General features: G+C 37.5%; 8 protein-coding genes and 1 pseudogene across 22 annotated transcripts; 5 read left to right on the forward strand and 4 right to left on the reverse strand.

The window, feature by feature from the left end:
* Positions 1 to 3234: 3234 nt before the first annotated feature.
* Positions 3235 to 44856, reverse strand: CENPK (centromere protein K). The gene is made up of 11 exons (XM_060091721.1): positions 44771 to 44856; positions 41182 to 41236; positions 34290 to 34440; positions 25518 to 25574; positions 21833 to 21905; positions 16822 to 16868; positions 11196 to 11278; positions 11002 to 11100; positions 10544 to 10670; positions 6632 to 6685; positions 3235 to 4003 (listed from the first exon to the last, which is right to left on the reverse strand). Exons 3-11 carry the CDS (start codon positions 34404 to 34406, stop codon positions 3845 to 3847), a joined length of 816 nt encoding a protein of 271 aa, XP_059947704.1. The 5' UTR covers positions 34407 to 34440; positions 41182 to 41236; positions 44771 to 44856; the 3' UTR covers positions 3235 to 3844.
* A 118-nt stretch (positions 44857 to 44974) lies between these two features.
* Positions 44975 to 71723, forward strand: PPWD1 (peptidylprolyl isomerase domain and WD repeat containing 1). The gene is made up of 11 exons (XM_060092949.1): positions 44975 to 45167; positions 48331 to 48433; positions 50526 to 50626; positions 50764 to 50884; positions 59129 to 59576; positions 63271 to 63461; positions 64304 to 64493; positions 67160 to 67341; positions 68570 to 68651; positions 69952 to 70134; positions 71451 to 71723. Exons 1-11 carry the CDS (start codon positions 44978 to 44980, stop codon positions 71592 to 71594), a joined length of 1935 nt encoding a protein of 644 aa, XP_059948932.1. The 5' UTR covers positions 44975 to 44977; the 3' UTR covers positions 71595 to 71723.
* Positions 71724 to 73898: 2175 nt separating this feature from the next.
* On the reverse strand, positions 73899 to 112163 carry TRIM23 (tripartite motif containing 23). Its single transcript, XM_060092950.1, has 11 exons — positions 112024 to 112163; positions 107290 to 107452; positions 101573 to 101694; positions 92850 to 93128; positions 92092 to 92274; positions 89196 to 89411; positions 85406 to 85540; positions 80627 to 80756; positions 80024 to 80134; positions 78622 to 78746; positions 73899 to 76017 (listed from the first exon to the last, which is right to left on the reverse strand). Exons 1-11 carry the CDS (start codon positions 112102 to 112104, stop codon positions 75838 to 75840), a joined length of 1725 nt encoding a protein of 574 aa, XP_059948933.1. The 5' UTR covers positions 112105 to 112163; the 3' UTR covers positions 73899 to 75837.
* LOC132485779 (F-box only protein 27-like) lies at positions 104064 to 105106 on the reverse strand (annotated as a pseudogene).
* A 308-nt stretch (positions 112164 to 112471) lies between the features above and the next one.
* TRAPPC13 (trafficking protein particle complex subunit 13) lies at positions 112472 to 147684 on the forward strand. 4 transcript variants are annotated; one of them, XM_060092955.1, is made up of 14 exons: positions 112472 to 112544; positions 112819 to 112899; positions 123139 to 123207; positions 123774 to 123873; positions 125032 to 125116; positions 131619 to 131746; positions 134709 to 134781; positions 135795 to 135839; positions 138721 to 138738; positions 140637 to 140770; positions 142288 to 142486; positions 143553 to 143653; positions 145840 to 145990; positions 146116 to 147684. In XM_060092955.1, the coding sequence occupies exons 1-14, from the start codon at positions 112472 to 112474 to the stop codon at positions 146221 to 146223; spliced, it is 1365 nt and encodes a 454-aa protein (XP_059948938.1). In that variant the 3' UTR covers positions 146224 to 147684. The 4 variants fall into 4 exon arrangements, with proteins under 4 accessions (XP_059948938.1, XP_059948934.1, XP_059948935.1 ...); XM_060092951.1 differs by lacking the exon at positions 112472 to 112544 and having other exon boundaries at positions 112814 to 112899; positions 146116 to 147679; XM_060092952.1 differs by lacking the exon at positions 112472 to 112544 and having other exon boundaries at positions 112814 to 112899; positions 145843 to 145990; positions 146116 to 147679.
* Positions 115053 to 117007, forward strand: SHLD3 (shieldin complex subunit 3). Its single transcript, XM_060092961.1, has 2 exons — positions 115053 to 115139; positions 115848 to 117007. The coding sequence occupies exon 2, from the start codon at positions 115968 to 115970 to the stop codon at positions 116721 to 116723; it is 756 nt and encodes a 251-aa protein (XP_059948944.1). The 5' UTR covers positions 115053 to 115139; positions 115848 to 115967; the 3' UTR covers positions 116724 to 117007.
* SGTB (small glutamine rich tetratricopeptide repeat co-chaperone beta) lies at positions 147416 to 196830 on the reverse strand. Of its 4 annotated transcripts, none has more exons than XM_060092958.1 (12): positions 196619 to 196830; positions 195374 to 195495; positions 186237 to 186340; positions 182520 to 182589; positions 178601 to 178700; positions 158555 to 158659; positions 154158 to 154284; positions 153981 to 154043; positions 153253 to 153290; positions 152215 to 152298; positions 151943 to 152045; positions 147416 to 150905 (listed from the first exon to the last, which is right to left on the reverse strand). In XM_060092958.1, the coding sequence occupies exons 2-12, from the start codon at positions 195471 to 195473 to the stop codon at positions 150864 to 150866; spliced, it is 936 nt and encodes a 311-aa protein (XP_059948941.1). In that variant the 5' UTR covers positions 195474 to 195495; positions 196619 to 196830; the 3' UTR covers positions 147416 to 150863. The 4 variants fall into 4 exon arrangements, with proteins under 4 accessions (XP_059948941.1, XP_059948940.1, XP_059948939.1 ...); XM_060092957.1 differs by having other exon boundaries at positions 151939 to 152045; XM_060092956.1 differs by having other exon boundaries at positions 151927 to 152045.
* Positions 196831 to 196967: 137 nt separating this feature from the next.
* Positions 196968 to 291599, forward strand: NLN (neurolysin). Of its 3 annotated transcripts, XM_060092963.1 has the most exons (14): positions 196968 to 197154; positions 233847 to 234106; positions 237860 to 238008; positions 246606 to 246713; positions 249244 to 249346; positions 249960 to 250120; positions 255183 to 255318; positions 257335 to 257701; positions 265703 to 265904; positions 277075 to 277261; positions 277786 to 277914; positions 279129 to 279265; positions 281110 to 281170; positions 289663 to 289716. In XM_060092963.1, exons 1-13 carry the CDS (start codon positions 197114 to 197116, stop codon positions 281143 to 281145), a joined length of 2016 nt encoding a protein of 671 aa, XP_059948946.1. In that variant the 5' UTR covers positions 196968 to 197113; the 3' UTR covers positions 281146 to 281170; positions 289663 to 289716. The 3 variants fall into 3 exon arrangements, with proteins under 3 accessions (XP_059948946.1, XP_059948945.1, XP_059948947.1); XM_060092962.1 differs by lacking the exon at positions 281110 to 281170 and having other exon boundaries at positions 289663 to 291599; XM_060092964.1 differs by lacking the exons at positions 196968 to 197154; positions 281110 to 281170 and having other exon boundaries at positions 233935 to 234015; positions 289663 to 291599.
* An 82237-nt stretch (positions 291600 to 373836) lies between these two features.
* ERBIN (erbb2 interacting protein) lies at positions 373837 to 487848 on the forward strand. 7 transcript variants are annotated; one of them, XM_060092972.1, is made up of 27 exons: positions 373837 to 374866; positions 410152 to 410199; positions 416105 to 416302; positions 418732 to 418849; positions 433868 to 433946; positions 435423 to 435512; positions 437627 to 437683; positions 441830 to 441893; positions 444544 to 444618; positions 446654 to 446798; positions 448085 to 448157; positions 448460 to 448589; positions 448916 to 449031; positions 450502 to 450571; positions 457522 to 457621; positions 460975 to 461096; positions 462103 to 462276; positions 463112 to 463297; positions 467505 to 467619; positions 469637 to 469820; positions 471600 to 473148; positions 477663 to 477806; positions 480367 to 480486; positions 483095 to 483304; positions 484404 to 484496; positions 484993 to 485067; positions 485874 to 487848. In XM_060092972.1, the coding sequence occupies exons 3-27, from the start codon at positions 416114 to 416116 to the stop codon at positions 485979 to 485981; spliced, it is 4386 nt and encodes a 1461-aa protein (XP_059948955.1). In that variant the 5' UTR covers positions 373837 to 374866; positions 410152 to 410199; positions 416105 to 416113; the 3' UTR covers positions 485982 to 487848. The 7 variants fall into 7 exon arrangements, with proteins under 7 accessions (XP_059948955.1, XP_059948952.1, XP_059948949.1 ...); XM_060092969.1 differs by lacking the exon at positions 477663 to 477806 and having other exon boundaries at positions 373838 to 374866; positions 483176 to 483304; positions 485874 to 487844; XM_060092966.1 differs by lacking the exon at positions 477663 to 477806 and having other exon boundaries at positions 373838 to 374866; positions 485874 to 487843.
* Positions 487849 to 520866: the final 33018 nt, after the last annotated feature.

Below are 520866 nucleotides of genomic sequence, written 5' to 3' on the forward strand. Positions count from 1 at the left end.
TATTTTTTCATTCTACCAGTGTCTTTTAACAGAGCATGTTTTTTTTTTTTTTTTTTTTTTTTGCGGTATGCGGGCCTCTCACTGTTGTGGCCTCCCCCGTTGCGGAGCACAGGCTCCGGACGCGCACGCTCCGGACGCGCAGGCTCAGCGGCCATGGCTCACGGGCCCAGCCGCTCCGCAGCACATGGGATCCTCCCAGACCGGGGCACGAACCCGTATCCCCTGCATCGGCAGGCGGACTCTCAACCACTTGCGCCACCAGGGAGGCCCTACAGAGCATGTTTTAATTTAATAAAATCCAACTTATCAATTTTTTCTTTCATGGATTGTGCTTTTGGTATTTTATCTAAAAAGTCTTCACCAAACTCAAGGTCAGACTAGATTTTCTCTTATGTTATTTTCTAGTTTTATAGTTGTGCATTTTACATTTAGGTCTATGATCCATTTTTAGTTAATTTTTGTTAAAGGTATAATAGTATTATCAGTGACCAGCTTTTCTTTCTTTTTTTGCAAGTGCATGTACAGTTGTTCTACCACCATTTGTTGAAAAAGACTAAGCTTTCTCCATTGGGTTGCTTGCCTTTCCTCTTTGTCAAAGATCAGCTGACCATATTTGTATGGGTCTACTTCTGAGCTATTGTTCCAGTGATCTATTGTCTGATTTTTCACCAATTTCACAGTATTGGTTACTATAGCTTTATAGTGAGTCCTAAGGTTGCTGTCAGTCCTTCCACTTTGTTCTTCTTCAATATTACGGCAGCTATTCTGGGTCTTTTGTCCTTCCATATAAATTTAGAATCAATTTATTGATTTCCACAAAGTAACTTGCTGGGATTTTGATTGGGATTACATTAGACCTATAAATCAATTTGGAAAAGAATTGAGACTTTTAACAATATGGAGCTTCACTACCCATAAACATGGAATATGTTTCCATTTATTTAGATCTTCTTTGATTTCTTTTATAACTTTGGTAGGTTTCCTCATATAAGTCTTGTACATATTTTTGATGTTAATGTAACAATGTTTCAAATTTCAGGTATATAGGTAACAAATGACTTTACTATGCTAACTTTGTATCCTGCAACCTTGCTATAATTGGTCTTTAGTTCCAAGAGATTTTTTGTTGGTTCTTGGGATGTTTTTTTGTCTTGCTGCATTAGGTGGAACTTCCAGTACAATGCTGACCAGCACTGGTGAGAGGAGACATTCTTGCCTTGTTCCTGATCTTAGAGGGAAAGCATCTAGTTTCCCAAAATTAAGTATTTTAGCTGTAAGTTTTCTGAATTTTTTTAAAAGAATAAGTAATAATGCATCAGATTGTAGATGTTCTTTATCAAGCTAAGGAAGTTCCTTTCTATTCCTAGCTTGCTGAGAGTTTTCATCATGAATGTGTTATCTGATTTTATCATATAGCTTTTTTGTAATCTATTGGTATGGTCATGATTTTTCTATTTTAGTCTGATATGATGGATTCCATTAATTAATCTTTTTTTTTTTTTTTTTTTCGGTATGCGGGCCTCTCACTGTTGTGGCCTCCCCCGTTGCGGAGCACAGGCTCCGGACGCGCAGGCTCCGGACGCGCAGGCTCAGCGGCCATGGCTCACGGGCCCAGCCGCTCCGCGGCATATGGGATCCTCCCAGACCGGGGCACGAACCCGCATCCCCTGCATCGGCAGGCGGACTCTCAACCACTTGCGCCACCAGGGAGGCCCCATTAATTAATCTTTGAATGCTGAACCAGTTTTGGATATTTGGAATAAATACCACTTGGCTGTTATGCATAATTTTTTGTACTACATTGTTGAATTTGATTATTTTGTTGAGGATGTTTGTACCTATGTTCATGAAAGGTATCTGTTTGTAGTTTTCCTTTCTTGCAATGTCTTTGTCTGGTTTTGGTATTAGGGTAATGTAATGTTTTTGTCTAGTTTTGGTATTAGGATAATGCTGGCCTCATAGAATGAATTAGTTTCTATTTTTTGGAACACAGAATTGTCATCATTTTCTTCTCAAATTCACCAGTGAAACCATTGGGCCTGATGTCTTCTGTTTTGAAAGCTTATTAATTATTGATTCAATTTCTTTAATATATAGGCTTATGCAAAGTGGCTATTTTTCCTTGTGTGAGTTTTAGTAGATTGTCTTTCACAGAATTGGTCCATTTCATCTAAGGTATAACATTTGTGGGCACAGAGTTATTCAAAATATTCTTTTATTACCCTCAATGTTCCTGGGATCTGTAGTGATGGTCCCCACCTATAGGTTCTCAGAACTTGAAACATCTTCTCCAGCATACTCAAAGCCACAAAAAAACCTTCAAGGGCTATAAGCTTAGATGGAGTACAAATCAAGGCTAAATCTGCTATAATTTACTTTGTTTATGATTGAGATGAAAAGTGGGCAAAAAATCATGCTATGTTAGAAGGCTGGGTTAACAAATTAAAAAGTAGGATGCAATCATCACAGTTTTCTTTAAAACTTTACACAAGATGCTACAGTAAAAAGATCCAAACCAACAGATGTATGTGAAATCAAGACTTGCCAAATAAATCATCAAGTTGTTTATTGCCTTTATCTATTTCTTTCTGTAATTTGTAACACAGAAAAGTTCACAGACAACAGTATTATCTGCTCTTGTCAGATAGAATTATTGTCAGACTTATACTGCTAGCACCATTTTTCCTTTCTCCAGTAACTTTGAGGAATAATAAGTTGCTCAATCCTTTGACTCCCAACTAGAGTATTCTAGGAAGGTACTTTTGTATGTCATCTTCCCATAAAAGAACTTACACATTTTCTAAAATATAACAGTATTTGTATTTTCTATAAAAGGAGCATGGTATACTTGGAATAGTTTTTGCCTAGTTTAAAAAAAAAGATGAAGTATTTAAGGTAAACAAGAAACTTGGATACTATAATGCAGTAGAAAGCATTTTCAAAAATAAAAGTATACACTAAGTCATCTTAGAAAACTAATGATACAAAAAGTGTTTGGAATTCTCTAGTTTAGCTTATATGTAGTTCTCTAATATCATCATTTATCTACCTATGAAAAAGTCTATTTAGTTTATTAAAATATCATGCCACATCCCCAAAAAAGCTAGAGGTTTTTAAATGAGAACTTTATTTACAGAAAAGTCACAGAGGATTAATGAAATTTTATGAACACAGTATTGTTAGTAATAATTAACAGAATCAAGAATGATTTAATATATATTATCACTTGTAATATAATACAAATTAAAATATAGCTTTCATGCTACCTTTATCCATTAGTTTTTTTAACCTTCCAATTTTTAACAAATCTAGAAATATGGCAGTATACACGGAACAGGTTTACTAAATACTTTAAAATTATGCTTCCTTCTACATTAAGATACTAAGTCAATTTTTAAACCTCCTGCAAATTAAATGGACTTTCCATTACAATTTGTAAATTTAAAGGATGTAAGCACCAAATGGAAACCAAATGCATAAAAGAAACTGTCATAAATTTTAAAAGAAAAATATTACATTATCAATATCATAAATTAACAACGAATTTTCCAAAGAATATTGCAGAAGTAAGGTATATTTAAAGTTTTGTAATAATTAAGTCTAGAATATTTTTCACTTGCATTCTTGTCCACCCAGTTGAAAATATCAAAGCAATGACTGACTGCGAAAGGACCATTTTTAAATGAATAGTGGATGGCAGCATGAGTCATTTTAAGTACAAAAGGAAGATGGACTATGTGCTTTGATTTGCAAATAATGTTCCTTATCCAAGTAATTCTCAGTGTTTCCATTATCCTTAAATGACAAGATTCTTTAAGTACTGTGTGAAAAAAAGACCATCTTTTTACTGATGGAAGGCTTCTAATCTTATTCGGGTTGGATCTTCTGGATGTCTCAAGGCAATTCCATTACGCAGGAGCAGCTCAATATAAGGTGGCCAAAAAGAATCACTAATTTTGACATATGGGTCATGTGGAACATCAAATAATCTATTTAAAAGAATCTAGAAAAAAAATTATTCAAAATATACCTTACTTGGATAAAAATTGATACAGCTATAATAAAACATTAATGAAGTTTCTTACCAAAGAATGTTAATGTCTTTTCTCTTTGAGTAATTGTTTATATCATAATTTCTATGTATTAACTTAAATAGTTGATTTTCTTTTTTAAAAAGACAAATATTAGTGAATGGAAATAGCTTTAAAATGAATCTTTGCACCTTAACCTTTTAAATTCCTAAAAACTAGTTAAAAGGCACTTACAATTCTCTCACTTCTCTTAGGATTAATAATTTGTTTATGTTACAAGATTGGTTATAACCATTTCTTAAAAATAAAAATAAAAAAATTAAATACTCACAAAGTTCAAAAACAGCATACATGTCTTAATATTTGGGGGAAAGAGAAATCACCAATGCTACTCTTCCCCCCAAAAAACACCTATTCATCTGATAAATCTTTGAAACAACAATTCTATCATCATCATTTCCTTCAAATTATCTTAAATATCTCTGATTTCTTCACTAAGGATATTGAGGGGTTACAACCACAAATTGGGACGTTTTGAGTATCTGCAGTAAATTATATAAGACTAACATTTCCCGAACTAGATTCCATGGAATTGGTCTCCCTAAGGACACTCTTAGTGTGGAGAAACAGGGTCTTATGCTTATATAAGCTGGAGAAAGACTGCCAATGTGCACTCAGAATCACCTGTATATCCCAGATCCACTGGCATTAAAAAAGTTTTTTTAAGAAACACATTTAAAATTCTTCAAACACTAATGCTTTATGAAACATACTGAAAAATGCTAAATATGTATCAATCATTACTCTACCTCCTCAGCTCCCACACAGTGCCTTCACAAATTACAAAACCAGAATCCAGAAGGGTTAAAAGATTCCTCAAGGGGCACATAATTAGTAATAGATCATGGATTAGACTCCACATCTCTGAATTGCCAAGCCAAAGCTTTAAATATATTATATTAAGAAACACAGAAAAGGAAAAATACAATTTATACAAATATAAAGTACCATAGAAATAAAATTAAAACTATAAAGCTCTCATCTCAATCACACTTCATAATAATATCAACATTTCAATTCTTTTTTTTTTTACATCTCAATTCTTGAAATAATTTCATCTGTCATTAACTTTAGCTATTTCTTTCTTTTTTCTTTTTTTAGCTGCAACATGTGGCTTGTGGGATCTCAGTTCCTCAACCAGGGATTGAATGTGGGCCGTGGCTGTGAAAGCTCAGAATCATAACCATTAGGCCACCAGGGAACTCCCTAACTTTAGCTACTTCAGAACCACATCATGGAGAAAAAAGCTCTTGGTCTCATTTCTTTTAGGTATGATAATAAAATAATTAAATATTATTCCTATTTTAGAGCAACTGCTTATTTTAATATAATTTAAAATTTTAGTTTTCATTTCTAACTTCAATTATATTAATCAAACTTCTAGTAGATGCCAGAAATAATTAAATGCTAAAAATTCTACTTTAACATGAACATGTATATTGGTTTATTCTTCACTGAACTACAGTTTAAATTCTGTTTACATTTATTATTGATAATACAAGTCTTGGAGACAAAAATAGTTTCTAAATCTATGTTTTACATGGTATCTCATAGTGCACTATTCAAAAATTACACATGTATTTCCCAGTTAACAACTGTCAATATTTGCCACATATATAACAACTTTTATTAAAAAAAAGTCAAGTCATCCACGAGAAACAGTAGTTTCGGTATAAACTGGAGTAAATAGGAGTATGTTAAAAGATTCAAATCACAATCTAAAAAATAATTGTATTTTGCTTTTCAAAGTAATAATATTCTATATTAAGATATCCTGAGGCACCAAAGCTATTTAGCTAGATAAATAGATTTTAGCATCCAATGCATAAAATTACAATGTGAAACAAGTTTTCTGAAATCACTTTACTCTAAACTTACCAATGACTTAAAAAAGCCACATTAATTGTTAAATAGCTCTTCATAGACTACCTTCCTCTCCACCCAATCTGCAATAGGTCATCATATCAAGATTTAAGTATTTAATATAGTCAGTAATTTGGCTGAAGTTCAAAAGCTTCTTTCTTAAAAAGGTCAAAGATATTTGTAAATAAAATAAAAAGCAAATGTCAGGCAGAAAAAGGTGTAATGAGTCCTTACATTATGAAAAAAGAAGCTGATGTTATTTAAGGAAAATCTGTGAATGAAGTTCTACAACTTTGTGGAAAGAATCCTTAAACTCAATTGTGTGTTTTAGATAGAATACAGACTGGCCAACTACAGATTACATCAATGTAACAGAATAGGCTTTTACTGTGTAGATACTAAACAACATCATAAAAATTTTCTTAAAGTAATAATCAGGAACACGATTAAGAGTAAGACTTTAGTTTCATCTTCTTCTAAAAAATAATATTCATTCTTACTACATAGAAAATAGAAACTAATTTTATACTAAGATAAATTAATATATATAATAAAGTTTGGTGTATACCTTAAGAACTAAAGCAGCATTTTTTTCCTTTTCAAGCCTATGTATAATTGTTCACAAATCACTAATGAAGAGATATCTTCAAGACAAAACAACTACACAAAACACTTACCTCTAACATTTCATGCAGTGTTATCAGCTGTGCAGTTGATTCTTGAATGGTTTTCTTTGAGAGAAGTGTGAATAACAAAGAATTAACATTTCAATTCTAATGGCAGAATATTACACTGTATTTATTACAAAATTTCAAAAATTAATATTCCTCAATTGCAGCGGTACAAGATATACTAAAACCAAACATTTATAATGAGATGATTTAAAAAGCATTCTGAAAGAAAACAACCTGCTGTACTAAACAGTAAGGTTCATAAAAATAACTGAAACAACCTCTAAGACAGGGAAATCTTTTGCAATTACTAGAAGATACAATTCAGAGTATCCATCTATCTATCTATCTATCTCTAAATATATAATGGATAAATTATATTACACATATTATATATATTCATATAAATGAAAATCTAATGTTTGAACCTTCCCAATCGAAATATCCCAAATGACATTCCAGACTGTACTGATACAGCTTCGGGACAGGAAACTTGCTTCCCAGGGAGGTTTGTTCATCTTTCTATAGTTCTTGACAGTTCCTAATATTAACTCAACTCACTGGTTCTTTTTTTCTTGGAATGACAAGAGAATAAATCTCATTCCAATTCCACCCTAGAGTTCTCAAATATCTAAAGACAGCTATTATGAGCTCCCTGCCTTCTCCATATTAATCATCATGAGTTTCTTCAATTATTTCTCATAGACTTGCAGCCTCTCAATAGCATGGTTGTTCTCTAAATGTGCTCTAATTTATCTTTTTTAAAAAATCCAGTCTCCACAACGATATAGCTGTGATTAGAAAACCGAAGATGAAATGGAAGACTCACTTCCATATGTGTAGAAGCTGGAATTCTATTCAATAAGTTTAAGATTGCATTAGCTTTTGGACACCTATTCTACCCTGCTGACCTCTATCTGAGAACACTATCATCTAAAGTGCCGAAGTTTCCTTCATTGTATATAGCTAAGATATGTCTCCTTCGTTCTTCAATGTTTTAAACTCAAGAAAGATATTCTATGTACCTCCACTAAATATCATCCTATTTTATTTAGATCGCCCTATTTTATCTTGGCCAGTTAAAAAATACAGTTCTAATTCTGTCATCCAATAAATTTACTATCTAGTCCTCTCTCAATTTCACATCATTTGTAAACTGTGATGACAATGTCCTCTACCTCTTTAACCAAATTACTGTTAAAAATGTTCCATAGGATAAGGTTCTAAGGGAAATCTTCTAGGATAATACTAAATCTAATCAGCAGCTTTTGAGTTCAGACATTCAATTAACTACAAGGTCTCCTACTATTGTGACATCTAGTACTTTCCTGACAATAGTCAAAGATGAGCATGGAGTCCTCCTAAGGCTTTATAGAAATACAAATATATTAAAGAAACAAGCAGCAAGGCACAGATTAAAATATAAAGGTTTGAGACAAAGAAAATGCAGAAGAAAAATATAATGAAAGAAAACAAAAAAAAAATGTTTCAACATAAGGATATGATAAACAATGTAAAATATAATAAATCTGCCCCTGGAAACAATGCATCATCTTCAAAGCAAAACTGATATTGAATGATCAACATTGTGACATATCCCTGTTAAGTTACTGAAGTTCAGAGATAAAGAATCCTTCAGACAAATAGTCAGAAGCAGCAAGACATCTACAGGCTGGCCTCAGATTTCTCCACAGCACATTCAATCTGAGAAGAATGGAGAAACCCCTTACCAAGTCTTGTGACTTTTACAATCTCTGCCTAAGTTAAGCCTTTAAGTATACAGCAAAGTATATTCAGCATTTAAGAATTCAAAAAATAAAACACCCAAGAATTCTTCTTGAACAAATTACTTATCAAACAAACCCATCATATCAAACAATGGATTAAACTTAAAAACTCAAAAATGAATGGTAAAAGATGATAAGGATTGAATCCAACATAATGTACAATAAAGACTAAATGTATACATGAATGATGGTATCAGAACAGAATATAAATGCAAAGAAACTACCAAAGTTAAAATAAATAACACAATTTATTTATTTTAAATAAAACTCTGATGGCACCTCGATCTTGGACTTTTGGCCTCCAAAACTATGACAAAATAAATTTATTTTGTTTAAGCCACCTATTCTTTGGTATTTTGCTATGGCAGCTTGAGCCCACTGATACATCCATTATTATTGCTTGACAGAGAGAGAGAGAGAGAGGGAAAGAGAGAGTAACCTATCAGTTTGTAATATGTATCAACAGTTCATATACTTCATTTAAGAAAAGTGAGCTTATCCAATATGACTTAATAAACTCATGGTGGCTTCTGGTAATCAATGCTTTCGTTGAGGAGTGTCTCAAACCTCTGGTTCTATTAGTGGAGAACCTTAATAGATTAAAAAAAAAAGTTGAAAAAAAGAGAGACTGGAATCAGAAAATAAATCATTAAGTTGTTTTAAGATTATGATCATTAAGAGGTAAGGGATCATGAATTTACTGAAATAGTTAACAGAAGGCCGTCAACAATTTCGGAAATCACTAAGGGGCGTAAATAACAATGGATAGAATGGAAGAAATTGTCCATAACAAATGTAAAGCCTACTGTTAATTACAAAGAAGACAGGGAAGAATAAATAAACACAGATTATAAGAAAACAAACAAAACTTTTTTCTCCTTTTCCTAGTATGCTCACAGTCATTCAAAAAATATGAACTCAGAAGGTACTACAATAGGTATACAAGACAGTACAGACATAAAGATGAATTAAACAAACCAAGGAGCTCACAGAGTGTGGTGGGTCAACAGAGAAAGAGACATAAATGATTACTACAAAATCATGTAATAAATGCTAATAAAATGACACCAAAACTTCATTCAATGCATCACACAAAAGATGATGTTTGAGTTGCTTTAAGAAAGAATTTACTATTTTCACCAGATAGGAATTGTTTTGTAACCAGAGGGAATAGAATGTATAAGGCACAAAAAAGTGACAGGTCATTGCATATCTGCTGGAACTGTAGTACTATGGTTAATGGACTCATGCAAGAGATGGATAAAGAATGACTGAAAAGGAGGCTAAAGAGATAGACAAAGTCCAGAATATAAATTCATTCCTCTAAGGAGTTTATAGATTTCATCCCAGAGGGAGGCATCAAAAGTTTTATGTTGAAAAATGATTAAAATATGTATATTTTAAAATACATGATTAAATAAATTGTTAAATATGTATATTTTTAGAAAGATTGTTCTGGTCCCACTTTCAATGCCTATTCCACTTCCACAAGTTCTATTTATTTATACCTATACTATTTTTAAAAAAGGAATTAAAGTGCTTGTTCCCAACCTTCTGTCACTCAATGAAATATTTGCTTTTGTGAAAAAGGTTTATTCCATCATAACTGTTATTAAAATAGTCAATAACTTACCTTAACTACAGGTATCTTCTGATATTAAAAGTTACATATGTTTATCATAGAAAATTTGAAAACAATGAAAATGAAAACAAAAACAAATCTTACCTACAATCTTAGCCCCAGGCATAAGTACTATTATATTCTTTGGTACAAATTAGACTCACACAATTTAGTCATCTGTGTTTTATCTTCTAACAATCAATAATTTGTTAGATTTCATAAACCCCTTTGATAGTGTTCAATACATTATTTTTAAAAGCTGCATTTTCCATCAGTATGAATACAATGTAAAAAAATGTATTTAATCTTATTTTATTACATAACTAGGTTGCTTCTAATTTTTCATTAAGTATTATAATGTGACGATGGAATATTTCTGTGCATGTACCTATTTGTGTATGTCTTTGAAGTGTATATTAAACATAAAAATTTGTCAGAAAATTTACCTTTGAACCTATCTAAACAATTTCATATGTGAATATCTACATGAATGTCTTCTCTAAAACTTACCTTTTTCTTTTTAACATTTCTATCAGGCAGAGGAAAATGGTCTTCTAGAAACTCACCCAAGGTAACCAAGAGTTTCTCCTTATATTCCTTTATATCACGCATTTTCGTTTTCAGCTCATTAAAGATTCTGAAAGATTTTTTTTTTAATTTAAGAGAATTAATTTGCTGATAAAATACTTAAGTATATATAACTGGTTACTCATAAAATTAATCAAAAACTTTGTTCAAACTTCATTGCTCAAAATAACTAGCTTTATGAGATAAATAGTCTCTAACATGTAGGAAAACTAAAAGTCAAATTATTCATAAAAGATTAGGTAACTTAACAATTGGCAAAAGTCAGGGTAAGACTCACAATTGCTGGTAAAATTTACCTTCTTTTCATCTATGTATTTCATGTAACATAAAAAAGGAAATAGTTTCTCCTATTATGAAAACCTAGAACACAAAATCAATACCTTGATTCAGAAAATGTCACAACCTGCTGTTTTAAATCATTGTGTAGTACATTAAGAGATTCCAATATCTGTTGCTGTTCATCCAACCATTTTTGCTCCCTTTAAACATGGAAAAACAAAACAGTATTCAAATAAAACATTAATACCAATTCAATATATATCAATAATTAATAGTAATTATAATATAAATATACCTTTCTAAGTCTTCCTTTAACTTTTCATTCTTTGACTGAATAGTAGATAGTGTCAATTCAAGATCATGTCTCAATTTTTGGAACTAGAACAAAATAATTAAAATTAATTGCTTAGTCTTTACTCCTGTAAATAGTGATATTTCTGAATGAGAGTGAAATTTACACACTAGGATATATATTCAGAAATCAACAGCAAAAAAAAAGCCTAGCAAAATATTTAGCTACTAAGTTCTTTGTAATATTTCATTGTTAAATTAAAAAATATAAGGGGTTTTGAGCAAAAATTTTTAATTTCATACTGAAAGGCAATTTAATGGTGAATTTTCAGTAACCAGGCAGATTAGGTCTCTTTTCTAAGGAGACTATACAAAACTGACACAAATGAACATCACTCATTCAACAAATATTTATTGATCAGTTGTTGACCACCAGGCATTGATGAAGGAGTCAGGGATGCAAAGATGAACAGAACAAAGAGGCAAATCCAAACAAAGAAACAAACTTGTAACTCCAGAGAGGGATAAATACCATAAAGTAAAAATAGGTCAAAACGAGAGTATAGAAATGAGGAGCAGGGATGGATCTTTTAGGTAGGTAGTATGATATGTAAAGACCTTTCTGATCAGGTTAACTAACAGTTTAGCAACAGAGAAAGACAGCAAAAGATAAGTCATGTCACCATCTAGCAAAAGAATGTTCTAGGCAAAGGGAATTTTAAGTACAAAGGCCCTGAGGCGGAAGTATGAGGTATATGAGGAACATATAAGACTGTGTGGCTATAGGGGATTACAATAAACTAAACTTTTTCTAGTATCCTTTTGTTTCTAGAACACATTAGCTAGTGTTCCATTCTCCTGATATTAAGGGTTTCCATTAGCTTCTTATAAATCTAAATCTAAATCTGTAATAATATAAAATTGTATATTATAAACCCTAGAGCAACCATGAAAAAAAAAATGAAGAGATATACCTAATAAGCTAATAATGTAAATAAAATGCATTTATTTTGAAAAATACACAATTAATCCAAGAAAGTGGGAAGAGAGGAGAATAGGAACAAAGAAAATGTAGGACAAATACGAAAGAAAAATCAAGTATGTACATTTTAATACAACCATATATTACATTAAATATGATCCAATAATGGAATTAAATTAAATTAATAATCAAGTTATTTGTAGTGAGGTAGATGCACCTAGAGTCTGTCACACAAAGTGAAGTAAGTCAGAAAGAGAAAAACCGTATGCTAACGCATATATATAGAATCTAGAAAAATGATGAACCTAGTGGTAGGGCAGGAATAAAGATGCAGACATTGAGAACGGACTTGAGGACACAGAGGGGAAGGGGAGGCTAGGATGTAGTGAGAGAGTAGCATTGACACACATACACTACCACATGTAAAATGGATGGCTGGTGGGAAGCTGCTGCATAGCATGGGGAGATCAGCTTCGTGCTCTTTGACCACCTAGAGGGGTGGGATAGAGAGGGTGGAAGGGAGGCTCAAGAGGGAGGGAATATGGGGGTATGTGTGTGCATACAGCTGATTCACTTTGCTGTAAGGCAGAAACTAACAAACACAACATTGTGAAGCAATTATACTCCAATAAAGATGTATGAAAAAAAAAGAGCTAGGTAACTTGCCTGAGGTTTCACAAATAAAAAGTGTCAGAGCCCATACTTTAAAAAAAAGAAAAGAAAATGAAATAGTTCAGTATATAAATTGTAATTCACTATAATAACTGTACCAATAAAACTTTTAAAAGGTTCAAAAAAAATAATTAATCATAGAAAGGTACCTGGAAAAATGTGCAAATATTTGGATACTAAAAACACACTTCTAAATAATCCATGGGCCAAAGATGCAATCAGCAGGAAAATAAGAAATTACTATGAACTGTCTGAAAATGAAAAGGTTAAATTTTCTGGAATAAAGCAAAAGAAGTACTCAGATGAAAATTTACACCACTAAAAGCCTGTATTAGAAAAAAGAAAGCTCTCAAATTAATAACCTCAGCTTCCACCACAAGAAACTAGAAAAAGAGCAAATAAAACCAAAAGTAAGCTGAGGAAAAAATAATGGTAAAAGTTTTAAATCAATGAAATAGAAAAACAAAAAGAAAAATAGGAAAAAAATCGATGAAACCCAAAGCTAATTATTTGAGAAGATCAATAAAATTACGCAGACTAATTAAAGGAGAAAAAAAGAACACAAAATCCCAACAACAGGAATAAGAGAGGGGGTGGTGCTACAAACATTAAAATAGTAATGGGGGAATGCTATGAACAATTTTCTGTCAATAAATTTGACAAGCTAGATGAGACAAACTCTTTCAAAGTCACAAACTACCAAGGTTCATTCAGAGAAAGATAACCTGACTAGCCATAAAGAAACTAAATATTTAGTTTAACATTTTCCCACCAAAAAATTTCTAACCTCAGACGACTTCACCTATAAATTCTAAGAAATATTTAAGGAATAAATAATACTGATTCTATACAAGCTCTTTTGAAGAGAGAATACTTCTGAAATCATTCTATGAGCTTGGTATTACCCTGATACCAAAGCCTGAAAAAGATGTCACCAAAAAAGAAAACCACAGACCAATATCTCTCAAAAACATAGACACAAAAATCTTAATAAAATTTTAGCAAATTAAATCCATTAATAAATAAAAAAGACTAATACATTAAAGCACTGTGGGGTTTATCTTAGGAATCAAGTTAATTAAATAGTTGAAATCAATGAATTTAGAAATAAGTGACAAAATTCAATTATTACTTCATGATTTGAAAAATTCTTCAGAAATTCTAAAAAAAGGTAATTTTCTCAACTAAATTAATGGCATCTATGAAAAACCTACTACTAACATCACACTTAATGGTCAAAGAGTGAATGCTATCCACTAAGATCAGGAACAAGGCAAAAATGTCCATTCTCCCCATTTTTATTCAATACATTACTAAATATTCTAGGACAGTATAATAAGCCAAGAAAAAGAAATAAAAAGCATCCAGATGGAAAGAAATAAGTAAAACTGCCTTTGATCTCAGAAGACATGACTAGCTATGTAGAAAATCTTACAGAGGATTCCCTGGTGTTCCAGTGGTGAAGACTCTGTGCTCCCAATGCAGGAGTCCCGGGTTCGATCCCTGGTCTAGAGCCCACATGCATGCCGCAACTAAGAGTCTGCCTGCCACAACTAAAGACCCCATGAAGCCAAATAAATTAAAAAATTAATAAATACATTAATTAATTAAATATAAAAGAAAAGAAAATTCTACATAATCTACAAAAAAGCTACTAGAATAAAGGAGTTTATCATGCTCACTAGATACAATTTGACATATAAATATTAATTGTATTTGAATGTACCAGCAATAAATAATCAGAAATTGAAATTTTAAAAAAGAATACCATTTTAATAGCACCAAAAATATGAAATACTAAAGGGATGAATCTGACAAACATATACAAGACCTGCACACATCTTTTATCTTTTTTTTTTTTTTTTTGCATGCACCTTGTGGCATGCAGGATCTTAGTTCCCCGACCAGGGATCGAACCTGTGCCCCCTGCAGTGGAAGCGCAGAGTCTTAACCACTGGACTGACAGGGAAGTCCCTCAAGACCTGCACACTTCTATCACAATTTATAAAGTCTTTTTTTTTCTGCGGTATGCAGGCCTCTTGCTGTTGTGGCCTCTTCCGTTGCAGAGCACAGGCTCCAGATGTGCAGGCTCAGCGGCCATGGCTCACGGGCCCAGCTGCTCCTCGGCATGTGGGATCTTCCCGGACCAGGGCACGAACCTGCGTCCCCTGCATCAGCAGGCAGACTCTCAACCACTGCGCCACCAGGGAAGCCCATAAAGTCTTTTTTTGAATCATGAATTAATATGGAATTTTGTCACTTATTCATTCTGAATTTATTGAAATGATAAAATGCTTTTTTTCTTTTTTAGTCTGTTGATATAGTGAATTACAAACATTGGTGAGATAAATTTTTTAAATAACAAATAAATGGAGGCCTAAATAAATGCAGAGACCATATAGTACTCATGGATCTGGACTGAGCCTCAATATGTCTCTTCTCCTCAATTTGAACTATAGATTCAGGGCAATCTCAGTCAGAATTCCAGTAAGCTTCTTTATGGTATAGAATGACAAGCCAACTCTAATTTATATGAAAACATGAAACAATTTTGGTAAAAAACAAAGTTAGAGAACTCATACTACTTAATTTCAAGACATTACAAAGCTTCAGTAAACAAACCTACACGGTATTGGCCTAAAGACAGAAATACAGAACAAAGGAAAAGATATATCCACCACATAGGATGGAGAACAAATGGAGAGTCTAGAAATAGATCCACACATATATGATCAATTAATTTTCAACACATATGCAAAGGAAATTCAAAAGAAAAAGATAGTTTTTTCAACAATTTGTGCTAGAATAATTAGTATCCACGTGAAAAAAAAGAACCTTTATCAATAACTCATTCCACATGCAAACATTATTCTAAAATGGATCATAGATCTAAATGTAAAACCTAGGGCTTCCCTGGTGGCGCAGTGGTTGAGAGTCTGCCTGCCGATGCAGGGGACACGGGTTCGTGCCCTGGTCTGGGAGGATCCCACGTGCCGCGGAGCGGCTGGGCCCATGGGCCATGACCGCTGAGCCTGAGCGTCCGGAGCCTGTGCTCCGCAACAGGAGAGGCCACAACAGTGAGAGGCTGGTGTACCGCACAAAAAGAAAAAAAAAAAAAAAAGTAAAACCTAAAATATTAAAATTTCTAAAAAAAAAAATGCAAGAAAGTCTTTGTGACCTTAAGTTGGGCAAGTATTTCTTATATTTGAGTACAAACCTTAAAACAGGGGTCCCCAATCCCTGGGCCGCAGACAGGAACTGCACAGCAGGAGGTGAGCAGTGGGTGAGCAAGCAAAGCTTCCTTCACTGCCACTCTCCATTGCTCCCCAATGCTCACATTACCATCCTACCCCCACCCCCAGTCTGTGGAAAAATTGTCTTCCACGAAACTGGTCCCTGGTGCCAAAAAGGTTGGGGACTGCTGCCTTAAAATAAAACTTGATAAAGTAGAGTTAATCAAATTAGCTCCATACTTGAACCCTGAATTTTGAAGTACGAGGTTCCTTCAAATTCAAAGCCTTTCTCTTCAGTTCTGTAGGGCAGATAATCTCTCTTGTCATCATTACTTCTGTCTCTTGGAACACAGATACTTATCTATTTCCATGCTCTACAACCTTGTTTAAAATTCTTCTTTGCCTCTATCTTCTCTCCTATACTTTGATCTAATAAACTGACACTTTAAAAAAATCTTTATTGACATTTATGTTAAGTTTTGGGGACAGATATACATGTATGATCATTTAGCTATGTTTAACCTTTTCGCTTTTATTATGAAGAATTTAATCAACTAAAAATTAAGTATAAGAGTAAGGTTTACATATTTAATTCAAAATTCAAATCATCTAAAATATCCTGTTCAACAAAACATAATTAATACAATTTTAAAGTGGTTTCATCTTACTCGTTATGGCATGAGCTTATCCAAAACACTTCTAGTTATAAGTTATTTTGGATTACTATAAATTCAGTAACTTACCTCTTCTTTTCCTAATGTTACCAGAAATTCTTCATTCAGTGAAATCACTACAGGAACAAAACAAACCAAAATTATACATATGCTTAGTTAACTCTCAAAAATCAAGAATTTGATTTTGTGGTTTCTGAGATACCCCTTTCCCTTTCCATTTATATATTACAGAACTTTTTATGAGATGTGTACAGTTTTTATGAAATTTTTTAATTTAACATCTTATATAGCCAACTTATATATCATTTTAGACAAATGTGATATTTATGCCTTTTGTTTTCAGTGCCTTTTTCTCTTCTCATTTTATTTTCTCAATCCATCAAAAACAAAATTAATAATCTACAGTGTGTTCCTTAAATATTTCTGTGGTTACATGATTCTATGCATACATATATATATATTCGTACATATTTGTACATATACATGCAAGTGTTATTAATTTTGTTATTGCTAGTTTTACAAGAATGAGATAATATCATACACATTATTCTTATTTTCACCCAAAAAAACTCCCATGAAAATCCTGTATATTCATCTGGTGTATGTCTAATTCATAATTTTAAATCACTGCATAATATTCTGCAGGGTAAATACACCAAATGTGTTCAGGGATTTCACTACTGATTGAGCACTGACTTTGTGTCTAGTTTTTAGCCTCAAAAAACAATGACACAGGAAGCATTCTTTTATTTATGTCTTTATATATTGGTGCTCTCATTCCTGTGGGATAGATTCTCAGAAAGTGAATTTCATAGAAGGAAGTGTGTATTTTGAATTTTAAAACAGGATGCTAGACTCTTAATTTTTCTAGAAACAATGAACAAGAAACAGCAAAAGATACTATAAACTCTTCTAAAATTTATGCCAGTCTAATGAGTATAAACTAATATTCCTTAATTTAGTTACATAGCAAAATCAAATCCCTGATACTTAGAAAAGTTCAGCTCATACTAAGAAAAGTTTATCTTTCTTAATAAAGTGCTATTTAAATTTCTCAAATGATATGCTACTGAAAACTTTCTAAGCTATTTGCCATTCTAGAGGGTTTTCTAATAGAAAAGAGCTATGTACTTCATAGGCCCTGTATCAGAACTAATTATAGGTAGCCCTAGGATGGCTATACAATGAAAAGGATTCTAAAAACATAAAGTTCAAAAATCTCCCTCTTGGTGAGTGTGGCCAAAAGTAGCACTTCAATGTTAAAACAATCATTTCAACCGATACAATATGACAGGCTCTAAGAATATAAAGATTTTAATAATCTTTCCAGTGTGGCCGTGTATGGGATTCGCAACCTTAAGCAAGGTGGGTATTTGACCAACAGGTCAGTGTGTTCAGTGCTGTCAGTAAAAGGTCTGTATGTAAAAGATTATGAAAATAAGAAAAATAAAAATTTTAAATTCCCTGACATATAGCATCAAAAAGAATAAAATACTCAAGAAGAAATTTAATTTAGGAAGCAAAGAACTTACATGCTGAAAACTACAAAATGTTGCTGAAAGAAATTAAAGACACACCAATGAAAAGAAAAAAACATCCTGTGTTCAAGGACTGTTAAGACTTAATGTTATTAAGATGTCAATAACACCCAAAGCAATCTACAGATTCAATGTAATCTCTATCGAAATCCCAATGATGTTTTTGTAGAAATAGAAAAATCCATCCTAAAATTCACATGGAATCCCAAGGGACTCCAAATAGCCAAAACAATCTTGAAAAAGAACAAATTTGGAGGTCTCACACTTCCTAATTTCAAAACTTACTACAAAGCTACAATAATCAAAACAGTGTGCTACTGGCATAGAGACAGAGATATAGACCAATAGAATAGAGAGCCCAGAAATAAAAATCCTCACTGTAGGGACTTCCCTGGTGGTCCAGTGGTAAAGAATCCGCCTTACAGTGCAGGGGATGCAGGTTCAAGCCCTGGTCCAGGAAGATCCCACATGCCGCGGGGCAACTAAGCCAGCACACCACAACTACTGAGCTAGAGCGCCTCAACGAGAGGGCCCATGTGCCTCAAACTACAGAGCCCACATGCTCTGGAGCCCGTGCGCCACAACTACAGAGCCCATGTGCCCTGGAGCCTGCATGCCACAACTAGAGAGAGAAAACCCGTAGGTCACTACTAGAGAGAAGCCTATGAACTGCAACAAACACCCGACACAGACAAAAAAATAAATAAAATAAATATTTTGAAAAATCCTCACTGTATGATCAACTGATTTTTTTTGAATTTCTGAATTTTATTTATTTTTTTATACAGCAGGTTCTTATTAGTTATCCATTTTATACACATTAGTGTATATATGTCAATCCCAATCTCCCAACTCTTCACATTCCCACCCCGCCTCCCCCCCCACCATCAACTGATTTTTCACAATGGTGTCAGGACAGCTCAATGGGGGAGAGAACAGTTTTCTCAACAAATGGTGCTGGGAAAACTAGATAATACACATGCAAAAGAATGAAGCTGGACTTTCAACTTTTCATTAAGTTTGAAATTTCTAAAATTAATAAAAAAAATTATTGATCAAGAGGTAAAAAGTCTATTTTAATAAACTAGTGGATTGGTGATAAAGGCCTAAAGTAAATCTGTGGCAGTAGCGCTCAATATTTAATGACCAGCTATATGTGAAATGGGAAAATCTAGAAGAATCTAAAAGGACTCTTAAATTTGTAGCTGATCAAATAGATTCCATTCAGTGTGTCAGGGAATGGCAATCGGTTCATGAATCTGAGGCATCTGTAGAGTGATTTGGAAAAGAAGTCTAGAAGGTAGAAAGATATATAAGTGTGATGTTACAGAGAAGTCTGGTTTGGATATACAGACTTGAAAGTTGTTGTAGAAATTGTGTGTCCTCTCCCTATCCCCCACCCTCTCCCACCCCACCCAAAATCAGATTTTGATGCCCTAATCTCCAGTACCTCAAAATGTGACTATATTGGGGCTGGATCTTTAAAGAGGTAATTAAGTTAAAACAAGGTCATCGGGTTGGACCTTACTCCATTATGAATGGCATTCTTATACAAAGAGATTAGAACACAGACAGGTAACCATGTGAAGACACAGAAAGATGATAATCTATTAGCCAAGGAGAGAGGCCTCAGAAGAAACCAACTCTGCCAACACCTTGATCTTGGACTTCTAGCCTCCAAAACTGTGAAGGAAAAAAAAAATCTTCTGTTGTTTAAGCAACTCAGTCATGCTACTTTGTTATGGCAGCACTAGCAAACTAATATAGAAGTCATTAATACAGATATAACCCATAAAAACAGGAGCAGAAAATATAATGTTGAAATAGCATATAGAGTTAAGAAGCAAAAATCGCTGAACACAGTCAACTGGAGAACACCAACATTTTAATAGCAGAGTATGAGCAGTCTCTGAGATGCCCAATATAATGCTAGAGGAGGCAATAAGATAAACAGTTGAATGCAAATTAAAATCAAAATTGTATATACATACCTATCTGATGTGCTGAAATTAAAAAAACTACAAGGTGAGGACTTCACTAGTGGTGCAGTGGTTAAGAATCCGTCTGCCAATGCAGGGGACACGGGTTCAAGCTCTGGTCGGGAAGATCCCACATGCCGCGGAGCAACTAAGCCCATGCACCACAACTACTGAGCCTGCGTGCTGCAACTACTGAAGCCTGTGCACCTAGAGCCCGAGCTTGGCAAAAAGAGAAGCTACCGCAATGAAAAGCTAGCACACTGCAACAAAGAGTAGCCCCCGCTCGCCGCAACTAGAGAAAGCCCACGCGCAGCAATGAAGACACAATGCAGCCAAAAAAAAAAAAAAAAAGACTACTAGGTGGTAGTGAAGACACAAAACAATGGTGGACATTGGCATGAATATAGTAGTTTAAAACAAGAATGCAGATAAAATTGGGAAGAGAATGAGGAGAAAAGAATCCCAATAACTGGGATAGAGAATGGAGAGTAAACTAAGAAGGGATGGGGGGGCCTAAAAGAAAGAGAACAGAGGGGCAGGAGAAAGCAGAAGGGAGACGTAAATGAAAAAAGAGGGTACAATCCATATATAAGACCAAATACAGACATACATACCACATAAAGGAATGTAGGCTTTTTTTTTTTTTTTTTTTTTTTTTTTGCGGTATGTGGGCCTCTCACTGTTGTGGCCTCTCCCATTGCGGAGCACAGGCTCCGGACACGCAGGCTCAATGGCCATGGCTCATGGGCCAAGCCGCTCCGCGGCACGTGGGATCCTCCCAGACCGGGGCACGAACCCGTGTCCCCTGCATCGGCAGGCGGACCCTCAACCACTGCGCCACCAGGGAAGCCCGGAATGTAGGCTTTAATAATAGAAAAATATCTCCTAGTTGGGTATTATAACTACAGATTTTTAAGGCTTTTTAAAAAAAATTTATTTGGCTGCATCGGGTATTAGTTGTGGCACGTGGGATCTTCCTAGCAGGATGCAGGATCTTTAGATGAGGCATTCAGGATTTTTAGTTGCATCATGCGGCTGCATGACTGAACCTGGGACCCCTGCATTGGGAGTGTGGTGTCTTAACCACTGGACCAGCAGGGAAGTCCCCTTTAAGCCATTTTCTATTGCTCAACCAAAGGCAAAAATATAGTTGGCCTCAGTTGGACAAGTCAAAAGGCAACATAAAATCTATGTGGCCCTTATGTAAGGAAGTATCTAAAATAATTTCTCTCTTCCACTAGGTAAGTTTCATTCATTAAGAAACAATTTACAGTTTCTACTGAGCATATAAAACAGTGTCTATGAGGATACAGTGATGGCTGTAATAAAATCTCCATCATCAAGATTACTATATTCTACTGTGAGACAGATACGTTCATCTATAATAATAATGAAGTATGAAATAATGTGCATAAAATAAGAAAAATAACGTGACTTCCTAATAGCAATGGAAATTAGGCAATTTCAAGAGGGTAAATGGACCTTAAATTCTTCTTGGGAACATTAAATTAATTCACCATTAATTTGTTTACAAAAATATAAGACTAAAAATAAGAATCTTACTTTCAGGAGTTTCTTTCTGCCATTGACTGAGTTCAGCAGTCAAACATTTCACTTGCATAATTAATAATGACAGCTATTTTAAAAAAAAAGAACAAGAGAATAAAACAAAGTCATTTCTTGCATAATATTCATATTTATTCATAGACAAAAGTGTAGACAGTCTTAATACTTTAACACAAGTTCCTAACATAAATGGTTAACATAATAGCAATCTAAACTATAAAAAATTATCACTCCTAACAGAATTTTCCTTTAAATGGCTTATAAATTGCCATTACACCAGCAATACAGTATTAAAAATGATCAATTCTAACTTCACCATTCAACCTAAAAATACCTAAGTACATTAAGTTTATTCCCTAAATTAATATTCTTTAAAAAAAAGAATGTTACTTCTTACCAACATTTTTTAAACAAATTTGCTTTAAATATGCGTTTTTTTCCTTTCTATGCACTTTCAGAAAAATTGCAAGTATGTTTAGCTGAGCAGTTAAAAATAAGTTTAAATATCAATACATACATAAAGACAATTATAAAATGAGACTGGTTCCACAAATCACATATAAAAACCAGTTTTACTACACAATAGTTTGTAAACTGTGTACCCCTTTAGCCAAAAATAAATTAGGATAAATGTTTCTAATATTAGGTGATTCCAATCATTGTAAATTTGATAATTATAAATCTGTGTGATAAATCTGTTGCCTGATTAGACCATAAAATTATGTATGCTTAAATTTCAAAACATTTTTTACCTCCTCTATATAATTTTATACATAGACAAACAGATCAAAAATTCACATTTCAAAAATGCAATAGGTATTCCTGTAATATTTATACTAAAAGGACACCAAGTACTCTTTTATAACAAATTTTTATGATGCAGAGCGGGGAGCTCAAAGACCCTGCTCTGGATCATAACACTGGCTGTTGAACAGTCAGAGAAAAAAACCTAGTCTCTTTGAAAGATTTATATAATTATATAAAAATGCATTTACAGGTATTAAAAATTTTACCAAAAAAGAGTTTAACATTATTTTCCTAGAGATAATTAAATAAGAATGTAAAAAAGTTTTTTTGTGAACTATACAGTGATTTATAAATGTTAATTATTATTATTATTACTAGAAAAGGATAACAAATACTTAAAAAGTACTATTTAAACTAGGCAAAACTATCATAATGATAAGGTATCTATGTCACTTTTCCTGAACATATTAGATTGAAATATATAAAATTACTGATACTTATTTTTGAACCTATTAAAAAACTATAATTTAATCTCATACTATACTGATGAAACTCAGCTCTTACCTTCTAAAGCCCAGCTAAAGCAAACACCCAAATTATTTCTGATACTGATATAAAACTAAACCCTTTCTGAAAAAGAAAATAACAGTAGTATTTCTAAAGTGATTTAAACACACATATTTGAGAAATCCTGCCATTTTCTCATTTAAATATCTAACTCCTTGCTTTGGAAAATGGATTGAGTTTTAATATTGAAGTTTTGAAGTTAACAGATATGTCAAAAAGAGTTAACAAAGCAAGCCTGAAATTATGCTTAAAGGCCTGCTTGGAAGGTTGGCCCTTTGCTGGCATCTGGCTTCAGAAGGTTCCCGTCAACCTAACTCACAAGAGTGGCTCTCTGTGCCTAAAGCGTGAGAAAATACAATTCATGCTAAACACCTGCTTTCCTCCTGAGAGTCTGGTATTTTGATAACTGCTAGGCAAGGGGTGCCTATGTGACTACCCCCCACAAAAAACTTTGGGCTCTGAGTCTCTAATGAGGTTCCCTGGTAGACAACATTTCACACTCATTGTCACAACTCATTGGGGTAATTAAGTATGTCTTGTGTGACTCCACTGGGAAAGGCTCCTGAAAGCTTGTGCCTGGTTTCCTCTGAACTTCAACCCATGCTTCTTTTCCCTTTGCTGATGTTACTCTGTATCATTTCAGTGCAATAAATCCCGGCCATGAGTATAACTAGGAGTACTGTGAGTGTTCCTAGAGAATCATCAAACCTGGGAGGAATATTAGGGATCTCTAACAAAATAGGAAAAGACATTTTTTGGATTCTTTAGATAATGTTATTATTGACTATCTCAGGATACTGATCATTTACAACTACATAAGCACTTCCCTCAAAACCAAGTGTTTGGCTTACTGCCTGAAAATCATTCAGGAAAATTACAGGCTTCATCCCTAGTGACTCTGATTCAGTAGGTCTCAATTTCTACAACATAAGAACCATATTTCCCAAGGAAACCAGATAATTATTTATTTATTGTACAATATTTTTCCAAATAAAATATTCAGTTTTACCCTGTACAAAAGAACACTATTTATTTATTGATGGATAAAAAGCTTTTTTACAAAAGATGGCTTAATTTTTTTATCACCAATTTTTAAAGATCTGGTGTAATAGGCACTTCCAAAAGTGACAAATTAGTTTTTTCCTCTTTCTCTCTCATTCTCTTTTTTTTTTTTTTTTTTTTTGCTGTACGCGGGCCTCTCACTGTTGTGGCCTCTCCCGTTGCAGAGCACAGGCTCCGGATGCGCAGGCTCAGCGGCCATGGCTCACGGGCCCAGCCGCTCCGCGGCATATGGGATCCTCCCAGACCGGGGCACGAACCCATGTCCCCTGCATCGGCAGGCGGACTCTCAACCACTGCGCCACCAGGGAGGCCCTCTCATTCTCTTTTATTACTGAGTATTATTATGCTCATAGATTTTTATGTTTTCACATCATTATTTTCAATTGAAGCCAGTATTTCTTTTAATGCTCACATGATACTAAATTTGGACAGCCAAGTGCCTTCAATTGGTTCCAATGTCTTTTGACATGCTCCCACTAGTTCTGGAGAACTTTCATTGGAATTATTTGTATATTTAAATCTGTTCTTAGAATTTTTATCACTAAAACATTTTTAACTTTTTATATGGTCAAATGCATCTAAGTTTTCTTTTACCGTGTCTAAATTTCTATTATCAGCCAAGACATTTTCCCTGGTCTCTAACTAGATTGCACAAATAGTCTCCAGCTTTTCTTGTAAGATTTTCATAGCAATTCATCCAGAATTTATGTTTATATAATGAAAGATAGAAGTCCAATTTTATTTTCTCCCAGATGGATATACAGTTGTACCACTATCATTTATTAACTAATTCATCCCTTTCCCAAAGATTGGAACTATCATCTTTGTCATATTTTAAATTCTTAATCTGTTGCACTGAACCACTGGTGTATCTCTAAACCAATTCCATAGGTCTTTGCATTTTGAAATGAATATTTTAATCCTTTTATTAAACTTAGGGTAAAATCAGTTAAGATTCCACACAGACAGTAAAATAACTGTGGCTACTGCACCTAACACAAAGTACGACATTCTTTGTTCTAATTTTTAACACGGTATCATAATAGCAGCCAATGAGTAATTCACTCAAAGTTGAATGTATGTGTAGTTGTTAAAAGATAAATAATAAAGAATTTATTTATAAGATTATTCAAAAAGTTTTTAGAATACTCCTCTTAAATCAGAAAGAGTAGAAAATTTTCCAAATCATTAAGCATACAGGTATTAACAAAGCTATTATACTTGGCATAAATATAGATGACACACTTCTAATCTAAAAAAATAAATTCCACTTACCTACTTTTCGGAAGAACAAAAAGAATCATACCTGAGCATTTGAATCAGTGAGTGTCTCAGTTCCAACAAGCGATAATTTGTTCTGACACTTGATTTAAAAAGTAAAGAAAAACAAGTCACACACTATACACCACAAACAATTCCTTTTCCTTGTCCTTTTATACCAATGTAATATTCCTCTAAAACAATATACAATAAAACAATATTTATCTGCTATACGAGAAGAGTTTGTTTAAATTCTTTACTTCCTAAGCAAGAGGATCAGGAAGGCAGCCAAATAGGACCCAACGTGAACGCATCAAAAGTAAAAGTGGGGTTTCCCTGGTGGCGCAGTGGATGGGAGTCCGCCTGCCGATGCAGGGGACGTGGGTTCGTGCCCGGGTCTGGGAGGATCCCACATGACACGGAGCGCCTGGGCCCGTGAGCCATGGCTGCTGAGCCTGCGCGTCCGGAGTCTGTGCTCCGCAATGGGAGAGGCCACAACAGTGAGAGGCCCGCGTACTGCAAAACAAAAAAGTAAAAGTGGATGCTTAACTCAACACAGAATGAAAAGATGAGCATAGGAAAAACAAAAACAAAAATTAGTAGCTAGGGTGAATTAGAAACTAGATAATGCAAAAATGGGAAATAAAAGAACAAGGGGGAAAACATTACAGAAAGATAACAAAAGAGGTAAGAAGATAGTTAAGATCATAAGAAAATAAAGCCATCAGGAGACATTGCTACTATGCCATTAAAAAAAATCCATAATTGTTAATAGTGATTATATCTGAGTAAAAAAATGGGCAATTTAAATTTTATTTGTGCTTATTTCTAGGTGCAGTATTTTTCCATCAAAAGAAAATTTCAGTTTTTTATTCAAATTTCTATATTGAAAAAATTTCAAAAGCAATACAAATTATCTTGAAAATACAGTAATGATACAGAGTACCAAGGATATATGTTAAAAAAAAATTTTTTTAAAGAAAAAAAACCCACTAACCTGCCTTAATCTGAAACCTTACTGGGAAGAATAGGATGTAAAAAAATGTCTGTGGCCTATATTATACATTACACTATTTTAAGTAAAACAAATTTTTACCAGCATACTATAGTGCACCAGAAGTGATTCTACCCCAGTAACTCAGAAAATGTACATACAGTTCAAACACAACATTTTCTAAATTAATTCATATTTTCACTTAAACTCCATAAGTATGTGTTCTCCCCCTTTATATTCTCTATCTTGGGAAATAACCTCACCAACCACTCAATGGCCCAAACCAGGAACCTGAAACTATCTGTAATTCCCCCTCCCCATTTCACAACAATTAACCTCCAGGTCCTTTTAGTCCAAACTTCTTAGCATCTCTTGAATCCATTTTTCTATTTGCAATGACAAGACTTAGGCTTCAGTACTTCTTACAGGACTACTACTAGAGACTCCTAAATATTCTTTCTTTGTATAGTCTCACTCTTCTGCATTCCATCTTCTTCAAAACCACCAGTTATTTTCTCAATCAAGATATCTCATCAGGTCACTTCATGTTTATAATCCTTTAATCATTCCCCATAATATACATTCAACAAAATCCTTCATGTGTTGCCCCTAATTACCTCTCCAGTCTCACTCTACATATCCTTCTTCTCCTACTTTACATGTCATACTATTCTACTTAGAGTTCTCTAAAATCTCCCAACATTTATATATTTTGTTCTTTCTGCTTTGTATACCTCTTCCACTTTCACAGGCTAACTCCTATTTATTCTTTAGAAATGAACTCAGGGAGACTTCTGGGGAAGATGGCGGAAGAGTAAGACGTGGAGATCACCTTCCTCCCCACAGATACACCAGAAATACAGCTACACGTGGAAAAACTCCTACAGAACACCTACTGTACGCTGGCAGAAGACCTCAGACCTCCTAAAAGGCAAGAAACTCCCCACGTACCTGGGTAGGGCAAAGCAGAGAGATTCCCGCACAGAGGATCGGTGCCAACCGGCACTCACCAGCCCGAGAGGCTTGTCTGCTCACCCGCAGGGGCGGGCAGCACTGGGAGCTGAGGCTCGGGCTTCAGTCGGAGCGCAGGGAGAGGACTGGGGTTGGCGGCGTGAACACAGCCTGAAGGGGCTAATGCACCACAGCTAGCCGGGAGGGAGTCCGGGAAGAAGTTTGGACCTGCCGAAGAGGCAAGAGACTTTTTCTTCCCTCTTTGTTTCCTGGTGTGTGAGGAGAGGGGATTAAGAGCGCTGCTTGGAGGAGCTCCAGAGACGGGCGCGAGCCGTGGCTGAAAGCGCGGACCCCACAGACGGGCGTGGGGCGCAGGGGCTGCTACCGCCGCCGCGAGGCCTGTGTGCGAGCGCGGGTCACTGTCCACGCCCCCCTTCCGGGAAGCCTGTGCAGCCCGTCACTGCCGGGGTCCCAGGATCCAGGGACGGCTTCCCTGGGAGAACGCATGGCGCGCCTCGGGCTGGTGCAACGTCAGGCCGGCCTCTGCTGCTGCAGGCTCCACCCGCACTCCGTGCCCCTCCCTCGCCCCCGGCCTGAGTGAGCCAGAGTCCCCGAAGCGGCTGCTCCTTTAACCCTGTCCTGTCTGAGCGAAGAACAGACGCCCTCCGGCGAACTACAAGGAGAAGTGGGGCCAAATCCAAAGCTGAGACCCGGGAGCTGTGAGAACAAAGAAGAGAAAGGGAAATCTCTCCCAGCAGCCTCAGAAGCAGCGGATTAAAGCTCCACAATCAACTTGATGTACCCTGCATCTGTGGAATACATGAATAGACAATAAATCATCCCAAATTGAGGAGCCAGGAGTCAGTGCTGAGCCTCTGAGGTGGGAGAGCCAACTTCAGGACACTGGTCCACAAGAGACCTCCCAGCTCCACATAATATCAAACGGCGAAAATCTTCCAGAGATCTTCATCTCAATACCAGAAGCCAGCTTCACTCAACGACCAGCAAGCTACAGTGCTGGACACCCTATGCCAAACAACTAGCAAGACAGGAACACAACTCCACCCATTAGCAGAGAGGCTGCGTAAAATCATAAAAATTCCACAGACACCCCAAAATACACCACCAGACATGGACCTGTCCACCAGAAAGACAAGATCCAGCCTCATCCACCAGAACACAGGCACTAGTCCCCTCCACCAGGAAGCCTACACAACCCACTGAACCAACCTTAGCCACTGGGGACAGACACCAAAAACAACAGGAACTACGAACCTGCAGCCTGCAAAAAGGAGACCACAAACACAGTAAGATAAGCAAAATGAGAAGACAGAAAAACACACAGCAGGAGAAGGAGCAAGATAAAAACATACCAGACCTAACAAATGAAGAGGAAATAGGCAGTCTACCTGAAAAAGAATTCAGAATAATGATAGTAAAGATGATCCAAGATGCTATTTCCAAGATGCAAAATCTTGGAAATAGAATAGACAAAATGCAAGAAACAGTTAACAAGGACCTAGAAGAACTAAAGATGAATCAAGCATCGATTAAAAACACAATAAATGAAATGAAAAGTACTCTAGATGGGATCAATAGCAGAATAACTGAGGCAGAAGAACGGATAAGTGAGGTGGAAGATAAAATAGTGGAAATAACTGGTGCAGAGCAAAATAAAGAAAAAAGAATGAAAAGAACAGAGGACAGTCTCAGAGACCTCTGGGACAACATTAAACCCACCAACATTCGAATTATAGGGGTTCCAGAAGAAGAAGAGAAAAAGAAAGGGACTGAGAAAATATTTGAAGAGATTATAGTTGAAAACTTCCCTAATATAGGAAAGGAAATAGTTAATCAAGTCCAGGAGACACAGAGAGTCCCATACAGAATAAATCCAAGGAGAAATACGCCAAGACACATATTAATCAAACTGTCAAAAATTAAACACAAAGAAATCATATTAAAAGCAGCAAGGCAAAAACAACAAATAACACACAAGGGAATCCCCATCAGGTTAACAGCTGATCTCTCAGCAGAAACTCTACAAGCCAGAAGGGAGTGGCAGGACATAATTAAAGTGATGAAGGAGAAAAACCTGCAACCAAGACTACTCTACCCAGCAAGGATCTCATTCAAATTTGATGGAGAAATTAAAACCTTTACAGACAAGCAAAAGCTGAGAGAGTTCAGCACCACCAAACCAGCTTTACAACAAATGCTAAAGGAACTTCTCTAGGCAAGAAACACAACAGAAGGAAATGACCTACAATAATGAACCCAAAACAATTAAGGAAATGGGAATAGGAACATACATATCAATAATTACCTTAAATGTATATGGACTAAATCCCACCAAAAGACACAGATTGGCTGAATGGATACAAAAACAAGACCCATATATATGCTGTCTACAAGAGACCCACTTCAGACCTAGAGACACATACAGATTGAAAGTAAGGGGATGGAAAAAGATATTCCATGCAAATAGAAATCAAAAGAAAGCTGGAGTAGCAATTCTTATATCAAGACAAAATAGACTTTAAAATAAAGACTATTAGAAGAGACAAAGAAAGACACTACATAATGATCAAGGGATCGATCCAAGAAGAAGATATAACAATTGTAAATATTTATGCACCCAACATAGGAGCACCTCAATACATAAGGCAAATACTAACAGCCATAAAAGGGGAAATCGACAGTAACACACTCATAGTAGGGGACTTTAACACCCCACTTTCACCAATGGACAGATCATCCAAAATGAAAATAAATAAGGAAACACAAGCTTTAAATGATACATTAAACAAGATGGACTTAATTGATATTTATAGGACATTCCATCCAAAAACAACAGAATACACATTTTTCTCAAGTGCTCATGAAACATTCTCCAGGATAGATCATATCTTGGGTCACAAATCAAGCCTTGGTAAATTTAAGAAAATTGAAATTGTATCAAGTATCTTTTCCAACCACAATGCTATGAGACTAGACATCAATTACAGGAAAAGATCTGTAAGAAATACAAACACATGGAGGCTAAACAATACAGTACTCAATAACGAAGTGATCACTGAAGAAATCAAAGAGGAAATTAAAAAATACCTAGAAACAAATGACAATGGAGAAACGACGACCCAAAACCTATGGGACGCAGCAAAAGCAGTTCTAAGGGGGAAGTTTATAGCAATACAATTCCACCTGAAGAAACAGGAAACACCTCAAGTAAACAACCTGACCCTGCACCTAAAGCAATTAGAGAAAGAAGAACAAAAACCCCCAAAGTTAGCAGAAGGAAAGAAATCATAAAGATAAGATCAGAAATAAATGAAAAAGAAATGAAAGAAATGATAGCAAAGATCAATAAAACTAAAAGCTGGTTCTTTGAGAAGATAAACAAAATTGATAAACCATTAGCCAGGCTCATCAAGAAAAAAAGGGAGAAGACTCAAATCAATAGAATTAGAAAAGAAAAAGGAGGAGTAACAACTGACATTGCAGAAATACAAAAGATCATGAGAGATTACTACAAGCAACTCTATGCCAATAAAATGGACAACCTGGAAGAAATGGACAAATTCTTAGAAATGCACAACCTGCCAAGACTGAACCAGGAAGAAATAGAAAATATGAACAGACCAATCACAAGCACTGAAATTGAAACTGTGATTTAAAATCTTCCAACAAACAAAAGCCCAGGACCAGATGGCTTCACAGGCGAATTCTATCAAGCATTTAGAGAAGAGCTAACACCTATCCTTCTCAAACTCTTCCAAAATATAGCAGAGGGAGGAACACTCCCAAACTCATTCTACGAGGCCACCATCACCCTGATACCAAAACCAGGCAAGGATGTCACAAAGAAAGAAAACTACAGGCCAATATCACTGATGAACATAGATGCAAAAATCCTCAACAAAATACTAGCAAACAGAATCCAGCAGCACATTAAAAGGATCATACACCATGATCAAGTGGCGTTTATTACAGGACTGCAAGGATTCTTCAATATACACAAATCAATCAATGTGATACACCATATTAACAAATTGAAGAAGAAAAACCATATGATCATCTCAATAGATGCAGAGAAAGCTTTCGACAAAATTCAGCACCCATTTATGATAAAAACCCTGCAGAAAGTAGGCATAGAGGGAACTTTCCTCAACATAATAAAGGCCATATATGACAAACCCACAGCCAACATCGTCCTCAATGGTGAAAAACTGAAACCATTTCCACTAAGATCAGGAACAAGACAAGGTTGCCCACTCTCACCACTCTTATTCAACTTAGTTTTGGAAGTTTTAGCCACAGCAATCAGAGAAGAAAAGGAAATAAAAGGAATCCAAATTGGAAAAGAAGAAGTAAAGCTGTCACTGTTTGCAGATGACATGATACTATACATAGAGAATCCTAAAGATGCTACCAGAAAACTACTAGAGCTAATCAATGAATTTGGTAAAGTTTCAGGATACAAAATTAATGCACAGAAATCTCTGGCATTTCTGTACACTAATGATGAAAAATCTGAAAGTGAAATCAAGAAAACACTCCCATTTACCATTGCAACAAAAAGAATAAAATATGTAGGAATAAACCTACCTAAGGAGACAACAGACCTGTATGCAGAAAATTATAAGACACTGATGAAAGAAATTAAAGATGATACAAATAGATGGAGAGATATACCATGCTCCTGGATTGGAAGAATCAATATTGTGAAAATGACTCTACTATCCAAAGCAATCTACAGATTCAATGCAATCCCTATCAAACTACCACTGGCATTTTTCACAGAACTAGAACAAAAATTTCAAAATTTGTTTGGAAAAACAAAAGACCCCGAATAGCCAAAGCAATCTTGAGAACGAAAAATGGAGCTGGAGGAATCAGGCTCCCTGACTTCAGACTATACTACAAAGCTACAGTAATCAAGACAGTGTGGTACTGGCACAAAAACAGAAAGATAGATCAATGGAACAGGATAGAAAGCCCAGAGATAAACCCACACACATATGGTCAACTTATCTTTGATAAAGGAGGCAGGAATGTACAGTGGAGAAAGGACAGCCTCTTCAATAAGCAGTGCTGGGAAAACTGGATAGGGACATGTAAAAGTATGAGATTAGATCATTCCCTAACACCATACACAAAAATAAGCTCAAAATGGATTAAAGACCTAAATGTAAGGCCAGACACTATCAAACTCTTAGAGGAAAACATAGGAAGAACACTCTATGACATAAATCACAGCAAGATCCTTTTGGACCCACCTCCTAGAGGAATGGAAATAAAAACAAAGATAAACAAATGGGACCTAATGAAACTTCAAAGCTTTTGCACAGCAAAGGAAACCATAAACAAGACCAAAAGACACCCCTCAGAATGGGAGAAAATATTTGCAAATGAAGCAACTGACAAAGGATTAATCTCCAAAATTTATAAACAGCTCATGCAGCTCAATAGCAAGAAAACAAACAATCCAATCAAAAAATGGGCAGAAGACTTAAATAGGCATTTCTCCAAAGAAGATATACAGACTGCCAACAAACACATGAAAGAATGCTCAACATCATTAATCATTAGAGAAATGCAAATCAAAACTACAATGAGATATCATCTCACACCAGTCAGAATGGCCATCATCAAGAAATCTAGAAACAATAAATGCTGGAGAGGGTGTGGAGAAAAGGGAACACTCTTGCACTGCTGGTGGGAATGTGAATTGGTACAGCCACTATGGAGAACAGTATGGAGGTTCCTTAAAAAACTAAAAATAGAACTACCATATGACCCAACAATCCCACTACTAGGCATATAGCCTGAGAAAACCATAATTCAAAAAGAGACATGTACCAAAATGTTCATTGCAGCTCTATTCACATTGCCCGGAGATGGAAACAACCTAAGTGTCCATCATCGGATGAATGGATAAAGAAGATGTGGCACATATATACAATGGAATATTACTCAGCCATAAAAAGAAACGAAACTGAGCTATTTGTAATGAGGTGGATGGACCTAGAGTATGTCATACAGAGTGAAGTAAGTCAGAAAGAGAAAGAGAAATACTGTATGCTAACACATATATATGGAATTTAAGAAAAAAAAAATGTCATGAAGAACCTAGGGATAAAACAGGAATAAAGACACAGACCTACTTGAGAATGGGCTGGAGGATATGGGGAGGGGGAAGGGTAAGCTGTGACAAAGCGAAAGAGAGGCATGGACATATATACTGTACCAAACGTAAGGTAGATAGCCAGTGGGAAGCAGCCGCATAGCACAGGGAGATCAGCTTGGTGCTTTGTGACCGCCTGGAGGGGTGGGATAGGGAGGGTGGGAGGGAGGGAGACGCAAGAGGGAAGGGATGGGGGAACAGATGTATATGTATGACGGATTCACTTTGTTATAAAGCAGAAACTAATAAAATAAATAAATAAATAAATAAATAAATAATTTTTGCACAGCAAGAAATAAAGTAGGGCCTGACACATGGTAAGCATTCAATAAATGTGAATTCTTTCTAGTGGTAATAACAGATGCTCAATAAACATTCTGTGAAAAATGGCAAAAAAAAAAAAAAAAGTGAACTCAGTTATTTCCTCTTTAAGAAAGCTATCTTTGGCCCCTTCAGTCTAGGCTTAGTACTCCTCCTACGTATCCTCTTTGAACTTTACCACCACACTTCTAATAAAATTTGTTATTGCCTCCATTAGATGATAATCTCCTTCAGGGTAGGGACTGCCATAATTTTTTCTCTTTCTACAGCTCACCTAGTATAAAGTTTCTTAAAGTAGTAAGTAATTGGGATATAGTAAGTAATAGTAAGTAATAGGGATATCACTTTTATGTCTTGATACTTACTTCTTCCATATCTTTCCACATTTCTTCACATTTTTTAATAAGTTCTTCTTCAGCATGTGTAACATCTTCCACATCTGTAGTACTATCTGGATCTAGATGTTGCTGATTCACTGACATGTGCCTTGTGATTTTCTTAGCCTTGTAAGAAAAACTGAAGGAAAAAATAGTCATTTAATAATATTTGTTGAATACCCATTACCTGTCAGATACTCACCTAGGCGCTAACGATGTAACAGTGAAGAAAATACGCAAAAATTCCTCCAACCATGGAGCTTACATTCTAGGTGAGGAAAACAGAATAAACTAAAAAGATTAAAACAAATATAAAGAAGCTATAAATAAAATAAAAAGATTTAAAAAATATAGTGTTGCATATCAAGTAATTTGTAAGTACAATGAAGAAAAGCAAGACAAGGAAGAAACACAGGGAGTGCTCAGACAGGGGCAATGTAATTTTACATAAGGTGGTCATATAAGGTCAATGAGAGGTTGACAACTTAGCAAAAACATGAAGGAGAGAAGGAAGTAAGACATGAGGATATTTAGGGAAAGAGGCTCCAGGCAGAGGGAAATGTAAGTACAAAGGCCTTGGGAAAGGAACATGACTGCTGTGTCCTAAAGCAGTAAAGTAGCCACGGTGATTAGAGCAGAGTAAAGCAGAGAATACAAGATGAAGTCAGAGAGATAATAAGGATGAGATCATGTGGGCTTTGCAAGTCATTTTAACGACATAGGCTGGGATGTTAAGTGATTAGAGGGTTTTGAACAGAGGGATGACATGATTTGAATTGTATTTTAACATTATAACTCTGGATAACTACAGCCAGTAAGGAGAGAAGTAGGAAAACCAGTTAGAAAGTTACTGCAATGATCCAAGTAAGATGGGGACCAGGATAATATTGAGAGTACAAAATGTCCAATTCTAAATATATTTCCAAGATAGAGCCAAAAGGATTTCCTAACCGTCTGTTTATAGAGTGTCAAAGAAAGAGATGAATCAATTATTATTTTAAAAGTTTGGGCCTAAGCAATTGGAAAGATGGAGCTGCCAGTTACTGAGATGGGGAAGATGACAGAAGAAACAGATTCAGTAAGGCATGAGGTGATGCTGATTAAGAATCCAGTTCAGGACGTGCTAAATTTAAGGTGTCTATTAGTGGAGCTGCTATTTAGGCAACTGGATATACATGTTTGCAGTTCATGGGAAAGTTTCGAGCTAGAATTTGAGAGTCACCCCCATACAGATATTTAAAGCCATGAGGCTAGGTGAGATCAGAAAAGGAAGAGTGTACAGATAGAAATGAGAAGAGTTCCAGACCTGGAGAGACTGAAGAGATGAGGAAATAGTCTGAGAAGGAGTGACCTAAATAGTCTGAGAAGGAGTGACGCATAAGGTAAAAGGAAAAAAAGAGTATGATATCCTGAAATCCAAGATCAGTGTTCAAGGAAGGAGTGATGAACTATCAACTACTAGTGATAGGTCAAATAAGACAAAAACAGAGAATTGACAATTTACTTGGCAATATGGATAAGGGACTGTATTTTCCAAAAATAGTCAGCAATATTTCAGGTTGTCACTCCCCAACTAGAGGCAGAGCCTCTTTACCCCCCACCCTTGAACCTGAGTATGCCTTTCTGACTACTTATATGAATAAAATACAATGAAAGTGATGTCCCATGACTTCCAAGACTAAGTCATAAAAGGCTTACATCTGGCTCTCTCTCTCACTCAGAATACTCACTTGCAACCCAGTCATGCTATAAGGAAGCCCAAACTAGCACAAATAAAGGGACCACTTGGAGAAGCCTACACTGAAAGGAACTGTGGTTCCCAGCCAAAAGCTAGCATCAACCATCAGACACGCATGTGAACAAATTTTCTGATGATTCAGCCCCCAGGCTCTGAGTCTTCTAGATAATAACCCAGACATTGTGGAGCAGAGACAAGCTGTCCCTGCTATGTCCTGTCTGAACTCCTGATGCAAGAATCACTGAGCACAATAAATGGTTGTTTTACATCTCTGTTAATGAATGCAAGTCTGTGTGCCCGACACACAGTGAGGCCAAACAATACCAAAACGTCAGAGTTTGGAGCAGAGAAAGGTTTATTACAGGGCCATGCAAGGAGACTGGTGGCTCATCCTTAAAAACACGGAACTCCCTGAAAAGTTTCAGCAAAGCCCTTTTATAGGAAAGGTGAGGGATGGGCATGGTTAGACTTCTTCAAGTCAGGTCCTTTGTTCTTGAGGTCAGGTCACGGTCAGGTCACGATGTTCCCGTAAACCTCCAACAAAACAAACGTTATTCTCTGTTCTGACAAGAGAGGGCAAGGTCCCAAGGCTCAACTTTCACCCTCTGAGGTCCAGGCCCTGGCTAAGAGAAGGAGGTTATCCTGCCCCGCTGTGTGGGGGCTGTGTATCCTGCCCAGGAGCAGGCCAGTTATCCTGCCCAGGAGTGTCCGTCCTGCACCCAGTCTGGGCCCTCCCGCCAGTGCCCAGGCCTGGCTGAAAAGACAGATCTCAGCTGGCAGCGCCCTCAGGGCCAGGTCCCCAGACCCTGCCCAGCCATCATCACTGAGGGAGCAAGGCGCCCAGGACCCAACCTGCCCTCAGGCTCCTCAGGCCATCCAAACCAGGTTCCTCGGACTGCGACGGATGGAGACTGCCACCACCATTAGGTCGAGGAGGTAGGGATAGGGCAGAGGTTCACTGCTGCTTCAAGGCCTGGGCCCAGCCAGTGGGTGGCCAGGGCGAGGGCTCTGGAGCTCAATGGGACACAGCCCTTAGCCTGTCCCTGGGCCCCCCTGCTCACCCACCAGCCTGAGGCCCGAGGGTCTGGGGAGAAGCCCACAGTCCGCCTCATACTGCACTCTCTGCTGCGAGGACCACTGCAAGACTGACCATTGCTGGAGCAGGACCTCTAACCGCCATGCTAATAGTTGTGCCCCAATGGCTGCATGCCTGCCCCACTCCTATTACATAAGTTTTGGAGTAACTTGTCACACAATTTCATTTAAGTAAATACAAAAATGGAGGTCATTGTTAACCTTCATAAAAGTAGTTTCAGGATAATGGTGGAAGTGAAAGCCTGACTGAAGTAGACTCAAGAGAGAATAGAAGGCAAAGAATTGGACATATCCAGTATATAAAACATTTTCAAGAATTTTTTTCTCTAAAGGGAAGGAGAAGTGAGGTACCAGATGTAGTGAGATATGGGGTGGAGTTTTTTGCTTTTTTTTTTTAAGTTAGGAGGAAATACAGCATCTTTATATGATACAGTAAGAGAAGCAAACATTGTTGATGCTGAAGAGAAAGGAGAGGAAAGAGAAGAATTAGATCTAATACACAAGTAGAAGGGTTGTTCTAAGATAGATATACATACAGTTCATCCATTTTAATGGGAAGGTAGGCAGAATATTAGGGGCACAGATACAGACAGGTAGGTGAATAAATGTGTTGGTAGGAGCTTGTGCAAGTTCTACTTTGATTGCTTCTCTTTTATTAATGAAATGGTAACTAAAGTCATCAGCTATAAATGAAGATGGGGAAAAAGCATTAGAGATTTAAGAACAAAAAATGTATAAAATAGATATATAAGAGAGTGGAAGAGGATAAAATAGTAGGATTACTAGATAACATTAAATGCCCACTTGAGATTAGTAGTCATTAATTTAAAGTGAAAGTAGAACATGGTTGTGTGTTTTCCTCTACAGTGTAACAGCATAGGTGAAGACAGAGACAAAGTGAAAGAATGACAGTCTCTCAGGTATGACCAGAGGAGTGAGTAGCTAAGATAAGATGGAGAATATAACCACTGGAGAAAAGGAGGTCAAGAGAAAGAGAGGCCAGGTTATTTGAGAGATCATCTATATGGATATTAAAATCACCAAGAATTACAACAGTATTGCAGGAGAGGAGCTAAAAATCTTCAAGGAATGAAGGAGCCTGACATAATCCTGCTAGATAACTGCTGCAAGGAGAAATGATCGGTGGTACAGTCTGATGGCATAAGATTCAATGTTGGGTAACTTTAAGGAGGTGGACAGAGCAATAAAAAAAAAATGAGAATGTCTATCCCACAACACCAAATGCAAACCAGAATAACCCACCCCCCAAAAATACTTCTTTCATATGAAACTTAAATTTTATACTGCTTAATCTATGATTTATCAACAGAGAGCTTTTAAAAACGTAGGTATGTCATAGATTGGAGGACTCCATATTGTAAAGATGTAAATTCCTCCCAAGTTGATCTATTCAATCTTATTTCAAAATTCTAAGAGTTTTTGTTTGTTTTTGTGGCACTTGACAAACTAATTCTAATTTATATGGACGTGCAAATGACCAAAAACAGCCAAGACCCTCATGAAGATTAAGATGGGAAGACTTGCCTTACCACGTTAAACTTATTTAAAAACAATACTAATTATGATAGTGTTCAATCAGCACATAGACAGGCAATTGAACAATGGAACACAATACAAAGCCTTTCTAGAGTCACACATTTACAGACCTATGATATACACTGCTTTTTTTTTTCAGGTATATTTTGGCCCATACACACCTCCCTCATTCTTTTTAACAAATGCATAGTATTTGTGGGGAAAAATAAGCCTAGATATATGTCTCAATCTTTATACTACTCCTCCATCCCTCAAAAAATCCAAACCATAAAAAAGAACAGGGAGAAAACATTTTCTAGATCTTGGATTAGGAAAGGCCTTTCTAGACAAAACTAAGTAAAATCACTGTATAAAATTTTTAAAATTCCAAATGGACAAAGATATCATTACAAAGTTAAAATTTAAAACCTAAAAACTTAAGAAAGAAATTTGTAATATACTTGGCACCCAAGACCTAATTTCCTTAATGAATAATGAGTGCCCACAAATTAATAAGAAAAAACCAACCAATCATAAAAGAAAAAAAAAACTAAAAAAGTGATCACTATAAAAGTCAGGCTATTAATTATTGGGTTGGCCAAAAAGTTCCTTTGGTTTTTAAGTAAAAATAAAAGACACATTTTTCACTTTTACCCAGAACTTTATTGAACAACATATTCACCCTTTTGTTCCACTACTTTCTGCTATTTTTCAGGCAACTTCATAATTCCATCTTCCCAAAACTTTTTACCTTTTTGAGCAAAGAACTGTTCCAGGTGCCTTTACAGTCTTCCAGGGAATTGAAATTTTTTCCATTAAGAGAATTTTGTAAAGACCGAAATAAATGGAAATCTGAAGGTGCAATGTCTGGTGAATATGGCAGATGAATCTGAACTTCCCAGCCAAGCTGTAACAGTTTTTGCCTGGTCATCAAAGAAACATACGGTCTTGTGTTATCCTGATGGAAGGTTATGCATTTTCTGTTGACTAATTCCGGACACTTCTTGTCGAGTGCTGCTTTCAGTTGGTCTAATTGGGAGCAGTACTTGCTGGAATTAATTGTTTGGTTTTCTGGAAGGAGCTCATAATAGAGGACTCCCTTCCAATCCCACCAAATACACAACATCACCTTCTCTGGATGAAGACCAGCCTTTGGTGTGGTTGGTGGTGGTTCATTTAGCTTGCCCCACCATCTCTTCCATTCCACATTTTGTACAGTATCCACTTTTCATCACCTGTCACAATGTGTTTTAAAAATAGAACGTTTTCATTATGTTTAAGTAGGGAATCGCATGGGGAAATACGGTCAAGAAGGTTTTTTTCGTTTAACTTATGTGGAACCCAAACATCAAAGCAATTAACATAACCAAGCTGGTGCAAATTATTTTCAACGTTTGATTTGGATATTTTGAGTATGTCATCTATCTCCTGCGTGGTATGACGTTGATTGTTCTCAATGTCTCAATTTGATTGCTATCAACTTCAACTGGTCTACCTGACTGTGAAACATCGTCCAGCGAGAAATCTCCAGCATGAAACTTTACAAACCACTTTTGACATGTTCAATCAGTCACAGCACCTTCTCCATACACTGCACAAATCTTTTTCTGTGTTTCAGTTGCATTTTTACCTTTCTTGAAATAATAAAGCATGATATGCAAAAATGTTGTTTTTCTTCCATCTTCAATATTAAAATGGCTACACAAAAATTCACCAATTTTGTTAAGTTTTTTTTTAAATGCACGTAGATATGACAGCTGTCACAATACAATCTAACAAAATTGTTTCAAATGAAGTTAAAGACAACTAAGCGCTATAGGGACATCGTAGGGAAAAAACCGAACAAATCTTTTGGCCAACCCAATACTTTTGGTGGGAGGGAGATAGGAGGTAAAAGGAGATGGGGAGCTCTGATTCAGATGGGTCAAATGGAGAGACTTCCGAAGTGATTATCAAAATTTTATTTCTTAATCTGCATGGTGATAAAGGTGTTCACCTTATAACAATTTATAAACTTTATATTTATTTTGTGTGGAGCTTTTCACATCTGTATGGTATTTGCAATAAAAAGGCAAACAATAAAAACAATCTAATAGAAATGAGTAAAGAACACAAATGCGGAATTTTAAAAAAATTACCTTTTGAATATAGAAAAATGCACTTATCCTTACTCATAAGTCATAAAAATGAAAATTAAACAAGTTATTTTTCATTCAGATTAGCAATAATGAAAAAATTAATAAAAAACAATATTGGCAAGAGTGTAGAACAAAAGGCATGCATTGTTTGTAGACCAATCCCTTTGTAGGATAATTAGCAATATCCATCAAAATTTTAAATGCATTTATCTTTTGACCCAGAAATTCTACTCCTAGGAATAATCCTACAGATAGATACATTTGCATAAGTCTACACAGGTACGCTTACTGCAACATTATCTATAAAAAAACTTTATGGGAGTGAACTCTTCAATCAGACTGTCTTGGTTTAAATTCTGGCTTCAATACTTACAAGCTGTATGACCTTGGACAAGTCACTTAAACTGTCTGTGCCTTGGTTTCCTTATCTGTAAAATGAAGATAATATTACTTACTCTATAGGATTGTTATGACAATTAAATGAGTTAATATACGTAAAGCTCTTAGAACTGTGCCTAGCATATAAAGAACTATATCAGTATTGGCAATTAACATTAATATTAATGTTAATAGCCAACACTGAACGTCAACTAGTAGAAAGCTGGTTAAATAACTTACGCCATATCCAAAAATGTTTACACTAAACATCTTCCTTGCTACATACAAAAGATATAGTTAAGTTCACAAAGCCATAAAGTCATTAACAATTTTTGACTTTTTTGCTTAAAATTATTCTAACATTATATAAATATTTGTTTTAAATATACCTTAATTTAGAAATTAAGTGCAAATTGAACTTTCCCTGCTTTGTAGAATACTAACCAATAAAATACATTATCAGTATGCAAAATGTGAAAGTCTGTGTGTGTATGTGTATATAGATATTCAACAAGTTAGCTGAATGTGCAGCTCAAGGTAGCATTAGAATACAAATAAATAAAATCGCTTAAGGGTTTAAATTTATCCTTTCCCCACAATTTGTATCCTTAAATCTACCTTTCTGTAAAGAGAACAAGTCAATCTTTTGAGATCCTCAGTTGGTACTACAATTTTGAATCATTTACTAAAGAACAATAGTGCTATATTTAGGGATACTATGGCATACAAACTTAAAAGATCTAATACCAAGACCTAATACTAATTAAAGAACCTCATACTATCATTGGAAAAAAGAGTAATATACATGAAATCAAGTAACAGAAAGTACCCATGTAATTCTAAGTTGTATTCATTTATCCAACACATTATCTTAATGTGTGCCATTCGTCAGACACTATGGCTCTAGCTGTGTAGGTGAAAAAGTCTCTGTCCTCATGGAGCATACATTTTCACTGAAAAGAGACAATATAAACAAATGGACAACTAAATACCTGATATGATTTCAGGTAGTTAGAAGTGCTATGATGTGATAAATTATACAACAAAGCCTGCAAGTGCTTTCAGAATTCACAACAGAGATCAAAGAAATTTACCTGTAAGAATGAATGGCTTTGCTCAGTACACAGTACTAACTCCCTGGAATGATAATGATTATGAGAAGCTGTAAAGGTGAAGGCTAGATTTGCTGTGGAGATGCTCTCAAGGCATTAGAAACAAGATTGGAGGCAAGTATGAGCATGTAAAATTTGTGAGACACAAAAGAAACTGGTCTGATTAGAGCAGAAGACAAAGAAGAAATGAGACTTCCAAGGTAGGACGTGTCAAATAATGGGAACCTTTAAAATTTAGGGGAAAAAAAAAAAACCTTTAAGAAGTATTTCCTATGGGCAGTTACTTCCCTGTATCTGGGATCCACCTCAAAGCAAAAGTAAAGAAGAGACTTATCTGGTTTGAAATAGGCAACCAGAAGGCTTTCAGTAGGCTTTTGGAAGCAGTGTTTTATGGAGGGCATTTGACAAGTTATATTTATTGGATAAAAAAGAAGAGATTAAGATTGTAAATTTTACACATAGATCAACGAAACAGAATAAAGAGCCCTGAAATAAACCCCCACATATATGGTCAAATAATTTATGACAAATGAGCCAAGAATATATGATGGGAAAAGGACAGTCTCCTCAATAAATGGTGTTGGGAAAACTGGACAGAATGAAACCAGATCACTATCTTACACCATACACAACAATTAACTCCAAATGGTTAAAAGACTTGAATGTAAGACTTAAAACCGCAAGACTCCTAGAAGAAAACATAAGTGGTAAGCTCCTTGACATGGGTATTGGTAATGATTTTGGGGGTTTGGCAAGAAAAGCAAAACTAAACAAGTAGGACTATATCAAACTATAAAGCCTCTGTACCGCAAAGGAAACTATTAAGAAAATGAAAAGGCAACCTACTGAATGTGAGAAAATATTTGCAAATCATATATCTGATAGGAGGTTACTACCCAAAATGCATAAAAACTCATACAACTCAATGCCAAAAAGCAATCTTATTTAAAAATGAAAAGACCTAAACAGACATTGTTGCAAAGACATACAGATGGCCAACAGTTATGTGAAAAGGTACTCAACACCATCAAGTAAATGCAAATCAAATCCACAATGAGATATCACCTCACACCTGTTAGAACAGCAATTATCAAAAAGATAAGAAAAAACAAGTGTTGGCCAGGATGTGGGAAAAAAAGGTATCCTCTGTTCACTGCTGGTGAAAATGAAAATTGGTGTGGCCACTATGGGAAATTAATGAAGGTTCTTCAAAAAGGTAAAAATAGAACTTCCATATGATCCAGCAATTCCACTTCTGGGTGTTTATCCAAAGAAAACAAAAACACTAATTCAAAAAGAAACACGCAGTCCCATGTTCATTGCAGCATTATTTACAATAGCTAAGATATGGAAACAACCTAAGCATCCATCAACTGATGAATAAAGAAAGTGTAATATAAACAGATAACAAATGGATAGGTAAATTTTATCCAGCCATAAAAAGGAATGAAATCTTGTCACTTGCAACAATATGGATGGACCTTGGGGGTGTTATGCGAGGTGAAATAAGTCACACAGAGAAAGACGTACCACATGATCTCACTTATATGGGGAACCTAAAAAAAAAAATAAAAACAAAAAAGCCAAGCTCACAGATACAGAGAACAGATTGGTGGTTGCCAAAGATTGCAGGGGTCGGGGAGAATGGGTGAAGAGGGTTGAAAGGTACAAATGTAAAATAAGTAAGTCATGGGAATATAATGTACAGCATGGTGAGTACAGTTAATAATACTGTATTGCATATTTGCAAATTGCTAAGAGAGGAGACATAAAAATTTCTCACCACGGGGAGAAAAAAACAATTCTGTAACTATGTATAGTAATGGATGTTAACCAGACTAACTGTGGTGATCGTTTTGCAATATATACAAATATTGAATCATTATGCTGTACACCTAAAACTAATATAACATATGCCAATTATACCTCAATTTTTTAATGGTAAATTTTGTGTTTTTACCACAATAAAAAAAAAATTTTTTTTTTTTTAAAGAAGAGAGTTTAAGTCCAGAAGGCCATTAAGAGATGGAAACCTAGACCAGAATGAAGGCAGAAGGGTGAATGGTCCTACCTGGGCCACTTAGGTTACCAGCCATGACTGGTTTTCTGCCCAATCCCTCCCCACCCCCTACGCCCCACGCCCCACGCCCCACAGTAATAAGCGCTCACTACCTTCTTCAGAGGCTGTGTGAAAGAAACAAGAAGCTCAGGAAAAAAGACATGTTTGGAGCACCTGAAGGGAAGCCCGCAAGTTAACCAATTCTTTCAATTCCCCACCCCTGTGTCTTTCTGTCCTAACAGGTGGGATTCTAGAGCCGGAAAAGAACGGGACTCAGGCCTAGCTGGACGTTAGGTATTCAGTTCCTCGGAGGTAAGGGTCCCACCACTGGGGCTGCAACTCCTTATCCTGGGAGTTGCCAACCTCGGGGCAAGTTTCAACCGTTATGGCACTCTCCCCGGCACATCGCTTACCACCACGCAGAGCCCCGGACTTCAGGTCGTCTCAGTCTACCGGAGACGCGGCTCCGCGGCCCAGGACCCGCGCGCGCTGATTGCTGATTGGTTCTGCTCCCAGCCAATCCCGGAACTTGCTCGGCCGCTGACAAACAGGCCGCGCCGCTGCTTCGGGATTGGTAGCAGAGCTGTGGGTGTCGCGCCTTTTCTGACGATTCGGACAACATGGCGGCCGAAGGTGGTAGCGAGTCACAACTGAGAAGGAGAAGGCACCGGGACCCGGAGGAACCTGAAAAAAGGAAACTCGGCGAGGGAGAGCTGGTAGTGGCTGTGGCCCAAGAGAACGAAGAAGAAAATGAAGAGCGCTGGGTTGGGCCCTTACCTATAGAGGCAACGCTGGTCAAGAAGAGGAAAGGTAGTTACAGAGATAGGCACAGGGCAGGTTGGAATGCTGTGTCCCCCGAGTAGGAGATTTCAAGCCAGACCCCAAAACGGAGGATTTGTGCCCTCGGAACAGAGGGTCGTCTTCTCACTTCTGGCCGTTCTTTACTCCCGAAATAGTTATTTGGTTTGAGTAAAGCGCCTTTTTGATAATATCTAACACAATTAATCTCTGATTTGTTACAATGGATGCTAAAGCTAATTTATGCCGGTACTTACGTGTTTGGCGCCTCTCATTTAATCCGTACAGCAGCCGTATGAGGTTGGAATTTTTAACCCCGTTTAGCAGACGTGGATAAGAATACTGGTTCTATTTAAGGTTTTCAGTTCAAGAGTGGTGTAGTGTGTTGGGCCGCCGGGGCAGGCGGTGCCTATTTAGAGTGGTAAAGAATAGGTAAAGATAATTTCAATCCTGACTCTTCCACTAATGAGTTTTCTGACATAGTTACATAAGTTTCCTGGATCACAAATCTTTCATCTAAAAACCAAGGTCTGTGGTTTTCAAACCATACTCGTGACATACCATGGCCTGAAGCATTTTTCCACTAACGTGGATTAGTGACAAAATTTTATCAACTAAAAAGGGTGGTCCAAACAAGGGCGGGCGGGGGGCAGTGGTGAAAGGGACAGATTAAATTTTCTTATTTTTCAAGTTCTTTGAAATTTTTTCCTTAAACGTATAAGACCATTAAAATGTGATCTTTCTGAACGTTCAAATCCTTATTACTCTCCCTACTTAAAAATTTTAAGTGATATCTCATTATTTTCAAAACAAAGTCCAAATTCCCTAACATAGCATACAAGGTCCTTCTTGATATGATTTCTTCTTACCTCCCTCAGCGCATTTCCATTACTTCCCTCTACCAAAAACCTTCTAGTTCCTTCTTACTCTGTGCTCCAGCCATACTTAAAACACTTGAGAATTGGGCATGCCCTTTTTCTCCTGTGAATGCCTGCATGGCTGTCATGGTGTCTCTGCCTGGAATAATTTCCCTCACCCATTTCACTTAACCTACTATTGTTCAACCTTTAACAGTCAGCTCAGCTATCACCTCCTCTGGGAAACCTGTGACTTCTTCCAGTCTGGGCTAGGTTTCTAAAGCACATTCATCCTAAATCTGAGGTGTGTTTATCACACTGAATTTATAGGTAGCCTTCCAATTTTATGTATCCGAATTTTGAAGAAGCTACTTTTTTGAACATTGTACATTAACACCCTTAAAGTGCATTACCTTTTTTTTTACTACTAAGTCTTTCTGTTAAATGTTTCCATAGCAATTGTTTCCTCATTACACTTGCTACATTTTTAATTGTATATTTATTCATGTGATTGTCTGATTAATGTTTCTCCTCACTGTTAAGACTGTAAACATATAAGAGCAAAGAACATGCCTGTTTTGCTCCAGTGCTTGGTACAGTGCTTTGCATATAGCAGATACTCAATAAGTATTGAATGATTGAATATTATAATGTTTATGCTCGTAATTATTTTCTTGCACTAGATTTCATGTCCTTTTTTTGTGGAAATGAGTGGAGGGAATGGAAAAATCCAAAAATATCAAAATGCTGATATTAGCATTAGGAGACAAAAAGCTTATAAACTTGATACAATTGAGACAATTAGATGTTCATTCTATTTAAGCCAGTCAGTAGTGTATTCAGTTTGAAGAAAAAGTTGAAATTTAAAAACAGGTATGAAATGTTAGAAAAATATCATTGAAGATTTTATCTAAAAGGACAGGGGTTTAAAACTTTCTAGAAATGGAACCATCCACTTTAACATGTTCTTTGGACATTGGACTTTTGTACACATTTTCAGAAAGACACTATAAATGATGATATGGCATTACCTTTAATTAAACTGATGGTTTCTCAAGGACAGGAACTACGTGTTAATTCTTCTTTATGTCCATGTCTCTTGGAACCTAGTTTGTTTTCAATAAATATCTGTTCAACAAGTGAACTAACAAACAGCAAAAGGAATATGCATCAGATAGGATTAAATTTAGCTGCATATTACAGAAAAATTCAATATGACAGTAACATTAAAAAGATAAAAGTCCTGAAGTAGACAATCTAGGATTGGTGTGGAGGCTCCAAAGAGACCTAGGTTCTTTCCAACTTCCTGCCCAAACATCACTAGGGTATGGACCTCATCTTTGTCCTTAGTGTTTGTTAGAGTTAACAGTGCTTATCTCCCAGTTCCCAGCTGTAGGACTGAATAAGGGAAGAAGGGCACAACTCTTCAAGGAGACTTCTTGACTGTTGCACAACACTTTCACTTTTATCTCATTAGCATTTGATCACACCTAATTGCAGAGATGGTGAGAAAGATCTTGTGGCTGGATGTCAGTATTCCCATATAAAAACAGGGGTTCTGTTACTGAAAATGAAGGGAAAAGTAATTTGTTTGACACAAGTTTGAGTCTGCTATATGGTAGTTACAAAAAACCATGAAACAGTCATGCTTAATTTAGGAACTTTTTATAGGCGTGTTTGGCCATCATGGATTGTTTTGTTGGTTACAAGTATAATGGCATTTTTTACTAGTGAAATTTTTCATATTTTCATATAATGAAATATTTCCTCAGATTACCACTCTTAAAAATGTTTTGCCCTTGGGAAAGTTTTGAGAAGCACTCAACTGGATATTCTCTAGGATTTTCTCAGCTCCAAAAATCTAAGGATTTATCGTGTTTACCTGTTTCAAACCTAGTACCAGTGACTTCAAAGAGGATCATTGCCTTCAAGATAAACTGAGACATTCTAGATTGTCACTGGCCTCTTATTACTTATTTAAATGAGCACTAATAATTGGATCTACATGGTTAGAAATATGGTTGTGATATTTTCATGAAACTTTAAGATTTTTGGTTTTTAATGGAACCTTTATATTAACCAGAACCACTCAACTCTTAAGTTCTGGGAACAGTTAAGTGTCTATATAGTACTTGAGAACCTGTTATGACCAACTAAATAATGGTGCTATTCAGTACTGTGAAATAAGTTACAACTGACATAACTGACACTGGATTTTTTTTCATTATACGTGAATTGAGAGAAATTAAAATCTAGAAGAAAATACAAAATAGCATTCCAGTTGTTAAAAAATATTTTTCTTTACTTTTTTTCCTTAGTTCTAGAGTTTGAAAGAGTCTATCTTGATAATCTCCCCAGTGCATCCATGTATGAGCGCAGTTACATGCATAGAGATGTTATCACCCATGTGGTGTGCACCAAGTAAGTCTATCACATCTTAATTTTTTTCTGAGAAGTTTATCCTTTTTTAAAATGCTTCAGTTTTGAGATGGATTTGTAGAAGTAGTTTTAGGATATTAAGGATTTCTATTTCATTCCATAGGTTTTGTAATAGTTTATGTTAAATAAAGACCTACGTGGTCTTTCCTATATCATACAAGGAATGCATTCTCTAAGACAAAATTCCCTAGTTTATGTACATGTCTTTTGGAGATAAATGCCAAAAGGGGATGAACCAGGTAGTGTCTGAGCTTCCATGAAGAAGAGTCTATTAGTTAAGATGATAGTAATTGGTAGCTGGCCTCTTCAGTACTAATGGGGAAAATGGTGAGATCGAAGACATTCTGGAAATGTCACAGGACCTTCAAAATAGCTGAATAGGGATTTGTAGAAGGATGATAATAATAATAGTAATATTCTGCTCTTTGTTGAGTGCATATTATGTCCAGGTATAGTGCCAAGGCTTTTTCATAAGTTGTTTCATTTATCTTAACAATCTTATAAGGTAGTATCATCTACATTTTACAGAAAAAGAAGCAGGTTTAGAGGGGTTAAATGGCAGATGAGGCTGGCGGAAAAAGGCAAGGACTAAACCCCAGAGCATTTTCTATTTCTTATATGGAATTTGAACCTGATTGGGAGAGTAACACCATATATATATGTGTATATATATATCTATATATATATATATATTTTTTTTTTAAGATCACTCTGGCTGTGGTGAGATGAATGGATTCAAATAGAGCAAGAATGGATACAGAGAGAGCAGTTAGGAAGCTAATACAGAAACCTAGATGAGATATGATGGTGGCTGGGATGATATTGGCAGTGAGCATGGAAAGAAGAAGATGAGTTGTTGCTCTTTGGATCAGTCTATTCTTGATCTCTTGGAGACAGTTAAAGATTTAAATTAAATATCTTGGGCTTCCCTGGTGGCGCAGTGGTTGAGAGTGCGCCTGCCGATGCAGGGGACACAGGTTCGTGCCCCGGTCCGGGAAGGTCCCACATGCCACGGAGCAGCTGGGCCCGTGAGCCATGGTCACTGAGCCTATGCGTCCGGAGCCTGTGCTCCGTAACGGGAGAGGCCACAACAGTGAGAGGCCCGCGTACCATAAATAAATAAGTAAATAAATAAGTAAATAAATAAATAAAATCTTTATATTTCATTTATGGGATAATTTTAACCAAATATTAACTCTGTTTTCCTAGTCCAAAGTTGTCAGTGTATAAAGCTGCATATAGGACTAGCATTCTATCACTCCAAGTTTCTTTGTTTAACCTAAGTCAGCAGGCTGTAATAGAAAGATTTTTGAAGATTTTATAGAAACCTAGATTTTGAAGTTAGGCAGACCCAATATTGAATGCTGCTCTCCAGTTATGGACCTGTGGCAAATACATTTAACACTGTAAAACTATTTCCTTATTTTTAAAAGGTGGTAAAAAATATTCACCCTAATAGAGTTGCTGTACAGGTAGTTGTAACTAAGATAATGTATGTAGAGTACTTGACATATACTAGGTTTCAACAAATGGTTTCTATTTTTATATACCTGACAGAGGAGGCTATACTGTACAAGATTTTGATACATAAACAAGCAAAATACCTTGGATAGTATCTGAAACAAACTTATATTGAATTTTGCTGTATATGTAAGTAGTATGTTGGAATTTAATTATTTATCAAATTCTGAAAGATAGTACATTTTCCCTATGAAAAGACTCCCTATAGGGTAGTTTTAGCATTAAAGGACCCTAAGATCTAGTGATTCCTGGTGAGATTTTTTTCTTTTTCTTTTTTTTTTTTTTAATGTCAAGCTCTAGCTCAATTCTGATCCTAGCTCTTGGATTTAAAATTAGTGCAGCAGAAGCTGTTATGATATCCAAAAAAGAGCATCAAATTTTGCAATGTTCTGTCTACCCTAATATAGTGATATAGTGGTCTGCATGAAGGAAGGTTTTTTTTTTTAACCTGTTATTTAAGAGTCCAAGATTCTCAGTGAATGATTGCTTTGGGAGTACTAAGTGATTCATAGATCTGTTTTAGAAATAAACTAATACTATTTTATATATGCAGGACAGACTTTATTATTACTGCCAGTCATGATGGACATGTTAAATTCTGGAAAAAAATAGAAGAGGGGATTGAATTTGTTAAACATTTTCGCAGTCACCTAGGTAAGAATTTCACTTTTTTTTTTTTGACTCTGTTTTAAACTGTACTGATTAAAGTTTCTTTAAAGAATTTTTTTCTTTCAATTATGTCCATTTCATTGGTGTTTACTAGAATGTTTTAATTTGATTTATTTAAATAGGAGTTATTGAGAGTATTGCAATTAGCTCTGAGGGAGCATTGTTCTGTTCCGTGGGTGATGATAAAGCAATGAAGGTGTTTGATGTAGTGAACTTTGACATGATCAATATGCTGAAGCTTGGGTGAGTCTTTTTTAAAGTATATATTTTTTTAACTTAATGGAAGAATTCTTGAACTAAACTTCCCTGTTCCATAGGTATTTCTAAACAGAATATATTATCATTCCATTAAAAAATGTGACTTTCTATTTTACTTGGGAAAATTAAATATTATGAATCCTTGTTATGATGCTGTTTGGGGGCTCCTGCTGTGGTTTTTGTCATTAATTACAGCAGAAATGTCCCAACAGCGCCACAACAAGGATTCATTATATCCATTTGACACTACTTAATAAATTAATGAGTATCCATCATGTCTAATGTACTGGTATGTAGAATTAACTTCCTTGTTATGCTTATTTCAGTAATACGGCATTGTGTTTGTATAAGGCTTATGCACATTTTTGGAGTTGTTGGTTATTTTAACTTTGAAGTATATTGACATCCAAACTATGTGTTTAGACTGTACAGTAATGAGATTAAACAAAAGACCATACCCTGGGTAGCTTAAGCAACAGAAATTTATTTCGGAGCCTGGAAAGGCCAAAATCAAGGTTCCAGCAGGGTGTGGTTTCTGGTGAGGACTCTCTTCTAGGTTTCACACTTTGTCCTCATTAGGGACAGGGGAAAGAGTGGGGAATATTTTACTCTTCCACTTCTTATAAGGCCACAGGCCTGTGGGATTAGGGCCCCACCTTTATGACCTCATTTAACCTTAATTACCTCTTTAAAACCCTTTCTCCAGATACAGTCACTTTGGAGATGTGGGCTTCACCATATGAATTGGAGGAGTAGGGGGTTGGAACTACACAATTCAGTATGTAGCAGGAATTCTTTGGAATTTCCTTTAAAATCAGATTATGAGACACTGAAGGAAATCAGTCTCATTATTTGTGGTCAGAACTTATTTTTTGACTACAAATAGAAATACCTATTGATCATCTGTCTTATTCCCCAGCTTTGTTTCCCTCAAGACTTTAGCTATTTTAAAAAATCAAATCTGTTCATAAATGTTGAACATTTGCCCCCTTTGAGGATATTGAAAGAGAACCAGGCATATCTTGTTTTATTGTGCTTCACAGATACTGTGGGGTTTTGGGCAAATAGAAGTTTGTGGCAACCCTGCATGAACAAGTCTATACTCACCATTTTCCCAACAGCATTTGCTCAGTTTGTGTCATTATTTCACATTTTGGAAATTCTCATATAATATTTCAGATTTTTCATTATTTTTGTATTTGTTACGGTGGTCAGTGATCTCTGATGTTACTATTACAAAAAGGTTATGACTTGCTGAAGGCTCAGATGACAATTAGCATTTTTTAGCAATAAAATATATTTTTTTGAATTTTTGAATTTTATTTTATTTTTTTATACAGCAGGTTCTTATTAGTTATCCATTTTATACATATTAGTGTATATATGTCAATCCCAATCTCCCAATTCATCACACCACCCCCCTCTCCCCTCCCCCCCACCACTTTCCCTCCTTGGTGTCCATACGATTATTCTCTACATCTGTGTCTCAATTTCTGCCCTGCAAACCGGTTCATCTGTACCATTTTTCTAGGTTCCACATATATGTGTTAATATATGATATTTGTTTTTCTCTTTCTGCCTTACTTCAGTCTGTATGACAGTCTCTAGATCCATCTACATCTCTACAAATGACCCAATTTCGTTCCTTTTTATGGCTGAGTAATATTCCATTGTATATATGTACGACATCTTCTTTATCCATTCATCTGTTGATGGACACTTAGGTTGCTTCCATGACCTAGCTATTGTAAATAGCGCTACAATGAACATTGGGGTGCATGTGTCTTTTTTTTTTTTTTTTTTTTTTTTGCGGTACGCGGACCTCTCACTGTTGTGGCCTCTCCCGTTGTGGAGCACAGGCTCCGGACGTGCAGGCTCAGCGGCCATGGCTCGTGGGCCCAGCCACTCCACGGCATGTGGGATCTTCCCGGACTGGGGAACGAACCTGTGTCCCCTGCATCGGCAGGCAGACTCTCAACCACTGCGCCACCAGGGAAGCCCCTTGCATGTGTCTTTTTGAATTATGGTTTTCTCTGGGTATATGCCCAGTAGTGGGATTGCTGGGTAATATGGTAACTCTATTTCTAGTTTTTTAAGACACCTCCATACTGTTCTCCATAGTGGCTGTATCAATTTACATTCCCACCAACAGTGCAGGAAGGTTCCCTTTTCTCCACACCCTCTGCAGCATTTGTTGTTTGTAGATTTTCTGATGATGCCCATTCTAACTGGTGTGAGGTGATACCTCATTGTAGTTTTGATTTGCATTTCTCTAATAATTAGTGATGTTGAACAGCTTTTCATGTGCTTCTTGGCCATCTGTATGTCTTCTTTGGATTTTTGGATTGGGTTGTTTGCTTTTTTAATATTGAGCTGCATGAGCTGTTTATATATTTGGGAGATTAATCCTTTGTCCGTTGATTCATTTGCAAATATTTTCTCCCATTCTGAGGGTTGCCTTTTCGTCTTGTTTGTAGTTTCCTTTGCTGTGCAAAAGCTTTGAAATTTTATTAGGTCCCATTTGTTTATTTTTGTTTTTATTTCCATTTCTCTAGGAGGTGGAACAAAAAAGGTCTTGCTGTGATTTATGTCAAAGAGTGTTCTTCCTATGTTTTCCTCTAAGAGTCTTATAATGTCCAGTCTTACATTTAGGTCTTTAATCCATTTTGAGTTTATTTTTGTGTATGGTGCTAGGGAGTGTTCTAATTTCATTCCTTTAGATGTAGCTGTCCAGTTTTCCCAGCACCACTTATTGAAGACACTGTCTTTTCTCCATTGTATATCCTTGCCTACTTTGCCATAGATTAGTTGACCATAGGTGCGTGGGTTTATCTCTGGGCTTTCTATCCTGTTCCATTGATCTATATTTCTGTTTTTGTGCCAGTACGATACTATCTTGATTACTGTAGCTTTGTAGTATAGTCTGAAGTCTGGGAGTCCGATTTCTCCATCTCCATTTTGTTGCCTCAAGACTGCTCTGGCTATTTGGGGTCTTTTGTGTCTCCATACAAATTTTAAGAATTTTTGTTCTAGTTTCGCATAAAATGTCATTGGTAATTTGATAGGGATTGCATTGAATCTGTAGATTGCTTTGGGTAGTATATTCATTTTCACAATATTGATTCTTCCAATCCAAGGACATGGTATATCTCTCCATCTGTTTGTATCATCTTTAATTTCTTTCATCAGTGTCTTATAGTTTTCTGCATACAGGTCTTTTGTCTCCCTAGCTAGGTTTATTCCTAGGTATTTTATTCTTTTTTTTTGCACTGGTAAATGGGAGTGTTTCCTTAACTTCTCTTTCAGATTTTTCATCATTGGTGTATAGGAATGCAAGAGATTTCTGTGCATTAATTTTGTATCTTGCAACTTTACCAAATTCATTGATTATGTCTAGTAGTTTTCTGGTGGCATCTTTAGGATTCTCTATGTATAGTATGTCATCTGCAAACAGTGACAGTTTTACTTCTTTTTTCCAATTTGTATTCCTTTTATTTCTTTTTCGTCTCTGATTGCCGTGGCTAGGACTTCCAAAACTATGTTGAATAATAGTGGCGAGAGTGGACATCCTTGTCTCATTCCTGATCTTAGAGGAAATGCTTTGAGTTTTTCACCATTGACAATGATGTTTGCTGTAGGTTTGTCATAGATGGGCTTTATTATGCTGAGGTAGGTTCCCTCTGTGCCCACTTTCTGGAGAGTTTTTATCATAAATGGGTGTTGAATTTTGTCAAAAGCTTTTTCTGCATCTATTGAGATGATCATATGATTTTTATTCTTCAGTTTGTTAATACGGTGTATCACATTGATTGATTTGCATATATTAAAGAATCCTTGCATCCCTGGGATAAATCTCACTTGATCATGGTGTATGATCCTTTTAATGTGTTGTTGGATTGTGTTTGCTAGTATTTTGTTGAGGATTTTTGCATCTGTATTCATCAGTGATATTGGTCTGTAATTTTCTCTTTTTGTAGTATCTTTATCTGGTTTTGGTACTAGGGTGATGGTGGCCTCATAGAGTGAGTTTGGGAGCGTTCCTTCCTCAGCAATTTTTTGGAACAGTTTGAGAAGGATGGGTTTTAGCTCTTCTCTCAGTGTTTGATAGAATTCACCTGTGAATCCATCTGGTCCTGGACTTTTGTTTGTTGGAAGATTTTTAATCACAGTTTCAATTTCATTATTGTGATTGGTCTTTGATATTTTCTATTTCTTCCTGGTTCAGTCTTGAAAGGTTATACCTTCCTAAGAATTTGTCCATTCCTTCCAGGTTGTCCATATTATTGGCATAGAGTTGCTTGTAGTAGTCTCTTATGATGCTTTGTATTTCTGCGGTGTCTGTTGTAACTTCTCCTTTTTCTTTTCTAATTTTATTGATTTGAGTTATCTCCCTCTTGATGAGTCTGGCTAATGGTTTATCAATTTTGTTTATCTTCTCAAAGAACCAGATTTTAGGTTTATTTATCTTTGCTATTGTTTTGTTTCTATTTCATTTATTTCTGCTCTGATCTTCTACTAACTTTGGATTTTGTTTGTTCTTTCTATAGTTCCTTTAGGTGTAAGGTTAGATTGTTTATTTGAGATTTTTCTTGTTCCTTGAGGTAGCCTTGTATTGCTATAAACTTCCCTCTCAGAACTGCTTTTGCTGCATCCCATAGGTTTTGGATTGTCATGTTTTTGTTGTCATTTGTCTCTACGTATTTTTTTGATTTCCTCTTTGATTTCTTCAGTGATCTCCCAGATATTTCATAGCATATTGTTTAGCCTCCACATGTTTGTGTTTTTTACGTTTTTTCCCTGTAATTGATTTCTAATCTCATAGTGTTGTGGTCAGAAAAGATGCTTGATATGATTTCAGTTTTCTTAAATTTACTGAGGCTTGATTTGTGACCCAAGATATGATCTATCCTGGAGAATGTTCCGTGCACAGTTGAGAAGAAAGTATAATCTGCTGTTTTTGGATGGAATGTCCTATAAATTAAATCTATCTGTTCTGTTGTGTCATTTAAAGCTTGTGTTTCCTTATTAATTTTCTGTTTGGATGATCTGTCCACTGGTGTAAGTGAGGTGTTAAAGTCCCCCACTATTATTGTGTTACTGTTGATTTCCTCTTTTATAGCTGTTAGCAGTTGCCTTATGTATTGAGGTGCTCCTATGTTGGGTGCATATATATTTATAATTGTGATATCTTCTTGGATTGATCCCTTGATCATTATGTAGTGTCCTTCCTTGTCTCTTGTAACATTCATTACTTTTAAACTCTATTTTATCTGATATGAGTATTGCTACTCCAGCTTTCTTCTGATTTCCATTTGCATGGAATATCTTTTTCCATCTGCTCACTTTCTGTCTGTATGTGTCCCTAGGTCTGAAGTGGATCTCTTGTAGACAGCATATATATGGGTCTTGTTTTTGTATCCATTCAGCGAGCCTGTGTCTTTTGGTTGGAGCATTTAATCCATTCACGTTTAAGGTAATTATCGATATGTATGTTCCTATTCCTGCTTTCTTAATTGTTATGGGTTTGTTTTTGTAGGTCCTTTTCTTCTCTTGTGTTTCCCACTTAGAGAAGTTCCTTGAGCATTTGTTGTAGAGCTGGTTTGGTGGTGCTGAATTCTCTTAGCTTTTGATTTCTCCATCGAATCTGAATGAGATCCTTGCTGGGTAGAGTAATCTTGGTTGTAGGTTCTTCCTTTTCATCACTTTAAGTATGTCGTGCCACTCCCTTCTGGCTTGTCGAGTTTCTGCTGGGAAATCAGCTGTTAACGTTATGGGAACTCCCTTGTATGTTATTTGTCATTTTTCCCTTGTTGCGTTCAATAATTTTCCTTTGTCTTTAATTTTTGCCAATTTGATTACTATGTGTCTCGGCATGTTTCTCCTTGGGTTTATCCTGCTTGGCACTCTCTGCGCTTCCTGGACTTGGGTGACTATTTCCTTTCCCATGTTAGGGAAGTTTTCGACTATAATCTCTTCAGATATTTTCTCGGGTCCTTTCTCTTTCTCGTCTCCTTCTGGGACCCCTATAATGCAAATGTTGTTACGTTTAATGTTGTCCCAGAGGTCTCTCAGGCTGTCTTCATTTCTTTTCATTCTTTTTTCTTTATTCTGTTCCGCAGCAGTGAATTCCACCACTCTGTTCCAGGTCACTTATCCGTTCTTCTGCCTCAGTTATTCTGCTATTGATTCCTTCTAGTGTATTTTTCATTTCAGTTATTGTATTGTTCATCTCTGTTTGTTTGTTCTTTAATTCTTCTAGGTCTTCGTTAAACATTTCTTTCGCCTTCTTGATCTTTGCTTCCATTCTTTTTCCGAGGTCCTGGATCACCTTCACTATCATTAGTCTGAATTCTTTTTCTGGAAGGTTGCCTATCTCCACTTTGTTCAGTTGTTTTCTTGCGGTTTTATGTTGTTCCTTCATCTGGTACATAGCCCTCTGCCTTTTCATCTTGTCTACCTTTCTGTGAATGTGGTTTTTGTTCCACAGGCTGGAGGACTGTAGTTCTTCTTGCTTCTGCTGTCTGCTCTCTGGTGGATGAGGCTATCTAAGAGGCTTGTGCAAGTTTCCTGATGGGAGGGACTGTGGTGGTGGGTAGAGCTGGCTGTTGCTGTGGTGGGCAGAGCTCAGTAAAACTTTAATCCGCTTGTCTGCTGATCTGTGGGGCTGAGCTCCCTCCCTGTTGGTTGTTTGGCCTGAGGCGACCCAACACTGGAGCCTACCGGGGCTCTTTGGTGGGGCTAATGGCAGACTCTGGGAGGGCTCACGCCAAGGAGTACTTCTCAGAACTTCTGCTGCCTGTGTCCTTGTCCTCACGGTGAGACACAGCCATCCCCCGCCTCTGCAGGAGACCCTCCAACACTAGTAGGTATGTCTGGTTCAGTCTCCTATGGGGTCACTGCTCCTTCCCCTGGGTCCCAATGCACAGACACTACTTTGTGTGTGCCCTCCAAGAGTGCAGTCTGTTTACCCCAGTCCTGTCGAAGTCCTGCAGTCAAATCCTGCTAGCCTTCAAAGTCTAATTCTCCAGGAATTCCTCCTCCTGTTGCCGGATCCCCAGGTTGGGAAGCCTGACGTGGGGCTCAGAACCTTCACTCCAGTGGGTGGGCTTCTGTGGTATAAGTGTACTCCAGTTTGTGAGTCACCCATCCAGCAGTTATGGGATTTGATTTTATTGTGATTGCACCCCCTCCTACCATCTCATTGTGGCTTCTCCTTTGTCTTTGGATGTGGGGTATCTTTTTTGGTGAGTTCCAGTGTCTTCCTGTCATTGATTTTTCAGCAGGTAGTTGTGATTTTGGTGCTCTCGCAAGAGGGAGTCAATAAAATATTTTTTAATTAAGGTACGTATATCCATATATATATATATATTTTTAGACATAGTTCGATTGCACACTTAATAGACTACAGATAGTGTAAACATAAACTTTTATATGCCCTGGGAAACCAAAATATCCATGTGACTTGCTTTATTGCAGTTTTCACTTTATTGCAGTGGTCTGGAACCAAACCTGCAATATCTCCGAGGTATGCCTATATTTTTTAAGCGTTGATAGAAATTCTAAGAGTCCCTAAAAGGTTTTGAGCATTACCTCAATCATTGGAATAACTGTGTAACTTCTCAGACTGACTATTTTGAAGGAGACAACACACAACTGAATATATAAGGTTTGTATATTGATGAAATCTGTCCAGTTCTTTTACACTTTATCAGGTAGCATGTTCAGAGCTCATAGTTGTAAGATCAAGCTACTGATAATGAGGGTGTGATATCAGAATGTTTTTCTGTTGAGCAGAGTCATGACTAAAATATTTTTATCTTAAATATTTCAAGAATGGATTTATGAAGTATACTGTTACATGCTAACCTTTAAAAGTAAGTTATACATAGATGAAGACATAGACAAAGATCCAAAAAACAATGCCCTGGAGTATTTTAAGGCCCACATCTGTTCAGGTTTCCTTGTAAATGATCTGCTGTATGCAGTTCTCTTCTTGTGGTTTGATAAATCCTCAGAAGTTATTATCATTGCATTGATGAAGTCAGAAAGAGAAAAATCAGTAGCTATTCTTATTCTTCCCCATTCTGTATCTCTGTCTGCTACTTCTGAGCAAAGAATCCAAAAGAAGTAAATTGCTGGCCAGGACACTTTTTGGTGATGAGAATGAGGAAGGATGCTTACTTCTTGTATTGACCTCTTTTTTTCCCCCTCAATTCTTTACTATTTTAGCTATTTTCCTGGACAGTGTGAGTGGATCTATTGCCCAGGGGATGCCATATCTTCAGTTGCGGCTTCTGAGAAGAGTACAGGAAAAATTTTCATTTACGATGGTCGAGGAGATAACCAGCCGCTACATATTTTTGACAAACTCCATACATCACCTCTTACTCAGATACGGCTAAACCCAGTTTACAAAGCAATAGTGTCTTCTGACAAATCTGGAATGATTGAATACTGGACCGGTCCTCTTCATGAATATAAATTCCCCAAAAATGTGAACTGGGAATATAAAACTGACACAGATTTATATGAATTTGCCAAATGCAAGGCTTATCCAACCAGCATATGTTTTTCACCTGATGGGAAGAAAATTGCTACTATTGGTTCTGATAGAAAGGTTAGAATTTTCAGATTTTTAACTGGAAAACTCATGAGAGTCTTCGATGAATCACTAAGTGTAAGTGCCATATAAATTTAATCAGATTTTACTTTTGTGAAAATGTCTTTATTTTGTGCTATTTCTTAAAAGATATTTTTTTCTGGATATGGACATTTAGATTGATGATCATTTTCTCTTAGAACATTAAAGGTATTATTCAACTGTCTGCTGTCTTGCATTGTTGCTCTTCAAAACTCCCTTCCCTATGTTTATGATATGATTAAGTCTGAGCCAGTTTTTCTTATACTTATGTGTCTTTTTTTTCAGTTTTGTTTTGTTTGCAAGCTCCTTCTTTTGAGATCCTCAAAACCCATGCTAGGCCCCCTTCTCTTCTCACTCTACACTCCTGTCTGTCTGTATGACTACTTCCAAATTTATTTTTCCAGCTTTCTATTATAAAGACCTGGTCCTATCCTTTTATTGTATTTATTTATTTTTGCTGTCTTCATGAATGGCACAAATATCCATCTGCTTGTACAAGCCAGAACCTGAGTCATCTTTACCTGTTTTTCCTTACCGCTCTATTTAATTCATCATGAGTCCTGTTAATTTTACTTTCTACATATACTTTATATATCCTTCTTTTAGCACAGCTGTCATTACCCTAGCTCATGATCTTTTGCCTGGCCTATTGCCTGGACTACTCCCTGCATCTATTCTGGCTTCCTCCTAATCTGTTATCCATGCTCCACCCAAAGGAATCTTTTCAAAGCACATATCTGATTTTGTCATACTTTGAATCTCTTAGTGACTACTTGTTGCTCTTAGGATCAAGACCAAATCGTGGCCTGCCATATTGTGCCTTCAACCTACCTCTACTACCTCTTACTCTAGCCAGTCAGGCCTTCTTTCAGTTCTTGACTATGTCTTCCACCACAGGGCCTTTGCATATGCTGTCCCTCATGTATGGAGTGACCCCTCTCCCCATTCCTCCCATTACCTATTGAACTCATCCTTCAAATCCTGAAGAGTCATTTTCCCTGATAATCTTCCACTGTTCTTAGAGTCTCAGACAACTTTTTTTTTATGTGGTTCTTGTATCACTGTTTCTTTTAGAATATTTGGTCTTATTATATGATTAATATGTATCAACCCCCAGTAAACTAAACTGTGTGTGATTTATGGTCCTGTATCTGTTTTGCTTATGATTGTATTTCCAGCATTAAGAACAATACTTGACACATAATTACTGCTAACAAGAATTTATTGGGACTTCCCTGGCAGTCCAGTGGTTAAGACACCACGCTTCCACTGCAGGCGGCGCGGATTCGATCCCTGGTTGGGGAACTAAGATCCTGCATGCTGCGCAGTGTGGCCAATAAAACAGAAAAAAAAAAATTTATTAGAGCATGTAGTTGTAGAATAAGAGTTTTTATCCATGCTAAGGTAATTGCTTTTTGTGGATATTTGAGTTTCATCACGTGTTTCCATCATGTGGTTCTCTAACTGCTAATGGTATATTGAATCCTCTTGAGAGGCTGTGGGTTGAACCTTTGTAGTGATAATGTTTACTGTATGACGGTGTCAATTCTACAGTCTTGGTAGTCACCAGTTTACATTAGATTCCCTGAATTAAGCGCTTCAAAAATGTTACCACCCTTATTAGTGATACTCTTGTTTGGTGGCAAGTAGTAATAAGTTGGGTTGATCATCTGCCTGAAGGAATATGAATCCAGACAAAAGGGAAGATTTGTTTGCTAATCAAATCATCCTCATAACTCATTTTCTTATTGGAAGAATAAAGCTTTCCATTATGCTTTTAGGAGAAGGAGAAACCTTTCTTTGTGATATTTTCTTCTTTAATGGTGGCTGGTAACTACATATTGGTTTCAACTTAAATATACTTTTAAAACTCTTTACAACTTGTGGCTCTTCCCAGATTCCTTAAGAAAAGAAATACTTAAAATCTATTCTCCGGATATAAATCAAGTCTTAACACATATACTCTGACATGTTCAATCCACTATTTCTTCACTGTTGTCTTTAACATATGTTGAAATTATAGGACTGAGGTAATACGAGAAGGTCAGTAGCAAAGTGTATGACAGAAGTTAAAATTCAGAATGAGAGAGTTGGCAAAAAAAAAAAAAGGCAAATGCCAATTAAATTATTTACAATGCTAATGACTGGTTAATGACTAGATTCTCATTTAATTAGATGGTATGAAGATGTATCTTTTGGTATTTTATTAATCAGGAGCACTGCATATGGCCATGCAGTTGTGTATTACAGAGAGGTCCAACTATTAAAGCTAGAATACTGTTAAAAAAAAAAGATACTGATGTGCTTAAAAGGTTGGATTAAATTTATTAAATACATATACGTGGGCAGATGGCCATGTACAGACTTTAAGTCTTGAAAATGAATCTTCTCTCTAGCAAAAATAATCAAGGGTCCCACACTACAAAAATGTAGTCTGGCATCTAGGCTATTTCTGGCAAATGAGTAAAGCAATATATCAGTCTCAGAGACTGGAGACAAGAAACCCTAATGACCAAGCTTTTTAGCTATTCTTTAAGAACTTGGCCTCATGTTGTTCCCTAACACATACCACCTCCTTTACAGTTTTGGAGTTATGTATGTTGTTCTTTCCATATCTAGAAAAACTGGATATTTCGTTAATGCAAGCATGAAAAAAAGAAGTAGATGGGACATAAGCCTGACTTCTTTTCATCTGCAATAGAGAGCTACTTTTGATTTCTGATGTTTGATGCCCTAAATATCTAGAAAACTGTAAAGATCACATCTTTGGGGAGGCTGGTAGTGTGATAGTACATAGTAATTGAGATGTGACCTCCATCTTGAAAGCTGTGTATTAAATATCTAAAGAAAAGTAAACCAAATGTCCAAAATAAAGGGCACTCATAAAAATATTCGTCTATCCTAAACCACATATACCTAATGATAATTAACTGTAATGGTGCTCCAAAATAACTTGAAACATTTTCTGAACTATGAAATTGTTATAAATTAGTGAAATCATAAGAGTTCATTCATTCAACCAAAACTGAGTGCTTGTTATATGGCAGGCCCATGATCCTTATACAGGGACCTCACAGTCCATAGCTGCACTGTCCAGTTTAATAGCCACTAACCACATATGGCTGTTGAACACTTGGTATGTGGCTGGTCCAAATTGAGCTGGACTGAGTATAAAATACACACTGGACTTCAAAGACTTAATATAAGAAAAAAAGAATATATCTCAATTTTTAAATATTGCCTCATGTTTTAATATCTTTATTTTGCTTTTTTATATTTTTTATGTTACTTAAATTTAAATCGTTTGATAATATTTTAGATATATTGGGTTGAATAAAACATTAAGATTAATTTTATCTGTTTATTTTTACTTGTTTAATGTAGCTACTAAAAAATTTTAAATTATGTATGTGGTTTGCATTATATTTCTATTGGAAAGTGTTAGTCTGTGGCTTATAAAATGCAGCAGATATATTGTTTCTGCAGAGAAAGCAGTAGTTATATTTACTCTTTTTTTTCATTAGAAGAACCAGTTAGTATAAATACTATTTTTTATGATTGAACTTACTAACATCTTTTGATTTCCTGCTTCAAGTGTTTAGAATACTCCTTAAGAAGATATGTAAGGACATAAACTGTTAGTGGCTCTTAATGTATACTCTGCTTTTATTTAAATTCTCTTTCCCTTTATCATGTAACATTTTTTGTTAATAAATGGTTTGTTTCCTAGATGTTTACTGAACTGCAGCAGATGAGGCAACAGCTACCAGACATGGAATTTGGCCGACGCATGGCTGTAGAACGTGAATTGGAGAAGGTGGATGCAGTAAGATTAATTAATATAGTTTTTGATGAAACTGGACACTTTGTACTCTATGGAACAATGCTGGGCATTAAAGTTATAAATGTAGAAACAAACCGGTAAGCTTTAATATAATTTATGCTTTTTAAAAATGTACTTTTAAGGGACCATTTCCTCCTTTTGGGAAACAATGGGAGTTTTGTTTGTTCTAAGACAAGTGGAATGGTCCCAAATGTCTAAGCTTAACCAAATGTTTTGACTGGATTTTTCTGTGGTCTTTTGGTTGTTTATAATCTTATGTAAAAAGTTTCCACTCGTGTTTGTAAAAGAAATGGAAGGAAGATATGCATAGTTTCAATTTTTTTTTAACAAGTTTCAGTCTGTCTTTTGCTTATTGATTTAAATTAGCCTGGTTCATGTTAAATGTTGCCAAATATTTTAACCACAGAATTCAGCATTACATCCTGCTAGACATAAAATCAGAAGTTAAAATGTATGAAACCACAAAAAGCCTTTTGTGCAAACAGCCCATTTGGTCTTAGAACAAAATTGCTATAATCAGATACTATCACAGAATGTAAATGAAAAGAACTTAAAGTATATTTAAAGGAAAAAAATCTTGTGCTATACATTCTCACATACAAACAAATTTATATTGTAGTTCTTGGCAATACAAAATCTTTGAAGACTTGCAGAAAGATTAAAATGATAGGGATAGGTTAAAACTGTATGACTGAATGATTGTTATTGTTTTAATCTGAAAATTATAGATAGCTACCAATTTAAAATAACTTTTTGGGGGGAGAAGGAGAGGTAGAAAAACACTTTTTAAAAACCTTTCACTAGTTATTTTGTACAAAGATAAAGGATATAGTTGATTCCTAGCTTTTATCTGTAAAGTTGTTATAACTGGAGTTAATCCTGATAATTTTGTGGAATAAAATAGTGTTGTATTTTCCAGGTGTGTGCGGATCTTAGGCAAGCAAGAAAATATCAGAGTGATGCAATTGGCGTTGTTCCAGGGAATAGCCAAAAAACATCGTGCTGCAACTACTATAGAAATGAAAGCTTCTGAAAACCCTGTTCTTCAGAATATTCAAGCTGACCCAACAATAGTCTGTACATCTTTCAAAAAGAATAGATTTTACATGGTATGTGGAAGTACTAGGAGATAGACTTTAATGTTTCTTCCAGTTTAGTTGGAGTTTTTTTTTTTTAGTTTGTGCTTTCAACTGAAGAAAATGTTGGCAATAATAGCAGACTTTCTAAACAATCAGAATACCATCTTATAACATTAATGTTGTAGAATTTTTAGGGCTTGATTTTAAGTATTTCTGTACTGTTTTACATCCTGTTTTGAACATTTTTCCACCTGGCTTCTATAACTATTTGTGCTAAGATGATAGTAAGCGGCTATGATAGTTTTTGCTGTGGAGTTGTTAAAATTCTTGTTTTCTTATTTTTCACCTTTTACTCTTGAACATAACTTGCACACCTCCTTCTCTACATACATATTTTTACCTTTTGATTCCACTGTAATGATGCTACCTTGGAATTGTACATTCCTGAGGGATTTTTTTTTTTCTGGAGAACTAAAAGTACTTTGCAGTGTTAACTAAGATTGGGCTCAAAATCAAACTACTAAGCTATCTAGGAGTAGCACCATTCTGATTGTTGAGTCAAACAGAAAAATCTGAAGTGTAGAGACTTCTGTGCTTGCATTCTATCCTTCACAATCGGTCAGAGACTTTCTAAGACCCAAATGTGATTATTTCTCTGCCTGAAGTCCTTTAATAACTCCCCAGCTATCTATATTAGCTGCCCTCCTAGTTTAGCTTTCTTCATTTTTAGTTCATTTACTATACTGACCATACTGAACTTGATCCCAGTTACAAGACTTGAGTGTTCTTTTTACTTGTAGGATTAGGTGTGCCTGCTTGTGTTATGTGTCACACTTTTTGGAATAATTTGCTGATTTTTGGTGGTGGTGGGGTGTCTCTGACACTATCCTCTCTTCCTCAAGATAATATAAAATCCATAATTACAGGGCACTGTGTTTTCTTCACATACCAAACTCCACAGAGTTTGGTAAAGTATCTGGCCCATTATAGTATACTCATTCGTTCATCTGACACATTAGAAGCAGCTGTGATGCTATGAAGGTTATCAGCGTTTGGTAAATGTAGGAATAGCAGTTTATCTCCTCCAACCAAGCTGTTAGCCTAAAATGGGTATATTCTTTTAAGATGAGAATTTTGCTTATAACTTTCAAAGTCATTGTTAAAAATTTCTTAATATATGTTAAAGGAAAATAATTTTTCTTATTTTTACCTGTAATTTTACTGTTTTGAAGGTAAAAATAAATCATAAAAGATAATTCTTGATATACACATATACTAATTTTCCATCCACTTTATTTAAAAACTTTAACAAATTTTCTTTCTTTATCTTTCCTCAGAGTTTATGCTTATGTTGATTAAACCATACATGTTCCTTGGAAACTTTGAAGAAATAGAAAAACAAAATGTTAAGTCACTCACTGTGTATTTATACTGCTAACATTTTCATGACTTTTTTTATTAGAGGTACATATTCTTAAGCAAAACTAAAATGGTAAACATATACACAAATTTCGTATCCCTTTTTTCAAATCCACTATCATGAAATAAAAGTAAAATTTTACAGAATTTGAACTTTAATAGTTCCACATGTGAACTAAATCAAGATAACTTTCAAAATTCACATAATTAAATAGTACAACAGACATGCCATTCCTTTGATAACTGGAGAATAATATGTTAAGGCAGTAACATCCTAGCTTAGTTGTTCCTTTATTTGGAATTGATCCAAGTAGATCAAGGAATGACATTATGCAAGACAGGGCCTGGGCACTAGCTTTACCTTCCTGGAACTTAGTTGAAATCCAGTAGAACTTTCTTGGGAGAAAAGATTTCTGCTTACTGAGAGTCAAATAAAAGAAACAGGCCTTGAGCAGTCCAGAATTTCAACAACTGAAAGATTTTTCTCAATTCTCTGTAGACCCCGAGGATCTTGAGATTTCTACAACTTCACTCAAAATGTAATCCTTTCTTCCAAGTTTCAGGGTTTAGATAGATCAGATGGGCTCTGACAAAAAAAAAAAAAAAAAAAAAAAAAAATCACGATCCATTACTGATTCATCTTTGAATCCTCATCCTACCAGCACAAGGTCCTACTCATAGAAATAACAATTATTAGTATGTATATAGTGCCTTCTATATGTTAGGCACTGTTTTCTAAGCACTTTACATCCCTTCATTTAATCTTCATATCAGGTGCCATTTTGAGGTAGTTTTTATTATTATCCCCATTTATGAATGAGGAAATAAAAGTAATCAATTTACTTCCCCAAAGTCACATAACTAGTTAAGTGGCAGAGCTGGAATTCAAACTCAGGCAATCTAAATAGAGAAAAGTAAGCAATAAATTGCAGGTTAGGTAGGACATACTAGAAGGCAGAAGCAGAGAGCTACCTCAAATAAAACTTCATCTTGTTAAATGGGTACCCATAAAAATTTCCACCAAAAAAATTAAATTCCATTTGAAATCATACATCATCATATGAATTTTCATATTAGACAAGTGTAGAAATGATTTAGCTGCCTTACACATCCTATGATAGGAAGTGATAGGAAGTGATTCCTGAAATAAGCATTTATTCTGATGTGAGTTCTTAGTTTCCTCAAATACTTCATTAGAAATGAAATTTTCTTGTTTGTAAATTTTAACCAGATGAAAAATTTAATTCATTTACTCACTTTTTATTTTCCTCCTTGAGTTTACTAAACGAGAACCAGAAGATACAAAAAGTGCAGATTCTGACCGAGATGTTTTTAATGAGAAACCTTCTAAAGAAGAAGTCATGGCAGCTACTCAAGCTGAGGGACCTAAACGAGTGTCAGATAGTGCCATTATCCACACGAGCATGGGAGACATTCACATCAAACTTTTTCCTGTTGAGTATGTACTGTTTTTGTTGTCGTAAATAAACACCAGTGTAAATGTGTATATTTGAAGAAACTATGCAACTTAAAATGCTTGCTATTTTGACTTAAGGAATTTAGAAGAATTGAAATGTTAGATAGAGCATCTTTCCTGAGCTTTCTGGTAACTGTTAAGCTAGGAAATGGGAAAATTTTACAAATATGTACACATCCTTCAATATACATACTTCACGGGTTTATTATTATAAGGACAGAATATCGTAGCTATGACAGTGCTGAATGTAACTGTAAAGTGATAAATATATATTACCACTACCATCAACTACACATTCCAACTATAGGTTTTGTGGGTCACTTGTTATAACTGGCTTTCCTCTCAAAGCACATCTTTAAGGGGAGGATAATTATTTTTCCTTCCTGATGTTTGAAAAGTTTGCAGAATGAACATACAATACTAAATACAATACAGTATGGCTGGCTATTCCTGATCCAAAAGATGACATCTTTTACAATGCCTTGACTTAAAAGTACTTAGTTATTTTGGATATGAATGTTTTATGTCCAGTGTTTTACCATATCATGGCATTGAACAAAAAACTAGGCAGTTCTAGACTCCTGGACCATCTCATTTTAAGCATTCAGAACCCATGCATCCATTAAGCCTATTCCCTGATGTGCCTGGTACAGATTCTCCTGATTCCCTCTGCCATTCCCAGCTTTAGGAGCTATTACATGATAAAGTACTGTATTAAATCATCTCATGAGATTAGTTAATATTATTTAGAAAGTGTGTCTGAATGTGTGATTGTCATTTAAAGTTTATTAAATTTAGTAGCTGTCATATCGGTGAATTAGTCATTGGTCAGGAAATATCACCATACTATATCATTTTTTTAATAAGAAAATTACCTTTCCCAGGAACTTAACCCACTATGTGCAATGGGTTAAGGTGCTATGGTTGTTTTTTTTTAAAACTGCTCAATGACTTTGGAATCTAAATACTGTCAAACTCAAATATAATAAGCAGTCATGATCTAAAGATAGTATATTAAACTATAAGAATAGGCTACTGCTTATATGCCCTGTCAACTCTTGCTTGTCCTGAGATCAGGAGAAATTACGAATAAAAGACTGTCCTTCTGATACAGAAGATTCTGAAAACACCATTAGGAAGCTGAACTACAAAGACAACTGTTGTAAAGTGCTCCAATTAATTTTCATGTTTTTAATATATGTCTTACTAGGTGCCCTAAGACAGTGGAAAACTTCTGTGTTCACAGCAGAAATGGTTATTATAATGGACATACATTTCATCGCATAATTAAGGTCAGTTATGCAAATTTTATGTGATTTAAGGAATAGTATGTTACTTCATAACAAGAGGTTTAAAACCTAAGGAATCTTGTTCTCTCACACTTAGCAGTTTATTAGGAATAGGAAAAATGGACTATGGAAGTCAAAAGAAGAATGGATGGTCATGAATCAGATCTAGAATCAAGGATAAGAATAATAGCATGGTTACCTTTTTAGAAACACTGCAGCAGTTAAAGCACTTAAAGCAAAGGGTCAGATAATGAATAAAGGATCTTGCTGAGATAAGACCAACAGCCAAGGTAACCAGTTCCTAGTGGCTAGATAAGGTCTGGATCTAGAAGATAAGATTAAATAATAGAAAAGCCATGCTGCCACTTTATCTGTGAAAACAACCATTAATACCTGATGAGCAGAATGAACTCAGCCCAGGATTTTGTTGAGCAGCATTCCATAAAATGGATGGAGCAGTGATGTAGTTCTTGATTACTGGCAGGTCAGAAATGGCAGGAGAGGTCTTCCCTGGTGGCACAGTGGTTAAGAATCTGCCTGCCAATGCAGCAGACACGGGTTCAAGGCCTGCTCCAGGAAGATCTCACATGCCACGGAGCAACTAAGCCTGTGCACCACAACAACTGAGCCTGCACTCTGGAGCCCACGAGCCACAACTTCTGAGCCCGAGTGCCACAACTACTGAAGCCCACATGCCTAGAGCCTGTGCTCCACAACAGAGAAGCCACCCAGTGAGAAGCCCGCAAACTGCAACGAAGAGTAACCCCCGCTCGCTGCAACTAGAGAAAAAGCCCAGGTGCAGCAACAAAGACCCAAGGCAGCCAAAAATATAAATAAATAAATAAATTTAAAAAGAAAGAAATGGCAGGAGAAATGCCAGAAGGAAAAATCAGATTTCAGGGTTCTGAAGGAATTAGTGAAGTGACTCACCAGAAAATCCAGTGTTTAGGGAAAGGGAAGAGAGAAGAACGGGGCAATTATGTTAAGACCTAACACATTATGTAAGATCCTAAAACATCTAAATTATTAATTGGCTTTAGATTATTGAGCAAGATAGTACCTATCTATAAATGGAAAGACCTTTACATTTTTGTTTCAATCATTGAAATAAGGTAGCAGTTAAGCAATGGAAATATATCATCCAAATTAAAGTATAACTAAGAGTTTAATAAAATCACTTTATAGAATGACTGTTAATAAAGTTAAGATTTTATTGACTACAAAGCACTCTTGACAAACATAAGACTCCAAAGCATACATATATGTAACATGTGTAATGTGATTTTATCTACTTTCTGTTAAGGGCTTCATGATTCAGACAGGAGATCCAACAGGTACTGGTATGGGAGGAGAAAGCATATGGGGAGGAGAATTTGAAGATGAATTTCATTCAACATTACGACATGACAGACCATATACACTCAGCATGGCCAATGCTGGCTCGAATACTAATGGATCCCAGTTTTTCATAACAGTAGTACCAACGGTAAGTAGAACAGCATTGTCTATAAGCCAAAGATTCATAGGTTTTGATCTAAGAGAGTGAATTTAGTGGAAAAGAGAGCTTTATTATTCTCTGCCATTATTTATATATGCCAGGATATAAAAATGAAAACAATTTAGAGAAGGAAATTAAAATTTTACCTAACAAATCAGATTTTACTTTGTAAAACAGTACTTTTGTAATTCAGGACACTGCAGTTTAAGTCAACTTTGCCACTATTAATTGGACAATCCAAAACAAATTATTTTACCTCTGGACTTGTTTCCTCGTCTTTAGAATGAGAGGATTAGAGTGTAAGAATTCCCAATTTTAAGACATTTTTTTTCCACATTTTTATGTCTCTGAAATCAGAATGCAGCCCTTAATCAATGACATTGTAGATCTGATGAAATACAATGTAAGAATATCTAGGGCCTCCCTGGTGGCGCAGTGGTTGAGAGTCCGCCTGCCGATGCAGGGGACGCGGGTTCGTGCCCCGGTCTGGGAGGATCCCATATGCCGCGGAGCAGCTGGGCCCGTGAGCCATGGCCGCTGGGCCTGCGCATCCGGAGCCTGTGCTCCGCAACGGGAGAGGCCACAACAGTGAGAGGCCCGCATACCGAAGGAAAAAAAAAAAAAAAAAAAAAAAAGAATTGGAATGAATAAAGCAAATTGCCTTTAAAAAAAAAAAAAAAAAAGAATATCTAGCTCTATTGCTACGCAGTTCCACAAAATTATAAAAATTACACATTTTATTTTTTAGAAGTAGGCACCGAGCGGTAAAGGAAAAATACTTATAACTATTGTCTGCCAGGCACATGATCTCATGTAATATTCACAATACTTCTACTATCACTATACCCAGTTTTAAAAAACAGATGAGGAAACAGACCTGATTAACTTGACAAACGTCAAGTAAGCAGCAGAGCCAAAGTTTGAGCTCCTGTCTCTCTGATGCCAAAGCACGTGCTGCCTAAACTATTCCAAACTGCCTCTTGTGCAGGGTAAGATTCCTGCAGAAAACTTTTAAAGCCTTAGCCATAATTCTTTAAGCCATGCAAAGAACTTACCTTCAGCAAACATCTTCAAATGCTGTTTGGTCTGAAAGATGCAGATATTTTATTAAACATTAGATTATGCTTTTATATTTTTTAATATAACATGGAAATTACTCTTAAAAGCTGCTAAGTGAAAGTATATCTTTTAAATTGTATTTTTAAATGAAGCTGAAGTTTAAATTCTCTTTAATTTGCTCACCCAGAGGGTGTGATTTAAGAATTTGGAGTTCACCAAGATTTTCTATTTGTCCTCCAACATAGCCTTGGCTTGATAATAAGCACACAGTGTTTGGACGAGTGACTAAAGGAATGGAAGTTGTACAGAGGATCTCCAACGTCAAAGTCAATCCCAAAACAGATAAGCCCTATGAGGATGTCAGCATCATAAATATTACTGTCAAGTAAAATAAGACTTGTCTCATTGTCTTTGTAAATAAAAACACACATATATTAAACACAGGATTATTTTACATAAGGAAGCTCTTAAGATTTATTTTTATATTTTTCATTAAAGGCCATTTTTTTAAAACTCTGCCTTTGAGTTTTCTTGCAGTATTTCTCATCCTGAGGTGATAAACTGAAATGGACCAAAACTCAGGCAAATAGCACTCCTTATGCATAATTTCTCATGAGCCTTAAACCATATTAAACAATGAGAACGGTATGCATTTGTTCCTTAGCTTTTTAAAAATATGCCAGATAGTCTGCCCTCAGATGTTTCTTTAGATCCAATAAGAAAGGGTCAGGATGTGACAGTGATATACCATTTCCATTTACAAGGTTTGTGTACATGCCAAATAGTTTTGTCCTTTGACCACTGTTAAATAGTAAGTAGTGGTAAGTAAAACTTCAGTAAATAAATAGGAAGTGCCTTTGGTCAAAAGTGTTTTAATTCCTTAATAATTAGGAAATATTCTTCAAATATAAAAATCAGAATAAATGAACACCTGAGTCCTTGGTTTTATATACTGATTCATTTACTATTTTCACACCATTTTTCTAATGTAGCTAAACAGTTTTTGTCTTCAGTTTATATAGTATATCTTTTCTTACCTTACTAAATATACCATCAAGAAAGTATATATAGAGTAAAAATGTTAATATCTAACAATGGAGAGATTAGTAAAAATTGGAGCAATAAAACAATATAAGTCCAAGTCTTATGAGTCCAATTCATTTCTTCATTTACCCTCATAAATTACTTCAGAATCACTGCTTCTACTTTCCAGACAGACTCTTAAGAACTTATAACAGGAACATGTTCAACAGACGTGTTTAGGGAATTCACATTCTTATGCTTTATATCTAAGCTTACATTTTTCCTTCTACTGATCAGCAGGATTATTTCCTTTACCTATTTTTATACTATAAACTGTGATGGAAGAACATGCCAGACTGTGCTAACTTTAAATTAATATTGTGTCCTCCTTTTAAAAAGAACTAAATTTTGGACAGAAAATGACTCTTCACTATGACATTTACCTTTTCTCCCTAATTTTAGGTGTTCAGACTCATCTACCTATCAATTCATTCGTAAAAGCTTAATCCTAAATTTTTGGTAATACTGCCACCAAGTGGTGGTAGTGATGCCTCATTCTTCCCAAAATAAAATTATTTTGCTTTGAGTGAAAATCATATTTGATTAATTTTTCCATTCCATGTCACAAATTTAACATAATCAGTAGACCTAAAAACCTACACTGCCAGATGTCTTTTTTAAAGCATGTTTTAAATTATTAGCAAGATACCATCTGATACTTATTCATTAGTCCTTTTCATTCATTCTTTTAGGGAAAAGTACAGCTATCTTCTTCCTTATAACCACTTTGCAAATTGAGAAGTATCTCAGTGTCACATAAAAAGTGTTTTAGCAACATTAGCTCATAGGATATAGCTAAGTTTTCCAAGCCCTTTTCTAAAAACAGTTATTTAAAAGGCTATGTTCTTGTGTGAAACAAGGTTAAATTTAAAAAGCAATAATTTCACTTTGTTCAATGGAAAATTTTAGCTCTCCTTTAAAAACACTACAGTTATAATAGTTACTTAAATTTGACAAATTGCAAATACGGAATGACAGAATGGTATTTCTAAATTTTTAATAAAGTATATCTCAAATTTGTCATACAAGTCAATCCCTATCCCATTTTGTTTTCTCTTAACCACAGCACAAATATAACTTTAATTGGTTATTAGCAATACTACTATATAGATGGTTCAAGAAACAGAATTTTTAGAATAATAGGACTTCTTTAAAATGATTTTAACATTTTATTGCTGTCTATACTGATCATATGTGTAATGCAAATAATGGCTTATAGTAATTATAAAGCATTCCAGAATTACAGACCAAGACTATATACTTGAAAAACCTGCTTTACATAAACCATACAATAATATTTAGGCTTGATACAGAAATTCAGTGCCAGAAGGCAAATCCAAATAGACTGTATTTAAAACCTCTCTCTGTGAAGTTTGACATTTCCCAGAGGGAACTAGCAAGCGCAATCTTAACTAATAATTAGTGAAAGAATACAACCACAAATAGTAATAAGAGCCTGAGAAAAGTATTTCTTAAAAAAATAGTAACAAACAGTACTATCACGTATGTTATAATCAAGTCTAAACGCAATTTTTAAATTGTGTTTTAGAAATATGCTAGGAATGTGAATTTAAAAGTTAAGCAAAATTGGTAAAATAAACAATTTACAAGGAAAATGCAAGTTTACATGTTAGTGTTAGACTTTTTTTTTCCAATTACCTAGTAGAGAAATAGTTCAAGGGCTCACAGGCAAATGTAACACCTTTTTTATTTTTCACATTTATTGCAATCAGTCAAATGTTAATTTAATTCAGAAGTATTAACTTATATGCACAAACTACACTTGTAACAGCATGACCTTTTACTTGAAAAATAAAGGATGTAATATTACTTATTTACACACTGCCCATAATACTGATGGGTTTTTTTTAATGCTTTGTTTTCTAAAAGTTTTGTTGTTTTTAAACAAAAGTACATTTGAAGAGACTGAACCAAAACAGTGCCACCCAGGAGACACATCTTATCATCAGACATCAATGTCCTCTAGCGTTTCAAATAATAAGATTTAGGATTTAACCTCATCCTAAAGTATAAAGAGCATTTAAAAAGAAAAATAAAAACCATAAAATTCAATCTAGGTATGTTTAAATATAAATCGTACTGCCATAATAAGGGAGTTTCCTTAAAAAATGAAAAACAGTAAAGAACACAAACTTTTTAAACTTCTACTCAACACTGCATGATAAATGTGATGTAAACTTTTTGAACATTTCTTTTCCTTAGACATGTTTCTCAAACAACTTTTCAAGGCTTTGTCATGAAAAGCCTTGACCACATTTTATTGTTAACATAAATACACTTATTTTGGGAAAACTTTTTTTTTTTTTTTTTTTTTTTTTTTTTTTGCAGTACACGGGCCTCTCACTGCCGTGGCCTCTCCCATTGCGGAGCACAGGCTCTGGACACCCAGGCTCAGCGGCCATGGCTCACGGGCCCAGCCGCTCCGCGGCACGTGGGATCCTCCCGGACCAGGGCACGAACCCGCGCCCCCCTGCATCAGCAGGCGGACTCCCAACCACTGCGCCACCAGGGAAGCCCAGGAAAACATTTTAAAGTAATTGTAATAAGCATTTTCCACTGCATAAATAACTTCTCTGTGGTAGAGGTAGTTTTCTACTTATATCTCTACCTTTTATGTAAAACCAACCCTCGTTTCTGTGTGTAACTTACTACATTTTACCTATAGTCATTCTCACTGAAGATGCACTGTTATTTTTAAAAGACACAATGCTAAGTACTTTAAATATACTGAAAAACAGAAGGACAAATTTAGAGCTCTGACCTGGGAAATAATACATTCAGGTTCAGCCCTGCAAATGGGTCTTTCATAAGTGAAGATCAACTAGAATATAACTGACTTTCACAGTTTTATTATTAATTGTTCTTCAGTGTAGTACTAATCGAACATCAGGCCTAGTTAGATTACATTTCATTCTGACTCACTGGGTTTTATACAAAAGGCTTTAGGAGAGCTTTAATAAAACACTATAAAATATTAATTTCTATAGCTCATAGTTCTTAGCATTAAAGCTGTTCTGTTATACTGAACGTTAAAGTAATCCTATTACGCAAAGATGCAGTTTGAATTGTATTTCATTAAGTCACTGCCAGTTTTGCTACTAAATACTGCCAAAATCCAGTGAAAAGCCAAGTTGAAGAAGCCATGCTTCACTTGCTTCATACAGAGGTTCCATTAGGCACTCAGTTGGCTATCCTTTTTCCTTTGAAAGAATAAACTTTCACCTACTCTTTGTGACTACTTCTTTCCCAATATATGGGTCACATGTAATCTGAAAAAATTAAATAACAAATGTACGTTAAAAAAAATGTATACCCAGTAAGTCCCTATTTAATCCAATTTAATCTGCTCCATCAGATATTTAAATTTTACTACAGAGTTTTTTAAAAGCAATATTGTACTGAATTCCCAAACTAAAATTCCTTTTATATATACATCGTAAATTAACTACCTTTGAGATGTATAATTTCTTACATCATATTATGTGCAAAATAACTCTTAACCAAAACTTTAAACAACTGCATTTAAAATCAGGCAACATCCAATACTCCAGCAGCCACAAGTTGCCGTGAGAGCCAGTCCAACCCTTCGTATAGTCCCATACCACTTCGAGCATCACAGCCCTGAATATACCAGCTTCGGCCACAGCACAATTTATGGAGACTAAGAAGTTCAGTGATTTCTTCTACTGACAGAGCTCCAACAACATCCTGAAAGATACATACACATCAGAATTTTAATCAGTCCATCAAAATTATCATATTTGTAATTATTGTTATTTATTTACAGTTCTATTGGTACCATTCCAACAGAAGCCTATACTAAAGTTAAAACCTAAATTCAACTTTCAGTAATTATTTTGAGATTAATGAGAAAAAATTTGAGTTTTGGTTATAATATAGACAGTCTGTAAGAAGTCTTGCAATGAAATCAATAAAGCCTGTGCCCCCTGAATGAAAAAACTGCTGAGGTCATTATAAGGCATCAATTTAAAAAAAAATAATACATGCACATTGTAAGAAATGGCTTTTACATACAGTTTATATAGTAAAGAGTTTATTAAACTCTCCACGGAATTCCCTGGTGGTTAGGACTCAGCACTCTCGCTCCCGGGGGCCCGGGTTCAATCTCTGGTCAGGACACTAAGATCCTGTAAGCCACGTGGCACAGCCAAAAACAAAAAAACAAAAAAACCTCTCCAAATACCTCTGAATACCCCTTCTTCCCAGAAGCAACTATCAGTAAAAAATAAATAAATAAATAAAAATTTTTTAAAAAAGCTCTCCTTCTTCCCAGAAGCAATCATCAGTAACAATTTCTTTCATATTTTTCAGAAAACTTCCACGCACACTCACGCAAATAAACAGGAACATACTCTTTTTTTGTTTTTTACTTAACACATATCTTGAAAATAAAGATATCTTTCCATTATCAGGACAAGCAGATTTTCCATATTATTATTATTATTTTTTTTTTTTTTCTTTTTGCGGTATGTGGGCCTCTCACTGTTGTGGCCTCTCCCGTTGCGGAGCACAGGCTCCGGACGCGCAGGCCCAGCGGCCATGGCTTACGGGCCCAGCCGCTCCGCGGCATATGGGATCCTCCCAGACCGGGGCACGAACCCGTATCCCCTGCATCGGTAGGCGGACTCTTAACCACTTGCGCCACCAGGGAGGCCCTTCCATATTATTTTTAACATCTGTATTGCATTCCACTGTAGGTGCAACATAATTTTCTTAACCAGTCCTATACTGAATATTTAGATTGAAGATGTGTGCTTACGTGCTATTACATATGCATACACATTCATATAAACATGTATTTTTACATACATACATTTACAAAATTATCTCTAAGATAACCTTAGGATATCTGTCTGCAGAATACATTACTAGAGATAGAATTACAGGGTAAAAGGGTATATGCACCTAAAACTTTGACAAAGTACTGCCATATTGCCCTCCAAGAAAATGTCTCCATTGAATAACCACACCAGCAGAGTATGCAGGTCTGAGGATTATCAAACATTTTCATCTTTAACAATATGATAGGTGGAAAATGGTATTTCACTCTGTCTTATTTGCATATCTTTAATCATAAATAAAGTGAAGTATATCAGCTCTTAATGGTTTGCTTTTTTTTTTTATTAAGGGGAAATTCCCTGTCCATCCTACTCTTCCTTCTTATGACATCTAAGCCCCCCTATTGCACTAAAGAAAAGCATTCTCATCCTCCCAGAAGCTTAGTTCCAAAATCTAAGAATCTTCAGCTACTCACCGTCCTTCATCCTCTCCGTTCGGTCACCAAATTCTAACTATTCTATGTCCATAACGTTTCTTCAGTCTGCTTCTACCCTTCCATTCCTTTAATTCAGGACCTTGTTAACTGTCACTTGAATTACTGCAGCAATTTACTGCATCTGCCTATCTCTACTCCCTTGCCCCTGATTAATTCTACATCCTACCCCCAAAATTACAATCCTAAAACACTAATATGATCTTATCACCAACTTTTAATGGTTCTCCTTTACTCAGAATATAACCTAAATTTCTCAGCCTGGCCCTGTCAGGCCTTTATCACACAACCTCCTGTTACTCTAGGATTTCTTCATCCTCTACCCACCCCTCACATACAGATCTCCTTGATGCTCCCTAAAAATACTTTTTCCTGGGCCTCCCTGGTGGCGCAAGTGGTTGAGAGTCCGCCTGCCGATGCAGGGGATACGGGTTCGTGCCCCGGTCTGGGAGGATCCCATATGCCGCGGAGCGGCTGGGCCCGTGAGCCATGGCCGCTGAGCCTGCGCGTCCAGAGCCTGCGCGTCCGGAGCCTGTGCTCCGCAGCGGGGGAGGCCACAACAGTGAGAGGCCCGCATACCGCAAAAAAAAAAAAAAAAATACTTTTTCCTGCCTGCAGCGTTCTTTCCTTCAAAAATTAACTCAAAGTCTTATCCATAATTTCAACTCTTATAGTTTCAATTCAAATCCTACTTTTTACAAATCTTACAAAATACCACCTTTAGAACTACTCTCCAATTTTCCTTAACATTGTTAATATTACTGAAGTCACCAATTTTCTTTGTATTAAAAATATACACTTAACATGCTTACCTAAATACACAGGAGTTTCTAGTGAGCATCAACTACTTTATTTTCTTCTGTATACTCCAAGGTACCAAGTACAGCACCTTCCATATAGATTGTACTCAAAATACAGAGCAGAAATTTTATATCTACTGAATTATTTCCCTTGAAATCTTAACAGCTACTTACAATGTGGAATGCTAAAATAAATATTCTGAAATAAAAATGTGTTACCTGTTTGTTAGCAAAAATCAGTAACAAAGCATCTCGGAGTTCTTTTTCTGTTAACAACTTTGCAAGTTCACTGTGTGCTTCACTAACTCTGTCTCTGTGACTGCTATCAACAACAAATACAACAGCTACCAAAAAAAGAGAAAAATATTCATTTAGTCACTTGTTAAATTTCAGTAAACGGACTAAATATTTTAATGTTCTCATTAATATATTATGGTTAGTCTACCATCATTATTTTCACAGAAAGGCTGCTTATTACAGGAACACCTAGCAATAATTAATGATATAATCTCAAACAGTTCGCCTAACTTTTCAGCTGTTGTTTCCCCATCTGTAACAGGATTTACAATGCTTGCCTACCAAACACAGATTGTTGTGCATATCATTTAATATTTTTCTCTTAATGAATGAAAATGTAGCTCTTATGATCTACCTACTGATTTTATTTCTTTGATTACTACTTGATTTACCAAAAGATAGTGTTTTAAAAATAAATAAATCACCATCTTTATCTCTCCCAAGTATTCTCTCTAGGTGCCCGGCACAGCACTTTCCACAGACTGTACTCAAAATACACAGCAGAAACTTCATAAATATCTACTGAATTAATTCTCTTTTGAAATCTTTCCAGCTACCTTATGGTAGCTAAACATCCCAGACTTTCAACCATTCCTCATGTTCAAAATTCCAATTTGTCCCCTAAATCACTGTCTCATACTAAACTTAATATCAAGAATCCCAAAGTAAAAATTATCTAGTCTTTCTTCTAGGTGGAAAATAGGATGACATATGGAACAGGTAGCATGAACATAATAAGCTTTATGTTGGGGTACAAGAGGCAAAGTGTAGAACGGGGCCCAAGTGTGAATAAATGCTAAGTGGAATATATGTGATATAACACAGTTTGGTCAAAAGCAAACCACTGTAACTTCTTCTGCAGATAACAACTAATTGTGAATAGAAATGAAGGAGTGGAGCTATTGAGAGATTATAATGGGATAACTGTTGAGTTGAATTTAATTGAATAGAGCAAGAGAACTATATACCACAAATTCTACCCTATAACACAATATTGCCAGTGATCATGCTCATATGAACACTAATAATATACTTTAACTGTTAAGAGCAGCAAGAGGAAAGTACCGTTAATTACCTACATATATAACATAAATTTGGTCTTTATGCTAAATTATGGTTTTTCATGAAATAAACCAGAGTACATAACCCAGTCTATCCACCCTAATTTTCTTAATAATGTGGAGCTTGCTACCAATATTTAAAGGTATAGTCACATTTTTAATCAATGCTAAAATATCAGTTTTATTAGCTAAATCAATGAATTGAAAACTGAACTGGCATCCTAAAAATCTGAAAAATTAAGATGTAATTTTTACGCTCTTACCTTGGGTATTGAGGTAATAATGTTTCCACAATGGTCTTAATTTATGTTTTCCACCTACATCCCAAATGGTGAACTTTAGATTTTTATATTCTACAGTTTCCACATTAAAACCTGTTTTTAAAAAAACTTACTTTAATATTGAACTTACATTTACACACCAAACACAGGCAACCCTGTTTATAACTGTGACTTACAAATTATCTGCATACAGCACTATCTACTGCTCCCCAACCAACTCCACTCGTGATAAACATGTGTGGGGAAATGTATACCTTTAACCAGGGTTAGCCCTCTAATCCACCAGAGTCCTTAAGACCTTGACACCCAAGTACCAGATCTGCATCACTACCCAAATCCTTAGCAGGGTCATCAATCCTTTATTCCTTCCAACTGTCCCAACAATATTCTGTTCCTTCTTGCTATCCTCCCCATCCACATTTCAATCCCACAGCCACTGAATCTTGCATTTTTTCTCTGAAATGCTGGTGTCTTAGAGCCAATCTCCAAACCAGATTGACATAAAATAAGTCCCAAAGAACTCAGCTGTAAGCTAGGGTTTGTCTGTAAAATGTCCATTAAGGTAAAAGCAATACTCATACTTACCAATTGTTGGAATAGGCTGCATGAACTCATCCTGTTTTAATTTAAACAAAATAGTAGTTTTTCCAGCACCATCTAATCCTAACGTAACAACTCGAATTTCCATTTTGGGTCCAATGTGAACTCTATTGTCCTATAATTTTTAAAAAAATTAATCTTTTTATTTTGATATGGAGTTAAAAGTATTAGTACTTACACTTTTATTTATAAAATACCTTTGTTAATTATTGTGTCTCCTACTCATTCCTTAATCCATTAAAATCAAAGTTATAGTCCCCTATTAAAATACCCTTATTCTAATCTTTAGAAAGAGGAAATCAATCCTCATTGCTTTGCTAAATCTTAGCTTAGTAAAACTTACTACTTACTTTGTTTTTATATAAGTTAAAAAAAATACACATACCCACTTATTTTTCCCAGATTTTCTAACTCAACTGAATCTTCTTTAAATAAGATTTTTCATTCTGTGTTAAAGATATTAATTAAAAATGAAAAGTGATACTCACTTCCCATAAATATCCACTGTTAACAATTTCACATATATCCCTCAAGATATCTTCCTGTGCAAACATTGGTTGACATACACAAAGCAGATATAATTAAAAAAAAAATACACACTGCAACTACTTTTTACACTCAGTAGTACATTATGGAATCCTTTCATTTCAAAACATATAGACCTACCTTTTTCTTTTAATTGCTTTATTATATTCCATGTACCACAATTTAACCAATCACCAACTGAGAGATATTAGGTCATCTCTGACTTTTTGGTATTACAAATAATGCTGCAATGAACATACTTGTATATATTGCTAGCTGCATGACCTCTCTGCCTGACTTCTCCCATCTGTAAAATGGGGATTAAAAATTGTACCAAACTTACATAGGATTTTTGCAAGGATTAGTTTTTTAAAAGACATGTAATTTGAACTAATGGAGTTAGAGGAGGAAAAAGAAAAAAGAATGAAGAAAAGTGAAAAGACCCTAAGAGACATATGGGAATGGGAGTCCCAGAAGGAGGATACAGAAATAAAGGGGCAAAGAGATCTTACTTGAAGATACAATGGCTGAAAACTTCCCAATCTGAGGAAAGAAATGGACATAAAAATTCTAGAAGCTCAATTCCAACTCAGATAAGTCCAAAGAGACCCACACTGAGACACATTATAATCCAACTGTCAAAAGTCAAAAACAGGATAATCTTGAAAGCAGCAAGAGAAAAGTGACTCATCACATAAATTTGATTATTAACAAATTTCTCAGCAGAAACACTGCAGGCCAGAAAGAGTGGGATGATACATTCAAAGTGCTGAAAGAAAAAAACTGTCAAACAAGAATGCTATATATGGCAAAACTGTCCTTCAGAAATGAAGGAAAAATCATGACTTTCCCAGAAAAACAAAATCTGAGGGAGTCATTACCACTAGACCTGCTCTATAAGAAATGCTAAAGGAGTCCTTCAAGTTGAAAAGAAAGGACACTAGACAGCAACATGAAGCCATATGAAAATCTAAAATGGTAACAATAACTACATGGACAAATAGTTACCTGTATTATAATTTGGGTGCCTAAATTTAATTCTTCATAGAATTGAAATAACAAACACATGAAAAAAACTATAAGCCTGTGCTAATAGGTGTACAATAAAGATGTAATTTGTGACATCAATAACATAAAGTACAGGGGGATGGAGCTGTGAAAGAATAAGAGTTTTTGTATGCAATTGAAGTTAAACTGCTATCAGTTTAAAATAGAATGTTATAACTAAGATGTTTTATGTAATTGCAATGGTAACCACACACAAAAAAAAATCCACAGAATATACACCAAAGGAAAAGAGAAGGGAATCAAATATGACACTATAAAAAAATCAATAAAACACAAAGGAAGGCAATGAAAGAGGAAACGTGAAACAAAAAAAACTATCAAGTTATGCAGAAAACAATGAACAAAATGACAACAGTATTTACCTATCAATAATTACTTTAAACAGACTTAACTCTCCACTCAAAAGACACAGTTTGACTAAATGCGTGAAAAACCAAGATCCAAAAATATGCTATCTACAAGAGACTCACTTTATAGCTAAGGAAATACATAGTCTGAAAGCGAAAGGATGGAAAGAGATGCAAATCATACCCAAAAGAGAGCAGGGGTGGCTATCCTAATATGAGACAAAATAGATTTTTAAGTCAGAAACTGTTATAAGAGACAAAGAAGTTCATTATATAATGATAAAAGGGCAAATATAAAGAATATATAACAATTATAAATACTTGGATTATAAGTAAATGAATTAAAGCCCTAAACATAAGAACGAAGGCTATAAAACTCCTAGAAGAAAACACAGAAGAAAGGCTCCATAACATTGGATTTGGCAATGATTTCCTGGATATGACATCAAAAGCACAGTCAATAAGAGCAAAAATAAACAAATGGGACTAGATCAACCTTTAAAACTTTTGTGAATAAAAGGACACAATCAGTAGAGTGAAGAAGCAAACTACAGAATGGGAGAAGATACTTGCAAATCATGTATCTGATAATAGATTCATATCCAGAATATAAAAAGAACTCCAACAACTCAACAACAAAAAAATCAAATAACTCAATAGAAAAACAGGCAAACGACTTGCACAAAATTCTCCAAAGAACTGGCCAAGAAGCATATAAAAAAGATACTCAACATCACTATCATCAGAGAAATGCAAATCAAAACCACAATGAGGTATCACCTTACACCAATTAGGATGGCTACGAGTGTAAGTCATCCTGTTTTACTATCAAAAAAAAACCCCCAGAACAAACAGAAAATAACAAGTGTTGGTGAAAATGTGGAGAAATTGGAATCCTCATGCACTTTTGGTGGGATTTATATAATATGATGCAACCACTATGGAAAACAGTATAGCATTTCCTCAGAAAATTAAAAATAGAACTACCATATGATCCAGTAGTCCCACTTCCGGGAATTTATCCAAAAGAATTGAAAGCGAAGCCTCAAAGAGATATCTGTACACCCATGTTCATAGCAGCACTATTCACAATAGCCAAGAGGTGAAGTAACCCAAATATCCATCGACAGATGAATGGATACACAAAATGTGGTATATACAAACAATGGAATATTATTTAGACAAAATAGAAGGAAATTCTGTCACATGCTACAACATGGGTGAACTTTAAGGACATAATGCTAAGTGAAATAAGCCGGTCACAAAAAGACAAATACTATATGATTCCACTTGCATGATAAATTTAAAGTAGTCAAATACAAAGAAATAGAAAGTAGAATGGTGGTTACCAGGAGCTAGTGAGAAGGGGGGAATAGGGGAGTCATTGTTTATAAGGTATAGTTTCAGTTTTTCAAGATGAAAAATTTCTGGAAATGTTTCACACAATGTGAACATACTTAACAATACTGAACTAAACACTTAAAAAATGGTTAAGATGGTAAATTTTATATTATGTGTTTTTCACCATAATAAACAAATGTTCATCCTCACAATAAAGTACCTTGCAGCTGTAAAAGGGAACAGAAAATGTCACTATATACTGCTATGGACTGACCTCCAGGATGTATACTTCAGTGAAAAGTACAAGGTGGAGAAGTGCATACAGTATTCTACCTTTAAATATGGGGAGTGTGCATGCAAATATATTTCTCTATTTTTTTAAAAATGATGAATAAAACTAAGAAAAATTCTTAATGGTTTTCTATGGAGAAGGGAAGAAAAGGGTGGCAGGGTCAGGAATGTAAGTTAGATTTCTCTGAATGAACCTTGCTTTGTAGATTTGATTCTGGACCATGTGAATGTTTCACATAATTATAAAACAAGACTAAAAAGGTTTTAAAAGCCACTCCCTAGGACTTCCCTGGTGGCGCAGTGGTTAGGAATCCTCCTGCCAATGCAGGGGACACGGGTTCGAGCCCTGGTCCGGGAAGATCCCACATGCCGCGGAGCAACTAAGTCCGGGCACCACAACTACTGAACCTGCGCTCTAGAGCCCGCGAGCCACAACTACTGAAGCCCACGCGCCTAGAGCCCGTGCTCCGGAACAAGAGAAGACACTGCAGTGAAAAGCCCGCGCACCACAACAAAGAGGAGCCCCCGCTCGCCGCAACTAGAAAAAGCCTGCGCACAGTAACCAAGACCCAATGCAGCCAAAAAAAAAAAAAAGCCACTCCCTAAAAATAGAGAGCAAAATGGAATACACGTACCTTTTTAAATTAGGGGGAATCCGCTTGAAAAGAGACCAAAACATATCAACCAAATGCCAAATACACACCTTGCTGGATTTTGTCTCAAACCTAAAAAAAATTTTTTTAACAATCTGGGAAATCTGAATACTAACTGGATAATGGATAATATTAGAGATTTATTATTCAATTTTTTAGGTGTGGTAACGGTATTTTGGTTGTGTTTTGAAAAAGAGAACAGAACCCGTGTTTTAGAAACACGTGAAAATATTACATAGATGAAATGATATATTAGGATGAAATATGTTGGGATTTGTTTCAAAATAACCTGGGAGACTGTAGGTAGAAAGAGACTAGGGGAAAGGGTAGATGAAATAAAAAGTTTTTAATTGCTCAAGTAGGTGATAATACAGGGAGACTCATTATACCACCTTCTATTTTCCACTGATACAGTCATTTTTTCCCCCTAATTCTGTGGTTCATTCATTTCTTAGTTGTCTCTTAGTTGATTATCATAGAATGTAATACAATTATGATTTGTTCAAAAACACCTAAAAACGAAGTATAGAATATATTACCTTTGTAAAAGTGACAGGGATGCTGGCATCTAACTGAATGTGATCTGCAACCTCTGTAAACTGCTGCTGCTGCTTTTGCAATGTTTCCAGTAACCTTGTAATTTCTTGTTTTGCTAAGACAACTCTACAATCATCCTAGAAAAGGGAAGACAGTATTTCTTATAAACTTTTTAACGAAACAACGAAAAAAGAGATATCACTAAAACTCAAGAAAAGCTCATTTAACATTACAGTACTGAAAGTTAACTTATGTATAAATTTGACTAAGTTAACAATAATCAGGCATTAATAAATAATTTAAGAGCCCATCAATAGAAGAATAGATAAGTAAAGTATGGCATATTCACAAATGCAACACAACCAAAATGAATGGTTGAATGAACTACAGGTTCATTCAGGTAAGAATGAACTACAATTACATGTGATGATATGAATTTCACAAACATACAGTAAGGGAAGAAATGACATGAAGAGTTTATAATGCATGATTCCCACTTTTATTAATTACCAAAACAGGTCAAAACAAGGTATATATTAGAAATCAGGATAGTGGTTTATCCTTAGGAGGAAAGGTGCGTAGTTACTAGAAGAGTCTGAGGGGCTTCTGGGGTTGGTAATGTTCTGTTACTTGATCTGGATGCTTGTTACACAGTAATGTCCAGTCTGAAAATTCAGCAAGCTGAACACTTATGCACATATTTCTGTATATATATATTGTACTCCTATAAAAAGTTTTTAAAATAATTTAAGATATATATGTATTGGTTTAAAAACAAAAAAAGACTGAAGGTCAAACTGTGATGTCTCCCTCTCACTTTAGATTCCCAGGCCCTCTCCTCAAAGTTAAACACTTTTCAGCTTCTCAAGTATTATTCCAGAGATATTCTATACATATACCAATGTATTCTTCATAAGACAGAGATCTCCCAACAATATTTAAGCTCCATGAGAGAAGCGGTGTTGTCAGTTTTTGCTCACAGTTGCATATTCAAATTAGGTGATAGCAATTTGGTTGTTCCAATTGCCAGAACAAAAACTTTGAGTCATTCTTGCCTTCTCCTCCCTTATTCCCACATACAATTTGTCAACAAATCCTACTGGATATCCAAAATTTGGGTACTTATAGCCCCCACTATCCAAGCTACTATCCTCTCTCACTTGGAATTCTACAACAGCCTTCTAACCATGGAGCTCCTTCCTTCCATCTTTGCCCTCCTTCAATCTGTTTTTTACACATCAGCCAGATCCTTTTAAGTAAGATCAAATCATTCTTGTGCTCAAAACCCCACAATGGTTTCCCCAATTCAATCAGTAAAAACTGAAGTCCTTCCAATGGCCCACAAGGCCCTCCTTACATATAATTCCCTATTACCTCTAATTTCAGCTCCTATTACTCTCTCCATCGCTTACTCTATTCCAGCCACAGTGCCCTCTTTTGCTGTTTCTCAAATACACCAGGCATGTCACCCTAGGGTTTTTGCTCTAACCATTTCCTCAGCTGAAATCTTCTTCATTAAGGTGTGAGCTAGTTCCCTTCACCTTCTTCCCCTTTGAGTCTTTGCTCAAATCTCACCTTCTCTCAGTGACGCTTACCCTATTTAAAAATACAATCTGCTGTACCCTCATACTTTTTCTTTTTCCCTTAGCTCTTATCACTTTTTAACATACTATATAATTTACTTATTAGATATGGTTATGGCTTATTGTCTGCCTTCTCCTTGCTAGGATGCTAATTCCACAAGATTATGGCTTTTTGCTTGCTTTGTTTACTGACATATTCCATGTACCTAGAATATACATGGCACATAGTAGGCACACAACAAATATTTGCCTAATAAACAAATCCTAACCATTCAGTATTATGCCTTGAACTTAGATGATGCATCAATTTTTTCTGGAGGAGAGGGATGATTTTGTTCTCAAAATTGGTAATATATATGTGATGTTCCATCCATTCCTCTGTTCAGTTATCTCTGTGGCAGGAACTTTTAAGAATATTAAAAGATTGAGATTAGGGTTCTGTGTCCATAAATCAGAACAAAACTAATAGGTCCATATGAAGAATGAATCTAAGACCCCAATTTCATCTGCGTTAACATAGTGAGATAATACCATGTCATTAACAATTATCAGTTACTTTGACAAAATGCTTCAGAAACTCTAAAATACTTCCAAATACTTCTAAATATTTCAGTAACTATGAGCTTTCTTTTTAATAAAATAAATATAAAAATACTTTGAAGTATTCACTTAAGTATGATTTAGGACATGATCCATTTCTAATTTTGCTGTGTAGCTTGAGCTAAACAAGTATTTATTAGGCTCTTTGTATCTCTAAATTCTTTGTATCTGGATAGATACATCCAGAAGGACAAATGTGCATATTGTTATCATTAGGTTCAAATCAGGAGATAAAAACCACAATAGTCATATGAATAGAAAAAAATTAATACAAAGAACTGTTAACTAGATGGCAACCTGGTAACTAAGTAGGCAACTGAAAGGGTAAAAAGAACTCTGAGGTATCATGGAGGAAACAACTGTAGGAAACAGCTACCACCCTCAGGGCTGGGAGAATAAAGGAGAGATGCTAGAATTATTAAAACTTAAAAACTTATAGGAGGGATCTCATGGAGCTGAAATTCATATCTCTAAGGAAAGTGGTCTCGTAGTATGAGCAGTGTCATTCACAGGAACCCCAAGCAAATAGGAACGCACAGGAAACCGCCTCCACCTTTCAGCTTCCTTCTACTGTCCCCTATTGGCAGAGCCTAAAATCACATGGAGGCAGCTGGCAGAGCTGGTATGTGGTTTGCAGTTACAGTATCAGCATCACAAAGCAGAGGATAGAATAGGACTGGAGCTCAAAGACAACTTAATAAATGGCATAAACATCAATTATTACAATTCAATGTGATAAGGACTAAAGGACTCAAGACTGATGTGGTTACAGCCTGGCCACATTCATTTAAGTCTAATCAGATATTTAAGAGAAAAAGCTCTGCAACAGTAAGAAGTTTAGCTCTATGATGATATGATATCAACACAATCATTAGCAATCTATCAAAAGATGAGAGTGACTGAAGCTTATCAGGAATTCCTAGGGCAATAATTAGCCTTAAATTGCACATTCCTGAAGGCAGATCCAAAATAGTAATGAGTAAGACTGGCATTTTTGTTAGAATAACCTTAAATCTATTTTAAAAGCACATTATCTGCAAACTGGGTAACAAATTGCTTATGATACCTCAACCATGAAAAAACATGGGTTTTCTGTGACATCAAAGTTAAGAACCAATAAATTAGAGCAGAGATAGGGAGTACATGCTAGAGAGGCACCCCACCTCCGCCACCAAAAACAAAAACAAAAAAGAGCAAGGAAGGGTAAGTAGCTTCAAAGAACAGCAAACATTTGAAGAAGGATTTGCAATATCAGAAAAGGGAGACATAAGCCCATCAAGCAGAAAGAATAGTATATGCTTGGCAAAGAAGTGTTAAAGGGCTTGGGATGACTGAAGAATGACAGGAAGTTAGAGAGGTTCTAGAACGTATGGTTTTATGGTGGGGAAGACACATGAAAGAGAGGACATTGATGTGGTTGAGTGGAGCAATTTGAGGTTAGAGACCATGTCCTAAGCACAATGTTAATGCCCACAGTAACACAGAGTAATAATACAAAAATATTTATTAAATTAATAAAATAGACTAGTGTGTACCTCTGGTAATGATATACTTAAGCTTACAAATCCTCCTTCTTAAACTATGTCCTAATCATGTTTAAACCACATACCTGTTGCAAAGTCTTTTCACAATGGAGACAGGCTGTTGAAACCTGGGATAACAAAATAGTCATATCTTCTTGCTGCTGTCTGAGCCAAATCAGTTTTTCTCGAACATGAGCATCAACAACACTTAGAGCCATTTCTTCTTGACGACACAGAGTTTCATGTAGATCAGAAAAATAAGCTCGGACACATGATCGGGCATTCTCCGCAGTACCTGGTACCTAAGGCAATAAAAATAAGTTTTAAACAACTGAAACCTTAATGAAGATTTTATATGTGAAATAATGAAATTTTAAATACAATCTATATACTTAAAATCCCAAAATGTTTATCTCCACACTAAATTTTTCCCCTTAACCACAGCCTTTGGATATCCAACTGTTTAAATGACATTTCAAGCAATAAGGAATACCTAATCTCTCCCAACCCTGAACCTAGTTTCCTCCATCTCAATAAATGGCAACTCCATCTTCCAGGTTATTCAAGTTAAAAAAATTGGAGTCACCCTTAACACTTCTCTTTCATATCTCACAACTAGTTTCTCAACAAATTCTGCTGACTTCAAAATATATCTAGAATCTGATCATGCCTCACCACCTTCACCTCTGCCAACCTGACTGAAGCCATTATCATCTCTCACCTGATTATTATAATAGCCTCCTAATTGGGCTCACTAGATTTACCTCTTCCGCCTATAATGTATTCTCTACCCAGAAGACAGACTGATCCTTTTTAAATGTTAAGTCAGAATGATAATTATTCTTTTGCTCAAAACTCTCCAGTGGTTTCCCACTCAGAGTAAATGCCAAAGGCCTTTATAGGGGATGTTCAACGATGGACTCCCTGGGAAAGAGACATCTGAGCTAAGACCTGAAGGAGGTAAGAGAGGGAACCATGTGAATATCTTCAAGGGCATTCCTGGAAGAAAGTAAAGCAAGTGCCTTTAAGGACCTTTCTGACCTCAGCTCCTGCTATGCTCCCCATCAATCATTCTAATTTATCTAACTCAACCTCCTCAAAGTTTCTTAAGCACACAAGGCACACCCCAACTTCAGGGCCTCTGTACTTGCTCTTCTCTCTGCCTAGAATGCTCTTCCCCCAAATATTAGCATGGGTCCCTTTCTCAGCTTCTTTAGGTCTCTGCTTAATGCCCCTTCTCAGGGAGCCTATCCTCAAACACCCCACATAAAAGTGCACTCCCCCTTTCCCTTATTTTTCTCCAAAGTATTTAATAACATACATCTGTATTTTACTTATGTACTGTCTCTCTCCCCACATTAGAATGTAAACTTTGCAAAAGCAGGTATTTTTGACTTCAACAGTGTCTAGCACTTTGGATGTGTTCAATACATATTTGCTGAGGGAATAAATAAAATATTTCCACCGTAGCACAAAAATGTCCAATAGAATTTTATGTGATAGACATGAATTTTATGTGATAGACTCTGATAGACATATTCTATATCTGTGCTGACTAATATGGTAGCCACCAGCTACATGCACGTAAAATGTACTTGAAATGTAGCTAGTGAGACTGAGGAAGTAAATTATGTATTTTCTTGAACGGTTAAATAATTTAAACTTAAATAGCCACATGAGGCTAATGGCTACCATATTTGACAGAGAGCAGTTCTAGCATTATTCCCCAATGACTTAGCTTAACTTTGTTTCTTTACAAAAGAAAAACACTACATTGTGTCTGTCCCTGTACTTTATATTCCCATCTGAAAATATCCCTTTCTCCTCTGTAATTCAATTTTAAAATGCAATTACCACTACCACCTAAGTTCCTTCCTTCTCTTTACAGCCAAACTTCTTAAAAGTTAGACACACTTCCTAACACCCACTGACTCTTCATTTCACTGAAGGGTATCTCCTTTTATCTCACAGAAATAACAAATTCAACATCCAAATTAAACTTATCACCTTGGTCCCATTATCCCCTCCCAAATTCTTCTTCCTCCCCCATTAGAGCACAATATCACCATCCACCAGGTTGGGCAAGGTAGAAATCTAGGCATTATGCCTGACCCTGCAAAGTACCTATCCAATCAATATTATCCAATCAATCAATATTATCCAATCAATATTATCCAATCAATATTATCAATAAATCGCTAATATTATCAGTAAATCACTATTCTACTTCTTTAAAATCTCAAATCCATGTACTCCTCTCCATTCTCACTACTCCGGTATTATGGGCCATAAACATTTCTCAAGTAGATAATTTCAGCAACCTCACAATAGGTCTCCTTGCTTCCAATCTTGTTGCTCCTCCAATTCATTTTTTATATTAAAGAGCAACCTTTCTTAATGCAAACCTGATTATGTTATTCCTATGCCAATTCTTCAACAGCTCATCACTGCCTGTAAGATAAAGTCCAAACTCTTTAACATGTCTAACAAGATGCTGCAGGATTTGGCCCTTAACTCTCCAACATCTATTCTTGCCACGCCCCACCCCAATACTCAAAGCTTCAACCATAGTGAACTTAGTTAAGTTTCTACAATATGTCCAATTCTCACTTCCATGTATTTTAACATATGCTTCCCTCTCTGGAACAACTCACTCCCCACCCCACTCTTCTCCCTGACTAAATTCCTTCAAATCTCAGTTTAGACGTCACATCTTCTAGAAAGCCTTCTACGACTTACCCAAGTTATTGCTGTTTTTATGCATACTGCCAGGGCATCCTGTACTTCCCCCACAAAGTAACAGTTACCACACTTGAAACTGGCTCTCTTCCATGATGGATTATAAATTTCCATAAAGACAAAGACTTTTTAAAAAACTTATTTCCAGTGACCAGTGCAGTACTGGCACAATGTAATTGCTCAATAAATCCTACAAGGTGAAAAAGTGACAAGGAAAAGGGTGAGGAAGAAAAAAACCCATACATGTTCTGTGTGGGCCATTCCAATTCCATCTTCCACTATTTGTTCTCCTCCTTCAATGTGCTGAACGATTCCAACTAATTTTCTGGAATAATCTGAGATTTCCTCAGTGAAGGTCCGTATGCAATGAGCCATATCTAAAATTGATGCTCGGATCTGGTTAGCTTCTGGTTCCAATACTGAATGCTATAAGATGTAACATAATTATAGAAAAGAACTCACAGTATTGACTAATGATATAAAATGCTACTTAAATGGCTCCTATTAATAAAAAAGCATCAGCTGCAAGAGGCTTTTATAACACATTTACAAAAAACACAGCATAAGAAATACTAATTTGCCTTTGCCCCAAAACTATATACCTTTCAAAGAAATAATTTAAAATTAGGAAGTCCATTTCTTGCTAAACAAGAAACCAAGAAACCCTCTCTAAAATTTTACCACAAGCATTAGTTTGTCAACAGACATAATTATTATCAAAATAATCCAGTGCATTACAAAAACAGGCACACAAAGAAAAAGAACTTTTGTTTCATGCTGGAAAGCCATTTTTCAATAAAGAAAGAATCATGAGGACTCTGAAATTTTTGTTATAATATTCAGAAAATAAATCTCTCATTTCTTTTCATGCTACCAAGCTCAACTCATTCATCATTTAGCTCTTCTTTGATCTCTACTCTCAGCATAAAAAACCAAGTCAGTGAAAATAAATGGTGGGCTGGTAAACTAGGTAGAGTCATCCAGTTTAACTATATTCATACCTTGTGACCTTGGTGTTTTCCATATTCTTTGCAGACACAGCACATGAGTGGGCTAGTTTGACAGCCATCTTCCAAGCAAACAAACTCAATGGCATGCACCTGATGCTGAGAGCACATGGTTTTTTCATGAGGTTTATCAGCTAGAGGCACTCTCCTGTGCTTTGCTAATGTCTTTGTAGAATGGGTAACTTGGGAACACTCTGAGCACAAGTGAGTTGCACATACAGTGCAATATACAGATGCAACGTGAGCTTCATCTTCATCACAACGAATGATGCTCTGATGAACAAAAAAGTAACGTATTAAAACTGAACCCCTTTACCAAACAGAAACTGACTCACAGACATAGAAAACAAACTTATAGTTACCAAAGGGGATAGATAGCAAGGGAGGGGGAGGAGAAATAAATTAGGAGTTTGGGATTAACAAATACACACTACTATATATAAAACAGGTAAACAACAAGGACCTACTGTACAGCACAGGGAACTATACTAAATATCTTGTAATACCTATAAAGGAAAAGAATCTGAAAAAGAATATATGTATCATGTATATGAATATATGTATCATGGTTCAGGTGTACAGCAATGGAATCATTTTGCTGTACACTTGAAACTAACATAGCACTGCAAATTAACTATACTTCAATTAAAAATATTTTTTTAAACTGAACCCCAATCATCATAACATGCTAAATTTTGAGAGATTGGTTCAAGATGGTGGAGTAGAAGGACATGCGCTCACTCCCTCCTGTGAGAGCACTGGAATCACAACTAACTGCTGAACAATCATCAACAGGAAGACACTGGAACTCACCAGAGAACATACCCCACATACAAAGACCAAGGAGAAACTGGAATGAGACGGTAGGAGGGGCGCAATCACAATAAAATCAAATCCCATAACCACTAGGTGAGCAAATCACAAACTGGAGAACAATTATACCACAGAAGTCCACCCACTGGAGTGACGGTTCTCAGCCCCACCTCAGGCTTCCCAACCTGGGGGGCTGGCAATAGGAAGAGTAATCCCCAGAGAACTGGACTTTGAAGGACAGCAGGATTTGACTGCAAGACTTAGACAGGACTGGGGGAAACAGAGGCTTCATTCTTGGAGGGCACACACAAAGTAGTCTGTGCACCAGGACCCAACGGGAAGGAGCAGTGACCCCAGGGGAGACTGAACCAGACCTACCTGCTAGTGTTGGAGGGTCTCCTGCAGAGGCGGGGGGCAGCTGTGGCTCACCTTGAGGACAAGGACACTGGCAGCAGAAGTTCTGGGAAGTACTCATTGGCACAAGCCCTCCCAGAATCCACCATTAACCCCAACAAAGACCCTGCAGGCTCCAGTGCTGGGTCGCCTCAGGCCAAACAACCAACAGGGAGGGGACACAGCCCCACCCAGCAGCAGACAAGCAGACTAAAGTTTTACTGAGCTCTGCCCACCAGAGCAACACGGAGCTCTACCCACCACCAGTCCCTCCCATCAGGAAGCTTGCACGAGCCTCTCAGATAGCTTCATCCACCAGAGGACAGACAGCAGAAGCAAGAAGAACTGCAATCCTGCAGCCTGTGGAACAAAAACCACAGTCACAGAACGATAGACAAGATGAAAAGGCAGAGGGCTATGTAGCAGATGAAGGAACAAGATAAAACCCCAGAAAAACAACTAAATGAAGGGGAAATAGGCAACCTTCCAGAAAAAGAATTCAGAATAATGATAGTGAAGAAGATCCAGGACCTCGGAAAAAAAAAAAATGGAGGCAAGGATCAAGAAGATGTAAGAAATGTTTAACAAAGACCTAGAAGAATTAAAGAACAAACAAACAGAGATGAACAATACAATAACTGAAATGAAAAATACACTAGAAGGAATCAATAGCAGAATAACTGAGGCAGAAGAACGGATAAGTGACCTGGAAGACAGAATGGTGGAATTCACAGCTGTGGAACAGAATAAAGAAAAAAGAATGAAAAGAAATGAAGATAGCCTAAGAGATCGCTGGGACAACATTAAATGCACCAACATTCACATTATAGGGGTTCCAGAAGGAGAACAGAGAGAGAAAGGACCTGAGAAACTATTTGAAGAGATTATAGTTGAAAACTTCCCTAACATGGGAAAGGAAATAGCCACCCAAGTCCAGGAAGCGCAAAGAGTCCCAGGCAGGATAAACCCAAGGAAAAACACACCCAGACACACAGTAATCAAATTGACAAAAATTAAAAACAAAGAAAAATTATTAAAAGCAACAAGGGAAAAACAAAAAATAACATATAAGGGAACTCCCCGTAAGGTTAACCACTGATTTATCAGCAGAAATGCAGCAAATCAGAAGGGAGTGGTACAATATACTTAAAGTGATGAAAAGGAGGAAGAGGCAACCAAGAATACTCTACCCAGTAAGGATCTCATTCAGATTTGATGGAGAAATCAAAAGCTTTAGAGACAAGCAAAAGCTAAGAGAATTCAGCACCACCAAACCAGCTCTACAACAAATGCCAAAGGAACTTCTCTAAGCGGGAAACACAAGAGAAGAAAAGGACCTACAAAAACAAACCCAAAACAATTAAGAAAATGGTCATAGGAACATACATATTGATAATTACCTTAAATGTGAATGGATTAAATGCTCTAACCGAAAGACACAGGCTTGCTGAATGGATACAAAAACAAGACCCATATAGATGCTGTCTACAAGAGATCCACTTCAGACCTAGGGACACATACAGACAGAACGTGAGGGGATGGAAAAAATAGTCCATGCAAATGGAAATCAAAAGAAAGCTGGAGTAGCAATACTCATATCAGATAAAATAGACTTTAAAATAAAGGATGTTACAAGAGACAAGGAAGGACACTACATAATGATCAAGGGATTAATCTAAAAGGAAGATATAACAATTATAAACATACACACACCCAACATAGCAGCACCTCAATACGTAAGGCAAATGCTAACAGCTATAAAAGGGGAAATCAACAGTAACACAATAATAGTAGGGGACTTTAACACCTCACTTACACCAATGAACAGACAATCCAGACAGAAAATTAATAAGGAAACACAAGCTTTAAATGACACAATAAACCAGATAGATTTAATTGATATTGATAGAACATTCCATCTGAAAGCAGCAGATTACACTTTCCTGTCAAGTGCACATGGAACATTCTCCAGAATAGATCACATCTTGGGTCATAAATCAAGCCCTGGTAAATATAAGAAACTTGAAATCGTATCAAGCATCTTTTCCGACCACAATGCTATGAGATTAGAAATCAATTACAGGAAAAAAAATGTGAACAACACAAACACGTGGAGGGTAAACAATACGCTAAGAAATAACCAAGAGATCACTGAAGAAATCAAACAGGAAATCAAAAAATACCTAGAGACAAATGACAACAAAAACATGATGACCCAAAACCTATGGGATGCAGCAAAAGCAGTTCTAAAAGGGAAGTTTATAGCAAAACAATCCTATCTCAAGAAACAAGAAAAATCTCAAATAAACAATCTAACCTTACACCTAAAGGAACTAGAAAAAGAAGAACAAAAAAAACCCAAAGTCAGCAGAAGAATCATAAACATCTGAGCAGAAATAAATGAAATAGAAACAAAGAAAACAATAGCAAAGATCAATAAAACTAAAAGCTGGTTCTTTGAGAAATAAACATAATTGATAAATCTTTACCCAGACTCATCAAGAAAAAGAGGGAGAGGACTCAAATCAATAAAATTAGAAATGAAAAAGCAGAAGTTACAACAGACACTGCAGAAACACAAAGCATCATAAGAGACTACTACAAGCAACTCTATGCCAATAAAATGGACAACCTGGAAGAAATGGACAAATTCTTAGAAAGGTGTAACCTTCCAAGACTGAACCAGGAAGAAGTAGAAAGTATCAACAGACCAATCACAAGTAATGAAATTGAAACTGTGATTAAAAATCTTCCAACAAACAAAAGTCCAAGACCAGATGGATTCACAGGTGAATTCTATCAAACATTTAGAGAAGAGCTAACACCCATCCTTCTCAAACTCTTCCAAAAATTGCTCACTCTATGAGGCCACCATCACCCTGATACCAAAACCAGACAAAGATACTATAAAAAAAGAAAATTACAGACCAATATCACTGATGAATACAGATGCAAAAATCCTCAACAAAATACTAGCAAACTGACTCCAACAATACATTAAAATGATCATACACCATGACCAAGTTAGATTTATCCCAGGGATGCAAAGATTCTTCAATATTCACAAATCAATCATGTGATACACCATGCTTATTTTTGTTTTTATTTCCATTACTCTAGGACGTAGGTCAAAAAAGATCAGCAGACTTAAACTTAAAAGCTTTTGCACAGCAAAAGAAACTATAAACAAGACAAAAAGACAACCCTCACAATGGGAGGAAATATTTGCAAACGAATCAATGGACAAAGGATCAATTTCCAAAATATATAAACAGCTCATGCAGCTCTATATCAAAAAAACAAACAACCCAATCAAAAAATGAGCAGAAGACCTAAATAGTCATTTCTCCAAAGCAGACATACAGATGGCCAAGAGGCACATGAAAAGCTGCTCAACATCACTAATCATTAGAGAAATGAAAATCAAAACTACAGTGAGGTATCACCTCACACTGGTTAGAATGGGCATCATCAGAAAATCTAGAAACAACAAATGCTGCAGAGGGTGTGGAGAAAAGGGAACCCTCTTGCACTGATGGTGGGAATGTAAATCGATACAGCCACTATGGAGAACAGTATGGAGTTTCCTTAAAAACACTAAAAACAGAATTACCATATGACCCAGCAATCCCTAGCCTGGGCATATACCCAGAGAAAACCATAATTCAAAAACACAAACGCAGGCTTCCCTGGTGGCATGGTGGTTGAGAATATGCCTGCCGGAGCAGGGGACACAGGTTCAATCCCTGGTCTGGGAGGATCCTACATGCCGCGGAACAACTAAGCCCATGCGCTACAGCTGCTGAGCCTGTGCTCTAGAGCCTGCGAACCACAAGTACTGAAGCCCACGCACCTAGAGCCCATGCTCCACAATGAGAGGCCACCGCAATGAGAAGCCCACTCGCCGCAACTAGAGAAGGCCTGCTCGCAGCAGTGAAGACCCAACACAGCCAAATAAATAAATAAATAAATTTTTTAAAAAAATAGCAATTCCTATTTAATAATAATTTAAAAAACACACATGCACCCCAATGTTCATTGCAACACTATTTACAATAGCTAGGTCATGGAAGCAACCTAAATGCCCATCGTCAGAAGAATGGTTAAAGAAGACGTGGTACATATATACAATGCAAGATTATTCAGCCATAAAAAGGAATGAAATTGGGTCATTTGTAGAGATGTGGATGGACCTAGAGACTGTCATACAGAGTGAAGTCAGAAAGAGAAAAACATATATCGTATACTAACGCATATATGTGGAATCTAGAAAAATGGTAAAGATGAATGGGTTTGCAGGGCAGAAATTGAGATAAAGAGTAGAAAACAAACGTATGGACACCAAGGGGGGAAAGCAGGGAGTGGCGGGGTGTGATGAACTGGGAGATTGGGATTGACACATATACACTAATATGTATAAAATAGTTAACTAATAAGAACCTGCTGTATAGCACAGGGAACTCCACTTCGCTGTACAGTAGAAACACAACATTGTAAAACAACTATACCCCAATTAAAAGAAAAAAAAAGAAAATACAAGGAAAAACAAAAAAAAATTATTTAGAGAGGTAACTGAGACCTAGGATGAAGGTAGTTTACTCTAGAAAGGGATTCATATTTATTTTTTCATGATTTTATGGTATTATCAATAGTGGACCACCTTAATATGAGTGCAAAAATGGGTATTACTTGGACAATCCAAAGATTCAAACTCTGAATCTAATTCTATGCAATAGCATGTCTGTTTCAGCTGGTGTCCTGGCTTATTGTGAATGTCTTCTGCTGGATGTCTCATCTAGGTGTGGGTTTGGTATTTCACTTACGCCTCCTCACCATTGAAGGCCATTAAAAAACCCAGACATTTTCCTGAATAGGCTAATGCCCTCAGGGCAAAAGCACATTCTTTGCTCCTGTATCTCAGTGAATTTCCATTTTCCCTTCAGATTTGGCCTGATTTTTTGTTCCTAACTTATCAGGTCTTTAATGCTTTTAAAATAATTTTTAGTGAATTCATTCCACTTTATTTATTTTCAGCAGACGAGATAGTGTCTATAACCAAGCCTACCATTACTGAGATAATCTCTTGGAACTTTTCACGATAATGAAATCATCTACTTGTTTGTGTCATCAACTAGGTATAAGCTGCATGAAGGCAAGAACATTGTCTTACTGTTTTCTGCATTTACAGCACTGAGCACAGGACCTGCCTCCTAATAGGTAATTTTAGTATTAATAAAAGTAGCTCCTTGTGTACTTTTAGGATCCTATTTCAATCCTTTACTCTCATCTCAGTTTCAGACTTCTAAAAAATCTGAGTAAACATTACAGGATGTCTCTCTTCTTCTACTGTCTCCTTTACCTCCTTCCCATTCATCTTTATTTCCTTCCTAGAATAGACTTTCCTAGGTCTACGGACTGAACTGTGTTCTTCCAAAATTCATATATTGAAGCCCTAGCCCCCAGTGTTACTGCATTTGGAGATAGGGTCTTTAGGAGGTAATTAGGGTTAAATAAGGCCATAAGGATGTGGTCCTAATCCAGTAGGTGGCATCATAAGAAGAGGAAGAGACAGATCTCCCTCCCTCTCTCCCTGTAAACATGTCCTAAGGAAAGGCCAGGTGAGCCCACAGTGAGGTAGCCATGGCCTACAAGCCAAAAGAAGAGGTCTCAGAATGCCAACACCTTGATCTTGGACTTACCAGCCTCCAGAACAGTGACAAGATAAATAAATTTCTGTTGTTCAACCAAAACAATAAATAAATAACAAGCCAAATTTTGAAACATAAAAGCCCATAATCTTTTTTTTAACTGACCAGCCTTTATACATAAAAATATACTGGTAATTAAGTACAAAGGTCATTTGCTACTCATTTCTATAGGTAAGTGAGAAGGTATTTCCAAAATTGATTATCAATATATGCTATGAATTTGAGGTCAAAAATAAAACCATTGTTATAGATTCACAGTCAGTGCAAAGATATCTTCTGCAAAATCCCCTCATTTTACACGCAAGAAACTGACAATAGAGGATAGAAGTCTTTTTTTTTTAAGACTGAAAAAACTGACAGTAAATACATCCTCACGGCTTTAAATATTACTTGTAGCATGATGTACAGAAGAAGAGAAGCACAAATGTTATTTAGATAACCAAGTGAAGCTTTTAAAAACACAGATGCCTAGACTCCAACCTGAGAAACACTTATTTCTCAATAGGTAGAGATGAAGTGGAAGTTGTGTATTTTTTCTAATGCTCCACAGGTGAGTCCACTGCACTATCCTGGTTGAAAATCACTGATTTAAGAAACAACAACAACAACAAAAACCCTATGTTATATGTAACCTTTTAAATATTTATAATTTTTATGAATTAGTAAAAAGCATTATGAGTTGTAAATTTTACATGTCAGATATTCAAGAATCTTTGAAAACTTTTCTGCATATTAAAAGGCCATAATTAGAAAGGGCAAGATTTGGTATAAATTTTTGCAGAAATAAAAATTAGAAAATATATCAATGATGTCATTCAATATCACACTAAATAAAAAAATGAACCCAAAGTTAAACAGTTTTGTTTGCAATTATGAGAAATATATACGTGTAAAATTAAAAGTCGTGTCTTCTGTTTTCCAGACGTGATAAATAATTTACAAGACCAACATCGGATAATACTCAATGGCTTTTAAAATAAGATAAAAGATAAATCATGGGAAAAAAACCTGCAAATTTTAGAAAACAGTGCTTCAGTTTGAAATCCATTTCACTGATTCGCTTTATATAAGGAAATCATGATCTAATAAAAGAGAAGTAAAAAGCAATCTGACATGTTTTCCTTCATCCTAAACATGTGGTTTTAAAGTTGCTCATCAAAACTATTAACTGCTATTTACTACAACTATTCCTATAATCAGAACACTCTATGAGCTATGCAGACAACTTTATGTGTTAAAAATGTATTTTGTGTTAATGGTCTTCTAATATTTACTGCATACTTACCTGTCTGGATAAAGAGAGTACATCTATGCACAATTTAACTTTTCATGATGATATTTAATAGTAATTCCCTCAGGAGCTACTGCTATCTTTAAGGCATTCTGCCTCTACACTAAAAGGCCCCTTTCATGGAGTTCCTCTTTCTTTCTCTGTGCTTTACTGTTGAATGATTCACTTTTGCATCCTCTGCTTTAATGTAGCTTACACATCCTTCTTATTCATCCATAATCTTCTTACTTTTTCACTTTAGCCTTAGATAGAATTAATGATGATAAGGAAACAAGTTTATACACTAAACATACTTTGGGTACAGCATTTTCAGGCAATTCAAATTTCAGTTTTACTTTTGTTTGGTTGGGGATTTTGTTGCCTTCAGAACTATAATGTAATGAAAAGTTGTGTTCCTGGAATCCTACCTGCTGGGGTAAGTAAGGTAATATTGTGCATCTAATAGCAAATATTTTAAACTAAAAGAAAAAATTCATGCTCATAACAAAAATTTCAACAAGTTCAATCAATACCTCTCCAGATATCCCAATGGCTTCTTCTGCAGCTCCATACTGACCAATATGTCCATTCTGTAGTCGTTCCAAAAGCTCCAATAAAGCAAAATTTTTTTTCAATCCCCAGACACCTGAATCTCCTAGAATATAAAAATAAAAACTAAATCTAACAAAATGGAATATTATTTATTTTACCTCAAATCTCAATAGTAATTTCTATGTCTCATAGTTCAATCATTAATAATGTCTAAATTTTAAAAATTCAAAATTTCTCCATTTTCTGTTAATGCTATAACAGTTGTCTTAATATTCTCTTTAAAATACAGAACTCCTTAGCATTCTAAGTAGAAACATATTTTAAAGTTCTATTATTTTTCTATAATTTAACTTTATAAATCCTATTTTGTCACTGACTTTTACTACATATACTAAAACAAGTGCTTTAAATATTTTTAACAGCAACCTACAGTAAGAAATACATTTCACATTGCAACCCAGGATAACACACACACACACACACACACACACACACAACTGAAACAAAAGATTTACACACCAATATTCACCCTCACAGTTTGCGACACACTCTGATGGTTTCTGTTCTATTTCTTTTTAAAAAATCCTATTCACAACTAATTAAATTGATTTTATGACCACAAATAAGCTATGACTCATGTTTGAAAACCACTGTATGAAAGATACACTTAACCAAAAATAAGTCCGTCTCTAAGTAAACTGAAACTAGAACAGCTAAAGATAATATTTTCACCACCCCTCATCTAACCTAGAACCTAACAGCAGTCAGTGAACATATACTCTTTCTCACACAAATACACAGAGCTTCACACTAAGGCATGTCAATAGTCCCTTTTAGGTAGATAAGAATCTAGGCACATTTGAATAAGGACCAATGCTTCTTTTCCCCAGAACTGACCATAAAAGGCCAGGTGAGCATTCATATGTGCACACATGTGTGCCTACACAATATGGGCATGTGCATACGCTCATGCACAAACACACACACAAACTCTTCCTAGGCTTATAAATAAGAGCCAGATCTTTCAGCAATTAGAAGGAATATCTGTCTGTTATGATGAGCTTCTATACAACAAATACCATCTGACACAAAGCTGCCACCTAACACATATTCACTGAAAAAGCAAATAAATAAAAGGATGATGGGGTCATTGGTTACATGGCTCCCCTTCCTCTTGGCCCCTCTTTTCTAAGGGAAGAAGGGAGGGAAGAAAAAAAGGAAGGAAGAAAGGAAGATGGAGGGAAGGGAAGGGAAGGGCCTCAGCCTTGCCACCCCACAGGGCTTTCTCAACTGTTTTAATTTTTCACACATATTCTACCTCAAGCTGAGTTTTATCCACTTTATTTATAAAAGACTAAGAAGTATACCGAGTCCTTTATTTTAAAGTATTACCTTGACGATATCCAAATACTGTCATTATATAGTAAACACATACACGTAAACTCCTAGCAGTATCTAGGCAGTATCTATCTATTGCCTATCACTTAATACTCCTGTAACTGTCAAAATAACTCTAAAATCTCAATGGCCTAAAGCAACAAAGATTTGCTTTTTGCTCACGCAGCATCTCAAGGGTTGGTGAAGACAAGAGAGGCTCTGTTCCCTACTGTCCATGATGAGGGGGCACAGGCCACTGAGGTTCCAAGCCCCTGGACCACCTCACTACAGCAGGGAGAGGGATTTACTGCAAACCATCATAAATCCATTCTTAACAGCTTCTACCTGGAAGTTAACACTTCAATTCTACTCATAATTTCACTGGTTAAAGGGAAATCACACAGCTCTTCCTACCTAATCATAAGAGGGCAGGGAAGTGTAATTTTACCATGAGAACGGAAGAGAAGAACCATAAGTAATGCTGACCAGTATTAATAACCATGACAAACAACTACTGATACTATTCTTTTTTTTTTTGGCAAAATAATACCTTTATTACCTATGATTGGCAGATATTTTATAAATAAAATATATTTATTCTCTCCATGTTTGAAAAGAATTTCAAAACAGCAAAATGATTTTATACACCATACAATTCAGGGTAGGGTTGGGCTCAGGGGACCACTTCATTGTTCACAGGGTGGACAGAAACCTCTGTCTCCAAACATTTTTTGAGCTAGTTTGACTTTCAGCTCTGAGTCCTGGTCCCAGTCTTGAAACCACAAAAGGTGGTTTCAAGGGCCTGGTGTGAGGGGAGGGTGAGGGCCTCTCCCAATCCAGCATTTCCCTGTGCTCACTGTGGGTTTCCACTCAATAGACGAGAGGCTGCCTTACAGCAGCAGCAGCTGTAAATCGGATGGAAGAACATTCTTCTAGTAGCTTCCAGATTCTAAAGACAGGGCCCAGTAGGACCCTCGATGGGCCCCAGCAGATCCCAGGATGCCAGGAGCCATAAGCGCCTGATTAATGAGATGGCCCAGCTAATGGTCCCAGCTCCTGGAAAGTACAGTCAGGTTGTTTTACAAGGACAGTCCTTCACTTGAACAGATGTACCCGTGGAATCACACTGGCATTGGGCAGATAGATTCCATTTTGTTCAGGCCAGAACCCCAAGTCCCAAACCCAGTGTTCAACAGACACAAAGTGGACACCAATCTTGAAGCTGAAGAACACATGGTTGACCTCAAAGCAGACACTGTTTCTACCTTGCCGGATGGAAACAGGCATAGGAGAGAAATTATGCAGCACAGTCTGGTTGGCATCTAGAAGTTGGACAGTTAGCTCACATACACAGGCCGTGCCTTGTTGATCTGTCCACCCGGCGGAGACACAATTCTCAATCTTTCCACTATACAGGAGTTCCAGCCACAGACCCTCCTCCTCCAGGTCCAACATTTCCTTCTTGTGACACCACCTTGTAGGCAGACAGGAAGGAGGCCTGGGAAGTGGCCCCAGGCCTGACCTCCAAGTTTTCCTCCTCTCCCCAGCCGTCTCCACTGCTCTGCATCATCCAGTCCCGGAAGCCTTCTAGGCCCCTGGGGTTCCGGAGGAGGTTGCATCCTATCGGTCTTCGCTCACAGAAGCAGCCCAGGATTCAGGGCCTGAGGTCGTCGGTGGAGGGCAGGTAGGTGTGGAGGGCAGGTAGGTGTGGAGGACAGGTGACAGGGCAGCGTGGTCTCGGGCCAGGATGCTCAGCCTCAGGTCCTGGCAGTCCACCAGGTCACGCCAGCACTGGCACAGCCGGCGGCAGTGCCCAAGCAGCACGTGTGGGGGCACGTGGCTTAGCACCATCTCGAGCAGCTCCATGGGCAGTTGCCTCAGACCCGGCGCCTCCTCGGGTTCGGGGTCCAGAGCGGGGACACTGGCGGGCAGGCCCCTGGAGGCTGAGGCGCACGTGCGAGGTCTCCTCGCCAGGCCCGGTTGCCACTGTGGGCATCTCAGCCATTGCTCCTCCCTGCTGGGCCATCACCTTGCCTCACGTGCTCCCTTCTCCACCTCCGCCCTTTTTATTCCCCCGCCCCTCCCTTCCTAATACCCAGCCCCAGACCCCTGCCCACCCCCCCCCACCCCAGCCCCATCCTCTCTCTGACTCTGATACTATTCTTGAACTAGAGAAGGATTCTAATTCTGATTCTCTGATATTAACAATAGTTTTGGGGGTTGGGGCGTGGGGGGCGAGAGATTGGGAGTTTGGGATTAGCAGATGCAAACTATTATATATAGAATGGATAAACAAGGTGCTACTATACAGCACAGAGAACTATATTCAATATCCTGTAATAAACCATAATGGAAAAAAAAACAGTAATTTGCTTCTTTAGAAGCAAAAAAATTATTTTTTTCTTCTTTATACTTTTTAATAGATTTTTCAAATTTTCTGCAATGTATATATACATTATTTCTATAATACATTTAAAAATAGATTAAAAAACAATGACAGCAAACTATATCAAGGGTCATTAACACATATTCCATAGGCTGGAATCACGGCAAAAATCTAACCTACAAGCTATAGTAATTACCTATAATAATTACAACCTATATCCGAGGCAGAGTTGTTGGTTTGCTTGTTTTTTCTAATGCTGATATGACAGCAATCATGTTTGATTTCCACCTAGGATACGACTAACCATTACCTGTCATAAATTCCTAGTTTATCACAGTGAGGATGATAACACAGTGAGGATGACGTGGTATTTACGTGGAGAAGACAGTGCCCTTCAAAATGGTGGAAGGGTCTGTCCTCTGTTTGCAAAATATTACTACTTCTATATAGTTTTATATAAAGAAGATGGTATGATATATATAAATTACAGAATAAAAGGCCAAATAAAAGAATGTCAAAATAGACATCTCCCCCCTCCACTTTATTATTTCTTGGCTAACAGTAAGTTAATGCTAACACTTTCCTATATTAGTTTTCTGGCAAATGGGCATACTACTTACTTAAACCAAGGACTACCAAAACCTTAAGAAACCCATTCTTTCCTTACAAGAAAATATTTTACAACCGTGCTTCATAGCATATTAAAGCTTTTCAATCTAAAAATCTGGGTACTCTTGCTTCCTTTTTTTGGTGGTTAAATTATTTTAAATGTGTTCCACTTGACATGTAGTATGAATACATTAAAACAGTCTTAAAACAATTAGTGCTACTGACGTGAATTGACAACCTTAAACTATTACTTTTGGAGAAATTCGATCATTAAAAAGAATAAACATAGAATTTATGGTTGTAAAATAACTGTTCAAATGTTAATAAATGTTATTTCCAAATCTGGCATCCCACAGTAATTAATTCATTTTGAAAAATATAAAGTGAAGTTTTAAAAGTATGTAGGGGGACTTCCCTGGTGGTGCAGTGGTTAAGAATCTGCCTGCCAATGCAGGGAACATGGGTTCGTTCCCTGGTCCAGGAAGATCCCACATGCCATGGAGCAACTAAGCCCATGCGCCACAACTACTGAGCCTGTGCTTCACAGCCCACGAGACAGAACTACTGAGCCCACGTGCCCCGACTACTGAAGCCCGCACACTTAGAGCCTGTGCACCACAACGAGAAGCCCACGCACAAGGAAGAGTAGTCCCCTGCTCACCTCAACTAGAGAAAGTCCACGCACAGCAACAAAGACCCAACGTAGCCAAAAATAATTATTAAAGAAAGAAAGAAAGAAAATAAATAAAAGTACTCAGGAAACTGAAAAAATCCACCAGACCTTTAAATTCATTTTAACAGAAAACAAGGAGTAGTTAGTAGTTATCACTAGCTGCAAACACTTCCGCCTCAGATATCAGTAAATAACAACATGCTGAAACTCAAATTACTTACCTGTATTTTCATTATTGGCCTATTCATGTCTAAGGTAAACGCTGTCTTGCAGGCAAATGAAAAAGGTTAGTATGTTTTTCTCAGGTGTCTTAAAACTACTGATCTATAAGTACTGAACAGAAAAATTTCAGAAGATGAAATAAAATTAGTACCTAAGAGTGTGCAAGTTTATAGCTTCAAGACTACTGGCTTTAATAGAAACTGAAACCTCCTTGGAATTGTATAATTTTTCTTTCTTTTTTTTTTGGCTGCACCACAGCATGCTCCCCAACTAGGGATCAAACCTGTGGCCCCTGCAGTAGAAACCCAAAGTCCTAACCACTGGACCGCCAGGGAATTCCCAGAATTTTATGATTTTTAAAATCAAGTAGAAAAAAATTGTTTTCTATGATATTTGTATTATGTGAACAAGTTTATATATTTTTTTCCTACCTAGGTCTGTTACTTGTCGATCAAAAGGGCAACGGATTGCTCTTCCATGAAGAGGCAGCCGAGTGAGACAGTCATGACAGACTGTGTGGCCACAAAGCAGAAGGCGAGGAACTTTGTCTCCTTGCAAAGAAAAGACATCTTCACAAACTCCACACTCCAGCACCTAATATTGGGAAAAGACACGTGTGCTCTTTAAATGACTTTAAAAGCATAAATATTTTAGGCTAAAAAGAAAAACCTGATCTAATTTAATGAATCAATCTTGTTAAATTACTTTATTCCTCCATGAAAAAAAACTGTCTAGGTATAAAATCTTAAATCACCTTTTATCATTTCATCTGACAGATCTTACCACAATTATATCATAGTGAAACCTCCTTGAAAGGGTAAGTGTTAGGGATCAAGATAACGTTGTAAACTAACATCTTTAGCTTTTGAAAATTATGACATGATTCATTACATCTGAATCTGTAACCATATATAACTCTACCAAAGTTGGGTTCTTAAACAATTTCTCTGCAATTACCTAACCCTCAAAAAACCATCATTAATTTGGACAAAAATAATTTGAAATATGTGCTAGGATGACAACTTACCTTGCAAATGATAAAGAACTTGTTAAGAAAAGACTGTAAGTAATTTTCAAGTGTCTTATACTATTCATTTACATCATACAATGTAAAGATAAGAATGCAATTAGACTTAAATTTCAATTCCTTGTTCTCAATTAATAAATATGCCCCTAGGTTAGAAAATAGAAAATATTTTGTTTATCTAGTTCCAATTACAAGTACATGACTTGCTCAAGGCCACGTAGTCAGTCAAAAGAAAGGTGACAAATCAACTATACTTCAATTAAAAAAAAATCAACTATACTTCAACTAAAAAAAAAGAAAGAAAGGTGACAAGAATCAGCATATTCTGATTCTCCGGCCCATCAGTTTGTTTTATAATTAGTCAACAAACTATATTTATATCAATGAAGGTACTTTTATCTCTTAATATACCTGAAGTGGTTCACAATTTAATTAATTTTTTAAAAATACCCACACTGAACCATTTGATTGTACCCCAAACTTGGTGCCCACCATCCACGACCTACTACAATCTGGCCCCTGTCCTATTGCTTCTCTTCCCTTCCAAACTCTATTCTCAAGCTATATCAAACAATTTGCAGTTCATAGTACACAACAAACTGCTTTTGCCTCTTTCTTTATGCTAACGCTGAAGAAACAGCTAAATAGACATTTTCCTAGTGGATTCTTTTTTTACATTAATAAACCAACAAATTTGTAAATGAACACACTATCCTTTGGGCCCCCATGTACCATGGATAAGTGTCGATCTTAACACCCAAAACACTTTAATACTTTTATTGGCGTTCCAGCCTGTCTTTCCCTGTTAGACGAAAATGCCCTCAGGAACAGGGTATTCCAAATACCAAGCACCTATGTGCTTATATTAATGAAGTCCAACAAAATAAAATTTTTAAAACAGCCAACCACCATCCCCCAAATAATACATAATACAAGGTAAAAAACAGAAAACCCAGAGTGGAAGTCAGACTTAATCCATTAAAATTTTAATCTTAACTCTGCAATTAAACTGGAGTCAGTGCTTGAAATGTAAACATCTTTCACTGTAAATAAACTGATAATTCATAACTGGCTCGCATCTCAGTACGGTTCAAAAGAAGCTGAAGTGTAACACATAGTTCACAGAACAGGAAAAGAAAACAGCTCGTTAATTATATGAAAAGGTGTCTAATCTCACCCAAAACATTTTGAAGTCAGTTGAAGCTATCCCAATATACTTTTTTTCAGATTAGATTTTTAAAAGTTGATAACACTCTGTGCTAGTGGAAGTGTGGGAGAATAAATAAATTGCTGGTTGCTGTGAAATGTTTATTGACTGATGGGAGGCAATTTGGCAATACCTATCAAAAGTTTGAATAGCTTAGTAATTCTACCTCCAGGAGTTTATCCTACAAATATCACATGTGTGAAAAGATCTATATGCTATTCCTTAGAGCACCTTTTGCATTAGCAAAAGATTAGAAACAAAGTAAATATATACGGAAAATAAATTATGGCACATTCATATACTGCAAAACTGTGCAATCTGGTGAGGAAAATTAGGAAATTTTTTATGTACAAACACAGAATGATTTCATATCAGCAAAGCAAAGTGAAAAATGACATAGAATATTTAACTTTTGTATAAAGGAGAGGAAATAAAGAGAGCATATATTTTCATATATATTGTTTTACAAGCATACTATCTTTCTGGCAAGATACACAGGAAACATTACATTGGAATTGTAGTTCTCTTTGAGGAAGGGAAACAGCTGGGGAATAGCTACACATAAATCATATATATATATATATATATATATATATATATATACACACACACACATACACACACACACACAATACACACACTTCAAATTATCCTGTATTTTTTTAAAAGGCAGGAAAAAAGTTTCACTTAAATATCCTCACTTTAAAAGAAAAGAAAAAAATCCTCACTTAAATAACAAATCCAACTAAATACAGAAAAGATATTCACAACAGAATTAGATATTATAAATGCAACATTTTAAATAAATGTTCTCACTATAGTGACACCATATTAAGCTTATATATGACAATAAACTCCAAAGAACCAAATTAAAATTTTACCTTTTTCATTCATCTCTAACCCCGTCATTACACAAGAGAACTTACTCATGTTGAGACCACAGGTTTTTTCCAAAAAGCACTAGTAAAATCCCACTGATTAGTAAACCAAACATAATTCCAAAAATAGTTATTAGACTATTTTGCATCAACTCAGCAAATAAGAGTAAGAAATTTTTTCTTCGGTATTTATGAATAGGAACTGTGGCTAACAGCATAAGAAATTAAGTCCTAGATAGGAAAAAAGCTCTTTATTTTACAAACTTCACAATATGCCAAAGAGGGCTTCAAACTTATTACGTGTACATCAAATTTTAATACACCAGGCCATATTTTCAAAGGGCTAAGAAAGCTCACTAGTCTTTTGTGAATGTATAGACCAATTTTGGCCTTTTTTTCCTAACGATAAAAACCCTGTCATCATCTACTTGTTCATTAAGCAAGAAGCCATTTTACATATATATATATTACCATTATATACTTCAACTTTTACCTTCCAACGAACACTTCTTGCTTTCATCTGTGAGATTTTTTTTTAATTTATGCCACTGTATTTCTTATAAATGACAGCATGAGGATCTTGCCAAAAAGGACTATCCTACTGCACATCTCAGTCACAATTTACACATAAAAATGAAGATTAACAAAATGAGCCTCTAATTTATCAAACTCTGTGCTATAATAAACTGGAGTTACATCAGGCTTTGGTATATTTTTCAGATTTTAAGGCAAACTGGGTAACAAAAGTAGATACAGCAATAATATCCATTCCAATTACTTCTTAATTGAAGTTAATTCACAAAATAACCTTCAGGTATTCTCTACGTAGAAAAAGCACAATTCAATAAATAAAATCTCAACCATACAACAAGCTGAATAATAAGAGGGCTCCTCTGCATCTCAGATATGCTATGTACCTTCAGAATAACTTCATTAATACATAAAGGTCAGATAAATCAACCACCACCAATACTGACTGATAATACAGTTGTAAGCAGAAATGTATCATTTGTTGTCACATAAAACCAACATTAGGTGAAAAACCATAGGTGTCTATTACTCAAGATCTTAAAAGAACTTAAGGTATCTGGTCCAGTGGTTCTGAATCCTAGATGCACATTAAAATCACTCTGGGACTGCAAAAAATATACTGATGTCAACTTACTCAGAAATGGGGGATTAAGTAGTTTTGGGTTTTTTTTTTTTAAGTCCTCAGTGATTCTAATATGTAGCCAGGAATAAGAATTGCCAATATCTCAGATTACAGATGATCCTGAAGGTTATTCTACAAACCTTTAAGATCAGTTCTCCCTTTCAGATCTATCTACCTATGGAAAAGTGAATTCTACATACTTCATCTGAATTTTTAGTAAACCCACTTTAGAGCATTTACACATGTTAGAATTTCAAACTTCAAGCACAGGGTAATTCATATCCCCCAGCGTTAATGGGGCTGTTGGAGACTTCTCAAAAGTGTTGACAGACCGTACTCCCAAAAGAGGAGGAGGCGGGTCAACCAATAATAGAGATCTGATTACAGTAGTAGTGCGATAGTGAAAAGCATACTTTACGGCCAGTCAACTCTGGTTCTGCTACACAGTGTTAACTGAAACCTGAGTCTCCTCACCTGTAAAACTGTAATCAACACTTACCTCCTAAACAGATATTAACGAGCTAAAATACCTAACTTAGTACCTGGCGATAATAACGGCTCAATTTCCTAAAAATAAGCTAATTAATGCCTGTTGGGCTTAACTAAAAACAGAGGGCCTGGGGAAAGACCAGCCCAGGTCACTCTCCGAGGCCCATTAGCTCCTTTTCACAAACGTCCCCGTTGGCGGCTCCAAGCAGAGGACTAGCGTGACCAGACCAGGTAACCTCAGGCCTGCTGGGATAAAGGTCCGGAGGTGAGGGATAGGCTTGTAAAGCCGAGAGGGGCCAGAGGCCGCGCATCCCGCCCAAAAAATGCCAGGGCCGCGGTGCTGCCGCCAGATCTCCGGGATAAACAGAAGGGAGGCCGATGGTGGAGAACAGAGCACGCAAGGTCCCTCACCTTCACCACGGCCGTCCCCCGGCTGCCCTGACGACCACTGTCTAGTCCCGCTCCAGGCTTGTTTACAACCAGGGTAGCCATCCTAGGAGGAGCAGCGCCGCAAAAGCAGCCCTCAAGGACTTCACCTGATGGGCGGGGTAGAGCCACCTACCCAGAAGCCTCGGCGCTCGCCGCTGGCGCACAGGCGCAGTACCACGCGGGGCGCTGCTGGGACGGTCTCTTCGCGCATCCTCCCGCCAGCCGCTAGGTGTTTGGGTTCGCAGGCCTGTGCGTGGGCACTTTGTTATTTTTTTATTGTTATTATTGAGGAGTCTGAAATAGATGGAAGGAGTAAAATTAAGAGAAAAAAGGAGGGATAAAATAAAAGTAAAGTTTTGGGGTGAAATTCCCGCTCCAGGAACGACCTCTTCTCCCCAACTGCAAAACGGACGGGGCGAGAGGGGACTACATGTCCCTGCATGCCCTGCGGCTTTTGAACTACAAGTCCCAGCATGCCACAACTATGTCATTTACTCTGCAATGTAGGTACTTGGGAGGCCGTGAATTGTCACCGAGGAGTGGTTTCTTGAAGTCGCGGTGTGTGATTGTGACTGGAAAATAGAGAAGTATTTTATGTATAGGTCTCTAAGAGGCAAGAGATGGCTTTGGTAAAAAAGCCGTTGGGTCCGTAAAGGACTTGGTAAGAAGAGAATTTAAGGCACCACCGGCAGAGAGAAACTTGGGAGTGTGTTTGACGCCCTGTCTTCCTGAACGTGCGCTTTTCTGTCTTCTTCCGAGCTGATTGACCCTCTTCAGCCCCCGTAGGCAGTGGGTCCAAAGTGCCGGTCAAAATGGAAGTGAATCCCCCCAAACAGGAGCACCTGCTGGCCCTGAAAGGTAAACTTTTGCGAACCCGACTCCCTTTAATCTGTTTTCTCCCTTTCTCTCACTAGTTCTCGAAGCCTTTGACACATAGACCTGGCCTCTGGGGTATAGGCCTCGTCCTTCTTAAACACTGTCAATGCTCGCCCTCCTGCTTGGTTCCTTGGCGCCGAGCGAAAGGAAACTATTTCTCCTCTTTGCTTTTTAGGTTTGAGAGCCCCCGTTAGATGGAATAGATACCTGCTAAATTACTTACTCTGTTACATGCTGCTCAGATTTTAGCCGCAGATGCTGACGTCCCCACCCTACCCGGGGAGAGCCTTGTGAACAGAGATGATTAACAGCGGGTATCTAAAGTGGTTTTTCCTTCTGTCTCTTGTCTCTTCATGCGGCAATGACAAAGTTACCAGGCTTCAGCTTCATCTGTGAAATTAGTCTAGCATTGTACCAAGGATTTAGAAGTACACAGTACTATAACATATAATTTAGGTTTGTTAAAACTCACTGTTTACATCAAAGTATTGTGTATAGGGGGAAATTCATGTCGGTTTGCATACACAGCAGACAGTTTTGAGTAAGTAAGATGATTTAATTGGATCATTATTTAGGGAAAATGAGCAGGGCATTCTTTTTCTGGAATTCCTGTTGTTTTGTGAAACCTTTTATTTGAAACGCTTTCAGCTTTATTTCATCGGTTTTCTACTACCGCAAATGCACTTATTTCTTGGATGCCCTACTCTGTGGTTATCAATATCTTCTTGGACTGAGCTGAAAAGATGCTCGATAGACATGTGAACTCAAGTGAATAGCACTTAACCTTCCTTGTGGGATCCATTTTGAGGGACGCTTATCCCCTTAGTTATGTTGTAAGCATCAAACCTTCCAGAAGCTCACCAGTTTCATTTGAAGCATAAAATCATATACTGATAGTTGGGGTTATCAGAACTGTCTCTGACTGTAGAACTAAGAAACTAAAATATTAACTAATGTAATAGCAATAGGACCTGTGAGCTTAGCCTGGACTGAAATGGCTTATTCCTGAAGAAAGAAGAGAAATTGTCATGTTCTTTATCTCAGACTCATATGTAGTATGTAAAATATATATTACTTAATTCTCAGAAGTTAAACTTTTTCAAGATCGCAGAGCTAGTAAGTGATTGAGGTAATATTTCAACACAAGGCCTTCATCTTTCCAAGACTCCATGTTTCCTCCTAATGAAGGAAAGAGCATTTTCAGATATCATTCCATTAGTAGTTTGATGGAAATTTAAAGCAGTTCTGTTAGCTGCTAGGTATCATTTTATACAAATTGGAAGCTATTAAATACAGTTAAATTCCAGTGATGTGGAGGCTAATTGCTGTAGTCCTTCTAGGCTGCTACAGTAGTCTTTCCCAGGTATCTTCTATTTCCCAAAACAGAAGGTTCCTGGAGAAGAGTATTTTAGCAACCTAAAAGGACAAGTGCTTTGAAATTCAGTGTTAGTTTCAACTTTCTTAAAGCTCTTTGGCCCCATTCTTCCCCACTGTTCTAGTTATCCAAGAGTTTTCACAAGTTTTAATTTTACCTATGTTGGATGCCAAATATATCAATTTGTATTGTCATATAAGTTTACTTTCATATGTATGTAAAGTATTAAGGAGCTCTCACAACATCAGTGTCCCTGGAATACAACACTGAGTAAGTTCAGACAACAATGAAAGAATTCTCAGTGGCATGTCTTAAAATGTGAAAATGTAAGGAAAAGGGAAGAAAAAAATAAAAACATTATTAATTCTTGAAAGAATATGCTATCTATATTTAGATCCATTTTAAAATTATGGATGTTAAGGATCACAGTCATTTATGAATTTGAGTTGCCATATCTGTCAGTCAGTGGACATTAACAGTAAGGAAAAGAATTATTATGAGATTGGTTACTTCTTTTGACTTTTCAGAGTCAGTGGTTAAATGAGTATTGTGACATCATGCCAAGGAGACCCCACTCACAGTCATCCCGGCAATGGGAGAACCTCCGTCAAGTAGTTCTCTAATGATTTTTGGAAGAAGGGATTTGACCTCTTGTTTTTTTTCTCCGGTAGCTAGGATTTGAAAGAGACTGCATTATGGCTCAGGCAACTTTGGGCCCGATTAGGAAACCTAACTTGAAGATCCTGGTAGGCTCCATTCTTGAGCCTGTGTACTGTATGCTGGAACTTATTATCGATGACTTAATTTCGGGCAACTTGAAGACGTCTGTGTTCTAAGAGGAAAAAAAGTAAGGCTCTAGTCTTCTTTTCTTCCTCCAAATTGGAATTCAGAAGCCATGCTACTAAGGTTTTGACACTGCTTAAGTGCCTCATTTATACAAATGAGACTTTGTCAGGAAACCATTTTCTAGCATGGTTAAAATGCAAAGTTAAACCATTTTCATGTTTTCAGTATTTACTACTGAGAATGAAATAAAATCATTAAGTATTCTGTCTATATATTTGTTTGGTAGAATTCATGTAATTTTAAAGTATAAAATGATCCATTTTCTTCAAAATAGATTAAAAATTACAATGATTTTCATTGTCCTCAATTCGCATGTCTCAAATTTTTTAGTATTATTACATTTTTGTTCATTATCTTCATATGAAGTATTTTAAAAATCACTAATTTACTTTTTGTTTCTGCTATAGTCTTAAGATTATTATTACCTAACATATTAATATCAGTACTTCCAAATCCATTATATCTCTTCAGTTAAACATGTTGACTACTAGCAGTTTTAGGCTGAAAGGATATGATAGGGCATCTAATCCAGATCCCTTATTTTGGTAAGAGAAAGGATTTCCAGTTTTGCGGATTACATTCACATTTACCAATAGCACTTTGGTAAAATATCATATTGGAATTGGTTTGTTTTTTTCTTTTTTTCCCTGCCTATCTGTATATAGGCTATCCCTACCATATCTTATTCTTTGCAATACTTCCACTTTAGGTCCTGTTTCCCTCTGATTTGGAAAGAGAGAGAGTCTTGTAATTATAAATTGCATTCTAGCTCTGAGGAGCTCAGCTAAGCAAATATTCTCTTCATTAAGAGTAACTGGATTACTGCAGAATGACTACAGAAGTAATATTACATTATCGACCATATGAGAGTGAAACCACACAACTGCCAAAAATTGCAGAGAAAGCAATTCAAGACTTTCCCACACGTCCACTATCAAGATTTATTCCTTGGTTTCCACGTGATGGGTCCAGACTTCCACTCAAACCTAAACGATTACCACCTGTGATTTCTGAAGAGGCAACTGAAGATGTAAGACAGTACTTAACCATTTCAGAACATGATATTAAATTGCAGAGTTATGATTGCACAGTAGATCTACTGGAGTTTCAACCTAATTTGAAAAAAAAGAAGCACTTAATCCGATCACACACACTGAATGAACAGACTAATTCTGGAAGTCTGGATAAACAATCAGAAAAAGGAAAACGACACAAGAAGAGGTCTTGGAGTGTTTCACTTCCCAGCAGTAATTGTACTGAAAATATTTTTCCTTTGTCCGAAAAATTGCAGGATAGTTTAAAAGCACTAAATTTGCACTCATTTTATAGAGCAAGATGGACAATAGAGCACACTATTTGTAACAACCAAACTCTGGAAGACATTTGGGAAAAACTCAATCGAATTATCAGGTGCAATGAACTTCCGTCTTGTAATGCTACAATTCAGAGACATTTAGGCCAGATATGGGTGTTCTGTGATGTTATGTACTGTGAATATGTGGGAAGTCTTCTTAAAGGAAGATTAGCTCTTACTGGGAAGATTAACTTATTTGTGCATAAATATGGTCTTATTTTTAGTATGTAATGAATTCCACTAATTGTCAAAAAGAAAAATATTCTGAATGAACTGAGTAGGAACTGAAACAGATGAATAAATTTTTAATTGTGTGGTAATATATGTACAGTTTGTATCTCAGAAATAAATATCAGGTGAATTCCTAGGCTTGTCACTTAAGTCAGGAACTTTCTGTGTTCTACTTTGAGCAGCCTTCTTTTAAATGAATTGTGATAACTTATTATTTTTACTGAATTTAAAGGTAAAATGTTCTATTCCTTTTGTTCTGTTACTTTTCCAGTGGTTGAATTAGATATTCCTATGAATTACAGTGACTAGTTTGGATTTTGGTAAATCCCCAAAATCTAATTTTACAGTATTTTTTCTTTACTCACCTAAAGTGTAATGATTTTTTTAAAAATAAAACTAAAACCAGTTCTGTTGGGAATGGTATTCAAGTGCCATGAATGTGGTATTCAAATTGAGAGACCAGCCCAGATTCTGCCAATATTTCCAAAGATATGTAATAGACAATAGTTGATGTGTTGTTCTGAAACAAAAGTATAAAATGTATAATTTGTCTAAGACCATAGTATATCATTAAGGCAATAAGCTCTTTTGAAGTAAAGTATCAAATATGGGTAAGAGATCAAGTTATTCTTTATTTAATACAGATAATTCAATCTTAATGACTGTTATTGCTGATTACTAATGCTCTGGTTCTTGGAGTCATGGGTTTCCCATAGCAAAATATTGTAAATTGGGTTTACACATCATTTTATACAAATATTCAAAGTGATTATATAATAAAAGTTTTATTTAAAAGTATATTTATTTAACAAATTTGAATGCGTACCATGAGCTAGGTACTAGAATAAAGTAGGAAAGGAGACAAACATGGATCCTGCCCTCACAGAGCTAACATAGAGTCACAATTCTTAAGTAGTTAAACTACATCCCTGAAAAAAAACCCTGTAAGACTGTACTCATTAGGAAGGCAGAAACACATTTGCCTTGTGGCACAGTGCCTGGCATGGTAGGGGCTCAATACTACATGGTAAATGTGCCCTCTGGGGGGTTTCTCATAGCCTGAGCTGGCTGAGGTTCCTTAAAACATAAGGAGTCTATTTTTTAACTAAAGAGGTTATCTTTTCTAATTAGGTTTCACACTATCCAAACACTGTTTTCTTTTTAACTTTTAATACCTTTCTTTTGTCTCAAATGCGACTGCTCTGTAGAAAATAATCATCATGTGCATGAATGCTTCCAAAAGTCTTTAAATGAAAAATCACCAGGTGTAGAGGGAGTTTCCAAGGTAACTTCATCAGTAATTACTTCCTCTTTCATTCATTATTCATCTTACTTTTCAATCAAGAGTGCTGGAGAAAAGTCAAGAAGTTATTCATTATTACCAGCGAGCTTTGCAAATAAGAGTTGGCTAATGTTATTAGGCAGTCATAAATGGTGGATTTGGTTTTTTTTGTTGTTCAGGTCTTATTTAGCATTAGGTTGCTAATCAAAGGTTAATAGTTAGGTAATCATAAGACAGGGTCACTTACATAGACCACAGCATTTCTTTTATGATACGTTTTTATTATTTTGAAATGATTATACACAGAACTGAAAATATTCTTATATTTTCTTATGGGCTTCTTATGAGCAGTATTTTAATTCAAGAATCACACATTAAAAAGAGCTTCTTTGTCTTCATATGTGGCAGATTTAAATTTCTCTAATTTACTCTGTATAAATTGCTTTCTACCCCTCTGAGAAACAATGAAAAGGTGAATCAGAACTGGGAAAATGAAGACTGAGTTTTACTGCAACTAGTGCCGTGATCTTAAAGGAAGAAGCGATTCATTTCTCATCTACCTGGACAATGCTTAGGCAGTAATTAAGGGCTAAGAATTTAGAATCCACTGCCATGCCTTTGAAGCCTTCTTAGAGTATTGAGAACCTTAGGACTGATGATTCTAGCACTAGCTAATAGTAGAGCTCACCAGTATTTCTGGGTTCCACAGTTAAGTCACAGACATGAATAAATTGGGGAAACAAAGACATATGCAGGAAGGTGAATCTGAGGGCATTTGGTAAAATGCCGAAGCGTTTACTCTAGGAAAGTGGCAACAGTGCCATAATTTTATTTTTCCCTGACAAGCTATCCACTTTCAAATAAATGTTAACTCAAATTCTAAGAAAGAAGATGTGAAGGGCATCACATGAATTTAACTAAATTATTTGCCAACTTAGCAAATAATTTAAAAACCGTTTTTTGAAAATTTCTAAGATGAGCTCCTGCATAATGATTCACTTTGATTTAATCTGCTCAAAATGCCCCAGATTATTCCAAGGTTCACAAACTTGAATGCCTTCAGGAACTAGAAAAGTAAGACTATAGAATGTGGTAAGGACTCTGAAAGTGAAGAAGATTTGACATAATTTTTTTTAATGTTGTGGCCAAGCAAAATGTATATGTAAGTTGAACTGGCCTAATTCATTGGTTTATAACCTCAAGCCTATCTTTTTTTTAATTTACTGAAGACTTTAAAAAGTTTTTTTATAAGATTTTAGATGAAACCTGAATTTCATAAGTAAATCAAATGTCTGTATTTTGTGAGTTCCACTGAGAGTGTTTCTACACATGGCACTAACTATGCATTGTGTGTAGTGAATATCTGTCACTCAACTAAAAATCACATATTCTTTTTTGCCTCTTTAATTTTTGAGCAAGAACCTGCTTTAACATTGAAGACTGGATACATAATTACCATTTAATAACCAGTGCTTTGTTGTTTTTCTGCCAGTTTTTTTTTAAAACCCTGTGTTTTGTTGATATTTGTTCTTTTCTAACATTGTGTTTAATTTTTGAGTTTCATTAATTCATTATAAGACAGGAAATACTAAGGTTAAATCTATACTTGATATGGACATACTTTGGATCATCCTTCAAGGAAGGAGATAGTTTTTTGTTTGTTTGTTTTTAACATCTTTATTGGAGTATAATTGCTTTACAATGGTGTGTTAGTTTCTGCTTTGTAACAAAATGAATCACCTATACATATACATATATCCTTGTATCTCCTCCCTCTTGCGTCTCCATATTTTTTTTTTTAGATTTCATATATATGTGTTAGCATACGGTATTTGTTTTTCTCTTTCTCACTTACTTCACTCTGTATGACAGACTCTAGGTCCATCCACCTCACTACAAATAACTCAATTTCGTTTCTTTTTATGGCTGAGTAATATTCCATTGTATATATGTGCCACATCTTCTTTAAAGGAATGAGATAGTTTTATGTTACAAATTTGGCTTTCTCAGTTTGTGTTTCAAAATCTGCAGTATGACAAATTGTGCTTTTTAGTAATTTTCTTTGCTTCCACAGGATGATAGTATTTCTTACCAACTGCTATCCCCTCTTGCTGATTTTTTTACCCTCTTTTGAAAATAGGAAGAAAACTGGTACTTTAAATACCAGCTTGGGATGTTTTTATTTTATTTTTTTATTTTTTATTTTTTTTAAAGGTGTGTGTATTTTATTTTATTTATTTATTTATGGCTGTGTTGGGTCTTCGTTTCTGTGCGGGGGCTTTCTCTAATTGCGGCGAGCGGGGGCCACTCTTCATCGCGGTGCGCGGGCCTCTCACTATCGCGGCCTCTCTTGTTGCGGAGCACAGGCTCCAGACGCGCAGGCTCAGTAATTGTGGCTCACGGGGCTAGCTGCTCCGCGGCATGTGGGATCTTCCCAGACCAGGGCTCGAACCCATGTCCCCTGCATTGGCAGGCAGATTCTCAACCACTGCACCACCAGGGAAGCCCGGGATGTTTTTATTTTTAATGGAGGGTTGTTCTTTACCCACCCTCTACTGTCTCATCCCCTAGAAAACCATAGCATCAGTAAAAACTAAGCTTTAAAGGACTTTTGTACATAATGGAAGTTTGAGCATATAATAAGCAAATAAGCTGGCTACACGTCTAGGTGAATTAAGAACACTTTTTTTTGATCACTGCAAATTTATGTTTATTTTAATTTGTTTACTTTTTACTATTAACTGAGTATAACTTTCTTTTTTAAAACATTTTTATTAGGGTATAAAATTTTTATTGGGGTATATAGTTGATTTACAGTGTTGTGAAGAACACTTTTTAAAAAGTGTTTCAGGGGCTTCCCTGGTGGTGCACTGGTTGAGAGTCCACCTGCCGATGCAGGGGATGTGGGTTCGTGCCCCGGTCCGGAAAGATCCCACATGCTGAGGAGCGGCTGGGCCCGTGAGCCATGGCCGCTGAGCCTGCGCGTCCGGAGCCTGTGCTCCGCAACGGGAGAGGCCACAACAGTGAGAGGCCCACGTACCGCAAAAAAAAAAAAAAAAAAAAAGTGATTCAGGATTCCCTTGAGAGTGTATTTCCTCTTTATTAAGATTTGGTCTCACCTGAAATGAAAAAAAAAAGAGAGAGAGAGCACCAATTGGTGTTAAAATTGAGCTTAGAGTCTTGAAAGATTGTGAAAAAAACTGTTTCCTATGTGTCATTTTCAGAACACCTTTTTATCCCCTGCAGATTGTACTTAATTTTAATGTTTTCCTGGTTAAAAGTAAAAGTGAAAGAGGTTTGAAACACTTCCCCATTCACTCCCCCACCCACATCATTGATATGTAGCTGGTTAATGTTCTGTTTGAAATAGAGTTGGACTTGGAATACCCATGAGATGTTTCTAATAAAGCATGACATTCCAGGTTTATGACCCTGGGCTTATAATTAAGAATAGGGAAAATTATTTTTGAGCAAAGTGAAGCCTGTGGCCATCTATTTAATATAACATTGTTTAATGGCCTCAGTTCTTGAAACTTTACATCTTCAAAAATACCACTTACTTTAAGAGTTTGGTGAGGCGTTAATACTATGTGCCAGAACCTGTGTCAAGCACCGAGCCCACAAAACTTAACATGATACATAAGAGCCTAAACTTCAAGGAGTTTGGATAGGAGTGCTATAAACTTATAAGTGAATAAACGTAATTCATGATAAATACAAGGTGCTATGAGAGAAACAGGGTGACCTGTTACTTCTTTTCTGAGAAAGATGACATTTAAGCTAAGACCAAAATGAGAAAGGCACTAAATTTGATATGAATGATATAGCTATTTAATTAGTAGTTAGGTGGTACATTTTTACATACATTAACGAATACCACATGTTGTGCACTAACCATTTAGATCATAGTCTTTAAAGATTTGAGTTTTGAGTTGAATGAACATCTTAATAGACAATAAAGAAACAGTCTTCTGGGATTCATTTTCTGAAATGTTTTATGACTTTGTATGATTTTTACTTCTATATTTTTGTCTTTATTTTGATGTGGTCAAATGTCAATCTTAACAAAAAATTGAGAAAGATTTTTTAATTAGAATGTCCTATCCCCACTAGACTAGGTTTAATTTTCACTTTTTCTAGTTTTCTCTTGTTTAATTTTTATCCAACTATTTAATACATATGCAGCTTGATATTTGAAATGAATTTGTAAACTAAATTTCATTTTTCCCAGATAGTGAACCAGTTGTCCTAGCACCTTATAATGTTGATTTGTTTTTGCTGCATCCTAATAATTTTTTTAAAATTATCTAGCATGTCAGTATGGTCTTGTATTAATAAGCCAATTAGTTGATTATGGACTTAAATGTTTTACTACATGTTATGTCCAGTTTTTTATGTCCAGTTTTTTATCATTGTTTCCTATTAATTTCTATAGCTTATTTTTATTTATTTGTTTTTCTAGATAAACTTTAGATACATTCTGTCATGTTCCGAGTTTTGGTTGGAATTTTATAAACCTACACATTAACTGACACTTTCATAATTTTTACAAAGAATTGATATTACTTAAAGGGCCACTTACTGAACTTCAGTGGCCTGTGATTATAACCAAGGAATAAAGTTAACAAAAATCCTTTTGGCATAAAATTATTGTTTCATATTCAGAATGGTGCATCTAAATTCTTGTCCCTATCAGACTAACATTGGTTAATATTTTGTTGATATTGTTTACAATGAAGTCATTCAAGATTTTTTAAAGCCTTATTCTTGTAATGTACCATAAGCTTTGAAATTATTTTATTTTCTACTTTTTGTATAATGAGCCGTATTTCATTTGCATTTAATTTTTATAATTCATTAGGTTGTAAATAAAAGCAAAATTGTTCTTTCTTTTTGTCATATATAAAATTCTTTTTGTTATATTCTAACAATTTTATTAGTAAATCATTGCTGTGTAATAATCTTAGGAAATACTTATATTGTTCAGGAAGTATTTAAATTATATTTTATACTAGTATAAAATTGATGAATACCATACATTCAACTTGCGAATACTGGCATAAAATGATATTAATATTTTCTTTCTTTCTTTCTTTCTTTCTTTCTTTTTTTTTCTACTTTCCCAATTCACAGTGATGCGGTTGACTAAGCCTACTTTATTCACCAATATTCCAGTAACATGTGAAGAGAAAGACTTGCCTGGTATGACACATGCTTTATCCTACTTGCACCTAGGGAAAAGATGAAACCTGGATTGCCTTACCTTGGAATAAGCCTAACCTTGCCAATCTTATGCTAACTCTTTGCTGCATTATTTGTTGCCTGTTTTTGTACGTGTGAATGGTGGCCATCTGAGTAATAGGTCTCGGTCATAACCTATACATCAAAATACTATTGATATCCCACGGCAACTAGAGACTTTTATTTTAGTTTTAGTAAAAATACATTCCTCGTAATGACATTATTAATATTTCAATTATCCTCAAATGTCCCATCAATGTATGTTAGCATTCCCTTTATTTAAAAATCATTGGAGCTTTCTATATATCTCATGACCTGCATTTTCCTTTGTTCCTAAAGTGTTCATTTTCTGTAGAAACAGAATTTTTTTGGCATGCATTTGTTGTAGTGAAGATTAGATTAATATATTAAATATAATTTTTGTTATGAGATTATTTTTTTAAATATCTCTCTCAGCTGTTTCTTCACATAAATAAAAGTTATTTACAAGGTAGGTGTTAGAATTTGATGTTTTTCTGTTTCTACAGGAGACCTCTTTAACCAGCTCATGAGAGATGATCCTTCAACTGTAAATGGTGCAGAGATTTTAATGTTGGGAGAAATGTTGACTTTACCACAGAATTTTGGGTAAGAATGATATGTTCACATTAGAAACACAACAACAGTCTGAAGCCATTACAAATCATGTTTTCAAAAAGTAACTGTGGGATGGGAAAATGCTCATGATACATGTATGTGGCTGAAAACAAAAAAAAGTTTTACCAAAAGTATACTATGTGATTCTGGGGGGTTTTTTTAATTAAAAAAATAAGATGCATACCAAAATATTAACAGTGGTTCCTAGGGTGGGAGAATTTTAACTTTCTTCTTTAGATCTTATTATATTTTTTAATGCCTACATATTCCTTTTATTTTAACTGATTTAATCTCAGTGTCTTTCAGAAGCAGCTCTTTTATTCAACATTACAGCCGTTTACCAACTTAAGTTATTGGACTTGTCAGCTCATTAGGAGTTCTAAATATTTTATTCCTTCTCTTGCTCTTAGCTATTCTCTTACTCTAGATTATTACTGAGCTAGAAGTCCCTGGTTCCATTCTGTTTGCAACTGAGACAATTTGAGACCAAAAGGAATTTTTCAGGTTTTTTCAAAAGGTTTACAGAATGTGGTCATTGACTAGTGTCTTGAAAGCTTAGAAATATATTCATGTAAAAAACGTATTCATATTAAAATATTTTTATAAATATATCTACATATATTTATATGTTTATATGCATTATATATATAACATATACTTAGAAAGTAATGCCACTAGTCATTATTTTTATTAGAATGACTTAGAAAAATAAAATAAATTGGTAAAAAATACTCTGAGAGAAATGAGGTCATAAGAATAGAGAAAATAAAATACTCTGAGATCAATAACTTGGCCTCTTCTAGATTCGGGGCATAAGTTATTTCAAAAACTGCTAGCCTCCTCAGTATCAAATCTTCAGACTCTTAACATGGATCTGATTTCAATGACTTATTTTTAGGAGGGCTGGCAGTTTTGGCAGTAGTTGAGGGTCAAGATATATAGCATGTTTTATAGATTAAATCTGTATTTTTAATTGCACTAGGTAATGAGTGAGCAGCCTAGTGTAAACAAAGAAATATTGAAATAATATTTCATCTGATCTCTATCCTTTAGTAATTTCTCCATTTGACGTTCTCAGTGGTGCACAAATAGAAGATTTATGATAAAAGTTGAATGGATTTCTGCCTAAAAATTTATTTTATTTCACAGGAATATATTTTTGGGAGAGACCTTTTCCAGTTATATCAGCGTTCATAATGATAGCAATCAAGTTGTAAAAGATATATTGGTTAAAGTAAGTGGCATTCTTATTTGGGAGAATTTTTTTTAACTTTTTAATTTCTCTTATGTTTTGAAACTTCATTAAAATGCCTGCTTGATACTGGACTTTTTAATTGTCATTAATAACAAGTATTAATTGAACACCTAAAGTCCTAAGATATGCTGTGTACAGAATCATTTTTCCTTATCCTCAAAATTTGTGATGGCTTGGATGAGAAAATGTACCAAAGGTAAATAACACTTTAAATTTTTGTTAATAATTTGTGATTAACATAATAAAATTTGAAAGAGGAGGAAAGATCACTGGGGATTGCATCATTCAGGAAGGCTTATTGAAGGAGAGGGAGCACAAGAGGATCTTGAAAGAATGGCAGGATTTAGAAGAAAAGACAAAGAGGGACATGGTAATCGGAAGCAGAGACATAGGAATACGTAATGTGTTCTTGTAGCAGTGAACAGAATTCACTTAGTAAGAGTAGGTAAGGTTGTAGAGATATGTAGTAGCCATACAGTGGAGCATCTTAAAAGCAAGACTAAGGCTACGGTTATTTTAAGACAGTGTGCAGTCAGTGGAGACTTTTGAGCAGAGGTATTCAGGCTATGTTGGAAGACTGTCATGAAAGCATTGTATGGGATGGTTTGTAGGAAATAGGCCAGTTAGAATATTCTTGCAGTTTTGAGAAATCAAGAGAGAGAATATGCTAGCTCAGTTAAACAACTGGAAATTTATTCCCAAAAAGAAAGGGCATAAAAAAAGGAAAAATTCATTGTATGTTGTTGAAAAGTGGTCAAAGCTGTCTTCCAGTGGTGAGTTTAGGTCACTAGAGCATTGCCTATGGAAGGGAAAGGGAAGTCCAGTTAGAATGAGATTGAAAAATGATCAGCAAGTACTAGAATTGAAAAGGATCTCGGAGAGAAAATATTCCAAGTTCCGTATATGACCCAACTTCCAGAAACTGGATGCAAATTTTTGCATACATGTACATATGTTTGTCACTCTATGGTTAGGGTTTCTGCCTTTCATTAGATCAGGAGTTGGCAAACTACAGCGTGCAGGCCAAATTTGATCCATTGCCGGTTTTTGCAAGACAGTATGAAGCTATGCTAAGAATGAGCTAAGAAAGGTTTTACATTTTTAAATGATTGAAAAGAAACAAAAGCTTATTTTGTGATGTGAAAATTATATAAAATTCAAATTTCAGTCTGTAAGTAAAATTTTATTGACACATAGCCACACTCATCCGTTTATGTATTATTTGTGGCAGATTTCAAGCTACAACATCAGAATTGTGTAGTTGCAACAAACTGTATGACCTGCAAAGTCTAAAATATTTGCTATCTGACCTTTTAAAGAAAAAGTTTGCTGACCTCTGCATTTGATTATGAAAAGGACTGACTTTCAGAACTTCGAGAATGTATATTTTTTTCCTGTCATACAGTTGGCATTCAGTAAATGTTGAATTTATTTTTGTAAGATGAATAAATCAGCAAATGTGTGTAATTTAAGTCAATGTTAAAAAGAACAAATATTACCATAGTGTATTTCTTATAAAATATGTGATTATATTTCTGTGGGCTCTGCTCAGTTTTAATTTCTATAAAGGCAGTGGTGTTTGGCATAATAACAGAGATAGCTAATGTTTATTGAGCAGTACAGTGCCCACCAAGAGTCTTCTTACTCTTAACTAAGAACTAGCATTTTGTTTATCATTTTACAGACTCCAATTACATATAACTTGGCTCTTCTTTGCCTGCTTTTCTTTAGTTCCCCTTGGTAAATTTTCATTACAATCTATATTTCCTTGGGTGCTTTATAATTATCTCCAAATGTTTTTTCGAGGGTATTTAATTCACTTTGAATATGTGTTGCAGTTTTCTTCTTTTTCACTATTGGTTTTGGGTGGCAGTTTGGATCAGTGAATTGTTTAAATTATCATTGTGTGGTCTTTTTTAATAGTATTTTTGTATGGATTAAGACTGTTGCTAGCTTTGCATTCTGGGAAATGCAGTTTGGGGTGCTTTGATATTCTTAGTTCAAGAATACTCTCTTAGAGCCTTGCAAGCAAAGTGTCGTTCCTTTATCCGGTGGCTTTTGGGAGGGTGGTGGAAGAAGAAATGGTTGAGTGTTCCTCAGTTTTTCTCTTTCTTTTAAGTGACAGCATCCTCAACTTTCTCCTCCTGCTTCATTTTCTCTTCACTGACAGTGTCCAAAAGATTCTTCTCCTTTTTAACTCTCTTCTTCCCCTGAATTGTTATCTTTCCAGAATTGCCTCTTCACCATTAAACATACTGTTGTATCTCCTGTAGGCTGTGCTCTCATCTTCCAGTAATGCACTTTCTCAGTATTTTGACACTTAGGATAGACTTTGTCTTTCTGGCAGTACTTTTCATCATTCTCAGGCCTGTCTCTACCTTCTTTTTCTCTCTTAAGCTCAATTTTTCATGAACTTCTCTTGTTCTTTGCAAAGGCTCATGACAAGAGCATGAGAAATAGCTTGCAGAAATTTGAAGTTTAGACATTTGCTGCTCTCTAGCTATACTAACACTGAGTTTGTATAGTTTTTAAATTTTATTTATTTATTTGAGGATGACTCAGGAGATTCAGTTACTCTACTGCCATTACTTCAGCTACTCAGAATTCTGCTCTCAAAAGTTTAATTTTTTATAGCTCTTGGAATTTTGGAATGTGGAAAAGAGATTATGAATCGGTACTCTTTTAATTCCTTTACTGACATCTTAGTGTTGTTTTTGAGAATAAAAATGCTATATAATCTATCATGTTTAACTGGAAACCACTAGGGGGTTTTTTGTTTGTTTTTTAATTGAAAAATAATTTTCAGCAATAAGTCTGAAAACCTTAGCATGCTACCAAAAAATGAAGTGTTCTATAAACAAAAGATAGCGTGGTGTACCATAAATAAAAAAATAGTAGGGACTTCCCTCATGGTGCAGTGGTTGGGAGTCCGCCTGCCAATTCAGGGGACACAGGTTCGAGCTCTGGTCCGGGGAGATCCCACATGCTGGGGAGCAACCAAGTCCACGAGCCACAACTACTGAGCCCGCGTGCCACAACTACTGAAGCCCATGTGCCTAGATCCCGTTCTCTGCAACAAGAGAAACCACTGCAATGAGTAGCCCACGCACCACAATGAAGAGTAGCCCCCGCTTGCCGCAACTAGAGAAAGCCCACGCACAACAAAGACCCAACGCAGACAAAAATAAATAAATAAATGAATTTATTTTAAAAAAGATAACTTTAAGGGTTCCCTGGTGGCGCAGTGGTTGAGAGTCCACCTGCCGATGCAGGGGACACGGGTTTGTGCCCCGATCCAGGAAGATCCCATATGCCGCAGAGCGGCTGGGCCCATGAGCCATGGCCGCTGAGCCTGCGCATCCAGAGCCTGTGCTCCACAACGGGAGAGGCCACAACAGTGAGAGGCCTGCATACCGCAAAAAAATAAAAAATAAAAAAATAACTTTAATGATCTGTACCATTGGTGGTTTATTTTTATTTTATTTATTTATTTTTGGCTACATCAGGTCTTAGTTGCAGCTTTCTCTCTAGTTAACGTTGCATGGGCTCCAGAGTGCACAGGCTCTGTAGTTGTGGCACGCAGGCTCAGTAACCCCGCAGCATGTGGGATCTAAGTTCCCCCGCCCAGGGATCAAACTGGCATCCCCCAGCACTACAAGATGGATTCTTAACCACGAGACCACCAGGGAAGTCCCTGTACTATTGGTTCTTAAACTTTAGAAGGTATTAAAATCATCTGGAGGACTTTTTAAAACACTGATTGCTGAGCCTCACCTCCAGTGTTTCTGATTTAATCAATCTGAAATGGTGCCCAAGAATTTACCTTTTTTTTTTTTTTTTGGCCACACCACGGGGCTTGTGGGAGCTTAGTTCCCCAACCAGGGATCAAACCCAGGCCCCTGACAGTGGAAGCGCAAAGTCCTAACCACTGGACCACCAGGGAATTCCCAGAATTTACATTTCTAACATGTTCTCAGGTGATGCTGATTCTGTTAGTCTGGGAACCATACTTTGAGAACCAATGGTGAGTAATAGGCATTTGCTCATTCATTCAACAAGTATATATTCCAGGCACAATTCTAGATACTGGGGTTATAGCAGGAAACAAAAGAGACAAGGACTCTATTTGCTTGAAGTTTAGTCTAGATGTTTTTAAATGCTTTTTTCTTATTTTTTAACATGAATTCCTTAATTATACCGAACTCTTTCTTGATCTTGAGCTTTTACACTTAAGGTGTTTTGCTTTTTTTAACTTACTTGAAATGATTCTCCATTTCCCCTTTCCTCTCTCTCTTTTTAAATCCTGCTCATCCAAAAACCAATTTGCAGCATGAAGCCGACCCTGTAATTTAAATTGTATTTCCCTACTTCAAGCCAGCCCTCCATTCCTCCTTTACTCTATATTATTTTCCCCAAACATTTAAATTCCCTAGGGGCAGGGATTTTGGTCTGTTGTTCACTGGTATATCTCCAGCTCCTGGAAAATCCCTCATAGGTAATTAGGAAATAAATGTTAAGTGCAGCAGTGTTTATAAGATGAAAAAGGAGAAAAGTAAAAGTGTTCAGCCATATATAATACATGCTGTAGTTATGATTAATGTTTAAAAATGATACATAGGAAAACACATTGGACAGAAAGCCCATGGGTTTGACTGTTTCTTTTCCCCCTCTTCTCTAATTTCTAAAATGTTTGTTAAAGAATTTTGAATTTCAGGGCTTCCCTGGTGGCGCAGTGGTTGGGAGTCCACCTGCCCATGCAGGGGACGCGGGTTCGTGCCCCGGTCGGGGAAGATCCCACATGCTGCGGAGCGGCTGGGCCCGTGAGCCATGGCCGCTGGGCCTGCGCATCCGGAGCTTGTGCTCCGCAATGGGAGAGGCCGCGACAGTGAGAGGCCCGTGTATCACAAAAAAAAAAAAAAAAAAAAAAAAAAAGAATTTTGAATTTCAGCTTAATTACTTATTACTTGTATAACCTAAGGGGAGTTGTTCCTTCTATGTGCCTTGGTTTGTCTGTAAATTAGGGATAGTATAATGACTTACTTCAGGGTTGTGGGCATTAAATGAGTAATGTGCTTAGAACAGGGCCTTGCACATAGTAGGTGCCCAATAATTGTGAGCTACTACTGTTTAATAACTGAATATAATAACAAAAAAGACAGCACTAATAAATATCCCACTTGGAAGTGCCTGCATTAAGAATGTTAGGTTAGAATTAACTGCAGAAAACCTGTTAACTGATTTAAAAAAAAAAAAAAAAACTTTTAAAAAATCTACACTCTTATGGACAAAACCTCCCCTAATCCCCATGACTTAATGTGATCTTTGCTTTCTCTGAATTTTTCTTGACATTTGCCTTGAAGTTTTATCATAACTTCATTCAGTATGCAACAAACATTTATTAATTGCCTACTGTGTGCCAAGCACCATGTTATAGTGGTGAACAAGAGAAGGCAAGAGGTTCCTGCCTCAACAGACCTTACATCTTTGGTAGGGGAGACAGAAGGAAACAGGTAAATAAATCATAAATAAGGTAATTATAGATCATAATAAATGTTACAAAGAAAGTTAAAATTGAATGTGGTAGAAAGTAGCTGAGCTTAAGGGAGGATGCCATTTAAGAGAATTAGAGAAAATGATCAATGTTCAAAAGGAATAAGGGAGGGAATATGATAGAAAGTAACTTGGTAGGGGCAAGAGAGAAAATGGTCCTTTCTTAGCTGATGACTTTAATGCTGATCTCTAGTTCTACATATCAGCTGGTCCCTGACATCTAATACTGTTTTGAATGATTATTTACCTTTTACCTTTTAGTGTTATATACTAACACATGTGTACACATCTATATATGTTTCTGTAATATCCATCTGTATATATATAAATTTCAAAACCATATGTTCATACTGATGCCCCAAATTCCAGTCCAGCACCAAAGGTTTCATTGCAGGCTTCTCTCTTTCCTTATTTATACCTTTTTTTCTCCAAAGGTAAGAAACTTGTCTCTTGTTATCCATAATATATATATTTTTTGTTTTGTCCTAGTTTACATGTAGAAGTTTCAGAACTGCTAATCCATACCCCTGCAAAACAGAAAATGGGCTAGCTAGAGTAAAACATTTGTGTGCTGTACTTTTCATTTTTAGCTTTTGTTTGCCAAACTTAAGTTAGTTCCTTTTTTCCCTTTCCTCCTCCCAGTATGGTTGTGTTCATTTGTAATACAGTTAGGTTCATTTGATACTGTTTGTATTACATTTTGGATTCCCCCTACTTTATAGCTGATTTTATCAATATTTATTTTTAGGTGTGTGTGTGTGAACCATTACCCTGTTCCTAAGCATCAGAGCTATACAAAAAGATGTACACAGAGGCGTGTTGCTCCCCTTCATCCCTACTTCCTTGTTCTTGTTCTCCTATTCTTTCCACCCATACTTATCCACACCCTGTAGGTAACCAGTCTCATTTGGATTTTATTCTCTCTTTCAAGGCTGATCTTCAGACAAGTTCTCAGCGTTTAAATCTTTCAGCCTCCAATGCTGCAGTGGCTGAACTTAAACCCGATTGTTGTATAGATGATGTCATACACCATGAAGTAAAGGAGATTGGAACACACATGTAAGAATTAATTTTACTAGATCTCAGAGGCTTTTACTTATATATGTCTTTATTTGAAATTTTTGCTTTATTTCCACTTATTCCACTTGTTATTAAGCCTAAGAACCTACTTCAGAAGGAATTTTGTGTACCATGTTTACATGCTTGCCAGAAACAAACTTTAAACAAAATGTTTATTTTTGAAAGGAAAAATATCTTAATTTATCTTCACTTATGTCTAGTTTCATTTTTGCATCTACAATCTTATCTAAAAAAAAAACCATGCAAACCTTTAAAACGCAGGTAGCACTCTAAAAGTACATTTATTCTTTTGAAATGCTAACTGATGTTAATAACATTTATTTTTAAATTCATAATTTTTCAGTTCTGTATTTAACTGTATAAATATACTCTACCCTGAGAGTTCAAAAATAGAGAACCAAAGTAAAGATATGAGGGAAAAAAAATCTCAAATTCTGTATTCCTGGCCTGTGTATGTATTTGAATGTGAATGCTGTATTTTTCTTTGTCTGAGAGGCAAATATGAAAATTTCAGCCATCTAAAGTAGTTTTAGACTTCTCTATCTGCCTTACCACCCCCATATCCAGTTGATTCACAGTCCTGTTAGTTCTTGTTAACTATCTCTCAGTAGCCTCTCTTCATCTCCACTTAACGTCACCATTTTTGCTTCTCTTCTTTGTCTTAAAGAAATATGTAATATTATCCATTATTTAATTCATTTTGGTGACAAGCTCTGTTGTAGGCACTTTTTAATATATATTCTGTGGTTGATATGAGCTTTGAGTCAGATTTTCTGGAGTTCAAATTTTAGCTTGATTATTTATTTAATTATGTGATCTTGGATAAGTCACTTAACACTTCAGTGATCTCCTACTACCCTTAGGAAATTCTAACTGTATAGGTTTTGCAGAGCTCCCCACAACGAATCCTTACCAACTACGTACTCTAGTTCTCACCTTTCATCATACTTCCCTCCCTCTCTATTCTGCAGTCATATTGGACTTCTTTTACCTCTGAACTGCTCTGTGACTTGAAATGTATCCTTCCCTTACAAAGGAATGCCTGTGTCATTTTGTTAATTTTCTTCTACTTCGTCATATCTCAGATTCATCATGACTTTCTCAAAGAGACTTTTTGACCTCCTAGACTAGATAAAATCCCCCTTCTTGTCTATTTTATAGCATCCACAACTTGTCATTTTTTTCTATGTCTTTTATGATTGACATTACTTACTGAGTGCCTGCCGTTCCCATTAAAGTGTGAGTTCCACAGTCACCTGCATCCCCGGGATTTAGTGAGAACAGTGGTCAATATTTGTTGAAATTGATTTTATTGAAATGATACTAAATGTGTAAAATCCCCATTTTACAGAAAATGAGACTCTTAGAGAATTTAATAGCTAGCACATAATGGCATAGAACTCAAATCTAAATCTAACTTCATAACCTGTACCTTGCTACACTGCTTCCAACTTTGAGCACTTGGAGAGCAGGTATTGAGTTTTGATCAACTCTAAATACCTAGCACCTAGTTTAGTACTAGGTACAAGTATAAAGTAGAAATTAAATTACCTGTAATGTCACCACCTAGTATAGCCACTATTATAATATTGGTGTATTTCAATCCTTTATGTGCATATATATATAAAATAGATGTGTATAAGTAACTTAAATAATATTTTATAGAATTTTGATCATATTACACATGGTTTTATCATTTTTAATACACCAGGAACCCAGTTGAGTCAGTATTCTTTGAAAACATTTTTTTGTTTTGTTTTGTTTTGTGGTACATGGGCCTCTCACTGTTGTGGCCTCTCCTGTTGCGGAGCACAGGCGCCAGACGCACAGGCTCAGTGGCCATGGCTCACGGGCCCAGCCGCTCGGCGGCATGTGGGATCTTCCCGGACTGGGGCACAAACCCGTGTCCCCTGCATCGGCAGGCAGACTCTCAACCACTGCGCCACCAGGGAAGCCCGAAAACATTCTTTTTAAAATGACTTTATCTTACAACACTTGGACTGTGTATTGTAATTTGTTTACCCTAATGTTGGACTTTAGATATTTCCAGTCTTTCACTATTATAAATAATGCAGTGGTGAACATCTTAATATTTCCTGTAATAGATTGCTTGAAGTGGGTTTACTATAGGAGCATATAAGCATTTTTAAGACTCCTTTCCTGAAGGATTCTTTTCTAAATTTCTCATAACCACCAACAGTATAAAGAGAGTCAGTCTCTCTAAACTCTCACCAACCCTGATATTTCTTGGAAAGAATTTTTGCCAAATCCTAAGATAAGGAAAAATCTTATCTCATTATTTTAATTTGTTTCTTTGACTACTTGTGAGGCTGAACATTTCCACATTTTTGTTAGTCGATTATGGTACTACAATTTATGTGTATATCCTTTTCTTCTATTTTGAATGAGATATTGTTTTGCTTACAAAAATTTCTCTTCATATTGTTAGAAGCATTTTTTCCCAGTTTGTTGTCCTTCTTAAAATTTTGTTTTAGTGTTTTTGATTTATCCAATTTCTAAATTTGTGGAAGTCTTTTCCTTTCCATTGCATTTATATTAAAAAGTCTTTCTTCATCCTGGAATTTTAAAAAAACTTGTATTTTCTTCTAGTTTATATGAACTTAACTTTTTACATTCAACTATTTAGTTGTCCTGTGATTTATTTTGGCTTATGCTTTACTTTCTGAAGAAAAAAGTTTCTGACTTCCTGCTTTAAAAATGGTATATCTTATTTTACTAATCAGAGCTTTCTTGTTCATGGAAGTATATCCATATCTACTGGAACTCTTTTTTTCCTGCTCTAGGCTCATTTAGCTACACTTCCGTGTCATTAGTATAAATATTTTCCAAATTTGTTGGTAGAATTGAAGTGTAGTAGATTAACTATTAAAAAACAAAATTGATAGTGATTCAAAATCATTAAAACATCTTTCTGTTTCAGCTTGGTGTGTGCAGTGAGTTATACAACTCAGGGTGGAGAAAAAATGTATTTTAGAAAATTCTTCAAATTTCAGGTATTGAATATGACAGTGGTAAATAGTGTTTAGATGCCCTTTTTTCCCCTAGGAGATTACTACTATTTATCTGCAGTAAAAACAAACTCCAAATAAAGCAAATAGCTTAATATTTTTTGATTTGTCTTATTACTAGCAACCTAAAGTTGGACTAAAGTAAGTTAAATAAAAGCAGAGAAATTATCATTGGCAATGTAATGTTTTATCCAGAAAAAAAATTTGTTGTGTTTTCATGCCTTGACAAAACACAAAAGAATCTAGAAGATGGATAAAATGAGTATAAAGTCCAGACAAAATAAGTGTAAATAATATCAGATTTCTAAAGAAATATTTAAATGAGAGATTATTGTCTTGGGCTAAGTGGACCAAGCTTCCTTCAGAGACTTCATGAGTCACTGAAATTGTAGTTAGAATTTTTTATTTATACACAATTTTCGAAGTCCATAATCAAAAATAGTTAAAAACCACTGTTTTAACACATGTATGTGTGTGGATAGGGAAATGACCGTATACAGTTATGTAGATCTAGATATGATACTATATATATTTTTCATTCCTCCGTTTGTAAGTGGAAGAAAAAGTACCAGCAATAGGAAGAAAAATTTTGCTTTATTCTATTGCTTTTGTTATCATTCATCTGTTTAAGATTTTGCATGTCTTTTAAAAGAAAATAAGAGGTTTGATTGCTTATTTTGATAAACATGCTTTGTGAAATATATACAGAGAAATACACAAAAATATATGTGTTCAGTTTAACAAACTATTATGAAGTACAAATCCATATAAGTCATGTAACTATTACCCAGTCAAGAAATTACGGTGGCTTTTTTAAAAATGCATTTGGGATTGTTTTTGTTTTTACAAGAGTATTGCATACCCATTAGAAAAGTCTATTACAATTAAAATTGGAAAATGCCTTTGACAAATTTAAGCCCTATGATTTAAAACAGATAAACAAAATAAATGGTCAAATGATAATAATCTCCTTTGATTGATATGCTTTATTCAACTAGGTTCTCAAACCATTGGATGTGAAAACCAAATTTTACAATGCAGAGGTAAGTGTTGAGCACTTAGTGGGATTTCAGGTTCAACATTAGGATCTTATTTGACTAAAATTCTCATGTATTACATTTCTTTTCATATCAGAGTAAATTGCTGATATGACTGTGAATTACTTGTGAAAAATGAGCATAAAGTTCAATTGAAAGTGAATAATTTCACTGCAGATCGCTTTTAGTCTGCTGTTTTCAACTGACATGGAATCAATATGCCTTGATTTTTATTCTCGTTAATTTTGTGAGGCTTTCACCCTCTTTCATTAAATGATTGCCCTGTGCTTCCATTTAATAGTTGTTGTTACTGTCTAAAAACATTAGCAATCTGTTAAATATTTTATAAATGTGGTTGTGATATTACAAAAATTGAAGTGGTAGATCCAACCCTGCAAAGAAGATTTAATACTCACCTAGAAAAATATGAAGTAGAGCTCCGTACATTAAATTCTTTGTCCTGGGAAGTCAGTGTGCCAGCCAGAGTTAGGTTGCTAAGTTTAGTCAATGGTTTGAAATGCTCCTTGGGAGAAACAAATTTGGCAAAAATATAGAAAGAAGTAACTTTTAGAATATAAGATTATCTTCTTTCCTAACAAAAGATAAAATAGAATTTTCCATAAGGAAAAGGTTTTATGGCTTGGATTTCTTTTACAATTCTATTTTATCCTGGTATCTAGAGGTCCAGAAAAAGCAGATTTCCTAATGGGCCTTTTACCTCCACAAAATCATGTGTTTCATATCACAGTGATAAACTCAAAGATATTCAAATGCAGTATTTTGAAATGAAAATTTTGTCTATTACTCCAAAACCAGGTGATCAGAAATTTGTAGTCACATGTCAAATTTGATATATATTTTTACCATCAGCATCTGAATTTTTATTCACTATAAAGTTTGTACTACAGCTGGGCATACTAAGATATCTAAGATAAGGAGCCTAACCTTAAAGTAAAAACCTATTAGGAGAAAAGAAAAAAGTGCATAAAATAACAAAAGTTACTGGTATAGTATATAGTGAGACTAAAGAGCATGATGCAAAAAAGATGTGCTACACGAACTCAGGGGATGAGATTTTGGAGCAGTCTAAAGAAGCTTCATGGAAAAGGAAGAGAACTGCATCAGTGACTAGAAGGAATAGGTGTTAGAAACGTCTAAGTGTCAGAGCAGTGAAGGCATTCCAAGCAGAGTTGGAAATACAAGTGGAACATAGAGTATGTAGTGAAGAGTATACCTATTTGATGCGAGGATACAGTCTCATCAAGGAGATAACTAGATGTTTAAAGGCACATATAGGAAGGCACATATTAAACTATTTCAGGTTTTCTTTGTTGAAGTATGGTGGTACATTAAGATACTTGTCAAGTAGTTTTATCACACCAATATTCAGAGTGAGTTACAAATTGTTTTTTAAATTGCTAGTTATTCCATAAATAACATAAAAGTAACATACTCCCCAAAAAGAAAGGAAAAAACCCACAAGTCCACCACACTAAAAAGTAATTGGTTCTTCATTAACCCATATTCTCTTTCAGTCTTTACTCATTTATTTATAATATTCTGTTTTTATAATCATAGTAACAATTTTGTTTGCTTTTTCAGTTATCATTAAGTATAGACATAATTTTTAGTCTAAACTTTGCCAAGAAACTTCAGCTAAAATATTTTAGTAAAATTCTGAACTTTTGAAAATAGACATTTTTTTTAAAATGAGGAGTGAACAAATAGCATTTAGGATCTCTCTAAGATATTTGGTATTACCTATTAGGCAAACAAATACTGTTCTGCCTGTAACATGAAGCAGATTCTATGGACTCCATCTAGGAAATTCAAGTAAATTGTAGGAGTTAGTTAACCACACTGATATCAGTAGTTTATGTTTATTACACTATGCCATAGTCCTTACACGACAACTGTTATTAGCCCCACATTTGTCTCAAACATGTTTTTTATGCTGCTTCTAAAAATTCTAATACTGTGTGAATCACCTAAAGGAAAACAAGTTTTGTGAGAAACTGTTGTAGTCTTCTAATATAAGAAAGCCTTGTAAAAAAAAAATTGGTAACATTAGAAGCTAGGTGTCAAACGTTTGGTCACAGCTCCATGCCAGGTACTGAAGAGAAATAAATGTAAACTGAACATCTTCCCAGTCCTCACGGTACTTAGATCTAGTGGAGGAGACTGACATGACATACAGTGTAAGCATCCCCACGCACCCCGATCATAAGTGTACTTATTCTCTGGGAACATAGGTGAAAAAGATTTCCAGCTATGTGTTTGATGAAAGAGCTGACATTTGAGATGGCCCTTGGTAAATAAGTAGCTTTAGCAATATATATGTGAAAAAAAGACAAACTGTGAAATCTGTTAACTCTCAGTTGTCTTAAGTGGTCTAGCCCAGCATTCCCTGAAGTGTGATCAGTGGAACTCTAATCATTTAAGATCCTCCTTGAAAAAATGATTCCATTATTAGATAAATTTAAGAGAAGCTATACAGTGTATATCTGTTCTGAATGTGGCAGATAGTATATACCCAACCTAAGTAATCTATGAAGAATTACAAAGTGAGTAAAGAATTTATAGAACTTGAAAGGCATGGGATATACCTCTCTCCCCCAAGATATGCCCTTGAATATTTGCTCCTGTTTAAGTATTCACCTATAGTGTTCTTCTCTATTCATTTAACCTTAGCAGTTTCACCTTTTTAGAAGAATGATTTGTCATATTTCTTTGTGTTACTTTCTGTTTACTTCCTTGTTTTACTAATGCTGTCTTGTTTAGTAAATTAAAAAAAATGCAGAAATGCATTTTATTTTAAAGTTAGTTATTCTTTTTCTTTAACATTTAATCTGATTTTTCTAATTTTTCTTTTTTATTTTTCCATTAGAGTGACCTCAGTTCTGTGGTAATTTGATTTTTTTATTATAAATTTATATGCTTTTCTTACTTACCACTTTTTGACTCTGCGTAATTAATCTCTCTTTACAAAACATAGTGGAAAAACAAAGTTAGTTGTGAATATACTTACGTGACTTCAAAAATATGTATATAATTTGTACTTTTTATATTGATCGTCTTATTCTATGGGAAAAAATACATCAAAGATTAAATTGTCATATTGAAACAATTATATTCTTATTTTTAGTGTGTTTCCTGTAGCTATTTTTAAAAAGAGGCATGTTAACCTTGTTTAAAATAGCCTCGGGATTTTAAACCTCTTAATATAAAATATCCTACTATACTTCAATTCTTTGAGTAAACTGTGTAGTTGAAATTCATCTTCAAATGAGCAGTGGTTTTAGTTTTAAGTCTGGGTCAGGTAAAGATGGCCCTTTGACAACAGTAAACAGAAGAAAATCAAATTTTCCCACGTTGGCTAAAATCATATTTTCAAATTTCTATTTAATATAAGCAGCATTTGTTTATAACACATTATATACATGATAAAAACATCAACTGCCTTAGTACTGAATTCTTGATTTTTTAAAAGTCAAGTTATTTCATGCTAACTGTTCAAACTAGCTTAATTTTCCATTATGCAGCTTGTTTTTCTTTCATTTTATCTAAGCTCTTCTAAACTTATGCAGAAATTGCATTTTTAAATTTGAAATATGGGTCTATGGTTATTTTTTTTAAAGCAATGGATCGATGGGATATTTTTTTTGAGAAAAAGTAACAGAATAATGCCTTTGAATGTGTACTTCTTTTAAACTGATAAATCGTATTTCTATTTTCATTAGAGCACATGTGCCAAGGACTAAAGAATCTGTTTTGTTTTAGATAATAATACATTAAATTATAACTTCATCATTATATTTTTGCAAATGATTTCTACTTTCCTGGATTTAATGTTAAAAAAGCTCATAAGTGCCAAAAATTTTTGGTCATAGTTTATTTTATTTCTGTATATATATTACTGTGAAACTTCTGAATAAAATAATTCTAGAATATCCTTAGTATACCATTTTATGTATAGGTTTTTATCAAAAATGAGCCAAGTTTTCTGTTATCCTCCAATATATACCCCCCAAAATAACCAAACAGCATAAAAAGAAGAATGTTTAATGTAAATAATTAGGGAATTTAAAATATTATGTAAAACTACATATGTAACTTACCCATTGACTGAAATACTGCTGTATAGCACCAGTTTTCACTAAGTCACTAAGACCACAAAATACCTTTTGTTTGATTTAAAAACTTAAAGATTTCAAGTATAATTCACATATTTTTTTGCTTTTAATATACATTTTCAGTGAACCAAGAAATCACTGACTACTTAAAAAAATGCTTTAATTAAAAAGTTAAATTCTTATGAGATTATAAAATAGATTATTTGCTATACTATCTAAATTGAAGTAACATGAAAATTGCAATTAATAAATTATGCTGGAATATTATAACAAAGACCTAATTATCTTAACACATCTCTGAAATGATAGGTGCACAGGTAAATTCATTATACTAAATTGCATTTTCACATTTTAATGACTTACCAGAAAATTTAAGATATATGTAAATGAAATTCCAGTTAAGCGTTTTTGGATATCAATACAAAAAATATTATAGTTATCCCCCATCCATTGTTTGACAACTTACCAGTTGACTAACACTTGACTTTGCCCCTGTGAATATGTTAGGAGGACAATTTCTTTTCTTGCATTAATTATGATAACTTTGATTTGCAGGCATGAACTAATCACATTTGTGGTTAATATTTTTTCTTCATATAAATCAGATATTGTTGTGGTAAAGTACTTTAAACACCAGCATACTTTGGTGGATTATTTTTCATATTTTCAGACTGATGAAGTATTTCTTGAAGCCCAGATTCAGAATATTACAACCTCACCCATGTTTATGGAGAAAGTTTCATTGGAGCCATCTATAATGTACAATGTAGCAGAATTAAATTCAGTCAACCAAGCTGGAGAATGGTAAATATGGATTATGAAGTGTTTGCTTTTATTTTGAAAGATATGAACTTTTCTAACATTGTTACTCTTGGGTAGTTTAAAATTTTTTTTAAGGGATAGACATTATTTTATTAGAGAAGTTTTAAATTCACAGAAAAATTGGCCAGAAAGCACAGCATTCCCACATGCCCTCCTCCCCACTTACAGGATCCCGTTATTTACATCTTGTTTAATGTGGCACATTTTTTACAATCGATGAACTAATACTGATGCTTATTATTAACTGAAGTCCATAGTTTACATTAGGGTTCACTCTTTGTGTTGTGCATTCTGTGGGTTTTGACAAATGTGGTGACACGTAGCCATCCTGACTGTAGGATATAAAATAGTTTCACTGCCCTAAAAATCTATGGTCCACCTGTTCAGCCCTCCCTTCACAGGAAAATAAGATCCTAGCCATTTATACTTGAAGCACTTATTCTTTTAAATTTTTATAACAATTCAGTGAGATAAATATGGAACATTTCATCCTTATCCTGCAAATGATAAAACTGAGGCATGGGAAGAAATGATGGAGAAGTTAGAAGGGGTAAGAGTAAACAGTGAGTTTTAAGGAGTATTCTCTTAACATCAAAAGGAGTGAGCATAGGGCCTCCCTGGTGGCGCAGTGGTTGGGAGTCCGCCTGCCGATGCAGGGGATACGGGTTCGTGCCCCGGTCTGGGAGGATCCCATATGCCGCGGAGCGGCTGGGCCCGTGAGCCATGGCCGCTGAGCCTGCGCGTCCGGAGCCTGCGCGTCCGGGGCCTGTGCTCCGCAACGGGGGAGGCCACAACAGTGAGAGGCCCGCATACCGCAAAAAGAAAAAAAAAAAAAAAAAAAAAAGGAGTGAGCATAGGAATAGATGATTTAATTTTTCATGAAAATGAAATACACATCTTTATAGGTAATTTAGAAAAAGAAGAATAAATAAATGTAGGGTTGATATTAATATGGATAAGAAGGTAATAGCTGGAGAAAGTATCTGATTTTAATAATCAAGAATGAAAAATTTACTTTTACTTATTATGGGGGTTATAGTAAAGTTCATAGCCTCTCATACCCCCACAGAGGAAAACAATAATTTTCCACTCTTTTCCTGATCTTTTAATTAATTTTGAAAAATCATTAGTTTAGAATGGTATGTTTCTTTTTATTTTAAACTATTTGCTTTCATAATTTTAGAGAAGAGACAGGATACTTAAGGTTCTGATTTCTATTGCTTTTTTTCAGTTAATCGATGTATGTCCAATGCTTCAGGTAATATATTGCATTCTATTATAAAGAATCTCAAGATTTTCCATATCAACTGAAAAAAATTAAAGAAAAATAAGTCCTCTCAGTACAAGTCCTTTTCATTGTGTTGAAACCACCGACCTGTTGTATTCTGGATCTTTGGATGGTAAATCATTCAGTTCCTGTCCAAAGGAAAATTCACAGCTATGGTTTTTCTTCTAAAAGGTTCTAGAGAATTTTTTCCATCTCTATCTCCACCCCACAGTGTAACTACATTTGGGTCAAGAGCATATCTGCAGCCAATGGATACACGCCAGTACTTGTACTGCCTAAAACCCAAGAAGGAGTTTGCAGAAAAAGCAGGCATCATTAAGGGAGTAACAGTAATTGGAAAATTGGATATAGTATGGAAAACAAATCTAGGTGAAAGGGGAAGATTACAGACCAGCCAACTTCAAAGAATGGTGAGTCTAGAAAAAACACTGCTGGGGGTTTTGGTGTGTGGTGTGCAGACAGTTAGAACAACTTAAATTTTCCTAGGTCTGTCACTAAAAATCAGAGCACTATAAAAGACATTGGTATTACTGGAGAATAAAAGACTAATAATTTCACTGATATCTAGGTAGAAAATTGGTATTGATATGAATGGGAAATTTTCAAATGTTAATTTATGCATTATACATTTTTACTTTACCAAACAAATTAAAATAACTGCATATCAATTGTTTTCCTCCTGTGGTAATTTGTCCTCACCGTTATCTGACTTCCACTATATTAAAGTTTTCTTTTCTTGCAATGTCTTGGAACTCTTGGACTTATACTACATTTATCTACTCAGTTCATACCTTTTTTAAAGATATTTAAAATGTGGGTCATCTGAAACTCAGGTGAGTCCCACTCAAATTATCTTGTAAATATAGGCTGAATATTTTACCTAATTTTTACTCCAAGAGTATGGATAGCTACCACCCTTCTTTTTCTTGTGCTAGTGAGAATATACTACAGAATCCTCTGTTTATACTGAATATCACCTACTGCGATATATTCTAAAATTTACTTTTCTTTTACTGTTTGAGGTAAAAATTGAAAAAAAAAAAAAGAGAGAGAGAGAGAGATTATCACTGGGCCTATTGTTAAATATAGCCATTAGCTATCGTCCTGCCATGGCATGTTGATTTTGTTGTCTGTCCCTGCCCGTGTGTCTTGTGAACAGACATGATTTTCTTCTTGGATCATTTCAGTGACCTTCCTTTTCCTGTTTTACCTATGAAGAGTTATGTACGTATAAGCTACAGTATCTTTGGAAAGTATCCCTTTAAGATCAGACCCCCTGAAATTCCTTTACTATTTACCTGTGAGATTCATTTTAACTCTACTAAACATGGAGTAATTATAACAAAAACAGTCGGGGTCTGTAGTGCTATTCTGTAGGCAGTAGCAGCAAAAGAAGTGAGAATGACTGTGGTACCCTCACTAAAATGGAAAGGTTTTATAATAGATGTATGTTAACTGTATTGCTTTTTCTCTTAGGCTCCAGGTTATGGAGATGTTAGGTTGTCTTTGGAGGCAATCCCAGATACTGTAAACCTAGAAGAACCTTTTCATATTACTTGTAAAATAACAAACTGCAGGTAATGCCAGTATTTGTGGATGGATGTCCTTTCTTCCTCACCTACTTAAGAATTTTAAAATCTTTTAAATATGCTACCTCCTTTTGAGTTTCCTCTTGCTGTATAGTCTTCTCTGATGTTGACATTGAATACTGTAAAGTTCTTCATCTGGTAGCTGTATATTACCTGTTAGAGGTCCTACTGTATTAGGCATTTTTTGTATTTTGTTTCCATACCTATGAGGTAGGTATTAATTATTCACATTCTTTGCAAGAGAAAGCCAATTCAGAGGATGTGGCTTATTCACCCTCAGAGAGCTAGAAAAGATGGGATCAGAATCTGAAACCGGGTGTATTTGACTTCAAAGTCCATGTTCTTTTCCTCATTTACACACTTCAGATTACTAAAACATGAACTAGCAGTTTCTTATGGAATAATACGTTATAGATTTACTGTAATAAGATAGATTTTTCTGAGCCATACTTATACCTGACCTGTATCTTAGGTATTAAGAAAGTTAGAAGTGGTTATGAATTTAATATAGGGGATAACCATAGATTGGAAAACAGAGCTTTGATAATAGAGTATAATCTAGCTATTGCGAAGCAAAGAGCACAGGGCTTTGAAGCCAGAAAAACCTAGGATTAAATCCCAGTCCTATCACTTTTCTACTACTTGTATTACTACTTGGTATGTATTAATTGGGGCATTTTGATAATATTGCAGTGATGAATCCCTATCCTCTTAGTCCAAATGTATAACCTTTTTAATTCCAAATCCCTTACAACTTTATATTAGGGAGATAAGTATTCATCCTTCAGAATTACAAAAATACCTACTTCCCCTGTGAAGCTTCCTAGACCCTCCCATGCACAATCATCCCTTTCTCTGTCATAGCAAATTGTAATATAGTTTTTTAGTAGTATTAATATATTGCTATAATCATTAGTCTCTTCCTCACTGAATTGTGAATAATTCAAGAAAAGGGATCATGTCTTACCCAGCATTATAAATGCAGTGCCTGCCACATCATAGGAGCTCAGTAGGCAACACACACAGGATAAAGACCCTGTGCATATAGGGTGTGCTTTTGGATTTTTGGTTTGTTTTGCATTTTTGAGTTATAACAAATCAGTTATTGACCAAATAACAAAGTGCTGTAATAAATAAAGAAGTTTATTTGGGTATTCACTTTACCTTTTGGCGATTCAAGTAAGTTTTCTAAAAAGCACTTGTTTCTTAGATCTTCAGTTTCCTCATCTATAAAAATGGGATTTCCACTCCCCCCAACACACAAAGACACATACACACAACATACACTTACCGGAGTTTTGTGAAACGTAATGAGAAAATTCATGCATTGCACCTAAACTGGTCTGTGGCACACAGTGAACATTTCAAATTTGGCGGGGGCGGGAGATGGAGACATATAACAGCTAAATATCATTAAATCAACATGTCTAAAAATCAAGTTTGAGTTTAAAATTAAATAAGTATTTAAAATGTGGAGCCAACTCCAAGGAGAAAAAAATAGCTTTAAAGAGTTGAAAACAAGTCATGAATGGTGGTAGAGTAGCAGACCGTTTTCATTATGAGCCTTTTGGTTTTGGTTTTGGTTTTAAAAACAATGTGCATATTTTCATTAAAAGTTTTTTTTTTTAGCTTAAGTTGAACTGATGGTATCAATTATAAGCAGAGGTAGTCTTTTCGTGTTAATTGAACATCTGAGTAGTTTTACTTACAAATCTTGCCATTTTCTATGTTATCTGCATGGTAAAGGAACATAGATTAAATAGAAAAAGCACTGGACCAGACTCAGTTTATCTTTTTCCTTCCTGTAGAGTGCCCTACAGAAATAGGAAGGATGCATAGAAACAAGATTAGACACAGATGTCTGGAAGTCTTCCAGAGAAATGGCAAAACTGTTAACAGATCAGCACCAGGGAGCCAGTGTTCAATAACAGAACCAGAAAGCCTACATCCAGACAGGCAGATTAGTCTCAGTGTCACTGTAAATCCCAGAAGACACCACCTCCTTTCATTTTCCTGATTCTACCTTACGTGAAATAAAAATGATAGCTTTTCATTTGTTCCTGGTTTTCTGCTGGACACCCAGAAAAGAAATTCACCCACAATAGTGGAAGAAATATTGCAGTACCTCTTTGTGAAAGGAACAAGATTTATTCCTGTTTTTCTGATTCCTCCAGCAGTGAAAGGACTATGGACCTCGTTTTGGAAATGTGCAATACCAGTTCTATCCACTGGTGTGGCATTTCAGGAAGACAGCTTGGAAAGCTCCATCCAAGTTCCTCTCTCTGCCTTGCCCTCACTCTACTGTCTTCAGTACAGGGACTGCAAGTATGCTCTCTTTTCAATAATTTCGGTATTTGGGGGTTATTAATCCATAGTCGTTTATTATATCCATTCTTTCTCTGGTCATTACCAATGAATGAAAACTTAGGTCTACATTTTTCTCTCAATAGAGTGTCTCCGGCCTAAGACTAACAGACACGTTCTTAAAGAGAACATATGAATATGATGACATCGCACAAGTCTGCGTGGTATCTTCAGCCATTAAAGTGGAGAGCTGAAGAAAATTTCCAATGTTATGCTTGTCATTGAGTTTCCCAGAACTTTCTGTATTTTTGTCACTTTTGTAAAATGATCAAGTCAACAGTAAAAATAAGTATATATTATTTAAATTCCTTTCCTGTAAAACAGTTAAAATATTAAATATTTGTTTTGAAAAGAACCATCTACTGATTTTATCTTGTGAGTTACAGTCTAGATGAACATTTGTATATTTTCCACACATATGCTATTTTGTTTCATTTTAAATGACCATTGGACTTTGTTCTCCAAAAGCTCTATATTTGAGGGCATTTGTCCCTAGCAGGTATCTTGAATAATGGTCAGCAAACTTTTCATGTAAAGGGCCAGATACATATTTTAGACCTTGCAGTCCATGTGGTTTCTATTGAAAATGCTCAACTCTGCTGTTGCAGTGCAAAAGCAGCCAGTAGGCAAAAATTGCACAGCAGCGTTTACAAAAACAGACAGCTGGCCAGATTTGGCCTGCAGGCCGTAGTTTGCTGACCTCAATCTAGAAGATACAGTTGTTTCTTAAAACTTTAGAATTCTTATCATACTTTACTTAGAAGTATTTCCGTTAACCCCCGTTTTTTCCCTCAGTCAATAAAAAAAGTTTAAAGTAACCGGGGTGGTCCTCATGTAATCTTGTATTTGCTAACACAATATGAGTTTTTCTAGTTGTTTTCAAAATTATCGTATTGGTATCTGTGTTTGTGTGTACATACAAACACACAACGTCTAAGTTTCAGTTACTAACAGCAGATCAGAATTGGTTTTATTTCTTAAATTGTTGATTACTCTGTTAACTAATAAGTCTGATAATTTTCTAATTCTAAGCCAAAAAAGTCCTGTTTTTTTTCCCATTGAAAAATAAGCCACTTATTTTCATAAGGCATACTTAAAGGATTTCCAGCTTCTGATATTTGCTTTTGAACTCTACATCATGTATTAATATTACAAAACTTTCTATCTCTGCACGTAATCACACTAATTTACTTATGCCATATACAAAACAATGAGAAAGTTAAGACTATAAACAACTTTACAACATGAGTGTAATAAAAGTTTCAATATTTTGAAAACAAAAGCTAATACTGTTAAATAAAAACTTATTTTGCTAAGTTGAAATTCAAGGATGTATATATAATTGCTTACATGTAAAGAGTGCATAAAGTCAAATACAAAAGTTGGTTTTTCTTAAATGCATAATTATTTATTGCCATGACAAACTGTTTGGTCCAAAATGAAAGCTATATTCAGAATGAGATTTGCCCTTAAATTGGAGAGGTAATCAATGAAATGTCTGTGCAAAATAAAGTGCAAGCAGTATAAAATTGAAGTCTGTGTTTCCTCCAAAATGAGTACAATTGATTAAATGATGAAATAAGACTTTATAGCCACTGCACTGGGTACTGCGATAACTTTTCAAGCATCTTCTCATGACTGAACCTTCTGTTTCATTCTGTTTCAAATTTTTAAAGTAACATACAATGGTCACTTGCAATCTGCTATATAATTTGACTTTTAATTACAAAGACTCCTTTTATAAGCAATACCTAGACACATAATGTTCCTTCTTTAAGTAAAGGTTAGAAAATGTCATCTTAGAAAGGATCTGTTTAAACCATGTCATAAAAATTAGCTAAACAATTTGGTACATTAAGTGGAAATGTCATTTGCATAAAAAGGACATTGTAAATTTTACATAGCATCATAACAGCTACAGCTACTATAATGAAAAGTGGTTAATGGAAGTCAGTTATTCCTAAGTAGAATGTATATAAAGATTTACTTTAATGCTCTCTTGTTTCAGACAAGCAAAATAACTTTTGGAGCATTGTTTATCATTTTAAGAGTAGCTAACACGATACAGCTACACAAAACCTTCTTGCAATAGCGTGCAATGCAGTAATTCCAAAGTGATGAAAGTACTTAAAAAGCAAAAATGGCTTGAATAGAATGGAAATCCAGGTAAGTGGACAGATTATCTAGGTTTAATTTGTTATGAATGGTATATTAGAAAACAAACAAACTAGAAGGATGAAATGGAAGAAATACACCAATTCGCATTACTTCATGTAAAAAGAATGGCTACCTTAACTACAGATATTAGTAAATCAAAACATTTGTTTTAAACTGTTTTTTCTTATAATGTCTTCAATTTTGGTATCAAAGTAATGGTGAAATAAAATGAGTTGGGAAGTGTTTCCTCTTCTGTTTTCTGGAGGAGATTGTGTAGAATTGGTATTAAGTGTTTGGTAGAATTCACCATTGAAACTGGGCCTGTATCTTTCTTTTCTGGAGGATATCTTTATTTCTTCAGTGAGCTTTGGTAGCTTGCATCTTACAAGGAATTTGTCTGTTTCATCTAAGTTGTTAAATACATGGATGTAAAGTTGGTCATAGTATTTTCTAATAATCTTTTTAATGTCTACAGGGTCAGCAGTGATATCCCCTCTTTCACTTCTGATACTGTTGATTCATATTTTCTCTATTTTCCTAGTCAGTTAGAGGCTTACCAGTTTTACTTATTTGAAAGCATTTTTAATATGCTCAAGATAGTTATGCTAGGAACCTTTTCTTACTCAACACTGGATAAGAGTGTTTTTTTGGGTTTTTTTGGCCGTGCCGCACAGCTTGTGGGATCTTAATACCCTGACCAGGGATTTGAACCTGGGCCCTCAGCAGTGAAAGCACCAAGCCTTAACCACTGGACCTCCAGGGAATTCCCAAGAGTGACTAACTTTTAATTAAGGATCAACTTTGCTTTTTTTTTTCACAGTCATCACTTTCCTATGATTAGTTAGTACTTTATTTATTCTGTGTAACATTTGAAAACCAGGATCTGAATTTAACTTCATGAAAAATTAAGTTGATTTAGATGCAATATAGGAGACTTAATTCAGAAGGCTTAGCTTAGATTTAAGTCCTGCTCTGCTCTGACCAGAACTGTAGGTTCATGTAGCTCTCCCCTGTAGCCTGAACCCAGGCAGTTAGGTGTCTGCTGGCCTAAAAGAGAAATTTCTAACCTAGTGTTGCATTAAATTAAGAGTCCTTTGGACCTACATCAGAACCACTTGGTGTGCTATTTGAAATGGTGATTCCCAGACCTCATTACAGGACCTACTAAATAAAAATTGAAAAGTGTGCCCCTGAATCTGCATTTTTAACAAATCCCCAGCTGACTCTTACAGTGAAATTATAGAACCACTGTTCTAATCTCACAAAGGGAAAAAAGGGAAAGTTGGCTTTTAAACTTCAAAATACCAAGTAATTAGCCTTTTGAGGAAAACAGTTATAGTAAAGCCCTGATCATCATCGGTATTACTGATTTAATTTTATATTACTATTTCAGTTTTCTCTCACTTGTGAAATTTATGTGTCTGCCAACCTTACCAATTTCATAATAACAAACCAAAGAAATTCCAGTTGGAATTAGAACAGTCTCATCCATCACTATAGTTAAAGCCATTCCACTAATACTTAGTGCCACATCTCTCCACTAATATGTATTCTAATTTCAATAAAATATTTCAAGACCCCTGTTACGTTTAAGCTACATCAAATTAAGGTTAAGCATAAAAGCGACATGCCAAGCCAAATTATAGCAGAGGATTAACATGAACAAGCAGTGATAGTGATAGATGCTTTTTATAACCCATCAAATAATTACTGAGTTTTAAAAAATCAGTGTTTACAGGCACATAATTAAATGCCACCTAGGAAATCCTTAAGGGCCAAGCCATTGGTTTATTTAAATGTAGATATATTTGAGAGTTTCCAGGGTAAGGTCACCACTGGGGAAATTGTGCTAATTAAACTGAATAGTTACACAACTGACCTAACCAGTATCATTAAGGGTTTCTAAATGTATTTTATTATGTACTTAGCATAAGTGGCCATGCTAATGTTATCAATACCAAACTGTAGGCAAGATTAGTTAAGAACTACGCAAAAAACCTGCATTCACTTTCTAAACATTCACAGCATCTATTTTTTGCTTTTCTAAACAACACTGAATACTGCTTTCCACCAACTCTTAAGTTTTCATCACCCAACAGAACAAGCAGCATTAAAGGTAGTACTGGTCCATATCATATCATCTATTCATTACTGATTGCACTATCAAAGCTAAACCCAGTAACGAATTTCTTCTCTCTAGAGATGCTGCTCAGTGGCAAGTGTATTTCCCCTAAATCAGCGTGAGAAACCTTTCCTCTTAGTCATCTCCACTTTCAAGAAGTTTGCCTACAGGAATTTGGTGCTAGAGAATTCACCAGTAAACAGCCTTACTGTTCAATAAATATACTCTGCTATTAAATCTAGTATACAAATATGATGAAGGTTTGAAAATGGAACCCTGTCCAGTTAAGTGCTGTACTGGCACTTAACAAGGCTACTGATGATCACTCATTTACAAAGGAATCATGTTATGTTCAAGTCTGTTTGTGATAAACCTATTGTCTAGACAGATTTATTTTTTAGGTTTGTTTTTGTTTTGGCCACTATCTACAGCAAACACTTCAGAGCCATCGCCATTTGCATTCTGGGCTAGGGCCCCTGGTCAAGTCAGGAATGTTCTTCTGTACTGCTGCTGAATGACCTGCTCCGGATGTGATTTCTAAGTTGCTCTATAAGTTCAGGATTCTGCTGCTGTATCTGCTGAGCAAACTGCTGTCCCCTGTAGTAAAGAGGCAAAGTCATATGAATTAGGAAATTTCCAATCACACAATACCAATGCAAAAAGAACTGCAGAAGATGTGGGTACTACCCAAAGGGAACTTTTTCTATTAAAGCAAGTTTTAGATTCATGACTTTAGTATCTGCAAGTTTACCAGTGCCTCCATATAGTATTACTACAGTGCAGTGTTCTTCATGAGAAATGAAATACCCAAGCTAAAAAGTGAGCTCTTGGGGCTTCCCTGGTGGCGCAGTGGTTGAGAGTCCGCCTGCCGATGCAGGGGACACGGGTTCGTGCCCCGGTCCGGGAAGATCCCACATGCCGTGGAGCGGCTGGGCCCCGTGAGCCATGGCCGCTGAGCCCGCGCGTCCGGAGCCTGCGCTCCGCAACAGGAGAGGCCACAACAGTGAGAGGCCCACGTACCGCAAAAAAAAAAAAAAAAAAGTGAGTTCCTGAATTGAGTGAAATCCACCCCCACCCAGTGCTTAACCACAGATAAATAAAGGGCTAAAAAGTATATGCTTTTATTGTATGTGCACAAATATAATGCAGGGTATTTGTTCTTGTAGTCAGGTCTTAGTCTCTCATATAGCAGGTGTCACACCCATTTTGGGATGCTTATGAAGTCACCCAACAGAACTGATTTTTAGAAAGGCAAAGAAATTTAATCCAAGTTCCTGAGTGTGTGCCTCGCAACTGCAAGTGTTAGGTATCACTATAATCATGCCACTTAAAGATCACTCTAAAAATGCCATATTGCAAGTGAGTTTACATAGCTGTGATCACAAACAGAAAATGATACTTGTTGCTTCATATAATATTTCCAGTGACAGCATCACACAGACTCAAAAAGCACAGAGTTTAAGCAACTTGGATGAAGGTGGAGGTAATGTGTTCAAGTAATGAGAAGATGAAACGAGTTCCTTTAGCAATGAAGTGCACGCAGAGTTTGAATAAAACAGCTGCCTAAGTTGTCTGAACACTAATATATGCAATATGGTTTTTAAATATATACACATACCTAAATTCATACCTACTTTAAGTTGATATTTGACATTCATATATATCCTCGAGTAGCTATTCAAGTCTGCTGAAAAAGTTTTTCTTGGATCCAGATCTTCTGGATTCCTGCCCTTCAGTCTGAAAATTTCAATTTATGAACCACTTTTAAATTTAATAACTAATGAGGTAACTGATACTAACAGTAAAAGATAAAAATTTAAAAAGAAAGCCTTGGTCCCCTTACCTTAGAGACAAACTGTAAAATACAAAATACTTTTTTACTATTTCTATTTTAAATAACACTTACGCTTGGATGAGGCTAGACAGGTCAGTTAGGCCCCCAACTCCAGCAGCAGGTCCCCCAATAGCATTTGTCATCATTCCTGACATTCTAGAGTAGGCAAGAGATATATCACTCAAATTGGCATATATATGTATATTTTTTGCTGGGATAAATTAGTGTATTTTTAAAAATTGGTTCACTGATTGATATTTTTAGAATGTTAATTTTTTTTTAAAAGGCAGGACTTCCCTGGTGGCACAGTGATTAAGAATCTGCCTGCCAATGCAGGAGACACTGGTTCAAGCCCTGGTCTGGGAAGATCCCACATGCCGGGGAGAATCTAAGCCCGTGCACCACAACTACTGAGCCTGCGCTCTAGAGCCCACAAGCCACAACTACTGAAGCCCGCACACCCTAGAACCCACGCACTGCAACTACTGAGCCCACGTGCCGCAACTACTGAAGCCCATGCATTCTAAGGCCCGCGGGCCGCAACTACTGAGCCCGTGTGCTGCAACTACTGAAGCCCGTGTGCCTAGAGCCCGTGCTCCGCGACAAGAGAAGCCACCACAATGAGAAGCCTGTGCACCACAGAGAAGAGTAGCCCCTGCTCACCACAACTAGAGAAAGCCCGCGCGCAGCAATGAAGACCCAATGCAGCCAAAACTAAATTTAAAAAAAAAAAAAAAAGGCAACTCTGTGTGGAGTCAGTTTTTGGCATCTTTGCCTACCCTTCACAATAAGAACCCAGAAATCATTATGCATATCAAGTGGAAACCCAATCTCATAAACCTAAATAACCCCTAGTACTGATGGTCTATTATTCTTTTCTGAGTCAAAGCACTTAAAAAGAATTGGCATATATTCTTAACAAGTAGGATACCGGCCAAGGAAAGGTAGGTAGATATACCCACATTGTGTAGGTTAGGCCAATTGGGTGTGGCTTTAAGTTCCAACTGACTGGCATTTGGGCCAGTTTTATAATTTTGGAGCTACTGTGCTCAAATTAGGAGGCTGGCAAGTGGAAGGGAGAAACGTAATATGCTCTTTCTGTATACTTACAGCTGTTGAACTTGAGGATTCTGCATTAAACTTGCTGCCTAGAATTGAAAAATGGCATCTCCCATTAAAGGCAGTTAATATTTAGGGATCTTTAACAAGGATTTCTTTTTTTTTTTTTTTAAGCAGAGGAGTGAAAGTTAAACCATGTATATACTAACATTTTGTAGAGTTTTAGTGTGCTATACAAAGTGAGTGGGAATGTAAAAAAGAGGAGGTACTAGGAAAAATTGGTATTAAAAATACATCGCAAGGATAAAGAGATTACAAACACTATAAACTAAGGATATTGACAGCAGTTTACTTCCTACTATCAGATCAATAAAGCCAAAAGAGCTTAGGAAACCACAATAGCCAAAATCTTATTAGAAGTCTGATTACTAGACCTTCCTAGGGTCACTTTCATGTAAGAGGGTGGTTTTTAACCTTTTGTAGATTTGCAGACCCCTTTGCCAATCTGATGAAAAATATGGTTCTCTCCCTAGAAAAATGCACATATCCACATGTACACAAATTTTCATCTACAATTCCAGGGAATCCATGGGCTTCCTGAAGTCCACCCGTGGCTTTTTCATGAAGCAGTACAGGGGCAGGTTAAAACCTCAGCCATAGCTTTATATCACCACTCTCCTACCACCGCCATCACAAAAGCTCTCTTACTTGTTTCTAAAAAGTTTGGAACTATATAGTTCTAATGGAAAATAGAGCCAGCGAAGCAGAAATATACTCACCATACTAATGAAGGCTGGATTATTTATTAAGCTGGCCATGTCAAAACTCAATCCAGTTCCTATCTGTGAAACAATTATATATGAAATTTACTCTAAACACTACAATTTGATTACAATAAATTGTGAATGACAAAATACTTCACTCATTTGGCATTAGTAACTTATAGGACTAGATACCTCTCTTAACTTCTGTTCTGCTATTTTCAGATTTGACTTATAGGAATCATTTTCAGGATCAAGATCTAATGCCTTCTGATAACTTGTAACTGCTTCTTCAAATTTATTCATGGCAGTGAGGGCCAGCCTGAAAAGAATACAGTGTAAGATATATAATTAAAGAACATCAGGACACCACAATGTAGTCAAACATGTATCTTGTATTCAATTTGAATCCAGACTACACTTAATTTATTCATTGTACAGTTGACCCCTGAACAACAAGGGCTTGAACAGCATGGGTCCACCTATATATGGAGTTTTTTCAATAGTAAATATAGAAGTACTACACGATCTGAGATTGGTTAAATCTGCAGATACAGAGGAACCACAGACGTGGAGGAACTGTGGGTACAAAGGGTTGACTATAAGTTATACACAGATTTTTGAGCGCAGAGGGTCGGCACCCCTAACACCCACATTGTTCAAGGGTCAACCGTACTATGGCTCACAGGAGTATCAATTCCTTCTAATTCCAAGATTCTGTAAGTCTGGACTCTCTCCATTCTCCTTGGTGACAACCTCAGCTGTCCTACATGAATCAAGAACTTAATGATTAGAAAGGGAAAAGAATCTGAAAAAAAATAGATATGTATGTATATATAACTGAATCACTTTGTTGTACACCTGAAACTAACACAACACTGTAAATCAACTATACTTTAATAAAAATAATTTTTTAAAAAGAACTTAATGATTAGAAATGAACCTTACATACCCTTCCATTTTTAAGCCTAATATGTGAGGTAATTTGCTTTATGAATGATTAAGCTCCATAAAGATGTGAACTGACTAACAATTCTGTGGTCATATTACTCCATGATGCTAAAACCATTTAAAGAACTGTGAACTAGATTCGACCTTCACTATGTCCCACTTTCTTTCTTCCTTCTTAGCAGAGACATTGAGCCACAATAAATATCAATTTACCATGAAAAATAAAAAATAAAAGTAGGCTGTGGGGTATCAGCTAACTACTACTGAATAAGACATGTTAGTTGTTAAACAACTAACTAAATTGGCAACCTTTACACTTCAATAACACATGGTCCCAAGCACAGGTCAAAGAGTTAGTTACTAAATTTAATGTTTTCCTCCACCTAGTTAGAATTTATTTATTGTAATATTACTTCAGAACTAAACAATAATGGTATATATGGAGAGATAGTATAGAGTGGGTTTTTTCCTAAATTTATTTTTAACAAATTACTCCAATTCTTTCTTGGCCAACTTATCTCACAGACTTCTGATCTAGATAAAATATAATGCCTAATCATAGAAAAAAATCTCAGAACCTAATTAGTTTTCTACCAGTCAACCATGAAAGATACTTCATCAGAGTCCTCACTTAATTAAGTCAATACATATTTACTGGAATCCTACTAGGTACCAGGCACTGTTTTAGATTCCTCAGTGAAAAAGGAAAAGTTCTTGAGTTTAAGAAAGTTTCATTCTACAGGGGAGGATAAGCAATAAACATGCAAATAAAAAAACAGTAATCTTAAAGAGAATGAATAGCGGAGCTGCTCAAAGGCAGCCATATTGAAAGGACCTGAACAATGAGAAGAAAGCAGTCATATGAAAATTAGAGGAGAGACATTCTAAATAGAAGCGACAATAAGCACCAAGGCCCTGAGAACGTTGTAAGCTTGGTATGCTTAAGGAACAGGACAAAGGTTGAGGAGGGAGCACAGAAAACAAAGTGTGGGAAGAGATGACGTCAGGGCATATTATAGGACCATGGTTTAGAGTCTGGATTTTACTCTGGTTGCAATAGAATGACATGATGTGATTTATGCTTTAGAAAGCTCACTCTGGCTTCTCTGGGGAGAGTGAAGTGAAGGCAGGGAGACCAGTTAAGAAGCTATTGCAGCAGCCTAGGTACGAGATGGTAATTTGGACTACAGTTGTAAGCAAGAGAGCAATCAATACTTGAATTCAAGGAATATGTAGAAACTAGAATTCGTAGGACTTGCTGATAGATTAGATGTGTCAGGTGTAATAAGAATGAAGGATGATTCCTAGACTTCTGACTGGAGCACTGGGTAGGTAGAATGACAGTATATTTACTGAGGTGAGAAAGATTTAAGAAGAGAACAAGGGTTCTGTTTGGGACATGTTAAGTTTAAAATGCCTATTAAACATCTAGGTGGAGATGAAAAATAGCTGAATATATGAGTATGGAGTTCAGACATATAACTTAAGAGATCCATCAACATATACAGTTGATTCTCTTTATCCATAGTAATTATGCTCTAAAAGGTCACTGCAAATACTAAATTAGCAAATACGGAACAACTGGTTCTGGGGAAATAAAAGTTGTGTTCCTGTGAGCCTCTGGTCAACAACATTTTCATCAACCAATCAATACATAACCTTGATTTATGTATGTTTCTGTTTAAAGAAACCTTATTTAATACATATCACCGATTGACAGCCAAGTGCACTAATTCATGCCTGAACAAAACTTATCTAACACATGTATTTTCTTGGTGAGGCACATTGCAGCCTTCTTGCATGCAAAAACAATAGACAACACTTCAGCCTATGTTTGCAGGCCACTGTAAACAGAGAAACCAACAACAAAAAGCACATAAATGCAAAAAATATAGCACTAAATAGACTGTGAAAAGGACACTCATTTTACAGCATGAGAGCTGAAACAAAAAGGTAGAGCATTGCCTTATCTGACCTCAGCTGAGATCCTGCACATCAGAGGACTCAAGTTTTTCACCACTCTGTAGATGACCACAAAATATGCTGAGTACAGATTTGGAGTTACAAAAAAAATTTTAGCAAGTAGGTGAATCATAAATACAGTATTCATTAATACAGAGTATTGACTGTAGATGGAATTTAAAAGCATGGGACAGGATGAAATCAAAGAGAGAATATAAACAGAGAAACAGCAGCAGCAGAGGAAAGAGCCCTGAAGCACACCATTATTTACAGGTGGAAGAGGAGGAAGAACTAGGAAGAGAGACTGGAAAAGAGCATCCAGTGAAACAGAAGGAAAACCACGAAGTGTGGTGTCACAGAAGCCTAGAGAATGAAGTATTTCAAAAAGAGGTTAATCATGGGAATTCCCTGGCAGTCCAGTGATTAGGACTTGGCGCTTTCATTGCCATGGCCCAGGTTCAATCCCTGGTTGGGGAACTAAGATCCCTCAAGCCTCGCTGCCAAAAAAAAAAAAAAAAAAAGGTTAATCATGCCAAATACTAAAAGATGGGGAAGGGTGAGGATACAGAACTGAATACTGACCTTGGAAAAATACAGACAACTGGAGACTTTGAATAGAGTTCTCAACAGAGTAATACAGACAAATGTCCTACTGGAGTGAGCAAAAGAGAGAATAAGAGATGGTGGGGCTTCTCTGGTGGCGCAGTGGTTGAGAGTCCACCTGCTGATGCAGGGGACGCAGGTTCGTGACCCGGTCCGGGAAGATCCCACGTGCCGCGGAGCAGCTAGGCCCTTGAGCCATGGCCGCTGAGCCCGCGCGTCCGGAGCCTGTGCTCCGCAACGGGAGAGGCCACAACAGTGAGAGGTCCGCATAGCGCAAAAAAAAAAAAAAAAAAAAGAGATGGTGAAGACAAGATGGCAAGTACAGACAACTATTAGGGTCTTTGCAGAGAAAGAGGAACTAAGGAATGATGTAGCTGTGTAAAAGATGGTTCTAACAGATGATTTTTTATGATCTTTTCACATGCAGTCATTAGCACTGTTAGAGATAGGAAAGCTGGTGTTGTAGAAGATAAAGGAGATGATTACAAGTGTAAGGTCCTGGAGAAGGTACAAAGGAATGAGATCTCAAGCATGAATGAATGCAGTAGTCTTAGATAAGAACCCTTCCATTTTAACAGAAAAAAGGCAATCTGTGTAGATACAAGTGCAAGTAGACTGGTAGATCTGCAAGTAAGAAGATGAATCACTTTTCTTCTAAATACATTCTATTTTTCAATTGAGTAAAAAGTTGAGAGTCACCATGGAATGTGCAGTGGAAATTTGAAAAGAGGAGGTGTGAAACAGTCAACTCAGAGAGTAGTAAGGTGAATCTAGAAGGAAGTGTAGTAGCATTATCTGCCAAAATACTGAGTGCTTACTTGAGATTTGTAGCCTTGAATATGAAGTAGGTCTATTCAGTATGGTTGTTATGATTTTCTCCAAAACCAACCACTCATCATACACTAATCATCTCTCTCCCAAGTCAGAAACCGCAGTAATTTCCTACCTAAATGTTATATTTATCTTCTTATTAGTTCAGAGGGTACAATATGAAGCAGGAAATTCAAAACCAAGCCATTAAGAACAGCATATCTGATACTATTTGGTACTACTTTAAACGTTCTCCCAAAACTTACCCCATTCTCCCATAGGCCTTGCTGTACTTTGAATCAATCGCTATTGCTTTTTCACAATCCTTTACTGCATCTGTGTAGTGACCTAATTTACTCTGAGCAGCAGCCCTAAGAGAAAGAGAAGAGATTTTTATTATAAGGAGCATTCAAGGCACTAATTTAGATTTCCAGGTGCTAATAAAACTACATTTAACTTGTACCAATTTGTGTATCATTCCCAGTAAATATCTAAATCAAACTAAGATAATTCTGTAATCAAATGAAAACTCAGAAACAAAATTCAGAGAAAATATGCAGTCTGCTTTTCCCAGTTTGCTTCGCTATAGAAAAGATAAATATGAGAACCCTACAACTGATCAACTGATCTACCTGCTTATTGCCTTTCTAATTTGCCCAAACAGAAAACTGAAAACACCAGGACATTTGGGATTACTGGGGAGGCACACAGAGTGATTGATTGCTGTGAATACCCACTCAGAGTGTTGTGCTGTTAAATAATCACTTTATTAGTAAAGTTAAGATCATCTACAAGTCTGAGATGAAAAATGAAACTTAACCTGTGTGCCTAAATCTGACTGTAAATTAAGTATGGCAATGTATTCCATCTACTTAGCATAGAATCTCAGAGCAATTAAGGACTATTTAAACCAATCCAGGTTACCTCTAACAAAACTCTCCTGAAATAACTGGGACTTGACAATGAAGCTACTTAGCCCCCTTCCACAAAATCCTGGTAGTATACAGCTCTCTGTTTCCCTGTAGTAGTGTTCACCTCAACCCTCAGGGCCATACTAAACAAGTAGAATTACTGTTCAACATGCAAGTCCTTCAAACTAAAAGGTTCCATAATGTCTCCTACCCTCCATCCCACCATTATCCCATTCCTTCTTCTCCAGAATAAGTATTGCTACCTTACACATTCAACTAATATATCTATTAAGGGTGAGCTAATGCATAGATACTTTTCTAGACATAATGGACAGAACAGTAATCAAAGTAATATTCCTGGGCTTAATAGTGCTTAGATTCTGGGGTGGGGGCAAGGGTGATGGCTGAGGGCTGGCAGACTATAAAGAAAAGGTTGTGGTGAGTCCAGTTTTCTGTCAACCTTTGTTTATACCAAATGACCGAGACTACTTCTCAAACTGAGATTATAAAATTTGAAAAAAATAAACACATAGTCTTCTTTGCTTGAGTTAAAAAATATAAATATGAAAGCAGATGATTCAATAAACCCATTTTGGTAGTTCACATGGAAAGTGCTATGGGTTTATTTGACTGAATCCTCAACGCAAAACTAACAGGATGGGGCTTCCCTGGTGGCATAGTGGTTAAGAATCTGCCTGCCAATGCAGGGGACACGGGTTCGAGCCCTGGTCCGGGAAGATTCCACATGCTGTGGAACATCTAAGCCCATGCACCACAACTACTGAACCCGCGTGCCACAACTACTGAAGCACATGCACCTAGAGGCCGTGCTCTGCAACAGGAGAAGCCACCACAATGAGAAGCCACCGCAATGAGAAGCCCGCGCACTGCAAGGAAGGGTAGCCCCCACTCGCCGCAACTAGAGAAAGCCTGTGTGCAGCAACAAAGACACAACACAGCCAGAAACAGAAATAAATAGAATAAATTTATAAAAAAGAAAAAACAAAAAACTAACAGGATGACAAGAATGTCCATTAAAAATGACCATTAAAAGAAGATACAGAATGTATCACTTCCAAATAATTAGAAAGAAAAAATGAAGTAAAAATAACAATCACTACAATAGAAGGAAAAAGAAAAAAAAGAGAGAGGGGAGGGAGAAGAAGACAAAATATAAGATAGCAGAAAATAATTCAAATATATAAGTAATCACAAAGTTGCCTAGATAAACATCAGATTCTAAAACTGTATACATAAGATATCACCTACATCATAAGCACACTGAAGTTAAAGGGGTAGAAAAAGACAATGAGACAAACTGAAAACCAAGCAAAACAAAGCAAGTATAGGAACAGTAGTATTAGACATAAGGCAAAGAACATTATTAAGGATACAAAGTCATCATTTATTAACATTCTTTTTAGTTTAATTTTATGAAAAACATTTACATGACTCAGAAGTCAAACCTATATTAAAAGCTCCACTCTCATCCTCTAGAGGATGGGTGGGAATGGGGTAAATGGGATAGAAACGGGAATGACACTTCAAAAAGGATGAAAAAGAAAACCTTCAAACAGAATAAAACAGAAACAAATGATCCTAACTGTATGTCAAAAAGAAAGAATTCAAGTATTGGGTTGGCCAAAAAGTTCGCTTGGGTTTTTCCATAAGATGTTAATGGAAAGACCCGAATGAACTTTTTGGCCAACCCAGTAACTTTCAAACACAGTATTCTGAGTATATATCCTTAGTGAGGTGCATTCTAAGAATAAAAAATAAATTGCAAAGAAATCCTTAAGTTTCCTTAGTAGGCTTGCTTGTGGTGTAACACTGGTGTTGTAATATCAGCTGAAGGATAGAGCTAATGAGTAAGTACTCTGGTGTTGTTGGAAAGCAGGGCTCTCTTGTGAGAGAGAGATACAAATATAAAATGAGGGAAAGTAAGGATAACCTCTGTGACACTGGATATGATGAGGGTATCTGGATAAAGTGATGACTTTTCCAAAAATATATTTCCTAGCTCTGTCCTTTAAAAGGACCTAGAAAGGACCTTCAGTAGCAATGATCAGGTCTTGCAATCAGATCTTGGTTTCTGCACTAAAAGGAACAGGAGCTCCTTGCAGAAACAACTGAGCCCAGGTCTAGGGGCAGAGAAAGTAAAAGGCAAATCTGGAATACCCTGTTCTCCCAGAAAGCAAGAAAGTGTTCAAAAACAAATGAAGGTATGTAAGAGGACACACAGCCTGTTTAAAGGGACTCCCACTAGACAAATACAGTAAGTCCCCTACATATGAACCTTCAAGTTGAGAACTTTCAAAGATGTGAATGTGCGTCTGCATGTCCAATCCCATAAATTAGTTCACGTGTCTGGCTTACATTGTCACGTGCGTGCATCCTCTACAAGTGATTTTGCTTTTGTGTATTTTACTGTACAGTACTGTATACAGTACAGTAGTACAGTATCTTTATTTCAAGCCCAGGATGTCAGGAGGCAAGTGTAAAAGCAGCGGTGATGTAGCTGGTACTGCTAAGAAGCTCTAGGATTGGAGGCCCAGAGAAAGGACGGAGACAAGAGGAAGAAGTAACTGAAGAACCAAAGAGATTCATGATGCAGGAAATGGCAAGGGGATTTTCTTTATTTGAGGAGGCACTGTTAGTTGTTGAGGCACAAGACCCGAATGTAGAACAGTACATGTACAGTGGCTGCAGCTGTTCAAAATGCAGTCCAGTGCTACTGTGTCATCTATGATGAGAAAAAAAAAGCTACTACCCAGACATCACTGGATCATTTTTTCAAGGTAGATAGAATTTATTCCAGCAAAGAACCAGAACCTGTGCCATCAACGTCAGGCATGAGTGAAATTGCAGCTTGCCCTCCGTCTCCTATTGCTGACGATCCTTCAGCTCTACCATCTCCCACCTCCTGTCCCTCCTCCAGTCAGTAACTCTTCTTGCCTGTTCACTCAGTGCCAGCCCCTGTATGCCAGCTGTTGTACTGTACTACTGTACTTCACAAGGTACTGTACTGTAAGATTAAAAATGTTTTTTTGTGTTTGTTTCTTATGTATTATTTGTGTGAAAAGTGTTATAAACCTCTTATAGTACAGTACTATATAGCTGATTGTGTTAGTCGGTACCTAGGCTTACTCTGCTGGACTTATGAACAAATTGGACTTAAGAATGCACTCTTGGAATGGAACTCGTTCATATGTAGAGGACTTACTGTATAGGATAATTTAAGGGTCAAAATAATAATTATGGTAATTTATTATAACACACTGAATAGTAAATTTTTAAAAATTCATGAGTCCATACAATACTTTCAGAGGACAAAGGAGGAGGAAAGCCAAAAAGAGTGAAAAGGAAAGAAAACTCTTCGTTTCAGAAATATGTGAGAAAATATTATGTAAAGGAAATGATAAAATTAGAAAAATCACCATTTTGTAACCATCAATGTATTAATGATTCAGGGACAGATCATCAGTGGATGATAAAACACTGAGTAAAAGATTGCTGTGGGGAATGCTCTGGTGGTCCAGTGGTTAGGACTCAGCACTTTCACTGCCAGGGCCCAGGTTCAGTCTCTGGTTGGGGAACTAAGATCCTGCATGCTGCACGGTGCAGCTGAAAAGACATTAAAAGATTGTTGGGGAACAGGATATTCACATGATCTGACCATATAGATAATTTTTTCCTTTTTTAAAATTGAAATACTGTTGATGTACAATTTTATGTTAGTTTCAGGTGAACTACATAGTGATTGAACATTTACATCCATTACGGAATGATCACAATAATTCTAGTATCCAACTTTCCCCATACAAAGTTATTACAATATTGTATACCATATTCCTTATGCTGTATATTACATCCTCTGGCTTATTTATTTTATAATTGGAGGCTTGCACCTCTTAATCCCCTTCATCTATTTCACCCAACCCATCACTCCACTCTCCTCTGGCAAACACGTTTGTTCTCTGTATCAATGAATCTGTTCTCATTTTGTTTGTTTTGGTTTTTAGATTCCACATATAAGTGAGATACAATATTTGTCTTTCTCTATCTGACTTATTCCACTTAGCATGATACCCTCTAGATACATCCACACTGTCACAAACGGCAAGATTTGGGGTTTTATATGGTTGAGTAATATTCCATTGTGTGTGTGTGTGTGTGTGTGTGTGTGTGTACACACATATATATATATATATGTATGTATGTATATATAAAACATCTTCTTTATCCTTTCATCTATTGATGAACACTTAGGTTGCTCCCACATCTTGACTATTGTATATAATGCTACAATGAATACTGGGTTACATATATCTCTTCAAATGACTGTTTTTGTTTTATTTGGGTAAATACCCAGAACTGAAATTGGTGGATTGTACAGTAGTTCTAGTTTTAATTTTTTGAGGAACCTCCATAATGTTCTCCATAGTGGCTGTACCAAATTACACTCCAAGTAACAGTGCATGAGGATTCCCTTTTGTACACATACTCACCAACACTTGTTATATGCTGTCTTTTTGATGATATCCATTCTGACAGGTGTGAGGTGGTACCTCATTGTAGTTTCGATTTGCAATTACCTGATGATTAGTGATGTTGAGCATCTTTTCATGTGTCTGTTTGCCAACTGTATATCTTCTTTGGAAAAATGTTTATTCAGTTCCTCTGCCCATTTGTTAATTGGGTTGTTTTTATGATGCTGAATTGTATGAGTTTTTTTGTATGTTTAGAATAGTAACCCATTATCTGATATATCATTTGCAAATTATCTTCTCCCATTCAGTAGGCTGCTTTTTCATTTTGTTGATGGTATCCTTTGCTCTGCAATGGATTTTTAGTTTTATATAGTCCCATTTGCTTACTTTTGCTTTTGTTTCCCTAGCTCAAAGAGACACATCCAAAAAAATATTGCTAAGATCAATATCAAAGAGTATACTGCCTATGTTTTCTTCCAGGAGTTTCATGATTTCAGGTCTTACGTTTAATTCTTTGATTCATTTTGAGTTTATTTTTGTATTGAAATACAGTGTGAGAAACTGGTCCAGTTTTCCCAATACAATTTATTAAAGAGGCTGCCTCTTCCCCATTGTATATTCTTACCTTCTTCGATGTAGATTAATTGACCATGTAAGTGTGGGTTTATTTCTGGGCTGTCTATACTGTTCCATTGATCTGTGTCTAGTTTTGTTTCAGTACCATACTGTTTTGATTACTTTAGCTTTGTAGTTTAGTTTGAAAACAGGGAGCATGATACCTCTAGATTTGTTCTTTTTCTCAAGATTGCTTTGGCTACCCAGGGTCTTTTGGATACAAATTTTAAAATTATTTTTTCTAGTCCTGTAGAAAATGCCATTGGCATTTTGATAGGGATTGCACTGAATCTGTAGATCGCTTTGGGTAGTATGGTCATTTTAACAATACTAATTCTTCCAATCCATGAGCACAGTATATCCTTCCATCTGTTAGTGGCATCTTCAATTTCTTTCATCAATGTCTTATAGTTTCCCGAGTGCAGGTCTTTTACACCTCCTTAGTTAGAATTATTCCTACATATTTTATTCTTTTTTATGCAATTATACATGGGATTGTTTTCTTAATCTCTCTGTTAGTCCATCTCTAGTGTATGGAAATGCAACAGACTTCCATATATTAATTTTGGATCTTGCGACTTTAATAAATTCATTTATTAGTTCTAATAGTTTTTGGTGGTGTCTTGAGGGCTTCCTATATATAGTATCATGTCATCTGTAAACAGTGACAGTTTTACCTGTTCCTTTCCAATTTGGATTCCTATTATTTCTTTTTCTTGTTTGACTGACCTGGCTAGGACTTCCAAAACTACGTTGAACAAAAGTGGTGAGAGTGGGTATCCTTGTCTTTTTCCTGATTGTAGAAGAAATGACTTCAGCTTTTCACCATTGAGGATGATGCTGGCTGTGGGTTTGCTACAGATGGGCTTAATTGTGTTGAGGTATGTTCCCTCTATAGCCACTTTGTTGAAACTTTTTATCATAAATGAATGTTGAATTTTGTCAAAAGCTTTTTTGGCATCTATTGAGATGATCATGACTTTTATTCTTCAATCTGTTTATGTGGTATATCATATTGATTGATTTCCAGACATTGAACCATCCTTGCATCACTGGGATAAATCCCACTTGATCATGGTGTATGATCCTTTTAATGTCTTGTTGAAGTCAAATTGCTAATATCTTGTTGAGAATTTTTACATCTATGTTCATCAGTGATATTGACAGGTAGTTTTCTTTTTCTGTGGTGACTCTGTCTGGTTTTGGTATCAGGTTTTGGTGATGCTGGCCTCATAAAATAAGTTCAGAAGCATTCCTTCCTCTTCAAATTTTTGAGAAGGATAGCTGTTAACTCTTCTTTAAATGTTTGGTAGAATTCACCTGAAAATCTCCTGGTCCTAGACTTTTATTTGTTGGGAGTTTTTTTTTTTTAATTACTGATTCAATTCCATTACTGGTAATTGGTCTGTTCATATTTTTTATCTCTTCCTAGTTCAGTCTTGGAAGATTGTACATTTCTGGGAATTTATCCATTTCTTCTAGGTTGTCCAATTCATTGGTGTATATTTGTTCATAATAATATCTTGTAATTCTTTGTATTTCTGTGGTGTCTGTTATAACTTCTCTTGCATTTCTGATTTTATTTCTTTGGGCCATCTCTCTTTTTTTTCTTGGTAAGTCTGGATAAAGGTTTATTAATTTTGTTTATCTTTTCAAAGAACCAGCTCTTAGTTTCATTGATTTTTTTCTTTTTTTAAAAGTCTCTACTTCATTAATTTCTGCTCATATCTTTATTACTTCTTTCCTTCTACTAACTTTGGGTTTTGTTTGTTCTTCTTTATTATTTCCATTAAGTGTAAGGTTAGATTGTTTGAGATTTTTAAAATTTCCTGAGATAGGTGTGTATCACTACAAACTTCCCTATTAGAACTGCTTTTGCTGAGTCCCATAGTTTTTAGATCACTGTGTTTCAATTTTCAATTGTCAGGTATTTTTTATTTCCTCTTTTATTTCTTCAGTGACCCACTGGTTGTTTAGTAGCGTATTATTTAGCCTCCACAAGCTTGTGTTTTTTGCAGCTTTTTCCTGGCAGTTGATTTCTCGTCTCATAGCATTATGGTCAGAAAAGATGCTTGATATGATTTCAAGTTTGTTAAATTTACTGAGACTTGTTTTGTGGCCTAGCCTGGAGAATGTTCCATGTGCACTTGAAAAGAATGTGTATTCCACTGCTTTTGGATGGAGTGTTCTATATATATCATTTAAGTTTATCTGGTCTAATATGTCACTTAAGGCCAGTGTTTCCTTATTTTCTGTCTGGATGATCTGTCCGTTGATGTAAGTGGGGTGTTAAAGTCCTCTACTATTACTGTATTACTAACAATTTCTCCCTTTATGTTAATATTTGCTTTATGTATTTAGGTGCTCCTATGTTGGGTGCATATATATTCACAATTATATCTTCTTGTTGGGTTGATTTATCATTATGTAATGTCCTTTCCTGTCTCTAGTTACAGCCTTTGTATTAAAGTCTATTTTGTCTCCCATTTGTATTACTACCCCAACTTTCTTTTCATTTCCATTTTCATTGAATACCTTTTGCCATCCCTTCACTTTCAGTCTGTGTGTGTTTTTATATGTGAATTGAGTCTCTTGTAGGCAGCATGTATATGGGTCTTGTTCTTTTCTCTATTCAGCCACCCTAAGTCTTCTAACTGGAGCATAGAGTCCACTTACATTTAAAGTAATTATTGATAGGTACGTACTTATTGCCATTTGTTAACTGTTTTCTAGTTGTATTTGTAGTTACTCTCTGTTTTTTTCTTCTCTTATTCTCTTTCCTTGTGATTTTATTGCTTTCTTTAGTGTTGTGTCTTTATTCCTTTTAATTTTTTTGTATCTGTATAGGTTTTTTGTGTTTACCACGAGGTTCATATACAACAACCTTTGTACACTGCAGTCTATTTTAAGTTGATGGTTGCTTAAGTTCAAGTGCGTTCTAAAAGCACTACATTTTTAATCCTCTCCACCAACATTTGATGTTTTGGATGTCATATTTTACATCTTTTTATTTTGTGATTCACTTAAGTAATTTAGATATAGATAATTTTACTACTTTTGTCTTTTAAGCTTCATAGTAGCTTTATAGACTGTTGATCCACTACCTTTAGTGCGTGTTTGCCTACACCAATGAGATTTTTCCTTTCATAATTTTCATATTTCTAGTTGTGGCTTTTTCTTTTCCACTTAGAGCAGTCCCTTTAACATTTCTTGTAAAGCCAGTTTAGTAGTGCTGAACTCTTTTATCTTTGCTTATCTGTAAAACTCTTTTTATCTCTCCTTCAATTCTGAATGATAATCTTGCCAAGTATTCTTGGTTGTAGGTTTTTTTCCTTTCAGCACTTTGAATATATCATGCCACTCCCTTCTGGCCTGCAAAGTTTGTGCTGAAAAGGCAGCTCATAATCTTATGGGAGTTCCATTGTATGTAACTAGTAGCTTCTCTTGTTGCTTTTAAGATTCTCCCTTTACCTTTATTTTCTGCCATTTTATTTATAATGTGTCTTGCTGTGAATTTCTTTGGGTTCATGTTGTTTGGGACTCTGTGCTTCCTGGACCTGTTTCTTTCCTGTTTCCTTCCCCAGGTTAGGGAAATTTTCAGCTAACTTATTTCTTCAAATAAGTTACCTGCCCCCTTCCCTCTCTCTTTTCCTTCTTGTACCCCTTTAATGCAAATGTTAGTACACTTGATTGTCCCTTAAACCTCATTTTTTAAAATTATTTTTTTCTTTTTCTGTTCAGCTTGGGTGATTTGTACTACTCTGTCTTTCAGATTGCTGATCCATTTTTCTTTATCATCTAATTTATTGTTGATTCTTTCTAATGTATTTTTTATTCTAGTTATTGTATTTTATTACTCAACTCTGTTTCATTCTTTAATATTTTCTAAGTCTTTGCTGAAATTCTCATTGTGTTCATCCATTCTTCTCCCAAGTGCAGTAAGCATCTTCATGATAATTACCTTGAATTCTTTATCATGTAGATTGCTTATCTCCACTTCATTTAGTTCTTTTTTTGAGGTTTTGTCTTGTTCCTTTGTTTGGAACATATTCCTTTGTCTCCTCATTTTGCCTAATTCTCTCTGATTATTTCTATGTATTAGGTAGGTCACTTATATCTCCCAATCTTGGAGAAGTAGCTTTACGTAGGAGATGTGCTATGGGGCCCAACATCATGCTCCCTTCTGATCACCAGGCTATATGATCTAAGAGTGCCCTCTATGTGGGCTGTGGGCACTCTTCTGTTGTGGTGGGCTGACTACTGTGGGCATGCTGGTAGGCAGTGCTAGCCTCCAGCATTAATAGGCTGGAGGGAGGATTCCAAAATGGCACTTCCCAGTGCCAGTCTCATCACAGTAGAACAAGCTCCCCAAAATGGCTGCTGCCAGCGTCTCTGTCCCCAGACAGTTGCCTCCTGCCTCTCTGGGAGGCTCTCTAAGACCATCAGGTGGGTCTAACCCAGGCTCCTTTCAAACTACTGCCTCTGCACTGGGACCCTGAGGGTGTTAGATTTTGCATGTGCCAAGTAAGAGTGGAGACCCTCTTTCCTACAGCCCTCCAGCTCTCCCAAATGTAAGCCCTGGTAGTTTTCAAAGCCAGACTTTCTGGGGACTCGCCTTCCTGGTTCAGAACCTCTAGGCTGAGGAACACAAGGTGGGGCTTGGACTCCTCACTCCTTGATGAGGATATGTGCAGTTGAAGTATCTTTCTTGTCTGTGGGTCATCAACCTGAGGTTGTGTATCCTGCCTATACCACATCTCTGCCCCTCCTCAATGTGGCTCTTTCTTTATATCTTCAGTCATGGAAAATCTTTTCTGCTAGTCTTCAGGTCATCCTCCTAGATATTTGCTCTGTAAGCAGTTCTAATTTTGGTGTGCCTAAGGGAGGAGGCGAGTTCAGGGTCTTCCTACTCAGCCATCTTAGGGAAGCTCCTCATACATTTTTTTTTTTTTTTTTTTTTGGTACGCGGGCCTCTCACTGTTGTGGCCTCTCCTGTTGCGGAGCACAGGCTCCGGACGCGCAGGCTCAGCAGCCATGGCTCGTGGGCCTAGCCGCTCCATGGCATGTGGGATCCTCCCGGACCGGGGCACGAATCCGTGTCCCCTGCAAAGGCAGGCAGACTCTCAACCACTGTGCCACCAGGGAAGCCCTCATATATTATTTTTAATTATAAAAGGAGTAATAGAAAGATATGGTAGTCACCACCTTAAGATATAAATTTCAGAATCACCATCAGTGGGACAGTTTGAAATTATGGGCCTCCTAATATAATGTAATAAGTGGTATACAAATTATTTATGTAGGGTTCATGCTAAAATGTAACCTAAATTTAATCATGAGGAAGCCATCACACATATCCAGAATATGGTACATTCTATAAAATCACTGGCCTTAACTCTTTGGAAAAGTCTATGTCATGAAAAATAAACAACCAAAAAAGACAGGAATATTTTCTAGATTAAAAGAGACTAAAGTGATATATCAAAATGCAACGTGTGGTCCTTGATTGGATTCTGGATTGAAAAACATAGCTATAGATGGTATTTGGGGGACAAGTGGAGAAATTTCAACACTAATGCTAATTTTCTTACATGTGAATGGTAGGGTAGTTATGCAGGGTATGTCTTAGGAGATATAACTAAAGTATTTGGGATCAGCAAGAAAATTTTATATGTGTGTACACACACACACACACACACACACACACACACACACACCCTTGTAGAGAGACAGAGAGCAAGAAAGAGAGAAGAAGTAAACACAGCAAAGTGTTAGCTACTATTGACAGCAAAGTGTTAGCTACTATTGACTCTAGGATAAACATATATGGATGTTCATTGTATTTCTCTTCCAGTAAGTTTAAATAGGTTTTAAATATGTTGAAATTTGTTTCCCTAAATAAATATATATCATATAAAATTATTATATATAATAAATATGTATTATTTGTGAATATATATATGCAACATGCTGCCACGTGACTGTTTCACCATTAGAAGTCTTCAAGTAGAGGCAATTCTCCCTTCTAAAATTCACTGAATCAATTCAACTCAAAATTTTCTTGAACACCTGCAATATGCTAAATCCAGCTCAAAATCAAGTACACAGAAATGAAGAGGCTATATCTTTGCCCTCAAACATTCACTGTCTAATAGGGAAACAGACATGTAAATAAATAAATAGTATGATAAGTGCAACAGTGGAGATATCAAAGAAAGAGGCAACACAGAGAACGATATGGTTAACTGTATGCAGAGCTGTCTAATAGAACTTTCTGTGATAGACAAGTTCTTTACCTGTGCTATCCAATACAGCAGTCCCTAGCCACATGTGACTAAAGAGCACTGGAAATATGCTACTGCAATTGAGGAACTGAATTTTTTATTTTATTTATTGTAATTAATTTACATTTGAACAGCCACATGTGGACAGAAGCTACCATATTAAACAGCACCACTCCATAGGGCATGGCAGGGAAGGGGAGGTTGAAGAGAGAAGAAATTAAGAAAGTCTTCCCCAAAGATGCAACATCTAACAGGGTCTTGAAGGATGACAGGAATTCGCCCAATTAGATAAGGTAGGAAATATTCTATGCAGAGAAAGAAGCACATAAAAGCATGAAGAGATGTCCCAACATGGCATTTTTAGGAAATCAGTAAATTTCACGTTACATGGGCATAGAGAGCAGAGGAGAGGAATGGGGTAAGAAGAATAGTGAGGATAATAAAATTCAAAGAAAAGAGAGAGCTTATATTATAAAAGATCTGATGTATCATCCAGAGGAGCTTAAATCTGATCACAGTATTTGGAACTAGTGAACAGAAAGCAAGAGTTAGACAATTGATTTCATATTTTAGAACGATCATTTTGACAGAAGACTGGGGTGGAGACTGCAAGTAGAAACGGGAAGCCAACTGAAGTTACTATTGCACTAGCTTAGCAAAAGTTAAGAATCTGGATGGAAATGAAAGAGGGAACAAATGAGCTATTTGGGAGGTATATGGAAAAGGGAAACAAAGAGGAAGACTCCCTGATATTTAGCTTCTGATACTGATAATAAAACAAGGAATAAAGCAGGGAGAATCAGACCCAGAAAGACGAGTGGGCAGAAGGAAAGAGTATGACTATGTTCCAATACTTATAGCTTTAGCTTTAGATCACAAACTGCAAGCTGGGATGAAAGCAGAATGTGCAGCTCACAAAAGAAAGAGGAGAGGCGTCTGATTCTGCATCCAGGAAAGAGAAGAGAAATCAGGCTATGTTTGAAGCTTCTGTGAGATGCAGCCAAACACGCCAGTGTCTGAACTGAATAACAATGTGGTCTGCTCTCTCTGACCCTGCTGTCTAGTTATCAGGGCATAACTAATGAAACTCCAGCAGAACAAAACAGTCAGAGTCATCATGTTTTCAGACACCCTCGCTTTCTTTACCTTGTTAGAGTGAGAGCATGAATATAACTTGTGCTCTATTTTTATAGGAAATAAGGCAAAAAAAAAATTACAGGTACCTAACATTTCCCGTACTGTATATCACATATAATTAAATTATAGCAAAAGCCTACTCCTACAACTAGGAATTACATTGTTTTTGAAAGAAACAAATATTGAAAGCCTAGAACTATGCCATATATATATATATATATATATATATATATATATATATATACACACACACACATATCATTACTCTTCACAACTACCCTGTAAAGCAGTTAGTATTATCTCTATTTTAAAAGTGAGGAAATTGAGGCTCAGAAAGGTTTAGTGGCTACCCAAGGTCACACAGCTAGTTAGTGGCTGAACTGAGATTCAACTCTAAATTCAACAAACCAAAGTCAAGTCCCACTGAATCCAATGACTACATGCTGCTTATGGAGGTGGAAGAAAACAAAATGCAAAACAAAATGAGGTCTCTGTTCCCATCTTTCTGAGAGCTCACGCTGTCAACAGCATTCCTTGGTACAATGCCCTGATGCTTCCTAATTTTGCCTTTTAAACTACGATCTACCACCTAAAATGCCTTCCCCTCTCCTCTGTTTATCCCAGTTCTACCTGTCCACCAAATTCACCTTCAATTCAAATTCCCCATCACGTGAGAGGCCTTCCAGACAAATTCTTTCCATCATGCACTCTCTTTCCCGATATCTTTAATTCCATTTATGGACTCAGTCATTGAACCACCTATCCATCCCAGAAACAGGAGATGATTCTGTGTAAGGTAATGTATTCAGCAATGAAGCTGTACAAAAGAAATACCTATAAGAATACAGATGGCCCCTGCCTTACAATGGTTTAATTTACAATTTTTTGACTTTACAACGGTGCAAAAGCAATACTCATACAGTAGAAACCATACTCCAAATTTTGAATGTTGATCTTTTCCAGGGCTAGTGATAAGTGGCATGATACTCCCTCGTGATGTTGGGCAGCGGCAGCGAGCTGCAGCTCCCAGTCAACCATGCGATCACGAGGGTAAACAATGACACACTTACAATCATTCTGTACCCATGCAACCATTCTGCTTTTCACTTTCAGTACAGTATTCAATAAATTACACAAGACATTCAACACTTTATTATAAAATAGGCTTTGTGTTAGATGATTCTGCCCAACTGTGAGGCTAATGTAAGTGTTCTGAGCATATTTAAGTTAGGCTAGGCTAAGCTGTGTCAGTAGGTTAGGTGTATTAAATGCATTTTCGACTTATGACATTTTCAAGTTTATTGGGATGTAACATTGTAAGTCAAGGAAGATCTGTACTGTTTAGGGACGGAAGACATGGAAAACTAGTGAGTTTAATATGATATATCATTTCATATTATAAAATACTTGGAAATATTTTAGACCTATAAATCATTTGTTGTTTTATGTATACAAGTGTTAATTTGAGTGTCTGGTCACTTCAACATCACTGGAAATTTCTTATATTTCTTCTATAGTCTTCCATGCATCCAACAAAAATTGGCTGAACTCTTGTGAGGCACAGTGCTAGGTATTACAGGGAATACGAATAGATACAAGATGCAATCTCTGCCCTTCAGCTGAAGAAATAAAACAAGTATGCATATAATTATAAGGCAGAACATATATGATAAACTTATATAAGTGTTATATATCATAGTAAGTGCTAGGAACATAGAATAAAAGCAAAACTAAATAATAGGTTTTCAAGGAAGGACTCATGTTGTCCTGGTATCTGAGCTGAGCCTAAAGCATCATTAGGATCCTAAAAGCCCAAAATAGAAGATTAAGTCTAGAAAAGAAAGATTCATGCTTAAGAAATATACCAATTGATTGTTTTCTAATCATATAAAAAAGTCACTTCTATAAAAAGTAAACTTTGGTTCATCCTAGCAAGTTTAATATGTGAACAATATTTTGATTAGTAATAAACTGTGAAAATGAATATCAAAAGAAAGAATTAGATCTGCTATTCTGAGCTTCCAACTCATGGCAGTCAGCTGGCTAAGAAAAATGGCAAGGGGTAGCTGGGAAACTACAGGCTATTGAGATATTTATAACCACTAGAGTCTAAAAAAAATTCCTAAAGCTTTATTTAATATTTGCAATACATATACAAATAAAGTTTTCTAATGATTTAATATTAAATTGCTTTCTCTATTACTGAAATCCTCAGGGAAGAAGATACTATTTAAATGCAAAAAAGAAGCATAATTATTCATTTCAATTTAACAATAATTAAATGAAAAGCAAGTATAGGTACTGCCAAGAATCTCTTCTAATACTGTACTAGTGGACATGCGACTATTAACAAACACTAATCTCATTAAAAATAAATGATTTATCTAGGCTCAGATTCATCACATTCATAGTTAAAAGTATATGGCTTACGGAGCTCTATAAATAATCAATTTTCTGATAACATTTATACCTGGTCATAACATTCTGTGCAGTATTAAATGTATTTATTTCAAGATTTCATACGCTAAGTGAAAACATGTCTAGTCATCTGATTACAGAGAATAAAATTCAAACATAAAAACAGAGCTTGGGAAATTAATTCTCCACAAATTATTTGGATTTTCTATTTTTCTGAGCTGGATTATTAGAACAGATTAACAGTGATTTGTGTGTGTGTGTGTGTGTTAAGAGAGAAAATGTAGGTTTTCAGTATGGCCAACTAAATTCCTTATGGATCCAATGCTTCCAAAAATAACAACTCTAAATTCTGGACAAAATGCAAAAAACAAAAACAACAACAACTAAAGGCAGCCTGGGTGCCTATGAATAGGAAAATGTCTAAACAAATGGTGATGCATTCAAACAACCAATACTGAGCAGCTTAAAAAAAAGAACCATGCAACACCAGGATTGAATGTCAAAACCATTATGTCAAGTAAAAAAGGTCTCACACACAAGGGTATACATAGTATGATTCCTTTTATGTGAAATTCTAACAGAGACAAATCTAATCTATGGTGGAAAAACAAAACAAAACAAAACAGTGGTTTTCTCTGGCGAGTGTTTTAGGCAACTGACTCTGAAGGGGCAGGGAAAACTTCCCGGGCTGGTGGTAACCTTCACTATCTTGATAGGGGTGGTGACTTATATAGGTGTATGCATTTGTCAAAATTTAGTGAACATACAGTTAAGATCTGTGCTTTTTATTGCATGTAAATTTTACCTCAAAAGAAAAGAATGTAAAATATTGAACTGTAGTCAATGACGTGCATACTAAAATATTTAGGGGTAAGTGTACTGATGGCTGCAATTTACCTTGAAATGCATCAAAAATAAGATAGGCACAGACAGACGAATAAATACTGATATAGCAAATATAGTAAAATATTAATGGCAAAATCTTGGTGTGGATATATGCATATTCACTGTAAACCTCTTTGATTTTTCTAAATCTTCACTAAAAATTGTTAGAGATCAAAAAAAAAAAAGAAGGAAAATAACATTAGATTAATTCAGAACAAGTCCTATGAGGCTAACATCATTTCCTTTCTATTTTATCAGTATTACCACCAGACTGGTAACTCAGAGAAAAACAACTGACAATGTATTTGGACCCCGATAAATTTGGATCTCTCTTCATAATCTGATTGAGGCAAAACCCCCAGATTGCATAAATAATAATGATAATAGCTACAGCTGTGTACAATACTCTTTACTAGACACTTTCCTAGCACTTTATATATATTAACTATTTGATCTCTACAGCAATGCGATGAGATAAATACTATTATCCACATTTTACCAATGGGGAAACTAAGATGTTAGGATAATTTGCTCAAGGTCACATACATGTAAGTGGAAGAGCCAGAAATTAGAATCCACAGAGTGTGGGTCAGAACCCCTGCTCTTAACCACTTCCCCATGACTGCTCCCCTAGTTGACTCTGTAACTGATACAATGTCATATCGGGTGCTCTTGTCAAGTTTGTGGCTGACGTGAAGCTAGGAGCAAAAGCAAATATAGTATTTTACAATTTATCCCAAACAATTAAGGGACATATAAATAAAAGACTAACAAGATAAAATCCCATAGGGATAAAATATAAGAGCCTGCATTTGAGTCCAAACAACCCACTTTACCTCCTGTGACAACACTGTCGCACAGCAGGTGTTGGGCAAGAACCTGTCAATGAAGGTACGATTGAGTGGCAGGGGAGAGAGAGTGTGTGAAAAAGGACAGGCTTTAATAAAACCAAAGCAAAATATAAATTTAATAGATAATGCTACAAAACACAGATATATAACTATGTTATCTCGAAGTAGGTTAAATGAGCACTCTACAAGTCTGTTCTAGTCAGACCAATGCCAGATATGCTGTGCTAACTTCTGGGAACTACAGAGTAAAGACACAGGTAACCTGGAACAAGTTTAGAGCAAAAGTGTAAGATTTAAAACTGACCTATGTGAGGTACAGTGGAAAAAGCTGTGAACACTTAATGTGGAGAAAAGAGTAAAATGAACACAGTAGCAAACTTCAAAATGTAAGGTACTGTCATGAAAAAGAAGAACCACACTTATTCTGTAATTGTCCATAAGAATAAAAATAAAGTCAATTGAGAGAAGCTACAGGAGCTACAGGGAAACAAAATCAGTGTCAGGGAAGACTTTTCTAACAGATATAACCACAAAAGAAAAGGTGGGAGAGAAGGGACTATCTCATAAGGGTATGCATACCCTAAATATGATAAAAATAACTCAATGAAAGATTGGACCAAATTAACCTGTAGATCTCTTTCAAATCTAAGAACCTACTATATAATAAAAGGTAATTTTTATAAATCTGTCATAAAAAGCTTCAGATTGATTAAAATAGTCATATCAGTGACCAAAATAGACTTGGCATGACAAAATTTAAACGTAAAGGAAAAAATAAAAAATAAAAGTTATTTGCCAAGTCTGTAAATGCAGAGAGCTTTCAGCCTAAAAACACTGTAATAAAATGCAAAAGAAAAGATAAACAAATTCATCTACATAAATATTTAAAACTTTTACACATGAAAAACATTAAAAGGCAAACAATAAGCTATGCAATTAGGACAAAGGGATTTTATCTTTAATATAGAGCTATGGTGTCCAGTACAGCAGCCACAAGCCACATATGGCTATTTAAATTTAATTAATTTAAATTGACCTTAAATTAATTAACCATTAAAATTTTAGTTTCTCCATTGCACTAGCCACATTTCAAGTTCTTAACAGCCACTGTGGTTAGTGGCTACTGTACTGGACAATGCAGATACAGAACATTTCCATCACTGCAGAAAGTTCTATTGGAATTTTAATATTTAAAAAATTTAGTGCAAGGGGCTTCCCTGGTGGCGCAGTGGTTGGGAGTCCACCTGCCGATGCAGGGGACGCGGGTTCGTGCCCTGGTCCAGGAGGATCCCACATGCCACGGAGCGGCTGGGCCCATGAGCCATGGCCGCTGAGCCTGTGCGTCCGGAGCCTGTGCTCCGCAACGGGAGAGGCCACAACAGTGAGAGGCCCGCGTACCGCAAAAAAAAAAAAAAATTTAGTGCAGGGAATTCATTACATAGCTGATGGAAGAGCTGAGATGCCAAACAGGGGGTTGTGCATCAATGCAGAGATTAGCAACAGCAGGAAGCCGTTACCGTCCCTAAGACAGAACAGAGTGCAGAGCCCAAAACCCAATGTCACCTGGAAAAAGCTGGGACCATAGCGGGTGTCTTGGGTGGGAGCTGGAGACAAGGAGGAGAAGCAGCCCTTGCTGGATAAACACCCTGATGTAAAAAGAGGGGAAGAAATACCCAACTTCTGCCTTCCTTCTGCCCTCCAATCTCCTGCCAGTACCTCCCACGGCTGAACACAGACAAAACCCAGGTGTCAAAGGAGCCTGGGAAATACAGCCTGCAGGGGTCAGAGCCTCTGTTAAAAAGAAAAGGGAAAGGAAGAAATGTCTGAGGTCAAACAGGATGAGGCCTGGCACAGGTACAAATAATTTAGAGAGGAAAAAAAACACACAAATGGCCAACATTTGAAAAATGTCCAACCTCACCAGTAATTAAATGTAAATTACAAATCACTATTAAAATAATAATATTAAATTAACAATAATAAATAATAATTCAAGTACTTAGTTCTGCTAAGGGTGTGGTAAAAACAGATACACTCACATATCCTAGGGGAAGAAAAGAATTTTCAAAATATTTTCAAAGAAGCCGGAACAATTTTGAAATTAGCATCAACAAACTTTTAAATGTTTATACTGTTAGACCAACTGAGTGCATTTCCAAGGATAGATACAAAGTCTAGAAAATCTTAAGTCCAGAAAATAATTTTAGAAACAAAGACGTTCATTGCAGCTTTATAATATTGAAAAAAAAAAGAAGGGACACCTTCAATGTCCACCAGTAGGACAAAGCAAAGTAAGGCAAAGTAAGGTACATCTATCAATTTATTAAAAAATAATACTGCTTGTTTGCCAGCCACAATGAAAGGTGCTAGATATATAAAAAAGATGAAGAGGTAATAATAGACTAATTTGTATTCATTTAAATAATGTTTATGAAGGATTTAAATAAAATAAGGATGTGTTGTGATATGCCTAGTGAATAAAGATTAATCTGAAATTGATTACTCTTACATCAAACAGCATATGCCAAAAGGTTATTAGTAATAGTGGTTGCCTCTAAGTGGTAAATTTATGAGCTTATTTTTTCCTTCTTTTATATGTTTCCAAACTTTCAAAATTTTCTAAATAAAAAAACAAATTTTACAGAGCTATAAAAAACGCCTTCAGAGCTATTAATGCAAATGTTTAACAACTGTAAACCTGCCATAACAGTGCCAGTTTACCTGTTACAATAATAAACTGCATTATTTGGATCCAGTTCTATCGCCTGTGTGTAACAATCCACTGCAGCAGCATAATTTTCTTCTTTCATGTGGTTATTGCCTAAAATAACCAATAGGTACAGTAAGTACAATATACAGGAAAAAAAAAGTCTGGAAGATAAATTTTAATCATAGAAACTACAGTAATATGAAGGTCAGCAACATGATTTTTCATTCATACTGGAAATAAATTTTATATTGTACTATAGAGTTGATACCCCTTAGCTTCCAGTGTGTTTGAATGATTTTTTAACAATGAAGAGTATTTAAAAAATTAATCTTTGACCATGCCACTCTCAAAGATTAACTTTTTAAAGACTCTATACACTACCAAACATAAAATAGATAGCTAGTGGGAAGCAGCCATATAGCACAGGGAGATCAGCTCTGTGCTTTGTGAACACCTGGAGGGGTGGGATAGGAAGGGTGGGAGGGAGGGAGACGCAAGAGGGAAGAGATATGGGAACAGATGTATATGTATAACTGATTCACTTTGTTATAAAGCAGAAACTAACACACCATTGTAAAGCAATTGTACTCCAATAAAGATGAAAAAAATTAATCTTTGAATATCTTATAAAACCAGACTTCAATAAGTGAGTAAGTGTAACAATTATGATTACCTCTTGGCAAAACCTAATCTCTTCTCACCTTCCTTATCTTCATCTCTCTCTTTCCTTTTAGAGCTGCCCCACCCCATTCCAGGTGGACCACCCTCCACAACTATCTCAGTCTGGACCTGGTCCTCCATTCCTTCCCTGTCAAAACATGCACCTGCTGATGAGCAAGCCCTCAGAACATGCGGTGAGGGTAAGCTAGTAAAACTACTCATGTCAATGTCATTGGCAGATATTTTTATGTGCTATCCCTTCCAGAGATAGATTCTCTTTTAAAGAAGATTATTGGAGATTAATTTCTAGAAAGACAGAATTTCAGATACCACAGCTAGCCCACAGCATACTGATCTTCAGGAAAGGTTTCTGCAGATATATCTGGCAATAATTTAGCTACGTTAACGACTGGTCAGCAAAATAAGGGATTCCTTGTGGCTATCTTCTGTAATCCATTAAACAGAAAAAACGTGTCAGAATCACTAATAAGAACCAATGCTCAAAATTGAAATTTTTAAAACACTGGAATTACGAAGTGTTTACATCTCAAAAGCCTCTATTATTCCTTCCAGCTTTCTCTGAACAAGAAGCTCTCCTATTAGCCTTGTTTTCTTAACAGATCATTAGCTACTTAATGGGAGGAGAGTGTGAATTTGCAGATAACAGTAAGATTAAAGGAAAGACATGTAGATAAGAGTACCTAAAATCGTACAAATGTTACTTCAAATTAAGAAGCAGAAATGAATATAAAGAGTGATTGCTAAATGAATATAAAAAATGATTTCTACATAATTTCTCTTTGGGATGATAAAATGTTCTAAAATTGTGGTGATGACTACACAGCTCTGTGTACATACTAGAAACCAATGAATTCATACATGTTACAGTAAATCGCATGGTATGTCAATTATAGCTCAATAAAGCTGTTTTTTTAAAGTTAAAAAAATTAATTTACATCTCCACCCCCAAAAAGAAATGAAGCTAAAAGGTTACATAGCTTTTATGATTGAGCAAGAAATTAACTACATTAGCCTCAGTACTTAAATAGATTTGCTTCTTCCATGTAAAAGATTATGTGGGTTATGTGGATTTTCTTGTTGCCAATGGGTCTTTTTGTCTTAGGATGGCATTTCTTGGGTAGTAGTAAAACCTAGTGTATGTCTTTTCCCATAAACCACACTAAGTGTACAGATACTAAATATATATAGCGATATTAATGATAAAAAGCTTCAAGTCAGAAAATATTCAATATACAAAAACTCAGGACACAGGTATTTGTGAAGATAAATATAACTAGGCACTGCACAGCACTCTATATTTATACACAGAACTCTCCTGTCTCCTTTAATCCTCAAGACAACCCTTTGAGATATGCCTTTACTTCTGTGACATGGCAGGGAATTACAGCAATGAACCCTTCTTGGTTTTGTCTGATCTTATTGCAGCTCTTCAGAAGCAAAGCACACAAAAATATTTGAAAGCAACCTTCCAGGAGGGTACTAGCTGGCCAGAAGCCCTGATTAACACAGGTAAGTATAACATGCAGCCTGTAATAACCCTATGCTTGACAGTCTACCGTGGCCATTTGTTTTCACACGAATAGCAAAATCTGTATGACAATTGCTTTAACTTTATGTGTAACATGTCATAGATGTGACATGTCTTCGTGAAAACAAAGAATAAGAGCTTTTGGTTAAAGCCGAAAACAGTAAGTAATTAAGTCTACCCGTGCTGCCAGAGTAAATGAGCCTCACTCTGCATCTCCTTCCAACCCTCAACTTACTAACATTCATTATATCAAAACAAACTCTACAGGGAATGCAGTCTCCCAATGTTCTGCCATGCAGAGGGAGTAAATATGAGGGACAAAAATAAAATTCCAATTTGCCATTTAGTACTAGAGCTAAAACAAGAGAGCTTCAAAAGCAAAATGTTAGTGGAGCATATATTACATCACTGAGGATTTCACACACTACAAAAGTCTAAGTAGAAGGAAAAAGAAACATCAGATTAGATTGTTTCAATTAGAATAATATATGAAAAATGCATTTGTATCTGGATAGTTCAAATGCAAATTCTTTGGGGAATACTATAATTCAAATGACAATGAGGATCTGGTTACTTTATTTTACATGTAATTTACGAAAGTCCTAATTCTAAAATTTTAAGTCACTGTAGTGATAAGATTTATTAGAGGAAATAAAAAATTGAAAACTGAAACCAGTCTATTTGTAGGAAACACAGCACTTTCTAATGTAATCCAAAGAAGATAATCACACAATAGTGAAAATAAATATAGACAAAGATATTAAGACAGCGTTACTTAGGATTACAAAATTATCTGTCTAGGTAAGTAAATCATGGTCTAACACTACCATGGAACACTATGCAGCCATTAAAAGCAGTGATATAGTGTAATTTATAGACCTAATAGAAAGGACCATGCCCGAGGAACAGGAAAAGCATACTCTTTTCCATATCTACCTTTTTAGACACCAACCAATTTTTTTAAGAAAAAATTCAACTGCCTTCTTCAGAGTATCAACTAAAGAAAAGGCTAGAAAATGGTTCTGAACCATTTGTGTACAGCTTCAGAACACTGCACATTCCCTAATAACTCTCTGCCTATAGGACAGGGTCTTTGTTGGCTCTCATTCACTAAAGATCAGGACTCTGCCCTATAGCTCCTTAGTACAAATCTTGTAGGCCTGACCTGGCTTGCCTCTATAGCTTAACAAAACTGACATGACATAAAAACTGGACACAGATCCTCAATGGTGACTCATTTATTAAAATCAAGTATGCTTCAACAGTCACTATTAGAAAATTTAATAACATAGTAATCGTGTGCTAGTTAATAAATCCTTAAGTGCCATATACATATATTAAATTTCAAAGAACTCAAAAATGCTAAATATACAAAAGTTAAAAATAATACTGAAAAGCATTTTCATGTCTTCGATTAAGCATAAAGAATTTGGGATCCTAGAGTACACACAGCAAATACAGTTGCAAATAATCAACCCTTAAGTGACTTGTTTTGCAAGTTTTACTCACAACAGATCTGCTTCTCTTGAAGCAAGCCATACCTATATTGTTCACAAGCCATTCTGTATTTCCAGGCTCATTTCTGTTTCACAAATGCCACAAGGACTTACGACAACCCCGTCTTGGCAGTACAAACCAGAATCTTATTGGGTGACAGAGTCACTTTCCCTAGAGTTTCAGAAAGCTTTACTAAATAAGTAATTTTTCTATGAAATATTCACCTTCATCTTTTAATTGGTCAGCTTTTCCCACATCTTCAGGCACTGAGTTTGAGAGAGGCAGAATGTCATTCTGAAATTAAATAAAATACAATGTACTTCCATTTAGCTACATAGAGTCATCCCAGAGAACTATAAATTAAAGTAATAATTATTTAGTATATCATCTGTAAATCTATGTCATGACGTCTAACATCTAAATAACACTGTCAGCAAGAAATAGGGAAAAAGTCCCCCAATATACTTTTATTAGAAAAACAAATATGTGGAATTTTTTCTAGAAAAAAACAGGCAGCTGTGAATCAATTTTTTTTACTTGCTTTCGCTGTATCTAGAAATCCTACTTCATAAACAAAAACAGAATCAGTATACAAAGATAGTAATTGAATTATGCTCAAAGGATTGTTTAGTGAAATTTTTGAAACATAATGTTAATATCCTAAGAGAAAGTCAAATCCACAGGTACCAAGAAAAGCATTTATAATATGATCTTTTTTTTTTTTTTTTTTTTGCGGTATGCGGGCCTCTCACTGTTGTGGCCTCCCCCGTCGCGGAGCACAGGCTCCGGACGCGCAGGCTCCGGACGCGCAGGCTCAGCGGCCATGGCTCACGGGCCCAGCCGCTCCGCGGCATATGGGATCCTCCCAGACCGGGGCACGAACCCGTATCCCCTGCATCGGCAGGCGGACTCTCAACCACTTGCGCCACCAGGGAGGCCCTATAATATGATCTTATTGTTTAAATACATGCACATACATTCACATGCACACAGGCTGAAAATCAAAGACTGGAAAGGTATACACAAAAGGTTAACAGTAGGAATATTTGGAAGTAGGATTTTCAGTCTCTTCTTTATATCCTTCCATATTGTCCAAACTTTTTAAAACAATGGTCATAGATTTATTTCCTCATTAAGATAATCAGCAGTATAAGATTCCTGTTTTTAGCACCTACTATCATCCTCAATCCTCTTTTTCAATAAGGTTCAAACCAAAGTGCTTATGAAAACTAAATGAAAATTTAGAAATGTCTTGAGTGGCACTGGGAACACAGTGTATTTTTCCATTTTTGGAAGATTCTTTTTAAATTGTGTTGTTTTTAAACTTGACTCCGAAGTTCATAAATGTTTATAATTTTCAAAAGAGTATAATTTGTAGTCAATATACCTATGTACCATATTTTTTTTTTTTTTTTTGCGGTACGCAGGCCTTTCACCGCTGTGGCCTCTCCCATTGGCTCCGGATGCGCAGACTCAGAGGCCATGGCTCACGGGCCCAGCCGCTCTGCGGCATGTGGGATCTTCCTGGACCGGGGCATGAACCCGTGTCCCCTGCATCGGCAGGCGGACTCTCAACCACTGCGCCACCAGGGAAGCCCCTATGTACCATATTTAAAACATACTCACCATTACCTTTGTCTTGACTAAAATGCCAATGAACTTGATAGCTCTAACATTGGAAATACACTGTGCTAATTACACACAAGTATTCACAAGTACAAAATCACTATAAAGTATATGAGTTGTTCTTATTTTTAAAATATCTTTATCAGTCAGTTTTTCTAAACACAAAGTATTAGTATAAAAAAGTACAGAATCAAAATGGGAGCCTTAATAAGTAGAGATCAATACTAAAAACGGACTGTGTAGCCACTCAGGATATAAGTGTAGTTCAAAGACTCATTACTGCCCTACAGTACTTTGCTTTTAGGGTTCCTTCTACTTCAAATCTTCTAACAAGCCTAGGCAGTTTATATGTGAAAAAAGTGAATTTTGGGGGGGTCAGAAAAATGGCATATTGAAAAATGGATTATAATCCATTCTGTCTTCTAAATCCTTTTGGATTATTTTAATGAAATTGCCATAATTTTACAACTTTGAAAATTAATTCTCATGTTCATTCAATACATTTGAGCAGCCCATGATGTGAGGACAAGTGTTATCCACTTTATATAAAAGGAATGAATCTTTTAGTATATAAATTTAATTGGGGGAAAAGCAGTATCCTAAAAATAGATTGCCCAACGTAACCAAGTACAATTGGAGAGGCAGTAGTTTCTTTAATTATAAGAGTCTTGATGCTGCTTCAAACAAGTTTTGGACTTTCCCTGCGATACTCTGCTAACAGACACATACGTAATGAAGCCACAGCTGTTAAATAGGAGTGTTAAAGGATTGATGCCACAAATAACACCATGTAGATATACTATGGAGCCAGGTTTTTTTATTGTTTTTGTTTTTGTTTTTTTTTGCGGTAGGCAGGCCTCTCACTGTTGTGGCCTCTCCCGTTGAGGAGCACAGGTTCAGCAGCCATGGCTCACAGGACCAGCCGCTCCGCGGCATGTGGGATCTTCCCGGACCGGGGCATGAACCTGTGTCCCCTGCATCGGCAGGCGGACTCTCAACCACTGCGCCACCAGGGAAGCCCTGGAGCCAGTTTTAAGAAACTATATTTTTAAAATAGTAAGCAACAAATTTTTACAATTAAGTACAATCAGAGAGAAATAGAAGAAGAAAAAAAAAAGAGCTCTATTCAATCAATCTGAGCTTCCTGGGAGGAAAAAAAAAAGTATTGATCTCTTCAGTACTAGTCAATGATAACAGGAGCTAAAGAGTGAGCAAATCCAAGTGCCATCTCACGCACAAGCCTCTCGGGCATCTCAGAGTAAAGAAGGTGGACTTCTGCCATAGCCATGTCCAGCCTCTGAAATAGGGCTCCCTAAGGATGCCACAAGCTCAGACAATGAAAGAACCACAGAAACCAAAGAGAAGAAAAGGACCACAGAGACATTCCACTATCTCTTTGCATCTTGTCAGATAATTAGAATTCATCTGTTTGATGAATTAATGTATAACTGTATTATCCTTTTATAAAAAGAGGGAGCAGTTTACTGCCAAATTACCATTTTCATTGCAACTCTAAGAACCTCTTCCTAACAAATTCTAGAAACAGTCTGTGCAGTATTCTCAGCCATGTCCCTGCCAAGTTGAAGTATACCCTGCATGTTTCAGCTCCTCTCCTGAGTTCCTCATTCTGTACTGAAGCTTGAATACAGAGTTAGAATAATAAAAGAGGTTCACATGGCACCAAAATGTAATGAAAAACCACGTGGCCGGCCCCCCTGGGGCCCTAAACTCACTAGCCTTAAGATTTTTCAATCTTATAGTCCATATTTCCTGAAAAGGCCAGCAACCAGAGACCATGTAAACAGTCCTAGGGAGCAGAGATCAGAACACCTGGATTTCAGTCTTGGTTTTGCACACTGACCCTGAACCTTTCCCTGTTTAAAGAGCCCCATCAATGGCCAAATTTGATAAAATCTGCTTCAAAATGATGATGCAATTCCTGATGATTCCTTTTCTATATGGTTTCTCCCTAAACATTAAGACTTTTAACTTGTATTTCATGTTTTTGGGAAATATCAATTCAGATGTCAGAAATCTAAAAACACCCGGATACTGTAAAGGACTTAAAAAGTCAACCATGATATATCATTAAATATAAAAGAAGGTGAGAGGGTGAGAAGAGTTACTAATATGAAAATCTAAAGCACATTAAAAGTTATATTTTAGGTGCCAAATCATCCATGTGGACCAACTATCTTATACCCAGGAAGAAGATAGTTACTTAAAGCCTGGCCCCTCAAATATTAACAATCCAACCTAATACTGCAGTCATACTTAGAAAATGAGATACTAATGAGAAAACAAAGACAGCTTACCTTACAGAAGGAATTTGTGAACATTTCTGTCAAAGGCTGTGAAACTGCTAGATGTGTATCTTCTGCGCTGATTTTAAAAACTGTCTCCAAGCACTGAATTGCAACTTGAAATAAATTTTAATAGTAAAAAAAAATTAGCAACCTAAAAAAAGAAACAACCTTTTTTTCTGGTAGAAATCTGCACTCTGCAGTCTGTGGTAATTCAGCATTTTGATCACAGAACATATGGAAAACTAAATGGTTCATCTGCATAAAGATTTCTGTTTATAGACCAGCTATTGAGGGAAGACAACTTAGTTTCTTATTCCTCACTTAAAGAAAAATGTTACCTAGAATATAATTTCTCAGTATATGTATTACATCATATTCTTCTTAAAGCAGGTCATTAACAACATATTCCCCATTACCAGTACCTTGAATAAAACTTTAAAAATTATCTTTTTTAATGTGAGAAACAGAACTCTCAACCTGATTAAAAATAGTAAGAGAAACAGTCTTTGGCACATAGGAAACACTAAATATTAATCCTGGTGTACTTACTTATGTTAAAATAGTTTGGCTTTTAAAAATTCATTCAGGCATGCAAATTTACCAAGCACCTACTATGTGAAAGGTGCTGTTATAAGGTGGTAGAGATACAACAGTTAACCTAACACAAAAATCACGATCCCTGTGATGAAGCTCACCCTTAATAGAAGGAGGCAGACAAACACAGTAAGTAAAGTACATGGCATGTTAAATGTTGACAGGTGCCTCATCTACATTGATGTATGACAAGATAACCAGTATGGCTAGGGTACAGACTGGGTGGAAAGACATGGTGGGCGATTATGCTAGAACAAAGTCTGTCACTGGATGACAAGGCACCTTAAATAATATTTTTAAAGGACATGGATTTGATGCTATGGGCAAATGGAGAGCCATTAAAGATTTTAGTGAAGGAGAACAACATAACTGGATTTGTGTTTAGAACTAAAATACTAGTAAGTATAGTCTAGTAAGAATGCTGAGAATGAATTAGAGAGGGAAGCTGAGGAAGAAAATGGAAGCAAAAAACCAGGAACCCATTTATGGGTTCCTACATCAATGACCTAAACAAACAAGGAGCCTAAACTAGGGCAAAAACAGTGAAGAAAGCATATCCTGCCCTTTTTACAAGTCCTTACTGAGGGGATTGGAGGCAGATTCTTATCCTGAGAGTGTTCTCCTTTGAAAAAGAATTCTCTTCTGGCTCAACAAGATGGGGATGTAGCCAAAATGTCCAGTGTACTTCTAGACAGTGTGGAATAGATTCACTTACATTTGTGTATGACTTTTTTTTTTAATTCAGTTTGTTTAAACCAAAAACAAAAATTAAAAACAGGTCACTCATTCTCCCATTCCCCACTCCCTGTCTCTGGCAACCACCAATCTGTTCTCTGTATCTATGAGCTTGGGTTTTTATTATTATTATTATTTATTTTTTAGATTCTACATATAAGAGAGATCATAGGGTATCTGTCTTACTCTGACTTACTATAGATCCAATTACATTTGTGTATGACTTTTAAAAGACACATTATGGTCCTGAGAAAATTACCTCTATCATAAAAGAAACACTATTACTGTCACTATACACAGACCAATTCTCCTTAGAAAAGGGACTGAATAACAAACTGAGTTACCAACTACCAAAAGTCAAAGTGTCTTTTAGAAAGAAACTAATGCACTGTTTACCCAACCCTCATTCTCTCCCTTTCTATCCTTGCTAAGTAGTTGTTCTTGTACTTCAGTTGTACTTGCACTAAACACACTGGGCCATAAGAAAAGAGGCTCTCATTGCCATGAAGACAATTAATTAAAAATAAATTATTATTAATAATAATACATGTAAGTATATGTATATATTTCTTTTTGATTGGCATCTTTCTTTCCTTATCATATTGGTCATTTACTTTGCTGTGCCATGTAGCTAGCCAGTACATGTTTCTAGTATCGCACTTATCACACATACTACATTATATGCACTTAAAACATCAGTCTCCCATATTAGACTGTCTCCTTGACGATAAGGCCTACATTTTACTTATCTATTGACTTTAACACAGCCTGGCAAATAACAGATGCTCAATAAATTTAATCTATGTCTTTGTTTACAGTGGAAGTAACAGTTTAATTTCAGAGGAAATAGAAACAATAAAATTTGCAGAAGAGAGCACTTATTCCCCCCAAAACATTAATTCACAGCCTTGTGAAAGGTGGATAGAACCCAACCGAGGCCTTAACCAGAACCAGAGTATGGAACTTCACAGCTAAACACTGACAGGGGAAAAGTCCACATAAAAATATGAGGGATTTTTACACTCTAACTTGTTGAGGCCATCCAGTCCAGCTCCTTTACCTCTGCTGCCACTAACCTTAGAACACAGATCTGGCACATTCTAGACACAATCAAGTATTACTAAAGGAGGTGGCTGTTTGGGTTTTTTTTTAAACACAATTGTTCGTTTGTTTTAAAATCACTTTACTGAAGTATGACTGACATGTAAGAAGCGGCACATATTTAATGGACACAACTCAACAAGCTTGGGGATAAGTATACAACCGTGAAACCGTCACCACCATCAAGGCCACAGACATATACATACCCATCACTTCCCAACATTTCCTCTTGTCCCCTTTATTGGTGTGTGTGTGTGTGTGTGTGTGTGTGTGTGTGTTAAGAACACTTAACATAAGATCTACCCTCTTACTAGATTTTAAGTATACAATCCAGTTAGCTATAAGCACTGTGCTGAACAGTAGGTCTCTAGAACTTATTTATTTTGCATAACTGAAACTCTGTACCCTTTGACCATTACCTCCCCATTTCCTCTTACCCCAGCCCTTGGCAACCACCATTCTGCTCTGTGCTTCTATGAGTTGGACTATTTTAGATTCCACATTAAGTAAACACAATTGTTTTGATACATAAACTTGCTGCCAAAATGTTTAGTGTTCAACACTAACACATATTTAGAGAGATAAATGGTTTAGTGATAAAACCCACCACAGCCTTGGAACTCAGGACTCTCATTATCATTATTAATCCAGAAAAAAAATCTAATAACCTGGGTGCAATAATTTATCTTACTTTTACCTCAAGATTTTCATTTATGAAACAGGGATTATTATATGTGATCCTCCTTTCAGAAGGTTATACTCAGGAATAAATCATAAAAATCTAAAGAAATTCTATACACAATTTTGCTTCACTTTAACACCAAAAAATAATAGTCTGTTTGGTACTGATAAGGAGAAGGACAAGCGAAGAATTCTCAATAACACCATATCCCATCTATATAGCACTTTATACTAAAGCTTCCATATGCTATATTACCTGCCATCACTAATTCTGATTGTCTTGACAAATCTATTAGATGGAGGGGGCAGAGATCTCCACCTAACAGACTTAGAAATTAAGATACAGACCAAATGAGTGAGATGCCCAGGATCACTTGATTCAATTCATCAATTCAATTGAACAAATATTTATTGAGCACCTATCATGTGTCTGGCACTTTTCTAGGAGCTTTGTATATAACAGTGAATAAAACAGAAGAGATTCCTGACTGTTTGGGGCTGCCATTGCAGTGGGGGATGGAGAGGCAGACCGTAAACAATAAACTATACAAAGTAGAACAGGCTGAAGAGGATGGGAGCATGGGGAGCAGGCTGCAGATTTAATGGCATGCTCAGGGAAGGCCTCATTCAGAAAAGAGGACTTGAAGGAGATGGGGATATTAGCGTTATCTGGGGGAAGAACATTCCAGGCAGAGAAAACAACTGGAGCAAAAGCCTTTAGGAAAGAGCATTTGGTGCATTTCATTTGGTGCATTCAGACTGAGGAAGCTAATTTGACTAAAGTCAAATGAGAAAGAGAAGGAGTCTGTAAACAACACATCACAGAAGTCCAAATTATATAGATCCTTTAAACAATGACTGAGTAACATGAAGAGTCACCGCAAGATTTTGAGTGGAAAAATGATGGAATCTGACACAGTCTGTTTTAAAGGATCACTGGTGGCTGCGTTTAGAAAAGTCAATGAAGCAGCAATTATAGAAGCACAGAGACCAGTTAGAGGCCATCACAGTAAAATAAATACTTAGTTCTATTCAGGGGTAATATCAGTGGAAGTGGGAAAAAGTCAAGATATCCTTTGAAGTCACAGCCAACAAGATTTATTGAACAGTTAGATGCAGAGTCTAAGAGAAAGACAAGAGTCCAGAATGATAACAAAACTTTTGGCCAGAGCAACTGAAAAGATGGAGTTGTCATCAACTGAGTTAGGGAAGTTGTGGAAAAGAACAGATTTTGGGTGGGAGGATCAGGAGTTCAGTTTTGGAAATGTTCAACTTGAGATGCCTGTTAGACATATAAGTGGAGATAGCTAGTAGGCAGTTAGATATAGAAGTCTGGAGTTCAGAAGAAAGGTCTGACCTGAGGGTATACATTTGAGAGATATGAGCATATACATTTGAGAGATATGAGCATATAAAAAAGAATATTTAAGGCCAAGAAGCTGAACTGTATCATCAAAAAAGTGAGTGCAGATAATGAAGAGAAGAAGATCAAGCACTGGACCCTGGATATTCCAGGTGAGGGAAAACAAGAGGAACAAGCAAAGGAAACAGAGAAAGAGCAAACAATGAGATTAGAAGAAAACCAAGAGAGTATGAGGTATCCTGGAAGCCAAGTGAATAAAGTATATGGGGGGAGAGGGATGAGGAAACCATCATCAACTTTATCAGAGGCAGCTAATAAGTCAGATGAAGACTGAAAACTGACCATTGAACTACCTAACACAGAAATTGCTGATGACCTTGATGAGAACAGTATGAGTGGAGAGATGGAGGCAAAGGCCTATATGGAGTGCTTAAGAAAGAGTAGGAGATGGGACTTCCCTTGGTGGTCCAGTGGTTAAGAATCTGCTTTCTAATGCAGGGGATGGGGGTTTGATCCCTGGTTGGGGAACTAAGATCCCACATGCCGCAGGGCAACTAAGCCTATGCACCGCAACTACTGAGCCCATGTGCCGCAACTACAGAGCCCACAAGCTCTGGAGCCCACATGCCACAACTAGAGAAAAGCCCACGTGCCACAACGAAGAGCCCACACGCCGCAACAAAAGATCCCGCATGCTGCAACTAAGACACGACACAGCCAAAAATAAATAAATAAATAAATATTAGGAAGGAAGGAAGGAAGGAAGGACAAGGAGAGGAATTGCAGAAAGCAAGTATAGACAATTCTTTCAAAGAGCTTTCCAGCAAAAGAGAGACAAAAAAAGCAGGCAATATTTCAGTGGGGGGAGGGGTAAGTAGTAGTATGGCAAGAGTAATTAATTGTTGTTTTTGAATTTTTAAGAAGGGAGAAAGTTTATATTCTGATGGAAATTATCTAGAAGAGATTGAAAATTTGCTCATGTAAGACAAGGAGGGTAAAATAACTAGAGTGAGAGCCTGGAGTAGGTGAGACAGGATGGAATCCAGTCTGCGAGTAGAGGGGTTTCAGTTAGAAAGGACAATGGATAGTTCATCTATGGTATCTTAGCCTGGGCTTCTATGACAGAATACCATCGACTGGGTGGCTGATAGTTCTGGAGACTGGGAAGTGCAAGATCAAGGTGCCAGCAGACTCAACATTTGGTGAGGACCTGCTTTCTGGTTCACAGACAGCACCTTCTTGCTGTGTCCTCACATGGTAGAAGGAGTGAGGGAGCTCTCTGGGGTCTCCTTCATAAGGGCTCTAATCCAAGTCATGAGGACCCCACCTCTGAATACCATCACACTGGGCATTAGGTTTCAACATACGAATTTTGGGAGGACACAAATATTTAATCCATAGTATATGGTAATAGTTAGGCAGACAGGCAGAGTATGTGAGTATAGATGCTGGTAGGTGGGTAGATGGGGCAGAGAGAGTCTGTGGAAGTTGTTTTCTTATTACTTCAATTTTCTTGATGGAGTAAGAACCAAGGTCATCAACAAAAAGTGAGTACGGAGGAGGAGGTTTGGGGTTTTGAGAAGGCATGAGAAAGTGTTAAAGTGCTCATCTAGAGAGCAAAAATATGAATGAACTTGGAACAGAGGGCAGCATTAAAGGTCCACTTGAGGCTCATGATCATGAACTCAAAGTGGGACTAGTCAGTAAAGCTGGGTGTTTCATTCCATCTATACAAAGTCACATGGATATGGGCATGGAGTAGGTGGAGAGCTGGATTCAAACAAGGTTGGGTTTTACAAGAAAGGGAGTCATATACACCAGCATGATTATAATAATCAACAATGGAATTTAAGCTGGGCAAGAAGAGAGGTGTGAAAAGGTAAGGGATCAATAGCTTGGAGGTATTGGTAGGTCAAAGAATTGTTGGGGTAGGGATTCTATAGGGAGTGAGCTGGAAAGACAGGCAGCAGAAGTGAAATGTTTAAGATACAGATTAGGGAGGATAACAATAACAAGGTCTAGGGAAGAGTTTCTCAACCTCAGCAACTACTGACATTTTGGACTAGACAATTCTTTACTGTTCAGGACTGTCCTGAGCATTTGTAGTATCTTTAGCAGCATCCACAGCCTCTACCAACTAGATGTCAATAATACCAGCCCCCCAGTCGTAACAACCAAAATACCTCCAGATAATACAAAATTGCCCCAAATTGAGAACCACTGGTCTAGGGTATGACCAAGCAAGTGAAAGTGGTTGAGGTCACTGGAGTACAGAAGGTCAAGGAACCAAGTGGGAGAGAACTGGAAGAACCATGTATGAATGTATTACAATGGCCAAGAATTAAGACAGGAGTACTGCCAGAGAGACAGTGCGCAGGAGCCACGATAGTCAAAACATGAAGCAGATGTCAGCAGATGACAATAATTAGGAGTGAGTGACATAACCTGATGACAAGGCTCAAAGCTGATAATACACCAGCTTCACTATAGTGGTAAAGCTGGTATGAGAACTTAGGCTCCTCTCCTAGGGCTTTTTTATTTTATTTATTATTTATTTATTTATTTACTTTTGGCTGTGTTGGATCCTCATTGCTGCATGCAGGCTTTCTCTAGTTGCAACGAGCGGGGACTAGTCTTCCTTGCGGTGCACAGGCTTCTCATTGCGGTAGCTTCTCTTGTTGCGGAGTACGGGCACTAGGGCATGAGGGCTTCAGTAGTTGTGGCACATGGGCTCAGTAGTTGTGGTGCGCAGGCTCTAGAGTGCAGGCTCAGTAGTTGTGGCACACAGGCTTAGCTGCTCCTCGGCATCTGGGATCTTCCTGGACCAGGGCTCGAACCTGTGTCCCCTGCACTGGCAGGCAGATTCTTAACCACTGCGCCACCAGGGAAGTCCTCCTAGGGCTTTTTTAAATGTCTAGAAGGTGGGCAGACATTTCCACATGATTTCATGTTCAATTAAATTAGACTCACAGAGTCAAAAATAGGGGTTGATCAAAAACAATTGGCACCACTTCTGACTGCCATATATAACACACAGCTGAAGGCACATAGTTTTGGCCAAATACCATCCTAAAAATAGGACACAACATCTTGGTTTTTAAAAAACTCTCAATTTTCTTTCTGGCCCTTAAAAGTATTATACTGCCTTTGATGAGAAAAAAACCATCTTTTATTCAATGATTCCATTTATCTGTTTGCTACAGAGCACCATAAACAACATTTTCCTTAGATAACCAGTCGCCTTTATCTTCACATAGTCTAACAATTGAGGAGGACAAAAAGACCCTAATGGACTGATTGTAATCTCCAACTGTGTGTCACCAGCTCCTCTCACTGCCACCTGGAAAGATAATCTCACCAGATTGCAAGCAGATTTAGAGCAAATGCCCAATTTTCATCCCAACTTCCTAAAAGCATATTCACAAGGGAAGTACTTGTTGAAATTAATAGATGTGTCCCCTTTAGACGAGAAACAGCTCGAGATGGGCAATGCAAATTGTACTTTTATTAAATTCTCTCAAATGTACTGTCTCATTGCAATAATTAAATCTTTAGGCCACAAGGAAGCTGGGCTCATTGAACCTCCACAAGCCCAGCTACAGAATTCTATCTTGTTATGGCTATACTGAATTTAAATTTTCTAATGCATAAACATGAAGCAGAAAAGATGGTGTCAAGGAAACATGCGATGCCATCATCCAAGTTCTGCTCAACTTTACAGATTACTGAATCTAATATTTAAAGCTAACATAGACAAGGGTGAAATCCTCTTATTTCAAGTCCCCCAAGAGGAAGTTATCAGAGCTTAATAGTGATATAATTATTAGACTTGCATAGCGCTTTTATGATGACTAAGGTGTTTTCATATATTGACTCTAAACTGGATGCTTTCCTATTAGGAAGAGACAACAAGATCTTCAAAGTAAGAACCAGGATTTAAATCTCAGCTTTGTCACATATTAGCTGTGTTATATTACTTTATCTGCTTTCATTTACTTATCTGTTGAATGTGGATAATAACTAACTTAACAGTTACTGTGGAGAAAAATTTCCCTACAATATGAATAGCATAGTTCTGACACATAATAGTTGTTCAATAAATAAACAATAGTTGGGCGTCCCTGGTGGCGCAGTGGTTAAGAATCCACCTGCCAATGCAGGGGAAACAGGTTCGAACCCTGGTCCGGGAAGATCCCTACATGCGATGGGGCAACTAAGCCCGTGCGCCACAACTGCTGAGCCTATGCTCTGGAGCCCGCAAGCCACAATTACTGAGCCCACAAGCCACAACTACTGAAGCCTGCGTGCCCTAGTGCCTGTGCTCGACAACAAGAGAAGCCACCGCAATGAGAAGCCCGCACACAGCAACGAAGAGTAGCCCCCACTCGCCAAAAGCCCACGTGCAGCAACCAAGACCCAATGCAGCCAAAAATAAATAAAATAAGATAAAATAATTTTAAAAATAAATAAAAAACAATAGTCCTCTTGTTGTTAATTGTAAAAAACAAAACAAGCCTCAGAGAATGAAAACATCATAACCTTATTATAAGGTCTCTCTCCTTGAAAAATCTACAAAATGTTCTGATTTTGATACAACAGATCATAAAGTCACGCTTATAGCTATTATAGTCTTTATTTATAACACAAATGAACATAGAGAACAGGTACCTACCTTCCAAACTTTCTTGCTCATCTGAAGTATAAGCATCCATCTGACTTTGTTCCCGTAAGAAACGAATAACTGCATAAACTAGGTGCTTGATGGATGACATTTTTAAAGTTTAAACACTTTTCCTTGATAAGAAAAAGGAAAACACTGAAATAAGTAATTTTAAAGAATCAGTGAAGATTATAAATCACAAGGGTCATAAATTACATTAAAAGTAAAATCCTGTATTATCTTCACTCCTTTCTTTTTAAAGAGTCAAGAGAGCACAAAGTATAGATATGCTAATGTATGACATTTTCATTTACACCCAGTAATATTAGGTTATGTTAAAACTTGCAAAAGTAAAATCTTTCTCAAAACATGTACAACATAGCTTAGGATCTCACTGAATAAGTTCACTGTATCTTAGCAGTTTATATGCTACAGATCCAGAAAAGGACAGGGGTATAGATGCAGAGGCTTTAGTACTAAGTTGAGGGAGATTTCATACTGCTGACTCAGAAGCTGATCCACGCTGAGTATTTTCCTCTGTTTCATGAGATTTTTTTCAAATGTATGCACAATTTACACTCCACCTACTTTTGTAGGTGGAGACAGTTATGTGATGAAATATATTAGGGAAAGGTTGTTCAGCCATTGAGTGTCATTTTTAATTAAAAAATGGCATTTCTATTTAATCAAGACATGTCAGAAAATCATTGCCTAAGTCGATGGATACTACAAACCGACCAATGCTCTCTGCAGTAGCTGTGCTCTCGTGGACAAACTGGAAGCTCTGGGTCATGTTCATTCACATGGAATACTATCGCATCCAAGCAGTGGTGCAGGGCCATCATGCATTAATGGCTTATTTCCACTAAATCCAATCATCCATCTGCTCCCCAGGTTCCCTAATTCAAAGCCAGGGTGTGGTACCCACCACTAGGACGTTTATTATTTGTGTGCTTATTTTAAAAGCAAGCCCAGCCAATAGGCCACGGGGTTGCAAGTACTAAATAAGGCCCCAGGGCAGAAGGGTGAAAAAAGAATGGGGGGTGGGGAGGGGAGCGGGGGTGCGAGGGGAAATGGAGAAGGGCAACCTCCTCCGGGCTTCTCCCCCTTCCTCTCCACAGAGCATATTGACCTCCATCTCCCTCCCTTCGGTACCCAGGCCTCGCCTTGGCCCTGACGGGGTTTGCTGCGGGTGCGCGGTGCAGGCCCGGTCTGGGGCGGCGGGAGACGGACCCCTCCCATACAGAAGCCCCTTACCAGGGAAGAGGACGCGAGACGGTGGCAGCGGGCCCGAGGGCGTCGGTAAGTCGGTCCGCCGCCCCCTGATTCTCCGGGCTTGAGCCTGGCTTCGAAGCGCAGCACTGCGACCGGTGGCCCGAACTTCCCCGGCTCCCAGACCGCCGCCGCCCCTCAGCCCACCGAGCTGTGCGCTTCAACCCGGCTGAGGAGCCTCGCCAGAACCGCCCCCGGGGCGGTGCAAGACGCACAGGGCGGGACGCGGAGCGGGCGCGGGGCGGGGCGGGGCAGGGCGCAGACCGGGGCGGGGCCGGGGCCGGGGCCGGGGCCGGGGCGGGGCTGAAGTGGGCGCCCGCTTGGGGCTGCCGCACGTGGGAGGGTTCGGGCGGAGCTCGCCGCCGCCGCCGCTCTTGTCTCTTCTGCTAGGCCGCCGCGCGGCTTCCCGGCGTCCCGAATCCCTCACCCCCACACCGGAGGACAGCGCGCCCTCAGCCGCCGTCGCCTTTCGGCGCTCCCATGATAGCCCAGTGCTTTTCGGCTGTGCGAAGCCTCCACAGGTACCTCCCGTGCGCGGGTTAACCTTGACCTTGGGCAGAGCGGGGTCTTCTGCCCTGTCACTGCCAGGCGCCTCCGCCCAGCCTTTCCAGACAGCACCCGTCCGACGCTCCTGGAACCCTCCCTCCCCACAGTCCGCATGATCTACCCCGAGGGACACCTGGCACGTGAACTTGGGGCCACCTTTTCTTCATCCTCTCCCTTGAGAGGGCGTCCATTCCCCTTTGTTTGGGACTGCCTCAGCTGCAAGCAGTGAGACTGGTCCCAGGCCCAGGCCAAAACGAATGCAGAAAGATGGTCGGGATAAGAAAATCATTTGACTTTCGTCCCCATCCAGAACTGCAGACCTGTCGTTAACAGTGCCAGCAGCTGTAGACTCGAATAACAATTCTCATTTACCCCTCATGCACATCGTTAGCATACACATCGTTTAACACTCGCACAAGATGCAGCTGCTATGATTTTGCTGCTTATTTCCGTCCATGCTTTCTAATTTCCTTTTTATTTACTTCCCATAAAAAATTCGGCCTCTGGCCGGGGCTAATTGACTTGGCCCCAAATGGAGGAAATTACTGCTTGGACACGGTTTGGTGCAACCCCAGCTGCTGTTTTGGACTGCTTCCTTAGCGCCCTCGCCACACCCCTATGCCATAGACCAGTAGCAAGATGGTGAGAGAATTAAATTCTTTGCACGGATGCGCTGGATGGAATGGTTTTCAGAAACAATGCCACTACCACCCGCATCCCCAAATCTAGCTTTGAGCTGAAAATCTGAATGAAGAACCAACAGAAAAAGGGAAATATGTGTTTCTTGCTAGATCCTTATAAAGCCACTTTAGAACCTAGCAATCAGCCTGTAAGCTTTTTAACAGTTTTCTGTTGTACGTTGCCACTCATCTGTGTGGAGCTTTAGGCTACTCAGTCCTTATAGTTCTGGCGCATCTGGGGACAGTAGTGATCATAAAGAGTTAATGTGATGATTTTGACCATATTTTAGGCTGTTCTTTTAGTCTGCAGGCTGCAAGTGGTATAGCTCTCAAATGAAGCTATACCAACAAATGAAGAAATATATATCTTCCTATAACGCAGGTGTGAGAAGAGAGAATAAATTTCATATATGACAGTAGTTCTCAAACTTTTTGGTCTCAGGACCTCTTTACCACTCAAAAATTACTGAGGACCTAAGAACTTCTGTTTATGTGGGTTATATCTTTCCATATTTACCAAATTAGAAATGAAACCAGGGAGATTTTTAAAGTATTTATTAGTTTATTTTTAAAACAGTAATAAATTCATTACATGCATAAAATTTTTAACAAAAAATAACTATTTTCCAAAACATCTCCAAAAGAATCAGCGAGAAGAGTGCTATTGTGGATTTTTTTCCTTTGGGTTTTTATTTTTAATTGTGGTAAAATATAAAATTTACCATTTTAATCATTTTTAAGTGCACAATTCAGTGGCATTAAGTACATTCACATTGTTATGTAATCATTACCACTATCCATCTCCAGAACTTTTTCATCATCCCAAACTGAAACTCCTCATTATCCCCTCTTCCAGTACCTGGTAACCACTATTCTTTCTGTCTCTTTGAATTCGACTATTTTAGGTACTTCATCCTAGGGGAATCTTACAATATCTGTTCTTCTGCGACTGACTTATTTCACTTAGCATAATGTCTTTAAGCTTCATCTGTGTTGTAGCATGTGTCAGAATTTCCTTCTTTTTTAAGGCTGAGTAGTATTCTGTTGTATGGATATACCACATTTTATTTGTCCACTCATTCATCCATGGACTTTGGGTTGTTTCCACCTTTTGGCTACTTTGAGTAATGCTGCTGTGATCATTGGCATGCACATTTCTGTTTAAGTCTCTAATTTCAGTTCTCTGGGATAGGTACCTAGAAGGGGGATTACTGGATCACATGATAATTCTTTGTTTAATTTTTGAGGAACCACCTTACTGTTTTCCACAGCAGCTGTACCATTTTTACTCTCTATTGGCAAAGTACAAGAGTTCCAGTTTTTCCACATCTTCATCAACACTTGTTTTATTTATTTTTAAATAAGAACCATCCTAGGAGTGGCATTGTTTTGCATTTTTGCAAAACAAATGTGTGACTTAATAGAAGGTAGCTGGATTCTTACATCTGCTAACGTGTTTATTCTGTTGCACTGGTTTGTTTTGGTTTAAGAAGATGAAGAAAATCCCACCTGTCATATGTAGTTGGAAAAAGAAAAGTATTTTAATTTTAATAGACTTTTTAGATAATCATGGGTATTCTTTGATATCACATCAAATTTTGACAAGGGGTAGTTTTTTTAAGAATGGTTGCAATGTGAAATATGAAACTATCAACGTACTTTTTCTTACTGTTACGTTAAAATCCGTAGGTCTGTCTTACACTTGGAATGAGTCTCTTACCTATGCATGATTTTGTAATATCAAATACTGTTCATTTGGCAAATAGTGGCTCACTGTGTTATATACATAGCTTCCTAATGTTGACATATTTTACATTATCAAATAATCATATTCCTTAATGTCATCATCCCATCATAAAAGTTTTCAAATACTAGAAAGCTGGCAAGCTCATGGTGGCAGATACAGTTTTTCAAAATTCTAATTTTCATTTGAAAGCTGAAATTTTATCATCGATAACAAATACTATCAGTTGTTTTCCTTGAAGTGACAGCCTTACTATGTTACATTTTTGAGAGGATTTCTGTGAAACACTTAAGTCTGAGTAACCATAGTTTGTCTGTCAGTCATTTTCTCAAGTATAAATGGTGTTCCATGAGAAAAGCAGCTATTTCAGTTCACAATTCAGTCAGTTGCACAAGTGCTTTAATTTGCACAACCAAATCCTCTGGACAACCATTGTACTCAGGTATTCAGCTGGTGCACTTTATGCCTACTTTGCCACACATATATTTAATGGTTGAGATTTAATAAAATTAATAATTTTTACTATCTCATCAAGGACATTCTAAAGTGAAATTTACATTGTTTTTAGCATGAGGTAGTGACAGTGAAGAATATAATGGCTACTAGGACAGTTTGGTGCCATTGCCTGGATTTGTTCTAAGGTGCCAACAATTTTATCTACCATTGCTTTTCACCATCAGTGCAGACGTCAACCAAGTGAAAAAGGTAAATAAATGTCTTAGTATTTTTATGAAATACTTTCAACCTCACATACTCCTTGAAATGGTCTCAAGAACCACTCCCCATAGGATTGCAGACCACATTTTGAGAACCACCGGTATGTGTTATGCATGTTCTTTGTTTATGCATGGAAGAAAATAAATGTAAAAAGCCGTACAATTATTACTTTTTCAGAAGCTAGCAATCTACCATAAATATATTAACTATTTTGTTACTTAAGGGCATATATTGCAGTTAATCAACATACTCTACAGTAGTAGTAGTCATCCACCCATGGTTCTTGTGAGTGACTTAATCGCAGAATCTCTGTTTCGTCGTCGTCTGTATCTTCCTAAAGGAGTCAGTACTTGACTGACCCCATGGAAGGCCCTCTATGTACTCCTGGTTGTTTTCCTGTTTCCTTTGACACTTGGGAAGTCATTTTAGTGTTATATGAGTAACTAGGTTTTTACTCAACTGCCTTATGATTTCTCTTGGGTTTTCCTGTTGTTATAGTTGCTATATACTCGTTTCCCAAAGCCAGCTTTGCAGCCAGGATCATTGATGAGGGTATTTAGCCAATTTCTTGGGAATAAGTAGACTGGGGATCTGAAGACTGAATTGTAGTTGCTGTTCAACTAACCTTGTGACCTTAATTAAATCACCCAATTTCTCGGATTTCTCCTGAATTCCTTTTTTTTTTTTTTTTTGCGGTACGCGGGCCTCTCGCTGTTGTGGCCTCTCCCATTGCGGAGCACAGGCTCCGGATGCGCAGGCTCAGTGGCCATGGCTCACGGGCCCGGCCGCTCCGCGGCATGTGGGATCTTCCCGGACCGGGGCACGAACCCGTGTCCCCTGTATCGTCAGGCGGACTCTCAACCACTGTGCCATCAGGGAAGCCCCCGAATTCCTTATTTTGTAAAATGAAAATGACTAGATTAAATGACAAAGAAGATTTCTTTCAACTCTTATTGCCATAACAATTAAACCAGAAGAATTTCCCCTCCTAGAGACTAGATTGCAGAGCATGTGAGCCGAACAAAATCTGATGTACATTATGGAGTAAGAGATGAATGGCATGGTCAAAAAACTGAGAGAAGTGGGCTTCCTTGGTGGCGCAGTGGTTGAGAGTCTGCCTGCCGATGCAGGGGACACGGGTTCGTGACCCGGTCTGGGAAGATCCCACATGCCACGGAGCGGCCGGGCCCGTGAGCCATGGCCAATGGGCCTGCGCGTCCGGAGCTTGTGCTCTGCAACGGGAGAGGCCCGCGTATCACAAAAAAAAAAAAAAAAAAAAAAATGAGAGAAGTGATTTAACAGTACTTAGTCCAAATTATAGCTATAATAGCCCTAGTTTACCCTTCCAATTAAAAAAAAGCAACTTGGTTTGTGAAATTATGAGAGCAATGCATGTTCCTTGTAGAAAACTTAGAAAATATTGATAAGCAAAAGAAAATATACACAGTCCACCCATCCAGAAGAACCAATTATTAATAGCTTCCAAAATCTTTCCCGTGTAGAGACATATTTTTTAACAAATATGAGATTATATAATACTTATTCTATTATAGTTTTTATGTAATACAAACATCATTCCATAATGTAAATACCTATAATGTAGTCCATTTGGGAATGTATGAGAATCCAATTAATCCCTACTTTTGGATATATCAACTATTTCCAACTTCATGCTATGAGTAACAGTGCTTAGATAAACATTCTAGCTATCAAGTTTTTTCCTAAGTCCTTAATTATTTCCATAGTATGAGTCCTTAGCAATGGAATTTGTACATCAAACGGTATGTGTATCTTTCAGGCTTTTGGTACTTACTACATATTCTCCTCCAAAATGTTTCTACCAAATTACGCTTGTACCAGCAGAATATGCGATGTTAGTTTCCTACACCTTTACCAACACTGAGCATTTTAATATTTTTTATCCTTACCAATTTGATAAGTGGAAACTTCTCTTATAATAAAAGTTGTCTGATGTGAGAACTTATTCATATGGGAAGTCTTAGACAAATTAAATTATAGTCATTCATAAATTTAGCAATATTTATATATCTGACTGTAATTAAATAAAATTGAAATTCTCCCCCCAAATCCAGTAGATATATGCCCCCAATTTTTAGAGCAATGGTGCTAGAAAAAGAAATATCAACTGATAAAGAAAAGGTTTTAAGTACAGTTATCAAAAGCTAGACAGAGATTGTTTATAAAAATGGATTTTTAAAAGTTGTAAAGGAGGATTTATTTTTAGTATTGTTGTTGTTGTTGTTTTGTCACCTCTTTCATTAACACAAAGCACAGAACTTCCATGAGGCACCTAGATTAAAATCTGAAGAACCAAGGAAATTGATGTTTACTGGGTACATATGTATATGCCAAGCTCTGCATTAGGAAGGTGTGTAGCCCAGTAGTCTAGACTAGTCTAGACAGGCTATAGTAATCTGGAGCCAGTTTGCCTAAATTTGTATTCTGGCTCTGCCACTGACTAGCACTGTGATCTCAGGCAAAGTTACTTAACTTCTGTGTGTCTGTTTCCTCATCCATAAATTGGAAATTGATTGGCCAATTTTCTTCACTCACCACATATTTATTGAGCATCTATTATGTGCTAAACTGTATTCTAGTCTAGGGATACAGCAGTGAATAAAGCAGCCAAAAATCCCTGTGTCCATACCTTCGGAGAAGAGACAGCTAAGAAAAAATAGAGTATGTTAAATGGGGAAATGTGGTAAGAGCAAAAGTAAAGCAGCAAAGGGGGTTACCCAGTATGTATTGGTGGGAAAAATATTATAGATTTGACAGGAAAGGGCTCCCTGAGAAGGTGATCCTGTGCCTCAAATAGACTGGGAGATGAGAGAAGAGAGGGGAAAATTATACTCACCTGTACTAGAAAACCTAGTTCTCCCTTCCTCTGTGAGTCTCCTTTACTACTCACACACAGCACTTCACTTCTGACACTTCTGATCACCAAATGTGTTGGAGGTGTTTCACCACAACAAGCAATTCTCTGCAACACCAACTGGGTGTCCAGTAATTTAACTCAAATCTGCCACGTTCTACCTGGAGATAGCATCAGATCCCACAGCTTGAGGACTCAGTCCCACAAGACTGCCCCCACCCAACTCAGATGCCAGTTGTAAGTCCCTGTTGTCACCTGAGGTTTACAGTCCATTGACTGTAAATCTGAGGTTCCTGCAGCCTTCTCCTTGGGTTTGATTAATTTGCTAGAGCAGTTCACAGAGCTCAGGGAAACACTTACTTACATTTAAAACATTTTTTTAAATTAATTAATTAATTAAAATCTGGCTGCGTTGGGTCTTCGTTGCCGTGCGCGGGCTTTCTCTGGTTGCGGCGAGCGGGGGCTACTCTTCGTTGCAGTGCATGTGCTTCTCATTGTGGTGGCTCCTCGTTGTGGAGCACGGGCTCTAGGCGTGCAGGCTTCAGTAGTTGTGGAATGCGGGCTTCAGTAGTTGTGGTGCACGGGCTCAGTAGTTGTGGCTTGAGGGCTCTAGAGCGCAGGCTCAGTAGTTGTGGCGCACGGGTTTAGTTGCTCCACAGCATGTGGGATCTTCCCGGACCAGGGCTCGAACCCGTGTCCCCTGCATTAGCAGGCAGATTCTCAACCACTGTGCCACCAGGGAAGTCCAACACTTACTTACATTTACCAGTTTATTAAAAGATATTATAAGGATACAGGTGAGCAGCCAGATGAAGAGATACATAGGGCAAGGCCTTGGAGGATCCTGAGTGCAGGAGCTTCTGTCCCCTTGGAGTTGGGGGTGTGTCACCCTCCCAGTGTGGATGTGTTCACTGAACTGGAAGCTCTCTGAAGGGATTTTATGGCAGCTTCATCAGGTAGGCATGATCAATCATTAACTCCATTTTCAGTCCTTCTCCCTTCTCAAGAGAATGGGGGGTAGGGCTGAAAATTCCAAGCTTTTAATCATGGCTTGGTCTTTCTCGTGACCAGCCCTCATCCAGGAGCCCACCCAGACTCACCTCATTAGAACAAAAGACAGTCCTATCACCCAGGAAACTACAAGGGTTTCAGGAGCCCTGTGTCAGGAACCAGGGTCAGAGACCAAATATTAGAACAAAAGATGCTCTTATCTCTTAGGAAATTACAAGGGTTTTAGGAGTGCTGTGCCAGGAACCAGGGGCAGAGAACAGTATGTATATATTTTCTGTTAACTCACATCACCTTTTTAAGATTGAGAGATAATAAATATAGAGCACTTAGAGCATTGCCTGGCTAAATCCATTACTATTGCCACAGTAACGCCGTATTACAAACTAAATCTCTGTTGGAGTACAATGATAAATATTTATTTTTGCTGACAAATCTACATGTTTGTTGGGCAATTTTTTTGGTCTTGACTGGGCTCATTCTGCACCTCCAAGCAGCCATGGGTTGTGTAGGAAGCTCTGTTGATCTTGGCTGAGCTCTCTTACGTGTTTGGGGATCTAGGATGGCCAAAGCTGCAGCCACTTGGCTCTCTTTCACATTATCTCCCATCGTGCAGGAGGCTAAGTGGTTTGCTGTCATGGCAGGCCAGGGTTCCATGAGCGTGGGATTGTATAAAGACCTCCTGAGGCCTAGGCTTAGAACTGGAACGCCGTCAGCTCTGCCACATTTTACTGGACTGGCTAAAGCAAGTCATAAGGCCAGCCCAGATTCAAGAAATGGGGAAGTAGACCATGTCTTTTGATGGGAGGGAACAGCAAACTCAAATTATAGGGAGATGTAGATACATAGAGGGGTGGGGGCCATTTTAGTGATTAGTCAGCCACATTGGCACATAAAAGCTCAATAAATATTAGCTATTATTTTTGCATTTGTGAGTTGCCTAGTTGTATTTTGGGGTTTTCAGATTGAGATTATTAATTTGTAAGAGCCCTTCATATATGTTGCCGATTTTTTTGTCTTTGAAATTTGGGGTTAGATTGTTACTGCTTTTTGCTTTTTTGCCCTACAGAAGTTTAAATTTTTACTGTAATAAGGCATATCAGTCTTTTTTCTTTTATGACTTCTGCCTTTGATGTCATGCCTAGAAAGCCCTTTCCTACCCCAGGATTATAAATTTTTTAAATCACCTACATTTCTTCTAGTACTCTTATGTTTCATTTTTCAGTTAAACCCTTTCTCTATCATGAAGACTGACATTTTTTTGAAAGACTTTTTCCTTCTTATTAAGTGAAACAAAAAGGAAATCAACACAAACTGCAGTAAGTATAAGAGAAAGTCCAGCTTACAAAATATGGATTTCTGACTTACCATAGCTTATTTTGGAAGACACTGTCCTTTTCCACCTACTCTGAGATTATCTATACCTCCTGCTTAGCGTTCAAAAGGGCACCCTCTTTATTTCTCAGCCACACTTAGCTGGTATCTTTGATACCTAACCTTACTTGCTATCAAGACCAAGAGAAAATTATTTTTCTGCCTCACATCGTAGGCAGGGTTGTGGAGACTGAAACAGTCATAGCTCTCAGTTGACGCCTGCTTGCACAAAGCATGATATATATACTATAAGGCTACATTGTTAGATCTTATCATTCTAACACTGAAAATTATATATTTATACAGCTTTCACATCCTCATAGGAATTTTCTGCCAAGACACAACATAAAGAAACAAATTATTTATGTAAACGAGAAGAAAATGAATGATAGTAGATTCCAACTATCAGTTGGACAGCTTTTTTGGAGGTCTCATATTCAGTCACTTTTTCATTTTACAAATATTTACTGAGCATCTGTTATGTTATTGTTTAATCTCAGCCACCTTATCCTAAACTATACAGCATTCCCTTGTAAATCCTCTCTTTTGCCATTGTCCTCCCTCTGTCTCAGTGAATGTCACCAGTTACCCAAGTCAAAAGCCTTGGAACTGTTCCTGGCCTTCTTCTCTCTGTAACTTTTCCGTCAACTCCCAAGTCTTCAAATTCTTTCTCTTTTCTCTATTCGAGGTACCACCGCTATAATCCAAATCTTCATCATCAGTCTCAGCCTCAATTTTTGCTTCCTACTAATATACTTTCCTTATGAAAACAGAGATCTTTATGAAACGCAAATGTGATGTGTCACACTCCAGTTTAAAATTCTTCTTTTGATTGCCATGAATCTTAGGATAAAATCAAAACTCTTTTATATGGTTTATAAAGCCCTATACAGTCTGACCATGACTTAGCTCTCCCGGCTTCTCTTACTCAATGTTTCGTTCAGAGAATTCATATTCTCATCTCCTGGTGTTAAATTAACACATGTTAATATCTTATTTGGAGTATGCTTCTCTTCCCCTACCTTTCCACAGCCTAGCTAATACTTATCATTCATCTTAAAACTTATTATAAAATATTATACTTAAAAAGTAATAGATATATGTGTAGTTAAAAGAATGAGAAAAGGTATATATATCTAAAAAGATATTTCTAGCATCTTTGAAGGCTCTTCTGTGCCCCTCTCCAACCATATCTCTTCTCCTTATCCCAGAGAGATAACCACTGTCCTGAATTTACATTTATTGGCCTCTTGCTTTTCTTTAAAATGTTATCACAAATGTATGTTTCCCTAAGCAATATATGGAACTAGTTTGACATGGCTGTGGTTCATTTTTTCAGTTGTTAGAGATCTAACAACAATGGTCCTTGTGTGACCATTCCAAAATTTATTATCCATTTTCTTTTCAGTGGGTTATTCCCAGTTATTTGCTATTATAAGCAATACTGCTATGAATATTCTTGCATTTTCTTCTGATACATATGTGCAAGGGGAAGACCTAAGAAAAATTGCTGGGTTTGTAGGACATATGTACATTCTCAACTTTACCAAATGATGTCCAATTCTTTTCCAAAGTGGTGATGCTAATTTACTCCCTCTCGCTGTATATCCTTCATGAGTAGCCATTGAGCCTCCATCCTTAGCAATTCTTGGTGTTGTCAGACCTTTTACCAATCCAAGGTTGTAAAATGATATCTCTTGGGTTTTTATGTATTGCTGTGTTTACTAATACGTTTGAGCTGTTTTCATGTTTATTTGCCATTTGTATTTTATGCCTGTTAGTGTCTTTTGCCCATTTTCTTATTTGCTTGTTTATTTTTTTCATATTGAATTTAAGTACTATTTATATATTCTAGATACGTTTCATTTGATTTCCATTCAAAAATACATATTTATAGTGTATTTTACCTATGCCAGCCACTAAGCTAACTCTGACAATGGAGCTGTGGACACGACAAATTATCCCTGTCCACAAGGGTTCATGCCCTTACTCTGTTTAAGGACTCAGAAAGTAATCAAACATATCTCTAAAACAGTTAGATTGGGATAGATGCTGTTAATATCAGCTTAGCTTGCACTTCCTCAGGGTCAACTTGCCTGACTCCTACTAAACTTGATCCCTCTGAATACTGTAAGTAATTCTGTAGCATACACGTTATTATTAATAGTGTTTGTCTTCCACAGTAGTTCACAAGTTTTCTGAGATCAGGAGCCTGTTTTTTTGCTGTTGTTCATGTCTGTACCTCCAGCATTTAGCATGGTGTTGTTCCCAGAGTAGTTGCTTAACAACCATATGTAGTGACTGGATGGATGAAAAGATGTCATCAGTGGTAATAACTGAAAATTCAGCATTCATTCCTGATATCTAAGGAGTATAGGCCTAGATTTGGCATTTTTATATTGACAATGACAGTGTAACTTCTAGTAGGAAGTAAATATTTCAAACCCTATAGGAAATAGCTCACTGTGAATTTCTTTATGCAAAAAAAAAAGTTGCAAGAGGAAATTTATGTCTAAGTATTAATTTAGATCTAGTCGTGTAATAAAAAATTACAGAGTAGAGTGCAGTAGGAAGCTAACCTAACCAACACACTCATAGGAATTTTGAGTATATACTAGGTGATATGAGGCAGAAGAGAAGCCATATGTTAAAAGACATGATCTTTGTCATATTCCCTTGTCCCCACTGAGGGCATTCAAATAGTGACTTGGTGCCTTACAGACCAGTTAGTGGATCTGTAGAGTAATAGTCTAATGAATGAATACTCTGTATATTAATATACATTAATATATTAATAGCAAAGCTCATTCTACATTGTCAACCTGGATATGAAAGAAGTTGAAAGAGGTGCCGGTTTCTGAAGTACTGGATCAGAAGCAACCAAGCTGAGAAGTAACAGAGGTGAACTTCTCATGAGTGGGTCTGGGGTCAGCCCAGGGCAGAGAAACCAGACTCTCTGGACTTGTATGACCTGGGAGTTACTTGGCACTGGGGAAAACATGACATTAAGCAGAGCATAATCCTAAGAAAAGCCAAAATACTTAACTTTCTGTTCAGACCAGGAAGGTAATGACATGCAGCTTGCCCTACTTGGTGGAAGAAGTACCCAGGAGAACCCAAAAAAGCTATGATGGTGTATTCATATACTGCAACCCATCTCATTCCTGCTCTATTAGATCTAGACCCTGTGCTATAAGTACTATACTCCCATAACTGCACAGAAGAAACTGAAGGGAAGTAAAAACAAGAAAAACTTGCTTAGAATGGCAAAAAGGACCAAGGCTACTCAGTAAGATGTATAACAGCTCATCAAAAATGTTTTTAATGACACTGAAAAGTTGTAAAGTTACAGAAATGATGGATAGTAGAATGTGGTTGATTGAAACCTATACATAACTTTCAAATCTTCATTCACTCATGTCACAAATATTAACTGAATGCAGTTAATGTTACGGAAGATCCCAAACGAACTTTTTGGCCAGCCCAATATTTGCTTGTTGAAATTTGCTTTGTACTCCTCCTCTTTACCATAATTAATTTGTGATTGCTTACCTTAAAAATACACCTTAAGATTAATAAAGGGAAAAGAGGGCCTCCCTGGTGGCGCAGTGGTTGAGAGTCCGCCTGCCGATGCAGGGGATACGGGTTCGTGCCCCGGTCTGGGAGGATCCCATATGCCGCGGAGCGGCTGGGCCCGTGAGCCATGGCCGCTGGGCCTGCGCATCCGGAGCCTGTGCTCCGCAACGGGAGAGGCCACAACAGTGAGAGGCCCGCATACCGCAAAAAGAAAAAAAATAAAAAATAAATAAAAAATAAAAAATAAAAAAATAAAGGGAAAAGAATATTAGGTAAAAAAATTTTTTAAACATTAGAGTCAGTCTAATTCTTTTAGCTGGGTTCAGAACTGTTAACTTTCTGGCAGTAAAGGCAAAGGGAAAACATACCATTAAAAATGATCAGAAACAGAGTTTTTCCTGGTACTGTTCGTGAGATAAATGTATCATGTGGGTGCATTATATAGGGGAAATTGAGTGAATGCAATGAATAATAGCCTCAATAATACTTACATAGTAAATGCATAAGTAGACTTTGTATGGGCAATTTCTTATTCTGATCTTTCTTAAAAGGCCAAGGCAGTACAGGCTAGTAAGTGTGATAAGGCACATACATAAATAATTAGAATACAAGATGGAGGGTGATAAGTACCACAGAGAGTAATAGAGAAATTGATATGGGAGTTCACAGGAAGGAGAGATTATTTTCAGGATAAAAGGAAGCGGCAAGGTCATAATTGGTCCTGGAAGGGTGGTAGGATTTGGACGTGTGAAGACCAGGGGAGGGAGTTCTCTTCCCCTCAGACTGTTTACCTAAATTTAGAAATAGGCACATTGAGTAAGTTGAGTGTCCGAGGCAAACATGCTAAAAACTAATGAAATGACTCCAAGAAAGAGAATGTACTACACCTTAAATTTATACAATGTTATATGGGAATTATAGCTCAATAAAGCTAGAAAAAGAACAAAGCTCAGTATGTACAGATTTACACCAAAAAAAAAAAAAAAAGGGGGGAAAGAGAATCTGCAGGGACTTCCCTGGCAGTCCAGTGGTTAAGATTTCACCTTCCAAAGCAGGGGGTGCGGGGAGCTAAGATCCCACATGCCTCAGGGCCAAAGAACCAAAACATAAAACAGAAACAGTATTGTAACGAATTCAATAAAGACTTTAAAAATGGTCCACATCAAAAAAATCTTTTAAAAAAATACATTTAAAAAAAGAGAGAGAGAATTTGCAAACCACATGGCGTTGGAGGCAGACCTGGTTTCAAATGCTTGTGTAATCTCACTAAGCTTCAGTTTCTTCAACCCTAAAATAGAGATAACATTTACTACCTCCTACAGTTTTTGTAAGGAGCACAGGAACCATTGTATGTGAGAACATTTAGCACAGTGCTTGATACCAAGTGAGTACATAATAACTTATAATTTGCTGTCTTCCATTCAAGGTAGAAAAAAGTAGTTCTAAGGACTTGGATTTTTTTTTTTTTTTTTTTGGCTGTGTTAGGTCTTCGTTGCTGTGTGCGGGCTTTCTCTAGCTGCGGGGAGTGGAGGCTACTCTTCGTTGCAGTGCGCGGGCTTCTCATTGCAGTGGCTTCTGTTGTTGCGGAGTACAGGGCCTAGGCATGAGGGCTTCAGTAGTTGTAGCACATGGGTTCAGTAGTTGTGGCTTTCAGGTTCTAGAGCACAGGCTCAGTACTTGTGGCGCACGGGCTTAGTTGCTCCGCGGCATGTGGGATCTTCCCGGACCAGGGCTCAAACCCGTGTCCCCTGCATTGGCAGGCGGATTCTTAACCACTCCGCCACCAGGGAAGCCCTAAGGACTTGGATAATTAAGAACTGACTAGGGATCTTCTTCAACTTACAGTGGGGTTATGTTGCCATGAATGCATCTTAAGTTGAAAAGTCAAAATACTTTTAATACACCTACCTACCAAACATCATAGCTTAGCCTAGCCTACCTTAAATGTTCTCAGAGCACTTACATTAGCAAAAGCATATTTCATAATAATGTGTTGAATGTCTCGTGTAATTTGTTGAATATTGTACTGAAAGTAAAAAACAGAAATTGTGGTTACAGAATAGTTGTACGTGTATTGGTGTTTACCCTCATAATTGCATGGCAGACCGGAAGCTGCGGCCCACTGCCACTGCCCAGCATCATGACAGAGTATCATCCCATGTATCTCTAGCCTGGGAAAAGATCAAAATTCAGAGTTTGAAGTATAGTTTCTACTGAATGCGTATCGCTTTCACAGCATCATGAAGTCAAAAATCTTAAGTCTAGCCATTGTAATTCAAGGACTGTCTATACTTGTGAATATTGAAAGTCACAAATGCTTTATCAGTGACTGGGGGGAGGCTATAAATGACCTACTAATGAAATTAGTAGTGAAAAATTAAAGTTCCAGAGGATCTCAACTCACTATAACACCAATCTAATCAGGAGGAGATTCTTAATAGTATCAAATATGAAGTCTTATATTTAAGCTAAACACATCATCTATCTGAGAGCAGGATGACGTAAGAGCAGCACATGGGAAAAATTTAGAACCTTGAGTTGTTTTCGGTTTCAGTATGAATTAGCAGCTTGATGTGGCTGCCAAAGAACAAGAGAGGAAAGAGCCACTAATCAGATGACACTTTAAATCTTGGGTGTTAGTTGCCAAATGCAGTGGATGCTTTCCAGTCCTGACTTTGCTTGGTCTCCATGTAACATTTACACTGTTGGCCACACATGATTTCTTGACTTCCAGAGAATCAAATTCCTAATTTTCCTTTATTACAAGCAATCCTCAAATTTCTTTCAAGCTTCCTTTTCCTGACACTTGCCTCTCAAGCCCTAGTTTTTCTCGAGTTTCTATTCTTAACTTCTACTGTAAATCCCTTTTCTTGTCTCCTTTCTTTGAGCAGACATACATGCTGGAGTCTCTCCCACACACCCTGCTGTCTGAAACCTTCCCTCAACCCACCTGGTATGCACTTTTCCTTTCCATACTTTTCTAGACTTCCCCAGTGTTCTTATCTACATGCTGTCCTTAGATGCCCTGGTCCATTCTAAGAATTGTACATCTGAATACATCTACAGCTATGTCTCCCACCCGGAGCCCTCTCCTTGCCTTCAGGTTCATATATCCAACTGCCAGATCACCACAGTTTCATACCCTGGCGTATGTCATAAGCACTGAAAAAGATCAACATTTCCGAAACTTACCTAGTAGTGTTTCCCCAAACCTGACCTTGCTCTTGCATTTTCTATTTTCAAGGGTAAATGTGCGATGTTCATTTGCTACGGTCCCACCCACCAACCCACCCACCCAAACTGGAAACTATGACGTCCTGTCTTTGCCAGTTTTACCTCTTGAATATTTTTTGAACCCATTGTTTCCTCTTCCACTCCCACTACCACTTTTTTTAAAAATATTTATTTATTTATTTATTTGGCTGTGCCGGGTCTTAGTTGCGGCACATGGGATCTTCGTTGCTATGTGCAGGATCTTCGGGATCTTAGTTGCTGCATGTGGGCTCTTAGTTGCAGCATGCAGGCTCTTAGTTGCAGCATGCAGGATCTAGTTCCCTAATCAGGGATCAAACCCGGGGCCCCTGCATTGGGAGTGCAGAGTCTTAACTACTGGACCACCAGGGAAGGCCCCCTACTACCACTTTTGATTTAGTTGTCCATCTAAATTACTGAAGCCTCCTAACTGGCCTCCTTTGCCTCCTAAAACGGACCTTTCATGTTTCCCACAGCTGCTAAAGTACCTAGCTAAAATACAGATCTTGTACATGCACACTTGGGTTCACAGCAGCACTATTTATAATATCCAAGACATGGAAACAACCTAAATGTCCATCAACAGATGAATAGATAAAGAAGATATGGTACATATATGCAGTGGAATATTATTCAGCCATAAAAAAAGAATGAAATAATGCCATTTGCAGCTACATGGATGGACCTAGAGATTATCATACCAAACGAAAGTAAGGCAGAAAGAGAAAGACAAACACCATATGATATCACTTCTATGTGAAATCTAAAATATGACACAAATGAACTTATCTACGAAACAGAAACAGATTCACATAGAGAACAAGCATACAGTTGCCAAGGCGGAGGGGGGTGGGGGAGGGATGGATTGGGAGTTTGGGATTAGCAGATGCAAACTCTTATATATAGAATGGATAAACAACAAGGTCCTGTTGTATAGCACAGGGAACTATATTCAATATCCTATAATAAACCATAATGGAAAAGGATATATATGTATAACTGAATAACTTTGCTGTATACCAGAAACTAATACAACATTGTAAATTAACTATACTTTAATAAAAAAATAAATAAAATACAGATCTTAGCTTCTCACTCAGGGCTTCGATACAAAGTTTAAGGTCTCCAGCATGACATAAATAAACCCATGGAATCTTGCCTATCAACCTCACCAGCCTCATCTTTCTGATTCCCATTTCTAACTTCCAAATTCGTTGTAATTCTTGCAATACACTCTACCAGTGATTGAAAATGGGCCTTTGCTAATCCTGTCCTCTATTCCAGGCTTGCCCTTATGCTTCTTCACACACCACACCCCATCCTTCCCTGGATAATTCCTGTTGATGCCCCCTTCCCAAGAAGCTTGCTCTGATTTCCCAGTCTGAGTATTGTTTCTCTGTCCAACTGTAACATCTTGTATATAATTCTGTAACTGCATTTACATGATATTGTTACTATCTGTGTCTGATACACATAAGATCAATAAGTATCTGCTACATTCATTTTAGTATGTTTTTCTGCCATACTAGCCAGTAGGGTCCTTAAAGCCTTATTCATCTTTTATCTTTAGCAGCTAGCTCTGTGCTTACTTTCCCCAGAGCTCCAAATGCATCTCCACGTCTCTACTTGGATATCTTACTGACATTATAAACTCAGCATGTCTATAATTGAATGCCTATAAAGCTCCAATTTCCCCCAGTCTTCCCACTCTCTCCCCAAAAAAGAAAAAGAAGGAAACATTCTAATCTGCTTCTCCTCCTGAACCCTCTAGCTATCACTCACATCCATGCAAAGCCAAAAGTGGTCATCTTAGACTTCCTCTCTCCTCCCACCCTCGTCTCACCAAGTCTTGTGGGGCTGCTGTTGAAAGAGTCAGTCTAGACCCTCCAGTTCTGAAACTCTGTTCTGTTGGTAAGCAGCAGCTTGGCTTATACAAAATAATATAACTTTTGGGGGTTGAAAGAAGCAGCTTAGTAAATAGTTAAGATTTCAGACTCTGGAATAAGATTGCCTGCTTCACATCCCAGATCTGCCACTTGCTTAGCTGTGTGACTCTGGCATGATTGTCAACCGTTCTCTGCCTCGGTTTCTTCATGTATACAATGAGGATTAAATGAGATAATGCATTAAAAAAACAGCACAGTGCATGGACATAATTAGCACTTCATAAGTGCGTAAATGACTTTGTATTATATTCAGGTAGGTGCTTTTCTTTGCTTTCAGTGTGACTTCCAAAACTCAAGGACCTAAGGTTGGTAGTTATTCACCCTTCATCTTTGTTAGGAAGTGTTTTTAAAACCTGCCTTTTATCTTTTATCGGTGAGGAAACTCTCTTCTCTGCTTTAAAGAGTAGCCTTCTGATATAGACAGTCAAAGAATTTGAAATCATTTTTACCATCTTGAAGTAAATTAAATACAAGGTGTCATTGTTATTTTCCTTTCTCACATAGTCTGTTGATTTACTTATTTCTCACATAAGTAAATGACAGTTGGCTTCTAGGGATTGCTGGCCAGACCAGCAGGAGAATCAGGATATGGCATGGGTCAACACAGAGCCACATGGACCATGCCCTCTGATTATGTCTCTGTCTGTCTCAACAAGGACAGGAAAGAGTAAAGAAAAGTAGCAGTCACTGACAAGGTGTTAGGTTAATAACTGTGGGCAACTTGAAGAGAATGGCAGAACTGCCAAAGTGAATGGTGTGATTGGTGATTTAGTATTTAACAGCATTGACTCCAGTGCAAGACTGCCGGAGTTACCACTTATAGCTGTGTGACCTTGGGTAAGTTATTTGACCCCTCTGTACCTCAGTTTCATCGTTTCTAGAAATGGAGATAAAATAGAGTCTCTGTCACAGTGTTGTTCAAAGGATTAAATGAGTTAGTATATGCAAAGCAGTGCCTGCTGTGTAAATGTTTGACACGGTTTTTATTGATGGTAGTGGCAGTGGCCAAACAGCAACTAGAAGCTTATTCATTAACTAGATGAAGTAGGAAGCCAGCCATCTGATAGCTGTGTCCAAAGTTGTCAGCCTCAAGTTTTAGATACACTAGAAAGCAGTATCACTTTGAATCTTCTCTAATAATCCATTTATAATGTAATATTCACTGTATCTGCAGTGAAGTATAGTTAATTACTTGACTTAACATCACTGAGCTTCATCCTAAATTAAAGGATTTGAACCAGCTGGTTTCTTAGGCCCCTTCCAGCTGTGAATTTATGAACCTTCATTTACTGGTCAAATATATTTTGTGCTGTAGTTTCTTCTAGCTTCTTCTTACATGTGCTCTAGTTTTCCCTTGGGGTTTTGCTCCATTATTATCCCTTTTAACCTGCTTGTCAGCATGAGTATTGTTTTAATGTTGAGTTATTATGTTTTTCAAACCACATGTCTGAGTTTAGAATAGCAACTAGAGCTATTTTTAATTTAAAATTTTACTTTTTATTATGTAAATTTTCAGCCACAAATAGAAGTCATGAAATTAGTATAGGTTTAAAATTACCAGCTCATAGCCAGTCTCTTTTCATATACCTCTTCATCCTCCAATTATTTTTAAACATATGCCCAATATTTTATTGATACTACTTTAATCATAAGTATTTTGGTATATAAATAGCTCTAAGAGATAAAATTTTTTTTTCAAAAATAATCACAATACCATTGTCACATGTAAAAATAATAAACACCCTTTTGTGGTTGAACCAGTCTTTAAAAATAAAAGCAAACTATTTATTAGCCAGGCCTAGGAAGAGGATTTGGGCATCATCATTCACTCAACAAAATACCCATGCATAGATGACCCAAAAAAAACAAAAAAAAGGCTAAGTATTAAATACTGTACTGAGGAGAGAAGTCTCTCTCCTGAGCAATTTACTAAGCATTTCAATTCTGAAAATTATGCCCAAACACCAATTCAATGTGCCAGAAGCAATTTATTCATCCGCCTAGAGAAAAATAAAAGTGGAATGTCTTTTTGAGTTGTGGTTTTCCATGTATGTGAGTACACCCTTTACTAATGAATTATTGAAGAAGTCTTGATTTCATTTGTGACACAGTACTTGATTTTATATGCTCTGTGGTCTCAGGTGGCTTTTCTTAAGCCAGTTAAAGGATTTAAGAAAAGAAGTCTGTGCATGTTCATTTATTATAACTTTATTTTAAACCTGTAATTTTTTTTTTTTTTTTTTTTCCTTTTTGCGTTATGTGGGCCTCTCACTGTTGTGGCCTCTCCCGTTGCGGAGCACAGACTCCGGATGCGCAGGCCCAGCGTCCATGGCTCACGGGCCCAGCCGCTCCGCGGCATATGGGATCCTCCCAGACCGGGGCACGAACCCGTATCCCCTGCATCGGCAGGCGGACTCTCAACCACTGCGCCACCAGGGAGGCCCCTAAACCTGTAATTATTAAACCACTTGTCCTATACAAGTCAATTAGACTATTATCTTCTGTTTCTTATTTTCAGAACCTGAGGTTTTTCTACTTCATTCTTTATAACTTAGTGATATGAACCTTTTGTAAAAGTTCTATTTTTTTTTATACATTTATTTTTATTTATTTTTGGCTGTGTTGGGTCTTTGTTGCTGCGTGCTGGCTTTCTCTAGTTGCGGTGAGCAGGGGCTACTCTTCGTTGCGGTGCGTGGGCTTCTCATTGCAGTGGCTTCTCTTGTTGTGGAGCACGGGCTCTAGGCGCATGGGCTTCAGTAGTTGTGGCTCGTGGGCTTAGTTGCTCCGCCACAGGTGGGATCTTCCCGGACCACCAGGGCTCGAATCTGTGGTCGAGCATTTGCAGGCGGATTCTTAACCACTGCGCCACCAGGGAAGCCTTAAAAGTTCTATTTATTAAGAGTAGAAATATTACAAACATTTATAGTGTCACACAGATTCACTATGTTATGAAGCAGAAACTAACACACCATTGTAAAGCAATTATACTCCAATAAAGATGTTAAAAAAAACCCTTAAGCTGTTTCTTTCTAACATTTTTAAATTTTTATTTCTATTGCTTGGAAAAGATGACTTTGAAGAGGCCCTTTTCATTTATTTGCAATGATATTTGGAAACAAGAACTTATTTCTATTATATTCCAAAACCCAAAATAAAATTGCCTTTTTTCCTTTTTTTAAATGGGTCATTAACATTTTAAGAAAGAGTTGAAAGTAAATCATTCATTCCTAGGGGAACCTTTGTATAATATAATTAATTCTACTTTTAAGCCTTGTTGATATAGGAAATTGTGCACAACTGAGATTTTATGTGGTACTGTTTCCAAAATAGTATGTTTTCACTGTGTAAGACCAAGATTGGACCATTATTGTTGCACTGGTCACTTTAGTCATCCAATTTAAATGCTACATTTGTGAATACCAAAACGGGATGGCACAATAAAAGAAAATGGGTAATGCTTTTGGCTTTATCAGATCCTGGAGGCTACTCAGAATAAAGGCCACTGGAATGTCTCCACGTTTAGGATAGATCTGCTCTGTTCTCAATATGTTTGTAACTGAGTTCATGGTGTACATTTTTGTGAATGGCTGTTTATGGGCAGTGTACTGTGTAACTTTGGCAAGAGCACTTTGAAAGTTCAGTCTTTTCATAAGGTTTCTTTCTAGAGCTGCTAAACATTTTCTGCCCAATCTAAAAATTACTTTCCTATACCAGCAGGTGGAAGCAAGAGCAGTCAAATTGTAGTACTTTGCTTTCTAAGTGTACCAGCATGTCCTGTAGATAATCTATCCATGACTCAGAGTATCTTTGATATATCACTTTAATTACTTTTCTTTAACAACTTCATTGTCTTAGCACCTTCTCTTGATTGCTTTATCACCTTATTAGTGTCTGGGGCCAAAACTAATAGTCATTCCAAGACAGGCTAATTTAGATTTTTCATTGCTTCCTTATACTTCATTCAACAGTTACAACATATACGCTATGCGCTGATACATTCTTCCACATTTGCCAACAAGTAAAAAGATGACTAAGACACGGTCTGCATTCTCAAAGAACTTACTTTCTAGTGGAATGAGAAGGAGAATGTCTTCATTCTTCCCCTGACCTGGGAGAACAGATCATTCAGCCTTCCTAGTATATCTCCAAGTAACCTGTGGCTGGCATTCAGTATTCACAGAAATTTTAATTCATTCAACAGATATCAACTGGGTACCAGGTACTACGGTAGGGGCTTAATTAATAAACTTGTGCTTTTTTCCTAACAGAGTTTTTTTTTAAAAGACCGAAACGCTCTTCAGGAGAAGTATCATTCATTTAAAAATTTTTCAATGCAGATTATATAGATCAGGTTGACATATGAACACTAAAACATTGAACTTAAGGGTTTAGAAGTAGTTAATGTGAGTAACATTTCCTGGAATATACTTAGAAGACCTTCCACAAACGCTAGTCAAAATAAAATTAAAATAAGCTATTCTAGATCAATTCTGTTAGCTGTTTACTGACAGCTAATAATAGTAGTAATAATAATAAAGTATTTTATACAAAGAATATAAAAGAAAGAGGAGAACCAAGTTTTAAGGTTGTGTGTGTGTGCAGAGTGAGAGAAATATAAGAACCTCCCCAAGGTAGAGTTACTTGCTGTGTCTTCTAAATTCCCCATTGCTTTATTCATATAAAATTTGCTGCCTGGGGTTTCCCTGGTGACACAGTGGTTAAGAATCCACCTGCCAATACAGGGGACACGGGTTCGAGCCCTGGTCGTGTAAGATCCCACGTGCTGTGGAACAACTAAGCCCGTGCACCACAACTACTGAACCTGTGCTCTAGAGCCCATGAGACATAACTTCTGAGCCCATGCGCCACAACTACTGAAGCCCGCACACTTAGAGCTCGTGCTCCGCAACAAGAGAAGCCACCGCAGTGAGAAGCCCCCACTCGCCGCAACTAGAGAAAGCCCATGCACAGCAATGAAGACCCAATGCAGCCAAAGATAAATAAATAAATTTATTTTTTTTAAAAAGTTCTATTAAAAAAAAAAAAAAGGTGGCCATGCCTAGCTGGCCTGTTTTTCAGAGCTGGATGAAAGCTGAAGTGGAGCATTTCTCCACAGCCCTTGCAGCAATCCTTCAGGGAGTGGTATAGACAACAGATCAGACTAGTGATGTCAGTATTCATGCTTTAACTACCTACCTTATTCTCTCCCCATTACAAGTGGGATGGAGGATCAGGGAGGTGCAGTTGGTGACACATCTGATGTTTCCCTTTTCTAGGATTTAGGTGCAACATGAATATAGCATAGTAGTTAAGAATGTGGGCTCTGGGGCTTCCCTGGTGGTGCAGTGGTTGAGAGTCCGCCTGCCAATTCAGGGGACACGGGTTCATGCCCCGGTCCGGGAAGATCCCACATGCCGTGGAGCGGCTGGGCCCGTGAGCCATGGCCGCTGAGCCTGCGCGTCCGGAGCCTGTGCTCCGCAAAGGGAGAGGCCACAACAGTGAGAGGCCCGCATACCGCAAAAAAAAAAAAAAAAAAAGAATGTGGGCTCTGTAGTCAGGTCTCAGTTTAAATCCCAGCTCCATACCTGCTGTGTGACCTTGAGCAAGCTACTTCTCTCTGCCCAGTAAAATTGTGTTAATAATGCCTACCTCTTGGCTTGTTGGGAGGATTAAATAAGAAAATGGATGTAAACTTGGTATAGTGCCTGGCACGTTAATAGACTGTTAATAAATTTTAGGGGTGATGATAATACTCATCATTCATATGTGTGACAACTTTCTAGTTTAGGAGCATAGGTGAAGAGTGGTAAACTGAGATTGGGAAGTCATGAGAAAGACCAAGTTTTGTTTGTTTGTTTGTTTGTTTGTTTGTGGTACACGGGCCTCTCACTGTTGTGGCCTCTCCCGTTGCGGAGCACAGGCTCCGGACGCACAGGCTCAGCGGCCATGGCTCACGGGCCCAGCCGCTCTGCAGCATGTGGGATCTTCCCAGACCGGGCACGAACCCATGTCCCCTGCATCGGCAGGCAGACTCTCAACCACTGCGCCACCAGGGAAGCCCAAAGACCAAGTTTTGAACATGTTGCATTTGAGATATCTCTGGGTCTGGAGTTCCAGCTTGACATCTGGATGGACTCATGGGAAACACCCAACTTTTTTGAATGGGTACGGGAAGAGAAGCCAGCAAAGGAGACTGAGAAGAAATGGTCAGAAAAGTGGAAGAAGGACTAGGAAAATAGCAAAGTGACGTTTGCCAGAGCACTTTTGGTGGCATGATGTGGAAGAGTTAGTGATAGGCAAGGCAGTGTAGTCAGTACCTGAGAAAATTACAGGACTCAAAGCTGAAGACCATAGGTTGGGGAACACATCTTTCTTTAAAACTGAGAGAAAGAAGATGGGAATGAGTAGAGATATAAATATATTTTATCATGTTTTAATTACATTTTCTATAAACTTAGAAACCAAGCTGGAATGACCTTTCTGGACATTAATTCTACTAAAGAACATTAAAAGAAACAGTCTTGGCTAAGAATGTGATTCTCTGTTTGCTGTTAAATTTGACTTATTCTAAGACATTTAATTCCAGAGCATTCTGTTCATAAAACAGTTTGATCCTAAGTCAGGTTAAAAGGTCCACAAATGAAAAAGCTGTTGTCTGGAACACTAGTGGCTCAAATACCAGATGCGTAGCTTTGTTAGGGGGCTATAAGTATGCAAACTGGAAGGCTCAATAACTGGTGAGTACTACTCCTGAGTCTGATTCCCTAATGCAGCAGTCTATTCAGAAGAAGAATTATTAGCAATATTCAGGATACTTGAGTATCCAATATATGCCATTCTGTCCAGTCTGTATTCCCTCATTGCAGATCAGGGATCTGTATAATGCTCCATGGAAGTTAAATGTTCTCAGATGGAACTACTTGTGTATTAGACATGTAGTTAATAGAAGCATTAAACAAATAACTTTAAGTGGAATTTTTTGGGTAAACTTGTCACAGTTAAAATATACATGTACCACAAACTATGTTAGGTTCAGGGTCTACAAATATCACTAAAACCCAGTGCCTGCTCAGGGTATACTGGAGACACAGCTGAGTAAGTAGGTGAATACTCTTCAGTGTGATAAGTGCTTTGGTCAGTGTACGTGTAGGATAGTTCAGTAGCACAGAGAAAGAATTTCTGAAACAGCTGGAGGTAGTCAAAGAAGCCTTCCTGGAGAAGATGAAGTCTGAACTGAGATTTGAAAGATAAGTGAGACATGAAAGAGGTGATGTTCCTCAGGTAAGGAAGAAGAAAGGTGTTCCAGGGAGAGGGAAAATGCTGCAAAGGCCTGAAGAAAGCCTCACAATTTTAGGGAGATGTGAAAGTAGTTATTGATGCCCAGAGCATAGATTTGAGGGCAGAAAGGTGGCATTGAGAAAGCCAGCAAAATAGGCCCAGATCCAGAGGGCCCTGTATGTTAAGTAGCTTGAACTTGATCCTGAAGTCAGTGAAGTCAAAACTTGATCCTGGAGCTTCCCTGGTGGTGCAGTGGTTGAGAGTCCGCCTGCCGATGCAGGGGACACGGGTTCGTGCCCTGGTCCAGGAAGATCCCACATGCCACGGAGCGGCTGGGCCCATGAACCATGGCCGCTGAGCCTGCGTGTCCGGAGCCTGTGCTCCGCAACAGGAGAGGCCACAACAGTGAGAGGCTCGCGTACCAAAAAAAAAAAAAACTTGATCCTGAACTATGCCACTGAAGGAGTGCCATGATCAGACTTACCTTTCAGGAAGATTACTCTGCAGGCACTCTGGAAAATAGATCAGAAGGCATCCAGAAAGGTCTCCTAGGTTTTTGACTTGGGCAACTGAATGCACACTGGTGATCTTCACTGGGATAAGGAATACAGGAGGAAGACAGGTTTGGTTCTGGGAAATAAGGAAGATGGTCACTTTAAGTTTAGACATACTGAGTTTGATGTGACCATTGACATCCAAGTGGAGCTGTCCAATAGGGTTAGCTACATGGGTCTAAAACTTAGGGGATTTGGGCTAGAGATACAGATGTGGAAGTCTTTAGTTACAGGTGGCATATGTAGCCATGCAAGTGGACCTGAATACCCAGGAAGTGTGTACAAAATGAAAAGAGAAGAAAAGAGGGCATGGAACTGAATCCTGAGGATCACTAAAGAATCGTAAGGAAGAGGATAAAAAAAAGCGCAGATGATGGAGATTGTAAAGATGCAGCCAGAGACATAGAATGAAAAGAGGTATCATTATCACAGAAGCTAAGGGAGAAAAAAATTCCAAAACAGAGGGAGTAAAAAAAGAAGGAATTGCAACACTCAAATATCACAAAAAGTCAGGATAGGTAAGTACTGAAGAATGTCAGTTGGGTTTATTAGAAATCATGGGGGAACCTGCTGAGAGCAGTTTTCATCTTTTATGAGCCAGGACCCAGACTGAAGGAGGTTGAAGAGTCAAAGAGAGTTGAGGAGATGAAGACAGCAAGGGCTGGCTAGAACACTCTGAAAAATCTGGGGGATGAAGGAAAGGGGAGAAATGGGGTGTTTTCTAGTGGGGCACCCAGCATCAAGGAAGATTTTGTTTTCTTTAGATGAAGAAAGCTAAGCGCTCAAGCATGTATACGTGTATAAGGAGGCAATACAAATGAGACATTTAAGATTCTACTAAAAGAGATAATATTTCAGAGTGATGTCCTGGAGGATATGGGATAGGACCCAAGCACAGAGTGAGAAATTGGCTTTGAACAACGTACCCATTATACTAGTTAGGAGTACAGAGGAGAAGATGATACAGATGTAGCTATGTTTATAGGTGGCAAGTTGAAGGAATTTCTTTCTGATGGCCTCAGTAATGTAGGCAGCAAGGTCAGCTAGTGACAGTGAGAGGAGAAATGTGGGGAGGCTGGTCATGGCTTGAAGTAATTGGTGTGGGAAATGGGAGGCAGACCTTCATGGATGGATCTCCTGAAGCCTTGAGAGTTCAGCTCAAATTAGAGACCATGATATAATAACATCAAAATCCATAGCCCTGTTCAGAAATCTGGATGCAAGAATAGGGAAGGTGGCTGGTTAAAATGGTCCTGGGCAGAGGTGTTTAAGGTGGATATAGCAGAAGGACTAGGAGCAGGGCAGTTGGGGTTTTAGTGAAGGATGTCGTGTTGATGGATGAGGCTTGCTTTGACATTTGTGCAACGTGGGAGAACAGTCCAATTGGAAGACCACCCAGGCTCCCTCCTCTACCTTGAAGGGCCTCACATGTGCATGGGTATCTCCACCTGTAAGTCCAAGCTCCAACCACACCCTCTCCTACCTATGACCACCCCTCAGTCCAAGAGATGTACACACCAATGGTACAGTTCAACCTCTGGAGGACTGACCCAGGGAAGAGACCCGCATAGGCTCTGGGAGCCATTTGAGCAAGGGATTCTGGGATCCTGGGTACTCAAAGCATGGTTGTGTGGTCAGCAGGTGTGAGGCTCTGCATGGGCACCTCCTCTCAGCTCTTTTGATCAGAGTGCAGATGCAGGAGGGCCAAAGTGAGCCCCTCTAAAGTGCAGTAATTTTCCAGGTCTAAGGGGAGCTACAGGAGATGCCTAGTAGAGTGAGGGAAGAGAAGGATCAAAGGACCTCAGGTCTAAAGGAGATAGAAAAATAAGAATCATAGGAGTAGAGAAATGGAAGCTGAAAAGATAGAAGGTTGTGATCAGAGAGTAGAATATCAGAATTTATCATCTCTTAGCATCTCCAAGTGGTGGTAAGAAGAATAAGCATGACGGTTCTTGGAGTGAAGTAGGTCAAGAAACTGAAGTTAAGGGAGTGGTATAGCTCATCCATCTCTCCTTAGAGTCTTCCCGGGATGATTTTGGAGCTTAAGATGGAAAAGAGGGTAGAGCCAAATCTTGATAAATGTGAGGGGGTGGCAAAGAGGTTGGTTGATAATAGCGAGTAGAGTAGCAGGAAGGCAGCAGCCTCAGAGGAATACGGTTGTAGCACAGTAATGATCTGGAAACTATGTTGGGGATCTAGGAGAAAGTTCACCCTGTCACAAGGCCCAGTAGCATGAGGAGCTTGAGAGAATGAGCACACGTCCTGGGGAAGGCGATGGGTTCTGCACGGATCCAGGTTTCAATTAAGACAGTGGAATAGACTGCTCTGAAGAGGTTGAGGATGTACAGAAACTTGAGTATCAGGAGAGAGACTGGGAGTCTGGGATGGGTTCACCAGTTGGAGATGATTTAACCTTTGGGACCTTGGCAGGAATGTGAGACATAACAGGACACTTACAGCAGAGAGAAAACAGTAAGTTCACATATGTTTGATATGTTGAGGGACTAGTACCAAGAACCTTCAGGTAAAATTTTGTAACTTGAATTTTCTATGTTGGTAAGCACAGCTTATTAAGATTGATTCTCAGTTGTAAAAATAAAGGATTTGTGGAATTTAAACAATCTTGTAGAAAAGTGTTTTTTATATTTTAATGATATTGTCGGTACCTTTTGGCCCTGCTTCTTGTAGAAAGAACTAAAAGTCTTTTCTTCTACACTGATGCTCTTAAAAATAGTGCTTCCTCAGGCATATTTCTCAGAAGGTTGTTAGGATTAAATAAGTGTTTTTAACACTGCCTGGCACATAGGAACTACTCAGAAAATGAGTTCTCCCTTCCTCACTTTCTCTGTTCTTTTTCCCTCCAAAGAAGACAACAGGGGAACTGCTTTGCGAGTGGAAAAGAGAAAGGATACCCATAGGAGGATACAGGCATACCTCTCATTCCTGCAATGAGATCATCTAGCACAGCACTGTTGATTAGAACTTTCTACAGTGATGATAATGTTCTCTATCCATGCTGTGCACCATGGGAGCCACTTGCCATGGTGGCTATTGAGTATTTGAAATGTGCCTAGTGCAACTGAAGAACTGAATTTTTAATTTTATTTACTTTAAATTTAAATAACCACAGGTGGCTACTGTATTAGAAAGCATAGATGTAGTGGATAAAGTGCTGCTTGGCTGGAGGCTTCAAGGTAGAAGTAGGCTAAGTGCCTAAAAGAACAGATGAGCCTTGGGGAGGTGCATGGCTGGGCTTTGGCACTGGTGAAATCCAAAATTAAGGAGCCCCGTGTGCTCTGATGAAAGGAGCCTGGACTTGAGCTGTGGCCTGTAAATTGTAAGGAGAGGGGCGATTTAGTTAAATCAGTGGCTGAAAATGACAACTTTGTGACCAGTAGGGATCAAGATTAAAAAGAAATGGTTCTGACAAAATAGCCAGATGAGAAATAACTAAAAGAAACGTATAGAAATTCCAGTCGAAGGGGTTGATGAAATGCAGCCTTCATAGCTTGTGGAGAAACATTAGTTCCAAAGTAAATACTAGGAATATTTGCCAAGTATTTTAAAGAATTGGGGCAAATTTCAGGAAATGTCATACAACACAGTAACACTATAGGGAAAGGATGGGAGCATGGATTAAATGTAAAGTCTGGGGAAATGGAAGTTGTGACATTTTACGTAGTGGAGTTTCACTCTAGTCCTGGCCCTAATAAAACACACTTTCCTTTATGGATGTTTATTTGTGATGATGAAGGGAGATGGTGTTGCGGTCATGTTTTAGGCACGTCAACACCATCTCATTTCAAATACATAAAGCATCTTCTATTTGCTCAGCAATGTGCTAGGGTTGTGACACAAGGTATGTACAACGGTTATCGTGCTGGACAAGTCCTAGTTTGATTTGGCATACACAAACCAGTTGAACAGGTGGGTGACAGTAATTTAAATGTCTAAAATAAATGGCACAGATAAAAGGTGATAGAAGCTCAGATCTGTATGAACTGGAACGGTCAAAGACGCCTTGATGGGAGGACTTGGAGGCCTTTAAACTATGCTTCAAAAGAAAATGAATCCAGCAAATCAGAACATTTCTGAAAGTACATTCCATAAAATGTTTTGCTAAAGTTTTAGGACACTAATTAACTCACAGTAACTGTAGCATGCTCATTTGTCCAAACGAAATTCTTTAGCCTGGTGATCTCAGTCAAAATCTGTACTACTTGCTTTCTTTGCCTAAATACTTTATTTGGCTTTTGGACATAGGAGACTAGAACCCTAACAAATGCATCTTCTTGTCAATTCTAGTAGGGTATTCTGTATTATTTCTTGGTTAGAAATTCAGAGTTGTGTGTTGAAAGTGCTTTAAAGACAGGAGAAAATGAAGGTGTAGTGGGACTGAAATAATAGAGAGCCTGGGAGTTTGTAGGGGGGAAAAAAGCCTAGAGTTTAATCAGACAGTAGGAATCTCAGATTTAATCTAGATTTTCATGTTCACATAATTGCACCTAATAACTCCTGTAGAGAAAGACAAGATCATGGTGTATTGCCTGCTTTCAAATTTTGTAGCTCTCAGTTGCAAAAAGTCAATAAAAAATCCTCACCAGATTCTCAAGGGTACAAGCACAGTTGCTAGAATGACTGCAGGTGCACTGGTTTTCCCACCCAAGTGCAGTTCTCCAGGGCTGCAGAGACACTAAAGGGGAGGAAGAGATCAGTGTACCACCATCCGAAGTACTGAATGAGCTTGAAATCGTAATAAAGGGGAAAAGGAGGGATACTCAGCAAAAAAAACTGTGGAAGAGGAAAAGCAGAGACAGTGCAGGGAGAAAAATTCTCAATAGATTAAAATGTTTTAGTTAGAAGTATAAGGGAATCCTTCTGTCTCCATTTCTTTTCTTTGGTAACAAGAATTATAAATCCTGAAAGGAATTAAGACAAAATCCCAGAAGGCAAGAAAAGAAAGTATAAGATAAAAATTTTCATGTGTTCTGTTGACCCATGAAATCATGATTTCTAACTTCTGTTCCTTTCTTCTTACCCCTTCTACATTTAGGGAATAATACTACTTTAAGGAAGGGGTAGCTTTATATTAGTTGCAGTAGAAACTGTGCAAGGGTGATTATTGATATAGCTGTTCAGCCAAGGTAGAGCTGCTGACATCTTTTTGTTTTGATTTGTTTTGTTTTGTTTTTTGCTGCTGACATCTTTATCAGTTTAACTGAGGTGTGCTGCGGCCAAACACTCAACCTTTTGATAAATGTTCAGAAGTAAATGAAAACCAGTGGAGGTGATCTTATCAGTGAAATGTTTGACATAATTTTCTTTTAAAGCTGTTTAACAATAATGAAAATTTGTTCATAGTAATTGGTTTGTACTAAGAGGAGTGGTGAAAAGAACAGGGTATTGAGATGCAGAAGTCTTATGTTTTATTCATCAGTCTCCCTCTTGCTGTTCCTTACCTCAGTAATCCCATGGCCGGTCCCTTCACCTGTACTGCACCTTCCTTGGAAGCCCAACCAATCATAGTCATGGCTGACTCCTTGTTTAAGGCCTCAGTTCTGTGTATCCATGAGGGATTGTGGGAATAATTATTTATCCCCACAATCCCTCAATTATTTATTCCTCAACAAAATACTAGCAAACAGAAACCAACAACACATTAAAAAGGTCATACACCATGATCAAGTGAGATTTATCCCAGGAATGCAAGGATTATTCAGCATATGCAAATCAATCAATGTGATACACCATATTAACAAGTTAAAGAATAAAAACCATATGGTCATCTCAACAGATGCAGAAAAAGCTTTTGACAGAATTCAACACCGATTTATGATAAAAGACTCTCCAGAAAGTGGGCATAGAGGGAATCTACTTCAGCATAATAAAGGCCATGTATGACAAACCTACAGCAGACATCATTCTCAATGGTGAAAAACTCAAAGCATTTCCTCTAAGATCAGGAACATCAAGACAAGGATGTCCATTCTCGCCACTATTATTCAACATAGTTTTGGAAGTCCTATCCACGGCAATCAGAGCAGAAAAAGAAATAACAGGAATACAAATTGGAAAAGAAGAAGTAAAACTGTCACTGTTTGCAGATGACATGATACTATACATAGAAAAATTTAAGGATGCCACTAGAAAACTACTAGAGCTAACCAATGAAGTTGGTAAGGTTGCAGGATACAAAATTAACAAACAGAAATCTCTTGCATTCCTATACATTAAAAACAAAAGATCAGGGCCTCCCTTGTGGTGCAGTGGTTGAGAGTCCGCCTGCCGATGCAGGGGATACGGGTTCGTGCCCCGATCTGGGAGGATCCCATATGCCGCGGAGCGGCTGGGCCCGTGAGCCATGGCCGCTGGGCCTGCGCGTCCGGAGCCTGTGCTCCGCAACGGGAGAGGCCACGACAGTGAGAGGCCCGCATACCGCAAAAAAAGAAAAAAAAAAAAAAACAACAACAAAAGATCAGAAAGAGAAATTAAGGAAACAATCCCATTTACCATTTCAAAAAAAAGAATAAAATACCTAAGGAGGAATAAATAAAATACCTTAGGTAAGAATAAACCTACCTAAGGAGGCAAAAGACCTGTACTCAGGAAACTATAAAACACTGATGAAAGAAATCAAAGATGACAAACAGAGGGAGAGATATGCCATGTTCCTGGATGGAAGAATCAATATTGTGAAAATGACTAAACTACCCAAAGCACTCTACAGGTTCAGTGCAATCCCTATCAATTTACCAATGGCATTTTTCACAGAATTAAAACAAAAAATTTTACAATTGTATGGAAACACAAAATACCCCTAATAGCGAAAGCAATCTTGAGAAAGAAAAATGGAGCTGGAGGAATCAGGCTCCCTGACTTCAGACTGTACTACAAAGCTACAGTAATCAAGGCAGTAGGATACTGGTACAAAAACAGAAATATAGATCCATGGTACAGGATAGAAAACCCAGAGATAAACCCACGCACCTATGGTCACCTAATCTATAACAAAGGAGACAAGAACATACAATGGAGAAAAGAAAGCCTCTTCAATAAGTGGTTCTGGGAAAACTGGACAACTACATGTAAAAGAATGAAATTAGAGCACTCCCTAACACCATACACAAAAATAAACTCAAAATGGATTCAAGACCTAAATGTAAAACTCTTAGAGGAAAACATAGGAAAAACATTCTTTAACATAAATCTCAGCAAGATCTTTTATGAACCACCTCCTAGAGTAATGAAAATAAAAACAAAAATAAGCAAATGGGACCTAATGACTTTTGCACAGCAAAGGAAACTATAAACAAGACAGAGAACCCTCAGAATGGGAGAAAATATTTACAAACTAATCAACAGACAAAGGATTAATCTCCGAAATATACAAACAGCTCATGCAGCTCAATACCAAAACAACAACCCAAACAAAAAATGGGCAGAAGACCTAAATAGACATTTCACGGAAGAAGACATACAGATGGCCAAGAGGCACATGGAAAGCTGCTCAACATCACTAATTATTAGAGAAATGCAGATCAAAACTACACCTCACACTTGTCAGAATGGCCCTCATCAAAAAATCTATGAAAAATAAATGCTGCAGAGGGTGTGGAGAAAAGGGAACCCTCTTGCATTGTTGGTGGGAATGTAAATTGATACAGCCACTGTGGAGAACAGTATGGAAGTTCCTTAAAAAACTAAAAACAGAACTACCATATGACTCAACAATCCCACTACTGGTCATACACCCTGAGAAAACCATGATTCAAAAGGACACATGTACCCAGTGTTCATTGCAGCACTATTTACAATAGCCAGGACATGGAAACAGCCTAAATGTCCATCAACAGATGAGTGGATAAAGAAGATGTGGTACATATATATAATGAAATATTACTTAGCCATAAAAAGGAGTGAAATTGGGTCATTCGTAGAGATGTGGATGGACCTTCATCCACATCTCTACGAATGTAGAGATGAGTTTGTCATACAGAGTGAAATGTCAGAAAAACAAATATTGTATGTTAATGCATATATGTGGAATCTAGAAAAATGCTACAGATGAACCTATCTGCAGGGCAGGAATAGAAACACAGACATAGAGAACAGACATGTGGACCCAGGGGGAAGAGTAGGGTGGGATGAATTGGGAGATTAGGTTTGACATAAATACACTACCATGTGTAAAATAGATAGCTAGTGGCAACCTGCTGTATAGCACAGGGAGCTCAGCTCAGTGATCTGTGATGACCTAGATGGGTGGGATGTATTGGGAGATTAGGTTTGACATAAATACACTACCATGTGTAAAATAGATAGCTAGTGGCAACCTGCTGTATAGCACAGGGAGCTCAGCTCAGTGATCTGTGATGACCTAGATGGGTGGGATGGAGGTGGGGAAGGAGGTCCAAGAGGGAGGGGATACAGGTATACATATAGCTGATTCATTTCATTGTACAGCAGAAACTAACACAACATTGTAAAGCAATTATACTCCAATAAAAAATTGTTATAAAATAATTAAAAGGAAATGAGTATAGTAAGCATAAACAGGTTTTGGAGCAATTAAACTTGACTCTTGGTGAATATATAACTCAACTGGTTGAAGGAGAAATGTGGAAATACATTGGAAAATAGTCTGCCAGCCTTGAGTATAACCATCAACCAGTATGTTTCACATAGACAGTATCAGTTATTGTGGAGAGACAGTTAAAGGGGGTCAGTATTCTGGCTTCTCCTATGTTAAAAATGCACCCTTGTATGTCTCAGCCTCTTATACTGCGTTAGCTCTCCTTGTTTTCCCAGCCAGCTCTATGGAGAGTTGCTGAGGTGCACTCTCTCCGGTTCTTTACCATCTCCATAGCCCTCAATCGTAGTAATATGACTTGCACTTCTACCACCCCCCTAACACTGCTCTTGCCAGTCATGAGTGACGTTCCTGTTGCTGAATTCAACAGAGACTCTTGTGTCTTTCTTGAGATTTGTACAACATTTCATACTGTTATTCACTCCCTTTTTCAGTGCTTTTCACAATTCCTAGAACCCAACCTACTTGGTTTTCTTTCTACCTCAATGGTTAAACTAGAGTTAGAGCTCGGTTGTTCTTCTGTTCTCACTCTGCAAATTCCCTCGGGCTAGTTCAACCACCCATGTAATTCCAATTACATTTTAAAAAATATCTATCTATTTATTATTATTTTTTTTTTTTGGTTGCGTCAGGTCTTAGTTGCAGCACACGGGCTCTGTGTTGCGCCACGCGGGCTTAGTTGCCCCACGGCATCTGGGATCTTAGTTCCCTAGCCAGGGATTGAACCGGCATCCCCTGCATTGCAAGACCGATTCTTAACCACTGGACCACCAGGGAAGTCTCCTCCAATTACATTTACTAGTAATGAATTCCACTGATGTGTGCTACAGCTGCTTCAGACTTGGCACGTCCAAAACTGAATTTCCCTTTGTCCCACCAGAGAGCCTCCTCCTTCATCTGAGTCCCTGTTTTAGCGACAGAGCCTCTGTCCATCCCTCCAATTCCAAGACAGAAGCCTGGACATCATCCTTGAGTATCTCACCTCCTCCCGACATCCATTCAGTACCAAGTCATATTGATTCTTCTTAGTGAATATCTACTAAATCACTCCAATTCCCCCTATTTTCTAGTTAGGTATACCATAATATTATGCCCCAGTTACCATTATAGCTTCTCTCTGGGAATGATCTCTCTTTTCTAAACATTTCAACTCACTATAATTTGAGTGATTTCTTTAAAATGCATGTCTTTTCTAATCTCTCACCTGATTAAAACCCTTCAGTGGCTCTGCCATTGCCTTCAGAGTAGGTTTGAACTCAAATGATTCCCAAGGCTCTTCATCCTCTAGTCCCTACTTAACTTTTTCAGATTTTTCTTTCCTTACAACCTTTGACCTTTGGATAATTTCTGCACATTGTTCAGATCTTGGCTTGCTCACTGTTCCTTCTAGAAAATCTTTCTGGAAAAGCTCCTTCTGTGCTCTTTCAGAGTTCTCCCTGTTTACCCTATCATGGCACTCATCTCAATGCAGGACAATTGCCCGTTTATCAATTAGTCTTCTCCATGATATAAATAGCAGGGTCCCAGTCAATTTGCCTTTTTATCCTTCGTGCCTGTCACAATGACCAGACACAGTGCATGCTCATAAATATGTGTTGAACAAATGACATTAAACAAGTCACTTAGCCTCTCTGAGTCTCAACTGCATCATCTGTTAAAAGGGAATATTGTCCTGCCTATGGTTGTTTTGGGGTCTTATAAGGTAATAGGAATTAAGTTTAGTATTGTGGTTAAGAGAGTGGGTTCTGGATCTGTACTACCTGGTTTTTAATCCTAGTTCCCACCATGTAGCCAGCTGTGTGACCTTGGGCAAGTTACTTAACTTCTCTGTGTTTTAGTTACTTCTTTGGCTAAATGGAAATAACCACAGTATCTGTCTCATAGCATTGTTGTAGGGACTGAGTCAATAAATGGAAAGTAGGGCTTCCCTGGTGGCGCAGTGGTTGAGAGTCCGCCTGCCAATGCAGGGAATACGGGTTCGTGCCCCGGTCCGGGAAGATCCCACATGCCGCGGAGCGGCTGGGCCCGTGAGCCATGGCCGCTGAGCCTGCGCGTCCGGAGCCTGTGCTCCGCAATGGGAGAGGCCACAACAGTGAGAGGCCCGCGTACCAAAAATAAATAAATAAATAAATGGAAAGTAATTAGTACAGTGCCTAAACACAATAAATGTTAGCTATTAATTATAATATTTTTATAAGTTCTAGAATTATATATTATATAATATATGGCATACACATATGGCATCAGTTTTTAGTTTCAGTGTTTTAAGTGGGTAAGGGGTTGGTATCATTCCTTTATCTTTTTTTTTCTTTTCTTTTTTTTTTTGCGGTATGCGGGCCTCTCACTGTCGCGGCCTCTCCCGTTGCGGAGCACAGGCTCCAGACGCACAGGCCCAGCGGCCATGGCCCACGGGACCAGCCGCTCCGCGGCATGCGGGATCCTCCCGGACCGGGGCACGAACCCGTGTCCCCTACATTGGCAGGCAGACTCTCAACCACTGCGCCACCAGGGAAGCCCCATTCCTTTATCTTTTAGGATAATACCATAGCTATACCAGATTTTATTTTTTAAGTCTTAACTTCAAATTGCCATAGTTGATTTACATGAAATTTTGGTAAAACATTTTTTAAGTTGTTGTTCAATATAGAAAGAATTTTGGAAATGTTTCCTTGCTGAATATCAAAATATTGATTCTACATACATAGTAGGTGGATATTAGCACAGGAAAAATGTTTAAGTAAGAAAGATTACTGGTTTAATTTATAAAGGACAATTATTATGTCTTTGACACCTAACTTTATTTCTCTATATGATTTAATTCCATAAGCAATTCAGTGTTTGGAAAGTCCAACTTCCATTAACTCTGTAACTATTCAAGAAAACAAGAAAGTAAAGAGCATTTAGTTTTGTGCATGTGTATTCACCTGAAAGAAATTTGCTCAATTTTAGTAAAAAGTTCTTTTTACTTTAAAATTTAATTAGATAATACACATTTGTGTGTTGACTTTGGACCAACAAAATGCCTAATTTTTATCTTTTTTCTGATTCTTCGTAGAATTGGTGGTTCCAGGATTTTATTCAGAATGACTTTAAGAAAAGAAGTGATGTCTCCTCTTCAGTCAATGTCTTCCTATACTGCAGCTGGCAGAAATGTTTTAAGATGGGATCTTTCACCAGAGCAAATTAAAACAAGAACTGAGGAGCTCATTGCACAGACCAAACAGGTGTACGATGCTATTGCAATGCTTGACATTGAGGAAGTAACTTACGAGAACTGTTTGCAGGCACTGGCAGATGTAGAAGTGAAGTATATAGGTGGGTAGGATGCAAAAGCACATCAATATTTCATTTTGTGGGCATCATAAACCATTTTATGCTTCCTGTCTTGGCAATTCATTTTCCAGTTTTACAAGACGTTGATTTTTACATAATGATTTGTAGTTGCTTAAATGATTAATGATTCATAATTACTTAGAATTATTTATATTACCTGAGTTAAAAAATTTTATTATGTGGCAGAGGTGCTGTAAAATGTACACTCTCATTACAACTGCTTTCTGGAGAGCAATATATATCAAAACTTTTAAGAAGTTCATACCCTAGCCCCGTAATTAATTCCACATCTAGGCATAATCTAAGGAAATAATCAGATATAGGAAAAATCATGTATAAACTTATGTATAAACAGGTACTCTATCATAGCAAAAGCTTGGAAACAACCCCTAAGTGTCAACAAGTAGAATACCTAAATAAATTATGGTACATTCACCCTCTGTAACGTTATGTAGCCATTAAAATCATGTTTAGGAGAAGTATTTAATAACATTAAAAGGACAGAGAAAGAAAACAAATTTTAATAATGGCCAATATTTTTGGTACTAGGTTTATAGTTTTTTTGTGATTTATAGATCACTTTTAGTTAAACATGAATTCTTTAAAGTTATTATAAAAATGAACACATTAAATTGAGTTTCTTTATCATTAATATTTCAGTAGGGGTATAATGGGTGCATTTTTATACATTTGTATTTTTTAAGATATTGTGCATCTGTCCCACCTGTCTAAATGCCAATATATGGTTTAAAACAATGATCACAAAGATAAATGATCCAAAGAAGACTTTCAGAACAATTGATAATGGAGCTGAGATAAATTTGATATTTTAAGTGATCTTTCTCAAAGAACTGTGTTATTTGGAAGCAACCATTCATTTTTTTTTTCAGGTTTATAGTTGATTTTTCATTTTCTCTTCATGCTTTTCTCTATTTTCCATATTTCCTACAGTTAAAATATATTATTTTAATAATATAAGTATTAAACCCTTTAAGTTGTAAGGAATGAAGATTCATGCCAGTTTTCTCAAAGAATTGGATATATTTTATAGGATAATTATGGCTAAACAACCTTGGCTGTGTAGCCAGGCATCATAAGAACATAGGTTGTCTGTAGAACTGAATTATCATAAGCATTTGTATGGATTCTGGAATTTGGAAGGTTGTCCAAAATCCTGCACAGCCCTAGTGACCTAGTCATCTCTTTTTCCCCACCAAGAGTTCCCTACCCTATGTCCCACCATAATAGGGACTTGGCTACTTTCTTTTTCCTCTGCATTTCTGTTTCACTTTCTGTCTCTTACTACCAACTGCTTCACTCTCATTAATAGCCACTAAATCTTTCTACAAGCCTTGAGCTTAAACTCTTCAGTAAAAAAAGTCTGGTTGGTCTTGTAGTTAAAGTCAAAGGAATGGAGGCAGTCCCCATTCAGCAGAGCTTTCCCAGCAGGCAATTTCGTGTGCATCTCCCACCCTGTATGTGGTTTGTCCTTGGTTCACATACTCACTTCTTCAGTCACTTATGACTAAGACGGTGTGCCAGCCTAGTAGCTTATGCATTTAACAAATGTAAAACAAGGTGGGGAAAAAATCTTTAAAACAGAATTATCTTAAATTCTGTTTTTTCTCCCAATCATACATCTTTTAAATATACCTTTAGTTTTGTGATATTTTTTCTTCCTCTCCTGTAAATTTATCTTTATGGGTTAATCATAAAAATGTTTGAGTTTCGGAATAGATTTTTAAAGACTAACTTTCTCTTATCTGTGTATGTTCTCAGCCTCCTGCAGTAGCTGTTAAAACCCCATTTGTCCAGTGTCAGGTACCGGGCATCAGCACTGTTTATAGTTTGGCAGTGAGAACATAAGTCTGGTTCCAGGTCTTTGTGGCAAAGTAAGGAAGGAAATGGTTTTCAATATTATTGTTTGTTTAAGAATATGTTTCCAGTTTTAGACTCCTGCATTTTGTTCTGCTCATTTAAGTTCTTGAGCAATTTTGATTCCTTCTTAATATCTTTTTGAGCTAATTTTTAAAAGTAAACAGAAATTGTGACTATCTAGTTAACTCACTTAAACAAGTGCTCTATGTATTAAATGTTAAATCTTACATTCTATTCTTTCTTTAATCAAGGGACAAAAATGATATATTAAATCCTAAAATAATTATCTAATTTGATTTTTTTAAAACACACTATGAATTTATTGATTTGTGGCAATTTTTTTACAGCTTTCTTTGTGACAATGTTTTAAGAGGACTGATATGCATAAGGTAGCTTGTTTAACTGGACAATTCCGTGGTATGTAAAGGATAGCTTTACTGTCTACCATATATCACATGTGTAAATGTTACCTATTTATAATACCTTCAAAGTGCTAAAGATAGTAAAATTAAAATGTATTCATTGTCACAGCATAACCACAACTATGGTTATAAACCATACTGATTTTTTTTTTTTTGCTGTAGTATGGATTATTTCACTGACATCAGATTTTTGCCTAATTAAAGTCAAAATGCAAATGTTTGAAAAACCCAGCAACTAACTTTGATATGTGAAAATAAGAGCACATGACATTACTACCATCATTTAATAAGAATAGCCCCAGTATTCAGCTGCTTACTGAATATGTCCACTGAGATTTCTGAGAATTCTGAAATTGTATGCAGCTTTTTATATTTGTATGAATGTTTGCATTTGGGGGAGGGTCCATGACTTGGATTAGATTTTCTAAGGAGTCTGTCATAAAGGTTAAGAACTTCTTTTCTAAACAAGCCCCATCCCACTAAATTGGCCTGCTTGTTTCTTAAACATCCTGTTTGTTTGCCAGTCCCCATGCTTTCAGTCTCTACTTCTCCAGTCCCCAACTGAGCTCTTCCTCTCACCCCGCCCATCCTCTAAGATCCAGCCTTCTCCACAAGGCATGGCATAATGCCCCAGCCCTCGGTATTGAAGACTTTGAGTTTCTGTCCCATTCATTTGACAGCTAAGCTGCTCTGTCCTGTATTGTTATCTTTTCATGTACTGTTCCCTACCCCCGACTCCCAGACTATAAAATGTCTCAGTATAGCAACTATCAATATATCTTTTATTTTCTTTTCTTTATTTTTGGCCATACCACTCAGCATTCAGGATCTTAGTTCCCCGACCAGGGATCGAACCCGTACCCCCGGCCATAGAAGCACAGAGTCTCAACCACTGGACCACCAGGGAAGTCCCCAAGAACTACATCTTTTAAATTGGGAGATTGGGATTTACATATACACCCTACTATATATAAAATAGATAACTAATAAGAGCCTACTGTATAGCACAGGGAACGCTACTCAGTACTCTGTAATGGCCTATATGGGAAAAGAATCCAAAAAAGAGTGGATATATGTACATGTGTAACTGATTCACTTTGCTATACACCTGAAACTAACACAACACTGTAAATCAACTATACTCCAATAAAAATTTTTTTAAAAAGGACTACATCTTTTTTCTTCTACATTCCCAGTAAATAAATTGCACACTAAACATCCTTTGGTAAGTACTCAGTGTACACCTTTATTGTTCCTAACAATGCCCCAGGAATAGCCAAGTCCTGTGTTAGATGCTGTTTCTTGATAGCCCTAGGAGCCTTTATGGAAAGTATGTAATGAAAAACTTATATTCGGGTAATCATTCATCTAGGTACGAGGTATTTTGCTTAATACTGACTTAATGTGTCCTTACGGTTTTTTCCTCTGTTAACAGTGGAACGAACCATGCTAGACTTTCCCCAGCACGTCTCCTCTGACAAAGAAGTACGAGCAGCAAGTACAGAAGCAGACAAAAGACTCTCTCGTTTTGATATCGAGATGAGCATGAGAGAAGATATCTTTCTGAAAATTGTTCATTTAAAGGTAAATGATCTTATAATTCCCTTTAAAAGGAAAAAAAAACTGACAATAAAGAAGTAAAAACCTTTGACCAATGATAAAAAGTATTTGAATGTTCGTAGATTTTGTTTCTAATTATTATGATAGTGGGCACAACATAGTGTTATATCACTTAGGTTTATGTTAAGTTACTAATTACATTCACTTAAAATTTTTAAGACCAAGTATTAAAAGAGTGTACATCCATAAATCTAAGGCTTTTTAGCCATCATGAACTTAATGGTTTAATGTAAAAACCTCTTTGAATTTTCAAAATTTTGCAAGGTTTATATTAGATCAGATCAAGTAGAAGCAAATAGAGTTGAGATATCTATAAATATCATGTGGTTTGGGCCATAATACTGATGACATACTGTTGATGCTGCGTGCCAGAGACATTCCTATTTGTCATCCTTACATTTTTCAGGACTTACAGAAATTATGGATTAAGAAAGCTCTAAGTGGGTCTGCCTTGAGTATTTCGGGTCTTTTCATCAACGATGTTGGTTTGCTTCCTAGCATTTTCATCATGTCTTTGCTTTGAATTTTTATTTTCATGAAACTCAGCAATTTGTTTGGAAAACAACCAGTGTTTTACAATCCTAGGCATTTTTGTTTAATTTTGCACGTTGTATATGCAAAATCTCAAAATTTGTGTTCTTTTTAGCAAGTTATGACAGGAATTGAAATAAAAAGCAGTTTTATTTCAAATGTTTTATTTGTAACTCACTGTAGAATATGTAATCCAGACTTTATTTATTTAGACATGTAAGACGTACATGCTGCCTATTTTCTCATGTCAGACAAACATTTTTCACCCTTAATTTATGTTCATCTATTATGGTTCATAATTGTTCATCTTTGGCACTATAAAAATAACATAAATTAAAAGAACTGACTATTTTTTGCTAGTTAAATTGTTCTCTTTTCAACTTTTAGCTTCAGTTGTTATTCTGTACAATTCGAATCATGGCCCTTATAGTCTCCTATTTTTATTTCATCCCAAAACAATCTAATTTCTTTTCTATCTGGATTTTATATATGTACTATAGAGCTTTTCCCCCACATTTCTAATCTCCTTTGATTAATTCTTTTTTCATCCTGACTTCTAAGTTCTCATTTGGGATTTTCTAGCCTCAAAAAGGTATTGCAATCTTAATGTTATTGAGTCTAATGTTTTTGTTACTTTTCCACCGTTTCTGATTCTTACAAATGTTATCAAGATATGGGAGGTTTGTCGCTTTAGATTTCTTTGTTATACTTTTAATTTTTGTATATATTGGCCTCTGATCCCACTAAATTTGGGAACAAATTGCTGCCTGCGTAGTAGATGAGACGGCAGCCTAGCACACTGTAAGTGACATCATAAAAACCAGTGCATTTATCAGATTTGTTCATTTACTTGAGCTGGTTCACTTCAGTGTTTTATTATATTAATTTATAATAGTTTCAGATTTAGTTCCATAATTTTTCCTCTTTCCACAGGAGCTTATCCTCATACATGTGGATTATTGTGTGAACAATTTCAGGGACATTTAGAGTGTTAAGTCTACATCAAAATAATTTAAAAAATAACTATTTTGTTTGTTTATGAATTGGAGCTTATTTGGTGAATTTAAATACCTTCCTTGACAAATAGTTACATTTTTTAGTCAGTATTTTTTAAAATCTAGAACTATCAGAATCAGTTTTCTGCTAGAGTTGGACACTTTAATAGATGGTAAACCTCATCCCATTCATACCTAAAGGACAAAGTTAGATATATCTAAATCTTGTATTTAATTTTTCCTGTAACACCGTAAATAAAAAAAATAGGGCTACCATGATATAATACATGAAGCCTTCCTTAGGCTGGGTAATAGGATTTTAAATTTATGTACAGTCATCAATTTCAGGGATGCTCTCCTAAAATGAGGGTGCTCTGAATAATATGGAGGTCTCAAGATACCACCAATGTAGGCAATAATCAAATGTATTATCTTAATTAGATATAAAATGTTATTTTAGCTCTTATGTTATTTTTCACTTAATATTGATGAATAGAAATGTGAAATTACTTTTCACAGTTCTTTATGGCGAAATCTGTGCTCAGTAAACATCCTAGTTATCTGTTGATGTACAATATGTAACTCTAAAACTTAGTGGCTGAACATAGCAACAATCATTTTATCTTCTCTCATAGTTTCTCTGGATCAGGAATTCAGGAAGGTATTAGTTAGGCAGCTCTGGGGTCTTGCGTGTGGTTTCAGGCAGTGGTGGCTGGAGCTGGAGCATGTAGAGGCTAACCAAGTATCTCTGTCTTCATGTCCCCCTAGGGCACGTCCATGTAGTGTCTTTATGTAGGCTAATTTGGACTTCCTCACAGCATGACAGCGTCAGGGTGGTAGGACTTCTTTCACGGAGACAGAGGGCTTCAACGCGGATGTTACAATAAACTACACAGAAGCTGCGTTGCATTTTATGACCTGTCTCAGAAGTCATGTAACATCACTTCTGCAATACCATACTGATGGACTAGTCGCTACGATCTACCCGGATTCAAGGGGCACCACATCACAGTCTAGGAAGTATCATCTGATTTGCAGTCATGTTTCAAAACCTTTAAAATAAGCAATTTGTTGACTAAATGGATAGGTGAAATCATAGTAGAGCATGAGACTAACCAGTGTGCTATAGTCTTCCTACCTCCTTCCCAAGTGTGGCTAGTAATACTACTTTACATTTGTATAGCAATATAGTTATCTAAGTTAACTTTTATACCAATCTTGTGAAGTATCCCTTTTTATTAGTAGAGAAACTGAGGCTCAGAAATGGTAACTTTCCAGGAGCCATAGAAGTGGCTGGTAAATGCTTGCCAGAAATCATGTAGACTTTACATTAAAACCCTCAAGGGAGGGAGGTGTCACATTTGATTCTATTTTGCATCTCTGGCAGAGTGCCTGGTACAAAGTACAGTAAACACTTAGTAAATGTTCTTCAAACCAGAGTGAGAAACGGTGACAGATCCAAAAAGTAGGCCTTCAGTAATTGATGCAAGGACATGGGTTATCCATGTGGGGTAAAAAATACTGGATTGCTCTTCACAACTAAATGAAAAACAATCCCTAATGGATTAAAGTCTTAAAAAGTTAAACTTTAAAGCTTCTGGGAGTTTATATAGAAATATACCTTTATGACATCTGATCAGGGAAGTATTTCTTAAACAAGACACCAAAAGTGCTAACTATAAAATATAAGGCTGATAAACATGACTACATTAAAATAAAGAACTTTTATTAATAAAGTAAAAAGACACTAATACAAAAAAATACTCAAATACTGAAAAAAAAGAAATTTACAAAATATGAAGCTAGTGCTTCCCTGCTGGCACAGTGGTTGAGAGTCCGCCTGCCGATGCAGGGGACACGGGTTCGTGCCCTGGTCCAGGAAGATCCCACATGCCGTGGAGCGGCTGGGTGGGCCCCGTGAGCCATGGCCACTGAGCCTGTGCGTCCGGAGCCTGTGCTCCACAACGGAAGAGGCCACAACAGTGAGAGGCCCGCGTACCGCAAAAAAAAAAAAAAAGAAACTAGCAAAGCATTAGTATCTAGGATATATAAAGAGCTACTGTAATCAGTAAAAAAGACAAATATCCCAAGAGAAAAATGGGCAGATGACATGAAAGGTATTTCAGATGAAACACAAATGGCAATTAAACATATGTAAAGATGTTTAACCTCATTAAGTCAGGGAAGTTCAAATAAAGACTGCAATAAGATACCATTTTTCACTCACCAGATTGGCAAAAATGAACAAGTCTGACAATGCCAAGTATCTGTGTGGATGTGAATCAATGGGAATATTTGTACACTGCTAGTAAAGGTGTAAAATGATTTTTTAAATAATAGTAATAACTAATTCAGAGAAAAATCTAATATTATGAAGTTGGATCTTACATTCTCCATAACTTAGCATACCCTCCCCATCCCCACCTCAGCATTTACCTAGAAATAGGTTTGCATTTGTGCACAGGTGACATGGGACATGTATTTGTAACAACATTATCTATAATAGCAAGACACTGAAACAACTCAGATTTCCATCAACAGGAAAATGGAGCAATAAATTGTAGTAGATTTACAATGGGATGTTTTATAGCAATGAAGGAAATAAACTCCAGCAACATGCAACAGCATGGCTGAATCTTAGGAACAACGAAAGAAAAAAAGAAATTGCAGAACACTGCATACAACATGATATCATTTAAAAATAAAAGGTTTGTACTAAAAAATAAAAAAATAATAAAAAGGCCAAAAAGGAGCAAAACTAAACAATGTATACATAAGTGGTAATACTGGAAGAAAATGTGTAACACAGAATTCAAGAGAGTGGTTACCTGTTACATAGATAAAGGCAACAGTGTTTTAATATTGTATTTCATAAGTTTAAGGGTGGATTTAATTTGTCTTCAAAACATATATATTTAGTTATAGTCATTTGTAGATTTCAAATATTACATAAAAATATAACATTTAATGTATCCTTAATTCTAAAATTAATTCTTAATTTTCTAGAAGAAAAAAAAAAAGAAGTGAAAAACAAGGATGTCCTCATCCCTTTAGCTAAAACATGTCCAGGTAATCAAAAGCCAGCAGTATGGACTCAAGTCTTGGTGTTTCTCTGTGCTGACAAAGGCTTCTCAATCATTGGCTAAAAAGCCTGCAAAGATCAAAAAAGCCACATTGGTGAGAAAAAATGTACAATGTCTCCATGTTGAAACAATCCAGGCCTGTAATATTTTATTCCAGTGGCCTACTGAGTAGTCAGTACAGGAAAGGGATTCTTTAGTGAAATTGAGTGAATTATACAAGCTAAATTGAGAAATACAAGTATCTATTGTAATATTGTTTATATTTTTTTCAGAGCTGTGGAATTTGGTCTTTGCCAGTTCGTCTTAGCCAATTAATAATTTAAACAGAAAAGTTTTAATGTTACAGTGTAAATGAATAGGTCACAGGATTAAGTATAGATGCTTTTAAGCATTATGTGGTCTACCAGCTGTGGAAGAATCAGTGCCTTAAAACCACGGTTTAAAAAAAAAAAAGAGAGAAAACAAAAATTTTTTTTGAAGAGGAAAAGCTCTGTCCAAAATTCAACATAGCAGTGGTAATTCCCTCTACTTACCGTGCCTTCCTGATTTTGAAATGCGTAAGTCTAGTCGTTGGTCATAATACTGCTGAACCTTGTACCTTTGTCAGGCTCTTAAAAGCCGAGGGATCCAATATAAAGCATCAACCACCTTGCCTTAGTTTCCCCGTTAGCCAGTTGTCCCTCTTTTGTGCTTCTCAAGTACAATACTTACTCTCTTTTCACTCACTACATGATATTAACATTGTTTGCTGATATATCTTTTTTTCCCTTCATGTGACTTAAAGAGCCTCAAGGATATTCATCTTTGTTTTCCTAGTGCCTGACGTAAATTGGAGCTCAGTAAATGGTTGCTGAATGGAACAGAACCAGTCTCAGTTAAAATGTGTCTTCATGCAGTGGGGTTCCCCTCTCTGTGTCCTCCCTCTGCCTGTGGCCCACTCAAAAGCAGAGACTCATGATAGGGTATTGAGTTAGGAGTCAGCAAGAGGCCTCTCTGCAGCCCTCCTGTCCAGAGTGCAGGCAGCTGCCTAAGAACATCCTCTTCACAGTAGTAGGATAGAAACCTGACAGTAAAAAAAAAGAAAGAAAGAAAGAAACCTGACAGCAAATGTGATTGAAAAAACAGAAAAAAAGGGAAAGACACTGCAAATATAAAAGAATTTATTTCTATCCCCATTTTTACCACTAAACAACTGTGTGATATTGGAGAAATCATTTAATCTCAATTTTCTTGTCTGTGAAATTAGTATATAAGCATACATGTAAGAACGTGTGTGTGAATGCACTCACACTTTTATATAAAAGTTCTGAGTTACAGGAGGAAGATGGGGAAAACTAAATCTTGTCATCACAGAGTTTAAAATAAGATCCCCTGCTGTCAGATTATATAAATTTGAAAATTACTCCAGAGAACTTTAGCTCCCTACTCCCCCAAAGAGGCATGAGACCTGGTTCAGATTCAAGGGGATTAAATTCTTTTTCAGGAAGGAAGATGCAACTGCGGCAGAGCAGTCCAGAAGTGTTGGCTGATTCCCTCTTAGAAAATCCTTGGGCAGTAATTCTGACCTTGCCTGGAGATTATAAGGGAGAATATTATTATGATCAGCTTTGGGACAGGAATGTGCTTTAGAAGCACATTTTAGACATGCTTTACTCCTACCAGAGCCCTCCGGAGATTTCCCAAGACCTCAGAGTCTGACTGGCAAAGGGTGTCTGGATATAATTGAATCCGATTTTTGCTAAGTGTCATTTTTCTGTTAAGTCGAATATTTCAGTACAGGTAATTTGTTCATATTTAATTGACCTAATTCAGAGCTGATTTTTCTCAGAACATCCTTCTACCTGTTTACACTTGGATTACCTATTTGGGGAGATAGGTAGTTTTACCTAATTTAGACCAAGAGTTTTGAGTTTACTGTGCCGAGTACACTTTCAGGCTTTCTGAAGTAGCAGCCCTGCTACTCCCAGATATGGCAAGTCCAGGCCCACTGAGTATGAGAGCCCATCCTGATCAAGCACTGGAGTAGAGTACGAATGCTGCTTACATCAGCTGGTGAGGCTTATGACGAGCCTCTGTCCTAAGCTCAGGGCCACATGTGACCAGGTGAATGCCAGGAACCCAAAAACCCCTGCTGCTGTCCAGCTGTGTGCCTTGCTTCTGCCTTGGCTCACTGCCCAGGTGGGAAGGTCCTCTGCTCTGGACCTCAACCTGATCACTTGGGTCCTCACAGTGTACCCAGCCCTTGCCGGGCCCTGCTCACCAGTGATTTTTTTTTCCTCTCTTCCACTGCATATAGCTACTGCCTAGATTCTCCCCAGTCTTACAACCTGGAGTATCATCCTGTCTAGGGACTCCTGTTGCCATGCCCCATATATCTCAGAACAGACTTCCTGGTGCTGTTAAAGCCAGCCTCAGTCAACCTATGTTAATCACATCCATATGAACACTGTGATTTGAACTGCTGGCCGTCTCTGAGGGAATCAGCCCACAGCCCAGCTATCTCTCTAGCCATTCTGGGTTTCTTGCCATTGCAGGCACCTGCTGCCAGGATCCCAGTATGTGCCAATACCAGCTAGGGAGGGTTTCCACTCCACTCATGCCAGCGTGCTCAGAAATTCTCCAAGGGCACAGAAGGGGTTATTATGGAAGAAGGGGTTATTATGGAAAAAGGGGTCTAACAGTTCTCTGCCCTCACTGAGAATAAACTCAGAGGAAACTGTGAGTAATGTATGCCTAACAAGTGCTTTAGTACTATGACACAAAATTATTTATTGGCAGGTAAAGTGAGATACAGATTGTTGTATTAAGTAGGACCCTCAGTTAAAATACAACTCTCTGTTTACCTGCTGCAACAAAATATAAAAAATGACAGACCTATTGCAGCAAGAGCCTTTTACCAGCAGTCTAAAATGCAGACTCTAAAGCTAAACACAGTCCTTTTAAAGATCTGATTAGGTGGGAAAATATAAGGCTTGGGGTGAACAGCCCAAGTCTTTCACGGAGAGAGTGCAACCAGAGGAGGTCTCTGAGGCTGAGAGGGCTCTAAGGCTCTAGAGACAGAAGTCCCTTGTTGGCTCTCAACCACACTGAATCCTTTGCACCTGTTGAATCTGTCTGCCGCCCCTTTCCTCCCAGGGACCACAAACTAACCAGCCGCCCAGATGTGCCATGTATATTCTGCCACGTGTTTTGAAGAAACATCTGGTGTGTTTACTACCTTGCTGTGGCCGGGGGAATTTTCCACTCTCCTTCAGGGCCCTCCGTCCTTTTGAGTGAGTGTTGTTTGCGTTGCTGCATGTAGGTTCACATGTACTGTCCAGCTCTCCTCCTCTTTGTGCAGCGCTAACTCATTTTCCCCAGATACTTGTCCATATGCAGCTTGATGTGGTCCCTTGATCTCTCTTACCAAATGACAGTAAGGCATTTTTGAAGTGTTGTAAGCCTTTTGCTGGGGTTCTATCCAACTGTCCTTGTTTAGTATGTTGGCAAAAGAATCCTGCTCTCCATTTTTGTAGAATTTGCCCATTATTTCTATTTTCGCCTCTCAAGTGGAACCAGGTTAGCAAACGATAGAAAATTAAATCCAGATGATTTGTGATAAGAAATATGTTTTGTGAAAAGGACTACTCAGTCATAAAGAATGTTTTATGAGATTATGCAAATGTTCCCTATTATCACACTTTCAAGTGGTACAGGCACGCTTGATGCTGATGCAAGGCAAGGAAATTCTGGTTAGCTTTTTATTTATTTAATTTTTCAGTTTTAAATAAGCAGAAGCTCACTAAGGCATAAAAGAACACAGGTTTTCAAAAAGACCTGCCTCATAATCACCTGTGTACTTCATAGCCCACCAGAGATGATGAATAAATTTTGCTGTGGCCTCATAGCTTATAATTTGCCCATGCACTGTTGTAACAGAAATCAAAGAGGTTGTCACATTCTTTAATTTCAGGAAACGTGTGATCTGGGAAAGATAAAGCCTGAAGCCAGACGATACTTGGAAAAATCAGTGAAAATGGGAAAAAGGAATGGGCTCCATCTTCCAGAGCAAGTACAAAATGTGAGTTTGTTGCCTTTTCTTATTAGAAAACAAAAGAATAAATAAAATACAACACAAAACAGGAAATAGGGAAACACATGTTTGTAATATGGGAAATAACCCATAATACAAATCAGTTTACAATGTATTTAGTAGTCAATGATTTTAAATTCCACAACTCCTATTACCCTCATGATGACTGACAAACAACTGATAACTTAATTGTTCTTTAATCCTGTCAAGGTTTTATTTCATGTGTGCCAGGCTTATTTTCCCTGCTCTAGTGTACATTCTCTGGTAGCTAGTTCAGATCTTAATAGTTGATTTGTATTCTTACTCCCTTGTTCATAAAGAGATAGGGCACTGGTAATAAAATCCCTATGATGGAGAGTTTTCAAACCAGCATTTTGGAATGGAATACCCTGTGAGTAATATATGCTCCTTAAAGGCGGAGAGATTAGCTTTTCAGACTTTCTCCTTTGTCTAATACCATTCAGATCTTTCAGTTTCAGAAGTAAACTCAGCTGCAGAATTAACTCATTCTTCTGGACAGGATATATAACCTATGATTTATTTCCAGGTTATTCTTCTTGACAGTAGAACTGGAAACAAGGTGGAAAGAAATTCAAACCGAGTGATGTCAGCATGGTAGATACATGTGAAGGCACCACTGAGACATGGGCACCTTTCCTCCACCAAAATGCCCTTCAGACACCTTGTATCTTCTTCATCCTAGTTACAGGAGAAGTGTGACTGATCTCGCTTTGCCTTCATGAACATTATATTAGACAACCCTGTTGAAACAGTGCAAACAATACAAGAATTTTATTTGCTTGCATAAGTGGAAGATCCAGAGGTAGCTGGGGTTCAGGAGTTAGTTTGAGTCAGATGCTCAGTGGTGTCATTGGCCACCTGATTTTTCTATTTCTCTACTCTGTCTCCTTCTGTGTTAGTTATCCAAAGGCTGGCTTCCTTTTATTACTAAAATGGCTGCAAATATAAAAACCCCACCATCCAGAAGGACATGGAGAAGCCCCCATTAGACCTCCCCTCATGTCTTAATGGCCCAGATGGGATCACATGCCTAATCCTGAATCCTTCTTTAGTCAGGGGAATGCCAGGCCTGGGTTCCCTGAATCAGTCACTGCTGCAGTGAGGATGGGATTACCTGACTGGTGTAGAGGTCACACCCTGGACTTCAGGTAGGATCTGGTCCCACCTAAATTGCATGGCTGCTGTAGAGTTGGGGAGAAGTGGAAGGGAGCTGGGGACATGACCAGAGTGTCCAAAAATGACACTGCACAGTATGTGTTAAGTCTCAAATTTATTGTGTATACGAATTACCTGGAGGGCTTGTTAAAGCTCTGATTATACACAGCCGCACCTCTGAGAGTTTGTGTTTCAGCAGGTTTGGTATGGGTATCGAAATTGGCATTTCTGGACTTGGGTGGTGCAGTGGTTAAGAATCAGCCTGCCAATGCAGGGGACAGGGGTTCAAGCCCTAGTCCAGGAAGATCCCACGTGCTGCGGAGCAACTAAGCCTGTGCACCACAACTACTGAGCCTGCACTCTGGAGCCCGTGTGCCACAACTACTGAGCCCATGTGCCACAACTACTGAAGCCCGCGTGCCTAGAGCCCGTACTCCGCAACAGGAGAAGCCACCGCAATGAGAAGCCAGCGCCCTGCAATGAAGAGTAGCTCCCGCTTGCTGCAACTAGAGAAGGCCCTCACGCAGCAACAAAGACCCAACGCAGCCAAAAATAAATTAATTAATTAATTAATGTAAAAAAAAAAGAGGGCATTTCTAACAAGTTCCCAGGTGATGTTGATGCTTCTGGTCAGAAGCACACTTTGAGAAAGTGCGCGGTTTATGTAAGTTTTATTATCTAGCACTTTTAGAAGAGTGGGACAGGTTAATAAATTATCTCATGTGTTTTCTTGTCGTGTTCTTTCTGATGCTTCCTTTGATGTCCCAACTAATACTTTTTTTTCCCACCTAGTACTTTTTATGTAAATGTTAGGGCCCATAAATCGCCTTTATTTGCAAACGCTCTATAAAACTAAGACATATCTTGTTTTCCAAAGGAACCATAGAAGTAATTACTCAGTTCTTATCTCTTGGCTTACTTCAGTACCCAATACTGATTTACTAAATTAAAATTTAGAATTTGGAAAGATTAGAAGTGTTAATGATTAACAGGCTACTAGATTCATTCATTCACTCAGCAAGCTACTTATTGTGTATGTGCTATATGCCAGACTCTGCTTTGACTATACCTCCTCAATGTATTTAGTTCTTACAAATTTATGCCTAATTTCTAACACATCACCAGGATTGCTTTTTTGCACTTATTACATACAAATACTCGTGGACACAATGTAGAAGATTGCAGAAAACTATGGTATCAAGCGCATCTCTAAGAAAGTACTTCCTGAGAGTTGGGTACAGAACCCAGTCTTCATATACAAATGAAACTTACTTGACTGATGGCAATAAAAATGAAAATTTCATTTTATTGTTAAGGTCCTGTATTTGTATCTTTGTTTCAGGAAATTAAAGCAATGAAGAAAAGAACGAGTGAGCTATGTATTGACTTTAACAAAAACCTCAATGAGGATGATACCTTCCTTGAATTTTCCAAGGCTGAACTTGGTAAAGTTTTGTTGTTTTTTAGATTAAATCTATAATTTAGGCAAATAATGTCACCTCACAGTTTGCCAAATCAAAGTTAGAAGAATTCTTTTTAAAATGTACCTTCTACAGAACCCACCACGCCTTCTACAAAACAACACAACCAAACTACATCTAGATTTTAGGCTATAAGAATGTATACTGTTTCTAGAGACAGTCCAGAAGAAATTTCATAATCTTTCTTGGTAACTCATGCTAGTGTTTAACAACCTTCAGTGCTTTGAATTTTTTTTTGCCTCGCAATGTCCTCTACATTGTAACTTAAACTAGTCTTTCCTTATTCTGTGATGGATTTTTCTTGGCTTAATTTTGCCTGTTCTTGATCAAAACGCCATCTATACAAGTGCACTGAAGCCTGTTCATATTTTGAATTACCATCTCCCAGGCCACCTGTCCTCTAACTGCCACCCCCATTACAATAACGTCAAAGCAATATTATAAGGATTGTCATTATTTTACTTGAATTTCAGTTACTCCACAAAATTCCTAGAGCTTCTTAAAGGCACCAAGCCAATGCTAAATAAACCAATAATGAGTGGAAAAATTGAAGTATGAGAAAATGATTTTTTTTCAGGTGCCCTTCCTGATGATTTCATTGACAGTTTGGAAAAGACAGCTGATGACAAGTATAAAATTACCTTAAAATATCCACACTATTTTCCTGTCATGAAGAAATGTTGTATCCCTGAAACCAGAAGGAAGATGGAAATGGCTTTTAATACAAGATGCAAAGAGGTACTATAAATGTTTGTCTTTCTTTTGTTTTTATGGAAGATTTTAAGAAAAGAGTTTACTTTGTTTACCAATGTTGAATCAGAGGCTGATTCCTCTGTGTGAATTTCTATTTGTGTGAAGGTTATGCCTCCTAAATCCTCAGACTTACAAGACACGTTTTTCCTTCTTCGTTGGCAACCTGCTTGGTATGGCCATAGGCTAAGCTGTTCTAATACAAATAGAATGGATTAAAGAAACTAAAAGTTGTATTCTTCTTCCAAGTCAACAGTCCAGGGCTGGCGGGATACCTCTCTCTCCTCAACAAGTGACTTCTAAGGCAGTTGTTACCATTTTCCAGCCTGTTGGGAAAAGGGAAAATAAAACACAGAGCAAGCATCTTTAAGAAGAAGACCTGGAAATGACATCCATCAACTCTATTCACATCCCATTGACCCAAATTCCATCATATAACTGTATCTAGCTGCAGGGGACACTGGGAGAATATAGTCTTCAGTTGATAGCCATTTGCTCAGCTGAGGGCATTCTATTACTAAAAGGAAAAGAGGAAGAATTAGAAATGAATTCTAAGAGTCAACTAGCCAGCTTCACCACAGTCTGTATCTCTGGCTATCCTAGTAATCTTGAGCACCCTTTTTTCCCCCACATAGAACCCATTCACCATATGTCAGATCCCAACCAGTTACTGCCTTTAGCTCAAAGACCAGGATCTGTGAGTGGTACACAGTCCTCCCCAGTTATACCTTCTCGTGATCTGGCTGTGTGTGAAAGGTTAGAAAACTTGTCTGGCCCGCTCACCTCCAACACGTACCCAGTGGTAGAATAGGAACAGAAAACCACACTAAAGACTCCCATTTGGAAAAGGAAAGAATAGGAAACAAAGCAAGCCCATACCAATTTTCAGAAACAATTTGGCAGGAATTTTGAGGATTCCGAGCTCTGGTGAAGTTCCTGGGATAGCCCGTTGGACTTACTTGGGTCTCCTTTCTAGCAGGAATTCCTTTAGCAATTGTATGCCATGGCCCCTGGTTTTGCCTGCAGGGAATTCTTTCTTGTCCGTTACCCTCCATGACCACATCCTGGGCAGCTGCTGGTATAGGTTCCTGCTGATGCCAGTTTTGAAGCCTGAGGGTTGCTTTTGTAGGCCAGGCTTAATGATATCTTTGGTAATAAAATTCCCTCAAAAACTTAATAGCTTTCTTATCTGTTTGCTTCCAATCAGATTCATGTTAAAATAACAACACCCAAATACCACTTTTGGTCATAGTCCTCAAATCCACCATATCTTTTCTTATATACGGGCTCCTGTATGGTGTCCATCCTGCTGTTCTTCAATTTAATGGAGTCTGCTTCAGGGCCCCCTGAAACGGTAGGCTTGAGGAAGAAGGCAGCACCCTCACACTAATCTTCACAGTTCAGTAACTCAGAGTGGCAGTCTTTTCTCCTGGTCTCTGGATAACAGAGCAATTACCTTTTCCAGTCACCTGAAGCCCCACATCAGGGGCCACAGGCAGAACCTCTCTTAGCAGAACTCTTTTCCCTCCATCTTTGCAAACTGACCAACCCTCACTTGAGCTGTCTTTCATGTAATCTTTCCAAAAGCAACAAATACCAACAAACAGACACCAACATTATTAGTTTTCCCAAACAATTACCCTAGAGCTAAGACTCAGTGGTGACTGGCCTGCCTTCCAAGTTATGGTGAGCAACAATTTTAACAAATGTTATCCATGATATCATGAGGATTACCAGCTTCCCACTTGACAGCATCTGTGTCCTCACCTTCCATTCATGTACATTTTTCATTTTGGTTATAGCAGCACCCTATTCCTACTGTTAGTCTCTGTGGGTATTAGGCTTCAGGTTAAATAAAATGTGCAAAGTCAACCAAAAGCACAGTGACTCAAATAAGCTAAAAGTTATTTTTCTTCAGAAAGGATTAGTGGATACCAGGGGCTGGGAGACTGGGGAATTATTGCTTAATGGTTACCAAGTTTCTGTTTAGGGTGTTAGAAAAGTCTCGGAAATAGTGGTAATGCTTGCACAACAGTGTAAATTATAATTGGTGCCATTGGATTGTACACTTAGAAATGGGCTAAAATGGTATATTTTGTGTTAGGTATGTTTTACTACACTTTTTTTTAAGGTTTATTTCTCTTGCAACTAACAGTACAGCGGTGAGGGGTCCAGAGCTCGAAGACAGCTCTGCTGTCCTTAGTATGTGGCTTCCAAGGTCATTGTTCTCATCTTCAGTTCACAGCTAGCAAGACAAGCATCTATAAAGAGGTGACCCAGAAATTTCACTTATCACCTCATTCGTATTCCCTTGTCCCATTGTGTATCACATGGCCACAGCTAGCTTTAAGAAAGGCTGGGAAAGGTAGTCAGGAGACTGTGTGTCCAGCAAAAACTCAGAGAGTTCTGTTACTAAAAGGAAGAATGGGGGAATTTGATATTAGGAAAATATTGGCAGTCTAGGGAGAAGATCTAGGGAAACTGACGAAGGGGGCCAAGACTAGTTTGAAAGACTCAAACGAGTTAACTTTAGAACTTGGAGAATTGTATTATGTGTTTCTCATATCCATGTTTCCATTCTCATTTTAAAATAATAATAACATAGTTATATGGTGTTTGCTCTGGTGCCAGGCATTTTTCTATGCACTTTACTTATATTCTCACTTAATCTGCATGATCGCCCTATGATGTAGCTACTTTTATTATCTACGTCTTGCAGATGAGAAAACTGAAGCTTAAGAAGATTAAGGGACTTGCCAATAATTAGACAACTAGTAAATGGTGGAGCCAAATTTTGAACCCTGGTAGTCTGACCTCGGAGTGTGATCTTCCTTAGAAGCATGTCTATAAATAATTTGATGATTTAATAGTAGTTTTTCTTTTACCTCAATGTTTATTTACTTTCTCTAGGAGATTATTTTTTCCTTTATTGTTAAGAAAACAATAAAGCAATATCATTATTTGCATTTTAATACAAATAAAATATATAAAATGTTTGTAATAATTTGAGCAAAATCCCTAAAACATTTTTTTTTTTTTTTTTTTGCGGTATGCGGGCCTCTCACTGTTGTGGCCTCCCCCGTTGCGGAGCACAGGCTCCGGACGCGCAGGCTCCGGACGCGCAGGCTCAGCGGCCACGGCTCACGGGCCCAGCCGCTCCGCGGCATATGGGATCCTCCCAGACCGGGGCACGAACCCGTATCCCCTGCATCGGCAGGTGGACTCTCAACCACTTGCGCCACCAGGGAGGCCCCTTAAAACATTTTTAAGCATACAGTCCTGTGGCGTTAAGTATATTCACATTGTTGTGCAGCCATCGCCACCATACATCTCCAGAGCTTTTTCATCTTTCCCAACTGAAACTCTGTACCCATTAAACACTTAACTCCCCATTCCCCCAGCCCCAGCCCCTGGCATACATCATTCTACTCTCTGTCTCTGTAAATTTTACTAATCTAAGAACTTCATGTAAGTAGAATCCATATAGTAGTTGTCCTTTTGTGACTGACTTATTTCACGTAGCATAATGTCTTCTAGGTTCACCCGTAATTTCACATGTGTCAAAATTTCTTTCCCTTTTAAGGCTGAATAATATTCCATTGTATGTATATATCACATCTTCTTTATCCATTCATCCACTGATGGACATTTAGGTTGCTTCTACCATTTGGCTATTATGAATAATGCTGCAGTGAACATGGGTATACAAATACCTGTTTGAGTCTCTGCTTCCATTTCTTTGGGTTGTATACCCAAAAGTGGAATTTCTGGATCATAGGGTAATTCTATGTTTAATTTTTTGAGAAATCATAATACTGTTTTCTACAGCAGCTGTACCATTTTACACTCTCATCAGATGTAAAGGTTCCAAATTTTCCACATCCTCACCGACGTTTATTATTTCCCTTTTTTCTATTTTTTTAAAAATTTATTTATTTATTTATTTTTGGCTACATTGGGTCTTCGTTGCTGCACGTGGGCTTTTGTCTACTTGTGGTGAGCAGGGGCTACTCTTTGTTGCAGTGCGCTGGCTTCTCTTGTGGAGCACAGGCTCTAAGCGTGCCGGCTTCAGTAGTTGTGGCACGCAGACTCAGTAGTTGTGGCTCGCGGGCTCTAGACCACAGGCTCAGTAGTTGTGGCACACGGGCTTAGTTGCTCTGCGGCACGTGGGATCTTCCCAGACTAGGGCTTGAACCCGTGTACCCTGCATTGGCAGGCGGATTCTTAACCACTGTGCCACCAGGGAAGTCCTTCCTTTTTTTTTTAAATAGCCATACTTATGGGTGCAAAGTTAAAGTGGTAAATTTTGTATTATGTATATTTTACAACAATAAAAGAAAAAATTTAAGTACCAATATTTGGTGCAGTATTGACGAGACCAAATGTGGAATCAGTATAGTCCTTAAGAATATGTTTTTAGGGGCAGGACGAGAATAAAGACACAGACCTACTAGAGAACGGACTTGAGGACACGGGGAGGGGGAAGGGTAAGCTGGGACAAAGTGAGAGAGTGGCATGGACGTATATACACTACCAAATGCAAAACTGATAGCTAGTGGGAAGCAGCTGCATAGCACAGGGAGATCAGCTCAGTCCTTTGTGACCACCTAGAGGGGTGGGATGGGGAGGATGGGAGGGAGGGAGATGCAAGAGGGAAGAGATATGGGGATATATGTATATGTATAGCTGATTCACTTTGTTATAAAGCAGAAACTAACATACCATTGTAAACCAATTATACTCCATAAAGATGTTAAAAAAAATATGTTTTTACTCAAATTTAACAGTACCTAAAATTTTGTTAAGACCCTCATAGCTATCTCCTGAGACTTAAAAAGTCAATTATTTCAGAAATAAAATTGGATCATGAATCCAGAAAAAAAGTCTGCAACACTGAAATGGAATAACTTTACTAGAAGTTGAGATGGTCTAAAAATATTTGACAGTTTTACCAACCTGAAAGTAATGTAGAAACTCTTCTTTTTAGTGCTTTGGATCCAGTTAATTATTAACCTTTATTTTGGTTTTTATTATTGTTGTCTATTACCAGGAAAACACCATAATCCTGCATCAGCTACTCCCACTGCGGGCCAAAGTAGCCAAACTGCTCGGCTATAGCACACATGCTGACTTTGTCCTTGAAATGAATACTGCGAAGAGTACAGGCCATGTAACAGCCTTTCTAGGTTAGTCTTCTTTTCTTAATCCCTTGTAAATTGCCATTTCTCTCTTTCTGTGACTGTTTTGCTGCATAGTACCAACTTGACAGAGGGCCTCAGAACTTAATATGCCCTTGAGAACATTCTGCTTTTCATTCATGCAAGAGAAATGTATTGGTCACCTACTATATGTTAGATACTGTGCTTGGCCCTAAGAGTTGTTCATTGTTTATATTACTATTATGGTCCTTGCTTCATTCTATTTGTATCTTGACAGGGATTTTTATATTAATTTCTAAGAAGATATCTAGGGACCTACAGAGAGAGGATTAGCCTGTTGTATGAAATAAGCTGACAAATGGGACAAATGAAAACAGAGCATATAGAAACAAAAAATATTTTATATTCCAGAAGCCACTTGTTAATACATAATAGAATATAAAATAATATGCATCAAAATTATTATCTAATAACTATCTTCACATTCATTTAAAATCACTTTTTCATTAATCTTTTTAAAACTATAGAGCTTATGTCCATGACATTTAGTCAGTGGCACTCTATCACCCTTACCCCTCTCAATCTCAGTGTCACTATTTCAACAGTCACTCTGGTTTTCTCTTTCATTTTAGTGAAAATGGTTGAATAACATAACCATTGCAAAAATACTAATTTTTGTTTTAATCTTCTCTAATCAGAGTTTACCAGAGTATGATTTATTTTTTAACTTTCTCATTGACCCCTTTCAGAGTTTATTCACCTTTAACAACTAGTGTATAATTTTATTAGCTTAAAGTTGGAGATGATTAATAGTGTGTCAAAATCAGCATGCAGCCTGCAGTTTAGTCCTCTGTGTTCTCAATGGCCCTACCTTGAATTATTAATGTGTATGCTGACATCATACATGACATGTAGCAGGTGTTGCACAAATAGTAGCTATTCATTATTATATAATTCATTTATTCATTCATGAGACATTTATGAAATAACTGCCCTGTATTAGTGTGCATGCTACACAGTTGGACTATAGAAAGGGCTAAGACAAGGTTCTTTCCTCAACGAATTTTCTGCTGAGCGGAAACAACAGAGATGTGAACCAGTAATTGCCATCTGTTCTGATGTATTTTATACAAGAGATTGGCTTGGGGAGTTAATAGGTTTGGTGAGAATGTTTCCTTTAGTGGTGACTGTGTATACTGAAAATTTTCCTTAATAATACCTCATTAACTTAATTTTTTAAAAGCAGTTTTCTCTCTAATCAGAATTACATCTCTCTGTATCTTCCATGATATTCCTCTTTTTGTTTCACAGCACTCCTCAAGCTGCTGCCTTCACCTCACACTATGGGGATGCCCCTTACAGAGGCAACGCTTTTTATCTTACATATGTAGCAAATTGTGGAAAATAAATACTTAATAAAAGCATACTCCTTTAGCCAAATACAGTGCAATAGTCAAAAACTGACCACAGTGTTAAATTGCAGTATCCATCTAAAAAGTAGAATTGCCATGTCCAAATAGACCTTCTTCATAGGAATGGGGTAGTGATTAACTAAACCCATGGCTCTCAGAGGCGATGAACAGTTTTCAGTAATTCTGACCACAGGTCACACCTGATTTGTTTTCCCTCGGTCTCTGAGGAGCCTAACCTCATTGAAGAATAATCATGTACATGAATTTAGTTTCACTATCGCTTTGTTCCCTGAATTATAATATTCTTAAGGCAGAGTTCTCTGAGATAAACGTCAGCTCTGTTGATGCTGTAAGGAAGTTGTGGCCTGATTTGGGTGGTGCAAAAAAACAAAAAGAAGGTTGAGGAGCCATAAAATAAATCACCCTAAAGAGAACGGCAGTGCTGTCATAATAAAGCCTGCTTTCCTCTCTCCCTCCCTCCCTCCCTCTCCCCTTCCTTCCTTCTTTTCTCCTGATGTATCTGTATTGAGTGTGACAAAGGAGGAAGCACCGCGCTAAAATACTTGGTGGAATGTATGAATGTGCTTACTCCCAAGAGCAATGGATTGCCAACTTTTCCCTCTCCTCACAGATGATTTAAGCCAGAAATTAAAACCCTTGGGTGAAGCAGAGCGAGAGTTTATTTTGAATTTGAAGAAAAAGGAATGTGAAGAGAGAGGTCTTGAATACGATGGGAAAGTCAATGCCTGGGATCTGTATTACTACATGACTCAGACAGAAGAACTCAAGTACTCTGTAGACCAAGAGATCCTCAAGGAATACTTCCCAATTGAAGTGGTCACTGAAGGCTTACTGAGCATCTACCAGGAGCTGTTGGGACTTTCATTTGAGCAAGTGACAGATGCTCATGTTTGGCATAAGAGTGTTACACTTTACACTGTGAAAGATAAAGCTACGGGAGAAGTATTAGGACAGTTCTACTTGGACCTCTATCCAAGGTACTGAGGATCACCGTGTTGGAAGGGACCTTAGGGATTCAACTCCTACCCAGATTAAGATTCTTGTCTTTCATAATTCTCATATGGGATTCCTAGTAAAGGGATTAAAAATGTGGGCTCTGAAGCCAGAATGTCTGGCTCCATCACTTACTAGGCAGGTTACTTAATTTTTCTCTGCCTCAGTTTCCTTACCTATATTACAGTCCTATGAAATGGGAATACCAATCATACCTGCTTTGTAAGGTCATTATAAGGACTAAAATGGTTAATTACATGCAAAGCTTTTAGAAGACTACCCAGCACACAGCAAGTGCTTAATAAATGTGAGCTGCTATCATCATCACTATTATCATCATCATCATCTAGGATCGAACCTGGGCCCTCGGCAGTGGAAGCACAGACTGCTGACCACCGGACCGCCAGGGAATTCCCTGCATTTCTTAATTTAAAATTGACCTCAAAATGTTTACTATTCAGGTGATCTGTCTGCCAATACTCTTAAATCTATGTCCACTCCCTTCAGTCTGGCTGAAAGGCAGCACAGTATAAAGGAATAGCAAAATCTTGGCGGTCAGTCAAACTTGAGTTGGAATGCTTGAGTGACATAACCTTTATGAGCCTCTATATCCACCTCTATTATATGGGAATGATGTTTGCTTTACAGGTTTGTTTTGTGCATTAGACTATATATGCTAATCACCCGGCCTGGGCATTCAATCAGTAGTAAGAATTAAAAATATTATTATTAGGGCTTCCCTGGTGGCGCAGTGGTTGAGAGTCCGCCTGCCGACGCAGGGGACATGGGTTCGTGCCCCGGTCTGGGAAGATTCCACATGCCGCGGAGCGGCTGGACCCGTGAGCCATGGCCGCTGAGCCTGCCTGTCCGGAGCCTGTGCTCCGCAATGGGAGAGGCCACAACAGTGAGAGGCCCACGTACCGCAAAAAATATATATATTATTATTATTGTCTCTGTAGCATGTAGTAACTGTGGATTCCACAGTGTTTCATCAGACATGAAAGGATTTGGATTACTTTCTCTGTAGGCTGCGTTCTAAAACAAAGCCAGCTTGTTGCAATTTTACTAACTAGGCCAGAGTAAATTCTATCAATAGCATCTCTCTAGATCAGCAGCACATGCAAGTTCGTAACCTACTGATTTTGCATGACTTCAGGAAGGAGGCTGGTTAACTATTGTCAACCAGACAGGAGGCAGAGTTGTCTGATCCCACTGCTTTATGGACTTACTTTCACTTCTGATATGTTCTAAAAATAAACCCATGTCAAATTGGATAAGTCTATTTTTAATTGAAGAGTGTCAGGATACAGTTTTAGGCCAAGAATTCTTTCAGGGGAACTCCTTCAGCATGGGAGCCTCCTATAACTGTCCCTGGATTCTCTTTCCATGGCCAAAGATAGCAAGTCTAGCTACCCCATCCTGCTGTTTCTTTGCCAAGATATAACTGGTGTCTTTTGTTCTCAGAGATCTGGCCATTGCTACCAGCACTCAGGTATGGGGACCGGAGAGTGATGTTTTGTGAGGGTAGTGACCTAGTTAATATTTACTTTCTGTCACCTGACATGCTTGCTTCTTGTTTTCTTTGTCTGCTTGACTCAAAAAAAGGATATTTGTAGTAGGTTAGGAAAGACCAGTTTCTTCTTTTTTTAAATCACGTACCAATTTTTATTCATCAAACACTGAGATTGTCAAACAAAAGGAAAAAAAAAAAACCTCTAATGATTCCAACATAAGATTGTCAGGTAAGGGCATCTTTTAAAATCACCATCATTTTATAAACACAACATAAAAAAGACATACTCTCAGAGTAAGGAAACCTTTGATATTAAATAAATCAAGTTTATTTCTTAAAAAGAAAGATAAAAAACCCTCAATCGCACTGATTTTTAAATTGGTCGAAAGTCCTTATGGTGTTTCATAATGGACCAAGATGTATAAAATACAACAGGATAAACACCTTGCAGATTAGTTTGTTTTCCACGGTAAAATAATATTTATAGATCTGTTTACCTTTTTAAACAATTCAGTCTAACTACATGAAATCATTCCAGAAACACTGATGGGCCCATTGAACATCCAGAGCTGGACTGGCTGAAAATGTTATCAAATTCAGTGCACGGTTTCTGGTGTACATGTCCATGGGTTCTCTTCCCTTCTCTCCCCGCCTCTGTCTGCCTTCCTTTCCCATGTCCCTGCTCACTCCTAGCTCAGCCCGACACAGTTCTTTCCTGTTGTTGTTGTTGTTATTTATTTATTTTTACTTATTTATTTTAAACAGACTTTATCTTTTAGAGCAGTTTTAGATTCACAGCAAAACTGACCCTAAAGTACAGAGATTTCCCGTATATCCCCTGCCCCGCACGTGCACAGTTTCCCCCATTATCAACATCCCCCACCATAGTGGTACATTTGTTATAACCTACGCTGACACATCATTGTCACCCAAATTATATTCAGGTTCACTGTAGATGTTATACTTTCTTGGGATTTGAAAAAACATATATAATGTGTATCTACCATTATAATATCATACAGAGTAGTTTCACTGCCCTAAAAATCCCCTGTGCTCGGCCTCTTCATCCCTTCCCCCACCACCCCAGCCCCTGGTGACCACTGGTCTTTTTACTTTCTCCATAGTTTTGCCTTTTCTGAAATGTCATACAGATGGAATTTTACAGTATGTAGCCTTCTCAGATTGGCTTCTTTCATTTAGCATTATGCATTTAAAGTTCCTCCATGTCTTTTCATGACTTAATAGCTCATTTCTTTTCTTTTTAGCACTGAATAATATTCCGTTGTCTGGATATACCACAGTTTATTTATCCATTCATCTACTAAAGGACATTTTGGTTGCTTCCAAGTTTTGGCAATTATGAATAAAGCTGTTATAAACATGTGCAGGTTTTTGTGTGGACATAAATTTCCAGTCCCTTTGGGTAAATACCGAGGAGTGCAATTGCTAGATTGTATGGTAAGAGTATGTTTAGTTTTGTAAGAAACCACCAAACTGTCGTCCAGAGTGCGTGTACCATTTTTGCATTCCCACCAGCCATGAATGAGAATTTCTATTGTTCCACATCCCTGTCAGCATTTGGTGTTGTCAGTATTCTGGATTTTGGTCACTCTAATAGGTGTGTAGTGGTATCTCGTTGTTTTAATTTGCATTTCCCTGATGACATATGATGTGGAACAACTTTTCATATACTTAACTACCATCTCTGTATCTCCTTTGAGGAGGTGTCTGTTACGGTTTTTGGTATATTTTTTAATCAGATTGTTTGTTTTCTTATTGGTGAATTTTAAGAGTTCTTTGTGTATTTTGGATAACAGGCTTTTATCAGATGTCTCTTTTGTAAATATTTCCTCACAGTCTATGGCTTGTCTTATCAATTTCTTGACAGTATTTAATGAAAGCTTATTGATTTTTTTTCTTTCATGGATTGTGCCTTCAGTGTTTCATCTAAAAAGTCATTGCCAAACCCAGGGTCATCTAGATTTCCTCCTATGTTATATTCTAGGAATTTTGTAGTTTTGCATTTTGCATTTAGGTCTGTGATCCATTTTTGAGTTATTTTTTGTGAAGGGTGTAAGGTCTGTGTCTCGACTCGTTTTTTTGCATGTGGACTTCTAGTTCCAGCATCATTTGTTGAAAAAAGTGTCTGCGCTCCATTGTCTTTATCTGTGCCTTTGCCCTTTTGTCAAAGAGAAGTTGACTATGTTTATAGAAGTATATTTTTAATTTCCAAATATTTGGATATTTTCCAGCTAGCCTTCTGTTATTTCTAATTTGGTTCTGTTATTATTGGAGAATGTACTTTATATCCTTTGAATTCTTTTAAATTGTTTTGATTTACAGCCAACATGTAATTAGTCTTGGTGAATGTTCCATGTGCACTTGAGTATTTGTTTTCTGTTGTTAGGTTGAGGGTTCTGTAAATGTCAGTTAGGTGAAGATGACCAGTAATGTTGTTCAGGTTTTCTATATCTGAGCTGATATTCTCTCAGCCTGTTCAATTAATTACTGAGAAAGGAATGAAGTCTCTAAGTGATTTGTCTATTTCTTCTTTCAGTTCTCTCGGCTTTTGCTTCTTGTATTTTTTTAAATTGAAGTATAGTTGATTTACAATGTTGTGTTAATTTCTGCTGTACAGCAAAGTGATTCATTTATACATATATATACACAATCTTTTTTATATTCGTTTCTAATATGATTTGTCACAGGATATTGAATTGTTTAGTATATTTTGAAGCTCTGCTTTTAGTTATATACATATTTAGAATTGTTATATCTACTTAGAGAACTGTCCCCTTTATCATTATATAATGTTCCTTATTATCTTTAGTAATATTCCTTGTTCTGTTTGTCTGCTATTACTATAGCCATTCAGCTTTCATTTGATTAGCATTTGCATAGTGTATCTTTTTCCATCCTTTAACTTTTTACCTTTACCTTTTTATTTAGAGTGGGTTTCTTATAGACACTGTACTTGGTGCTTGCTTTTTTATCCACTCTAATAATGTTTTGTCATGCTTAGGAAACTTACATTTAGTATAACCATCTTACTTTTTGTCCCATCTATACTTTCCCCCCTTTTCTGACTTCTTTTGGGTTGATAGGTTTTTTTATGATTTATTTTTGTCTCTACTCTTGGCTTATTATTTACATCTCCTTTTAATATTTTTAAATTAAAAAATTGCCTAAGGGTTTAAAGTATATATCAATATCTTTAATCACAGTCTACCTTCAAGTTATATTATATTTCTTATCATTTGTGCTATCGTTGGCCTACATATTATTTTCACATATGCTTAATACCCAGTGCATTGTTAGTATTATTGATTAGTCGACTATTATTCACAGCAATTCAAAATACATTGTAATATATCTTCATTTATTATATTTTCAGCACTAGTTGCTTTGTAGTTACAAGTTTAGAGTGGTATCACATCCCTTCTGCCTGAAGAACTTCCTTTAAAATTTCTTGTAGTTCATGTCTGTTGGTAATATATACCAGTTTTTTTGAGAAAGTCTTTCCTTTCTTTTGTGAAATTTTTTTTACTATTTATAGAATTCTGGGTTCACAGGTATTTTCTATCAGTACTTTAAAGATGGCATTCCATTGTCTTCTGGCTTGCATAGTTTCTGACAAGAGATTGGCTGTAATTCTTACTGTGTTCTTTTTGTGTTCTTACTGTGTTCTGTACTGCGTTCTTTTCCTCTGACTGCCTTCAAGATTTTCTCTTTGTTCCTCTCTTTCACCAGTTCCATACACTTAGGCATATGGGATAATTTTTTCTTTTTTCTTTTTTTGGTTGTTTGCTTGTATTTGTCTTCCTTGGTGTTCTTTGAACTTGTTGGATCTGTGGTTTAGTGTTGTTAATTTTGGAAAATTCTAAGCTATTCTTTTGGTTTTGGGGGGTGGTTTTGGCCCACGCCACGCAGCTTGCAGGCTTTTAGTTCCCCAACCAGGGATTGAACCCAGGCCCTCAGCAGTGAAAATGCAGAGTCCTAACCGCAGGACCACCAGGGAGTTCCCTAATTTTGGAAAATTCTCAGCTATTCTTCAAATATTACTTCTATCCTGTTCTCTATTCTCCTTCTGAAATTCCACTTACATATATGATAGATCATTTGATATTGTCCTGCAGCTCTTGAGTCTTTGTTTTTTGTTTGTTTTGTTTTGTTTTTTGTTTTTGACACCCTTTTAAAAATCTTTGTGTTTTAGGGTAATTTCTATTGGCCTATCTTTTGGTTCAATGATTCTTCCCTTGGCTGTGGGAAGTCTATCAATGAAACTATCAAAGGCATTCTTCATCCCCATTACTGTGCTTTTTATTTCTAGCATTTTTATTTTATTCTCATAGTTTCCGGCTCTCTGCCAAAATTATCCATCTGACTATGCATTTTCCTCCAGAATCTTTAACATTTAAGTTATTGTAAATATCCTGTCTGAAAGCTCCAACATCTTTGTCATATCTGAGTCTATTTTTCTTGCTCTCTTTGCCTCTTGACATTGTGTCTTTTTTCCTTGCATCTCCATGTGCCTTACAATTTTTTTTAAGTCAGACACTTACATAAGACAGAAAAGACTAAGGTAAATAGTTTTTATACCTGGCATTGGGCACATACGTACTTCTGCTAGGCCTTTAATGTGAGTGTTTAACTCATTCCATTTAGTAGTTGAGCTGGGTTTGGACCTTGTTATTGCTATGGTTAACCTCAGTGAACCCAAAGCTTCAGATTCCTGTATGTGTTTAGGATGAGAGCTTATTTGCCAGAGTTTTTCTCAGTGTCTGTTCCACTTAGTTTGAGGTTGTTCATTTGTGCTCTGCCTTAGAGCAGGTCTCTTTTCATGCTCTTGTTCCTCTCCCTGCAGTAGACTGCTATTGTTTATTACTGGATGCCTATTAGCCTGGAAAGGGGAGGGTCTTTTCTGTTGTTCAGTCTTACCCTGGGTCTGAGGAGTATACCTATATAGTGATACCACCCCGCCCTCAGCTGTAGGTCTGGGCCCAGGATGTTTTCCTGCCCTACCTTCAGGAGTAGAGTGTTTTTTTGTGTGTTACCATCCCCCCAGTGGCAGTGGGTTTTTACCAGTGCTCTTAGGGCAACAGGGTTTGTTGCCTTTCCATGAGAAGTTCAAGGCTCGTGTCCACTAGGAGAGAGGTGAAATGGATCTAGGCAATGCTCCCTTCCACCAGGCTTGCATGAGCACTGATTCTTTCTCAGAGCTCTCATCCTGCCCCTGTCTTTTTTGTGTGTACTCAGTGAGGTCTAAGGAGAAGACCCTGCAAATGGATGCAAAATTTCCCTTATCTAATAACTCCTAGTGGTTCCCTATTTTTGCTGGTTCACCATCAATCTTTATCAATTTGTTAAAACTTTTCTTACTGGTGTCTGCAGTGTCTGCCCCAGGTTAAAAACAAACAAACAAAAAACCCAAAAAGTGCTTGTTTCCTTTCTCTTTCTCCTTGGAGGCATCTGTCTTAGATAGATTGTAGGTTGGTTGCCCTTCAACCTTCACTTTCTGATGGGTTCAAGAAAAGTTGTGATTTGCAAATTGTCCAGCATGTTGTTTTAAGAATAGGAACAATGCCCTTTTCAGCTTTCTACATCTTAATAGGAAGCAGTAAAAAGACTAGTTTGTTTTTGTTTTTGTTTTACATGAATAACTTCAGCAGGAAAAAACAGTTATGAGTCGCCAAGAAAAGATAATACAGAAAAAGATATACAAATCGAAACATCAAACTAAAAAATTCACACTAAACCTGAATGTACGTCCATGTTCTGAGCAAAGAAAAAAGGAGGAAACCTATCCCTGTAATAAAGTCTAATGGCCCATAGCTTTTGAGAGCTACCATCACTGGTATCACATTGTCCTAGAACAGCTGACTTTATAGTATAATTTATGTTTTCTCCAAGGCTAAATAGAAGCATTCTGTTTCAAAAAAGGCCTGTCTGGTTTATAAAAGGAGCTCATTTAATTATGAGTACTGATTCTTCCCTCCTTGAATAAAAGAACAATATTACTGTCTGGATTTTAGTTTTTATCAGTTTTTTTAAATCAATTTTAACTTTAAGGAAAAACTACCTAGTAAGTCAAACTCCATTATTTCACTTTTGCTTCAACACTATTTAGTGTTTAATGACTCTGTCTTTGAAGACGAAAAGCAAGAGCTTGTTACAATAAATTGGACATTCAGCTGTACCCTACTTGTAGTGTATATTCTTAATTCTTATATTAAGATTTCAACAAAAGAAACCTTGGAAATATAACTCATATCAAGTGATAGTGGGGTTTTTGTTTGTCTAGTTTTCGTTGTTTCATTTCAACAAAACATCGACCTACTTTGTAAAAGGTGAATTAAATGTTTCAAAGCATCTCCTGTTATCAAATATGGTTAAATGACTGAGAGAGGCTATGCCAATATTGTTGCTAGAGAATAGAGTTTGTATCTCACCAACTGTGCTTCTGGTTCCTTAGGGAAGGAAAATATAACCACGCAGCCTGCTTTGGTCTCCAGCCTGGCTGCCTCCTGCCTGATGGGAGCCGCATGATATCTGTGGCTGCCCTCGTGGTGAACTTCTCACAGCCACTAGCAGGTCGTCCCTCTCTCCTGAGACACGATGAAGTGAGGACTTACTTCCATGAATTTGGTCATGTCATGCATCAGATTTGTGCACAGGTGAGTGATTTTTTTTTTTTATGGTAGACCTACCAATTGCTTTTCCAGATTTTTTTCCACCAATGTCAGGTTTCTCAACATGTTTCTTAACATGTTTTCTCAGAAGCTGAACATGTTCAAAAATTTCATAGGCCTTCTGCAAAAACACGAAATTTTTCTTACTATATTTTCACAACATACTTTTACTCAGAGATTGATCCACTAATGAAAGAGCTTCATTGAATACCACCCTATGAAAAAAAAAAGAAAACTGTCGTTAAGGAAGGGTTACAAATACTGTGTTTTTTCCTTTCAAATCTTTTCCTCATAGGAATTTGGTGTAAGCTTCAGAGATAAACTGTGCTGTAATCTGTCTCTTCTGCTTATTAATGCTTTGTTTTTAGTTCAACGGTTTTCAGTCATCCAGACTCTGTACTCCTTTTTTAATAATAAATATTTTGTAACACCTTCCTTTACTAGCCTTCAATTAAAATCACAGATAGCACGGTATAACCATGGGGAGAATTTACTAAGAAAGAGAATGTGTGTGTGCAGCGGATTGCAACTAATTTCTCTTTATTTTTAAAAATGAAAAGTGTATTTATTCTAAACTTTGTAACATAGTCCAGTAAACTAGGCCCACACTATTCTAGGATGAACCATATGAACATGCCAATATTTAACTGCTGTTGACATACGAAAACATCTAGTTCAGTTGTTCAGCCTAACAGTTTAAAAACTGATATTTACAGAAGTGGAGGGACAGTTTTCCAAATTTGAAATCTCCATGCATCTCTAAAGATGAACTTTTTAGAAATAACCTCTTTATCAGAATAGTTTTAGATTTACAGAAAAGCTGCAAAGACAGTAATCCTCACCCTGTTTCCCCTACTGTTAACATCTTATAGTACATTTGCCACAACTAAGAAGCTAACAGCATTGGTACAGTACTCCTAACTAAACTCAGCACTTTATTTGGATTTAACTAGCTTTTCCCTAATGGTCTTTTTCTATACAGATAATTTTTTTTAATCTATGCAATATCCTCACTGCATAAAAGAAAGCATTTTGTTTATGTTTTTCAAATTGTACTGCCTGGGCATGGCTGTGTAGTAAGACATAATGAAGTATTCAGGTTATACGTGAATGACCCCGAATATTGCAACAAAAACTGCAGACTGATACGTAAGCAGTTTGTTTTGTCCATTCAAGTCCAAGAATGGTATAGCCAGTTGTCTTAGTTCAGATTGCTATAACAGAATACCATAGATTGGGTGACTTAAAAATAACAGAAATTTCTCACAGTTCTGGGAGCTGAAGTCCAATATCAAGGTGCTGGCAGATTTGATGTCTGCTGAGGACCTGCTTTCTGGTTCAGAGATAGCACCCTCTCACTGTGTCCTCACATAGTGGAAAGGAGCTCTCTGGGATCTCTTTTATAAGGCACTAATCCCAACCATAGGACTTCACCTTCATGACTTCATCATCTCCCAAAGGCCCCACCTCCTACCATCACATTGGGGGTTAGGTGTCAACATATGAATTTAGGGGTGGGACACAAACATTCAGGCCTCAATAGTGACATGATTGTCCAAAATGGTGACTATCTCTTGGGACACTTCCAAATAGAAAGTAATCTTACTTTGATTTACACGATTGATTCTAGTAGTTAGAGTCTTGGAAACTTTAAGTGTGCAAAAAATTTTTGTAAAAATATGTGTAATGGAGTTAGTTTCTAGGCTCACTTAATTACAGATTTGTCATTTATATGAATGTCCAGCAGGACATATGAATGACATGCAGAATAGGGGACAGTTTTTTATTGTCTTGACATGTGCAGTTCAGTCCTGGACATCCAGCATCCCACCCCCAGAGCAGCCCCTAATCACTGTAATAACCAAAAATGTACCCACTCTTTTCCAGAATACTACTATCACTTTTGTTTAAAAAAACAGTATTTAGTTCTTTCAACATTTTATCTTTACATCCTGGTGTTTCCATGTTTTATTTTAAAAAACAGAGGGGACTCCAGTATGAATCTATTCAGATAAATAAATCCTAATATACTGATATAGCCATTTCTACTTTCTGTTTAATCCAAGGAAAATAAAGCTTTCAGAATAACCTAAATTTTCTTTCTTAGGTAATTTTAAAGTCTATTTTCACAGCAATAGGGTTCCTGAAATATTTGTTTTCCATCAGTGTTCATTCTATGACTGACATTTCCTTTAATTAAGATAAGTCTAGGTTCCATTTTTCTCAAGTGTTTTTATGAATAATTTGGAAAAGTCAAATATTTTTCTTAATTTCAGACTTAGGTTACTTAGATTATCTAAGATCCTAGTTATGTATTTGTACACAGATAAACAATAGTCACCTTTTAGAACAGTGGATCTTAACTTCTTTGGATCTGAGAGCCTATGAAAATATGATTTAAGCTATAGATACCTCTTCCAGAAAAATGCACATTCACTTATACAGTCAGATTTCTACCTGGAATTTCAGAGGTCACACTGACCCCCTGAAGCCCAGACCATACTGAATTCCAAGTTAAAAACTGGGTTAGAGCAGTTTCCTTCTTTATTTGGATGTTAATTATCAGCTAATGATTTCTAAGGAAGTAATTTGGTGTCTTAATCACATTTATTAAAATAATACTGATCCTCAAATAGGGTTTTCCATGCTTTTGATGCATGTTCTTGTTTTCAAACACAGCCCTCTTATAACCTTAATATTGTATGCTTATCATGTATTCACGATACAGTTCTCTACAACTCTGTTATTCTCATTATTTCTCACATTAATTTTGATTCTTTGAATTACTCATTTTAGTACTGGAAAATAACAGTCTGGGTATTATTTCATTTTAAAGCTCTGTGACTCATGAATGAAATGTATATACATATATATATATGAATGAACTATATATGAATATATAATTATATATGACCAAACATATATATGACTGAACTACACACATGAATATATATGAATCAGTATGTATACTGATACACTGATGATAGTATATATACTGATATTCTGCTGATAGCAGATTTACTGTTGATCAGTATATATACTGATGAATGAAATATATGTATGTTTCATATATACACATATATATGGATCAACTATATATATGAACATATAATTATATATATGACAACTATACATATGAATATATACATGAATCAGTGTATATACTGATGATGAATGATGTCTCTTTCTTGAAACAGTAGATTATATTCAATTCTTAGAATTTCCCTAACCTCCTTCTTGAATACGAAATGTGTCATACAGATGAATAGTGTATTAGTACAGTCCCTTGCGTGGTCATCACCTAATAACATTATCTTTGAAAAATCTCTTGTTTGTCTGTTAATCCTTTCAAATGTCCTGTAACGTTTTCAGATCTTTTAAAGTAACATATTTGAAACCAGTGATCACTGCTTTTGTCTTAAAAGTAACAGACGCAGATCCATATATTTGCAGCTTTATAATGATTTCAAAACCTTTTGTACTGACCTAAAGTAGATGGCAGTGAAAAAGGAGTTTAATAGTTTCTGTGTTCAGTAATACTTCTGACTTATCTGAGAAATATATAGTGAATTTATAAGTTTGCCATACATATTCAGTAGATTGGTTTTAAGATATGGCAGCCAAGTGTTTGAGTTCTCCACTGTGGCAGTTTGCAAGTTTGATGACCAGAAGAGCTTGCTAGAGCTTGTCATAGTAATATTTAAATATGTCAGCAGGAACAACCAGTTTTCAAACATGTAGATGGACTAGTTCAAGGTGTCTACTATCTCATCATTCAAGAGAATGAGTTTCACTCATATTTTTGTGTTTACACTACAGGGTAGATAATTTTGAAGATAGCAGTCAGGAGGTGGCATCCTTAGTATCTGTTCCTGTTTCATGGCTTTATTGTGGTTTGGGTGTCAGTAATCGCTGGACTTTTGAACTTCCTGTAGAAAAGAAGAGTAATGCTTCTTAATAGCCTCCATTGTGATGTCTCTGTGTTGGTTGTGCATTAAGAGCAGTAATGAGTTTTGGACTGTTAGATCTATCGTTATTTTAAAGCAACACATGAAAATCACAATAAAGCCTTATTAAAGTGAAAGAAAAACTTCACATTTCAAATAATCTGTTAATTTCATCTAAAGTCTAGTAGAGCATCTTGTCTGCTTTAAATATTGTGGATTAGATGCTGTTTTAAATAAATGTAGCCTATATCAGTTAGGAAGGCACCCTAGTGTTATGAAAAGAGCACTGGATTAAAAAAAATCACCCGTGTATTTGTAGGCCTGGCTATGTGACTTTTGGCACGTTTTCTGACCTCCTTGGGCCAACTCTTTTTTTCGTATTCATAAAATAAGAAACAACAACAATTCTCATATCTGCTTCCCTGGAGTGCTGATGAGATTAAATAATGTGTGGAAAGGTACTTGGGAAAGAATAAAGTGCCATACATGTTTGAAGTGTTCTTATAACTATGCTTATATATAATTCAACTCTTTTGAAATCAATACGTAGCATACAGGTCATAATTTGAGACAGGGGAAAAGATTGCCATGAGGAAAAGGACTGTCAGTTCAGATCTTAAAGAGTTCACAAATGCCTTACCCTCCACGGGTTTTGGGTGAAGATCTGTGGAAGGTGATTGGAAAACATCACATTTGTATTTTTGTTTTGTTTTCATGATTACTGCCTGCTTAGAAGTTTGATTCCTGGAGCTGGAGCAGAATGAGCACTTTATTTATGTATTTATTTATTTTTGAAAATATCCTTTTTTTTTTTTCTTTTTGTCCAAGCCACGCAGCTTGAGGGGTTTTAGATCGCTGACCAAGGATTGAACCCAGGCCTCCGGCAGTGAGAGCACAGAGCCCTAACCACTGGAACACCAGGGAGTTCAACAGAATGAGCAATTTAGAGTATTGGTAAAGGTGGAAGATTAGTTGAAGGGAAATGTGGGTCCATTTATCTTCAGCATTAACACCAAGGAATAGGTACTTGGAGGATGCCAGGGACAGGCTTGGTCAGACAAGCCAAGACCATGCTCGGTCACGCAAACTGAGCAGGCCAAGAAGTATGATAGCAGCCAAGATTCACTGAGCACTGACCATGTGCCAGGCATCATAGTCAGTGCCTTACATTCATTAATTAATTTTATCCTTACAGTGTTCTCTGAGGTGGGTTTACCTGTCTACTTCTATTGTTATACTATTATTGCCCCCATTTCCAAGTGGAAAAAAACTGAGACTTAGAAAGGTTAAATGTTCACCCAAGATCTGACCACCGTGCCCCTCACCCCTCTTCATTGCCTGTAACCATTCTTTGCCTCCCCCCATCCTTGTGGTGGAGACAGCATTATGTCACGTGGTCTGAATTTGGGCTCCCAGGTGTGTATTCCTGTTGGATGGACTTCTTTCTCCCAAGTTTCTTAAATCGCATTCCCTCTAAATCAGTCTCGTGAACTTGTGTGGAATGATGAGTTTATCTAGTTCCACATTTCCCTCTGTGTAAGTTGACCTTTTAGGTCTCAGTCCTGAAGTACACTGAAGACCTGTCAACAACCTTGTAGCCTCTACTGCCTGCCCCCAGCCCTGCACACTGTTACAGTTTCCAACACCAGTGTTAGGAGCCATTTCTTTCAGGATCCAATTTTTTTTATTTGAATATTTGTGTGTTTGTTTATACATACACAAGCACATAGACACCTGTACATAGAATAAATGCTGAAGTCATAAACCAAATGTGATGGCATACACATTGTTTATTTCTGTTTGGAGACTTTTTTTTTTCATTTCATTACTGTATTTTCTGCATTTTTAAAAAAATAATTTAAAAAAATGTTTAAAAGAGAAATGTTTCATTGACTCCTTAGAAACAGTTATTATCTATTGTGTCTGACCTGTTATACTAGATATGACGGGATTCAGAAGATATAGTATCTTGAATGTTTAGAGTTAAGTGTGAGGCTATGAAATGTAACAATTAAAAAATTAAAACCAGAATATTATTAAGTAAAATGATACAAATGATATACTGCTTAAGTATTGAAAGAAGACAGAGTAGAGAGGTGATGTTGGGTGGGAAGCTAAGAGGTCACGTCAAGTATGAGAATAAGAGAACTCTCTTAGAGTTGTTTAAGGTTGGGTCTTCACACAGAAACATTCTCCTCACAGCTTCACTTATTTCACAAAGATTAACTGACCATCTACAACTTTCTGGGCATGTGCTAGATTTTGGAGGAACAGTTGTTAATTAGGTATACATATATATAAAGTTATTCTTAGTGTTTGAGTTTGAATAGTATTTTTGTTTTCATCTAAAAAGAAGTAGTTTAGGGCTTCCCTGGTGGCGCAGTGCTTGAGAGTCCATCTGCCAATTCAGGGGACACGGGTTCGTGCCCCAGTCCAGGAAGATCCCACATGCCGTGGAGCGGCTGGGCCCGTGAGCCATGGCCACTGAGCCTGCGCGTCCAGAGCCTATGCTCCGCAACGGAAGAGGCCACAGCAGTGAGAGGCCCGCGTACTGCAAAAAAAAAAAAAAAGAAGTAGTTTAGTATAAGAAGTAGTAGTCAGGAATGTATAGCCAGTTTGGGGGTAAGCATGTGAATTTAAGGTGCAGTATTCAAGACTTCTGCAGGGAGTTCCCTGGCTGGCAGTCCAGTGGTTAGGACTCGGCACTCTCACTGTTGGGGCCTGGGTTCAATCCTGATTGGGGAACTAAGATCCCACAAGCTGCGTGGCGTGGCCAAAAAGAAAAATCTTCTGCAGATAATGTGCTGCTTCACATGTCTTAAATGATGGTGGTAATACTGAGCTGTGGAACTATAGGGCTGCTGTAAAAGTTAACAAAGTGTTATTCAGGTTCTCTTTATTACTGTTTTCATTGCCAGTGATTGTTAGGTATATGTGAAGTTAAAAGTATGACCTTTAACCTTCTGTTTATAGCAAAGCCTAGGAGACAGTGGCACTTTTTTTCTCCAATGCCTTGTTACTTAACTTCATCATCCCTGGATTTAGGGGTAGATGAGACAGGGGACGTGGAATGACTGCTAAGAAATCAATAGGGGATCATCTCAGACAGCCAAGGTCCACTTTCCTGAGCCCTGTTCTTTTTCCTCAGCACAGTACACTTACTGACTTCAGCAACTGCCTTTTCTTTGAGCTGAGATTTGCTTTCATGAAAATAACACTTTAGTTGTAAATGCTAAAAGCACCCAGTCTCAATTAGAACAATAACCCATATAGGATTTGGTCTTTAAAGCTCGCATAACTTTTTGAGCTTCAGTTTATATAATTTTGCTCCAGCTCTCACTGTGTTGTATCAATTGAGAAATTAATCTCTGTAGCATCAAGTCATTTGTTGTAAAAATCTAGGGCTTCCCTGGTGGCGCAGTGGTTGAAAGTCTGCCTGCTGGACACAGGTTCGTGCCTCGGTCCGGGAGGATCCCACTGGCCGTGGAGCGGCTGGGCCCGTGAGCCATGCATGGCCACTGAGCCTGCGCGTCCGGAGCCTGTGCTCCGCAACGCGAGAGGCTACAACAGTGAGAGGCCCGCGTACCGCAAAAAAAAAAGAAAAAAAATCTAAAACGGGAGTATATTTTAGGCATCCGACTGTCTGTTTAAAAAGATAATATAGAAAAGCCTTGGGCTTCCCTGGTGGCGCAGTGGTTGAGAGTCCGCCTGCCAATGCAGGGAACACGGGTTCGTGCCCCGGTCCGGGAGGATCCCACATGCCGCGGAGTGGCTGGGCCCGTGAGCCATGGCCGCTGAGCCTGCGCGTCCGGAGCCTGTGCTCCGCAACGGGAGAGGCCACAACAGTGAGAGGCCCGCGTAACGCCAAAAAAAAAAAAAAAAAAAAAAGAAAAGCCTCATAGTTTTAGACAACTTTCTTCCTCTCGAGAACTTCTAACCAAACAGGAATCTAGTTTACCTTGTTTTCTAGGCTTTTACTGTCAACATATTTCCTGCAGCAATAATGCTCATAAGGTACTATATTCAACACCATTGAATTATTCGTGTTGAAAACTGTATAAAGTACTTCTTGGGTTCTTTGGAACCTACAGTTGAAAAACTGGGGAGTGGTATTTGCCGGCTGGTCATCAATGAGTAATGGAATTCAACAGCCAGGCTGTTTTGCACATCAGGCCCCCATCAGGCTGCTGGATCCTAAGACTTGCCCATGGTTTCCTTGTGGACGTACACAGTGACTGACTGTGGATTCCTTAGCACTTTCAAATTTAGTTATTTGCTGGAAATTGAGCTTTTGGTTTTTGTAAGTTCTTTGTCCTCCTCATTTGAAAAATATTTCAATGGTATTGCCCAAAGGGCACACAGAGAAACAGCATGACTTTCGGGAAATTAGTAAGCAGTAGAGTTATTTTTAGCTTTTACTCCTAGCAAACATTTCCTTTTGTTCTTTAGAAGACATTGTTGATCTGTTCATTCATGTGCTGTGCTCTCTCCCCAGTACAGGGTAGCTTCAGATAGAATAAGCTCTCTCTTCTCTACTCTGCGTGACAGAATTCTGTTAATTCTCATTTAATTTTAACTCATGAGTTATTCATTTGTTCATGTTTTTCTAGGTTCTGAAATACCACTGCCACCACCAAATACACACCTACATTTTATTGTTATTTGGGATTGATTTTCCCTCTCATCAGCAAATACTAACCAAAAAATGTTCACACAAGCAGGATATATAAAATTTATATTTTTTTCAAAATATTGTACAGTGATATTTGATGGTGTGATTTTGTCTTTATTTACTTATTTTACAACTATAATATTTAGAGAGTTATGCAGTTAGTATTACAGAATCCCAAATCCAGGATAGATGGTTACAGAGGCTGGCCTTTACACCTCAACCTCCTGTTTGAACTTTGAAAAATCTTCCAGTATATAGAGGAAATCAGATTTTTAAGGAAGCACACTGAAACCTCGCTTTTACTATTCACATAAAGGCAAGTTTGATATAAGACTAGATCCAAGATGATTTCATCAATTTGTCACATCGTAATATAGCCTTTTTTTCTTTGATTTTTCTCTGAGATAGAGCGGTATAATAGCATCTGTGGTTAAAATTGGGGTTCTGTAGTCCGACCACCTGGTTTAAAATCCTAGTTCTCCTACCATTAATCTCAGTATACCTCAATTTCCTTATCTCATAAATGGAGATTACAGTGCTTTATACAATTGTTTTGGAATTTAAATCAGATAATCCATGCAAAGAGCCTAGCAAAATGCCTGACACAGTAAAGTCTCCATAGATGTTGGCTATTATAATTATTGTATAAAATTGTTTTATCTATCATGTTGGATGTAGTTATTTTTAGAAGATTATATACAAGAAAGTGGCAAAATACTCAGTTTTCTGGAGCCCTTGACTCTTTCCCTGTAAGAATTTTTTATTGGGATAAAAAATTATTTATCCGTCCTCAGAGGTTACCTAATTCCAGGGCCTAGTGAATTTAGTTTCCCTTGGCCCTTCAGTAGTTGCAGCTCTTCATATCTAGAATCAGCACAATTATAATAGGAAGTCAAGCAGAACATTTTTTTCCATAAAGAGAGGAAGGCAGAATGTGAGGTGGCGTTGACATCTGTGCCTCTGCCCTGGGCCAAAAACAGAATGGTTATTTGCTTCTGATTTGGCAACCAGTCTGCTGCCTTCTCCAGTGGTTAAGTCCCCTTCCTTTCCCTTTCTTCCATTTAGAGCCCCAGGGATGATGAAGTCAGAGAGAGAAGACTGGGATGTGAAGCATCTAAATAGGGAAACAGGACAGAGGTTCAGGGAAAAATAACAGAATAACCCCCAATTCTGCTGCCGACCCAGTTGGGTAAATGCTAAATATTCCTCTGCCAATGGCAATTTTACATGAGTTCTCTGGACGGTGTGAAGGTTGAAAAACACCAGCCTGTCTAGTGAATTCCCATCTTTCTGCTCAGGAGCTTTCTAACGTCTGATTCAACAGTTTACTAAACTTTCCTTTTTTAAATAAAACTTTTTTTTTAAACGCTTAGCCCACACCCTCAGAATAAGTCCTTTATTTTTACAGTGGGTACTTTAACTTCTGAGTATATCAGTTGTTTCTCTTTTCTCATAGCTGCATTTAACTCACCTCACTTGCCAACTATTATAGTGCTAAATCCCACTGAAGGGGCTTCTTGTTTTAAGGTAACATCTTCTACCCAATCTGAGAGGTACAACTCTGGCTTTCTACAACACGGTTGTCTTAGAAACACTTATTTAAAGTTTAGGACACAAAACACCACACACATGAAAAGGGCATCTGTCTTTAATGTTGTAATTTAACTCTTTAACTGATTTAGATGGAAACTTGAGTAGTTAAATAATAGACTGATGAATGCCCCAGAAAGGCATGTATTGAGTAAACAAAAGTGTGCAAATAGAAAGGGAGCTAGGGAGAGATTGTCTTAGATTGTGGATCTCTTCATTTTTAATGGGAAATTCCTTTTGGTTTTTGTTTTGTTTTGTTTTGGGTTTTTTTGGCCGCCCTGAGTGGCCTGTGGGATCTTAGTTCCCCAACCAGGGATTGAACCCACTCCCTCAGCAGTGAAAGTGCAGAGTCTTAACCACTGGACTGCCAGGGAATTCTAATGGGAAATTCTTTAAAAATATTTTTACTTTCAAAGCTTAAGGCTTCTTTTAACTTAGACTGATTTTTTTTTTTTTTTTTTTTTTTTTTGCCGTATGCGGGCCTCTCACTGTTGTGGCCTCTCCCGTTGCAGAGCACAGGCTCCGGACGCGCAGGCTCAGCGGCCATGGCTCACGGGCCCAGCCGCTCCGCGGCATGTGGGATCTTCCCGGACCGGGGCACGAGCCCGTGTCCCCTGCATCGGCAGGCGGACTCTCAACCACTGCACCACCAGGGAAGCCCAGACTGATTTTTTTTCAGTTATGATTTCTTAATGATTGTTTCAAGTGTGTTCTGTGATTCAAAAGAATGAAATATTAGTTTAATATAGGGTATTTGCGGGTTATTTTTCAGGCTGCTTGGCTACTGTGTTTTATTTTCAATATAAATTTGAGGTTATCCTAACCATTCAAAGAAACAGTTGACTCTGATTCTGACTTAAGTTTTGGTGAGTCTTAATTATAATTCATCATATATGTAGTTTTCATTCAGTGCTTTTTAAAATAGACCTTTATGTTTACTTTTTAGACCGACTTTGCACGATTTAGTGGAACAAATGTGGAAACTGACTTCGTAGAGGTGCCATCACAAATGCTTGAAAATTGGGTGTGGGACGCTGATTCCCTCCGAAGACTGTCAAAACATTATAAAGATGGAAGCCCTATTACAGATGATCTGCTTGAAAAACTTGTTGCTTCTAGACTGGTCAACACAGGTATGACTTACAATTTTAGAAAATAAACTAGAATCGCTTAATGGAGAATTGGTGGCATCTTTTTTTTTTTTTTTTTTTTTTTTTTAGGTAAGCAGTGGATTTATTTAGAGAGATACACATTCCATACACAGAACGTGGACCGTCTCAAAAGGCAAGAGCGGCACCAGAGCATGGGGTCGACTCAGAAAGTGAGAGCGGCCAAGAGAGAAACACACTCCACAGACTGAGTGTGGGCCATCTCAGAAGGCAAGAGGCCTGCTGCATCTTCTTCTATAGAACTTATTTTGTCTTTTGTAATGATAGTACCCCCAGAGTGTTAATATGAAAAGGGAAGACTGCTTACTGAACCCTGAAATTATGTCCAAGAAAAAAAAATACATCTTTTAAATCTTAAATAGAATGAGATGTCTTGCTCCGATTTTGCAATGAGTACTACAGGAATCCGTTTTTGAAATCTGTGATCTATGATTAGAACACATAGCTCTCTCTTCTCCAAAACGTGTCCAACATTCTTATGTTATTAGGTCTCCTGACCTTACGCCAGATTGTTTTGAGCAAAGTTGATCAGTCTCTCCATACGAACACTTCGCTGGATGCTGCAAGTGAATATGCCAAATACTGCACAGAAATTTTAGGTGTTGCTGCTACTCCAGGTACGTAAACATGATCACTAAAAGTTCACTCTTCCTATGAAGCACAGGGTATACTCCTAACACTGCCAGAGAAGGTAGAGTTTGTCAGGCAGGTTGCCTAATATAATTTGTTTCTGATTTCTGAAATCAGGCCATGACTTTCAGGTCAGCATACTCTGTCCTCAGAGTTATCCTGTCCAAATGTGCTTGAAGGGAAGGCGGCGCCAGCTTTGCAGCATTTTAGTGTGACCAGGTGTGAGCAGTCGGCCTCCACCCCAGAGCAGAGAAAGCCACTCCCGTTTGGCAGCACCACCTGGCTCTGCCCTCCCTATATGCACTGTGACTTCCCTAGGGTTTCGGTAAGATGTTGCCAGAAGGGGCAGTTTGAGAGAAAGGCACAAGCTTCTACCCTGTGTCTGATTCTGCTTCTGAGGTCAGTTAAGGCAGTTTGACCAGCAGTTTCTAACCTGGTATTATTTATGAGATTCATGTGAGTGGGTGGGAGATGCTCAGACATATGCTATGTTACATTTATATTTGTATATTTTAAGCAAACATGTAGCCGTCCGTGTATACGTAGTTGGAAAGGTGAGTTTTTTCCATCAAAGAAATTGTTGTTTAATTGAATCAGTCACATTTATACCGATATTAAAGGTCAGAATAGTCCATTGAGTTCATCCAGGCTCCTGGCTTCCTTTTGTGATCTGTTTCTATTAGATTGAACAGGAACTTTGTGCCTCAGGCCACTTTGACAAAATCCTTTTGTAAAGTAGCCCTAGAGGTAGATTGAATTGGTAAGACCTTTTTAGCTCTTCACGTAAAGAGTTCTTTTTCAGTAATTATGAACCTCAAATAAGTGCCATACTGATACATTTCAGATATAAATAGGTGTGACAAAGAGTAGGCTTAATATCATTAGAGTATTCGTAAGACACATATGTATCTAAGGGATAAGAAAGGAGTGAGTTGTCTGATAGGTGTGGACAAAGCCTCTGAAACTATTGTTAGGCATTCCAGAGCTTAGGCCGAAACCAGCTCTGAGGTGGAGCTGTCATAGGAGAGAAGTTTGTAAACATCTTGGCCAACGGCACCCATAAACCCAGGGAGTACTAGAGGTGAGGACCTATCACTGTCTCCTCCCACAGCTGGACTCCCCATAGGGAAACCTTAGCTAGCTGAGAACCTGCTATTTAACATTTGCCATCACACTGATTGAAATATATCTTTCTTTAAAGGCACAAATATGCCAGCAACTTTTGGACATTTGGCGGGGGGATATGATGGCCAATATTACGGATATCTTTGGAGTGAAGTATTTTCCATGGACATGTTTTACAGCTGTTTTAAAAAAGAAGGGATAATGAATCCAGAGGTATTGTATTTTTTTTCCTCCTTTTGTTACTTCTGTAGTTGCCCCCTCCCCTTTAACTCCTAGTAAAAAAAATATTTATTACACCTAGATTTTTAGAGTAAGAGATCTGATAACAAATTTTAACTTTAAAGTCTGGCATCTTCTCACATCGTCATACATCATTAAGTTGCTTTGTGTAAGTGATTAATCCTATAAGTTAAAGAAAAACCCTACTGCATTTTCTTGCTTATTAACATTCCAATATATTGCATAATTAAAATTCAAAGCTTTGTTTATGCATTTGAGCGTTTATAGCTGCCAGTTTTGACATGTGCCATACAGTGTTTTAGTTTTATAGGAGGTTGGGAAAGAAAGGTAAACTCCTTCCTGATATAAATGGTCTGCCTATGTTTTGATATACTCTGCACACTTTCATTATATATTTGCTGTGGAAAGCACCCTTTTTTCTGTGATTGGCATGCGCCGCCTACTACATGGTTTGTAACCTAAATGCCTTTAAGTAATTTAAGCTGCTTCATTAACCTGAGCCATTCCTTTCTGAGTACAGGGAATTGACTGCCAGGTGGCTGCCAGCCAAACCTTCCTGAGTTACAGTCCCTCAGTCTCCACTCTTGCTGAAGGCTCAGCTGTCAGATTATTTCTAGGGCTGATGGATTTTCCAGTGTGTTTTTCTTTCTGTTTGATTTAGAAATTAGAAGAACAAATTATCAAAATCAGGTTCTCTGTGCTTATTTCAACCAACTGACTTGTTCTCCAGACTTTATGTTTCTAGATTGCATACTACCTTACACATATGCACTGAAAGACATTGATGTAATTTAGGCCACCGTCCCTTCCCCCCACCCATCGCCCCCAAAACACCACCTCTAGGACACTTACATTCTATAGACTAACCTTTCCAATCCCTGCATCTTCAGTCCCACCCTACCCAGGCTGTTAGGTCCCTGTAAGTCTCCTTCCATTCCCTGGCCACCCCACTTATAACGATCAACCACTAACTTGTTCTCATAAATACCCTGACTCCTGCATGACCTTCAGCCAGTGCCCAGCCCTGGATTCCTCTACCGTCTCATTTAGAGAATGGTGACCTTGGGATTCAGTCTTCTGGGGAAGATCATGCGGCTCTACTTAATGCCCCACTGCAGAGTCACGCTGTCAAACCTGCACTGGACCCCCAGTGGGACTCCACAGTCCTGCTCTACTTACCTTATTGGGGTCCCCACCCTCTCTCTCTCTCTCTCAGCAGATGCTCTCTCCTCTCTACTAAACATTAAGACTATTGAAAGTGAGTACCTTCATCTTTCTCTTTCTGTACTTCAATATTTATCTTCTTTCCTCCTGTCTCAGGAGACATGTCTATAATACTGACTTACTGGTTTGCCATCTCAGAAAAAAAACTTACCACTGACTCTGATCATCTCAGTGCTACTGCCCAGTTGTTCTTCCTTTCACAGCCTACCCTCTTGGTGTAAGAAACAGTTTCTGCAAACCTCTGTTTCCTGGCTTTTGCCTCCACCAACTGAACTGGAAAGTTACCCTCCCTCCAGAGTTACCTACCACTGATGATCCAATCGCCAACTGCCAAAGGCCCTCATCTACCTTTTGTTTTACTTTCTGCTTTTTGGTATTCCTCTCTTTGTCACAGCCCTTAGCTTAGCAAACAAATCCCTCTGCACTTCCCAGAACTCCCAGTGTGTCAGCCAAATTTGTATGTTCCCTTGTGTCTTTCCTCCTTCACAAATTTATTCCTTGTACTTCTTCCACCTAAAATGTATGCCTTCCTTGTCTATGCCTCTCCAAAATCGTACCATTCACAAAGGCCCTATTCAAATGAAATCTTCCAGATCATCGAAACCAGAAGTGATCTTTCCATTCTCTGAACAGAAGAGTGAACTTGGGCATGGGGTAAGGGTTTCAATAAGCTTTTTCTTGTGTCTGGAATGTTTAATATAACTATTATACAAAATGAAAAAAAATCAGGTTATAAAATATTTTACACCGTAGAATGCAAATTTTGATTTTAAAATATACATTCAGGGGCTTCCCTGGTGGCGCAGTGGTTAAGAGTCTGCCTGCCGATGCAGGGGACACAGGTTTGTGCCCCGGTCTGGGAGGATCCCACGTGCCGTGGAGCGGCTGGGCCCGTGAGCCATGACCGCTGGGCCTGTGTGTCCGGAGCCTGTGCTCCGCAATGGGAGAGGCCACAGCAATGAGAGGCCCATGTACCGCAAAAAAATAAATAAATAAATAAAATAAAATATACATTCAGGAAAAAAAGTACATCAAAATGTTGTCAGTTGTTATCTTTGAGTGGTAAGTTTCTGAGTATTAAATATTTTTCTGTACTTTTTATGGAGCTTTTTCATATTTTTACATAGAACATGAATTATTGTAGAAATCAGAAAACAATGTTTAGAGAGACACAAGGTCCAGATATGCAGAGGTACAATTATAACCTCCACTCACTCTTAGTAGTTGGCGAGGCTTCCTGGCGTAATTGCTACAGCACCTCTTTCACCTCCCCTGGTCCGCTCACATGACCACATCCCCAGGAGCCTCCACTGTCTCTTCTCCTCTTCCAGCTGTCAAGGTAACAGCCAAAGTACTGATCCCAGTGGATCCCAAGGAACTTGCAGATCCAGCAGGAGCGATCCCTGCCATTATGCTTCTATGTACCTCCTTTTTTCTCATGCTTCACAGCTTGGCAGGCAGCCAGACTACTCTTAATTCAGACAAAAGGGCTGGGTTGAATGTGGAGAAAGCAAGATTCCCTACAACTTGGAGTTGTTGCCTTGTGATGTTAAAAACTGTTTTCAGTTTTACTAAAATTCTGAATTCAGCTGTACTATGTATTATTACTCATCTTATGCCAGAAAGCTGGCTTTAATCCCTTCTTTTTTCCTTCCTATTAAATACTCTGGAATATCATGTCATTTCTTGCTCCCCTGCTGTCACAGCAATAGTGAGTCTGGCTCCAGTGGCCAAGGAGAATCCCATTGCACCCACCCTCACGCTCTTCACTGCAGCGGCAGTTATGGGAATAGCTTTTTATTTTTTAATTTTTTAATTTATTTATTTATTTTTGGCTGTGTTGGGTCTTTGTTGCTGCGTGTGGGCTTTCTCTAGTTGTGGCGAGCCAGGGCTACTCTTCGTTGTGATGTGCAGGCTTCTCATTACGGTGGCTTCTCTTGTTGCGGAGCACGCGCTCTAGGCGCACGGGCTTCAGTAGTTGTGGCTCGCGGGCTCTAGAGCTCAGGCTCAGTAGTTGTCGTGCACAGGCTTAGTTGCTCCGCGGCATGTAGGATCTTCCTGGACCAGGGCTCGAACCCGTGTCTCCTGCGTGGCAGGTGTATTCTTAACCACTGCACCACCAGGGAAGCCCAGGAACAGCTTTTTAAATAGCCATTCTATTCCCTCCTACAGTGTACTGCTTGTTTGGTTTTGTTTTATTTTTTTTTTATTTTTACAAATGTTTGCTCTAAAATAACACCCAATTTACACAGTTTAAATATCCATTTATTTAAAATTAACACTTTGGAATAACAATCCTGTTCTACAAAAATCTTCAGTCATTATTACCACTATGTTGTGATGAAGGGAAAGAATTTTTGTGGTATAAAGAAATACTGAATTTGATCTGAAGTCATGGGAATCAGAGCAGTCACAATATATCATGCAGACTTTGTTGTCTCAAGGTCCCTCACACTCCCTAGTGTATATTTGGAGCATTTTGAGAAGATAGCAGGATGCCCCTTCAAGGAGTCAGTGCCTGCTATTCTTAGTCCCCAGCTCTAGAGAGGCTGGGGCCTGAAAGATCATGTATTGTTGACATTATTGTTCATGGTCATTAGTATCGACGAAAGAACACCCCCAGGCCCTCCCTCTGTAACCTCTTACCATCCTGCAAAGCCCAGGGTCTGGTTGAGAACCATTTCAGATCTTAACAAGCAGAACTGTAGAAAGTGTGCTACTCACTGGGAAAACAGTAATGGGAAGGGTCAAATACAAACCTGCAGGCTTCTGAATATCAAATGTGAGCAATAGAATATTTTACAGTACAATCGTTTTTATTGTTTTGATGGCCTCTATCAAAGTGTTAGAACTGGCCACTTACCTGTAGTAGCCTAAAAGTTTGCTACCTCTGGTTTTATCTGTAATTTTCTATGTTCTTCATAGTAAATAGGTGTAACATCTTGACTGTTTAATTAGTTTGTTAAGTATTACCTAAAGCCTTCGTTTCTAGTAAACATGGAGAAGTTGTCTCAACAGACATACCTTTTACTTTTCCAACTCATCTCTTAAATAACTATGGAAGGGAGCTGCTTGGGAGTAACACTTTTCCAGCAAACTCTAGCTCTTTCAGGCGCCCTTTAAGGTTGCCAAATGTAGTTTCAAAATCTAGCAGCTAATCATAGTGTTGAAAGAATGAGGGCACTTTAACTAGGGCCATTTCTTTTTTTCTCTTTTTTTAAAATTAATTAATTAATTATTTTTGGCTGCATTGGGTCTTCTTTGCTGCGGGCGGGCTTTCTCTAGTTGCAGCAAGCGGGGGCTACTCTTCGTTGTGGTGTGCAGGCTTCTCATTGTGGTGGCTTCTCTTGTGGAGCACGGGCTCTAGGAGCACAGGCTTCAGTAGTTGTGGCACATGGGCTTCAGTAGTTGTGGCTTGTGGGCTCCAGAGCACAGGCTCAGTAGTTGTGGCGCACGGGCTTAGTTGCTCGGCGACACGTGAGATCTTCCCGGACCAGGGCTTGAACCCGTGTCCCCTGCACTGGCAGACGGATTCTTAACCACTGCGCCACTAGGGAAGCCCAGGCTATTTCTTTTTATAAGGCAACTTCGTTGTGGGAAAATTTCCTAAAAGGTAATAGACATTGTGGATTCAAACGCAATTATATTGTTAAGCTAGAATGATGTTCCTCCTCTTCTGCATTTAGAGTAATTGCTAAGCTTTGTTTTTTTTCCATCAGTGAAGAAGAAATACAAACGAGTATCACATGCAGAAAGGAATACTGAGAAAGTCAAGACAGTTAAGTGTAACTATCCACAATGACATACGGAAGGAGCTAGATCTTTTTTTTGTTTTTTGCGGTACGTGGGCCTCTCACTGTTGTGGCCTCTCCCGTTGCGGAGCACAGGCTCCAGACGCGCAGGCTCCAGACGCGCAGGCTCAGCGGCCATGGCTCACGGGCCCAGCCGCTCCGTGGCACGTGGGATCTTCCCGGACCGGGGCACGAACCCGTGTCCCCTGCATCGGTAGGCAGACTCTCAACCACTGCGCCACCAGGGAAGCCCAAGGAGCTAGATCTTGCATGCAATAACAGACACAGAAACATAGGAAGAATCTTGGTTAAACACGAAAAAGAATTACCTGACAGAAAGTGTTTTATAAAGCTAAGTATTCCAGGACTCTTCAAACAGAATCCTAGGACCAATTCCTGCTATAAAATGTTGCTAAGAGAGAACATGAAATTCCTCTCCTGACGGTCCTTACAAATGGATTAAATTCTGCTTCGGCTTCCCCCATCTACCACCCCAAAGCTGATTTTTCTTACACTTCAACCTTGTCTAACAGCATTAAATTTTGCCCGATTTAAGGGACAAAGGAAGGAAATGGGATTGATTTCCAACCTACTTCTTGAATATTTACGATGCCAGACCTTCTAAGCCTTGAATCCCAACCAGCTGGAAGCAGTTTTTCTTCCTTTTTGTGTTCCTACAGCCCTTCTTTGTGTTTCTCTTAGAGCTCTAATAATCTGCCTTGTTAATTGTCTATTTCTTTATCTCACCTCCTAGATCATAAGGCTCTTGTAACAGCAACTGTTTTGTTCATCTTGGTGTTCGTCCTCTGCTTCAGTGCATTTAACTATTATTGGGCCCAACTGGTAGTTGCTCCAACTGCTTCCACTCTTCTGTCCCCCTTCTACACACGACTTCCCTTCCTTTTTTGTCCAGATCTCCTCCCTCCCCATAATTATTTATTCTTCCATCCTCACAAAAAGGTTTCCAGAAGACCTCTTTCACTCAGGGGAAGTTTCCTACCACCATTCTTTGTTTCCGTCACCACCAATCTTTCACTCTCTCCCTCCTGCCTGTTTGTCGTCAAAGGTATTCTTTTTCTGCCCTCAACCTCCCCACCCTCACTCATAAAAAACAAAGTATGTGCTGTTGGAAAGGAGTTTACAGATGAGTTGCGGAAGGAGAGGTTTCAAAGTCCACTTTAAAAGCGGGCTGGTGAGGCTGGGAGGTGCCTGATCGTCATCACCTGTCCTTGGGCGTATGCTTTCTGCCCTTTGCCTGTTACTCAGTGTCGGAAAGAGATACCTGGCTCCACTCCCTGGAGTCTGTCACAAGAGGAATGAGAAAGAAGGGAGGGTTGGAAGGCTGTGGGAGCTTGCATGGGCTCCTTCAGAGAAGCCAGAGATGGCAGGAGACCCAATCTGTTTCCCAATTTATGTGTTCTCATTGTTGGTAGATGATGGGTATCCTTCATCCGGATAATTATGGTTGCTCTTAAAATATTACCTCAAATAAAAGGCATAGATTCTTGCATAAAATGAGTGCCTTGTCTCTTCTTAGTATTCCTACTGAACTATATATTCTATTTTATACTAATAGTGGAGATGAAATCTCTTGTGCTTTTTTCTAGCTTTATTAGGAGACAGAAGTAATTTTAAGGAAATGCTGAAAACAGGAATGCATTTGTTTCCCTGACTGTATAAGTGACTGAACTTAGGGGTGGTGTGAGGAGAAGGGAAATGAAAGGAGGGATGGATGACTACTCAGGTTTATTGAATACCACCATATGGCAGGAATGATTCTAGGCAGCAGGCAAGGTACTAAAATCATCTCCTCTAATTCCTCACACACTGAGGGAGGTAGGCATATTCCCACTTTACAGGTAAGGAAACCAAGGCCCAAGGCCACATAGCTGAGGATGAAGCCGAGATTCAAACCTGGGCCTGACTCCAAAACTCCTGATCCTGCTTTAGAAAACATCAGTGTTGGGGAATTCCCTGGCAGTCCAGTGGTTAGGACTCCACGCTTCCACTGCAGCGGGCACAGGTTCGATCCCTGGTCAGGGAACTAAGACCCCACGTTGCTGCATGGCATGGCAATCAATCAATCAATCAATCATCTGAACATTTTTTAAAAAAGAAAAAGAGGTACTTCCCTGGTGGCACGGTGGTTAAGAATCCGCCTGCCAATGCAGGAGACACAGGTTTGAGCCCTGGTCTGGGAAGATCAAACATGCCACGGAGCAGCTAAGCCCATGCGCCACAACTACTGAGCCTGCGCTCTAGAGCCCGTGAGCCACAACTACTGAGCCCACATGCCACAACTACTGAAGCCCGCACACCTAGAGCCCATGCTCCGAAACAAGAGAAGCCACCGCAAGGAGAAGCCCACACACCGCAATGAAGAGTAGCCTCTGCTTGCCGCAACTAGAGAAATCCGGCGCGCAGCAACCAAGACCCAGTGCAGCCAAAAATAAATAAAATTTTAAAAATAAATAGATAAAAATAAATAAATAGATAAAGAAAAAGAAAAGAAGGAAAGAAGACATCGGTGTTAGAGAGGACTTGCACAGTTGCCAAAAGACACATGTTAACCTTCCAGGAGTAAAAACCACAGAGGTGACTGATGCTGATTTTCCTTCCCTGAACTAATAGGAGCTTCCACGCTATGCAGATCCCCCTGAACGATTTTTTTTTAGCATGAAAACTTTTAGTGGTTGCCTTAGAGCTTCTCTTCCTGCTTTGCTCACAGTTACAGTTCCTTAATTATATAAACAGAGTAGAACAGTTCACAGCAAAGACTCCTTCCACCTGTGGCATATGTCTCCCAGCGTTCTCTCGCCCAGAGAAGCCGGTACCTTCCTAACACAAATTTGCTTAACTTCTTTTTTTTTTTTTTTTAAGAAAAGCAAGATTCGATTACCAAAATGACTCTAAACTCTTCTCCAAACTTCATTGCAAAGGAAATGAAACTATTAAAAGACGATTGCTTTGTAATTCAGCAAATTGAATCAACTTGTTTGGAGCTATAAACAGGGGAGGACTTGCACTGCCCTGAGCCACATATTGTGAGACCAAACAGTGCCCTGCTCCACAGTGACTTTATGGCAGAGGAGGCATGAGCTGGCTCTTCACAGCAACATGCAGCTCCTCTAACGCTTGCTTTTCTTTACTACCAACATTTACAGTTCTCTGTACAAAGTGAGAATATTCTGGCAGATGTCCACATTTTGGTGATAATTTTTTTTTACTTTATTTAAATTTTCATTACTGTTCCTATAATATTTGTGCAATGAACTTTGTCTTTTTACTAAATAAAAGACTCTCAGATCTTGAGCATTAAGAATTTCTGCAGGTAAATACTAATAATTGAGGTTACATGATAGGTACAAGAGGGTTCACTATACTGTTCTCTCTACTATTAGTATATATTCAAAATTTTTCCATAATAAGTGGTTTAAAATACTTTTAGCATTCAGATCAATTTAATTCACATTTTCTAAGTTCTTCCTATACTGCTTTGTCCAGAGATAACTGCCCTTCCTTACCCCACCCACTAATCTAACACTGGTCAAATGTAGACGCACTGGGCAATGAAAGAAAGGGAAGCGGGGTAAGCTGTGTTGGGCTCAAGAGCTCTGATCTGCTACTTCTTAGAATAATAAAGTCCATGATGAGAATAGCCATCACTCATATTTTAGGTTCTAGATCGCTACTCTAGCAGTAATTAATTGATGCAGACCAAGCAAGAAATGACACATCTTTTTTTTTTTCTTCCTAAACAAAATTAGATCTAGCTCTAAACTGTCATTGCCAGGGTTTTCAGGAAGGCCAATATCAGTGATTACAGGCCTGCACTTTTTAAGAAAATTTACTCAAAGCTTGTAAATAAGGCAACAAGATTGCTACTCGCTAGGCCCCAGAGCTGTATAATAGCCACATGTAGCCACTGAGCCATTGAAATGTGGCCAGTGCTAATGAAGAATTGAATTGAGATGTGCTGTAAATGTAAAAAACACACTAGATTTTGAAGACATACCACAAAAAATAAATCTCAATAGCAGTCTATATTGACACATGTTGAAATGATAACATTATAGATATACTGGTTTAAATAAAATATTTTATTAAAATTAATTTTACCTATTTTCCTCCCTTTTTTATTGCAATTACTAGAACATTTAAAGATATATATGGACCACATTATATTTCTACTGGACAGTGCTCTCTAGAGTTTATAGGAAGTAACTTTGACTAATTGTTTACTCCTGATGAAGGCCCATCCGTGAAGTTAGCTCTTCGCCTGTAGATCATTAATAAGTTGAAGATTATTTCTGTTTATAACTAAAAGATAACCCAGAAAGTTTTGACTTTACGACCCTTGTAAAACATTAAGTAGTTTTGTATCTAACCTGTTGGATTTCATTCATCAACATTTTATTTTCCTTAACAGTTTGACTAGACTTATCTCTGATGGTTGTACCAAGCAGAATCATTGTCATAAGTCAAAAATGAGATTACTTTTGTCTCCAGAAATTCTCAAGCTATTTATGTACTTGGAGAGACCATTAGTGATTGTTCAAATGATATAATGGATATAAGTTTGAGTGTTACTCTGTGAACTATTTTATGCGTAGATTTAGAATTAGGCTTCACTGAATTGTCTTGCCTTTCTTTCCTAAAAGGACGGAGAAAAGGAAGTGAAAATATTGAATAATGCTGATACTGAATTACAGTTGTTTGCTTTGTCTGCTCATGTATGTGTGTAAATAAAGGCAGAGGAACTATGATGTGTTTTAAAATTCCAGACCTTATCCCCAAAGAAAACTTTACAAAGGTCCTCTTTCCCCATGCTGGGCCCACAGAAATGTCTTACCCTACACCACGGGACATGTGCTGTCGCCTTACCCCCATCCATAAGGAAAAAGGGTTTTTTTAATGAGCCCCTCATAAAAATACAGCAGAAGCCATTATGACAGTAGCTGGGCTACTGTTTCCAGGTATACTGAACCCCTGTTTGTAGCCTAATTGAACACTTGCTTTACTAACCCTTTTGAAATCGCATTTGGGATGGGGTGGCAAATAGGAGCCTGTTCTATCTTCCATTTGGCTATTTTTTGTTTGTCTGTTTGCTCACATAGTCAGCATGCTGCTGAGAGTCTAAGGAGACAAGACAGCAATAAAGGGAAACGTGTGGAAGACCGAGGTCTAAGCTCCAGATCTCTTAGCTACCAAAGTAAATAAATAATACAGAGCTGCAGTCTAGGTGAGGGAGAACATCCAGACAAAGCTGAAGTCCCTTTTTCTCTTCTCTTTCGTATCTAGAGATTTGGGAAATTGCTATAACCATGAATTATTAGGCGTGTTTTATTTTATTAGGTTGGAATGAAATACAGAAACCTAATCCTGAAACCTGGGGGATCTATGGACGGCATGGACATGCTCCAGAATTTCTTGGAACGTGAGCCAAACCAAAAAGCGTTCCTAATGAGTAGAGGCCTGCATGCTCCGTAAACTGGGGATCTTTGGGAGCAGTCCATGTCTGGAGGACAAGCTGACATCATCTTGTATTACTGGCCTGGAAACTGAAGGGAGTTTTGCAAATGAAAATGTAGATTTCTATTGACTTCCTTTTGTTTTTTGATTTGAAAAATTATACAGATGTAAATGGAATTATAAATACGGTGACCTAAGAAAAGACCCATTAGAACATAATTGTACTATAAAATTTCATAAAAATGGATTTGATTTCGTTTTATAAAAGTTTCATATGAATGTAATTTGATTTTTTTACTGTTTTAATCTAGATTACTATTATAATCTAAGAATTTTTAAATTGAGTCATATACATTCTATACTTTGATCCTTCTTATATCTTGAAGTTTTGTACTTGGGATTTCTGAACTGATAAATGAGTCACCACGTTCCTCTGTTAAATATTGTCTCGGAGCCTTCCATCCACTTTGACTCTGTCTCCCAGTAAAGTGTGACTGACCTCTTTGCCCGCATACCTCAGGGCCAGGGGAATATGCCTCAGTAATGCATTTATCTTTGTATTTCAGGCCTCATGATTTCTAACTTTCTGCCACACTTGAATAATGTTACTCCAATTGGTTTAGTCTTTTCTGTCTAACGTCCAGTCAGAGAACACCAGAAAATTATGAGTTTTAGCTGAAGTTACCTAATGCATATTACAGGTTTTAATATCTTGTATTAGAGAATTTTGGATCTTGGATTATAGGTTCATTTCCACTTCAGCATACAAGAGTGTCAGCCTTTCTGCATATTTGCCAACTAGAACACTAAAGCAAGTCCAAGGACATTTTTCTCTTCTCATGTTTCTAATAAGTGGTAGGAACTTTGCCTCCTTTACTGTACCCCTCACCCGAAGTGGCAGGTAGACATGTCACAAGGTCTATTCCGAGTGCCACAGGAAGAGAGCTGAAGCTGATATGGAGGATAAAGAGTGCAGAAACTCCAGGAGAGGAGTGGGTTCCACACAGAAGTGTTTGAGGATGGCTTCCCCATGTGTTATGTGTGCTTCAGCTCAGCCATGGTGAGGAGGCTCTTCCATGGCTTATTTTGTCTGGTGATTGTAAGTGAACCTTTGGATCACTTTAATTCTCTTTACTGTGGGACTAAATTCCAATTCTGCAGCAGACTAGGAAACTCACAGACTTACTTTTCCTCTAGGAGTCTACTCAATGAAGAAACCAAAACAGGATAAAATTTTTTTTAATTAAAAAAAACTAACTTTGAATGTATGCATTCTTCACAGGACTTCTAATTGTTGTCCAGTGTGTACCTGAGGTATGACTTTGCTGGCCAGGAACAAAATTAGAACCTTTCCATTCTCTAGTCCAAATGGACTTTGTGCTAAATAAAAAAAAAATATTATGCTGCATAGTCAAACTGTAGACAGCAGGAAAAATCAAGAGCTATAGAGACACAGAAGAAAATTCAGATTATTATTGTCAAGCAAATACCCTTAACATCAAGGAAATCCCACCCTCCCTTCTGAGACAATTGCCTGGCCCTCTCTCCCCGACATTTGTTCAGCATCACCACCTCAGGTCCGTGAAGCTGGGTTTTTTTGGGGGGAGGGGGTTGGTCTGAGCAATGTATGATACTTTTCTCATATTTGTTTTTTTCCAGACTGTTCTGTCTTCCAGTTTCAGGCAAAAACTCTCTTCAGCTTTTTCTATTGCCCAATGTGTCTCCTGAGCAATAACTTTATCATTTTAAATCTTAACTTATTTCACATGGAAAAACTAATACTTGGTGTGAAAAAGCCTGCACACAATAAAATTACATTATTATCCATGAGAATGAACTCACATTTCTTTCATACTTTAATGTTAAAACTGAAATGCATAAGAAAACAAAAGTGCTGTGGTATTCTTTTTATTTAGGGTTCACATCCAGTACTTAGAATCTACCAAAGAACATAATGTCCATCGACAGATGAATGGATAAAGAAGATGTAGTACATATATACAATGGAATACTACTCAGCCATAAAAAAGAACGAAATGATGCCATTTGCAGCAACATGGATGCAACTAGAGATTATCATAGTGAAGTAAGTCAGAAAGACAAAGACAAATACCACATGATATGACTTATAGGTGGAATCTAAAATATGACACAAATGAACCTATGAAACAGAAACAGAATCACGGACATAGAGAGCAGACTGGTGGTTGCCAAGGGGAGGGGTTTGGGGGAGGGGTGGAGTGAGAAGTTGGGTTTAGCAGATGTAAGCTTTTATATATAGAATGGATAAACAACAAAGCCCTACTGTATAGCACAGAGAACTACATTCAATATCCTATGATAAACCATAATGGAAAAGAATATTAAAAAAAGAATGTATATATATGTATAACTGAATCACTTTGCTATACAGCAGAAATTAACACAACATTGTAAATCAACTATACTTCAATTAAAAAGTTAATATATCTTTAAAAATAAAATCTACCAAAGAACAGCAATAAAATGAAATACTCATCAAGAAATATTCTCTGGGCTTCCCTGGTGGCGCAGTGGTTGAGATTCCGCCTGCCGATGCAGGGGACACGGGTTCGTGCCCCGGTCCGGGAAGATCCCACATGCTGCAGAGCGGCTGGGCCCGTGAGCCATAGCCGCTGAGACTGTGCATCCGAGCCTGTGCTCCGCAACGGGAGAGGCCACAATAGTGAGAGGCCCGCATACCGCAAAAAAAAAAAAAAAAAAAGAAATATTCTCTAACATAATTCAAAACTAAGGACCTATTTTTTAAAGCCTTTTTGAATGTGGCCATCCATCTGCTTCTTTTTTTCCTAGATCAGAACATAGAGTGTCGGTGAGTATTCTGAATGGTGGAAAACTATAAAACTTGTAATTCACCAACCTACACTTTAGATTTATGGACTGACACATATAATAAAGTCTCCTTGGTTAATGATCCAGAAGATGTGGGCCTGTTTCAGGTTTTAGGGCAGTCGTCATTTCACTGAGGGCAAGTTCTTAAACATCTTAGGTGTGGTAGGCTTGGTTCCTAAAGGTTTAATTTTAAGATGCTACAGAGAAGAGAAAGAAAAGTTCTAATGTAATGCCACCTAATATAGATTTTTTTTTCCTCTAGTACAAATGTTGCATGTTACCTAGATAAAGAACTAAAAATTCTCTTGAAGAGTATTTACACCAAAATCTTGCCTTTCTAAACTACTATGATGAAGGGTAGCTCTTGATACCTGACAAACAGCATTGTGTAAGAGACCAAAATCAAAAAAATAGCAGAAAACATCTCTTAAAAGTTTTTCATACCATTATTTTTTGTTTGTAGGGAATTTACCTTAATTAGTAGGGAATGACTTAACTTTCTACTTTACCATTTTGCCTTTAGCCTTTGTGTAGGAATTAAGGTGTATAGTGATCCTGCCTCCCCCAGCAGTGAATCTGCTGGTTTGTTTATGACCATTTTTAATTTTTTCCTTTTCTGTCATTTAAAAGAAGAATTTTTCATGCTTGAAGAAAATTTAATTAAAATATTAATCCCCCAAATTGGGTTTCAGCATAGTTAGCTGATCCCCAAAGAGTGTTAAAAGAGAAACCCTGGGCTTCCCTGGTGGCGCAGTGGTTGAGAGTCCGCCTGCCGATGCAGGGGACATGGGTTCGTGCCCCAGTCTGGGAAGATCCCACATGCCGTGGAGTAGCTGGGCCCGTGAGCCATGGCCGCTGAGCCTGTGCGTCCGGAGCCTGTGCTCCGCAACGGGAGAGGCCACAGCAGTGAGAGGCCCGCATACCGAAAAAAAAAAAAAAAAAAAAAAAAAAGAGAAACCCTATCCCATCTGACTAGATGCAATGACCAAGGTTTCTTTCTTCCCTCAACACAACATTATTACAGTTATGTCTCTCATCTGAAACTGGATAGCCCTTCAAAATTGAATATGCCTTCTCTTATGAACATTTGATGAGAATAAAAGCAAAAAAAGATATACATGGTTTCATTTTCTTTGAAAAGGAGTCAATGTCCAAAGTTTACTTTTTCAGTTTATTTATTTATTTTTTTTTTGTGGTATGCGGGCCTCTCACTGTTTTGGCCCGTCCCGTTGCGGAGCACAGGCTCCGGATGCGCAGGCTCAGCGGCCATGGCCCCCCGGCCCAGCCGCTCCGCGGCATGTGGGATCTTCCCGGACTGGGGCACGAACCCGTGTCCCCTGCATCGGCAGGCGGACTCTCAACCACTGCGGCCACCAGGGGAGCCCTCAGTTTATTTTTAATGGAGAAATTTCCACTAGAAACAAATCCACCTAAGTGATTATCTAGTACCAACTGTATCAAGGCAAAGGGTAAAGGTTATAAAATCTAAATACTAGGTTAAGGTAGCCTTTTCCAACATACCCACAATAATGCTATATAAATGGATACCTGTTAAAAATTTTTTTGAAAAATTGGGGTAATGAACACAACAACCCTTCAAACACCCCTCTCCAATGAATGATTCTTGAGTTTTTATTTCACTGCATTTACCTTATAGTTCCTTTTCCTGATAAAATATAGGTCCAGGGCATCTGGTCCACTATGTATGTACAAGGGAAGAGGTGAATATGACCCAGGCTCTCATTTCTGCCCATATGAGCTGAAACCCATTCTAGCTGCTCATTGCATAGAGCTTGGGGGCTCACCTAAAATTTTACTGCCATGATAAAATGTCACTAGCATTTGTTGTCAGAGACACTGTATGGCTTAGAATGGTTTAAAGGTACGGTGTTCACTGAATCCACCTTGACACCTTGATGGATGTCTTTAAGGCTAAGATGAAGGATATGACAGGATAATCGTTAGCCAGCTGGATTTCCAGCTATTGAAACAACCTGAACGAGCTGAATAATGATTCACATTGCACTGAGGGAAATTTCCAGTCCTTTGGCTGAAGACACAAAGCATCCTATAGAAGGTATTATCAAATTTACAGATAACAGAGCTGGAATGATTACATATGATGACATTTGAAACTATTTCAGTGCTGAGACAAATTTAAGATGAAATTGGACCCATTCCACTGCCAAGGTGATAGGAGGGGAAACCTGACTTGATAGTGGTATACTCAAGAAAAAAAAAAACCTGAAATTTTTATTTGACCACGTTCTAGTATAAGCTCACAGTACTGCACACCTTGGGAGGGGACAGGAGGCGAGAACTAAAGCCTTGTAAAAGTAGGTTGATGGAAGAATGTGTCCAGATCAAAAGAAAAGTCCCACTGGACTCCGATGTGTTAAGATCAATCACGGCTAGAATATCGTGTTCTAATTGAGGTATTGCATTTTAATCAGACTTTGGCCAAGTATTACCATGTTTGGAAGAGTAGGAAAAGGAGGGTGATTAGAAAATACTTCTCAAGAGCAATACATGAAAGAATTAGGGAAATTCAATCTGGAGATGAATTCAGACATACAAGTGATAACTGTTTTCAAATACTTGAAGAATATGGAAGAGAGAATAGAGTTACTCTTCACTGTTTCAAGCACCAAAGCTTTAGAGAAATGGTTGGAAAATATAAGGAGACTTTAGCTCAGTATGAGGAAGCAGTTTCTAATAATTATTGTTGATTACAAATACATTCCGCTGCTATTAATGAGTGTTCAAACAAAGCCTGTGGCCGCCAGGAGTGTTAAAGAGGGAATTCCTCCTTTAAGTAGATGTTCGTACCAGATCAGCTTTGAGGTCTCCTCCAAAGTTAAGATGCAACAAATAATCATCAGAAAAACATCACTCAGGTGAAAGAAATGTTTACAATGCTGGATCTTAGAAATGGCATTTAGGTGATTGCAGCTCCTTTATACTATAGGGATGTAGTTTAAGCATTGCCTTATTCCTCATTCATGATTAGCCAGTGTTTATCCAGACATTATTATCAGTTTTCTGGTGGGTAATCTGGTAACTGAGAATGGGAGGTTAAGAGCCGTATTTGACCATAAGAAAGCCAAAAGCTCTCACAGAATGAATAAGGTTCTTTTTCTCCCTTTTAGAGAATTTACAGTTGCTCTCTGTCCATTCCACCCACTGCTATCTTCACCACACATACACAGAAGCAAAAATCTAACTCAAATATCCAGTTTATTATGCATGCATTCCACCACATTGCCGTCTCTTCGGGTCATTATTTCTATCCCCTGTCCTCCACAGTCCTTGGCTCATAGGGAATAGGCCATAAATATTTGTTAAGTAAACATACCTTCTTTAAGATTACTTTTTGCTATAAGGATACATTTTTCTACTGCAAAATATCTAATTTATAAATGAATCTAAAACTACCTAGATTCTGTTTACACCTTCCACAAGAAGAGGCTCTTTTCCTTAGTATACTGAAAAAGTTTCTGTGTGAAGTAGATGGAAGAAACATGCATTTTGTAAAAGAAAAATTAAGGAGTGGAGAATATTTCTAAAGATTCCTCCACTTCTCTCTGTAATTATGTTCTAAACCTTGGAATTTCTTAATGTAGAAGCCCTGGTTCCCTAGAAGATCTACGAAAGGAGGAAGAGAACAGATGTCCATGACTGCCCTGAAATTACGTTGAAATGTTTGTGTACATGGATAAGTGCAACTTTTCTGGGGAAAGGATCCCTAGCATTAATCAGAAATTTTTAAGAACTACTGTCTTAATTTTTTTTCAGACTTTTGTTTTTTAAGTCAATTTGAAGACTATAAAGTACCCATTATGTATCAGGTGCTGTGCCTGGTACTGAGGATACAAAAATGACAGACAACCTTGAACTCACATTGTTCACAATATATGAGGAAGGCAATTATGTTCATAACACGTCAAGAAATTATAAAAGAAAGGTACGTTTACAAAGCTTTTCTGCTGTTTTTCCCCACCACTGGTTGACTCCATTGTACAATTAGAACTTTGTGCCACAAAATTTTACAATTACCATGCCACCTGCCACCAGACACTTCTAACATAATGGTTGATTTTCTCTTTTCAGCATGTCAACAGTGGGATTAAATGGTGTTCTTCTATCTGTTATCCAAGAGATTTTTAGACTCTGTGGCTAAAGGGCTCATAAATAAGAGATGAAAATGTTCACTTTAACCATTTTTATGTACTGTGATTAAATGGTTATAAACCTCTAGCCATTAGAGGAATGAGTGTGGGACTCTTCTTGACCTGATAAATATTGTATACCCAAGAGGCATTGGTACATCCTGTAAATCTAGAAGACAGGCTAAGATGACCATTGAGCTGTTTAGAGAAGGTCCAGAATTAGTCAAGTTTCCTTACTTCCTTCTCCCATCAGTGTTGTTAATGTTTGTTTACTACCAATAAGAGCCAAAGGAAAAGCACCCAACTCTTCAATCCCTCACTGTCTATTATTTTTAACCTCCTTATATGAGGATAGCAACTAATTAAGCATTAGATCAATGAAAGACTATAAAAACTTCAGAGTTCCAGGGTTTGTGACAAGGACTTACAAGGACTTCAACTTACACCTCATGTTCTTGTGTAGATGTACAGTAATTTATTTAATCAATTCCCTGTCAATGAACTTTTATGTCATTTTTCACTCTTTGGACACATCTGTCAGTTTAGCTATTAAATTCTTAAAAGTGTAATTCCTGATTCAAAGGGTAGAGACACTTTAAATGTTGACATATATTGTCACATTAGAGCCCTGTTTCTTAATACTGTTTACTACAATTGTTTAACATTGAGGCAGTCACAAAAGATAAAGGAGGAAAAGTGATTAGCCAGCAAAGCAAAATATCTGGCGTGACACCATTTATATTGCTTTCTTTCCCCACTGGGTGATGAGGACTAAAGGTTACTTCTTTTAGAAAATGGTAGGAGTGATTCCAGACAGGAATTTTCTTTCTCTATTAATGATTGGGTAGGTCCCAAAAGGAATGTAAGACTTTATCCCAGAACAAAGCCATCATCAGTCCTTTTGTATTCAGGGCGAAGTGGGGAAAACCAAAAGATCCATTTTGTCATCCCTGTCTCAAATCAGATGCCTTTCTGTGGTCTTAAACGTTTGTGTGACTGATAAGTGGGACCTCTGTTGTAATTCACAATGCAGTCACTGTTCTCAACATGTACATGGCCCACTCTGTCTCAGCTTCGATTATAAAATCTTCAGCCAGAGGCTATTATCCTCTGTTTTGTTCTGTCAGTGACACAGTTAGCCAGTGAGTTTCCAACTGGGATCAGGTGGCAAGAGAGAAATTTCTCACACTTCATCTCTCAAGCTTTTATACACCCCAGGACATTTCCTCCTTTAGGGGGCCCCTGATTGTGGAAATTCCTTATATATCTGTGCAGAATACATGAGAGCTCTCAAAGATTTGGCTTCTTGCATAACTCATCAACCAAATTTTAAGTAAGATTACAAACTTGTTCCAGGAAAGCCAGACTGCTACCTGGTTGACCCTTAGCCGCCGAAGTTCAGATTAAGGGGGAAAAAAATCACTAAGCCCTGGTTAAACTTTTTAAGCCCTAGTTTAACTTCTCCCTAGTTAAAACCAACCTGTGTTATAAGGGTGATGTGTATTTGGGTTAAAGTCTACAAAGATCTTATTAGTCGCTCTGACTACCTAATAAATTTCTCAGGGCCCCATCAGAATCCAGCCAGGGCGTGTTAGTTCAACAACACACTGTTTTCTGTGGTGCCAGTAGACAAAATGTCAGTACGCCTGCTGCATTCCTCTGGGATAATAGAAATGAAGTCATTACATTAGAAAATACACTTCTCACCCTGAACACACTGACTCTCCCAGGTTAAGGTCACTAATCCGTCAGCTGGAAGTAGCCAGAAGAGAGTGAGGTGTAAGTGTCACTCAAGGAGCATTGAGGTTTATGATATTTGAGATGGTAATGACAGTGGCTGGTGGGGAGGCTGAAGTTTAAATGTGTCTATCAGAAGGTAAATGCTAAGAGGCCAGTGTTGGAATGGAGGGCCGAGAACTTGACAGCTAGAAGGGCTGGCTGGGAACTCGGGCAACTTTAGACATCAAAGGGGGAGCACTAATATTCAAGGGAAGAAAGTATTGTGTTTCAAGGACCTGCTTGATTAACAAACTATTATTATAATTCAAGAGGAGTAGGGGAAGTTTTACTTTTCAAAAATAATATAGGAGAATAACTAAAACCAAACTTTTTTCAGGTCTTGCTAAGCTTTAATAATAAAAGGTATGAATTAGAAGGAACTCCTAAATACTTCCTTATTACCTGTTATGTATCAAAAGTTTTGTAGTCATGTTTTTTTTCTCCCCAAAGGTCATGTGAAGACCCCGACTTTTTTTTCTTTTTTCTTTTTTTTCTTTTTGGCAGCATTGGGTCTTCGTTGCTGCACGCGGGCATTCTCTAGCTGCGGTGCGCGGGCTTCTCATTGCAGTGGCTTCTCTTGTTGCAGAGCATGAGCTCTAGGTGCACAGGCTCAGTAGTTGTGGCGCACAGGCTTAGTTACTCCGCGGCATGTGGGATCTTGCGGCATGTGGCATCTTCCCAGACCAGGGCTGGAACCCACATCCCCTGAAGTGGCAGGCGGATTCTTAACCATTGCACCACCAGGGAAGCCCTGTAGTCATGTTTTAATGGAACATTACCAAAGGTGACCTTTACTGTGTGTCCCAGAAAAATCTAGCTGTCATCTTGAGACTCTAAAAGAAGCATAAAAGGAGCTATTGGGCAAACTCAACAACAGTTTGTAACATTCCTAAACAGCCTAATCAATAAATAAAAGGACAAAATGGTGTCGCTGAACCCTCTAGGAACCTATAATCAATATAAAAAACTCAGAAATTATCCTTTTTTTAAAAGTGAAGTATAGTTGATTTACAATGTTGTATTAATTCCTGCTGTACAGCAAAGTGACTCGGCTATATATATATACACACACATTCTTTTTTCTGTTCTTTTCCATTATGGTTTATCTCAGGATATTGGATATAGTTCTCTGTGCTATACAGTAGGACCTTGTTGTTTATCCATTCTATATGTAATAGTTTGCATCTACTAACCCCAAACTCCCAATCCATCCCTCCCCCAACCCCCTCCCCCTTGTCAACCAGAAGTCTGTTCTCTATGTCTGTGAGTCTGTTTCTGTTTTGTAGATTGGTTCATTTGTGCCATATTTCAGATTCCACATATAAGTGATATCATATGGTATTTGTCTTTCTCTTTCTGACTTACTTCACTTAGTATGATAATCTCTAGCTGCATCCATGTTGCTGCAAATTGCATTATTTCATTCTTTTTATGGCTGAGTAGTATTTGGAGATTGTCATTTTTATCATGACTTTGATCTTGAGTATTTCTTTTTGCTCACAAAGCTCACACTGCCCCTCTACCCTCTCCTACACGTTCTCACTTATACCGCATTCTTTGAGGAAAGAAAATACAGTTTCAGATTGGGTGTTTCTTTTGATGCTAAGATGCTTAAAAGGTAAGTGTAGAAAATGAGAGAAATAAATGTTTATTCCTTTCCCATCTCGATTTTGCAAAGCAAACTACAAGAGAAAACAGTCCATTCTCAATCAGTGTGCATTTGTTCCCTCCTGTCTCTCTCATTCTGCTCAGGATTAAATGTTCCCCTTGTGCTCAACCAAAATGGAAATATGATCTCATGTGTGTTTATTGTGGTGCCTTTGTATTTCCTAGGCTAATAGGGGGTAAATTTTGATTTACTGACATTACTTTGTCCCCCAAACACAGGGAAATTCTTCAGGGAGCTTGCTGTAAGCGTCTCCAGGTGCAGCTGAATCTCTTAGGTAGACACTGTATAAAACTAGAGTGATGCTTTAAGATGCTAAAGGGACATCATTCAATAGTGTCATCGCCACACTCCAAGAGCCAGTCCAAGTATTCTACCAGAACAGGTTGCCAAATACTAATAAGACTAATTGGTTACCAAGGCTATTCTTAAATCTTCTGATCTTGGAATTTCTCCAGTGAGAAGAAAGGGAGCTATATTCCATTCCCCATATAAAATACAAAAATTTCAATCACATTATACACTTAAGTGAGCAAGAAATTATCAAGAAAAAATTACCCTATCTCAAATAACAATTTAGAGAGAAAACAAGTGTCCATATATGTGTGTTTACCTCTTTTCTCTCATTGTCATTTCTCTATGTCCAGTAAGCAATAAAATACATTTCAAAGGACAAAACAGGCTAACTTAAGTAAGATACATCAAAATGAAGAGATTCATAATAGCCACTGCAATTTCCCATTATAAAGGAAAGAAAGTTTCCAATATGGAAAATGGGATTAAATTTAAGAAACTGAAGAGTTTCAAATGCATAGGAAATATCATGGAAAAAAGAAATTATTATACTTCCATTCACAGCCATCAGACTGGCAGCAACCTGACAATGTATATTAAGGTTGAAGATGTGCACATCCAGTAATTCCACTCCAACATATGTACCATGAGACAAACTCTTCAGCATGTGTACCATGAGATGTCTTCTAGAGCATTCACAATATCTTTGTTTGGAATAGTAAGACAGTGAAAACCAACAAAATACCCACTGACATAAGAGTGGATAATGCATTGTGGTGTATTCGAACAATGGGCTATACTGCAATTAGGATAAGTGAACTAAGCTACATATATCAATATAGATATAATTCAAGAACAATGTTGAGCAAAAAGTACCATTGCAGAAGAATATGTTTGGGGTACTATATATATATATATATATATATATATATATATATATATATATATATACACATACATACACAACTTTATATACATATACATATATATATTCAACACAATACTAGATATCTTGGATCTATATATAGTAGTAAAAGTATAAAAACGTCCACATGAAAATGGACACCAAATTCAGGACTGTGGTTCCCTCTGGTGAGGGAGAAAGGAGAAGGGGGTGTAGGAAAGATATTCAGGGAGTTTCAACTATAACTGCAATTTTTTTTTTCTTTAAAAATCCAATGCAGGGCCTCCCTGGTGGCGCAGTGGTTGAGAGTCCGCCTGCCGATGCAGGGGATACGGGTTCGTGCCCCGGTCTGGGAGGATCCCATATGCCGCGGAGCGGCTGGGCCCATGAGCCATGGCCGCTGGGCCTGCGCATCCGGAGCCTGTGCTATGCAATGGGAGAGGCCACAACAGTGAGAGGCCCACATACCGCAAAAAAAAAGAAAGAAAAAAAAAATCCAATGCAAATATGGTATAAGACTTTTTAAAGCTTTGTTGTTTACTGGCGTGAAATATTTTATTAAAAAATACTAATACTTATGAGTGATTTGTCAGAATGTAGCTTTCAAAGTAAATTTTTGCCAATCCATCCAACTGCAATCTTGAAAAACCGAGGCATATGGAATTCCCACATTCAAACTTTTTGCTTAAGAATGCCCCTTGGCATTCCTATATACTAATGATGAAAAATCTGAAAGTGAAATCAAGGAAACACTCCCATTTACCATTGCAACAAAAAGAATAAAATATCTAGGAATAAACCTACCTAAGGAGACAAAAGACCTGTATGCAGAAAATTATAAGACACTGATGAAAGAAATTAAAGATGATACAAATAGATGGAGAGATGTACCATGTTCTTGGATTGGAAGAATCAACATTGTGAAAATGACTCTACTACCCAAAGCAATCTACAGGTTCAATGCAATCCCTATCAAACTACCACTGGCATTTTTCACAGAACTAGAGCAAAAAATTTCACAATTTGTATGGAAACACAAAAGACCCCGAATAGCCAAAGCAATCTTGAGAACGAAAAATGGAGCTGGAGGAATCAGGCTCCCTGACTTCAGACTATACTACAAAGCTACAGTAATCAAGACAGTATGGTACTGGCACAAAAACAGAAATATAGATCAATGGAACAGGATAGAAAGCCCAGAGTTAAACCCACGGACATATGGTCACCTTATCTTTGATAAAGGAGGCAGGAACGTACAGTGGAGAAAGGACAGTCTCTTCAATGAGTGGTGCTGGGAAAACTGGATAGGGACATGTAAAAGTATGAGATTAGATCACTCCCTAACACCATACACAAAAATAAGCTCAAAATGGATTAAAGACCTAAATGTAAGGCCAGAAACTATCAAACTCTTAGAGGAAAACATAGGCAGAACACTCTATGACATAAATCACAGCAAGATCCTTTTTGACCCACCTCCTAGAGAAATGGAAATAAAGACAAAAATAAACACATGGGACCTAATGAAACTTAAAAGCTTTTGCACAGCAAAGGAAACCATAAACAAGACCAAAAGACAACCCTCAGAATGGGAGAAAATATTTGCAAATGAAGCAACTGACAAAGGATTAATCTCCAAAATTTATAAGCAGCTCTTGCAGCTCACTAACAAAAAAACAAACAACCCAATCCAAAACTGGGCAGAAGACCTAAATAGACATTTCTCCACAGAAGATATACAGACTGCCAACAAACACATGAAAGGATGCTCAACATCTTTACTCATTAGAGAAATGCAAATCAAAACTACAATGAGATATCATCTCACACCAGTCAGAATGGCCATCATCAAAAAATCTAGAAACAATAAATGCTGGAGAGGGTGTGGAAAAAAGGGAACACTCTTGCACTGCTGGTGGTAATGTGAATTGGTACAGCCACTATGGAGAACGGTATGGAGGTTCCTTAAAAAACTACAAATAGAACTACCATATGACCCAGCAATCCCACTACTGGGCATATACCCTGAGAAAACCATAATTCAAAAAGAGACATGTACCAAAATATTCATAGCAGCCCTATTTACAGTAGCCCGGAGATGGAAGCAACCTAAGTGTCCATCATCGGATGAATGGGTAAAGAAGATGTGGCACATATATACAATGGAATATTACTCAGCCATAAAAAGAAATGAAATTGAGCTATTTGTAATGAGGTGGATGGACCTAGAGTCTGTCATAGAGAGTGAAGTACGTCAGAAAGAGAAAGACAAATACTGTATGCTGACACACATATATGGAATTTAAGAAAAAAAAATGTCATGAAGAACATAGGGGTAAGACAGGAATAAAGACACAGACCTACTAGAGAATGGACTTGAGGATATGGGGAGGGGGAAGGGTAAGCTGTGACAACGTGAAAGAGCGGCATGGACATATATACACTACCAAAGGTAAGGTAGATAGCTAGTGGGAAGCAGCCGCATAGCACAGGGAGATCAGCTCGGTGCTTTATGACTGCCTGGAGGGGTGGGATAGGGAGGGTGGGAGGGAGACGCAAAAGGGAGGGGATATGGGAACATATGTATATGTATAACTGATTTAATAAAAAAAAAAGAATGCCCCTTGGGTGCCCCCATAAATGCCCAAAAGGAGCATCCTAATCTAATGTAAATCTGAAACAGTTGAGGTTGTTATATGAAAAGCATGGGAGTTAAGGGGCCTGAGTCCTGCCATCTTAGCCTCAGTGGTACTCTTGTCCCCAAGGCTTAATCTAAGAGTTTGGTTAGACTCCTAACTGCTCATCCCAGGGTTGTGGAGCTCAACTAGTATGCATTATCATTCCCCCTTTTCTTTCTTCCTAACAGAGCCCAGATTTTCACCAGGTATCTTGATTCAGCTAAGGGTTATGCCAAGACCCTTGCCAATAATTGATTGAGGAATGGTCATATAAATTAACCTGAGCCAATAAAAAGCAAGGAGAAGTTTGCTAAGGACATCTGAAGACACTTCCCTAGTTCTCAGGATAAAGCTACAGAAAGAAAGGGTCTTTTCCTCTGGCATTGTTGGTATAGATTTGAAACCCAGAACTGTAGCAGCCATTTAACTATCAGGCTGAAGAAGAAGCCAACACTTGGTGAAGGGCAGAACCAAAAGAGTTAAAAACATTAGAGTCAGTGCAGCTAGATTGTATCAAAGACCACCTCACCTCTGGGCAAGGTGGTCTCCAAGTAAGCAAGCCAGTCTAGTTCTGTATTGTTTAAACCAGTTAGAGTTGGGTTTTTCTTACTTGTGGCCAAAGACATTCTTACCGAATGAAGCACACGTATATGATTCAGCTTCCTCAACTGTAAGCAGAGATACTGTCTGCCCTGCCCTCCTACTTCACTCAGTGGTTTTCAGAGGTCATGATGAGCCAATTATGTGAATGTGCTTTGTAAACTATAAATTACTATTCAAGGGCAAACTGGTACTATCATTAATGATTTTGCTCTGAAGTTTGGGGTACAAATATATTTTTTAACATCTTTATTGGAGTATAATTGCTTTACAATGTTGTGTTAGTTTCTGCTGTATAACGAAGTGAATCAGCTATACGTATACACATATCCCCATATCTCCTCCCTCTTGTGTCTCCCTCCCACCCTCCCTATCCCACCCCTCTAGGTGGTCACAAAGCACCGAGCTGATCTCCCTGTGCTATGTGGCTGCTTCCCACTAGCTAGCTATTTTACATCTGGTAGTGTATATATGTCCATGCCACTCTCTCACTTCTTCCCAGCTTACCCTTCCCCCTCCCCATGTCCTCAAGTCCATTCTCTACAACTGTGTCTTTATTCCTGTCCTGCCCCTAGGTTCTTCAGAACCATTTTATTTTTTTTTTAGATTCCATATATTGAGGTACAAATCTTTTGTTTACTATAAGAATTATGTATGTCTTAGAATGTAGAGTTATTTAACTCATTTATTTTATTTTTAAAATTTATTTATTTTTGGCTGCGTTGTTTCTTCATTGCTGCGCGCGGGCTTTCTCTAGTTGCAGTGAGCAGGGGCTACTCTTCGTTGCAGTGTGTAGGCTTCTCATTGTGGTGGCTTCTCTTGTTGCAGAGCATGCGCTCTAGGTATGTGGGCTTCGGTAGTTGTGGCTCACGGGCTCTAGAGCGCAAGCTCAGTAGTTGTGGCACACGGGCTTAGTTGCTCTGCGGCATGTGGGATCTCCCGGACCAGGGCTCGAACCAGTGTCCCCTGCATAGGCAGGTGGATTCTTAACCACTGCGCCTCCAGGGAAGTCCCTAGCTCATTTATTTTAAAGTAATAGATACTTCCAGAAACCTTATGAAAATTCACACATCATTCTTTTGAATCATATAAAACAGTTACATATTTATAGTATCAGTTAAGAACATCTTTAGCAATGAGTTTTTACACAAGTACAGGACCAAGGGACTATAAATAGCCATTTATGTTAAAGGAATTAAAAGATATTTGTCTGTAAAATATAATATCCTTACTTAAAGGCTATGTGATCTTTGTCATAACCTGTCTGTGTCTCAGTACGTGTAGTATCTGTAAGGGTTAAGAGAGAAAAATACCATAACATACTTAGACCAGGGCCTGCCACATGGTAACAATCAGAATGAAAACAGCCAATACTTATTTAGCATTTTGTGTATTCCAGACATGTTCCAAGCACTTCACATTCATCAGTTCATACAGCAGAACTGTATTGCTGTGTTGTTGTAGTTTTAATTTTTAAAGTAGCTTTATTCTTTTCAAGAAAATAGTACATTCCTATTATTTTGAAAATTCAAACAGTACAGAAAAGTACAAAAATGAAATGAAAGTCACCCAAAATTACATCTTATTACCTGGATGCTGGATAAGTAACTAGGCACTTCTCTGTTTAACATGGCATGTACACATACATATGCACAAGCATGTATGTGTGTATACATGCATATGCATACATGTAACATATATACACATCTATTTTTAGTAAGACAAAAAGAAAAAAAGGCATTACTTTTTTTTTTTTTTTGCGGTACGCGGGCCTCTCGCTGTTGTGACCTCTCCCGTTGCGGAGCACAGGCTCCGGACGCGCCGGCTCAGTGGCCATGGCTCACGAGCGCAGCTGCTCTGCGGCATGTGGGATCCTCCCGGACCGGGGCACGAACCCGTGTCCCCTGCATTGGCAGGCGGACTCTCAACCACTGTGCCACCAGGGAAGCCCGGCATTACTTTTTAAACTATATAGTTGGTTCTACAACCTAGGGAATAAAAGAAATAAGACTTTTTCATTTCATTTGGGATATTTCTTGTAAATGAGTAGGGTCTAGACAGGCAGCAGACACCTAAATATCAATGCATCTTTATATAAACAGGGTCATACTTTTTTTTTTTTTTACTGATCTTAATTTTTTTTTAATTTAAAGTAACCCTTCAGTCACAGCACATCATCATTTTTTTCATCATAAGTACTTATTCCTACCTAATATTTCTCATATTAATTTATTAACTCCCCTAACAATAGTCTTACCTTTTTTCTGCTTTTTAAAATAAAATTTTTAATTTTTGTATTCAATTTAAAAAAATTTTTTTTAATTGTGGTAAAAAAAAACCACATAACAGGGCTTCCCTGGTGGCGCAGTGGTTGAGAATCCGCCTGGCAATGCAGGGGACACGGGTTGGTTCCCCGGTCCGGGAAGATCCCACATGCCGCAGAGCGGCTGGGCCCGTGAGCCATGGCCACTGAGCCTGCGCATCTGGAGCCTGTGCTCCACAGCGGGAGAGGCCACAGCAGTGAGAGGCCCGCGTACCGCAAAATAAATAAATAAATAAATAATATAAAATTTACCATCTTAACTATTTTTAAGTTTACAATTCAGTAAAGTGTGCTCACATTGCTGTGCAATAGATTTCCAGAACTTTTTCATCTTGCAAAACAAACTCTGTGCCCATTAAAAAACAACTTTTCATTTTCCCCTTCCCCCATCCCTAGTACCATTCACTTTCTGTTTCTATGAATTTGCAGCAATCTTATCTTTCTTACGTCAACTTTCATTACCCAGCACCTACTACAATCATGCTTCACGAGCATTTGTTGAGTAAATGAATGAATCCATATTTGCACTATACAAAAACAAAGAAACAAAGAGAGGTCACAGCATCATTTGTACTAAGAAGTTAATAACCTCCAAATAGCTAAAATTTATTGAGCATTTATCAACACTAGATATCAGGCAGTTTATGTTAATTCTGAACTTGGCCCCTACAGTCAATTCCCAACACAGTAGCCAGAGTGATCCTTTTAAATATATCAGATGATGTCATACTTGTGCTCAAAACTCTGCAATGGCTCCTTGTTACACTAAGATTAAGAGGTGAAGTTTTCACAGTGGACTATAAAGCCTTGTCATACCTGGACCTCTTTACTTCTCTTATCTTTTCTGTTTTCTGTCTCTGTCCCTTCACTCCAACCACACTGGATTCTTTGGAATTTCTCCAACTTTCCAGCAATACTCACCTCTGGGCCATTGCACTTGCTGTTCTTTTTACTTGGAACATTTTTATCTTAATATCCACATTGCTTATGCCTCACTTCCATCAGATCTTTGTTCAAACACACCTTACTAGTGATGTGATCCCTGACTGCCCTATTGAAAAGAGCAACATGTGCCCCACCCCCACTCTGACTTGCCCCAATTACTTCCCATATTTTTGTCTGTAGAAGTCATCATCATGTGACCTACCACATATTTCCTTTATATTTTTTGTTTGCTTTCTGTTTCCCTCTGCATAATGGCAGCTATTTTTGTCTGCTTCATTCACTACTATATCCCAGAATGCAGAACTATGACTGACACATAGTAGGTGCTCAATACATATTGTTTGAAATGAAAACGTTTATAAATAGGGACAGAAAGCAAGTCAGTTGTTGCCTTGGGCTGGTGAGTAGGGGGATTTGACTGGGAAGGGGCACAAACAACTTGTTCTATATCTCAATTATGTGCATGATTACACAGGTGTAGAAATTTGTTAAAACTCATTGATGTATGCACTTAAATGGGTGCATTATTATTGTATGTAAATTATACCTTAATAAAGGGAATTTTTTTTAACTAGCAATTTGCTTAAGGTCTCAGCATTTGCGAAGTAGTAAAGCTATAATTCAAACCCAAGTGTGTCTGATTCCAAAGTCTGTCATCTTTTTATGAAATTATGCCACCTCCCCTCATCTCTGCCCTGCCTAGTTTCCACAGCTGGCCCCAGTGAGTTCTTCACCAGAAGGCTCAGTCTCGCTTGTTTTCAGATTTATACATCTCTGAGATACAAGACAGATCTCCCGTTCTGTCCCTCCCACACTTTTAAGATCTTAGGAACATCAATCACATGGATGATTAGAATGTATTTGTCTCCCTCTGGGAGAAATGGTAGAACACGAAAAACCCCACAGTCATTACCTTTCAGAGGCTCAGATTCCAAATCTAAAATCAGATACTTGACAGCTACTCGATGATATTTAACCGGTGTGATGGTTCAATTTTATTTGTCAACTTGGCTAGGCTATACCTAGTTCTTCAATCAAATACTAATCTAGGTGTTGTTATGAAGATATTTTGCAGATGTGATAAACATCTACAATCTGTTGACTTTAAGGAAAGGAGATCATACTCCATAATCTGGGTGAACCTGATCCAATCAGTTGAAAGGCCTAAGAACAGAATTGAGGTCCCTAAACAAGAAGAAATTCTGCCAGTGGACTGAAATGTCAACTCCTTCCTGAGAGTTTCCAGCCTACCCTTCCTGATGGCCTGCTCTGCGGATTCCAGACTTGCCTACATAGCCCCCACAGTTACATAAGCCAATTCCTTGCAATAAATCTCTTTCTCTTTCTCTCTCTCTCTGTGTGTGTGTGTGTGTGTGTGTGTGTGTGTGTGTGTGTGTGTGTGTGTGAGAGAGAGAGAGAGAGAGAGAGATATGAAAAGCATGCAGGAGTGCTGAAAGAATGTGAGTTCTTCCAACCATTAGTGTTCTAATGATAATCCCTGGGACTAATTAGTCCCTAGGTGTTCATGTTGTTAGGTGGACCTAAGGTATCTATCTACATGAATGATTATGGATGTGTTACCATCTCTTCCTGCTCCCTGCCTATGATGGAGTGGGCTTCGTATTGCTTTCTACACCCAAATTATCCCAGACTTAAGCCCTTCCCTATCCTTCTAACCCTTGCCACTATGTCACCCTTTAGTCTGAGTCCTGAGTAGTGAGTACCATCTGAGTTTCCTAGTACTGTACACAGCCTGCTTTATTAGGAAATCAGTGGTCACCATATCTGGAATTAACATGACTCTTTCCTTTGAACACTGAATAAGTAGCTTTGCCTGTCCCAGCTGGCTAGGCTTCTGGAGTCAACTTTTGCAGCCAGGTCCATCTTGCTGTCCAACCATGACAGGCAGATCTTAAACTTTTTCCATCTTACCAGCTTCATGCAGCCACCAGGAAAGCATCAAGCTTCCAACTTTCGTGATATACACTATAAAAGATGGTTAGAACGACCAATTCCAACTAACCATGAATGGCTTAACCATAGAGAATAAGGCCTTTTCCAAAAGCAAGTAGGGCCCAGTTTTCCAAAGCTGAGACTGAAAATATTCTGTGTGTGTGTACACACCTAACTTTGTGACTTTATTTTCAGAAAATAAATTATTTTTCAACTAGCTGTTTTGCTGTATTATTCATAGTGCTTAACCATTCTGTTCATGTAGCTAATTGCAAGTATATGCTAAATTCTGTAAACTTAAATATCCATGAGAATAGGAGAGTGAAACCGTGGGTAATGATTATTACATCTGCTAAGGTGCTGCATACTCAGGTTAGAGGCCCCAGGCTTTGGCCCCTCTATGTCCGATTGTCTTACACAGACATAGAGAATGGTCCTGAGGACACAGGGAGGGGGAAGGGTAAGCTGGGATGAAGTGAGAGAGTGGCATGGACTTATATACACTAGCAAATATAAAATAGATAGCTAGTGGGAAGCAGCTGCATATCACAGGGAGATCAGTTCTGTGCTTTGTGACCACCTAGAGGGGTGGGATAGGGAGGGTGGGAGGGAGACACAAGAGGGAGGAGATATGGGGATATATGCATATGTACAGCTGATTCACTTTGTTATAAAGCAGAAACTAACACACCATTGTAAAGCAATTATACTCCAATAAAGGTGTTAAAAAAAAAAAAAAGAATGGGCTATAGGGGATTGAGCTTCTTGGTGCCCAATAGCAAGGACCTGTAGAGAGATATCATTGCTTCAACCACCTGGAAGCAAAGCCCCTTCAAAATGGGAAATGTTAATTCAGTTGTGTCTTGCATCCCTTCTAGGCTGAATTCTCCAAAACTGGGTGACTTTCAGTTATGAATCCATAGAAAATTAAAAGATGGTATTTTTGTTAACACTGCATATCCTTTAGATTCTGGAGCAAAATGGCCTGAAAATGGATCCTTAAATTACAATACAATTTTTGCAGCTGGGTTTATGTAAAGGGAAGAAAAATGGGATGAAATACCTTGTGTACAGTCTTTTGTGTTATTGTATCGGAAAAAATTTGGGCAGAGAAGATGTAAGGTTAGGGTACAACAGGAGAGAAGGCAAAGAAACCTGTTGTGCTAGATTTTAATGAAAAGGAGGATGACTTGCTGTTGATTCAAACACTCCAGCTGCTTCTCCTCCACCCCCACTCCAGCAGCAGCAGTGGTGCTGCTGCTCCTCCATTGCAGGGCCTAAACCACAGCCTCAGGCTGATCCCCCTGCCACACCCACCTCAGGCTCTGAGGATCAGAAAAATAGTAATGGTCTCCTCTCATACCCACCAGGGCACTCGTTATGGCCAGAGAGCTACCCAAGCTCATGGGGAACAATAGCCATTAAGGCAAGTCCCCAGTGCAGGTGTGAGTGCTGAGACTGGGCCGCCAATGGGATTGATCTGGGTCCCACTCCCCCTTTTCAACTTCGGATTTATTTAATTAGCAGAACAATATGCCAGCTTTTAAAGATGACTCAAAGAGAATGGAAAATATTTTTTCATCGATATTTGCAACCCACAACTCGACCTGGGCAGATTTTAAAAATTTATTAAATACTCTCCTCACTTCAGAAGAATGTAGAATGGTGCTCAATAAAGCTAGGGAAGACACAGATCTACCTAGTACAGAAACCCCTGGCAACCCCGTAGGAGTTGCAGCAAATGTAGCTATACCAACAGCTGATCCTAATTGGGATGTGAATGCTGGGGATAGGCCAAAACTTGAACATTATCAAGATTGCATTCTTGCGGGATTGCGAAGAGAGATGCCAAAACACAGAAGCCTTAATAAAGTACAGGAGGTATGACAGAAACCAAATGAGGATTCTTCAGAATTTCTAAAAAGGGTTTTTAAAGCCTATAGGCAACATACAGGGACTTCCCTGGAGGTCCAGTGGTTAAGACTCAGCGCTCCCAATGCACAGGGCACGGGTTCGATCCCTGGTCGGGGAACTAAGATCCCGCATGCGACAAGGTGTGGCCAAAACATATTAAATTAAACCAGAAAAATATAATAATAAAACCTATAGGCATCATACAGATATAGATCCTGAGGCCCCAGAGAATTTAAAGATGGTCAATATGACTTTTATTGGTCAGAACACCCCCAATATACAAAAGAAACTGCAAAAGGTAGAAGGGCTTTAGGGATGCCTAGGTTTCACCTTGACATTGCCTTCAGAGTTCTTAATGGCAGGGAACAGGTTCAGGAGAAGAGGGGACAGTGAAGAATAAACAACAGACCACTCTGCTGGTGGCTGCCTTAACACAGGGAAGAGCTGGATCAAGGCAAGGACTGCCACAAGGGACTCAGCAAAAGGTAGGAAGCCCACATCTACTTCTGAGAACCTGAAGATCTATAATCACTTACAAGCCAGACTACTTCGGGTGGGCTGAAAGAGCTGACATATCTGGAGTACGTATCTGCCTGTCATTACCCCACAGTCTCTCCTCGTCTTTCAGGTATCTGGTACAATCTGGAGAAATAAGGGTCACATATAAATAAACCTAATTGGATTGAGGGAAACAAAGAAGATTAACTCAATTCCTATTAATTTGGATTAATGTCACATATCTTCCAATGTAGGCCAATGTGTAAGAGAATATGAATTTTTTTAAATTTATTTATTTATTTTTGGCTGTGTTGGGTCTTCGTTGCTGTGCGCGGGCTTTCTCTAGTTGTGGTGAGTGGGGGCTACTCTTCGTTGTGGTCAGTGGGCTCTAGGCACACGGGCTTCAGTAGTTGTGGCACACAGGCTCAGTAGTTGTGGCACACAGGCTCAGTAGTTGTGGCACACGGGCTTAGTTGCTCCGCGGCATATGGGATTGTCCCGGACCAGGGCTCGAACCCATGTCCCCTGCATTGGCAGGCAGATTCTTAACTGCTGCACCACCAGCGAAGTCCCAGAGAATATGAATTGAAATGAATATATGTTTTCTATTTTTTAAAGTCTATAGATATTTCTCTGACAAGTTAGATCTTCCTTAGTCATGATAGAAATAAATACTTCTATGTAGAAAACAGTTTTTGTTGTTGTTGTTTTTTCTGGTACGCAGGCCTCTCACTGTTGTGGCCTCTCCCGTTGCGGAGCACAGGCTCCGGACGCGCAGGCTCAGCGGCCAAGGCTCACGGGCCCAGCCGCTCCGCAGCACGTGGGATCTCCCCGAACCGGGGCACGAACCCGTGTCCCCTGCATCGGCAGGCGGACTCTCAACCACTGCGCCACCAGGAAAGCCCAGTTGTTTTCTTTTTAATTGAAGTATGGTTGATTTACGATATTGTGTTTCAGGTGTACCACACAGTGATTCAGTTATAAATATAATATCCATGTATATATATATATATATATTTTTTCTTTTTTGCGGTACATGGGCCTCTCACTGCTGTGGCCTCTCCCGTTGCGGAGCACAGGCTCCGGACACACAGGCCCAGCGGCCATGGCTCACGGGCCCAGCCACTCCGCGGCATGTGGGATCTTCCCAGACCGGGGCACGAACCCGTGTCCCCTACATCGGAAGGCGGACTCTCAACCACTGTGCCACCAGGGAAGCCCCATGTATATTTTATATATATTTTCTTTTTCAGATTCTTTTCCCTTAAAGGTTATTACAAAATATTGAGTATAGTTCCCTGTTTTTTGGTAAATTGTGATAAAATAATATATGACATAAACTTTACCATTTTAACCATTTTTAAGTTTATAGTCAGTGTGTTTAGTACATTCACATTGTTGTGAAACCATCACCACTATATGAATTAAACAGCAACACCCCATTCCACCCTCCCCCACCCCCTGGCAACCACCATCCTACTTTCTGAGTCTAAGAATTTAACCTCTCCATATAGCTCATATAAGTAAAATCACACAGTATTTGTTTTTTAGTGTCTGGCTTATTTTACTTAGCATAATGTCCTCATATTTCATCCATGTTGTAACATGTATCAGAATTTCCTTCCTTTTTAAGGCTGAATAATATCACATTATATATGTATACCACATTTTGTTTATCCATTCATCAGTGGACATTTGGGTTGTTTTCACCTTTTGCCTATTGTGAATAATACTGCTGTGAACATTAGTGTGCAAATATTTGCTCAAGTTCCTGCTTTCAGTTCTTTTGGGTATATATCCAGAAGTGGAATTGCTAGATCAAGTGGTATATTTTTTGGGTTTTTTTGAGAAACCGCCATATTGTTTTCCACAGCAACATTCCCACCAGTAATGCAGAAGGATTTCAATTTCTCTACATCCTCACCAACACTTGTTATTTTCTGTTTGTTTGTTTATAATGACCATCCTAATAGGTGTGAAGTGATATCTCACTGTGGGTTTGATTTGCATTTCCCTAATGATTAGTGATATTGAGCATCTTTTCATGTATCTACTGTCCATTTATATATATCTTCTTTGAGGAAATATCTATTTAGGTCCTTAGCCCATTTTTAAATTGGGTTGTTTGGGGTTTTTGTTGTTGTTGAGCTGTAAGAGTTTTCTTATATATTCTGGATATTAATTCCTTATCAGATATATGATTTGCATTTATTTTCCCCTGAAAAACAATTGTTTAATTTGACGTTTTACATTTTTTTCAAGCCAGAACACATGTATTTTATGACTAAATAAATGACACATGCTCATGGTGTAGTTTCAAAAAACATAAAAGGAATGAAAAAGTAAAAAATATTTGAGGGCTTCCCTGGTGGCGCAGTGGTTGAGAGTCCGCCTGCCGATTCAGGGGACACGGGTTCATGCCCCGGTCTGGGAAGATCCCACATGCCACGGGGCGGCTGGGCCCATGAGCCATGGCCACTGAGCCTGCGTGTCTGGAGACTGTGCTCTGCAACGAGAGAGGCCACAACAGTGAGAGGCCCGCGTACAGCCAAAAAATATATATATATATTTGAAAGAGGGCTTTCCTGGTGGCGCAGTGGTTGAGAGTCTGCCTGCCGATGCAGGGGACGCGGGTTCGTGGCCCTGTCCGGGAGGACCCCACATGCTGCGGAGCGGCTGGGCCCGTGAGCCATGGCCGCTGAGCCTGCCCGTCCGGAGCCTGTGCTCCACAACAGGAGAGGCCACAACAGTGAGAGGCCCATGTACTGCAAAAAAAAAAAAAAAAAAAAAAAAAAAAATATTTGAAAGAAACCCCAGAACTCAGAGATAAAACCATATTTTGCTATATACCCTTCCAGGCTTTTCCCTAAGCATATAGAAAAAATTTTACAACACATTATATATGCTATTTTATAACTTTTCCATAACAATAAACACATGTATTCATAATTGTTCTAATGCACTACAAAGTACTCCATTGAATAGATATATCATAATGTATTTAATCAGTCCGCCAATGATAAAAGATTTAGGTGGTTCGTAACTCATCCTTGCTGTAAACGATGCTTCATGTAGGCCTGTATGTCTTACATATTTGTCCAGTTCATTCACTTGGGATAAATTCCCAGATATTGAGTTTCTGGGGCAAATGACATGCATATTTAAATTTTTGATAGCCTGTTTATTGCCAAATTACCTTCCAGAAAGGCTGAACCAGTTGACATTCTTAACTGTGTATGAGAATGCCCAATGTTATACACCCGTGCCAAATTGGCATGCTTTCAGGAATGGTAAAAATAGGTTCTTTCTCTTTTTCTCCTATGAATCTTGCCAACATGCATGATGTGAAACTAAATGAGAGGAATATAAAGTTGACAGATGGGAGGTATTTTGGTCACTGTACTGTTTTATCTAAAGTGCACCATTTTCCCCTCAAAGCAAATGTGATAGATAAGCCCTCTTCATTTTTTAGTACAAGTTCTAGGAAGTAATTTCCTAAATGGATTGATTCCTTAGAGAGAGAATGTCTCTAAGGATGTAGAAATTATTCAAACCAAATGTGCTTTGGGCTGATAGAGGAGATACATTTTTTTGACATAACAGTATCCACCTTTCTTTAAAAGATGCAAAGTGTTTTTATACTATCCGAAGCACCATACCACAGCCTATTCTGAATGTACTCATTTATTTGTCTGAAGTTCCTACAGAGGAATTTTTCCCCCAACCTTGTTTTATGATTTTTTAATTTTTAGATTGAGGCATAATTTACACTCGAAGTGAATAAATATTTCTCTTTAAAATCTGATTGCAAATAACTGCAACTTTTTAAGATAGTCCTTCCACCACAAATTAATGAGAGAGGAGTATATAGTTTTAAATTCAGCTATTTCACACCCCAAATATAAGATCCCAAGCACATAACCTAATATGCTGTTTTCTCATCTGATAACCTAGAAAAATGAAAACTGCTCAACTTCTCCAGAGAGATGTGGAAAAGAATGTCCCAGTACTCTAGTGAATTGAATTACACATTAAAAAATATATGTATCCAGTCAAATATATCTAATTTACTTGTATCTGACCTTGAAGTTTTGATGCCCAAGGGAGTGTCTTTCTTTTTCAAATGAAAACATATAAGTCAGATGAATGCTTTACTATGCAAAATTATCCTCTTGTTTTGGAATTAATATCAATTAAAAGCATTTTGAAAAATTGTTCAGCTTCACTGATAGTATTAATGAAACTGACATGACAAAAAGCCAGAAAATAGTTAAGATAATTATAAAATGTGAACTGTACATTAATAATCCCTTTTATTTTTTCCCTTTTAGCCATTTAATAAACTGAATGCATCAAATTATTATAAATGTGATACTTCCAATGTTAACAAATTATATTTTTAAAAAGGCATACCAATAAAATTGTTTTGAGAAGAGAACAATCACTCCAAATTCTGTTATCCTAGCAACAAAACTACAAAAGACTTCACAGTTTTTTATATTCCCTCCCAGTCTATATTCTACTATGTTTTTCTTGTATTGGACTGGTTAGGAGTAAATGCTCATCCCCTCAGATCCGTCCACTCCCCAGGACAACCCCTCAGGCCTCTCCCCCTTTGCTCCTTGGAGAAAAACACTTTCTTTGCTAAGACTGAAGGAAGGAATTATTAATGTGTCACTCAGTCCTTAGTTCTTTCAGGACGGCCTGTCCTTGAAGACTTTTGTGATAAGCTTACTGGAGTAAGCCCTGTCCTGAGAGAAGGCCTGAAGCTTAAGGCAATTTATTTCAATTCAGTGAAGTATTACTGAGCCGTATGACCACAGATCTATGTCACATTCTCCAACCAGCTTTATTAGTAATGAAGCTGACTTTTTTAAAAATTATTTTTTATTGTGGTGAAAAAAGCACATAACAAAATTTACCATCTTAATCATTTCTAAGTGTACAATTTAATAGTTTTATTTATATTCACATTGCTGTGTGAACAGTCTCCAGAACTTTTTCTGTCTTGCAAAACTGAAATTCTCTACCCCTTAATCAACAACTCCCCATTTCCCCCCTTCTCCCGGCTCTGGCAACCCACCATTATATTTTCTGTTTCTGTTAATTGGATTACTCTAGATAGCTCAGATAAGTGGAATTATACAGTATTTGTCCTTTTGTAACTGGCTCATTTCACTCAGCATAATATCCTCAAGGTTCATCCATGCCGTAGCATGTGTTAACATTACCATCATTTTTAGGGCTAAATGATATTCCCATCCATGTATATACCACATTTTATTTATCCATTCATCCCTCAATTAAGATGACATTCTGAATTCTTACCTGCCTGATTCGGGCTTCCATTTCTGTTCCTCAATTGATTCAAAACTGAGAGTAGGAAGGAGGGGTATAGTTAATTTTAATCCCCTCAAGATCCATCATACTGGATAATAGAGTGTTGTGGTAGACTATTGTTTTGTCTGGCCAGTGTCAAATAAAACACAAATACAAACTGAGGTAAGGAGAGACTTTATTCAAAAGGATTATTGCAACAAGGGGTGGAGGACTATTGCAGTAGGGAGAGTGTGTTGATCATAGGCCATGAGATCTGCAAGCATCTCAAAGGTCACACTGATCAGTCCTTTTATAGCCAGGAGTAAACAAGGATGGAAAGAACCAGGTGTGGGGGATTGGGATGGTAGGTGGAGTTATCAGGTGGGTGATCAGGGAATTTTTTTTTTTTTTTTTTTTTGCGGTACGCGGGCCTCTCACTGTTGTGGCCTCTCCCGTTGCGGAGCACAGGCTCCGGACATGCAGGCCCAGCGGCCATGGCTCACAGGCCCAGCCGCTCCACAGCATGTGGGATCCTCCCGGACCGGGGCACGAACCCCTGTCCCCTGCGTCCGCAGGCGGACTCTCAACCACTGCGCCACGAGGGAAGCCCCTGATCAGGGAATTTTTCCCCAAAGGTCAGCTGATTATCAGAAGGGGCAGTTTAGGAGGGGTTATTCCTTGTTCTCATGCTCAAAGGTAGGCTGAGTTCCAGGACCAAGTTCAGGGAGAAGGAGAGAAGCCTGACTAAAGTTTATTCAAGTCGAGTTAGCCGACATTTTGTCCAGCTTGGTCAGTGGAACCAACAGTTCAGCTAATCAGTCTGAGACAAAGAATGGGAATTTAGAGGGTCTATGTCTGGCCTTGTCATAGGTAGACAAGGGGGTCGCCATGAGTCTTATCTAAGTCATGTGGGTAAGGGTTTTTGCCGTAAGCCATTTCTTGTAACACAAAGGTGAATGGGTGCATGTATGAGAGGGTTGTGTTCCAGGAGCATAGGGCTCAGGTGATTTCAACATTGTCACAATATCCTTTGCCAGTCCATGGGGTGACAGAATGTCCCTTGTGGAGAATCCACTTCTTCACTTGGTTTGGGTGAGGGTGATCCCACTTTGTTCCTTATATGGAAGGGTGTGTGGCCCAGGCCTGGCCCAGGCCCTGCCAATTCACATGTCTTAATTTCTGGTTACTATCAGTGATCCAGCATAGAGTACATGATCCAAGTAGGACCAATGGGTCTCCTAGACTTGATCACATGGATGCTGAGAGAACCCTGGACCCAGCCTGCCCAGCTTAGTTCCTCCTCCAGACTTCCCAGTTATGTGAACCAATAAAACCTCCTTTCGCTTAACTATGTGGCATGTTTTTTTTTTCCAAAATAACTGTGTTGTAGCCCCTGGAGGCCTTGGTTGCCTTGGAATGATTGAAAGGCCCTGGCTACCTCTTATTATGAAAGATTCCAAGGGTCTCCTTTTATCAATAACTCCAGAGTGGGAATGTTGACTACAGAATTCTGGCTACATTTCAAGCTTGATTAATTCCATCTGCCCTCTCTGAAAATTTTTACTACAAGAATATTCAATATTCTTAACTTCCTTTACTTCTAAGCATCTTAGAATCCTCTCCATCATTTTTCACTGTTCAAAGACAAGTCCTAAATTTGGGGGAAAAAATTTAATATTCCAACTCACATTTTAAAAAAAAAATCCTGGTTTTTAAGGAAAAAGGAGCTACAAAGTCCTAAATGTTAAATTACTTTTCAAATTCTATTTAATAAGTTATGTGGACAATAGATTAACATAAGGAATGGAAGGAATTGTTTCTATGAGTATTCAGGGAGAGTGCACAGCAGGGCATCACAGAAGAAATATAGTGTGATATTAATATGAATCATGAAGCTTTTGCTTAGTTTTGACATTTTCCTAAACTTCAATAGACATTTTCATTTAATAACTAGCTTGTTCTGATAAAGTCATGAAATAGAATGGGAAAAGGATTTTAAGTGCTTTTATAATTAAGGGGGAAAAAAGTAGCCACTAATCTTCATAAGTAAGTGTGGAAAAAACGATAGCTAATTCAACAAGTATTTCTGGAGTGTCTATTATGTGCCAGACACCGGGTTACAGCCATAAACAACACAGACAAAGATCTCTGCCCTCACAGAGCGTCTAGTGAAAAAATGTACAAATAAAATAAAAATGACACGTATCCAGTAATAAACTCATCTGGGTTCCTAAGGCAGGAGGGCCTCTGATCTGCTCTTTTTTTTGCAGCTCTCTGCCAATTAGAAATTGGCCTGTGCCGAAATGCTACAGTGATCATCTCTTGAGTGATTTTTGGTCTCTCCTTCAAATTTTTTTGTATTTTCCAAATTTTCTACAATGAGACTCTTTTTAATTAAAAAAAAAAAACTTATTAAGAGGAAAAAGACCTGACAAACTAGATGTTCAGAGTATTAAATCTTGAGGGTGGGGAGGGCTGACCTAAACACTTCCTCTTGGTACCTTACTGCCTCTCCTGAACTGAAAAGCAGTCTTTTTAAAAAGCAGCCATGTTGCTTTCACTTTGAGTGACTCTACCCCTCCCTTTTCTTATTCTCCAGCTCATCTGATATACTCTAAACAGCTTATTTTACAGTTTCACATACCTTTTTAAATTCACTTTTGAATTTAATAAGGTATGTAAATATTTGGAATGCCTAGAGCCCTCTCTCTTCCTTGCTTCTTTCCCTTTCTCTTGACTACCTGGTTCTTCTGTCCTTTTACCTACAACGATCACCATTGTTCTGCCTCTCTGTGGACCAGATAAACCTTATTTACTCAGTATTGCACTTGTCACTTCCATTTCTAGCTTCCACTTTCCCGAAAACTGAACTCTCTCTCCAGGTTACCATGGTGTTCCCTGATAGAATGCCAGTCTAAACTGAATCTTATTCACTTACATTTCTAAAAGTTGCTTAGCAAATTTGTAAAAGAACATTTTTGCCCCTGGTGGGCTGAAGCATTCCATTATAGTCTTTGAGGCAGTAAGGTCATGGTGGAAAATTCTGGGGGGTTTTTGTTTGTTTTATAATTGGTTTAATCAAAATTTTATTCTTACAATCAATAGTTGCTTCGAACTTTTCTCTTTTCTCTCAATTTAAAGAAATTCTTACTATTTTCCGTATTTTTTTTTTAATTGACCTTTAGTATGGCAGTTGCACTGACTTTTATCAACACAAAGGGAGAAATCATTTGACATTTGGGTGAGATTTTTTTTAAAATTATTTTAGCTACTTTTTTCAAATTGGTTATGTATACTTGTTATGTTTTTTTAAAACTCTGAAAAATTTTATCAATATACATAGAGTATAAAATATGCTAATCTACAGTGTAAAGCTCAATTATATTTTACATTTGTATCTATCCCATTGAATATGTATATTTTACATAGGTATACACCCATTTACCATATACCGCCCAACTTGAGATACAGAACAGTCCTACAACCCCAGAATTATCCCTTCCTAGTCAATATGCTCTCACCCCACCCTCCTAGTTCCCCATGCCCCACACTTGCCTGAGGTAATCACTATTCTGGTTTCTATCACAATTGATTAGTTTTGCCTGTCTTTGAACTTGAAATAACTAGAATCATCCATTATTTACTTTTTTATGTTGGATCTTTTAGCTCAACACTACGTCCCTGATGGATTATATCATAGTTTGTTCTTTTCATTGCTACATGGTATTTCATTAAATAAATATACTTTAACTTATATGTCCTTTCTCCCGTTGATGGACTTTTGTGTTGTTTTCAGTTTTTTATCTATTATGAGAAAAGGTGCTAAGAATATCCCTGTACTTGTTTTTTGGTGGATATATGCATTCATTTCTCTTGGGTATATACCAAGGAGTGGAATTGCTGGGTCACAGAGTGGACATATCTTCAGCTTTAGTCAAATTGTTGGTGTGTTTACATAGCACAAAATTGCAAAGGCACAAAAAAGCATCTAGTGAAAAGTCTCTCTCCCATTCCTACAACTCAGTTTCACAGTTCTCTTTTCCAGAGGCAACCAATATTACCAGTTTCTTGTGTATTCCTCTAGAAACACACTCTACATGTAGAAGCATATATATATATAAATAGTATCATGTTTACACCAAAGCCACAACACCATACAAACTCTTTTGTAGACAACTGTGAATTAATCAACCCCAGAAAAAATGGTCAAGGTATTTCAGATAGAGGCAATAGTTTATGCAGAGTAGACTGTAGAACTGCAGCTAAGTAATTCACATAGCTTGGTGTGACTGAAGTGAAGTCAGTGAGTGTACAGGGGCTGGTGAGAGAGGATGCAAAATGATAGCCAGATGCCAGATCCTGAAAGGCATTGAATGACATTCTAAGAAGTTTGGGTCTTATCCTGAAGGAAACAAGGAACCATTGAATGATTTTTTTTTAATTACTTTTTTTAATTTATTATTTTTTTGGCTTCGTTGGGTCTTTGTTGCTGTGCGCGGGCTTTCTCTAGTCACAGCAAGCAGGGGCTACTCTTCATTGTGGTGCATGGGCTTCTCATTGCGGTGGCTTCTCTTGTTGTGGAGCACGGGCTCTACGTGCATACGGGCTTCAGTAGTTGTGGCACAATGGCTCTAGAGCTCAGGCTCAGTAGTTGTGGCTCATGGGCTTAATTGCTCCACGGCATGTGGGATCTTCCCAGAGCAGGGATCGAACCTGTGTCCCCTGCATTGGCAGGCGGATTCTTAACCACTGCACCACGAGGGAAGTCCCCATCGAATGATTTTGAGTGGAGATGGAAGTGGGGCAGGGGAATGGCAGGATTGGATTTGTGATTTTAAAGATCTTTGTGGAGGATTAAAGGGAGGAAGAGGAGACTGTGACTGTGAAACGATTAGTCCAAACAGCCCTTGTTGTAGCGGTATGAGAATGGTGATGAAAACACATGAGTACTTGATGACTACTAAATGTGGGCAGTGAGGAAGGGTTGACAGATATGGGTGTGTAGAGTGTATAACTGTTTTGGAAAGGGGAAGATAAGGAATTCAGCTCAGACATTTTGTGTGTGACTCCCAAATATAATTTTAAGAAATGCTGACTCTAATTTTCCTGAAGTAATGAAAAGCCATATTGATAGAGTTAATTGATTTGGGTAATTCCTAAACCTTCTCTTCACTGCTCACTGATTTCCTGGGAGCCCTGATGCACCAGCCCTGATCCAGCCATCCTTTCACATCAGCACTCTTAGGAAAATTATGCCCCGGGATAGGCAGATTATTGTTTAATTTGAGTCTCATATCTTTTTCTGCCAACAGAATTAAGGAGGAGACTAATAGCCAAAATAGAAACAGCTGTAAGAGAGTAAAACATAATTTGAAGCACAGATAATTGATCTTTGAATAATTAGATTACTAGAAAAGTATAAGCTTATTTTTGAAATTTTACCCCCAAAATGGGAAAATTAAGGTATGAGGGGAATTATAATGCAGTCACTACAGTGCAACCACATAAGCATCATGGAATACTATACTCTCTCCATTTCTTTCCTAGCCCCTTTTTCACATAGCTATAAACCATACCACAATCATTAATAGAATAAAATATACAGTGGTATCCTAGGGGCATAATATAATATTTTAATGGCCTTAGAGGAAATTGAATATAAAGTAAATTATCATTGTCCTCTCCTTACCCTGGTATAAATTATTACTCTCTTTAAGGAAATAGAAGAAAACAGGGGCATATGTTGCAGGTACTTAATATATGAACAGGAAGTAGCATAGACCCTGAGACATTCTGGCTTATTAGCAATGAAATGGAACCCACAACTATTTTTTAAATTAGTAAGAATTTTTTAAAACTTACAGAAGTTATGTGGCATCATAGTATGGAAAGAGCACTGGCCTTGGAATATAGTCCTAACTTTGGCATTAACTGTGTGATCTTGAATTTACTTTAACCTCTGTATTAAATCAATTCAGATTCTGCCTCATGCCTGTCACTGAATGCTCTGCTGTCACCCTGTTTGTCCATGCCTGCTCTGTGCCCACCCCTGGAACTGGGGGTGTGATCAGCCCTCTCCAAACCCAAAGATCATGAGTCAGGGAGGAGTACCAAAGAAAATCCCATGGGATGGATTATTACCAAAAGGGGAAATAGATTCTGGGCAGGCAAAAACACTAGGTGTCCATCATATCCGACTGTGATCTTAGTTTCTTTATCTGAAAAATGATGGGTTTGGTGTAAAAGGGTCTATTCCTTAGTCTGCCTAGATCAGTCTTCACGGGATTGAAAATACAGTATTGTCGGAGTTACAGTATGAGAAAAACTGCATTCTTCTCTTTGACTTCTAATGTGTGGTATCCCTTCCTTGTGACTTTAGGGCAGTTTCATGAGTTCAGACCAGGAGTTTTACAGCAGGTTCCTGAGTGACTTTCCTGTTTTTGTGAGCTGTCTGTGTATACTTCCTGCAGAGAGACTTGTTTTATTATTAGCAACATACGCCCTGAAACAACATCCTTCTTTGACCCCATCACTGTTTTTATCTTCAGAACGGCTATGATGAGTTACCAGGTGTTAAGAATAGTTTACAGGGTGCAGTTGCCAAACTGAATTTATTTCTACTGTAACTGGATAGGACCTGACTAATACGACTCCCCAAAATTTGTTTTCCGCAGCATATCTTTTAATTTACAACTCTGGGTAGGGGTGGTAGTATCAAAGGAATGCACAAGCACACTTTGAACATAATTTGGCCCCAACATCTGTTTTCTTTCCGATATCTACCTCAATGATTATATTTAATGGGACTGGCTCTAGCAAGATAATTCTGGCAGGACCTTTAAACTATATAATTACACAGACATAATGTCTAATTAAAAGTTTCCTGCTCGATAATTCTATCAGAAAATTTGTCTGTATATTATCTTTATTAGCAAACTGGAATCCTAATAACAATAGTAGCTCACTATCTCAGAAGTTTGTTGGGTTCAGTAAAAAGGTTAATGCATCTAAAATACTTGGCACAATGTCTGGCACAGACCAAGTGCATAAATGTTAGCTTTTATGATTATCTGTGAAAGGGATATAATACCTACTATAGAGGGTTATTCTGAGGTTCGAAGGGGATGAAACATAGAAAATGTTTAACATAGTGTTTGGTACATAGAAAACACTTAAAAATAGTTTCTGCTGCTGCTGCTACTAATAGAATAAATTTGTGGTTGTTTTCAAGGTATAATAGTATTTCCCAAATCAGTAGCTAGCTAGTAATATTTACCCTATTCGTGAATGAAAAAGTCTTCTGACTAGAATATCAGTTTTACTGCTATTTATTATACATAACACAATGAAAAGCACATGCTAGCTCTGCCATTTAGCAGCTATTCCATCTTGGGAAATTCTTAATTCAATTCCTTATCTTTAAAAGGGGCTATGGGCTTCCCTGGTGGCACAGTGGTTGAGAGTCCGCCTGCTGATGCAGGGGACACGGTTTCGTGCCCTGGTCCGGGAAGATCCCACATGCTGCGGAGCGGCTGGGCCCGTGAGCCATGGCCGCTGAGCCTGCGTATCCGGAGCCTGTGCTCCGCAACGGGAGAGGCCACAGCAGCGAGAGGCCCGCGTACCGCAAAAAATAAATAAATAAACAAACAAACAAACAAATAAATAAATAAAAGGGGCTATAATAATGCTTAACTTTCATACTTCACATGATTATAGTAAAAGATCTCATGAGATTGGGTTAATTAAGGAACTTTGCAAAAGGTCAAAAGAATAACGGCATAAAAATAATTTCTTGATTTATTGTGCATCTACTAAACATCAAGCCTACGTTAAGTGCTTCATTTACATGATCTCATTTAATCCTCACAGTAACCCCATGAAGCAGTTACTATTTTTATGTTTGTTTACAAATGAAGATACTAATTTACAAATTGAGGGTACAAGTGAGGATACGAGCTAACGTCTGTTCAGACTCCAGATTGCTCTTAACCTCTCTACAAATGCAAGGTGTTATTATTATTTTTGTATGTTAATAACATTAAGTGGCTTTTTTTTTTTTTTTTTTTTTTTTTTTTTTGCGTTACACGGGCCTCTCACTGTTGTGGCCTCTCCCTTTGCGGAGCACAGGCTCCGGATGCGCAGGCTCAGCGGCCATGGCTCATGGGCCCAGCCGCTCCGTGGCATGTGGGATCTTCCTGGACCGGGGCACGAACCCATGTCCCCTGCATCGGCAGGCGGACTCTCAACCACTGTGCCACCAGGGAAGCTCTAAGTGGCTTTTATGACATCGTGGTATAGAAAGAACATACAGGTGATTATTTCAAATAGTTATTTACTGACATGTTTTACACATGCATTTCTGATATTTTTGCAGGAACAGTACTAAATAAAAAGAACGACTACCTCCTACATACATGTGTATAAAAATGATCATTTTCTAGGAAGACAGGACTGGTCCAAATAGGAGCCAGGCCAGTCAGTGCCTCTTTCTATTCTAGAAGCCATCCACTTGATGGACATAGGAGGCCTTCACAAGGGAAACAGAGGAGTCCTTTCTTCCAAAGAGATTACAACTCTTATTTGGGTCAAATAAAATGGGGTCTGGAACAGCTGCTCAGTCCTAAAAGAGCATTTGAACTTCATGAGAAAAGGAGTGTGGTCAAGCATGCAACCATTACTGCTGAGAAGTTGATTTAGTTATTAGATTAAATATCTTTTAATTTTCAATCCATTCCATGGTTCCAGCCCAAAATAACTGTTTTGCTTTAGACTATAATTCTTATAAATATTTTTGTAAGTAAACCTCTCTAAAGTGCTAATGGCTGAGCTTTCACATTGTTAGACCCTTAGAGTCTTTGAAAGTAGATACTGTGAAACTTGTGATCTAGGTCAGTACTGGGCTTTGCTGCTCACTTGGGCTGAATTTTGAACAACAAAATGGCCTCAAGTCAAATAATTACACTATATTTTAGCTGTCAATCTATAAGTAACCACCAGAAAACCAAGACTTCTGGTTTTTAGTGAGGTAGAACCAGTAGCATGCTGGAGCCAGCTGGAGCCAGCCGATTGTTAAATATTCAGCAGTTTGAGTGCTGATTTTTAAAACTTGGTAGCCTAAAATCAGCCATGATCGGAGTATTTACACCACAGAAATTGGCAAATGCTGCAAATCAACCCCCTCACACCTGGCTTCCACCCCAGAGAGCTGGTTTACCATCACACCCTGGGTCGAGCCATCCAGTATCCAGTGAGATGTCGGGAAATGAACCCCCGGCATGATGTTCTGCTGCCATTTATCAGCAACCTGCTTTGTATCACACCTAGAAAGTTACCAACCCAGGCAAATGTGAAACTCAGAATACCAATATTTAGAGCTAAGTTTCCATCTGCGAAGAGGAGAAGTTCACTTTAGAGTGTCAGCTGCTGCTTGGCAGTGATGGGTTGACACAGAGCACCAAAATATCCTGAGGTCTGTGGGAAGCGAATGACTCATTCACCTGGTCAGCAAAGTGAGGGGACATTCATTCCTCAAAATATTATGGGATTTTCCTTCCAATATTATTAATCACAATGAATATGTTTAAAGATTATATTGTAATAAGATGGGAGAAATTAGATCTCGTACAGTTGAAATACTTGAAGAAAAATTCTCTACTGGGCTAGGTTATTCATTATTCTGCTAATACTGCCTTGTGTAAATCCTGCCCTCTCTGCAATTCAGCCAGGCCAAAGCTGTTCTTACTTGTACATTTCATCTTCCAGGGAATGTTCTAAGAATGATGTTTATTTTGTTTGTTTTCTGCAGATTTACCAGGCCTCTATTTAATTCACCCGAGGCCTAACATACTGTCTGACTCAAGCCCAAGAATACTTATGTATCTTAGTCTTTGTGGCTTAAAATGCAGAAATGAAATTAAGCCCTGGAATACAATCCAGGGTCTTTGCCAAGAAAAGAAATAAAAATTTCTTCAGACAATTACTATAAAGTGCCTGGTTTGAATCTAGTGAGACATCCCCCAAACGTAGAACCTATATCATACTTCCCAGGAGTCTCAGAAAACAGGCATCTTTATGAGATGCGTGGGCATGGAGTTCAGAAGCTTTTCAAATTAACATTTAAAGCAGGAATTCTTTTTTTTTTCCCCCCACAGTGACACTGGCATTCTTATTTGGGCTAAGTTTTTTGTTTGTTTGTTTTGGTTTGTTTTGTTTTTGTTTTGCGGTATGCGGGCCTCTCACTGTTGTGGCCTCTCCCCTTGCGGAGCACAGGCTCCGGACGCACAGACTCAGCGGCCATGGCTCATGGACCTAGCCGCTCCGCGGCATGTGGGATCTTCCCGGACCCCGGCATGAACCCGTGTCCCCTGCATCGGCAGGCGGACTCTCAACCACTGCGCCACCAGGGAAGCCCTGGTTTGGTATTTTTTTTGAAGCATAGTTGATTTACAATGTTGTGTAAATTCTGCTGTTCAGCAAAGTGATTCAGTTATATATATATATATATATATATATATATATATATATATATATTCTTTTTTTAATATTCTTTTCCATTATGGTTTATCACAGTATATTGAATATAGTTCCCTGTGCTATACAGTAGGCCCTTGTTGTTTATTCATCCTATATATAATAGATTGCATCTGCTAATTCCAAACTTCCAGTCCATCCCTTCCCCACCCCCCTTCCCCTTAACAAGCACAAGTCTATTCTCTATGTCTGTGAGTCCGTTTCTGTTTCGTAGATAGGTTTGTTTGTACCATATTTTAGATTACACATATGAGTGATACCATATGGTAGTTGTCTTTCTCTTTCTGACTTACTTCAGTTAGTATGATAATCTCTAGTTCCATCCATGTTGCTGCAATGGCATTATTTCATTCTGTTTTATGGCTGAGTAGCATTCCATTGTATATATGTACCACATCTTCTTTATCCGTTTATCTGTCAATGGACATTTAGATTGTTTACATGTCTTGGCTATTGTGAATAGTGCTGCTCTGAACATTGGGGGTGCATGTATCTTTTTGGATTATAGTTTTGTCCAGATATATGCCCAGGAGTGGGATTGCAGGATCATATAGTAATTGAAAGAATTAACTCTTAATTCTTTCCTTTTATTTGACAAGGGGTTGGTATCCTAGTTACATTTGTTGGTGTCCAATGAAGTAGGTTTCAGTTAATTGCATTCTTGATCTTTCTTGATAGTCAAATTCATGCACTGAATTTTTATTTCTAACAAGAGCAAATAGTGAAAGAAAATAATACAGGTGGAGTACTTGCTATGTATAAGCTTTGGGGGAAATCAATGGAACAGCACATAGACCTCTGTCTCTAGTACAAAGTATTGATATTTCTCTATCTCAACCAAATCTTTTCCTTTGCTTCCTTCCACTCATAGGTATGAATGGGATGTAGAAACCAAAGAGGGAAAAAGGCCACGTAGAAACAAGAGGGGGAGTTTTGTTGGGATATATGCCCAGGAAAGGGATTTCTGGATCATATGGCAACTCTATTTTTAGTTTTTTGAGGAACCTCCATACTGTTTTCCATAGTGGCTGCACCAACTTACATTCCCACCAACAGTGTAGGAGGGTTCCCTTTTCTCCACACCCTCTCCAGCATTTGTTATTTGTAGAGTTTTTAATGATGGCCATTCTGACCAGTGTGAGGGGGTACTTCATTGTAGTTTTCATTTGCATTTCTCTAATAATTAGCCATGTTGAGTGCCTTTTCATGTGCCTATGGCCATTTGTATGTCTTCTTTGGAGAAATGTCTATTAAGGTCTTCTGCCCACTTTTATTTATTTATTTATTTATTTTTCTGCCCACTTTTAGATTGAGTTGTCTGGTTTTTTTTGTTATTGAGTTGTATGAGCTGTTTTTATATTTTGGAAATTAAGCCCTTGTCAGTTAAAGCAGGAATTCTTGATTGTGGTTCACATTAGAATCACCTAAGGGGCTTTAAAAAAATGTCAGTGCTGAGGCTCAGACCAATTAAATGAGAATTTGGGGCATAGGACTCAGACACTGATAGTTTTTAAAGCTCTCCAGGTGATTTATATGTGCACCAAGGTTGAGAACCACTGACTTAAAGCGATAAGATTAGTTTTCTGCCAGGTGAGATTTATTCTGTTTAGTCACCTTCCTAATACATTAGAAACCTTCATTTCCTTAGTGTCTGATTACCCAGTTGTTGGCTTTAAGACTTTAAATAGACAATGAATCATGCATTACAAACAATGATCTGGAATAGGCCAGTTACTTCACATACCACAGCTATGATCATGTCACATTCTCGCTCAAAAAACTTCTTTGTTGATAAGATCTGGTATTGGTGAAGGTACAGAGAAAAAAGCATTCAAACACCTTCTTTGAGAGCATAAATTGATATAATTGTCTCAGAGGACAATTTGAAAATTTATATCAAGTTTTAATGTGTATATCTGGCAATTCCACTTTTAGGAATTTAGCCTAAAGGAATAATTGGACAAGTGTAGGAAGATAACCAAAGATATTTATTGCAACATTTGTTATGTTAACGTGTATTTTCTAGATTTTTTTCGTTTTACTGCATCCAAGTTTTGAAATGCTTGAAGCGGTACAAAGGTCTTTGTAGCATGTATTAACATGCAAAGGTGTCCATGATGCATTACTCAGTGAAAAAAAAAAAGAACAGGTGGCTAAAAAGCATGTGTAGTATAATTCCACTTATGTTTAAAAGTAAATCTATATTTTTATTAATTGTAAAAGGTTGGAAGGTAATACCCAAACTATTAACAGTGATTATTTCTGGGAAGTAAAATTACGGTCTGATGGGAGGGAGGAGAACTTTTGCCTATTCTTTCTACGTTCTGTGTTGTTTAGTGTTTTTTTTTTTTTAAACATTTATTTATTTATTTATTTATCTAGTTGCATTGTGTCTTAGTTGCAACAGGCAGGCTCCTTAGTTGCAGCTCTCTGGCTCCTTATTTGCATCATGTGGGCTTCTTAGTTGCCACAGGCAGCCTCCTTAGTTGCAGCACATGGACTTCTTAGCTGTGGCATACAAACTCTTAGTTGCAGCAGACATGTGGGATCTAGTTCCCTGACCAAGGATCGAACCCAGGCCTCCTGCACTGTGAGTGTGGAGTCATAACTGCTGTGCCACCAGGGAAGTCCCTGTATAGTTTTAATGTACATGTTACTATTATAATTTATGTAATTTAAACACATGTTAAATCACTTTTGACTCACCACTTTCTGTAAAACAAAGTCTAAACTCCTTAGCTTTATACTTAAAGCACTCAACAGTTTGTCTCCAAACCACTTTTGCCAATCTTTAAGAAATGTTTGTGGATAGAATTGAGTTTCACCTTCACTCTCCTACTTATACTCACTTGAGCCCAACTATTCTCACCAAATTTGCTCTCATGTTTTCAGCCTTTGGGAGTGTCCTTTGCTTGGAATGCTCTCTCTCCTTCTCTCTATTCACTAAAATCCAACGAAGCTATGAAGCTCAGATCAAGTAGCTCTCACCCTCTCTTGAATTCCTGTATTATATAATATAATATCTGATACTCAAGAAGTGATCATTATCAAATGAAGAAATGAATCTTCAAGTTTCTGTTTAGTTTTCTCATTTGTAAAATAGGGACATACTACTCATCATATTAGGTTATTGTGAGGGTTGTGATAATTATGAAAAGCACTTAACACAACACCAGCACATAGTAATTCATAGTTCAAAAAAGCTGGCATTATGATTATCTTTTTTTCATCTACTGACCTCTCCTCTCTCCATCTAGAAGATCAAATCCTGGATGACAGAAACTGCACACCATATATTCTAGCATTCTTCTTTAAACTCTGTGTAGTAGAGCTTTGTATGTGATACACAAGTCATATTTAGTGTTCATGGTGACAGTGAAGATTATGAAAGAAATATACCACTAACTTTCAAATAAATAACAAGTCACTTAGTTTGGAAAGTACTATGACTTCATGGTACCAAGAACAACATATTAACATGGAATTATAATAGTAAAACATTACTGAGATGAAATATACAAATAAAACAATATGTTCTTTCTTCAGTGAAATCACAGAAAATAGGATAGGTCATTCCTAGAATTCTATTTTCACAAACGTAGTCAATACTTACTAGATGCCAGACAATAGTAGTGAATTATTTACGGAAAACTCCAGACGAATTTGGTTTGTTTAATATCTTGTTGGCAGATAACACATCGTGCTTCTATAGAAGCTCCATGTGTTTTAGAATTTTGATGTAATAGGACTTTGTAAACTGTCATAGAAATAGAATGCTTTACTGCAAAGACATAGCAGGAGTGACCAAGTCTTGTTATGCTTAGTTCCTCACATTGTTCCAGTCCAAAATCACTGCTACATTACAGCCTTCAAATTTCAATCAAGGTACTGGCAGCTTGATTGGATCAGTTTCTGTTCCCGCTTAATCCCACCGGACAGATATGATCTGGGTGGCACAGCACGGTGCCATTGAAACAACTGGAGTCACCTGATACAGTACGTTACCCTAGAACAATAAAGTCAGATTGTTATTTTATCTTTGGAGACCTAAAACGTATTTTTCTGAGCATGGCTTCTTGTTTGATTTGTGTGTCTGCTCAGTACTTTATAGTTAAACCGACTTTGTCCCTCATCAGTGTGTAACTCTAATTGTGTCCAGTAATCCCAAAAGTCAAAGTGTGAATCATTTAAATAAGATACATAGATGCCTTAAATATTTTATTTAAACTTAAAACTTGGGGGAGGGATAAATTGGGAGATTGGGATTGACATATACACTCTACTGTATATAAAATAGATAACTAATAAGGACCTACTGTGTAGCACAGGGAACTCTACTCAATACTCTGTAATGGCCTACATGGGAAAAGAATCTAAATAAGAGTGGATATATGTGTATGTATAACTGATTCACTTTGCTGTACACCTGAAACTAACACAACATTATAAATCAACTACACTCCAATAAAAGTTTTTTTAAAACCTTAAAACTTATATGTGTAACTAGTTCAGCAATCTTTTGATTGAGAGTCAAATCCTTCATATTTGGTCTGCTGATTAACCACAATCAGTTTTTTGTTTCTTTAAAGAGTGAGGCACTCAAACCAACCAACCAAATAAACAAACAAACAAACAAAAACCCGGCCAGCATACATGATATGAGATCATTTATGCAAAATGTATAAAGATATTAGAAAAAAAGGTGGAGTTAGGGAACCTCACAATAGATAGGTGAAAAAAAACAGGTTGCCAAATAATGTTTGTTATAGTCCTATTCCAGCAAAAGCCCACAAACCCACCTGCATATTGATACACACAGTGAATGAACAAGGAGAAAAGCACAGAAGGCTGGAAAGTCAGGAGGATGAAGAATGTGGACTGTGGCAGGGGAGGAGGTGAATAATTAGCTCTGTTTTTAGACTTCTTTGTATTACAATGAATTATTATTGAAATGTATTGTTGTCAGTTCGATAATATGAAATAGATGTGATTACCAGAAAACTAAAAAGAATCTACAGAAAAATTATTAGAATTAATAAAAGAATTTAGTAAGATTGCTAGAGAAAAATCAAAATTTATTGTATTTGTAAGCACCAGCAACAAGAAGTTGGAAAACACCATTTACAATAGCAATAAAAATTATAAAGTGCCTATATGGAGATGATTATAAACTTACTGAATGACATTAAGGAAGACTTCAATATAAACCATCTTTTTAGATAGGAAGACTCAATTTTTTTTTTTTTTTAATTTGCTGTATGCGGGCCTCTCACCGCCGTGGCCTCTCCCGTTGCGGAGCGCGGGCTCCGGACGCGCAGGCTCCGGACGCGCAGGCTCAGCGGCCATGGCTCACGGGCCCAGCCGCTCCGTGGCATGTGGGATCTTCCCAGACCGGGGCACGAACCCGTGTCCCCTGCGTCGGCAGGCGGACTCTCAACCACTGCGCCACCAGGGAAGCCCAAGACTCACTATTTTAAGAATATTCTCACAAAATTGATTTATAGCTACAATGCAGGAATAGTGATTATGACAACATGGTATTGGTAGAGGAATAGACAAACAGACTGGAGAGCCCAGAAACAAAATTACACATTATGGAAAATTGATTTATGACAAAGTGTCATAAAACAGCTAAAAAGAATTGTCTTGCCCTAAGTTGTGTATTCTCCCTGTTCATGTGGAATTATAAAGGTCTAGCCCTCTAGCCCAAATAGGTCAACTCCTAAGTGTCTCAGCTTCACAGCTCCTGGTCGGGTGAGCTGAGGTTTTCCTTGAGATTGCATCACAGTCCAACTTCTCCCTCTGTCCAATCCTGCTTCATTCCCTTCCCCTCCACACATGTTGATTCTAAGAGTACTCCCTAATAAACTTTCTGCATGAAATCTCTGTCTCAAAGTCTACTTCCCTGGTAGGAATGTAAATTGATATGAGTACTTTATAAAACAGTTTGAAATTAGTTGGTAAAGTTGAAGTCGCATATACCTTACAACTTACAATTCCATTCCTAGTTATATACTCTAGAGAAACTCTTCCACAGAAATTTACAATAGGGTTCTTCTTGGTGGGGAGAGGTATGATAGGTGCCATATGGGGGCTTCTAAGGTCCTGGAAAAGACTACCTCAAACAAGAACAAAAACCAAAAGATTGTTCCTATAAAATGAAGGGTTAATTTGTTTGGGAAGGCTAAGGGCTGAGGGACTTGGTGAACTCAATGAAGGTTGATTGAATAAAGAACAGTTCCAGGGCTTCCCTGGTGGCACAGTGGTTGTGAGTCCGCCTGCCGATGCAGGGGACATGGGTTTGTGCCCCAGTCCGGGAAGATCCCACATGCCGCGGAGCGGCTGGGCCCGTGAGCCATGGCCGTTGAGCCTGCGTGTCTGGAGCCTGTGCTCTGCAACGGGAGAGGCCACAACAGTGAGAGGCCCACGTACCGCAAAAAAAAAAAAAAAAAAAAGAACAATTCCACATCCATAGAAGGGGAATCTAGAAATGGGTTCTGCATCATGTTCAGGGTTTGAACAGATGAGAGGGAAGCTGAGAGGGTGGTCCAGGTAAGGAAACAGCACCAGCAAATTCTTTCTAAACTGATCAAAGCAGGAGTCACTTAAGCAGTCAGAATATTGCTACAGAGCATGAGGCTGGAAATGGAGTATCCTGAAAACCATTTAAAATGATGCATATCTGATATGTCAGAAAGAAGAGCCATGAACCATTGTGAGCGGAGGAGGAGCTTCCTGGAAATGGTATTTCAGGAAGGGAAATCCAGCAGCAGTTCCTATCGCTGGGAGTAGTATTTTCACCTTCATAAACACGTACTCTTGTCCAGGCTGGAAAAAAAAATGCTTCTAATAAATGGCATTGATGAATAAGACCAGTAGCTAGCTTGGGACAATCTCTAAATTACTTACTGGACTTGTATTTGATTACCCAGTTCGGTGCTTGTCTCTGATGAGTAGTGCATTCTCTGATGCAGCTGTTGTTTCTGACGGCATTGTTGTCTCTGCATGCTAAAATGGTTAACGTTGTCCTTAAATGACTGCACGGAGAGCCACTCTGTCCTTCTGGTTACAATAGCATCTATGTCTGATCTGAGACAAGCCATGCTTCTATTCATGGATCTACTGATTGCAGTGCAAGATGCCATCCTGCCATCCCATTATTTGCACTTATGCCACTGACACATTACATTTTTCTCAAATCTGAAAGCTATAAAGGTAATGAACAAGGTCTCATATCCTGAAAAGGTTCAATATTGCTTTTGTTTTGAGTGCCTGTTACCTCTTTGGAAGACACCTGATTAAAATACAATGCTAATGGGCCTAAGGTTTCAGGTTAATCCCTTGGTGAGAGTTAGTTTCCTTCGGTTTCTCTGGCTACAGATGGTATTTCTAATCACTGCTCTGGCTCCTTTCACAAAAATGGGGCCACAGAACAATTCTTACCTGTAGTTTAATTCCACTGCAGATTCTGGGGCTAATCCTGTTCTTAGACCAGGGGAATCATTGAACCTGGCTATTAGCTCCAGGGTGTTCTGCAAAATCATTGCTGTTTCTGATCCTCTTTTCTTCTGGCAACTTCCAGGCAGGAAAGAGCTTTTTGTGGTCTAGCTTTTTGTGGCCAAGTATCTCTCTCTCTTTACTTTATTTTATTTTATATTGGAGTATAGTTGATTAATAATATTGTGCTAGTTTCAGGTGTACAGCAAAGTGACTCAGTTATACATATACATGTATCTATTCTTTTTCAAATTCTTTTCCCTTTTAGATTATTGCGCTCCTGGGCATATATCCTGAGAAAAACTTGGTTTGAAAGAACATAGGCACCCCAGTGTTCATTAACAAGTCTCTTTAGTTCCTGTAGGTACCTAGTCTTGTCTCTGTAGATACCCCTTTTTTTTAGGGTTCCAGATCTGCCCCCCTCATTCCCAAGTTCCAGGAAATGAAGTTCTACCCATACTCAGCCCCCTTGTCTGGGACTGTGTTATGTGCTGCTACATCCCTGGCACCAACCACTAGGGGAAACGCCAGGCTGTCCCTCCCTACCACACTCTGTTTCCTGAGGAAGAGGAGCTCAGATATAAACTCAGGGTATTTGGGCTATATAACTTGTGTGCTGTGAGTGTGTGTGTGTGTGTGTGTGTGTGTGTGTGTAAGGGAAAAGAAATGGAGTTAAAAATAAGTCATTTTGAATCTAAAAAAAAAAAAACACGGTTATGAAGAGCCTAGGGGCAGGACAGGAATAAAGATGCAGACATAGAGAATGGACTTGAGGACACGGGGAGGGGGAAGGGGAAGCTAGGACGAAGTGAGAGAGTGGCATGGACTTATATACACTACCAGATGTAAAATAGATAGCTAGTGGGAAGCAGCTGCATAGCACAGAGATATCAGCTCGGTGCTTTGTGACCACCTAGAGGGGTGGGATAGGGAGGGTGGGAGGGAGACGCAAGAGGGAAGAGATATGGGGATATATGTATATGTATAGCTGATTCACTTTGTTATACAGCAGAAACTAACACACCATTGTAAAGCAATTATATTCCAATAAAGATGCTAAAAAAAAGTAGTTTTTTCTACTTTTTGAGGTGTAGCATACATAAAGTATACAAATTTAAATGTATGGTTTAATGAATTTTTACATATTGGATACACCCATGTAACCCCTACCCAAATCAAGGTATGGAACATTTCGCACACCCCAGAAAGATGCCCTGAATTCCTTCCCAGGCAGTGTCTACAACTCCCACCAGCCGGGACCCAGAGATAATTACTATTCTGACTTTTATCACCATATGTTAGTTTTGCTGTTCTTGAACTTTGATATAAATGGAATCATACAGTATGCTCTGTTTATGTCTGGCTTCTTTTGCTCATTGTTATGTCCTTGGGCTTATCTCCCCTTGGCTCATTTCCCCATTGGGGTGAGGAAACCAAGGTTCAGTTCTGGGATCAGCAGAGAGAGCATATGCTTTCAGGGTAGACCTTCGGTCAGAGGAGAAGTGGTCTCTGGTTCCCCACCATTTACCCAGCTGTAAGACTTACAGTTCCAATGTAAGCTTTAGGACCAAAGCTTAATAGCAACTTTCCTGGAGTGTTGCAGTAGGCACCTGGATGATAACCACATTTTCCATCTTGCCTTGATCGGAACTATGTTCCATTTATCTTCTGGCATCTTCCCTTATTACATTCCTCTGAAAGTGACACTTGCCTAGACAGGGTTCTCCCATGAGCATGTGATCTTCTGTGAATATCTAACTATAGATCCTGCTAATTCCTAACCTGCTTACTGTTCTCATTCCTGACCAAGGAGTCAAAGAGTAGATAGAACTGGTTTAGGTCAAATGCACTGTTATTCTTCAAAGAGGAAGTCCTACTGAAGGGGGTGGTAGTGCTGTAGCACCCTTATTGTGGCAAAGGGCAGCACATTAATTTAGTGTAAAATGTGTTATCTTGATGTCAGCTCTTGTTCTAGTCTTCCAGAAGATGCATTAGCTTTCTGACACTTTATTCTTTTTCCTTGTGTAAGTAAGTAATTGATATCCTGGTAAAAAGCTTTTTATTCCTCCTATCCTATGCATTTAAAACTGTTGGATAATACTATTTTGATAGCTTCTCATTTTATAAGAAAAAACTATGAATCCACTCTTTTCTCTGTCTATCCGCTGACTCCATATCCCCCTCAAAGTGGAGAGAAGAAAGAACATGAGCCCTCTGGCATCCCCTTTTGATCCCTTAGTTCATATTTGGTACAATCTTCCTAGAGCTTCTGATGCACAAATTCTTCATTATCACTTCAACATTAATTTATTTTCCCAATAAGTAACCTGCCCTTTCTACAACTATCTTCTGCTGGAAAGGTTTGTGATTCCTTAGCCACTTACTTATGGGGAAAATGTGTGTGTGTTGAGGAGGTAGGGAGTGGTGGTGGGTATAGGTGTGTATCTCCAGTGAAACTCTAGTTATTGTTGGCTTTTATTATTTCATTTCAAAAAATCCGGGACTTACCTGGTGCTGCAGTGGTTAAGAATCCGCCTGCCAATGCAGGCGACATGGGTTTGAGCCCTGGTCCAGGAAGATCTCACATGCCATGGAGCGACTAAGCCCGTGTGCCACAACTACTGAGCCCGCGTGCCACAACTACTGAAGCCGGCGTACCTAGAGCCTGTGCTCTGCAACAAGAGAAGCCACTGCAATGAGAAGTCTGCGCACCCCAATGCAGAGTAGCCCCCTCTCGCTGCAAGTAGAGAAAGCCCACACGCAGCAACGAAGACCCAACACAGCCAAAAAAAAAAAAAAAGAATACTTCACATTTCATTCTCATCCTGGTATTGATACTGTCTACAGGTGTTTTAGGAAGAACTTGGCTTATCTACACCCAAGCTGTATTTACCCGTCTGTCTTCCTCATTAGATTAGCCTTCCTAGGATAGGACTGTCTTTCCTGTCTGACCCCTGACCTAGCCGTGTGCTTGGTGAAAATCAGCTTCTCAGTACACGACAGCTTCTTATGTCAGCAGAAAGGTAGGGACTTCCAGGATGTGGACCAGAGGAGCAGACAGAGCTCATTCACCCTTACCCCCTGCTTGGAAAATCTATGGCTGCTTTGCTGCTAGTAGCCATTAGTCACTTGATTCATACCCAACACGAAGGGAAAATAAATTCTGATGTGATCAGTATGACTTTCCTTGACATAGAGTCAAACAGAGAAGACACTCTAATGAAGATCTTTTTTTGTCATTTCATAAAGGGCTTAGGACTTCAAGAAGGAGTGAAATACCTTGTTGAAAGTTAAGGCTTCTCCCTTCATTCATTACTATTCAACCACGTTGTCTGAGCACTGATTATGCACTAGGCATTGGGAAGACAAAGACTGGTGAGGAAAGGATCCTTGGTTTCAAGAGGGAGACTGACAGTCTGGAGAGGCAGCTGACACTCTGACATAAACGACAATTCAGCACGACATAGTGAGTGCTATAGTGAAAGCAATAAACTCAGGGCTGTGGTGGCACAGAGAAGCCAGGGGCCAATTTTGCCTGTGCAATCTATAGGCCCCACGTGGACATGACTCACAAAAGAAGTTGGCAGACTGAGGAAGATTCATGAAAGCAGGATTCTCTGTAACTAGTGCTCACAGGTTGGGTACTCTGGGAGGGGGACTCTGAGGCAGAGCTTAGTGTTGGGGATATTTATTAGAGAAGGAGAAAAAGAACTGGGCAGAGAGAGAAGTCAAGCTGTGATGCAAGCCTGGCAGTGTCAGCCCATTCCTTGGGGAGCTCTGGAGCTGAAATCATCTCCCCGAGTTGTCCCACACTGGGCCACATTAGCCAGGCCTTTATCTTCTCACCTCCATTAGTCATTGGATATGGGTACCCCCAGAAGGATGTGACCTTGGGTAAGGTGGATCTCTGCAGCTGAGGCCATCCCTGCAAGATCTGACAGTTGCACTCCCAGACTATTCCTTGTGCTGCTTGGATTCACCGCTTCCTGTGCATCCAGTGGGCCTCTCATCCTTAGAATGGCAAGGCTGGTGGAACAAACAATACCCCCTGCTGCTGAGACCGGTCTTGGTCCTACAACTGATACTCTATCTCTCCTCCACTAACCATTATAGAAACCCCTTGTTCTCAGCCAGCATCTCTGCTGGTTTTTCTGGCTTACATGGGGGCATGATCCAATGCTCATTCCTAAGGGGAATGAGTTCCTCGTCTCTATGCCCTTCTCTGGCTAGGGATACTTCTCTCATCTATTTTCATCACGCTTTGGTGAGGGTATAACAACAGGCGTTCAAGTAGATCACCTAAGTTCCACAACATGTTCCTCCAGGCCCCGGTTGTGTAGTAGAGGCCCCGCCTCCTACTGACTATCCATGTCAATTATTCTCCCTAAATAGAGACTCCTCTACTTGTTTGCTGGTCTCTCTACACAAGGAGCTTGAAATTCTCAGGCACAGCCTGCCAATGGTTCAATGGGACTCTTATTGTGTTTCCTGGGGGAAGTATTCCCCCTTTGGGGATCAGAAGCTCTGACCCTGCAGAGCCAACTGTAATGGGGATGGACGGCATGAATTCCCCAGGTGGGTTATGGGGAGTGATGGTAACTAGGGTCATTCCCGCTTTGATTCCTTGGTTCTCAGTCTCATGAATTTTTCCTAGAGAAGATGTTGCACCCTGGAAGGTGATGCCCCATTCTTACAAAGTATTGGCTCTGAGCTGGCTCTTAAGCATGTCCTTAGCAAGCTATTCCAATTCTCTATCTGGTCAGCACATTCTGGTTGGTATGGTAAGTGATAAGTAGTCAGGAGAATTCCATGGTCATGGGCCCACTCTCACACTTTCTTTGCTGTAAAGTGGGTCCCCTGGTCTCACAGCTGTTATGAGGGATCTCATGTTGGTGGAGCAAACACTCCATAAGCTCTTGGATAGTTACTCTGGCAGAGGCTCTGTAGGCAGGAAAAGCTAACATATAGCCAGAATATTTGCCTCTTATTATCAGGAAAATATTGAGTGGAAGGGGCCCTGTGTATTCAACTTCTTACCGAGTAGCTCTTTTGTCTCTTTGGGGATAGTGTTGCACTAGTGACTCAACGTTGGTTTCTGTTGCTGACATGTTGCCCATTTGGCAGTGATACTTAGATCAGATCTGGCAAGTGGCAGCCCATGAACTCGGACTCTTACCTAGCCTCCATCTTCCTCCAGGGCTCTGTGTTCATGTGCCCATTACACCAGCGCTGGTCTGGCAGATGACGTAGGCTGACTGACATCAACCAGCCAAGTCATTCGGTTGCTTAGTACCTCTTGCATGGTGAATTATCCCTAGTGGGCATTAATATGTGGTACAAAGATCTTTACACTTCATGTGCACTCTCATCTGTCCATCCACAGATGTATATGCTACTGAATGAGAAATACTGTCAAGACACCCAAATCAATTATTTCCACTTTAACCTCTGGGAACTCATTATTCAAACTTTCCCAGTCTAACCTTTGGATAAGTTTCCACAAAAGGGCTACCACTAACTTGATAGCAGAATTGAGTATCAAGTTTCTTTTCAACTGTTTTTAGAAAAAGACACTATTTAAGACTGTTCTCTATAAAAGGTCAGTAATTTACTACTCCTACCTTGTCTTTAAATATTCTAAAACCTTTGTCCCTAATGCTGTTTATCTTTGAGGAATGTCAAGCTGTATTACAAGCTTTGATTTTAGAATGTGTAACTTGGCAGGGCAGAGAAAAGTTTTACACCTTAAGGGATTAATATCCATTACAGGAAGGTGAGCTAAAAACAAAGTGTTCTTATTCTGAGGGAAGATTTTCAACATGAATTTCTGGACCATTCAAAAAATATTGTGAATTAACCTTACCTTTTACATTTTTGTAAATATCTCATATTATGTAAATGTCTCTAATGTTAAAGTTTTAAAATGTTATAAATTTCATTGCTGAAAGCTAGTCTCTGACCTCATTTTGTACATGAACAAAAGATAAAATTATCTCTGACACCTACAATAAAAAATATACTGTTGTTGAGCTTCCCTGGTGGTGCAGTGGTTGAGAGTCCGCCTGCCGATGCAGGGGACACAGGTTCGTGCCCCGGTCCAGGAAGATCCCACACGCTGCGGAGCGGCTGGGCCCGTGAGCCATGGCCGCTGAGCCTGCACGTCCGGAGCCTGTGCTCCGCAATGGGAGAGGCCACAACAGTGAGAGGCCCACGTATCGCAAAAAAAAAAAAAAAAATACTGTTGTAGAATAAAGCATTGTTATTAGAAAGAAGTTATCTAACCAGTTAGACCTGTGGTGGCTGCGTAAACAGGACTATGTTCCCTTTTTTTTTTTTTTTGCGATTCGCGGGCCTCTCACTGTTGTGGCCTCTCCCGTTGCGGAGCACAGGCTCCGGACGCGCAGGCTCAGCGGCCATGGCTCACGGGCCCAGCCGCTCCGCGGCATGTGGGATCTTCCCAGACCGGGGCACGAACCCTTGTCCCCTGCATCGGCAGGCGGACTCTCAACCACTGCACCACCAGGGAAGCCCTATGCTCCCTTTTAATGTTAGTATTCCACAAACCCTGTGGGCTCATAGGTAAACCAAAAGTACAATCCACCTTGGCTGATGAGTTTTAAGGGTATTTCTCCCTAGTGATCTTGTTTTGATATACAAAGTGAAAGATTTCGGCATTGCAAGAAATCCTGGTCACCAGCATCTCCCCATTTTAGCTACTTTCACCAATTAATTATACAATTATTAAAGCAAAATACTGATAAAGCTCATTACATATGCCTTGAACAGAGGTATAAAGAACTTTCTGTAGTTATTCATTCCCTTCAAGAGATCCTGCATGGTATAGAAGTATTTTCTGAAATGCTTGTTTACTTGTATTTCTTTTTTTCCAGTATACTTGGCTTTGGACCATTAATTGCAGTTCTCCCTTTCTTGTTTCTACCTGGCTTCTTTTCTGCTTTTCCCTCCTCTTTGGTTCTATATCCCATTCATACCCATGAGTAGAAGAAAGCCCAAGAAAACAAAAGTTCAGTTGAGATGGTGAAATACTTTGTACTAGAGACAGAGGTCTATGTGCTGTTCCATTGATTTCCCCCAAAACTTATATGTAGCAAGTACTGCACCTGTATTACTTTCTTTCACTATTTGCTGTTGTTAGAACTAAAAATTCAGTGCATGAATTTCAGTATCAAGAAAAATCATGAATGCAATTAATTGAAATCTACCTCACTGGACACCAACGAATGTAACTAGGATACCAACCCCTTGTCAAATAAAAGGAAAGAATTAAGAATTAATACTTTCTTTAACCTAACAGGCTTAGTTGATGAGGAAAGTTTCTTCTTTACAGAAGAATTTCTACTAATAAATGTGAAAGGAAAGATAGGAAATAATTATTTGAAACCCATGAATAACTGATTCAGGCAAAGATCATCTATGGTTGCTACTGTTAGTTGAAAAGCTGATGGGGAACTTAACAATGAAGGAATCAGCCTGTCACCGAATGAACCCTCTAATGATCTTGGCATTACTAAGAGTGGAACAACCAGATATTGTGGGCCTCCTCATATGGTATAATAGAATGCTCACAGTACCTCCATGAAGTGTTCTTGCAGCAACAATTTTTTTTAAATGAACTTGAATATAAACAAGACTCTAGAGTTAGTAAATACAGGAGGTAGAGAATAAACTGAATAATACCACAAAGAAGCAAACAGATAACTTCAGAATGTGTGACATTCTTCAGGGCAACTTAACTGATTTCTGCAACTACAGTCTCTCGGTATCTGCAGGGGATTGGTTCAAGGACCCCCAAGGACACCAAAATTCAAGAAAGCTCAAATGCCTTATTTAATATGGTGTAGAATTGGCATATAACCTACACACATCCTCCTGTATACTTTAATTCATCTCTAGATTACTTATAATACCTAGTACAAGGTAAATGCTATGTAAATAGTTGTAAATGCTATGTAAATAGTTGCCAGTGCATGCCAAATTCAAGTTTTGCTTTTTAGAACTTTCTGGAATTTTTTTTCCTAAATATTCTTGATCCATGGTTAGTTGAATCCTCAGATGCAGAACCCACGGATACGGAGAGCCCACTGTAGTCAACAGCAGTGGATGAAGAAAAAAGGAGAGACCTGGAACAACAACCAAATGCCACGTGTTTGGATCCTGATTTGAATAATCTGAGAAATTTTATTAAGGAATGGATTTTAGATAATACAAAGGCACTATTTTTAAGTATTTGGTGTGATAATGGCATTATGACTATGATTTTAAAGTTTTATTTTTGGAGCTTCATAGGTAAAGTATACAGGAGTGAGATAACGAAGTCTGAGGTTTACTTTTTGAAAGTTCAGCAGAGGCAAAAAAGGTTGCAAAGTTTTTATAATTATAATTACATATAATTGTAATCAGGGTGTAAATGGAGGTTTACTCTACTACCTTGCTATGCTTATATGTGTTTGGAATTATTTTACAATAAAGATTCAGGGCTTCCCTGGTGGCGCAGTGGTTGAGAGTCCGCCTGCCGATGCAGGGGACACGGGTTCGTGCCCCGATCCCAGAAGATCCCACATGCCGTGGAGTGGCTGGGCCCGCGAGCCATGGCCGCGGAGCCTGTGTGTCCAGAGCCTGTGCTCTGCAACGGGAGAGGCCACAGCAGTGAGAGGCCCGCGTACAGCAAAAAAAAATAAAAATAAAAATAAAAATTAAAAAAAAAAAAAAGATTCAGACATGACATGGAAGAGAGAGAAAAAGGCAAAGAAGTACAAATATATACTAATATGAAAGGATGTATAAACTTTAAAACCTAAAATCCAAAGCTTAGACAAGTTTAACTTTTTCTAGGAGCCCACAAGTTTCAAATATCCTATTATGGAGGAAAAACATTCCATGAGAAAATGATGCAATGAAGTTTGTGTGTGTGTGTGTGTATTTTTATATTTCTAATTCCTTAAATAGCAGGCAACAAATGTAGTCTTCAGCAAAATGATCGTATAGCCAGATAGGTTCCTAGCAGACAACACACGTGCAATATATGAAATAAATATTTTAATCTTACAGCATTTTTTAGACCCCTAAAATATATTCATTTTAAAATAACAGTTAAGAGTTATTGCCAGTGTAAACACCAAACAAATATAGATATGCCCTAGAACAGATGTCTTATTATTAGTTCACTGTAATTGTATACATGGAAATGTAAATGTACCAAACCAAACAAGCACTGGTTTTGGTACCTTGCCCTACATTACAAAATGCCAGATCCCTGGGAATGAGAAGACCTGAGATTCATCCCTCCCCTGCCTCTGACGTATTCTATGACCTTGGGCATGTTCATTCATTTCTCTTGGCCTTGTTCCCCCATCTATCGAATGTGCATAACACTTTCCATCTACTTACCTTGGGGAAATGATGAGCACTAATGAGAAAACATTGGTGAAGTGCTTTGAGCTCCTCAGGAAAAAAAATATTTTTTCAGTCCTACAGTATATTACTACATTTTTATTTTGACAGAGCCACATAAAGTTTCTGATTTATAGATAACAAACCAAGCTTTATAATCAGCAACAAACACTATGTAAATAACATTTCCTAGCGAGGAATGCCGTCCAAACTACTTTTTAATTGCACTCAGATTCAATTCACCTTTAAACCTCATAGTTTCACTAGAAAGGCTGTGTAAATTGTAATTAAACAGAGAAGATTTTCAAGATTTCAGCTGTTCACTTAAAGGTCTAGAATGAAAGGTTTAAAAACCTGAATTCTGGTTGGATGTGACTGTTATAAATTCTGATTTTAATTGTGATAACCACATGGGAGCAGAATAGGTTAAAATTAGTAATTAATTTTAGTTCTTAAACAAAATTACTTTCTAATCTCCCATTGAGTAGGAACGGTGAAAAAATAAAAGTGTGCAGGGAATATTGATTCTTTAGCTAGACTCACTTATGACAGGGATATTCTAAGTTTCCTTCAATTAAGAAAATAAAATATATAATAATGCATTTTAATGTGTCAGCAATTCATTCTGAGTATTGAAATGCTGAAAAGCACAGATGTATGGTTTTAGTTTAAATAGGAGAGGTTAAAAAAATATTTTTTTTCTTTTTTCACTTTTTAACTCCTTCATCCTCAGTCTATAAATTCAAGGATATTCAGGTAAAGTCAATTACGTGCGAGGACCCTCCAGTGGTTTCCCGGTGTGCTGATGACTAAACCCAAACTCCCCACCACAGGCCATAGGCCTTGCTCAGCCAGCCCCTGCCCACCTCCTTGCTCTCATCTGCACCCATGCACCCTCGTTCATATTGTTCTTACCTCTGTTCCTTGAACTTGCGGATTGTCTTTGCACTTGCTATTCCTTCCAGCAGGATTGTTCTTCCTTCATTTCTTTACATGCCAGCCTCCTTTTCACCATTCAGATCTCAGCTCAAATGTCACCCCTTCAAAGAGGCCTTTGCTGACCCCCTAGTGTCAGCAGCTACCTCCCACCCTTACCTCCTAGCACATCACCCTGTTTTGGCATCATAGCATTGATCACTTTCTGATTTTATCTTGTTGATTTATTTGTTTGCTTGTTGTCTGACTCTTCCCTTTCATTCAGCAGGGGCATTGTCTCTGGTCCACCTCTGTTTCTGGTATATTCCCATAAAAATATTCCAACTATTCAATCCATGCATTCAGAAATTCCGTCACTGCATTCTTCTCTAGCAGTAATCTTCATCTTCTCTTGCCTCTCTGTTTTTTCTGGAATCTAAGGTTGAAACCATCTAATCCCTAGAAGAATGCTCCAGAGAAGAGAATAGGCAACTCACTTTGCCTAGTTTATAACTCTTTTTGTGCACGGGCCTCTCACTGTTGTGGCCTCTCCCGTTGCGGAGCACAGGCTCCGGACGCGCAGGCTCAGTGACCATGGCTCACGGGCCCAGCCGCTCCGCAGCGTGTGGGATCTTCCTGGACCGGGGCACGAATCCGTGTCCCCTGCATTGGCAGGCGGACTCTCAACCACTGTGCCACCAGGGAAACCCTACAACCCATTTTAAAGATGAAGTTACTTCTGTCAGAATCAGCGATTCGGAGCTTTTTAAGTCACATGCTTCAAACTGATGAGGGAACTTAATCTAGACTAAGCCCTCCATCAAAAGTCAGAGTCCTGATTTTCCCCAATCTGGTCTACGTCTGAAGGTTTACTTGCTAATGCAAGCAGTCAATGTAACTCAAGCTTTATTTATAAATGTTCTAGTAGCCAGGGAACCTGTTACTCCTACTTTATTCATTAGCTCAACAAATGTTGAGAGCTTGCTTACTGGTTCCAGAACTTTAGTGGGTTCTTTGCAAGACAAGATCACTTTACAAGAGATATAAAAGTAAACAAGATATTGTATTTGTCTTTAGGGGGCTAACAATCTAGTAGGGGGACACAGACAAATAAACAAAAAATTAAAATATGAGAGTAAGTATGGGGCGTCAGGAGTAAGAAGGCGCACCTTAGTCTAGGGCGGGTGTAATGCTGAAAAGGCTTCCTGGGGAACATGGCACTTATACCGAGATCTGAGACTGAGTGTAGTTGATAACCAGTATCAGGTGATGCAGGGAAGCCAGAGTGTTCCAAGTGGTGAGTGTAGTATAGACAAAGACCAGGAAATAATAGAGCCCACAAAAAAAGAAACTCACTGACTACAGCAAGGTTTGGGAGAAGGGGAGATTGGAGGGGATGAAGCTATAGAAATAAGTGGGGACCAGATCATGAAAATTTTATAAAGCTAGGTTGAGAAATTTGGACTTAATTCCAAGGGTAGTGGCTATCTAGTACTATCTATTTATAGCAGGAGAGAGACGTGATTAGGTTTGTGTTTTAGAATGATCACTCTAGCCACAATGTGTAGATTGGATTTTCAAGGATAGAGACCAAAGGCAAGGAAGTGATTTGGAAGCTTTTTGCAGTTACTGAGGTGAGAAATGGCCTCGACTGTTAGTGGCAGTGGTGATGGAGAGAAGTGATTTGAGATATGTTAGCAAGTAAAAGCAACAAGACTTGGCATTTGGATGCGAGAAATGATGGACAGGGATAGATCAAAGATGACAGGTGGTTGGCTTGGGAAACTAGGTCAATGGTAAGGCCATTCACCTAGGTAGGAAACTAAAGATGAGAGAAGGTATGGGAAGAAGATGATAAGTTTTGAATATACAGTACAAGGTGGTTCTGGTATATCCAAATTGATATATCTAGCTGGCAGTTGATCATCTTGGGCTCAGGAGAGGGATCTGAGCAAGAGATGTAGAACGGGGAGCCCTTGGCATAGAGATGGTGGCTGGAGCCATGGAGGTGTGTAAGAGCTACTTCATGGAGGTATGTTGGGAAAAAAGAATTTGTTAATTTTTTTAAAAGCAATTGATTTCTTTCTTGAAAATGGCTAAAGACATATAAATATGCAATCAAAAAGACAACGTTGAAGCAGTGTATCATTATTACTATCAGAATTTACAGGGTTTTTTTTTTGTTTTTTTTTTTTTTGCGGTACGCGGGCCTCTCACCGTTGTGGCCTCTCCCACTGCGGAGCACAGGCTCCGGACGCTCAGGCTCAGCAGCCATGGCCCACGGGCCCAGCCGCTCCATGGCATGTGGGATCCTCCCAGACCGGGGCACGAACCCGTGTCCCCTGCATCGGCAGGCGGACTCTCAACCACTGTGCCACCAGGGAAGCCCAAGAATTTACAGGCTTTTAAGTTCAAGGCTAAGTGCCCAAGATTAGGCAAGTATTAAATGACCATGTGGTGAGTAGGTCAGAATATTTTCTTTCACAGGCAATATAGCCAATACTTTATAATAACTGTGAATGGAGTATAAGCTTTAAACATTGTGAATCACTCTGTTGTACACCTGAAACATATAATGTTATACATCAATTATACTTCAATAAAAGAAATCATTAAGCAGGAAAAAATAGTTTTTTTCTTTTGGGGGAGCTCTGTACTACTAACTGAGGGAGCCCATGCTTTTTCCCATGTTTCTTCTACCTAATGAGCTTTTTAAAAAGTGCTTTGAGATGTACAAATGTGAATTGTATGGGGTATTTCTCCTAAGGTAAAACCTCTATCCTGTCCCTTCTGGGAATTCAGTGCTCCTGTGAACCAGCAAGGCAGCACTCAGGCAAACTGTCAAGAACTGAAGTTAACTTTGCTTTGTTCAAAGTGCCATTTTCCAAGATGTTTGTTTACATTTTTATAAAGAAAAGGGATCTGTAAGATCTGGAGACTTTTGTTTGGGCAAGAAATGTTACAGGTAAAAGAAATAGAAGGAAAACACTGTTCCTGAGCTGTTTTGTTCTTTTCTTGGGCATCACGAGCTTGAGAAGGAAAGAAGAACATTTACTGAACACCCACTAAGCAATTTTCCACCATTAACAAATTTAATCAATTAGTCACAAAATCTAGTACTATTTGTAGGCTCTCAGAAAGTGATTTCTGTAATGTCCTATTTGTATTAGAATGTGCAGTTAGGTCAGAGGCCCTAATTCATTTTCTGAGATTCATTTCATTTAGAACTCAGAGACCTCAAGCATCTGGCAGAAAAGCAGAAAACGTGTTCAATACAACATAACCTATTTTTTAAAGTTTATTAATTTTTGTTGATGATGCAGAAAATGTAGCCCTCCCTCTTGTAGAAACATTGGGAAAAAGTGAAAGAAGAAAAGAAAAATTAATCATAATTCTACATCCCAGCAATGTTAATATTTTGCTGTATTTTCTTTCATTTTTTTCTTCAAATAAACGTTTGTATGTGTATATGCAGTACTTAAGACAAATTATAATGTATCTGAAATTGTGATGAGTCTCAAAATTGTTGGCTACATTTAATTTCATGTTTCCTTCTTCCTTGTAAAGAAAAAAAATCTTTGTCATCTTAAAATTGAGAAACTACAAGTGTATTATTTTATAAGAATTGAATTTAAACTATTTTATTCAGAGGTAAAAGCATGTGTTCATATTAGGATAAAATACTATAAACTGGAAAGAGGTTATTTAGGAGTATTTTGTGGAGAAGTAGGAGCTATAAGAAAAAGAGTGGTGGTGAGGAGACTGGGAGTTTGGGATTGACATGTACACACTGCTATATTTAAAATAGATAACCAACAAGGACCCACTGTAAAAAAATTTTTTTAAAAAGAAGAAAAAGAGCAGTGGCGAGCAAAAGGCGATTTTTAGGAAAATTTAATGAAGTTCTAATCAAATACAATTAGATATCCAGGTATTCTTAAACCATAGAATTCTCTAATAGCAGAACCAGCCTTATTAATACATGTCCTGGACACAAATATACCCTCACCCTAGAGGAAACATTCTAATGTCTTCCTTCCAGGAATTCAGTAAAGACAATATTCATGAACAAAACTATATTAACACAATTTAATAAATTAAACTGATAAGATCCCTCTTATCTGATGTTCCTGTCAGGAGAGTCTTCATTACCAAATATGATAATCTTATTTTTCAACACATAAGAAAGAATAGTTCCTCTCTCCTGAATATTCCCCTAATTGACTTAAGTGTTTATCCATTCTGAGATTCGTGCTAAAGTCTGGGGGTATACCTGTGAGCACATGCATACAGTCCCTATCTTCTTGGAGGTGAGAGTCATGTGGGAAGCAAGGAAAGTAAAGTAAGTCCAGCGCAGTGAAATAATAGAAAATGAAAGGAAGTACAGAATGCTCTGGAAGTACCTGGGAGGGTTTCTTAACCCAGAGTTGGGGGCTGAGAGGCTTTCCAGGGATGTGATATCTATGTGAACTCAAAAATAAGAGTTAGCCAGGTGAAGATGGTGTAGCAGACCATTCCAGAAGTAAGAGAGGGCCAAGGATGGGAAGGCTGGAGCATAGAAGTGGGGAGTGGCAAGAGATGATGATAAATAGGCAGGGACCACATCCTGAAAGGCTGAGGTCTGGACTTCTTCCTAAAAATGATGGTAACATGATTAGATCACTGGCCACAATGTGGAGAACAAATTGGAGAGAGAAAGGACTAAAGATAGAGAGGCCAGTGAGGAGACTGTGGAGGTAACCATGAGAGATTATGTGATGCCCCAGGTTAAGGTAGTTGCAATGGGAACAGAGAAGACTGGACACATTGAAAGGTGTTCACTTACATTACTTCTAGTCACTTCTGCCTCAGGAATTTTCCTATCTAGGTGCCACAGTGACCAATAGCAAGGAAAAGAAGATAAGTCTGGTTCAAGGGCTTGCCCTCAAATAACAAGTTAGATCAAATAGCGATTTTATTTAGCCATGTTCCTTGTCAAAAGGAACATGTTAAAACAGGATCCAAATTATGTGGAAAGGGAGGGAAATTAAAACCAACAGTCAGATGGATGGGAAAATGTATATAGAGTCTTTCAAACTTTTGATATTGATTTAAGCAGGAATAAAAGGTTACTATTTTATTAATACTTTTAAGTTGAGTAAGTAATATGTTATAAAATTTCAAGTAGTTTCAAAAGGTATGAAATGAAAATTCTCCTTCCCACCTCAACACCTACCTGCTCTTTAGGTCTCCCTCCTAGAGGTAATTACTACCAATTCCTTGTATCTTTTCCCAAAGATGTGCTGTACATAAAGAAACATATGTTATAGCATAGTATCTTTTTAAAAAAATACTTATTTATTTATTTTACTTCTTTGGCTGCGTCCAGTCTTAGTTGTGGCACGCAGGATCTTTTGTTGCAGCAGGCGGGCTCTTCGTTGCGGTGCACTGGCTTCTGTCTAGTTGTGGCATGCAGGCTCAGTAGTTGCAGCGTGAGGGCTTGATTGCTACGTGGCATGTGGGATCTTAGTTCCCTCACCAGGGATCAAACCGGCATCCCCTGCATTGCAAGACCGATTCTTAACCACTGGACCACCAGGGAAGTCCCTATAGCATAGTATCTTGATATTCAATATTTTCATTTTTTTAATAAATTTATTTACTTTTGGCTTCACTGGGTCTTCGTTGCTGCATGCGGGCTTTCTCTAGTTGTGGCGAGCAGGGGCTACTCTTTGTTGCGGTGCACGGGTTTGCACTGCCGTGGCTTCTCTTGTTGCGGAGCACGGGCTCTAGGCACACAGGCTTCAGTAGCTGTGGCACACGGGCTCAGTAGTTGTGGCTCGCAGGCTTAGTTGCTCCATGGCATGTGGGATCTTCCTGGAGCAGGGACTGAACCCATGCCCCCTGCATTGGGAGGCAGATTCTTAACCACTGCACCACCAGGGAAGTCCTCAATATTTTCTTTAGAGAAGTCAGGTCTGTAAATATTCTCATAAACTTTTTGACAAATTATTCAATATGATATTTTAATAACATATCAGTATATTATTGTAAACAATATAATAATTCTTTTCCAGATAAGCAGATCTTATTTTACATTTAAATAAACATTTAGGAAATTTTAGGATTCTGTGACCTAAAGTGTTTTATAAATACCTTGAGAGCTAGAATAAGACTTATCAGTTGCTCTGCCACTGTCTTGAATTTTGTATCCTTTCAACCTTTTGTACACTTCTTGTTCAATTCTAGTCAAATAGAGAGCCCCTTACTACACCCAATATTCTCTTCTCTCAACCCCAGCTGTATTGTGTTGAACAGTCTACCACTGTTTCCCTGAAAATCATCTCCATTCTTATTTTTTTTTAGAAATTATTTTTTAAAATAAATTTATTTATTTTATTTTTTTATTTTTGGCTGCACTGGGTCTTCGTTGCTGCGCACAGGCTTTCTCTAGTTGTGGTGACCGGAGGCTACTCTTCATTGTGGTGCGCAGGCTTCTCATTGTAGTGGCTTCTCTTGTTGTGGAGCACAGGCTCTTGGTGTGCGGGCTTCAGTAGTTGTGCTTGTGGGCTTAGTTGCTCCGTGGCATGTGGGATCTTCCCAGACCAGGGCTCAAACCTGTGTCCCCTGCATTGGCAGGTGGATTCTTAACCACTGAGCCACCAGGGAAGTCCCTCATCTCCATTCTATTCTTCAAAATACTTAAAAAACCAACCTCTTCCAAGAAATTGACCCTAAGACACTCCAACCTCTGGAGATTTAAAGTGACTCAAATATGTTTTGGATTCCTTTCCTGTTTTATTTTTACTCCATTTTCCTCTCAAGTCTGAAGCCAACTCTTCCTCTGAATTTTTCAAAGGACAATACCTTCTCTTCAGTGTGTAAACACGACTGCAATAGATACCTCTTAATTGTTAAGTTCTTCCTCTCATTAACCCAAAGTGCCCCCTGAAAGCTTCCACCCTTTTGCATTTCTTACTTAGAGAATAAGATTAAGACTATTCCCTTTTCTGTATAACAGCTGTTCACATGCAGGACACAATCATGCCCATCGCACATCATTGCCTTTTCTTGTCCAAGTAAAACCCTTTCAGTTTCTTCACCTTTTCCTTGGATAACACTTCCTTTTTTGTCTTTTGGCTAAGATCAGTTGTGGTATGGTGTTTCTAGATATTTCATCATCTTGATTATCTTATATCCTTGCTTATCAATATCTGTCTTTGCAAGACTCCCGTGACTAAATACAATGTTCCATCATAGAGTAAGTCCCCTTTCCACACTAGTACAGCGCAGGGCTTGACTCAGGCCAGGATTTTTAGGTTGGCTGTGGGAGTGAACCTTGCTGGCTTGGGCCTGTGAGTTATAAACAGACATTCAATGGCCACTTCCCATGTAAGTGTGAGCCAGAAGTAAGAGACAATCCAAAATGTCACGTAAGGGGAATAGTCAGAGGGCAAGAATTGGACCTGAAATAAAAGATTAATAATCCAGAATGGTTAAATTGGAGTTTTAAAATCGGTTCTTGGTTTCTTGTCTGTATGAAGTGAAGCCTACATGTTTCCAGTGACAATAAAACACAGAAACACAGGGACAAGGAGCTGAATCTTTTTACAACATCCTATCCAAGACTTTGGTCAGGGAGAGAAAAATGAAAGGTGCTGAGCTGGTTTGAACAGGACTTTTACTGCTTCGAATGGGATATTCTATGTTGATTAATGTAGCCTCAGACAGCAGTCACTTTCTTAGTAGTGCATTACATTGTGGGCTCAGCTGAGACTGTGGTCAACCAAAGCCATCGGGTCTCTTATATGAACTGTGGCTATTAGCAGCACACAATTTTGCACTTGTACAATTTATTTTTCCCTCTTAAATTTGGGAATTTATATTCATCCTTATTAGCCTTTCTTTTCTGATCATTTTACCTGGTTTAGAGGTAAAATGCTTTGAAGTTGGACAGCCTGAGCTCAGAACCCAGCTCATCCATTTTCTGGCTCTCTTTCTTGGGCAAACTACTTTACATTGTTAATATTATAATTTTCTTAAATAACATTTTTTTCTTACTAACCATATTGACTTTGTCCCACTTTGGCATTCATCCATTCATCTATTCATTCATTCAATAAATATGTGCTTTCCTTGTGCCAGGTACTGTGTTAGGTGTACAATACATGCCTTTTTCAGAGGTCTTCATTAAATTAGCTGTTAAAATTGTTGCATACACTCAGAGGGCCTCCCTGGTGGCGCAGTGGTTGAGAGTCCGCCTGCCGATGCAGGGGATACGGGTTCGTGCCCTGGTCTGGGAGGATCCCATATGCCGCGGAGCGGCTGGGCCCGTGAGCCATGGCCGCTGAGCCTGCGCATCCGGAGCCTGTGCTCCGCAACGGGAGAGGCCACAGCAGTGAGAGGCCCGCGTACGGCAAAAAAAAAAAAAAAAAATTGTTGCATACACTCAGATTCAAGGATCCACCCCTTGATATGTTAAGACATATCTCTTAACCCTAGCTTTGTCTCTAGGTGATTAAGTAGATAGAAATCTGTTGTTGAACATGCAAAGAGTATGGTTGTTGAACCTGATATAAGTACAACTGAGTAAACTTTTTCCCAATCCACAGGCACATCTGTACAACATTTTGTTAAGTGCTTCACACACAACAGAGTTCAGGACCCAGTCAGTGTGATTAATAGAAGAACAAGAAGAAATGCATTAACAGATGTAGTCTCCTTAAAAATGTACCTTTTCTAGCCTGTGTTATGTTCATAGAATCTCTATCTTTAATAATCCCAAACTGGAAACAACCAAACAGTAGAGAAATTAATTGTGGTATATTAACTCATTGAAATAATACATAGCAATGAAAAGAAGAGGGCTTCTCTGGTGGTGCAGTGGTTAAGATCCGCCTGTCAATGCAGGGGACATGGGTTCGAGCCCTGGTCTGGGAAGATCCCACATGCCGCGGAGCAGCAAAACCCCTGTGCCACAACTACTGAGCCTGAGCTCTAGAGCCAGCGAGCCAGAACTACTGAGCCCAAATGCCACAACTACTGAAGCCCACACACCTAGAGCCTGTGCACCACAACAAGAGAAGCCACCACAATGAGAAGCCTTCGCACCACAACGAAGAGTAGCCCTTGCTCGCCGCAACTAGAGGAAAGCCCGCGCGTGCAGCAAAGAAGACCCAAACGCAGCCAAAAAACCCACAGAAAACAAATTACAGTTATACACAACAACCTGGATGAATTTCACAAAATAATGTCGAATGAGAGAAGCCAGACACAAAATAAACACACATTATATTATTCCACTTAAATACATCACAAAACAGGCAAAAGTTATCTATACTGCTAAGAATCAGTCGAGTGGTATCCTTGGGGGAGGTAGTGATTAGGAAGCCTGAGGAGGTTTAACCTGTATTTTGTAGTACTGGTCTTCAGAGTACTAACTCATATACCGTCCTGCTTAAGTCTTTCTGACAGAAATAAGATTTTTGTCCATAAAATATATACAACGCATGTAAAGGAGACTAAACCGTATTTTGCCTAAATGCGTCAGCAACACCATCAAATTTATGTTTAAGTTAGAAGTGCTTACTACTTCTTTCTTAAAATCCCTTCTCATCACCGCTGTGTCTTCTCAGGCCCAATCTGCTTTTTGAGATTTGGTCGCATGACCCAAGCATCTGGCAGCCCTTCTACTAGACCAGCTGTCAATGAATGAAAAACAAGCGAGCTCTCATTGCACAATGTGTATCAAGTAATTCAGTTCTATAAAAGGAATACTGATTTGATCTTCAGTGGCTGGGGTCTGGCGGCCGGAAGGTGGTTATAACTAAGTCCGGTATTTATATCAGCCTTAATCGTTCACCGTGTACCATTTGAGAACCTTGGTTCTAATAAGTTGGTCCCGGCCCTATATTTAATTTCCATAGATTACATGTTGATTATCTACACTGCAAATTATCTGCAATAAATTTTCTTTTTCCTGGGCCAGCTTCTTCTTGTAGTCTCTTATACCACTTTCCCTCCCATCTAGCTGGTATGTGCCAGCAGAAATAACAAACTAATTTTGATACTGGTGTAAATCAGTGCTTTTCAACTGGGACTGATTTTGCCTCCCCAGGGGACATTTTTGGTTGTCACAACTGGCATCTAGTGATAGAAGCTAGGGATGCTGGTAACATCACATAATGCACAGGGTACCCACAGCAAAGAGTTTCAGTTCCAAAAGGTCAGTAGTCTCAAAGTTGAGAAATCCTGGTAAATAAGGATAAAATAGGGAGTGATTTACAATTAACAAGTACATTTCATACTAAAGTATGAGTTACTTGGGGGTTATCCTCTGTTTTGGATTCTCTATTCCACAGCTTTCCTCTGTGAACAAGGAAAATGGACACTGACTATACATTCATCATTCCTCATGCAGGCCTTTCAGTGGGAGACACCTCTTCTTTTCAAAGGAGAATGTCTAATGCTGGGCATTTGCACAATGGCTGAGGCATGTTTATGGGCAGTAGAAATCTGTGTGAAGAACATTCCATAGAGTCTTAACCAAGAGTGTGGAAAGTATTCTCAATGTCAAATCTTTTGGACTTCAAAAAGGTCAGTTCTCTGGGTATTTTGGTTTCTGAATGTTCATCCAATTTTTACGTATTCTTTCCATACCTCAAAGGCCTATTTCAGTCTCCATTTTTGACCCTGATTAACTGAGTTACTTGCATGCTCAGACTTCAGTTCTGCATGACTGGACAAATTCTTGGAATGAACCTTACTTTCTCATCCTCATTCTAAAAGTTTTGTTAATATTGATAATTTTTAATTGCTTTTCACACTTCTTTCAGAAGTGAGCTTATAGAGCTCTTAAATTTACATTTGTCTCAACAGTTCTAGAAACAGCATTTCTTCTTTTAAACAAATAAATTAAATTTTATTTGGGAAAATTAAGTCAATACAATGCAAAGCTATAAGCTGGCTCCTGGTAGAGACATTTTTTCATTTTGTGGCTGTTCGTCTGCACTTCAAACCCTAGGTAGCTTACTGCATTCCAAAGTTGAGCCTTCAGTGTCTAAAGGGTCAGTTGAAAGACCCAAAGAAATGTGCTGCTATTAACAGTCCATCCAGGACTGGTGTTCAGATTTGAAATTCATAATGGCATCTAAAGGAATGGATTGGTTCCAGGATCCCTGCAGGAGCTCTAAGCCATGCCTGGGAAAAAAAAAAAAAAAAAAGGAGGGGGCCCAAATTCTACCAACTGTTAACCAGACCTCACTTCTGATGATTTTGGAGTATGAGGAAGAAGTAGGGAGTGGGTCTTAGGACCAGTGTGCTGCCCTGGGAATATACTAACAAAGTACACTTTAAGCTTCCAAGCTGGAGGGAAAATGTGTGAGCTTTCTTTCTTTTTTTTTTTTTTTAATTTTATTGAAGTATAGTTGAATATAGTTCCCTGTGCTATACAGTAGGACCTTGTTTTTTATCCATCCTATATATAATAGTTTGCATGTGCTAATCCCAAACTCCTAATCCTTCTCTCCCCCATGCTCCCTCCCCCTTGGCAACCACAAGTCTGTTCTCTATATCTGTGAGTCTGTTTCTGTTTCATAGATATGTTCATTTGTGTCTTCAGATTCTACATGTAAGTGATATCATGTGGTATTTTTCTTTCTCTTTCTGACATATCTCACTTAGTATGATAATCTTTAGGTCCAACTGTGACTGTGTGTCTTAAATTCAGGCCTAACCTGAACCCTGGTCCTCTCCCCAGAGCCTGGAGACTCAGAAGGTACTGGGTGTAGAAAGATAATTATGTGATTTTTTTCTTCTGGCATTTCCAGAAAGCTGCTGAACCCACCTTGGAAAAATGTGTTCAAGATGCATCCTAAATTGTACCGTCTTGTTGACTCTCTCTTTAGCTAAAATAGAGTAAATGTACCATGATTATCATTATTTAACATGACTATAAAAATAATTATAATCACGGCAATGATTTCCATGAAAGCTCAATTAACCAATTTTAAACATAGCAGAAACACAAAATCTTAAAAGTAAATGTGAGAGACTTCTTAAGTAAACTCATAGCTGGAAAGTTTTGAAACACTTTATAATCACAAACATGCTGTGTTGTAAGTCCCATGTGGCAATATAGAGCCGGTAGAGTCAAACTGCTATTACTTGGTAGTTAAGAGCAGTGATTTGGTGTCAAACAGACCATGAGTCAAGCCTTGATTTTGCCACTTACTATCTGAGTGGACTTTTACAAATGACTTCAGCTTTCTGAGCCTTAATTTCACGTTCAAAATGGAGATAATAATGCTACTTATCTCATGGACTTTTGAGAATATTAAATGACATGCTGTGTGTAAAATTCTTATTCAGTCCCTCAATAAATATAAGTTTATATTTATTATTCCTAGACACCAAGCAAGTAATAATGTTTTGGATACCTGTTTACCGAACATAACTGAAGTAAAGCAAGATCATGGTATTTAGTAAGTTTAATTTAATACTAGGGATAATCTGGGGTAATTTTTTACCTGCTTTATTTTTTTTATTGTAGCAAAATATATATAACATAAAACTTACCTTTTTTTTTTTTTTTCTTTTTCTTTTTGCGGTATGTGGGCCTCTCACTGCTGTGGCCTCTCCCGTTGCGGAGCACAGGCTCCGGATGCGCAGGCCCAGCGGCCATGGCTCACGGGCCCAGCCGCTCCGCGGCATATGGGATCCTCCCAGACCGGGGCACGAACCCGCATCCCCTGCATCGGCAGGCGGACTCTTAACCACTTGCGCCACCAGGGAGGCCCAAAACTTACCATTTTAACCATTTTTTTTCAAATGGATACATAGTGAGCATTTCTGCCTGACCTGTCAACTGAATTGTTAGCTCAAATATCATCAGGGGCTTCCCTGGTGGCCCAGTGGTTGAGAGTCCGCCTGCCAATGTAGGGGACACGGGTTCGTACCCCGGTCCGGGAGGATCCCACATGCCGCGGAGCAGCTGGGCCCGTGAGCCATGGCCGCTGAGCCTGCGCGTCCGGAGCCTGTGCTCCCTAACGGGAGAGGCCACAACAGTGAGAGGCCCGCGTATCACACACACACACACAAATATATATATATATATATATATAATCAGTAACTTCTTTTTAATTTATTTATTTATTGCGTTGGGTCTTCATTGCTGTGTGGGAGCTTTTCTGTAGCTGTGACGAGCAGGGGCTACTCTTCATTGAGGTGCACAGGCTTCTCACTGCAGTAGCTTCTCTTGTTGTGGAGCCCGGGCTCTAGACGCACCGGCTCAGTAGTTGTGGCTCGTGGGCTCTAGAGCACAGGCTCAGTAGTCATGACACATGGGCTTAGTTGCTCCATGGCATGTGGGACCTTCCCGGACCAGGGCTCAAACCCGTGTCCTCTGCACTTGCAGGTGGATTCTTAACCACTGCCCTACCAGGGAAGCCCATTTTAACCATTTTTAAGAGTACAATTCACTGTATCAAGTACGTTCACAATGTTGTGCAACCATTACCACAATCCATTTCTAGAACTTTTTCATCATCCTAAACAAAAATTCTATACCTAACAATAATTTATGTAGTCATTTTTAAGCAGTTTTTAAAATCTTTTTATATAATGGAAAGCACATGTCCCTTTAATATTATTCAAGTATGTAATCATTATTATAGAAAATTAGGAAATATAGATAAAAATAAAAATGAAAATAGATCATCTGAAATGTCACTCCTCACAAATAACATTAGTATTTTGGTGTATCATGTTATTAGTTTTCCGCTTGCAAACATATACATGTAAAATGGAATGCTATTATGAGTCCTATTTTCTAGCCATTAAAAAAAAGAAATCTTTTAACTTAGTAATCCACATTTCAGCAGATGTGGCAAATGACCATTAAGAAGAGAGGCAGAGAACTACTTCTCCACTTAAAAAAGGCTTTGATAGGGAAGCAGTGAGGAGAGAAAGGCAAAAATGACTTGTTTTTATGAAGACCACTTCATCTGAAGACTAATTCTTCCTCAATCTACAGCTGTTATGATCCTAAGAGTTCCTATAGTAACTCAGCCTAAAGCCTAATCGCCATCCCTCATAGTCTCTCAAAATAGCATAAATAAATGAAAATCTTTTAAAAACGTAACACTCAAACCCAAACTAACAATGACTATCTCAAAAAGGAATGAACAGGGTAGTGGGAAAAGAAATGAAACGACTTCTCTGAATAAATCTTGTTATATAGTTTGATCATGTAATGTATATAAATATTTCACATATTCTAAAATGAAAATTTTTAAATTTTAAATCTATCTATAAAAATTCAAAACAGACTGAAACAAAAAAACCTAACTTGAACCGAAGTAAATTAATGAATTGAAGCAAATGAACTCCATATCAAGTCAGTAACACAAAAAGACACAACTAAAAAGATACAAGAAAAATAATTATTTCAAGGGTACACCTTACCAGAACGTATTCTAAGTACAAATAGAGGTACAGAGAAATCACAAACTGTATTCTGTATCTACCTGCTAGAGGCAATATTGCTATTATTATTTTGAAACTATTTAAAATATACTATAGATTAATGCAAATAAGTATCTATGTTGACATTAGGAACAAAGTTTTCAGTGTAAGAGAAACAAAAAGAAAGTCAAAGAACCTAAGTAAAAAAAAAAAATCCTACAGGATTACATTGTTACAATGTCATATTTGAATTATAAATATTACTATCAGTATTTTTTCCTTTTCAAGTACAGATATTTCCTACTACTATCTACTGAAAAGGCCTAGAAGCAGTGACACCCCAGTAGCAATGATGAAATACTTGACTCAGGCAACTCACCATTGAATGAAACTGTTAGTTGAAAGGTGAATGAGAACTTTACCGTGAGGGATAATAAGGCTCTCTGCACATGACTGATCAATCTTAGCATCTCTAAAAGTAGAACAACCAGATATTGCGGGCCTCCTGATGTGATGCATCGCAAAGCATATAGCACTTATCAAGTGTCCCTGGGGGGGGGGAAATTGACTCTGAATCTAATCAATTCTTTTGATCCAACTTTCATTTATAGGAACTGCAGGGGATAAAGAAGCAAGTTAAAGGACACCACAAGAAAAAAAACATTCCTCAGGCTACTTATCTGGTTTCTGCAACTAGTTAATGGCAGAAGGGAAAGGGGAGGAGAGGGAGTGACTCTTTTAGAAGAAAAGAGGCAAAGAGCCACAGCAACCAAATACTGTGTGTTGACATTGTTTGGATCCTTATTCTAAGAATTGTAAAAACACATTTTTGAGGCAATCAGCACATTTGATTATGGTCTGGATTTTAGATGATGCCAGAGAATTACTGTTAATTTTGTTAAGTGTGATAATGACATATTGGTTATGTAAGAAAATGTCTATTTTTTTAGATGTTCATACCAAAGCATCATATGACACTTGACATGACACAATGTCTGGGATGCAGTTTACAATATTTCAGCAAAGAAAAAAAAAAGAGGGAACAGATGAAGCAAATGTGGCAAAAATTTTAATGTGTTGAATCTGGGTAACATACATGAAAGTTTATTGTCTAGTCTCTCTACTCTAGAATGTATTTGAAATTTTTCAATACAAAAAATTTTTTTAAACTAAAAAAAAATTGTATCTGTTTTGGTTACTATTGCTATGTAACATGTCATCCCCAAATGCACAGGCTTAAATGCAGTAATCGTTATATTGTATCTCATATTTTCTCTGGGTTGGAAGTTTGGGAAGAGCTTGTCTGGGCAGTCCTGGCTCTCACAATTTCTCATGTGTTGATGGCTGGAACTGTACCAGAATGGGGAGTGAGAGGCAGGGGCAGGGCAGGGCAGAATGGCAAGAAAGGCTGGAACAGCTTGAGACTGGCCAGGCAGCCCTCTCTTTCTCAATTCCTATATGTAGTCATAGGCCTTCTCCATGTGGTCTCTCCCTGTGGGTGAATTTGATCTTTCTCCCACTTAATGGTCTCAGGGCAGACAGAGTATTTACTTGGTAGCTGATGTTTTCAAAAGCCAGTATTCCAGTGAACAAAGTGGAAGTGCATTGCCTTTTATGCCCTCACCTGGGAATTCTCATGAGTGTCATTTCCTCTGTATTCTCATGGTTGAAGCAGAAGAAAAAGCCAGCCCATTTTCAAGGAGAGAGTTCATAGATTGCATTTTTGGTTAGAGGAATGCCAAAGAATTTGCAGACATATTTAAAAACTGCCACATCATCCCACACATCTGGTGAACAGTCCTCAACTCAAAATACCACAAAAGAATTGACAGTCTATTTATCATGGTTACTCATAAGCAGGGACTTTTCTGATTCCTAAGACCATGGAACAACTGATTCCTTCTGAAATTCCCATATAGCTTATAGAATAACCTAAAACTTCATAACTTGGTATCTTTTAAATTACCTTATGAGATGTCACATGTGAAAGCCCAGCCCAGTACTGGGTCCACAAATGCTGGTGATATCTGATACATGTTTAAATTCCTCGGAAATTTTTACTGCATTTATTAATGGTGAGCGCACCATTAATAAGTTGTAGTAAGTTGGGGTGACCTCGTGATTCTCTGAAAGGCTTGGTGTAGTTAGAGTTTGTAGGAGGAATGGAACCTCTGTAGAAACTAAAATTCATTCTAAAATGTTGCAATTGGGCGATAGTTAGAGATAACAGGGAGGGTGTCATTGCATAAGCCAGAGTGCCTATTTTGTTTTCCATTTTGTTTTTACTTTCTATCAGTTTTCTTCTTCCCCAGATTGCCTTTTTAAAAACTTTCCTGAGCAACAGAAAAATAGGAGCATCTCCCTTATGTGATGTATGAATGTGTCATGCCAGAGCTTTTTATAGAATACTAATGATTTTTGGAATCCAATCTGTTTTAAAATATTTCTGAAAATTTAGCAAAACACACACCAGATTTCTGTGTCCATAAGAAGCTTCAAATTTTCTTTTTAAATCTTAAAAGTCAAAGATGACCTTAAATTATGGTGAAATTCATTCCTAATGTAAATTAATGTGTAATTTCCCAAACTGATAGAAATGTTACAGATAATTCCTATCGCTATGCAAAGAAAGAAAATCTAATATTCTCTTTCCCTTAAATTTAATATTCTAACATTTTCTTTTCCCTTAAAGGTCCCTTAAAATTATAAGTCATGTAAGCAATGGGCTAATTATAAATTATTAATATACATTTATTAAAATACTTTATTTTCATTGATGTTACTGTTTTACTTAACAACAAAAAAATTACATTGTGTGTTCAAACTCTTCACTAATATAGACTGCCTATCCTTCCAACCATTATATAAAATTCAGTGCCTTCACTTTTCCTGCTTATCAGCCTTTATTTACCTAGGAATATTTGTGGAATTGATATTTAGTTCCACATACGTTGGTCTAATAAGCTTAAGAACTCCATGTTCCCAATCAGTCAATGATATATCATAGGGCATGAAATTTCAGAGATTCAAAGCCTTCTGACTGAATTCAGCTGTGATTTTTATATTGCAGGCAATATATATATATATATATATATATGTATATATATATATATATATAATTGCAAACAGATGAGTTTAGAATGATCTAAAAGTCTTTCCATTCTCTGCAAAATGTCTTATTTACCTTTTAAATCATGTACTATAAGAAAAATGCTTTTTTGTAGATGACATTTTATTGAAATCAAGGGTAGACCTAAAAAAAAAAAAAGAGGAGTACTACATGTATTTTCTTTATTACATTCTTTGTGGAATACGTTCTGGCAAAATAGAAGGCATTACAGAAATCATCTAACTGAGGAAGAAATTCTACTCTGCACAAAACGCTCATTGATGTCAGTGGGAGTTCTGTGAATGGAACAAATGTTGAACTTGACCCTGTAATGTTTAAACTGCAATCTTCCTGCTCTTGGCAGAGCCTGGCTTCCCACTGAAAGGCGTTGTAGTCTGAGCAGGGATTACACAGTGGGTTAATAGTCTAGTTTTTCGCTTCTTTTGGAGCAACAGATGAAACACATAATACCTTCCTTTAGGGCTATTACATACTTTTAAACACAAAAGACTTTAAATGAGATGGTGTGAGAAAGTAAAAGGTAGTCTGTGGATGAAAATTTATGTTGGTAATGATTTTTAAACTACCTTCTCTACGAGTGGCTCAGAAGTGTCAATGAGTATTATATACATTTAGGAAAAGAGAAGAACACCAAGGTATTAGACACCACTTAGTATATCAGTATTGAAACCATGCTTACTCTATTTTTGTTTTATTCCATTAGATATATGTAAAGAATGATTATCAGCAAGATTCCAATACAACTATTTTTTGGTAAAATGAGATGGGATTTATAAATGAGGTTAAGAGAAAACACAGTATTATCACTTCAAGGTAAACTACGGCAGTACCAAATTGGAATGGCTCATTTTCAGTCCCATGAATAAAGAATGTGTGACTCTACAGACTTAGAGAACAAATGTATGGATACCAAGGGGGAAAGGGGTGGGATGGGAGGAATTGAGAGACTGGAATTGACACATATACATTATTGATACTAATGTATAAAATAGACAACTGATGGGAACATACTGTGTAGCATAGGGAACTCTACCTAATGCACTGTGGTGACCTAAATGGGAGGGAAGTCCAAAAGGGAGGGGATATCTGTATGTGTATGGCTGATTCATTTTGTTGTGCAGTGGAGGCTAACACAACATTGTAAAGCAACCATACTGCAATAAAAATTAATTAAAAAGAAAAGAATGTATGACTCTAGTTATAGATCTAGTACAATCATTTATTACTACTTCAAAAAATGAGCATTATGTTCTGGAGAAAAGATTTTGAAATCACCTAGTCTCTACAATTATACTCAGGCACTTGAATAACACCATTATCAGGGTCTTTTTTTTTTTTTTTTTTTTTTGCGGTACGCAGGCCTCTCACTGCTGTGGCCTCTCCCATTGCGGAGCACAGGCTCCGGACGCGCAGGCTCAGTGGCCATGGCTCACAGGCCCAGCCGCTCCGCGGCATGTGGGATCTTCCCGGACCGGGGCAGGAACCCGCATCCCCTGCATTGGCAGGCGGACTCTCAACCACTGCGCCACCAGGGAAGCCCCAGGGTCTTATTTTTAGTTGTTTCTACTTGATGGGATATTTTCCTCTTATTTTGTATGCTTTTTAACAATGCATACACATTGCCTTTATAATAGAAAGAGAGATAAAAGAGAAGAAAAGCAAGGGACCAGCTTTTGTTTCAAAGAAGCAGAGGAAGAGGAAGATGAAGAAACAGGAAGTATTTCGAGATGAAATTAAAGCTGCTTTGTTTTTATTTGACAGAAGGTTGTGAATTATGAAAAAAAAAATCCCCAATGACTAAAAGTGGAAATGGTGGCTTATATAAGGTGTGGAAAATCTACTGTTACAGGTATTAAACCTAGTTATAGGACTGCCTAGAATTGAATAGTTGGCACTTAGGCTTTGGTCTCAGATTGCTGGGTTCATATTCCAGCTCTACAACTTCCTACCTATGTGATCTTGTGCAGGAGGTTATCTATTAACTGGATACATAATTTATTATTCTGATAAGGATGTATGGAAGAAGAGGAGGGAGGGGAGAGCTTTGGAGAAGTTTTTGGAGGCCAGGTTGTGATGCTTGGATCAGCTATAGAAGTCAGATATAGTCACCCCTTGGTATCCGCTGGGGTGGGGCACATGGGGGATTGGTTCCAGGATGCCTGCAGATACCCAAATCCATGGATGCTCAAGTCCGTTATATAAAATGGCATAGGATAGTCGGTCCTCCCTATCTGCAGATGTGGGACCAGGGATGCTGACTGTACTTGCTTCCACAAGTAGCTAAGAAGCCATGAGAGAGCCATGAGCCTCCAGATGTCCCAAGGCAGTTTCAGAGTACCCCTTGGTTCCAGGGTGCAGTAGGACTCCGTTTCCTGGGAATATCAGACTCATTCAGAAACTGAACTCTAGCTGTTTTCTTTCTTTTAACAAATTCACAACTGTTGATGGAAGGAAGGAAGGAAGGAAGGAAGGAAGGAAGAAGAAAGAAAGAAAGAAAGAAAGAAAGAAAGAAAGAAAAAGGGAGAAAGAGAGAGAGAGAGAGAAAGAAAGAGAGAAAGATATAGGGATGTATTATAGATTGTTTATTTTTTATTTTTTTGGCCACGCTGGCATATTGCTTGTGGGAATCTTAGTTCCCTGACCAGGGATCAAACCTGTGCCCCCTGCAGTGGCAGCGCAGAGTCCTAACCACTGGATGGCCAGGGAATTCCCTAGATTGTTTGTTTTAGTTTATCCACACTCCTCTTACTGTCGATGTGATTTTTTTTTTGTACTTTTCCCCCCTCATATATAATATACTGAATGAATCTGATTTTCTGGCTTTAGGAGAATTTAAACAAAATTTTTTTCTCTACTTGCTCTTTCTAGTGATTTTTAACTATCATTTTTCTTCTCCCTTAATCTGTTGTGTTTCCTACAAATTTATTTCAATCTTTTAAAAATATTTTACTTCTATTCCTAGTTTTAGGTCTGCATTAGTCTTTTTTAAGAAATTATTTTAAGCATATTTTTGTCATCTTCTCCCTACCTGATTCCATATTTACTCTCTATTATTTGCTTTTATAATAGTTGACAGAAAGCAAATCCAAGAAATGTGAAGGGTTGAGAGAGTTCCCCTTACAGAGCAGAAGGAGAGAGGCTTCCTTTCATTCCCTTCCTCACTCCTGGGCTATTCCTGCACTTGCCTCCTTAGATCCTTCACAAGATTCTCCAGCCCCAACAGAAACTTACTCCATGGGCCTGGGGGAATTTGGGGGTTAATTCCTTTCAGAGCCTTAAACTCATTACACAAACAGCACTTTAAAAAAAATTTATTGAAGTATAGTTGATTTACAATGTTGTGTTAGTTTCAGGTGAACAGCAAAGTGATTCAGATATGGATATATATATATATATTTTTTTCCTTTTTCAGATTCTTTTCCATTATACGTTATTACAAGATATTGAGTATACTTCCCTGTGCTCTTCAGTAGGTCCTTGTTGGTTATCTACTTTATATACAGTAGTGTGTATATGTAATTCAAAGCTCCTAATTTATCACAACCCCCCCGCCAAACAGTACTTTTGATTTGCTAGAACAATTTGCTACCATCTCACCATGTTCAGCCCTTATTTGAGGAAACTACAATCTTAACATCCATGGTTTCCAAAGTGTATAATCTTTGGAATTTGGCAAACTGTGGCGGATACATATCCAGAAGCCTGGTGGTCTGGCCTAGGGGAATGCACCCAAAGAGGGGCTCACTAGCATATGCCCAGGCCTGACCCTTTTGGGGTGGTGCTGCTGAGCTTCCCTACACACATTCATGGACAGTGGCACCAAAAAGATTGTGTCTAGTTTCTGGGACCATGTTTCAAATGACAAGGAATTCCCATTTACTTGTCATCCGATTGGCTTACTTCCCTTTCTGTGAAGGTCATAGGAGTACCCTTTGGCACACCCCACTGGAGTTCCTTTTGCTCACTGAGATTGCTGGAAAGGAACTATCACCCCACCTGCAGTAACAACAGCAAAACCTGGTTAGAGTTTCGGTTATGCTGGTTTTTAAGGCCCTAACATGTTTCAAATGTTTATTGGCTCTTTTTATTTTGTGTGTGGGGTTATTGCTGGTTTATATATTTTGTAAGTACTTCTATACTGGATTGTTACTTTCTTCTAGATTTATTATATAAGAGCTCTTTATATACTAGGGATATTAGCTATTGTTTCTAATATATATTTTCTCTCAAACTGTCATTTGTCTTTTAACTTTGTTTATTGTGTCTTTTATCAATAGAAGTTTTATAAATTTAAGTATTGTAGTTTTGTCTATCAACTTTTCTTTGATGGTTTCTGGTTGTCCCATATTTGGATTACTATGTGGTGGCAAAGTGTATACACTACACACAGACTGAACTGGAAGAGAACTGGATTCTAATTATGATTCTGCTAATAGTCTTCAAATCTAAGTTCCCTCACCTATAAAATGGAGGGGAATAGACACCAGATGACTTCTAAACTTCTAAGGTCTACTTCCTGCATATTCAACCACTACTGAAAATTCTTAGAGTCTAAAGTTTTAAAAAACTTATTTTCTTTAAGTAGGCCAAACACTCTCACTGAAACTAACACTTCTAATTTGCCTAGCAACATTTTCACAGTGTAAAATCTAGCCAGTGTCTGAATTATTAAAACTTCAGAATTTTTGGCACCTGAATTAATGTCTTGAATTTTTATATAAAATTTGATGAATTTATACCTACCTCTTCTTTTTTTTTTTTTTTTTTTTTTTTTTTTTTTTTTTTGCGGTACGCAGGCCTCTCACTGTCGTGGCCTCTCCCGTTGCGGAGCACAGGCTCCGGACGTGCAGGCTCAGTGGCCATGGCTCACAGGCCCAGCCGCTCCGCGGCATGTGGGATCTTCCCGGACCGGGGCACGAACCCGTGTCCCCTGCATCGGCAGGCAGACTCTCAACCACTGCGCCACCAGGGAAGCCCAAAATATGTTATTATTTAGATCAGCAGTTTTGAAGGATAATTGCAGTCAATTCCTAGAAAATAAATTTCTTTCCAAGGAAAGAAAGTATGAGTTAAAGTATATTCAGAATTATATTAGAAAATCCAGTTGAGATATATTATTTTCCAAATACTGATTAAACCAGATTTAGGTGAGATTTACTCAGTATTCTGATTATGATATGGCCATCGTCGACAAATAGAGATGACTTACTTTTACTTTGAAATAGGAATAATATGTTGCTTAACTAAAAAACAAGGTTTTATGGAACATAGTTGGCATTTTAGAGCAGGGCATTTAGCCTCTTACTACAGCTCAAGTTATGCATAATACCCATGTATTGGCTATTTTTATGGCATGTTTGATGTTAAACAGTTTTTTTAAAAAAACAAAATACTGTAGAAAAAAATGTAAAGTTATAAGTGGGCTTAAATGAGTAGGAAAACAGCAGTTTCATTACCCAAAGAAAATATTCTTAGTTGAAGGCCTGCATCGAAGGACAATAAGCAGCAGTATTTAACCTTTTGTTGATTTAATATTGTTATGATTTAGAAAGAAGTGTGCATATTGTAATATGATTGAAACATTATTATTCATACCAGGGAAGACCTGAAGGGGAAGTGGATCAGAAGATGGTAATAAAGTTGGAAATTATTAGGGTGGCTATTTGTCTCAGTTGGCTAGGACAGCCCTGGTTTTATATTTCTTGTCCCTGTGTAATTATTATTAATGTCTGCTTTCACTCTCAGAAGTGTTCTACATTGGGTGATACACTATATGGTCACCTTATTATCAGTGCATTTTAATTGTACTACTAATAACAGCTAACACTTTTGAGTCTGCCCAGCACTTGATGAGTATTGTCGCATGTAGTCTTCCCAATAATCTATGAGACAAGTTAGTATTATAGTGCCCATTCTAGAGATGAGGAAGCTCAAGTTTATGTTTATAGCTATTCAGGAACTTGACCAAGGTTATGCAGTAGCCGTTTCTAATTCAAGCAGTCTTGTTTCAGAGGTCACAAAAATAATCACCATGCACCATTTATTTTCTCCATACTTTAAAAAAAATTCATAAGACATCTGAAAATTTTAACTTTGATAGGCTACAAAATGTATAGGATAGAAAAAAATTATCAAGCATATAGTAGGGGGCAAAACTTCAAAATTTTAAAAAAGCTTTTCATAAGTCAAGGCAGACTTCCCTGTGATTCATAAAGTATTACTGAAAATATGTCTGAAAGAAAGAAATATGTGGGCTTCCCTGGTGGCGCAGTGGTTGAGAGTCCGCCTGCCAATGCAGGGGACACGGGTTCATGCCCCCGTCCGGGAAGATCCCACATGCCACGGAGTGGCTGGGCCCGTGAGCCGTGGCCGCTGGGCCTGAGCGTCCGGAGCCTGTGCTCCACAATGGGAGAGGCCACAACAGTGAGAGGCCCGCGTACCGCAAAAAAAAAAAAAAAAAAGAAAGAAATATGCTATGGCAGGGATGATTCCATTCCCAATATATTATAAAATCCTTAATTTTAGTTCCTGTATGTACTGCCTCTTTTGAGCCCAAACGTCCGTTTCCCACACACTTGCCCCCCTAACCTCTTGCCCTCTCTATCTAGGGGCTAAGATGGAAGTGAAAATAGGAAAGTCAATTCCTATTAAAAACACATGTTAGGGCTTCCCTGGTGGCGCAGTGGTTGAGAGTCCGCCTGCCGATGCAGGGTTTCGTGCCCTGGTCCGGGAACATCCCACATGCTGTGGAGCGGCTGGGCCCGTGAGCCATGGCCGCTGAGCCTGCGCGTCCGGAGCCTGTGCTCCGCAACGGGAGAGGCCACAACAGTGAGAGGCCTGCGTACCGCAAAAAACAAAACAAACAAAAAAACAAAACCACATGTTATAATGCATTTTGATCCACTTAATCTAATGCTTCTAGACTTTTTTTTTTCAAATTTAACTCTATTCTAGCCCAAATATTAAGTTTTCCCAAAATTGCTGTGATAAAAACTTTGGTTTTAGGTAACCAATTATTTACTAGGTGTTAAGAACAAAAGAAAAGATGAGCACCCTAAACTTTTCCTTGCCCTCTGCTAACTTTGTCAGCACAATGCTTCTGCACAGCTGCTGGGCAGGCATGGGGAAATGACAGGGGAATCCTTTTTAAAACTCTGCTTTTTTCCCTGATGGCTGCTGTGTGCATTCCCTGGAATGCTTAAGGCCTTAAAGCTTTCCTTCAGGTATGTGGCTTATCTCCAGTAGCCCTTTCCTGAACCCAGCCATTGGGAAGGGGAATCCCTAAGAAGCAATTCCTACTTTCACAGAGAATTATTTAGAGAATCACAATGGGGAAGATTAAGCTATATTATCAACAAATATTTATTAGTTTACTCTCTAAGGTGGTCCTGGAATTCAGTTAATTATTACAGAATCACATTAGGCAGGCTTGTTTAAAGTGGAGTTTTAGTTCTCCTTTTAATCATAATTGAAAGAAACGTTAAGTCCATATTAGTTCAACTATAGGAGGATTTTCAAAGGAAACTAATATGTAAAGCACAGAACAGAAATGCCTTGTATAAAAAGAACAAATGGAAGATTTAGCTATATCTGTATGTTCTGCTCATATGAGTTAGAACTAAGTAGTAAGTGATGAATAAAGATGAATCACTACTTTTGATTACTGAGTACCCTGATCATATAGCTGTCATTTCACCTTTCTGTGTGAGCACGGATGTAGAATTCCTGCTGAAGATACTTTACCAAGGGGCTATTAAAGAAATATTTGTCAAAATAGGTAATTTTTTTTTTTTTTTTTGCTTTGGCGGAGCCACACAGTTTGGGGGATCCTTAGCTCTCCAACCAGGGATCCAATGTGGCTCCCGCAGTGCAAGTGCTGAGTCCTAACCACTGGACCACCAGGGAACGCCCTCAAATAGGTAATATTGATAAGTGTATCCTGGCTTCCATCCTCTTAAGGCCAGTGTTTTAGGGTTCATTCTTACAGTATAAGTAGGACTTATTTAACAATCAAATGAGGGGCACTTTACTGTCTATACTTCTGTACTCTCTGCAGATGGCCCCAAAGAATGAAACCACATTTCCCTCTCCTACCTACTCAACATCAGCATATGCTATCTCTATATTCCCTCCCACCAAAAGCTGCTTTGGGGAAACAATCTGATGAAGTGGTATAAATGACTAATAAGGCTTAAAATATTACCTTTCCCAGGATTATGGCTTTGTGCTAGAGGAATAAACCACTCAAAGGGTTTATTGTGTGGTTTATTTATTATTTATGGTTTGCCACTCTAGTGGCAAAATTTCAGGTGAATTGGAGGAGGGGTTTTTCGTTATAGGTACTTTTCTAGCCTAAATGGTAATCGGCCAGATAGGTCCTAGTAGGAGTCTAAGTTAAAAAAAAAAAAAGGCTAGGGGCCAGGGCAGGTTCTAGCCTAGGGACTGGTCCAGTCCTATTTATTTAGGTTTGGGAGTGGGGCGGGGAATGGGAGGTTAGGTTTACTTGAATCTATGATGCCACATTTAAAGGGGTCTTGAATCAACCTGAGATTAAATGCAACATTGGAATTTCACCATCCATCTGGTCTCCCGCTGGTGTGGGAGACTCTCCATCCTGGGTTGCTTTAGGAGAGAGAGCTATACCACTGATTCTGGTCAAACTCAAAGCAGTTTTTGAAAGTGGGGTAGGAAATCTTTCTTGTGTCGATTAAAAATAGTTTATATGCTAACTTTTATACAATTGCCAAGATTCATATTCACATAAAATGGATAACTAGTTTACTAGTATACCTGGCTGCCGTTTCTTCTAACTTCCAGCTTAATGCTTTTACGTCTAGTTCAGCACTGAATAAGCCTGAATACTTTGTACTGTCTGTGAACCTTCAACTTCTGCTCTAGGCTGAGGCACTACCTGTGTTAATTCTACCAGTTCTGAAGTAGTTAAAAGCTCCCACCCCTAACAGAATGTCTTGAATATCTTTAGAGTTATTTCAAGTGTTTATCACTTGCGGACAACTCACTTTGGTAAATAATTCTTTGATGGACTTTATCAACTCCTTCCTTTGGATGCAAGCCAAAAATCATCTGTAGGGCTTACAGCTCTTTATTCAAACTTGGTAATAAATAATTATCTTTGGAACACAGACGGAAGAACTGAAGCAGTGACTTCAGGGACACAGAGACTAATTACCTTCATTGTACACGGTTAAGTACAGCAGAGACTGGGGGCGGGGAATGGTTTCGTTATCTATTGCGTTCCTTCTCGGGGTAAAACAAGGCCGTCTTTTCTGTTGACATATTTAAAGCGGTAACTGCAAAAACTGCAATGTTATGGTTGAGGCGTTTTCTGCCATATGTGTTGATAGAATGCCTAAGCAGCTCTCTCCGCAATAAACGCAAACCCTGCCAGGCTGAGTTTCACTAGGGCCAGCGTAATTCAACGACTGCATCACCGAAACCGCCGGGGTTGGAAAGCCTACGTTGCGTTCGGAGTGTATCCAATGTTTCCTTTAACAAAGGCACTATCTTGAGGAAATTTCGCGGGCCATTTTCCCTCTCCCAGTGCCAGCTTTGTCTCCCCGTCGGTGTGAGGTCGAGACTTGGAGGAGCCCCAGCTGCGTTGCTGTCCGAGCAAGCTCGGAGCAAGGGCTGGCGTTGGAAGCTCCACCGCGCTGCCGCTGTGGTTTCTTGCAAACTGAGCGTGCCATTAGAGGAAGTTGGAGTGCTGCAGTTGAAAGAGATACCTGCAGCCTTAAAATCGGGTTGGACATGAACCCTTCGCACCGATTACTGTCGTACAAAGAAACTCAGTCGGCTGGGGTGGAGGAGGCTTGGGGACTCTCGGTCTCCCAGGCTGGGCGGGGGCAGCCGGGGTCGGCTTCATCCGAGTCCCCCACCTTGGGCAGCCGGGAAGCCGCAGGAAGGCCTCCCGGGCCTGGGCCTGAGCGGGCCTCATGCCGCGCTTCGCAAGCGAACCCCAAGCCGCCGCCGGCCCCACCCCCCGGTCCCCGGCCCACTGCCCCGGGCCCGCAGCCCCACCCCCCCGCCGACGTCCGCCCGCGCCGCCCCCGCGCGCGGTGACTGGCTCGCGCCGGCCTCCAGCCCGACTGTTGGCGGTTGGGTCGAAGCCCGCGGGAAGCCGCCCCGCCCCCGCCCCCGCCCTCGCCCCCGCCCCGCCGCGGAGCCGCCGCCGCGCGCAGCCTCTTCCCCCCTCGCCGCCGGGGCGGTGGCGCTGTTGCCGCCGCGGCCTGTGAGGCAGTAACTCCCCTCCGCCCCAGCCCCCTTCCTCCTCCTTTCTCTCCTCTCCCTCCCTCCCCTCCCCGCCCCTCGCACTCTCTCGCTCGAGTGAATGTGGCGCGGTGGCGCGGGACGCAGCCTCGGCCCCTGCCGCGGCCCCGCGAGCTCGTGAGGAGACGAAGCCGCCGCCTGCCCCCACCCCCTGCGCTTCCCGGGGGAGCCACCGCCGCCGGGGAAGAAGAACGAGGAGGGGAGCGAGGGGACGGCGGCGGGGAAACGGGAGAGGGAGAAGAGGGCTCGAGGGCGAGAAGGGAAAGCGGGGAGGGACGGACGGAAGGACGGACGACCCGACGGACGGCCCGGGGAGGGGGCCGCCATCGAGCCTGTCCGGCCCCTCGGCTCTAGCTCGGGGCGGCCGCGGCGGCGGCGCAGGCGAAGGGCGCGGCAGGCGCTATCGAGACAATAACCCCGCCGCCCGGCTCCGGGGGCGGCGGCGAGAAGGAGGTGGCGGCCTAGCGCGGCCGAGGCTCGCCCAGCGCCCCGGCGGCGTCTTCGCCCCCCGCCGGCCAGGTTCGGCCGCCGTCGGGTGTCGGGGCGCGCGGGTCGCCCGGAGTCCCAGGCTCGCAGCTGACGCCCCCTGCCCTCTCCCTCCCCGGCGTGCGTGGAGCTGGTTTTCCGGGTTCCTCTGGACCGAGTTGGATCCTGCTGCTCGCCACGGCAGGAAGTGAGTTTCGCACGGTAATTCCGGGCGGTGTCACGAGTGAAAAGTTTTTGTTTTTCGGCGGAGATCCTAGTTGGGTCTGGGGAACTCCTGCAAAACTCGAGACCAGGAAACCAGTCCGCGTCCCAGCCCCCACCAAAGCCACCTACTCTTCCTACTGCGGGAGGCCACTTCACATCCGCTCTCACCAGAGAGAGAAATTCGGCTGGATCCGAAGTGACTAATGAAGGGAAGGAAATCATGTCAGGCGAAGCCTTGAAAAAGCGGCCCTGAGACACTGCCCGACCGAAAGGTAATTTTCACAAGTGTCTGCGAGTCACAAAGCTCCCGGGCCAGGAAAGTGAGGGAACTTTAGCGTTTTTCACTTTTTCTGAAGTTCACCTAGATTCTCCCTTTCTGACTTCGAACTGGATAGTGTTTTGGGTGCTGAATAGTAGAACTGATTTTATTCCTTCTACCATCTGGACTCTGTGGTTATTTTAGAAGAGGTTGTAAGAGTGCGGTGGGTCGAAAAGTTTTCAGCAATCCGAGGAAGGAGTGCCTTTGTTCGGCACAAGGTCCAGAAGTTTTAGTTTCCCGGAACATATGCGATGTATATTTCTGATTTATTAAGTTGCTGAACCCGGCAACTTATTGTTTTGGAAGAAAGGTCACTGCGGGGAGGAATTTGCTGCTGCTGAGATGGCTGCCACATTTGTTTATACTGTTACCGATTACTTGGCTTTTGTGTTTAATTGTATATAGAGATTTTTTTAGTACCAACCTTTATGGGTATATTTCATTTGGATCTTATAAGCCAAAAACCTTTGCCATTCTTAGTCGTTTTTCTAGGTGGGTAATACATTTCTTCAATAACTTGTTCCTTTCAGACATTTAGAACTTGATAATACTTGTTGGGTTTAATTAATTGAAAGCAACTGTCGGCTAGGTTTTTCTTGTCACTGACTTAGTAGAAAGAAAAAGGAGGGAGTAAGTATTATGGACAAAGAGAGTTATAATTAAAAAACAAACGTAAACACCTGTAAGTGGTTTGGTTTGTTAGGACTTCTGTGCAGTTTAGAACAGAAGATACAGGAAGGGAAGTAAAACGCTTAAAACAATTTTCATGGTCATCATCACGTTGATTGTGATAAACAGCTGTGCTTTTTGAATAGTACAGTATTTACATTTTTGTGTTGGCCCAAGTGTTTTGGCCGGTTCTGCCACCCAGAAAGTGATGAGTATCTGCCTTGTGGGCAGGGATTAGTGAAGCAGGGGGGACATTCCACCAGTCAGTTATAGATGTAAACACTTCTGAACCAGTCGGTAGTCTGTATAGATGAAACTAGTTTTGGTCGCAGCAAACACAAACGGTTTCTTCAGTGGTGTTTTAATGTGTGTCTTTTTAAGGTTGGTTTTTACCCCAGTACTTTTGTGGTAAAGGGAGGTGAAAGATAGTACTGTGCTTTTAAATAAATATTAATTAAATATGGTATTTTGTTGGTAGGTGTGTCTTAAATATAAACTGATGTTTATTTGCCCATGCTACCTCAAGGAAAAATAGGTGGCTTTCTTTAGTTCAAAGAAGAGAAAAGGTAGGTTTTAAAGGACAGGATCAAATTATTTCACAAGTATATTTCAAAATGGGAATTTTTTAAGTCTTACTCTGTACTGTTTTGAATTTTTCCCTAGAGCTTAGTCTCTGGAACTCCTTTTAAAAATTTTTTTAATTTTTTAAATTGTTGGTAAGATTTGTGACCCATCAGGTAATTCCTGTTAGGTCAAAGTGGCTTTATCCAGAAATTTAAAGCGTATAACTAATCTACTTTATGATTTTGGGACGTATCATTAGGCAACAAAAGAGGTTATTCTTGGGCATCTGAAAGAGGGGAACAAAATAAATGGCATTGAACTTCGGTTTCCTTATATGGTTTATACTTGGCTTCAGAGCAGCAAAACCTTAATAGAGCAAGTCTTTTATAGATAATTATCACTTTGCAAAAATGTTTCTCTGCATTAGTGAATTGTACTTATAAAAAGCATTACAGCCCTCGAAAATACTTACTTAAATAAATCCCTGTTTTTAAATATAGTTCTTGATTTTTTTTTCCTTGAGGGAGCAATAGTATGTTTAAATGCAGACAACACATTTTTTAAAGTGAGATATTCACCTTTGTAGTTGCCTTTGAATCCTTTTTTTCCCCTTAACAAGGCAAAATTTACTTTTCAGTTTACTCAGAATTTTATTAGGTTAGCACTGAATTAATGTAATGAATTTTAGGTTTTATACTATTATCAAACTATAAATATTTTTCAGTCTCGTTTAAAATGTGACAGTGAAAAGAGGTTTAAAAAAGATGATAATCAGTTAAAATATTTTAAAATGGCTTCAAATTTTGGATACTGTTAACATTGTGTGGGTTTTCTTAGATTAAATTGGCAAATCTAGAGTACGTCCAAGGTGTTTGCGCAAAATGCGCTCTTAATGGCACTGTTTATTGAAGGTACTTAAAGAGTATTCCATAGTGATAAACTTAATCTTTCAACTAATTAATTCAAATATTATGTTATGAAGTCTGCCTGATGTTTGAGAACAAACTATTACAAACTTTTCATTTATAAAAAGCTTACAGATGTTCAAATATGGAAAGCAAATTTTTATTGCATGTTTTTTATTAATGAAGTGATAATTATAGTTAGAGACATTTTGCATGTATCATTGGTAAATCTCTAAAATTCAGATATTTTAGGAATATTGGTATTGAGCTCTTGGTAGTAAATGATACCTTTAAGAAACACATGAAAATTTCAGAAAATTAGGTGCATATTTGGGCATTTATTTTAAATAATTGCTTATAGATGACATGGTTTAGAGTGTAAGCTGTTTTTCGCTTAGAAATAGATCATGGCAGTGTTTACAGAGTATTTGGGATTGTGCAGATTTTAGTGATGTTGGATAGGAAAGTAATTTTTTTTTTTTTATAATTGCTGCTTACCTAAATTCTCTTTAAACAGACTTTGTTGCTTGCGTTTTTTTCCGTTGCTCATCCATTTCTCTGTCACATGTCTTGTTTTTTTTCTGGGAACACCTGTGTTATAAAGTCCTAAAGATGCCTTTCTCTTTTCCTTTCCTGATAACATATATTGTACCTGTGTTTAGCTGTTCATAATAGGTTATTCCGTTTTTTTTTTTTTTTTTTGCGGTATGCGGGCCTCTCACTGTTGTGGCCTCCCCCGTTGCGGAGCACAGGCTCCGGACGCGCAGGCTCCGGACGCGCAGGCTCAGCGGCCATGGCTCACGGGCCCAGCCGCTCCGCGGCATATGGGATCCTCCCAGACCGGGGCACGAACCCGTATCCCCTGCATCGGCAGGCGGACTCTCAACCACTTGCGCCACCAGGGAGGCCCGATTATTCCGTTTTTTAAAAAATTAATTAGTTTATTTTTTGGCTGCGGTAGGTCTTCGTTGCTGCACACGGGCTTTCTCTAGTTGCCGTGGCTTCTCTTGTTGCGGAGCACGGGCTCTAGGCGCGTGGGCTTCAGTAGTTGTGGCGCACAAGCTCAGTAGTTGTGGCTCGCGGGCTAGAGCGCAGGCTCAGTTGTGGCTCGTGGGCTTAGTTGCTGAATGGCATGTGGGATCTTCCTGGACCAGGGCTCGAACCCGTGTCCCATGCGGATTCTTTTTTTTTTTCTTTTTTTTTTTTAATTATTTTTTCTTTTTGGCTGCGTTGGGTCTTTGTTCCTGTGCGCGGGCTTTCTCTGGTTGCGGTGAGCGGGAGCTACTCTTCATTGCGGTGCGCGGGCTTCTCATTGCAGTGGCTTCTCTTGTTGAGGAGCTTAGGCTCTAGGCGCACGGGCTCAGTAGTTGTGGCGCATGGGCTTGGTTGCTCCGCGGCATGTGGGATCTTCCCGGGCCAGGGCTCGAACCTGTGTCCCCTACATTGGCAGGTGGATTCTTAACTACTGCGTCACCAGAGAAGTCCCGATTATTCAGTTTTTAAATGCACACTGTTTGCCATGAAAAATGTGTATGTGGATTATGCTCTGTAATATCTACTTTTGAATTGTCTAAGGAAATAAGCTCAGCACTTCTGCCTTCTACTTTTCTCTGATTTACTCCCTATTATTTTTTGTTTATTTCTTGGTGCCTATCATCACTTGAAATGTACTACATTTTTCAGATTTAACTTTTTCTGTCTTTATAAAAAAAGAAATCTAGCTGTTATTCAGCTTTCTCTTCTAATTCCTTTATCTTCCTATTTTTATAGTTAGCTTCATTTCCTTCCCCTATTTTCTCCATGTTCAGTTCTTGTTTTTTAATTATATTTTGCCCTTCTCCTCTTTTTGAACTTTACTAGTCTATGCTTATCACTTAAAAAGTTGTTTAAAACATGAGTAGAAAATATTTATTTGCTCAGCTCCATTGAACTCTGAATATGCCTTTTCATTCCAACTCAGTTTAAATGTCAGTATTAACCCAATACTCATCAGTGTATTTGTTTTTATTTATGTTTTGTTTCCTCAATTCTTTTTTTCTCTTTAATATCACCAGATTTACCTCTGTTAAGGTAATATCATGGTGTTATGTATTCTTATATTAATTAACCCTCACCCCAATACCTTCTTGCTTTATTATGCTTTCGGCCTCTTAAAACACACAAGCTTATATCTCTATACCTCCCTTCTCTATTTGTTCCTTTCCTTCCTGTCCTACCTCTCAAATTAGGTGTCTTCTCTGTCAATGTCCCTAAATTTTTGAAATTGCCTTCTTTTGTCTGTTTTTATGAAATAAGCAGAGTGGAATTCTATCACTCACTTTATTCTTCTCACTTCAAATTTCGTTCCAGGTACCACTGGATTAAGGCCACGCCAGGCTTTCTAATTGATAGTATATGAGACAATAGGAAAGAATATCTAAAAATTAAGTTAATAAAAGAAGATTCTACTTATCTGCAGGTTATTTATCTACCTATGACTTTAGGTATATAGAGTGTAGTAGAAGAACTAGAAAATAATAAAAGAGACATTTAAGTAATCAAAATAGATGTAATAAAATCTGGGGACTTCATTCATAGGGACATCCTTATTCAGAGCCCTTTTTTTTTTCTTTTTTTGCGGTTCGAGGGCCTCTCACTGCCGCGGCCTCTCCCGTTGCGGAGCACAGGCTCCGGACGCGCAGGCTCAGCGGCCATGGCTCACGGGCCTAGCCGCTCCGCGGCATGTGGGATCTTCCCGGACTGGGGCACGAACCCGTGTCCCCTGCATCGGCAGGCGGACTCTCAACCACTGTGCCACTAGGGAAGCCCATCCATTTGTTTTTTATTATACTGAGCTGTTTCCTGCCTTTTTGATGTACTAGAAGAGGTGAAAAAGCACACTGACAGCATCATGAAGCTAGGGCCTATGATATTGGGTGGGCCAAAAAGTTCATTCAGGTTTTTTCATAAGATGTTGCAGAAAAACCCAAACAAACTTCTTGGCCAACCCAATACAATGAGGGAATAGAAGAGTGGAAAAGAAGACTGAGTAACTTAGAAAACAGAGTAGTCTCACAACACGGGAAGTATAGCCCATATTTTGTAATAAGTGTAAATGGAAAGTAACCTTTAAAAATTGTATACAAGTAAAAAATTAAAAAAAATAGAGTAGTCTCAGACAACTTGCTTTGCGGATGAGTGCCTTATACATTTTATTTGTCCTTAGGAGGATTCACTCTATTATAGCATAGTATAATTACAAGTAATAGTCACTAACCCTAAGGCAGCTGTTCTCAAACTTTTTGGTCTTAGGATCCCTTTACTCTCTTAAAATTTACTAAGAACCCCACAGAGCTTTGGTTTATGTGGGTTATATTTATTATATTTCCTGCATTACAAATTTTTAAAAATTAATTAAAAATAATAAACCATTGCCTGTTAGTGTAATCCTCTTTTAATAAAAATATTTAAAAAAAATTAAATTAGGTTTTTTTAAAAATCCTGTTTTCCAAAACAAATCTTTAGCAGAGTGGCATTGTTATATGTATTTGGAAGTCTCTTGTGTTTGGTTGAATAGAAAACAGCTTGATTCTCATATCTGCTTCTGTATTCAATCTTGCAATATATTGTGTTGGTTGAAGTATATGAAGAAGTCCTGTATTATACAGACACATGGTTGGAAAAGGAAGAGGTATTTTAGCTAACATTTGACAAGTGGTAGTTTTTTAAAGGAGAGCTGCAGTGTTGAATCTGAAACCGTATCACTGAATTTTCCATTTCTTGTTATCTGATAATCCGTGGTGTATCTTGCACTTTAAATGAATCTTTCACCTGTTTATGATTTCGTAACACCGTGTATTGGTTGTTTGGGAAATACAGGTTCATTGAGTTACACGTTTTTTCCCCAAAGTTGACACATTTCATTATGCAGTAACAAAACCAAAAAAGTTGTTAATGTCACCAGTAATCTCATCAGAAGTCCTTAATACGAAGCTGTAAAGCTCAGGGTCGCAGATATAAGTTTTCCACAATTCTAAATTTTCACTTGGAAGCTCGAATATTAATCATTGGTAATAAATACTGTCAGTGTTTTTCCCTTGAAGTTACAGGCTTACTCGGTTTATTTTTGAGAAAATGTCTGCCAAATTCCTAAGTCTATATAACCCTAATTTCTCATTCTCTTTAAGGTCAAAATGTTGTTCCATTAAAAAAAGGCTAATTGAGTTCACAACTCAAAAGTAATTTACACAAGTGCTCTTCCTCACGATTGCTATTTCTCCACATAGAATATGAAGAAGACATGTATCGAAGAGTTGAGACTTAATAAAATTATTATTTTGGGAGGGGGATTCTCTGGCGGTCCAGTGGTTAGGACTCACTGCAGAGGGCTGGGGTTCGATCCCTGGTCAAGGAACTAGGATCGTGCAAGTCACGCGGCATGGCCAAATTAAAAAAAAAAAATTTTGTTTATTGCTTCATTAAAGATATACTTGGGCTTCCCTGGTGGTGCAGTGGTTGAGAGTCCGCCTGCCGTTGCAAGGGACACGGGTTCGTGCCCCGGTCCGGGAAGATCCCACATGCCGCAGAGCGGCTGGGCCCGTGAGCCATGGCCGCTGAGCCTGCGCGTCCGGAGCCTGTGCTCCGCAATGGGAGAGGCCACAACAGTGAGAGGCCCGCGTACCGCAAAAAAAAAAAAAAAAGATATACTTAAGTGAAAGTGTCATTTGAAAAGAAATCTAGGAATATGTAATGGTGCTAGTCGAGCTTGATGTCACTGTGTTTGTGCTAAGGTGCTAGCCATTTTACCCACCGTTGCTGTCAGTGTAGAGGGAAAGGGCAAATGATGTTTTCATATTACGATGAAAATAGTATTGACCTTGAAAAGTCCTTGGAAGTCTCCCAGGACTTCCGAGCCCATTGACCACACTTTGAGAACTTAGGTGGATGTTGGGATTTGTGGAGCTTTTGTTACTTGCTTTGATTTTTTTTTTTTTTTTTTTTTCTTTCTGGGAGAATCCTGAGGCTTGATTGTTTAGCTCATTAATTTGGTCTTCAGTTCTTTTCAATTATTTCATTACTTTTTTGGGAAGGAAAATAGAATTTCTCAGAACTCTTGCTTTGCATTTTCATAGGAGTTGATTTTTACTTTTTGGTTGTATTTTTGGTCCACGCATAAGCTCTTGAATCTCTGAGATATATATTACTTTTACATTGACTTCTGTTTGCTCGGTTAACAATATAGGAAGTTTGTTCTTGTGCTTGGTATATCCATCATGCTTTTGTTTTTTCCTCAAATGTTAGATTTTTCATTGTAAAGTTTTATATGATGGTCCAGACTATACCGTATTGGTCATTTAAGTGTATTTCCCCAGCCCAAGTGAATCCCAGTTTTTCTGTCTTTGGTATATTTAGCTAATGGGTTTCTCCTTAGGGTAGCTTGTCCTCTTACACATATTTCTTGTCCCTCAGGAGATAATATTCCCCTATTTCACAGTTATACTGTCCAAATGTCAGATCTCCCACAGTATTGAGAGCTGTGCTGGAGGCCTTAGCCATGCAGCTGTTCTACTGTGGTTTTATTACCTGGCTGACTGCCCGGGACACACACTTCTTCCAATGCTTCTTGCTAAGAAAACTTATCCTTTTTGGAGATCCCACTTTATACTTGTCTTGTGTATCTGGTTCTTCAGATGTGTTTTGTTGTCATCCACCCTCTCCACCCACCCACCCCCCCGCCCCAATCCACTTTTTATTCTCTACAAATTCTTTTCTGTTCTTATCTGTAGATGTACCCCTCCTAGGTTTTTTAGTGTCACTATAGTTTTTTTTTTTGAAAATTTTTTTCATATTTTAAAGTTTGGAACAATGACAGATACACAGGAAAGTTAGTAGCATAGTGCAAAGAATTGTTTTTGTTCCTGAACCATTTGAGAGTAAGCTGTCCACCTCTGATGCCTCATCACCCCCAAATACTTGTTTATTTCCTACAAACAAGGGCATTCTCCTACATAATAACATCATAACTATTAAATTAGGAAGTTAACAAGAATACATTACTAACATCTGAATCTGACAAATCGTCCCAATGTCTTTTAGATTAAAAGTAGCTTATAATCATGTATATTGCATTTAGTCGTCATGTCTCTTTAGTCTTCTTTAATCTGGAACAGTTTTTATCTTTACTTTCAGGGGACTGACTTGATACTTTGAAGATTATATATAGCTCTAGCTATTTTGTAGAATAACCCTTAATTTGCATTTCTCTGACATTTTAATTAGATTTTGATTAGATATGCATTATTAGACCTTTGGCAGGATTATCATGGTGTTGCATTCTTCTCCTGTATCTTATCAGGTGCCAGGCAATTTCAGTTGTCCCATTATTGATAGGAATTGGTTATGTGATTAAGGTTGTAAGTGCCAGACATCACCTATGTCAAAGTACTCCTTTCTTATTTGTAATTAATATTTTTGGGCTAGGTGTTGAAACTATGTAAATATTTTGTTCCTCATCAGATTTTTAATGTATTCCTTTATTTACATCTCTGTCTATTCATGATTACCTATTATATTCACTGAGTTATAATCTACTATCATTTATTTTGGTACTCAAATTGTTGTTGATTAGGCTAGTGGGAACCCCTTCCATCTGGTTTATTTTCTTTTTGACATACCTCTTCCTTCTTTGAGCACTTTTTTGTATTTAGCACAATATGCCGTTCCAGACTTACCTTCAAACTTGCCCCAGTTATTTTTAGTGGAAAATGGTACTTAGAAGCCAAGATTGGGGCACTTCTTGTGCTCATTGCTCTTGGGGTGTTGCTGCACCTGGCCTTCTTAGTATATAGAGGTAGGGGATATTTTTATGTGCGCACACGTACACATTCACATTTACATCTATATTTCTATAAATATAAAATGATTTCGCAGTGGTACTTCTGGTTCTAATCCGGCACCACAGAGTTCAGTCTAGTGTTTTCCCTTTCCATATTTGTAACTTTTTTCTGATAGTGAGAACTAGTTTTGTTTCTGTACTTTTTTTTTTTTTTGGTGAGGGAGATGAGTTAAACATTTGATCAGACATTTTCAGCCAGAAGTCCCTGTAGTCCAATTAATTTTTGACGTATTTCTAAAGGGATAAAATTCTAAAATGTAGGTAAAATATACTTAGGTGAAATATTTCATTCCTTAGTAATTCCAGGTTACTATATGAAAGGTGGATGGAATGAATCAGTACGTTTATGGTCTATGTTGGATAGGTTCCTTGTGGAGATAATGTTGGGGCTCTATTTTAGTATGAATGCAGTGATTTTGGTGCAATTGTATTTTTCCATATGAAGGTTTTATTTATATAATTCCAAAGTTTGGAGTGTGTATCTTACTTTCTTGATAATTGTGTCCTTGGAATTTCAAACCTTAGACCAATTCTAGAATGCTATGGGCTGGGGTGGGAGAAAGTTTTGTCATTTGTATTAGGGCCAACACAAGAAACCTGTAATCTAAAAATGAATCTCCTTGCCGAGGCTATCACCCAGTCTAGAATAAGTTGGTTTGACTTCCCCCATCCCTGGAGATTTTGGAAATGACTTTAGAGGCATATTGGGATATCTTTTTGTGGCTAGAATAGATTTATTCTCAGTCTTTTAGGAAAAGATAAGGATCCTGGTGGCAACAAATGGATTCTTTGGGTGCCCTGTTAATCTCTGGGGGCTTGAAAAGATTTAGCTAATTGTCCTGGGGCTAGCTGAAGAATATCAGAGACTGTGTATAGTAGATGCAGTTCGATGGGTCAGAGATACCTGATAGCAACATAATGTCCCGTATGCTCTTTCTTTTGAAAATTGTTCCCAAGCTAGAAACCCTGAGAGTCTATCTTCTTTATCTTTTTTGAACTTGGTTATTGAAATCAGTACCATTTCTATCAATTCTGTCTTTCAGGTATCTATAGAGTGACATACTTTAGGGTAGGCTTGGAGGGCTGGACAAGGTACAAGCACTGAGAGGCTTTTGTTAGGCAAAGGGCTAAAACAATTACCTTAATTTTTTTTTTTTTTTACTCATTGTACAAATTCAAATACAGAAATTTATAATATAGAAGATGAAAATTCTCTATAATTCCACTTCCCAGAGATCCTCAGTGTGTTTTTTATTCTTCTGAAGACTTCTGTGTGTATTCCAACATGTAAGTGTATATGTGTGTACATGTGTAAGTAACTTTAAATAAAAATGGAAGATATATTTCATTTATATTTAAGGGGATATAGTAGGTATGTATATGTGTTAATTAGCATTAGAATTGGTTCTAGGTTGTTATACATGTTGATGAAAAATTAATCAGTCCATCTAAGAATTGGAAAATTATATATGAGCCAAATTTGAGGATTATAACCTGGGAAGAGCGTCTCAGAAAGCTCTGAGAACTATTCCACCTATTAGAAGTCAACACATAGTATATAAGTTTTTTTTTGAGACAGAGGGCTGTACAATAAATTATTGACAGTTTACATAATCCAGATTTAAGTGCCATTGTGGTGGGTCATGTGACCCTTTACAAGATCAAGAAGGAATGGTAGGTATCCTTTGAGTTGTCGTGTTGATGCTGGCAGAATGTTGCTGTTTATGGTTGAGCAGGTATTCCTGCTGATGGGGGAGGTTTGGTCAATGCATAATGTGGATACACAATGCACACTGTGAGGAGAGGGCAGAGAAAAATTTTACGTTTAAATTTCTCTTGTCTTGCCATAAATATGAATTTTGTTTTATATACATCACAGTGTTTTACAGAATATAGGTTTATTCTTGTATTCTTTGCATGTAAATTTTTACACTTGTATGAATTTTTTCTGGTGGATAAATACCTGAAGTGCATTTGCTATGTGTGTAGTTGAAATTGATAGAATCAAATTCCCTCTGAAGAGTTTGTATCCATTTATACTTCCACCAATTATATATGAGAGTACCTCTTTAAGAGCATTCTTGAACAAACTGGATATTAGCTAAAGTACTTGTGCAAATCTGAGATAGGCAGCATAGTATAGTATATATATAACATAGGCTTTGGAGTCAGATTGCAACTTACTAACTGAGATGTTGGCAAGTTAACTGTAAAAATTCTTTTAGGAATATTACGTATTTGTATGCCTTTTGTGTTCTACATGGATTTAGTTGACTTGTTACTTACATGCTTTGGTTATGGTGTTTGCCATTTAGAAGTTTAAATTTTAATGTAGTCATTTGTCAGTCTGTGCATTTTTGGGTTTAAGGGTATTCTTAGAAAGGATTAATGCCAAGATTATAAAAATAATAACCTAAGTTTTCTTACTTCGGCTTAAGGAGTGAAATAATTATCTAGATTGATTCTCTCCAAATTTCTAACCAGTTGTTGTAACACCATTTGTTGAATAAATCACCTTTTTTACTTCTAAAATTCTATCTTTATCAATAGAAAATTCCCAAATATACTTAATCTGTATGAAAGTCTTCTTTTTTATTTATTGTGTTTTTGTTATAATACTATGCTATCTTCATTTTTCCCCCTCTCCTCATTATAGTATGCTTAATATCTGGAAGTGTCAGTTTATTACTCTACTTCTGAAAAAATTTTCCAGGTGAACTTGAATCATTAAGTTCTAAAAATACTTCTTGTTGGTATGTTGATTGAGAGTGCTTGAATTTATAGATAGTTTAAGAAGTAATTGATACCTTTACAATAGCATATCTCTTTCTAGGAAAGTAAATTTTCCATTTATTTAATGCTTTATGCCCTTCAGTGGATTTTATGATGTTCTTCTTGTCATATCCATGTTTCTTATTAGTATGCATATTTTTTGTTATTGTTAAGAATTATGTATATTTTTTCATTAAGCTTATTTCCAAAAAACTTAATGGAGGGAAGGTGAGAGCTGCTGCTGTTATGAATGGGGCTATTTCTTTCATTGTATTCTTATCTGGATACTTAAATGGAGGGAGGAGATTGATTTTTCATATTTATTACCTACTGCATTCTACTGAGGACTTTTTAAAAATTGCTAATAGATTTTTAGATGGTGTGGTATATCTTCTAGGTACATAATTATAGATGAACGAGTAATAGCACCTTTGTGAAAATTGAATTATAAATATATTAAATTGTATAGTCTCATGTACTATAACTTAATATGCATCCTGACAAGTACTTAGTAACCTATTTTTTTAACTGTAAAATTCTTCCCTCATATCCTTTTTCTTTTAATACAGCAGGTTCTTATTAGTTATCTGTTTTATACATATTAGTGTATATATGTCAATCCCAATCTCCCAATTCATCCCACCATCACCACCCCCTTCCTGCTTCCCCCCTTGGTGTCCATACATTTGTTCTCTACATCTGTGTCTCTATTTCTGCCTTGAAAACCAGTTCATCTGTACCATTTTTCTAGATTGTACATATATGCGTTAATATACAATATTTGTTTTTCTCTTTCTGATTTACTTCACTCTGTGTGACAGTCTCTAGGTCCATCCACATCTCTACAAATGACCCAATTTCTTTCCTTTTTATGGCTGAGTAATATTCCATTGTATGTATATGTACTGCATCCTCTTTATCCATTCATCTATCGATGGGCATTTAGGTTGCTTCCATGACCTGACTGTTGTAAATAGTGCTGCAGTGAACATTAGGGTGCATGTGTCTTTTTGAATTATGGTTTTCTCTGGGTATATGCCCAGTAGTGGGATTGCTGGGTCATATGGTAATTCTATTTTTAGTTTTTTAAGGAACCTCCATACTGTTCTCCATAGTGGCTGTATCAATTTACATTCCCACAAGCAGTGCAAGAGGGTTCCCTTTTCTCCACACCCTCTCCAGCATTTGTTGTTTGTAGATTTTCTGATGATGGCCATTCTGACTCGTGTGAGGTGATACCTCACTGTCGTTTTGATTTGCATTTCTCTGATGATTAGTGATGTTGAGCAGCTTTTCATGTGCCTCTTGGCCATCTGTATGTCTTCTTTGGAGAAATGTCTGTTTCCTCATTTCCTTTCGTTCCTTGAGATCATCCTCCAACATTAGGATAGCAGTCTGATTAATTTAGTCTTTAACGAGGGGATTTTTATTGTTGCCCAGGAGTTTCCATTTAATCATACCACACTTTCTTTCTCTAGCATTGTCTGGCTGGGGGAATTGGAAAGGGAACAAGAAAACTTGCTAAATTCTGGGGTTGATTTAAGTAGAAGTTGGTTCCTTCTATAACTATTCTGCCCCATAACTGCCTCTCGAAGGTGACTTCAGTGGTATGAGAATGGCTTCTTGAACCTTGTTCCTTTACTGCTTTTTGATTTATTTCTGAGAAAAATACTACTACTTACAAACATTTTCCTTCAACTCTTAGTATTTAGTGTGAGGCACAGTAGTAGTATGTATATCTTTTTCTTTAATTAATTAATTAATTTATATTTATTTTTGGCTGTGATGGGTCTTCGTTTCTGTGCGAGGGCTTTCTCTAGTTGAGGCAAGCGGGGGCCACTCTTCATCGCAGTGCGCGGGCCTTTCACTGTTGTGGCCTCTCTTATTGCGGGGCACAGGCTCCAGATGCGCAGGCTCAGTAGTTGTGGCTCACGGGCCTAGTTGCTCCGCGGCATGTGGGATCTTCCCAGACCAGGGCTCGAACCCATGTCCCCTGTATTGGCAGGCAGATTCTCAACCACTGCGCCACCAGGGAAGCCCCGTATGTATATCTTTTAATGATAGTTATTTTGGTCCTTTATTTGATCATAATAGTAAACTCTTCTACCTATGTAGTTTATACACATAGTAAATGTTTCCCAAGAGATCTTTGCCACTGCTTACACCCTAGAGTTTATTTTTGTCAATTTACATGTTTCACTGACCTTGATCTTATCCTTCCTTTTAATATATTTAATAGATAATTTGGTGTAAATGAAAGACGTTCCCCAGAATGCTGATATTTTCCTCATATTCAGTGGATTTTATCACTGAAAGCGACTTAGAAACAGTCTAGTCTAAGTAACCACTCTTTTCAATTAACAGAAGGGGAAGCTTTTGGCCCAGAGGGAGAGGTGAAATCCTAGAGGTCATTTAGTTTATTAGTGACATAAGTGAGATTCAAAAAATAAATCCAGGGAGTTCCCTGGTGGTCCAGTGGTTAAGACTTGGTGCTTTTACTGCCATGGCCCTGGGTTTGATCCCTGGTCGAGGAACCAGTATCCCACAAGCTGCGTGGCATGGCCAAAAAAAAAAAAAAAATCTAGGTTTCCTGACTCTGTGGCTTTTTTTCCCCTTATACCAGAATTTTACTTGGTATGTTCTGAAGCAGATAGTTTCTGTAGAATAGCACTATTTTTTTTAAAATTTGCTAAATGTTTATTTTGTGCCTCCTTTCAATTTTCATCTTCCCTACCCCTCCCCCAGCTTTATTGAGATACAGTTGGCATGTAACATTGTGTAAGTTTAAGGTGTATAATGGGTTGATTTGATACACATGTATTGCCATATGATTACTACCTTTGGGGTAGCTAACACTTCCATCACCTCACATACTCACCTTTTCCTTTTTGTGGTGAGAGCATTTAAGATCTACTCTCTTAGCAACTTTCAAGTATATAATACTTGTTAACTATAGTCAATCATAATGCTGTGCATTAGATCCCTAAAACTAAATCCTTCTTTCCTTTGTTTCTCGTCACCCCCCTCCCCAGAACTATACTTCTAACGGCAGCTAGAACAGCACTATTTTCCAAATATTTTTAATAGGTGTTATAGAAAAAAGTTTTGGGTTCATGTAAGTGAGGACACCTTGAGTTAATACACCTTTTCTTTTTCCTTTGGCACATGCTAGTTTGTCATAGATGATTGTTTTTAATTTTAGAAATAACTGGAATACAGCTCAGTTTACAAAAAAAAAAAGCATCAATATTTGAGCCAAGAAGTTTCATAGAAAGAGTTATACTAAAGCAGCATGCAATTTGTAATCTCACATTTTAAAAAATATACTTTTTTTTTTTTGCCTCTTTCTACTCATCCATCCAGCCCAGCCCAAGTACCATTGTTTCCACTGAAGCTTCCCGAAATATTTGAGAAGTTTTCCCTTCTTTGGATTTATAACTTAAATTTTTTTAGATTATGTTAAAGTTCACATAACAAACTTTACTGTCTTAACCATTTTTACCAAGTGTACAGTTTAGTGGTATTAAGTACATATTGTTGTGCATCAATCACCACCATCCATCTCCAGAACTCTTTTCATCTTGCAAAATTTCAATTCTGCGCATTAAACAATAACTCCCTGTTCCATTCCTCTTCCTCCCAGCTGCTGGCAGCCACCATTCTACTTAATTTTCTCTCTGATTTTCACTACTTTAAGTGCCTCATAAAAATAGAATTGTATAATATTTGTCCTTTTGCTTCCAGCATATTTCACTTAGCATAATGTCCTCAAAGTTCATTTGTGTTGTAGCATATGTCAGGATTTCCTTTTTAAGGCTGAATATTCCTTTGTATGTACCACATTTTGCTTCACTATTCATCTGTCATGGACACTTGGGTTGCTTCCATGTTTTAGCTATTGTGAATAATGCTGCCATAAATATGGGTGTACAGATACTACTCTTCTAGACCCTGCTTTCAGTTCTTTTGGGTATATATGCAGAAATGGAATTGCTGGAACATATGATAATTTCATTTTTAGTTTTTTGATGAACTGCCATATTGTTTTCCACAGTTACCTGTACTATTTTATTTTACATTTCCACCAACAGAGCACAAGTGATCTAATGAGAGGTGTAATTTCAGTACATCCTTGCCAACACTCCCTTTCTGTTTTGTTTTTTGGATAGTAGCTATCCTGATGCGTGTGAAGGTGGTATCTCATCATTTTGATTTACATTTCTTAATGACGAGTGATTTTGAACATCTTTTTTTATGCTTGTTTATATGTTTTCTTTGGAGAGATGTCTTTGCCCATTTTTTAATCTGGTTGTTCTGTTGTTGTTGAGCTTTAGGAGTTCTCTGTATTCTGGATGTTAATCCCTTACCCAGATATATGATTTGCAAATATTTTCTCCCATTTTGTGGGTTACCTTTTTCTCTGTTGATAGTGGCTTAAGGTACAAATTTTTTTTTTTTTTTTTCCAGTACGCGGGCCTCTCACTGTTGTGGCCTCTCCCGTTGCGGAGCACAGGCTCCGGACGCGCAGGCTCAGTGGCCATGGCTCACGAGCGCAGCCGCTCTGCGGCATGTGGGATCCTCCCGGACCGGGGCACAAACCCGTGTCCCCTGCATTGGCAGGCGGACTCTCAACCACTGCGCCACCAGGGAAGCCCCCACAAAATTTTTTTAATGTTGATGAAATCCAGTTGTCTAATTTTTCTTTTGTTGCCTCTGCTTTTGGTGTCATAGCCAGGAACTCACTGCCAAATCCAGTGTCGTGAAGTTTTTCCCTATGTTTTCTTCTAAGAGTTTAGTTTGGATTGTAACTTTTAAAAAGTGCTTAGCTATTTAATTTAAAACTTAAATATATAAACTCTTGTAATTATTTTTGGATATTTTGGTTAGCTTAACTAAATTTTTTCTTTTTTAAATAAAAGTAAAAATGCTAGCATTTTTCTCTCTTCCCCTAGTTTATTAATGTTGCATTTCGGGCTTCTCTTTGGAGCTAAGCCTTTTATTTTGAGATAATTGTAGATTCACATGCAGTTTTAAGAAATAATATAGTGAGATTTTTCCCCTTGAGGCAACATCTTGAAGAATTATAGTACGGTATCACAACCAGGATATTGAAATTGATAGCCAGGATACAAAATAGTTCCATCATCACAAGAATCCCTGTTGTTGCCCTTTTATTACTACAATAACATCTCCTTCCCATACTTCCCTCCCTCCCTTTTTGTCTTTTCAAAACTGTATAAATGGAGTCATATAGTGTATAACTTTTGGGATTGGCTAATTGCCTAATTCCCTGGAAATTCATCAGAGTTGTTGCTTATATTAATAGCTCATTGACTTTTATTGCTGAGTGATATTCCACAGTATGGATGTACTACCAGTTTGTTTAACTATTTCATGTTGAAGGACATCTAGGTTGTTTCCAGTTTTGGGCTATGAACATTCATGTACGGGTTTTTCTGTGGAGGTAAGTTCTCATTTTTCTGGGATAAATGTCTGAGTGTAATGCTGTGTTGTGTAGTTTAATTTTATAAGAAGCTGTCAGAGTGCTTTCCAGAGTGGCCGTACTAGTTTGCATTATTCTCACCAGCAGTGTATGAAAGATCCAGTTTTTCCACATCCTTGCCAGTATTTCTTGCCAGTATTTGATGGTGTTACTATTTCTTACTTTCTTACTACTTTTTATTTTAGCTGTTCTTTTTGGTACATAGTGGTATCTCATCATATTTTAATTTTCATTTCCCTGATGGTTAATGATGGTGAATATCCTTTATATGATTATTCACCATCTGTATATCTCTTCAGTGCAATCAATGTCTGTTCTTGTTTTTCGTCCACTTTCTAGTTATATATATGTATGTTTTTTTACAATTGCATTTTGAGAGTTCTTTATATATTCTAGATACTGATCCTTTCTTGATATGCGGTTTGCAGATTTTTTTTAACAGGGTCTTTTGCAGAGCAAAAGTTTTTAGTTTCATGAGGTCCAATTTATCACTCTTTATGGTTGGTGCTTAATACTCTTTGCCTATCCCTGTATTCTGAAAATTTTCTGTGTGTTCTTCTGAAAGTTCTATCATTTTACATTTAAATCTGTAATCCATTTTGAGTTAGTTCTTGTATAAGGTGTGAGATTTAGGTCAAGGATATCTTTTTGGCCTCTGGGTATCCAGCTGCTCCAGCACCATTTCTTGAAAAGGCTGTATTCTTCCTCTATTGAATTGCTTTGCATCTTTGTTGAAAATCAATTGGGAATATTTGTGTGTGTAGACATTTTTTTTAACATAAGGAGAGATTCAAAATAGAAAATAAAAATTACATGCAGTTCCACCTCTGAGATAATTACTATTATATTTTTTTGTGTTTCTAGTTTTTTCTTAAGCCTGTGTATATATAATAAGATTACTTTTTGTTTTAAAAAAATTGTTCTTAACTTTGTCCTCTTTTTATTATGAGCAGTTTTCCATTTCTGCATAAAAAGACAGCATTTTAATGGTTTTGTAATTTTATGTAGCTCTGCTGTAGTTTATTATTGATGGGATTTTATAGTGTTTCCATCTGTTATTTTCATAGCATAGTACTTAACACATAATGAATAGATTCTCAGCATATACTTGACAAATTAATTTAGGCCTACTCATCATACCTTAAAAAGACGAAACAGGGCTTCCCTGGTGGCGCAGTGGTTGAGAGTCCGCCTGCCGATGCAGGGGACACGGGTTCGTGCCCCGGTCCGGGAAGATCCCACATGCTGCGGAGTGGCTAGACCCGTGAGCCGTGGCTGCTGAGCCTGCGCGTCTGGAGCCTGTTAAAAGAAAAAAAAAAAAAAAAGACGAAACAAACTTCTACTTTTAATCTACTATCTTCTGCCGTGCATTGGCGTATATACTAGTATTAGGCACTTTCTTCAGAGTAGAGTGTTTAGTTCTTTGAATTGTATACAAGGTGAAGAGGTTCCAGTGTATCAGTTTATGGAGTACAGTTTTTTCCTGCACTACAGTGTCTCACCTATATAGTCTGTTTACCATGTAGGAGCAAGGATTTGAGGTAGATTTTTGGAGGATAATATAGAATCTAGATTCTATTCTCTTCTAGCTTAGAAGTTAGATATAACAACAGCATTTAAGCACCTACCTTGGGCTAAGAACTGTTCTAGACTCAAGTGAGGACAAAGAATAAATATTTGAGGTCCTACTTTCCTAGTCTATAAGTAGCCCTACCTTTATTCTGATAAACGAATAAGCTGAGACACATAGGCATTCTTTTGCCAGGATCTGTTGTGCCATTCAGCCTCTATAGTTATGCAGTTAGCTTTCTGTGTAACTTTCTAGCACTTTGGGGGTCTGTTTGGAGATATTTTCAAATGATAATTCAAGGGCAGCCTTAACAGTTTTTCTTTTATTTTTTTCACCATATGATAGAGTTATTTATTAAGATCCCTGTGTGTTCAGTTTGACTTTTTTTAAAAAAACTATTTCTTCTTAAAAATAAGATTCGAGGTGACTTTTAATAGGATGTGAATACTAGTTAATAGAAATACAAAATCAGATCCAAGGAAAAGAGTGAGGAAATATATAATGTTAAAGTAATTTAGCTATGATAGAACATCAGATTTAGCTAAGCTTCCTGGGAGCCAAGGTTCTCATTACCCTGAATAAAGAAATACATATCAAGTTCTCCAAAGGATTCAAAGATTTTCCTTGCATTAATTTCTAAATGATTTCTAAAATGTAAATTCCCTTATGTAAGAGCTGTTGAGTAATGAATGGACAGTATTGTTGACAATAATTTAACAACACATATCCATGGCTCTCAGGCTCTTTTTTAATATATATGTATTTTAATAAAAATAGGATGATATAATATACAAAAAACTCAGCAAAGATGGATCATACATGAGGGTAGGCTACTGAGTTTCAAAATATTATATATATTCATATATATCACACATATATGTATACACACACACACATATATATATATATATATATATATTTTTTTTTTTTTTTGGTACTCTGACTTGATCTAAGGGTAAAATAGACATGGATGGAGATAGTATTTTTTATACTCCTCTAACCATCACTGTTCTAATTTGGAGTTTATCTAGCCGAGTAGCAGACAGTTTCAGGATTTTGCTTTCTAATGAAAGAATGGCATATCAGAATTCTGTTTTGCTTATTGATGCTCTGGAAATTAGTTGAGAGAATGGTATGTTTATTGTCAGATTAAGAAAGTGATAAGTATTTATGTCTGACTAGCCAAGCATTCCTCCTCTACAGGGGTACTTGCTGTTATAAAGCTTGTAGTTTCCTCAGGAGGCAGATTTAGAGCTGTTAATAGGCACCTAATGCAAATGCTTTACTGAGACCACTAGAATACCAAAGAATATGGTACAGATGATTCTGGCTTAACAGATTTTCAAGATTTCCAAGTGTATAACCAATCACATGTCTGCTATAAAAAAAATCCTCATAGTCCCAGGAAATGTCAAATATTGGGCAGCATTGTGTCCCAGTTTGCTTGATTGAGTTAGCTTAAAAAATTTTTTTTTCAGATAGTTAAAAGAGGTGACTTTGAGGTATTATTTAAAACTAAGTGGTTGCACGTTGGAATATGAGTACTACTGACAGAGATTGTAAGTCTTCCAGTTCATGTGCATCCATTCTTTTTTTCATAATAAGTAAAATATCAGGACTAGTTCTTTTTTAAAATAAACTTTTTTTTTTTTTTTTTTCCCAGAGCAGTTTTAGGTTCACAGCCAAATTGAGCCTAAGGTACAGAGATTTCTTATATACAACCTTGTTCCCACATATGCATAGCCTCTCCTATTATTATCCCCCACTAGAGTGGTACGTTTGTTGCAGTTAGTGAACCTACGTTGACACATAACTATCACCCACGGTCCATAGTTTACATTTAGGTTCACTCTTGGTGTTGCACATTCTATGGATTTGGACAAATGTATAATGGCATGTATTCATCATTATAGTATCTTACAGAGTAGATTCACTGCCCTAAAAATCCTCTGTGTTCTGCCTGTTCATCCTCCTTCCACGCCCAACCCCTGGAAACCTCTGATCTATTCACTGTCGCCATAATTTTCCCTTTTCTGGAATGTCATGTGGTTGGAATCACATATGTGTGTATGTTTTTTTCAGGCTTCTTCTTTTTTTTTTTTTTGCGGTATGTGGGCCTCTCACTGTTGTGGCCTCTCCCGTTGCGGAGCACAGGCTCCGGATGCGCAGGCCCAGCGGCCATGGCTCACGGGCCCAGCCGCTCCGCGGCATATGGGATCCTCCCAGACCGGGGCACGAACCCGTATCCCCTGCATCGGCAGGCGGACTCTCAACCACTGCGCCACCAGGGAGGCCCCAGGCTTCTTCTTTACAGTATGCATCTAAGGTTCCTCCATGGCTTGATAGCACATTTCTTCTTAATCTCTGAATATGTACCACAGTTTATTTATCCATTCACCTACTGAAGGACATCTTGATTGCTTTCAAGTAGTGGCAGTTATGAATAAAGCTTCTATAAACATACACCTGCAGGGTTTTTTTTTGTGGTCATAAGTTTCCATTTCCTTTGGATAAATACCAAAGAGCATGATTGCTGGATTGTATGGTAAGAGTACGTTAAGTTTTGTAAGAAACTGCCAAGCTGTCTTCCAAAATGGCTGTACCATTTTGCATTTCCACCAGCATTGAATGAGAGTTTCACATCCTCACCAGCCTTTGTTGTTGTTAGTGTTCCAGATTTTGGCCATTCTAATAGGTTTACAGTGATATCTTGTTGTTTTAATTTGCATTTCCCTGATGACTTATGATGTGGAGCATCTTTTCATGTGCTTATTTGCCATCTGTATATCTTCTTTGGTGATGTGAGAGTGTTAGGATCTTTGCAATTTTTTAATTGGATTGTTTGTTTTCTTGTTGGGTTTTCAGAGTTCTTTGTGTATTTTGGATAACAGTCCTTTATCAGATCTTTTGTAAATACAGTGCTCCCACATATGGGGGAGGGGGCGGATTGGTTCGAGGACCCTCCCTTGTCCCAGGATAGCAAAACCTGATGATGCTCAAGTCCCTTATGTAAAATGGCATAGTATTTGCATGTAACCAAGGCATATCTTCCCTATATGCTTTATTTTTTATTTTTAAAAATTTATTTATTTTAAATTTTTGGCGGCGTTGGGTCTTCGTTGCTGTGTGCAGGCTTCTCTCTAGTTGCAGCGAACAGGGGCTACTCTTCATTGCGGTGCACGGGCTTCTCACTGCGGTGGCTTCTCTTGTTGCAGAGCATGGGCACTAGGCGTGTGGTCTTCAGTAGTTGTGGCATGCGGGCTCTAGAGTGCAAGCTCAGTAGTTGGTGGCGCACGGGTTTAGTTGCTCCATGGCATGTGGGATCTTGCCAGATCAGGGCTCGAACCCGTGTCCCCTGCATTGGCAGGCGGATTCTCAACCACTGCACCACCAGGGAAGCCTTCCCCATGTACTTTAAATCACCTTGGGTTACTTACAATACCTAATACAACGTAAAAGCTTTGTAACTAGTTGTAAGTACAATGAAAATACTATGTAAATTGTTTCCAGCTTGTGGCAAATTCAAGTTTTGCTTTTTGAAACTTTCTGGGATTTTTTTTCAAATATTTTTGATCCAAGGTTGGTTGAATCTGAGGATGCAGAACCTGCAAATATGGAGGGCCAGTTATATTTTCTGCCAGTCTGTTGCCTGTCATTCTCTTCACATTGCAGAACAGGTTTATAGTTTTAACAAAGTCTAGCTTATTATCAATTATTTCTTTCATGGATTGTGCCTTGGATGTTGTATCTAAAAAATCATCACCATACCCAAGTTCATCTAGGTTTTCTTCTATGTTGTCTTCTAGGAGTTTTATAGTTTCATGTTTTACGTTTAGGCCTGTGATCAATTTTGAGTTAATTTTTGTGACAGGTATAAGTTCTGTGTCTAGGTTCATTCCTTTGAGTGTGATTGGTTGTTCTGGCACAATCTTTTGAAAAGACTGTCTTTGGTGCCATTGTATTGCCTTAAGGGCTATATTTTTTTAAATTGCATTGACTGTAATATTTTATGGAGTTGCGGTCACCTTTTCTCGGAGAAAGGAAGGGGTCATTGTGAACTGGGAAGTTATTCTAATGGTGTCTATGTCATTTTTCCCTGTCATCCATTTTGGGATAGATGGAATATCTCTGTTGAAATTTTAGAATTGTTTCCACCCATAGGCCATGGGGTTTTATTGCAGAAGACTCCCAGACTCATACATAAGCCTATAAATGTTTTCTCAACAGGAATATTGAAAGTGTAATTATTATCATGTCGGTCCTTGATGTTTTTGGACCTAAGGTGTCCTTTCATTCATTGAGAATCATTGATGATATGGAACACTATTATACTTGGAGCTTTAAGACTTGCCTCTTGTTTGTCCTGTGATCTTTGTTTATATTTAAATGTGTATATCATAGCTAATTTAGAGGGATGTCAGAGTTCAGTATGTGAATGAATTTGGCACAAAACACCTGGCAGTTCTTAGCTGTTCTCACAACATTTTCCCACTTTTCTACAGAGAATTTTAAAGAAATTTGTTACTTAAAAAAAGTACTTTCAAAAGTAACGTTTGACAAATTAAGGCTAATTCCACACGTTGTCTATTAGATAAGCACAAGAGGATTTAGGTATAGGTGGGACATTTAGAAGTAGAAGCAGCTTAAAATTTGGGTTTGCTTCTCTTCTCTACATATATGATGCTATTTTACTTAAAAAATAAAAGTCTTCAGCCCTAAGGGATTTTTAGAATGAGTTAATAAAATTATAAATATACCTAAAATATTAATCTGAATCCTACCAAAAGTGAAACTTTTTATACATAAGACTTTGATCAAGTGGTGGTATTTTTAAGCTTTTACTTACAAGTGTTAATTAATCTTTTAAAATCCTTCTGTAACAAGGTGTTAAGATTGATCTCGTTTTCTTTGGAAGGTTTGTGGTGTTTATAATCATAATTAGGCTAAGTTAACCTCAAAACGTACACATTAGCTGTACAGAAAAATGATGATTTCAAACCTGCCTCTTGTGTGTGTGTGTGTGTGTGTGTGTGTGTGTATGCGCACGCATTTGCTGGTTTCTACCTTTTTCTGCTCTTTGCTCGTGGTTCCTTCTCTATAGCTCCTTTTCTCTTGAACTTAGGAAATACTGTAAGGAAATTTACCTTAAGAAATTAGGGCCTTTTTTCCACCAGGTGGATTTGCATTTTAATAGAGGTTGTTTGGAGAGTGTCCAAAATAAATAATGGTGGAATTTCAAGCACTAGGGCACTTGTGTCCAGGATTTGCAAATCAGGTCATGCTTTTCAACAGGTTTGGCTCAGTTTCTAGGGCATTGTACACGCTGCATAAAAACATTTTATTTATAGACAGCTTCATTTAAAATGCCACTTAAAGAACAAAGAGGTAATTAGCATATTGAAGTGTCAGGTGGAAAGGAGGAGTCTGTGGTAAGGTAAAGGGCCTCATCTGAGCAAAGGATTTGGCACAGTAAAGTTGTAAAACTTTAGTTGGGATTAGATTATGGGGTTGGGTATAAGTAACTTATTTTAAGGTTTTAAAGGGAGAAGGAAGGTGGTAAAACAAATTGAAATGAAAAGTCAGGTGCTAACTGAATGGGGTTAGGAGATCAGTTTGTAATCTTTTGTATTAATACATCATAGTGGCATTAACCAATGTCCTGATATTTTTTCTTTTTTTTATTTTTAAAGCTATTTTTCCATCAAGCTCTAATTCACATACAATAAAGTTCACCTGTTTAAAGTGTACAATCCAATAATTTTTAGTACATTTACAGGGCCCTGCAACCATCATCATCATCTGAGTCCAAAAAATCTCATCATTTCCCCAGACTCCATACCCATGAGCAGTCACTCCTGTTTCCCACTGCCCCTAGACCCTGAACCACTAATCTGCTTTCTGTTTCTATAAATTTGCCTGTTTGAGACATTTCATAAAAATGGAATCGTACAGTATATGGCCTTTCGTGTCTGGCTTCTTTACCATAGCATAAAGTTTCCAAGATTAATCCATGTTGTATCTTTATCAGTAGTTCATCTCTTTATATAGCTGAATAATACGCATTTCATTGTATGGATATAAAACATTTTGTTTCTCCATTCATTAGTTGATATATATTAGATTGTTTCTACTTTTTGGCCACTATGGATAATGCTGCTATGAACATTAGTTACAGGTTTTTCTGAAAGCAGGTGTTTTCAGTCCTCTTGGTTTTATACCTAGGAGTGGAATTGATGGGTCACATGGTAACTATGTTTAACTTTTTGGAGGAACTGCCAAATTGTTTTTCAAAAGTGACTACAGCGGGCTTCCCTGGTGGCGCAGTGGTTGAGAGTCCGCCTGCCGATGCAGGGGACGCGGGTTCGTGCCCCGATCCCACATGCCGCGGAGCGTCTGGGCCCGTGAGCCATGGCCGCTGAGCCTGTGCGTCCGGAGCCTGTGCTCCGCAACGGGAGAGGCCACAACAGTGAGGGGCCCGCGTAAAGCAAAAAAAAAAAAAAAAAAAAGTGACTACAGCAATTTACATTTACATCAGCAATGTATGAGGGTTTCAATTTCTCCACATCTGTCTTGATACCTACCTTTTTTATTGTAGCCATCCCTAGTTGGTGTAAAATTTTATCTCTTTGTGGTTTTGATTTATATTTCCCTAATGACTAATGATGTTGATCGTCTTTTTATGTGCTTATTGGCCATTGGTATTTCTTTGGAGAAATGCCTCTTCAAATCCTTTGCCCATTGTTAAGTTTTGTTATTTGTCTTTTTAGTGAAAGTAAGCCCCAGTGATTTCTCTGCTGTGGGAGGCCATCTAGACCAGAAAGCAAGCATGGGCTGGTGGTTTGGGAAAGTTAATGTCCATAGAAGCAGTCCTTAACTAGTGGGAGACAGGAGCAGATGGATAACAACTTTCCTCTCATCCTATAGGCAGACAGTTCTGAGACCCCCTGTGTGCCTGTCTCAGGGAGTTTAAGTAGAATGAACCCTAGTTGTCCTTAGGGATGACTTTGATAATATACCATTTCTTATATTGGCTTTTCCTCCATATCTCATACTCTCAGTGCTCCCTCAGGTCATTTCTTAGGCAGATTATCTGCATTCATATCTTTACCTCAGCCTTTGTTTTTGAGAGAACCCAAACTAAGACAGGTTTCGGTAGAGTACTTAGTATTGAAAGAGTTGATAATATTTCAAGATTTGAAACTGGATGATCACCAAAGGTATGAGTATAGATAGAGAAGAGGGCCAACATCTGTATTCTCAGTCACTATAATGTGTTAAGAGGTTGACATAAAGTGGAGCAATTAGCAGAGGAGACTGAGGTCTGGCCAGTGGTGTAGGAACAAAATCAGGAGGATGTGGTATCTTGGAAGCTAAGTGAAGAAAATGAGTAAAGTAGTGGGGAGTAATGCTACTACTAAGTCAAGTGAGAGATGAACTTAGAATTGTCTGTTGGATTTGGCAATAGGTAGGCCATTAATAATCTAGGAAGAACAGTTTCCACTGAAGTAATTGGGACAAAAGTGTGATTGGAGTGGGTTTGAAAACTATTGATGAAATAATTGAAGTCAGTGCATATGGACAACTTGTTTGGAATTTTGCTGTAAAAGGGGGCAGAGAAATGGGTTAGTAACTGAAGAGATATCCTCAGGAGAGGTCCTTTTTAAGATGGGAGGAAAAATAACACCTACTTAGTCTTGTATTTCTGCATATGATCAAAATCAGTTGTTCCTTAGAATATCTTAGAGAACTAGGGTTCTCCTTGGTTTATTTGAGCATCTTGTTCTATACCCATCAAGGCTTCCCAAATCATGTGTAATGAGTTCAAGGAGGAGAAGAAGTTGTTATATAAGTCCTTAGCAGAAACTAAGAAGATTGGGATTTACTCTGGCATAGAGATGAATACTAGGAAGTAAAGAGAAATAAGGGAATACACACGAAGAAATTAGTCCTGCCACTGGATTGTGTTATGGGAATAGTTTAGAATCCGATCAAGACAGTATGAGAAAGTATTTCTAAGTTTGAAATAATGCCAAGATTTAATTTCCTACCATGTTAAGCACAACATCATTGTGAATACATGTTTGTGATGCATATTGCCAACAAACGTCTCTTAGCACAGCTTTATTGACCTATTGTTGAAAATAACAGAACTAACTCTGTGTTAGAAAAAGTTGAAATTTACTCACAGACCTTCAGTATTCCTTTTTGGCACAGTTTCACCTTCTCTGAGTTTGGTTGTGAGCCATACTGAGCTGCTTTCTTTCCTCATTCTCCCTCTGCTTCCTCCCTCTGATTATAGAATTATTTAATGTTAGGTTTTCAGAGTTAAATAAACCAATTCTAGCTGGGATGTTTGCATTTGTAGTCTTATTTCTAATTGTGGAGTGAAAGGTTTTTCTGTAAAAATAATTAGGCCCTCTTTTTGTCCCATAAACTGAGATGGAGGAGAATTCTGAAGATTTGTCTTCTACTTTGACCAAGTTTGTTTCACAAAGGGGTGAGTCAGACTGGATATCTTCCATGGGAGTATCTTTTCTATAAACAGAACTGTTTTATCTACACTGGCAATCTCCTAGTATTTCTTTTTGTTTGTTTGTTTGTTTTTCCCCAGAAATTTTATTGCACTTTCTCCTAGTATTTCTGCTTCTAGTTAGCATATAGGAGAGCACAAAAATTTTTTGATCCCCTGGTAAGAATAAGAAAAACCTGTAAAGAATGAAAATCACACTTTAAAAAAAAATAGAGCTAGCAAAAAATCAGTGGAATCAAGGAAGCCTTAGTGAACTGACTTCCGTAGATACATGAACCTCTCATAGGTGAGTCAAGAGTGTGGCAGTTTCGCAGCCAGACTTCAGTATAGGATGAAGCAGGACTTACTGTAAATGGAAAGACTGAAGGGATGAATATAAATCATCCAGTCCTCAAGTGACAGTGTGGACTTTTGTGCAGGGATGGGAATCTGACAGAGCCCCAAGGGCAAAATTAAATCATTAAACCTGATAATTTTATCTACCTTGAATTTTGCCATAAAGAGGAGTAGAGGCTTAGTTGAAAAAAACCTATAGAAATGTATAGTTCTGCAAATTCTAACGGTTCTTGAATTATGGGACACTGCTGGGGTTGAATCTAAAGGTAAACCAAACCAAAAATATCTGGAATTGCAGCCCAAAGTCTTCCTATCTCAAATTTTGACAAGATCAAAAAGATATGGCTGGGCCTCCCTGGTGGCGCAAGTGGTTGAGAGTCCGCCTGCCGATGCAGGGGATACGGGTTCGTGCCCCGGTCTGGGAGGATCCCATATGCCGCGGAGCGGCTGGGCCCGTGAGCCATGGCCGCTGAGCCTGCGCGTCCGGAGCCTGTGCTCCGCAACGGGAGAGGCCACAACAGTGAGAGGCCCGCGTACCGCAAAAAAAAAAAAAAAAAAAAAAGATATGGCTGTGGTTGGAGATGGGAAGTTGGGGGTTGAATTGGTCACAGAAGAATTCACTCTAATTGAAGCTGCAGCCAGTCCCAGCTCAAATTGGTTCTACTAGGAATCTGAATTATCAGTCACTCATCCTAACTGAGAGAAGAGCATAGACTCTCTGGGTAATAAGTAAAACTTAACAATATTACATTCAGTTCTCAACTGTTATTTTATAAAAAGCATCTAGAATACTGTGAAAAATTATGAAATATACAAAGAAAAAGGAAAATATGATTGTATAATTAAGAGAAAACAGTTAACAAAACCAGACTTATTAGATGACCCAGAGTTAGCAGTCAATGAGTTAGGAGACAATGATTTTAAAACAATTTACAGGATAACATATGAGGGGTTGAGTATTCAGGAGAGTATTGGGAACTTTGTACCAACACCAGATGTTTTCTAGAACTGAAAAAAGTAGTATCTTTTAAAAAAAAACTATTCAAATGGGCTTGATAGTAGTAAGAAATAGACTAAGAAATGGTGAATGTGTGAATAAATATGAAAGTCTATTTTCTGGTTTTTAAATTTATATAAATGACAGTTGAATAGTGTAAAACAAAAAAAAATTGTGGGATTTATAATATGTAGAAATAAAATTTATGACAATAGCATGAAATATGAGCGAGAGTAGACATAAATAAATTATACTCTTACATTTGTTACATCATATATAAAATTACATAGTATAATTAGAATAGTATAATATTATTTGATGGTGGACTATGATGAATTAAGAATACATACTGGGGCTTCCCTGGTGGCGCAGTGGTTGAGAGTCCGCCTGCCGATGCAGGGGACACGGGTTCGTGCCCCGGTTTGGGAAAATCCCACATGCCGCAGAGCGGCTGGGCCCGTGAGCCATGGCCGTTGGGCCTGTGCGTCCGGAGCCTGTGCTCCGCAACGGGAGAGGCCACAACAGTGAGAGGCCCATATACCGCAAAAAAAAAAAAAAAAAAAAAGAATACATACTGTACATTCCTAGAGCAACCACAAAATATATATGTATAAAGTCCATAAAATGAGATAATATAGGAAAAAATAACTATATTTGAAGGCAGGAAAAAAAGGAACAAAGAACAAATAAAAAATAAATAGTAATGTAATAAATTAAACCACACCAGTAATTATATTAAATATAAATGGTCTATGCCTACCATCAAAACATAGAAATTGTCAGATTGGATAAAATAGTAAGACCCAACTATATGCTTCATACAGATAGGCACTTTAAAGACAAATTTGGTTAAAAGTAATAGTTGGAAAAATATACATTAACACTTACCAAAAGAAAGTTCCTATGGCTATAGTGATATCAGGCAAACTATACTTCAAGACAAGGATTATTAGCAGAGAGAAAGGACATTTTATATGATAAAAGGATCCATTCCTCAAGAAGGTACAAGAACCCCAAATGTGTATTTATTGATACTTTATAAGAGATTCAAAATACATGAAATAAAAATTGACAGAAATAAAACATATTTACACTTATGGTTAGAGATTGAAGTACTTTTCAGTAATTAGTAGAAAAAGAATGCCATAAATTAGTAAGGGTACAGAAGATTTGAACACCACTCTCAATCAATTTAACCTGACATTTTTTGAACACTAAACCCAAGAGATGCAGAATGTGACATTTAAATATACATGAAACACCTCGGTAGATCTCATGTGGGGCTCTCAAAACTTCAACATATTGTGAAGACTTGAAATCATAATATTATTTTCTCTGATTACAGTGGAATTAAATTAAAAATCAGTAACAAAATGAGGTTTAGTAGAGCCCTGAATTCTTTTTTTTTTTTGTGGGGGGCGCTGTACCACGTGGCTTGTGGGATCTTTAGTTCTTCAACCAGGGATTGAACCCGGGGCCCTTGGCAGTGAGAGCTCCAAGTCCTAACAACTGGACTACCAGGGAATTCCCAATCCCTGAATGTTTTGAAATTAAGATGATTCTGAATAACTCATGGGTAAAATAATAAATCAAATGGGAAATTAGCATTTTAAACAAATTCAAAAAGACAACATATCAAATTTTATGAAGTGCATCTCAGAATTTATAGCTTTAAATCTTGAAGAATAAAGTATTAGAATCAATTACTTAATAAGCTTTACCCTAAGAGTCAGAAAAAGAGAGACAAATTCAAAATAAATAAAAGGCCAAAAAAATAGAGAAAAGTGAAATCAGGGAAATGGAAAATGTCCCATAAGTAAATGAACAAATTATGAAGTTTTCTCTTTGAAAAAATCAATACAGTTGGTAAACTTAAGCTTAAAACTACAGCAATTTATATAGCTCTTGAATTTGTGAATCAGCTTGTGGTCTTTTATCCTATAAAGAATTACAGCATCATGTCCTCAGGGCTGCATTCAAGGAAGGTAAAAGCAGAAGTTGTAAATCTTCTTGAGGCATAGGCACTGTTACTTGCCTAACTTCTGCCACATTGAGTTGTTACAAACAAGTCACAGTTCAGCCCAAATTCAAAGAGTGGGGAAATAGACTCTGCATCTCTTGATCTCAGGTGGTATAAAACATCGTGGCCATGTTTCTTAATTTACGCTGGTTAAAACAGAAACAGTAAAGAGTCTGAGGTTTTACCCTACTTACAATCTAAAATGTTAACTTGCCAGAAAACACAAGACTTCTAGACCAGAAACAAAGGGTTTATTACTCCCTGAAAAAGCAGCAACCAGGGCCATATTTTGGGTCGGTTACCTGAGCCTAGATCTTCACAGTGAGGGTCAGATGGTGGTACCTGCACAGATAGTAGTGTTCATTACAGAAGGGGAACCCCAAATTAGGAAACTCTGATCTTTCGTAGGACCACTGATGACCTGTCTATCCTCTCCTCAGGAGAGTGAGAGATAGAAACCTTATTTTTACTCTGGAGTTTAAACAAATCATCTCTGGAGAGAGGACATTGAACTGTCTCAATGTTGCTAAGTGTTATTATCTGGAATGTATCCTTGTATAAACATCTTAAATTGGCTGTAAATGACATTGCTCAGTGGACCCAGACCATGCAGAAATGTGAAATGTTCATGGAGAATTGTTTTCTAATATAGTATATCCTCTTGTACAATAATTTGCAATCCTCCCATATACAAAATTTCATCACTCTTTTCTCCAAAAGTCTTATCCCGCTAGAGTGTCATGTAAGGCTTGAGTCCAGTATCTTATCATCTAACTGAGTTCCAAGTACAGATGAGGCTCTGCTATGCCATTTGGTAATTAGAGAAATGCAAAACACAAATACAGCGAGCTACTTGTCTGCACCTACTACATAGGTTAATATTAAGACAGACTGAGAATATCGAGTGTTGGTGAGGATTTAATTGGAACTCTGGGAGTGTTAAGTGATAAAGCCACTTTGTAAAATGACTTGTTTGTTTATTCCTTTTTTTCTTTAATAAAATTAAACATGCTTATAGACTTTGATCTAGCAATTTCACTCCCATATTTACCCACAAGAACTGAAGCCTGCATTCTCCTAATACTGTACACAAATGTCATAGCACTCTTATTTAGGATAGGTTGCCTTGGCCAGGGTGTTGACTGGAAGGTAGCACATGGGAACTTTCTGGGGTGATAGAAAGATTTTATATCTTGGTTGCTGTTAGTTCTATGGATGTATGCATTTGCCAAACTGTACTCTAAAGGTCTTTTTTATTATGTTAAGTTATTTGTAAAAATATAAAGTGGAAGTTTCTGCAAATGTGGGAACTCCATATAACTTCAGTATGTATGTCAACTATTTTATTCCACATTAAGGTTTGTTTTTTGGCATATTTAGGCTAACCATGGTTTGATGTGAAAGTTTGATTAACAGTGCTGACATTGAAGAAGCTCTCAGCTTTCTACTGAATTAGAATTAGGCTAGCAGGGGTCAGACAGCAGCATTGACCTTGTAAGTGTGAAATTTAGCTATTTCACCAGCCTCCTTTCCTCATTTCTTGCTGTATATGTTGTAGTCATAGCACATTTTATACGTTCAGTTATTTTTGTCCTTCAGAATCAAATGCTCCTATACAGTATTTGTTTTTTTCATTACATAGCTTTTTTTACGTTTTTATTTTTGCTCTTTTGCATATAACTATTTTCCTCATTTACTATTCATGTACTTAGCGGTAATGGGTTAATAATGTCCATAAAATGCCTCAGAATTAAGCACAGGTTGTACCAAATACAGATTAGCAAATACTGTGATAGCCATGATTAAACTAAAATGATCTTACACAACCACTAAATACCATCTAATGGCTATGGGCATGCCTGAGGAGCCTTTGTTGTACATTTCAACTTCTGAACTCATTTAAAATGATGGTTCCAACATAAGATTTCTCTTAAATCTAGCCAAGTATAACTTGTGATCTCTTCAGATCCATAGGGAAGTGTAACATACTATATTTTAGAAAACCTTTAGAGTGATTTCACTTTTCACTTGGTACAGTAATCCCCCAAATGAGAGTTTATCAAAAAAGGATGGAAAGGGGAAAAGATGGTGGTTTGAGTTTAGATGAAATAATATTGACTATGGATTGATTATTGTTGAAACTGTTAGAAAAAAGTATCACATCAGCATTTTGTGTATGATAAAGAATCTTGAGTTTTATATCTCATCTCCTAAATCAGAATCTCTAGGGAGAGGCTACGGTAATCTGTAGTAGTTTTAGAAATACCCTAAGTGAATTTCGTTTAGCTAGTAGTTGTACCATGGCACCCGAGGTTTCTTTTGTTTTGTTCTCCTCCTCATGAGCAGCTTTTTTTTTTTTTGAAACTGGTGGGAAACTTTGTTAGGATGGTCTATGAATGGTTTTCCAAATCTCTTTATAAAAATATATCTCTTTCTCTTACTAGATTATTCGCATCTGCCTACAAATCCACTGCTGTGACTCTTGATTCACATTCTGCTCTCTCTACTGCTCTATTTTTCCAATGTCTTTTTTAGCTAAACTACCCGAGTTGCCTGTATTTGCTGTGTCAAATTATTCTCTTCCTATTTCTTGAATCCCTTCCAAACAGTGTTTTGTCTCTACCACTGCCCAGTAAGATAATCAATGACCTTTACATGATTACACAGTGACAATTAAAGTTCTTACTAACATAGTTGATAACTTCCTCCTTGAAACATTTTTTTCCACATCACACTTTGGGTGGGTGGTTGGGGGGTAGTTTCTCTTGACTCACTGACTGCTTCTCTTCAGTGTTCTATTTCTGGTTCTATTTCTTCTTTATGACCTTTTTTTTTGCGGCATGTGGGCCTCTCACCGTTGTGGCCTTTCCCGTTGCGGAGCACAGGCTCCGGACGCGCAGGCTCAGTGGCCATGGCTCATGGGCCTAGCCGCTCCACGGCATGTGGGATCTTCCCGGACCGCGGCACGAACCCGTGTCCCCTGCATCGGCAGGCGGATTCCCAACCACTGCACCACCAGGGAAGCCCTATGACCTATTTTTATAATATCTCAAGGCTCAATCATTGAATCTGTTTTCTTCCCTCCCTTCTTCTTTTCTTTCTCTTTTGAACCTGTACTCTTCTGTCCACATTCATGCCCTTGATTCTTTCATCTAATTTCATTACTTTAAATATCATCTCTAAACAGATAACTTACAAATTTATATCCTCAGTTTGGATTTCTCCCCACATCTCTGAATACCCATATCCAACTGCCTATGTAGGATCGCAGTAGGACAGCTTTCAGGTATTTCAAGCTAAAGTCTCTAAACACAAACTTCCTTCTCTCTTCTCTCTAACCTGCTCCTTCTGTAGCCTTATTCCATCTCAGTTCATTGGCAATGCCATTTTACCAGACTACTATGTATGTGGGAGTACCTTGAGTGACAGATTAAGTGGCCATCTTTGCTTGATATACGCAAAGGTATTTTTTGTGGCATGTACTATGGGTGGAATTTGTGGAGAAGGTTAAACAACTCAGCAGTCCTAAACAATTTAGCATAGAGACATATAGCCCAGTATATTTAAAGTGACCCTGTAAATTCTGAAACACATACTTATTAATATCTTTAAAAATAGATTATTTATGATGTATATACATTAATGCTGTTATTTTGGGTTTTGGGCTGTCTTATTTTGGAATGTGTTGGTTACAGGTACAGAAAACCTAGCAATGGTTTAAGCAAATAGGGGTTTAGTTTTCTTATAAACCAAGAAATCCAGATATTTCTGTAGTTCAGCTACTCAACTGTGCTATTAGAGACCCCCAGCTTGTTTTGTCTTTCTACTCTGTCAGCCTTTTTGGTAGGTTTTTAATCCTCATGTTTGTTGACTCATGGTCATAGGATAGTAGTAGACATGTTCAGGATAAGGAAAGCAAATGTTTTTCCAGGACCAACCCCCATCCCACCCCCAAAGTAGACTTCTAAGTATATGTCGTTGATCTTAACTGTGTCATCCATTACCTGTTCACCCTTCTTGGAAAGCTCAAAAGTGGGTTTTTAGCTGGGTCTATTACCACCCTGAATAAGGAAAATTCTGGAAAGGGGGAAAAGACTGATAAGTAATTAACAGTGTCTGCTGCATAGAACCATCAAAAATTACTAAATTTAAATATAATTGGTGATTAGAGTTTATTTGCTTGGGAAAACTTTATTATTTTTCAGTAAGCGCAAAAAAATGGGGTTTTAATGGTAGATAGAGAGGTATTTATTATTTGATATAGATGAGGGCTCTCAATAGTTTACAAATGTATTATGAACAGTAAATCCAGTGACTGGTCGAGAAGGTAGCCATGTATTTAGAAGTTAGCAAATTTGTGTGTGTCAGATTATGGGGCTGAATTATTGAGAATTTTAATTTACATTTTGAGGTAAATAAGAAATTAGAAGAGATATTCCTTAAAGTCCTAAAGATCTATTTTTATTGTTAATTTTGTTTCTTTTTATGGTTTCCATAGAATGTTGGCTCAATTAAGAAACATCAGGGAGATAAATTCAACCCAGTGGTAAGTAGTTTTAATTTCTTTTGTTAGAAAATGTTTGAGTTATTATGCCTTTTTTTTTTTTTTTGGTTGGCTTCTCTTCCTCCATTTGATTAGAATGTTTTTGTGTCTGCCGTTTTAAGTCTGATTTCTAAGTGGCTCTTATATCACAACACTAAAATTCTAATTAGCGGTCCCATGTTGATCACTTCCTGTTCCGATCAGGCCAGTCTTTCTCCCTTTGGTTTATTACTTCTTTGTAGTATTGTGTAAGGGAGGATCTCTTTGGGTCTTGTTATTCATTCCCTTTCATATGGTACTTTCCTCTTCTGACCTCAATAATTAAGGTCCCCCTCCTTTCTTATCAATCAGAAGTTTTTAGTCTAAATTGGGATCCATTTTGTATTGGTTCAGGCCCACTGAATTTATTCTGAGGTCTAAATTGCCCTTTCCACTGTCTCTGTCCACAGGAAGTTTTGTTTTGTTTTGTTTTGTTTTGTTTTTCTTTTTGCGGTATGCGGGCCTCTCACTGTTGTGGCCTCTCCCGTTGCGGAGCACAGGCTCCGGATGCGCAGGCCCAGCGGCCATGGCTCACGGGCCCAGCCGCTCCGCGGCATATGGGATCCTCCCAGACCGGGGCACGAACCCGTATCCCCTGCATCGGCAGGCGGACTCTCAACCACTGCGCCACCAGGGAGGCCCTTGTTTTGTTTTTTGGGGGAAGTTTTCACTTGAGATGTAAACTCTTTGCAGTTTCCTAGAGCTAAGTGTCTAATCTTTTTCTGAATTCATGGTCTCTTCTGAGAAGTTCTGCAATATGATTAGCACTACAGAAAAGTCTTGGAAGTCTTTTTAACAAGACTTTCTTAACAATTATTCTGCCTTGTAAATTGCCTCCTACCCCAAGTGCCCTGCACAGATGATTTAAATAAATATAATAAAATAAATACACTTTTTTTTTTTTTTTTTTTTGGCCACACTGTGCGGCATGCAAGATCTTAGTTCCCTGACCAGGGATTGAACCCGTGCCCCCTGCATTGGGAGTGCAGAGTTTTAACCACTGGACCACCAGGGAAGTCCCTACACTCTTAAACCATGTACATTTGGTAATAACATTTCATGTCCATTATTCTCAGCTGGGAGTTATACTTCCAAATCCATTATGATTTCTGGAAAATGGATTTTTTAGGCCATATCTTGCAAGTTATTGCATACTATCATATTATATAAATATAAGCATACAGTAGTTATAATATGAACCAGAATAATAGTTTGAAATATTGTATTAGTGCTGTCTCCTAGAACTTCCTGCAGTGATAGAAATGTTCTGTATCTTCTGTTATTTAGTATGGTATCCATTAGCCACCTGTGGCTATTGAGCATTTAAAATATGGTCCGTGTGACTGAAACCAGATTTAAAATTTTGTCTGATTTAACTTGAATTTTCAGGTTAAAATGCCACTGTGTCTAGTGGCTACCAGATTGGACAGAGCAGATAGAGTTTTTTTCCCGTTTTTCTTTTTTTTTTTTTTTTTTTTTTCCTGTACGTGGGCCTCTCACTGTTGTGGCCTCTCCCGTTGCGGAGCACAGGCTCCAGACGCGCAGGCTCAGCAGCCATGGCTCAAGGGCGCAGCCGCTCCACGGCATGTGGGACCCTCCCATACCGGGGCACGAACCCGTGTCCCCTGCATCGGCAGGCGGACTCCCAACCACTGCGCCACCAGGGAAGCCCTCCCGTTTTTCTTAAGTGTCCCCCTAACTCATTATCAGTTGAAGTCTTAGAATCTCTTGAAAAAGAAAGTGTATATTCATTTTTAGAATCTTTTTTATTATCTCATTAAACACACAAGTATAAGCTAAATTCCCCTTCAGTGATTAAATTCTTATTAGATCAATAAGACTGCTTATTCTTATCAGTAAAATACACCTTCATATAAACATAGATTAAACATATTCAGTAAACTTTATTGACAAAGTAATTTTTTGTTTTTCTTGAGGTATAATTGACATATAACATTGTATTAGTTTCAAGTAATACAATGTAGTGATTCAATATTTGAATATGTTGCAAAATGATCCTCACAATATGTCTAGTTAACATCCGTCACCATACATAGTAACAATTTTTTTTCTTGTGATGAGAGCTTTGGATCTACTCTCTTAGCAACTTTCAAATATACAGTACAGTATTATTAACTATAGTCACCTTGCTGTACATTACATCCCCATGAGACAAACATTTTAGATAGAAACATTTGATGTTTGACATCATAGTGTAAGGAAGGGAAAATTTTTCCTTCGCCCTCTTAGGGTTCCTGGCTGGATGTGAAAGTTAAACTGACAAAGACAGATTAAAAGAAGAAAAATATATACATTTATTTAATGTAGGTTTTAAGTGACATAGGGAGCCTTTGTAAGGAAAGGAAGACCCAAAGAAACAGTTAAACCTGAGTATTTTTATGCCATGTTTGATGAAGTGGACAGTTGTGTAGAAATACGATAGATCAAAGAGTATGAAGTAAGTGTAGTAAACTGGGGGAGATTTAACAAGTCCTGTTCATTAGAATTCTTCTTCCTTCGTCTTCAGAGATACCTCCTGGTATAGGGAGGGCACCTTTCACAGGAGGATTTTATTACCTGTTTCAGGGGAGAAGGGCGTGGAAGCTCAGAGTGACCTTCCTGCTTCTGCCGTTTTATCAAACTCCTTTAGCTTAAAATTAAAATATTCAGTATGCCATATTTTGGGGTGCCATATTTTGGGGTGGTTTGTCCTGAACCCCATCAGTAGCTTGTTTTTGTAAACCCTAAAGGAGAAGTATGTAGTAAAGACCTATTGATATTTGAATTATTTCATGAATCTGAGTTCAAGTATATCATTATATATTGAGAAGCAGTATAGTGCACTACAAGCACAGAATCAGTTTCTTTATGGAAAAATAAGGATAATAATAATACATACCTTAGAAAGATACACGAGGATGAAATGAGAATAAGCATATAGTTTTTTATATTTTATTTTATTTTATTTTTTGTTGCAGCACGAGGGCTCTCTAGTTGTGGCATGTGGGCTCAGTAGTTGCAGCACGCAGGCTTAGTTGCCCCATGGCATGTGGGATCTTAAGTTTCCCGACCAGGGATCAACCCATGTCCCCTGCATTGGAAGGCGGATTCTTAACCACTGGACCACCAGGAAAGTCCTGAAACATACAGTTTATATATAAAGAATTTAGCACAGTGCCTGGCACACATAGTAAGTAAGAATAGTCAGATTTTTTTTTTAATTGCAAGGGAAATACTTATCCTATTGTCAAACTCTTTAAGAATATGATATAATTAGAAGAGTTAGAAGCAGTGCCTTGTAGAGCCATATTGGAGCGTGAGGCAAAATAAAAAAAATTAGTCATACTGATTCTGTCTTTATTTTTAAATTTACCATTTTGGTCATTAATGGATTATTTTTCAGTGATTTTGATTTTTTAAAAAGATATTGCTTTAAAATATTTAATTTGATTACTGAGTTTTTGTATGTGTGTGTGTGTGCCTGAGGCATTTGTTGCACTGGCTTCAACCTAGCCTTGGCTCTGTGTAGAAGTAATCTAATACTCTAATAGAGTCTTCTGCTTAGGGCAAGAATTTATTATTATTTTACAAAGAATTGATAACATTAATTAGCAATCATTTATTGATGTAAGCTTTTCTTTGCTAGTATAATGCTAGCCTCCTAGTTGGAATTAACCTCTGTATGAACGTTGTGTTCTTAATAAAATTAGCCTTGAGAATTTTCACTAATTCAGAATTGAGCCTTTCCCCCCAGTTAGATCGAAGTAATGGCGTCTGCACTTTACTGGAGCAAGTTTCTTCTCTATTGTGTAAACTTATACACATATAAGACCTATAACCTTTAGAAAAATTAAAAGAACAATATTAATTGAAACAAAATATACTTGGCATAGATTGGAATTTCGATGTGGGAGAGTTACAGGAAAGTTAATGGCTGGTTAGGAGACCTGAAAATATCTTTGCACACCCACTTTCTACTCAGAACTGCATAGAGTCAAGTTCTTAATTGAGAAACAGCTCTTAGATATTAAAGAAATATCTTTGTTTATTAGGGTTTTTCTTGTTGAGGATGAGCAGACTAATGAACCATGTTTCTTTAAAAAAATTTTTTTTTAATTGGAGTATAATTTCTTTACAGTGTTGTGTTATTTTCTGCTGTACAGCGAAGTGAATTAGCTATATGTATACATATATCCCCTCCCTCTTGGATCTCCCTCCCACCACCACCCCCATCCCACCCATCTAAGGACATCACAGAACACTGAGCTGAGCTTCCTGTGCTTTATAGCGTGTTCCCACTAGCTGTCTGTTTTACTCACGGTAGTGTATATATGTCAATCCTAATCTCCCAATTCATCCCACCCTCCGCTTCCCACCCCCCGTGTCCACATGTCCATTCTCTACGTCTTTGTCTCATTCCTGCCCTGCTAATAGGTTCATCTGTACCATTTTCTAGATTCCACATATATGTGTTAATGTACGATATTTGTTTTTCTCTTTCTGGCTTACTGCACTCTGTAAGACACACTCTAGGTCCATCCACATCTCTACAAATGACCTAATTTCATTCCTTTTTATGGCTGAGTATTATTCCATTGTATACATGTACCACATCTTCTTTATCCGTTCATCTGTCATTGGACATTTGGGTTGTTTCCATGTCCTGGCTATTGTGAATAGTGCTGAAGTGAACATTGGGGTACATGTGTCCTTTTGAATTATGGTTTTCTCAGGGTATATGCCTAGTAGTGGCATTGCTGGGTCATATGGTAATTCTACTTTTAGTTTTTTAAGGAACCTCTATAGTGTTCTCCACAGTGGGGTTCCCTTTTCTCCACACCCTCTCCAGCATTTGTTGTTTGTAGATTTTCTGATGATGGCCATTCTGACCAGTGTGAGGTGACACCTCATTGTAGTTTTTTGTGTTTTTTTTTAATTAATTAATTTTTGGCTGCATTGGGTCTTTGTTGCTGCACACAGGCTTTTTCTAGTTGTGGCATGCGGGGGCTACTCTTTGTTGTGGTGCACAGGCTTCTCATTGTGGTGGCTTCTTTTGTTGTGGAGCACAGACTCTAGGCCCATGGGCTTCAGTAGTTGTGATATGCGGGCTTCAGTAATTGCGGCTCGCAGGCTGTAGAGTGCAGGCTCAGTAGTTATGGTGCACGGGCTTAGTTGCTCCACGGCATGTGGGATCTTCCCTCACCAGGGCTCGAACCCGTGTCCCCTGCATGGCAGGCATATTCTTAACTACTGCGCCACCAGGGAAGTCCCACCTCATTGTAGTTTTGATTTGCATTTCTCTAACAATTAGTGATGTTGAGCATCCTTCATGTGCCCCTAGGCCATCTGTATGTCCTCCTTGGAGAGATGTTTATTTAGGTCTTCTGCCCATTTTTTGATTAGTTTTTTTGATATTGAGCTCCATGAGCTGTTTGTATATTTTGGAGATTAATCCTTTGTCTGTTGCTTCGTTTGCAAATATTTTCTCCCATTCTGAGGGTTGTCTTTTCGTCTTTTTTATGGTTTCCTTTGTTCTGCAAAAGCCTTTAAGTTTCATTAGGTCCCATTTGTTTATTTTTGTTTTTACTTTCATTACTCTGGGAGGTGGGTCTATATGCTTATAGAAGCATGTAATTGGTTACTTAATGGATCGTTTTGTGAAGTACAGAAGTGCTTGAGTTTAATTTGAAGTTCACTATATATAAAATTTATAGTAAAGCAATGTTAAATGCATTCTATTTAGTGTGTGTTGGGAAGGAGATATTTATCTGTGATATGGAAACTGTGAGAATTGAATTGGAATAATTTGTTTTGAAAAATTGTTATAATACATGTTTTTACTAAATTTAGTTTTGTTTGTATATTGCAGTGTCTAAAAATGACTACAAAACGAAGTTTGTTTGTGCGGTTGGTACCATGTCGTTGTCTACGAGGAGAAGAGGAGACCGTCACTACTCTTGATTATTCTCATTGCAGTTTGGAACAGGTTCCCAAAGAGATTTTTACTTTTGAAAAAACTCTGGAGGAGCTCTACTTAGATGCTAATCAGATTGAAGAGCTTCCAAAGGTATGTTAATCCAGTCTTTCAAGAATTGCCTTTGGTTATTTTTATGCCTAGAAATATGATATTCCCAATGTTGCCATAATGCTGCATATATATATATATATATATATATATATATATATATATATATATGCAGCATTATTTCCCCTTTTTTTGGTTTAATTTCACCTTAGGGTGTGCAACGTGACGCAAATTTTTTTAAATAGAATTTTTAACCTTTATCTCTTCAAGTTAATTGCTTAAATACTTGTGCAAATAATTTAAAATTTTGTATTTAATTCCAGTACCTTAGCCACTAAGGTAGACAATAAGACTGCACAATTTCTGCAGCCAATAGATTTAACTAGACAAAGAATTGAAATTAATGTTTTTCTAGTTTTCCTGAGACATTGATCTACATTATAATTATTGAGGATAAATTGTCCTTTCAGTTATCACATCAGAATTTTGCTTTTTAACAGCTCTGTAGAGGTAGTATTCTGTTTTCCCCATTTCAGTTTATTTGGAAAAGTTTTGGAGGACTTAACGTTTCTGAAATGTAGGAGCAACTAGCCGGAGAAAATAGGTTTGTTGCCATGAATCATCATCTCACATTAACAACTTCTTTGCTAAAATTTTTTAGTGGCGGCTACTTTTTTTCCCTTAAATTCTAACCCGTCTTCATCCTCTACTCAGTGTCTTATCGTTACGCGGAAAGCTACGATAGTTTTGTCAGAGAGCTTTACCACCCACACAGCAGTGGTTTTCAAGCTGTGGATGAAGACTCATTAGTGGCTTATAAAAATCAATTTAATATATGGGGCATTTCCAAATAATGAACTATTATTTGGACTGGCAGATTTAGAAAATAAAAAATACAGGATACCCAATTAAATAACACTTTTCAGATAAACAGTGAATAATTTTTTAGTATAGGTGTATCTCATGCAGTATATAGAACATACTTTAACTAAAAAATTATTGTTTATCTGAAATCCAAGTTTAATCAGGAATCTTTGTATTTTATCTGGCAACCTTAACTGTCATAGAGTAGAAAATAAAGAGGATTGCATGTATCTATTGTAACTTAAAGTATTTGTTTTAGATTTGTGTGTGTGTATATATACATACTGGACGGCAGCAGTGTTTTGAAAAAGGTTTTCTCTGGATGGCCAGTAGTAAAATCATTTTGAAAGCAGTGCTATCCAAGATTGTCTTATAAAGAAATCTGTATATAGATATGGATAAAATATTAAAGGTTGTGGGTTGCATGTTCATGAATTTCTCCCCTAAGTTGTAATAGGGTGCTTTGTAATTGGCTGTTCCCTTGTATATTGTTTTTCAGCAAGTAATTTATCTTCCTTAGCTAGTTCTCCTAGAGAAAATGGAAGACTAAAATTAGTCCCTTTTTCTAATCACCACCAGCAAGGGGTCTCAGTCTTGGGACTGTGTTGAAAAGAGAGACGCTTGCTATGATAGTGAAAATAACTGAATCACTTATCATGCCTAGCAATTTTCCATTTTTGGAAGAGTGCTCTTCTTAAATAGGACTTATTCAGCACCATCCTGTGCACAGTTTTGTTTTTTTCTAAAGACTCTTCTTTTTTGGAATAATTTTAGATTCACAGCAAAATTAAGAGGAAGGTATAGAGATATCCCCACACATGGATGGCCTCCACCCTTATCAGCATCCCCCACCAGAGTGATACCAGAGTGGTTAAACCACCAGAGTAGTTAAAACTGATGAACCTATGTTGAAAAATCATAATCACCCAAAGTTCATAGTTTACATTATGATTTGCTCTTGTTGTTGTGCATTCTGTGGGTTTGGACAAATATATAACGACACGTATTCATCATTATGCTGTCAAACAGAGTATTTTCAGTGCCCTAAAAATCCTCTATGCTCTGTACAGTTTTTTGGTATGGGGCTTAGAAGTAACCCATTTACTTACTGCTTTTGGTTAAATATATTTTGGTCACATTTCATTATTGTGATTTTAGCATAACAGTATATTTGCTCCCTTATTTATTTTGTGCTCCCAAATCAGAATTCTATATTTTAAGTCATTTAAAATCAGTTGTACATATTTGAATTTAATTTATATAAACTTTCATTTTGGAATAAGGATGCTTGGATTACAAGATCCAAAGTTTACCATATTTAACAGCCGCTTATTTTTTATGACCTTAGCGGAAAATACACCATATACTTACTTTCACTAAGTACATTTCACCCAGGGCAGAAGTGTGAGGATATAAATCATTCTGAGTAGTCCCATTGTGTTCAGATCCATAATAGCATAAAATAATAAGAGATCTTCCCTGTTATTTGTGTAGGTATAACTCATTCAGTTTTAATGACATTAATAATATTTGTTTGTGTAAAGGTTAATAAATATTTAAGGAAACTTACGGAATAATCAAAATCCTTCTCTACCTTGTTTCAACAGCAACTTTTTAACTGTCAGTCTCTACACAAACTGAGTTTGCCAGATAATGATTTAACAACATTACCAGCATCTATTGCAAATCTCATTAATCTCAGGGAACTGGATGTCAGCAAGAATGGTAAGATTTTTTTCCCCCTAACTTTTTGTACTTGGGAACATGTTATATTATTAAAATTTCTATTGTGTTTTAGCAAATAAAAAGAGAATTAAAAAGTCAGATTATAATGCACTATCATAATTAGCTTTCATATATATATATAAATGATCTATGAGAACTTAAAGGCAGAGAGTAAGTATAAACAGTTTTAAATGACTGTTTAATTAAAATGCTGTGGGTAAATGCATGTACATATTTATATATCCTTATATCTTTTTTAATAGATATTTACAGCCCTGTTTGTGATGGTGAGAAACTAGTAACAACTAACTGTAATGTCTGTTGTTGCTTACATAATTTAATGCATCCATAAGAGTGGAGTGTAATGTACCTCCATCAATACTGACATAAAATATTCACAGTGTAGTGGTAAAGGTTAAAAAAAAAAAGTTGTGCAACATAAACGAATTGAACATCAACAAATATTTATTGAGAGACCACTCTGTGCCAAATACTTTATTAGGAGTTGGATTACAATTAATGATGAAAAGTAAAAGCACATGGTCACTGTTCTCCTGGGGCACACAGTCTTGGTTTTGTTTGTTTAGTTTGATAAACATTGAAGAAAGTATGGAAGATATATTCCAAAATGTTAAGTGCTTACCTTGGAGGGAGAGAGAAGTAGACACTTGAAAATTTTAGAATGAGCATATATTCCAATATATTGGAATAATATTGGAATAAGCATTTCCCAAGAGCAAGGAAATCCTTATACATAACCACAATATCATTATCACGCTCAAGAAATTTGACATCACATTTTCCCTGTTGCCTAACAATGCCCTTTTTAGCTATTTGCTTACCCTACCCCCTTCAAGTTAAAGATCACATATAGCATTCAGTTGTGTCTCTTTGATCTTTCAAAACCAGGAACAGTTTGCCCATGTTTTTGTGATATTGTCATTTTTGTAGAGTTCGGGTCAGTTGGTTTTTAATTTGTGTGAGTTTTCTTCTCATGATTTTATTTTAGGTTGAATAAATTTCCTCAGCTTGAAACTTCTCTTTAAGGGCAGTTTGAAATTTGTTTCCATTCCTTGTACTTAATAGAGTGGCAAGTATTGCTTGATAAATTCCAGAGTAAATGAACTTGATCCATTACATTGTGCTCTGCATATGCTGACAGTTAAGTAGCATTATAGAACTTCGGAACTGTTGTGACATTATAAGTCATCAAGTGTAACCTTCCACTCTAAAGGGGATCTTTTCTACTTTTTGGTCTTTTAAAATGAGAGATGTTAAGGTGTAAGGAAAGAGACCTGAAATAATCTGGGTGTTATTGATAAAACTCTGTGCACCTGGGAGAGGCTAGTAACCCATGTAACTAGTCTTCATGATATGAAACTATTACTTGGCTCAATAATGAACACGCTTACATATATCCTCCTGAAAATGCACTAACTCCAGACTTATTACTCTAAATTGAGAATGGTGCAATTATGGCCCTGCAGCATCATTAAATTAATATCTTAGACTTTCATGCAACTTCTTGAAGAATAATGTGTTTGAGTTAAGACAACCTATTGAACTGTAGTGTTTCTCTTTTTTTTCATTCTAGTTTCAACAGTTCCTTCTTGCTTATATTGAAAACCTGCTTTGTACAATTGTGTCAGCTTGTGTTTTTGAGGAGTTGGAGATAATTTCTATGTGACCAAAAGATTTAGGATAAGCACTTAAATATTCTGCCCTGAAAGAGAATGGCTTTAGTAATTGTTGCCAACAAAACCTTACAATTTATTTTCATTAAAAATTAAGTTGATTTATCTGTTCTTTTCTTCTCTTTCTGTGTGATCTCATCTGTTTTTTAAATGGCAAAATCAGTCCCTTTTACTTTTTTTTTTTTTTTTTTTCTCTTTTTGGTCTTAAACTGATGTCTAAATGCAACCGCATTTCATTGATGGTAAAAAAAGCTAGTGAGGAGAGACAAGAAACTATGATAATGTTGGAACCATTACCTTGACTGATAAAAATTATTGTATTCCTAATTCCTAATCTGATAGTCATCATTACAACTGATGTAATTAACCCACTTTACTTTTAGAGAGTTGAGATTATTTTAATTAACTTGTAATATGTAACCCTAAAGTGTATGTTTATACAAGTCTATGTTATTTATTTATTGGCTGTGTCTTGTGGCTTGTGGGGTCTCAGTTCCCCGACCAGAGATTCAGCCCAGGCCATGGCAGTGAAAGCCTGGAATTCTAACCTCTAGGCCACCAGGGAACTCCAGCCACGTTACTGAAAACAAGAAAATAGCATGCATATTATAGTTGATGTGGTTGGTTATGAGAAATTTGAATTTTGCTAGTTGCATATTTGATTAAGTAACAACTTGCTTAAAGGATAGCACACTAAATGAAAATAGTGTTTATCAAATTTTGGAAGTATTAAAATTACATTTAGTATTAAGATGACCACTATATTAGAGATGGATGGGAGTTTCATCTTATATTCTGAATGAGAAAATTGAACTACTCCTAAATTTTTTCTCTATTACAACATCTCATCATGTTAAATCTTGCATAAGATGCTTTAATCTTGTATCCAAGCTCTACTGTTTTTTCCTTTTAGGTGTTTTTATCAGTTCAATCTAATAATATACTCTAATCGATGATTCTCTGTTTATTTGCCCTGTTGTTACATTGGGGAATTAATCTCATTCTCGGTTAGACTATACATAATATTATCAATATTACCACTTCCCGTCTTGCCTCATGAGATTGGCGACTAAATTGTGGACTAGTCTGTGTATAGGATGTATATAAATTTGAGGTATTAATATTTGTCTTCATTTTGTATGGAATTCTTTTTTTATCATTTATATTCTATGATAAAACTAGAGTGTTAATTTATGAGTCTTAATTTGCTCTTTCCTTTCATGTCTAAGGTTTTGATTTGTTGTTAGCTTTTTAAAGAAATGAAAAGCTCACCAAGGTGCTATTCCAAGCCATTGCAGATAGCAACTGGTGTTAGAGAAATTATCAGCCGTTGTGTTCAAATGGCCTGTCTTCTTGAGAAGACCAATAGGGATGATGATTAAAACAATTTGCCAAAGGGGTTGATAGAGAAAACTGATGGAGAGGAGAGAGAAAAGAAATGAAGACTCTCTAGTTGTTAATTCTCTCTATATAAGCACACTGATTAAAAGCTAGGAATTGTAAGGCAAAGAAACCAGAAAGAGTAGCTCAGATATTTTTTTCTGATATGGGAATGCTAGAGAGGTTAATTAGGCCTTTTTTAAAAAATCGAGTCCAAAAGTCCAGAAAAAATGGGTTGACAGTTTGTGGGTCAGTACAGAAAGCAGTTCCTTGAACCTGAGAAAATCTGATGATTGGGGACAAAATGTTGGAAAAGCCTCTTCACTTTAAGTTCAAAGAAGTTATATTGAGTCAGAAAGAGAAAGACAAATACCGTATGCTAACACATATATATGGAATATAAGAAAAAAAATGTCATGAAGAACCTAGGGGTAAAACGGGAATAAAGACACAGACCTACTTGAGAATGGACTTGAGGATATGGGGAGGGGGAAGGGTAAGCTGTGACAAAGCGAAAGAGAGGCATGGACATATATACACTACCAAACGTAAGGTAGATAGCTAGTGGGAAGCAGCCGCAGAGCACAGGGAGATCAGCTCGGTGCTTTGTGACTGCCTGGAGGGGAGGGATGGGGAGGGTGGGAGGGAGGGAGATGCATGAGGGAGGGGATGTGGGAACAGATGTATATGTATGACTGATTCACTTTGTTATAAAGCAGAAACTAATAAAAAAAATAGAAAAAAAAAAGAAGTTATATTGATTACAAGGGAAATTATAGATTGCTGGGGAAGTCACTATTTTTCTCTGTGTTTTAAAATTTCTAAAATTGCTAATTTGTTTAATAGTTAATGTTTAAGTTCAGCTGTTTTAACAAATCAGCTTATTTAAGATAATGAGAGAAGAAAAACCATGTGTTAAACTGACATGGAACTTAAAAAATGTAGGCTGGTAATCACTGGTCACTGCTAAGTGTGTTGTTAATGTAGACTCTAAGTGGGGTGTGCAGTCACTGTGCCTTGCCATAGGCCTTACCATTCACTGTGTTATAACTGATCCAAACCATACACCTGTTATCCCCTAGCCAATATAATCATCTGCGTTTGCAGTTTCTCCTAATCATCTGAGTTTGCAGTTTCTCCTTTAGCCTGTTTTGACTGGAACTCAGTGTTACATTCTGTACTATTTAATTACCTTAGCTTTTAAAATACAGAAACCACTAAGTAAGGAGCCACTATTAACTTATATTGTACATTTAGGGCATTGGAGGAGTGTTGATGCCCTCCAAACAGTGATCACGAGGATTACATGTGATTGAGCCATGGGGATGGAAGGGGAGTCTCAGGGGGTGCTAAAAGACTTATTATAGGATTTGGGCTTCTACTTGGTGATTGGAAGAAGGTTTAAGAATATGAGGGTTTGCTATGGATGGAATGCTGTCAAGAAGTAGGAGTAATTCTGTGATTGAGAATATTAATAAATCTCATCTATAGGGAGGGCAGATTAGAGCAAGGCTAAAACTATAATCAGTAAAAAAGCAGCTGTCACTCATTAGGATAAGGGGTGGCTTGGACAAGGTTCATATTTTATCTTTGTCAAGACATGATTACAAATTTGCTTTTGTCTTGATCTGTCATGGTTAAAGAATGGCCTTGTCTAATATTGGTATTCAGTGAAATTGCTTAGTTCAACAGGAAAATGCCAAGGCCTCCCTTTGAATGCAGCTTGTTCATAGTAAGACAAGGACTAGCTCATAGTGCAAGACCAGTTCCTAGATTTCAGGAGGTATTTTCTCTTTCTCAGCAGTAAAGGGAGAACTCTTCTGTAACCAAAATAGATTAATATGAGAAGGATAGCCATGTTTTATAGTATCTTCATTTTATTGCGTTTTAGCAGGAGTCAAATTCTTATAAAAAGAGTATATGACAAAGAAGGAACACTATTGAAGTTAAGGGAGAATGAAAAAGGAACAGGTAGCTGAAATTGTTAGAGAATTAAGAAGTAGCTCATGATAAAATTCAGGTTCTGCATACTTCATGTACGAGGATAAAAAGAGTTCTCTTTGGAGACAAGCTAACAAGCATTGAGGGTAGGCCTCATTGAGAAAGTGGCTTGAGCAAGGACTTGAGGAAGTGAGGAAGTTAGCCATGTAGATTTCTAAGGTAAGAATGTACCAGAAAGAAGAAACAGCCAGTGTAAAGTTTATAAGGTGTGAGTATCCATAACATGTATGAGAAACAGAAAGCTATGGTAGCTAAAATATAGTGAGCAAGATGGGAGTGTGATAGGAATAGAGGTCAGAAAGGTAGGGATTTGGAGCAGCAGATAATGTAGAGCCTGGTAGGCATTTGTACGTACTTTGACATTTACTCTCAGTGAAATGGAATCATTTGGAAGAGTCTGAGTCAGGTCATTCAGAGCATGAAATGACTTGCATTTTAAAGGTTTACTCTGGTTATGTGTAGAAGCAGTATGGTACAAGGGTGAAAAGTAACCAGTTTAGGTGCTATTTCAGTCGCCTCTAGTGATAGGGGTGGAAGTAGTAAGATGTAGACAGACTCTAGATACATTTGAAGGTTGAGTCAACAAGATTTCATGATGGTTTGGATGTGGGATGTGAGATAAGAGTCAAGAATGATCTCAGTGGTATTGGTCTGTGCATGTGGAAGGATAGAGTGCTGCCAGCTGAGATGGGGACATACCTGGGACTCGTAATTTTTAGTGGAAAAAAATCAGGGGCTCATTTTTGGACATGTTACATTTAAGATAAGATATCCAGATGTTCATAGGGATTTGGAGTTCAGTCGAAAGGGAAATGTGCTAGCTATACATATTTGAGAATTGCCAGCATGTAGATGGTATATACAGCCTGAGATTAGATACAGTCCACAAGGCCATGAATATGAAAGAGGACTAAAGAACGAGCCCTGGTGGCAACCCAACATTAAGAGATCTGGAGGAAGGAGAGAAAGGTACAAAAGATACTGAGAAGGAACACTACTGAGGAAGGAAGGAAGCCAATAGAATGAAAATATTTATTTTTCTTGCTACATTTTAGCTTTCAAGAAAAGGAACTCTGTCTCAGTATCTACAGACCATAGCATGGGTACATATTTGCTGAATAATATAGAGAATAAGTAATTTCAGTTCGAGACATGTTTTATTTAAGGTACCTAACCAGTACCCTAAAGGACATTTGAAAATTCTTATTTGGAGTTAAGGAGAGAGGAGGGAACCGGAGATACAGACTTGGAACCTGAACATATATATGATAAGAATTGAAATCACAGTGAATACCTTGCTAGCAATTTGTAAAAGCAGGAAACCAGTGAGTACTTCAAAACTACTTGCTTAGGAAAAAATTACTACCATGTATCTGAAATTAGAGTTACTATTTCATAGATACTGATTGGTTAATTTTTATAAACAACATGCTATGAAATAAAGTACTTTAAAATTTGAAAAATATGAAGTATATGTGGAAGATGATATAAGCATTACTGTCCATTAAAAATTTAAATTGCAGAAGTCTAACATAGAACTCTTTTTTTAAAAAAAATAAATTTATTTATTTATTTATTTTTGGCTGTGTTGGGTCTTCGTTGCTGCACGTGGGCTTTTCTCTGGTTGTGGCGAGCGGGCACTACTCTTCGTTGCGGGCCCAGGCTTCTCACTGCGGTGGTTTCTCTTGTTGCGGAACATGGGCTCCAGGCGCGCAGGCTTCAGTAGTTGTGGCACACGGGCTCAGTAGTTGTGGCTCTCAGGCTCTAGAGCTCAGGCTCAGTAGCTGTGGTGCACAGGCTTAGTTGCTCCATGGCATGTGGGATCTTCCCAGACCAGGGCTCGAACCCGTGTCCCCTGCATTGGCAGGTGGATTCTTAACCCACTGTGCCACCAGGGAAGTCCTAGAACTCTTAAAATTATCCGTATAAAATTTTAGGTCAGTAAAACATACTGTAGTCTTTGGTCTTTTTCTCCTTAGATAGACTTTATCATGTACTAAAAATATTACAGCTCTTAGAATAATGTCATTTACATAGACTTTCAAGATACATTATAGACTTTAATAAAAACCAATGAAATGATATGTAAAGCTGAGTATGAAAATGAAGTCAGGCTCTAATGAGGACAGTGTAGAATGTCCTCCTCCCACCTTCCCTCTAGATGTGGAATTTTTTTTTTTTTAAGTATATGATAAGAATTATTCACCACAACCAAGTGGGACTCATTCTGGGCATTCACGTTTGATATTTGAAAATAAATCAGTGTTATTCAACACATCAATAGACATATAGTGAACTTGGTAATTCCATTCCTTGGTGTTTACTCAAGAGAAATGAAATACATGTCATTTGAAGTTAAATATAGTGATTTTTTTTAAAGTTCATTGCACCTTTTTCATAATTATTGAAACCTCCTTCCTTTTTTTGCCCTGTTCTTCAGTGTCTCCCACATCTACCATGGGTTCCCTGCTGCTACCAGATATTCCTTAGGCCTTGCCACCTGGGAGAGTTATTTTAATGTATCCTCAGTAGAATTATCACTTGAGGCAAATTATTTGTTAGTTGAAGAACTGATAAGAATTTAACTCCTAAATTTATAGGATTCAGTAACATTAAATATTTTGTATGTAAATAAATGAGAGAAAAGAAAGAAGAAAAATTAGTGTAAAAAATATCAATGTTATTATTAGTGGGTAAGTCAAATTTAACGAGTTGTACAAAAGTACAGTATACTAAGTAGTTACATGTATTTAGAATAGAGAATTGAGTCAGCCTAAATAAGACCTATTAGCAGTAATATAAGAAGCATACAGATACTATTAAGTAATTCATTGTATAAATGCCCTAAAATATATATTTGAAGTGTTAAATGTGCTGGTAAAGGAATGCTTTGTAGATCAGTTGTTCCATTTTGGGGACTTGTAATAGGGTTGTCAAGTTTTTATTTCAGCATTAAGAAAATTCCTATCCCTCATTCCCTCCAAAAAACATCTCTCACATCCCTATTACCATAATTTTATTTAAAACTGACTTCTCACCCAAAAGAAAATGAATGCTATAAAGCCACTAAAGTTTAAAACTTACATGAAATGAAAAATTTCCAAATCAACTCAAGAAGAAATAGAAAACTGAAAATACTAAATCAAATTAGTGGTCAGAAAAACGGTTAGACCTAATTTTAGGGAAAAGTTGGACCAAACCTTCATGGAATGGGATAATCCTTAATTTATAAAATCTATTCTAGAGATTAGAAAGGGAGGAAAGTACTTGACTCAGTTTATAAGGGTAATAAAACTTTAATAACAGAAATGGATAAAGACTGTTTAAATTAAAATGTTGGAAATCCTCTGCTGGGATGACAGGAGTGGCTCTGCTGTAGATCTCATCCTCTGTCAGGCTAGCCCGGGCATCCCAGGCATGTCCTCATAGGACAGTTAGGGGAACCTGAGATCTAGTGGAAATTAGGCAGGGCTTTTTTAAACCCTTGATTTCATCAATTGTGTTAACATATTAGTGGCCAAACCAAAACAGATGGCTGAGCCCAGAATCAGGATTAGGGAAATTATACTTCGCATTTTGTTGGGAGGAGCTGGTACATCACATTCAGAGAGTGGTGATAGGGAGTAGTGAGTGGTCATTAATGTAATCCATCTATCACATATATCTAGAAATAAACTTAACAGAATATGTGCAGTATGGGCTTCCCTGGTGGCGCAGTGGTTGAGAGTCCGCCTGCCGATGCAGGGGACACGGGTTCGTGCCCTGGTCTGGGAAGATCCCACATGCCGCGGAGCGGCTGGGCCTGTGAGCCATGGCCGCTGAGCCTGCGCGTCCGGAGCCTGTGCTCCGCAATGGGAGAGGCCACAACAGTGAGAGGCCTGTGTACCGCAAAAAAAAAAAAAAAAAAAAAAATGTACAGTATGATCTAAACAGGGAGACATAAAACTATGGAATAGATCAGTAGAAGAGGGTAACAGAAAAGACTGCCCAGAAACATAACCATGGAATGTGACACACAAAAATTCCTCTACAAATGGAATATGACACAGAGAAATGCCTCTACAAATCAGTGGAATAAGGAAAACAAATATTTCATAAGTGTTGGCACAGTGTTTTTATATGGGAAATAGTAAAAAACAAAGAGAGCCTTACTTCACAGTATATACTAAAATAAATTGCAGATTAAGTAATATGAAAAACAAAAATTACAATTATTAGAAAATGTAGAAAAATATTTTTACGACTTTGGAGTAGGAAAGATGTCTTATTCGAATATTAAAAGCACAGCAGTAAAGGAATGAAATTTCTACATGACAAAATATAAAGTAAAAATTCATGACAGGCTGTGAGAAAACATTTGATATACTAGTATTTCTAAAGAATGCTTACAATCAGTAATTAAAAGAATCCAATAAAAAATATGCAGTGAACAGAGAACTCAAAGAAGAAGAAAGAAAAATGATCAGTAGGAAGCAATGCATGCATCTATCAGCAGATGGATAGAGAAGACGTGTTTTATACATATGTGTGTGTGTGTGTGCATGATGAAATATTAATCAGCCGTAAAAAAGAATGACATTCTGACATTTGCAGCAATGTGGATGGAGCTAGAGTTTTTTGTTTTTTGGTGTTTTTTTTGCTGTGACATGCGGCATGCAGGATCTTAGCTCAATCTTAGTTCTCCGACCGGGGATCAAACCCATGCCCCCTGCAGTGGAAGCGCAGAGTCTTAACCACTGGACCACCAGGGAAGTCCCTTTTTTAAGAGATTTTTTAAGTTCAAGTATAGTTGATTTACAGTGTTGTGTTAGTTTCAGTTGTACAGCAAAGTGATTCAGTTATACATATACATTTGTATGTGTGTTTATATGTAAGTGTGTGTGTGTGTATATATATATATACATATTCTTTTTCAGATTTTTTCCCTTGTAGCTTATTACAAAAAATCTATTTCTGTTTTGAATATAAGTTCATTTGTATATTTTTTCTTTTTCTTAAAGATTCCACGTATAAGCAATATCATATGATATTTGTCTTTTTCTGTCTGCCTTCATTTAGTATGATAATCTCTAGGTCCATCCATGTTGCTGCAAATGGCCTTATTTCATTCTTTTCTATGGCTGAGTAATATTCTATTGTATATATGTACCACATTTTTATTCATTCCTCTGTCGATGGACATTTAGGTTGCTTCCATCTCTTGGCTATTGCAAATAGTGCTGCAGTGAACATTGGGTTGCATGTATCCTTTTGAATTATAGTTTTCTCTGGATATATGCCCAGGAGTGGGATTGCAGGATCATATGGTAACTCTATTTTTAGTTTTTTAAGGAACCTCTGTGCTGCTCTCCATAGTGGCTGTACCAATTTACATTCCCACCAACAGTGGAGGAGGGTTCCTTTTTCTCCACACCCTCTCTGGCATTTTTATGTAGACTTTTTCATGATGGCCGTTCTGACCCATATGAGGTGATACCTTATTGTAGTTTTGATTTGCATTTCTCTAATAATTAGCGATGTTGAGTCTTTTCATGTGCCTTTTGGCCATCTGTATGTCTTCTTTGGAGAAATGTCTGTTTAGATCTTCTGCCCATTTTTTGATTGGATTGTTTGTTGTTTTTTTAATATTGAGCTGTATGAGCTGTTTATATATTTTGGAGATTAATCCCATTATCAGTCGTATTGTTTGCAAATATTTTCTCCCATTCTGTGGGTTGTCTTTTTTGTTTTGTTTATGGTTCCCTTTGCTGTGAAAAGCTTTTTAAGTTTAATTAGGTCCCGTTTGTTTGTTTGTTTGTTTATTTTTTGCGGTGCGTGGGCCTCTCACTGCTGTGGCCTCTCCCATTGCGGAGCACAGGCTCTGGACGCGCAGGCTCAGCGGCCATGGCTCATGGGCCTAGCAGCTCTGCAGCATGTGGGATCTTCCCGGACCGGGGCACGAACCTGTGTCCCCTGCATCGGCAGGCGGACTCAACCACTGCGCCACCAGGGAAGCCCCACCATTTGTTTATTTTTGGTTTTAGTTCCATTACTCTAGGAGATGGATTCAAAAAGATATTACTGGGCTTCCTTGGTGGCGCAGTGGTTGAGAGTCCGCCTGCCGATGCAGGGGACACGGGTTCGTGCCCCAGTCCGGGAAGATCCCACATGCCGTGGAGCGGCTGGGCCTGTGAGCCATGGCCACTGAGCCTGCGCGTCCGGAGCCTGTGCTCCGCAGCGGGAGAGGCCACAACAGTGAGAGGCCCGCTTACTGCAAAAAAAAAAAAAAAAAAAAGATATTACTGTGATTTATGTCAAAGAGTTTTCTGCCTATGTCTTCCTCTAGGATTGTTATACCATCTGGTCTTACATTTAGGTCTCTAATCCATTTTGAGTTTGTTTTTGTGTATGGTGTTAGAGAGTGTTCTAATTTTATTCTTTTACATGTAGCTGTCTAGTTTTCCCAGCACCACTTATTGAAGAGACAGTCTTTTCTCCATTGTGTATTCTTGCCTCTTTTGTTGTAGATTGATTGACCACAGGTGTGTGGATTTATTTCTGGGCTTTCTACCCTGTTCCTTTGATCTATATTTCTGTTTTTGTGCCTGTACCATACTGTTTTGATTACTGTAGCTTTGTAGTATGGTGTGAAGTCAGGGAGCTTGATCCCTCCAGGAAGGAGAGCGGGACTAGATAGGGGCATGAGATTAGGAAATATGATCTACTATGTATAAAATAGATAAGCATCAAAGATATATTGTACAGCACAGGGAATTATAACCATTGCTGTGTAATAACTTTTAATGGAGTATAATCTTTAAAAAAATCCTGAATCACTATACTGTACACCTAAAACTTACATAATGTTGTGAATCAGCTGTACTTCAATTTAAATAGATCATTAAACACATGAAAATGTGTTCAGCATCTCTAGGAAATACCAGGAAAATATCTAGTTTTAATTAGTATTTCTGTTATTTCTGGTGAGGTTCAACCCCTTATACTAGCAAAAAGTAAAGACATCATCAAATGTCAACAAGAATATAAATAGGTACTGTAGTATGAAAATTGATATTACCACCCTGGGAAAGAATTTGGATGTTATCTAGTGACACTGATAACTATGTGCCATGTCCTATTCCAGTAGTGAACAAGAGAGGCAAAGATTCTCCCCTCACAGAGCATGTACTCTTAGTGGTGCCTGATAAGCAAACTTCTAAAGATAGGTAAATATATGTTAATCTGCTTTACATTGTCCCATGTATCCCTGGGTTTTCATATATTTTTTCCCCCTCTATGTTTCAGAATGGCTCTTTTCTGTTGCCATGTCTTCCTGTCTCTCTGACATGTTCTCCTACAGTGACTAATCTTTTAATCCTGTCCTTTGGATTTTTCATTCACATATTGTATTTATCACTTGTAAAGTTTCTATTTCTTACATTTAATCTTTTCCTCCCCGTTTTGTTCATTTTTTCCCTTTAAGTACAATAGCTGTTTTAAAGTCCTTTTTTTGTTAATCTTGTTATCTAAGTAGAGAGAATAATACAGTAAACCTGATGTGCCTACCAACCAGCTTCAAAATTTATCAGTATGTTATAGTTTCATTTATACCTCCTGTTTTGCCACCTCTGATTATTTTAAGGCAAATCAGACAACCTCTTTCATGTATAAATATGTTAAGATGAAACTCTCTATTATCACACTTAAAAAAAGAGAACCAGCTAACAGTAATTCCTTAATATCATTAGATATCCATCAGTGTTAACATATTCTGATTTGAAGCTTTACATGAACTCTGTAAATTCCAACAAAAGTTCCTTAAACTAAAATTGAAAAAAAAAAAAGATTCGTCTTGAAACTGTTAGGGAAATTGAATTTTAATAAAACGACAATGATAAAACCTTTCCTTAAGGAATCATTAAGCCCAGATGTTTTTAATTGAAATTTTTATTGAGATAATTGTAGATTCACATGCAGTTTTAAGAAACATTACAGAGTGGTACTCTTGTATTTGTCACCTAGTTTCCCCCAATGGTAATGTTTGCAGTTATTATAGAATAGTAATAATATTGACATTAATACAGCCCCCCAGTCTTACTCAGATTTTTCGTGTGTGTGTGTGTGTGTGTGTGTGTGTGTGTGTGTGTGTGTGTGTGTGTGAAGTAGGTTTGGATATTTACCACAGTCAGTTCTCTTTGATCTCCTCTTACCTGGGTAGTTGTTCAGTTTTTCTTTGTCTTTATCTTTTTAAACCCGGAGAGTTTTGAAGATTACTGGCCAGGTGTATAGGATTTCCCTTAATTTGGATTTGTTTGATGTTTGCTTATGATTCAATTCAGGTTGGGTGTTTGGGGCAGGAACACAACAGTAGATGCTGCACCCCTTCTCAGTGCGTCTTAAGATTAGTTGCCCCGTGATGATGCTGTTAAATGCTGATGCTAACTTTGAAAGTTTAAGTGGTGCCTATGAGATTTCTTCACTTTTTCCCCCTCTTAAAATTAATAAGTATTTTGGGGAGAGAAACTTTGAGACTATATAAATGCATACTGTTTTTCTTCATTCTTTAACCCACTAATTTTAGCATCCATTGATGAGTTTTTTTTTTTTTTTGCGGTATGCGGGCCTCTCACTGTTGTGGCCTCCCCCGTTGCGGAGCACAGGCTCCGGACGCGCAGGCTCTGGACGCGCAGGCCCAGCGGCCATGGCTCACGGGCCCAGCCGCTCCGCGGCATATGGGATCCTCCCAGACCGGGGCACGAACCCGTATCCCCTGCATCGGCAGGCGGACTCTCAACCACTTGCGCCACTAGGGAGGCCCCATTGATGAGTTTTGACTGATCAGTTATTACTGTAATACTTGCCAGTTGATGATTTTGTATCATTCATTTTTCATTATCTGAAATTCTATACTTGGGCACTGTAGTAAACTTGCTTAGGATCATACGTCAATGAAGTTGAAAGAGCTATAAATGATCCTTTAGTGTCAGCCCCTTTGATATACATGTTATGTTAGTGGAGGAGTGAGTCTTATAACAGAATTTTTTGAATATTTTTTAAAGTTATTAATTCGTATTCCTCTAGTCTAGATTAGAACGGTACTACTTAAAGTTTCTCTATGGATTGTTGCTAGTTCACAAATTATTGTTGCTATATTTTTGCTAAGATAAGTTGAAGAGATAAGATTAAGTGCTAAGAAACTTCTACCAAAATTTGACTTGTCACATTTGTGTTGTATTTTACAGAAGTATTTGTGTACAACTGCGTCAGGCATATCCACTGGCATATCTGATACATATTTTCTACCTCTTCTGTCTTCAGCTTTGCTTTCAGCTTTGTTATCATGTATGTATTAGGGACCAGCTCAGTCTGGAGCCCAGCAATTAAGAAGTAATGCCTCTTTTTATACACACTACTATATAAAAAATAGATAACCAATAAGAACCTACTGTATAGCACAGGGAACTCTTCTTAATACTCTGTAATGACCTATATGGGAAAAGAATCTAAAAAAGAGTAGATATATATATATATGTATCACTGACTTATTTTACTCTACAGCAGAAACTGACACAACATTGTAAATCAACTATACTCCAATAAAAATTTTAAAAAAATTAATGCCTCTTTTTATATGAAAAAACAAAGAATGCTTAATTGTTCTGAATTTTGTGTCCTTAATACCACATAGAGAAGGCACTGATTTTCAGAAGAGCTGGGAGAAGGAAAGGAAGGCAAAACTAAACAAGATAATTAGCAGTAGTCATAAAGAGGCAAAAGAGCGAAGAGAAATGGTTGTACAGATGGTTCTGTTCGTTTGACGTTGGTGGTGTCAGTTTATCAAGAATCTGCTCAGTTGGTAAATTTTGAATCTGAAAAGTGTACATTAATTATTAATATCATTATGATTTTTTCCTTTGTAATAGATTCTTTTCACTTGATCATTGATTATTTGTTCATTTTCTAGGAATACAGGAGTTTCCAGAAAATATAAAAAATTGTAAAGTTTTGACAATTGTGGAGGCCAGTGTAAATCCTATTTCCAAGTGAGTTCTCTGTTGAATTAAAAGTTACCTTTGTGAATAAAGCAGTATGATATAGTAGAATATTACTTTCTACATTTTAATGAACAGTTAATACCAATCTGAGATCTGCACAAAATTTTAGTTAGATTAAAAAGGAGCCTTTTAATTACTCTTTCTAACTCCATATATTACAGAGGTAAATTTGACATCCATACAGATAAGGCAAGTGCTTTTCCCCAAGTCTCACAGATAGTAAATGTCAGAAATGAGACTAGAATCCAGGTCTCCTAGCTCAGTGTTACTTGCACAATATAAAAATGTCTTCACCTGCAAATCCAATGTGTGTGGCATACTCAAACTTTTGAAAAGAGTAAAAGAAACCAAAAGGTCAAAAAGGTAAAAACAACAAAAAAAGGGAATAGCCATGTGATTGGTTATACTATATACCAGAGGTCACATATATTCTTTTATGATGGTAATGGCTTTAAGCAGAATGCTTTCTTAGCACCAAAGCTGTTAAATTTTGCAAAAATGTAATGATGAAGCAAAAGGTGAATAGTGTGAAGCATAGCTTAGTATAGCTAAGTTGAAAGTTGAAACCAGCTTTCACATAGTACAGTATTGTATTTAACGAGTTTTTCCAAACATAGGCAAACATGTAAAGGACAAACATGTAAAGATGATGTTCTACCTTCATCTGAAAATATTGCTCTAGCATAAAGTTCTAGATTTGTAATTTCTTTTGTAAGCCAGAGGAAATAAAAGTAAAGCTACTTATAGGTTTTAAAATTATCTTAAATGTCATTCAGCTTTTAATATTATTTCTTTCCATTTGGTAATTATAAAATTATACAATCTTTATTTGATTATTTAGGGACCAAATATTGAAATTGAAAATAATCTAAACCAGTGTTTCTCAAATAGGGACTGTTTTGCTCTTACGGCTATTTGGGAAATTCTAGAGACATTTTTTGGTTTTCACAACTTGTGGTGGTGGACAGTGCTGCTGGCTTCTAGTGGGTCAGAGGCTAGGGTTGCTGTTAAACATCCTACAATGCAGAAGACAGCCTCCTGACAACACAGAATTATCCAGCCCCAAAAGTCAATACTGTCAAAGTTTAGAATTCTTTGTCTAGTCCTTTGGATTGGTGTTAGATAAGGTGAATTTCAAGAGTGTCTGCTGATATATCATAGTCATGGCCTGAATACATTTCTGTGTGTTGTGGCTCATTCATGGTTGACTGTTATGTGCAGATTTTATCTTATTGGGACAAATATTGCCTCACTTCCTTTTAAAAAATGATGAAGGTGTAAACATTGAAACAGGTAAGTTATTATAAAAGGCAAATCTCAATTTGAGGATCACTCATAAAAGTGAAGAGGTGACTGTTATCTGTTAAGAACATGTGTTGGTTAGACAGTTTCTTAGACAGATTTTAATAAGAGACTAAAATTCTGTATATGAATTAAATTTAAACTCTGGTTTATTTTACATAGGCTTCCTGATGGATTTTCTCAGCTGTTAAACCTAACCCAGTTATATCTGAATGACGCTTTCCTTGAGTTCTTGCCAGCTAATTTTGGCAGGTAAGTTACAATTTCTTCTAAAACCTTCTCTTGTTTGCTCTTGTAAAGTTTACAAAACTACAAGTTACTTTAGTAATACTATTAATTACAGTTTCATAGGCTCTTCTTTTGTAATTATTTCCAAGCATTGTAGTTTTTATAGTTTCTTTAGAACTTGTTATTTTGTCTTGGAATTTATTTTCCCAAGTAGAAATAAGCAGTGAAAATTTAAAAGAAAAACGTAATTTAACACTTGGTTTTAAAGTATGTAAAAATAGGGAGTTTATTTAAATCGGGATAATTTTTGCATATTTGAGATAAAATGCTTTATTCTTAGCACTTACACATTTTTAAAAATCATCTAATGATTGGTTTATCTGTCTTCACTGGAATCAAAGTTCTGGAGAAAAGAAAAATGTGTTTCTGGGGTCCACCCCATTGCTCCCTGCTTGAACTTAGACCAATTCTTGTCATACTGTAGTCCCTGAATAATTTTTCTAATGGAAAAATGAATCAGTAAATGAACAATAGGTATCAAATTATTACTGTGTTTAGATTAATTGCTAGAGAAAATGCTATCCAAATACATGTAAATATGGTAGTCATCTTTTTGTCTTGAAGACAAAAACCATATCTCACTTGTATGTGAAATCTTAAAAAACCCACCAAAACCCCAAGCTCATAGATACCAGAGAAAAGATTGGTGGTTGCCAGAGGTGAGGGGGCAGGGGTGGGCAAAATGGGTGAAGGTGGTCAAAAGGTACAAACTTCCAGTTATAAAATAAACAAATCATGGGGATGTAATGTACAGCATTGTGACTATAGTTAACCATACTGTATTGTGTGGTATTTGAAAGTTTCTAAGAGAATAGATCTCAAAAGTTCTCATCTCAAGGAAAAAAAAATTTTTGTAACTGTGTATAGTGACAGATGTTAACTAGACTTTTTGTGGTGACCATTTCACAATATAGTTGACCCTGGAACAATGCATGGATTAGGGGTGCTGATCTTCCACACAGTCAAAAATCCGCATATGACTTATAGTTGGCCCTCCATATCTGTAGTTCCTTAGTATCCAAGGTTCCAAATCCACAGATTGAACCAACCACAGATCGTGTGGTACCATAGTATTTACTGTTGAAAAAAATCTGTGTATAAGTGGATTCGCACAGTTCAAACCCATGTTGTTCAAGGGTCAGCTATGGGCCGGCTTTAGCTCAGGCGGTTACTCTGTCCCATTGGAATTCTGATGCCTATGTTGTTCAAGGGTCAACTGTACATACAAATATCGAATCATTATGTTGTACACCTGAAACTAACAATGTTGTTTGTCAATTGTATTTCAAAAAAGAAAAAAGAATTTTGGGTGTCGTTGCAGTCCAGTGACTGTCCTATGGGAACCACATTATAATGCTTTATATACTTACATACATACACACATATATGTATGTATGTACGCACATATGTATATACACACGTGTGTATGTGTATACATATATGCATGTCATGTACTTGTCAGATTTCTCTTCTGTATCTGGTATTTGGACCACTTTTTAAAATTGAAATGTATTTGACATGTAACACTGTGTAAGTTTAAAGTATACAGCCTGCTGACTTCATAAGTTGTATGTTGTAATATGATTGCTGTTGTAGCATTGGTGAGCACCTCTGGACCAGTTCATCTACTCATTTATCCTCTAATTTTATTGGAATGTGCGTCACTGAAGTGCCAGAGGATTTTCTCCTTTTCCATGTCCCCTTGTGTTTCTTTATTTTTCTCTCTCAGAGCTCAACCCTAGAGTTAAATTATTGTTCTCTAATCTACTAATGACTAATAATCTGGGAAGGTTTTTCCAGAAAAATGCATGAAGTTTGTTAGAATGGATATTAGGGGGCAGTTATTTTGTGCTTTGGATACGTCAAGAAGTGTTTATCCCCCCCCCCCCATTAATTCTGAGGAGCAAAATAGTCTTTTCTTCCTTTATATTTCTGTGTAATTTTTAATACAATATTCTGCACGTTGTAATTACACAGTAAATATTGGTTGCTTTAAAATTTTAGAGGATTGCATTAATTTGTTAATTAAATTCTTTATCTTTGTCATACATGCTTGATTTATTTTATTTGTTTTGCAGATTAACTAAACTCCAGATATTAGAACTTAGAGAAAACCAGTTGAAAATGTTGCCAAAGTAAGTAAAGGTGCTATCCTTTGTGAAATTTAGTTTAGAATTTTAAATTCTTAAATCCTTAGAGAAATATTAACTTTTTAATATCTAAAATGTGAGTGCAAATTATTTTAAAAGACTGACATTTGTGGTCTTTGTATATTAATTAGTGGTGTTCAATATAAAAATCTGTATATCTGTTGGTATTTAATAGTGATTTCATAGCTTTCTGGAACTCAGTCTCGTGTGACAAAAGTCAGAATAATAAGTATGTAAAGCCCGCCTGAGTCCCAAATTAAGATCCCCGTTCCTATACTAGAGCTCTTACATAGTACTCATTAGATTCATAAGGTCTTCATGTAAAGTCTGGTAACTCTTAAGTTTTCAGAACTTGTTTGGTTTTAGTCTGTTGTAAATTGGAAATGGGATGGAGGGCCCCCTACTGGTAAGCTAACATCAGGAGGAGATGGCAGTCCAAGAGCAAATAAGATAAAACTAAAACAGATAAACAAACCCAAAATGCACTGGTCTATGTCCATTTATTGAAGAAATGTCTTAAAACACCCTGATTCACTGCTGCATTTTTACAGTTTAGGTAATGGCAAACTACAGACCGGTTAAATCTGTCCCAGAGCCTACTTTTTGTAAATAGTTTCACGAGAACCACATTCATTCATTTACATATTGTCTGTGGCTGCTTTTGCTCTACAGTGGTAGAGTCAAGTAGTTGTGACAGAGACTTTATGCAAAGCCTAAAATATCTGACCCTTACAGAAAACTTCTCAGACTCCTGTTGTAGTTTATTTGTCAAGAGTTGTCACCTCTTGATAGAAGCATCTTCATTTCTCCAGGAGTTAGTTGTTCTGTTTACTCAACTTCTATAGCATTTTACTTATATCTGTTACGACATTTACTGCATTAGCCTAATTCTTAAAATACATTTTACTCTTGTCTTACCTGGCCAGCATATTCCCATTGGCACATGTACTTGGTTCTTCCTCCTCCCTATCCCCACCCCCCCATGAGTGTAACGCTTTGAGGGCAAGGAGCATATCTGGTTTTGATTCCCAAAAGACTGGATTGATTAGAGTTTATGGTGATGGTTGTGAGTATAAAGTGGGAATTATCCATATTAAAATTCAAAAAGGTTTAAATTTTTACAGATTTGTTATTGGCATTGATGACTCCTTAGCTCAGAACTTGACTGCTAAGAGATTTGAATAAACAAGGTGTAAATTGTTTACTGAAACATCTAAGCCTACAATTAATATGGTGTCTCTGATACCATAGGTTAATTCACTTATTTTAACTCCTTCTACTTTAAGTCTTTATTTAACTTCAGATTGGGCTCTCTCAGTGTATTTGCAAATATAATTCTTTACTGCTTTCTTTTTAAGACATGATTAAAATATTTGAGGCCTCACAAACTGAAGAGGCCACAGTTTTATGTGTTAGGAAAGTCATGTGCATTCAGTTTATGTGAGTGGACCTTTTTTTTTTTTTTTTTTTTTTTTTTTTTTTTTTTTTTTTTTGCGACACGCGGGCTTCTCACTGTTGTGGCCTCTCCCGTTGCGGAGCACAGGCTCCGGACGCGCAGGCTCAGCAGCCATAGCTCACGGGCCCAGCCGCTCCACGGCACGTGGGATCCTCCCGGACCGGGGCACAAACCCGTGTCCCCTGCATCGGCAGGTGGACTCTCAACCACTGCGCCACCAGGGAAGCCCATGAGTGGACCTTTTTATGATCCAAGATTAGAACAGTGGGAAAGCTGTTTTAAATACGCAGTTAAATGGAATTTAATACCGTGTTAATACTGGAGAGCACAGTACAAAGAACACAAAGGATGTATATTTTTCCTCTGAGACAGAAGAGAAGGTAAAAATGAGTTAAATACAAAGGAATTTTAGAGACAAACAGGATGAAATTTGAGGGATATTGTATTCACTTTCTCCTTGAAGTAGGAAGCTGGATCTTAAATGAATAGATGTAAAAGTGAAATGAAAATGAAAAGATGAAATCTTGTGTCTTAGATTTTTGAGGTGTATGAGTGGGACCAAAGTTGCCAATGTTAGCTACAGCAAGTTGCGATGGAGATGCTTTTAGAATTTAACAATGTATTTCCTCTTTTTTATTACATATCTGTGTCATTCACATTTTCCTAAATCAGTTTTAAAACTTAAATTTCTAACGATATTGTTTGTAATTGAATTTTCTAGTGTACTACTTTTCTTTTTTTTTTTTGCGGTACGCGGGCCTCTCACTGTTGTGGCCTCTCCCGGTGCGGAGCACAGTCTCCGGACGCGCAGGTTCAGCGGCCACGGCTCACGGGCCCAGCTGCTCCGCGGCATGTGGGATCTTCCGGGACCCGGGCACAAACCCGTGTCCCTTCCATCGGCAGGCGGACTCTCAACTACTGTGCCACCAGGGAAGCCCTGCACTGCTTTTCTTTTTGTACCCTTTTTAAAAAATAACTTACCCTTGTTGGTATAAAGTGTTTAATTGCTGCATGTGAATTTTCTGTTACCTTGTCATTATAAGAATACTGAATTAAGAAAAATGAGACCATGTTTTCTTCTTTCAATCTTACCCTCTCATCACAGCCCTCTTTACCTTTCTCACACATCAACCTGGTATAGTATTATGGACATAGGAGTTATTATCTAGTCTTTCTTGAGAAGGATCCTGGAGACACCTTTTCGCTTTGTTATAAAGCAAATTGGAACTAATTTACAGGTTTTCAGGACAAAGACAGATGTGAGTAAGGGAGGTAGAATTATAGTACCTCATAGAACCTGAGAATAGGCACTCAGTAAATCAGAGTTAAATAAAGCAGCTTTGAGAAAAATTGGTGTTGGGAGATGAATTAAATTAGTGTTGATAGAATGGCATATTTTAAATGGAAGGGTTAGGGAAAATTAGCTTTCTCTAATGGTCAGTAACATGATTACATTACAATTATGATATGTATTCTTATTTTTTTTTCACTAAAAAGCCAGATAAATTTAATCAAGTTTTATTTTACTTATTATTGTTAATTTGTTGAATTTCAAGAGAAGATAAAAATAATCTGGGTTCTTGTGTCATAATTTAAGGAGTCTGTTGGTTTTTAATGGTGTTAATTTCCTAATTAACATATTGATATATTGATAATATGATTGTATTTTGCCATTATTTTGTCATATCCTAAAAAAAATTTAATGTGTTCCTAGGGAGTTCCCTGGTGGTCTAGTGGTTAGGATTTGGTGCTTTCGCTGCTGTGGCCCAGGTTCAATCCCTGGTTGGGGAACTCCGCAAGCCATGCGGCACTGCCAAAAAAAATTTTTTTAATTAAAAATTAGAAAAAAAATTAATATAGTTCCTTATCTGGGTAGCTGGTAGCACCTCAACCTATTAAATAATAGGTTTTTCTAAAAATAATAATTTAAGAATATAAATATGTGTTTGAATTAATTAGAAATTAGTTTAGTTTCAAAAGTGCCTTCATTGAAGGAGCTATAAAAATACAGCTTAGTTTATTTCATCATGAAATCAGTTTGTACATTCTTCAAGTTTCTGTAGTTGCAGAGATATGTTGGTATTAAGTTGGAAGTTAAAAATGGTATATTGTAGCTTTAATTTAAAATAAATGCAGTCTACGAATTATATTTGTGATTCATGTAAAACTTTATTTTGAATTGTATTGAATTTAATTTGAAAATGTGGGGAACAATGTAATATTTACTGTTCTTGGAATTTTGAATGTTAATTTCCAGTTAATTAAAGTTTTACAAATATATCACCAGTCTTGAAAAATGGTAATTCATATGAAGCTGCCAAACAATCTAATCATTAGTTAATTTATACTATTTGAAAATTTATTTTGTGGAGAAAATGGAAAATCAGTTACTCGTATTCTGGACTGGGGGTTTAAATTTACTGTAGTTACTTCTTAAGAATAGAAATAACCTGATGAGAAGGCAAAATTAGAGAATAATTGATAACTTATTTCATTTTATTTAGAAATTAAATATGACTTTTTTCTTAGAAAATTACTGTTTTTATTTTATCAACATTTGAAAGCCTGTATGTTATTAGATAATACATAAGAATATTTTACACTATAAATTTTAAAAGATCCCATGTAATTGATATTTTTGTATACTTAATTCTTTATTAATCCATTGTGCATAGAACCATGAATAGACTGACCCAGCTGGAAAGACTGGATTTGGGAAGTAATGAATTCACAGAAGTGGTAAGTTCTCACCAACCTCACTATCCATAAGTCTTTTCATTTGGTCAAGAGCAAAATGTGAAAATTAATGTGTTTATTTCTCTGCATTTGTAAAGTATAAAATTGGATAAAGGTATACACATATTTTAGGGAGACAAGATATGAACTTTTTTTTTTTTTTTTTTGCGGTACGTGGGCCTCTCACTGTTGTGGCCTCTCCCGTTGTGGAGCACAGGCTCAGGACGCACAGGCTCAGCGGCCATGGCTCATGGGCCCAGCCGCTCCACGGCATGTGAGATCTTCCCAGACCGGGGCACGAACCCGTGTCCCCTGCATCGGCAGGCGGACTCTCAACCACTGCACCACCAGTGAAGCCCAAGATGTGAAAATTTTTAACAGGGAAAATTAAACAGATAACATCTGAAAGGAGTGAGGGTAAAAATGTAAAATTAATGAGAAACCCATAGAAAAGGTATTTAAAAGTTTTTAGGCACAGGAAGTAGAAACTTCGAAAGATTATAAGGGAAAAAGTTTCATCAGACTAGAAGGCATCAGGAAAAGTACTTGTGAGTCAAAAATAACTCCATGGGAGTATTGCTTAGGAATTTACTCAGTGATAAAGTACTTCTCTATAATTTTACTTAATAGCTAAAAGGAAAACATTGAGTGAAACAACTATTATTTTCGAGTTGGTAATGAGACCTCAGGATCGTGTTTTTGCTTTGTATGCAAAGTAGTATGATGCTAAATCAAAAAGGAAAGAAGTATGTAAGCAGTTTTTTGTCTTCAGTCATTGCTCCAAGAGAACTCAGAAAAATAAGCTAGATTTTTTTTTTTTTTTTTTTTTTTGCGGTTCAGGGTCCTCTCACTGTTGTGGCCTCTCTCGTTGCGGAGCACAGGCTCCGGACGCGCAGGCTCAGCAGCCATGGCTCACGAGCCCAGCCGCTCCGCGGCATGTGGGATCTTCCCGGACCGGGGCACGAACCCATGTCCCCTGCATCGGCAGGTGGACTCTCAACCACCACGCCACCAGGGAAGCCCCCTAAGCTAGATATTTTTTTGAAGAGGAATTCATTAAGAATATCATCATCATTAAAATTTTTACATTATGTTTACAAGCTCGTTTTTTTAAATTGCTGTTAAGTTCCAAATGATAGTCTTTTTTTTTTTTTTTTTGTGGTACGCGGGCCTCCCACTGCCGTGGACTCCCCCGCCGCGGAGCACAGGCTCCGGACGCGCAGGCTCAGCGGCCACGGCTCATGGGCCCAGCCGCTCCGTAGCATGTGGAATCCTCCCAGACTGGGGCATGAACCCGCATCCCCTGCATCGGCAGGCGTACCCTCAACCACTGCACCACCAGGGAAGCCCCCAAATGATCGTCTTAAGAACAAGAATTTCTCAGCACCACCAGCTGCATGATTGCCCTTTGGATATTGTATTGTACATTTGCTCACTAAATAGACAGCGTTTCAGCTGAAGTCACTGGAGGAGCATGGTGGTTTTGGGTATCACATTTTTTTTCTAAAATATGCTATTTTATATCCTTTATTATATTTTAATTGAAGCTGGTATATGATGACTTTTACTCTGTGTTGTAGAAGTTTTTATTCCTTGTGAAAAAAATATTCTGTGCTTCCTAAATTATCTAACTGTTGTACATTTTCTCAATATTTGTCTTATATGTATTAATCTATTTCCATATTAACTATTTGAAAATTCTAAATTATTGTTTATTTTATGAATCAGAGCATCATTCAGAATCATTAGTTTTAGTACCATTTCCATCTTCCAACATTACACATTAAAAAAAAAATACTGTTAGAATTGTAACAGGTAAAGCACAGAAAGAGATTTCTTTTAATACAATTTAAACCTAGAATTCTTACGTATACTTAATGTTAACAGTAAATCTGAATGACATGCCTTTTATGTATTACTCATGTTATTATGGTGATTAGATATGATGACACTCCATGCCATCACACTGTCAATGATTGGACACAGGTTTGTGGGATGACAGAAATATCTTCAAAGGATGCATTCAGAAGAGCCTCCAAGGGTGAATACCAATACCTAAGAGCAAATTTTGCCTGAATACCAAAGTCCACTACATCTTTTTAATTTTTTGGTCCTCAACATCATGTTATGAATAGTATTCTACCATGTAATTGCAGGAAGCTGAAAATAACACAATACGCTTATCATATGATTTTGCCTTGGTTTACTTACCTTTCCCTTATTATTGGACTTTTAGGATGTATATTGCCTTATTTCTTTTTTCCTCCCTCTAGGTTATCAGAGAATATCTTTTTGTTTGTTTGTTTTGTTTTTTAAGATTCCCTAAAAGTCTACATCTTTTTACAGATAATGATTGAGAGTATCTTTTTATTGTATTCTTGAAAATAATGGGTCTTGTTTTATTTATTAATTGTATAAATACTTGAGCCTGTTATGTAATCAAAAGCTTAAAGGAGTTTTATGTAATCTGTTATGGAATATCTGTTTAGTAATATTTGTGTAATAGCTATAATATAGTGGAAAGGCTTGAGTCTTGGCTCTGCTTTTTTTTAAAAGTGAAACTTATCATTAGAAATTCCCAGGGGAGCTTCTTTTGCCAAATAAATATATTCAAGTAAATTAATATATTCCCCCTTCCCCCCAATCTAAATAGCCTGAAGTACTTGAGCAGCTAAGTGGATTGAAAGAATTTTGGATGGATGGTAATAGACTGACTTTTATTCCAGGGGTACGTATATCAAATTTTAAAGACTTTCCTTATTGCTGTCTGTCCTTTGCATTTTTATGAGTTACACATTTTCAAATAAGTTTTAATTAGTTTAAAAATGATTACTTAATTCTTAATACTGTTAGATAGAAGCAAATTACATTTTTTAAAATTGTCAACACATTCCTTTTTTTTTTTTTTTACAATGTTGTGTTAGTTTCAGGTGTACAGTAAAGTAAGTCAGTTATACCTATACGTATATCCACTCTTTTTTAGATTCTTTTCCCATATAGGTCATTACAGAGCATTGAGTAGAGTTCCCTGTGCTAATCAGTGGATCCTTATATGATATTTGTCTTTCTCTGTCTGACTTAGTTCACTCAGTGTGACAATCTCTAGGTCCATCCATGTTGCTGCAAATGCCATTGTTTCATTCTTTTTTATGGCTGAGTAATATTCCATTGTATATATGTACCACATTTTCTTTATCCATTCCTCTGTTGATGGACATTTAGGTTGCTTCCATGTCTTGGCTGTTGTAAATAGTGCTGCAGTGAACATTGGGGTGCATGTATCTTTTTTTTATAAATCTACTTATTTGGCTGTGTTGGGTCTTTGCTGCTGCACGCGGGCTTTCTCTAGCTGTGGCAAGCGGAGGCTACTCTTTGTTGTGGTGTGTGAGCTTCTCATTGCAGTGGCTTCTCGTTGCAGAGAACAGGCTCTAGGCACGCGGGCTTCAGTACTTGCGGCACGTGGGCTCTAGAGCGCAGGCTCAGTAGTTGTGGCGCATGGGCTTAGTTACTGTGCGGCATGTGGGATCTTCCCGGACCAGGGCTCGAACCCATGTCCCCTGCATTGGCAGGCGGATTCTTAACCACTGCGCCACCAGGGAAATCCCCATGTATCTTTTTGAATTATGGTTTTCTCTGGATATATGCCCAGGAGTGGGATTGCTGGATCGATACCATATTTAGAGAGCTAAATATGGTAGTTCTATATTTAGTTTTTTAAGCAACCTCCATACTGTTCTCCATAATGGTTGTACCAATTTACATTCCCACCAACAGTGTAGGAGGGTTCCCTTTTCTCCACACCCTCTCCAGCATATATTGTTTTTAGATTTTTTGATGATAGCCATTCTGACCAGTTTTGTAGAACTGGTTTTGTACAATCAAAATTGTAGTTTTGATTTGCATTTCTCTAATAATTAGTGATGTTGAGCATCTTTTCATGTGCTTTTTGGTCATTTGTATGTCTTCTTTGGCGAAATGTCCATTTAGATCTTCTGCCTATTTTTTGATTGGGTTTGTCAACACATTTCTTGATTAAAATTCTAAAATTTCTGTAATAAATTTTTGTAAAACACAGTTGACCCATGAACAACTCAAGGGTTGGGGGCACTGACCCTCTGTGCAGTCAAAAATCTGTGTATAACTTATAGTCAGCCCTCCCTATCTGAGATTCCTTCATTGTTATGGGACTCCTCCTCTGGATCTGCGGTTCTGCATCCACAGATTGAACCAACCACAAATAGTATAGTATTGTAGTATTTACTGTTGAAAAACATCCATGTGTAAATAGATTTGTGAAGTTGAAACCCGTATTGTTAAGGGTCAACTGTCACTCTCTCTTAATGCCATGGAGTGTGTCCTTCCCAGCAGTTGCAGTTGACTTTATATCTTATTTCATTTTGCCCAGGGAATTGTTGAAGTAAGCTAGTTTCTATGTAGTTTCTTAGCAGCTGACATTGTGTTCATTCTCAGACCTAAAGCCATACGAATCCCCATATTTGCTCTCCTCCTTGCAAATGATGGGCAGCTAAGTTCCCAAAGAAAAGTATATGTCTGTTGTCACTCTGCTGGGCTAACATTAGTAGGAGCTCTTAGCTTTATTACTGAATACATTACTAATAGCATTAAAAAAAATTATGAATCCTCTCATATAAATATTTAATTTTAAATTATAACTTGGCATTAGGTTTATTATCTAAACTTTTCACCACTTAGTGTTGATGGAGTCATTAGATTTCCTTTTTTTTTTTTTTTTTTACCTACAGTTTGTCGGTAGCTTGAAACAGCTCACATATTTGGATGTTTCTAAAAATAATATTGAAATGGTTGAAGAAGGAATTTCAGCATGTGAAAACCTTCAAGACCTCCTATTATCAAGCAATTCACTTCAACAACTGCCTGAGACTGTTGGTTTGTATTGCTGTCTAAATCATGTAATTAATGTTTGCTAATATAAAATATGAGAAACTTAATGCCATTGCTTGATTCAGACCTTCCATATATCAAATTTTATTTGTTATGAGATAGTTTCACTGTTCTCTGAAGTCATAGATCTTACTTGAATTTTTTTCTGATGTGATCAGTTATACAATTTACTCTTTTGTTGACATTACTGTTTTTCTTTAAGGAAATGTCATTTTTATCACTACAATAAAGTTTAAATTCTTTAAAAGAGTTTAATTTACCCAAATTTGGTTTAACTCTTGATCGTGGCCATTATCTAGTAACTTTTTTCAATCTTAACTACATTTTAGACTCACAAGAAGACAGCCAGATAAGCAAAATCCTACGAAAATCTATGCAGTTAACCCTTGAACAACAATGGTTAGGGGGCCAACCCTCTGCACAGTGGGAAAATCTCATATAATGTTAGTTGCACCTTTGTATCTGCATTCATTTCCTCCCTATCCATGGTTCTGCATCCATGTATTCAACCAACTGTGAGTCATGTAGTACTGTAGTATTTACTGTTGAAAAAAATCTTCATGTAAGTGGATCCATGCACTTTAAACCTGTGTTGTTCAACGGTCAACCGTGTTTGTGTAATTGTCTGATGATGCATAAAGGAAATTGAATTATCTTAACCAAAAACTTAAATCTTGGCATCTTCATGTTGTTTAAATATAAAAATAAGAATTATTTTTACATATTTTTCAATTGAATTACGTAACTGTTTTAGCTCAGGTTACATTTTGCAAACTCTACCATAATTTATTCAATACTTTTAATTTTAAATTAAACTCCATTTTTATTGTTTTAGTATATGTACAATATGTAGAATATATTGTTATACACGTAAGAAAACTATGGTCATAGTACCACTTCTTTAATCCATTGATACCATAAGCTTGTATTGTGTATCTTCACTGTGCTATCACGGCATTGTTTTAAGGAGCATGGCTACCACAGTGAGCAAAGGGAGACAAAAAATACATACTTTTATGAAGCTTACATTTTAGTGAGGGTTAAATCGATAAATATACACTACTGTTAAGAGGTAGTATGTATGTGAAAATTTAAATACAGGGTGAGGGAATAGAGAGTTGGTGGGGTTGGGGTGGTATCTTTTTTAGATATGTTGGTTTTTAAAAGTTCTTTATGATTCATGTCAAATGTAATATGTGCTCACATTGAGTGTTGGTTGACTTGATTCTAGTTCAAGATGGAAAATTGTATATTATTTCTTCCCTCAATAGGTTCATTGAAGAATGTAACAACTCTTAAAATAGATGAAAATCAGTTAATGTATCTACCAGACTCTATAGGAGGGTAAGATTTTTGTGTATTAATAGAACTAGAAGATTTTTCTTTCAGTTCAGCATGCCATATATTGTTTTCAGATAATTGTTAACATCTAAAGGAGATTCCAAAAACATTTAAATAAGCAGTTGGTTGCAGGTTGGGTTTATTTATAATGAAGACAGGCTGATTTTTTTTATAGGTGAACTTTAATGGAAGTAGATTTTCTCTAGGTTTGTTAAAGTCAAGTTCAAATAGTCATATGTTCTTAAGTTTTGAATGATATACAGGAAATCTTTTGTTAAAATATGTGCTTTCTTTTTTAATTAAAGGTTAGTGTCAATAGAAGAACTGGATTGTAGCTTCAATGAACTTGAAGCTTTGCCTTCATCTATTGGTCAGCTTACTAATATAAGAACGTTTGCTGCAGATCATAATTACTTACAACAGTTACCCCCAGAGGTACTGTATTTAAAATTTATTTTGAATTTTTATTTTTCTAATTATTAATTATAGCTATCCAGTGTGGTTTTCTTTATTTTCTTTCAGAAATAATTTTGTAAGTAACTAAGTTATTTATTTTCTGAATAATAATTAGCTATATTGATTTTCAAGAGATACCTAAATACTTTTCTTCATACATGGAAGTTAATAATTGAAAAGGGAAAATATAATTCCTTTTATAAATGAGAAGAGTATTTTTTATAACTTTGGAAAATGATACTTCACTTAATGTCTGTTAAGCAGTAGGCGAAGTTTTGATCCAGAGTTCTGTGTTTCTCTTTCAGATTGGAAGCTGGAAAAATATAACTGTGCTGTTTCTCCATTCCAATAAACTTGAGACACTTCCAGAGGAAATGGGTGATATGCAAAAATTAAAAGTCATTAATTTGAGTGATAATAGGTTTGTAACAATGTAATTCATCATTTGGTTTGTAGAAGACATCTACTGGATGAAATTAAAATTTCATTATATGTGTTAGAAAATCTAATGCATGTTTTTCTTTTCATATATATTTTTGTTTTTTTGTGTAGAATTTTCATTTGAAAGAATGATTTAATTTTACCTGATGTTAATTATCGTACTGTGGTTATTTGTCACATTTCATTTTTTGTTGACTTTAGCTTAATTATCTCCTTATAGTAGCCATTTTTATTTCTAAAGTCAGATCTTCACCTTAATACTGCTGTTGAACAAAGCAGCTTTTATTCTAATCTACTCCTTGTATTAATCTGGGCAAAGGTGTGATTAGACACCCACTCAAATATTTTTGGACAACACAGCCAAGGTATAGAGCAAAATAGATCACAAATTGGAACAGTGTTTAAGTTAACAGATTGTCCATAATTTTTTTCTGATGTAAAGATACTAATAGTGATAAAAGAACATTGTAAGGGCATTTTTACATTTTGCTTTTGTAGTATCTTACAAAGTATTCAAAACAGCCCTATAAAATAATAAATGGGTATTCCCATTTTTTGGAGGAGAAAATTAAGACTCAGATTTAAGGTGATTCACATAGCTTGTAAGATAGAGCTTTAATGTAAACTCAGTTTTCTGACTAGTTAGGGTATTCAAACTGTTCCATATCATTTAAGAAGAACTACTGTCCCTGCCCCCCCTTTTAAATTATTAATTATAGCTATCCAGTATGGTTGAAAATTAAATCCTTAAAATTAAATCCTTGTTTCAGTCCATACTTTGTCCCCTAAAACTAGAGCCCTAAGTTCCAGCACCCTAGGTTTCTAGAGACCTAGATTCCCTAGGTTCCTTGAAAGTTAGGCATAGAATAGATAGGCATAAGACAGAAGGTTTAAGTAGGGTGCTGTTCCAATTTAGCATTCTACTGAGTATTGCTATTACTTTGTTTTTACTCATTATAGTGTTAAAATAGTCTTCTTGAGTATGAAAGTGCTGGGTCACAATGAAATAAAAAGAGTGCAGTATTTATAACAAGCTCTTACTCAGAGTGGTTCCTATAACAGTCTGTTCTCTGTAAAGTCAAGTAAAACATCCAAAGCAATTTAATGAGACATTGTTTAATTTGTCCTTGCCTTTGCAGTAAGGTAGGGATAGTTACCAGTTTTTCTTAGCAGATAATTTTTTTGAGGTTATTAGATTATCCATTTTCCCCCCAATCAAATTGATTCAATTGAAGAATTATATTTTTTAAATTAATTCTTATAAAACTGAATAGTATTTTGTCTTATATCCTGTTCAAAGACCTATACTGGGTTTTCTCCTGAATTAAATGTTTTTCTCCTATTTTCATATGCAATAATATAACATTGTTTAGAAAACCATTAGATCTAGCTCTCATTTTAACATTTCTAATTTTTAAAGTTTAATTTTTGTTTGTATTTTTTCCCACAGATTAAAAAATTTGCCCTTTAGCTTTACAAAGCTACAGCAATTGACAGCTATGTGGCTCTCAGATAATCAGGTAGACATTCTGATTTTGTAAATTGATAGAATTCCAGTTATTCTATATGATTATGCATTCTAATTTACTTAGGATTATTTAACAGCAGTTCTAATCTGGTACACATGTAAAGACACATGTATAAGGAAAATACTGGAAAATACTTAGATACAGATAATTTTTTGTGAAATATGTGTAGATTCATGAATGGTAAGTCCTTTGGGGCTTGTCTAACTTCTATATCTGTAAAAAGATAGATTAGGACAGAGTTCTCCCTAACTTCTTAACATTTTTATAGAGACTCTCTGTGGCTTATATCTATATAAATTTGATAATTATGCTTCTAATCAAGCACTTTGACAAACCTTGAAGAAGTATTTCTAAGGAATTAAGACTTGTTCCTTGGACTTCCCTTTGTTTGACAAACATTTATTGAAAGCTTACGGTAGGACATGAACTGCTGTGGGAGCTGGAGTTATACTGATGAAGCAAATAGAATCTTCTTACATTCTCATTGAGTTTACATTCTCATGGGAGACAGAGGCAAAGAAGTAACTACATAATAATGTTTCAGAACTACAGAGAAAAAGTTTGATAGGCATTGGAACAACGCTGCTATTGGAACCCTGATAGCAGGGTTGGAGTAAACATCCTATTTTAGATAGAGTGATTTAGGAAGTATCTGTCTGAAGAAGGGAACAGTAAAGCAGATTCTCAAATGAAATTAAGAGTGAGCCATGCTGGGACTTCCCTCATGGGGCCGAGGTTAAGAATCCGCCTGCCAATGCAGGGGGACACGGGTTTGAGCCCTAATCCAGGAAGATCCCACATGCTGCGGAGCAACTAAGCCCGTGCACCACAACTACTGAGCAACTAAGCCCGTGCACCACAACTACTGAGCAACTAAGCCCATGCACCACAACTACTGAGCCTGCACTCTAGAGCCCGTGAGCCACAACTACTGAGCCCACGCGCCTAGAGCCCGTGCTCTGCAACAAAGAGAAGCCGCTGCAGTGAGAAGCCCGTGCACCACAACGAAGAGTAGCCCCCGCTCATCGCAGCTAGAGGAAGCCCACGTGCAGCAACAAAGACCCAATGCAGCCAAAAATAAATAAATAAAATAAATAAATTCAAAAAATAAAATAACTGACAGCTCCTTTCAAAAAAAAAATGAGTAGAAGGATTAAAGAAAGGGGAAGAGTGTTCTGGTTAGAAGGAATATCATGAGCCTAAGCACTTACTAATGAAGCAGTGTAGTATATTCAGTACCTCTACAAGTGGTTTTATAACTAGAGCATAACTTGTGAGATGGAAGAGTGGGACGTGAGTCCACAGAGGTAGACACAGATCAGGTCATGGAGGACCACATATGCCATACAAAGGAACTTGCGTTATATTTCAAGGATGGCAAATAGATTTTTTAAATCTTGTATGTCAACTTTGATAAATTATGATTTTTTTAAAGGATTCTAAGGTCATATTCAGGCTCAGTGGAAAATTGTTGTGATTAGGGTGACTGTAATTTATTGTCTATTTTAGGACACTTGATAGTGAAAGGGGCCTCTATGATAAGCGTCAGAATAGCATTTGTAAAATGGGAATGTCCCAGGAAACCTGGATGTTTGGTCATTATAGTCATGGTCAATTATTCATATATGTTATCAGTTTAAGAGAAGTGGTCCTGGGATTACATGTCAACCCTACTACAGGAGATAAGAAAGCTGCGTAACATATGAGCAGGCAAGTGGCATGATCAGACTGATACATTAGAAAGGCTTTGCAGGCTGCATTATGAAAGATGGATTTAGCAGCGGGTGGTGCCAAGTGGGAAGGCCAGAGAAGACCTATTGGAGGGCATTGCCATACTCAAGGCAACAGAAAGTGTTGGCTGAAGTAGAGTAATGATAACAGGGCCCGGGAAAATACTGTCTATTTAGGGCATAGCTTAAAAGGTCACATCAATGGAATGTGTGAAGAATGCATGTATGTGAGAAGAAAGTAAAAGCAAAGATGAGCCTCAGAGATGTGGCTTGAGTGACTAGGTGGGTATTGATACCATAACCAAGATAGAGAACCACAAGAGAAAGGAATCTGTTTATGGGAAGATGTGAAGTTCTGGTTAGGTTTATTGAATCTGAAGTACCTTTGGTGTATCCAGGTAGGCACGCATAGAACAGTTCAGGTGGGCTTGGACCACCCCCACCCACACCCACACCCATCGCCTTGTTTTAGGCTGTGGTTTCTGTGCTCTTGGTTTCTCCACTCTTTTAATTTTTAACCTCCAGGGGTTCTCAAAGTTGCTCCTGAAGGCATGATTTTTTCCCCAGTACTATTATAAATTTATTCCTTTCATTTGTAAAATGTGTTTAAAAGACTTGTAGCATGAGAAGAGATGTGTGTTCAGTCCATCATCTTAATCACTTTTTCTTCAAAGTGATTTCATAGCTTTTTATTATTTTGTCAAAAGGGGTTATTGTCAGATTATTTTTTTAAATGTTAGGGATGGATTAATCCTGAGGAATACTAACATTTAAGTGGCAGGCAGGTTAATAGGCTTAGAAAGAGTGACCATACCTCTATGGCTGCTCTTTACAAGGAAAACTATATGACGGTGTTTTTACGTTAAGGGTGAAGCAACTGGCCTAAAGGAAAGAGTTGCAACAGGATAAATGCCAATGAGAGGTTCATTCAGATGAAGTCTGAAAAATATCCATTATATTTTGGCAAGTTATACCTATCTTGCCAACTTATCTTGACTATAGCTAATGCAGTTTTAGAAGCATATGTCAAATACCAGATTGAAGTAGTTTAAGGAATAAATAAATGAGAGAATGGAGACATATGAATGTTGATTAGTCTTTTAAGAAGGTTGGATAAGAAAGAACAGGAGTGGAACATAAATTGGTAGCTAGGCACAAGATAAGAGCATGTTTATAGGTTGTTGGAAAGAGGCTCTATGGAGAATGAGATTAAGGATATTAGAGAGTGATGGATAACTGGAGTGGAAGCTGATGGAATCGAAAGCTCTGGCAGGGATTCTTACGTTCTTGAAGGGATCTTGGGTATGAAGTTTGTGAGAGGGAGGGCTAATAATCTACATGGTGAAACTCTTTGAATGTAGCAGTTTCCAAACTCTTTAGCAGTTCTTGAATCCTATTTTTATTAAAAAAAATTTTTTTGAAAATAATATCTTCTTCAGAATATAGTTTAGGAAGTTTAGAAGAATTTTCAAGCAACATTGGGAGTCTGTTGAAGTTTGTTACCACAGACTTATTGTTAGTACTAATTTGCTCAGTTGTGTGATACAGAGAAAGCACACAATTAGAATAATTCTGGGTTGCAGCTTTGCCAACCCAGTTGCAAGAGAAGGACAATGCAGCAAGGTCTTGATAATTGGCAAGAAACTGGTCATAATGAGATATGGTCAGATATGAAAAGAGAAGCAAAGACAGGAAAGAATGATGGTGATAAAGTAAAAAGTTCAAGAGAGTGGCAGTCTTGGTGGGGTTGACGAGCAAGTCTTGTAGGAGCAGTGAAGTGGGAGATGTGCGCGGTGTCTATGTTACCATGCCCTGCTGGTTGTCCTTTTGACTGACCACGCCTTAGTTCCCTTTTCAGGAATTTTTTTTCTGCCAGTATCTTATATGTTGGTGCCCCTCATGGTGCTCTAGGCTATGCTTTAGTTACTTTCCTTATACTTTCCTCTGGGAAAGATGCAATTACTGACTATATCATCATTATTCCTAACAACTGTCTTCAGCCCAGTTCTCTTTCCCGAACTTCACACTCACTGTCTACTTAACATTACCCCCCTAGATGTCTCAAATTCAACCAACCTAAAACTGAACATTTCATCTTCTCCAAATCTTTTTCTTTTCCTGGGTTCCCTAGATCAATATAAAGTACTTGCTGGAGACAGAGACCTGGGAATGTAATTCTTAACTACTGTTTCTTCCTGTACTTCAGTACAGTGAATCAGCAAGCTCTGTTTAGTCTTAACTCTTAAATATATCAGATGTTTTTGTGCTTTGCTTTATCCCTGCTCTGCCTTCCCTTAAATACAGTCCACCATCATCTTTCAGTTAGACCTGCACTGTCCAATAGAGTAGACATGGTCATGTGACTAGTCCAAATTGAGATGTGCTGCAAGTGCAAAATATACACTGAATTTTCTATACTTAGTATGAACAAAGAATGTAAAATCACATCAACAATTTTTATTATCGATTACATATTAAAATGACAATATTTTGAATATATAAGTTTAAATTAAATGCATTATCAAAATTAATCTTTTTACCTTTTAGAAACATGTGGCTACCAGAAAATTGTAAATTATCTATGGTTCTCATTTTTGTCTCACATTATATCTCTATTGGACAGTGTTCGCTTAGACTATTGAGGTAGCTTCCTGATAGGTCTCTGCCTTGGGTGTTGCCACAGCCCCTATCTCTTATCACCCTGTTTCCATTCAGAACCACACTGCAACTCAAGTGATCCTTTAATCTTGTTCTAGTACTACCTGCTTAAAATGCCTGCTCATCCTCTAGCTTCACTTCCTCCCCTTACGTCTTTATTCTCATTTCCTCAAGTGAGTTCTGCTCTCTTGGAACATGCATCCTCCCCCTTCTTACCTGGTTAATGTGCCCATCCTCATCTTGGAAGGCGTTCTTTCAGGAATGCTTTCCTCATGGCTCAAGATTTTGGTAAGCAAATACCTCCTGCTTTGTGTTCTCTTAACACCTTATACCCTCTCTATCTAGTTCTTACATTGTATTGTAATTTATTTTGTTATCACTATCCCTCCTTTCATATATTGTAAGCTCTACAGAATCAGTAAAGATGGTTTGCTCGCCAGTCTATACCCAGTGCCTGTCATAGTGCTTTGCATATAGGAGGCACTTAGTAAACACTTGCTGAATGAGTGAATTTATATTTCAGAGAAAGAACATTAACAGGTTATATTGTAGGAATTATGGCAAGGGAGTAGAATGAGTATCTAAAATGAAATAGTAATAAAGATCGTTGGAGTTAAGTATTTAGGGAATGGAGATGCTCGGTAAATAGTTCTCAGTCTCTTTCTGCCTTTGCACTCGATAAATAACAGATGATTTGTTTTCTTATAACACCTTTATTGAAATATAAATCACATTCTCTACAATTTACCTATTTTAAAGTGCATAATTCAGTGGTTTTTAATATATTCATAAAGTTGTATAACCATTACCACAGTTAATTTTAGAACTTTTTCAGGGGTGTGATTAGTTTTTAAAAGCTTCCCAAATCATTCTTTTTTTTTTTTAACATAGAATTTACCGTTCTTTTTAAATATTTATTTATTTGTGCATGCATGCATGCATCCATCCATGCATGCATGCATGCCACGCCGCATAGCATGCAGGATCATAGTTCCCCAACCAGGGATCAAACCTGGAGTCCTAACCACTGGACTGCCAGGGAATTCCCCTTCCCAGATAATTTTTGGTTTTTTTAACTTTTATATTTACCTATGTAGTTATATTTAGTGATGTTCTTTTTTTTCCGCCTATGCCGCGTGACTTGCAGGATGTCAGTTCCCCGACCAGGGATTGAACCCAGGCCATGGCAGTGAAAGCCCAGCATCCTAACCACTAGGCCACCAGGGAACTCCCTCCCAGATAATTGTGTCTATCTAAGTAGACTTCTTTCCTCGTTCCAACCCACTCCTTATCTACTGAGAAATCACTGGGCTAAAAGTGTGGCTATGTCATCTACATTTTGTATCTGTGGAATTACCCATTACTGTGGAAAGATTTGGCATAAAAGAGTCAGAAATAGTTGGGTACTATCGGGAGGTCAGTGGATATTAGGAAAGGAACTAGAATGGTTGGGGCAGGATTTGATCTCCCTCAAAAGAAGAGGTGTTTATAATTGAGAGAGGAGTAATGATCTCAGCATTTGTAAACACTAACTCCACCGCCTGAACTAGAATTTATGAGGTTTGGGAGAAGAAGCAACCTGTATCTGAGAAGGCTTCAGGGAAGTGCTGTCCTTGGGAAAGGAGTAGATCTACCATTTTCATTATCTAAGGAGGTCAAGGAAAGTTTTCAGTGAAGATGTTTGAGATGCAGGGCAGTATCTCTACTGTGGAAGAAGGATGGGGGCACAGAGAAAATGTTTGAATGGGAATAAGATTATAGGATGGCATTAACTAGCTGCACGGTTTTCACAAGAGTAAGTCCAAAGAATTAATTGATAGGGTGGCAGGTGAGGGGAGGATTGGGTAGTTCCTGCTTGTCTGGAGTTAGCTGAGGCTTGGATTGGTAGGATGTTAGGTCAGTAGGCTGGCAAAAAAGTATGAGTTATATTAAGAAGTAAATTGAAAACACTTAATAACCAGTTAGGAAAAGAGTCGTAAGGAAAAATGAGGTCCAAAATAATTGGATTTTCTAGTTCTGCCACTTAGTAACTTGTGGTATCTTTAATGGAGAAAGGAGACACAGGGCAGGATAGAGAAGGTTACAACTTAGTGTTTAAGTACTCTGTTTTCAGCTAAAATAAACCGGCAGATAACTAGACTAAACCTTCTAAATCATTTCTACAAAAGCATCTTCCCAAAGGGGAATACTAGAAGGGGCAAAATAACATAAAATGGAAAGACTTAGTTTTTGGCATTATTAAAATCACTATGGTAAGTAATTATTGTACTGTGGATGTACTTAATATATGAGAACTTTTAAAACTGTATTGATGATCAGTGATAATTGCAATACAGTATGAGTTTGCTTTGTTTTCAAAGCTAAATTTTATTTTTTAGATTTGTATATTGTTTCAAATCTTAACGTTTTATTATGTATGTTAAAAACATTTTTTGGGGTAACCTACACATTGATACTTTATAGAAAAAATGGTGAGTACTTATTCAGAGGTATTGCTGGATATGTATTTGCTTTAGGATTATTGAAAACTAAACATTTATTTTCTTTCCCTAGTCCAAACCCCTGATACCTCTTCAAAAAGAGACTGATTCAGAGACCCAGAAAATGGTGCTTACTAACTACATGTTCCCTCAGCAGCCAAGGACTGAGGATGGTAGGAATTTAAGAATCTCTTTTCTTTTAAAAAACAAATACTGACAAATTACAGCAAAGGTGTAAAGTGAATTTTAAGTCTCAAAGACTTTTAATAATTTGAAGAAAATTTGGAGAATTGGTTAATGAAGTTCTCTGAAAATGGGGAAAAAAGGCAATATCTCAGCATTATAGATAGTTGAATTTAGAGGTATATGTATACCATATGTTTCCTTAAATCACTCCTTTGATTTTGTTAGATGCATTTTAGTGTGGGAGAGGCTTCAACAGAAAAGTATAAGTTTATAACATTCTGAGTCCTTTTAGAGTTCATGTGTTTTTTAAAGTATTTCACTATGGGTATTATAAGGAGAGCACTATAACTAGTATACTTATTAATACTGAATCAGAAACTACATTTGGTATGGTCAGGCAGGTGAATTTCCTTTCAACTGCAAGAAAAGCTTTTTCCTTTATCACAGTGTCTCGAAGAAACAGATGAGTTAGAAAACAATGTCGTTGAGGCGGAATTTTTTAATACTTCGAGAGTAGACGCTTCACATTTAGTTCATTCCATTTTTATTACCACCTATGTGCCAGGCATTGTGTTAGATCTAAGTTTTTGGTCTTTGTTGTTGTTGTTGTTGTTTGGCCGCGCCACATGGCATGTGGGATCTTAGCTCCCCGACCAGGGATCAAACCTGCGCCCCCTGCATTGGGAGCGTGGAGTCTTAACCACTGGACTGCCAGGGAAGTCTCAGATCTGAGTATTTAAGATCTTAAATCCTTGCTTTCAAGAAGCTTATGATGTAAGAGGGGGATAATGATGAATAAATTTGAAAGAAAAGGCATGGTATCTTGAGCCTAGTTAGAGGAATCAGTCTTAAACAGGAAAAAGGGGAAGTACGGATCCACCTAACAATAAATTTATACCTGAGGAAAACAAGGTATCGGGGAGCAATATCAGTGTGAGGGTTTTCATTGCATTTATTTTCTCAGTGAAGTCAAAGAGAAAATTGCTTCTAAAGACTGGGGGAAGGGCATTTGAGGGAAAATTGCTTCTAAAGACTGGGGGAAGGGCATTTGAGGGAAAATTGCCTCTAAAGACTGGGGGAAGGGCATTTGAGGGAAGTGGTAGTGATTTGGAGTGGCAGAGCAGACTGACTTAGAATAAATAGAATTCCTGAGCAGCACTGAAGATGGAGCAAGGAGGAGGGAATACCATAAATGTGCAGTGGTTCTAAACAACAAGGTTATGTCATTTTTCTCTGGTTAAATTCCAGGGCAAAGAAGGTAGGTGATTGAAGTACCACGTTACGGACTTATTGCATAGGTATGACTTAAAGAAAGGGGGCAAGAAAGGTGAGAATGGTGGAAATAATATATCATGAAATGTAAGGTGAATAGAGAAGGAAATAAAACCTAGAGTGCTTTTACAGGAAGAAAAAGAAATGAGGTTAAGGAACTTGACGTTTACCAGCAATAATAAGGAAGTGAATGATTTAGAAGGACAAGTGTAGTGGTCAGGGAGGTGGAAAAGTATTACAGAAACTAAGGTCTTGAGTATTACCATGATTGTGAATCACATGGGTGAAATGCAGATGGACATTGGAATTGAGGGCATCGAGGAATTATGAAATTATAGGGTTGAGGTGGGGTCATTGCACATTTTCATCATTCAGGATTTTGGCAGGTCTTAGGTAGAGAAAAACACTCTAGGCGAATATTAGAGTCCTCAATGAATTTGCCAGTGTGATCAGATCTAGTGGCATCTGAAATGCAGAAAAAGTAATGTTACTACCTGATGCCCTGAATCTCAAAAGATGTGAGATTTACACTAAAGGGTAGAAAGTGTAGGTGACCAGAAGTTGACAGGAGTGAGAGGCATGGTAAAAGTTTTCTTTGGGGTTCTGAAAAAATTCTGGTGTAAAATTGCTTTGATGTAATCTAAAACTCTTAGAGATCTCTGGGCTAGGATGGTGGAGTCTTAACCCTCATCCCCACCCCCAGTACATAATGAACAGTATTGGGATTTGGAAGATTATTTCCGAATGCCAGACCTTGAATGAAATAATTTATATATTACCATGTTACTTTTTGTAGGGAACTGAGGGAACTGCACAAAATCACATATCTATAGTGTTTTAATTGTTAGATTCTCTTCAGGAATCCTGGTAACAAAAAAGCCTAAGGCAGGAGGAGAAATCTTCTCAATCCTGGAAATAGACTTTGTTCGAAACTGCTTGACTCTGCTTGCCTTTCCAAGTATACCACAAAAAGTATGTCAATAGGGTTTCCCAGGAGTTTGAACCACGTTGGACAAACAAGAGCAAACACTCTAATTCATTTAATATTAACAACACAAAGCAATTAAATTTTTGAGTCAAGTAATGAAAACAAAGAAAAAGGTGAATCTCAAAGCTTTATTCCTGTTGTTAGTATTTGGTTTCATGGCATTCTAACTTTGGATATGAGATTAAAGAAGGTTAAGAAGCCCAAAATAAGGGCTAAAAATAAATGATAATTATGCTAGTTTTGCATAAATAATCAAACTGACCATATTTGGGTATTCCAGGAATTTCAGTTTTTGTATTAACTAATTTTAGGTGCTTTTAATCCCTTTTGTTGTTTTCTTCTAAGGGGCAGAAAATAAGTTGTGATTTTATTTTGTACTACACAAACTTCTATAAGGTGATATATAATAGATGGATTAATTTTTTAAGCCTTAGCTGTTTTTAGTTGCCTAATAAGCAAAAAGATGTGACAGTTGTCACATCTTTAATATTAATATCAGATAGCAGGATATATAAGTGTTGAGTTTATGTTAAATTTTCAATTTTCCTTAGTTTTGATAGAGAATATCTTGTAATTACTTTATTTACATAGTAAAGCTATATATAATGTTTCATGCAAAGATGTAATTACATGCCATTGGGGTAGTCATTTTTTACCAAAGTATTTCCCTCTTTCTGACTTAACACCCCTCCCCCAGTACATAATGAACAATGTTGGAATTAGGAAGGTTTCTGAATGCCAGAACCTGGATGAAATAATTTATATATTACCATGTTACTTTTTGTAGGGAACTGCACACAATCACATATCTATAGTGTCTTAATTGTTATATTCTCTTCAGGAATCCTTCTGGTAACAAAACAAGACAAATCAGCTTTAAGGAAGAAAAGATATGTCATTGATATTGTGAAGAAATGTTGGAAAAACACAGCCTAGTTGTTAGTGTAGCATTTATAGCTGCTGACATTGACTGGTCTTGATTTATCTTAATGAACATACCTCATAAAGAAAATTATGAGCAAGTAATAGTTTTTCATAATTATAGTAAAATACAGTGGGGTTTTGTTTGTTTTTCTCTAGTTATGTTCATATCAGATAATGAAAGTTTTAATCCTTCATTGTGGGAGGAACAGAGAAAACAGCGGGCTCAAGTGGCATTTGAATGTGATGAAGACAAAGATGAAAGGGAAGCACCTCCTAGAGTGAGTCTGTTCTTTTTTCCTTCAAATTTTAAACAGGTCTGCTGATATTTATTGGGTACTATATAGCTAATCTGTGCTATTTTGCCCTCAAGGCACTTGAAATTTTATTAATCCAATACATTTATCATGTGAAAGTATTCGAGAACAATATAAAATTATGCAATTAAAAGCCAAATTTCATAGTGTGTATAAATATAAGAGAAAAACAGATTATTATTTCCCCCTTTCCTTTCTTTAGTGATTTACTTATATATATTATAGGGATAAAGAACTCTTTGATATGAACATCTTGTTTCTTTGTGAGACTGTGTTGCAGTGATAGAAGTAGCAAATACACATTTTCTAGTTACTTATGGATGTAATTTTTTCCCCTTATATAATAAAACTAACTGTATCCCAGAAAATGATAATTAGATTGACCTTAGAAGTGTTTGGTTCCCAGCACATATGTCATAATAATCTAGGAACTTTATGTATGTTTGCATAAACATCTAGCTGGAAAACATATCTGTTTCAAAGCCAAGAGGTGGTGTTGGCAATATCCACACCATATATCTCCAAATGGAATATATTTAAGTCTACTAAAAAAAAAGCTTTTAAAACATTGAAATCTGTAACTGTGAAGTTTTTGATTATCAATAAAACCATACTTGTATTGAGTCTAAAATACTTTCAAAGGCCTATCATCTGTCTTTACAGTTACCCCTCTGAGCAATGTAATTAAGATGGGTTATAGATTAAATTTTGAGATTGACATTAGAAATATTTATCTGTAGATAACTAATTAGGACCTACTGTATAGCACAGGAAACTCTAGTCAGTACTCTGTAATGGCCTATATGGGAAAAGAGGAATCTAAAAAAGAATGGATATATGTGTATGTATAACTGATTCACTTCGCTGTACACCTGAAACTAACACAACATTGTAAATCAACTGTACTCCATTAAAAATGTTTTAAAAAAGAAATACTTATCTGTAAATTGTGCTTATTTTATTTCTCTAGGAGGGAAATTTAAAGAGATATCCAACACCATACCCAGATGAGCTTAAGAATATGGTTAAAACTGTTCAAACCATTGTACATAGATTAAAAGATGAAGAGACTAACGAAGACTCTGGAAAAGATTTGAAACCACATGAAGACCAGCAAGTTATAAATAATGATGTGGGTATGAAGGTTAGAAAATTCAAAAGCATTGACCAAAACCTGTTTCAGGTTCTTTAAAATTTTTAAATGATAAATGATATAATGATCCTTTTTGTTTACAAGAAAATGTACTTCCAAACTTAGGACAGTGTTCTCAGATACCTGAACTAAAAGCTATAATAGTGAGCAAACTCCCTAATTGCTATTATTACCACTTCAGTGTGGTTACAGACTGTCCATATGGGCAGGGGAGTGTCAGCATAGCCTTTGAAAAATCATTGCCTGAACAAAGAATAAGGTAACAAATGTCAGAAAATTCATTGTTATAGAAATACTTTTTCCCCTGGTAATATTGATTCACTCTACCCAGTTTTAATTTTAAATGTAATTGCTATGACAGACCATTGGCATTACCTTGGGATGTTTCTGAAACCTACACTAATCCTTAAATTGTGTGTTCTTTAATGGACTCCCCCCGCTCTCCGCCGCCATTGTATCACAGAAACAGAAGTTTTATCATGTCAGTAGAGTTACTATATATTCCACAATGAGCAGGAAAATATCTAGCCATCCTGATTTTGAGCATGCTGAGCTAAGTGACTCACTCATAAATACCAGCTTTGCAACTTCTAGGATGAAATGTAGCCTCAGCTAAATTGTAAAGTTTAATGTGGCTTGTGGACCTTTGGGACCACCTGTTCCCAAAATGAGCATTTTATCTGTGAGTCCTACAGATTTCCATGTTTAAAGTTTCTTCAGTTTATCCAGAATAGGAAGATACTAAATTACTGTTAAAATTTCATCTGAACTTTAATACAAGAATAGATGTAAAGAATGTGAATTCTTTATCTTTTCTTTTACTTAGACTTCAGAAAGTATTACTCCAGTAAGAAGCAAAGCTGATGAAAGAGAAAAGTATATGATAGGAAACTCTATACCGAAGACCAGTGAACGTGAAGCTGAAGTTAGTCCTGGGAATCCGCCAGTGACTGCAAATATGAAAGCCTCTGAGAACTTGAAGCATATTATTAATCATGATGATGTTTTTGAGGTATGGCTTTATGATTATTCTGGAGTAGTGATAAATGGTAAGAATTTAATATTTCGTTGTTGCTAACTAAAGATAGGAGAAACCTGATAATGATAGCAGAAAATATGCTAATGCATCTGCCATTGAGAAATCTCATAATGTTTTCTAGACCACTCGTTTATCACTTTAAACATTGGAGTACAGTGGGTATAAAATTTTTACTATGTAAATTATGTCCTTTAAAAAAATATTTATTTATTTTGGTTGCGCCAGGTCTTAGTTGTGGCATGCAATATCTTTAGTTTCAGCATGCGGACTCCTTCTTAGTTGTGGCATGCGGGCTTCTTAATTGTGGCATGCAGGTGGGATCTAGTTCCCTGACCAAGGATCGAACCTGGGCCCCCTGCATTGGGAGTGTGGAGTCTAACCCCCTGGACCACCAGGGAAGTCCCTACTATGTAAATCAGATTGTGGCAGTGTTGTTCTCATTCTGTAAAATTCATAACAGCAATTGCTATTATTTCTGTAACTTAAAAATGAAAAGATTACATATATACAATGGAATATTACTCAGCCATAAAAAGAAACGAAATTGAGTTATTTGTAGTGAGGTGGATGGACCTAGAGTCTGTCATACAGAGTGAAGTAAGTCAGAAAGAGAAAAACAAATATCGTATGCTAACACATATATATGGAATCTAAAAAAAAAAACTTCTGAAGACGCTAGGGGCAGGACAGGAATAAAGACACAGACATAGAGAATGGACTTGAGGACATGGGGAAGGGGAAGGGTAAGCTGTGACAAAGTGAGAGAGTGGCATGGACATATATATACACTACCAAATGTAAAATAGATAGCTAGTGGGAAGTAGCCACATAGCACAGGGAGATCAGCTCCGTGCTTTATGACCATGTAGAGGGGTGGGATAGGGAGGGTGGGAGGAAGGGAGATGCAAGAGGGAAGAAATAGGGGGACATATGTATATGTATAACTGATTCACTGTGTTATACAGCAGAAACTGACACAACATTGTTAATTATACTCCAATAAAGATGTTTAGAAAAAAATGAAAAGTTGCTGTAGGTGTATTTCAATTATTTGACTTCTGTAGGCATCTACCATTGCTTATGAAGTAATTTTTTTCTTGAATATCTGAGACTTTTTTTTTTTTTTTTTTTTTTTTGTGGTACGCGGGCCTCTCACTATTGTGGCCTCTCCCGTTGCGGAGCACAGGCTCCGGATGCGCAGGCTCAGCGGCCATGGCTCACAGGCCTAGCCGCTCCGCGGCATGTGGGATCTTCCCAGACCAGGGCACGAACCCATGTCCCCTGCATCGGCAGGAGGACTCTCAACCACTGCACCACCAGGGAAGCCCCTGAGACTTTTTTTAAAGAGATTCATCCCGTGGATCAATAAAAACTGTAACTTTAAAAAAAAGAAAAACAGCTTTATTGAGATATGACTCATATATTATACAATTCACTCATTTAAATAAAGGGTGCAGTTCAGTGGTTTTTCAGTTTACTGAAAGTTGTGCAGCCCTCACCACAGTCACTTTTAGAACATTGTCATTACCCCAAAAGAAAGCCAGTACTTCTTAGTTGTCTCCCTACAACTTCTCTATCCCCCCAAATTCTAGACAACTAGTAATATACTTTATCTGTATCTCTAGATTTGGCTGTCCTTGGCATTTCATATAAATGTAATCGTCTGATATGTGGTCTTTGTAACTGTTTCTTTCACTTAACATAATGTCAAGACTATTCATATTGTAGCATGAATCAATACTTCATGCATTTTTTAATATCTGAATAATATTTCATTGTAATCATCATTATGGACATTTGGGTTATTTCCACATTTTGGCTATAATGAATAAGGCTTCTTTGAATATTTGTGTACACGTTTTTGTGTGGATACATATTTTATTTTCTCTTGGGTATATACCTCAGAGTATAATTGCTAGATTGTATGGTAACTTTATGTTTAACTGTTTGAGAAACTGCCAGACAGTTTTCCAAAAGTGATTACACCATTTTATATTCCCTTCATACACTGCTGGAGATATTAAGTGCTACAGAAATTTAGAAAGGAGATATTTTCTGGCTACAAAGAACCGTGGATGCTTTAAGTGAAGGAAGCATTTAACCTGTATTTTGAAGTGTTTCAATTAGCAGAAATAAGAGAATTGAATGAAATGGAAGGAATAATGAGAGCAAAAGCATGGTATTTAGAAAATGTAGAGAAGAGCATGTTCCATCTGACTGAATATGTCAGGGGTTATAGTATATGAATAAAATTAGTAAGGTAGGTTGGATCCTGATTCTGAAGCCCTTAATACCGCTGCTAAGAAGTTTGGACTTGATGTTCTACACTATAGTCTTCAGGGAGCCACTGAAGACTTATTAGCAGAATTATTTACATTAAACATAATCATTGGAGAAAATGCAATATCCAGGGAGAAAGAGTAAGAAAGGAAAGAATATGAGCTAACTGCAGGAAGATTAATTGAGATGAGCAAAGGAAACAGAAAGGTGGGAGGAGATTTAGGAGACTACAGTTCCCAGAAGCCCAGGTGTGTAATATAATTTCATGAAGGAGAAGGCCTGGTCAGCAGTTTAAATGCTGCAGATGTCAAAGATTAAGACAGACCTCCTTGTCCTTTTATCTCATTCTTCGCATTCCTTCTGTCAATCAAGTCCTGTTAATTGCAAAATTTGTGTCAAATTCTTTTTTTCTTTACTATCCATCACTGCCATTGCAGGACAGATGTAGTCTTTTTTTCTTAAGGACTATGAGTATAGCTAGTTTCCTTTCTGCCAGTCTCTTTTTCTTTTCATACATCTTTAATACCAGAGTTACTATTTTAAAAGAATCTGATCTTGTGAGTTCCTGGCTTGTCAACTTTCAGTAATGACCAATGCATACTTAATTGAGTTCATACTCAGAGCATAACCTTTTACTATCCATTCCAGTCTGCCTTTTCTGTCTCCTGCCGCTTATCTTAAGTTCCAGCTGCATGGAGCTGACTTGCCATACCTTTTCTTATTTCCATGCTTTCCCCTACTCAGAATGTCATTTCCCTCTTAACTCACCCTTCAAGACTAAATCCAATTTACGTTCTCTCCCTAATCTACTTAGCAGTCTAACTGTTGTAGTGCAGTTTGGTACAGGGTTGGCAAACTATGGCCTATGGCCCAAATCCAGCCCACTGCCTGTTTTTGTGTGGCTTGCAAGCCAAGAACAGCTTTTACATTATTGAATGGTTGAATAAAATTCAAAAGAGAAAGTGTATTTCGTGAAATGTGAAAAATTAGATGAAATTTAGTTTTACTGGCACACAGCCATGGCAGTTTGTTTACATATTGCCTGTGACTACTCTTGTGCTACAGCAGCAGAATTGGTTGGTTGAAACAAGAGACTGTATGGCTTGCAAAGTGTAAAATATTTACTCTCTGGCCTTTTTACTGAAACAGTTTTCTGACTCCAGTCCATGTCTTATTATGGCACTCTTAAAGCACCTAGAAATCTTAGTATTTTTAATAGAACACCCTGTTAAGAGCTTTTATTTATTTTCATCATATTAACTAGGAATAATTTAACCTGTAGTAGATCTGATTTTATATACACTATATACAGTGTTAAAATTTTTCTGTTAATATTTGTTGATGACAAGGTCTCTTTTTTTGTGTGCTAACAGCACTCAATGGTAGATAGTCTGGGACAGTTGCCAAATACCAGAGAAAAAAATCAAATTGGGCAAAAATTGCCATTAATCCATTTTGGTGGAAGAACATCTCAGTCCTTCTGATTCCTTGGAACCCAGTGATCCTTGAGGGAATAAATTTGAGGATTAGGAATAGACTTTTTGTTAGAGTACCTTCACTAAACTTGAGTTTTTCAATGGCAGGGATTGTGTTTTACTCATTATTGTTTCTCTGGCACTTGACATATTACCAGGTACATACCAATCATTAATACAGTTGGATTAAGGACTGTACAGAAAATTATACCTTAGGAACTTTGGTGTACTGTTAATAATTTCCATAGTTTTACAGCCATGTCTTGAAAAATTTAAGTCATATACTAGTTTTATTCACTATTACCTTAAAAAGGTTTTTTACCTGTTCTAAGTATTCGTTTCTCTTTGAAGTTCTTATGACTTAATATTTAAAGAAACCAAAATTTATTTTTGTAAATATTTTCTCTCTTTTTTCTTTAAATTAGGAATCTGAAGAACTTTCTTCTGATGAAGAGATGAAAATGGCAGAGATGCGACCACCATTAATTGAAACCTCTATTAACCAGCCCAAAGTGGTAGCACTTAGTAATAACAAAAAAGGTTAGGTGTTAAAGGAAAGCACTAAGAATAGAAATGGGCTGAATAAGTTTATACATTTTTTCAAATAAATTTCACTAAATGTCATTATGTTATTTAAAACACTTTTTAGAAACAATTTTTAAAACATGCCTTTCTAAAAGATCTATTCCTTACCTCTCGTTTTTAAAGAAAAATCTTGATGGATCTTTTCTCTTCCCTCATTCGTGCAAGTTTACTTACATGTCATAGATTTTATAGGCAAATAAGCCTAGATTATGATTCCTTCTCTACCACTTATTTGCTGTATGATCTTTGCGCTCCTTAATTTTGTGTGTGTATATATTAGACATACAGTGAGGCTAATGAAGGGTTTTGTGACTCTCAAATATATCGGATTAGTGCACTCAGACCTAGCATAGTACCTGATGTATAACACATGCTGCTTGTTACTTTATCTCTCCCAGTACTTCTTTTTAACATCCCCACCCCCACCCCCACCTGACATGGAATCTCAGACTCTTGGAAAGGAAAGAGAACTTGAAGAGTCTCTATCCCTTCCTTTTATCCTTCCCTCAGTCCTCTCCACCAAATGTCTGAACATCTCTACATTATCTCCACCAGAGGTTTATACAGCCTTTACCTTTATGGCCTTAATGAAACTTACTATCAAGGTGGCCCTTTGGAGGATAGCTTGGGGTTTCATAATAATAATGGTACTGATATTTGTTACTAATTCTTAATTACTATGCTAAATAGTATACATGTTATTATCTAATTGTCACAATTGCCCCATGATAAGGAGGTAGAAGAAGAATATATCTAGTAGAGAACTCAAGTGCCATATAGTTTAACAGTATTTTAAAAATTCATAATCCAAAACCCAAATACCTTAAAATTGAAATTACAGAGCCCCATGTGCTACTGTTTTCAACTGTAAACACAATCCAGACTACTTGAACTGAGATATTTGGAACAGCAAAAAAATCATATAATCACCTATGACTACGTATCTCTATGTACTATTTCTGTGATTTGGCTAGAATTGAGTTAGTTAAAAACAGCCTTTAGGGTTGTAAAGATATTAAGTTATTATCTTTTTATTACTACTTTAAAAAAATAGTACTTTTTATACTACCTGACTATAATGGAATATGAATATTGTCTATTTCTGTTTATATAACTGTTACAAATCCATCTCACATATTGAGAGTTCACTACTCGTATACAATTCTTTGAAATGATTTTAAAAAGTGGAAAACTGACGTGAAAATTTCTGGATTTGTTTGGTGTTTGTTTTTTGGTTGATTGTGCTGCTCATTTTTATTATCAGAATAGATGAAAACAATTCCATACATGTATGAAATAATTTCTACCCCAGAAAAGTTTACCAAAGTTATGAACTGTACTATGTGTTTCTTACTATTATGACTTTTTAAAACTAAAGATGTGTGGAAAAGCATATTCACTAAAACTAATTGATGACCTTAAACATTGTGTGATATCATCTTGTCAGTAGTTTAAACTAAATCAAATTCTGGGTAACTAACACTGGTCATATTTTATTTTATTTTATTTTATTATTATTATTTTTTTTTGCGGTACGCGGGCCTCTCACTGTTGTGGCCTCTCCCCTTGCGGAGCACAGGCTCCGGACGCTCAGGCCCAGCAGCCACGGCTCACAGGCCCAGCTGCTCCGCGGCACGCAGGATCCTCCCAGACCGGGGCACGAACCCACGTCCCCTGCATCAGCAGGCGGACTCTCAACCACTGCGCCACCAGGGAAGCCCCTGGTCATACTTAAAAAAAAAAAAAAAAAAACTATAGGTATCACTAAAAACTAACTGAAGGTATCACTATTTTTAAATTCTTTAATCTTTTTATATATTAGGACTGAGTTTTCAGAGGTGAGCCTCTGCTTATCTTCTTAACCATATAATTCTTTACCTTATATATTGAACCAGGACAATATAAATGCCATTTGTCATTACTGGAAATTCTTCTTGGCTTTATCAATAGCTTAAGGTTTTTTTTGTTTCAGATGATACAAAGGATACAGATTCTTTATCAGATGAAGTTACACACAATAGCAATCAGAATAACAGCAACTGTTCTTCTCCATCTCGGATGTCTGATTCAGTTTCTCTTAACACTGATAGTAGTCAAGATACCTCACTCTGCTCTCCAGTGAAACAAACTCATATTGGTATTAATTCCAAAATCAGGTTTGTGAACACCTTAACAAAATAATTTATTTGTACAATAAATAGAAGTGGTAAGGCAAATAAATATATATTATTAAAACATAAAAGATTTTACAAATTAAGACTATAGAAATGGTTCAGGCAGTATATGGTTTCTTCCCCACTTTACTACTAATTATTTAGCTTTTATACATTTCCATTTTAAATCAGTCTTTTAAATGGGGGAGAAAAGATTTAAAATATATTCAAATTCTCTTCATTGAAAGGTTGAACAGTTTTATAATATTTCTAGGTATTACAACATAAAGAGCCTGTTCGGAATAATTCAAATTAAAAGGGGTATTTTTAGGGTTAGAAATGCAGAGTCACTTTGGGGGTTATCATTAAAGGGTTCAATCAAATATTTCTGATTAGTGCTGTATTTTTGGTTTTAGAGTTAAATTTGTAGGTCAAACTCGCTGAAACAAGATTTACTTCCTACAGGCTTGAATTTGGGTGAATTTTAAAACAAATTTATTACTGGGGTTCTCAAGAAGTTTTGTTATCAAAGTGAGACTACCATTTTACTTTCATGTTATTGTATCAGCTAGAGTGCTTGATAGGAAGATTTGGGTTAGTACTGAATCTAAAGCTTATTGTATGGATATTGTTAACTAATTTTTAGAGTTAAATAGTTCTTAAATTCCAGGCATATTTAAGTCAAATTTTTCTGTGTATTGATTTGCATTGCTTTAAAAGAAAGATGAATTTTATGTCTCAAATTGAGCTTAACTATTATGTGGTTGTAGTTATGATTAATCATTTATATCTATCCTCTGAATTTGAGGCTAAGATCAGTATGGTAAAATATTAATTTTAAAACCTCTTAGAGGTTAAGATAATGATTAATTTGTCAAATAGTAAAATTTTACTGATATTGTTGGGAAGTAGTTTAGTCTAAGTCATGTTTTTTGTAATGAAATAAAGGCTAAGAAAGGGATATAGCCACACCTTTTTTGTTGTATTTCTAGTAATATTTTTTGTTACCTAATGGGAAGATCAGTATTAAAGAATTTGTTGAAACGTAACTTGAATATTTACGAAGAGGACACAAATACGTTTTCATATCACCAAATAGAAATAAAATATCTTCTATAATTTTGGAATATGGTACATTTTATAAATATTTGCCAAATACCGTGTAGTCACAGAAAAATGATTAGATTTAGTTTCTCTTTTGATCTTTCTTCATATTTCGTAGATCTTTGAGTTATTGTTTAGTTCTTTGTATAATTTCCTCATATATATTTGAATCTAATAATACCTACTTAGTTAATATGATTAACTGATCAATAATGTGAGGTTTCAGAATTATTTGTAAAAATATTCTGTGCTTTTTACTTAACTATTAAACTTACTGGCCTTTTCTCCATTATGTGCCCAACTTTCAAGCATTTCATGTTTTAACACAGGCATGAAAAGATGCAGCAGTAGAAGAGTATTTCATTACATAATCACATTTTTCTTCATTGTTTAGCTCTATTAAACTATTGTGATAGATTGATGATATTGATGAAAATTAATCTTATCTATGAATTTTAATTAGTATGCTTTACCTTGTCTCCATTTAATATAAATCTATATTATTTGACTGTTACAATAATATTTTTAAACTACATGCTTGATAATAAATGCCTTTTATCTATAACTCCCATCAATGCTCTTTATGTACCTACACATTAATTAATTAGTTGTTAATGTTCCCCATTACTAAGAAAACTGGGCTTTATGATGTTTGTGATAAAATTTTCTTTGTTTTAGGCAAGAAGATGAAAATTTTAACAGCCTTTTACAAAATGGAGATATTTTAAATCATTCAACAGAGGAAAAAACCGAGGTTCCTGATAAAAAAGATTTTAACTTACCTGAATATGATTTGAATATTGAAGAGCGATTAGTTCTTATTGAAAAAGGTGTTGACTCAACAGCCACATCTGATGAATCTCACAAATTAAACCATATCAATATGAATCTTAAAAAACTTGTAACTAATGATATATTTCAACCAGAGATAGTGGAACGATCAAAGACAGAGGATACAGTGCTTGAAACAGGCTTTTTAAGCAATAATGCTAAAGGAGAGGCTGAACACTTGGATAATGGAAACAAGTATCCTACTCTCGAATGCATAAATAAGGTAAATGGACGCTCTGAGGAAACTCCACAGTCTCCTAGGAGGACTGAACCACATGACACCAGTTCTTCTGTTGATGGGGGTCTTTCCAAAAGCACTGAAGATCTCTCCCCTCAGAGAAGTGGGCCAATTGGATCTGTTGTGAAATCTCATAGCATAACTAATATGGAGACTGGCGGGCTAAAAATCTATGACATACTTAGTGATAATGGACCTCAACAGCCAAGTGCAACAGTTAAAGTAACATCTACTATTGATGGAAAAAATATAGTCAGGAGCAAGTCAGCTACGCTTTTGTATGATCAACCATTGCAAGTATTTACTGGTTCTTCTTCATCTTCTGATTTAATAGCAGGTACAAAGGCAGTTTTCAAGTTTGATTCAAATTATAATCCTGAAGAACCAAATATAATAAGAGGCCCCACAACAAGTGGCCCACAGTCCATGCCTCAAGTATATGGTCCTCCACAGTATAATATCCAGTACAGTAGCAGTGCTACAGTCAAGGACACTTTGTGGCACTCCAAACAAAATCCCCAAGTAGACCATGTCAGTTTTCCTCCGCAGCGCTTTCCTAGATCAGAGAGTACAGAAAATCACAGTTATGCTAAACATTCTGCCAATATGAATTTCTCTAATCATAACAATGTTCGAGCTAATACTGGATACCATTTACATCAGAGACTTGGTCCAGGAAGACATGGGGAAATGTGGGCCATCTCACCAAATGACCGACTCATTCCTGGAGCATCGCGAACTACGATTCAGCGACAGAGTAGTGTGTCCTCTACAGCCTCTGTAAATCTTGGTGAGCCGGGTCCCACGAGGCGGGCCCAAGTTCCTGAAGGAGATTATTTATCATACAGAGAGTTACATTCAGTGGGAAGAACTCCTCCAATAATGTCAGGATCACAGAGACCTCTTTCTGCACGAACATACAGCATTGATGGTCCAAATGCATCAAGGCCTCAGAGTGCTCGACCTTCTGTTAGTGAAATACCAGAGAGAACTATGTCAGTTAGTGATTTCAATTATTCACGGACTAGTCCTTCAAAAAGACCAAATGCAAGGGTTGGTTCTGAACATTCATTATTAGATCCTCCAGGAAAAAGTAAAGTTCCTCACGATTGGCGAGAACAAGTACTACGACACATTGAGGCCAAAAAGTTAGAAAAGGTAATTAAACATAAATTTTTCATTCTCCTATTTATGAATTTACTAATTTTCTTTAAAATATTTGGCAGTCTTTGTTGATGAAACAGGATACTCTGAATTATTGAATATATACCTATATTCTAGAAGTTATTCCTTGGTAGTGAGATTAGAGGTCCAAGTTTAGACTTACCCAATCTCAAAACAGTTGAGATGTTAATAGAAACTTCTTTCCCTTCTCTTACTCCTTAGTGTTTTCTAATGGGCTTACCTTCATTTTATATATTTAGGTGTGTATGTGTATCTCGTTTAGATTGTGCCATACTACAAATAATACACATATATACATGTTTACCTCTGTTTTCTGGCTTCCTGCTCTCATCTATTAATAATTAATTATGTAAATATGTTTACAGAAATAGCATTTTACCATATAGTTAACAGAATAACAAGAAATGTATCGTAAATGTATATCTTTCACCTAAGATTTTTTTCCCCAGTTCTTGTTGTATGACTAACACTGTCACTGACTCAGATGGCTTCTGGCATGGCATTTACTCTTGACTTTCCTAAATTGCATTTCTGACCTATTTGAACTCAGGTGTCTGTGGCTCTAGTGTAGTGTAATGTAGTTTGGAAATAAGCTCATGTTCAGTTTATAACCTTATGTATAGATATTCTTTTTTTGACAGGAGATAAAATTTTTTTTAATTATTCTTAAAACTGATACTTTGGGGCAGTTCTGTGGCCCAAGTATATAAGGCATATTCGTTCTTCAAGATTTAGCTTCATATCTCTCACTGGATTTGACCCAAGGATTATTTTAACTTTGTTTATTGATATGATATTTTTTAAAACAGCTGAATGTATACAACCTCAATTAATCGTTACTTTTAAAAATTCTTTAAGTTTTTCAGAAATCAGTGTCTAAAATGTGATTAATACCTTATGTCAATTCACACTGAATCTCTGTCTGTAATTGTTAGCTCTTTTTAATTCTGTTCTTAGCTTTAAGTAGCTGAGCATCTATAGCATTAGGCGACTTCGTTGTCAGCTCTCCATTTTGTTTCGGCTGTAATTCTCTACATACTGTTGAGGCTCTTTAAATTTGTGTGCCTTACCTATGGAATTTGGAAAATTCTTAAGCAAAGGAGTAACATAACTGTTTTATAAATAAACTTCTGGTGATGGTGTGGAACTGGATTTGAGGAGGAAGAGGCTATAGTCAAGTTGATTGAGTTATGAGGCTGTCTCATGGTCCAGAAAATAAATGGAATGAAAAATACATCAGTGGAATTGAGGCAAAGGAACAAATTCAAGAGGCAGTTCTGAAATAGATTATAAGAGTTTACTTCTGATGGGAATATTCCTGTAATCATTCATTGAGGAAAAGGGATTAAGCTTGAGATTGGTACCTTGAATAACTGTTTTTTGGGACTGCTGTTAACTGGATATTGAAGAGGAATAGCAGGTTTGGAGGAAGAGATGAGTTTGGTTATCATTGTATTTTTAGTTGGCATCTCAGATGGCTATTCTCCACTACTTTCCTGTCTGACACAGACACACCTGGACTTTAGTAAATAAGAAGCAAGTAGCAGCCATCTCATTGTTCACTTGTATCTCTCTAAATTCTAAACCTCATGTTTAGAATTTACTGTATGATTGCTTAGAGAATGCATGACAGTAGTTTCCCTGTTGTGCTCACTGGTAATTTATAGGTGAGAATCAATTCAGTGAAATTAGGAAAAGCCTTTTGAGGACACAGGGCAACAAGATTTAGACTGTGACGGAAGATCTCTATTTGCTCCATTTGCTCCTCTGCATCTCCTCCTCTCTCCCTTAAACATAATTCTAATGGCGTGGTAGACATTTGAAAATTTTCCTTGGGGGATTTCACAATGCCTGCCCTACCTCTAGAGGAAAAGTTGCTACTTTGCCCAGCTGAGGAGTTTAGTAGTAACACAGAAAGAGATAAGTTATTGAAGCTTACTTGTTTTTTCTTAACCTTGCAGTAAAGGTTTTTAACCTTTTTTTAACCTTTAACCCCTCCTTCCCAACCACTGCGGCAAACTGTACCTGGAACGCAAATGTATAAAATAAATCCCACCTCAGAAATCTCGAGACTTATTTAATTAAACTAATCAACAGAGATTGAAAAAATTAAAATTTATTTCAAAATTAAAATTATTTCTAATATCAGCATTTGCCAGTATTCCTTATTATATTAAAAACTGATAAGAAGCACTCAACCAGAATATGATTAACAAAACATGATGACTTCCATGTTCACTTGCTATTATACAGCTATTAGTGTGTAGTGAAAAACAGTGCCCAGGACGTTTGCCCAGCACTTAATTGAGCTTTGCACAATGTGTTGATGTGTTGTGACAGAGTGCAGTTTTTTTTGTTTTTTGTTTTTTTTTTTTTTTTTTTTGCGGTACGCGGGCCTCTCACTGCTGTGGCCTCTCCCGTTGCGGAGCACAGGCTCCGCGCAGGCCCAGCGGCCATGGCTCACGGGCTCAGCCGCTCCACGGCACGTGGGATCCTCCCGAACCGGGGCACGAACCCTTGTCCCCTGCATCGGCAGGCGGACTCTCAACCACTGCGCCACCAGGGAAGCCCCAGAGTGCAGTTTTATGTGGCTGTCTCTGTACAAGCCTGGATTCAAAGTCAGACCTATTCCAAACTTTAGCCTTCTTAATCAGTGAAATATTTGCAAAAACCTCATGTATGTTCAAAGATGACAGCAAAGGCTTTGTTCCAAGATCAACATATTATTAAAAAGGGTCAATCAGACCACTCAAGTTGACACGTTAAAACTGTGTGTAACACGTGAGGGTGTATTGTTGAAATGTTTCTCTGTGTGTGTGGTTATGTGTATAATTTATTTTTACATTCTTTTTTTTTTTTTTTTTTTTCTTTTTGCGGTATGTGGGCCTCTCACTGTTGTGGCCTCTCCCGTTGCGGAGCACAGGCTCCGGACGCGCAGGCCCAGCGGCCATGGCTCACGGGCCCAGCCGCTCCGCGGCATATGGGATCCTCCCAGACCGGGGCACGAACCCGTATCCCCTGCATCGGCAGGCAGACTCTTAACCACTGCGCCACCAGGGAGGCCCTATTTTTACATTCTAATCAGGTGTTTGGGGAACCTCTGAACTGCCTCTGCCAAATCCTTATTCTTTGTGAGATGGTTTGGGAAAGTACAGGCCTGGCCTGTTAAATTCAGCTTTTTCTTTAGTCTTTACTTCAGAATCCACAAAATAACTAAATGTGTACATTGTAATTTTACAGATTCTTTTCATTCTGGAATGTCATGTTAATGTTTCTTGGTATTAGAGATCAACTTCATAATCTGGAGAAAATCTGTATTTTCTAAGAGTAATACAGAAATGCTTATTATATATGTCATAACATATATATAAATGCTTGTTGTAAATGTCATAACAAGTATTTGTGGATTTGTGGATTTCTTACTAATAAGTCATGCCCAAAATATGGTTTCTCTCGGTTTGACCATCAGACCCTTAAAGTTTAGGGACATGACTAAAAGCATCCACATGTGAAAGAACGGTAGTTAACTCTGGGAATAAATAAGCAGGAACAATGAGAATCAGGCAGTGCTTTTATTGAAGTACATTTCTCAGGCAGCTCTGGGATTGGCAATTAGGCATTTATAGTAAACTCAGTCGTGGAAGGATACCATCAGTGAAACTTGAAGGGTTCTTCAAGTTTAAGCAGCAAGGCCACTACTAACTACTAAAATATAATAATCTTTAATATCTATCTATTTGAATGGGAAAAAAAGTTTTACATGTGCATTTTCTAGATTTATTGAAATTTTTTTCCTGGTAATTGTAAAGCAGTAGGAGCCTTTTAAATGTTATATCCTAAAACTCTGTGTGTATGTTAAACTTTTCTCTGATGTTAAGACATTTTCCTAAATGTGGAAGATAATTTTTATTAGAAATTGCAATAGCCAAGAGCCAGGTATTTTTTTTTTGCAAATATATTTTGTGCTGTATTATTATGTATGTCTAAACTCTCCATTTACTTAATAAGACAATTTCTATAAAATGAAGCAGACTCGCTAGAAACCCATTTTGACTTAGAAATAACTGAATGTTGGTAAAGTTTGTCTTTATAAAGAAATGAGTTTGTGTTCTGTGTGTAACTATATACATACAGATATATCTGGGTATAACATCAATTCCTATCTTCCGACAACCTTCTAATAAGATATGTTAGGAGTAAAAGAAATAATCGCATTATAAAAGCAGCTGTATGTTTGCACTTTCTTTTTTGGTGTTTAAACATGTGACTGGTTGGGTTTACATATAATTTATGTGTGTACATGTATGTTTTCATGTAAATATATGGTAAATAGTGCCAATTTCTTTCAGTGGCACTGAAAATTCTGTGTTGCCTGATATTTCTGCGTGGTATTGGGGTTACTTGTATATATGTCTATGTACATAACATGTCTTGTGAATTTTGCATGCTACACTAATCTCTGTTAAATCTATCCCCTCTTTATTCAGAGCATGCTGTCAAGGTCCTTTAATTCCAATTTTACTGCTGTAAGCCACTTTCACTATGGCAGCTCTAGGGATCTGCATGGCAGCCAAGGCAGTCTTGCCTTGAGTATTGCAGACGGAAGAGATTCTGGTGGGCACATTTTTCGAGTGAGTACCTGTAGTAGATCAGTACCTTTAGTACATAGAAGAGGAAGAAACCCCACATTTTGATGTTCTAACAATTCTAGAAAATAAATTTGTGCTGTGGGTTAAATATCTTGTTTACCTCCCAGTTCTTCCATGGCTTAGTTCTAAAACTCTGCAAAGCTGATTTAGTTTTTATCTCTTACGTTTCTGTGGTCATAACTGAGGATGTAGTCAGCTCTTATATAAAAAGGGGTGAGCGATAGGAATCTAAGAGGTTTTTTTAAAAATTATTTTTCTTCACAGTGCTTTCTCTTAAAATTAGCTTCCTCTCCCTAACTCAAGGTTTTAAGGCTATGCCATGTGTAATACACAGAGGGGATGTGGGAAAGAATAATTTTCACTTGAGTGATCGAGGGTTGGCAAATAAATACTTGGAACTAAGTTTAATCATAATTTGCAGAATATGATTAAATGTGAGCCTGGAGAAATTGCATTAAGTACCAGTGAAAAGGCAAAACCCAAATCCTTTATTACCCACGTAATCATTAGTGGGGAAGAAGAAAGGTTTATTCTTTGAATGAAAGTTAAGGGTAGGGGATAAGAATGACAGAAAAGGAGAAAGAACAGAACAACTCTGCATGGCTGTTCTAAGATTTTTCTTTCCATGACAACTTGAGGTGGTAGCATGGCCTCTAAGTAAATGTTTCCTCTGCCCCTCTTCCTCCATCCTGAAAAGACCTTTCTCCCATTGTAAAGCTGCATTCTCTCCCCCATAGTTTTATTTCCATAGTGACCCTGCTTCTGGGTCCTTTGCTTTTTCCTGAGTGTCTCCTTCCCCACCACCCCCAATCTCCTACTACTTTTTAATATACTCCTGGCTTAACTCTGTTGTATTCTAGGATAGGAGCAGTATCCTCGATCCACTTTGTTCTGGCTGGGCCTCACCCATTTTGCTCTGCCTTCTGTCACCTGCCACCACCTGGTTTCTGTGTTACATAATAGTGGCAACAATCGTTTTGTAACTTAGCAGTTTGAAACAGAGAGGAGATGATGGCAAGTAAGCCCTGCATTTCTGGCACTCATTCCAGCTGAAGCCATGGGGTAAAGACCAGGGGCTTTTATTAACTCAGGGATAATCTTTATAGTCATGTGGAACAATTGTTCTTTACAAATTCTTGAACAGTAATATCTTTTGCTTGTTTTGATTCAAGTCAGAGTCTTTGAGTCTGTTGCGTTTATTAACTTTTTCATCCATAATGCACTTGTTCATTTAAAGACATAGTCGTACATTCACGCTTGAGTTTAAACTTCAAGCTGTGAGCTGAGTTGATTATTATGCATTCTGAAAGCACATCTCAAAAACGGAAAAGGAAAATAAAGTAATAAAGTATTCATTGTATAAATAAACAAAATTAGATCAAACTACATCTAAAAATGCTAAGCCATGGTTTGAACTAGCAACAAACTGCACATGATAGCTTTGTTGCAGATATGGTTCCTAAGACTAAATTATAAACCCTTAGATTTACATGTATCCTATGGCATATCATAATGAACTGGATTTCAGATTATTTTTCAACATGATGATGTAGTTTGCATATATGTGTTGCCAGCCATACACTGTTTTGAAGGTAACAGTACCGCTATTTATCACAGTCTCTGTAGTTTTCTAAAATATAGCTAGGTGTGTTTAGAACTAAATTAAGATGAAAAATAAGCATCTTGCTTCCCAACATATTTATAAGAAATATTCAGAGATAATGAGATATTGAGTCTGTTTTTTCTCTAAAGGTATCAGTGAGATAAGCTATAATGTAAGGATGTTATTTGATGTATAAAAATATGAACTCTAATAAAATTTAAAAGCATTTAATCAGAGCAGTGCTTTTGAAAATACTGAGCTAATATTAGTATGATACAGTTAGGCTAAAGCAAGTTTTATAAGACTGTATATTTATTGATATTGCTCATCATTAATAAGGAAATCCTGGGTGATACTGTGCTGTTAAAAAAAACAGCAGTTAATATTTTTACCAAAAAACTTTTTGCTGTGCTCAACAGGAGTGCATATATTTTAGTTTCTCTTAAAATTTGGGACTCTTAACTTGGATTAATAACTAAATTTATTGCTCAAAGTGTTAAAAGCTAGGTATTACTGTAAATAAAACTAAAAGTATTATAAAGGAATATCTTAACAGTATATGTTCATATGTACTTTTCACACATTATAAGAACAAACATTTTGCCATGTAACTTTGAAAGACTGTTAAAGGTACTAATATTTTTTCCAGTTTTATTGCGATATAACTGATATATAACATTATATTAGTTCAAGGTATACATAATGATGGTTTGATATATGTATGTATTACAAAGTGATTACCACAATAATAAATAAATAAATCTAGTTAACACCCATTATAAAGGTGCTAATATCGATGGTAGTTATGATGGTAATGTTTGATTTGGTTCTTCATCTTTCCATTGTCTAGCAGTATCTCCTCTCAAGTGTCATCATCATTTTGGTTTCACATCTTAAAGGTCATTATGTGTTTATTTTTTATTTCCCCCTCATTTGAAGCATCCCCAGACATCCTGTGCAGGAGATCCTTGTCAAGATGATATATTCATTTCAGGACAGCAGAACTACCCGTCAGCTACACTTAGTCACAAAGATGTTCTTCCAGACAGCTTGATGAAAGTAGGTGCTCAGGGAATGAAGTAGTATCTGTGAGCTTATTGTGTTTTACAGCTTTTGAACTAAGAAATATCATATATGCTTTAACGCTGAAAATGCTTTTTTGAGGACCTTTACCTCTTGATTAGTAAGGGTTTTTTTTTTAATAATTGAGAAATATGAAATAAAATTTCATTCTGCTATTTCTTAGTTTATTCCATGATTTCTTCCACACTGAAGAATCATTTTGTTGTCTTTGGATTTCTGTAGTATCTCCTACTTCTTGGCATTCCTGATAGTAAAACTGTTTGGAGAGTTAAATATGAACCTGTCTTAAATTCTTCATTGGAGGATGAAGGCATTTTAACATACTTTAAATGTAATTAGAAATCACCTTGAAAGACTTTTGTATATGGTAGAATAGATGATGGTTGTATTCTTACTACTTTTTTTTTTTTTTTTTTTTTTTTTTTTTTTGTGGTATGCGGGCCTCTCACCGTTGTGGCCTCTCCCGTTGCGGAGCACAGGCTCCGGATGCGCAGGCTCCGGATGCGCAGGCCCAGTGGCCATGGCTCACGGGCCCAGCCGCTCCGCGGCATATGGGATCCTCCCAGACCGGGGCACGAACCCGTATCCCCTGCATCGGCAGGCGGACTCCCAACCACTGCGCCACCAGGGAGGCCCCTTACTACTTTTATAACTAAAACATCACTCATTTAGAGAGTTTACTTTTTTGTCACCAATGCTGGATAGATAATTCTTTTCTTTAGTATTTTCCTCAGCTGTTCTTCATCTTAACTAAGCCCATATCCCTAGTATAACCAGTTATAATTGTGAACATAGTTAATGTATTATATAAACTTCTACTTTGTTCTTGAGAGTAGGAATCCAGCCATATAAGTTTGTATGTATTTATTTTACCCTTTTTTTGTTGTTTTTCTTTTAATTGCTGTCGAGTTTCTTTTTCTCCTATCCAGTTTCTTTTTTCTTTTTAATATCCATTTTCTGGTTTGGGTTACTGAGTTTGTTTTACGTTTTTTATTCTCCTGAGTTATCTGCTAATCATAGCTTAGTATATTCCATGGCTATGTTCAACACTGATATAGAATGTGTTCTACACATTCAGGTATGTCCAATTTCTAGGTGTCAGGGAGTCTTAAGAATGGGTCAGAAGTAGTTATTGTCTGGAGTATTCTCCCCAGGAGAAAGGTATTAAATCTGCATGTAGGAATAAATTGTGCTAACATGAAGAAAAGTAAGTGTTGTCTACAGAGTTGTGCAAAAATAATAAAATAACTGCATAACTATTTAAGTACTCCTAGGTGGATTAATTGCTTCAAATCTACAGTGATCAAGTGGGAAACAACCACAGTATTTTTTAAAAAGAGATAATATAGCACCTCTTCTCTCAAACCAACATAAAATTAGTGAGAGAATAATATCTTTGTGCCCTGTCATGAAACACCCATGTACGTTCCCAGGCTTCAGAATTAACTAAGTTCTCAAGTATAATACAGTGAAAAAGAGAAATTTTTTTTTAAGTAAAAATATTATTCACCAAAACCGAACTTTGTATTCCTCAGCAAGATGAACATAAGAAGATACGTAGTTCTGAAACTATTGCTATAATGTTTTCCCAAACTTTTCTACTTTGGATAATTTTAGGAAAATGGGACTCAAATCATCACAGTTTTTCTCTAATTTCCTTGTGGGTTAATAGTTAACAATGAAGTTTTAAATGACTGAATTGCTTTAATGTACTTATTTCCTCTTCTACACAAAAATTTCTTTATATGCAAATATTTGTAATGTAAATATAACCTCTTATTTTTCAGATAGATTCCTCACACTAACAGAGTAAGCTATTATCACATTTCCATAAAGGTTATTTTTAAGTCTAATAAACAAGAGACTTTAAGACAAAGATATTTCTTTAACAGCAACAGAATAATCTGGAGTTTTTGTTTAGCTTGTGAAAAGCAAAATAAAACGTCATGGTTTAATTTTTGTGGTTAACATTCTATGGAATTAATACTTAGAGAGTTTAAAAATTCCTAACTTGATACACACACACACACATGAGGAATAAATCAATTTTCTGCTGCATAGCTAGATTGGCTTTTTAATTCTGGAGAGGAAGGAATAGAGGTAGAAGAATATACTCAGATTATGAAAAACTTCTACCACAAAACTACTTATACTTTCATTCTGAAGAAAAGCATCAGCAAATGCATCTTTTGAGTGTATGTGAGAGATTAAGTATAGTATGGGAAGAGATGCCCTTTTAATGGGCTGACTTAAATGTTAAAATTTGACATACTGTTTACCATTTTAACATTGGGTTAAGCTTACAGAAAAGCAAATAATTTAAAATGTAGGTATGATGTACTTAATTTGAAACTTTTAAAGAGTGAATCTATCAGCGAGCACTCAGACAAGCTTAGAATTAAGACATTAACAGGTTTTTTTCTTTTAAAAGCATAAAATTAGAAAAAATGGCACACATGGCATGATACTGTGTGATTTAGAATGTTAAACTCTAGTGCTTTTGTATTGCTCCAAGAAGAAAATCCAAATATTTGTAACAAGGCATTATTATTGGTCATTTTAAGAGACTTCATGTTTTTCTTAGATGCCTTTGAGTAATGGACAGATGGGCCAGCCTCTCAGGCCTCAGGCAAATTATAGTCAAATACATCACCCCCTTCCTCAGGCATCTGTGGCAAGGCATCCCTCTAGAGAACAACTAATTGATTACTTGATGCTGAAAGTGGCCCACCAGCCTCCATACACACAGCCCCATTGTTCTCCTAGACAAGGCCATGAACTGGCAAGGCAAGAGGTAAGAATGATCAAGAATATTTGGAATATGAGACTAAGCTTTTAATGTATTTTATAGGTTATTTAATTATAGCAATAAATCCATACAGAATTTAACATAGTTTTTACTGTTTTGTTTAATGGCTTGGTTTCATGTTAAGTTTATAAGGTATTAAACTTTGTGGTTTAACTTGACTGTATGATCCCCCGTTCTGATAAATTGACATACGATAGTATTGAGGGCATGATTTTTTTTTTTTCCTAAGGTGGTTGTTTTTCCAAAACTGGTTGATGATGATACTCCAGTAATCGGACCTTCTTCAGGAATAAAAATAGTAGACCATTAAACTTGAATGGCATATTATAGTTTTCTAATTGTTATTTGATAGTTAGCTTTTGAAACTGGACTATAGTCTCCAAACTACTTTGAGAATTAAATCTTACAAAGTACTTAAAAAGTCAACAGTCATATATTCGTGTATTTTCATAGTTTATTAGTAAAATAATAATATTAGAAACTTAGAGAACAAATGCTTCATTCATTTTTGTTTTGGTCTCTGGGGAAAGGGAGTGTTTTATAACAAAAGTTTAGTTCTTGCATCTTTTTCTATAGCTTGGTTGTAAAAAATAGTATCGATTGATCATCAATCCCAACTCCTTTGAAGCATATAAACAGATTTAGGAAATGAGTTAATATCCAACAACCACCCAGGGATCTTTTAGATGTCTTATGAAACGTCCAGTAGTCAGAAATACTGTGTAATTTAGATGTTCTACAAATGGAAACTGATAATAAAATACATGTTTTGTGTGTATGCTCTATGTCATTAAAGTCCGTGCTGTCCAAAATATATAAAGTCAACATTAATTGGTTGCATATCCTCATAAGATAGCAATAGATTAATTTAGGAGCTATGCTTTATAATCCCAGCTGTGCCTTTAACTCACTAACTTATTAACATAATATTTCACATTGTAGTTTCATTTCATCTGCCCAAATATTTATTTTAGGTGAATTCTTACATATTTATGTTTTCCTGAACTTAATTTACCAGTGTGGTTATTATTGTATTGTAGCTTTTTCTGATATTAGTAATAAGTTTATTTTCATATTAACTCAGATTCGAGTGAGAGTTGACAAGGATCCAGAACTTGGATTTAGCATATCAGGAGGGGTTGGGGGAAGAGGAAACCCATTCAGACCTGATGATGATGTGAGTTTTGTTTATATATCCTTGAAATGCCCATTAATTTTTATTCACTAAATTGGTACCTTTTATGCATAAGTAAAAATCTAACAGATATTTATATAGATATAGACAGACATCACCTTGTGATTTCCCTCTGTACTGTCCAGCTTTTTGTTTTGAAATGTGATCAGCTCAAATTAATTGTTTGAGGACTACAAATTTAACCAAAAATTTTTAATGTTCATTATATTGTGAAGTGATTTTTTAATTGTTAATACTTTTCTTCACATCTATAGAAGTAACTTTTTTTTATCACTTTAATAAAAATCACTAAAGTCAGAATTACCAGAAGCACAAATAACATAGCATGGTCACAATATTATTCAGAGAAGACAGGGAGAAAACTTGCACCACAATTCAAATATTTGCATACTATTAAAAAAAAGATTGCTCCTTGGTACTGTTTTATTTATGCATACTGCTTTCCATCAAATAATTATCTTTTTTGTTGTTATTAAAGGGTATATTTGTAACAAGGGTACAGCCTGAAGGACCAGCATCAAAATTATTGCAACCAGGTGATAAAATTATTCAGGTAACTAAGATAGGTTTTTTATTACTTTTTGTTTTATAACATCTGCCCTCCTCATCAAGGGATTATTAAATGCCAGATTTGAAAGTAAGCATTTTATGAAGTTATCTTTAAATACTTGTGGATGAAAACAGTGGCATTTCTTATAGGCTACTCTCCAGTGCTTTCATAGCTTAAAATATTTCCACCTTGTACCTTGGAAGATCATACTGATATTTTTTTTAAATAAACATTAGCATTTTTTGGAATATATCTTAGCCTTTTGTTTAAGTTTATGAATGTTAACTTCTTCTAAAATAAGATGATAAAAGAATCTCCTCTGTGTGTTACGAGAATTAAAGGATTTAATTCACAAGAAGCACTTAGAACTGTGTGTCTGATGTATAGTAAAACATCATTAAATGTTTAGCCTAAATTATAAGAAGTGTAGTGTCCTTGATCTGGTGACTCCTAGGCAATGGGAAGACTAAGCCTTGACCTGTGTTACCCTTGCAGCTTGGTGACCTCAGTTGCACCTTAGCATGTACACACAACACCATGTCTGACACTGTCTTAGACAAGTGCTTCCTAATGTCAGGTTGCTATGTAAGAATCATCTGAAAATGCGGGCAAGATACAGGTCCTGGGTCCCACCTTCAGAGATTTTATTTCCATAGAGATGGGGTAGGGCCCAGGAGTCTAGATGTTGTTTTAAATTGCCAAAATGATTCTTATTTTCGGCCAGGTTTGTGACCTGGCAGAAATTCAAATGCACAAATGCAAATAAATGACTATGAAATTTTTTTAAGCTTTTTTCTTCTTTCTTCTAGGCTAATGGCTACAGTTTTATCAATATTGAACATGGACAAGCAGTGTCCTTGCTAAAAACTTTCCAGAACACAGTAGAACTCATCATTGTACGAGAGGTTTCCTCATAAGAGCTGTGGACTAAAAAATGGAGAGACAGCAAGATTTATTGGAAGTTACTTGCAGGGGAAATTAATATTTTGACTATTTTTATATATAAAGAACTCAAATATGTTCAAATTTGTACATTAATGAAATAATGGAATTTGTGGTTAGAGGGAAAGAACCACTGTACAGTATATAGGGGAGACTGTTGAATTCATACCATATAAAACTTTTAGGTTTTTAAACATAGCAGTCAAGGCTACAAAAACAAATGTATGTTGTTTTTGTATAGAGTGTAGGTTTATTTTTGGATTTCATACACATGATTGAACTCTGTGCAAGGCTCTAGTTAGCCTTGATTGTAGCCCAGAGACAGATGGCAGAGCTATCTATCTCATAGCTTTTATGCCCTTATTTTTATTCAACTGGTATTAATGTTTTTCTGCTGAAACTTTTTTTTATGTGGGCAAGAGATTCGAAGTGTTGGCTTTTGCTATGTGCATATTGAATTGAAGAGTGAGTAGGTGAAGGTGGTGCTGGTGGGTTCACTTTCCAAGGCCAGATTAAAACAGTTATTTCCTATAAAAATCTGGAAGCAAAGAATGAAAAAAAAACAGCTGTTAATGTGTTTTTATTAATAGAATAATGCAATAAAAAATGTGATGTCTTTCTAAAGAAATAAAAAAGACAATAATTGCATTTTATGAGCTCTTCAGGATCTGTTCTTGTCATAGCCATTACTCTACATCTGCTACTAGTGAATCAAGTTTCAATTTTTTAGTCACAGGAAATTTTAACTCTTCTGTAGATGCATGTCCATGCATTTTCTTTCCTTCTTTTTGTTTTGTTTTTTTTTTTGGTCCATGCATTTTCCATGATGCAGAAATTCCTTGATTTTTTGCAAATGGTGGTACTTGCAATCTGTTTTATAATTAGTACTCCATTTTAATCTTAATTTATAATTTTTATTTTAAGCAACAAATGAAACTGAAATGGCCAGTTTTAAGATTGTGTTGCTGTAACACAAAATGTAAGAAGATTTAGGAAAGCCTCTTGATTTTGTTTGGCCTCAACATTGCCTTGGTAAAGTAAAAGGAAACAGTACGCATGGAGCTAGGAAACCAAAGCAAGTTTGTGAAACTGGCACAGTGATAGAGAATTGCTGTGGAGAGTTGTAGAGCAAAGGGATGGGTCCTTGAGGCCTACCAGTGTGTAATGGTGTTCAGATAAAGGGCTGTTCCTACAGGTAACATTAAATGTGAACTCAACACTTCAGAGTCTTTAAAGGGTTTCTAAGTGTATCAGTGTAATAGTGTTTTACCACCAACTGCCTTTGTTCCTCGTTAGTGTAACAATTATTTGATAGAGGTTTATTAATTTTGTTCAGACCATTAATTTTATTTGTTTTTGTTCTGTCTATGTAATCAAATAAAATTTGAGTGACATGCAATGGTAAGAATTAATGCATGGTTATTTGGACCAGAAAAAAGTGCCATAGAAGACCAATAACTGTTTTTAGTCGAGGCTAGTCCGAGCGTTTCATTAGAGCAATATTCAGTTATTGCAATTCATTTTTAATTACTAAGAAATATAATTTTGGAATTTTGAATCTGTTTCGCTTTGTTCTTCAACCTTGTTTTAAGGTTAAGTCTTCTATAAGACTAGTGAAAACAGCAATCTACATTATGTTTGCAAAAGTGAGTTGGACTCGTTTGTTTCTTGCTAGTCAGAGTAAATAGGCAGTACTTTTAAAAAGATGTGAACTCCAATACTGCACTTCTTTCAAGATGTTATCAATTGGTTATTGTACTGTATAGTTTTAGTAATATTGATTGAAGCCCTTTAACAACTCTTTGTAAATTTTAACTCATTTTAGTTGATTTTCAGTACTATTTACATAGGAATTGATTTTTATGGATATAGTAGACAAAATGTGCTGTATTTTGATAAAATTCATTTATTGTATGTGTGTTGTAATCTCTAAAAAAATGACAAACAGCTTCTTTAAGACAAGCCTTGGTGTTCCCTTTATTCATAGTTTATTTTAAAATATTAATTTTGGCATTCTAAAATTACTCCCATCATTTTTTATTGGTTTCAGTCCACTTTTCAGTCACATTCTGCTTTTAATAAGGAATACAAAAAATAGGTATAATTCTGACATTTTCAACTTCTTTACCTTGAATCAGATACACAGACTGTGATTTCAGAAAAGGAAATAAGCCACAAAGAACAATTGATTCATCAATGATCTAACCTTAAATTAGTTGTCTGCACATTATATTGAAATATTACAAGTGCAACACATGTTATATGCACTAGTATTTTATTCTATTGTAGTTAATTTAAAAAAATTTTAATGTTCTCGTAACACATAAAGTCAAGTAAGGAAGTTTGTTACAAGATGAATAACGTGACACATAACTTAAAAAACTAATAGCAAGATAGTTTTGCACTTAAATTAATAGCCGAAGTTTTCTTCTAAAATACTGGAAAATTAAAATTAAATAACAAGAATTCTTCATTAGAATTTTTGTTTTGGTAATGATAAAATTTCAAAATTTGAATAAAAGTAATAATTTAAATCTTTTGAGGAAATAGAAGAGACATTTTTAGTTTATATATTATTGAGTAATCTAGTTAAGGCCCATGCCCATAATTGATATACTTATTTTTAATAAGTATTATGTAGCAAACCATCAAAACCAAAACTGTCTTATTTTTAGTAACAGCATTTAAAATTGACCACCCTAAAATTTTAAACCATTAAAAATTATATGCCCAGCACAGAATTGTTTACACAAACTAAAGTTTTATGCTGATGCATTAAGGAATCATTGGTTCCTTTGAGCCCATGAAATTCTAAAATTCCCTACATACTTATTTTGTAAATATTTTTCTGACCTCTTTGGACTTGAAGCTGTGTATATACTTGAAAAATTCTTTAAGAACATTTAATCCCTTGTATTTCTGGGTATGGAAGAAGTGTAGGTTTACCTTATTTTTTACTTCTGAAGGAAGCCTTTGGGATGGAAATGTTTTTTAGTTCAGGATTGGTGATCAGTCACATCTACTTGAAAAGGTATTTTTTTCATTCTTTGTTGAAGTTCTTATTAGCTTATCCTTTTGGTTTAATGTACAGTAAATAGATTGCTTATGAATGATATATTGAAATCAAAATTAAAATAATTTTGTTTCATTAAAAGAGTTAATGAATACACATAATTGATGATGAACAAGGGAACAAGCAATTACTTTTAAAAGGTAGTCTAGATTATATAAGTAGCCAGCTCAAACCTTTAGGTAATCCTTCTGTTTTTAATAATAGAATTCAGGAAAGGTTGACTATCTTATATCTAAAGCTGCTGTTTCTTTACCTCTGCAGAATTTTAAGCCCAGCAGGGTAGCAAACACAGTCATTTATAGTTTTCGAAAAATCTTAAGAGAATGCCATTTTCTTTTTAGGACTTTGCATACTCTTTGTGAAGCAATTTGCGGAATTAAAATTTACAGTCTCCAAAAATGTACAGTCCTAAAATCCCAGCAACATTCTAAACTGAGAAGGTTTATTTGGGGAAAATACCTCAGTAGAATTTTTAAGAAAGAGGCTGAAGAATGATGCTACTGTTATAATTCCCTTTTTCAAATATAACAACTAGGGACAGTTACAATCTTTCATAGGATTTCATCTGGCCAACCTAGCTTCTCAGTCAGCCCTCAGTCTGATTTCAGGATGATATATGAGAAGCTCATGTATGCTTTCCTCCCCCCAACCCTGTGATTCAATAAAGCTATTTTTGTTTTGTATGAAGAACATTGTCGATAAATATTTTTCCTCAACTGACCTTGCTTTAATCTAACCAAACCAATTTTGTTCCTCCAAGGCAGAGCTTTAGAAGGATCTTTTTTTGTGTGTTCTTCTTCCCAACTAATTTCCTTGTCAGGAAACTTAAAGAAAAATAAGCTAAAACTGAAGAAATAAAATTAAAATTGAAGAAAAATTAGTATGTGGAGCATGAGTTCTTAGGGTAGATGATTGTAGGGCTCCCCACCTTCATGAAGGGCCAAACCTAATACTCAGAACTAATGCCATCCCAGAATGGGTATTAAAACATTTCGTTCACATTTGGATCATCCTTCAAAGGAGCATTTGTTTTCCCAAGAACCATGTGCAGGCTTATCTCCCAAAGTAAATTGCTTAAGGTTGCACACTGGCTCATCCTTCATGCTCCCCTTCCCATCCATATCCCTAGAAGTGACAAAAGATTATTTAATACTATGATAGGTGAAAGTATTTAATTTCCAAAGTTTTGGAAAATAAAGGTGTGCACTGGATAAACTTCAAGGAATTGTTGGAAGACCTAGGGCAGGTAGGGCCAGAAGATTCTATCACAAAAGGTGTATTTGGCTTCAGGGATACCTCAAAAGTAGAGACAGGACAGTGGATCAAGCAGGAGTTCTAGTGATGGTTGGGTGCTGCATCATGAGAAACTGGTTAGGACAACCACCTTTTTTATGCCAAGCAATGTGCAGGAGATGTCTGGCCCAAGGCAGGAGCAATGAGTATGGAGGCTTAGATTAGGAAAAAAAACAGTGCAGCCATTTTGAAGTGGCGTGGCCTACCCAGTGTAATATCGCCTTCACCCACCATCAGTGCAGGTAGTTTGAGACGGTTATTCGCTTACTGCAGTCAAGTTCATACTACGATGACAACAAGAGTTACTGAACAATTGAAAAACAACACCATGAAGAATGTCACCAAAGAAATCACCATTTAAAAGCAATATCTTCTGAAACTTATGAAAGTATTTAAATATCTTCATAATGTAAAGTAGAATTTGTCACAAATTCAACAACTGTGCTAAGTAGGAAGTATACACTTAAAGAGCAAATCAACTCTTAGATTTGGATTCCATAGAATGTAATGCAAAAGAACTAAGAAATAGTATGAAGTGAGACATGAAAAGTCTTCATGTTCCAACTTGGATCCAATAGAGTTCAAAGGGAGAAGGCAGGAGATAGATACAGAATGAGAAAAAATGCTCAAGAAAATGTCCTAGATCTGAAGACCAACATAGGTCCTCAGATCAGTGGGTCCATTCATAACAAAAACTGTAACATGAACACACTTCTAAATAGATCTTCATGAAATTTCAGATCAGGTATAAAGGACACCATGCAAAGTTCCAAAATGTGAAGGAAATTACTTGTAAAGTGAACAAAATCAGATTGACATTGGATACAAGGATACAGTAAAGCAATATATCCAAAACTTTACGGTTATTTAAGTCTGAAAGCAAAATACAGTTTCAGGAATTCAAGGTTTCATAATTTACCTCCCACATAGCCTCTCCAGAAGAGGTACCAGGGGATATACTGGAATAAAATGAAAATTTAATCTCAAAAGTAAATTTGGGATCCAAGAAATAATGTGACCAAAACCACTTGTAGAGCAGAAATAAATGTCCTTAGTATTGATAATAAATAATGTGGATGTAAAATATTAGAAAAATCTTAAGTTGGAATTCTTGTGGTGAATAATGATTATACAAAGACATTCAGTATTATGTGTTTTTTATACAAGTAAATGCAACAGGCTCTAGATTTTATTTATTTATTTTTTGGTCACACAATGATGTGTATACATATAGTTTGACTCCACTGCATTTGACTTATCCATTTTTATAGTGATGAACACTTCTGATGCCTGCACTTCACCCCGTGTTGCCATAAACACCACAGTGGTGAGTATCCTTATTTCATTTTTTTGAACCTGTGTGAGAGTTTGTCTAGAATATGTACCTAGGAGTACAATTGCTAGGTCATAGGTACTATTAATTTCACAAAATACCACTAAAAGTACTTTCCACAAAGTCTGCACCAGTTTATGCTCTCACTAGCTAAACATGGATCTCATTTCTCCACATTTGCAAATAGTACTATGTGACTTTCTAACTTTTGCATGTTTGATGAATATAACATTGTATTTTGACATTGGTTTAAATTTCATTCCTTTAATTACCCGTGGTTTGACAAGTACATATACTTGTTAGCCATTAAAGTTTACCATTCTGTAATTGTCCTATTCCCTTTGCCCATTTTTCTGATGTTTTCAAGGCTGATTTGTAGTAGTTCCTTGTCCATTCCTGATATTACTGTCCTTTCCTTTTGGACATTTGCAAATATGTGTTCCCAGTCCAGTCTGTTTAACTTTGTTTATGGTGTATTTTGTTTACAAAAAAGTTTAACGTAGATGAAGACGAATCTATCAATTTGTCAACAATAAAGTATATCATTATGCTTTATTGTTCTTAAGTCTTCCCCATTGCTGAGTCAAAAAGCTATTTTCTCACATTTACTTCTACTATATATATATATATATATATATATATATACATACATTATTATTTAGATTTTAATCCATTTAGAGTCCACCATGGTTTATGGCCTAATGTTGGGATCAATTCCTTGTTTTCTTTACATCATTTACTAAACAGGCCTACTTCTTTCTATTGATCTGTGATGCAATCTTTATTGTGTATCAAATACCTCTGTATACACAGACTTTCTGAGTTCTTTATAGTGTTCTTTTGGTCTGTTTTTCTGTTCTTATACCTATACCTTTTTTTTCAGCAAATTTGAAAGCTTTATAAGGAACATCTATCATCTAGAGTCTTCCATTAACATTTTTCTATATTTGCTTTTATGTACTATGTTTCTTTTTTAACTAAAACTTCATATATATATATGTATATATCAGTGATTGTTAAGCTTTACCACATCAGTCACCTGGAGGGCTTGTTAGGCCTCACCTAAAGGGCTTTTGATTAAGTAGGTCTGGGTTGATGCCCATGAATTTTCATTTCTAGCAAGTTCCTAGGTGATGCTTATGGTATGGAGATAACACTCAAGAGAATCATCTTCCCTTTTTGCTCCTATTTTTCAAAACTGGCTCAGGTATATGTACATTTTTATTTTTCCATGTATGTTTCAGAGTAAATTTGTTGGTACTGATTGTTCTGGCCATGATGGATTTATCCTCCCTTCTAAAAAAACCCCAAACAGATAAAATATAAGAAATCATGATCTTCAAATACTGGACATCAGGCACTGAAGGACAGTGATCCCTGAGGGACAAGGTGGGGAAAAAAGGTGAAGTCTGCAATTGTCTCCAGCTTACTACTACCTTGAGAGTATTTCCAGGCCATGGATCATGGAAGGGGAGCCCAGGCAAGCTTGGCAGACTCCCTAAATTGAGGAGGTGGAGCTCAGAGTCCAGGACACCAAGGGAGGTGTAGTTCACAGGGCAGAATAATGAAGTGGAGAGAGCTGCACAGAAAGAGAACTCCAGAGATCTGTGTAGGGTCCCAGTTTTCAATTCAGCTGAGTACTGATCAGCACATGTGTGAGGAAAGTCCTCAGGGCAGGATAAAAAATTGCCTGAAAGGATTTGAGGCAACAGTGCCCTGTGCTCACAAAAAGTGAATAAAGATGCCCATTTCCATCAGCAAGTGTGGAAACCTCATGAGTCACAGGCATCCGGTAGAGTACATAGAATAGTCTTGCCTCAGTAATGGGGAACAATTAGCCCTAGATTAAAGACTGCTCCAGTACCACTGGAATTCATTATTTTTCATAGTGGTATGCTTTGATTTCCTTTATCTTTTATGAATCTACTGTATATTTTTATTTTGTGCTTACCATGAAGCTCCCATAAAACATAAAGTCTATTTTAAGCTGATAACACCTTTACTGGAAAAGTCACAAATGTGTGGACACTAAACAACATAGTCTTGAACAACTAATGGGTCAGGAGGTAAATCAAAAAAACATCCTGGTGAAATTGTAGAAGCATTCCCACTAAACACAGGGAAAAGGAAGATACCCATCATTACCACCACTACTCAGTACTGTAGTGGGATTCTAGCTAATCTAACATGATATAAAGTATTAGATAAATAAGTAAATAAATGTAATACAGATATTTGAAAAATAGAGAACAAATTTATTTTTCCACACATCATAATGTAGAAAATTATTTATTTATGTATTTAACAAAACTTTTACAGAACTAATAAGAGGCTTTAGCTGAGATCAACCTGGTGGACCATTATCTCCTTGGCCATAATTGATTGTACCTCTTTCTCAAATTGGACTAATTAGATTATCTTTCTCAAGAATTTGGAATTGGGGTAGTGATTCTAGACAAGGGCAGGTACTAGACTTGTATAAACATGGTAAGTAGGTGCTAAAATTTCTATTGTCACAAAGCCATTTTCTATTGTATGCTTTGAGTAGCTGAGAAAGTAGAAAGAATGAAGTAGGTCCAGAAGGTAACATTACACAGAGATTGAGAGATTTCCAGTTATTGGTTTCAGTTCCTGATAAAACCCAATTAATATTCTTGGATTCTGGGCGATTCCTCTAGATCCACACTAAAAATCCTCTCATTTTTTTCTGAAGCTCAGTTGAGTGGGTTTCTGTTTCGTACAACTCAGTGATACCTAAGACTTCCCAAACAAAGGCTCGGAAGATGTGGAGCATTCAGGGAACGATGGAGTGAAGCTCGTGGGTTGTGAAGCACCAGGGAATTTCAATGTAGTCATTTACTGGAAAATAAAATCGTTGATAAGAGCCTACCTCATGTACCTTTAGCCTTTGTCAGGTCCTTAGCTAATGAGAGAAGAGGGTGGCATCTGAACAAGAGTCCCATTTTTACCAGTAAGTGGAGTCAAAACACTTATATGCCAAGATTTAATATAGGTCCTGGAAACACTTGAGGTTAGGCTCTAGCCTCTCTGTAAGTACCCATACCACCAAGATAGGACTAGTATGGTAGGCAGAATTCTCACAGAGTCTCCATGATTCCTGACCCCTGATGTCCACATCTTTGTGTAATCCCTTCCCCTTGAATATGGGTAGAACCTGTGACTTGCTTCTAACCAATAGAATATGGCAAAATTGTAAGGATTTTGTGGATGAAGTTAAGATACCTAATCAGCTGACTTTGAATGAATCAAAAGGGGGATTATCCTGTATGGACCCAATCTAATCAGATAAGACCTTTAAAAGTGGGTCAAGCACAGAATGATATCAGCAAAATGGTGGAACAGGAAGCCCTAGACCCTCATGCCTCTGTGGAGACACAGATTTAACAACAGTTCTTGGGTCAAATACTTAATGTGAGAGAGAAAGAAACCAGTTAAAAGATTCCTGCACCTCAGGCAAGTGTAAAAACAACCATATCAGATCCTGGTAGGAAAATTTGGGACACTTTATTTTGCCAGAGCCCTTCATGCTGTGCAGTGTGATTGGGAGGAAACCCCCAACTCCCATCTACTCCCTGGGGAGAGAAAGGGGTAGGACATACATCTAACATTCTTTTTTAAAATAAATTTATTTATTTTTGGCTGTGTTGTGTCTTTGTGGCTGCGCGCAGGCTTTTCTCTAGTTGTGGCGAGCGGGAGCTACTCTTCATTGCAGTGCGTGGGCTTTTCATTGCCGTGGCTTCTCTTCTTGCGGAGCACAGGCTCTAGGTGCATGGGCTTCAGTAGTTGTGGCTCGTGGGCTCTAGAGCACAGGCTCAGTAATTGTGGTGCATGGGCTTAGTTGCTTCGTGGCACGTGGGATCTTCCTGGACTAGGGCTCGAACCCATGTCCCCTGCATTGGTAGGTGGATTCTCAACCACTGTGCCACCAGGGAAGCCCACACATCTAACATTCTGACTTTTAGTGGGTGCTGTATGAAGGACTGGTTTCTGTCTTGCCTGAATCCAAGCACAGGCAGGAACAAGGTGCATATGTGCAGGTCTCTAAGAACAAAAACAATTATCATACACCAGAGTGCAGTACCACAGACAGACATGTGGAGCTCCAGTAAACAGTGGTATCACTGCTTACTGTAGCACCAGAGAGTCCCAGTAGTGCAGGCAGACAAGAGGAAGAACTCCTGAGTAGAAACCAGCGAAACTCTTCATTTAGGAGATTACACACACAAGCCCAGAGAGAATTCATCCACAGAGAATGCTTGAGACGTCTCCAGAATCTCTAACCAGGTTGAATGGAGAAAGTCCTTCCTATACAGAACCAAACTGCAAGTCTGAAAGAGGTGACAGATTTGTCAAATGCCAAAATCCCAACAAGAAACATGCAGAGAAATGAGGAAACATGGCACATTTAATGGAACAAATGAAATCTTCACAAAGTGACCCTAAAGAAATGGAGATATATGAATTACCAGACAAATAATTGAAAACTATCATTATAGGGGTGCTCAATGAATTAAAAGAGAGCACAGGTAGGCAACTAAATAAAATCAGAAAAAATGATGCATGAACAAAATGAGAATATCAAAGAGAAACAATGAAGAAGAATCAAACGAAAATTCTGAAACAGCATACAATAACTGAAAGAAAATTTACTAGAGGGACTCAACAGCAGCCTTAACCAGGCAAAAGAAAGAATCAGCAAATTCATAGACAGGATTTTGAAATTACTGAGGCAGAACAGAAAAAAAGAAACAATAATGAAGAAAAATGAAGAGAGCCTGAGGGACTTATGGGATACCATCAAGCAGAAAAACATGCATTATTGGAGTGCCAGAAGGAGAAGAAAGGGGAAGCAGCAGAGAATCTATTTTAAGAGATAATGGCCCCCAAATTCCCAAATCTGACACAGGAATGGACACACAAATTCAAGAAGCTCAAAGGACTCCAACTAGGATAAATCTAAAGACTTAACAAGACCCATGAAACTGTCATAAAACACTGACAAAGAATCTTGAAAGCAGCCCAAGAACCATGATTCATCATATACAAGGGAGCTTCCTTTAGATTATAAGCAGATTTCCCAGTAGAAATCTTGCAGGCTAGAAGGGAGTGGGATAATATATTCAAAAGTACTAAAAAAACCTGCCAGCCAAGTACTGTCCTTCAAAATCAAAGGAGAAATTAAGACTTTCCCAAATAAACTAAAGATGAGGGAGTTCATGACTACTAGACCTGCCATACAGAAAATGCTTAAGGGAGTCCTTGAAGTGAAAGGATGATAAACAGCAACACAAAACCATGTGAAAATATAAAGCTCCTGGCAAAGGAAAATATATAGACAAATATAGAATCTTGTATTATTTAATGTAGGTGTGTAAATCATTTAATATCTGGTAAATAATTTTTAAAACAAAAGCAATTATAAATCTCTTAATGGATACACAGTATAAAAAGAGCTAATTTTTGTCATAAATTAAGAAGGGGTGGCAGAGCGATACAGGAGTAGAGTTTTTATATACAATTAAAGGTGTTATCAGTATAAAGTAGATCGTTAAAACTTTTATAGTTTATTTAATTACAGTGATGACCACAAAGAAAATATCTAAATAATATACATAAAGAGAAATGAGAAGGGAAGCAAAACATGTCACTATAAAGAGTTAAAATCAATGAAACATGGGGCTTCCCTGGTAGCGCAGTGGTCAGGAATCTGCCTGCCAGTGCGGGGGACATGGGTTCAAGCCCTGGTCCGGGAAGATCCCACATGCCACGGAGCAACTGGGCCCGGGTGCCACAACTACTGAGCCTGCGCTCTAGAGCCCGCGAGCCACAACTACTGAAGTGCACAGGACTGGAGCCCATGCTCCTCAACAAGAGAAGCCACTGCAATAAGAAGCCTGCACACCGCAACTAGAGAAAGCCTGCACACAGCAAAGACCCAATGCAGCCATAAATAAATAAATAAATTTATAAAAATTAAAAAAAAAATAAAATTAGTGAAACACAAAAGTAGGTAGCAAGAGAAGAAAGGCGGGATAAAAAAGCTATAGGATATATGGGAAACCATTAACAAAATGGCAATAGTAAGTCCTCTACTAGTAGTTACTTTAAATGTAAATGGGTTAAATGCACCAATTAGAAGATATAGACTGGCTGAATGGATAAAAAAAGATCCAACTATATGCTGTTTACACTTTATATCTAAGAGCACACATAGGCTGGAAGTGAAAAGGTACAAAAATATATTCCATGCAAATAGGAACCTAAGGAACACGAGTGACTATACCTCTATCAGACAAAATAGACTTTAAGACAAAAAGAGTCATGAGAGACAACGAAGGGCTTTATATAAAGATAAAAGGGTCAATTCACTAGGAAGATATAACAATCATAAATAGATATGCCCCTATCATTCGAGCTCCCAAATATATGATGCAAACATTGCAAGAACTGAAGGGAGAAACGGCAAAACAGCAATAGGAGTAGACTTCAATACCCTGCTTTCAGTTATAGATAGAACAACCAGACAGAAGATCAGTAAGGAAACAGAGGACTTGAAAAACACTATGAAACAGACCTAATAAACATAGAACTCTCCACCTAATAACAGCAAAATACACATTCTTATCAAGTGCACATGGAACATTCTTCAAAATAGACCCACATGTTAAGCAACAAAAAATCTTAAATTTGAGAAGAAATTTTAAGAAAAAAACAGAAGTACCTTCTCTGATAACAGTGGAATCAAGCTAGAAATCAATAGCAGAAGAAAAACAGGAAAATCCACAAAAATGCAGCTATTAAAACGATACATCCTTAAACAACCAATGGGGTATGAAAACTTATGGATGCAGCAAAATCAGTACTAAAAGGGAAGTTTATAATGGTAAATGCTTACATTAAAGAAGATGAAAGTTCTCACATCAACAACCTCAAGGGACTAGAAAAAGAAAAAACAAAACTCAAAGTTAGCAGAAGGGGGCTTGCCTGGTGGTGCAGTGGTTGAGAGTCCGCCTGCCGATGCAGGGGACACGGGTTCGTGCCCCGGTCCAGGAAGATCCCACATGCCGCGGAGCGGCTGGGCCCTTGAGACACGGCCACTGAGCCTGCGCATCCGGAGCCTGTGCTCCTCAATGGGAGAGCCACAACAGTGAGAGGCCCGCGTACTGCAAAGAAAAAAAAAAAAGTAAGTTAGCAGAAGGAAGCAAATAGTAAAGATTAGAGCAGAGATACATGAAGTAGAGAATAGAAACACAATAGGAAAGGGGACTTCCCTGGTGGTCCAGTGGTTAAGACTCCATGCTCCCAATGCAGGGGGCCCAGGTTTGATCTCTGGTCAGGGAACTAAGATCCCACATACCACAATTAAGCCCATGCACCACAACTACTGAGCCCGCGCGCTCTAGAGCCCACACATCACAACTAGAGAAGCCCACACACCACAACTAAAGAAGCCCATGCTCTGCAACTAGAGAAGCCCACGTGCCACAACGAAGAGCCCGTGTGCCACAACGAAGACCCAATGCAGCCAAAATAAATAAATTTATATTTTAAAAAAAGAAACAGTAGGAAAAAAGTCAGTGAAACCATGAGTTGGTTTTTTTTTTTTAAGATCAATGAAATTGACAAACCTTAGCTACACTAAGGAAAAAAAAAATCCAAGTGGCTAAAATTAGAAATGTAAGAGGAGACATTACAACTAATGCCACAGAAATAAAAAGGATCATAAAATAACTATGAGCAAATATACACCAAAAAATTCAAGAACCTAGAAGAAATAGATAAATTCCTAGAAACATACAATTTACAAAGACCGAATCATGAAGAAAGAAAATCTGAACAGAGCTATCAACTAGTAAAGAGATTGAGATTGAATTAGTCATCAAAAACCTCCCAGTAAAGTAAAGCCCAGGACCAGATGGTTTCAGTGGAGAATTCTATCAAACATTTAAAGAAGAATTAATAAAAATAAAAATATTTTTTAAAAAAAGAATTAATACCAATTCTTCTCAAATGCTCCCAAAGAATTGAAGAGGAGAGCACACACTCAAACTCATTCTATGAGGCCAGCATTATCTTTATACAAAAACCAAAGATAACAGAAGAAAAGTATGGACCAATCTCCCTGGTGAATATTGACACAAAAATCCTAAACAAAATACTGGCAAACAAAATTCAACAACATATATAAGGTTTATATACCATGACCAAGTGGGAATTATACCTAGAATGAAGGATAGTTGAACATATGAAAATAATCACTGTAATACACCACATTTAATAAAATGAACCAAAACCACATGATCATCACAATAAAAGCAGAAAAAACATTTGACAAAATTCAACACACTTTCATGATAAAAATATTCAACAAACTAAGAATAAAGGAAACTACCTCAATATAATAAAAGCCATCTATGAAGAGCCCACAGCTAACATTATACTCAATGGTGAAACTCTCAAAGCTTTTCATCTAAGATCAGGAATAAGACAAGGATGCCCATTCTCACTACTAGTAATCAGCATAGTACTAGAAGTTCTAGCCAGAGCAATTAGACAAGAAAAAGATATAAAAGTCATCCAAATAAGAAAAGAGAATTACCTCTATTTGCAGATGACATAATCTTACATATCCAAATCTCTAAAGATTGTACACACACACACACACACACACACACACACACACAACTATTACAACTAACAATTTCAGTAAAGTTGCAGGATCCAAAAATCAATCACATTTACTAAAGCATCAAGAAGGATAAAATACTTAGGAATACACTTAACTAAGGAAGTGAAAGACTTGTACACTGAAAAGTATAAAATATTGCTGAATGTAATCAAAGAAGATACAAATTAATGGAAAGACACCTTGTACTTGTGGCTGGGAAAATATAATATTCTTAAAATGTTCATACTACCCAAGACAATCTACAGACTCAGTGCAGTCCCTATCAAAATCCCAATGGCATTTTTCACAGAAATAGGAAAAACCATTCTAAAATTAATATGCAATCTCAAGGGACCTGAATAGTCAAAACTATCTTGAAAAAGGAGAACCAAAGTTGGAGGCCTCAGATGTTCTGATTTCAAAACATATTACAAAGCAGCAGTAATTAAAAGACTGGGAGTTTCCTGGTGGCACAGTGGTTGGGAATCCGCCTGCCAATGCAGGGGACATGGGTTCGAGCCCTGGTCTGGGAAGATCCCACATGCCGCGGAGCAACTAAGCCTGTGCACCACAACTACTGAGCCCGCACTCTAGAGCCCATGAGCCACAACTACTGAAGCCCGCGCACCTAGAGCCCGTGCTCCGCAACAAGAGAAGCCACCATAATGAGAAGGCCACGCACCACAACGAAGTGTAGCCCCCACCCACCACAACTAGAGAAAGCTCACGTGCAGCAACAAAGACCCAATGCAGCCAAAAATAAATAATTAATTACTTAAAAAAAAAAAACAACTGTGGACCGGCATAAAGATAGATGTAAAAACCAATGGAGCAGAATAGAGAGCTCAGAAATAAATTCTTGCATAAATAATTTTTTACAAGGATGCCAAGACTACACATGGGGAAAGGACAAACGGTTATGGAAAAACTGGATATCCACATGCAAAAGAAATAAAGTTAGGCCGTTTACCTTATACCGTATAAAAATTAACTTAAAATGAAGTAAAGACCTAAATGTAAGGCCTTAAAACTATAAAACTCCTAGAAGCAAACAGGGGAAAGCTTCATAGCATTCGATTTGGCAATGATTTCTTGGATATGACAGCAAAAGTACGGGCAACAAAATAAAAAATAGACAAACAGGACTGCATCAAACATAAAAACTTCTCCCCATTAGAGAAAACAATCAACAGAATGAAAAGGCATCATATGGAAGGGGAGAAAATAATTGCAAATCATGTATCTGACAAGAGGTTAATATCCAGCATATATAAGGAACTTCTACAACTCAACAACAACAAAAACAACCCAGTTAAAAAATGGGCAAAGGACTTTAATAGACATTTCTCCCAAGAATGGCTACTGAGTGTTTAGCTAAGCTACTCCGTGGTATTGCTGCTTCAGCATCCATTTTGTGTGGTCAAGTGGCCTTCATGGACCATAAACTCTGCCTGCTTCCCCATGCAAGCCCATGTCCTAGATTGCAGCCACAAAGTCACAAGCAAATACAAGTCCTGATATGATTTCCCCAACAGCCTATGATCAATTCTTCCCTGCCTCCCAGTGCCTGTATGCCTTATGTGCCCTTTAGATACGACCCCTGTGGGGCTTATAGAAACCCCACTCTTTTGCTCTGAATTGACTGATCCAGCCCTAGTCCAGGAAACCCAAAGAACTCCACCCACAGACCTTAATAAAGGCATGTACCCAAAGTTCTGCCTCTCTGTTTGCACTCTGCCTTGACCTCCCTCTGTGACCCCTGGAGGCATGCAGTGTACTTCCTCCAAAACCTGTAATAAACTTTTCTATTTCAATTTCTCTTGTGATCCTTGTTGAACCTTGGCTCACCATTCTGAAATCCACTTAAAAAATGTTAATTAAACAAAGTCATAACAATGGCAAATGAGAACATGAAAAAATGCTCAACATTACTAATCATTAGGGAAATGCAAATCAAAACCACAATGAAATGCCACCTCATGTCCACCGAGTGGCCGCTATCAAAAGAACAGAAAATAACAGGTGTTGAAGAGGATGTGGAGAAGTTGGAACTCTGTTGTTCTGTTAGTGGTAATGTAAAATCACGTGGCTATTATGGAAAACAGTATGGAAGTTTCTAAAAAATTAAAAATAGAATTATCATATGATCCTGCAATCTCGGGATATATATATATATATATATATATATATATATATATATATCTGTCTATCCCTTTCTGGGTATATATCCAAAGGATTTCAAAGCAGGATTTCAAAGAGATATTTGCACACCCATGTTCATCACAGCATTATTCACAGTAGCTGTGATGGAATGGAAGCAAATGTGGAAGCAACCAAATGTTTATAGACAGATGAATGGATAAAGAAATGTGGTATATACAAACAATGGAATACTATGGCTGCCTTTAAAAGGAAGGAAATCCTGTTATATTCAATACCATGGACAAACCTTGAGGACATAATGCTAAGAGAAATAAGCCAGTCACAAAAGGACAAATACTGTATGATTCCACTCATATGAAGTATCTAAAGTAGTCAAATCATAGAAACAGAAAATATAGTTACCAAGGGCTAAAGGAAGGGAGGAGGGGTAATTTAGTGTTGACTGAGTATAGCCTCTCAATGTTGCAGTGACAGTATAGCGTCTCAATGTTGCAAGTCAAAAAGTTCTAGAAATCTGTTGTACAACAACGTAAATAAACTTAACACTACCAAAATGTACACTTAAAAATGGTTAAGTGATTTAATTTAATTTTTCCACAATTTAAAAGAAAGAGGTCAAGTCCAAAGGCAGAACCCTATGTTTATTACTATTAAATTTCTACTTGTGAGCGGAGGTTTATCATTTGTACCTACTGAGGTCTTTCTGAATCCTTATTCTGCAAGCTAATGAAGTTGCTATTGCTACCAAACCAGGTCCAGCACCTCGGTGCTAGAAAATCAATACACGAGAGAGAGAAAAATGTTAGTAGAAAGGAAAGTTGATTTTAATCAGAATGCCAGCAATCTGGGGAGATGATGGACTTGATGTCCCCCAGAAATCAACTCTACTCGGCCATGAAAATTTTTAAAAGGAAAAAGGGAAGTAATCTCAGTTAATTATTGGGATAAGGGGGCAGAGTCGTCACCATCCCCCACTGTGTGCAGGCTTGTGGGCAGGCTTGTTGACCTCTTGTGGTTTTTCTTTAGATGCTATCTTGTTCACACAGTTTGCTCATGAGATTACTGAAGGGAAATCTAGGGAAGCGATCTGGTCATCTGTCAATTACTTATTCTTCATTTCTACTTCTTTGATCTACGGAAAGAACCAACAGATTGGGCAAGGTATTGTGTGATCAAAAGAGTTGAAACTTGTGCTAGGGCTGGAGATGAGTAGAGCATGGAGGTGCCAGGTTTAAGGTTAGTGACAAGACAAAAGAGTGCCTCCTGCAGGAAGCTCTTTCCTACAAAGAGCTCTTTCCTGCCAAAAGCTGCTTACATTATGCCTTCTAACAATGCACTCCACAAATATGATATGCATGCCCTTTTTTTTTCTATCTAGATCATGTTAAAAATGCACTGTTTTGTCCTTCATAATCTCTCTTTCATTCCGAAGGGTGGCATTCATAGATCCTCCATGTAACAAGAGCCTCACACTGGATGTGATCTCAATGTCTCTGTCATGCAGATACTGTTTGAATGGCAAGCACCAGTGAGATTTAGTCACATTTCAGAGGAAACCCCAGGTTGACATCATTACTGTCAATACCCTCTCTCTTGACACCAACATGTCCACCTCTACAGAGAAAGTCAACTTCTGTCTCCAGCTGCTCCTTCCCATGCATTCTTTCAGGGTCACTGTGAGTAGGACATAGGTTATCCAATTTTCTCCTCCCCAGCCGTCTTGAATTCCAGAGCTACCATTTGGCCAGCCCTGGCTGTGTGAACCTAGGGAAATTCTTTAACATTTCTGTGCATCATTTCCCAATCTGTGAAATAGGAGTAGTAATAGTTAATGGATGACATGTTATCCATTCAACATGTTATCAAGAAAGAAAGGAAAGAAAAATATTTTTTCATAATGTATTTTTATAGCTAGTATGAGAGAGGAAGGGATAATAAAATGAAGGAGCTACAGAATTAAACAGATATGTTAGAGTCAGGAGCCAGACAGACAGACAGACTGACAGGCAGGCGGACACAAGACCTTCTCTAAAAGAAAGACTTGAAGCAAGAGAGATGCTCTCCTATTGATCCTGAAGAAGTGGCTGTATTGTGCCTATGGAGAGGGGCAACCTCTAGGAGCTGATAGCCTTAGTTCTACAACTGCAAAGAACTACATTCTACTAACAACCTTAATGAGCTTAGAAGAGGACACCAAGCTCCAGATGGGAATGCAGCCCAGCCGCATTGACTACAACCTGTGGGACCCTGAGCAGAGGTCCCAGCCAAGCTGTGCCTGGACTCCTGACCCACAGAAACTGTGAGATAATACGTGTGTGGTGTTTTAAATTGATAAGTTTGTAGTCACAACAATAGACACTTAATACATCTGGCCATAGTTCAGTTTCTATTTCTTCTCCCATGACCCCTTTAACACTGCGCAGCAGTGCTGGAGTGGAGCCTGTTTGAGAGCCTAAACCCTGGTCTTAGCTTTGTGCCTAGAACCACATTTCCAAAGTCCCTCCCCGCCGACCCCACTCCACTCCCTTGGATCAGACCCACTTGATTAATATTGGCCCTAGTGGGCCTTGTTAGAATTGGTGATAGGAAGAGCACCCACTCTCTTCCATCAGACCTGAGAGCATCCAGAATATCACCTGGAAAATATGTGTAACAAACAGGACCATTGATGCCATGCAAAGGATTTTATTCTGAGAACAATAGTGAGTGAAATAAATCATATGATTTGAACTTTAGAAAGATCACTTTGCTGTATATAAAATGGATGGGGTAGCAGTAGCTGGGGTAAACAGCTTAGAGTTAGTGACATGGTTAGATGGTTGTTGTAAAACCCAAAACAGAGGTGACATTGGCACCAGCCAAGGTACTGGAAATGGAAGTTTAGAGAAGGGGATCTATATAGAGAATATACTTAGGAAGAGCCAGGTTAACAAGATGCAGACTGTGGTGAGGAGGCAGTTAAAAGGCAAAATTAAGGGTGACTTCCAAGTTCTGGCTGGGGTTGGAGAATAGGTGTTGAAGCCACTAACTGAAATCAGGAATAATAAATTGTCTTGCACTTGCTTACTTTGGAGCATTTAGAAATGCCCACCTGGTACTCAAGAAAAGTAGTGAGAGAGAGAAAGAGTTAGAGGCCTTCAGTTTGTTATTGTCATCATGGTAATTGGACACAAGGAGACAGTCCTCATCATGCCTTATCTGAGCTCTAAACTTTCCTAGAATTTAGTATTTAAAATTTATACCACAAAATTTAGTAACAGCTTATTTATTCACATATTGTCATATGTATTATTTAGTCTTGTTTCCAAAACTATTGGAAACTCCTTGATGGAAGAATCTTTTATATCCATTCTGGTATACTGGTTTTGCAGTAGGCACAGTAGAAAGGACCGTTTGTTGCCCTACACTGGAATTTTACGCTTCATCCATGCATGAAGGGAATCAGAGAGAAAGAGAGAGAAATAGGTCATGAGGTCAGATATGGGACATTTGTGTAGGGCCTATTAAGCCATTGTAAAGATGACTTTGGTTTTTACTGAGGGAGAGAGTATGAAAAGAAAGTGATAAATGCCGTGAAGAGAGCTGCAGGAGGAATAGCTATGGACCTTCACAAGAAGCCCCATGCTAACTTGCAACATAATCAGCTTTGAAAACAAAAGATTTGTTATGTACATATTAAAGCACTCAGCATTTGAGTTCCATAAATATTTGTAGATGATGAATAAATTATGTGGGTGCTGTTCAGATGATGACTCAGTATCATACAAATTACAACATTTCACATTAGCAACATTTCCAAGCATGAACATACATTCTTCAAAAAACTGACATCAGCCAACTGTCAAAAGTGAATCGTTAATTGGCTGCTTGGCCACATAGTGGGTTATAATGAAGCTGCTCTTGGCTTTAAGAAAAAGTAGTTAAGAAGAGATTGGTTCAAGATGGCAGAGTAGAAGGACTCACTTCCTCTTGCAAGAGCACCAGAATCACAACTAACTGCTGAATAATCATTGACAGGAGGGCACTGGAACTCACCAAAAAAGATACCCCACATCCAAAGACAAAGGAGAAGCCACAACGAGACGGTAGGAGGGGCTCAATCACAGTAAAATCAAATCCCATAACTGCTAGGTGGGTGACTCACAAACTGCAGAACACTTATACCACAGAAGTCCACCCACTGGAGTGAAGGTTCTGAGGCCCATGTCAGGCTTCCCAACCTGGGGGTGCAGCAACGGGAGGAGGAATTCCTAGAGAATCAGACTTTGAAGGCTAGCAGGATTTGATTGCAGGACTTCGAAAGGACTAGGGAAAGCAGAGGCTCCACTCTTGGAGGGCACACACAAAGTAGTGTGCGCATCGGGACCCAGGGGAAGGAGCAGTGACCCCATAGGAGACTGAACCAGACCTACCTGCTAGTGTTGGAGGGTCTCCAGCAGAGGTCGGGGGTGGCTGTGGCTCACTGTGAGGACAAGGACACTGGCAGCAGAAGTTCTGGGAAGTACTCTTGGCGTGAGCCCTCCAAGTGTCCGCCATTAGCCCCTCCAAAGAGCTGGGTAGGCTCCAGTGTTGGGTCACCTCTGGCCAAACAACCAACAGGGAAGGAACCCAGCCGCACCCATCAGCAGACAAGATTAAAGTTTTACTGAGCTCTGCCCACCAGAGCAACACTCAGCTCTACCCACCACCAGTCCCTCCCATCAGGAAACTTGCACAAGCCTCTTAGATAGCCTCATCCACCAGAGGGCATACAGCAGAAGCAAGAAGAACTACAATCCTGAAGCCTGTGGAAAAAAAACCACATTCACAGAAAGATAGACAAGATGAAAAGGCACAGGGCTATGTACCAGATGAAGGAACAAGATAAAACCCCAGTAAAACAACTAAATGAAGTGGAGATAGGCAACCTTCCAGAAAAAGAATTCAGAATAATGATAGTGAAGATGATCCAGGACCTCGGAAAAAGAATGGAAGCAAAGATCGAGAAGATGCAAGAAATGTTTAACAAAGACCTAGAAGAATTAAAGAACAAACAAACAGAGATGAACAATACAATAACTGAAATGAAAAATACACTAGAAAATACACTAGAAGCAATCAATAGCAGAATAACTGAGGCAGAAGAACAGATAAGTGACCTGGAAGACAGAATAGTGGAATTCACTGCTGCGGAACAGAATAAAGAATAAAGAATGAAAAGAAATGAAGACAGCCTGAGAGACCTCTGGGACAACATTAAACGAAGCAACATTTGCATTATAGGGGTCCCAGAAAGAGGAGAGAGAGAGAGAAAGGACCTGAGAAAATATTTGAAGTGATTATAGTTGAAAACTTCCCTAACAAGGGAAAGGAAATAGCCACCCAGGTCCAGGAAGCACAGAGAGTCCCACACAGGATAAACCCAAGGAAAAACAAGCCAAGACACTTAGTAATCAAATTGACAAAAATTAAAAACAAAGAAAAATTATTGAAAGCAACAAGGGAAAAATGACAAATAACATACAAGGGAACTCCCATAAGGTTAACAGCTGATTTCTCAGCAGAAACTCTACAAGCCAGAAGGGAGTGGCATGATATATTTAAAGTGATGAAAGGGAAGAACCTACAACAAAGATTACTCTACCCGGCAAGGATCTCATTCAGATTTGACAGAGAAATCAAAAGCTTTACAGACAAGCAAAAACTAAGAGAATTCAGCACCACCAAACCAGCTCTACAACAAATGCTAAAGGAACTTCTCTAAGTTGGAAATAGAAGAAAAGGACCTACAAAAACAAACCCATAACAATTAATAAAATGGTCATAGGAACATACATATTGATAATTACCTTAAACATGAATGGATTAAATGCTCCAACCAAAAGACACAGGCTCGCTGAATGCATACAAAAACAAGACCCATATATATGCTGCCTACAAGAGACCCACTTCAGACCTAGGGACACACACAGACTGAAAGTGAGGGGATAGAAAAAGATATTCCATGCAAATGGAAATCAAAACAAAGCTGGAGTAGCAATTCTCATATCAGACAAAATAGAATTTAAAACAAAGACTATTACGAGAGACAAAGAAGGACACTACATAATGGTCAAGGCATCAATCCAAGAAGAAGATATAACAATTATAAATATATATGCACCCAACATAGGAGCACCTCAATACATAAGGCAACTGCTAACAGCTATAAAGGAGGAAATCAACAGTAACACAATAATAGTGGGGGACTTTAACACCTCACTTACACCAATGGACAGATCATCCAAACAGAAAATTAATAAGGAAACACAAGCTTTAAATGACACAATAGACTAGATAGATTTAATTGATATTTATAGGACATTCCATCCAAACACAGCAGACTACACGTTCTTCTCAACTGCACACGGAACATTCGCCAGGATAGATCACATCTTGGGTCACAAATCAAGCCTCGGTAAATTTAAGAAAATTGAAATCATATCAAGCATCTTTTCTGACCACAACGCTATGAGATTAGAAATAATTTACAGGGAAAAAACACATTAAAAACACAAACACGTGGAGGGTAAACAATACGTTACTAAATAACCAAGAGATCACTGAAGAAATCAAAGAGGAAATAAAAAAATACATAGAGACAAATTACAACATGAAAACAAGATGATCCAAAACCTATGGGATGCAGCAAAAGGAGTGCTAAGTGGGAAGTTTATAGCAATACAAGCCTACCTCAAGAAACAAGAAAAATCTCAAATAAAGAATCTAACCTGACACCTAAAGGCACCACAGAAAGAAGAACAAACAAAAGCCAAAGTTAGTAGAAGGAAAGAAATCATAAAGATCAGAGCAGAAATAAATGAAATAGAAACAAAGAAAACAATAGCAAAGATCAATAAAACTAAAAGCTGGTTTTTGAGAAGATAAACAAAATTGATAAACCATAAGCAAGACTCATCAAGAAAAAAAGGGAGAAGACTCAAATCAACAGAATTAGAAATGAAAAAGGAGAAATAACAACTGACACTGCAGAAATACAAAGGATCATGAGAGATTACTACAAGCAACTATATGCCAAAAAAAATGGACAACCTGGAAGAAATGGACATATTCTTAGAAAAACACAACCTTCCGAGACTGAACCAGGAAGAAATAGAAAATATAAACAGACTAATCACAAGCACTGAAATTGAAACTGTGATTAAAAATCTTCCAACAAACAAAAGCCCAGGACCAGAAGGTTTCACAGGTGAATTCTATCAAACATTTAGAGAAGAGCTAACACCCATCCTTCTCAAACTCTTCCAAAAAATTGCAGAGGAAGGAACACTCCCAAACTCATTCTATGAGGCCACCATCACCCTGATACCAAAACCAGACAAAGATACTACAAAAAAAGAAAATTACAGACCAATATCACTGATGAATATAAATGCAAAAATCCTCAACAAAGTACTAGCAAACAGAATCCAACAGCACATTAAAAGGATCATACACTATGATTAAGTGGGATTTATCCCAGGGATGCAAGGATTCTTCAGTATATGCAAATCAATGAATGTGATACACCATATTAACAAATTGAAGAATAAAAAGCATATGATCATCTCAATAGATGCAGGAAAAGCCTTTGACAAAATTCAACACCCATTTATGATAAAAATTCTCCAGAAAGTAGGCATAGAGGGAACCTAGCTCAACATAATAAAGGCCATATATGACAAACCCACAGCAAACATCATTCTCAGTGGTGAAAAACTGAAAGCATTTCCTCTAAGATCAGGAACAAGACAAGGATGTCCATTCTCGCCACTGTTATTCAACAGAGTTTGGAAGTCATAGCCACGTAAATCAGAGAAGAAAAAGAAATAAAAGGAATACACATTGGGAAAGAAGAATTAAAACTGTCACTGTTTGCAGATTACATGATACTATACATAGAGAATCCTAAAGATGCTACCAGAAAACTACTAGAACTAATCCTTGAATGTGGTAAAGTTGCAGGATACAAAATAATGCACAGAAATCTCTTGCATTCCTATACACTAATGATGAAAAATCTGAAAGAGAAATTAAGGAAACCCATGTACCATTGCAACAAAAAGAATAAAATACCTAGAAATAAACCTACCTATGGAGACAAAAGACCTGTATGCAGAAAACTATGACACTGATGAAAGAAATTAAAGATGATACAAACAGATGGAGAGATATACCATGTTCTTGGATTGGAAGAATCAATATTGTGAAAATGACTATACTACACAAAGCAATCTACAGATTCAATGCAATCCGTATCTAAATACCAATGGCATTTTTTACAGAACTAGAACAAAAAAAAAAATCTTAAAATTTGTATGGAGACAAAAAAGACCCCGAATAGCCAAAGCAATCTTGAGGGAACAAAATGGAGCTGGAGAAATCAGACTCCCTGACTTCAGACTATACTACAAAGCTACAGTAATCAAGACAATATGGTACTAGCACAAAAACAGAAATATAGATCAATGGAACAGGATAGAAAGCCCAGAGATAAACCCACGCACGTATGGTCAACTAATCTATGACAAAGGAGGCAAGGATATACAATGGAGAAAAGACAGTCTCTTCAATAAGTGGTGCTGGGAAAACTAGACAGCTACATGTAAAAGAATGAAATTAGAACAATCCCTAACACCATACACAAAAATAAACTCAAAATGGATTAGAGACCTAGATGTAAGTCTGTACACTATAAAACTCTTAGAGGAAAACGTAGGAAGAACACTCTTTGACATAAATCACAGCAAGATCATTTTTGATCCACCTCCTAGAGTAATGGAAATAAAAACAAAAATAAACAAATGGAACCTAATGAAGCTTAAAAGCTTTTGCAAAGCAAAGGAAACTACAAATAAGATGAAAGACAACCCTCAGAATAGGAGAAAATATTGGCAAATGAATCAACAGACAAAGGATTAATTTCCAAAATATATAAACCACTCATGCAGCTCAATATTAAAAAAAACAAACAACCCAAACCAAAAATGGGCAGAAGACCTAAATAGACATTTCTCCAAAAAGACATACAGATGGCCAAGAAGCACATGAAAAGCTGCTCAACGTAACTAATTATCAGAGAAATGCAAATCAAAACTACAATGAGGTATCACCTCACACCAGTTAGAATGCGCATCATCAGAAAATATACAAATAACATATGCTGGAGAAGGTGTGGAGAAAAGGGAACCCTCTTGCACTGTTGGGAATGTTAATCGATATAGCCACTATGGAGAACAGTATGGAGGTTCCTTAAAAAACTAAAAATAGAATTACCATATGACCCAACAATCCCACTACTGGGCATATACCCAGAGAAAACCATAATTCAAGAAGACACATGCACCCCAATGTTCACTGCAGCACTGTTTACAATAGCCAGGTCATGGAAGCAGCCTAAATGCCCATGATGAATGGATAAAGAAGAAGTGGTACATATATACAATGGAATATTACTTAGCCATAAAAAGGGATGAAATTGGGTCATTTGTAGAGACGTGGATGGATCTAGAGACTGTCATACAGAGTAAAGTAAGTCAGAAAGAGAAAAACAAATATCATATATTATCGCATATATGTGGAACCTAGAAAAATGGTATCGATGAACCCATTTGCAGGGCAGAAATAGAGACACAGATGTAGAGAACAAATGTATGGACACCAAGCGGGGAAAGTGGCAGAGGTTGTAGTGGTGTGATGAATTGGGAGATTGGGATTGACATGTATACGCTAATATGCATAAAATGGATAACTAATAAGAACCTGCTGTATGAAAAAATAAATAAAATTAAAATTTAAAATTAAAAAAAAAAGAGTAGTTAAGATGTCTTCTGACTGGCAAATCCTGGATGGCACTTCTTTAATTGATTGAGGTATTATCAGCACCACATGCTAGAGCATTAGCCAGCTCCTGCTGCCGACACTCAGACTTGCCTGCCCTTTGCCAGAAACCCCATCTGTTCTCTATCCTCAGTTTCTTTACAACCCAGTAGAATGTTTCATTATCTTTAGGAACAAAGGCAAACAATCTCTACTTTAATAACTGTGTTTATGGTTTAAAAATGAATTGGATTTAACCAGTTAATGTTTTTCAAATATTACTTAGACAACCATATGGATGTCAGGGTACAGAACATCAGCTTTTCTACCTCAATAGTTTTGAAAACTTTCTCGCTACTGTGTTAAGAAAACATTATACAGCAGTACCTAATCTTCTGGGGTTTTTTTGTTTTTGGTTTTTTTTTGCGGTACGCAGGCCTCTCACCGCCGTGGCCTCTCCCGTTGTGGAGCACAGGCTCCGGACGCGCAGGCTCAGCGGCCATGGCTCACGGGCCCAGCCACTCCGCGGCATGTGGGATCCTCCCAGACTGGGGCACGAACCCGTGTCCCCTGCATCGGCAGGCGGACTCTCAACCACTGCGCCACCAGGGAAGCCCTAATCTTCTGTTTTTAAATATCATTATTTGTGCTATCATTTTGAAGAGACTAATACCAATAATCTAAGAATTTCATTTATCAAGCATTTATTATAAAATACATTGGCAAAAGCTAATGTGTATTGAAACATTTAAAAAGAGGGAAAGATTCCATTGGGTTAGTACTTTAGAAAAATGAAATGTTCATTTATTTGTATTTAATATTCCCTAGGCATCTTTTATTTTGGTCAGAATCAAAAAAAAATCTACTAAATTTTTCCATCCTTCTGAAAATCCAGAAAAAGAAGCCTTCTATAATAATAAATAATGTGGATATTATTTAATTCTAGACAATTTTGAAAAGCCTGTATTGTCTAATTTGCTTTAAACTCTGCTAAATATAAAAGAGACAGGGTACAAATTAGAATATTGGCTTTTGAATTGGTCATTGTCAGACAAAAGTGAGGACCCTCATGTCACTGAACCTTATGAAATTCTTTTGGTGTTCATGGCAGTACTACATGTAAAGCAAAAAACTGTAGCAGGCCAAATGGGCAATAATATGAGAATAATTAATTAAATAAACCAAGTACTTGGTCTACTGTATAAATCATTAAAATGATAATTAGGAAGATTAGAAAGTGACATAGAAAATTAGGAAGGCAACATAGATAAACATCACGTTAAGTGGAAAAGGCAATTTATATAATTACATGTACCCCATGATTGATTGCCACTACAGAAATGTTATATAAAGACTGGAATGTGGGGCTTCCTTGGTGGCACAGTGGTTGAGAGTCCACCTGCCGATGCAGGGGACACAGGTTTGTGCCCCGGCCCGGGAAGATCCCACGTGCCGCGGAGCGGCTGGGTCTGTGAGCCATGGCCGCTGGGCCTGCGCGTCTGGAGCCTGTGCTCTGCAACGGGAGAGGCCACGACAGTGAGAGGCCCGCGTACCGCAAAAAAAAAAAGAAAAAAAAAAAGACTGGAATGTGGCTCTAGAAAGTCCTTGACCTATTACCAAAATTTCTGTAATTGTTATGTGGTCTTTCTAAATGTTAAGGGGGAAAAGTGATCTCAAGTCAGTCATTATCAAACATGATAGCAAATATTTGACCAACAGCAATTAGCAGAGAAGTTGAAAGCAGGAATTGTAGGCCCAAATGGTGATGTAGGAGACCCCATCCACGGGCTCCCCTGACAAACCCCCACAAAGAGCTAGCTATCCATGAACAAGAAGAGCCCTGGAGTTCAGTTAAGAAATTTTAGCAACACAGTGGAACGGAAGACCTGAGAATAGCCCCATAAGGGGAGAGGAAAGACAGCTTCATCTTGCCTGCATCACCCCATTCCGCAAGCCAGCGCAGCTCAGCACCAAGAGAGAATTTGCCAGCTAGAAAGAGTTCCTCTCACCAGGCCAGGAAAAAAGAATGGGGTGAGCCACTAGCTTCCCCAGACTTTCTGGGCACTGCAGTTACCTCTTTTAGATTCTATGAACTGACTTGGGAAAGAGAAGAATAATCGTATGCCAGCAGATCGGATAACCTAAAAGAAATAAACTTCTAGTAAACATAGATACCCCCATGACTGAATCGTGAAGAAACAGAAAATCTGAACAGACCTATAACTAGTAAGGTGATGGGCTTAGTAATTTGAAACCTCCCAATACATAAAGCCCAGACCATATAGTTTCACTGGAGAATTCTACCAAACATTTAAAGAAATATTAACACCAATCCTTCTCAATCTCTTCCAAAAAACTGAAGTGGAGGAAACATTCCGAAATTCATTTTATGAGGCCAGCAATATGCTGATACCAGAACCAGACAAGGACACTACAAGAAAAGAAAACTATAGGCCAATATCCCTGATGAACATAGATGCAAAAATTCTCAACAAAATATCAGTAAAACAAATTCAAACCAAATGCAGCACATTAAGAGGCTCCTACACCATGATCAAGTGGGGTTATTCCTGGGATGCAAGGATAATTCAAAATACACAAATCAAAAACACCACATTATAGAATGAAAGATAAAATCATATGACAATCTCCATAGATGTAGAAAAAGCATATGACAAAATGCAACATCCTTTTATGATAAAAACACTCAACAAATTGGTTATAGAAGAAACATACCTTAACATAATCAAGACCATATATGAGAAACCCACAGCCAACATTATACTCAATGGTGAAAGGCTGAAAGCTTTTCCTCTAAGATTAGAAACAAGACATGGGTGCCCACTCTCACCATACCTATTCAGCATAGGACTGGAAGTCCTAGCCAGCACAATCAGGCAAGAAAAAGAAATAAAAGGTATTCACACCAGAAAGGGAGAAGTGAAATTATCTTTGTAGATGATATAATCTTAAATATGGTAAAGACTCCACCAAAAAACTGTTAGAACTCCTCAGTGAATTTAGTATAGTTGCAGCATACAAAATCTACATACAGAAACTAGTTGCATTTCTATACGCCAATAACAATACATCTTAAAAAGAAACAAAGAGACCAATCCCATTCACAATATCATCAAAAGCAATAAAATACTTAGGGATAATTTTAACCAAGGAGATGAAAGATCTATACACTGAAAAGTACAAGACTGCTGAAAAAAATGGAAGACACACAAAAAATGGAAAGATATGAGTGTTCATGTATTAGAAAAATTAATATTGTTAAAATATTCATACCAGTCAGAGCCATCTATTGACTTAATGTAATCCCTATCAAAATTTTAATGAATTTTTTTCACAGAGATAGGATAATCCTAAAATTTGTATTGAACCACAAAAGACTCCAAAAAGCCAAAGCAATCCTGAGAAAGAAGAACAAAGCTGGAGCCATCACACTTCCTGATTTCAAACTATACTACAAAGCTATTGTAATAAAACAGTATGGTATTGGTATAAAAACAGATACCTAGACCAATGGAACAGAATCAAGAGCCCAGAAAAAAAACCTCGCATATTCAGTCAACTAATATTTGACAAGGGAGCCAAGAATACCCAGTAGGGAATGGAAGCTCTCTTCAATAAATGGTGTTGGGAAAACCAGATAACCACATGCAGAAGAATGAAATTAGACCCTTATCTTATTCCACTCACAAAAATTAACTCGAAGTAGGTTAAAGACTTAAACATAAGACCTGAAACCATAAAACTGCTAGAAGAAACCATAGTGAAAAACCTTTTTGACATGGGTCATGGCAATGATTTTTAAGATATGAAATCTAAAGCATAAACAATGAAATAAAAAGTAAACATATGGGACTACATCAAACTAAAAAGGTTTTGCAAGACAAAAGAAATGATCAACAAAGTGAAAAGACAGCCTACAGAATGGGGGGAAACATTTTCAAATCATGTATCTGATAGGGGTTAAAGTCCAAATTATATAAGGAATTCATACAACCCAATAGCAAAAGATACATAGGATTAAAAAAATAGGCAGAGGAATGGAATACACATTTTTCCCAAGAAGACATACAAGTGACCAACAGGTACACAAAGAGATGCTCGACCATAGTAATCATCAGGGAAATGCAAAGCAAAATCACAATTAGATATGACCTCGCACCTGTTAGAATGGCAGTCATCAAAAGGGTAAGAGATAACTAGTTTTGGCGAGGATGTGGAGAAAAGCGTATCCTTGTGCACTGTTGGTGGGAATGTAAATTGGTGCAGCCACTATGGGAAACAGTATGGAGGCTCCTTAAGAAATTATCAGCAATCTCTCTTCAGGGTATATACCCAAGGGAAATGAAATCAGGATCTTCAAAAATATCTGCACTCCCTCGTTCATGGCAGCGTTACTCACAATAGCCAAGATACAGAAATAACCTCAGTGTCTGTTAATGGATGAATGGATAAAGATGTGAGATACATGTTATGTGTATGTGTGTGTGGAAGAAGCCAGTAAGAAGAAGAAAATCTTGCCATTTGTGACTATGTGGATGGACCTTGAGGGCATTGTGCTAAGTGAAATAAGTCAGACAAACACAAATACTGTATGATATCACTTATACATGTAATCTAAAAAGCTGAACACATAGAAACAGAAAGCATTGATAAAATGGTGATTACCAGGGGCTGAGGGGGTGGGGAAAATGGGGAGATATTTGTGAAAGGATACAGACTTCCAGTTATAAGACAAATAAGTTTTGGGGATCTAATGTACAGCATGGTGACTGTAATTAATAAAACTGTTTTATATACTTGAAAGTTTGCCAAGTTTTGTTTTTTGGTTTTTTTTGTTTTGTTTTTTTGCAGTATGCAGGCCTCTCACTGTTGTGGCCTCTCCCGTTGCAGAGTACAGGCTCCGGATGCGCAGGCTCAGCGGCCATGGCCCACGGGCCCAGCCACTTCGCGGCATGTGGGATCTTCCCGGACCGGGGCATGAACCCGTGTTCCCTGCATCGGCAGGCAGACTCTCAACCACTGCACCACCGGGGAAGCCAACCGAGTTTTTTTTTATGCTAAATTCAAATGTGTTTTTTGATAATACAAAAAAGTAATCCTTGAAAATCAGAATACTTATCAAGAAAGTACACAATAACTTAAGTATTAAATATCTGTATGAAATAACTGTTGCAAAGTTTGACAAAAAGGTACACTTAGAACATGTGGTTATTTAAAAAAAACAAAAACAGGAAAAAAATGTAATAAAGAAAGTAGATCTTAAATGTTCTTACCACACACAAAAAAACGGTAATTAGGTGATGTTACGGAGGCGTTAGCTGATGCTATGGGAGATAAATCATTTCACAATATATGTGTATCAAATCAACACTTCGTACACTTTAAATGTACACAATGTTTTATGTCAATTATAACTCAATAAAGCTGGGAAAAATGAAAGCAGGCATTGTATATCATTCAAAACCAAATATGATATTTAAGGTGGGTCTTTTGAAAAGGATTGAAATATTTCTATAAGTATGGTTTCAAATTTACTATGCAAGAAAGATACTTATTTTCCATACAAAATGGTTTCTCTTAATTTCCCCAATGTTCTTAACTTTATCTGTAAGTTAATAAATATATCCATTTTCTAATTCAGTGTGATCATCTTGAATGTTTGCACAAACACCCTCTGTGACACATAAAGTGACCTTCGGTTTTATTATGGTCTAATTATAAGCCTGAGGGGGCTCTGCCATATGTCATAGGAAAACTGTTTTTCCCTAGATTTTCACTAGATCCCAGCTCCCATCTGACCCGATGGTTCGTAGTAAAGGTGTTCCTGAGGTTGTTTCTAAACTAAAAAAAAAAAAAATGTAATTTAGTTTGACTTAAATGTGGTTCATAAGATTCTAGGACACAGCTAAATACTAAATGTGTGGGGGTATTTTGTTGTTTTTTTTAGCTGCATCCCACGGCTACAGTGAAAGCACGGAGTCTTAACCTCTGGACCGCTAGGGAATTCCCTAAATGTGTATTTAAATTCTTCTTAAACACTTATTTAAGAAGTCTCAGTTTGGACACATATATGTTAAATCAAAATGTGGCCCTATTCCACCTCTGACACAGTGATCAGCATGTGTGCGTGATAACCATGACCTTTACAGGTATCTAAGTTGTCAATTTAATAATCCAATAGTGAGTAAAAAAGCATTTCATTGGTAAAACATTTCCTGATATTTCCTTACTTTTGTTTGCTTTGGTAGATGATTTTTCAAATGTAAGAAATTTCTTCTTAGTAAAACATTTAAAACAAATTCACTGAACTAATAAATGGTGAGTCCCTTAAGATCACAGTAATCATATTCATTTTCTGTATCTTGCTGACACCAAACATGATACTGTCTTATAGGAAAAGATGAATTGATACTGTTAAATTGAATTGTGTCTTTGAGAAGGACTATCTCCTTGGGAGTATTTTATTTTCTAGACCAGCACCGTCCTATAGGACTTACTGAAATTATGGACATGTTTTATATCTGTGCTGTGTAATATGATAACCAATAGCTACAAGTGGCTATTGAACATTAAAATATGGCTAGTGTGGGGCTTCCCTGGTGGCACAGTGGTTAAGAATCCGCCTGCCAATGCAGGGGACATGGATTCAAGCCCTGGTCCGGGAAGATCCCACATGCTGCGGAGCAACTAAACCCATGCACCACAACTATTGAGCCTGTGCTTTAGAGCCCACCTGCCACAACCACTGAAGCCCACGCGCCTAGAGCCTGTGCTCTGCAACAAGAGAAGCCACCTCAATGAGAAGCCCACGCACCACAGCAAAGAGTAGCCCCCGCTCGCTGCAACTAGAGAAAGCTCATGCACAGCAACGAGGACCCAATGCAGCCAAAAATAGATAAATTAAATAAATAAATTTATTTTTAAAAAATACGGCTAGTGTGACTGATGAGCTGAATTTTTTTTTTTTTTTTTTTTTTTTTTTTTTTTTGCGGTACGTGGGCCTCTCACTGTTGTGGCCTCTCCCATTGCGGAGCACAGGCTCCGGACGCGCAGGCTCAGCTGCCATGGCTCACGGGCCCAGCCGCTCCGAGGCATGTGGGATCTTCCCAGACCGGGGCATGAACCCGTGTCCTCTGCATCGGTAGGCAGACTCTCAACCACTGCGCCACCAGGGAAGCCCGAGCTGAATTTTTTATTGTATTTAATTTTAATTTATTTAAATTTAAATAGCTATATGTGGCTAGTGGTAACTATATTGGATAGGTCTAGATCCACGAGAATTTACGTTGAGGAACAGCACAAGTTTCTCTCAAATGCTGAGCCCGGTTGGACAAGTTCTCTGTGTTCATCTCTTTTATTTGAAACAGATTCTGGGGATTTAGCTCGTTTTTATTTCCTATTTAAGTTGGCCTATACCCAATTCATCCATTCATCCATTCAATCAGCAAATATTTACTTAGCATTAATTATGTGCTATGCACTCTGCTAGAAGCTAAGGAGTGAAAAATGAGCAAGACAGGTGTCTGCCCACAAGCAACTTACAGTGTAGTAGGGGAAGAAAGGTTAGAAAATAAATAAATGCGATAGAGGTAGCACAGGGCCGGCCCAGTGTGGCCACAAAGGAAAGAATTACTGATAATCCCCAGAGGAGATAGGAAAGGCTTCACAGAAGATGCTGTGAGCCACGAAAAATGAGCAGGCATTTCCATGTGAACAAATGAGGGAAGGCATTTATGTGTTGGACCACATGCCCACTAAATTCATATGTTGAAGTCCTATCACCTAGTACCTCAAAATGTGACCCTATTTGGAAATAGGGTCACTGTCAATGTAATTAAAATGAGGTTTAATACTCGAGGATGAACCCCTAATCCAATATGACTGGTATTCTTATAAAAAGGAAAAACTTGCACACACAGACACACACAAGGAGAATACCATGTAGATATTGGAGTTAATGCTGCCAAAAGCCAAGGAACTACCAGAATCTAAAAGTGAGGCATGGAACAGGTCCTTCCCTAGTACCTTCAGAGGGAGCTTAGGCCTTCTGACATATTAATCTCAGACTTCTAGCTTCCAGAACTGTGAGATTATAAATTTGTATTGTTTAAGCCACTTAGTTTGTGGTATGGTAGTCCCCCCTCATCCAAGGGGGATACAGTCCATCCCCAGGGGATGCCTGAAACTGAGGACTGTGCTGAACCTTATAATGTACTGTTTTTCCTGTACATACACACCTATTATAAAGTTAATTTATAATTAAGCACGGTAAGAAAATATCCAAATTGCCAGCATCACTACTCTTGAACTTTGGGGCCATTATTAAATAAAATAAGTGTTACTTGCACACAGGCACTGCAACACTGATTGTTGGTCTGATAACCAAGATGGTTACTAAGTGACTATTTGAGTGAGATATGCTTGACAAAGGGATGATTCACATCCTGGGAG

This window comes from Mesoplodon densirostris, chromosome 3 (assembly GCF_025265405.1).
Source record: "Mesoplodon densirostris isolate mMesDen1 chromosome 3, mMesDen1 primary haplotype, whole genome shotgun sequence".
Taxonomy (NCBI): domain Eukaryota; kingdom Metazoa; phylum Chordata; class Mammalia; order Artiodactyla; family Ziphiidae; genus Mesoplodon; species Mesoplodon densirostris.

Bases quoted from the DNA above. Each gene is read 5' to 3' on its own strand.
- CENPK (XM_060091721.1), bottom strand. From the start codon at position 34,406: ATGTCAGTGAATCAGCAACATCTAGATCCAGATAGTACTACAGATGTG. The intron at 10,671-11,001 runs GTATTGATTTTG...AAAATCTTTCAG, and splicing joins GTGACATTTTCTGAATCAAG to AATCTTTAATGAGCTGAAAA. The intron at 4,004-6,631 runs GTAAGTGTTTTG...TTTTTTTTCTAG, and splicing joins CACTGCATGAAATGTTAGAG to ATTCTTTTAAATAGATTATT.
- PPWD1 (XM_060092949.1), top strand. From the start codon at position 44,978: ATGGCGGCCGAAGGTGGTAGCGAGTCACAACTGAGAAGGAGAAGGCAC. The intron at 45,168-48,330 runs GTAGTTACAGAG...TTTTTTCCTTAG, and splicing joins GCTGGTCAAGAAGAGGAAAG to TTCTAGAGTTTGAAAGAGTC. The intron at 59,577-63,270 runs GTAAGTGCCATA...TTTGTTTCCTAG, and splicing joins TCTTCGATGAATCACTAAGT to ATGTTTACTGAACTGCAGCA.
- TRIM23 (XM_060092950.1), bottom strand. From the start codon at position 112,104: ATGGCTACCCTGGTTGTAAACAAGCCTGGAGCGGGACTAGACAGTGGT. The intron at 107,453-112,023 runs GTGAGGGACCTT...TCCCAATATTAG, and splicing joins GGGGGACGGCCGTGGTGAAG to GTGCTGGAGTGTGGAGTTTG. The intron at 80,757-85,405 runs GTAATATATTCT...TAAAAATTATAG, and splicing joins TCCCTGTCACTTTTACAAAG to GACAATAGAGTTCACATTGG.
- TRAPPC13 (XM_060092955.1), top strand. From the start codon at position 112,472: ATGTCCCTGCATGCCCTGCGGCTTTTGAACTACAAGTCCCAGCATGCC. The intron at 123,874-125,031 runs GTAAGAATGATA...TTTATTTCACAG, and splicing joins ACTTTACCACAGAATTTTGG to GAATATATTTTTGGGAGAGA. The intron at 134,782-135,794 runs GTATTGAATATG...TTATTCAACTAG, and splicing joins GAAAATTCTTCAAATTTCAG to GTTCTCAAACCATTGGATGT.
- SHLD3 (XM_060092961.1), top strand. From the start codon at position 115,968: ATGACTACAGAAGTAATATTACATTATCGACCATATGAGAGTGAAACC.
- SGTB (XM_060092956.1), bottom strand. From the start codon at position 195,473: ATGTCATCCATCAAGCACCTAGTTTATGCAGTTATTCGTTTCTTACGG. The intron at 186,341-195,373 runs GTAGGTACCTGT...ATTTATTTCAAG, and splicing joins TGAGCAAGAAAGTTTGGAAG to TTGCAATTCAGTGCTTGGAG. The intron at 150,906-151,926 runs GTATGTGTATAT...TCTTTACTACAG, and splicing joins TAAAGTAGGTATGAATTTAG to GGGACAGCAGTTTGCTCAGC.
- NLN (XM_060092962.1), top strand. From the start codon at position 197,114: ATGATAGCCCAGTGCTTTTCGGCTGTGCGAAGCCTCCACAG. The intron at 246,714-249,243 runs GTGAGTTTGTTG...TCTTTGTTTCAG, and splicing joins TTCCAGAGCAAGTACAAAAT to GAAATTAAAGCAATGAAGAA. The intron at 265,905-277,074 runs GTGAGTGATTTT...TTTACTTTTTAG, and splicing joins TGCATCAGATTTGTGCACAG to ACCGACTTTGCACGATTTAG.
- ERBIN (XM_060092972.1), top strand. From the start codon at position 416,114: ATGACTACAAAACGAAGTTTGTTTGTGCGGTTGGTACCATGTCGTTGT. The intron at 416,303-418,731 runs GTATGTTAATCC...TTGTTTCAACAG, and splicing joins AGATTGAAGAGCTTCCAAAG to CAACTTTTTAACTGTCAGTC. The intron at 444,619-446,653 runs GTACGTATATCA...TTTTACCTACAG, and splicing joins GACTGACTTTTATTCCAGGG to TTTGTCGGTAGCTTGAAACA.